A 570148-nucleotide genomic window follows, 5' to 3' on the forward strand; every position below is an offset into this window, starting at 1 on the left:
TTACGGGAAATGTCTACCATAAAGGCTTATGGGCAAAGCCAATCCTCATTTGCCAAATCAGTAGGACAGATCAGACTGGTTGTCTGTAAGAAAGATATTAAGGGCTTCCCTGGTGGCGCAGTGGTTGAGAGTCCGCCTGCCGATGCAGGGGACACAGGTTCGCGACCCGGTCCGGGAAGCTCCCACATGCCGCGGAGCGGCTGGGCCCGTGAGCCGTGGCCGCTGAGCCTGCGCGTCCGGAGCCTGTGCTCCGCAACGGGAGAGGCCACAACAGTGAGAGGCCCACGTACCGCAAGAAAAAAAAAAAAAAAAAAGAAAAGATATTAAAATGTTGGCTTCATTTTTTAGTTGAAATAAATGTGTTGATACCCATCCCTAAGACAACCATCTCACTTCTGAATTTTCAATCGTAGATAAATAGTAGACTGTCACACACGAGCGGGACAGCTAGATAAGGCTTGGCGACTTGCCATCCCCAGGTTTGTAGCCTGGAGGAAGCATCCCCAACTGGTTTCTACCGATGCTCTCTCTGACCCGTTCCAGGGCCTCATCAACAGAAGCCAAACAGCCATGAGGGGTCCCTTTGTCTAGTACCCTGGAGGTTTTTATACCTAGTAAAACTCAGAATGGGGATAGGTGTATTTTCCTGCCAAAAATGGTGGACAGGAACTTCCTTGGTGGTCCAGCAGTTAAGACTCCACACTCCCAACGCAGGGAGCCCGGGTTCAATCCCTGGTCAGGGAACTAGATCCCACATGCCACAACTAAGACCTGGCACAGCCAAATAAATAAATAAATATATTTTTTAAATAGTGGACAGGTGAGTATTAAAGGGGAGGTGGGAAAAAAAGAGCCAGATGCTTGTTCTCAGGCAGATCTATTTTAGGAAAGAAATATACGGGCTTGATCTGTACATGAATTCTCTCAAAACTGCAAAGAACACACACGTGTATCCTGTGTTGTGACAGTGTGTGCATACATGTGCGTGTGCATGGTGTGTCGCCATCCAGACATTGGGGAAAAGTTAATGTCTTGTGACCCCAACCACCGCAACCTTGGAATGGGAGGTGTGGCTGCTCCCCACTGCTGGAATGTAGGCCCCAGTGGGCCCAGACCCCACCTGAGCCCATGGGCGGGGTACGTGTCTCTGTCTACCTTTTTACATTTTTTTTGGCTGCTCCTCGAGGCATGTGGGATCTTAGTTCCCCAACCAGGGATCGAACCCATGCCCCCTGCAATGGAAGCCCAGAGTCTTAACCACTGGACTGCCAGGGAAGTCCACTGTCTGTCTGTCTGTGTCCTAGTGATCAGGTCCATGAGAGGAAAGCACACGTCAGAAATTCTCAACCCCGGCTACAAAGCTGAGCTTAACAGATGTGAAGGATGAGTGAGCAACTCCACTCGGGAGCCTTTTCCAGCTCTGGCTCCCGCTGCTTCTTCCACAGCTCCTACCCTCAAACCCTAAGAGGCTGTTCAGGCACCAGATCTCAGCCTGTGCTGCCTCCTTCCCCCTCCCACCCAAATACCACCCATCCTCTGTGCCAAGGGACTCAGTGAGGCTCAGCCTGGCACCCACTTCCCAGCAGCTGGAAATGGACACAGAACAGGACCTGCTGAAAGACCCCCACCCAGCATGAGCCCAGGGCCCCAGGCTGGGGATTCCCTCCTTACCTGTCTGAAGCAAACCAGCATTGCTGTCACTGATCTGAAAAAACTTCTGTACGTCCAGCAGGACTCCTGTGGGCAGACGGACAGTGCTCAGGAAATGGGAAGTTGCCTGCCAGGCCTCTAAGGGCAGCTGCCCCTGCATTTGGGACAGGCCTGCAGCCGACCAGCACAGCACCGGCGTGGCACCCGGGCCCACTGTTCTCTTCCCCTCTCTCCCACACATGCACACAAACACATACACACACACACACACACACACACATACAGGAGCCAGCACATCCCAAAGGCACAGATATACACACACATTCATGCACAAGCATGACACTTAGTCATGCAGTCACACAGACATGCAGATCCACACAGCTACATACAAACAGGCACACCCAGAGGCGTATACTCCCAGAGGCACCGAGACATACACATACAGGAGCCTGCACTCACAGGCGTGTAAGCCCAGTCTCGTACACCCGGACATACGTACACTGAGATGTACACGTAAAGACACACGCACAGGCATGCATGCATTTGCACACGTGCAGGGCTGCCATTCACGTCATAGTCATAGTGACGGCAGCCATTCACTTAGACTACAGTGTAAATGAAAGTCCCTGGGATTGTGCAGCCCTGCTTGTATACAAACTCCAGACATTCATAGACATACATATACATGCATGAGCATGTACATGCAAAGGCATATGTGCCCTGGCCTGCACACATGCACACACAAGCATGTTCTTCCAGAGGCATGAACACACAAACATGGAATGCCCGTGAGAGCTTCAGAGGGTCCCACTTAGGTCCCACTTAGGTCTGACCTTGGCCCCTGAGGGTGGCAGGCTCTTGCTCTGAAGCCCCTCCAAGAGATTGCTAGGCCAAAATCCCCTCAGCCCCTTGGTGGTACTTCAGAGTTAGTCATGGTCCCAGGCACCTGCTCATCTGAGCTGTGAAGCTCTGGCCCTGTCATCACTTTGATTGAATTATGAGATGGCTGAGTGCCCTCAGTATCACTGTCCCCATTATACAGATGGAGAAACAGAGGCTCCAGCCACCTATGGCTGTACAGCTGAAATTAGGGGAGCTGAGTCTACCCTCCCACCCAGAGTCACAAATGGAGCCCTGCAGAAACACCCCCACGATGGAGAAGAAAGCCTCACATCCATACCTGTAAGACCAGCCAGTGGGTGAAAAAGATGGAAGAAACAGAGAAGAAAAGTGAGAGGGTTTTGTTCTGATATTCACTTTGTACCCAATTGCCGCACGTCCAGATACCAACTTGTATGTCTCTCCTTCCCTTTTAATACTTTTACTTACACGAATTAGACATATTCATTGGCAAGAGACAACACAGGTAAACAAAGTAAATGGCTAAGTAAAAATTCTCTATATTCGCACTCATTTGGGGGACTGGGACTCAGCCCCTTGTTTTGACTGCTCCTGGGCTCCCCCTAGTCCTGCGCTGCTCTGCAGGCAGGCAGGGCCCCAGTGCGGAGCCAGCCTTGTCTTTTGTTTTTTGGTTTTTCTTTGTTTTTCTTGGCTGCGTTGGGTCTTCATTGCTGTGCGCGGCTTTCTCTTGTTGCGATGAGCTGGGGCTACTCTTCGTTGCGGTGTGTGGGCTTCTCATTGCGGTGGCTTCTCTTGTTGTGGAGCACGGGCTCTAGGCATGTGGGCTTCAGTAGTTCTGGCACTCGGGCTCAGTAGTTGTGGCTCTTGGGCTCTAGAGCGCAGGCTCAGTAGTTGTGGTGCACGGGCTTAGTTGCTCCGCGGCATGTGGGATCTTCCCGGACCAGGGCTGAAACCTTGTCCCCTGCATTGTCAGGTGGATTCTTGACCACTGTGCCACCAGGGAAGTCCCAGCCTTGTTTTTATCTTTCATCTGTCCCTCTGGCCTCCCAAAGACCTGCTTCACACCAGAGAATTCTTGTGGCTGACAATCACCTGCTCCAACCGTCCCCAGGCACTCTGTGGGGTTTCACTTCCCCTGGCCTCCCTCAGCCCAATAACCACAGCCTTGCTACTCACACAGCCAGAGGAATTCCCATCGGGGAAAGTGCCTCAGGCCGGGAGGACTCAGGGACTGACAGCCCAGCCAGCGGCCTCCCAGGAAAGCAGGGATCCCAGCCTGCGGGACTGAAAGAGCTCCACACGCCTGGTTGCCCCCTCCTCTTCCCTTCATGCCCTCCACCCCCAGTCCAACTCATGCCTCCCCAGCTCCAGTCTAATCCTAGTGGTAGCCTCTGACTGACCTCCGCATCTCCTCTTGCCTCCATCAGGGCCTCAACTCTGACTACAGTCTTCCCACTTGCTCCCCACGGCCTCAGCAGAAAGTGCAAGCTCCCAGCCTGGCCCCCAAGAAACCTATGATCCAGCCCCAAACACCCTTTTAGAATAAGTTACCGCTTCCCCCAGCTCCTCTCCTGATCAGAGCATGCACTTGGGCCCCATGTGCTCTGGCTCACGCCGACCCCTCTCTCTGAACGCCCTTGCCTGACCCCATTCCCTGCTTTACCGATTTTTTCAGCCTTCAAGACCCAAACCATATGCCCCTCCTCTGTGATTTCTGTCGGAACCCTCAGTTTTTCATCCTGGGGCTGCCCAAATGATGCTCTCCCGAGTCTGTCCTGGATTAGAGCCACTTCTACGCGTGTCCTGTATGCCTCTGAGCTCCTCAAAGACAGACGCACCCACTGGGTCTGGTGCTATCTGCAACCCCAGGCCCATTCATTCCACAGCTGTGAGCTGGTAACTGCTGAATCCATACCCTGGCCTCGGAGGAGGGCCCCGCCTGCTGCAAGCACCTCCTCGGAGCTCCCCAGGCTCCTCTGTCCCTCTGCCCCATGAGGCTCATTCCTGAGTTCAGGAGCTACAAGGTTGACTTCCCCTCCCCTGGGTCCCCAAGGCCCACCAGAGTGTCCCCAAGGCCCATAGTGCTCAGTCGATCTTGAAGGAATCCGCGATCAAGAGAGAAAAGGCTGAATCTTGAATGAATGAATGGACAAATGAATAAGTGCATGAGTGAGTGACATGATGACACAGCAGGTTGAGCCCTGGGGCCTACCTGCTGTGGAAGGAAGGAAGGCAGAATGTGCAAAGTTTGCATGCAGCCTGATGCCCCCAGAAACAACCAGCCAGCTAGTTCTTGCTTGGGAGCAGGGCCAGGCCACCCTGTCCTCCACGACCTCACCCCGACATTCCACCCAGAACCACCAGGCATTTGCTGGAGTCCCAGTCCTCCCTGCTGTCCTCACCCACCCACCACCATTGTGCACCCACACCTGGGTGCATATACAGTTTGGGGCTGGATTGGGAACTCATTTGGCCCTCCCCCATTTCAGGCCGGGCTGAAACCAGGCGGGGGGTAAGAATAGCAGGGATGTGCTGCACAAGAAGAAAGTCTGCTGGACAGAAGGCCACTGTGGATACACAGCGCTGGCTGGTGGCAGGGCAGCCAGCGGGTAGATGGGCAAGTGCCGCCCAGGATGCCCGTCCCCTTCCTCACCTGCAATGATGAACCAGTTCATATAGTTCAGGAGGTTGATGTAGCAGAGCACGGCAGCAGCCACGTAAGCTCTCCAGCGGGGCAGGCTCCAGGGGGTGGGCGTGGATGGAGAGGGGCACGGACCTGAGCCCATGGCCCCTGAGTGCCCGCCTGGCCCCGGGGACCAGCCCTGAAGCCCCTCGGGCCCAGGTTCCCCGCACTCCGCGGACATGCCCCCAGCCTCGCCAGCCTGCAGCTCCCGTCCCGGGATGGGTGCCGGGGTAAAGACGCATCAGCTCTGCACCAAGTCACTTCCTGTGGGCTCCCAGCCTCCCAACCTCAAAGCAGCTGCCCTAACCGCTCGGTATCTTACTGCAGGTCTCTACTGAGCCCAGTGCAGCCTCGAAGGTGAGATTTCACCATCCGCAGCCCCTGAGGCCTGCTGGGGGGAAGAGAGCTCCTGGCCTCACCACCCAGGGTGGCTGGTCCTTTTGACCTAGCCTGGGGCTATGGTAGCAGCTGTGAGAAAGAGAAGATTTGCAGGACAGGAAGTGAGACGAGTCTCCCAGAGTCCCACTCGCTGTGGGAAGGTCTGGCTGCCACACATGAGATGGGCTGTGAACAAGGGACTCGAACCCGGGTCAGATCAGGAAGGCTGGGTGTTGGCCAGGAGAGCGACACTGGACTGGACCGGAAGCGGAGGCTAACCTGCTCCTACGTAATGTCCTAACTGGAGAAACAAAGACAGTGAGGGGGGCTTCCCTGGTGGCGCAGTGGTTGAGAGTCTGCCTGCCGATGCAGGGGACTCGGGTTCGTGTCCCGGTCTGGGAAGATCCCACATGCCGCAGAGCGGCTGGGCCTGTGAGCCATGGCCGCTGAGCCTGCGCGTCCGGAGCCTGTGCTCTGCAACGGAAGAGGCCACAACAGTGAGAGGCCTGCGTACCGCAAAAAAAAAAAAAAAAACAGACAGTGAGGGGCGGCCGACAGGAAGGCAGCCTGTGGGCAAAACTCAACATTGGATGTGAAGTTTAGGGGGAGATTTTTGATGAGGGGAAAGATATTGGCATGCTCTTAAAGTGTCTCTTTACAGATTGTTTATTAGTAGCAGGTGGGGGAAAGGGTAACGATACAGGAGGAGAATCAGGCTACATCTTGACCAAAGGATTAAAATAGCATCACCAACGAGGGGCAGGATTCCCACCAGGAATGCATGACCCCAATCTAATCACGTGGAAACATCAGACAAACCCAAATGAGGGACACTATTTTTTTAATAGACTTTATTTTTTAGAGCAGTTTTAGGTTCACAGCAAAACTGAGCAAAAGGTTAGGATTTCCCATTTACCCCTCTTTACTCTTTACTCCCACTTGCCCCACACACGCATAGCCTCCCCTATTATCAGCACCCCACCCTCCCGAGTGGGACATTTGCTTCAGTTGATGACCTTGACCCATCGTTATCACTCAGAGTCCATAGTTTACATTAGGGTTCATTCTTGGTGTGGTACCTTCTATGGGTTTGGACAAACGTACCGCATGTACTCACCATTATAGTGTCACAGAATAGTTTTATTGCCCTAAAATCCTCTGTGCTCTGCCTATTCATCCCTCCCTCCCCTCATCCTCTGACAACCACTGATATTTTTACTGTCTCCATAGTTTTGCCTTTTCCAGAATGTCATATAGTTGGAATCTTACACGATGTAGCCCTTTCAGATTGGCTTCTTTCTCTTAGTCATTTGCATTGAAGTTTCCTCCATGTTGTTTCACGGCTTGAGAGCTCATTTCTTCTTCTTCTTTTTTTAAAAATTTATTTATTTAATTTATTTATTTTTGGCTGCACTGGGTCTTCATTGCTGCACGCGGCTTTCTCTTGCTGCAACGAGCGGGGGCTACTCTTCGTTGTGGTGCGCGGGCTTCTCATTGCAGTGGCTTCTTTTGTTGCGGAGCACAGGCTCTAGGCGCAGGGGCTTCAGTAGTTGTAGCGCGCGGGCTCAGTAGTTGTGGCTCACAGGCTCTAGAGCGCAGGCTCAGCCGTTGTGGCGCACGGGCTTAGTTGCTCCGCGGCATGTGGGATCTTCCCGGACCAGGGCTCGAACCGTGTCCCCTGCATTGGCAGGTGGATTCTTAACCACTGTACAGCATTTTAAATGCATTATCTCATGTGATCTCCCAACACCTCTATATGGTAAATACTGTCATTTCCTCCATTTCTGGGATGAAACCGAGACTCAGATGGGCTTAAGTGAACTGCCCACAGCCACGGCTGGTACCCACTGGAATCAGAACGGGAAACCAGATCTACCTGTCAGCAGCTCTTAGTCCGGCCCCAGCTCTCCAGCACTGCTTTATAAAGACCATGTAGGGAGACAGCTCTAGCCCCTGGCTTTCCAGCCACACAGTATTTGAGAGAGGAGGAGGCCCTGTGTCTAAAGGTTGTGCCCCTGAGTTAGAAATTATCCCATCCTCCTGCACCTGCTCCAGCAGTGAGGTCAATAGGGCTCCCTGCAGCTTCGGCAGAAATAAGCCCCCTTGGTCTTCTGGCAAGTGGACCTGTCCAAAAGAACCAAGACCTTGGGGGAGAGAGGGCTCTTCCTCCCTGGCCTTCTTTCCAGAAAGTTAGGGGAAGGGAGCAGATGTTCTCTACTTCCTCATGGAGAAACAGAGGTCCAGGGAGGCAGCCCGCCACTCTGTACTGATACATGTGTGGCAGAGCTGGCGTGGTCCCAGGGCTCCTGGGCACCCCTGTGCGGACCTCTGCGGGCTCAAGTTCAGTTGGGCACCACTCCCTTATGTTTTGTGTCTTCCTTCGTGAGCGTGTGTCTTGTTCGTGGTTGTCTCTCCAGAGCCTAACCCAGGGCCTGGCACAAAGTAGGTGCTTTAATTAACTGTTGGAGTAAGAAATGAATGGGTTCCTCTAAGCTTCAAGTCTGCTCACCTGTAAAATGAAGACCGAGATGCTTGCACCGCGAAGAGTCAGCCAGAGCCTTCCCGGCGTGGGCATCAGCCCAAAGGGCGAGTTTCCTTTCTCCTCTAGACTCTCATCTCTGTTCTGACCTCAAGCTCAGGGAGGGACCTGGGGACGAAAGATGTCCCTGGTGTGCGCCCCAGCTCACAGGCGCCATGCCCCCAACTGCTTCCTTTTCAGATTCTGAAGAGCGCCTTGAGGCAAGGGAAGGGAGCAGGTCCTACCAGCCCAGGGCAAGGATTTGGAGCCCCAGGACCCGCGCTGACGCAGGCGATCGGGGCGCCACCGGCTGCCCCTTTGGCAGGTTCTCATTTCTTCTTAGTACTGTATAATATTCCGTTGTCTGATGGGCCGTGGTTTATCCATTCACCTCCTGAAGGGCATCTTGGATGCTTGCAAGTTTTGGCAATTATAAATAAAGCGGATAAAAAACAGCCATGTGCAAGTTTTTGTGTGGCCATAAGTTTTTAACTCCTTTGGGTAAATACCAAGAAGCACAATTGCTAGATCAGATGGTAAGAGTATAGAAGACTATTTTTTTTTAAAGGAACTGTATTATTCAAAATGTCAAGGTCACAAAAGACTAAGAAAGACTGAGGGATTGTTTCACATTAAAGGAGATGAAAGAGATATGATAATTAAATGCAACATGGGATCCTGGACTGGGTCCTAAACTGGAGGAAGAAATGCATATTATTGGATCAATGGATAAAATTGGAATGTAGATGATAGAATAGGAAGAAATAGATCAGTGTTGAATTTACTGAAGTTGATGACTGCACTACGGTTATGTAAGTGAAATCCTTGCACTGAAGCATTTAGGGGTAAAGGGCCATCCTGTAAGCAACTTACATTCGAGTGGTTCAGGAAAAAAAAAAAAAAAACAGATAGAGCAAGAAAGCAAATGGGGCAAAATGTTAATAATAGATGAATTTGGGTAAAGATTGCTTGGGTTTCTTTGTACTATATTGTAATTTTTCTGTAAGTTGAAAGTTATTTCTAAATAAAAAGATAAACCACAAAATGACAAACAACTCAATTAAAAATGGGCAATGGGGCTTCCCTGGTGATGCAGTGGTTAAGAATTCGCCTGCCAATTCAGGGGACAAGGGTTCGAGCCTTGGTCTGGGAAGATCCCACATGCAGTGGAGCAACTAAGCCTGTGAGCCACAACTACTGAGCCCATATGCCACAACTACTGAAGCCCGCGAGCCTAGAACCCGTGCTCCGCAACAAGAGAAGCCACTGCAATGAGAAGCCTGTGCACCACAATGAAGAGTAGCCCCCGCTCACTGCAACTAGAGAAAGCCCGTGTGCAGCAACAAAGACCCAACGCAGCCAAAAATAAAATAAAGAAAGAAAAATTTTTAAAAATCTACAAACAATAAATGCTAGAGAGGGTGTGGAGAAAAGTGTACCCTCTTACACTGTTGGTGGGAATGTAAACTAACACAGCCACTATGGAGAACAGTATAGAGGTTCCTTAAAAAACTAAAAGTAGAACTACCATATGACCCAGCAATCCCTCTCCTGGGCATATACCCAAATAAAACCATAATTCAAAAAGATGTATGCACCCGAATGTTCATTGCAGCACTATTTACAATATCCAGGACATGGAAGCAACCTAAATGTCCATCAACAGAGGAATAGATAAAGAAGATGTGGTACATATATACACTGGAATATTACTCAGCCATAAAAAGGAACGAAATTGTGTCATTTGCAGAGACAAGGATGGATCTAGAGACTGTCATACAGAGTGAAGTCAGAAAGAGAAAAACAAATATCGTATATTAACACATATATGTGGAATCTAGAAAAATGGTATAGATGATCTTATTTGCAAAGCAGAAATAGAGACACAGACATAGAGAACAAACATATGGACACCAAAGGGGAAAGGTGGGGGGTGGGATGAATTGGGAGATTGGGATTGACATATGTACACTATTGATACTCTATAAAATAGATAACTAATGAGACCCTATTGTATAGCCCAGGGAACTCTACTCAGGGCTCTGTGGTGACCTACATGGGAAGGAAATCCAAAAAAAGAGGGGCTATATTTATACGTATAGCTGATTCACTTTGCCGTACAGCGGAAACCTACACAGCAGTGTAAAGCAACTATACTCCAATTTAAAAAAATAAGGTGAATCATAGAATGCCACATGACCCAGCAATTCTACTCCTACACATATGCCCAAAAGAACTGAAAATAGGGGCTCAAAGAAACACTTTCACGTGAATGTTCATAGCAGTGCTAGTCACACTTGCCAAAAGGTGGAAACAAATGTCCATCAACTGACAAATCAGTAAACAACATGTGGTGTATACCTGCAATGGAATATTAATCATCCATAAAGAGGAATGAGGTCCTGACCCATGTACAACGTGGCTAAGTTTCAAAAACACACTAAGTGAGAGAAGCCAGACACAAAAAGTCACACATTATATGGTTCCATTTACATGAAATACCCCCAAATAGTTAAGTCTATAGAAATAGAAAGCAGATTAGTGGTTGCCAGGGGCTGAGAGCCTGCTTCATAGGTACAGGGTCTCTCTCGCTTGGGGTGATGAAAATATTTTGGGGACTTGATAGAGGTGATGGTTGCCCAGTAACAAATGCCACCGAATTGCATGCTTTAAAACGTTTAAAATTTTATGTTATGTGAATTTCACCTCAATTTTTTTTTTTTTAAGTTAAAGCAAACAAACAAAAAACCAGTCTGGTGACATGGCAAGGAAACGAGCTTTGCCGTCTGACGAGCCTGGATTCAAATTCCGATTTTGCTTCTTCCTAGTTGTGGACCTTGGGCAAGTCCCCAGCCTCTCTGAGCCTCAATGATCTCATGTGTGATACAGAGAGAAGAATATGTGCTAGAGGGGTTAACTGTGAGGACGAACTGAGATAAGTACACGTAACATTCCCGGCACAGACCCTGGCACGTAGGAAGCATTCGGTGACAATTATTATTGTTATGGTGATGATGATGGTGGTAGTGATTGGTCCTTGGCCTCTGCCATGCAGTCCAACCACAAACCCCATGTGGATGGTCTTTGTGAAACATAGGGAAGTTCAAAATCAGGCCTTTCAGCCCGAGCACACACAGGCAGGCTGGCATCATGGCTAAGATCCTAACCCGGAGCCAGACTCGCTACTCACTGACCCTTTGATCTTAGGCCAATCAACCTCTCTGTGCCTCTATTATCCCATCTATAAAATGGGGATGGGGCTTCCCTGGTGGCGCAGTGGTTAAGAGTCCACCTGCCAACGCAGGGGACACGGGTTTCAGCCCTGGTCCGGGAAGATCCCACGTGCCGCGGAGCAGCTAAGCCTGTGCGCCACAACTACTGAGCCTGCGTGCCCTAGAACCCATGCTCTGCAACAAGAGAAGCCACAACAATGAGAAGCCTGCGCACCGCAATGAAGAGTAGCCCCCGCTCACCACAATTAGAGAAAGCCCGCACGCAGCAGCGAAGACCCAACACAGCCAAAAATAAGTAAATAAATAAATTTATAAAATGGGGATAATGATAGTACATACCTCATAGGGTTGTTGTGGCTTAAATGAGTTTGAAATGTGCCTAGAACTTTGCCTGGTGTTGAGGAAATGCTATGTCAGTGTTAAATAAAATAGGGTTTTCCCCGGCACACATAGATGAGACTTTGGTCTCAGCCCTGCCCTCAGGGCCGAGGAGTGACGGGCAGAGCTACACCCTCAAGTATGAGTGCATGAGTGAGAAACCAAGGCCGCAAGCACACACACACACTCACACTCATGCACACTACACAAGAGCACTGCAGCTAGTGAACACTGAGACAGAGCTGCCCCCCATCCAGAGGCAGCTGCCCCAGATATACTGGTCATGGTCACCCCTTTCCAGGTCCAGCCCTCACTATGCCAGCCCAGAATGCCACCCTGCCTTGGCTTTCAGAGCAAGGCAGCAGCTCAAGGAGTCAGAACCCCTGGGATTGGTCAAACCCAGGAGACTGCGTGTTGGCCAGGAGCACAGCATCAGAATACGACTGACTGCCTTGGGCTCCTCGGCTTCCAAAGGTGGGTTCCTACCAGGGATTCAGGATTTGACCTCTAGAGGGTTTTTTATGAAGAAGCTTTGCCCAAGAGGCATTTTAGGAATAAAACAGGAGAACATCACGTCCCAGGAGCAGGAGGCCGGCGGGGGGCAACACAGAGTCATGGATGACCACGTAGGAAGCCTGGGGTCCAACACTACGAGAGGCAAACAAGAGGCTTTCCCTCTCTGCGCCTCAACTACCCTATCTGAATATTGGTGGCCATGGTGGTGGAGGGATTGGATGGCCCTAGAAGGTCCACTCAGCTTTGCAGTTTGTGTGTACGTCTCTCACTCAAAGGGATGGGAAGTAGGAGGTTTCAGGGTTGGTTAACTCAGTGGCACCATGGTCTACGGCCATACCACCCTGAACACACCCGATCTCATCTGATCTCGGAAGCTAAGCAGGGTCGGGCCTGGTTAGTACTTGGATGGGAGAACTCAGTGGCACCATGATGTCATCGAACACGCCAGTGTTTTCCATCTTTCCTCTCTGAAATCTTTATAGTGTTGGCCTTTGAGTACTTATTATTGCTGTATAACAACCCCCCCCCAAATGTATGGCTTTAAGCAACAATATTTATTATCCCTCATGGCTTCAATGGGTCAGGAATTCAAGAGCAGCTTACTGGGGGTTCTGGCTCAGTCTCTAATGTGGTGCAGTGAGATGTCACCTGGGGCTGTGCTCATCTGAAGGCTTGACTGGAGCTGGAGGGTCCACTTCCAAGGACCCCCATGGTTCACCCACATGGCTGGCAAGTCGGCCCTGGCTGTTGACTCCTCTCTGCAGATCTGCCTGAGTGTCCTCACAGGGGGTTATGTGTCCTTACAGTGTGGTGGCTTGCTCCCTCCAGAGGGAGCAATCCAATAGGAACCAGGGCAGAAACTTCAATACCTTTCACAATCTAGCCCTCTAAGTCTGCATTCTGCTGTATTCTAATCGGTCACATAGGCCAGCCCTGATTCACTGCACGAGAGGACTACACAAGGGCATGGAAACCAGGAGGCAAAGCTACCTGGAGATCTTCTTGAAGGCTGGCTACCTCAGCCTTCGTCTGTAGGTTGGCCCTCTCACATATAAGAAGGAAGATTTCTTTTCTTTTTTTTTCTTTTCTTTAAGATATTTTTGATATGGATCATTTTTTTTTTGCTGTACGCGGGCCTCTCCCGTTGCGGAGCACAGGCTCCGGACGTGCAGGCTCAGTGGCCATGGCTCACGGGCCCAGCCGCTCCGCGGCATGTGGGATCTTCCCGGACCGGGGCACGAACCCATGTCCCCTGCATTGGCAGGTGGACTCTCAACCACTGCGCCACCAGGGAAGCCCAATGTGGACCATTTTTGAAGTCTTTATTGAATTTGTTACAATACTGCTTATGTTTTGGGTTTTTTGGCCGAGAGGCATGTGGGATCTTAGCTCCCTGACCAGGGATCAAACCCGTACCTCCTACATTGGAAGGTGAAGTCTTAACCACTGGATGGTCAGGGAAGTCCTAATAAGGAAGATTTCTCCTGAAATATATTCATGTGTATTTATCAGAGAGGAAAATCTTCCCCAGAAATCCCCCAGCCAGCATCCCCTCAAGACCCTCCAGCCAGGTTTGAGCCAATGTCTGTGACCCAGCTGCAAGAGAAGCTGGGAAGGTGGGCCCCGTGGGAGGCTGCCTCCGTTAGTAAAGAAGAAGTAGGAAAGTAGCCGTTGGGTGAGCAAACAACATCTTTCACAGAAAGCTAACCACTTCGGTGCCCTACAAGAGGGAGTGACCACACTCCCAGGATAAGGGGGTGTCATGTGACCCTTTATATTTGGAGGGTTTAAACAAGCCCCTGGTGTGGGTTCCCAAGGAGAAAAGGAAACACTGTCCTAACCTGGGGCTCCTGAAGCTAGCGGGCACACTAACTAGGGGGAAGTGTACAGGAAAGAGAGCTGCTACACACTGAGAGCCACAGGCTTGGGATCTCAAGCCTGCGAGCCCCTTGCTGAGTTTAGCCGGTTTTCAAAAGGACACAAGGGCATCCTTCACCAGCAAGTCCTATGGACTGGTTGGGATCAGGCTCCAATAGTGACACCATGTGGCCATAAGAAGCAACAGCAGTCATGAACTATTCCAGGCATAGTATAAACCCCCAAAGTTCATGGATAATTCAGGGTGGTCTAAAGATCCTGGATTTCTTGCTAATGAGACACATGCAATCATGAGTGATTAACTGGGAAAATAAGAGCTGTGATCAAATTGTATCCCACATTATGGAACCCACCTTTTTTTTTTTTTTTTTTTTTGCTGTACGCGGGCCTCTCACTGTTGTGGCCACTCCCGTTGCGGAGCACAGGCTCCGGACGCGCAGGCTCAGCGGCCATGGCTCAGGGGCCCAGCCGCTCCGCGGCACGTGGGATCCTCCCGGACCGGGGCACGAACCCGTGTCCCCATGATCGGCAGGCGGACTCTCAACCACTGCGCCACCAGGGAAGCCCAGAACCGACCATTTTTATAAAGCATATACCCAGGGCAAAAGTATAGAAGCATATATCCCAAAGAGTTAACAGTATTTATCTCAGGCTCCTAGAATTATAGGTACTTTTTTTCCTTTCTTTTCTTTTCTTTTTTCTTTACTTGCCAATAGTCATAATAGCAAATATCAAATAGTACTCACCATGTGCTGGACCCTGCCAACTACCTGTGAATTGGGTGTGATAATTTTAGAATCAGAAACAGCCCCAAAGAGGCTAAATAACTGCCCCACCCGGTTCTGAACTCTGTGCTCCTCTCCTTTTTGCTATACTATCTTTTTTTTGGCCGTGCTTAGGGGATCTTAGTTCCCCAAAAAGGGATTGAACCCAGGCCCCAGTAGTGAAAGCACTGAGTCCTAACCACTGGAACGCCAGGGAATTCCCTGTACTACCTTACTGTCTCATTTGTATATACTAAATTTTCTGCAGTACCTCACTTACATAATAATATTAAAAAAGAAAAAGTAGTGGCCTGTATAGTTTTTATGATCACACCAAAAAATAATGCTATGAAACAAAACAAGATAAACATGACCTACCATGTGCTATACCTGTGGCTGAGGCAGGGTCAGGGCTGCCGGTGCTGCATGGGTGCAGCTACACCAGAAAGATCAGGATTTTGTGACTGCAAAAGCCCACTTCCCCTCTTCACCTGGGCTCCCCTGTTTTGTTTTTTTTCTTTTTGGGCCATACCACGAGTCTTGCAGGATCTTAGATCCCCAATCAGGGATCAAAGCCGGGCCCTAACCACTAGACCTCCAGGGAATTCCCTGGGCTTTCTTGATTTGGTAGCAATTTTGAAAATTCCTCCTTTTCCTTGGAAGCTATGAATACAAGGACTAGCAGTTAATAGGCACCTAGCCGTGGTGAGTGGTGGGCCTGAACTGGGGGCAGGGTGAGGCTGAGGGAGGCTGCCAAACTAAAGGGAAAATGGGAAAAGAGAAGGAAAGGAAGAAAGGGAGAGGGAAAGAGGAAGTGGGCAGAGACAGATGAAAAAAAGGAAGGGAATTTTCTAAACTTTCCCCAACCCCCGGCTCTCAGTGTTCCCTGAGCTTTCAACATCCACCCATTGGGCTCATGATACCACCTCCTACTGGTGTTTCCAAACTCCACTCAGAGGTCACCTCCTCCAGGAAGCCTGCAGGCTTGGCTGAGTACTTATCTTTATCCTGAATCTTACTGCTCGTTATTGGGATTTTCTCTCTTTCCCATGAGTCAGTAAGCCCCTCAAAGGAAAGGCACTCTTTCTGCCTCCTCCAGAGTCTGGCCCAGGCCTTAACCAGAGCAGCAAGACAGAATGGATGTTCTGAATGAGTGAATGAAACATGCCTCTTAGGCGACCAGCTGCACCAGCCTGGGACTAATTATTTTCAGCAGAGGTATATCTTTTTTGTTGTTTTTTAAAATTTATTTATTTATTTATTCTTATTTTTGGCTGCGCACTGGCTTTCTCTAGTTGTGGTGAGCGGGGGCTACTCTTCATTGCAGTGCGCGGGCTTCTCATTGCGGTGGCTTCTCTTGTTGCAGAGCATGGGCTCTAGGCGTGCGGCCTTCAATAGTTGTGGCACGTGGGCTCAGTACTTGTGGCTCGCAGGCTCTAGAGCACAGGCTCAGTAGTTGTGGTGCATGGGCTTAGTTGCTCTGCGGCACGTGGGATCTTCCCAGACCAGGGCTCGAACCCATGTCCCCTGCATTGGCAGGGGGATTCTTAACCACTGAGCCACCAGGGAAGCCGCTCAGCTGAGGTATTTCTGTTGCTCCAGCCTTTACTAGCAAATAGCTAGAACTCTGTCCCCTTTTGAAAACATGACCCAACACACTTCTTTGGGGATCATGCAGAGGGTGGCGTGCTTGTGCACAGAATGTTCTCTCAAGTATAGGGCACCTAGGAGCTCTCTGCACACAAGGACACCCCTCTGTGGGGCTTCCGGCAGCCCTGGGGAAGCAATCCCTGTGCTAGTGTTCACAGCTCCCTTCCCTTTTGGCGTGGACCAGGATGTGAGGAGTGGAGCACAGCCTAAGTGGTTGCCTGAGCTGTACACGGCACCAGGGACTTCCCTGGTGGTCCAGTGGTTAGGACTCTGCGCTTCCACTGCAGGGGGCACGGGTTTGATCCCTGGTCAGAGAACTAAGGTCCCACCTGCCACATGGCACAGCCAAAAATAAAAATAAAAAGTTAAGCTGGAGGCCCTGACTCTCTTGTTATTTAGGGCAATTTATTTTCCAGGGGCCAACCTAGACCCTCATGCAAAAAGACAACGCCTTTCTTCCCCATGTATTCAAGCATAACTGAAAGCGACAGGAGGACAAGCTGCGTCGTGACTCCCAATGAAAGAATTTGGAGACCCAGGGACTTGAAGCTCGGGTTCTAGTTCCAGCTCTGCCTCTAGGTGTCCCGTGCCCAGCTGTAACACTCACACCACCAAAGAGAAGCAGGAGTTCCTGGCTCCTGGCTCCACGTGAGACTACCCCACCACCAAGCCACTGGAGAGATGAGGCCTTCATAGCTGCCTAAGAGAACAGATACTGCAGCAAGCAACTGCCTCACTCTTGACCACATTCCCCTGGCAACTAAGGGGGCAAGGAGCCCATGGTCCCCACACCAAGCAGCGTGAACTAATTATCTGTTGCTGCTTAGCAAAGTATGCCCAAATTTTATGGCTTAAAACAATAATAATATTTTAAATTATAAGAATTATAATTCTTCCCTGGTGGCGCAGTGGTTAAGAATCCGCCTGCCAATGCAGGGGACACAGGTTCAATCCCTGTTCTGGGAAGATCCCACATGCCGCGGAGCAACTAAGCCCGTGAGCCACAACTACTGAGCCCACATGCCACAACTACTGAAGCCTGTGTGCCTAGAGCCCATGCTCCGGAGCGAGAGAAGCCACCACAATGAGAAGCCCGCGCACTGCAATGAAGAGTAGCCCCCACTCGCCGCAACTAGAGAAAGCCTGTGCACAGCAACGAAGACCCAACACAGCCAGAAATAAATAAAATTTAAAAATAATAATAATTATACACCATGACCAAGCAGGATTTATCGTAGGGATGCAAGGTTGGTTTAATATCTCAAAAATCAATTAATGTAATATATCACATCAATAAACAAAAATCATATGATCTCAACGGATGCCAAAAAAAAAAGGCATTTAACAAATCCCATACCCTTGCCTGATTAAAAGCACTCAAACTAAGAATAGAATGGAACTTCCTCATTCTGAAAAAGGACATCTATGAAAAATCCACAACTAACATACTTAATCGTAAATGACTGGATGTTTTTCCCCTAAGATCAGGAATAAGACCAGAATGTCTGCTCTCACCACTTCTACTTAACATTTTAGTGGAGGTTGTAGTCAGGGCAATTAGTCAAGAAAAAGAAAGAAAAGGTACCCAGATTGGAAAGGAAGAATTAAAACTATTTCTGGTCACAGATGATATGATCTTTTATATGGAAAACCCTAAGGAATCCACTAAAGGACCTTTAGAACTAATAAATGAGTTCAGCAAGTTTACATTGTATTTCTTGCATCTCCCTCCCTCCCACCCTCCGTATCGCACCCTCTAGGTGGTCACAAAGCATTGCGCTGATCTCCCTGTGCTATGCAGCTGCTTCCCACTAGCTAGCTATTTTACATTCGGTAGTGGATATATGTCAGTGCCACTCTCTCACTTCGTCCCAGCTTCCCCGGTTTTTTGTTTTTTGTTTTTTTGATGTGGACTATTTTTTTAAGGTCTTTATTGATTTTGTTACAATATTGCTTCTGTTTTATGTTTTGGTTTTTTGGCCTCGAGGCATGTGAGATCTTAGCTCCTCGACCTGGGACTGAACCCACACCCACTGCATTGGAAGGCAAAGTATTAACCACTGGGCCACCAGGACAGTCCCTGATAGTTTTCTTGTTTGTTTTCTTTCTTTCCCGCCGTGGGTCTTAGCAGCTGCTAAGTACCTGGCGCTCATGCTGGGCTCATTCACACGTTAATAAGGAAGGGAGTGAATTGCTGTGTCACTTCTGGTAGGTCAGTGCTATTCTCTGAACTTTCTCCATGAAATAAAGTTATGTGACTGGATAAGCTCTTTGCTTCTGAGGATCAATCAGCCTTTAAGGCAAATCAGAGTTATGACGGTCAGTGGCCACCAGGTGTTGCTAAAGATAACTTCTTTGCTAAGAGATCCGTGGCAGGGTAGTTCCAAGGCTGGATGGGAGGGCTAAACAGGTCAGCTCACCGCTATGAGGGTCTCCAAGAACACCTGGAGTCAGCACATGCCTACTAGAGGCAGGGGTCTCCAGTGACTCAGCCAGCCAGGCAAAGGCCCCGGGGCTGGGGCCTCAGTCTTCCCATCTGTCCACTGGGTGTAGACTCATTGTCCAGGTTCTAATTCAAATTCTTCCTCTGTAGCAGAATTGGGGTGGGAGGAAAGGAAGATGGAAAAGGGGAAGAGGGTACCCTGTTCCTCCTTCTTCTGCTCTCAGGGGCCCTTCTCTTGGGACAGGGACATGTCTTTCCCAGGGTGCGCTCAGGGTGCCCACACATTCAACAGGAAATCTCCTGTGACAGTGTGACTTCATTATCACCATGTCTGCGATGAGGCAGAAACAATCATGTTCCACAGAATTCCTCTTGTGTGAGTTGGGGAGATCCTGGAGGAGGAGGGGAAGTGTATTTTTCTAAACCAACAAATGTTAAGACCATTAGTAGTCAGGGTTCAACAAACACAGGCCACCAACCAGTTTTGCTAACAGGTCAGAGTCTGCAGACCCCTGGTTTAGAGGAAACCCTGTAAGGAGCCGCTTGGGGTCCTAGGCATCTATGAAACAGAAGAGCCTCAGGGAGAGGCACTGATCTGTGCAAGGTCTGCACTTTCTTCCTTCGGATAAAACACACACACAGAATAGGCTCAACACACTGCTATAAGTGTTGAGTCCAGGGAGAGATCAGTTTGGGTTCTGGGAGAGGAAGGAGAGAGGCAACCAGAGACAAGAGGAAATGACTGTGGCTTGGGGGGTGACTCTCCAAGTCCCCAAGTTTTGGGACTTCTCTGTGGTCCAGTGGTTAGGACTCTGTGCTTCCACTGCAGGGGGTATGGGTTCGGTCCCTGGTCGGGAAACTAGGATCCCCATATGCCACGTGGTGTGGGCCCCCGCACCAAAAAAGACCCCAGATCTTCAGTGAGAATGAATTTTTCTGCACACATCCAAGTGGTCAAAATGGTTAACGCGAGAGGGGTTATGCCTCTTGCCAGAACGCTCATCCTCACCTGATTCGATCCAGCCCCCGAAGAGAAGGGGGGCATCCTTTCAGGGGTATATTCAGACCCAGGACTGATGCAAGACTTGGGAACACAGCCTCCCGCTCCTTGTCAAACACCCATGGGCAAGAGGGGAGGAGCTGAGAAAAGGGAACCCTCTTGCACTGTTGGTGGGAATGTAAACTGATACAGCCACTATGGAGAACAGTATGGAGGTTCCTTAAAAAACTAAAAATAGAACTACCATATGACCCAGCAATCCCACTCCTGGGCATATACCCTGAGAAAACCATAATTCAAAAAGAGTCATGTACCACAATGTTCATTGCAGCTCTATTTACAATAGCCAGGACATGGAAGCAACCCAAGTGTCCATCGACAGATGAATGGATAAAGAAAATGTGGCACATATATATATATAATGGAATATTACTCAGCCATAAAAAGAAACGAAGTTGAGTTATTTGTAGTGAGGTGGATGGGCCTAGAGACTGTCATACAGAGTGAAGTAAGTCAGAAAGAGAAAAACAAGTACCGTATGCTAACATATATATATGGAATCCAAAAAAAAAAAAAAAAAGGTTCTGAAGAACCTAGGGGCGGGACAGGAATAAAGACGCAGACGACATAGAGAATGGACTTGAGGACACAGGGAGGGGGAAGGGTAAGCTGGGACGAAGTGAGAAGAGGTGCATGGACTTATACACACTACCAAATGTAAAATAGACAGCTGGTGGGAAGCAGCCGCATAGCACAGGGAGATCAGCGACTACCTAGAGGGGTGGGATAGGGAGGGTGGGAGGGAGATGCAAGAGGGAGGAGATATGGGGATATATGTATATGTATAGCTGATTCACTTTGTTATGAAGCAGAAACTGACACACCAGTGTAAAGCAATTGTACTCCAATAAAGATGTTAAAAAAAAAAAAGGCAGAATACAACTATACTCCAATAAAATCTAAAAAAAAAAAGAAACCCACACACTTCAACTAAAGTCACAACCAAAGGGTGGGGTGGTAAGGGGGGGCAGAATAAAGCAAAGGCGAATTTACATATCTATCTATCTAATCAGCTTTATTGATATATAATTCACATACCACACATTCACCCATTAAAATTGTACAATTCAATGGTTTTTAGTCTTTTCAGAGTTACGCACCATCACCACGATCAACTTTAAAACATTTCCTCAGGGAGTTCCCTAGTGGCCTAGTGGTTAGGATTCTGGGCTTTCACTGCTGTGGCCCAGGTTCAATCCCTGGTTGGGGAACAGAGATCCTGCAAGCTGTGCAGTGCAGCCAAAACATAAAAATAATAATTATAGTAATAAAACACTTCATCAGCACAAAAAGAAACCCTGTACCCATGAACAGTCACTCCCCATTTTTCCCCAGCTTCTCCCCTTTACCCCCCACCTCAGCCCTGGCAACCACCAGTCTACTTTCTGTCTCTGTGGATTTGCCTATTCTGGACATTTCATATGAATGGAATCATACATTGGCCTTTTGTGTCTGGCTTTGTTCACTGAGCATAGTGTTTTCAAGGTTCATCCATGTCATCACGTGGAGCAGTACTACATTCCTTTTTATGGCTGAATAATATTCCGTTGTAGGGAATCTACTATGATTTGTTTATGCATTCATCATTGATGGACATCGGGGTTGTTTCCACCTTTTGGCTATTATGACTAATGCTGCTGTGAGAATTCATGTACAAGTTTTTGTGTGAACCTACGTTTTCAATGTATTGGGTATATACCTAGAAGTGGAATTGCTGGATCAAATGGCAGCTCCATTTTTAACAGCTTGAGGAAATGCCAGACTGTTTTCCACAGCAGCTGCACCATGCTACATTCCCACCAGCAACATGCAAGGGTTCCAATTTCCCCACATCCTTGCAAACATTTGTTGTCTGCCTTTTTGATTCTAGCCATCCTAGTGGGTGTGAAGTAGTATCTTACTTATTGAAGTTTTTTTTTTTTTTCCTTCAAATGCTTGGCTTTTTATTTATTTATTTATTTTTGGCTGTGTTCAGTCTTCATTTCTGTGCGAGGGCTTTCTCTAGTTGTGGCAAGCGGGGGCCACTCTTCATCGCGGTGCGCGGGCCTCTCACTATCACGGCCTCTCTTGTTGCAGAGCACGGGCTCCAGACGCGCAGGCTCAGTAGTTGTAGCTCTCGGGCTCTAGAGCACAGGCTCAGTAGTTGTGGCGCACGGGCTTAGTTGCTCCGCGGTAGGTGGGATCTTCCCGGACCAGGGCTCGAACCCATGTTCCCTGCATTAGCAGACGGATTCTCAACCACTGCGCCACCAGGGAAGCCCTTACTGAAGTTTTGATTGGCACTTCCTTCATGACTAATGATGTTGAACATCTTTATGTAGTTATTGGTCATTTGCATATCTTCTTCAGAGAAAGGTCTATCCAAATCCTTTGCCAATTTTTATATTGGGTTATTTTTCTCTTTATTGTTTGTTTTGTTTGTTGGTTTGGTTTTTGGCCACATGGCTTGTGGGATCTTAGTTCCCGATCAGGGATGGAACCTGGGCCAGGGCGGTGAAAGCATGGAGTCCTAACCACTGGACCACCACCAGCGAGTTCCCTGTCTTTTTATTGTTAAGTTGTAAGAGTTCTTTATTTTCTAGATACAAATCCCTCATCACTACATGATTTGCAAAATTATTTTCTCATTCTCCCATGGGTTTCTTTTTTCACGTTCTTGATATTTGCTTTATATGTTTTAAGGATATATTATTAGGTAATACAACTTGAGAATTTTTCATCTTAGCAGGTTGTTCCTGTAATCGTAATGTACATATTCTTGTTTTTCCTCATAAATATTTTTTTTCTTAAATAATAGTTTGTTTGATATTTGTAGATATACACCAGCTTTCTTTTGGTTAGTATTTTCTATTTATTTTCAACCTTCCATATCCTCGTTTTAGATGTTTTCTCTTGTAAACAGCATGAATCTGGATTCTTTTTATAATCCAATCTGACAGCCAATCTGGCCAAGTTGGAGCATTTACAATTATCGTGACTCAGGCTAAACAGAGGTGTCTGCAATCTGCCATGGGTTGGACAGGAGGAGGGAAAAGGAACTGCCATTTATCAAATGTTAGTTTTGTGCCAGCCCTGTGCCATGTGTGTCCCACAGGTGGCCTTGGTCAATGCTCACACTGTGTTGGCATAAATATCATTACTCCTTTTTTTTTTTTTTTTTTTTTTTTTCAGCACCGCGTGGCTTGCAGGATCTTAGTTCCCTGACCAGGGTTTGAACCCACATCCTCTGCGGTGAAAGTGTGAGTCCTAACCACTGGACCTCCAGGGAATTCCTGAAAGTTTTTTTTTTTAATTGAAGTATAGTGAATTTACAACGTTGTGTTTTTATCAAGTGTACAGCAACACTTTTTCAGTTATATATGTGTGTGCATATATATATATATCCTTTTTCAGATTCTTTTCCATTATAAGTTATTATAAGATATCGAGTATACTTCCCTATGCCATATAGTAGGTCCTTGTTGTTTACCTATTTTATATATAGTAGTGTATATATGTTAACCCCAAACTCCTAATTTATCTCCCCCACCATTACTCCTATTTTATAGAGGAAGGGATCAAAGTTCTGCACAGTTAAGTCACCCAAAGCCACACAGCTAGTAAGTGGCAGAGTCAGGGCCCTGGCTGGGCTCCAGACCCCATCCCCACTACCTGCAGGGCATCCAGGAACCCTCCCAGAATGGGCAGGATCTAGCTGCACCTTGAAGGTCAGACTGTGATAGAGAAAGCAGGAAAGGGTTTCCAGGCAAAGGGAACAGTCACAACTGTTGGGTGCCGAGGTGCATCACAGTCAGAGGGTGAGGTCCCTGTTCCACTTAACGCAGGCCACCCACAGGTATAGAAATGTCTGTTCCCCACACTCACTCCCACCCCCTGGCCTTTCTCCTGCCCATGACAGGCACAATAGGTCAGGCTGAGAGCTTTCACAGGAATCTGGCAAACAAGGCAATTCTGTTCCTGTTCCAGTTGTGTTCTGGGGAAATGTTTAACCCACTGAGTGGGGAGGGGGACTTGTAGCATTTGTCAATTGCCATGGTACAAGTACTCCCATCATGTCCAGACTTGCAACATTACTAAATACACAGCACCTGCAAGCCCAGAAGAGCCAGCTCCAGCCCACCACCCTACCTACTCCCTCCTGGAAAACTATGCCCAAAGGTATGCCCAACTGCTACTGGAGGCTGTGCCTTTCCAGTGGGGTGCAGATGCTTCACACCCCACCCCCCCTTCTCCTTCTCCAGCTGGGCTTGGCAGTCTCTGCCCTTCAGGGAGCAGTAGAGAGACACAGCTGAAAGAGAGCACTGGCCTAGCGAGCTGCTGGAGACAACGGATGCACTGTGAGCGCTCAGGGGCACCCTTGGTGCATGCACAGCTCTGTGTGTGCCCGTGTTTGGGGGCTGCTCTTGAAGTTGAACCGGAACATGCACCTGTAAGCGGTGATTTTTTTAAATGTGATGTTTTAAGAGTACCTGTGGGAGACTTCCTGGGTGGTCCAGCAGTTAAGACTTTGGGCTTCCACTGCAGGGGGCGTGGGTTCAACCTCTGGTCAGGGAACTAAGATCCTGCATGCCATGTAGCCAAAAAGGAAAAAAAAAGTACCTATGTGTTAATTATGCCCACAATTGTGTCTTAAGCTGTTAAGGACAAGGGGCTTCTCTCTGCCTCAGATGTTCTGAACCCCTTCCCTGCTTCCGTCCCCATGGGCACAGCAACTTCATTCAGCCTGGGTCTCACATATGGCCCAAGACAAACCTAGAAACCTGTTGCAGGGGGATGGGCTGGGCCAGGTGAAGGTTCATGGGACACAGCTGAATCCTCAGGTGAGTGGGAATGATGGTGAAGGAGGACAGCAAGCTGGAGGAAGGGCAGGGGGCGGACACAGGCTGTCAGCAGGAGGCAGGCAAGGAGGGGGTGGAGCGCAAGTGGCAGAGCCAATGATTCAGGAAAGGGATGCTCAAGACCAGCGGAAGAGCCTTCAGTCATCTGCCTGCAGGCACCCTTGGTCCCACTGCGGAGGCTTGTGGGAGGCAGGGGATGGACACATGTCTAAATCAACCCAAGGGACCTGTGCCAGCCAACTACCAGCTGACTCCATCACTCAAACTGAACGGCATCTTCTTGGCTCCAAATCTGCTGGTGGGCAGAGCTCCAGGGAGAGGCTTGATTCTAGCCAGGGAGAGGCTGAGTTCCCAGAAAGGGAACTGGGGCTGCTGTGTCACCTGAGGTCCCCAAATGCAGCCTCTCCACCCACACTGCCCCCAGGACTCCCCTCCCCTCTCCTCCCTTCCCTGCTCCTCTCTTCCCCCATCTCCCTGCCCAGCTCACTACACCCATCACTGGGCTGGTCAGAGTTTTCCCAGAGGATTGTTTGTAACCTGTGTGCATGTGTGAGTGTGCGTGTGTACCTACAGTGCATGTACAAACCTGTGTGTGCTTGTCCATACTGTGAACACTCAAGTGTGCCTGTGCATGCACAATACCCCCATGTATGCCTGGACATACACACATACACGCCCTGTGTGCCTAGACCTTGAATCCTCTTCTTTGGGGGTAATTTTGCCAGGATTCCATATATCACCTACAATGGATGTTAAAATGGCAACCACTCACATCTAAAGTCCCTCAGGGGACTTCCCTGGTGGCGCAGTGGATAAGACTCCACGCTCCCAGTGCAGGGGACCTGGGTTCAATCCCTGGTCGGGGAACTGGATCCCACATGCGTGCTACAACTAAGAGTTCGCATGCCACAACTAAGTAGCCTGCGTGCTGCAACTAAGGAGCCCACGTGCCGCAACGAAGACCTGGTGCAACCAATTAAATAAATAATAAATAAATAAAGTCCCTCAGAAGTCACCCAGTGCAACCCCACCAGTGCTTCTCAGAGAGTCACTCTTTGTATTTGTGAGGGTTTTGGTTTTGGTTGCACTGCGCAGCTTGTGCGATCTTAGTTCCCCTACCAGGGATCAAACCCCGGCATTCAGCAGTGAAAGCTTGGAATCTAACCACTGGAGCACCAGGGAATTTCCACTATTGGTATTTCAATAGAGATAATTCTCCTTTGATGGGCCCAACTCCCAACCCACTGCATGAGTTTAGTATTCCTGGTCCCAAAACCCTAGAAGGCACAAACCGCTAGTAGCGCTCTAGAAATGCCCTCACAAGTTTCCAACCTCTCATGGAGGTGGGACAGTAGAGACACAGGTGAGGACACCACAGGCTTTGTCAGTGGCTGGATTTTCTCCACAGAATCTCTGGAAAGTGTCTGGCCCCTGTGCTTAAACTCCCAAGAACTGCTAGCTCCCTATCTCCTGAAGCCATTCATCCCATGCACAGACAGCGCTACCTGAGAGAAGGTGCCCCATCACTAGTCCCACTTCCTCCCTTCAAGGGCCACCCAAGTGCTGACCCCACTCACCTGGGCCTCACAGTGCTCCGAGGAGGCCAGGCCACAAACAGGTGGGCTGGATAGGGGAGGTTCCTGAAGACTCCGGAAGAAGAGAAGCCCGTCTGACCAGCAAGAAAGCTGTAGAAACAAGGTAGAGCTCTGAGCTCGGCCAGGTGGCAGCTCTCGGGCCTGAGGCTTCGAGATGCAGCAGATGCCCACAGATACTGAAAGGGCTGCCTTCTCTCCGGCCATCCCGTCTACTGCTGCTCCAGGTGGGCGAGTGTGGTAGGTGGGGAGGAGGGGTTGCTGGGAACCGAAACTAAAGCAAAACAGCTCCCCACTCGGGCCCAGGGGGCCCAGCTGGGCTAGTGTGCTGTACAGCACGAGGCGGTGAGGGCGGGGGTGGGGTGCGGGTGCCCCAGAGGGCTGGTGGTGTGAGCTACCCGTGTCTTTTGATGGACCTACGTACCCCATTCCCTTGGGTACGTGTTGGGGAGCCCAGTTGCCCAGGGACGACCTCACTGTGCCAAACGTCCCACACCCATCTGGGGCAGAACTTTTTTGCCCAATGTAATTCCTGGAACCTTCGTTTTTTGTTTTTTGGGTTTTTTTTGCCGAGCCGCGAGGCATGCAGGATCTTAGTTCCCCGACCAGGGATCGAACCCCCTACAGTGGAAGCACAGAGCCTTAACCACTGGACCGCCAGGGAAGTCCCTAGTATTCCTGATAAAAATACTTGAGAAGACCTTCTTCTCTGGAAGTTAGATGTATTCACACAAACATCTTCCATCTGGCAAACAGGCTAATGTTGCTTACCCAGATTTTTTAAGTCCAGCTTGATGACAATTAACTAACAATTTTTTTCATATCAAATGTTTCTACCCAGAGGGAATCTTTCCACTAGATTTTTTCAAAGTATCTCCCTTTGCAGAAGATTTGAAATAAAATTTTAACTTGAGGGGGTCAAATCAGTATATCTTCTGCCCTCTTGTCAGCTTAACACGACCACACTTTGGACACAGCTGCTTAGAGGAGAAAACTAAGAAAAAAAATAACGTTATCAAACCAGAAACTGAGGGGGAGATTATCCTTATCCACACCCGTATATCTTCCTTCCTTCCTTCCTTCCTTCCTCTCCCTCCTTTCTTTTTTTCTTTCTTTCTTTCTCCCTTTGTAAGCAGATAGGTTGTGGGGCGGGGCAGGGGGGTGTGGTACCTGGAGAAAGAGAACCAGGAATGGCTTTCTTGACATAAGAGAATCCATTTTGGCCAAAGCCATTTTGTAATCTAAGCCTGGACACAATGCTTGCCCTCAAACAGTTCTCAGTAATTAATGATCTTAAGGGAGGGAATTGCAGAAACAAGGGAGGCTGCCCTGAAACAGTAGTGCAGCCTCGGGGCAGGGTCCTGGTTCCTCAAGGGATATAGGTAATAACGGATCTTTGCGTTCTGCAGGAGCTAACGCCCCACCCAGGTGGAGGACAGAATGATGATGTTGACGCTCCTGACTTCAATCAACTAAGGCTTGGACTCTGCTGCCCTTTGCCCCAATTCTATGCTGAATTCTCCTGTGCTCTAGCGCCCTCATAAATACACATGTACTCTTAGCTTAAAACTTCCCCAATTTTGCTGTTCTTGGAGACACTGCTTTGGGAGAGATCCCCCATGTTTTCCTTACTTGCTGCAAGTAATAAATCTTTCCTTCTCCCGATCTTTGGCTTGGTTGTGATACCCACCAAGAGGTGAACCCAGTTTTCAGGGACCACCTTCCCTTCTCTTCCCTCCCCTCCCCTCCCCTTCTCTACCCAGCTTTTCTCCTTTCTAGCTTTTCAGAAAGATTCCCTAAGGTTCCCGGCACTCCTTAAGCCCCAGGTAGCCTAAAGCACATCCCTCACCTCTAACGCCACTCCAACCGCGACCCTCCCCCCACCAGCAACACGTGGCATATAAAAAGAAGAAAAACTCAAGTATCTAGCAGCCTCTATCTAGCAACTGCAGGTGAGAACTTCAGGTGCGATCCAAAAGGATTCTGTGGGTCAAGGGGAAAATAAGGTTTAATTTACATAAGTCTCGTTCTGACCAGACTTTCCCCAACCTCTGTCCACCCACCCCCACCTCCACTCCCCCACCCCACCCCATGTAGGGGTTTCCAGCCCCTCCCCTCCAGCCGTCCCTGACCCACCGTCCCGGACCCACCCTCGGGCCGGGCTCCCAGTCCCCTGCCATCGAAATCCAACCCGGTCACCTTAGCCTCTGGCTGAGCGCACACACGGGGACACAGCCCAACAGGAAGTGTCAGGAACTGATCACCCCCACACGTTCACGCCCACTGGGGCATCGCCAGGCTCTGAGTCCCGCCCAGATCTTCATCCCAAGCCTGGGGCTCCGGCTCTCTAACCCCGGAGTTCCTGGAAGTCGGCCGAGAGGATGCACCCCACCTTCCCTCTCTTCCCTTCCCCGCTCCCTTCTTCCCCACGCCACACCCGGACTGAGTTCTGGAAAAGTCTCCGGGCCTGCCGAGTGGTCCTGCAGGCGTTCCCTCTCCCATCTGCTTTCTTTATTATTCTAATCGACTGCTGGAGACACCCTTTGTCAACTGCCGAGAGCTATGCAAATGACCGCGGTTGGTATTGTTATTACTAAGAGGCGCTTGGTTTCAAAATCGCTTTGAATATTCTAGCACCAAATCTTGTCTGTTCCGGGCTTGGGGGCTTCCACCGCGTTGGCCTTTTTTCCTCTCTGTGAATTGCAGGGCGGAAGCCCACCCTTAGCCCTTCCTGCTCGGAGAGGAGGTGGTTTGACAAACTGAGTGGGGAGGGCAGATAGCTTGAACTTGGAGTTGGCCGAGCCGGGGCTCGGATTCTGCCTCTGCGCCTGCGTTACTGTCTGACCTTAGGCAAGTCACTTCGTGTCTCCGACCCTCAGTTTTCTCACCCAGAGGGGACTGAACTCCCTCCTCAGAGGGTCGTCGTGTGGCCATGTGCCTGGCGAATGGAAGTAAAGCCCCTGGTGCCCGTGCACTAAAGGACCTGGGCCAGTGACAGGTCAGGTGGCAGTGGCTGTCTCCATCCGCTGGGGGAGGGCTGGCAGAGTTGCCAGATTTAGCAAAAAAAAAGTTTTTTAAAGAAAGTTTTTTTTAAAAATATAAATAAATAAATATTTATGGCTGCGTTGGGTCTTTGCTGCTGCACGCGGGCTTTCTCTAGTTGCAGACGAGCAGGGGCTGCTCTTCATTGCGGTGCGCAGGCTTCTCATTGCGATGGCTTGTCTTGTCTTTGTCTGCGGAGCATGGGCTCTAGGTGCGCGGGCTCAATAGTTGCGTCGCACAGGCTTAGTTGCTCTGCCGCATGTGGGATCTTCCCCGACCAGGACTCGAACCCGTGTTCTCTGCATTGGCAGGCAGATTCTTAACCACTGCGCCACCAGGGAAGTCCCTAGATTTAGCAAATTTTTAAAAAAGGATGCCCAGTTAAAGGAGAATTTCAAATGAGTGGTTTTCTTTTTATTTTTGAAGTATATAAGTATGTCCGTCCCATACAATATTTGGGATATACTTATACTAAAAAATTTATTTATTATTTGAAATTCAAATTTATCTGCAGACCCTAAAAGAGAGACTAAGGTACTGATAATGGGTTTCTTGTTGCCACCTGAGAGTTTTCATTTGGGACTGAGAACTCTGGGACACACGGGGTGAGAGCCTGTGGAAGAAACATGGGCTGAAGTAGGAGAAGGATCTAGAACACATGCCTGAAAAGGGCAGTGGCCACCAGGCCTGGTTGACCTTCTGCTCTAGCCAGCAGCCTGGATGGGGGCTGGGGTCGGTGGACCCCTGTTTCCCCCTTCCCCCCACCTCCAGTTTACCTGCTCCTCCTCCAGCCCTTGCTGGTCTGGCCACCAGCCCACTCCCCAACCCACATTCCCTGCACCAGAGGGACAGCAGGAGGCATCACAGAAGAAGCTAGACCCAGGTGGTAAATCAGGAGTAAAGCTAGCTGTGTGTTAATTGTCTTCCAGGAAACCAGACTGTGTCATTGCAGAAAGCCAGCAGCAGGACACGCCCCAGAGTTGGTTTAACCTGTTGTGGCCAGACTGGCTGAATTAACCATCCCTCTGTTGAACACGTGACCACTTCAATCCTATGGCCACTGGGAGGACATTCATCCAACAAACATTTTTTCATCTCCTTTGTCCATCCCACAGGCAAGCTTCAACTCACTCCTCCTCTGCCATCCTGACTCCACCCCCATCACCATTCTGTCTCTCCCTCTTCCTCGGCACCTAGTCTGTCCGTCTGGGTCTGTCCCAGGGCCCCACTGCTTAGCTCGGGCTCATCAGCCCTCACCTTGAACTACTGCAGCCTCCTCCCCATCTACCCATATACCCCAGCTCCATTCCCAATAAAAGCAGGTCTCATCTTGCCACTTCTCTGCTGCAACTCCTCTGTTTTGCATCAGAGGCCAAGACCCAACCCTCAGGGACAGAAAAGCCGGACAAACCAGGGTGCCTGAATAAAACATGCCTCTTCCAGTCACGGAGAAGAAACTGTTACTCATCGCAGGTGAGGGGGCGGGGAAGACAGCTCTTGGGAGGGCTGGGGCCCAGGCTGCCCTGCCAGCTCTCATCAGCTGAGGTGAGGAAGACAGGCACGGTGACTCAGGCTGGGGTAGGGGCCAGACCCCACTCCAGTTACAAACTGTGTCTGTGTTTCTTAGATGCTCAACCTCATTCATAACATAAGAAATGTAGATTAAAACTAGAAGATACCATTGTTCACTTATCTGATGAGCAAGACAAAACAAAAAAACCAACAAAAGGGAACTCATGGGCTTCCCTGATGGCGCAGTGGTTGGGAGTCCGCCTGCCGATGCAGGGGACATGGGTTCATGCCCTGGTCTGGGAAGATCCCACATGCCGCGGAGCGGCTGGGCCCATGAGCCATGGCCGCTGAGCCTGAGCATCCGGAGCCTGTGCTCCGCGACGGGAGAGGCCACAGCAGTGAGAGGCCCGTGTACCGCAAAAAAAAAAAAAAAAAAAAAGGGAACTCATGTTGGTCAGGGTGTCTGAAAACAGGTCCCACCACACATCGTTGGTGGGAAAGTCAACTGGCACAACCTCTTTAAAAGGCCAACTCGTAATATCTATCAAAAAATTAAATATAAAAAGACAGATGTAGAGACAAACATATGGACACCGAGGGGGGAAAGCGGCAGGGGGTGGTGGTGGTGGTGTGATGAATTGGGAGATTGGGATTGACATGTATACACTGATGTGTATAAAATGGATGAGTAATAAGAACCTGCTCTATAAAAAAATAAATAAAATTCAAAACAAAAACAAAAACTCTTCGTCCCAGCAATTCCACTTCAGAAATTTACCCTACAGGTATACAGGTGCCAAAAGACGTACATAATATGCACCAGGATATTCACTGGACCATAGCTTTCATAGTTAATGTTTGGAACCTAAATAGGAGGGTCGTTAATAAATTATGCTTCAGCCATACAATTAAATATTACGTACTGTTAAAAAGAATGAGGCAGCTAGGTACTAAAATTAAGTGGGTTTTTTAAAAAAATTATTTAATTTATTTTATTTTTGGCTGCGTTGGGTCTTCATTGCTGCACACGGGCTTTTCTCTAGTTGCGGCGAGCGGGGGCTACTCTTTGTCATGGTGCGCAGGCTTCTCATTGTGGTGGCTTCTCTTGTTGGGAGCATGAGCTCTAGGCACGCGACCTTCAGTAGTTGCAGCATGTGGGCTCAGTAGTTGCGGTGCACGGGCTTAGTTATTCCAGGAGACCAAGAATAGAAATGAGAAGAAGACTTATTTTTTTGGGTGCCTTATGAGTTTTTGAAATATCAAATTAACCAAAATATTATGAAATATATATTTCATATGTATATTATGTATGTGTGCATGTATAAAATAATTTTTAAAGTAGGGGACTTTTCTACCACAGTGCTCCATGAGAGAAGGCGATAAGCATATTAAACAGCTTCATGGCCCTGCCCCTTGCAGACCTCAGTCTTCCATCTATACAATGAGAGTTTGGGACGAGAAGACTGTTCCTACATTCTTTCTTTCTCTTTTTTAAATAAGTTTTAAAATTTGTTTATTTTTGGCTATGTTAGATCTTTGTTGCTGCCCACAGCCTTTCTCTAATTGTGGCGAGCAGTGTACTCTTCGTTGCAGTGCATGGGCTTCTCATTGCAGTGGCTTCTCGTGTTGCAGAGCACAGGCTCTAGGCATGCGGGCTTCGGTAGTTGTGGCATGTGGGCTCAGTAGTTGTGGTGCACGGGCTTAGTTGCTCTGCGGCATGTGGGATCCTCCTGGACCAGGGATCAAACCCGTGTCCCCTGCATTGGCAGGGGGATTCTTAACCACGGTGCCACCAGGGAAGTCCCATCCTGCATTGTTTCTAAATCTTACAGCTAACCAACCAAACAAGTACTGTGCTGATGTAGTGGCCATAAGATGACATTTTATGGGCTGAGGAAGTATAAAATGGCATTAATGGGGCTTCCTGGTGGCGCAGTGTTTAAGAATCCACCTGCCAATGCAGGGGACACGGGTTCGAGCCCTGGTCCAGGAAGATCCCACATACCGCAGAGCAACTAAGCCCATGCGCCACAACTATGGAGCCTGTGCTCTAGAGCCCGTGAGCCACAACTACTGAGCCCACGCACCTAGAGCCCGTGCTCCACCACAAGAGAAGCCACCACAATGAGAAGCCCGTGCACTGTAACAGAGTAGCCCCTGCTCGCCGCAACTAGAGAAAGCCCCTGCACAGCAATGAAGACCCAACACAGCTAAAAAATATATATATGTGTGTATATATATATATATATATATATTTTTTTTTTTTAAATGGCATTAATGAGGGACTTCCCTGGTGGTCCAGTGGTTAAGACTCTGCACTTCCACTGCAAGGGGCCCGGGTTTGATCCCTGGTCGGGGAGCTAAGATCCCACATGCTGCAGGGTGTGGCCAAAAAAATGAAAAATAAATAATAAAATGGCATTAATGAAACCAGGAGGCAGTGCCCATCCCTTGATGGACAGGGTCACTCCTCTGGCTCCGGAGCAGGTGATCATGGGAAAGCTGCATCTGCCTGCACTGGGCACCTGTCTCTCCTGCAGACATCTGTTCCCCAGGGCTGGGCAGCTTCTTCCCTCCTATCACCTGTCTGCTTCTCCTCCCATCACCTCTGCCCACCTACCTCTACCCCTGAGGCCCTTGGCTGGCCCAGGGGAGGAACTAAAGACAGCAGTGGAACAGGTTCTGTGGGGCAGAGGGAAGGTAGGTGCCTACCTCCTCAATGACTGAGGTCCTGGCCTCCCTCTGCCTCCCTCCCTAGTGGATCAGGCTCTATCTAGTTTACCCTGCCTATGCACTCCTCCCCACCTTCCTGAGCCCTTTCAAAGGAGGCAGCTCTCATACTTGCTAGAGCTTGACCCACCCAGCTCCTTCCCCTAGCCACGCTTCCTCCTTTAACAGAAGATGTCTGTGCCTGAGGCTGGGAGACCTGAGATGCCTGCTATGTTGAGCCTCCCTGGGAGGTGAGAGGCGGCAATCTGAGCCTTCAGAGCACACTCAGAGGCCCTAGCTAGCAGGAAGCCACCTCCCTCCAAAGCCTCCTGCTGGGCTCAGCACTGGCCTTTTCTCTTGATACGGGAGCCAGAGGGAAAATACATGGGAGCCCTTGGAGCTGAGGCTGGACATGTTTCCTGCCCCTCATTCTCTCTCCCTTCCTCCCTGGGTTTTCTTCCTAGATCAGCCCTGGCTCCCTGATGAATCTCTCTCCTTCTTGGGGCCTCATAAGTCAACCTGCAGGAACAGAGGCTTGGGCCCAGAAAGTTGCCTGTTACCAGATGCCCGCAGGTGGTTCTGATGCGGGTGCTGCGTGGACAGGCTTAAAGAAGCGGCCCTTTTGTACATTTCAGAAAGGTTTTGTCTTACGTTCCTCCTGGGTGTACCTCCAGAAGCCAAGGGTCTGAAGTTAGCAAGCAGGAGGCTGGGGCTACTGGGAACAAGGCAGATGATCCTCTTGGTGGGTCTCGACCCTGAAAGCTGCTGCCATCATTGGGCTTCTACCTGAAGCCTGAGAAGGAAGCCAATGAAAAAAGGAGAGCAGAGCCAAGCAGAGAGAGAGACAGAGATCTGCCAAGGCCTAGGGACATCACTGGAGCCCTGATTTGGTAGGGAAGCCAGCCCAACTCTTTGGAGTCAGGGGACCCAATACATCCTTAGGCATTAGGGTTAAGTGTTGGGTGATTCTGGTTGTTTGCAATCAAAGAATCCTAACGGACACACCAATTCTATTCACATTTTTAATAGGAAGGTAATGGCGATTAATATAGTAGGGAGAGGGAATTCCCGGGCAGCCAAAAAAAAAAACGCTCAAATATAATAGGGAGAATTACATGTAAATTTCTATCAAAACAACTTAGAGAAGAGACCTTCAACAAAGTAATTATCCTCTCTGAGACTCTGTTTCTTCATCAGTAAAACGGGCATGATAATACTTACTTCAAAGAATGTCAGGACTAAATCAGATGACCCAAATAATAAACAATGTGTGTGCGGGGAGTGGGATGGGGATGAAGGTGGTCAAAAGGTACAAACTTCCAGTTATTAGATGAATAAGTTCTGGGGATTAATGTATAGCATGTGACTATAGTTAACAATACTGTATTATATATTTGAAAGTGGCTAAGAGAGTAGTAAATCTTAAAATTTCTCATCACAAGAAAAAAATTTATAACTTGTGAGGTTATGGATGTTAACTAAACTTATTTTGGTAATCACTTTGCGGTATATACATATATAAAATCATTATGTTGTATACCTTAAACAAATACAATGTTATATGTCAATTATATCTCAGTAAAACTGGGGGAAAAGTTTAAAAAGAGTACATAATAAATAATTGCTGTGATAAATGAACCTTGGCCTTTTCTTCACACCATGTAACCAAACTAACTCAGAATGGATCACAGGCCTAAAAAATATAAGAGCTACAACTACAAAGTTGCTAATATAAATCTTATGGGAAAATAGTAATGGCCTTGGGTTTGGCAAAGATTTCTTATATATGACACAAAAAATACAAACTATAAAAAAATGGATAAATTGGACTTCATTAAAATAAATAATTTTGCTCTTCAAAAGACACTTACAAATGAAAAGCTGAGCCACAGTTTGGGAGAGAGTATTTGCAAAACATGTCTAAGAAAGGACTTGTAACTAGAATACATGAAGAACTTCTACAACTCAATAAGAAGACAACATAATTTTTTTAAATGGGCAAAAAATGTGAACAGATATTTCATCAAAGAAGATGCATAGATAGCAAATAAATATTTGAAAAAGATACTCAACATCATTAGTCATTAGGAAAACGCAAAGTAAAATCACAATGATGTACTACTGGAATGGCTAGAAAGTTTTAAAAAACTGACCTTACTGAGTGTTGGCAAGGATGTGAAGCAAGTAGAACTTTCATACACTGCTGGTGGGAATGTAAAATAGCGAACACTTTGGAAAGCAGTCTGGCATTTTCTTTAAAAATGAAATACCTTCGATACTTACCCAAGAAAAATGAAAACACGTCCACACAAAGACTTTTTTGTGCCGCAGGGCATGTGTGATCTTAGTTCCCAGACCAGGGATCAAACCTGCGCCCCCTTCAATGGAAGTGCAGAGTCCTAACCACTGGACCCAGAGAATTCCCCAACAAAGACTTTACACAAATGTTCATAGAAGCTTTACTGGTAATAACTCCAAACTGGAAACAACCCAAATAACCACCATTAGAATGGATAAACTAATTATGGTATATCCATACAATAGAATGTTACTCAGCAGTTAAAAAGAACAAACTATTGATTCACACAACATGATGAACCTCAAAATAATTACGCTGAGTGAAAGAAGGCCAAAAAGAGTATATTCTGTTTGATTTCATTTATGTAAAATTCTAGAAAGTGACAGAAAAGGAATCAGTGATTGCCTGGGGTTGGGGTGGAAGGAAAGAGGGAGAGATTACAAAAGGGCACGAAGAAACTTTTAGGTATGATGGGTAGGTTCATTGCCTAATGAAGGTGATGGACTCATGGGTGTTTGCATGTGTTGAAACTCAAATGATATACTTCAAATATGTACAGTTTATTGTATGTCCATTATCTTGTAATTTTTATTTTATTATTTATTTATTTATTTATTTATTGGCTGTGTTGGGTCTTTGTTGCGGTGCGCGGGCTTCTCATTGCGGTGGTTTCTCTTAATGTGGAGCATGGGCTCTAGGCGCATGGGTTTCAGTAGTTGTGGCTCGTGGGCTCTAGAGCGCAGGCTCAGTACTTGTGGAGCACGGGCTTAGTTGCTCTGAGGCATGTAGAATCTTCCCGGACCAGGGATCAAATCCGTGTCCCCTGCATTGGTAGGCAGATTCTTAACCACTGTGCCACCAGGGAATTACCTATATTGTAATTTTTAAAAGGTGATTACGAACGAACACATATTGAGCATATTTAGGTACAACCAGGCACTGAAGGTACACACGGAAATCAATCCAGATGCTTTTAAGCACAAAGAACAGAAAACCCAACTTAGTTTGCCGTAAACAATAATAAAATGCATTATGTCATCTACCTAGAAGGCCAGAGGCTTCAGGTAGAGTTTGACTCCTCCCTTCCTCATACTAGACACCATATTTAGCAACATCTTAGAATCCCCATAATTGTCAGGGAACTTAGCTGCAAGTAAAAGAATATACTCTGACCGGTTTAAACAGCAAAGGAATGTATTTAAGGGTATAAATAGCTCACACAGTCTCTGAGCAGGATAGAGAATTGGGCTTGAAGGCTACATAGCCAGGAACAATAAGCCAATTTTACCCCAGGACTGTTATCAGCAAAGCACCTGTTTTTTGCCACCACTGGGCATTGTCATAAGGCAGAAAGGATCTCCACTCCAAGTATTCCAAATGCCCCACAAAAGCTCTGAGTTCCTGCCACTCCCTGCAGCATCCTCTTCCTCATATATCTCTCTTCTGAATCAAAGTCAGCTGCATCTCATTGGAAAAGACTGGACCACATACCTATGCCCTAACTACACAGGAGGCTGGATAGAAGAATCTATCTTTTATTGTACCTTCTATTTTCGTAATGAGAAATTGTCTTGGCTTGTGTAGGAGGGGTTTTCAAAAAGATGCTGGGTGACCACAAGATTTAAAAGGTCCACTACAGGGACTTCCCTGGCAGTCCAGTGGTTGGGACTCTGCGCTTCCGCTGCAGGGGCCATGGGTTCGATCCCTGGTCAGGGAACTAAGATCCTGCATACCGTGTGGTGTGGCCAAAAAAAGAAAATAATAATAATAATTACAATAATAATAAAAGGTCCACTGTAAGCCCTATTTGGGAGAGATTATTATTTATCACAGTATAGGGTTGAGGAAACTGAGAGTCAAAAAAGTTAAGCTCCTTATCCATGGTTACCCAGCTGAGCCTTGCCTGAGGATTCAAACACAGTTTTCCTGCGTCCATAGCTTGAGTCAGGTATTTTTGAAATCTTGTCCCCTACCCTCACTGGCCCTCTCACATGAAGACATTGCTCTCCGTTTGACTCCTAGCCATGTCTCAGAATCCCAGAAGGAAAACCCTGTAACCATTGGGGACAGGTTAGTTCACACTGCAGAAGAACCTGGGGAATCAGCCACATAAGTTACAAAAGGTAAATCACAATTCTGTTTGTCCCATGGCAGTGTAAACATCACAGTTTTGTGGTTGTGGTTGTTTTTAATCAAGATAGAAACTAGAAAACAAAGAAGAACCAGACAGATGTACCTCTTGATGGAAGTCCCTAATACCACATACAAAGGTGTCTTGGAACAAAATGGAATCCAAATCTGATCAGCTCTGTAGATCTGATTACCACTTTACAGAAAATAGAGAAGGTTGGAGAACATGTTAAATGACAGACCATGTTGATGTGGTCAGTAAAAATTCAACTCTCAAGATATTATATAAGAATAAACGACCAGATTTCTTCAACAAATAAATAGCAAGGAAAGACAAATAGAGATGGGGAGGGGGAACCTACAGATTAAAAAAAGACTTAAGGGGGTTTCCTTGTGGCCTAGTGGTTAGGATTCAGTGCTGTCACTGCTATGGCCTGGGTTCCCAGGGAACTGAGATCCCACAAGCCACCCAGCCCGGCAAAAATACAAAACAAAACCAAAAAACTTGAGACATAAAACCAATCAAAAAATATGGACATTTTTTTAGATAACTGTAAACTAGTAAGTAGTCTACAGTTTTAAATAGTAATAATAATAAAAAACTAAATAGTAATAATAACAATAATGATGAGGCAGTTGGGGATATTTGAACACTGACTGAATATTTGATAATATTAAGGAATTGTTAATTTTTTAGATATGATAATGATACTATGCTTATGCTTATAAAAAGAGTCCTAAGCTGGGACGAAGTGAGAGAGTGGCATGGACATATATACACTAGCAAATGTAGAAGGGATAGTTAGTGGGAAGCAGCCACACAGCACAGGGATATCAGCTCGGTGCTTTGTGACCACCTAGAGGGGTGGGATAGAGATAGCTGATTCACTTTGTTATACAGCATAAACTAACACACCATTGTAAAGCAACTATACTCCGATAAAGACGTTAAAAAAAAAAAGAGTCCTGATGTTTTAGAGATACTGAATATTACAGGTGAAATAATATATATGGGTTTTACTCCATTTTTGGCCGCGGGGCTTACGGGGTTCTTAGTTCCCCAGCCAGGGTTTGAACCTGGGTCCTCCGCAGTGAAAGCATTGAGTCCTAACCACTGGACTGCCAGGGAATTCCCTTCCTACAGGCTTCGCTTTAAAATAATTGGGGGTGGGGCTTCCCTGATGGCGCAGTGCTTAAGAATCCGCCTGCCAATGCAGGAGCCACAGATTCGAGCCCTGGTCTGGGAAGATCCCACATGCCGGGGAGCAACTAAGCCTGTGCACCACTACTACTGAGCCTGCACTCTAGAGCCTGTGAGTCGCAACTACTGAGCCCACATGCCACAACTACTGAAGCCCGCGCGCCTAGAGCCTGTGCTCTGCAGCAAGAGAAGCCACCGCAATGAGAAGCCCACACACCGCAACCAAGAGTAGCCCCTGCTCACCGCAACTAGAGAAAGCCCGCGGGCAGCAACAAAGACACAACACAGCAAAAAATTAAAAAAAAAAAAAATAAAAGATAAAAATAGTAATAATTGGGGGTGGAGTGGGGAGATATTGGCTATAAGTTGGTAGTTGTCCAATCTGATGATGGATACACAGGGGTTCTTTGTTCTATTCTGTCTACTTTTGTGTATGTTTGAGATTTTCTGTAGTAAGAAGCTATAAACCAACAAACAATGAACTTCATGCTGTGAAGAATAGCCCCACTACCCTGCCAGGTTGTACCCACTCTTTACCAACCCCTCCTTAGATGTCACACTCTGTCTCAGCCTAAAAGAGTTAAAACTAAGTGAAAGAAGTTATAAAACATGCACTAAGTTTGCCCTGCAGTTCCCTTTCCTCCCATGAGATACATGATGAGTGAGTCAAAAGCTCTTCTGAGAGTGCTGCGAAGCTAAATTAGTTTATGGGGTAAGAGAGAGACTGCCTCTGATAATGAGTATCAGTTGGGCTTCCAAGGGCCTTTGTTCATACTTGGCAACGTTCCCCTGTCTTAGTTTGGATTTTCCCAGAAGCAGATCCTGAGACAAAGATTTGAAGGCAAGAGGTTTCTTTGGCAGGTGATCCCAGGAACACCTGTAGAGGAGTGGGGATGTGAAGCAAGCAAGGGGAAGAAGCAAGTAAAAAGCACTGTTAGGGGCTTCCCTGGTGGTGCCGTGGTTAAGAATCCGCCTGCCAATGCAGGGGACACGGGTCCGATCCCTGGTCCGGGAAGATCCCACATGCTGCGGAGCACCTAAGCCCGTGCGCCACAACTACTGAGCCTGCGCTCTAGAGCCCGCGAGCCACAACTACTGAAGCCCGCATGCCTAGAGCCATGCTCAGCAACAAGAGAAGCCACCGCAATGAGAAAACCGTGCACCACGAGGAAGAGCAGCCCCCGCTCTCTGCAACTAGAGAAAGCCCGCGTGCAGCAAGGAAGACCCAACGCAGCCAAAAATAAAAAAAAAAAAAAAAAAAAAAGCACTGTCGGGACGTCCCTGGTGGTCCAGTGGTTAAGACTCTGCACTCCCAATGCAGGGAGCCCAGGTTTGATCCCTAGTCAGGGAACTAGATCCCACATGCCACAACTAAAAGATCCCACATGCAGCAACTAAGACCTGGCACAACCAAATAAATAAATGTTTAAAAATAAATAAATAAAAGCACTGTCAGGTAGGTGACCTCTGTGGGCAACAGTGCCCGATTCTGCAGGGGACCTCTGCGCAGAACACGCCTCTCAAAATTTTCCCACCTGAGGGGTGATGAGCTGGAGTAAATACCAACTCCCATCAGATCAGTCGCCCATTGAGGACAGCTGGGGGTGAGAAGGGCATGTTAATTCTCCCACACTTTTGGCTGCCATGCTGGCAGAGTCAACTCCAGCCAGAGAAAGAGATCCTTCCACAAATAGATGCAGACGGTGGCATCCACGGTTCCCCACCTTGGTAATCCCAGCAGGGTCTTGTATCATTAGCTGCAGTTCCTTTGGAAGAATTACTGTTGGCGTTTTGATCATCTAATTATATCAACATACACATTGCCTAAGTATAGCTAAACAAGGTGACCAGGTGTAGTTATGCTTTTTTTGGGGGGGACGGGCGGGTGTTTCAGTACATTGTTTATGGGACTTTGTCAAAGATAAATGGGCGTGAACTTGCCCTTGTGCAAATCACCATGTGCTGTCCAGAGCCCTGGGGGACATCACCATTCAAGGTCAGCCCTGCTGAAGAACCAAAGTATGATTCCATCTCAGAATGGAAGCAGAATCTTTAAGGCATTGGTTTAAATGCTTTGACTTTCTTTGGGAATGATAAGCTCTTAAGGGTGAGATTTATGTCTGTGTGGAGGGTAGGAATTAAGTCCTGAATGATGCAAGATCGCCTTTCAACTCCAGACTTTTCTCACGTGCACCCACCTGCTGAATGTATGTGTGAAAAACCAGCGAACAAGCGATTGTCGGAAGGAGTGAATAGGTGCATTTTTAACTGTGTCAGGAGTATAACAGGGTCATCATCTATCAGCCTCCTTTGATCCCCCTCAAGTAAACAATTTTTAAAAAATTGACCCTGTTGTTTAGAAACGTTAACTTTAGCAGTTACAGCCCTAAGTATTTGAACCACTAAGAAATCAGCTCACAGCCTCTTCCTAGTCATCAAACTATGTGTTTCCTTTGTTTATGTGTGTGTTTGTGTGTGTGTGCATGTGTACACAGAGCCACTATTTCTTTTTTTTTATACTCTTCTTTTTAAAAATATTTATTTTTGGCCGCATCACGTCTTAGTTGCTGCATGCAGGATCTTTCAATGTGGCACGCAGGCTCTTGGTTGCAGTGTGAGGGCGAGAGTCCGCGGGCCACAGCTACCAGACCCAAGACAGCCAAAAATAAATAAATAAATAAATTTGTTTTAAAAAATAATAATTAAAAAAAAGAACTTTGTCTGAGCTTTTCCATGAACCTGGAAAAATGGTGCCAATAAAACACATTCTTCTGAGGGTAGTTGTTTTTTCAATAACAGGAGTCTCTGGTCCATCATGTCAACCCTTTCACCAATATCCTCAACTCTCTTCCACACTTGTCTTTGTGTCATACCAGCCCTAAATCGTTCCAAATCTCCATCTTCTCTGTGTCTACATCTGGGCAAGTGAACACGGCTGAAAAAAAAAATCACATATCTGGGCAGGTTGGTGCTGCTATAAATGTATTCCAACAGCAACTGGGCTCTCAAGGTTGCCTGGTCATTCTTCCCTGTTTCCCTAGTCAATTCTCTACTGTTCTCCACAGTGACTATTTCTTTTTTTTCTTTTTTTTCTTTCTGCGGTACGCGGGCCTCTCACTGCCGTGGCCTCTCCCGTTGCGGAGCACAGGCTCCGGACGCGCAGGCTCAGCGGCCATGGCTCACGGGCCCAGCCGCTCTGGGGCATGCGGGATCTTCTCGGACCTGGGCACGAACCCGTGTCCCCTGCATCGGCAGGCGGACTCTCAACCACTGCGCCACCAGGGAAGCCCCACAGTGGCTATTTCTTAAACCTCCATACCCCCTTGTCCCCTTGCTGCTCCTGCCTCCCCCATGGCCTCCTGCCCCGCCCCCCCCAAACTCACCTTCATCCACGTTAGTTCCTTCCTCTTTCTCTCTAGTTTCGAAGAGAGAATTCCCCTTCCTGTTTGGAGTTTACTTCTCCACCTGTGCTGTGGGGCACACCTCCTCCCCTTCTTGGGGACCCTGCTCAATTTGTTACCCTCTTGTTTTCCTGAATCTTTTTTTTTCCTTCGGCCTTGCCATGCAGCTTGTGGGATTTTAGTTCCCCGACCAGGGATTGAACCCAGGACCTCAGTCCTGAAAGCACAGAGTCCTAACCACTGGACCAAAAGGGAATTCCCTCTCCTGAATCTTTATCATCCTTCTTTTCACTGACTGATTGTCAGCATTCCAGCTTATTCTCAACTCCCTCATCCTAAAAGGCAAGCACAACCGAAACCCAATGACAAAAACTTCTCTTTTGGTCCCACTTTTTAGCCACTGCCTTCTATCTTTTGACTCCTTCCTTGATAGTTGTATTTCTTGGAAAAGTCACCCAGGGTCAGTCCTTCCATACTCTCCTCTGGCTCATCCTGCTGTAACTCCATTATCAACATACTTGTTGAGATCAACAGCAGCTTCCTTATTGCTGAGGCTGGCAAACACCCAGACAGGTGAGGGGACCTGGGCTCAGAGATGGGTGGCACGTGGGGCAGATAAGGACTTCTGGGAGTCCTAAATACCCAGGACAGGTGAGGAGAGGTGAGGTTTTCAGGGGAATTAGATCTTAGCACTTTCTGAGTCTCAAGTTCACTGTTTCTGGCCACAGTGTGCTTCGTGAGAACAACAGGAAATGAGAACTGAGGCCTGGGTTCTGTCTCTGGATTGATCTCTGCCTCCCTTGGGACCTTGGGCAGTCCGATTCCCCTCTCTGGGCCTCAGTCTCTCTGACGGGACCCTCAGGGTTGCTGTGAGGCATCCAGCAAGCACTGAGGTTGGGTGGGCTGCTCTGCAGCCTGCAGGAAGCTTGGTGTCTGAGCAAACATTTCCTCTGAGGGACCCAAAGGCCTTACACTCAACACATTCTGGAGACCCATGCCATTTTTCAGATGGCAGAACCGAAGTACCAAAGTATGAAGAAGCTAATTATCATTTAAGGGGAATTGCAGGCACCTGTGCACACACTGTTACTCCACCATGATCCAAAAAGGAACAGGTTTGCTGCTCAAATCTGCGAGAACAGCTGGGAGGGTAGAGGGTATAAGGAGGGAGCATCAATAAAAAAGACTAAGTCATTGTCTTCTGGGCTGTGCATACATATCCCTCCCCTGAGCAACTGCCCCACCTCTTTTCTCCTTCATATTTAAACGTCTTGAAGGAGGAGAGACTACTTCAAACTCTACAATGACTTCCCACTGCAAATAGAATAAAATCCACTCCTCACTCTGGTCCAGAAAGCCTAGTACCGCTGATGTCACAGCCTGCCATCCTCTCCCCTCATACCTTTCGCCCCAGCCCCACAAGGCTTCCTTATGCTTTTACACCGGCCTCAAATTGGACATGATGTGCTATTTTTTTACATATTGTGCGTTTCAATTCGCTAATGTTTTCCTTTAAGAATTTTGCATCAGGACTTTCCTGGTGGTTAAGACTGCGCTCCCAATGCAGGGGGCCCAGATTCAATCCCTGGTCAGGGAACTAGATCCCACATGCCACAACTAAGAGCCTGCAAGCCACCACTAATACCCACTGCAGCCAAATAAATAAATAAAATATTAAAGAAAAAAAAAGGAGGGATTTCCCTAGTGGCACAGTGGTTAAGAATCCGCCTGCACATGCAGGGGACATGGGTTTGAGCCCTGGTAGGAGAAGATCCCACATGCCGCGGAGCAACTAAGCCCGTGTGCCACAACTACTGAGCCTGCACTCTAGAACCCACGAGCCACAACTACTGAGCCCATGTGCCACGACTACTGTACTGAAGTCCATGCGCCTGGAGCCGGTGTTCCACAACAAGAGAAGCCACTGCAATGAGAAGCCTGCACACCGCAAGGAAGAGCAGCCCCCGCTTGCTGCAACTATAAATAAATAAATTTATTTCAAAAAAAAAAGATTATGCTAGTCCTGGGTCTTCCCTGGTGGTCCAGTGGTAAAGAATCTGCCTTCTAATGCAAGGGAGGTGGGTTCGATCCCTGGTTGGGGAACTAAGATCCCACAGGCCGAGGGACAACTAAGCCCTCGCACCACAACTACTAAGCTTGTGCGCCTCAACAAGAGAGCCTGTGTGCCGCAAATTACAGAGCCCACGTGCTCTGGAGCCTGTTTGCCACAACTACAGAGCTCACGTGCCCTGGAGCCTGCATGCCACAACTAGAGAGAGAAAACCTGAACGCCACAACTAAGAGAGCGCCTCAACGAAGAGACCACCAGCTGCAACTAAGACCTGATGCAGCCAAGAAAGAAAGAAAGAAAGGAAGGAAGGAAGGAAGGAAGAAAAAAGGAAAGAAAGAAAAAAAGTAAAAATCAAAACCAAAAACATCTGAGCCGTAGTTTTCTTTGTAGGAAGACATTTAATTACCAATTCCATTTATTTAATAGCAATGGAATTATTTAGGCTTTTCATTACTTCTTTTTAAAAATGTATTATTTGTTTTTTCTTTTTTAAAATTTATTTTATTGAAGTATAGTTGATTTACATTCTGTTACTTGTTAAGTCTTTCACTAAATTATATTTTTCTAGGAAGTTATCCATTTAATCTAAGTTTTCAAATTGTGGTACAGAATTGTTCATAATCCTCTTATTATCTTTTAAATCCATGTGGTTTTGCTTCTTTTCACCCTTAATTTTATTTGTGCTTTCTCTTTAGTTTGCCAGAGTTTGTCAACTTTATTAGACTTTTCAAATGACCAATTTTTGGCCTTGTTTTTCCTCTTTACTGGTTTTCCTGACTGTTGATTATATTCTCAATCTTGTGCTCTCGCTTTTATTATTTTCTTATTTCTTCGGGCATATTTATTATTTTTTATAACATGTTTACTAAGATATAATTTGTATACCATGAAATTCACCCATATAGAGTATACACATTTCAGTGGTTATTAGTATATTCAGAGTTGAACAGCCATTACCACAACATTTTCATCACTCCAAAAGGAATTCTGTATCCATTATATGTTCCTCTCCATTTCCTTCCCTCCGACCTCATCCCTAGACAACAACTAATTTACTTTCTGTCTCTACAGATTTGCCTATTCTGGGTGTTTCATGTAAATAGAATCATATAATATGTGGGGTTTAGTGTCTGGCTTCTTTCCGTTAGAATAATGTTTTCAACGTTCAACCACGTTGTAGCATGTTAACAGTACATCATTTCTTTTTATGGTTGAATAATATTCCATTGCATGGATATACCACATTTGGTTACCTCTTCATTAGTTTATGGACAATTGTGTTGTTTCCACTTTTTTGCTTTTATGAACAATGATGCTGCAAACGTTTCTGTGCAAGTTTTTGTGTGAACATGTTTCCAATTCTATTGAGTACATACCTAGGAGTAGAATTGCTGAATCATGTAGTATTCTCTATATTTTTTAAAATACATTAACTCAGTCCTCACCACAACTTAAGAGGTAAGTACTATTATTATTATTATTTTTTTTTTTTCGGTACGCGGGCCTCTCACTGCTGTGGCCTCTCCCGTTGTGGAGCACAAACTCCGGACGCACAGGCTCAGCAGCCATGGCTCACGGGCCCAGCCGCTCCGCGGCATGTGGGATCTTCCCGGACCGGGGCACGAACTCGTATCCCCTGCATTGGCAGGCGGACTCTCAACCACTGCGACACCAGGGAAGCCCTTATTATTATTTTTAAAATTTATTTTATTTGGTTGCCCCGGGTGTTAGTAGCAGCAGGCAGCCTCCTTAGTTGTGGTATGCATGTGGAATCTAGTTCTGCAACCAGAGATCGAACCCGGGCCCCCTGCATTGGGAGTGCAGAGTCCTATCCACTGCGCCTCCAGGGAAGTCCCTAGTATTCTATATTTAACTTTTTTGAGAAACTACCAGACTTTTCCACAGTGGCTGCACCATTTTACAATTCCACCAAACATGTATGAAGTTTCCAATTTCTTTATGTCCTCCCCAACACTTCTTTTTTTTTCTCCCCAACACTTTTATTATCTGTCTTTTGTATTCTATCCATTCTAGTGGTTGTGAGGTAATATCTCATTGTGGTTTTGACTGCATTTTTGTGATGCCAAATGATATTGATATCTTTTCATGTGCTTATTGGCCATTAGTATATCTTCTTTGGAGAAATGTCCATTCAGATCCTTTGCTCACTTTAAAATTGGGTTGTCTTTTTATTATTGAGCTGTAGGAGTTCTTCATACATTATGAATGGATATCCTTTATCAGATACACGATTTGTAAAACTTTTCTCCCTTTGTTTTGGTTTTCTTTTAATTTTCTCAACAATGTCCTTTAAAGCACAAAACTTCTTAATTTTTTTTTTAAAAGTTCTTAATTTTGATGATGTCCAATTTATCTATTTTTTCTTTTGTTGCATGTGCTTTTGTTGTCTTATCTAAGAAACCATTGCCTAATCCAAGGTCACAAAGATTTATGCTTATGTGTTCTTCTTTTTTTTAATTAATTTATTTAATTTATTTATTTTTGGCTGCTTTGGGTCTTCATTGCTGTGCATGGGCTTTCTCTAGTTGCAGCGAGTGGGGGCTGTTCTTCCTTGCCGTGTGTGGGCTTCTCATTGCGGTGGCTTCTCTTGTTGCAGAGCATGGGCTCTAGGTGCGCGTGCTTCAGTGGTTGTGGCTCATGGCTCCAGAGTGCAGGCTCAGTAGTTGTGGCACATGGGTTTCGTTGCTCTGCGGCATGTGGGATCTTCCTGGACCAGGGCTCGAACCCGTGTCCCTTGCATTAGCAGACGGATTCTTTTTTCTTTTTAATAAATTTATTTATCTATTTATTTAGGCTGTGTTGGGTCTTCATTTCTGTGTGAGGGCTTTCTCTAGTTGTGGAGAGCGGGGGCCACTCTTCAATGCGGGGCGCGGGCCTCTCACTGCCGCAGCCTCTCTTGTTGCGGAGCACAAGCTCCAGACACGCAGGCTCAGTAGCTGTGGCTCACGTGCCCAGTTGCTCCGCGGCATGTGGGATCTTCCCAGACCAGGGCTCAAACCCGTGTCCCCTGCATTGGCAGGCAGATTCTCAACGACTGCGCCACCGGGCAAGCCCAGCAGGCGGATTCTTAACCACTGTGCCACCAGGGAAGTCCCTATGTGTTCTTCTAAAAACTTCAGTTTTAGTTCTTATACTTAGAATTTTATCCATTTTGAGTTAATTTTTGTATATGGTGTGAGGGAGGGATCCAACATCATTCTCTTGTATGTGGATATCCAGTTGTCCCAGCATCATTCTTTGGGTTTATTTTGCTATTCTGTTTCTAACTTTTTACAATAAGTATTTAGCTCATGAAGTTCTCAGTCTTTCTTCTCTTCTAAAATAAGCATTTAAAGTTACACATTTTCCTTTAATTATTTTTTACTTTTTAACCTCAAAAAAATTAGTAAAATTAACAATCCTAAAGAGGTTTATTCTGCGGCTTCAAGAACACCTTGGCACACCACTCTGTACCACCCTCTGCCAGGTATACAAACGCAAATTTTTTTTTTTTTTACAAACGCGAATTTAATAAGTGTAGGCTCATACTAGTCTTGAAAGACTATCTTATTATTAATTTAATAGGACTGACTCATTCATTCAACAGATATTTGTTGAGTGCCTACTGCATAGCATCATTATATTAAGTTCTGAGAACAGAGAAGTAGAATAGAGTCCTGCCATCCCAAAGCTTACTGACAATTGAAAGGAAAAAAACCTGAAATACTGCATGATAAATGTTAGGGTAGGATATGTAATACACGTTGGAGATAGGAAACATAGGAGTAAGATTAATTTTGAGATTGTGAAAGGTTTTCTGGAGGAAATTGCTTCCTTCAAGGACCTGAAAGATGAATTGGCAGGAGCTTGCCAAGTACACAGCAGAAAAGAGTGTGCTGGGCCGTTGGAGCAGCAAGTGGAAAGATCCAGAGGTATAAAAAAACCCTTGACTTTTTAGAGGAAGGAAAGGAAGTGTGCTGTGCCAGGAGCAGAGAGTCAGGGAAAGGTACAGGATGAGCCTGGAGAGGTCTACAGACACTAGACTGTAAAGGACGATTAAACCATATTGTGGGGCTTCCCTCGTGGCGCAGTGGTTGAGAGTCCGCCTGCCAATGCAGGGGACGCGGGTTCATGCCCCAGTCCGGGAAGATCCCACATGCCGCGGAGCGGCTGGGCCCGTGAGCCATGGCCGCCGAGCCTGAGCATCCGGAGCCTGTGCTCCGCAACGGGAGAGGCCACAGCAGTGAGAGGCCCGCGTACCTAAAAAAAATTATAAACTACCATATTGGGGAGCTTGGGCTTCATCCTGTAATACTTGGGAGGCCACTGAAGAGTTTTAAGTAGGATTGGAACAATAGCAGATTTGCATTTTGAAAGTTATGCTGTGGCTGCAGAAAATAGATGAAGGGAGAGAAGGTCAAGACCAGTGGCCAGGAGACCCTTCCAGAGGTTGCAGCAGTCATCAAGTCCTCGATTAAGGAGTGTCCAAGGAAATGGAAAAGAGGGAACACTTAGTTCTTGGTGATTGATCAGATGTGAGAAAGGGGGTGGGGCACCGAGGCTGACTCTCTCTTTTCTGACCTGGGTGACTAGGTACTGTCAGACGTGACAGCAGGTTGGGGGGAAGACAGTGAGGTTTTTGTTTTTACGTTTAAGGTTTTTTTTTTTTTTTAATTTTAACCATTAGAAAAAATTGAAGTATAGTTTATTTACAATGTGTTAGGTTTGGGTGTACAGCAAAGTGCTTCATTTATATGTATAAAAATATATCTATTTTTTTCAGATTCTTTTCCATTATAAGTTATTATAAGGTATTGAGTATAGTTCCCTATGCCATACAGTAGGTCCTTGTTGTTTCTCTATTTTATAGGTAGTAGTGTATATATGTTAATCCCACACTCCTGATTTATCTCCCCACACCCACCCTGACAGTGTGTTCTGATCACAGTAGCTTGAGGTGCTTACGGGCCACTTCTTCACCTCCTGGCCTTATCTGAACCCGGCTCTCTCCTAAGGACTCAGGTTCCTCAGCCCTCTCAAGGGAAGGCTGTCTTCTCTCACATTTCATGGATCTCAGGGCCAGTAGGCTTAGCATAGTCTCCTGGTTCCTCACTGCTTCTTCCCAGTCTTTCTTCTCCTTTACTTTCCCAAACCCGAGCTCTTTGAGGTTAATGCCATCTCTGCTATACCACTTATTACTCTCTCTTTTTTTCTTTTTGGCCGTGCCGCTCCGCCTATGGGATTTTAGTTCTCTGACCAGTGATCAAACCCTTGCCCCCTGCAGTGGAAGCACGGAGTCTTAACCACTGGACCGCCAGGGAAGTCCCACTTATTACTCTCTTTATTGCTATTATCTGTGGACCCATTCACCAATAACTTTGTCTCCTGGTTCACAGCCTTTCCCTTCATTCTACTCCACCTCTTGTCCTTGGGGACTTAATTACCCACGTGGAAGACCTATCCAGTACTCCTGTCTGTCACCTCCTTGACTTCCTCCCCTCCCCTCCCCTCCCCACCCGCCAGCCTCTCCTATGTTCACAGGAGACCAACTCACCACCCATGACCATACCTCAACTGAATTCTGGATTTCAAACCACCCACCCTGACCACCATTTCCTATCCTTGCAGCCAATTTGCTTTAGTGTCTATACCACACAACTCTTCAAACTCATCAAGATCCCATTATTTGTATCACTTTTTCGCTATCAGCTCCCTCCCATTTTCACTTCCTTCTCTACTTAGCTTAGAGAAGAGTCCATTACTACAGGCACTCTCTTCATACAACTTCAACAAACTTGTCTGTCTCCATCTCAATCTCCAGTTACTTGACTGGATAGCCCCCAACCCTAAATGTACCCCAGCTATCAGAGTTTTTCATGCCTACACCTGAGCAACTGAAAATTGCCAGAAAAAAAAAAATTACCGGGCTGGACCTACTGGTTCCTTTTGCAGTTCATGACCACAAACCTCAAATAAGCACACGACACTGAGATCTCTATTTTTCCATCTTGCATTTAGCCTTCAACCCACTTTGCTCTGCCTGCTGTCAACATTGCTCCATCAAAATCCTTCTATCAAGGTCAAAAACAGCTTCTCAGTTTCAAAATTCAGTGCGTGGTGGGGGAGGGGGAGTGTGAAAGGAATCAAAATGTACAAACTTCCAGCTATAAAACAAGTCACGGGGATGTAATGTGTATCATGGCGACTATAGTTAATAATACTGTATTGAATAGTTGAAAGTTGCTAAGAGAGTACATCTTAAAAGTCTCATTGTAAGAAAAAATTTTTTTGTTAATTATGTATGGTGATGGATGGTAACTAGACTTATGGTGGTGATATCAGTGTATACAAACATGGAATCATTATGCTGTACACCTGAAACTAATGTCAATTATTCCTCAAGAAAAAAAATTCCAAATGCAGAATACATTATATAAAGATTTCTCTGAATAGAATAGTGTTAATACTGAGACCACCTGCAGGTTAATGCTGGAAATTTCTTCATTGAACATTTTCCTAAAAGATTTGGAAGACAAAGTGCACAAACATCCGGGTGTGAAATGTTACTAAATTCTTTCAGGTAGTGAAATGTGAAACAGGTAGTATGGTCATGCCTGGGTGAGTTGTTAAGTAACTTAATATATTAAGGAGACAGAATGCAGCCTCTTATACCTGCTGTTACAGGAGGCTGTACAGTATAGTGGGTACTAGCTCAGGTTTTGGCAACAGACAGTTGGGGTTTCAATCCCAATTCCACCATTTATTATGTTTTAAGAGGATTTGACATCTGAGAAGGCCGCTGAATCTAAGCCTCAGTTTCCTCATCTGTAGAATGGAAATAATAGGGTTAATGTATGTAATCTGTGAGGTAATGCATCAAAGTGGTTATTCAGTTACTTTGTACATAGCGTATGTCCAATAAACGCCAGTTGTCTTAATTAAGAAAAAAATTCAGTGCATCCTTCTCAGTCTTCATCTTTCTCTACCTCTCAATAGCCTGTTGCAGTTGACCATTCCTTCCTCCTCGGAACATTTGCTCCTGTCTTGGCTTTTGTAACACCCCACACTGGTTTTTCTCCTTTGTGTTCATCCCTGGTTGGGGAACTAAGATCCTGCAAGCCACGTGGTACAGCCAAAAATAAAAATAAAAAAAATTTCAGTTCACTCTTTCCCTAGGAAATCTGATCTCTCCAAATTTGTATCTATAGATCTATAACCTATAGCCTTGGCCTCTCCTCTGAGCTCGTCTTATGTATGCATATGCTAATTTGACATCTCTGCTTGGATGTCTAATAAAGAGCTAAAATATAACTCATCCAAAATAGATCTCTTTATATCACCCACTTGAACTTGTTGTTCCCGTCTTCCTTTTTGATATAAAGCCAGTTCTTCCAGGGGTCAGAAACCTAGGAGTCGTCTTTCCCCTTCACCCACATTCAATCCATCAGCATGCCCTTCCTATGTTACTTCCAAAATCTATCTCAAATCCATTCCCAATCTCCCCTCCCCACGCCTACTTTACCATCCTTGCCCCGATTCTGGTTCAAGTTACCACCATCTTTTACCTCATCCTCTGCAATACCCTTCTTACTGATCTTCCAGTAAAGTCTTCTCTTTTGTGTAAGTGCCAAAGGGAGTTTTAAACAATGTAAAAAATAACCAGTCTCAAGGCTTCCACTGTAACTAAACTAAAATCCAGACTCTTTCCTGTGGTCAACAAGGCCTCCTTTGTAAGATGACCCCTGTCTGCCTCTCCAACCTGCTCTTAGCACCCTTTTCATCAGGTTCCAGTAGGGCCGCCACACCCATGCTGACCCCCTTTCTAGTCTTTGGACAAGCCGAGCTCTTTCTCCTTTTTTTAAAAAATAAATTTATTTATTCATTTCTAAATTGACATTCAGGGTTTACTTTTTTTCAGGGTTTACATTCTTTTTCTTTTAAGCTTTTTTTTTGATTTTTAAATTTAATTTTATTTATTTTTGTCTGTGTTGGGTCTTCATTGCTGTGCATGGGCTTTCTCTAGTTGTGGCAAGCAGGGGCTACTCTTCGTTGTGGTGCGCAGGCTTCTCATTGCGGTGGCTTCTCTTGTTGTGGAACGTGGGCTCTAGGCGTGCGGGCTTTGGTAGTTGTGGCTTGCGGGCTCAGTAGTTGTGGCTCGCAGGCTCTAGAGCTCAGGCTCAGTAGTTGTGGCGCACGGGCTTGGTTGCTCCGCGGCATGTGGGATCTTCCCGGACCACGGCTCGAACCCATGTCCCCTGCATTGGTAGGCAGATTCTTAACCACTGTGTCACCAGGGAAGTCCCAAGCCGAGGTCTTTCTTACCATAGGGTCTTAGAAGTAGCTTTTCCTCTCCTGGAATGCTCTTCCCCAGAATCCTCAAATGGCATCTCCTACTTGTAATTCAGAACTCAGCTCAAATATAATCTCTTAAGAGAGGACTTCCCTGACTACCTTATCTAAACTTTACTCTTTTCCTTTTTTACTTCTATCATATCACTTGTTATAATGATGACTTGTTTAATATTTGTTTACCTTTTTAACTGATTGTCCTCTCTCACTGGATGTCTGTGCCATGTGGGCAGGAACTTGGTCTGTCTAGTTTACTCCCCGACCCTAGGTCTTAGAATCACCTCTAGCTCACAGTAGGTGTTCAATGAACATTTGTTAGGTCAATGAACACAGAGTTAGACAGTTAGATGCGCTGACATGAACTAGTGAAAGATCTGGGCTAGAGATAAAGATTTGGGGATTATTTTTAAAATAAATCTTAGGGCTTCCCTGGTGGCGCACTGGTTAAGAATCTGCCTGCCAATGCAGGGGACACAGGTTTGAACCCTGGTCTGGGAAGTTCCCACATGCCATGGAGCAATGAAGCCCATGTGCCACAACTACTGAGCCTGCGCTCTAGAGCCCACGAGCCACAACTACTGAAGCCCGCATGCCTAGAGCCCGTGCTCTGCAACAAGAGAAGCCACCACAATGAGAAGCCTGCGCACCGCAATGAAGAGTAGCCCCTGCTCGCCACAACCAGAGAAAGCCCGCATGCAGCAATGAAAACCCAACGCAGCCAAAAATAAATAAATAAAGTAAATAAATAAAATTTAAAAAATCTTAATAAGCAAGGAATAGAAGGGAACTTCATTAGCTTGTTAAAGTGACCTACAAAAAAATCTACAGCATGAAAAAAATAATGAAACATCAAAATAACCCTTTAAGAATGGAAAAAAATAAGGGTGCCCACTACTACTTCTACGCAACTCTGCTTGAGGTCCTAGCCAGCACAGTGAGGCAAAAAGAGAAACAATGTATCAAAAGAAAGAAGTAGAAACACCATTATTTGGACTTACATTATTTACATAGAAAATAAAAATAATCTATAAATTGTTAATTTAGAGTTTAGTGAGGTTGCAGGATCAAAATACAAAAATCAACTGCTTTTATTATTATTATTATTATTTTATTATTATTTGCGGTACACGGGCCTCTCACTGTTGCGGAGCACAGGCTCCGGATGCGCAGGCTCAGTGGCCATGGCTCACGGGCCCAGCCGCTCCGTGGCATGTGGGATCTTCCCGGACCAGGGCACGAACCCGTGTCCCCTGCATCAGCAGGTGGACTCTTAACCACTGCGCCACCAGGGAAGCCCCTCAACTGCTTTTTAAAATAATTTTTTATATACCAGAAAAATGCAGACTATCTCATTATTCTAAGCTTATTTCTGTATGTAAATGAAAACAACCATTCTGTCACTACAAAACTCACTGTGAACCCAGTGAATTAAAAAAAGAAAACATCCTATAGAAAACCAAAGCATATTATCATGATAGTTTAAAATACAAAAAAAGGACTTTCCTGGTACCACAGTGGTTAAGAATCCACCTGCCAATGCAGGGCGCACGGGTTCAAGCCCTAGTCCGGGAAGATCCCACATGCAGTGGAGCAACTAAGCCCATGAGCCACAACTACTGAAGCCCGTGCTCCACAACAAGAAAAGCCACTGCAATGAGAAGCTCACCCACCGCAAGGAAGTGTAGCCCCCGCTCGCTGCAACTAGACAAAGCCTGCGTGCAGCAACAAAGACCCAACACAGTCAGAAAAAAAAATCCTAAGGCTATCCAGAGAAGAAAAAAAGTAGGTCACTGAGGTCACTGACAATGGAATAAGAATCAACAGCAACACTGGATGCTAAAAGACAATGGACCAATGCTTCCACATTTTTGAAGAAAAAATATTCGATTTTAAACATAAAATTCTGTACCCAGCTAAACTGGCACTTAATTATAGACGTTTAAAATAATAGCATTTTCAGCTGTTATTATAAGGACTTGGAAAATTTGCCTCATGTGTACTCATCACAAGTTACCTGATAATATGCTCCAGCCAAAGAAGGGAGTCACAAAAAGTAATTAGACTTGATCTAGGATGCAGTAGACTCAGCCCAGGAGCGCAGCCAAGGGGAGTCCTAAGAAGACTTCTATGTAGGAAGCATAGCCCAAGGCAACCAGCCCAGGTTAGAGGGTAACATAGAGACTCCAAGAAGGGAGAGTTTCAAAGAAAAGGGCTTGATAGGATAAGTGGTACGATAGCACTAGGGTGGGATAGGGAAGGGAAGGATATTAATTATAATCATGATACTGCAAGAAAAAAAAAGTATAATCAGAAACACTAGGCCTCCAAAAAAAAAATCTGTGTAAGGAATGAATATAATCCATTATAGTATTTGACTCTCCTATTCAACATTTACAAAGACACAATTGTGTAAAAACCATTTATTGCTATAACTAAATATGATAATTTAATAATTTAGGAGAATAAAAGATGGAAAGTGGCATGACAGTTAAATCCTTATCAGTTACAATAAGAATAAATATATAAGGTCTAAAATGGATAAGGCAAGAAAAAGCATTATATCATTTAGAATAAATGGAGGTAACTACGAGGAGAAACTGCTAAAAGAGTTAAAAGGGATTGCATTTGGTAAGCAGGATTTAGGAATGGTGAAGGGCACATGTGAGAAATACGTTTGTTTTTCACTATAATCCTTAATACACTGGTTATGAACTATGTGTATTTACTACTTTGATAAAACTAAAAATTTACTTAAATAGAAAGAGTTTTGGTCCGGAAAGGAGGGATGGTGTCAGAAACGGATTTTTTTCTGGTAAAGCTAAGGAAGCTTTAGAGCTCCCCTGAAGGCTGGAATTTGTTTTAGGTGAAAGAGGAAACCATGTTGCAATCAAGCAGAACTTCTGATAACCTGCCTCAAGAGATCTCAGAGAAAGGGAACAATTTTCCAAGCGTACAGTTATTTGTGGTTTATTTTCTTTCTAAATAGACAATCATATTCAAACGCAATTAAAAAAATTTTTTCCCTAAAGAGAGTCCTTCAAACGGAGTAAATTTTAGGCTTCACAAAACCTGGGTTAGCTCCAGGGAGTTGTTTCCCAAAGGAGTCCAGATTCATCTTTTTTTTTAATGGTAGATTTATGTTTTTATGCAGATTCACTCTTTTTTTTTTTTTCTGCACGTTGGCTTTCTCTAGTTGCGGCGAGGGGGGCTACTCTGTTGTGGTGCGTGGGCTTCTCATTGTGGTGGCTTCTCTTCTTGCAGAGCACCAGATCTAGGCGCACGGGATTCAGTAGTTGTGGCACGCAGGCTCAGTAGCTGTGGCTCCCGGGCTCTAGAGCACAGGCTCAGTCGTTGTGTTGCACGGGCTTAGTTGCTCTGCGGCATGTGGGATCTTCCTGGACCAAGGCTCGAACTGTGTCCCCTGCATTGGCAGGCGGATTCTTAACCACTGCGCTACCAGGGAAGCGCTGCAGATTCACTCTTAATGTTTATTTGTTCCTTTTTAGTCTTGTTTTAGGGGGAGAGTGAGGACAATTTTTTCAGTAATTTTTGGAATCAAGAAACTGTATTAGAACATGGTCCTCCTCTAGCTACCCTACCTGGAGCTCACGGAGACTGTAAGACCTTTGAGGCTAGGAACAGAGCTGTGTTCTCTGTGTCTTCTACAGTTCAGGTACAAAGTTAATGCAGGTTCAGTAAATATATATATATATATATTTTTTTTTTTTTTTCGCGGTACGCGGGCCTCTCACTGTTGTGGCCTCTCCCGTTGCAGAGCACAGGCTCCAGGCACGCAGGCTCAGCGGCCATGGCTCACGGGCCTAGCCGCTCCGCGGCATGTGGGATCTTCCCGGACCGGGGCAAGAACCTGTGTCCGCTGCATCGGCAGGCGGACTCTCAACCGCTGCGCCACCAGGGAAGCCCAGGTTCAGTAAATATTTTTGAAGGAACAGGTACATTTGAGTGCCATTAGGTATCATTTTTCCTTCTGTTCCGTCTCTTTATTAAGACTCTGTTATGCAAGGCAGAAAGCTGTGGGAATGAGGATGAGAAGAGGTAGAGCGGGGTAAGGTTGCTTTTTCCAAACCCTAGATCCCGCACTTAGACTTTACATAGTAGATGCCTTTCTGCATATTTTGTACCGTGTATATCAGATTTTGCTAATCTCAACTCACTTTACACATAGAGATTATTAACGGTGTTTAAACATTTTGTGCTATGAGATGCAGAACATTTTACTTATTTCAAGAATCTTTTCGTGCAACTTTCTGTAAAGTGAATTACCAGCATATCTGAAGTCTATTTTGGAGGTGTGCTTAAAATGGGGCACACCGTGTATACTAAGTTCGCCTTTAACAATGACTAATTCGCACACCATATGTGGAGTGTTAGATAGCTGTTGGCCGCTCGCCAACAACTAGGCATCTACCACTTCTTTTGGCCCCTTCACTCTCAGACCACCTGCTTCGACCCGGAGGTGCTGTCTTGACCCTCCGACCTCTTTGTCATGGCGTCTGCGGGGCGTCTCCCGCCGAGGCCCCGGCAGCAGGCCAGGCGGCGACCTTCCCAAGATGGCGGCGTCAGGGGCCACTGCGCGGAGGGGGCGGGGTTCCGCCTCCGGAGGCGGGGCAGGGAGCCAGAGGGGTCGGCCTAGCGGGAGGGCAGCTTCCGAAGTAGGCAGCCCCAGCGCGCCTGCGTGGAGCGACCCTGCGCGCAGTGAGGCAGTGGCGGGGGAAGGCACCGGTGGGGCCGACTGGCGGGTTGAAGGAGGGAAGCGGGCGAGCGAAGTCCCAGTGCGCGCCGCGGCGGCACGGGTACCCTCCCCTTCCGGGCGTGAGGCGCTGTGAGGAAAGCTGAAGCGAGCTGACTCGCACCGGCAGCGAGACGCCGCTACCGCCGCCCCAGCCCAGCGTCCGTCGGCTTCGGCGCTCCCGTCGTGGGGGCCCGGGTTCCTCAGCACACCCAGCTCGAGCAGCCCCAGAGCCTGTCCCCAGTTCTTCGGAAGCCCCGGCGCCAGCCCGGGCCCTTGGCGGGGAGGATGACGGAGCTGCAGTCGGCACTGTTACTGCGAAGACAGCTGGCAGGTGAGCGGGCGGGTGGAGGGGCGCCGGCCCGGGCCGCGATCGCGGCGAGCAGCTGCCTGCTCCTCCTCTCCTCCTCCTGGGCGCTCCCGGGCGGGCGGCCGGACGGGCAAGGGGAAGCGGCAGCCCCCGGCGAGGCCGGGAGCGGGCCTGCGAGGTTGGGGAGCCAGGGCGCCAGTCCCAGCCGGGCCCATCACTTCTTTCCCTGCTTTCTTAGGGCATTAGGGGCGGGGACGCGCCCCAGCCTCGGCCCCAGGACCGGGCCTGCCGCCCCGGGGGAAGGAGGGGAGGTTGCCCCCTCCCCCACTGTTCGGTGGGACGTTGCGGGGGAGGGGCTGTAGGTCCACGGCCCCGGCGGACCCTCCCTGGAGGGGCGGGTCCGGGCTCAGGTGCGGCAGAGGCCGCCGGACCCCCGAGGCTGGAAGAGCGTCTGGGCCGGGCCGGCTGCGCGTCCGGGACTCGGCTGTCGGAGCCGCGGGCGGACAGCCGGGGGCAGGGTGGGCGAGAGGAACTGGCCCCCGGGTGAGGCGCGCCAAACTTCTGCCCAGGCAGCGCCGGGTCCGCGGAGTTGTGGCGGACAACAAAAGCCCCGGCCTCCGCGGCCTCGTCGCGGGCGCGCGGGGTCTCAGAACCCTGCGGGGCGCGGGACGCCGCCTCGCCTGCCTCCGCCTGGCACGGGCTCCGGCTGCGCCGCCCGGCTGGGGGAGGGTAGGAGCGGGCCGAGCCGAGAGCCGCTCGCTGGCCGGCTCGGGGCTTTGTGCTCCGAGCGACTCCGGCTCCTGTGCAGGCCTGCGGGTCCCTGGGGCTGAGGCCCGCGGGCTCTGGCTTGGGGCGGTGGCCAGTCTGCCTCCCCAGAGGTGCCTGCGTCCCCCCTCCCCCATTGTCCCGGCCTCCGGCCGTTTGCGGCTTCCAGGTTGACTTTTTAGGGGGTTGGCTCCGACTCTGCTAGGACTGTGTGAGTGGAGCATGCGCAGTGGGGACGGGGACGTACGTGTGCGGAGTGGAAGGGGGGAGGCGGGTCGGTGGCTTCACAATGCCGCCCCACGTGCTGCCAGATTTAAAGAGAAATGAACCAGCAGTTAGCCACTGCTGCCCAACGCCCAGCCTGTGTCCTCAGTTCTGACGGATCTTCACCTCCCCACTCCACAGCCCGCGGCCCTGAGCCCTCGGCAGAACCCAGAGGCTGAAATGAAGACATCTATTTTTGAAATAGGTTTACTAAGACTTAGGTTGAGGTGTTAGTTAAATCACCTTTATGGCTTCTTAAGGAAAAGGTTGTCAGGGGCTGTTACAGGTTGTATAATTAGGTTTATTATTAGAGCATGAGCAAGCAGGTTTGGACAAGTACTAAAGTTCTAAATGCTTAGGGAGAGTGACGGAGTGAATGGAGAATTTCTAGTGATACCTGTGTCCATCGCAAATGTATTGGGCAAGCAGTGAAAGAATAACTTTATTGCATCTTATATTTGCAAACACACGTTACTCTTCTGTGTATTTTTCTGGTTTGTTTTGTTTTGGAGGAAGGAATTAAGACGTTCTTTTTTCTCCCTAAGAATACTTTAAATCAGAATAAGTTTTAATTATGTGGTGGACTGTTAAACAGTATTAAAATACTAAATCAGTATTAAGACAGTACTCAACTCTTTCATAATGGGAAAGATACATATTTTAAAGGTGTAAAAGAAGTTAAGCAGTTACTAAGATAGTAAAGCATGACTAATAACAGTGTTATCAGTAGCAGTGTTTCAAAATTCTTTCCAACCTATTTGTGAACAGGCTGTGAATTTTGATAGCCACTTGGTTCAGTTTTGCACTCTTTTACAAGATTAATCCCAAATATTGATAAGACATTTCCCAAAGCTCTTTCTTAATGGTTGACTTTTTGATAAGGCACACCAAGATATGCTTTAAGTTTGGAGGACAGAATGATTTAGTTTGTAATTTTTCATGCCTCATTATAAAGTTACTTAGCTGCTGATTAATTTTCTTGTCTTTTTGATCAGACACAATGGACTGTTGTTAATATTTTCTTAAATTTTTGAAGGTTAACATGCTCAAAATGTATAAAACAGACCAAGGCCAGTGTATTAAGGAAAATGTGAAAATATCAAGTTTATTGGGAAGACTTGATAAAACTACATACTGAAATAAAGGCCCTGTTGTATTTTAGTCGTTAGTAGTACATTGTTTGAGCTTTTTGGTTTTTCAGATATCATTTGAAAACAGGAAAGAATGGTAAACTGTAGTCTCTTGAAATAATTTAGAGTGAACTTTTGGAAGGCTTAATAATAAATGCTTTGAAAATCTTGAAATGTATTGAACTGAGTAGACACACAAACCTAAGCCATTCTAGCTGCTAGAATTTCAGAAACTTAACAACAACAGTGGGTAACAGTAGTTACATTTATTGAGACCCTAGCCTGCCAGTCCTGAAGGATTTTACTTCATTATTTGAGGGGAGAATTTATTGTGTGTGTGTTGTGTTTTGTTGGTAACTGTAATGAAGAACATGGTGACTTTCTGAGTGAAGCAGAATGGTTCCTTGGGTTGCAGAGTTTCTCAGCCTCAGCACCACTGATATTTTGGGCTGATTATTGTTGTAAAGGCCTATACTATGCATAATAGAATGTTTAGCAGCATTCTTGGCCCCTACCCACCAGATGCCAGTAGTACACCTCCTCAGTTGTGACAACCAAAAATGTCTCTGTCGCCAGATGTCCCCTGAGGGACATAGTCATCTGAGGTTGAAAACTCTGGTTTAAGGTGTTTTAGCTAAGACCATAATGGCCATTGTGAAGCAAGTAAGAACACCTAACAGATTCATGAAATCAGATAGGTTGTGTATTTCTTTGTGGGTATTATTAGACTATGACTTACTTCTTTGCGAATTCAGCAGTCACAGTTCAGTTTTTGCAGTGCATAATGCTAAACACTAAGAAATCCCACGGCACAAGAGATAATTTAATTTTTTTTTTTTTTGAAAAGGTGTTGTAAGCAGTGGTTAAAAATACAAAGAGTATGAAAAAGGTTTAGTCTTTCCATCCCAACCCAGGCTGCTTTTCTTGGAAGCAGCCATCATCAATAATTTCTTGTGTGGCTTCTTATACTGTATATGTTTATATAGCTATGTATGTTTATATATATGTTTATACGGGCTAACGTTTACTGAGGACTAGCATAGCATCTACCAAGCATTTCGCTGAGAGCTTTACATATATTATCTCATTTAATCCTCCTAATAAGGAAATTGAGGCTAAGAGAGTATCAATAACTTGCCCAAGGTCACACAGGTAGTAAGTGGTGCTGCTAGATTCATATTCAGGACCTTCTTATTAGAGACTTCGTTGTTTTTAATTGGCTATATTGTCTTCCAGGGAGCAACAGTTTAACACAATTGTGAAATATGGTTTTATAAATTTAAATATTTGAGCTTAATTTATCCAGTAACTACCAAAATGATTGGGGAAATGTTCTCGTCTTAATAAAATTTTATGTACGAAATAATGCACATTAAAATCTAAGTGATATTCTTAAGGTAATAATAGAAAGATGTTTTAGCCATTGTCACTTTACGACCAACGTTCTGCAGAATGTCATAGATTGAAAGTAGCGCTAAGCTTTTTTGTGTTAGCAGTTAACTCTGAGAAAATAAATTGGACTAATTGGACTTATTCCCTACTCTAACCATACTAACTTTTACTTTATGATAAACATTTATAAAGAATAAGAGGATTTTTTTTTTAAGATCACTTGAGTTTTTTTTAACATTGACAACACAGTTGCTTTCTCATAGGTACCTGTCATCCCAGAACTAGCAAGAAGAATCTCTTAAGCAGTAACAATAAAATAATTGAACTCCTTTTACTGTAGAAATTTTGATTGCATATTTTAAAGTAATCTGCAACATTCCCAAATCTTTGTATCCTTGTCTACACATGTAAGTAGGTTGTGATGAGTTAGTTATGTGTGTTTCTCAGATTTATGTGCAATAAAATCACTTGGGAGTATGTTAAAAATACAGATTCCTGGCCTCACCTTCACAGAGTATTAGTCTACATGTCCAGATAGGGCCAAAGAAAGCCCAATTTTTAATATTTCTCATTGGCCTTTCTAGAATGTATTGGCATTCTGACATAAAATTTCATTAATAATCTTAAAGTAGCAGAAATAGAGTAATTGATTATTGACAGGGATACCCTAGTGGTAGAAGATTCTAGGTGATGAGCAGAATATTAATATTTGTATACTAATAGTTGTTTACCCACATATTTAGAAATGGAAGAAAATTATAAAAGTAAGTTTATATTTCATCAAACTACTAATTGTTTAATAGAGTTTGGGAATTTTTATATCCAGAAATCATTACACTGTTATAGAAATAATGCAGCTACTATATGGTGTCAGAAAAAAAGTATAAATGAAACAGACATTGTGGTTGAGGGAGGGGTGTTGGATGATTTGTAATCCCTGTAGTGGAGGGAGCATCAAGGAATTATGCATCTGATGTTATGTTTCAGAATCTTATTTCAAAATATGTACATATATTGAATCGTGTATACCTTAAACACACGCAGTGTTATATGTCAATTTTATCTCAGTAAAGCTGGGAAAAAAGTCTAATTTTTTAGTGAGTAAGTGAATTATCTTAACATTAGGGAGTAAATGTTTTAAGTTATAATTTGTGTTACTCTGAATATTTTTGATATATAATGAAATTTAGTTGTTTATAAGTAATGGTAGTTTACTTTTGTATAAAGTCAGAATGAAACGTACTTGTCTTTTGTAATGGAAGACCTCACTTTCTCAAGTACTGCTTAATATATTAAAATACTGAAGTAAACTCTAATTTGTACATATTAGTATATTAGTATAATCTGTACTTACTATAAAGTAGTACCAAAGTATATGGTTTTATTATATAGTTTGAGTTAATACACATTATATTTGGTGATATGTGTGCATATAAATGTACATTAGATGCCTTCATTATTGATAGAGTGATATCGAGTGAGGAAAATCTGAAAATCCATTCACTACTACTATATTATTGTTGCTTTTTGACTTTTCAGGTGAAGAGTGTTTGTATATATCAAGAAGACTTTCAATCCTTGGGTTATTTGATCTTGTTTACTTTAGTGCCAGTTTCTTTGAGGAGGTCATGCTAATTTATTGTAAATTGTAGTGTGGATGTGCTCTTGCTTCAAGCAAGTAAAATGCTAAGCATTCTTTTATTTTAATGGACTCACTTCAATTTAGGATGAAGGATTTTTTTTTTTTTTTTTTTTTTTTTTTTTTGTGGTATGCGGGCCTCTCACTGTTGTGGCCTCTCCCGTTGCGGAGCGCAGGCTCAGCGGCCATGGCTCATGGGCCCAGCTGCTCCACGGCACGTGGGATCTTCCCGGACCGGGGCACGAACCAGTGTCCCCTGCATCGGCAGGCGGACTCTCAACCACTGCGCCACCAGGGAAGCCCAGGATGAAGGATTTTTGCATTTCTAAATTATTGAGAAATATTTTTGTTAGAATTTAAAACACTAGATGACCTGCAAAAGTCTGTTTAATGCCATCCTTGACTGGTTTATAGGAAATAACTTTTCAGAGAGGAAAGCATAGTATATGCTTATGGAACCAGTCTGGCCAGGTAAACATAGTATAGTTATATTTGGTTGAAGGCATTTCAGCCACAGAAAAGTACAAGTAAAAAAAAGCAAATATTTTGCAAATTTTGGTAATGAACATGAATTATTGGTATGAACAGATAAACGAGGGAATAAGAATAAAATGCGTCTTTAGGAAATAAGATATATACATGTTAAAATAGAGAATTAAAATTTTTTTTTACCTAGTGCAAGATAGTATTAGGCTAATTCAAGTAAATCAGAATTTTTTTTTTGGCTGTGCCACGTGGCTTGCGGGATCTTACTTCCCTGACCAGGGATTGAACCTGTGCCCTCGCAGTGAAAGTGTGGATGCTAACCACTGGACAGCCAGGGAATTCCCTAAATCAGAAATTTTTATCAGTGCTGCTCCATTGATAGATTCTGGCCCTCAAAGAAACAGCTAGGAAAAAATTCTGTAGTTTATTGCAGTTGCTAGAGATGTGTACTTTTCTTTATGATGTTAAGTTCTAGAATATTTTTGAAAAGTTAATTTTTGTAAGTGGAAATGTTTACCTTTTATTGATGTTCTATATTAATGTCTAATAACTTAGAAAAACTGCTACTCTTCCTTCTCTGCTTTTCTTCGCCTTTCTTGTCCATTGGTTAGGGATCTGTTAAAAGTATAAACAACAAAACCTAAAAATGCCCTTTATATTAGAAGACACTTTTGATTTGCTTTTGAATGTACTTACACTTTAATTATATTATCAATTTCTTATATAAGGTGTATTTTAATTAGAGTTTCTATTTTAAGACAAAGTAATTCTAGGCAAAGTAGACATGGCGCCAAAAGAATGATCTATAAAAGGAAATATTGGTAAACTGGACATCATCAAAATAAAAAAAACTTTTGTGAAAGGCAAATGAAAAGACAAGCTGCAAACTGGAAGAACAAAATTGCAAACAACCTGACAAAAGACTGATCTAGAAAATACAAAGAACTCTTCAAAACTCAACAGTAAAAGAAAACAGCCTGCTTAGAAAATGAGCAAAAGACATTTCAGATGGCAAATAAGCAAATAAAAAGTTGTTCAACACCATCAAACACCAGGGAAATGAAAGTTGAAACCACAGTAAGATATCACCACATACCTATATAGAATAGTTAAATTAAAAGAAATTAACACCAGATGCTGGCCAGGGGAGGCAGAAAAACTTCATCTCTCATACATTGCTGGTAGGAATGTAAGATGGTACAGCCAGTGTGGAAGCAGTTTGCAGTTTCTTGTTTAAATATACACTTACCATACAACCCATCAAGTACACATTTGGGCATTTATTTTAGAGAAATGAAAACTTATATCCTCATAAAAACTTACATGCAAATGTTCATAGTAGCTTTATTAGTAATAACTGCAAACTGGAAACAACCCAGATGTCCTTCAATGGATGAGTAAACTGTGGTACATCCATACCATAGAATATACTACTCAGCAATAAAAAGAAATATACCATTGATACACAAAACAACTTAGATGATGTCAAAGGAATTATGCTGAATGAAAAGTTAATCTCAAAATGTTGCATATTCTATGACTCCATTTATATAAAATTCTTTTTTCTGTGTGGTAAAAAACATAAAATTGACCATCTTAACTATTTTTAAGTGTATGGTTCAGTAGCGTTAAGTATATTCACATTGTTGTGAAACAAATCTCCAGCTCTTTCATCTTGAAAAACTGAAACTCTATACCCATTAAACAACTCTCCCTTTCCCCCTTGATCTAGCTGCTGCTAACAACTGTTTTACTGTTTCTCTGCATTTGATTCATATAAGTAAATTCATACAGTATTTTGTCTTTTTGTGACTGGCTCATTAGTGTAATGTATGTTGTAGCATATGACAGGATTTCCTTCCTTTTAAGGCTGAATAATACTCCACTGTCTGTATATACCACATTTTGTTAATCCATTCATCTGTAGATGCATTTGGGTTGCTTTCACCTGTTAGCTATTGTGATTATTGCTGCTATGAACATGGATGTGCAGATATCTCTTCAAAATCCTGCTTTCAATTCTTTTGAATATATACCCAGAAGTGGGATTGCTGGGTCATATGGTAGTTCTGTTTTTTAAAAATAAACCTTATTTTTAGAGCCGTTTTATTTTTTATTTTATTATTTTATTTTATTTTATTTTTTGGCCATGCGGCATGGCTTGTGGGATCTTAGTTCCCTGACCAGGGATTGAACCTGGGTCCCAGTAGTGAAAGCGCCAAGTCCTAACCATTGGACCACCTGGGAATTCTCTTTACAACAGTTTTAAATTCACAGCAAAATTGAGTAAAAGATACAGAGATTTCCCATAGTACCCCATGCCCCCACACAAGCTTAGCTTCCCCCAATATCAACATCCTCCACCAGAGTAGTGCATCTGTATTGAGAAGTTTTATTTTTAATGCTTTTGAGTGACCTCCATACTGTTTTCCATAGCAGTAGCACCATTTTACAATCCCACCAACAGTGTACAGGGCTCCAGTTTCTCCAACACTTGTTTTTTAATTGTAGCCATCCTGATTGATGTGAGGTGATATGGTTTTGATTTGCATTTCTCTGATTATTACTGACATTAAGCAACTTTTCCCACCTTCGTTGGCCTTGGTAGATCACCTTTGGCAAAATGTTGATTCAGGTCCTTTACCTGTTTTTAAAATCAGGTTATTTGATTTTTTGTTGTTAAGTTGTATATATTCTTTATTACTATGAATATTAACCTTTTATCTGACACATAATTTGCAAATATTTTCTCCCTTTCCATAGGTTGCCTTTTAACTCTGATTATGTCCTTTGCATAAAAGTTTTTAAGTTTGATGTAGTTCCAGGTGTCTATTTTTGCTTTTGTTTCCTGTGCTTTTGGTGCCACATCCAAGAAATCAGTGCTAAGTCCAATATCACAAACCTTCTCTAGTAGTTTTATAGTTTAGGTCTCACATTAGGTCTTTAATCCGTTGTGGGTAAATTTTTGTATGTCATATAAGATAAGGGTTCAACTTCATTCTTTTCTGTATGAATATCCAGTTTTCCCAACACCATTTGTTGAAGAGACTTCCCTTTCCCCATTGAATGGTCTTAACACCCTTATAAAATTCTTGAAATGACAAAATTGTAGAGATGGAGAATAGATTAGTGGTTTTTAGGGATTAAGGATGGTAATAGTGTGTTGCTATAAGGCGGCTGCATAAATGATCTTTGTGGTCATGGAACTGTTTCTGTCTTATAGTGGTTACATAAATCTGCAAATGTGATAAAATTGCATAGAGCTATACACACACACAAATAAGAGTGATACAATAGGAATAAGGTGTGTGGATTGTACCAATGCCAATTTCTTGGGTTCGCTATTATACGATAGTGATGCAGGATGTTAGCATTGAGAGAAACTGGGTAAAGGGTATAGGAGATCTTTCTGATCTGTTTTTTCCATTGCCCTATAAATCTGTGTATTAAAATAAAAAATTTTAAAAAGTCACTTGTAACCAGAGCATTTTTATCAGTCTTTTTTCATGTAGAGAACTCCTTTTTAAACTTACTATTCATAGTTACAAACATAGCAACATAATTGCCATAACAACACTTTCAAGGAATAGGAAGTTGGAATTGAGAAATCTGTAGTTTGAGGTAGAAATTCCATCTTAATTTTAAATAATCCTCCTTTAAACTTCTTGTGTTGTCGTTTGGAAAATGGAAGAGAGGATCAGTATAAAAGCTCATTTATTGGGCTTCCCTGGTGGCGCAGTGGTTGAGAGTCCGCCTGCCGATGCAGGGGACACGGGTTCGTGCCCCGGTCCGGGAAGATCCCACATGCCGCGGAGCGGCTGGGCCTGTGAGCCACGGCCGCTGAGCCTACGCGTCCGGAGCCTGTGCTCCGCAACGGGAGACGCCACAACAGTGAGAGGCCCGCGTACCGCAAAAAAAAAAGAAAAAGCTCACTTATTGAGCTCTTCAGTTGCGTTGAGAAATGCTGGGGGAATGCAAAGATAATTGATATGGTATTCCTGCCTTGAGGTGCTACATTTTGTAGGCGTTGATGGACATGTAAACAAAGTTACAATGCAACGTAAGTACATATTGCAGTATAAGTATAATGCAGTGTAAGTATAAAACATACATGTGGAAGGAGCAGAAGGTAGCACTGAGGAAGGTGTGATTAATTATGGGAGAGTACAGTGAAGTCAGGGAAAGCTTTATAGGAAAAGGACTATATTTTAGATACAGTAGGATCAAGATGTCAGTTCTTTTAAGAGCATTAAGTTATATATTAAAAAAAAAAACCTTTGCATTTAGCAGTGTAGAAAAAACAGTAATTAGAATTACTTAGCATTACAGAAGTCTAAAGTTGACAGATTTAAAACAAATAGATATTTATGAAAGACAAATAACCCTGTTGAAGATTTCCAAGAAAGTGGTCTGGGCACAACTTTCAAGGGATGGCAGTAATTTGTAATTAAAAAAAATTTGTAAAGAACTTAAGTCTGCTTACTTCACTAACATATAAAAGAGGGAAGAGGGCAGGAAGGAAACAGGTTACTCTTCATGATCCTAGACTTTCCATATGTGGTCACATTCAGTTCTTACAGCAAATGTTTGGAGTAAATATTATCACCTTTTTGAGATAAGGAAATTAAGGTTTATATTATATCTGGTATTTCACCAAGCTAACCCTGATGGAGCTGGCTGGCAGAAATATATCTGTCTGCCGATGAAACCCAAGTCCTTTCCATATCAGTAGTTTCTTTAACATTTGGGGGCTTCTTAGACTCCTTTGAGAATTTAGTAAGCATTAAAGACCTTCTCCTGAGAAAAATGCATACAATTTTGGGTATAATTTTGGAGGTTTTTCTGATCTCTTGAGTGAAGCTCATTTATGCACATATAATACTGTCTCTTACATCATTCAGCAAATTTGATGCCTGTTTTGTATAGTCTATAGGGATGCCAGATGAATAAGTTATTCTTGTATTCTAGGAACTCGTAGTCTGTAGAAAATCCTCAGAGGGCTGCTTTAAAATACTGTATCAGAGAAAGTCAGGGAAAGCTTGCTTCTACCTGGAGGGCTTTTGAGGAGTTGGTGGCATTTGTGCTTGACTTTTAAAGGATATGTAAAATTTGATCACATAAAATAGGAAAGTATTTAAGGCTGAGGGAAAAGAACAAGCAAGACAGAAAGCTTGTTCTGAAAACAATTCAATGTGGTTGGAGTATATGATAAACTGAACTAGTGGGAAAATAATATTTGGAAAGGTTGGTTTTATTTGTGGAATACCATAAAGATACTGAAGAATAGAGTCACTGAGGAGGGGGGAAGTGATGTGATCCGAAGTATGTGGGACCCGTGCTTCTCATTATCTGTGGTGAAAGACCAATTTAAAAAAATTTTCCAGGGACTTCCCTGGTGGTCCAATGGCTAAGACTCCATGCTCCCAATGTAGGGGGCCCAGGTTCGATTCCCTGGTCAGGGAACTGGATCCCACATGCCATAACTAAGAGTTTGAATGCCGCAACTAAAAGATCCCATGTGCGGCAACGAAGACCCGACGCAGCCAAATAAATATTAAAAAAGTTCAATTCATTATATAATATTTTAAAAAGCAATAAAAAATGAATTATTAGAAAAATGAAATAAAGACAGATTTGAGCCCATATTTATAATATTAGGTTCATCATATAAAATGACTATCAAATTGCTATCTGAGTTTCAAAATGCTTCCTTTGGCTGGTGGTCAGGGACCATTAACAGTTTGGTGGATTGGCACCAGTTAAGGGACCACACTTCAGCATTGCTTTGGGCAGAGTGGAGAATGATATTAGACTACGGTCTCTCCATAAGGACAGAGATTTTTGGTTTTGTTTATTAACTGACATATCACAGATGCCTAGAAGGGTGACAGAAACAGCAAGCAACCAGTAAATACTTATTGAATGGATTAAAATTACCATTCTGGACCTCCGCCGCCCCCCCCCCCCCACAGGATTTAAGCACATGTGAACTGAACCTTTTAAGGTAGAAAGTGAAACAATTAGAATACTGCCATTCAGTAAACATTTAATTCCTTCTGTATGCCAGGCCCCGGGGATACAAAGATTCATGATACAATTCCTGGCTTCCCCTTCTAGTGGGGAGCATAGACTTTTATAAATAAATATTGGTTGATAATTAGAATATATATACTTCACCACAGTAGTGTAGACATTCTTGCCCTTATACCACACCCCGCTCCCCCCTTCACTTATTTACAGTATAGCTGACCAAATGATACTTGTTGGGCACCCTCAGTGTCTCAGCAAGGTCCTTATTTTTCTCTCAGTTTCTCTAATGGACTACTTTACTATGACTAGTTTTTCTAACTCTTTATAAATTACCTCAAAAATTAGATGTTTTCTCCCCCCACCTTTTAAAGCTTTTTTTACTTTTTAAAAAAAAATAATTTATTTATTTTTGGCTGCATCGGGTCTTCATTGCTGCGCGTGGGCTTTTTTCTAGTTGTAGTGAGCGGGGGCTACTCTTCGTTGCGGTGCGTGGGCTTCTCATTGCGGCGGCTTCTCTTGTTGCGGAGCATGGGCTCTAGGCGCGTGGGCTTCAGTAGTTGTGGCACATGGGCTCAGTAGTTGTGGTTCTCGGGCTCTAGAGCGCAGGCTCAGTAGTTGTGGCGCACGGGCTTAGTTGCTCCACGGCATGTGGGATCTTTCCGGACCAGGGCTCGAACCCGTGTCCCCTGCATTGGCAGGCAGATTCTTAACCACTGTGCCACCAGGGAAGTCCCTTTTTCTACTTTTTTTTCTTTCTTTCTTTTTTTTTTAATGTCTTCAAAGTTTCTTTCCGGTTCTCGACCTTAGCTATCTTAGGTTTCCTACCAAGGTGGTTAACCACATTTTTCAGAGGAGGAAACTCAGTTTGGCTTATTCACAATAGCAGAACCAAGACAGCTAGATTTCATTACTCTCTGAGCCTGTTCTTTAACAGTATTTAAATTAGGTCTATATAGAGACTGTAAAAATGTGTTAATCCAATTATTCCTTTCCTACTTGGGTCCTGGGGTGTCTGTGGGGTCATATGTTCTTTGATTTTCTTATGTTTGTTGTTTTTTTTTTGATTTTCTTATGTTTTTGCGGGTGAGTTAAATGTTCTTAAAACAGATGTCAGGTAACCCTAAATCAGGGTATTCTAAAGGAAAGTGGAATGTGTATGTTTTAAAATACAACTTTCCTAATTACAAATGAACATGTTTATTGTAGATTTGGAAAAGATAAAACATGATACAAACATCAGCCATCCCTTTGTAGCTTCTTAACATTTGATTATTTTTTCATTGTATTTTGCCTTTTTTGTAAATTGAAATTCTGAAAGGAAGAACCCTTTTTTTTTTCTGATGTGGACCACTTTTAAAGTCTTTATTGAATTTATTACAATATATTTTTTTAAGCTTTTAAAAATTATTTTTTTGGCTGCGTTGGGTCTTCGTTGCTGTGCGCAGGCTTTCTCTAGTTGTGGCGAGCCGGGGCTATGCTTTGTTGTGGTGCGCGGGCTTCTCACTGCGGTGGCTTCTTGTTGCGGAGCACAGGCTGTAGGCGTGTGGGCTCAGTAGTTGTGGCTCGCAAGCTCTAGAGCACAGGCTCAATAGTTGTGACGCACAGGCTTAGTTGCTCCGCGGCATGTGGGATTTTCCCGGACCAAGGCTCGAACCCGTATCCCTTGGGTTGGCAGGCGGATTCTTAACCACTGTGCCACCAGGGAAGCCCTTAAACTTGATTTTAAACTCAGGTCATCTTATTACCAAAACTACTGCTTTTTATACAATAGTACACTGTTAAATTCTGAAAACTTTGTGACTTTTGGAAGGGTAACTACTATTGCTTGTGGCCTCATCTGATATTTTGAGTTTGTCTATTTCTCATCTTCTACGCTGTAGGATTCTAAAACTAAAATATGTCTATTTCAAGGCTTATGTAGAGAAGGGTGTTACTCTGAGACTTCCCTTTAATACTTTTTTACCTCGTAGGATAATATTTATTTTTTGTATTTAGTAGTGCATAGGGTGGTTTATATTGTCATCATTAGCAGTCTAGGAGTTTGGACTGTGCTTTATTCAAACTGTTGTGGACCTCTGTGGTGTGGTAATTCCCCAGGGAAATACTGTATCTTCAAAGTCTCTTCTGGTTGTTTTTACATCTCTCCCTTAGGATTATACCTTTGCTGCAACTTCTGCCCTTAGCATTTGCCTGGTGGGAAAAGAACAAAACTGTCATTAACCAGTTTGGTTTATATTTAACTCTTGCAGGTGCAGCAGTGGCACAGTGAGGGCGCTGTGCTTCCTGCTGCCCTCTTCAGGGTCTAAGGCATATGGTATGGCTGTTGGGGGAAGCAGTGCCACTGTGATAGGCCTTTTTTTCTTTAAATAAACTTTTAATTTTAGAAAAGTTTTAGATTTACAGACAAATTCTGAAGATAGTAGAATTCCTATATTCCCCGCACCCAGTTTCCCCATTATTGTACTAACATGTTACATTAGTATGGTTCATTTATCACAATTAATGAATCAGTATATATATATTTTTAACTTATTATTTTTGGCTGCATTGGGCCTTCTTTGTTGCTGTGCGTGGGCTTTCTCTAGTTGCGGCGAGTGGGAGCTACTCTTCGTTGCAGTGCGTGGGCTTCTCATTGCGGTGGCTTCTCTTGTTGTGGAGCACAGGCTGTAGCACACAGGCTTCAGTAGTTGCAGCACTCGGGCTCAGTAGTTGTGGCACACAGGCTTAGTTGCTTCGCGGCATATGGGATCTTCCTGGAGCAGTGCTTGAACCCGTGTCCCCTGCATTGGTAGGCGGATTCTTAACCACTGTGCCACCAGGGAAGTCCCGATAGATTATTATTAACTAAAGTCCATACTTTATTCAGATTTCCATATTTATTTATTTATTTATTGGCTGTGCCGCATGGCACGTGGAATCTTAGTTCCCCGACCAGGGATCGAACCCACACCCCTTGCAGTGGAAGCTCGGAGTCTTAACCACTGGACTGCCAAGGAAGTCCCAGATTTCCATAGTTTTTACCTAATGTCCATTTTTCTGTTCCAGGTGCCCATCTGGGATATCACATTGCATTTAGTTGTCCTAAGTCTTGTCTGTTCTTGGAGAATTTCTCAAGAGTTTCCTTGTTTTTTGTGTCTTACAATTTTGGGGAATACCTCTCAGGTATTTTGTAGGATGTCTCTCAAATTGGGGTTGTCTAATGTTTTTCTCTTGATTAGACTGGGGTTTTCAGAAAGAATACCACAGAGGTGAAGTGCCCTTCTTATCACATGCCAGTCGATAACCACACAACACTGGTGATGTGAACCATGATCCCTTGGTTAAGGCAGTGGTGATCAGGTTTCTCCACTGTGAAGTTACTGTTTTTCTCTTCTACCCTTATCTTTGTAAGCTACTCACTTAACGAAGTCCAGCCCATACTCATGTGGGAAGGAGGGACTAGGCCCCACCTACTGAAGGGGACACTACCTACATCATTTGGAATTCATCTGTAAGGAAGACTTGTCACTTCTCCCATTTATTTGTTAATTCAATAATTTACTCAGTATGGGCTTATGTATTTTATATTTTGGGGGTTAAAATCTGTATTGGGCAGGGCTCTGCAGAGAAACAGAACCAATAGGATGGATATACAGGTATATCTATATGTCATGTGATTGTAGGGGATGGCTAGTCCAAGTTCTGCAGGGTAGCCTGGCACCCTAGAGATGAGTCAGTGTTGCAGTACAATTCCTAAGGCAGTGTGCTGGCAGAATTTCCTCTTGGGGGAGGTCAGTCTTTTTAAAAATTAAGGCCTTCAACTGATTGAATGAGGCCCACTCACATTGTGGAGGGTGATCTGCTTTACTAAAAGTCTGCTGATTTAAATTGTAATCTCATTTAAAAAAAATCCCTTCACAGAAACATCTGGAGTAATGTTTGACAACATATCTGGGTACTGTGGCCCAGCAAAGTAGACATAAATTAATCATCATATATTTATTTTGTTCCTTATGTCATTCATTTTGTCCCTAAATTGTTCCAGCTTTGGTCATTGAGAGTTCTTTCAACTTGGCTCTGATGTTGCTTTGACATGCAGTCAACCTTTTAGTTTTTAAGCACTTCCTTATTTTCTGATGACTACAGGATGTGTCAGACCTATCTTGTATTTTCTCTGTCTCAGCCCTGGAGTCAGCTGTTTCTCCAAGAATAGTATCTAGAAACCAAGATCTGAGCATTGAAAGTGCTCGTTGCTACTGGTGTGTCATTACCTTATAGGACAGCAGTAGGCAATATGTGTATTTTAACTTAGGTATATACATATCTATAATGTTTCTGTATATCCATCTGTATATGTATTAAGCTACCCCTAGGTTCATACTGATGTTTCTGACTCTAATCAAGCAGCAGAATGTTCATTCTAGTCTTCCCTTCTTGTTTTCTTGTAACTTCCCTCTCTGACAGTGAGAAACCTGGCCCCTACCAGTTGTTTAAAAGCAGTTTTAGAATTTTTAACTCATACCCTTGTGGGAAACAAGTTTATAACTAGAATACAGTGTTTATATACAGTTCTTTGTCCTTTTCAGTTTACAAATATTGATTTCCAACCTTACTTAAGTCAACCTCCCACCCCCCCCAGCCCCTTCAGTGAGGTTATGTCATACATTTGTAATACAGTTAGATTCATTTGTCATAGTCTTCATTGCATCCTTGTCGATTTTTAATTCCCCCGTGTGTCCCCCTTGCAGTTGACCACTCCCTTCTCCACCAGTCCCTGCAACCACTGATCTATTTTCTGTCTCTGCAGTTTTGCCTTCTCCCTGAATTTGTCATATGTAGCTTTTAGGGTCTGGCTTCTTTCACGTAGAAATATGCATTTAAAATTCATCTACATTTGTTACATGAATCAGTAACCTGTTCCTTTTTATCACTGAACAGTATTCCACTGTATACTTTCTAGTGTATACATTCCGTTGTACCACGGCTTACTTATCTGTTCCTATGTTAAAGGATATCTTGGTTGTTTCCTATTTTTAGTGATTATGAGTAAAGCTGCTGTAAACATTTGTATACAGGTTTTTGTGTGAAAGTTTTCAGTTACCTTGAATAAATACCTAGGAGTATGATTGCCGATTGTATGGTAAGACTGTGTTTAACTTGATAAGAAACTGCCAAATTGTCTTCCACGGTGGCTGTACCACACATTTTATTGTAAACATAGTACCATCCTAATGCATTGTTCTGCATCTCGATTTTTCACTTAATATAGTGTAGACATCTTTATGTATTGGTATGTAGAAACTTATTTTGTTCTTTTCAAACACAGTATTCCATTGTATGGCTAAAACAAAATTCAATTTTTATTAAAACACTTCTTTAAATTATAAAAATATTGCATATTCATGGCAAATATATAAATTCTACCAAAGAGAATAAAATGAAAAGTAAGTCTCCCATCCACTCACCCCCTTCCTTTTCCATCTCCAGAGGGAATTTATAGTTCATGCTTATGGTTACCACTATAGTTCATATGAAAGCTCTTAATTCATGACTTTAACTTCTCACTGTGAAAGATGAAGACTTTTATAACACTAATTCCCTTTCCTGATTTTTGTTATATATTTGTAGCTCTTCTGATGGTTGGCTTAATTATTAAAATGATTTATCAACCTTACATAGGAGTTTTTGCCATGAAAGGTAAAAAAATTAGATCACTTACTGTTCAGTGATTTCCCCCCCATGCAGCTTTTGTTAATTGTTTTTATATTATCAGGGTTTATAACATTTATATTCTTTTTTATAACTGAAATAATGTTTTGTCTTGTCTCAAAAAAGAGCCAGAAAACAGCATTTATATAATTATGTTAATGTATTCATTGTAATACCAAATAACAATTTTGTACCTAAATAGGCCCTGTAGTTCTCATCACTGAAACTGTGTCTATTGAAGGAGAATCTTTAAGTATCAAACAAAGTCTTACTTCCTTCACCTTCACTTAGTTATTCTGGCTCATATGCAACTATTTTCTCATAACCCATATTGTCCTATTTCTAGTATTTCTTAAATTTTATAAAGAGTGTGTGGGTGGTAAATTTTGAGTCCTTGCATATTGAAAAATGCCTTTATTTTGTCCTCACATTTGATTGTTAGCTTTTCTGAGAATTGAATTCTGGGTTGAAAATCTTTTCCGCATGAAACTTTGATGTCATTGTTTCATTGTCTGTAGTGTCCAGAATTCCTTATGAGAAGACAGTGAAGGAGAATTACTCATGTCAGTCTAATTTTACTTCCTGTGTAGATACATTTTTGAAGTTCTAAAGGATATTCTTCATACTCAGAGTTATAAAATTTTACCCATATGTGTCTCCTAAGTGTAAACTTTTTTTATTCGTTGTTTTAGACTCTCAATGGGCTCTTTTAGGCTGAAGGCTTAGGTCTGTCTTTAGCTCAGAAATTTCCTTCTTTTATTATTTTGTCGTCATCTTCATTCCCGTACATTGTGTTTGGAACTTCTACTAGTCATGTATTTGATCACTTTTCTTTCTCCTTACTTCCGTTGTCCATTTTCTGTCTTTTGTTACTATATTGTGGAGATTCCCTACACTTTTTTTTCCATATTAGTGACTTGGTCTTCGGCCATGCCTGTTTTTTTTGTTTGTTTGTTTAGACTGGCCATTTTAGTTTTCATTTTGGCAATTTTTAAAATTTTTTTTAAAAGAAACGCTATGATGATTTTTAAAATTAATTAATTATTTTTGGCTCTGTTGGGTCTTCGTTGCTGTGCACAGGCTTTCTCTAGTTGTGGCGAGTGGGGGCTACTCTTTGTTGTGGTGCACGGGCTTCTCATTGCGGTGGCTTCTCTTGTGGAGCACAGGCCTTAGGCATTCAGGCTTCAGTAGTTGTGGCACACGGGCTCAGTAGTTGTGGCTCACGGGCTTAGTTGCTTCGTGGCATGTGGGATCTTCCCAGACCAGGACTCGAACCCGTGTCCCCTGCATTGGCAGGGGGATTCTTAACCACTGTGCCACCAGGGAAGTCCCAGCAATTTTATTTCTAATTTCCAAGGACTTAGTCTCTGCTTTTCCTCCCCTCCACATGTGAAAGTATATTTTTTATGGCAGATTTATTGAGGCTTAATTTGTATATCATAAAACCTACTCATTTTAGGTGTACAGTCAGTATGTTTAGAGTTGTGCAGCCATCATCATAGTGTAATTTTCTTTTTTTAATAATTTAAAAAATTTGTTTATTTGGTTGTGCTGGGTCTTAGTGGCAGCAGGTGGGCTTTTTAGTTGCAGCTTGCCGGCTCTTTAGTTGTGGCATGTGAACTCTTTTTGTTTTTTTTTTGTTTTTTTTTTGCAGTATGCGGGCCTCTCACTAATGTGGCCTCTCCCTCTGCGGAGCACAGGCTCCAGACGCGCATGCTCAGCGGCCATGGTTCATGGGCCAGCCACTCCGCAGCACGTGGGATCCTCCCAGACCGAGGCACGAACCCGTGTCCCCTGCATCGGCAGGTGGACTCTCAACCACTGAGCCACCAGGGAAGCCCGGCATGTGAACTCTTAATTGCGCATGCATGTGGGCTCTAGATCCCTGACCAGGGATCAAATCCTGTACCCCTGCATTGGGAGTGCGGAGTCTTATCCACTGTGCCACCAGGGAAGTCCCCCATAGTGTAATTTTAGAACATTTCCATCACCTCAGCAAGAAATCTTGTACCCATTAGGAGACACTCCCCTTTCCCAGCCCCACACCCAGGCAACTACTAATCTACTTTCTGTCCCTATGAACTTGCCTTTTCTGGACATTTCATGAAAATGAGATAATACAATATGTGTTCTTTTGTTATGGCTTTTTTCACTTGACATAATGTTTTTAAGAGTGATCTGGGTTGGGCTTCCTTGGTGGTGCAGTGGTTAAGAATCCGCCTGCCAACGCAGGGGACATGGGTTCGAGCTCTGGTCCGGGAAGATCCCATATGCCGTGGAGCAACTAAGCCCATGAGCCACAGCTACTGAAGCCTGAGTGCCTAGAGCCCATGCTCCACGACAAGAGAAGCCACCGCAATGAGAAGCCCTTACACCGCAACAAAGAGTAGCCCCCACTCGCCGCAACTAGAGAAAGCCTGTGTGCAGCAATGAAGACCCAACACAGCCAAAAATAAATTAAAAAAAAGGTTGATCTGGGTTGTAGCATATTGTTCCAGCATCATTTGTTGAAGACACTAAACTTTTTCTACTGAATTACCTTGGAACTTCTGTTGAAAATCTGTTGACCAGCCTATTGTACGTGTCTTTGAGGACTCTGTATTGTTACATTGATCTATATGTCTACCTTATGCTGATATCACAGTTTGATTATTGCTGTATAGTAAGTCCTAAAATCATGCAGTGTAAGTCTTCTAACTTTGCTTTTCTTTTAAAAATTGTGTAGGCTTTTTGAGGTCTTTTCAAGTCATTTTGACACAGTTTCTACAAAAAAGCCTACTGTGATTTTGAGTGGAATTACAGTGAATATGTAGATTAATTTGAGGAGAAATGACATCTTAACAATACTGAGTCTTCCATTAATATGGTATATTTCTCAATTTATTTAAGTCTTTTAATTTTATTTATTAAAAAATATTTACATATTTATTTATTTGGCTGCGCTGGGTCTTAGTTGCAGAATGTGGGATCTTTACTTGTGACATGCGGGATCTTTTAGTTGTGGCATGTGAACTCTTAGTTGTGACATGTGGGATCTAGTTCCCTGACCGGGGGATCGAACGTGGCCCCCTGCATTGGGAGCATGGAGTCTTAGACACTGGACCACCAGGGAAGTCCCTATTTAGGTCTTTTAAAATTTTAGCAAGTTTGTACTGTATGGATTTTGTATCTGCTTTGTTAAGTGTATCCCGAAGTATTTCATGCAGAAATACAATTGATTTTTTTTCTTTTCTTTCTTTTAAATTTTTATTGGAATGTAGTTGATTTACAATGTTGTGTTTCAGGTGTACAGCAAAGTGAATCAGTTATACATATACATATATCCACTCTTTTAGATTCTTTTCCCATATAGGTCATTACAGAGTAGTGAGTAGAGTAGCCTGTGCTATACAGTGGGTCATTATTAGTTTTCTATTTTATATATGGTAGTGTGTGTATATATATAGTCAATCCCAGTCTCCCAATTCCCACCCACCCCCTTCCCCCAGCAACCAAAAGTTTGTTTTCTACATGTGTGACTCTATTTCTCGTTTGTAAGTAAGTTCATTTGTACCATTTTTTCTTTTTAGATTCCACATATAAGCGATATCATATATTTGTCTTTGTCTGACTTACTTCACTTAGTATGACAATCTCTAGGTCCATCCATGTTGCTGCAAATGGCATTATTTTGTTCTTTTTTATGGCTGAGTAATATTTCACTGTATATATGTACCACATCTTCTTTATCCATTCCTCTGTTGATGGACATTTAACAATTGATGTTTTTGGTATTTTGACCTTGTACTGTGCAGCCTTGCTGAATTACTAGATCTAGTAGCCTTTTAATATTTTCCTTAGTATTTTTTACATACATAGCTATAGTCTGCAAATAAACAGTTTTATTTCTTTAATCTATATGCTTTTAAATTAATTTTCTTACTACACTTGCCATGATTTGCCGTACAGTGTTGCATAGAAGTGATGTAGTGATTTCTCCTTGATTTCATGTTCTGAATCTGGATCACTGTTGCCGCACTCTTCTTGAACTTTTGGCTCCAGGGTTGCTGGTAGATCAGTTCTGTATCTCTCTGGTTGTCATACTGGAAGTTCTTTCCCTAACTCATTCTTTTAGCCACTTGAATAACTTTGTAAGCACCTAATTTCTCATTAAATTCCTTCTCATTAAAATACTGAATGTATTTTCTGTTTTCTGCACCCTGAACCTTGACTGATAACACTTCCATTTACCATATGGCTCGTTCTTAGGGTCTTTGGAGACTATTTCTTTATGGGTCGGTCAGGTAATAATTAACATTGGAGTAAAAAAATTAATGTCTGGCCAGTCTCCTTTTTAATGGTTCCTTCATGATCTGATTCCACTTCTCAATGAGCTACATAGAAACCTTTTCTTTATAGAGATTGGTAAGGCAGTATTATCTTGAAGATGATATGGTTATATTATCTAAGAGTGGTTTAAATAAGTAACAGTGGCCCTACCGTTTAATTACATAAGTTGATTCTTTCAGTCCCTGGGTGCACATTTTTACAAATAGTTTAATTTGGGGAGTACAGCCAGAAGTACTGCTCAAAACCAGACATTCTGTAAATGCTTTGTGATTCATTTTGAAGTGTTCAAGGTGGTGCCTTGACAGTGTTCTTAGCTAATTAGCTGAGCCATACTATATGGGATAGAAATTTGCTCATTTGTGTATAAGAAAGGAGATTGAAAAACTTCTAAGGCTAATTTGCTTTTCATCAGAGGTAGTCTTGTCCTTCAGGTAAACATTTAAATGCTGACTTTAAATATTACTGGGTTTGGAGACACTGGAGAAATTGCTTCTGAAAGGAAGTACATTTTTTATTTGTTTAATTTTTGACTGCATTGGGTCTTTGTTGCTGTGCATGGGCTTTCTCTAGTTGTGGCGAGCAGGGCTACTCTTTGTTGCAGTGCACGGGCTTATCATTGTCGTGGCTCCTCTTGTTGCAGATCACAGGCTCTAGGCACGCGGGCTTCAGTAGTTGTGGCTCACAGGCTCTAGAGCGCAGGCTCAGTAGTTGCGGCACACGGGCTTAGTTGCTCCGTGGCATGTAGGATCTTCCTGGACCAGGGCTCGAACTCGTGTCCCCTGCATTGGCAGGCGGATTCTTAACTACTGCGCCACCAGGGAAGCCTAGTACATTTGTTTAGCAGGGAAGACAGTCAGTTAAATTTGTAATTGCCATAAGATATGAGGTTCATATAGTAGGAAGAGTTGGTGAGAGCATCATTTAGGAAGTGATATCTAAGCTAAGACTAAAGGATAATTATAGGAACTAGCCAGATGTTTGAAAAGGCCAGGACATTTGGGGAAACTAAGAGATACAGAAGGGCTAGGGGTGGTGGTTGCATGAGTCAGTGAAGAGTATTAAGCCATTTTAAGTATCCATTGGAATAGTCCTCTCTTCAGTAGTAAGACCTCATTAAGGCTTTCTGGAAGATGTGTGCTCTGCACTAGGTGTTTGTTCTCTGTTGGCTACATAGAGTATATGTATCTGCACTGTAGGTAACTGGTCAGTGAGTATAGTCTGATGTTTGCTGCTACCATATTCAGTTAAGATTACCAAGATTAAATTATATTTTTTGAGAATTGACTAAAGATTCTGGGGTCAATCCCTTCCTCTCGGGTTCTTAAATGGATATAGTAGTCTGGAATCCTCTGAAATTTTCTATTCAAAATTGTCTGTGCATTTAGTGGAGGGAGAGGAAGATCTGTCTCAATTTATATTCTGAGTTTTGAAACCACCTGCCTGCTGATCTCCCTTTATTCCCTCTCCCCCTCAACAAATTAAATATCATTGTTATGGATACCCTTAAATGCTTCCTCAGCCTCTGCAGAGCGCTGTGCACCTACCTACCCTGCCGCACACCACCCTCCACAGAGGTGTCTTTACTGAATTGGGCTTTGGGTGAAATTACTGCTGTCTCCACCTGTGGAGATAATGCTGTCAGCAGCAGCCTTGCGAAATTCATTGTGGGTGTTGTGAAGATACTATGTAACAGTGTCCTTTTTAAGGAGACCTTCAAGGAGTAAGTTCATTCTTTTTGTTAGCAATGCAAATAATTCTTTTTAATCCGAAAAATAATCTTTTCAACTTTAGTGGTACTTAGTCGTGAGGCTTTCTGATCATAGTTCTTTTTTCATATCAGCTGCTAGAAATCTTGAGCTAATTGAACTAGTCATTCATCAAAAAGAGACAGTAGCCTTAATGACTACTACATTATGTTAGTAGCACATAAAACAGTACTTTGCTTGACATGTAGTAGGCATTCAGTAAATATATGTTGAATGGATGGCATTGTTCAAGTAGCTGCTAAGTTTAAATCTCTGGAAGGGATGTTAGAAAAGAAGTTGCTGGAAGATTATAGAAGAACTAAGCAGTCTTTTTCTTGGATTTCGACAGTTGTATTACTTCCTCTTTAGTATCTTTTTCTGAAGCATATTTCTTCTTTTCTCTGTTCCTCCTTTCTAGACTCCTGTGGAAAGTATAGGTTACATAGATGAGACTGCAGTATCTTACCTACTTCGAAGGACCATAAAAACTGAGTTCATTGGCTATGTAATCTGTATATTTAGGATTATTTCAGTTGAGGTCTGGATACAATGTTCATACTTTCAAAAATTTATTTATTTTTGGCTACACCAGGTCTTAGCTGTGGCTAGTGGGATCTTTGTTGCAGCATGCGGATTTCTTAGTTGCTGCATATGGACTTCTTAGTTGTGGCATGTGAACTCTTAGTTGCAGCACGCATGCGGGATCTAGTTCCCCAAACAGGGATCGAACCCCGTGCCCCCTGCATTGGGATCATGGACTCTTACCCACTGGACCACTGGGGAAGTCCCTATACTTACTGTTGACTTGCATTGATATTCAATATTTATTGGATTAGTATAAAGAATGATCTACATGTAAAGACTTCTTTCAGTAGGTAGAAAATATACCTAAGATGAGAATTAAAATTGGTCTTCATATTAATGGCAGTAAATGATATTTGTATTTTAAGGATAGTCATTTTTATAAAGAGAAGTTGTAAGTTGTGTAGCAGTTCTGAATACTGTATTGTTGAAACATCAATAGCAGATATGAGCATCCTATTAGTAATCGTAATGTGAAAATAGTTTGAAAAGTGCAGTCGTGAATTATTCAACACTTCTATTTCATATTATGGGAAATACCTATTTTATGATTTTGAATAGAACCATAGGTTGTTTACTTAAAAAAGGATGGCTGTGTTCTTCCTCTCCCTTCTCAGTTTGAGTCTCTGGAATCTGTTCTATTTTTACTTGTGGATCTACATACTGAAGCTGTCTCTGATTTCATGCTCTGAAGATCAACAAGAGATCTTCTCTTGTAAGATGAAAGTTGTATAATAGGTGACTATTAGAAGAGTAAACAAGTTTTAGTAAGTCAATAAACATTTATTGAGGGTTTTTTTTCAGTCAAAGCAATGCTGTACCAAATGTCTCCTGGTACTATGACTAAAGATAATTCAATAATTCAGTGGCTGGCTTTATGCCTGATAAATAATTGCTAGAAGTAATTTTTTTTGTAGTATTGTTGAAGCTTTATTTTCTTTATGCTTAATTTTTAAACTCTTTTTAAGTGATCAGTGAAAGTAATACATATGAAATATTTACAAATTGTTGTAAATTAGCCAGGATTATTGAATTTGAAAAAAGTCTGGCAAATCAAATTTAATCTTCATTTTTATTATAAACTGAAAGTGAAGCAGTACTGTTTAAAATTCAAATTGAGCAACATTATACTTTTCAAGGCATTAGAATATGCTTAGGGCTTGGTTTGAAAAGATTTTGGGGGAGGGGGCTGTGCTGTGCGGCTTGCAGGATCTTAGTTCCCCCACCAGGGACTGAACCCTGGCCCTGGCAGTGACAGCGTTGAGTCCTAACCACTGGACTGTCAGGGAATTCCCTGAAAAGATTTTTGATTCTTAGAAGATTACCTTTGCTAAACACTGCAGAGAAGACCTAATGACAGCCCTCCCTCCCTGCAAAAAGTAATAAACATTAGGTTGTTGTTATGAGGCTGGGGCCTGTGTTTCTAGCTGCCCATTTGGTGCTGTCGTTCTACTTGTTCTTTCTGGATCTCTGGACTAACATGGCATCATATCAGACTTTAATTATGCATCAATTTATTTTGCAAAGCTGATTTAAAGTTTTCAGATAATTATGTTTTCAAGTTGAAGTTTGATCTTTTATTTCTTTGGCACATGAATACATATAATAAGCAAAACTTGTTTGAATTTTAGAAAATTTCTAAAGACGGGAAATATGTAGTTTTTTCCCACCCTTAACTGTCATCACTTTTAATTCTGGTGTTGTTTGTATATTCATGGTTTGTTCTTTGAAATTGGTGTGTTCCATTCTTTATTTTTACCTAAAGTTTTTTTTTAAGGTTATGGCATCCTTCGCCCTCCCCCCCTGCTCCCCGAATTTTGCCTGCTCCTCACCCATCTTTTATTTCCCCTTAATCTGTGGCAGGGTAGACCTAGGGGCAGATAGCCATATGGAACTTGTCTATTAGTTAAATAGACAGTTGGGCATACTTTTTGTAAAAAAAAGAATTTTATTTATTTATTTATTTATGTGGCTGCATTGGGTCTGTTGCTGCACGTAGGCTTTCTCTAGTTGCGGCGAGTGGTGGCTACTCTTGTTGCAGTGTGCAGGCTTCTCATTGTGGTGGCTTCTCTTGTTGTGGAGCATGGGTTCTAGGCGTGCAGGCTTCAGTAGTTGTGGCACACGGGCTCAGTAGTTGTGGCTCGCGGGCTCTAGAGTGCAGGCTCAGTAGTTGTGGTGCACGGACTTAGTTCATCTGCAGCATGTGGGACCTTCCTGGACTAGGGCTCGAACCTGTGTCCCCTGCATTGGCAGGTGAATTTTTAACCACTGCGCCACCAGGGAAGCCCCTAGCTGTGAAATTTTCTTGCAAAAAATTCGCGTCTGAATCTGATCAAGCCTCTGGATCTACCAATTTATAGGAAACACAGGGTACAGAAAACATGTTCAAAGACACCACAGGAGGATACAATCAGTAAAATCTAGAAGGAAATTCTGTAGAACAAGTGTCTTGTTTTTTTTTTTCAACAAATAAGTGACAGGAAAAGAAAAAGTCTCAGGAAACCTATAAATTATTAACTAAATACAGTGTAGGGATCTTGTTTGGATGGACCCTGATTCTAACCAACTAACTGTAAAAATAGTCTTTACGGAGAAAGAGTGAAAATTTGAGCACTGGGTATCTGATGCTAACAAATTGTTCATTTTTCTTAGGCTGTGATAATAATATTGTAGTTATGTTTTAGAACTTAATTTTAGTATGACAGCTGGAATTTAAAATCCAGCTTGAGGGGGTATGGGTAGGAAAATAGATAAACAAGATGGGCCATGTATTGATAATTGAACCTGGATCATGGGTACATGGTAAACCATTTTACTATTCTACTCTGCTGATAATTTGGTAAGTTTAAAAAGGGCCATATATGCTTATGCTTTGGTCTTATCTGAATTGCATGAAATCCAGTTTTTATATATGAGGCAAATGAGTTTTCTCAATTGTTAAATTTTTTTCTTGAGTTGTCTTCTCAGACTAAGACCAGTAGAACTTTTGGGGGATAGTATTTATCATTTGAGTTATTGCTGAGACTTAAATTCATGCCTCATGTTTTGTATGTTTCATGGTTGGGCTAAGGATTTTTTTTTTTTTTTAAAGAAATAGGATTAAAATAACTTCTGAGACCCATTCCTTTTGACATTTGCTTCAGTACTAGGGCAAGCTGTATAGAGAACCTTTTCTCATATTATTGATTGGGCTTCTTATTTGGAGATCCTTTGAAGTACATGAAGTATGTTGTGTGCTCTAGTGTTAATAGCAATAATTAGCTATTCTTTGGTTGCTTGTTTTCTTGTTATGCTATTTATTCCTCATTAACTTGATTTACTGTTGAGGATAACTTTGGCTCTGCCTTCAATAAATAAAGGACATAGTGCTGTTTTAGAAACCTGCTGGAGCACCAGTGTATTTGTTTGCCTCAATTTTTTCTTTTGGCTAATAGTCATTGCTGTTTTTTTCCAGAGACATCCCTGGAGCTTTAGTCTCCAGAGTTTACATCTGTTGCAACCAAAGAGAAATTTACCAATAATATGTATTTTTCACCTTCTCGAAAAAAGGTTTGAAAAAGAGTATAGTGAAATCTCTCACCCTCTTATATAGGAAAAGAGGACTTGACCTTGTTTTAAAGCTTTATAGCTTTTAAGTGATTGGATCATGTAAAAACTGTCTCACATAGCACTTTCAACTCAAAGTGCTGACATATCAAATTTAATCTCTAAATTAATTCTATAGTCATTTAGCAAATATTGAGTGCCTACTTTTATAAGCATTGTAGTACTTTAAAGAACAGAATATAAAAGTCTTGCTAGCCCAGAATTTACATTTAGTGTGGGAAGACAGATAATAAACTAGATAATTAAGTTAAAATGTGATGTGTTAGTGATAAATTCCCTGAAGGGAAAATAAAGTGGGGAAAGAGGATGGAAAGTTGAGGGTGGAGCATTGGTGTCTGGGGGCCAAGCTTCCCAGGCAGTGAGGCTCTGAGTTGGGAGGAGGGGCCTGGTTGTCAGCAGACAGCAAGGTGAGGGTTGATAGTGTGGTCTTTATAGGGAAGAACTTTGGCTTTTATACTGAGGCAAACCATTAGAAGGTTTTCAGCATAGGAGTTGACATGATTTGATTTACATTTTAACAGGATCACGCTTGACTTGTGATGCTGAGTATATAGACTGCAGGGAGAGAAGGGCAGAAACAAATAGACTATGAAGTTTTAGCAGTAAGCCAGAAGAGATATGACATTGGCCTGGACCAGAATGGTGGCAGTGGAGATGATAAGTGGTTGAATTTTTGGTTATATTTGCTAAATCGAGTGGTCAGGAGTTACTGATGAGCCAGATTTTGGGGCGGGAGGAGTGTGTGTGTGTGTGTGTGTGTGTAGAGAGACAGAGAGAGAGAGGGAGAGAATGTGTCCAGGATGCTTTCAAGGTTTTTGGCCTGAGCAACTGAAAGGAGGGAGTTGGCATTAACTGCGATGGTGGCCTCTCCCGTTGCGGAGCACAGGCTCTGGACGCGCACGCTCAGCGGTCATGGCTCACGGGCCCAGCCGTGTGGGATCTTCCCGGACCGGGGCACGAACCCGTGTCCCCTGCATCGGCAGGCAGACTCTCAACCACTGCGCCACCAGGGAAGCCCTGAATACACTGATTTTGAACAGCCTATTAGACGTTGAAGTAGAAAAGCCTTATAGTCAGTTTATCATATATGATCAGGAAATCAGTGAAAAGGTAGGGCTTAGAGACATAAACTGGGGAATTGTTAGTGTATAGATTGTAAATAAACCATGAGACTGGTTGGGGTCAGTAAGAGAAGAGGATTAAGGACCAAATCTTGGGGCACACCAGCATTAAGAAGTCAGAGAAATTATCAGAAACTACGGAAGGAGTGTGAGGGGGCATGGTCAGGGAGGTAAGTGGAAAACCAAAATATGGTGGGTGGCCTGTAAGCCAAGTGAAGAAATTTCAGGGAGGGAGGGAGATCAGCTGCGTCAAATAAGAGGTCAGGTAAGACAAGGACAGATAAATGATTACTTGAGGTGAGTGGAGACTTTGAAAAGGACAGTTTAAGTGCCACTGGTGGGGGCAAAAGCCAGGTTGGTGTGAGCTTAAGTGAATAGAAGGAGAGGCACTGGAGACAGGGAATGCAGGTGACTCCTAGAAGTTGTGCTCTTAAAGTAGGGCAGCAGAGAAATGGCTCAGTAACTGGAGCAAGTGTGGGCTTCATTTTTGTGTTTGTAAAGGTTGGAAAATGATAGCATGTATGTTGATGGGATTGAATTCAGTAGAGAGGGAAGAATTGATGACACAGGAGAGGGTAGGAATTTCTGGAGCAGTGTCTGAGTGAAGGAAATTAGATGGGATCTAATTACTGCCCAGTTTGGAAGCCTTAGCTAGGAGCATGGGTAGCTAGCTCATCTAGAGTAACACGTGAGAAGGTGGAGTAATGAGTCTATGGGCAGAGATTCAGGGAAGACATTGGATTTGTATACAGTGTGGAAAATTTTAGTACTTACCTCATAGGATTTTTGTGAGTATTAAATAGGTTAATACTTGTAAAGGGATGATTATAGAACATAGCAAAGCACTCAGTAAGTGTTGACTATTATCATTACTTGTAGAGGTAACTATAAACAATTTGGTGTATGAAATTGTTAAGGTGGTAATATTTGTTTATAAACTCACAATGTTATTTACATGACCAGATAAATCTTGTGTGTGTGTAATTCTCTGGAAATACTGGGGTTTCACTTTACTGAATTGATCCACCTGGCTCAAATTCAGTAATTTCTGGTTATGCTATCGTTTCTTTGCAAAGATGCTGGTGGCCACTAGAGGTGCTACTCACACATAATATTAACTTAAAGCATATCACAGAAAGACAAGATATTCATAGATCTAATCAGAAACATTGTAATTTTATGTTATGGCTTTGAAGGTGGTCCGTTTTCTTTAATATGTGGGTAAAAGTCTCTACCAAAATTGTAGCATAGCCTAATGGAAAATAGAATTCTTTTTATACTTTGCTTAGGATAGAAGTAGCAGAGAAATAATATATATTTATATAAACTGTAATTGCAATTTTAGGACCAGTTTTAAATCTGGGGCTGTTAATACAGGAGTATTAGAGGGAGAGTTGGAACCTGGAGATGCTTGGGAAATCTGCTCAGACTCTCACCTGGCTTTAGGTATATTCATATTTTGAAAATGAGATGGAGAATATTTAAAATTGTTAAGTACATCAGTGTCACTTTAGGGTGATATGGGGGGGGTGAAAGCTGAAAGAGAGAAATGTGGAGAAGTCGGATCAGAGAACCCAGAGCTTCTGTCAGAGGCAGGGTTTCTCTGACGGAGAATCAGATCTTGGCATACAGAATCCCAGGTTCTGACTGGGTTGTTGTGTAAAAAGTAATAGGACTAAGGCATATAGATTTGGTAAGACAAGACCTAGGATGTAAAAACCTTTAGGAGGCTTTTAAATGATCTGGGAAAGCTGGAAACTAGAGAGAGGAAGGATAAAGAGGAGTTGATTTGAATCAAGGGCCGATAATTGATAAGAATTTAAAATTTACTGGTTGAAATACCTTTGGACCTAAATTATTTTTATATTTATAAAATTATAAAGCATAAAAACGTTTATAAAATTATGTTTTCGAGCACCCATCATTTGCTAACTGAATGTTCAACACTGGACAATATTCTGAGATATAAAATAAATATTTAGACATGGATCCTGTAGTCGACGAAACCATATCAAACTAAGGGAAGTAATATAACATAAGAAAGATAAAAGTTATGATGCTGTAGGTTTTTATAAGAGGTGGAGACTACCTTCAGTTAAAAAGGATTCATGGAGGAAGCAACATTGTGGGATGGCCCTTGAAAATGGAAGATAGAAATGTTTGCGAGGATATTTTAGATAACAGCACGCATTACAAGGTAGGAAAGAGTAGTGCTATAAATAGTTCAGGTTAAAATTAAATCCAAATAAATGTCTCAGAGCAGGGATTTTTTCCCCCGCCTTCCTTTTCTTTCTTTTTGTCCACCAGTGAATCCTTTGGAAGATTGTGGGTGAGGTGGGTGGAAGTGGAAAAGGGTGAGAGGGTGAAGCAGAAAGCTATGGTAACCAACCATATAAAGAAATTACTTTTTTTAATTATGAAAGAGAATATGCTTAAAAAGCATAGGAATATAGAAGTGAAGAAAAAGCTGTTAAGCAGAAAAATACTGTGAACAATTTATGTTCTTAGTTTTAATTTATTTTTAAATTTAAAAATATTTATTTATTTTTTGGCTGCGTTGGGTCTTTGTTGCTGCGTGCAGGCTAAGCGGCAGGTGGGGGCTGCTCTTTGTTTTGGTGCCTGGGCTTCTCATTGGGTGGCTTCTCTTGTTGCAGAGCACAGGCTCTAGGCGCACGGGCTTCACTAGGTATGGCACTTGGGCTCAGTAGTTGTGGCTTGCGGGCTCTGGAGTGCAGTCTCAGTAGTTGTGCCACATGGGCTTAGTTGCTCCACGGCATGTGGGATCTTCCCGGAGCAGGGCTCTAACCCGTGTCCTCTGCCTTGGCAGGCAGATTCTTAACCACTGTGCCACCAGGGAAGCCCTGTTCTTAGTTTTTAAAATTAAAATTAATTTTGTTAAGAATTACCAGACAGGTAAAGTCAAATTATCTTGAAATAAAATCTTAAAATCAATTTCTTAAAAATAAATGAGCACAAGGACCCACTAGAAAAAAAGGACAAGGGCATGAACAGTCTATTTATGGAAAATTAGAGATGACTTTGAAAAATATTGAAGGTGCTAGACTTCATAGAATCACAAATTAAAGCTACACTGAGATACTCTTTTTCACCCAGACACAAGCCAGAGCATCTTACATTACACGAAGCTATCAATCCTTACCTCCTCCCCACGTGCTCAGTTTCCAGTCCCCCTGTTCATTTTAGTCGTCTACTCTTAAATATGGACAGTCAAGTTTTATCAGATAAGTAAAATAATGTTTCCTCATATGAAAGAAGTCAGTGGAGGTAGAAAACAACTAGGAGGAAATATACCTCGGACATGGAGAAGGAAACATTTAAAAAAGAAAAAAAGTTAATAACGAAGATTAAGTTTGTAAATAGCAGAATTCTGTAAAGAAGGAAAGGAGCTCTTAGAAGATAAAATTGAAGAAATCTTCCAGAAAGTACAACAAATAGGAAGTTGTAAAAGAGGAGCAAATATTTTTGAGAGGCCAATACTGTAAAAGTATTTGTGAATTCTGTGTGTGAATATGACTGATAAGAAATTTTTTTAAACTTTAAAAGTATGATGCATTAGGAGAAATTAAGTGATAATTTTCTCAATGGTGCCAGTTTTTCTGTAGAACAAATTCCTAAAAATGGAAGTTAAATGAAAGGGTGAAAAGTAAAGTTTAACAATACCAAATTGCTTTCTATAAAAATTAAATCGTGACATTTCTCCCTACTGTTTATTGGCTCATATCTCAGCCAATTCTGGTTAAAACTGAGACTCACTTTCCAATCTTAAGATATAAGTGGTATTTACAATTTTGAAATAGGTTAAACAGTTGTTCATGTATTTATTGGACATTTGTATTTACTCCCCTGTGCACTTGTTGGATCTCATCTTATTTTTTTGTCAGTGCCCTGTACTTATTTAGGGATTACCTCTGTCATGCGTGCAAATGTTTGCTTCTTAGTTTGTCTTAACGGATTCCTCCTCTTCTCCCTCTTAAACCTTTCAGAAGTTTAAAGTTTTTGTATTGTATTTAAAGTTTTCATTTGTGGCTTCTGTATCTGATTTAAGACTTTTTCTTTTTGTTTAAATTTTTTTGATGTGGACCATTTTTAAAGTCTTTATTGAATTTGTTACAATATTTCTTCTGTTTTATGTTTTGGTGTTTTGGCCACGAGGTGTGTGGGATCCGAGCTCCCCAACCAGGGATTGAACCTGCACCCTCTGTGTTGGAAGGCAAAGTCCCAACCACTGGATCACCAGGGAAGTCCCTAAGAATTTTAAAATAATTAATTAATTGGTTTTTGGCTGCATTGTGTTTTTGTTGCTGCCTGTGGGCTTTCTCTGGTTGTGGCAAGCGGGGGCTACTCTTCAGTAGTTGTGGAGTGTGAGCTCAGTAGCTGTGGTGAGCAGGCTCTAGAGCACAGGCTCAGTAGTTGTGGTGCACAGGCTTAGTTGCTCCATGGCATGTGGGATCTTCCCGGACCAGGGATTGAACCCATGTCCCCTGCACTGGCAGGCGGATTCTTAACCACTGTGCCACCAGGGAAGTCCCCCTAAGACTTTTTCTAAACCAGGATTTAAAAAATGTTGCTCATTCTCCCATATTTTCTTTTTGTACTTTAATGGTTTTATTTTCTACATTAACTTTTTTTATCCATCTTGACTTTTTTGTTGTCGTAAGGAATTCGGTAGAGATTGACTTTTTTTTCCTTAATGAATCAGTTGTCCTAACACACCATTTTTGACTTATTCCTTTTCCTCTCTCCTGATTTGAACTGCTATCAAATTTATCATATACCAAATTTCCGTGTGTATTTTGGTTCATTTCTGGACACTTCTCTAGATCTCTAAGTCTGTTCTTAGTCCAGATTATACTATGTTAGTTATTGTAATTTTAGAAAGATTTTCATTTATACATCATCTTATTTTGATCAGTTATAAACAAATAGAATTTTAAAAATCAGTTGTAAAGAGATTATAACAAACAGCTGCCTGTGTCTCTGCTCATTTTGAAAGTTCAAGACTAATGTTGAAGTTTTGATTATAAAAAAAAAGTCAACTGTTTTTCTGTCTGGAAGGCTTGTTAGGATTTGGTGTTCTGAAATTTTATTTTGCTCTTAGTGTGAGCCTCTCTGTTAATGTTTTGTGAATTTTGAGGGCCCTAATATAAATTTTATGTCTTGCAGTTCTGGGAAAATTGTGTGTATGTATGTATGTATCCATCCCTCTTTCTGTTTTCTCTTTTTGGAACTTCTGTTAATGGGATGCTAGACTTGATGTGGGAAGATTAAGGTGAGCAGTGGGAAGAGAAGTAGGAGATGGGGTCAGACAGCTAAAGGGAAAGATGTGTGCCAGGTCCTGTTGGGCGTCGTGGGCCATTACGAGGACGTGGGCTTTCGCTCTAAGTGAGGTGGAGAGCCGACACGTGTTTTCAGCAGAGGAGAGAGATGATCTGACCCTTATTTTAGTAGGCTCACTCTTTGAGACAAAAACTGCAGCTCTCAGCCTTTCTGAATAAGAGATGGGATTATTCAAAGTTGTAGTTAGAATAGTTTTAGCACCTATAAAAATTTGTCCCTGAATATTTACAATTCAAATGAAATTTTAGCTGTATTTTTTTAGCTCAATCTTGAAATATTTTTCTTTCTGTATTTTAAGTAAATTTTAATGTAATGTTTTAGTTTTGAATAGCTTAGTTTTATCAGTTAATATTGGATTGTATATGTTTAACATTTATTTTAATAAGTTTACATTTTCTTGATATTTCACAATTAACTTTTTTGCATTGAGATGATTATTTTTACAAATTCTACGAATTGTTAAAAATTCTTAGCACTTTAATTAAAATGCAAATATTAATGCTGTTATTTTGATAATACTGGCATCTTTTTGCTCCAGAGTTGCATGCAGTAGAATCACTTTGTCAAGTTTTACTCACAGCTATCCCTCACCCTGCCCCCCAATACTTTGCAGTTTTGATCAAGTGCATTGCATTGAATTTATAGATTGATTAAGGGTGATTTGACATCTTTACAGTGTTGTCGTCTTTTCCAAGAACGAAATCTGGCTTCCTATGAATTCCTAGCTTTCAGTGGGCATTTTAATTATTTATGTTTAAAACAGGCTCTGCATTTTTCTGTTAGACTTGAATTGCTTCTGGGTACAGCATTTTTCCACTTTTTTTTTTTTTTTTTGATTAGCTGGTATTTATGTATATGAAAGCTGTTAATTTGTTTAATTTTGTAATTGCCCGCTTTGTTTAGTTTTTCATTTGGTTTTGTTAGCTTTCCTAGCTATGCAATAATCATATTCATATCTCCTCTTTAAATATTTTTTTAAACCGGAGTACATTGCTTAATTTTTCTAAAACATTGTTAAATGTTTTACTATTATTTATTATTATTAATAGTTTTTTTAAACTATTAGTGTTATATGCTTTCATTTTTCTCTCCTCAAAGAACATTAGTTTTATGATTGCTCATCTTCATTTCCTTTCTTTCATAATGGTTGTCATGGAGGGAATCCTTGTTTTGTTTTGTTACCTGACTTCAATGGGAATACTTCTAGTTTTTGCCTTACTGGCTTAATGTATTATTTGTGTACATAAAATCTTTAATGAATATACACAGTATACAGCTGCATGTGTATTATATGGTATGTCTTTCTTAAAAATATTGGTGCTATATCCACCTCTATTTTATTAGGATTCTCTTTCCTTTTAATATCGGGAATGTATATTGCTGTTTTTTTTAATACCTGCATTTCTTTTAGCTTTTTATTTTTAAAAGTTTTTTGGCCTCGCTGTGCGGCATGTGGGATTTTAGTACCCTGACCAGGGATCGAACCCACACCCCCTGCAGTGGAAGCATGGAGTCTTAACCACCAGACAGCCAGGGGAGTCCCTGTATTGCCATTTTATGAAAGGTTTTCAACAGTAAAAACAAACGCCTTTTCTCATTTGATCTTAATATGATGTTAGCTCAAAAGATTGAGCCTCTCTTAAATTTGTGGAAGATTGATACCTTTTAAATTTACTGTTGGATTATATTTACTAGTATTTTTTATTTTAGAAAGGCGGTATAGCTTAGAGGTTAAGTGCCCTAGCCTCTTTGTTATCTAACTTTTCTGTTTCTGTTTCCTCAGCTGTAAAGTGGAGATAACAGATAGTTCTCAGCTCCTAAGCAGGTAGTGGTAATCAGTCAGTAGGCACTAGCACTAATGTGTTGTACAGGTTGTTAAACTGCTTTCTCCCTTCCTTGGCTGTTACCCTTCCTCCTTGTGATCTAGCCACTAAAGGGGTATTGTGTGGCAAAAAAGAGGGCCTCTGGGGTGGTGTTCCAGCATAGCCTAGTTCTGGCATGCTTCTGATGGGTTGGTGACTGTTCTGGACCTGCTGTTAAATATTTTGGTTCTCCACCTTGTTGGATTGTTTTGAGAGTAAATGAGTTGATGTTACATACATTGCCTATCCAGACCAGTGTCTGGAATATAGTAAATACTATATATTACTGTTTGCTGTTATTTAGAATTTTTGTCAAAGAGTATCCTCTGTGCTGTCTGTGCACGATTGGCTCCATGAAATGTAGAAAACTTTTGTTTCTGGATATACTTTAATAAAGGAACTACCTTTTGAATTTACTATGAACATGTCCAGGACTGGTGTTTGGAGTGGCTGGAGAGATAACTCTTTGGCAGCTTAGTTCTTTGGAGTTATTGAGGTGTTTGCTTTCTAATTCTACTTGATTCCACTTGACAATTTGTATTTTCCTAGAAAACCATTTATTTTATCTACATTTAAAAATTTAGTAACTTAAAATTTACTGGAAACTTATTTTGGTTTCCTCTGTACCATCTTACTGCTTCTTTTTCAGTTCTAATTTTATATAATTGTTTTTTTAGTCTAGCTGATGGTTTATCTGTTAGAGTTTTTCCCCTTCCCTTCAAAATGCAGCTCCTAGGTTTTAGAATTAAATCTACTAGCTTCTGATTTCTAATTGAGTAACTTATGAATTTCTTTAATTCCTTTATTCTGCTTTTTAAAATTGAAGTATAGTTAATTTACAGTGTTAATTTCTGCTGTACAGCAGTGACTGAGTTACACACACACACACACACACACACACACACATATTTTTGTTTATATTCTTTTCCATTATGGTTTATCCCAGGACCCATTGAATATAGTTACCTGTGCTATACAGTAGGACCTTCTTGTCCATCCATTCTATATGTTATTGGTTGCATCTGCTAACCCCAAACTTCCAGTCCATACCCCCCACCCCCATTCTGCTTGTTGTTTTAGTTCTATTTATTTTCTAACCTTGAGTTGAATGCTTAATATTTAATTTTAATTCTTGATCAGTTGATACTATTTAGGCTGTAGATCTTCCTCTGAGTATAGCTTTATTTATGTATCAAAGGTTTTTTTATATAGGTAGTTTTTATAATTGTTATTTATTAATCTGTATTAATTTTGATTTCCATCTTTGAATGGAGTAGTTTAGGGAGAGATTGTACATAAATGGTCAGGTCTCTTCCACTAAGGGGAGTAACTTGTTTCATTTTCAGATGGTGGTCTCTATTATTTCTGCTTTCTTAAATTTTTAGGTGTTATGGCCTAAATAGACAATCAGTTTTTATAAACTGTTCCATAGGGATTTTATCTCATCCCATTATATGTTGTTCAGCCGTTTTATCTGTTTGTTCTTTAAGGACTGAAATGGTAATTGCCTTCTACTTTTATTTCTGCCCAGTTTTCTTGTATTTCTTTAAAGTCTGGGCTCCAAATATATATATGGCGAGAGGGAGAAGGTTTTGGTGTACATAGTTTTATATACATTATATCTTCTTTATGGATTGTAATCTTGAGCACTCTGAAAAGTGACCCTTTTTGCCACCTTTAATGTTCTTCTACTTTGAATTCAACTGATAAGAGTGTTTATACTTGCTTGCTTATACTTATGTCTAACCTTTTATTGTTAACCTCTCAAAGTCTTTGTTTTTAGGTTTGTCTCATGTAGACCCCATGTAGTTGGATAAAGAAAGGTTAGTCTTTTTGGACCCAATCTGAGATGCTTTTAATCATTTACATTAATATTGTATGTTTGGTTTTGCTTCTGTAATACTGTTCTTTTCATTGCCTGTCTTTTTGTTTGGTTTTCTTTTTTCTGTGTTAAACTACATGGTTTATTGCCTTTATTTTTCTCTCCCTTCTCTCATTTTGGAAGTTTATACTGTATTTCATTATGTCTAAAGTACCATTGATTGTAAGATTGTACGACAACCACTAACATGCTTAAGTTCTGTCAAAGAAACTATGACATGCCATTGATTGTAACATGCATGCTGATTTCAGATATACTAAAATGTGAAAAAAAGTGCATCTTACAATAGATGAAATATGGTAGTTTATAGTTCTGTGGCTATTATTATAAAGGTATAGCTTTAATATTCTTAAATCTATTATGTTTATCAAATAGATTTTTCTATTTGAGGAGTGGTTGTTTGAATGCTCTATTCTCAGGAGTCTAGTATGTTTAACAATGTTGGAGGATTTCACAAGTGAAGTTATATTTTGGCTGGTTATAGAATTTTTGAGCTATGTTGCCTTCCCCTTAATACCCAGTAGACATTTCTCCATTATCTTCTGGCATCTAGGGTTACTCTAGAGAAGTCTGGGGCCAGCCTGACTTTTTTTTTCCCTTTGTAGGTGACCTACTTCTGCCTGGGTATTGGTAGAATTCTTTCTTTATCCTTGAAGTTCAGTAACTTCATCAGGATATATCTCGGTCTTGGTGTGATTCTCTATTACATTTTCCTGTTACATGGTAAGCCGTTTCAATCTGCGATTCAGGAATATTTTCTTATATATCTTGTAATATGCTTTCATTTTTATTTTTCCTCAAAAGACATCAGTTTTATGATTGTTCATCTTCATTTCCTGTCTTCATTTTATTTTTCTAAATGCTTCCTTCGTTCTCTTCTGCTGTGTTCTAGGTAATTTTCTTGAGGTTCTCTTTCATTTCATAATTTTTTTTTCATCAACATCAGGTCTGCTACTTCCTTTATGCTGTGTAGTTTTCATTGTGCCAGTGGCTTGAGTACTTCATTCAATTTTATTTATTTATGTCTGTGAGCTGCCCTTTCAGCTTGTCTCATTTATTTCCCTCTTTAAAAAAGCCTTTACTTCTTGTGGTAAAAACAGGTAAAACCACATTGTTTTTGAGAAGATGGGTGGGTAGAACCAGTTGCAAAGTAGCTAATATCAAAATTTATTCTCCAAGAACACAAAAAACAAGTGATTAGTGAAACTTTTTTTTGTCAAGTCATGCTGTTAAGTGTGCTTTATTAATGGCACGAAATATGGAAAAACTGTCATTCATTTGCAGGCTTAAAGACATTTCTTTTTGCGGTTGGATAAGCTTTTTTTTTTGCGGTATGCGGGCCTCTCACTGTCGTGGCCTCTCCCGTTGCGGAGCACAGGCTCCGGACGCGCAGGCTCAGCGGCCATGGCTCACGGGCCTAGCCGCTCCGTGGCATGTGGGATCTTCCTGGACCGGGGCACGAACCTGTGTCCCCTGCATCGGCAGGCGGACTGTCAACCACTGCGCCACCAGGGAAGCCCTAAGCTTCTTCTTTTTAACTCAGTAGAAATCTGTTTTGCCATGTGTGCTTCTGTGTGTATGAGGGAGAAGTCTTCAAGGATTTTTCTTATTAATCATTGAAAATCTGTTGAAGATTTCTTTTTTTCATCCAGTGAATTGTAATGTAGACTAGAAAAAAATTCATTGAAAAAGAAAATCATGACTGACAGAGGCTCTGTCATCCGTATGTGCCACAGTAAAAGACCTGCTATGTGAATTTCACAGGAATGCTAACTTGCTCTTTGTTTTATTCTGAAGAAATGAAGGTGATCAACAGCGTGCCCCTTGATCTCCATTCGGGGTTGAAGGAAATAGTGAAAATTGTGAATGTGTGCAAATTGTGGTTACTGAGCATGAGACTTTCACTGTGACATATTTTAAAAGGTATAAGACTTCTGTACTTTAAAATATCTTAGCTCTTTAGAGGATAGGTTCTCCCATTTTTTTAAATGGTGGCAGAAATACCAGCATTTAAAATTTTACTTTTGATATTAAGAAAGGTTGTTTTAATTATTTCAACAGACTTGCATATTCATTATGGCCCGGTATGCCAGCAACATACTCAGTATTGTGAATAACCTGAATTTACCACTCCAGAGTCTAAGTCATAGCTTATCCTTAAAATTGAAATTACCAGAATTTCTTAAAGGTTCCAAACTGTTGTGCTTGATTGCCAATAATCTGGCAATTCCTAAGATGATATATATGTTTTATCTAATCTGTTAATTCAACAGATACTTACAGAGGGCCTGCTACATGCCAGGGACTGTAACAGGTGCTGTAGTACATCAGCAAACAAACAAAAATGCATATTCTTTTAGAGCTTGCATTCTAATGGGGGTAGGGGAGATAAACAAAATTAATAGAAAGTTGTATGCTGTGGGCGAAGTATCCATAAAACGGAGTAAAATAGGGACTATGAAGAGTAATAAGGAGTAAGGATAAAATAGGGAGTAGAGTGTAAGAGTGTGAGGGTTATGATTTAAAATAGGATGACATTTAAATAATTGAATTAGCTGAGGAAGGGAATCATGCAGAGGGTACAGCAAACACAAAGGCCCTGAAGTGGAGATAGTCTTGAATGTCAGAGGAAGATGAGGGAGAGCAGTTAGCTGAAGCCAAGTGTACAAGGTAGCAAGTAGAAGGTTGAAAAGATACTGGTTGATTCTAAAGGACCTTTTAGGCAATTAAGCAGGCTGTTCATTACTGTGAGGCAGAACTCAAAGCCACTGGAGTAGTAACATGATCTGAATCCACAGCTTGATAGTATTGTTCTGGGTACTGGGTTGAGAATAGACACAGGACAAAGAGATGTTTCATAGTACCCCCAGTACACACATTTAAGTAAACATTTATAAGTGAAATGAAAGCTTCACCAACAATATCTCTTTTATTTTTCCTTTTATTAGGAAAAAGAAATGCTGTTTATATCCCACGAGATCTGTTTCATGACTGCATAACTTATAGTTGAAAAACACTGCTAAATGAGGTGCATACTGCCTCTGCCTTGGTGGGAAGGAAGTAGAACGTAGGATGTTGTGTATTAAAAGGAAAATGAACAAAGTATAAAATAAAAAAGGATGAAAACTTAAAATCAATATTATACACACACTTAGCTTAAAAAATCAAGTAATCAAATATCACTGATACAAAAGGCCTAATAATGAAGATCCCCACTCTCCACAGGCAACTACTTTGAAAAAAACCTTTTTGGTTCAGATTTCCTGGGGCTTAACTCCATGTTCTGAATAATATGCTTATAGTGTTTATTTTTTGGTTTATCAACTTTAGACATTCTCTGTTGACTTCTTGCTATGACAGATGTTTTCAGTCCCACTTCTCACTACGACGGTCACTGAACTGGCGCCTCTCTGGGGTTCTGCCCAGAAGATTAGCCTTCCTCGCCCGCTGCACCCCCTCTGTGAGTATTCTGCTCTTCTCCCTCCACTGTGCCTAATCAATTCACATTCCTCCATCCGTTTTCCATCTTTTCAGAACCATGGGCAATCTACCTAGGCTTTTTAAAAAATATTTTTAATTAAAAAGTTATTTTAAAATTTCTTTAGAAAAGCTTATTTAATAAAGTTATTAGGAAGGAGAAGAGATAAACACGTGCTCATGCTGGCACCTTGAACTGGACGATAGATTAGAGGTTTAGGCCAAATTTTTTGGTTTCACTTTTTAAAAATACATGTAGTGTATGTGTTTTTAAGAGTTAGATATATTTACAATATTTTATCTTTTAAAAACAAATTGTAAATACTTTTCCATGTCATTAAATATCTCAAAGTATTTTACATTGATACATAGCATTCTTTCATATGCAAATATTGATACCACAGGATTCCCGCAATTTTTGACTTCAGGTTGTTTTTATATTACAAATTATTTAAATTATAGCTAATGCTTCTGTGGATTTTCCTATGAAAAATATTTACGCATAATCTTTTATTATTTCTCTTAGGATAAATCTCTAGGAATGGTTATTGCTGAATCAAAGAAGATAAAACATTTTTTGAGGTTCTTTTTTTTCTTTCAGTTTTATTGGGATGTAATTGATATACAGGACTAAGTTTAAGGTATACAGTATAATGACTTACATATATTGTGAAATGCTTACTACAATAAAAATAGTTAACAGTCATCGTGTTATATAGTTACTCCAAAAAAAGAAAAATACTTTTTTTCCATGTGATGAGAACTTTTAGGATCTGCTCTCTTAGCAACTTTCAAGTATACCATACAGCAGTCTTAGCTATAGTCATCATGTTGTACATTACACCCCCCAGTACTTATGTATCTTATAACCGGAAGTTTGTACCCTTTTGAACTTCCTAACAAATATCACCAGTTACCTGCTAGGAAGGTTATAGTCCCACTATCACTGTATTAAAATTCCAGTTTTTATTACGTGCTTACTATCAGGGACTTCTAAAAATGTTTGATTCTGCAAGGTAAAAAGAAATGATTTTAGGGACTTCCTTGGTGGTCCAGTGGTTAGACTCCACGCTGCCAGTGCAGGGGGCCCTGGTTCCATCCCTGGTCAGGAACTAGATCCTGCACGCCACAACTAAAGATCCCGTATGCCGCAAGGAAGATCCTGCATGCCACAACTAAGTGCCGGCGCAGCCAAATAAATGAATAAATAAATATTAAAAGAAAAAGACAGATATAATTTTATTTTTAAAATTCCCAATAAAATTGAGCACTTCTTGACAGTTTTGAATTGTGTGGGTTGTGGGGTGGGGGGCTTGTTTTAAAGGTTTGTAGGAGTAGTTGTTTGCCTTTTAATTTTTGTTTGGCCGCACCGAGCAGCTTGTGGGATTCCCTGACCAGGGATTGAACCTGGGCCTGGGCAGTGAAAGCACCAAGTCCTAACCATTGGACCGCCAGGGAATTCCCAATGCCTTTTAATTTTGTATGGTGATTTTTGACATGGAAAAATTTTTTTCAGTTATCCAATTACTTAGGCTTTGCTGTGTTTTCTTTCTTTTTTAAAAAATTTATTTTATTTATTTATTTTTTGCTGTGTTGGGTCTTCGCTGCTGTGCGCAGGCTTTCTCTAGTTGTGGCGAGCGGGGGCTACTCTTCATTGCAGTGCGTGGGCTTCTCATTGTGGTGGCTTCTGTTGTTGCTGAACATGGGCTCTAGGCGCGTGGGCTTCAGTAGTTGTGGCACGTGGGCTCAGTAGTTGTGGCTTGCAGGCTCTAGAGCACAGGCTCAGTAGCTGTGGCGCACGGGCTTAGTTGCTCCATGGCATGTGGGATCTTCCTGGACCAGGGCTTGAACCCGTGTCCCCTGCACTGACAGGCAGATTCTTAACCACTGCAACACCAAGGAAGCCCCTGCTGTGTTTTCTTTAACAGAATATTTCCTATTCCTAAGGTCAGATAAGACTGTGGAAAATTTGAAGATAGCTTTGAAACGCATGGTGGGGAGAGAAACTTTTGACAACAGTTGATTTAGAAACACTTGGCCTTTGGCTTGTATTGAGAAAAATCTATCATGATAATTTAGATTCTGGATTGTTGTTGCTGCTTCTAAATATGATCAGTTGCCTTGTGTTAGAGTGTTAAATTATTAAACACTTCCATCAAAGTACAATGTACAAGGTTTTTTTTTTTTTTTTTTTTAAGGTATATGAGATGTTATTAGTACTAGTAACTTTGTGCTTGGGTAATCTGGCTAAACTAGTCTTTCCACCCAAAGGGCATGATACTTAATCTTTCTTTTAATGAATCATGGAATGTCACCAGGGAATTTGTCACTATTTGGCATAATTCCATTAGGAACTTCTACTGGTGATAGTTTAGTATTTTTGGGGAAAAATTAACTTCATTTTAGACTAACAGAACTTCACTGAAATTTTAAGCTACTTATAAGTAGCAGCATTTTATAAGAATGTTTTAAAAAATACCTTTAAAAAAGCCTAAATGGCAAGGAACCAGGCTTCATAGTAAAAGTTATACTGGGAAGAGAAAGGTTGGTTTATGAATTGGCTGCAAAAGATAGGTCAATGTTATTTTGAAGGGATCCCTATTTTTGGGGGTTATTGAAATCCTTAACTATTATAAAAATGTCTTGAATTTTCAATGTATTGGAAGTCTTTAAGCTATAGAAATAAATTCCTATTCGTGAACCGTGGATTAATTGGAGAGAGAGAGAGAAACAGAGAGAGAGAGATCTCAGTCTCATGTCACCGGAAAGCAGTTACTTATGGTTTTGGTGTATTTTTTTCTTTCAAGCTTTTTACTGTATTTTGTAATCATATGTGTTACTCACCAAGTGGCAGTCATGTAATTTTTTGTTCAGACTCCTTTTTTTGAAAAAGTTTAGTTAAATTCCAATTTTCCATGTAGGTGCTTAGGTTTCCTTTATAAGTTTGAGTAAATATGTAAGTGATTTCAGGATTGTCTCATGGATTCTAGCGGGGAGGGGAGGAACTGATGTAGAGGAATGAAAATGGAAGCAAAGAAGCAAAGCACAACAGCATCCTTTTATTTTGTTTCACCATTTCCCCCCCCCCCCGCCCCCCAGTAGTCTGGGTGCAAGGCAGTGAATTTGGACCAAAATCTTAAGCTTTACTGTGTCTCTTGTTAGCTGAAATATTTGTGAATTCACTTGACGTTTATTATGCCCATCAGAGCTGGTATTCGTAAGGTACTAAAGTGCTTTTGCAAAAAAAAAAGAAAATTAGTATGTCAGTATTTTGAAGAACATAAAATAACTGCAGCTTGTACATTTACTTAAATAATTAATTTGTGAAAAGTATTTCTAGCTGTGTGTGTTTTGTTTTTTAAAAGCAAGACTAATTTATCTTCATGTTCTGGTTCTCAGCTGGGAGAACCAGACTAGCCATTCTTTTTCTAGTCCAGGCTTTGAGTTCCCACTCCATAAAAATGGTGACTGGCAACTTGGTGGAATTTGATATCCCTCACAAACCTAAGAAGTCTGTTAGGTGGTCCATTTGGAGTTGTTTTTTATGTACATGTCGTTAACAACGAGAATGAGAGTTTTGGCTTACTTGAACCTCACACAGACTAAAATGGCCCTTTCATTTAGGAGAAGCTCCACAGAAAACAAGGGAGAAAGGGTTCCCACATAGGAAGAGAAGGGCAGATTTGTTTTCAAAGGTCACATATTAAGCTAAGGGTAGCAAATGTCTCATCATGTGTTTGTTTGGCTGGAGTGGCTCCTGAGTACTACATTGAGAAATTTTGAGCTCCATGATTGTTTTTTTTAAAATTATTTATTTGGCTCCACAGGGTCTCAGTTGTGACCTGGGAGATTTTTTAGTTGCGGCATGCATGCGGGATCTAGTTCCCTGACCAGGGCTCAAACCCGGGCCCCCTGCATTGGGAGTACAGAGTCTTAGCCACTCACTGGACCACCAGGAAGTCCCCCATGATTGAATATTAATGGTGCCTTCCTTGAGTGTGGACCACATCAAAAGTGTGAGAGTGATTAAGAGCAATGATATCCTCAATCTATACTTCAGGATCTGTCACACAAAGCAGTAGGAAGATGACTGGCTTCTATTTGAGGTGCTCCACATTTATCTAATTTGTATGTTTGGACTGTTTTTTGTTGTGATAAAATACACATAACATAAAATTGATCATTTTAACCTTTTTTTTTAAACCATTTTTAAGTGTATAGTTCAGTGGCATTAAGTACATTCACACTGTTTTGTAACCATTACCACTATTTCCAAAACTTTTTCATCATCTCAAATTGAAAAACTCTGTACCCACTAAACAATTTAACCCATTCTTGCCTTTCACTGGCCCCTAATAACCACCATTCTACTTTCTGTCTCTATGAGTTTGACTACTCTAGAGACCTCATATAAGAATCACAAAGTATTTGTCCTTTTGTGCCTGGCTTGTTTCACTTACCATAATGTTTTCAACTTTCATCCATGTTGTAGCATGTTTTCATGCTACAGTGTATGTATGTTGTTTACCCATTCATCTACCAATGAACACTTGGTTGTTTCCACATTGTTTGGCTATTGCAAATAATGCTGTGCTTAGCGTGGGTATACAAGTATCTGTTTGAGTCCCTGCTTTTAAGTTCTTTTGGGTATATACCCAAAAATAGAGCTGCTGGATCATATGATAATTCAGTTTTTAATTTTTTGAGGAAATGCTATACTGTCTTCTACAGTGGCTGCACTACTAAACATTCCCACCAGCAGTGCACAAGGCCTCCAGTTTCTCTGTGTCCTTGTTAACACTTGCCATTTTCATTTGTTTTGATTTTTTTAAAAACAAGAGCCAACCTAATAGTTATGAAGTGGTATCTTGTAGTTTTTTTTTTTCTTTTTTCTTTTTTTTTGCGGTACGCCGGCCTCTCACTGCTGTGGCCTCTCCCGTTGTGGAGCACAGGCTCCGGACGTGCAGGCTCAGCGGCCATGGCTCACGGGCCCAGCCGCTCCGCGGCATGCGGGATCCTCCCGGACCGGGGCACGAACCCGTGTCCCCTGCATTGGCAGGCGGACTCTCAACCACTATGCCACCAGGGAAGCCCTATCTTGTAGTTTTGATTCATTTGATTTCTCTGATGAATAGTGATACTGAGCATCTTTTCATGTTCTTTTTTTTTTTTTTAATTTATCTTGGCTGCATTGGGTCTTCATTGCTGCGCGCAGGCTTTTCTCTAGTTGCAGAGAGCAGGGGCCACCCTTTGTTGGGTGCGCGGGCTTCCCACTATGGTGGCTTTGCTTGTTGCGGAGTACGGGCTCTAGAGCGCAGGCTCAGTAGTTGTGGTGCACGGGCTTAGTTGCTCCGTGGCATGTGGGATCTTCGCGTACCAGGGCTCCAACCCGTGTTCCCAGCATTGGCAGGCGGATTCTCAACCACTGTGCCACCAGGAAGCCTCATCTTATGTTCTTATTGGCCAACTGTATGTCTTCCTTGGGAAGATGTCTACTCAAGTCCTTAAATTTATGAGGTTTGTATATTCTGAATATTCATCCCATGTCAAGATATGTGACTTGCACACTTCTCCCATTCTTTGGGTTGCCTTTGATGCACAAGTTTTAAATTTTGATAAGCCTAATTTATCTATTGTTTTATGTTGCCTGTTCTTTTGGTTTTCATATCCAAGTAATTGTTGCCAAATCTAATGTCATGAAGATTTCCCCCTATGTTTTCTTCTAAGAATTTTAGAGTTTTAGTTTTAACATTTAGGTCTTTGATTCATTTTGAATTAATTTTTACATCTGATGTGTGGAAAGAGTCCAACTTCATTCTTCTGCATGTGGATATCCAGTTTTCCCAACACCATTTGTTGAAAAGATTGTCCTTTCCCCGTTGAATGGTCTTGGCACCCTTGGCAAAAATCATGTGATGATGTATGCAAGGGTTTTTTCCTGGGCTATTATTTTATTCTGTTGTTCTATGTTTGTTTTTATGCCAGTACTACACTGTTTTGATTCTTGCAGCTTCGTAGTAAGTTTTGAAATTAGAAAATGTGAGTCCTCTAACTTTGTTCGTTTTTAAGATTGTTTGAGGAAAAGATTGAGTTGTTTAAAGGTTTCTCTCTCTGAAATTTTAAAATTACTTCTCAGTCTGTTTTACTCTTATGCTGTATAGTCATATCTACAGAACAGTGTATGTGTGTATGATGTATGCAATATAAAACATGTGCAATTTAAAGAGTTGTTATAAAGCAAGGTATAGCTACTACCCAGGTGAAGAAATAGTTGTGCGAAGTTTTCTTTTTTCTTTTATTAACTGATTTATTTTTGGCTGTGTTGGGTCTTCGTTGCGGCGAGCGGGGGCTACTCTTTGTTGCGGTGCACGGCCTTCCCATTGCAGTGGCTTCTCTTGTTGAGAAGCGCGGGCTCTAGGCGCGTGGGCTTCTGTAGTTGTGGCTCATGGACTCTAGAGCGCAGGCTCAGTAGTTGTGCTCACGGGCTTAGTTGCTCCACGGCGTGTGGTATCTTCCCGGACCAGGGGTCGAACCTGTGTCCCCTGCGTTGGCAGGCAGATTCTCAACCACTGCGCCACCAGGGCAGTCCTGTGTAAAGTTTTAAAACCACTGAACTAGAGTATGGACAATCAACTGATTCCGTCAGATGAAGTAAGAAAACAGAACCATGTTTCTCAGGCTGCACTGGGAAGAATACTATATTGTGGATGTGTTATTGGTTAGGGGATTGGAACCCTGGGGACACAGGAGGACAGGCTTTCCTAGAGCCTGGTGGTGTAGCTAGAGTAGGGAACCTTTTCTAAACTTGAAAATACTTTGCTCTGGAGACGAAGTCAGTTAGCAACTAAATTTGTAGTCTATTTTGGCCAGGATTAAGAGGGAGTGGGTTAAGAGCAATGTAGCTAGAAAGCAGTGCCTATTAAAGCTGAGTCATAATGTAATAAGAATTGAAGCTATTTTGAAACCCAAAGTAAGTTGATCTCATCGTTCCTAATCACTACTGTCAAAACCCCAAGCTCTTTACATAATTATAGTCAAGTGTGATTGTGTATCCAGTTGGATTGCCTAGATTTAAATGTCATTTTGGCAAAATATAATGGTAGGTACTTAATAATTATTAAATATGTTTAGCATGGTTCTTACATAAAACTAAAGGGTTTATACTTAGTGTTCATATGTTATTATCAGTCAGGTGAGTTTTTGTATCTTCCCTCCCCCAAATAAATGGCTCCCTTTGAGCCTCTTAAAATATAGTTGAGTTATAAGGACAGACATAATTCATACAGCTAGAATGTGGTAAATTCACTAATACAAAATACCAGGGAGCACAGATGAAAAGGTTAATTTACATTCCTGATTTGGGAAGGTTTATAGGAGGATCTGACATTTGAACCAGCCCGTTAAGATTTGGTAGACTTTCGGGAGCTCCCTGGCAGTCCAGTGGTTAGGACTTGGTGCTTTCACTGCTGTGGCCCAGGTTCAGTCCCTCGTGGGGGAACTAAGGTCCTGCAAGCCTTGCGGTGCGGCCAAAAAAAAAAAAAAAAGTTTGGTAGAAGTATGAATTACTGTTTAAGCTTAGGGGATTGGCATTAGTAAAAAGAGGGAGGGGATATGATTTAGGAGTATGAGTATGATGGTGTGTATATTCAAAGGAGGGGAGGATGTAAAGTAAGAGATAAAGACGGAAAGCTTTCTTTTGAGGTCAGGTCATAGAGGAACATGAGTGCTGGGTTAATGACCAAACTTTTGTCCAATAAAGATCCATCTGGTGACAGTTTGTAGGTCAGATTATTGGGGAAGGTACTGGAAGTTAGGGTCATTTAGTAGGCTAGTTGGATGTAATGGGTGAAGAAGAGGGAGGAATAGGGAATGATTGCCAGGTTTCAAAGTTGGATGACTAAGGGGAAATAATGAAAGTCAGGTGGATGAACAGGTTTGGCGGGGAGGATGAGCTTAGGTTGAGGTCCTGTTGGGAAGTAGATTCTGAAGCTCATGAGAGGTAAATTTGGAGGTAACACCCCACACAAGGTAGTACTTGAAGCCTTTGGTGTGTGCAAGTACCTAAGAGTAGATTGTTGAACAAATAGAAAAGGGCAAATGATGGGTTACTCTTGGAAGGCTGTGTTTGGGGGGCAGGTGGAGGAAAAGGAGCCATTAAAATGCTGAGAAGTGGTGTTCAGAGCGGGAGGAGAAAACTAGGAAAGAAAGAGGGGAGTCATCAAAGCCTGAGGGAGGAAAGTCTGAGGGGAAGTGGGAGTGTAAATCACAGGCTCAGGTTGTATTTGGAGTGTCAGTGATTCAGGGAAGTAGAGAATGAGAAAGGATTGAGATGGAGCTAAATTTTAGAGGGAGAGTTTGTCTAAGAAATTTGGTTATATACCATGAGAGTGAGAGGATCAGAAAGCCTTTTTAAAAATTGTGGTAAAATATATATAACATAAAACTTACCAGGCTTCCCTGGTGGCGCAGTGGTTGAGAGTCCGCCTGCCGATGCAGGGGACACGGGTTCGTGCCCCGGTCCGGGAAGATCCCACATGCTGCGGAGCGGCTGGGCCCGTGAGCCATGGCCGCTGAGCCTGCACGTCCGGAGCCTGTGCTCCACAACGGGAGAGGCCACAACAGTGAGAGGCCCGCCGTACCGCAAACAAAAAACAAAACTTACCATTTTAACCATTTTGAAGTGTATGGTTTAGAGGCACCAAGTACATTGATGTTGTTGTACAGTGTTAAGAGTAGGGAAAATGATGAGGTAAAACGTTGCTTAAATATTTTTTGGTTAGATAAGTTGTCAGACTATTGTCTTTCCCATCTTGCTCAAAAAGTAGTTTACGGAGGCTTATCACCATTTGATATACTATAGTTTATCTTTCCCCATCAGCATGAAAGATCCTTGAGACCCTTTTGTCTCAAGAGCAAAGAGAACAGGAACTATTTTGTTCATTGTTATATCCCCAACGCCTAGCACATACTTAAATATAAATATTTGAATGAATGAATAAATTCCAACAAGTTGACATCAATTTGAAGTGAGAGTGAAAGGAAAACAATGGATACAGGCATAAAGTATTCATTAGAATTAGCTTTACTAAAAATACATATGAAATAATTCTTTGTACTTATCGCTGGTGTAAACTGGCTCTTAAGTTTCTCACAGCCAAAGTGTAAAGGCAGATATGATCAGTTATGCAATTCATGGTATAGATAAGATAAAAATAAAGCACACACTCTGAAGAGGCCTAAGTATTACTGAGATCAGAAAATTATTTCTCCTGAATTCCTTTTCTCATAAGAAAGGAATATAATATAATATAATATACAACATCCTCAAAAAACATCCTTACCGTTAATACAGAAAAAAATAATCTTCAGTATAGGTGGAAAACAGTTAATAATTTTAATCATATTTTAAGATTAAACCTAGACTTGATGTTGACAGTAGCAATGCTAAAAGTAGATGGTCACTAGAGACATTTAAGAAACATCAGGGATGATGAATAGATGGAGTAAATGAAAAGAGTAGGGCATGGTTGAACATAAGTCTGGAACCCGCACAGTTGAGTCAGAAAATGGGGAAGTTGAGAACGAAAGAATGTATAGGATGAAAATAAACTCAGTGCTCCTTCTGCCTTGGAAATAGCTTTATTTTCTGATTACAAAAAGATTGTATGCAGGAATTCCCTGGCGGTCCAGTGGTTAGGACTCCGTGCTTCCACTGATCAGGGAACTAAGATCCCACAAGCTGAGCTGCATTCCCCGCGCCCCCTCTCCCCCCATAAAAGTATGCTTTACAAAAAGTGCCCCCCTCCAGACTTTTTCAGAAAATACTAAAAAAGTACATAGAAAAAAACATTCCAGTGCTTCCCTGTTGGCGCAGCGGTTGAGAGTCTGCCTGCCGGTGCGGGGGACACAGGTTCGTGCTCCGGTCCAGGAAGATCCCACATGCCACGGAGCGGCTGGGCCCGTGAGCCATGGCCACTAAGCCTGCGCGTCTGGAGCCTGTGCTCCGCAACGGGAGAGGCCACAACAGTGAGAGGCCCGCGTACTGCAAAAAAAAAAATCCACATTTTAGGTATTGTATTTTCAGAGTATACCAATAAAGAATTTAGGTTAACATCCCCTTCAGTTTTTCTTTATAAAAGCAATGTTCGTCTGACAAATTTTTCTGGTTTTATGAAATGAAAGTATAAGATGGCTTTCATTTCCCAAAAAAGATCTGTTTTCATTGAGATTACACATTTGCTCTTCAGCACTACTATATTTATTAATAGCTTTCCACAATTCACTGGGGGAAATTTTTTGTAGCCTTGCTATCAGAAGCTGTTTTACCAATGATATTTAAATTTGTGTGTTCTTGCACTGTTCTTAAACCTCTGAAACAATTAAGGACTTGCTTTGCAATGTAATAACTCTTCTACCGAATTCTCTTCTTCCTCCACTTTTACCTTCTTCATAATTTTGAAGATTCAAAATCCTACTGCTATATCCACATAGTGCTTAGTGGCATACATGCCGATTATGGTTACAAATCTATGGTACAAAGTATTTCTCGGCTTTTCAGAAAAGCACCATGCCATGCCCAAGTCAATGTTACCTTCATTTTTCTTTCTCTTGCATAGAAATAAGCACTGTCTTTTATATGGTGGAGGGGGGATGTGGTCATAGACAAGCTCTTGTGTTATGGTTTTCTTCCCTTAATAAGCTTTATCACTTCCAACTTTTTTGTTTGACTGTATGTCCTTTTCTAGGCCTCTTATGCTCACCTGTATTTTTTACAGGGCATCCCATTTTCTAGAAGCCATTTTTACTCAATGTGGAGAAAATCACTATTCACAGTATGCCTTTCAGTAAAGGTATATTGCATGTACTCCATTTCTCATCAGGCAGCAGGATTCTCTCCTTTTGCTAATGTGATTATACATACAAATAAAGTAAATAAATTGTGATTAGAATTAGAGAAACATATCAAGTAGTACCAACTTAAGTAAAGGTTTGAGGAGTTTAAGGCATGATGGTGAGATATACCAGAAAGTGAATTAATAGGAATATATCACTGCTGTTTTCACATGTGTTACTCTCCTCTCTGGAAGAAATCTTGTATTGGAACTGGAATGGCCTTATGCTTAGATTTATTTTTTTCTCCCTATGGCACGAGGGGGATTGGGCCTACTTAGAGGAAATAGTAGAAGAACCAGAAATCACATTGTTTTAATATGCATTTGAGTTAGAACATCTTACATTTATATTACCCATTCCAGTTTTTACTTTGTGCATTGCCTTTTTTGTTTTTGTAATATGAATCCACTTATGTGCACTAAGAGAAGATTAATGCTTGGTCATATGTTAGTAATTTTCCCCTGTCATTCAAGTGGTTACATTTCTATGTAGACAAAGCTGTCATTCTGATTTATGGACCCTCCCCCCATTTCTTTTTTTTTGGCTGCACTGTGTGGCAGGCAAGTTCCCTGACCAGAGATGGAACCCGTGCCCCCTGCAGTGGAAACTCAAGAGTCTTAATCACTGGACCGCCAGGAAAGTCACCTGAGTTATGACTTTTGTGATGCATGTCTTGCTTAGCCCAGCCAAAAAAAAAAAAATTTTTTTTAACTAAGTTATTTTGGTAAAATGTATATTATATACAAATGTGACATAAGTTTTGGATTTATTCCCCTCTCCCCCAATGGACAATTCTGTAAATTCCCAAAGAGCCTGCTTTTGTCTAGCATGTTCCAATAATGTGTTTATTCTGGTTCCCACTTTAATTATGCTATTGTAAAAATTGTAAAGCTTCCTGTTTCATTTTGAGTCTGAGTCCAATATCAACATCTGACAGAGCACACACAGAAACCCTCTGGACCAATCCCAGTTACAGATAACAGTGTCTTCAGTAAAATCTTAGCAAGTTGAAATCAACAAAATAGATCGATAAATGACTAATGGGATTCTACTTAGGATTGCTAAGATAATCTTTTCCTGTTACTACTGGTACTATATATTAATACATTAATGAAGAAACAGTCCCATGATTGTGATCAGTAATGATATACACATATGTTGAAAAGGCATTTGAAAAAATCTGGCTTCCATTCTTTACCTTAAAAAACAAAGCACGGGGGACTTCCCTGGCGGTCCAGTGGCTAAGATTCCACACTCCCAATGCAGGGGGCCTGGGTACGATCCCTGGTCAGGGAACTAAGTCCCACACATCGCAACTCAAGATCCTGCATGCTGCAACGAAGATCCTGCGTGTGGCAACGAAGATCCTAGGTGCCAACTAAGACCTGGCGCAGCCAAATAAGTAAATAAAAACCAAAAACAAATAAACCAGGATTTCCCTGGTGGTTCAGTGGTTAAGACTCCCCACTTCCAGTGCAGGGGACATGGGTTTGATCCCTGGTTGGGGAAGTAAGATCCTATGTGCCATGGGCGGTGCGGCCAAAAAAAAATTTTTTAAAATAAAAATGAACCAAAGCACCCCCCCCCCAAACAGACAAACAAAAACAAAAAAAACCCAAAAAACAACCCCAGAGCAAAAAAATAACTTAGGACCTGCTTTAATGTATAAATAATAGTTGTTGGAAATTAGCAGTAATTACATGTGTTTTAAAAGTGAGGAATAATAAAAAGATGTATATAACTGCTGTTGTTCATATTTTTTGGTACTGTTCTAGCCCTTGTAGGAAAACAAGACAAAAGCAAAACACAAATAATGGAAACAAAGATACCAAATATGTTGCCGAATGATGAATCTCCTTTAAAAATCCAGGAGAATCAACTGAAAGTTAGAAACAAGAGCAAAGGTAGATGTCTGAATATAATATTTAAAATTGATAATTTTATTTAATAAAAGAATTAAGAAAAAGATGAAAATCTAAAAAAAAACAGATAAACGACAAGAATAGCATGGCATTTCATTGTAATTAGCATATAAAATAAAACTCACCCCATTAGTAAAGTAAGTTATATTCTTGCCTACCAGATTAGAATACAAAATACTATTTGTAGCTGTAGTAAATTTAAAACAACTATAAATAGGGAATTTACTAATTAAAATTTAGCGCATATCCACAGTGAAATATTTTAAACTCTGGGATATATTTTACTTTATTTTTTAAATTAATTTTTATTGGAGTATAGTTGCTTTACAATGTTGTGTTAGTTTCTGCTGTACAGCAGCAAAGTGAATCAGCTATACGTATACATAATATCCCCTCTTTTTTAGATTTCCTTCCCATTGAGGTCACCACAGAGCATTGAGTAGAGTTCCCTGTGCTATACAGTAGATTCTCATTAGTTAATCTATTTTATACATAGTTGCATATATATGTCAATCCCGTGGGATATATTTAAATTTATATAAACAATTAAAAAATATGTGCTTACCTGTTCTTCATTTATGAGGAAGACTATGAAAGGACTTTCTGCTTGGAGTGCAAGTAAGCACAGGATGGATATGAATTTTCATAATTAAAAACTAAATTTGACTAAGCTGTCATTCAGATTGATAATGCACTAACACGTAGCTTTTCTTTTTTTCTTTTTTTTTTTTTAATATGAAAGAGTTAAGGACACAGCAAGAGAATTTTGACTTTTTCCTGCTAGTATATAAGTCAGATTTGTATAATGAATCATTGGCTGCTGTCTTAAGTAAATGATGAGAGTTTGGATGTTGTAAATATCAGGTGCATTTGGCCCTAAATATCACAGTCTTGTAACTTTGTGTTTAGAGTTTATCAAGGAAATGAGATTGGAAGGGGACCTCTCGTGGTTCAATCAGTGTGTTATCCTAACCTTCATCTGATGGCATATGTTACTGCATCTCATTTCTTTATGAAATTGTTTTCTTTCATTCTTTTAAAGCCAGTGGAATGCAGTTAAGCCAAACTACTAGTTAGCATAGGAAACATTTTCTGTTGGCTTTGAAGCCAGCTCCTTCCTTAGATTGCCTTAAGAACTACATAAACTTTCCATCTAGATGGTCAGTGACCATCTGCCTCTAGCTTCAGTGCTGCTTTTATCATTTTCTGGGTTTAAGTCCAGTTTTCTCATGTATTGTTTTAGGGATCTGTCCTTCCCTTCAGTTGGAAATAGTCTAATGTTTTTGACTGTCTATCAGTCGTTTTATCTGGGCTATATGTAATTTTTGTTTTAAGTTTCTGTCATAGCTATAGATACACTGTAAAGCTACTGGAGACTTTGAAATACTTGTGTGTGTGTATGGGCAAAATCAACTTTTATTAAAAAAAGACTCACTGTCAGTAAGCTCATCTTTCTTTTCTCTTTACCTAAAACAAGCATTTCCCAGTCATAAAAACAAGGCTGTGTTGTTTGGCTGCGTTGGTCTTTGTTGCTGTGCACAGGCTTTCTCTAGTTGCGGCGAGCGGGGGCTACTCTTCGTTGCGGTGTGCGGGCTTCTCATTGCGGTGGCTTCTCTTGTTGTGGAGCATGGGCTGTAGGTGCACGGGCTTCAGTAGTTGTGGCATGTGGGTTCAGTAGTTGTGGCTCGCGGGTTCTAGAGCACAGGCTCAGTAGTTGTGGTGCACGGGCTTAGTTGCTCTGCAGCGTGTGGGATCTTCCCGGACCAGGGCTCGAACCCGTGTCCCCTGCATTGGCAGGAGGGTTCTTAACCTCTGCGCCACCAGGGAAGTCCCTAGGGAGTTTAATTTTTAATTATTTAGGATGCTTGCTTTCTAGGTGCTCTGTATCCAATTTAGAAATTTATATATGTGTACAACAAGTGAGAGAATGGGATTACCAGTTTGAGTTATTTTCTTTTCTTGGTAGATTTTAAGGTAAGTCAAACATTTTAAAAGGAGATGCTGTTATAGGCAAATATGAAACCAAAGCCAGAATTCAGTGCCATAGTGGAAAGAAGCAGTGAATTTACAGTTCAGTGACCTTCAAGTCCAGGATCTACCAATGGCTGGCTTTCAACTCTTGGGGAAAAGGTGGATTATTTAATAAAATGCCTTGGAACAACTGGCTTATCATACTGGCGATAGGTGGAGGGGAGCTAGATTTATGTCTTTATGTTTACATAAATTATGAAAGGATTGTGATAGTTACTGATTGCTTACAATGTGCCAGCTGCTGGGTTAGACACTCCAGGTGCATGAATGTGTTCTTCAAACAGACCTTATGAAATAGACACTGTTATCCTCACTTTACAGATGGAGGGCCCTGCCCATGGTCAACAATTAGCCAATGGTTAAGATAAAACAAAAGATAAGATCATTAAAATAAAAGAAAGCAATCAAGAATGTTTTAGTCTGGGCTTGAGGGAGAGAGGTTTTTTCTATGCACAACAAACCAAAGAGCTGTGAAAAAAGATTGACTTTTTAAAAAAACTTATACTCCTTGAACTTCTCTGTTTAGCAAAAAATTAAAAAACAACACAAATCAAGAACATTTTAAAACAAAAATGGCAGTTATAAAGAGCCATACAGCTTATAAAGCTCACCCAAATCAATAAGAAAAGGCTGAATCACTTAAGGTAAAAAAGGGCAAAAAATACAAATAGGTAATGCATGTAGGAAGTATAAATTATCAGTTGTCAGCGGGAAAAGGATAACACCCAAGGCTGTAGAGAAATAGATACCTACAGTGTTTCTGGGACTATAAATTGAATTGAGATTTTGGTAGATGATATACATGTTCCTTTGACTCACAATTCAACTTATACATTCTAGGTACGCTTCCACAGGTGTACAGGACAGTACAAAAAATTTTATGGCAGTATTATAAACGAACGAACAGGGGGAGAAAGTATCTAATGTTCATACCATACTTACGTGACTACGGTATAAAATGATATGATCTTACTTTCTGTACTATGTGGTAATATACTTAAAATCTGAAAGAATATAGAGCTAATTATTAATAATGGTTATTTTTGAAAGATGAGGAGGTAGAGTGACTGCTTACAATTTATTTCCCTGTGTTATTTTAGAATAAATGGCTTTTTTCATAATTTAGAGAAAAAGTTAAAAAGAAACCAAGCACTGAGTAATAACCATCACCTACATTTGATGAACATCATTCCAGATATTTTTAATGCATATATAATGAATGTAGAAATAGGGAGTTATAATATGCATGCCGTTTATAAATTTTTAATTAAATTGGTTGCATTTGACTGAAAAAAAGAAACTAAGATACTATTACAAACATGATTGATGTTTGTTACTCCAAACAGATGTTTGTTACTACAAGAAGGGATGAATTCCTAAAATAGTCCTAAAGCCGAGAGAAGAAAATTATAAAAACCTCTAAATAGTTTTGAGTCTCTTTTAGTACAACCCATTGACTTATTGATAAACCAGGATAAGGGAATAAACACATGTATATATTCTTCCTTCCCTTTCTTCCTTTCTCCTGACTACCTACCTACCTATTTTTATTTTACTTTATGTTATGTTATTTATTTTTTGCTAAGACCTATTTAAACATTATCAGGATTTATAATACGTTTTTAAAAGCTTATAACCATTCATGGTTGTTTAGTTTTAGTCATGTATTTAAACGGCCAGTAAGTACATTGGTCTTTTCACCTTGGTTTTACTATTACAGCATTCTTTAATTTCCCAGCAGTTATTTCAAGAAGTGATTTAACTTAAGTCCTTAAGTTCACAATACTTGTGAGAGCTTAATGCCATGCTGTTTCTACCCCTTCTTTATGTTTCACATTTTTTGTATCACACTTTTCCTCAGAATTCTGTGATTATTCATTCAGTATTCCTGAATTCCCTGTTGTGGAAGAATCTGAGGCCAACCAGATTCTACCTGCCCACCTACATTTGACTTGATTTTTTTTCTGTCTGGATGCTCATGATACTGTTTTGCTTTAAAACTCAGTACCTCTCATTTGACAGATGTTTTGGTGGTGTTTATTTTGTACCAGTTTTTTTGTGGGTTGTAGAGTATGTTTTCAGCCTGCATATTTAGTTATTTATTACAGGAGAGTTTCATATATTTATTTATGACATTTATATTATAATCTCTTCAAGAGTATCAATTTAACTTAAAGTATATCTGCTTAATCTATTATCTTTACTCTGTTCAACATGTAATTGTTTACCTTTTCATTTAAGGTGTATTTCTTTTTTGGGGTGGGCGAGATGCTGCTGCCCTCCCAGGGACTATGGTGGGTGGGGGTGGAGCAGCAGGTGTGCCTCATCTTTGTTTCTGGGAACACTCTCAGTTCTGGCTTCTGACACTGGGATCCTTATAGGCAGCAGCTTTTAAAAAAATTATTTTTAAAGATTTATTATTTGTTTATTTCATTTATTTTTTGGATGTGTTGGGTCTTAGTTGCAGCACGCGGGATTTTGGCGGCGCGCGGGCTCTTTGTTGTGGTGCGTGGGTTTTCTCTTCTCTAGCTGTGACGCACAGGCTCTAGAGCGCAGGCTCATTAGTTGTGGCGCACGGGCTTAGTTGCCCCGCAGCATGTGGGATCTTAGTTCCCTGACCAGGGTTCGAACCTGAGTCCCCTGCATTGTAAGGTGGATTCTTTACCATGGGACCACCAGGGAAGTCCCATTTAAGGTATATTTCTTAAAGTTATGACCATGATTTGTTTTGTATCCTCCCCCCCCCCCCCAATTTTTAAATTTCTAAAATGACTGTAATCCCTGTCTTTGTTCTTTTCTAAACTCTTATACTTTGCCTTTCAGGTCTCTGTTCCTTTATAATATCTTCTTTCATATTTCTGTAATTTCTTTGAGACTGTTTTTCTGAAGTCTTCCTGGGTTTTTATATGTAGTATTAGGTGGTTGAAGAGAGCTCGAAGTGAGTTGGAATGGAGATTCGAGAACCTCATCATCGTGTTAGGGGAATTTTGATTGTGACGCTGTTCATGCAAGTGAGTATAACAAGGGATGGTAAGGAGATGTAGACTTCACTTTGAGGTTGCTGAAACCTGGAGAAATACAAAAGGAAGCACATTCCAGGGACTTCCCTGGTGGTCCAGTGGTTAGGACTCGGCGCTTTCACTGCCATGACCAGGGTTCAATCCCTGGTCGGAGAACTAAGATCCTGCAAGCTGTGTGACATGGTGCACCACCCCCCACCACCCCCAGCCCCCCTCCCCCGCAAAAAGAAGAAAGAAAAAAAAGCACATTCCATGTACTGATAACATGAAGCAGTGCAACTTACCTAGTTTTATACAAAACAGATAAGGAGATAAGAGCTATTAGAAATATTAATTTAATTTGAGTAGTACTTAAGAAAATCAGCATGGAGTGAAGTGGTTAATGATTCTCACCCTCAGCAGTTGGTGGCAGAGTGAATAGATTACCCCATTCATCTGCCTTTGGGGGTGATCATACCCTGCCAGCCCTGCTGAGAACCAATTGTAACCCCTGTGTAATGTGGCTGAGGGTAAAGGAAAGCTAGGAGCCACTGCTATACAGTATTCGAGGGGAAACTGACTAGAGACCAACTGGGACGAAAGCTTAAAAATACGACTCTTTGAATGGAGAAAAGCGTACTCTTCGTTGGAAGCGGCAGGAATTGAACTAGAGTAAGTTTAGATAAAAAAGGAAAAATGACCCTTAACCAAATTTATGGAAGAGGGCAGGTACCAGGTTTAAGGAACTAGAATTCTGTTAGGACCTCTCTTCTTGTTGCTTACTTTTGTGTATTTGACTTCATTTTGGCTTCATTTTCACACATCTGTTTTCTCTTTGAGATTTGAGCTGTGGCTATTGGCAGCTCTCAGGCTCCCCCATGGATTGGGGCTCCCTTTGTTTAATTCTGATTTTAAAAATCCTCAGCGAGGTCTCATTCTTTTGGCTTGTCAGGTATTCATTCACTTATTTTTATGGCCCTGGGGTATGGGGTACAGAATAAACTGGTACAGAATAAACAACACCAAAACAAGCAGTTCAGTGTGATGTTCAGGGGTGGGTAGTATTTCCAAAAAGAAGTATTTAAGGTATGGCTTGTTCTTGAGATTCTAAAGAACATTGTATTCATTTTATTTTATTTATTTTTTAATTAATTTATTTTTGGCTGCATTGGGTCTTCATTGCTGCATGCAGGCTTCCTCTAGTTGCGGCATGCTGGGGCCAATCTTCATTGCGGTGCGCAGGCTTCTCATTGCCGTGGCTTCTCCTGTCGCAGAGCACGGGGCTCTAGGCACGTGCGCTTCAGTAGTTGTAGCGTGCGGACTCAGTAGTTGTGGCTCTCGGGCTCTAGAGCGCAGGCTCAGTAGTTGTGGTGCACGGGCTCAGTTGCTCCGCAGCATGTGGGATCCTCCCTGACCAGGGCTGAAACCCTGGTCCCCTGCACTGGCAGGCGGGTTCCCAACCACTGCGCCACCAGGGAAGTCCCTGTATTCATTTTATAGCCTGTAGTCTAATGAGCAATTTCAAAGGAGGAAAATGGACAATTGACATTTATTGTACTCTAAGATGGACAGTGTTTTGCATATTACAGTTTTGCCCATCTGTCCTGCAACACTGCCATGGGTACTTTTTACTGTGCTTTACAGATGAGGAAAGTGACACTCAAAAAGAGAAATGACTTGTTTAAGGTGCTAAGGGTAGTGAGAGAGGTTGGCATTCAAACCCAGGTTTGACTGACATAATACCATACTCTGTGCCAAACTATGGCCCATATTTTCTCTTGTGAGATGAAATTCACAAGTGTTGTGTTCGCCCCCTTCCCCCCCGTCCCCCTGCGCATCGTGTCTTTATCAAATTATTTCTAAAAAATAAGTGAGAAGTTTATATAAAACCGTAGACTATAGTGTCAAGGTGTAACATTTTATGTACTGTGGGGAATTCCTGCCACAGCACATCTTGTCAGAGATATGAGCTGCTGCTGCTGTATTTAAGCACAAACAACAACATACTCAGGACTTACTGTTGAAGAGCCCTTAGGTAATAAGTGTTTGAAGCGGATGTAAGCAAGGTGAAACATTACAGGCAGCAGAACTTCCTTAAGTGCTATTTTAGGAATGTGGTCTGGCATTCTGCCAAGCAAATCCTTTCAAAAGCATATTGGCAAAATCTTTGCAAGATACTATCTCTGACCCCTTCTGCTTGTCTGTTCCATATTCCTTATGTTTTTGAAGCACAGTGAAAGAAATTCATCTAGGTTGAAAATGTTTTGGATTAGGAAATCAGTTAGCCCTGGTTTATGACATAGTGTAAAGAAAAAAATTCTGATTTTAAGCAAACTTTTAAAGTTTACCAGAAATGTATAAAGGTGATTTAATTGATGCATTTAAAAAACCTTTAGAGGAAATATGAACAAACCTTTGGTTGTTTGCTGATACATTACTTTTTTGGATATTGATTAGTTAATGGACGTTTGCAAAACAGGAATATTTTCCCAGTTAATTTTGGTGACTTGGTTTCTGGCGATGTGTGTTTTAAAGTAATATGGCAATTTATTCCTCTGATAATAAGGTCAAAATTATTTTGACAAACCATCTCAATACTTAGGAAGAGTAATTAGATAGTGTCTGGATAAAAGGTTCTATCTGAGATTTCAGCAGTTCAAAATGAAGCCAGCATAAAAATAGTCACTTTACAGAAATGCACCTTACAGCCAGCTGTGTGATACATAAATAAACTTGACAGGAATGCACATTCCCCAGAGCAGGAGACTACAACCATTGAGACATAAAGGAACATCATTTCTAGACTATAAATAACAGTTTGTATTTAGCTTTGTAGCTGTTAGACTTAGTCTTGGTCTTGGCAAAGGGTATTTACAGTTAAAGTAGCTTATTTTCTTAATAGCCAAGTATAAAATGACATACTTGGGTCTTTGAATGTCGTTATTTTGAGACACCTTGTATTTTTGCCAAGGCTCAGTGAAGGTTTATTTTCACATGATCAACAAAATATTGTAAACCATTATTTTAGACTATATTAAAACTGGGTTTTTTTTGCATTTAAAAAAACTTTCATGGAGAAAAAAATTTAAACATATAATAATACCAAAGTAGACTGACTGTACAGCGAACCTCCATGTGCTCACCTAGCCTCAACAGTTATTAGGTCACAACCACTCTTGATTGTTCTGTCTCTGCCTGCCCCCCCCATCTCTTGTGATTTTGAAGCACATCCTCAAACATCATTGTTTGTCTGTAAATATTTCAGTAACTCTAAAGATTCATGTATCTCTAAAAAAAAAAGGGAGTAAAAAACCACATTATCATTACCACACTTGAAAAAATTAACAATAATTTAATATTGTTAGATCTAGTCAGCCTCTAAATTTGTGCACGTGTCATACATTATTTAAAAGTTTGAATTCAGTCCGCTCTGTTGTTTGCTGTTTCAGTATATTTATTGAGGATTCTAGGCCTTGCTTTTTAGAATTTTCCGAAGTATAGATTTTGCTAATTGTGTCTCAGGAATGTTCTTAAACATATTTCTCTGTATTTTCTATAAATTGGGAATTGTGTCTAGGGGTTCTGGTGAGATCAGGTGAGATCACTTCGTAAGTGGTGGTTTATTTATCAGGAGACGTTAATGTCTGGTTGTCCTTTCTAAAATGCCTAGGTTAAAATGAAAAAATGGCAATGTTTCAATAATTTTTCTGTTTTTTAAAAATATCTTTATTGGAGTATAATTGCTTTACAGTGTTGTGTTAGTTTCTGCTGTATAACAAAGTGAATCAACTATATGTATACATATATCCCCATATCCCCTCCCTCTTGAGCCTCCCTCCCATAAATTTTCATTTTTTAACTGCACCATTTCTATAGAGAGATAACTCATTTGATCAAATAGCAGTCACTGTTTGATTTCCTGACAATAACATTTGTATAGAAAAGGAAGAATAAATCTTGATTCCTTCGCCTTTTTAAAAAAAATTCGTTTTCAAAATAACAAAATGGTTTATTAGCATCCTGTAATGGGACCAATTAGTTTGTTGTTTTTTAAGTCACTGTTTTTCAACTCATGGGTTAAAACATATGTTTCAATCCTTTGTGGTTATTAACTGTTGATGCTCAAATTGTCGCATATTGAGCCAGTGGGAATCTCTTCAAGTTGGCTGAGTACTTTTAACAAGACCATAGTATTATTTGATAGCTTCCTTTTTATCTGGTATGAGATGATCCTAGAACATTTCCTACCGCAGACCTGGAATCAGCCATTTTTCTGAAGAGCCCTGCTCCCTTTAAGTATGACTCATATTTGGAGCCCATATTCTGGGCACTAGGGATGCTCATTGCTACAGAGTTGGTCATTTTTCTCGACCTTTTTAGTGGACAGAGCTCAGCATTTTTAAAGCTATATTGTGAATTCACATCGATACTTCTGATTCAGGTTCAGGACTGTGGAGTTTTTACTTTTCATATGTGCTCCCCATTCTCTTCTAGTCTTATTCTTAAATAATGACTCTATCATAGCAAGCCTTCTCATGCATTATTTTCCATTACTTATACCTATCTAAATCATTATTCTCAAGGACATTACCTTGCCCTTGATTTCTTTTTCAATTCATGGTTTGTAGACCATTTTGGCCCACAGTGATTTCCAGATTCACAGCATGCATACATAACTTTCATTTAACAATCACTGGCGCTTCGGGATTTACTGAGTTTTAAAAATTGAAGTATTATATACGCAAAGAAAAATGCATAAATATTATGTACAGCATGCCATTACTAGCATCCCAGAAGTCTCTTTCATTCTTCATCCCATATACCACCCTCATTCACCACTCTGAAAGAAAAAGAAGAAAAGATTATATCGTTCTGATTTCTAATATTATTGATTAGTTTTGTGTGCTTTAGAACTTTATAATTTTGTTTTAGCATTCATGATATGAGGGAAAGAGAGCTCTTTCTAGCTCTTTCCAACTCTACTTGTGTCCAGGTAGCATTCAGAAAAAAATGTATCTTTATCACATTCAGAACTTCTCTGTAATACCTTAGGAATCTAAGAAGAAACCCAAGCATGGGCACTTCTTGGTTTAAATATTTATCTTAAGTAGGCTAGATTTTTGTGTTTGTTAGCAATTTCCATTTTCCCCCATTATGTTTGTACCCTTTGCATGTTTACTCTTTCTTTTGATTTACAGTAACTCTATTTGTATTAGGGATATTAGACTTTTACCTATTGTGCTGCAAATATTCTCTCCCAGTCTCTCATTTGTATTTAAGCTTTATTGCTATAGTGGATTTAAAATATGCTGTGTAGTATAATCTGACTGTTGAGTTTTGTGTTCTGCTTAGGAAGGCCACCTCCACCCAAGAGTATGTTAAAAAATAAATCTGCATTTTTTTCCAGCTAAATTTTATTGTTTGTTTATATTTGGATTCAAATATAGTATGAGGTATCTCTATTAACATTTAAATGTGATAGGATGTTTAAACATCTTTCGTTGGCCTTTCCCATTAAAAAAAAACCTGCTCGAATTTCATCTGCTTATGGCCACTATAGTTTTCCATCACAAACTTCTAGAAAAAGTTTCCACCTGTATTTTTCTGCTTCACCTTCTTTTTGTCAATTCAGTGTTGCCGGCATGGCCTGTCTCTGCCTTACCATTGCACTGAAACTAAATACTTAGGCCTAGGGCAGCCTTGCCCTTCTTTTAACTGAACTCAGTAGACTGAATTTAGACGCCCTCTTTCCTGAGCAGCATGTAATTGTCGTTGTTGGTAACTTTCTCCTTGGAATACATCTCCTTTGGCTTCTTTTTTTTTTTTTTGCGGTACATGGGCCTCTCACTGTTGTGGCCTCTCCCATTGAGGAGCGCAGACTCAGTGGCCATGGCTCACAGGCCCAGCCGCTCCGCGGCATGTGGGATCTTCCCGGACCGGGGCACGAACCCGTGTCCCCTGCATCGGCAGGTGGACTCTCAACCACTGCGCCACCAGGGAAGCCCTCCTTTGGCTTCTTTGATCTAGCTTTTTCCTGGTTTTCTTCCTACTTCTGTCACTTTTGTAGCCCCTTCTTTTTTTTAATCTCCCCAATATTGGTATTCTCTAGAATTCCTTTAGTTAGATTCTCTACAGTTCACACTTCAGGCTCTTCCTTGGGTGATGCCATTAACCACTCTTATGGCTTCAATTATCAGCAATATTCTGATAACCCCAAGTCTCTAGCTCAAATTTCTTTTTTAAACAATGTATTTAACGGTACTGATGAACCTAGTGGCAGGGCAGGAATAAAGATGCAGACGTAGAGAACAGACTTGAGGACCCGTGGGGGGGGGTGGGAAGCTGGGACGAAGTGAGAGAGTGGCACTGATATATACACTACCAAATGTAAAATAGATAGCTAGTGAGAAGCTGCCACATAGCACAGGGAGATCAGCTCGGTGCTTTGTGACGACCTTAGAGGGGTGGGATAGGGAGGGTGGGAGGGAGGCTCAAGAGGGAGGGGATATGGAGATGTACGTATACATATTGCTGATTCGCCTTGTTGTACAGCAGAAACTAACACAACATTGTAAAGCAATTATACTCCAGTAAAGATATAAAAAAACAAACAAAACAATGTGTTGTTTATGCCCCATAGATACTTAAAACCAAACCTATCATTATTTCTTTCCCTCACCCCTAAAATCAGCACATCTTTATTATAATTCCCATTTCAGAGAAAAAAACAGACTCCTACCCAGTTGCCCTATGTAGAAACCTATTTATCATTTTAAAAAATTGAGTTGAAATTCAGATAACATAAAACTAACCATTTTTTTAAAAAACTAGCCATGTTAAAGTGTACAGTTCAGTGGTATTCAGCGTATTCACAGTGTTGTGCAACCACCATCTCTTTTCAGTTTCGAAACGTTTTCATCACCCCGCCAAGACCTCCCGTACTCATTTATCATACTCTTATCTCCGTCCCATCCCACCCCCCATTTTGCTTTCTGTCTCCGGATTTGTGGATATAAAAGGAGTCATACAATATGTCACCTTATGTGTCTGGTTTCTTTCACTTAGCCTGACGTTTTTGAGGTTCATCTAAGTTGTAGCATGTATCAGCACTTAAATTCCTTTTTTAATGGCTGAATAATATTCCATTGTATGTATATATCATAATTTGTTCATTCATTGATGGACATTTGGGTTGTTTCCACTTTTTGACTGTTATGGATAATGCTGTGGTATAAACATTTGGGTACAGATTCCTATATGGGTAGATGTTTTCATTTCTCTTGGGTATATACCTAGGAGTGTAATTACTGGGCTATATGGTAACTCAATGTTTATAAACTTTTTGAGGAAATGTGTGTCAATTTTGGCTTATTATCTAAAACCCCCCACATCACCAAGCTTGGTTGATGGATTCTATCTCCTGTGTATCCCTGTTTATTATTCCCACTACCATATACTAAAGGTACACTTTTCAGGATTACTTTAATAGCTTCCTTTCTGGTCTCTTTGTCATCACATGGCCTTACTCTTTCACATACTTTTTTTCCACATATCTTTCATATACTGAGAGATTGGTTTTTGAAAAAGTAAATCTCATGAGGTCACCTCATTGTTTTAAAAACAAAACAAAACAAAAACAAACTCTTCAAAGGCTCGTCATTTCTCTCTGGATAAAGTCTAAACTAACATGGCTTCTAAAGGCTCTTTGCAGTCCTTCCGACATGCTATCTAGCTTCAGCTGTATGACTCCCCCCCCACCCCCCATATGCTGATCTCCATATTTCAAGTTTTTGTATATGTTCCTCTGTGTAAGCCTTGCACCTTCTCCACCAAAATCCTTTGTCTTATTTCAGATGTCTCTTCTCTTTTTAGACGCCTTTCTGTCTCTTCATGATTATAACGTGCCCTTCTTTGTGCCCCTCCAAATTCTTGTACTAATGTTGGAACATTTAATTGCCTGTTTACTTCTGTGGGAATCAGGAGCTGATAGTTAAGTGCCGGGTGATGCAGTACAGACTAAAAGTATGATTAATAGGAATTTAGCAGAAGTCAAAAGAAGATTATTTGGTAAGTTATTTAGGGAAGGCCCCATGGAGGAATTGGACCTTGAAGGAATCATGAAGGTAGGTAACGATCTGCCACTAATAGGTAGATTAAGCCTGTTAAATACCCATGGATCTAGGCTATGAGGATCCACGCTAGGGGCAAAAGCCATGACAAAACTGAGATAGATGGACATCTTGCAGCATTACTTTTGCATTACTTAATGAAACAAGGAATGGACACAATCACTCCTGTAGAAGAAAAGCGTGGAAAGAATGTGCAAAAGATTTTTAAAGAACTTATGGTGTATTGACAAAAGTGAGATGGAATAATTTACTTTATGGAAAGTGTAAGGAAGTTTTCAAGGGTAATTTTGACCATGTATGCTAATTTAAGAATTTACCCACCTACATTTATAAAATTCCACTGGACTTCTGATGTAAAATGCAATAGTTAGGTGATTTCTAGATAAATTATAGAATCTTCCATAAGACTCTTGCATATAGTGTTGGAGAAAATAGTCTAAGTAATATACCAGTGTTTGTCTAGAGAAAGGTTAGAAATGAGATGACTCAGTGTAGAATTTACCTGCCCAGATTGTAATGGTCTATGCTCCACTCTGTCCCTCAGTTGACAGTAAAAGTGGGACTTTCAGATCTTTCCCAGTATGTCTACAGCATATTGGCACTCAGTAAATGTTTGCATTGATAAACAAAATAACAAGATTGAAATACAATTTCTTTGCATTTTCAGTATTTAAAAAATGTCTTAGAATAGCTGTTTAAAAGTAAAAATGCATTTCTTGTGTTTCAAAACACAGTACTGATTTAAAACTATTTATAAAAATCTGTTTTGCCAGTTAGGCAAAAATACTAGACTTATAAATTAAAAAAAAAAAATCTCCCCTCAAATTTTGAGAAAAGAAGCCATTCACGTTTAAATATAAATAAACTTTCACTTTTGGCTCTCTCTGTGTTTCACTGGCATGTTGGAGTGTTAAATCTGTTGAAATAACCACCTCTGATTCCTCAAAAAATTAATATTTTCTTCTCAGTTACTAACACACTTTGTTCAGTCTTTATAGCACTCTGAGTTGTATTATACTTACTTATCATGAGACTGAGCTCCTTGAGGATGATGGCAGGAATTATATGAGAATTACAAACCTGTTCAGCCTCCCAGCAAGCCCTCTCTCAATCGCTCTCCTGTGTGCTTTGTCCCACTTCTCAATTTGAGCCAACCAGTGCCGCTTGTTGGTGATTCATATATTTATATGCACACACAATCGTGACTGTGGTGATGACTTCACAGCTGTATACATATATCAATATGTAAAAAAATAATGTGATTTAAATATGCGCAACTTACCGAATTGTCAATTATATCTCATTAAAGCTGTTTAAAAAATCCTGACATGACGCTCACCATGGATTGGTCATTATTTTATTAAGCTCTGTGTCTCTAGGAACTGTTTCTCACCTGTCTCCTCTAAGGTGCCCTCATGGCCTGTGTCCCCGCCACCTCACTAGTTCTTTGCCTCTGTTCTCGTCCCCAGCCCCCATCATTCCCCAACCATGCTAGAGCACTCTCTCTGGAAGAGGAAAATCTCACGTTGCTACTGCTGTTCCTGTAGGCTCCAGCTATTATTCTTTTTCTTCGTGCAGTTTTTTTTTTACATCTTTATTGGAGTATAATTGCTTTACAATAGTGTGTTAGTTTCTGCTTTATAACGAAGTGAATCAGTTATACATATACATATGTTCCCATATCTCTTCCCTCTTGCGTCTCCCTCCCTCCCACCTTCCCTATCCCACCCCTCTAGGTGGTCACAAAGCACTGAGCTGATCTCCCTGTGCTATGCGGCTGCTTCCCACTAGCCATCTATTTTAAGTTTGGTAGTGTATATATGTCCACGCCACTCTCTCACTTTGTCACAGCTTACCCTCCCCCCCCCATATCCTCAAGTCCATTCTCTAGTAGGTCTGTGTCTTTATTCCCCTCTTACCCCTAGGCTCTTCATGACATTTTTTCCCCTTAGATTCCATATATATGTGTTAGCATACGGTATTTGTCTTTCTCTTTCTGACTTACTTCACTCTGTATGACAGACTCTAGGTCCATCCACCTCACTACAAATAACTCAATTTCGTTTCTTTTTATGGCTGAGCAATATTCCATTGTATATATGTGCCACATCTTCTTTATCCATTCATCCGATGATGGACACTTAGGTTGCTTCCATCTCCTGGCTATCCAGCTATTATTCTTAAGCTACTCCTGGGTGCTGGAAACTCTGGTCAGCAAGGGGGTCAACACACATAGGCAGGATGGATGGAGCCTCTGCTCTGTCTGTGCTCAGAGTCTGATGGGCCGCACAGGAACACCAACTGTAGTTGTATATCCCCAAGAATACAGAGGACTTACTCATGTAGACATATAGTTATTAGTATAAATGAAGGTTGCTTAAGCAGCAAATTCCAATGAAAAGGTATCAGGCACTCTTGGTGTTTCTGAATATGTATCCTAAAGACCACAGCATAAGAATTACCAGAAATATTGGTTTGATTTCCCTCTGAACCAGAATCTCTAGGGGATGGGCCTGACACCTGCATTTTATTTTATTTATTTTTTTATTTAAAAAAATGTTTATTTATTTATTTGGCTGTTCTGGGTCTTAGTTGTGACATGTGGGATCTAGTTCCCTGACCAGGGATCAAACCCGGGCCCTCTGCATTGGGAGTGTGGAGTCTTAACCACTGGACCACCAGGGAAGTCCTGACACCTGCATTTTAATAAGCTCTCTGTATGGCTATACCTAAATACCACTAGGGAGCTACTAGAATGGTGAGAACCTAGCTGGAAACCAGGGTAGAAGTAAAAGGGCACAGTAGAAGTTGATCTTCTGGATACTTTGCTTTACCCATTGCTTCTTTGTGTTATAGAAATGGAAATGTTTTGGACATCAGGTAGCATTTTGCTAATGGATCCAGGTGTGTTCATTTAACAGGTTAGAATTTATAACATGTATATTCAAGTTCTGTAATGAATGTTGGGTGAAGATTATTTACTTAAAATTTTTGATAAACATTTTCTTTTTCCACAGAACTCAACAAAAACCCAGTGGAAGGCTTTTCAGCAGGTTTAATAGATGACAATGATCTCTACCGATGGGAAGTCCTTATTATTGGTCCTCCAGATACACTTTAGTAAGTATAATGGAACTAACATCCAAGTGGAGCTCTTTTAGCAATTGAAATATAAACTATTTTGACAAACTGAAGTTTCCCAGTTTATAAAAGTGATAAAGTTAATCAGTTTTAATTAATCACTATTAACCGATGTAAAGATACACAACAGAATGTGGTGTAATCAAAGAGCAATAGAAAAAGATGGAGTTTCTTAAATATGTTATGTAATACATTTTTAGATTCAAAGACCACAGTCTGATTTTCTGTTCTGTGTGTTTGCAGACCAACTTAAACTTACTAATATTTAATGTTCTGTAAGATGGATCTTGACTATCTGATGTTAGTGACTAGTACAAGTCTCACACTTTTTTTTTTTTTTTTTTTGCGGTACGCTGGCCTCTCACTGTTGTGGCCTTTCCCATTGCGGAGCACAGGCTCCAGACGCACAGGCTCAGCGGCCATGGCTCACGGGCCCAGCCGCTCCGCGGCATGTGGGATCCTCCCGGACCAGGGCACGAACCCATGTCCCCTGCATCGGCAGGCGGACTCTCAACCACTGCACCACCAGGGAAGCCCTCACACTTTTTATAGAAGTTGAAGTATTGAAAAAAAAATGCAGCAACTTTCTCAAAGACATACAACTGAAGGACAGCAGGGACCTTCTTGGGGAGTATACTTGGTCACTCAACTGTGGTCCTTGATGGTACTAACCAGCAAGGATTTGGATACATCAAACATTTTTTTGATGGTGAAATAGTTTTTTTTTAGATGTTCTGAGATGGTAACTCCCTTGTCTCCCCTTTGCCAACACCTGATGTAAGAGAAATTTCAGAGCTAGTTCTATACCAGAGCAAACTGATATATGACATACAGAGTTGAGCTGTAGTATTGATTTGGGGGTTTTCTGAGGTCTGAAAAAAATGATTTATGTTTTGTCACAACTATTCCCAGTCAAAATTTTTGCTGATTCCCCAGCGGTATGTTTGTATTGGTAATTGTTTTTTTTAATGGTATTATTTTTATTTATTTATTTAAAAATATTTATTTGTTTATTTGGTTGCACCAGATCTTAGTTGCGGCTCGCAGGCTCATTAGTTGTGACATATGAACTCTTAGTTGTGGCATGCATGTGGGATCCAGTTCCCTGACCAGGATTGAACCCGGGCCCCCTGCATTGGGAGGTCGGAGTCTTATCCACTGTGCCACCAGGGAAGTCCCTGCATTGGTAATTGTTGCAAACTAAAATAACTCAATTTAGTCATTCTACAGTGTTAGTTTGGTAAATAACAGTAGCCAATGAAAGCCATCCTAGAGGTATTCCTCCACAACCTTAATATTATTTATTTGAAAGCAAATTTCTTACCAAATTTTGCACACAAAAATCATACATACAGCCTGGCCTATGAGCCTGATGAGGTTCTGGTCTTCTAGGTTTTTAAATCAAAACATATTGCGTGAAGGTTTACTCAAGGGAGATACAGCAACATTCCAGTGACAGAATCTTGTTAATCTTAAAGTTGATATGTGATAACAAGAGAAATTCTTCTAAACTAATGTCTGTGTAGAAGATTACCTAGGCATCCAGGTTTGACCTCGATCTCTAAGGACCTTGCAAAATTCATACACTTTTTTCGTGTGATGGTGGCAAGCATCTCTAAATATTATCAGCTGGTCCATATATATGTTGTGTCCCTTCAGCTTCACCAAAGAGAGACACTTTAATACTCATTGCACTAATTAGGCCATTCTTGCCGCCAATAAAAATATTTCTGGCCTTTCGTATACATTTAAAAACTGCTGGCTGTTGATCTGAGGTGTGGACAGCAGAAGCATTTGTGGCAGCTCCTCTGGAGTTGCTAACGAGACAACTGGCTGCCACTTCTGCACTGTCCCTTCCTGATGAGAGCACTGGCTGCACCTGGGCCGCAGTTTAACCTCAGTGCCACACATACTTTGAACATCCTGTGAGTAATGAAGCCTTAATGCAATTGACAGACCTTATAATAATCATCCAGAATTACTTTGGTATGATTGCTTTTTATTAATGACCTTTTCTAAAATTCATGTGCTGATGGTTGTAACATTGTTTTTAAAGCCCTCAAAAAAGAGGTTTATGATTTATTGAGTTCAGGCCATCCCTTTTAGCGACTTCCTACTTAGAATGGTTGCAAAAATAAAGCAGTATACTGGCATTTACATTACTCATTCATTTAGTTTCCAGAAGTTTTTTCAGCACTCTTATGCTAGATGCTAGGAACATGATCTTGAATTAGCTAATAGTCACTGTTCCCAAAGAGGTTACAGTTTAGTCGGCAAGACAGCTCATTGCATAGTTATTTAATACACTTTGAGGACAGCCATGATGGAGGGAGGCATTAGGTGTTGTGAGAACTCGTTGGTAGCATGGCAGGTTATGAGTGTGTCAGGGAATTTTTCCCAGAGGAAGAGATGTCTAAAGTGGGAACTGAAGAGTTAGTAACTGTAATAGTTAGTAGGCTTTTGGCTACAAGCAACAGAAATTGGATTTTAGCTGGCTTAGAAAATAAGGAATTTTTTAAAAAAATAAAATTATTTATTTATTTTTGGCTGCATTGGGCCTTCGTTGCTGCATGCTGGCTTTCTCTGGTTGCAGCGAGCGGGGGCTACTCTTCCTTGCGGTGCGCGGGCTTCTCATTGTGGTGCCTTCTCTTGTTTTGGAGCATGGGCTCTTGGCACGCCAGCTTCAGTAGTTGTGGCACACGGGCTCAGTAGTTGTGGCTCCTGGGCTCTAGAGCGCAGGCTCAATAGTTGTGGTGCACGGGCTTAGTTGCTTTGTGGCGTGTGGGATCTTCTCGGACCAGGGCTCGAACCCATGTCCCCTGCATTGGCAGGTGGATTCTTAACCACTGCGCCACCAGGGAAGCCCCTAATATAAAAACAGTAAGCCATATATTCTGTAATGAAATTTTGGGGGGAATGAACCTGCCTGCGTGGCTTAGAAATTGATTGATCAGTGGCAGTGCTGTGCCACTTATCATTTAGTGCTTAAGAATGTGAGTTTTGGAGACTCTTTGTTTAGCTCCCTGAGGCTACCACTGTTATCTGTGTGACTTTAAACAGTTATTTAAACTTTGTCTTGTTTCATTTCTAGGGTAAAACCCAATGCCTAGAAAGAGTTCAGAATGTTCAACATTCTGTTGTTTGTAATAGCAAAAGAAATCAGAAGCAAACATTTTGATTGTAATAGAAAAATTGTGGCAGGTAAAAATGAATAAACAGGAGACATTATCAGGAATATATAAAAGAACAGTGTTGAGCAAAATTTCAGATGGCAGCATATGGTATATCATTTAAATAAGTAAATATGGCAGAATGATAGGATCTGACAAAGTAGAATGATAGGATCTGATACTTGTAAGATTTTTATAATTTTAATACAAAAACAGTAAGGGAAGTCTAATAGAAGAAACTTGAACTAGGCCTAGATTTCTCAACCTTTTCAAATGTGAAACTATTGGTTTCATACCTCTTTTTAACATCATACTAGTAATTATACTATTAATACCTGTGAAGAGAATGTATAATGGGAGGGAAGGTATTTTTAATTCATTGATGCTTTTCATAAACTTTCATTTTGTTCATCGTAGTAGATCTTTATATATTTGAAAAATAGTGAATATGTGACATTTTAATATTAGTTTACTATGTTTTGTACTCTTTGAGTGTTCTGAGTTTTTTGCTAACTTGGCTGTTCACTGTTCACTAGAAGTTTGTGCCCACAAGTTGGGACTACTGAACTAGGCTTTTAAAAATAACAAGTAGGATTTTCACAGGTATTAGAGAAGTTAGAGATTCCACCTGTAGGAGAAAAACTGTAAGGAACTGCATGATTAGTTTAGAATGGGTGAGGACATTGCAGACAGAGTTAAAATTGTGTACTTTAAACTTTTAAGGATAGTCCTATTAAAATTTAAAGATTGAAAATAATTCAATAGACTAAGGCAATTTTTCATGATAGGGATTCCAATCAGCTAATATAAAGCTTTTTTTAAAAAAAAATTATTTTACTTATTTATTTTTGGCTGTGTTAGGTCTTTGTTACGCAGGCTTTCTCTAGTTGCAGCGAGTGGAGGTTACTCTTCGTTGTGGTGCGCGGGCTTCTCATTGCAGTGGCTTCTCTTGTGGAGCACGGGTTCTAGGCGCGCGGGCTTCAGTAGTTGTGGTACGCGGGCTCAGTAGTTGTGGCTCGCGGGCTCTAGAAGGCAGGCTCAGTAGTTGTGGCACACAGGCTTAGTTGTTCTGCATGTGGGATCTTCCCGGACCAGGGCTCGAACCCATGTCCCCTGCATTGGCAGGTGGATTCTTAACCACTGCGCCACCAGGGAAGCCCCTAATATAAAGCTTTTAAGTAGATCTGATATCAGTTAGAACTCAGGGACCCAGGAAAGCTAACTTAGTATCGGAATAGTCTTACCAGTGGGATAAAGTACATGGGCTTTGTGGTAGCTGTTTTGATGTTGTTTTACATAGATTCTTGGCTATTTTCTGTATTTGTGGCTTTCAAAGTGTTTTTGTTTTCTTTGGAGGTGATAAAAATGTTCTGGAACTATGCAGTGGTGATGGTACAGCTTTGTGAATATACTAAAACCCATTGAATCGTACACTTCAAAAGGGTGAATCTCATGGTATGTAAATCATACCTCAAAATTTTTTTTTTTTTTTTTGTGGTACGCGGGCCTCTCACTGTTGTGACCTCTCCCGTTGCGGAGCACAGGCTCCGGACGTGCAGGCTCAGCGGCCATGGTTCACGGGCCCAGCCGCTCTGCGGCATGTGGGATCTTCCCGGACCGGGGCACGAACCCGTGTCCCCTGCATCGGCAGGCGGACTCTCAACCACTGCGCCACCAGGGAAGCCCTTTTTATTCTATTTTTATTGGTTTATAAAGAAAACTCGTTAGTGACTCACTTACTTAGCTTTGCAGCCCCAGTTTGAAAAACTAGTTCATAGAATTAATATTTCCTAAGGCCAGTTTTGGCACTAATTTATCCAGTTAGGGTAACATAGTCCGAGAAGGTAGACTTATCTCTTAACAGTGTAATGCACTCTTTACAACTGCTGTTCTAGTCTCCATTCCCTCAAGTCTTCATGTTTTTTCCCTTCAATAGATAGTCTCATAAATTATGAAAATTAAGACCATAAGGCAGGCATAAAATTTGTCAGCTTTCTTCCTTTTTTACCCCTGGATATCTGTACTACATTCAGTCTGTTTTCTTCCTGTGCAAAAGGAAAGGATATTCTTTCTTTTTCGTGGTAAGCCCTTTACTACCCTTATTTTCTTTCTTCTAATTTCTCAGTTACTCTGTTTCGAGGTTTTTAAGGTCGAGGTTACTTTTTATACTCGGAATCTAGTGGCCTTTCCTAAGTATTTAGAAGTGTTTGGTGTTAATGATCTACCTTTCTTTGTTTAACTCCCCTCATCTTGCTTTTATGATTAGAAAAAGGCAATAAGAATTAATACTTGCTTGTGGTTAAAAATTCATGGTATATCAAAATGTACAAAGCAGAAAGTAAAAAAATCTCATAATCTTGTGCTTCAGAGTTAATTAACCATTATTATTATATATTGGTGTCATGTTTCCAGACATTTTTCTATTTGTATATAAACATACCCTCACTTTTTCTTCGTAAAGGCAAATGGGCTTATTCTATAGATTAAAAAAAAAATTAACAATAGATTGCTCATATCGTTCCAGTATTTATTACCAGTATTTTTCTTGATATTTTCCTCTGACTCTAGAATGGTAAGTGCCATAAATCAGTGATCTCTAATGTTTTGGTCCCTGTTGTATTCTTTTACATACAACAGTGCCTCCCATAGGTAGATAATCATTATCTATTTGTTTAATGAATGAAAACCATTTAATGAGCTGAGGATTCCATTTCTCGATGATCTGAAACAAACACAGTCAGATGACCCTGCTCTGATGGGGTGTACATCTTAAAATAAGAGAATCAGAGGTGTGAATTGCTTTTGCAATAAAGAAATGAAAAGAGGTCCATGTGATAGAGGGACACAGTGGCTAGTTAAGATTGGGTAGTCAAGTAAAATCATTCTCAAGAGGTAACATTTAAGCTGAGTTCTGAATATGACAAAGGGAGAACAGTGTTTCAAACAGAGGAAACAGCTAGTACCAAGGACACAAGTCAGGGGCTTTGTCATTTTTGCCCCGTAAGGCTGACTTTTTTTCATTGGTTTTCTTTAACAATGACTTATGTTGTTTTGACAGTTGTTCAGGAACAGTTCCTAAGCAAATGACAGTGCTCTGCAGTGCCTTAACACAACAGTCACAGCCACATGTGCCTATTAGAATTAAACAAGATTAAAAATTCCGTTCCTCAGTTGTACTAGCCATATATATATATATATATATATATTTTTGTGGTACGCGGGCCTCTCACTGTTGTGACCTCTCCCGTTGCAGAGCACAGGCTCCGGACGCGCAGGCTCAGCGGCCATGGTTCACGGGCCCAGCCGCTCTGCGGCATGTGGGATCTTCCCAGACCGGGGCACGAACCCGTGTCCCCTGCACTGGCAGGCGGACTCTCAACCACTGCGCCACCAGGGAAGCCCTCGCCATATTATTGATACAAGTGGTTGGTGGCTAACATATTGGCCAGCATAACTATAAACCATCTCTAGTGTGTGAAAGTTCTGTTGCACAGCCCTACTTTGGAAAGTCACCAATTATAAACTCCTTGAGAGACTTTATGCTTTGTTCACTGCTGTACTCCCAGTGTCTGACACGTAAAGACTGAATAAATATTTGTTAAATGATAAGATGAATACCTGGATGGATGGATTGAAGGTCAGCACAACTGTTCCCAGAGAGGGAATAAGAAAATGCATAAGCTCTCAGATGAGAAAAAGCTTGTTGTGTTTGAAGAACAGAAAGAAGACTGGCTGGAACAAGAGAGAAGAGTGGAAGATTGAGATCAACGTAGAGAAATTGGCAACTTGACCCTGATAGGCAATGTTAAACTTAACTTTTAAATTTTGTTTTAAGTGTAGTGGGAAGAGATTAAAAGGTTTGTAGCACAGCAGTCATGTAATCTGATCTGGATGCCTTTTTTTAAAGCTGTTTCTTTCATTTTACTGTTTTTTGAGAGTTTAATAAGGTGGTAGGTATGACAGTTTATTAAACTGTATATTTGAGTAAAGTAAACTGCTTGAAATCCAGATTATTTATTTTGTTTATAATGTTAGCACTAGCATCCTTGTTTTATGTTTGTTTTAATAATTTTCTTATTTATAAGCAGGAACTTATAGGCAAGAACTTGTTTTTGTTTTTGTATTTCCAGTGAAGGTGGTGTTTTTAAGGCTCATCTCACTTTCCCAAAAGATTATCCCCTTCGGCCTCCTAAAATGAAATTCATTACAGAAATCTGGCACCCAAATGGTAAGTTTATCTAGTTTTACTTTTACATTTGCAAGTATGATGGCCTGTCCCTGAAGTTTTCAAGGTCAATAAGGAAGATGTACTTCTCAATGAAATTGCGTTGGAATTTTTGTACTAAGTTTGTTGTGTTTGTTATGCACATGGGCTTGGATTTAGATTCCTTAGAAGAGAAGAATTGACAGAGATCACATGGGAAAAAAAAAATCTTCATTTATTTATTTATTTATTTACTTATTTACTTAGTTTTCAGCTCGTTTTGAGACTCATGATGTTCCTAACTAGAGGCAGGGTTGGTGGGTGATATTCAGCATTAATAGAGCTCTTATAATTGAGGAGATAATTTCCAAGGTATTAGGTGACTCATTGGCTATTACAAAGAGCTTAGAAGTAATTAAACCTGGATTTTTAATTTCTATTTTCTCACCTTAGCTCCTAGACTATGGACAATGCTTAACTTTTAATGTATATTCTTAGCTGTCAAAAAGGAATGTCTTACCTACATCATAAGGTGATTGATAGGATCAAATGAGATACAATACTGTGTGTTTAAACCTTCAAAAGTATCCAGTACTGCAGTGCATAAAATGGTGACATTGACTTTTTTACCCAAAGATGTACTACCATTTAAAATTCACTTTGTGAGCCAAAGGTTAGGCTAGATAAACTATGTGTATACACAGTCTCCCTGAACTTTTGGCCTTGTTTTTTATGATAGAGCTTGCAAGAATTTCTTTCCTAAGTATTTTGACTATCAGTATTTTGTAATCAAAGTTGTCTTTTTAGACAATTACACTGATCTTCATTCTACTTCTCATAGTCCAGACTTTCAGTTGCAAGGAAGAGAAACCCTTATATATTAGTTTAAGCAAAAATCAGTGAGGGTAACAGATGCACGAATAAACCAAGGCTTTGTTTCAAGGAAGTGTAATAGCACCCAGTGACTTGAAAAACAGATGAGTCTTACTTAGGAGAGACTAGACTGGCAAATGGAAAACTATTGGGAACCAAGGAAGCCACCATATTTCGTCACATCTAAGATAGCAGTGATGACAAAAGACATAGTTAATTTTTGCACCAGGAAGAAGGGAGAAAAATAATTTCTTTCTGGTAGAACACATTAGCGATAGTCCTACAAGATATATGGAGGCACGAATTGACCACATCTGCCTTGGGCGTTTCTTTCATTTCTTCCTAGCCTTTTGGCAGTTTCTCCTGCCTTCTCTTGAATTATGTGATGTGTAATAGTCAATCTTTTTCCACCTATTTCAAAGGAAAATGTAACGAAGTTTCTGAATGTTGTCTCTACCACAAATTAACTATATTACTGTAGGTAAAAGCCTCTTGAACCTTAGTTTCTCTATCTGTGAGAGTTACATGAGAGAATATATGTAAGCAGTACATGGAACCTCTGTTAAGAGGAACAATAGCAATGGCTTCCGTAGTTTAAGAGGGCAACTGAAATGAGTGTTTATTTTCTTTGTTTTTTAAGGTTGAAGGGATTGTTGGTTTGCAGACCGTAAGGGAGAAGGCATTAGAGAGTGAAGTAATTAAGACGTGATTTGAGTGAAGGGATGCTTTGTGAAGAAAGGATACCCGAGGAGGCAATGGGCCAGGGATGGCAGGTTCAGAAGGAGCTAGACTTAGAAAGGGGAGTGAGAGTGGTCTGCAATGGGAATGAGGGGAAAAACCAGCATGTGAGTTTCTGCTAGGTGCTGGAGATACAAAGATGATCGAGTTATGGTCTTTCTGTAAGGATATTATGGTATGTGTAAGGGAAAGATGGACATAAATTTAATGGTGAAACAGAGACAACAGTGATGTTGTTATAAAGGTGTTTGGTAGCATAGAAGAGGGAGTCAGGGAATGATGGAGAATGTGATTCTTAAATAGAATTTTGAATATGTATCTTTAGTCGTGGGGACTCAAGTTTTAAAGCTGTATAGTAGGTTCATCATGACTATATTTATGTCTAGAAAGTTTATACTCACAGGGGAAGGTTTGGAAGGGAAAACCAGACAAAATAGCTAGGAGATAGAGGATTTTATCAATTGCTAATGGGTACGGCATTTCTTTCTGTGGTGATGAATATATTGTAAAATTGATTGTGGTGATGGTTATACAACTCTTTAAACATACTAGAAACCATTAAATTGTATACTTCAAATACATGAATTATATCTCAAAAGCTGTTTTATTAAAAATTATTATATGGTAAAGTCATACAAGTCATTTGTATGACTTAGATGCATTCAATTTGAGACTTGTTTTTCTGGAGGTGCAGTTGCCATAACCACTTAGGTAATTAAAGAAAACTAGTCAAGGCTCAGCAGTGAGCTTAGGGCCTTGGAAGTTACCGACATCAAGATGACAGGTAACGTATATCAAATCATCATGTGGTATACCTTAAACTTACACAACGTTTTCTGTCAATTATATCTTAATAAAGCTGGCGGGGGGGAGATGGTGGGTAACACTGTGATATAATGAATGGTTTAATTTACTTAGGGAAAAGATGATTAATTTTGGAGGTTAGGATAACATCAAAAGTCAGACCAAGGAAAAGAAGAAAGTGATTGAGAGAATGGCTTCAAGAACCAGGGAAAGGAAGTGTGCCACGGAAGTAAGAGAGGAAAATGTGTCCAGGAAGGTGTCCTCAACAGTATCAGTTGTTTTGGGCCCAGAAGGGTTGACTTTAAAAATACCCAGGAGAATATGTTCTCCCAGTCACTTTGTGAGAATAGTCATAGCATCCTGTTTAGAAGCAGAAGACAGTTTCCCATAAGGCAAAAAAGAGAGTACCCAAGTGTAAATAGAGAAGACGAGGGGAAATCAGATTTTCCTAATTTTAGAGCACAGCTTCAAGAGAAGGGAGACAACTTGAAGGGTATGCATGGTTCAGGTAGTTTAGTTTCAAGATGGAAGAAGAGCTGTGTTTTCTTTTCAGTCATTGATGCTGAGACTGTTGGCTAGCTACTTATGGGGAACTTGATTTAGAAATTTTCTTCACACCAAACAGCAAAGTGAATTAAAACTCTAAATGGAATAAAAAGTTTCAAGTGGTTTTTAAAAATAGTGAATATTATTCTCTGGGTGTTAGGAACAAGGAGTTTCTAGTTTCAAAAGCGATAAATATTGGAAGACTATAAAGAGGGAAGAGAAATGGTAACTAAATTCAGTATGGGATTCTTAAATGAATCTTGTGTCAGATAATAAGACCAGCCATTAAAAAACATTATTGGGGCATTGAAATGAAAGAAAAAAATAACAGGCAAAAATTAAACAAGGAAAATTAAGAAGCAGTTTGGCAAGAAGAAAACTAAACATTGAGTACATAAATGGGTAAAGGACATGAACAGACATTTGACTAAAGAGGAAATACATAAAGTTTCTGTACACGGAAAAATTTAGCCCCTAAAAGTATTTTAAACTAGATTTCAGTTGTGAAATTTAAAAATTTTTCAATAAAGAAAAATCTTAGTTTTATTGCCTTGTCACTCAGAATTATCAGCTCATATCTTGCATTTTTAAAGTGTAATTTGGTGATAGGCATTAAGCATAAAAACCTCTTTCTAAGAAACTAAACTGTATGTTTAAAATGAAATGACACAAGGTTAAAAAATTTTAAAGGTGCTAAATTACGATAATTTTTATAAAAGGAAAATGGGTCTCAAATAGATTCTCTCTGATAGAATTCTATACAAACATTTGATGTTAAATGTTCTCAAAGAAAATGACTTCCAAAGAAAAAATTTTAAGTGTAAGTGAGGAAAATATCTTAATACTGTGTAAGCATTTTCTATTCAACTTTATAGTGCTGTCACAAGTTTTGCTGTTGTTATTCTTGATCTAGTTAGTTATTTCATTTTAGTTAAGAGATTTTACTAGGAGGTGTAGGTGAGTTGGGAAAAGGAACCTTAATTGCAGAACAGCTCATATACAAGACATTGAAGGCATGAGTCTTGAATGTTGCATTCACTGCTGAACTCCATGTCAGGTGGTGGGCGCCTGGCACACGGCACGCGTTCAAGAAGCATTTATCGTAGAGCCACAGTGCACACGAACTTTGACTCTGGTTACCCAGAGTTTATAATAGCAGGGGAGTGCTTGAGTTAGGAGGTGAAAAGTAGGCTTTAACATTATACCTATCATAAATTTGTTGGACTTTAGGTAGGAAGTCAGGGATGAAATATACATAAATAGTGTCATTGGTTGTTTATAGGATTTGGAAATTTGGTTAAAAAGTTTTTCACCAAAATTTTATACTTTTCTAACATTTCTCCAATAAGTATGCTTTTTGCAATAGGGAAAATTTCACTGTAGAAGATTAATGAATGTTACGATTTTGATAGTTCCCTAATAGGGAATATTTGTGTGATGTAAATGTGGATTAGGACTCCTCTACCCCTTTTGATCAACAATTAATTTGTGGCTTGGATTTTAAAACCGTTTTATAGATTAGGGGCCTAATGAATATCACTTATGTTGATGAATTTTCACTAGCAATATAACATGTTCCTTTTGTGGATTTGAGTATACTTTTTCCCTGAAAATATAATTTTGCCTTTATGTGATTTTAAAAGTATATTATCATGTTACCTTTTATTTTTTTCTTAGGAAAGTCTCTAGACCTTTGACTATTAACAATTTCAATCAATAAGTTAGTGGGGAAACTAGGAATTCATTATCCAGAAACTCAGTTCTGGTGTTTGGACCATATACTTTCTACAAATGAAGAACAGATTCAACAGATGCCATTTCTTCATTTCATTGTATTTATTACATGTAAATGCTAGGCACCATCTACATACTATGTGTCTTGAAATTTTGCACAAATGAAAAAGGTAGCTTACCTTCCTTTTGGGTTTGTCAGGTGGATCCTACTTGGTAAAATCTTTGGTCTTCCTAAAAGGTTAACAGGTTCCATTTTGGAAATTAACTTCTGTATCTTTTCAATGGTACAGTGGTATTGAATTTTATACAGATGCCGTGGGAATTGGGACCATGTTTATTATAATATGTATTTTATGTATAGTCAAATTATTTTAAATATTTAAAACAGTAATCTTATTCTTTAATTTTGCAGTTGATAAAAATGGTGATGTATGCATTTCTATTCTTCACGAGCCCGGGGAAGATAAATATGGTTATGAAAAGCCCGAGGAACGCTGGCTGCCTATTCACACCGTGGAAACCATCATGATTAGTGTCATTTCTATGCTGGCAGACCCTAATGGAGACTCACCTGCTAATGTTGACGCTGCGGTAAGGTGGTCACATGCACACATCTCCCCTCCCGTTTAATTAAAGTTGATTAGAACTATAGTAGCTTTATAAGTATATATGTGTGGGTGTGTATGATACATGTTTTTATTCATTTAATTTTTTCATGAATCTGTACAAAGATAAGTAAGACGTAACTAAGCTTTACCCCTAAATATTTGTACCTGCATCTTTTAAGAATAAGGACACTAGGGGATTCCCTGTTGGTGCAGTGGTTAAGAATCCTCCTGCCAGTGCAGGGGACATGGGTTCGATCCCTGGTCCAGGAAGATCCTACATGCTGTGGACCAGCTAAGCCCATGTGCCACAACTACTGGGCCTGTGCTCTACAGCCCACGAGCCACAACTACTGAAGCCTGCGTGGCCTAGAGCCCGTGCTCCACAACAAGAGAAGCCACCTCAGTGAGAAGCCCACGCACCACAACGAAGAGTAGCCCGTGCTCGTCGCAACTAGAGAAAGCCTACGAGCAGCAACAAAGACCCAACGCAGCACCCCCCAAAAAAATAAATTAAAAAAAAAAAAGGAATAAGGACACTATCCTATATAACTATAAAACAGCTGTCATACCTATGAGAACTTATTATCAGGTCCCTAGTAGGTCCATATTATTATTCCCAAACTTTTATTTTTAAAACTTTCAGACCTACAAAATGTTGCATTAGTTATAAACACCTTAAACACCCCTATACCCTACACATATAGGTTCACAAATGTGGACATTTTACAACGTGGTTATTATCATTATTATTATTTGCTAAACTGAGAATACAGATCTTTATGTTTAAGTATATACTTAAATACTTCAGCATGTATCTCCTAAGAACGAAATGGGTGGGGCGGCAGAATCCAGAATTTTAGGAACCCACATTGCTTTTGAAAAATTAATTAATTTTGGCTGTGTTGGGTCTTCGTTGCTCCACGAGGGCTTTCTCTAGTTGTGTTGAGTGGAGGCTGTTCTTCATTGTAGTGCTCGGGCTTCTCATTGCAGTGGTATCTCTTGTTGCGGAGCACAGGCTCTAGGCGTGTGGGCGTCAGTAGTTGTGGCACTCGGGCTCAGCAGTTGTGGCACATGGGCTTAGTTGCTCTACGGCATGTGGGATCTTCTGGACCAGGGCTTGAACCCATGTCCCCTGCATTGGCAGGTGGTTTCTTAACCAGTGCGTCACCAGGGAGGTCCTCACGTTACATTTTGTATTCGTTTTATTTATTTATTTTTTACTTATTTATTTATTTTTTATTTTGAAAAGGTTGGTATTTCTTACCATTTTACTGTAGGTTTCTCATTTTTACATTATTGTTTTTATTTTCATTTTTTTTGGTCTTCTCTTCCTTCTCCTTTTCTTTTTTTTAAAAATTATTTTATTTATTTGTTAATTTTTTTTGGCTGCACTGCACTCCATGGCATGTGGGATCTTAGTTCCCTGACCAGGGATCAAACCCATGCCCCCTGCAGTGGAAGCATGCAGTCTTAACCACTGGACCGCCACAGAAGTCCTGTATTCATGTTTTATTAGTCTCCTTTAATCTAGAATAGTCCTAGTTCCTCAGCCGTCTATCCTTCTTTAACAATCCTTTTGTTCTAATTCTTATTCTTGGAAACTTTGTTAGTATATGTGAAAGCTGGGAGGTTAAATTCACCTCTTTTCCTTGTTATTTCAAACCTACATAAAAACTTGGGTGAAATCTTACATGTAGAAAAACACTACATATAATAACCCCCTTTCAAATCTCTGGCTTTGAATTTTTGAATTTAGTAATTGAATTGAAGTAAACACTGGCAGAAAACCATTCTAACTTCTAATAAGTCAGGTATCAGTCCAAACAACATAAGGGGCGCATGTGTGCAGAATTGGTTTCACTCAAGAGTGTGTGAGTAATAAGCCAGATGTTAAACTAAGAGTGAAAAAAAAAATAAACTAAGAGTGAGTTGGAGGAAGAGGGGTACCATTTAAATGCCAAAGTGAGGAAGTAATTACTTTCGGTACCAATACCCACACTAGCAGCTCTAATTCTAGTGGTCTTCAGTATATTTATATAAAATCTATATATCATCATTATTATTTTAGGAAGGTATTAATTTTGGGTGTAGGTAGGAGGAAAGGCCAAGCTATTGAGTCATACAGACTTTCTGTCAGTCTCTTTTCAGCCCCACTTCATTTATTTATTTGTTTGTTTGGCTGCTCCGGGTCTTAGTTGCGGTATGTGAGATCTTAAGTTTCAGCATGCGGGATCTTTAGTTGTGGCATGCGGGCTCTTAGTTGCAGCATGCAGGATCTAGTTTCATGACCAGGGATCTAACCTGAGCCCCCTGCATTGAGAGCGTGAAGTCTTAACCACTGGACCACCAGGGAAGTCCCTCAGCCCCACATCTTTTTTTTTTTTTAAATATTTATTTATTTATTTATTTGGCTGCACTGGGTCTTCTTTAGCTGTGGCATGCACCTCACCCCCACTTCTTACTGACTTCTCAGAGCTGTCATTTCCAAACTTTAACTTCAGAGTTCTGTTGAATAGGTCCTTTTCCCTCCTTTGCTGGGGTTCCATTGAGACTCCTGTAGGCTACTACTTTCTCTCCTCTAATGTGCGTTTCATTGTTCTTCCATCTACTTTCGGTCTTCCAGAAAAAATTTCTCCCCATTATTAGATGATTTTAATGCCATTTTCTTTGATAGTGAGGATTTATACCTTAAAGAAATAATTCCGGTATGATCATTTTAATAGGATCTTAGGAGAGCTAAGAGATAAACATATGTGCTTCTTGGTCTATTGATTCCATAGGTTCTTCACATGTAAAATGCACATGATAACACCACCCATCTGGCCATCCACAGTGTGTGGCATAGTGGATTCAACAAATGGCGACTCTGTTATTAGCTAGCTCCTGCTTTGAACCATCATCTACCAATCTGTCTTCTACCTAGAAGTCATCCTTGCCCAGTCTTGTGTGTCACCAGAGAATGTCAGTCAAATTATATATCTAAATTCCTTTCCACCCCTCTGCCATTGATTTGAGTCCTTTTAACTTCTTACCTACATTATTGTAATAGCTTTCTATCTCATCTCCCTGCTCTCAGTCTTACTTCTCTCTGCTAAGTGCTCTTTTTAGGTGATTTTTTTTTTCTTCCTTTTCTTGAGATTGACCTTCCTTCTTTTCTGGAATTGACCCTTTCTCCTTAAAATTTCTTAAATATGATAATGAGGTAATTACAGACAATAACATTTTATCCATAAGTATTTCATCAAACATCTCCAAATCTCTGTAGATGTTAGCATTATAGTTTATCTCATAATTTATTATAATGATTGGCTTTCTGGGGTGCCTTGCTTTGAGGGCAAAAATTGTTCAAATCTCTTCCTCTGCACAGGCAAGTATTGAAGATTTCTGTAGTCTTTGCTGTCCCTAAATGGATGATATAGCGGGGGGAAAAAAGGGCTGGGCATTTTTGTGAGAATTTCCTGGTGTTTACATGCTAAGTAAAATCAGCTCTATTCTCCTGTGAAACTATGCTGGTGCTGTTTTGTGTTCCATTTTTATGGGCCAGGCAGTGATAGTGATATTGTCACTGTCATGTGTCCCACCCCCTCATCCCCCCGCCCCCACTAGAAATAGTACTCAGTATCATCTCAGTATGATGCATTACACCCATATACTTGATATTGGAGGCACTGTTATGTCTACTTTATTTTCTGCTTGCTACCCAGTAGGGAGAGTTGGTGATCCTTCAGATAGCCTGGATATCTTATTTGTAAGTCGTAGCTTTCTTTTTAGCATAATACAAAACTGCTAATGATCTTCAGGGCCTTTTCCTTTTTTAAAGAGACTTTTGCCTGTAGAGGTCATTTGCATGTATCTTAGCAGAGTGCCTTGCAAAAGTGTTTCTTGACTACTTTTCTACCTTGTCAACTTTTTAACATTTTAAAAGTATTCACATTACCAAAGCATTACATTCAGAGTTAAAGTTAGTAATTGAGATTGTAAGAGGAGTTTACATAAAATCAGTTGCTGTTACTTTTGTACTTACAGAAAGAATGGAGGGAAGACAGAAATGGAGAATTCAAAAGGAAAGTTGCCCGCTGTGTAAGAAAAAGCCAAGAGACTGCTTTTGAGTGACATTTATTCAACAGCTGTAACTTCACTTATTTCAGGGTAAGTTCATTTAAAAAGTCATCCTATTCTTTTGCATTTTTATACACGTCATAAATGTTTTTAGAAATAGTGTGATTTGGGTATTTGAATTGCTTGTTTTCATTGGCCTCATTTTTTTAGTGGTAGTATCCAGTAGTCTCCTATTTCTCAGCAGAAATAGTGTCATCCCCTTGCTTTTTCCTTCAGTAAATACAGCTGTTTTTTACAAGATATTCTGTGTTAAACTGGTTGTTAGTATGGTAACAGTCTATTTCTTTTCACTGATGGTAAAATTTCTCATTATAAAGTTCTGTTCTGCTTTTTTTTAAAGCTAAGTTTCCTCCGTTTTACCTGTTGGGTTACCATCTTTGACTAAGCTAGGCATTGAAGTTTCTTGTAACTTCTCATACTGTGCTATATGAATAAAGAATGACTTAAATTTTTGTTTCCCAGTTTTTTTTAAAGAAGGATCATACTTTATATTAAACATCTACCTTTCTTGTTTTAATTGGTCTTTATCTCCTTGTTTATTACTTATAGGGCCAGTAGGAAAATTTTCCCTTTTATTGTATACCATCTGTCCACAAGTCCGTTTTAAGTCTAGCAAGGAGCCAAAGATAGCAGCCACCCATCTGGCTTAGAAGAGGACATGGTGTAGATGAATTGACCAAATGTGTGATATTTAAGTTATTTGGTTTCCCTTTTTAAAATCAAATATCGAGGTGATAAAACCTGTGTATGAAACGTAGCATCTAAAAAATCAGAATACATGATACATCCCTGTACCTGGCCACCTATTTTAAGCAAAAGAACTTTAGGAATTCCCAGGTGGTCCAGTCAGTGGTTAGGACTCCGTGTTCTCACTGCCGAGGGCCCGGATTCAATCCCTGGTGGGGAAATAAGATCCCACAGGTTGTGTGGTGTGGCCAATCAATCTATCAATCAATATTAAAAAAGAAAAAGAACTTTATTACTACTTGTTACATCTCCTATATTCCCCTCCTACCCCATCCTTTTTTCATATTCCCAATTCTTTGTTTACCATTGCTTTTCTTCATAATTTCATCAAGTTTGTATTCCTAAACAACATATTCCACGTTTTTGAACTGAATATATGTGAAATTATAATGTATGCATTCTTTTGTGACTTTTAGCTCATCATTATATTCTTGAAATTGGTCTTTGTTATGTGCAGTTATATTTCTTCTGTTTTCACTGTTTAGTATTTCATTAGATAAATTGCTCTTGATTCTCATTGCATTATTTCTCTATTTTGGGAGGGGTTCTTTTGTTTTGCTTTTTTTGTTGTTGTTTTGTTTTTGCTTGGTGTTTTTGTTTGTTTGTTTGTTTTTTGTTCTTTTGGGTTTTTTTGGCCATGCCTCCTGGCTTGCAGGATCTTAGTTCCCCAATCAGGGATTGAACCTGGGCCCAGGGCAGTGAAAACACAGAGTCCTAACCACTGGACCACCAGGGAATTCCCCTATTTTGCTCTGTTTTTGCTATTACAGAGAATGTGGCTATCCTTGTTTCTTGTTGCAGAGATACTACAAAAGTTTCTTGGGGGCTTCCCTGGTGGCGCAGTGGTTGAGAGTCCACCTGCCGATGCAGGGGACACGGGGTCGTGGCCTGGTCCGGGAAGATCCCACATGCCGCGGAGCGGCTGGGCCCGTGAGTCATGGCCTCTGAGCTTGCGCATCCGGAGCCTGTGCTCGGCAACGGGAGAGGCCACAACAGTGAGAGGCCTGCGTACGGCAAAAAATAAAAAAATAAAAAAAAAATTAAAAAAGTTTCTTGGGTGTATACCTAGGGGTGGCATTAAGTTAAAGGTATATGCACATCACTTTGAGTAGATAATGCCAAATTGCCTTCCAAAATGTTGCATCTATTTATACTCCTTTTGGCAAGGACGAGGATTCCATTTGTTCCATATTCTCTTTAACATTTGATATTATCAGACTTCTTCAAAGTTTGTTTTCCCAGAGTTTTTGATCTGGTGTAAAATGATATGTCATTATGGACTTAATGTGTGTTGCCTTAGTTACCAATGCAATTGCGTATTGTAACATGTGTTTGACCACTGGCGCTTCCTCTGTGAAATGCTTATTCTGGTCTTTCCTGTTTTTCAGTTAGGTTATTGATTTGTATCCTTGTCAGTTCACTTTTTCCATGGTGTCTTTGGATGAACAAGATGCTTAATTTTAATGCAGTTTAATTTTTTAGTTCTTTCCTGTATGCATTTTACTTTTTGTGTCTTAGTTTCTTCCCTGCCATCAGAAAGCTACTATTGTATACTGTCTTCTAAAAGTTATTATGGTTTTGCCTTTCACAAATGTGTTGAAGTCACTGAAATTGGTTGATGTATGGTGTGAGTTGGAGTTCAACTTTACCCTTTAATTCCCCCTAATATATAACTGTTGACTGCATCATTTATTGACAAGTCCATCCTTTCACCACTGATATGCAGTGTTGGTTATGTTGTAAAACTACATTCCAGGTATGTGTTGATCTGTTTCTGACCTTTCTAGGTTTCCTTGGTTGGCTTGTCTATCCTTGAACCGGTATCACACTGTCTTAATTTTTATTTATGATTTTTATGATTAAACGTATCAAATGCAAAGGTAAATCAGAAGTTAAGCTAAAGTCTACCCACTTTTCATTCTGTTTTCATGTTTGATTATCTCTAAGTTTCTGAAAAGACTCATATCTACTTTTAGATCTTGTTATAATAACCTAAAATGCTGAAAATTAACTTTACTTCTCTTTGTTCCCAACAGATATAGCAATAACCTTGCAGTCTTCAAATTATTTCTGTTTTTCACTATCTTATTTATATCTGTTTTGTTTATTTTTGCTAACAGTCCTGTCCTGATTTCATTATCATTACATCTAATACCTCCCACACGTCTAGTCAGTGATCCTCATCTTTTCTTTTGACCCTTGCTTTCCACCACCTTAGGTCAAGTTCTTGTTACTAGTTGAACATCTTTTGTGTCGGCCTGCACTTCATCCTAGATATTTGTCCTGGATACAGCTGCCATGTTAGTCTTCACGAAGCTCAGCTCATTTATTGCATTGGTTCTTGTATGGGTCGGACAATATCTTAGGAACAACAAGCACTTCAGGGCTTGTTTTCCTCACCCATACTACTTTCCAGTCAGAAAAGAGCTTGGCGACAACAACGAATTGAGAGGAAGGAAGTAATAGGTTGAAGCCTAAGCTTATGTGTGATTTTACCTTATAAACAGTACTTTATGAATTTAGGAAATAATCAAGAGTTTTTTTTACCTTGATAGTATATTGCAAATAAAATAAATAAGTACGAATGAAGTGTCACAAACTAATTTTGTAAGGGATTATATATTCTTTGTTGGTGGGATTAGAGTTAATTTATACTTGATCATAACATACACGTCTTTAAAGTATACTTATCAAGATTAAGGTTCATGTAAAAAGAAGACGGAGGCAAATAATAATGTTCAATCAAAATGTCTCCTTGCATAGAATAGGTTAATTGAAAAACAGTATAATATACTGTTAATGATGAAACTAAACTGAGAACTTACAATTAAAGGTGTAGGAAGCAATAACTGGAAATCTTGGCAAACAGGTCAGCACTGCTTACACATCCTTCTTTAAAGTTGCAAGTCCTACATATAAATTCATTCATGCACTGTAATGGCTGTGCACTGTTGTAGAAGGGTGTGTGTGGCAGCTGGACATTAGATAGGACAGAATTTTGAATTAAATTAATGCACTAATATTTTAATGGTTAATTTTAGTTACTATTCCTAACTTATTGTGTTACTATTAAGCTCAGGCTTCTGTGTAAAAAATTATAGTCTTTGAACTGTGTGTTTTTCATCGGTAAGAACTGAGTAAACGATTTTGCATTTTGTTTTCAGTCTGAAGCTCATCCTCATCACGAGGATCTTTTGGCCCACCTATGGCCAAAGACAAACATTCTTTGGGAAACATTGATTAATAAGTAATTAAGGGGAGTTTCCTGGTGGTATAGTGGTTAAGATTTCACTGCCGTGGCACAGGTTCAGTTCCTGGTTGGGGAACTGAGATCCCACAAGCTGTGTTGTGCCGCCAAAAAAACAAACAAACAAAAAAGTAATTAAAGCAGACGTACTTAACTAGCATTCAGGGACCCAATCTTGTCTATTGTATGTTGATGAACAATTACTAGTAGCTTCCCTCTTAGGCTCATATAGTCCCCCTCTTTCTGAAATGTATCTCGTCATTCATTCAACTCAAATACTCGACCCATTTCCCGTGCCAAGGGTCTGGAATGTGTGTTCTGTTTCTTTTGCCACTTGAGATGAGGTCCATTTCAAATTCCCCTTCTTTCATGAAGTTATTGCTCTTCATCCCCAAGCAAATTCTTCCCTTTCTGAAGTACTGTAGCACCTAGAGTCTTAACTTTTAGCCATTTATGAATTTGTATAACTGCTCTTGTTACGTATGATATGATGCAGCTGGGAAATAATGCCTCAGTAATACCCATTTCCAGTCATCTGTTTGGATTGCACTAAAAGTGAAATCATTTGAAAATTAAATTAAGAAATCACATCAGACTCCATGACTTAACTAATACCTTCTATTAAAGGGCCTATGTTTTACTCATCTACCTAATGCACAGAACAAGGTAAGCTGTAGGGTTGAGGTGCCCACATAATCTTTATTTTTTTATTATTATTGTTTTTTATAAAGTTATTTATTTTTACTTATTTATTTTTGGCTGCGTTGGGTCTTCGTTGTTGCGCGTGGGCTTTACCTAGTTTCAGCAAGTGGGGGCTACTCTTTGTTGTGCGCGGTCTTCTCATTGCGGTGGCTTCTCTTGTTGCGGAGCACGGGCTCTAGGCATGCGGGCTTCAGTAGTTGTGGCATGCGGGCTCAGTAGTTTTGGCGCACAGGCTTAGTTGCTCCGCGGCATGTGGGATCTTCACGGATCAGGGCTCGAACCCGTGTCCCCTGTGTTGGCAGGTGGATTCTTAACCACTGCGCCATCAGGGAAGCCCCACATAATCTAAATGTCTCTGTCATTACATGATTTTTATGCCCATGGCTATACTGTAGAAACCTGTTGCTTTGTGGCAGATTTAGCGAGCTCTAGTCTATCACTCAAACTCTTTTTTTTTTTTTTGCGGTACGCGGGCCTCTCACTGCTGCGGCCTCTCCTGTTGCGGAGCACAGGCTCCAGACGTGCAGGCCCAGTGGCCATGGCCCACGGGCCCAGCCGCTCTGCGGCATGTGGGATCCTCCTGGACCGGGGCACGAACCCGTGTCCCCTGCATTGGCAGGCGGATTCCCAACCACTGCGCCACCAGGGAAGCCCTCAAACTCTTCTTAAAGACTTGCTTTTTTCATGCACTTTCTGAATATCCTCAGTCTCTGTAGTCTTGTGATAGGATGATGTGAAATAAAACCCACAATAAGCACTTGAAAAATGTACATTCTATTTGGGTTGAATGAAAAGTAAATTTAATTTAGTATTTTTTAATGATGTAATTTTTTACATCAAAATCCATAACTTATGTAATTTTTTTTTAACTGGAAGCATTAGTGTTGATGTACTTGATCCAGATTTTCTTTATTTTACTTTTATTGTGGTAAACACACAACCTAAATCTACCCTCTTAACAATTTTTATGTGTACAGTATTGTTAACTATATGCCCATTGTTGTACAGTATATCTCTAGACCTTTTTCATTTTGCACGACTGAAACTTCTCTACCCCTTGAACAACAACTCTCCATTCCCCCTCGCCTCAGGCCTTGGCAACCACCACTTTATGTTTCTATCAGTGTGACTACTTTAGATACCTCATATAAGTGTAATCATGTAGTATTTGTGTCTCCTGTATAAAGATTATTAATAATTAATAACCATATCCTTTTTCTAATTCAGGTGTGGGATGGGATGAAGAGAGAGGAAAAAGGGAGAAACAAATCCTCCCTTTCCCATAGATCAGCAGCATGGCCACATTCTATACCACTAGACAAAAGGACTTTGGTCTTTTGGTTCTGTATCAAGGCTAGAGGGATTGTATTAATTCTCTCTTGCTGTGTTACAAATTACCTAAAATTCAGTGACTTAAAACAGCATTTCTTTTTTTTTTAAGTGTCATTTTATTTTATTTATTTTTTTAATTAATTAATTAATTTATTTATGCTGTGTTGGGTTTCTGTGCGAGGGCTTTCTCTAGTTGTGGCCAGCGGGGGCCACTCTTCATCACGGTGCGCGGGCCTCTCACTATCGCGGCCTTTCTTGTTGCAGAGCACAGGCTCCAGACGCGCAGGCTCAGTAGTTGTGGCGCACGGGCCTAGTTGCTCCGCGGCATGTGGGGTCCTCCCAGACCAGGGCTCGAACCCGTGTCCCCTGCATTATCAGGCAGATTCTCAACCACTGCGCCACCAGGGAAGCCCTAAAACAGCATTTCTTATCTCATGGTTACCATAGGCCAGTTCCATGTATGACTTGGTTGACTCTTCTGGCTCTGGGCTCCTTATAATGCTGCAGTCAAGGTGTTGGTTGGCACTGCAGCCATCTCAGGGCTCAGCTGTGGGTGGATGTGCTTCCAAGTTCAGTCAACTGGTTTTTGTCAGGTTTCTATTCCTTACAGGCCATGGACTGAGTCCTAAGTTTTTTGTCACATGGGCCTCTTCATAGGTCAACTCACAACTTGCTGGTTGGCTTCATCAGGGAATAAGTAAGATGATAAGAGAAGATAAGTTATGGGTGTAGTGGATGTTACTGTCTCCTGTCCAGAGGGAAATAATCATATCCCAGCCTGCTGGGCATGTTGCCTACTGATAACTCATAGCTGAGTTGCTTTCTAGGAGTGTTGCCCTTAGCTAAAAGAGATCACTTGCCCAAGTTAGTCCCCTTCCCCAGAGGCCACTTGCATCCAAGGACTAGTTGGTTTGGGTAAGGGATGGGTTGATACAAAGGCTTGGACTTCTTTCTCAATTTGGGAATTATCTGAAGGGCCATTCCAGTGTGGGGTTGACTGAAGCCTTTATTTCAACTGCCGCCCTCAGTTCATCTTCTTCTTCTGCTTAGACCTATTTCCCTCACTCTTGTTTTTGGAAGCACTTCCCAGTAAACGTTTTACAAATACCTGTCTGAGAATCTGTTTCGTAGATAACCTCACCCAGGATAGTAGGCATTGTGTAACCCAGCACAGTAAGATAGAAGATTTTCTGCCTTACCTCGTTGCATATGTGTACGCATGAATCTAGAGTCATTTCTCACAAATAGAAGTATATGTGGCTCCATGTATACGGCTTCTCTTCCTCCTAGGCGGCCATATTTTCTTCATGGCTTATTTGAGACCACATTTGGAGTATGTGATTATCACAATAGGACCACATCCTTGATGGGTTTCATATTCAGATCATTTAAGGATTAGCCTCCACATCTCACCCGTATCTCCTTAAAATTAGGGCTCCTTAAACGTTGAGGCTTTCTGATCTCTTGTGTTACAGTAAGATTATGGAGAAAAGTGCAGACTCTACTGAACCTGCTTCAAGGATGCATCCACCTCACTCCCACTAATACAGGTGATCTATAATGACCTTGTTGACTGAGGTAAGGAGGAGACTAAGTTATCTCCAGTAGATTTTAAAACATAAGACAGATACGAAAAACAAATATCAGAACAAAATACAGGAGAATATCAAGGTAGAGAAGGATTTATTAGGCACCAGTAACACCCATAAAAGGAAAAAATTTGATAAATTTGGCTGTATCAAAACCAAAAACTTAAATATTATGACAAGACAAAGTAAACAAAAATAAGCAGCAAACTGGGAAAAATTTTCTGTAAATCTAATATTCAGGATTTCTATCTAGAATCTACAGACTTTTGCAAAGCAATAAGAAAAATATCAGCACAAAGGACAATGATATGAATAGATAATAAATAGAAGCAAAAAGAAAGATGATTGTTGTTATACATGAAAAATTAATTCAGCTGTATTTGTAAGCAGAAATACGAAGCTACAGGGGATGACATCAAATCCATCAGGTTGTCAAAAACCAAAATGTCCAAGAAACCCAAGTGTTGGTGAGGATTTCGGGAAGTGGTGTACCTGAAATACTGGTATGAGTGAAGTTGTTCTGTCAACATTGGAGAGCAATTTGGTAATATCTAGTCAATTTGAAAACACGTATCCTGCGATTTAGGTGTATAGGTTAGAGAAACTCCAGCACATGTGTACAGAGAGACATGATACGAGGATATTGCTTGCAGTATTGTGTGTAATTTTTAAAAGGCCTATCAGAATTGATCAGTTACTATTAATATCAGTTACAATATTCTGTTGTATCAGCTAAAATACCTAATGTAGACTTAGTAATATATAATCACATGGTTAAATCTCAACACAAATCTTGAGTAGGAAAAGCAATTTGCAAAAAAAAGTATGATATCATTTATGTAAATTATAAAGTAAAACCAACTATATTTTCTATCATAGTTATCCGATAGAATAAAAGTTTTTTTAAAAAGAAAGGACTAGAAGAAATATATAAAATTCTTAAAATTTGTAGTACTACTTAACTTTAGGGAGGAAGAGAGGGACCTGGGAAACAAAGGGGCTTTGCCTTGTTTTTTTTTTAAACTGTCAATCTTCCAGGACATTTGCCTCACCTTCTTCCCTCTCCACAGAAAACTAAAGTAATAAGGAAACCAGGGGCTGCCTGTTTGCCACATCCAAAGGCTTAATTTTAGTTTAGTGGGTTTTTTTGGCTGCACCATGAGGCGTGTGTGATCTTAGTTCGCCCGACCAGGGATCGAACCTGTGCCCCCTGCAGTGGAAGTGGGGAGTGTTAACCACTGGACCGCCAGGGAAGTCCCTTAGTTTTGATTTTTAATCTCTGTAGCAATTGAATTGAATTGACTATTGATCTCCCTTCTAGAAACATCTTCTCTAACCCATAAATATCATGGCTCTATTTTGGTTCCTTCTGAATCTGACTGCTACCTTTATAGTTGCAGCTATATATAAGGGAAAGTAAATCTCTTTTCCATCTCAGCTCCCCAGTTCTGCTATCAGAAGTAAACACTGTTTAATCTTTCAGAAATCTTACTCTCGCCCTAACACACATGTACACACAAGTGTGATTTTGTGTCTGTGTTTATAACATAAATGTATACATAGCATACACTCTGTACTTTCCATTTAACATTGTCTTGATATTTTACTAGCTCAATAATGTATATCTGCTTCCCTTTTAACAGTTGCATGTTATTAAGGATTAAGATTTATATCTTGAAATGAGAGGTAACACCAAGAACAGCTGATCCTGAGCTCATTTCATTTCTTGTTAATGAATATTTACAAAGGCACTGTTTTCTTGGGAAAGAAGGGGCTCTGTAGGAGTACCATAGACATTATCCAGGCCATTAGAGAGCTGTTCACCTAGCCAGTTAGACCAGGCATAAAAAAGGTTAGACCACTCGCAGAGCTCTAGTGGGAGTAGAAACACGGTGCGGCTTTGAGAAAGTATGACTGATACTGAATGGTTAGGACAGAGGTTAGACGTAGGGCTGCGGGTGAGATTAGAAGTCTCTAGAGTAGAGATGACCATTCATTTGGTATAGAGAGCAGTACATGCTAGGGCCAAAGACAGCATCTTGCACAATTTCCACATTTAGGGGACAGAAACATGTGGGCTGCCTGGTCACAAGGAGGAGAGCTAGGAGAGTGAGGTATTACCGACCTCAGAAAGGAAGTGTGTGGATGGTCACCAGTGCATGATATAAGGAAAAGAAAAAGAATAGTTCAGTTTGGGGGAAAAACGGATGGATTGGTGATAGGGGGAGAGTTGTTGTTTAATAAGTAGTATATTTGGTGGCAGTGTAGAATGAATTGGAACTTTTGGAATCATCTGTGTGAAAGATAATGGGGAAAACTTCCTCGATACTAAGCTATTTAACTCATGGACTGCTTTCACTTAAGAATGGTTGAGCTTATTGGGACACTTACCCTTGAATGACGAATTACTTTCAATATTGTCTTTAACATCAAAAAGTGTTAAAAAAAAAGTGGTTTTTTTTTTTTTGGAAATCACGCTTGTCTGCTTTTTATTTTTTTAGGCCTTTTAGAAAGATTAAATTGTGTAGCCACATGCAAAACTAATGATTTGATTCTAGTTTTAGAAATAAATGGAACAAGACACTTTCCAACTAAACCATCTCCGGATTTGTAGGTTAGAAATCAAGAATAATGAAGTGTAAGTTTGAGGCAAAAAATAGATACTTAAGTTATTTTGTAAAGACATACAGTTGATATAATTTCCATTAATATAAAAATGTTGTGATTTTTTAACAAAGTCACACAACAGAAGATTTATTTTAAACCAGAAATGGGATATGCTTACAAATTGTAAATGACTGTTTTAGGTCAGCACCGTTTATTTGAGTGTTATGCAGGTAATTCAGTTTCACATTTCTCTTTCTAGAGAAAAGAACAACAAACTTGATTTTTCTGTACCAAGGCCTTTTTTCTGTTTAGAATATATTTAAAGGCGGGGCGGGGGGAATAGATTTTTCTTTTCCTGCTGAAGAAGAAGCTAAAGCTATTTAAAGCTGGGTCCTAACTACTAAAAGGCTCAAATACCTGATTTTAGGTAGTTAATGACTTTCTATAGTCAGTCCTCTCTGGAGTATTTTTCTTTAAAACCTCACATGGAAACAGGTTTTAAATGGTTCTTTTGTGGCCCTGAAATTTCTTGTTCATATCATAAGGGAATGATTACTGAATGCCCGAGCTCTATACCCAGTTCTTTTTCAGCCCTGAGAGGTTAACTGGGCAGGGGTAAATTTGGGTGTGATACGTAGTCTTTGGAAAAACACTTAAGTAACATAACCTAAAAGTTACAGTCCTATTCATAATGATTTCTCTTGAGTATCAGTCTATGTCTTTAGATTTTCTAATAAAACGTGTGCACATATGTGTATCTGTGTGCAAACAATAGAACCTGATTGCTGGTGAAGGTGGTATATTAATATTTGGTGGATTCAGTGCTTTGCTGGGGACCATTTACATTGATTGGTATGAGCCCTTTGGAGAGAAATTTAGCAGTCATTCTACTTCTCAGGAGCTGTCTTAGGGAGGTAGTCTAAATTCAGGAAATAGGCACATGTTCGGCCATAGATAAGCCCACAGCTTTCTTCTTGCCCACACGAGACCTCTGGTATGGTTGAATTCGGGTGATTGTAATATTGATAAATTCATTCGGGGATTTAGAAGACACACTGAACTTTTCACACGTCTGGTGTGAGTTAAATATTTGCCATGGCTCTAAGTACATTTGGCTTCATTGTTAGGAGTTTAAAATTATATCTCTTGGATTCCCAGTCATCTTCTATTAGACTTCTTTGTGACCAGCATTGGCTTGGCAGGTGATACAGACTTCTGTGTTTCTGGAGTACTTGATCCGATGTAATAGTAATAGGTATTCTCCTCCCCTGCCCCCTTCTCCTGCTCCCGCTACATACTCAAAGGACACATTCATATAATAAAAGCTCTGAAAAGTCCAATCATTTAATTAGACTTTTTTTGTTTAATTGAAACTAGTGTTTTTTTCTAACCTTTTGAACAGGAGGCTCTGCCACTTATTAATTAGCTCTGTGACCTTGTCTCTCTTTTCTCTGTAAAATGGGGGAAAACCCTTCATATGGTGATTATGAGCATTACATGAGATAAGTTTGTATAGCACTTTGTATACTGCTTGGCACATAATAAGCACTCGATAAGGTGGTAGTTTTTATTTAGCTGTGGTTCTTCTAGTCTAATTGAACACATGAGATTAGCAGATACAAAACAATAGGGAACTCTAATTGGGAGAGAAGGTCAGTTGTCAGAGGCTTCACGGATAATATAGGTTTGGACTGAACCTAGAGAAATCTAAGTTAAAGCTTAGTAATAGAACTTTCTTCACTGATGGAAATAATCTATATTTGCAGTGTCCAACGTGGTAGTCAGTAGACATACTGAGCACTCGATATGTGGGTAGTGTGACTGAGGAACTAAATTTAAAATTTTATTAACAATTATTTGAATTTAAAATGAAATGGTTGTATGTGGCTATCATATTGGAAAAGCACGAAGGTGAGCTTAAAGTGAAATGAAAAATTTGTTTCCCAAGAAATGGAATACAAATAAAAATTTCTAATCAATTAATTCTTTTGTAATTTATAAAATCATTATATAATGCTGTTTGCTTTCTTGTAGGTCTCCAATTGAGAAACATGGCACTGTTTTTCCTGCACTCTACCCACCTATTGCTGGACTTCTGTTGTAACAAGTTGGCAAACACTGGCTGGAACTGGGCTGCAATAAAACATGCCAGTATCAATGCTGACAGGAGCCTAACAAGTGCCAACTTACAGATGATTACGCATTTTGAATTCTAATGAACTGTTTTAACCTTCAGGAAGAATTGTAAAGACCTGTACATAGCACAACATGATCCGGATAATATATATACTGTTCATGTCCATCCACAAACACACCTTGTACCAAATAATGCTTTCTTGTAGTAGAATAAGAATCGTGTAAATTCTAAAAGATTTTAGCAGGTTTTCTTTCCCTATTCATTGTTTCTTATCAGTTTTAAAAGACTCCTTAAAGCATGTCAGATAAAAAGCAATTAGGATTAAAAGTTTCCATTTAATTTCCTTTAAACCATTGAGGCTTCATTAAACTCTTTTCACTTACTAAACTTGGTATCTTCTTTGTTTTGACACACTCCCCTTTGCTTTTACCTCTTCTGTCTGCCAGGATCATTTAGTTCAAATACTGAAACACTCAATAAGCAACTACTTGATTTTTAATGATGACTTCAGAGGAATGGTCATCACTAGGTGCTTCATACCTTTTGTATTATACTTGCACCCATCTCTTGGATTGGATGTAGCAATAACATTTTTTTCATTGTTGAGAGCTCTTGAATTCAGTCATTATCCCCAAGAACTAAAAAGAGTTGGCTCTGAATTCAATTCAGATTTAAAATTATTGAAATTTACCCCAAACAATACAAAATTCTGATTTGGTTTTATTTTTGCCCTCAGTTACCTAATGTGAAGGCTGGATGAATAAAGCATGCACAGCTGCAGGCTTTCTACCTAACTTCTGGGTTTGCTATTAAAAATGCTGTTTACCCACACACCCTTCTCCTTAGCTCTTCATATTTCTTTGCCTCTATTCTCTATACTGCAGATTTTTCTCACCTATTGTACAAAGAAATTGCGATGTATATTTTCATGTAATTTGATTTTGGAATTCTGTCACCTTATGTAGTGAGTTCTTCCAAAATATAATTTTTTTCCAATAATTGTCAAGTTGTTGGCTTTTATTGTATTGAATGAAGGTTATAATACTGAGTGCCAGAGAAGTGCAGTTTAGAAAAATCTCAGGTTGTTTCCTTATGCAAACAAATTTAATACTTGAAAATCACATGGCCATGGCAGTATATGTATTGGGTTCTGTATAGATTCTTATGTGAATCGCAAAGCATTACAGGGATGTAAAGGCTTTGTTATTTGACATATACAGATTTTGCCACTGACATACTGCACTTGGATTTTTATTACTGTTTGAGCATAAGTATATTTCATATCATAAGTTTTCAAAAATAATTTCAGGAAATGTAAAATGAGCATGTGCAGTGTTAAAGGTGTGCCCAGGTTCCTCTGTGTTTGGTGTGAGGCTGGGACTTGGAGGTAGTCTTTGGCATATAAGGGATAGAACTTGAGACAGTACCTGATGGGACATGGTGATTAATTGTGAGAATCAGTGAGAATTGGTGCATCTCTGCTCTGGGGGGTTTGGAGAAATGCTTGGGCAGAAGAATGAAAGGATTCCTGCAAGGAGCCAGTCCTTTATGAACTTGCATGTCTTTTTTAAAGCAGAAGTAAAATAATTGAGGATGTAGTCACAGTAGAGAGTGATTTTTCTAAATTTCAGTCTCTTCTTCACTCTGAAGCATTAAAAAAGCCCATAAATGTGTAATGGCCGAATGTGAAATTGTTTGATTTCATTGCAGCCCAATTTTCTTCAAGAACTTGGCGTGTGACTTTACTTTTTCAAAGACTCTGTAAACACTGTTGCCCCAAAGTGCCAGTACTGCATGCCTACCTGGGACTTTGAATGCAATCCCTTTTTATTCTTAATCAGAAATTGTTCACATGGTGCTTGCTTGTGGCAAGATGGAGTCTGAATTTTGTTCTCCTATTGCTGTAATTCTGCTAGCAATCTCTTGAGTTAAGACCTGAGATTTGACTCTTCAGAGAGGAGCAAATGACCTAGTAACTCAGGGACAACTATTCTTGAACTTTAAGTGCCACATTAATGCAGTTACTTTGGTGTAACCATGTGTTCTTTAGGGCTAGATCTTGGGGGGTAGAAGGAGAGCCAGGAATGAGTGCACGTCTCATGACACCCCTTTCCATCTGGTGCCCTGAGTGTGCTACATATGGAAACACAGGCCTCGAGAGATGTTTTGGCTTCTTTTCCTCTGTCAGAGGTGTCATCTGTGCCTTTCCCAGTGTTCATCTGACTGTGAATCTAAATGCCTCTACATTTGATGTTAAACCACACTCAGGTGACACTGATCCAGGTGGCTTTTGTCCCAGCAGTGCCTCATCATTAGTGTGAGTCTTGTCTGCTTTAGGAAAAGGATTTTTCTCCCTGACCTCGTGCCAACCATCAGCAACACCTGCATAGTCTTATGGATTGTAGAACTGTTGCCTGTTCCCTAAATTTATTCCAAGTTCTTGTAAAGGCTTATCGATTTCAGTCTGTGCTCATAATAGGATGGATGATCTCAGTGGCTTTCTGGCCTCTTGTGAGTTTAAAATCCAAATGAGGTTGGTTTTCTTGTCATTACAAGGTAATATTTTTGTGAGGTTATTCCACTAGTTCTGTGATTATTTGGGTGTCATAGTGTCTTTAATGGCCTTCATTCTTGGTTGTGAAATTTTATTTTATATGCTCATTCACCCTCTACAAATCTCCCCGTTTGGGGTTGTGGTGCCTGTGTATCTTTGCCTGTCTGGTCCCCAGTTGGTGGAATTACCTTTTGTGTACTGCCACTTCTCAGCATCTTTGAAATTTGACATAATGTTGCTTCATTCCAGTTTTTTGTTTGTTTGTTTGTTTTTAGTTCTGTAATTTGTTGATTGTATTTAACTATGTGAGTTCTGTTGTGATGTTTACTGTATTGTAAAGCACCTCGATCATGTGATGGGTGCTCTATAAATCAATAAATGATGACTTAGAGGCTGTATCATGAGCTATTTTGGTTTCAGGATGCAGGTCTCCAAAGCAAGTTATGGGATTCTTTCTATATAAACAGCACATGATAGCAAAGGGTCCACAGGGGAATCTAGATAAAAAAATTTTAAAACCTTATTTAAAGAAGGAACCAGAGGGTAGGAAGTTCACTTTACTTCCAACCTGATATAATGGTCTTAAAATTTCCAGTACGCGGCCAACCACCATTCTTAATCAGAATTTCGTGCATGCTGATTTAGAACGTTATATAAAATAAAATGAGCACGTGTTAGAGCATTATTTGGGATTTTGTCTTTGGCCTAGACTGGTTCTGCCAGGTGAAGAACCCAGTCTCAAACGTCAACTGGAAGAGAACACAGGCACCATCTCAATCCCCACCTTCCCTCCTCTAAACAGATGGGCAAACTTGGCCCCAATACCTGCCCAGTACCACTCAGTAAGTTAGTGGCAAATGCAGCAGGAACTGAGTACCTTTTTCCCCCTTAACCATTTTTTTCCTTTTTCTGGAGGACTGCAAACCACAACAGGATTCAGGATGTGAATATTCAGCTTTTCACCCTGCATCTTTATATATAGTTTATATGGATTTACAGTGTTAGGTGTTGAAAGCTTGTCTTTCTTGATAGAAGTTGCCAGTGGTTTTAAGGCCTCTTCCTTACAAGCTCTGAGAAAAGAACATGGAGCCTGATTTCTTAATCACAAGAAGAAAATCCTCCTTGAGAGCAGTTTGGGGAAAATGGGGGCTCATTTTTCAGGGTTTAATTTTTCTGAAAAATATATTTGAAATAAAACTATTATAGAAAGGTCTAGATGATGTCCCTAAACTTTAAATATATAGCAAAGAAGTTTTATTCCCATGCTGTCCAATGCAAATGAACAGCTTTTGACTTTGTCTACTGTGTGCAAGGCCGTAGGCTTTGAGGAAGGATCAGTTGGTTTTCTCCCTCCTTCTTGTAAGAGTTGGTAACACCACCAAATTAAAATTGTTCATTTTCTGGAGGACTGCAAACCCCAGTGGGATTCAGGTATTTTTGATTGCTCAGTTTCAGATGGTGTAACCTGGCTGTCTCGGTAGGACTAGTCTTCTTTGTCTCTTGGAGTCTGCACACCCCACTGGGCTGCAGTGAAGGAGAAGGGAAAGGCTTTCAAAAAAGGCAGCCAGACACATCTTAGACATAGCTGCACAGAAGGTCATAGATAAGGTACTTGGTTTTCCCTTGCCAGCAGTCTCCATTAAGAACAAGTGCAGTATAATAGTACTGTGTGTGTTAGCACTGTGACCTCTCCTTTAACCCTCACGAGCACCAGTAATCAAGTTCCTATTTATTGAGCCTCCACTTTGTGGCAGGCTTGTGCTAGATGTGTTTCGTAAAGGATCTAGTCAAATTATTACAAGGATCCTCATGCAGAATCAGGTTCAGATTAATTTCTCAAGACTGTACAGCAAGTAGGTTTCATGGCTGGGATTCAGTTTCATGACTTCCCTTACATACCGTGTGCCATTATTTCTTACCTCCGGGATATTTTTTCCCAGGTCACGTAGAGACTGAGGTGTGTTGAGGCTTGTACTTGAACCCAATTCATTGGACTACCAGTCTAGTGATTCCCTCCCTATCCCCTTCCATCATGATATGACACTACCTCCCCAGAAAGAGTCTGTTCCCCTATGCTCTTAAGGCAGGCAGCATTTTTCCCTTCCTGTACTTCATGTTCCATGTCCGGGACAACTTCATACAAAGTTCCTCTAAATCAGACAACAAAACATGAATTAGGTCTAAAATGAATCATGTTTCAGTGCTCAGATTTCTCAGGTCATATCTAATATTGTAGCTCCGTCCAACCCTGTTGGGTATTGTAATTCACTGAGTACTGTAGATGCTTTATTTTACAGGGTGTATTAAGTAGTCCTATAGCTCAGGGATTTCAAGCCAGTAAGAGTCTACTCAGAAGACAAGGGCCCAGAGATAGGGTTATATTACAGACAGCGCTAACAAGAGTGCTTTCACCTCTGCTACAGGGCTTCTTGTGATGAGGAGGTAGTGAAGCTCTTGAGTTGATTAAATCCCTTAAGATGAGTTCTTGTTTGACTGTGGGCTGTGGGCATCTAGGCCAAGCAAACTGAAAGGGCACATTTGTTTACTGCTACATGTGTGCTGCTCTAAGGGAGAGGGTCCTTGGTTTTCATCAGATTCTCCAAGGTCATGATCCCCCAAGTTATTAAGAACCATGGATTCTAGTCCAACTCCCTCTTGAAACTGATGGAGACTCTGAGATGGTAGCATAGATCGTGCAGGGACTTGACCATGATCGACACAACAAATCAGTTGCAGAGGCAAATCTGAACCCAGTTCCCCTGACTCCCGGTATAGCACACAGCAACAGCTCATCAGACATTTTGAGGGCTTACCTGGTGCCGCAGAGGTTAAGAACCCGCCTGCCAATGCAGGGGCCACGGATTCGAGCCCTGGTCTGGGAAGATCCCACATGTCATGGAGCAACTAAGTCTGTGCACCACAACTACTGAGCCTGTGCTCTGGAGCCTGCGAGCCACAACTATCGAGCCCGCGTGCCACAACTACTGAAGCCCGCGCGCCTAGAGCCCGTGCTCCGCAATAAGAAAAGTCACCACAGTGAGAAGCCCGTGCACCACAACGAAGAGTAGCGCCTGCTCACCGCAACTGAGAAAGCGCGCGCACAGCAACGAAGACCCAATAGACCCAATGCAACTAAAAATGAATAATAATTAATTTAAAAAGAATGTATTAAAAAGAAAAACATTTTGAGCACCTGCTGTATGCCAGACACTAGGCTGGTGCTGGTGAAGAGGCAAAGATAAGTCATATGATGCAAAACCAGACATCAGCTATGACAGGACTTCTTGATCACATTTATGTTATGACCCAGGAAATACTTGTAGGGCACTCTGAGATAAAACAGATGAGGCTGCCTGTGGCCAGAGGAGACTGTCTTGCCTGGCTACCCAAGTGGCCCCAAGGGCTCACCATTTAGCACACCTATAAACCATTCTTGACAGGGAAGCTTTGAGCCATGACACCTCCATTGAGCCTGGCAAATGCTCTCCTGCCCACTAAGCTCTGCTTGCTCGATGCAGCTGCTGTAATCACCTCCCTGCCCACACCTCTTCCACATCTTTAGTCTCTTGCCACAACTGGAACGCTATTTCCCTGAGCACACCACCGTTCATAAACATTTCAATACCCTCTCCCCTTTCATCTCCCAGGTGTCCCTCCCTCAGAATTCCTCCTCCTTCCTCAACATTTTAACCCCATGATTATGTTTACCATGACCTAAACTCCAAATTCCTTCTCCACTCCACCTCACTACCCACTAAATGGTTAACCTTGGCAGCACCTAAAATTTCTCCACTTTCAAATCCTCCCCCTTTTCTGTTCTGACACCCTCATCCTGTTCTCAGATCCTTCCTTCAACCTGTCATCTCTTATTCTTGGCTCTTCTCCAGGGCCACCACTTCCCCCTCAGTCCTTAACTGTGGATGCTTCTAGGAATGGGTGCAATCCACATTCTTTTGATTGTCCTTTGAGTAAAAATCTGTTTTGACAGGTTTCACACTATTCGGTTATATTACTCGTTAGCCTTCCTTTTTGCTATTAGTCATCCCCACATTGACTAAAGATTTTAGCACCTGGTTTATGGTCTCCTACCTTCTCTACCTCTGAATTCCAATATCTGATTTTTCTAGCTTCTCACCTCCACTTCAGCTACCATATTCCATGACTCTGTCCTGGAGTTTATTGTCTCCTAGTACTGTTTAACTTATGAACTTCAGTTTGCCACCCTAACACAGGGCTCTCACAACATTGTTCACACTGCATTGGTCTTCAATATTATAGAGACCTGCAGTTTTATGACTCGTACATCAGCCTCTACCCAGTCTGCACCAGAGTTATATTCTCACAGCACTCTCAATTTCTTTTTGACAATGAATCCCAAGCCGTGCGCAAATGCTACAATCCATATTCTCTGCTTCTGCAGCCAGGTAGCTGAGTTCTGCTAGAAAAAAGTGACCCATCCACACACTCAGAAGACACGTGCAACCAGGCCTTCCAAATTCAGATTCCTCTCCCAAATTTTCTTTACTCTTTTGGTCCCCTTGCCTATGAACTTCAACCATAAAAATGATGTCACCAAGCAATCTCTCTGATATCTCTTACCTCCACATCCATCTGCATGCACGTTCTTGTTTCCTAATGTTTTAGTAGAAAACAAATGACTTGCCTGTAGTCTACAGTTAATCCCTTCCCCTAAATTTCCTTCTGCATTCGCCTGCAGGGCATCCCGCCTCCCCAGGCTAGTGAACCTTCATTAGCCTTTCTCTCTCCTTTGGCTCTTTTCTCTCAGCCTCTCACATCTTTACAAACAAACCTAGAAACCACGAAAACCCCTTTCTCGACCCTCTCGTGGCCACATTTTCCCAAAGAGTAGTCAATGCTCGCTGCGTCCATCCTTTTCAGTCCCCTGCCTAGGGCGTGTAATATGATAGAGCCCAGTCAGTGCTTGATAAGTCCAGAGCCTCGAAAGTATAGGTGAAGAGAGCTAGGCTCTCGGTTCCTCCCGCGTCCAGCTACCTCCACTTTCATTCACTGCTCTTACCTAGTCTCGATCCCTCCCTCTCCCTGGCCCCCATGACTCTCGCGAGACTTGGGCACCTTCGTTACGCACCGCCCAAGTTGAGCGGCGCACTTCTCGCGAGGCTGAAGCAGGGCTGGGCCCGACATGGCGGAAGGTAAGGGTTCTGTGGAGCAGCGCGGGAAGGCACGGAGCTGTGGGGGTGCTGCTGGCTGGGGGAAGCCGCTCTGTGAGGGAACGGCCGGGTGTGTTCGCTTGGGGCACAGCGGGTCTCGCGAGCCTTCCTCTCTCGCCTCTGCCGCGCGCCTCGGGCCGGGGTACTGAGCGCTATTCCTATGGCAACGCCCCTCCCGGCGTCCCCGACCCCGCGGGACCTTGGCAGGGTGCCGGGCCGGTCGTGAGGTCCCGTACCAGCACTGAGTGCAGCCTCGGGGATCCCGAGGGCCGCCGGGGAGGCTCCTTTGATTACCGGCGGTGCTGGGACGGCGGGGGACGTAACCCTTCTCCTTAGGAAATCGAAACTGCTGTCCTGGCAGGTCCCGCATCCGGAAGGGGTACATCCCTCCCCTGCGAAAGAGCTTAGGACTCTTCCCAGGGTGAGGGGTGGGGGTGAGCCAGGGCTGTCACGGGCCAACGAGCCAAACAGGAGGGGGCTATAGGCTCTGGGCTCCCCAGCAGCCTCGGGATTCGGAGCGGCTGGGATTCTTTCCCCAGATTGAGAGATGTGGACGGGAGGAGGGGGTTTGCTTGGTAGGGGGGTTGGCCAAGGTCACGCTGCTCCTAAGAGATGTGCTAAACCAGACCTCGACTCCTTTGCCTCTCAGTCCTGTCTTTACCCGCTTTTCTGGCGCTTTCTTTGTGCCCCTGCAGGTGAAGGCAATTTGGCCTCTCGGATTGAGCCGCCCTTAACGTAGCAATATTAGAAGTCTTCATTGTCAAAGCCTTGTTGTACAGGTGGCGGGAAAGGAGACTCAGAGATGGGAGTTACCTGCCAGGGACCCTAGAGTGAAGCTGTCGGAGCTGACTAGTGTGCTTCTCCTGTTCACCCCATTACCGGAGGAAAATACTCCTTATTTGACTTAATGTTTATTGAGTGACTGCACCGTGCTGGTCCTCCACCTGTCCGATTGGTTTTGAGCTAAGCTTTGTCTGAACCTATCTTTACTTGGATCTTACTTTTGGGCAGCACCTGACAGTTTGCAGACTTTTCTTATTTGGATTAGACTTGGCAACAACCTTGAAGGAGGTCGGCATGGGTGTTACTTGCACTTTATAGATAAAGGAATTGAGGCCGAGTTCTAGAGATATCCGGGGCAGGCACCCACTTTTTGTCTGCTCTTTCTACCATGTTAGACCCCCTGAGGGGGAAACATCAGATAAATATTGTATGAAAGCAGAGGAGGATTAAAAGGAACCGAAGAAAGCTGAGGTATCCCCTGAAGCTAGTTTTTGGATGAGTCACAGAATGTTGATTAAGATTTTTTAACACAGTGGGTAGCCAGTGAAAATGGAGCTTGTTGCCCAGAGCAGTGAGTTGGGGTGGAAAGGTTCAGGAAGGGCTTTATGTGAGGTGACGGGTACTCCAGCGCTTTTACACCAGTTAGGGAAGTTAAGGAATGTTTGGGGAGTACATTACCAAGATTGAAATCGTAGAAGGCAGTTGGTTTTTCATTCAGCAGTTTTACTGAGCACCTGCTCTGCCTCGCAGTTCGGTTCCAGCCTGAAGAGCTCCTACTGGCTGAATATGCTGATTGTTATCCTGCAAGTGCCTTGAGATTTGTGTTAGGATAACCTTGAGAGACATGCAGCCGGTGGAGAACACACCTTAAAACACCCTTTCAGGGTTAAATTGGCAAGGGAGTACAGACAGGTAAGCACAGTCAGGAGGTTCTGACTCGACAGTTTTTATTTTACTTTTTTTGTGTGTGTTCCAGTTTCCTAGCCTGTGTTCTGACTTAAGCTTTTTGGAAACAGTGTCACAGACTTTGGGAAGAATTGAGTGGAGCATCCTAGTCCAGTTACCTCATTAAACTGAAACTGCTTGTTATGCCCAGGAAGGCGAGGTTATCTAAACAGTGTTTTGCGGGGGTGTTACGCGACATGTACTTTAAAAAGAATTTATCGGAGCTGGCTATGCTTGTTCAGAAATACTCATTTAAATATAAACAAATAGCAAAAATCTGTGTCATATAACAATTGGATGATCTGTAAGCACGCTCTTTGGGAATTTCCCTGATAATGGTCTTCGTCAGGTGGTGTGAGTGTGAGAATGTGGGAAATTGCGCTTAGGAATAGTAAATAGAACCTGCAGGGGCTGAGTTATACAGTAACTTCTTAATGCGACTCGTTTAGAAACCAAGCTTCTTTCTTTCCTTGCATCCATGGGTATTGGTTTGACCATATATATTTAGCTAAAGTCTTTCCTAAAATTAGTTGCCATTTCCACTCTACATCCCTGTAGCTGTCCTTCATCTCAGCCTCCTTCATCACTCGAACAAGTCCCTCCAACTTGGTCTTTCTGCTTTTACTTTTTCTCCTTGATTTTGCTTCCCCACAGCCTGTTTTTACAGTTTCCAGTGTTCCTTTTAAAGCATAAGTCAGATCATGTCTCTCCCACTCTTTGCAATACACCTACCCTTCCACACGCTCTCCCCATTCCCCGTGGCTCTCCATGATTTTATATACATTTTATATCTTATATACATTTGGAATATATTTTTCCGAAGCCTTCCAGTGATCTTTACAGGCCAACAGGATCTGGCCGCTGGTTAACAGTGATACTTTATTTCTTCTCCTTCACAAAGCTCTTGCACACTAACTTCCTTGCTGTTCTTTGTATTGTACATTTCCAACACACTCCTACCTCTATATCTTTGTCTTGCAGTTTCCTTGGCCTGGAACAGTCTTCCTCAGTTTCTCCACGCAGCTAATCAACTTCTATTCACTCAGGTGTCTGTTCAGTTCTTACCTCTTTAGAGATGGTCCCTAGGTTTTGTTTGTTTTTTAATTCCCTTACTGGAATATAACCCCCATGAGGGCAGAGACTTTTCCTGTTTTGTTCACTGCTGTATCTTCCAACTTAGAATCGTGCCTGTGGTTGAAGGAGTGGATGAATTATTGAGCATCATTTACCAGACATCAAGAAAAGTTGCCAGGAATTGCCTGGCGGTCCAGTGGTTAGGACTCCTCGCTTTCACTGCTGAGGGCACAGGTTCAGTCCCTGGTTGGGGAACTAAGATCCTGCAAGCGGTGTGGCCAAAATAAATAAAAAAATAAATAAAATTAAAAAAAAAAAAAAGAAAGAAAGAAAGTTGCCTGGATACATCCTTGGTCTCTTGTCAAGTACGCTGGCTGGTCCAGCTTTTAAGAAAGAAAGTTGCCTGGATACATCCTTAGTCTCTTGTCAAGTAAGCTGGCTGGTCCAACTTTTAATGTGCTCTGAATAACATCAGCCTGCTGGGAACTGCCTAACCTACTTTTCATCCAGCCCAGTTTAGTCTTAGCAATTTAAGCATGCTTAAGAGCTCAGTCTCTGCAGGCAGACATGGGTTTGAATCCTAGTTTTACTAAGCTGTGATCACAGGCAAGCCAATTAATTGCTCTCAGTCTCAGTTTCCTCAACTTTTAAAGGGGGATAATCACTATCTCAAAAGAAATAGTATATCATGCAGTGTACCTACCATGCAGTCTGTCTCTTAGTCTCATCTTTTTTTAAAAAATATATTTATTATTTATTTATTTGGCTGCGCCAGGTCTTAGTTGCGGCATGCGGGATTTTTTTTTTAAGTTATTTTTATTTTATTTTATTTTATTTTGGCTGCATTGGGTCTTCGCTGCTGTGTGGGCTTTCTCTAGTTGCGGTGAGTGGGGGCTACTCTTCCTTGTGGTGCACAGGCTTCTCATTGTGGTGGCTTCTCTTGTTGCAGAGCATGGGCTCTAGGGTGTAGGCTCAGTAGTTGTGGCACATGGGCTCAGTAGTTGTGGCTCACCGGCTCTAGAGCGCAGGTTTGGTAGTTGTGGCACATGGGCTTAGTTGCCCCGTGGCATGTGGGATCTTCCTGGACCAGGGCTCAAACCCGTGTTCCCTGCGTTGGCAGGCGGATTCTTAACCACTGCAGCACCAGAGAAGCCCCATGTGGGATTTTTTAGCTGCGGCATGTGGAATCTATTTCCCTGACCAGAGATCGAACCCGGGCTCCCTGCATTGGGAACGTGGAGTATTAGCCACTGGACCACCACGGAAGTCCCCTCTCTTAGTCTCCTCTTAAACCACTCTCCCCTCAATAAAATAAAAGTGAAAATTAGAAAAAAATGTGACTTGTTAAACAGAAAAATGATCATGGACTTTTGTAAGCTTACTGGAATTTGGTCAGGAAAATACTTTTGACAACAATTCAAGTAACAAGGTGAAGACATTCTGTATTCTGGACAATCCCTGGCCACTACAGTAGCCATTAGCTACATATGGCTTCGTAAATTTAATTAAAATTAAATAAAATTTAAAATTCAGTTCCTTAGTCATGCTAGCCTCATTCCAGGTGTTCAGTAACCGTGTGGTTAGCGGCTCCCATATTAGCAGACAGCACAGATGAACAGAACACTTGCATCATTCCAGAAGGTGCTGTTGGACAGCAGTGTTCCAGAAAATGCTTGGTATAGGCTGGTAGAAACAGGGAAAGGAGAAATTTTGCTCCTTCCAGTTTGAAAGTTTATCTCTTCATTTATTATTTTATTCATTCATCAGATGTCCCAGTCTGTTCATAATTATGTATTGTCTGGTGACCCCTCAAGCAGTATCTCTCTCTATACCATTCCTTTCTTTTCTCTATCTTCCCTTTCTTTCATTTCTGTCACCAGCAGAGGCTGTAAGCTTTCTCCTTGAGGATATATATATATATTTTTAAAACAAAGAAACAAAGTTTATCCAGTCACTGCAGTGACTGTGGATGTGCCAGAGTAGAGCTACTGAATCATGCTAAGATATGTGGGCTTCAGTCACCGGCAAGGTGAGTTGCTGTAGTTGGGACATTATCATGATTTACAGACATGCCCAACAAAATGAGAAACTATGTCCTCAGGCTCTCTTGTTAAATCTGAGTAGGCCAGGGACCTACAGTATTTATTGAGCTCCACCTACTAATGCACTGTAGGGTGGAGGATGGGATGAGCATGGAGTGGGGGTGGAGGGAGAGGTAGTCAGTGGTTAAAAAAAGAAGAGCCAGACCTAGAGCCTCTTCACAGAGAACACTGCAGTCCAGGAGGGGAGACGAAAGCATGTGTGTTAGAAACTGCGTTGTAGGGACTTCCCTGGTGGCACAGTGGTTAAGAATCTGCCTGCCATTGCAGGGGACACGGGTTTGAGCCCTGGTCCGGGAAGATCCTACATACCGTGGAGCAACTAGGCCCATGCTCCACAACTACAGAGCCTGCGCTCTAGAGCCCATGAACCACGACTACTGAGCCCACGTGCCACAACTACTGAAGCCCACACGCCTAGAGCCCATGCTCCGCAACAAGAGAAGCCACCGCAATGAGAAGCCCGCGCACCGCAACGAAGAGTAGCCCCTGTTCACCGCAACTAGAGAAAGACCGTGCACAATGACGAAGACCCAATGCAGCCAAAAATAAATAAATTAATTTAGAAAAAAAGAAAAAGAAACTGCATTGTAGGGTGGAAGGTGAAAAATGCTTAGGAGTTACTTTGAAAATTCAGAGTAGGAAGAGATGTTTTAGGGAAGTGGGGAGTATGTTTTGGGTGTCTGGGGAGGCCTTTGCTGCAGGAGTTAAGCTGGGCTTATCTGGGCTGGACTTTGGAAAAATAGGCCGCTTTTGGACATGGGGAGATGTGGGTGGGAGGAGGTCAGTATTCTCAGAAGAAATATCAATAGCAGGATGTGAGGTTGGAAAAGTATGTTAAGGGCTAGATTATGAAGGGATTGGTTAAGCATTTGCGTTTTGCTCTGTGGACCATGGGGTGAGGCTACTGAAAGGTATCGGCCAAGGTAGTGACGTGACTAGAATTGTCTGAGGCCTGTTGAAAAGGCTATATAATGTAGAGGATGGATTTGGGAGAGAACGAGGGAGGGAGGCTGGAGTGGGTGCCGTAGCAATTGAAGGTGAGTCCTTGGGTAAGGGGCATTGGGGTTGGTGAGGACTGCTGTGAGAGATACTCACTATAGACAGCATAAAAGACAGGACGCTGGAAACCTGTTTGCATGTTGACAAGAGGACGATATCAAAGATGACCCAGGATAAAGAAGATGTGGCACATATATACAATGGAATATTACTCAGCCTTAAAAAGAAATGAAATTGAGCTATTTGTAATGAGATGGATAGACCTAGAGTCTGTCATACAGAGTGAAGTAAGTCAGAAAGAAAAAGACAAATACCGTATGCTAACGCATATATATGGAATTTAAGGGGAAAAAAAATGTCATGAAGAACCTAGGGGTAAGACAGGAATAAAGACGCAGACCTACTGGAGAACGGACTTGAGGATATGGGGAGGGGGAAGGGTGAGCTTTGACAGGGCGAGAGAGAGTCATGGACATATACACACTAACAAACGTAGTAAGGTAGATAGCTAGGGGGAAGCAGCCGCAAGGCACAGGGATATTAGCTCGGTGCTTTGTGACAGCCTGGAGGGGTGGGATAGGGAGAGTGGGAGGGAGGGAGACGCAAGAGGGAAGACATATGGGAACATATGTATATGTATAACTGATTCACTTTATTATAAAGCAGAAACTAACACACAATTGTAAAGCAATTATACCCCAATAAAGATGTTTAAAAAAAAAAAAAAAAAAAAAAAAGATGACCCAAGGGTTCTAGGCCTGGGTGACTCAGATAATGGCTGGGCTGTTAACAGGAAGAAGAGGAACAGATTTGAGAACAAATATCTTGACCTCAGGTGTGGACAGATTTTGCCATGCCCAATATACCTTTAGGTGGTTATGTCTTAGCAGGCAGTTGGAAGCATTTCCAGTCACACTGGCATTTGTGTGAAAATTAGCTAGTGAGCTAATATTTGTTGAGTATCTCCTGTGAAGCCAGCCCTATCTGTGATCAGTGCTACACAGAGTGAGGTTTTTTCTTTTTTTTTAATGCTGTGCTTTTTAAAAAAATATTATTTAGGCTGCACCAGGTCTTAGTTGCGGCGTGCGGAGTTTAGTTGCAGCATGTGGACTTCTTCGTTGTGGCATGTGAACTTATAGTTGCGGCCTTCATGCAGGATCTAGTTCCCTGGCCAGGGATCAAACCCGGGCCCCCTGCATTGGGAGTGCGCAGGCTTACCCACTGGACCACCAAGGGAAGTCCCCAGAGTGAGGTCTTGAAAAACATATTAAGTCACGCCACTGACTTGCAGACAAGTCTTAACAGAGTTGAATCACAATCAGGAAAAATGTATTTCATTTCTATTAAGTACAAGCAACTATTGCTAGGGATGACAAAGTGAGCAACACACAGTCGCAGCCTTAATGGAAGTGGAACCGAGAGGGGAAGGCAAAGTTTCTCATAAAAACATGCATATTGTGCTTTATAGTTTAGTAACTTTTCTCTTTTGCATTGATGCTTAGTGGCACTACCGTCCAGCCGAACTCAAGTCCATAACCTAGTAATCATCCCTGACTTCCCCCTAAGTCTGTAGTCAGTCACCAAATCCTGTGACTCTTATAAAGCTCTCACATACGTTCTTTCCTTTCTGCTGTCATTCTGGTAGTTCATGCTAGTGGCTCTCAACCTGGAGAACCCGGCATATTAGAATCACCTGGGGAGTTTTTAAAAACTCAGATTTTTGCATCACTCAGCTTCAGTGAAGATCAGTATATCCCCCAAAACATTTTTTTCAAACTGAGCCAGTATTGAATAAAAGAGGGTTTTACTGAATCTTTTTTTTTTTTTTTTTGCGGTACGTGGGCCTCTCACTGTTGCGGCCTCTCCCGTTGCGGAGCACAGGCTCCGGACGTGCGGGCTCAGCGGCCATGGCTCACGGGCCCAGCCGCTCCGTGGCATGTGGGATCCTCCCGGACCGGGGCACGAACCCGTATCCCCTGCATCGGCAGGCTGACTCTCAACCACTGCGCCACCAGGGAAGCCCTACTGAATCATTTTTTAAACAAATATAACTATGTGCGTATACACACATATACATAAATAAAATAAGGTCATCTTTCCTAACTAAGAAGTCCTGAGTAATTGGTTTTATTTGTAAACTGGGGTAAAAGGATTTTTTAAAGCAAACTTCTGTTAAATAATGGCTTTTGGATGTTGTCAATGCATTTGAGTTATGACAGAATTGCTAGACTTTTTAAAGTGTGAAAAGTCAAAATGTGAAATGTCTCTTAGCACCATTATGTTTTCAGTAATATACAAACTTTGTGTGAACTGGGAGGTTACAGACTGGCAGGGGTATCTTAGTATTCCTTTGTAATCTCCTCCCGATGGTATTGCTGTCTTCTTTCTCCTTCCCTTCCTCTTTTTTTTTTTTTTTTTTTTTTGGCCTAGCTGTGCAGCTTGTGGGATCTCAGTTCCCTGATCAGGGATTGAACCTTTGCCACGGCAGTAAAAGCCCGGAATCCTAACCACTAGGCTGCCAGGAATTCCTTCCCTTCCTTTTTTCACTAGGGTATTTTGTGAACTTGAATTCTGAACAGTAAATGTATCCACTTATTTCTTATTCTCCATTACACAATTTTCCCATAGTTAGCACTCTTGGTTAGTGAATATTCAGTAATCCCAGTGAAAGAAAAATGACATCTTTAGTGTGACAGGTTTAGGAAAGTAGTAGTGGCAGTAATTCATCACCTGTGAGGAGCTTATCTTTTCTGGTGCCAACAAAGAAGATGGTATTTTCTGGGACTTTGATACATGCTTTAATGAAATATTGTTAGTGGAAGACTCTAATATATGTCTGAAACAAAAATTATTCTTGTAGTTCTCAAAATTAAATGTTATCACAGCTTTTACGATCATTTTTCTTTTATCTAATGGACATAGTTGAAGCAGAGTAGGGAGAAAGTCGGTAATTAAAGGATTATACAAAAGAACACTAATTCACTGCTAAAATTGGGACTAGAAAGTAAGGACTACAGAAGTGTAGAGAAAGGAAATATCAGGGTTTTGTTAATCTAAAAAGATTTAATGAATACAGTGTGGGTTAGTATTGGAGTAGGCAGAGGGGAGTAGAAATCACGTTTAAGGTAGGGAATGGAAGCAACATTTAATTTCTAAATCAGTGAATTAATAATAAATACGTGTTTGATGTCCTGACATTAGAGCTGAAAATAGGTAGCATGGTACAGTGCGATGAGCATGGGCTTTGGCTTAAGATCTTAAATCATGATCTAGAACATTTTTATAATCTTAAAAAATTTCCTTGAACTCCTTTGCATTCATTCAATCCCATTCCCTTGACCTCTGGCAACCACTGACCTGCTTTCTACCACAAAGCCTAAACTATTTACTATCTGGCCCCTCACAGAAAAAGTTTGCCGACTCCTGACCTAGAAGGAAGAGTCTTATAAGGATCATTGCGGGTTCCTTTTCTGACTGTCCCATGACTTGCTGATTAAAAAAAAAAATATATATATATATATATATATATTGCAGTTGATGTTGGTCTCTTTTTTAGGCTATTAATAGTGAATGTAGATTTTTTTTGTCTCAGGCATCTTTGGTTAGGTCAAGAGTGATGAATTATAGAGAGCTCATCAAAATGTCTCACCTCCAACTGCGTTGGTGAAGAGCAAATGGGTATTGTTTGGAAAGAAACATGATTGAATTATAATGCAAGTGCTGACATTCTTCACCGATACTTAGCATAGCTCTTTCGGCAAAACTGTAGGTTTATCTATTATTTAAATTTCTAGGCTTATTTTTCAAAAGGAGAGTTGGAGGAAGAGAAAGAAGAAGCCACAGCTGAAAACTAGTCACTTGATAAAGAAGTGGTAGTAAACCTTTAAACTAGACACTGTTCTAAATAATTTAATCTATCTTAACTCAATTACTCCTCGACAGCACTCTGAGACGCCATTATTAGTGCCACTTTCCACCTGTGAAAATCGAAGCACAGAGAAGAGTAAGTGACTTGCCAAGGTCACACAGCTAGTAATGGGCAGGCCAGGGTTTCAGCCCAGTCAACTGAGGCTCCAGAGTACACTCTTTTTTTTGACCGCTCAGTATGTGGAATCTTAGTTCCCCGACCAGGGATTGAACCCATGTCCCCTGCAGTGGAAGCACAGATTCTTTTTTTTTTTTTTTTTTGCGGTACGCGGGCCTCTCACTGCTGTGGCCTCTCCCGTTGAGGAGCACAGGCTCCGGACGCGCAGGCTCAGCGGCCAAGGCTCACGGGCCCAGCCGCTCCGCGGCATGTGTGATCTTCACGGACCGGGGCACGAACCCATGTCCCCTGCATCGGCAGGCGGACTCTCAACCACTGCGCCACCAGGGAAGCCCAGGAAGCACGGATTCTTAACCACCGGACCACCAGGGAAGTCCCAGAGTACACTCTCTTAAGGACCGTATCGTGTTGCCTTTCTAAGAATTGTAATAATTAATATTTATTGACCACTTACGGCAAGGCAGATAATCTTCTAAGGTCTTTGTATGTATTAGAATGTTTAATGTTTACAACATACTTAACATATGAGGAGAAGGAGGCCTTTGCCTGAAGGGTCACAACTAGGAAGTGCTGGGCCTGGGATCTGATCCCAGTCAGTCTACCTCCAGAGTCTGTGCCCCTCACCACTGTCCTGTGCTGTAGACTCTCTCTCCATTATTGCTCAGAATGGTAACTGTATACTTCTTCCTATAAGAACTCTACAGCTTGATGGTACTTCAAGGACACATTTGTATTGCTATTTGCAAGCAGACGCATTGCCCACAGAATAATATCTCAGCCTTGGGTGCTCTCTCCATTATGCTATGAAATGGTGTGGCAGTTGCAATACCACTGTTAGGTGCACCTGGGATCAGGGTTTCCTCCTACGAAAGATGCTAGGCGGGGAGCATCTCTGATTTCATGAATGAGAGCCCTATATCCTAAAGCCCTCCTTTCATCTTGCCTCTTCTCTTTGTAATTTATATAACCCTTGTAATTTATGTCTCGTGTTGTTAGGGAACTGTTGACTGAAACAACAATGTCAGGGTCGAGGTTGCAGGTAGAAATTTGTGTCAGTAATTCTGGAGAGAGACTAGGGTTATTGCTGTAGATTTTGCATTTACGTGTGTGTAACTGATAGCCAAAGAAATTTACAAGGATTCCTTGAGAAGGTGTTTGAAACAGAACTTTTATGATCTTTTCTTTAAGGGTTAAAGGAGTTAGTAATTTTCTACTCTTGAAGGCAAATGTCCTCATAATTCCCCCACATGAATCAGTATCCAGATTCTTTGTGACTGTTAGCTTTGTTCTTTTCCCTCCTGTTTGTGAGTTCCTGTAGATACTACTTTGATTCTATATTTGGTACTCCTTTGGTGCTATCAATACATTATTTGTTTGGAAGAGGTGCAAATTAGACTGCCCTTTTAAAAAACTCTCAAAGAGGCAACTGCTGATCTACTATAACGCTTAGTTCATAGCAGGTGCTTCATAAATACTTGCAGAATGATAGTTTAAGTGAAATGGAAATGCAGAGTATTTACAGATGCCATAGTCTTGATGGATTGGAGCTCTTGAGCAAAAGGTTGGCTAGAATATGGTGTGATTGAAACCAGGGTTAAAGGATTCAGTTTGCTTCAGGGAAGAAAAATCTGCAGTCGACAGCCACAGGCTATACCCTGTGAAAACTTGGAAGCTATCTCTTGGGCAAGTGGGATGTGACTGTAGCCACTAGTTTGAACTAGCAAGATAAGGTGTCCTCTGGCCATCCATTTAGTTGACTTAGGGAGAGGCAGGTGAGTGGTGCCAGTGACTTTTATGGAGGACAAGACTAGGTCTTGCCTTCTAATTATTTGTATTTCTCCTAGAGCCTAGTATTATGCCTGTTGCGCAAACCCGTTGACTGATACTAGTTTAAAAGGAAAACCTGACCAAGAAAACAAAACACTGAAGCCTTTTCCTTACATTTTCTGGACTCAGTATGCTACAAGCAGAGGCTTTATTTAAATCTTTTGGAGTAAAACATCACTTGTCTGGAGTGTCTTTCCTTGCGCTGGCTTTAGCCAGGTGGTCTTGCTCCATGCGCAGTTTGCATCCCCTGTCAGAGTGCTGTCAGGTTTTATCGATTTGTCTTGTTTAATTGCCCATCTTCTCTATAACCTTGTGACTTTGTAAAAAAACATGTGCCAAGATGGTTTTCTTTACTTTGACACTGGCACTGCATAGGTGCTTAATAAATTTTTAATGAATGACTAGGTTATACAGCTGTCTTCCTAGGAGATGAAAACCTTTGAACAAGTCAATGAATGAACAGAAAAATTGCAGTTCAGTTGGTCTTCTATCTAAACAGTAGTATTCCCAGAGCAGTCTTTATGTGACTTGGGGAGGTACGCGCTGGGGGCTGAACTTTTTCCCCAGGCTAGTCATCCCCATACCTGGGGTAGTCTTAAAAGTACTATGTATTTCCTGTGACCCCACTGAATTTGGGTGCGCTCTCTCTCTTTAGTTCAAACTGCCTAAGTGATTCTTACGCAGCCAGTTTGGGAGTAATGTCATCAAACACAGTCTGAGGCAAGAGGTGGGTAGGCTGCTGGTTGTGGGCCTGTCCCCTTTCTGCTCCTTGGTTCACTCTCTGGGAATTGAGCCAAAAGAGATGATCTTTAGGCTCCTTGCCTTCCTAAAGTTTTGTGATATATAAAAACCCTTACACTTGGGTATTAGAAAATTATTTATTTTTCCTCATACTTGTAACTGTGTTCCATAATCTTTAAAATTTGTGTAAAATAGTATATTTGCTTTGTAAGTGCACATAGATTTAAAATTCAAATAATATTACAAGACTTACAACAAAAAATAAATTTGCTGCCCCTCAGACCCACTCCGCAGACCACTTTCCACTCTTCTCTGTTTACCTCTAAGTGATAATACTGCCATTTCTAGATTGATCAATTATAGACATTGACTGACTTTTTCCTAGGGTAGATTAGGAGTTGCCTCTTTGAGAGCTTTTTTTAAGGTACAGCCTAACTTACACCTCTTTCAAATGAATAGTAGTGATGATTTTTTAAAGCATGTTAGGCTTTACTTTTTGGTTCGGGAATTGTCACTGCAGACTTGCTACACGAGGTGATGCAGTATTTAAAGTAGCTCGTTCAGTAGTTAGCGGTGTTTCCATTTCTGTTTTTACTTTTGTTCATCACCTCATCCTTCTGATAATGTCCTGTTGATTTGCCATGATTTTAATTGATCAATCTTAATTCCTAAGTCAATAAAACATTTGAAACTCATTCTGCTTTTCATGACTCAAAAAAATGTGTAAACAGTTATAATAGTTTAAACTATTTATCCAATAATTATGTAATTGTGAAATGCAAAGAGGAGGGTGGAGGCAATGCTGACAGTTTTGAGTGCATGTGCAAATTACAGTAGTTTCATTGAATTTTTACTACAGCGCTGAGTAGTAGATTCCTGCCCGCCCCCCATCTTACATATAAAGAAACTAAAGCTCAGAGAAATGAATTGCCCATGGTCCCCATAGCTAGTTACTTAAAGGATTTAGATCCCCATTGCTTGCACTCCAGAATCCACTACAGGTGTATATGAATTTTTTAAAACTGTTTAATTGAAGCATAAGATACATGCAAAGAGCAAAGCATTAGTATAGAGCTCAGTGAATTACCAAAATAAAACAGGAATGTAACCATTACTAAGTTAAAAAACAACAAAAAAGGATGTTACCAGCATCCCAGAGCGCACCCCTCATGTGCCCTCCCAATTACCACTCTCCGCCCATTACTCCAAAGATAACCGTTATCGTGACACCATAGATTGATTTTGCTACGAGTGTTAGCAGTTTTTGGACATAAGTTGAAGCTACTCCTAATTCATATGTCCTTTTACATTTTCTGTTACCACATGTAGAAAATGAGTGCCAGTTTTTCTTTAAAGAGACCCATCAACTCCATTTCTTTCTCTACAGGAAGAAAAAAAGTATAAATTTTGTACAGTCACATGAATTTATTGCTTTGTGTTAAATGTGTCCCTCTTTTAGGTAAATAATTGCAATTTCATGGCTCTTTAGTCCGAGTAACTATGAAGAACTCTTTAAAACCAGTGATTTGTCACACCAGAATAGAAGTGTAGACCTGAGTCCTACTGAAGGGGTTTTGTGTAAATGTAATGCTAAGATTTGAAAAAATATTGCAATAGGATCATTGTAAGTACTGTTTTCCTTTAGCCAGTGTTTTTTAAAACAATATTTGGTTTAACGGTTAGTAGGCCAAATAATTGCAGTATTTTGAAAAAAATTAGTTTTAGGAATTCTCATCTGATATGTAACTCATGAGCACAGTGATCATTTTAGCAGTTGTAAGCAAACTTTCATCTTGCAAGTGCCTTCTCCTTTATTTTCCTAAGAATACTGATTTATACCTGAGATAGCCAGGTTTTTGACTCCAGGCATTTATTTAATGTGGATTCTCTAGATGAAGGGGGAAGAATTCCCTACTGTATGTATGCAGAAGATAGGCTATTAGTATTTAAGTATTTAAACACATTTCTCTTTAAATATTTTTTTGTAATTATGAAAAGAGAACACATTTGTTGTAGAATACCTGAAATGTGCAGGAAAGTGCAAAGAAGAGAAAAATCTGATATTTTGTGGTATTTGTCTTTTTATTCCTCATATATGTGAATGTTTTTAATAAAATTAGACTTATAAAATATGTTTCTCAGCCTCCTTTTTTCTGTTAATATTTATAATTTGAAAATGCATGTTTAGTATCACATATTTCTTTGAAAACATTAATAGTTGCATAATAACTTCAAACTCTTGTGTCACTTTATTTAACCATTCCTTTGCTTTTTAAGTGGGAAGGTCAGTTTTTGAGTTGGGGTAGGGTTAGAATCATGTGAGTGAACAGGATTCCTCCCACATTTCTTCTTCAGGTAACTAGGATAGATGCTGGTGTCATTTATTAATATAGGGACCATACAAAGGAAGAGCAAATTTGCTCGAAGCTTTGTTTTGGGGATAGAGAATTTGACGTGCCTGTGGGCCGCTAGGGAGAAATGTCTGTCGGGCAGATGGATAATTGAAGCTAAGAAGAGAGATCTGCACTAGAGAGATGGATCTACGGATCACTGGCGCTAGATTTTGGCATCAACCACAGACCAAAGATCTGCTGCCTTAGGAGATCACACGGTGGAGAAGAGGGCCAAGGATAGACCCCCTGGGGAGTGTCAGTGGTCAAGTGTTCGGAGGGATGCAGAGAAGCATGTGAAGGAGACAGAGCACCAGAACTGGAGAGAAGGTGGCATTGTGGTTGCTGAAAGAAGAGAAGAAAAGAGGGATGGACAGTAGTGTCCTGAGTCATGTTACAGAGGTGTGGGAGGAGACCCACTGGCAAGTGTCTATTGGGTTTGGCAATTAGAAGGTCATCAGTGAGAGGAGTTTCAAGGGAGTGGTGGGGACAGAAGGAGGGAGTGGCAGGGGAATAGTGGGTGAGGAAATGTGTGTGGTAGATAGAGCTGGAAGGGCAGAGGTGGGTCGGATGTGTGGAAGGAGAGTTTTGTTTTTACTAGGTATAGACCTGGACAGCTTTATGTGCTGATGAGAAGGGCCCAGCTGAAAGAGATTGAAGTTGCTGGAGGAGGGGGGGTTGATGATCAAGCAGAGGATCAGAGGAGAGTGATGGGTTTGGAGCAGAGGTGGAGGGATTAAGCTTGGATAGGAGGGAGATGGTTTCACTGAGAAAGCATGGGGTAGATGGGAGTAGTTGCTGGCACGGTGGGGGTCGGTGGCAGTAGCTCAGTTTTCTCAAGACATTGGCCAAGAATGAGGCAGATTGGGTGGGAGATGGGCTTGAGGGCGGTGTCAAGATTTGGAATATCTGTGGTGGGGAGTAGGGGGTGGATGGACCGAAGCCCAGAGAATGACCATAGCAGCACTGTGGTTCCCTAGATACGAAGATTTATGCATGGTTGCACGAATCCCCACCAAAGTTCCAGGGAAAGGAAGAGAGAAGTCTCTTGCTTGCATCCTCAGGGGAGTCTTCCCTGATGTCCGAAGTTAAATTTCTTTATTATAGGTTCTCATAGCTCTGTTCTTTTCTTCTAGTACTCATTAGAGTTGTAGTTTTGCATTTGGTTGTTGCAATTGTTATTTTAATTATAAAAATTTACTTTCCCCGGTTACTAAAAGCTCTGAGGAAAGATATGTCTGATTTTGCTTACCACTGTAGTGTCTGGCACCTCGTAGCTACTCGGTAAATGTTTGTTGAATTTAATGAATCAAATACAGTGGTTCTCGGGCTTCCCTGGTGGCGCAGTGGTTGAGAATCTGCCTGCTAATGCAGGGGACACGGGTTCGAGCCCTGGTCTGGGAGGATCCCACATGCCACGGAGCAACTAGGCCTGTGAGCCACGACTACTGAGCCTGCGCTTCTGGAGCCTGTGCTCCGCAACAAGAGAGGCCGCGATAGAGGCCCGCGCACCGCAATGAAGAGTGGCCCCCACTTGCCACAACTAGAGAAAGCCCTGGCACAGAAACGAAGACTCAACACAGCAAAAATAAATTAATTAATTAAAAAAAAATACAGTGGTTCTCAACCTTTTAAATCTGCACCAGCACACCTGTGGAATATTACTTGCTTCCATCTGAACCGTTATTGACTGCCCTGAGGCTTCCTGAGGGAGGGCAGGTGTCAGGTAGTGTGGGGTAGTGGTTAATAGATCACAGGCCCCGGAATGAGAATGCCTGGGCTCATATCCCAGCCCCACCTCTCACCAGCTTCGTGACCCTGGGCAAATTCTTAATCTGTGGTCCAGTGTCCTCATCTGAAAAGTGTGGCTAGTAATAGTACCTACCCCATGGGGTTGTCATGAATCTTGCATGAGAGTTCACGGAAAGCTTGTAGAACAGCATGTGATATGTAGAAGTTACTTATTACTGCTAGTGGTTTGAAAAAGCCTCCCAAATAATTTTGATAATCATTCCTGAGACTCCATATATTAAATATTGATCTTCAGGGAAACTGGGAAGACATCCCTGGACTGTGACGGCACCCTCAAACAAAACCATTCTTGGTCTTGTAGGAGTATCAATAAGAAATAGTAGGAATGTCACGTGACTACAGTTGACCCTTGAACAACACCAGGGGCTAGGAACAGCTACGTTCCGGCATGGTGGAAAATAAATCTTCGTGTAATTTGTAGCCCTCCGTGACCTTGATTCCTCCATATCTTCAGATTCAGCCAACTGCAGATGGTATAGTACTGTATATATTTACTAATGAAACATATCTGTGTGTAAGTAGACCCACGCAGTTCAACCCCGTGTTCAAGGGTCAGCTGTAGTCATTTTGGTAGCCATCCTGGCTGCAGGATGAGGGATGAGTGGATGCTGTCTGCTTTTACACCTGCTGTGGTAAACTTGATTTTTTGTCTCCTTTGCAGAGGAGGTGGCCAAGTTGGAGAAGCACTTGATGCTTCTCCGACAGGAGTATGTCAAGCTGCAGAAGAAATTGGCAGAGACAGAGAAGAGATGCACCCTTTTGGCTGCGCAAGCAAACAAGGAAAGCAGCAAAGAGTCCTTCATCAGCCGCCTGCTGACGATTGTGGCCGACCTGCACGAGCAGGAGCAGTATAGGTGAGCTCCTGGCACTGGGCCAGCTTGGGGAAGCAAGCCCTTTTGCTTTATTCACAGGCTACATTGCAGCTTCTCCTCTTCTTGACTTTCTTCCCAAGTTTATTTCCCTCTACTAGTTGACCAGCCTTTAGTCTCTGGAATGTAGGCCCCTTGAGGCAAGATTTTGTCTCTTTTGTTTGCTGCTTATATTCAGTACAGAGTATAGGAGTGATGGTGATAGCATCGCTGGTATAGATAGGAATTAGCTTACAGGTCCAGGGATTCAGAGAGGAGAGGTCACTTTCTCTTGAGCTGGTCAAAATGGGCATCTTGGAACTAGTGGGTAGTGTAGCATGATGGTTGAGGGTGGCCTTTGGAGCCACACAGCCTGTGTTAGAAGCTCAGCTGGCCACTTACTGGCTATGTGACCTGGAGCTATATGACATGCCTCAGCCTCCTAATCTGTAAAATGGGGATAATAATACGACTGTTTACCTTAGGGTTGTTGTGAGGATTAAATTAATAAAATACTGTTGAAGCACTTAGAACAACAGTCTAGCACATAGTAAGTGCTCAGTTTTTAATTGTTATTAAATGAGTTTTGAGGTAAAGGTTAAAGGCTGAGTAGGATTTAATAGATAAAGACAGTGATATTACTAGTAGAGGGAGTGGCTGAGAATAGGCTCAAACATGGGAACATGTGGAGGATTTAGAGGACAGTGAGGGGCCCATTTTAGGGTACATGTCCATGTAGGGGAGCACTGGGAGAGGTGGGTAAGGTAGGGTGGATTGGGGATGCCAAGGTGAGGAATTTGGACTTGATCCTCTAGGAAGTGTGGAACAGTGTTTTTGAGTTACAGGACTATCATAATCAAAGTGGTGTTTTAGGCAGATTAGTCTGGTAACATCGTATAGATGAAATTATAAAAAGACAAGAGCAGCCATGATGTTGTCGTAAATAGTCCAGACCGGAAGTGATGAAGGACTGAGCTGGGATGTGGATGTGGAAAAGAAACATGGACATGAATGTGTGTGGAAGGAAGGATTTGCCTACTAGGGAGAAGGATGATTGGATTAGATGATTAAGTAAAATTTTGAAATTATGACATTTAAAATAGATCAAAATCCAGGATTGCCATCTACCATCTTAATCATTTCTAAAAGAAAAGAAAAAATTAATACCAAAAAAATAGGAAGTACATACTCTGAGTAAAGGACAGGGCTTTCTTTAAATCTAATGGATGTATCTACTTGTAAAATATAGTTCATTGTCTTTTTTCTTTTCACCCTCCTCTTTTTCCCATGGACAAGTGAAAACTTTGTTTCCATTGGCCCCAGGAAGCCTGGCATTTCTATTACAGACACAGCTCTCCCACTGTCCAAGGCTCTTACCCGTTAGAATTCCCATAATTTACTTTCTGTAATACGTACCAGTTGATTGCATTCCTTTTTTAAAAAAATTTAATTAATTAATTAATTTTATTTAATTAATTTTTGGCTGCACTGGGTCTTTGTTGCTGTGCGCAGGCTTTCTCTAGTTGCAGACTGCGAGAGGGGGCTGCTCTTCATTGGGGTGCGTGGGCTTCTCCTTGCAGTGGCTTCTCTTGTGGAGCACAGGCTCTAGGTGCACAGGCTCAGTAGTTGTGGCTCGTGGACTCTAGAGCGCAGGCTCAGTAGTTGTGGCGCACAGGCTTAGTTGCTCCACGGCATGTGGGATCTTCCCGGACCAGGGCTTGAACCTGTGTCCCCTGCATTGGCAGGCGGATTCTTAACCACTGCACCGCCAGGGGAAGTCCCTGATTGCATTCTTATACTGTAGTCCTTCTAGGAGACTGGGAATGAGACTGGGCAGTTTCCTCTTCTGGCCACTTCTGGTCGGCTATGGTATGATCCCATGGTTCTGGTGGGTCTCTCTTCCTCTTCTAAAACCTGTCCTTTATCAAAAGAAGGCTGAATACCTTTGTTATCTACAATTGATAATCAGATGAGGAATGGAGACTTCAAAGAGGACTTATCTTTTGAGATGGGATAAGTGAAACTGGAATATCAATTTCTGAAGCCGATGCTCTTTTACCAAGATAGGGGGGGAAAAATACTTTGTCCCATGAACATGCATTTTGTTGAATTTAAATAGTGTTTTTATGTGTATTTCAGTAATTGGAATAATTGAAGAGTCAGTGTTAAAATTTTTAAATTGAGCGATGTGGAAGAAATTGGTGCATTTCTTTTATTCTTACTTAAGTTCAGGAGGAGGTTTTGGTCCCATAAGACAGTTAAAAATGATGGTTATATGTAGTTATTTACTACCATTCTTTTAGCAAACAAGCTTATAATTTTTCCTATTAAAGTGTTTGATTGAGACACTCTAGCAAGAAACTCTTTATTTATGTTTCCTCTCCAGTTGTTACATCCTAGCATCCATATTTTAAAAGGAAATGCCTTTAGTTGACTAGGATGAAATTTTTAAAAAATTGCTAGCCTCCTAATTGTTTCTGCATAGAGTCCTCATAGACTTGACCTGTCCAATTTTACATTTTTGAATCATATTTTTAAAAATTATTATTATTAGAGATTAGTGAAATCCTTATATTTATTTCCTTTTGAGATGTTAAGACTACAGAAGAAAAGTTTTGACTTGACATTCATGAATAATAGTAGGAATTTTATAGAAACATTCATTTTTATAATTTTGTGGCTAAAGTCAGGTTTGTGGCAGAAACAGTAAACAGTGACTGTTCATTTACATTATTAGAATTTAATACTTTACAAATAAATTTAGATGTAAAAATTATTAGTGCTTTGTTTTCATTATAATTTTTAAACCTTATCATAGGATATGATATGAGACAGTTTTATCTTCCATTTAAAATAGAATATCAATTGTATTTCTTCTTTATTGATAGTGTTTTGTGTTAACAGTATTTTCTAATAGTTTGAAATAATAAGTACCCTATTACTCTTTTGCTCTAACATAATTAGTTGCAACTTGGTTAGTTCTTTAATAGAAGTAGAATTGATATGCTTACATAATTATAAAGTATGTTCTAGACAGTGCTTTTGTGGGGTAAAATGTGTTTGCATCAAGCTTTATATAGAAGCAGTATTCTGTTTGCATCTCCTTTTAAGTGGATGAGTCAATTCATGTAATAGTTTTTTCTTTCTTTCTCTCTTTCTCTCTCTCCTCCCTCCATCCCTCCCTTTCTCCCTCTCCCTTTCTTTCTTTCTTTCTTTCCTTCCTTCCTTCCTTCCTTTCTTTCTTTCTCTCTCTCTCTCCCCCCCTCTTCCTCTCTCCCTCTCTCCCTCTCTCTCTCTCCCTCTCTCTGAATTTAGTTTCTGAAACCTTTCCAGCCTAACAAATTATTTTCAACGGGAATATAAAAATAAAAAGACATGCAGATACAAGCAGGGTGATGCTGATTCGTGCCTGTGGATTGCTGCCAGCGCCGCCATCTGGCACATGCTTGTGTCAGCCCAGTAGGTCACCCTTAGGTTTTTGTTAACTGCCCAGATGCTTTCCCACCTTGACATTTGACATTTCAAAGTTAAAAATAAATAACTATTTGGAAAGCTCTTTTCATGTAGTGGTAAGTCATACATATGGAAACATGTTTGAAAAAAAGATTTCTCTCATCCCATTTCTTTATAAATGGTTGAGTAAAAAATGGCCAATAATAGGTCTGAATGTTTCTGGTGAGAACAGGAGTGTAGATATTGGGTTTCATATTCTTCACTGCTGTGTCAAAGCTAATTTGTTCATGGTTTTTGGTTTAACCTTGCTTGAGCATTAATATAGTGTGGAGCATTGCAGCACTGTAGCCTCAGAGCTGTCATCACAATCTTTAATCTTTCTATCTCTCTCTCCTGATGATTAATCTTGATTTTTTTTCCTTCGTAAAACCTCTTCTACTCTTTATATGAATATTAATAATCCTATGTATTGATAACTTGTAGGTTCACCATCTTGTGGGTGACATTAGGGAATGTCTTTGAAAGCAGAACATCCCACGTGAACTAAAGCTATAAGTTAGAAATAGAAAACGTGTCTAGCAACATATTGTAAATATGAGCCATCAGAATTCAGTGGTAGCATAGAGAAATAATTCTGCTGTGATTTTTTTTTCTTTTGCAGACGTATGTTGATCAGTCAATACTCATATTTATCAGCTGTGAATCCTAGCTATACCTAGTTATAATGACATTTTATATCTGTGGGTATTTTTCTTCATCAGTGATCTGAAGATAAAGGTTGGGGGCAGGCACATCAATGCTCACAAGTTTGTCCTGGCGGCCCGCAGTGACAGCTGGAGCCTGGCCAGTTTGTCTTCCACCGAGGAGCTGGACCTGTCAGGTGAGCCTCTGACGGGCTGGGGACTCACAACTCCCAGCACAAGAGCACTTGGCAGAAGGTTATGGTGTGTAATTTTGAAATATTTGTGGTTTAATGAACGTAGAATACTTTTCTTATAAATTGATGGTGACCATAAACTAGTTAAATAATTAGTGAACCAGTAGGTTGTACTTTGTGGACACTTCTGTTTAATGTCTGGCTAATAAATCATAAATATTTGAGGATTCACAGTATTCTTAGAATTTATAAAATACGAATATTTATCCAGAAACTCTTCATATAGTAGTATGTTATAAATATGGGAGCATGTGTAGAGAAAAATTTTTCTTCCACTCTAAGAAAAAGTCCTGCTGCCGTTCAGTTGCTTAAAATTTAATCATAGCTGCCAAAAGTACTTTTCCTGGTCTATAAGAACTGAATTCAGAAGTAACATTTATTCCAAAGAATAAGAATATTCTTTCTTTAACATCAAAGGATGACCATCAGTCTTTAGGATTTGAATAAGTGCATTGAGCTGTTTAATGTTATTATTTAATTGTTTTATGCCACAGTATGTTGTATAGAATTTGGGTAAATATGGTGGTTAAGTAAACTTAAAAACATCGTTTTCAAAAGTTGATTTCAAAATTGCATTTTCACTTAGTACTTGCCTAGCAGCTGCTTAAAAAAAAATAAAAAGAGCAAATCTTGAATTTAATTCTGATATTAATAATCAAGAGAATTATAATGTGGTAAGGAACATACCCAGGCATTGAGATATGAGTTACTTGCAGAAGTGATGGACTGTGTGGAAAGTCTGATTTGTCTTTGTTCAAAAGGTTTGCCAATTCAGAAGATACTGTTTTCCATGTGTAGTGTTAGGAACACTGAGATGACTATAACACCATCCTTGCCATACAGAGCTCATACTCTGTTGGAGGAAATGGGCTGATAACAAATCATTTAAGGCCAGGGCTGTATATACAGTAGTATAATGGCTTTATGTCTAAGGTACAGAAGAGACTAACTTGGGCTGATAAGGAACGTGTCAGAGGTGGCTAACACCTGAGCAGTGTTGCACAGGATAAATAAGCATTTATCTCAAGAATTTAGGGGGTAAATTGTCTGATGCTTCTCCACTGTGAGTGAACTCTGTCTCATGATCATTTCTAGGATTTAACCTGAGGTCTGTAATTCATAGCTGTAAACACACAAATATTCATACATGCATATACATGAGCATATGCATTCATGCCTATAACTAAAACATCTACTTGGGAAACGGTCTTTACTGGAAGGACACCAGTCCACATGATTGAAATCTGAACAGTTTTTCTTTTTTAAAAGTAAAATCTTTTGAAGCCTTATATCTTTGACCCCATATAACACAATTATGGGTAACTTTTAAAACCCATTGGATCATGAGGTGTTCTTCACAGTGCATGATAGGATCTTGATTACATGAACAGGTAGTTTTCAAAGACTAGTAGAGATAATAAAATATTGAAAATATTCAACTTTGTTAGAAAAAAGTTTAGAATAAGTTACCACCTTTTGATACCTACAGTATCAAAAATTGATGATCCCGGGCTTCCCTGGTGGTGCAGTGGTTGAGAGTCCGCCTGCCAATGCAGGGGACACGGGTTCGTGTCCTGGTCTGGGAAGATCCCACATGCCGCGGAGCGGCTGGGCCCATGAGCCATGGCCACTGGGCCTGCGCGTCAGGAGCCTGTGCCCCGCAATGGGAAAGGCCACAACAGTGAGAGGCCCGCGTACCACAAAAAAAAAAAAAATTGATGATCCCAGTAGTTGTGAGGCTCATGAAATTGGTATTCTTGCACATTGCCAGTCACATTATAAATGGGTATGAAGGGTTTAGAAAGCAGTTAGACAGCTGAGCTATAAAATAGTTATACTTTTTTTTTTTTTTTAACCTCATCATTTGACTTCTGTCAGATGGATTCTGTTATAGGTAATTCAGACAGTTTAAACGTTTATCATGGTAAATGTAACTGTGAAATATTGCATACAACCAAAATGAATGAGTGGGAAAAATAAAATATGACTGCTCCCCAGAACAAACAAAATTACGTAAGAACACAGAAAATTGCATTAATGTATGAAAAGCTTAAACATTGCACTTAAAATTTTGCTTTTACTTTTTTAGTACATTAGAACATTTAAGAGCTGCTTTAACACTATCTGTGACTATCTGACCACAAGATTGGATCACTGAGAAGCAGGAGATTTTCTAGAGTTTAGGAAGGTATAATGTTAATGCCTTTAAATGTCCCTGAACATGCCTCCTGCTGTAAATAATCAGCATGGTTTGATCCGGGCTACAAGGTTTGCTTTCAGGAGTGAGCGGCTGCAGAGTCAATGTTTCTGGTGGCTTTGGTAAATCAGGCATCTACTAAGATAGCTGTAGTGGAGCTTATGGTATCTTTTCTTCTTTTTTTTTTAAGCGTTTTTAAATTTTATTTATTTACTTTTGGCTGCGTTGGGTCTTTCTTGCTGCGCATGGGCTTTCTCTAGTTGAGGCGAGCGGGGGCTACTCTTCGTTGTGGTGCGCGGGCTCCTCATTGTGGTGGCTTCTCTTGCTGCAGAGCACAGGCTCTAGGCGCCCGGGCTCTAGGCGCCCGGGCTTCGGGAGTTGTGGCTTTCAGGCTCTGGAGCACAGGCTCAGTAGTTGTAGTGCACGGGCTTAGTTGCTCTGCGGCATGTGGGATCTTCCCGGACCAGGGCTCAAACCCGTGTCCCCTGCATTGGCAGGCGGATTCTTAACCACTGCGCCACCAGGGAAGCCCATCTTTACTTTTCTTTATAAAGTTTATCTTTGAAGCGTATCTTTGAAGGGTCCCAAGGAGGTGGTTGCATTTGTGGACCTGTTCATGTTTGTGTGTCTTGTGCAGAGTCCTGCTGAGTTGCCTGGGTGGGTATGGGTGTGATTACCTAAATCTGGGCTTGCAGCAACTGAAAACTGCCTGAGAAGCCTGTGTTATACGATACCTGGAAGCACTACTGCCCATGGCTGCCTCGCGCCTGAGGGAGATTGGAAATAGGCTCTTGTAAACAAGTGTATAAATAGCGTAAAAGCTGTGTTTTAAATGGTTGAACCTTTTCCACACTCATGAACTTAAAAAAATCATTTTATGAATTTATTGGTATTTTGTTTCTTCAGAATTAGTCCATTAATATCACAAATGTTGAGTGGCAGGCACTTTTCAAGGTACTAGGGTTATAGCAGTGAACAAAATTAAATTCGTATTTGTATGGAACTTACATTCTTAGAGAGTGACATCCTAAGTCTCACATTTTCTTTGGAGGTTCTTGTGTAACTGATATTTCTTAAAATTCAAAATAAGCACAACTTCAATTCTATTAATTGTTATAAGAATTTTAGCACATGTTGATGAAGATACAGTAGGCATTATATACCAAGTGTTTAAAATGTATTTGGGTACATGAAAGTTTTCTTAAATCATACCTTGTTCAAAAAAGTAAAATATTGGGCTTCCCTGGTGGCGCAGTGGTTGAGAGTCCGCCTGCCGATGCAGGGGACACGGGTTCGTGCCCCGGTCTGGGAGGATCCCGCGTGCCGCGGAGCGGCTGGGCCCGTGAGCCGTGGCCGCTGAGCCTGTGCGTACGGAGCCTGTGCTCCGCAACGGGAGAGGCCACAACAGTGAGAGGCCCGCGTACCGAAAAAAAAAAAAAAAAAAGTAAAATATTTTGTGCTTGATATGATGCAGTGACAAAGGCACAATCACTTCTGTAGGATTCTTGCCATAAATGCATGACCTCAATCTAATTATGGGAAAGCATCAAACTAACCCAAATTGAGGAACATTCCACAGAATAACTGGCCAGTATTACTCAAATATGTTAAGGTCATGAAAGACAAGATAAGATTAAGGAACTGTTAGAGATTGGAGGAGACTAAGGAGACATGATAATGAAATGCAGTGTGGTACCTCAATTGGTTTCTGGCCCATAAAAAGGACATTACTGGGATAATTTGCAAAGTTTGTAATTAGTTAATAGTATTGTATCGGTCCTAGTCACCTGGTTTTAATAATTGTGCTATGGTTATGTAAGATGCTAATATTAGGGGAAGATGGGTAGAGGGTATACGGGAACTCTACAACTGTTTTGTTAAGTCTGAAATTGTTTCAAAATACAAAGGTCAAAAGTATAAATTTGCTTTTTATTTATTGGTTATTTTATGTATAAAGATACTGACTGATCAACTGGGAAGAGAAAGAATATAACTGTTAGCTCAACACAGTACAACAAATCTTGATGCACGATATTTAACTTCTTTATGAAATAAAGCAGTTTGCTTCAGGCTAAGTGGTTTGTTTATAGCCTCTCTATAGCACTTCAGTAATAGCAGCTGACACTGAGCAGTTCCAATGCTGTAGAATGGCTGTTTTGAAGCTAGAATTTCTTGCATGCTTCCTTCAGCAAAGATCTTTTGGTTCCCTGGCATGAGAGTTTATGGTGAGTCATTCAGCTTTCCTGGAATGTGTCCTGCGTCTTGTCAAGCCATTCCAAAAACAGAAAGCATCCTCCTTCCCTCCTTTTCAGTCCAGTTAGGAAAACTACGCACCAAAGCACAGACCTGGGAGGTTGCTCTGTGCAGTGGAAGGAGCATAGGGTCCCAGACTCTGTGCTCAGGCACACTAAGGTGCTCCAGCAAACTCACAGGGACAATGGCATCTGTTAGATACCATGTGAACTACTAGTTCTAGGTTGTTCAGTTTCAGTATTTTGAAGATATCTATGGTGGTTTAAAATATGTCCATAAATTATTTGTTATTCCTCCCTTCAAAGGAGGACCCTGATTCCATTCCTCTTAAGTATAGGCTGACTGAGCTTGTAATTGATAACATGTTACTGCAGAGATACGTTCTTTGAAGGCATTGTGACTTCTTCCTTGCTCTGTCCTTTGGATTGCTCACTTTGGAAGAAGTTAGCTGCTGTGTCATGAGGACACTCAAACAGCCTTGTGGCCTCCTGCTAACAGCTGAGACCCCCTCCCAGAGATTCTCTTAGAGCTTCAGATAATCTGTGTTATGTCCCCTTACTCAACCCTAACATGGCTTTTGTGTTTTTCTCTCTAATCTCTGTTTATGCTAAATTTGTCTGTGTGTTGGTTTAAAATAGTCTGTTTTAATAATAATCATAGGAAATTTTTGTATAGCAATTAACATGTGGTGGTAGTTTACAGGTATTAACTCATTTATCTTTAGAATAACACTTTGAGGTAAGTACTATTGTTTATTCCCTCTTATAGATGAGGAATATATGGTCATCTACATATCGAGCAATATATGCTTCCATCTATTGGCTAGTGTAAATAATGTTGCAGTGAATATTGGTGTATAAATCTCTCTTCAGGAGCCTGCTTTCAGTTCTCTTGGGTACATACCCAGAAGTGGAATTGCTGGATCATATAGTAGTTTTATTTTAAATTTTCGAGGAACTGTTTTCTATACGGTCTGCACCATTTTGCATTTCCCCCAACAGTGCACAAGGGTTCCAGTTTCTCCACATCCTCACCGATACTTGTGGTTTACTGTGTTTTGTTTTGTTTTGATAGAGGCTATTCTACCGGATGTGAAGTGGTAAAGACTTGTTCGTTATGTTTAGTTTGCAGTAGTTTGCTGATGATATATCTAGATATGATTTTCTTCTTGTTTAGGGTACTCTGATCTTGAATCTAAAAATTTAGATCTGTCACCAAATTAGGAAAGGACCATCATTTCTTCATTATTTTTCTTCCTTGATCTCTTTCTTTCTGAGACTCCAGTGACACCTATACTAGACCCTTTGTTACTATCCAACAGGTCTCTTTGAGGCTCTTTTTCTTTTTCTCCCAACCTTTTTTTTTTCTGTTCTTCAGATAGGATAAATTTACTGATCTATCTTCAAGTTCACTGACTTTTTGCACTGCTGTTTTCATTCTGCTCTTGAGCCCACTGAGTATGTTTTTATTATACATATCATATTTTTCATTTCTATAATTTCTATTTCTTATAGTTTATATGCTGAAAATTTTTCTTTTAATTTCAAGTGTGTTTCCCTTTACCTTCTGGAGCATAGTTATACTAGATGTCTTCAATTCTTTCATAAGTTCAGTATCTGGGTCATCTTGATGTTACCATCTGTTGGTTATCTTTTCCCTTGAAAAATGGTCATATTTTCCAAATGTTTTTCTTTATCAGATGATTTTGAATTGTATCCTGGACATTGCCATTATGTTGTGTAGACTTTGGTCCTGTGTCATCCTCTGGAAAATGCTAAGGCTCCTTAGGTGCAAACTGCAGCTTCTGTTTCACCTTCTGTGGGTGGTGGTTCAAATGTCACTTCAGTTCTTAAAGCTGGGCTAGGACTGTTCCATGCATCAGTGGCTTAGAGGTGAGCCTGAGGCCTATGTGGCTTGTACACAGAATTAGGAGATCCCCTTCTCTGGTTCTCTTCACTCTGGGACTCTCCCCTGACCCTTCAGTGCCCTGGGAGCTCCTTTTCCTGGTTCATCTGACCAGAAAGGTGGAGTTTTTATTGGAGTTTTAGGCATCCTCGTGGTCACTACGGCAGTGTTCCTCCTGGACAGGTCTACCCTCAGGACAAAGCCATAAAGGGAAAAAAAAACAATGGAGAAGCTTGTCCAGTGCAATTGCTTCTTCAAGGTTTGCCTCCCCCTACAATTCAGATGCTTTTGTTTACTTTCAGAATCCTCTGGTAGCTGTTTTGGGTACACTGTCTACAGTTTTTAGCTATAATCAGTTACAATAGCATGGGTTGTCACACTGCCATAACAGAACTAGACCCTCTATACTTTTATTCCTTTTTGACACTGGGATTATTTAGAAGTACGATATGGGGTTTATTTTTATTTCCAAGAAGTTATATTTAAGGGTACATCCTTAAACTGACTAAAGAGGATGTTTATACTGATAAAAGATGCAGTCTATGGGAATTCCCTGGTGGTCCAGTGGTTAGGACTCGGCGCTTTCACTGCTGGGGCCCGGGTTCAATGCCTGGTTGGGGAACTAAGATCCTGCAAGTCCTGCGGTGTGGCAAAAAAAAAAAAAGATACAGTCTATCATGATTTTTAAATTTTATGAGCTAAAACCTTTTTGTAAAGTGGATGAAGAAAAAAATAGTTGGAAACTCAAAGACAAACCAGAGTCACAGTAGGAGATTCAAAACACCTTTCTCAGATTTGACAGATTGAATGGAGGATTTAAGTAACAAAATTAATTTCCTCAGTATGCTTCATTTAATGGCTACTTGCGTACAGATAAGTTTATTCCCATTCTTTCCAAATGTCTTATAAAACATTTATCTGAAATCAGACCAAAAAAAAAAAAAAAAAAACCCAACTAGGTCACATAGAAAATTTCAAATTCTCCAAAAGAAAATTTCAAGTTTTCCAAAGCGTGACTATATGCATCGTGGACTACAGTGAAGTCGGAAGGTTAGGTGTTACCTTCTTTCCATCCTTGCAGTCACAGATTTTTACCAGCTTCTGCACTGAGCCTGATGAGGGGGTGACGGCTTCTAGCAGCAGATATATCAGGCAAGTCATGGATGCCAACTGGTTTCACTTCTCAGAGTCTAATCTTTTTAAAGGTAATTTCTGGTTTATGGGGTCATCTGACTTTTATAGCCACTTGCTTACACAGATTGGAAGCAGATAGACTGAATCACTTGCCTAAAAGTACACAGTTGGAAGCACATACCCTTCTGGTTCATTGTTCTCCGCCCACCTTATACCACGGGCTGCTTAGCCTGAGTCTCAAAATGGATCTATTCTCAGTTTATTTTGGAGATTAAGGGAAGAGTCAAGGCAGGAGTGGGAAAGTTTGGCGATCACTTGGATCTTATTTTATTTGAAATTTTGAGGGCTTCCAGGACGTCCCTGCTGATGTGGTTTTTAAGAAAACTAGATTTTGGTTTATCAACCGTACAGGTCAAATTTATTTGGACAATTGGGGTAAGAGTTATTAAAGGAAACCAGCCAAATTTTAAAACAAAATTAAACTACCACAGAGAAGATATTTGAGGGTTGTGGTGTTGGGGATGCTCTCATCATTAGGAATAAGCTATCTTTCCAAGATAAGGCTGTATGAGCCAAGTAGTGGTATACGGGCAGACCTCGGGGATATTGCAGGTTCAGTCCCAGACCACTGCCATCAAGAGCAAAAATTGTAACAAAGTGAGTCACATGAATTTTTTGTTTTCCCAGTGCATGTAAATGTTATGTTTACACATAACCTATTAAGTGTGCATTGCCATTATGTCTAAAAAAACAATGTACATACCTTAATTTAAAAATACCTTGTGGCTAAAAGTTCCGAACCATCATCTGATAACACAGGGTTGCCATAAACCTTCGGTTTGTGAAATACGCTATCTGCAAAGTGCGGTGAGGTGAGGCCTGCCTGTGCACAGTTTGGGCGTTTTGGGTGACTCTGGACAAATGGCATGGCCTACATATTTTTTCTTTTCATTAAGAGACTACTGAGGCATTAAACCCAGTTTACAAAGCTAGCTTAGAACTTCACTGTTTCAAGATCTACTTTGTATACCTTAGACAGCTTAGTTGAAGTACTTCTTCAAGTAAATTGTTTAAAGAAATCAAATTAGATTTTCATCTGATTTTAAAATGTTTTTCTCTCTCTTAAGATGTTTACGAAAGTATTATTACTACATCGGCAAGTAAGAGAGAAAAGAAAAAAAAAATAGACCTTAACCTAATCACTGTTAGCATTTTGATGCATGATTTTTCACTGTTTTTTTCCCCGCCAATTACACCTTTTTTTTTTTCTCCTTTTACTATCTGGCTACTTAAGGGGGTGATGGTGAATTAATGTGGTTGCATGTTAATCAGGGGCCTTCAGTTTCACTCACTTGACATTACTGTCTTCAACCCTCTCCTCCCCACTAGAGTTGGAAGAGAGGGGTTAGTAAGAGCCATTCAGTTGTTGCCTAATTACTAAGTTAATGGGATGTTGCTGTTGCATGTTCCACCTTTCCTAGGTAATCAAGAATTGAGTATAGTTTCTTAAACCTTAGCAAGCATCAAAGTCCATGAAGGACTTGTTAAAACACAAATGCTGGGCCTCACTCTTATAGTTTCTGACTCAATAGATCAGGGTGGGCCTGATAATAAGACCTTCTCACACTTTCCCAGATGATGCTGATTCTGTTAGCCCAGGCCCACAGTTGAGAACTATGGGTGTGTAGACCATGATTTTTTGAGTGATCCTCTGACCATCACTGACCTTCTGATTAACCAAGAGTTGATTTTAGTTGAAATCATAATTTAGATATTTTACATTATGATTTTCATCTCAAGCATTTCCCCGAGTTGCTGTAAAGCATTTTAACTTAAAAAAACTACACAAGTAATGCATGTTCATTAAATAAAAATCAGGGAGAAAAGAAGCTAAAAGAAAAATTAGTTACAAATTCCTCCAGGTCAATACTTTTACTGTATATCTTTCCAGTCTCTCAATAGATAGACAGACGGACAGATGGACAGTCTTTCTGTGGTCATACCACCCAGAATGTCTTCGATTTTGTCTGATCTTGGAAGTTAAGTAGGGTCGGACTTGGTTAGTACTTGGATGGAAGACAGACACAAAACTATGTATGTGTGTGTGGGTGTGTGTGTGTGTGTATGTATGTATGTGTATACACACACATATATACACAGACAAATATATCTAACAAAAAGTGAGATCATTTAATACATGTATTTTTAGTTATGTAGTTTTTTTACTTGCTATGTAGTGAATATCTTTATGTTGAATATAGATCTAAATAATTTTAATTGATGCAACATTTTCCAGTTTATACTCTAATTTATTTAATTAGTTCTCTTAAGAGTTTTGCTCCAGTTTTTCATTATTAAAAATAATACTGCATTGACTATCTTATGTTTCTCTGTATTTGCTTAGTTATTTTCTTAGGATAATAATCTACATGTATGATTGCTGTGTCAAAGATTATGCACTTCCCTGGCAGTCCAGTGGTTAAGACTCTGCTCTTCCACTGCAGCACAGCCAAAGGAAAAAAAAAATGTTATGCACTTCTAAGAATCTTTGCTAGTCTGAGAAACAAAAAAAGTTTTCTAGTTTAAGTTTATATTTAATTATCAGTAAGGTTTATTGGCCATTTTATTTCTTTGTGAATTACCTATTTATATCCATTGCTGATATTTCCATTGAGTGTCCATCTTCTCATTTTTATTTGTAAGATCTTTTTATTAGAATGTAAACTCTTTGCCATATGTTTAAAGTAGTTTCCTCCAGTTTATTTGACTTATATCTTTTTTTTTTTTGCGGTACGCGGGCCTCTCACCGCTGTGGCCTCTCCCGTCGCGGAGCACAGGCTCCGGACGCGCAGACCCAGCGGCCATGGCTCACGGGCCCAGCCGCTCCGCGGCACGTGGGATCTTCCCGGACAGGGGCACGAACCCGCGTCCCCTGCATCGGCAGGCGGACTCTCAATCACTGCGCCACCAGGGAAGCCCTGACTTATATCTTTAATAGGTTCATTTCCCCCACCTGCTGCCCCGTGCAGAATTTTTAACACTTTTCTGGAGTCAGATGGTACCCAGAATGCTTAATTACCATTTTTAATGGCTGTGCGATATTTCTTTGAGTGGGGTCTACCAGAATTTACTTTATTATCCTCAACTTTTAGGGGTCCTCGAGAAGGCCTGAGTATGTCATCTGTGCTTTGTTTTCAAAGTTTTTCTACTTCCTTTCTTTAACCAGATGCTAACCCTGAGGTGACCATGACAATGCTTCGCTGGATCTATACGGATGAGTTGGAGTTCAGAGAAGATGATGTGTTCCTGACTGAGCTGATGAAACTAGCTAATCGGTTTCAGCTACAGCTCCTTAGGGAGAGGCAAGTCACAGCAGATATATTCAAGCACCTCAGATGGTGGTGGCTGAGCTTTAATTATGCCAAGCTCTGGGAAAACAGCTGCTTCTGCTAATGTAAATAACTTTTGCAAGGTGTTCTTTTAAACGCAATAGTGGGGAGAGAATTTTATCTCCCCTGCTTTGTGTTATCTTGTAAGCTAAATTTTGCCAAAGCTTTTAGGTATTCTCTGTTCTTTCACTGGTTTGTTACCTGAGATTACATAGCTGTGTGAACTGATGAACTGAATATGAAATAATATAATCCAATGTCCAGCGCCTCAACTTTCCCTCCTATACCATTTCCTTTTGACATTTTATTCTACTTTCTGATATATCTACTTAGAAGGAGTTCTTGGTCATATTCTCTTGTTAGAAACACATTAATGACTAAATTAGTACATGAGAATCTGCTTCAGTAAGTTTCATAGTGTTTCTGAGGTCTCACTTCATTTGTTAACTGCTTTTTAGGTTCCAAGGAGATAGCCTCCTATGTTTTTTATATTGCATTTTCTCTGTTGCTCTCCCCAGTTGGCCTTTATAACAACAGAAAACAAAACGTTCACCAGACGATATCAAGCAAAATGCCCTTTAGTTTTTGTTGGAGATATGGCCCTTGGTAGTCAGCTTGGTAGATGGAGCGTCTTTTTATGTCACTTAGTAATCTTTTGTATTCTGCATGCGTGAAGGAATGGCTTTTTTCCTGGGTGGGTGGAGAGGTAGTTTCAGCTATCAAGAGGGATTCCACTTGTTGTGTTGCCCTCAGTGAGTCAAGAGAGACCTTGCTACTAGAGCTGCTTGTTCTGTTTTCTTTATGAGGCTGATGTTTCCCCTGAGATGGCCCACTGGGCCCCACATGAGACAAGTACACAGGTTACTCCTGACTGTCTGTGATTGATGTGGGCTTGAGTGCATTTTAATACCTAAATCCAATAAGTAAAGAAAAAATCAAACAAGCAGGTCTAAGGTTTGTAGGGTACATACAGTATTAGGTTAGCAAAGATAACTTTACTGTCAGGGCCTTTCTTTGGGTGAGTTTTTGAATCATCTGAGAGTGAAATGAGAGTAATTTTAATTAGATTGAGTGTGATTTATATCTACTTTTCCCCCCCCAGATTTCCTGAGCTTTCTCCCATTGACCTTGTCAAACTTGCTTGTAAATTAAATTGCTTTGATAAAAGTGCCCTGCAGTTTGGAGTAGTTTAGATAATTGTAATCTGTGTAATGGATTCTTTAATTAGAATGTTTGTTGTTTATTGACTGATTAGGCTTCATAACTGTCAACATGACCAGATGCTCAATGTTGTATTGTTGGATGTAGGCATTAAGTTTATCTGTCATGGCTTTGTTAAGGGCTGGGATGGAAGAGACCCAGGAGCGGGTTCAATTGTTGGCTTTTGAAAGGTCACAGAGCGCCCACTGCTGTCTGCAGGAGAAATTACACATTTGAAATAGTAAGTGAAAGGGCCCCAACACAAATGTGTGCAGTTAAATGTGAAGCCGGTGTTGATCATTTTTGTAATGTAGGGGTCTTGGTGGTTTGGGAATGCTATCACCAGTTTGATGAAAAGGAAGTTTTGGGCATAAGCATTATCAGGAAAATACTCTTAAAAAAGGAGAGAATTAATGGTGTATGCTAACAACTGACAGTTTATATAATTTTTTCCTGATTATTAACTACGTATTCAGTTCATGGTATTTAGAAAGTATAGAATGATATAAAGAAAAAAGTAAATCGTCTGTAATTCAACCACTGTTAACCTTTTGTTGTTCATTCTTTCAGTAATTTTTCTGCCTTATGTTCATACACGGGATTGATAAAAAACTAGACAGGAGTTTGTGGGACGCTTGAGTATATGCTTGACTTTGTACTTTAAAAATTAGGTTTATCATTTTTGTGCATCTGTGTCCTTTTTGTACTCTAAAATTAAAAACGTATATTAACAGCAACAAAATCCCTTTAGAGGAAAGTTAGTCTGCCTTGCTACTTTTCAAAGAGAAGATATGAACTGAGAATCTGAGTTTTTAGATATAATTACATGTTCTTCAGTTGTGTAAATCATGTCAGTTACTATTTATAGGCTATCCAAATAGTGAATGGCACCCTGGGGATCCCAGAATTTAGTGAAAATGAAGTGTCTGCCAGTTGTTACAAAACATCTGTCTTCATGAAACATAGTTGAGTATCTTGATACAGTGTATTTTGGCAGTGGTAAGGAGGGGAATAGAATTTTCAGACTCTCAGCATTTGTCTGTAAAAATGCTTTGTAAAGTCAGTACTCCCTGAGATCACACCATGTTTTAGGACATTAGGATATTTGTCATTGTAAAAGTGGTAAAAGTTTCACATACCTGAAAAGAGGACTTTTCTCCTGGAATGCTCTGATTTCATAGCCTGGGTCAGAATAACTTCAGACATTGCTGTCAGTCTGCTAATAGTTTGGGGAAACTAGTGGTACAGACAGCAGAGGCTCAGAAATAGAACATTGTTATTCATTATTATAGTAACTTATCTAGATATTGTGACAATTTGATTTAAAAGTGCCCTGGGGGAGATGCTTCTTCACACCAAGCTGTGTAGCTTAAAAACAAAGCACTTAAGCACAGGTCTTGGAATAAAATGGGTGCCTGCATTTACTGCCAGATGGAGAAATGACTCCACGATTATTCTTGCTCCTAGCCTAAGGTCTCATTTGTGAGGTTTAGAAAGTTTGTTCCCCCTTCTTCCCATGTCTTTCTCATGACTTCCCTCCTCTCCTCCCTCATCTCCCACTCTCCACTTGGTATCCAAACCTCACCTGTTAGAATTGGGAGTTATCCGCTAGCCAATCAGTTATTCTTATTTATAGTAGTACTGAAACCAGTTCTTATTAGTTATTAAATTATGCAGCTTCCTTGAGAAGGACCTCAGCTTCCAAGCAAGCATACCTCCTATGTACCTCAGACTGTGCAAGGTTTACATAGTTTTCCTTTATCTTGGAAAACGCACAGAGATCCCCTAAACCTCTGAGATAGAGTAATGTCTCACAGGGGAGGAGGTGGGGTCACAGGGAGCTTGTGTAGTTTGGCCCCTCAAATTCCGTGGGCCTCAACTCGGGTCTTTCTCACCTCACGGTTCACTTTGCGTTCAGCACTGTGTGCTGCCCTTTGATCAGAACTGGTTTTTGTGGAGCTGAGGACGGAAGCAGCGGTGGGGGTCAGGGAGCGCCTGACGCCACATTAGGCCTCTCGACTGCCCTCGGAGGTGAGCCTGATTTGTAGGGAGATGTTCAGGCAAAGGAGATGGGAGGGCCGTGTCACCTGCCTCCTTCCCCCGGGCCCTGTGCTGTGGAGACCCACCAAGGTTTCCAGGAATTCTGGGGCAGTGGAAGTGTGGGCCTTCCCAGTGCTACATCTTCTAGGCTAGGACATGCGTGTGCCTGCTTTGTGCTGCCAGAGGCCTGCATGCAGCCCTCTCTTCCCTGACGTAGTTGGGGCTCTCTTAGTGATTGTGAGAGTCTTGTTATTGTTGCTGTTGTTGTTGTCATGTTGTTACCAGGCTCTATGGGACATCCGTTGTAGCCAGTTCTTCTCTGTCTGGTGTACTATAGTTTGACTCTTAACTCAGTTGTTTCTATACATGATAGATTTTTAAAGTGGGCTTTCTAAAATCAGCTTTATTGAGTTATAATTCACATACCATATAGATCACCATTTGGGGAAGACTTTTAAGGAGGTGTTCATTTATTGAGGCATAGAGCCTCATATTTGAAGTGATTTCTAAGCCACACTGGTTGCGTGACAGAGTTATGCTTGTGGGAACTGCAAACGTGTCCCATACAATTAAACATCAAAGGACTGAATTTGGTGCATTGCGTGTTTGATATTACGATTGCCTGTGTGGTATGATTACCGAGCTTCACGTGATTACTTTCAAGGCAGTTGGGGAGTTAAGCTTAACATATTTATTTACAGATTATTTTGGTTCTGACCAGAATGAGCAATATAATAATGAAATTCTAGGACTTATAAAATACAGTGGGCTTCCCTGGTGGCGCAGTGGTTGAGAGTCCGCCTGCCGATGCAGGGGACACGGGTTCGTGCCCCGGTCCGGGAAGATCCCGCATGCCGCGGAGCGGCTGGGCCCGTGAGCCGTGGCCGCTGAGCCTGCGCGTCCGGAGCCTGTGCTCTGCAACGGGAGAGGCCACAGCAGTGAGAGGCCCGCGTACCGCAAAAAAAAAAAAAAAAAAAAATTTATATATATATATATATATATATATATATATATATAGTAACTCAGCTACAATTCATTCGTAGCTGCTTTGCTTAAACCTTAGACTTTAGTGCTATTGGACATGGCCAGGCAGTACACATATTATTGCTTTGGTTTGTTTGTTTATGAATAAATTGGTCCTAATAATACTGTTGATCATTAAAATTGTCTCGTAGATGTGAGAAGGGTGTGATGTCCCTGGTGAATGTCAGGAACTGTATCCGCTTCTATCAGACTGCGGAGGAGCTGAATGCCAGCACGCTGATGAACTACTGTGCAGAAATTATTGCAAGTCATTGGGTGAGTGTGAGACTGAGAGGTGTGGAGAAGCGCCTTCACTGGAAGTCAGAAGACTGGGGCTTGGGACCTGGCTCCATAGAAAGATGCCTCTCTGGCCCCTCACTTCCTCTTACAACAAAATTGAAGGCTAAGTAGTCGCACTAGATGATCTGTGAGATTCCTTTGGGCTCTAAAAGTCTCATAGTTCTGATTTCGGAGTAGAGGAGCAGAAGATAGCTCAGGTCAAGAAGCAGGCTTGGAACGGAGGGACACAGGCCTGCTTTACCCTCCATCTGCAGGAGTGGCAGCTGAGCCCCAGGAGCGGGCGCTGCTGTAGGGCCAGCAGGCCTGCCGTGTTCATGCTCGGCAGCACCCCTTCCGGGCTTTCCCTGCCTTCTCGTCGTGTGGAGGGCGTTGTTAAATTTACATATGCCCTTCTTAGGTAGCTTTCATCATAAAGACAGGTCTTGCATTTCTTTGTTGTTGTCTGTTTTTCAGAAAATCATGGCTAGGGCTATGTTTATAACCTAGTTTCTGCGAATTGATCGGTACTCAACAGCATGAGAAAAAGTGTCTTAAAGAACTGGATTTTAAAGAATTGAAACAGGAACGGTAACCTTTCTGCTAAAGTAGGTAGAAACTTAGAGATCTGCAACAGTAGAGAGCGATGGTGACTCAGTGGACTGAGTTGTTTGTGGAAGTTCTGACTAATTCTGTACCTGTCTCCTGTGTGGGGTTGAAGGGGAGGACTCTGTTCTCACAGGGAGGGCTCCTTGTGACTTCGTCCTTGTGGAGTGTCCGTGTTGCCTGTGCTTTACCGTCTCACCCAGAGGCAGGGCGGTGCTGTGGTGAAGAGTCCTCGCTCGGCAGGTGGGCCTCTGGGCTCCAGATCCCGGTTTGGCCGTTCACTCATTGTGCGAGCTGGGCACACTAATTAGCCTCTTTATGCTTTACACTCTTCATCTGTGAATGGGGATAATAATAGTACCTACCTCATAGGGTTTTCGTGAGGATTAAATGAGTTGGGAAATGTTAAGCCCTTTAAAATAGGGCCAGACACATTCCAAGGGCTTCTTAAGAAATGTCAGTTGTCGTTACTGTTGATATGTTGAATCTGTTCTGCTTTTCACTGTCTTTTTAATCCTTAGGATGACTTACGAAAGGAGGACTTCAGCAGCATGAGTGCTCAGTTGTTATACAAAATGATCAAGTCCAAGACTGAGTACCCATTACATAAAGCTATCAAAGTGGAGAGAGAAGATGTGGTCTTCCTTTATCTAATTGAAATGGATTCACAGGTACTGTACCTTTTCCCCAAACTATACTTCTCTTGTTCTTCTCTACAGTGCTCCTCACTTTCTCTGAGCCATTGCTGGCACAGTCTTTTTTTTTTTTTTTTTTTGTGGTACGCAGGCCTCTCACTGTTGTGGCCTCTCCCGTTGCGGAGCACAGCCTCCGGACGCGCAGGCTCAGCGGCCATGGCTCACGGGCCCAGCCGCTCCGCGGCGCGTGGGATCTTCCCGGGCCGGGGCACGAACCCGTGTGCCCTGCATCGGCAGGCGGACTCTCAACCACTGCGCCACCAGGGAAGCCCGTCTGGCACAGTCTTTAATGTACATATTTCTACTAGTAGTTTGTCCAAGGCAGCCTGAGCTCATCCTGTCATGCTTCTCAGTATTCCCCCAGCCTCTGCCCATTGCCCACTTCCAAAGGCACACCCACATTTTTAGATAGTTGCTACAGCAGTACTTAACTTCCAGGTACCAAAATCTGCTTTCGTTTTTCTTTTGCTACTGTAAGAAATTACCACAAACCTAGTGGCTTAAAACAACACAAATTTATTATCTTATAGTTTTGTAGCTTGGAAGTCCAGTACAGGCATCACCCATCTAGAAGTCAAGGTGTTGGCAGGCTGTGTTCCTTTCTGGAGGCTCTAGGGAAGCCTGCTTGTTTGGGTTGTTGGCAGAATTCAGTTCCTTGTGATTATAGGACCAACATCCCCATTTTCTTCTGGCTATCAGCTGAGTCAGGGCCATTCTCAGCTTCTAGAGGCCACCACATTTCCTTAGCCTGTGGCCCCCTTCCTCTGTCTTCAAAGCCAATAGTGGCAAATCAAGTCTTTCTCGTGTCACAACTGTCTGACCTACTCTTCTGCTTCCCTCTTTCACTTTTAAGGACTCATGGGATTAGATAGATTGGGCCCTCCTGGATAGTCCAGGGACACTCTCCCCATCTCAGGGTCCTCAGCCGTAATCACGTCTGCCAAGTGCCTTTCATTGTGTGAGGTGACATAGTCACAGGTTCGGGGGGTTAGGACGTGGACATCTTTGGGGCTGTCGTTCTGCTTACTGCACCGCCTTAGAAGAAATGTAGCTGCTCTTGACGGATGGCTGTGTCGTGTGTTTTATCCTGGGTGTCCAGGGTGTGGGGGAGGCATTAAACTGCTAGGAGGAATTAGATAGTTAAGCCACAGTCTTTTGTGAAAATGTGAGCTGTTTCCCATCAGGCTCTCTGAACCTCTGTCCTGACACTTGTGTTCCTACAGCATTGTCTGCATTTCCCCCTTGTACTGTCTTCCATGGTGTTTGCACCTGCTCTGTGATCCCCGTTAGTCCTGGGCTCCCTGAAAGGCATGAGTCCTGAGGAGGCCTGAGAGAAGTTTGTGAATTCAGTTGAATTTGGAGAGTAAGATATAGTAAGTTATAGGACTAAAATTTGACATTTGTGTGAGATGATTTTTAAGAGTCAAAGTGTGAGAGATTTAGTTGTATTCTCTACTGGATGGGTGCTGATTTACAAATTTCTCTGTGCAGCTCCCTGGGAAGCTGAATGAGTTGGATCATAACGGAGATCTTGCTTTAGATCTAGCCCTTTCACGACGACTAGAGAGTATCGCCACCACTCTGGTTAGTCACAAAGCTGACGTGGACATGGTGGACAAGAATGGCTGGAGCTTGTTACATAAAGGCATCCAAAGAGGTAGGAAGAAGCATATTTTATATTTTCTGCAGTGGGCAATTTTACCTTTATCCAGGTAACTTTTGAAGACCCTCTGACCCTGTTCCTGTTCCACAGATTCTCAAAGGCTTCTTGAGTCTGTACTTGCAGGCTACATGATTTAGAATTTGTGATCAGTGGGTCAGAAGAGAGATGGAAGAGCTATTGCCTTATGCCTTCTTGGTTAGGCTCTTCAGAGTGTCAGCAGGAGCCCCAGAAGAAGGCTAGAAAGATGGTACTTATAGAAAAAGTACCTTTTACTTGTAAGCAATTGATGTGTTATTTGCTTATTCAATACATCACTTTCTCCAGAAATTGTGCTAGGAAGACTTTACTTGTATCAGTTACTGTAAGAGAGGGAAAGTATCAAGAACACGAATATTTAAACATATTCTTGGATTCAGAGTTTTCACTTTTACAGAATAGACTTCTCATAGATCATGACAAAGTGATAAAGTTTCATTTTGTTCTTGGGAAGTTATTTGAAATTGTAGCTGTGTTTGAGTACATTGTCATTAGTAGTGGGAAGCTATGTAAATGATAGAATTACGATCAAAGCATTTTCACCTTATTGAATTAAAGGGAAACAAGTACTAGTCTTTTGCTTTTCCCATGGCCTTAATAATTCTTAAGTCCCAAATGGATCCTGCCTGACTCTACTTTGCAGTAGTTATTTTTTTGACAGAGTGAAAAGCTATATAGGGGTAGAGTTCCAGTATGGAAAGAAACCTTTCAAATGTCTCAAAGCCTTCATTTTGTAGGGGGATAGATGACTTGATTGAAGTACTTGGCTGTGGCCACTTTTTTGTTTACATGTGGACATCAAAAACAGAATACGTGTAATGGTTTCCCCATATCTTAATCATGTATGTTTAACCTTCCAGTTGTGCATTATTATACTGTTATTGTCTCTGCCACATTTTTCCCATTCACAAGTTGCTCCTAGTTGGTGGAATGTAGTTACTTCAAATAAGGTCCTGTTGCAGCTGTGGCTTTGCCCTTTTTGGGCATAGGCTTTAATATAAATATCCCTCTAAGTCGTGCATTAGAGTGTTAAGCATGCTGGCTGATGGAGAGGAAAATTTTGTTCATCATTGGGAAGGAAATCCTTAGAGTATGTCAGTGTCAAGAGCAGATGCATTTTTCCCAAGCACCCCTCCACACTGTGCAAAGCCATTGGGTGCTGAGCACTGGATGTGTGTTCAGTGGGGAAAGTTTCCACCACATCAGGAACTATTCTTTCCCATACTGTTTAGTGTCTGAAATGTTTATTTTGGAAACAAATAAACTTGTTACTAAAAAAACAATCTCAGAATTATGTCTCTTTCCTCTTAAGGACTTAAATTCTTATGTATGATGAAAAAACATCTTTGATGAGTTACTAAATATTTTGATGATTGCTTAGTTACAAGAATTGCCAAGAATTGGTGGTGCATTTATGGTGCTTGTTTGCAGACGATTTAATCTTCTGCTCTGAGTTTATTAGTTGCTTGCAAGCACGTGGGCTGCAGTGTGGGCATGGTAAACTTGATTGTTGAACGTGGCAGTGTGGCCTGGTGTGGAGCACGGAGTATTGGCATTGGAGCCTGGATGTACCAAGCTGGGAATCCTGGCTCATCCACTTACTCTGTGGCCTTGGACAAGTCACTTAACCATTCTTGAGTCTCCTTTTCCTCACCTGTAAGGTGAGGAACCTGCTTTACTGGTTGTTGAGAGACAGGTTAGTAGCACACCTAGCCCAGTGACTACCATGTGGTAGGGTCAGCCTGCAGCTCTTACCTTGCCCCTGTGTTGCAGTGCCACGACCAGCTTCAATTTCTGTAGGAATTTTTTTCACCTTTTCCTTCTTCACCTTGAGCTGTCAGTCCGTTGACCTGCCCAAATGATTAAATTGAGTAATATACCTGAAATTTAACTGTTAACCTTACTTTGCGTTCATTGTAATAGGAGTGAAGATCCTTAATATATGAGGCTTAGGTCTGGTTGTGGACACACGTTAGGCTCTCTAACCAGAAGACTCGCTGATCCCCCTAATAAGCAGGTGTTCCCGTCAGTTTGTATCGAGAGCGTCTGTGGGTGAGTCCACAGGAGATACACGTGACCAGAGGGGTGCCACCTCCTCTGATCAGCTGGATCTGGGCAAGAAGATGAATCCTCGCTTTTTAAAACAGTCTCCTTGTGCTTATTATCCTTGATGACCGACATCAATCAGTGGGTCTCTTAAGCGGCGTCCTCCTATCTAACTGTCCGCAGGAGGTTTGCAGAGGACGCCACCAACTGGCGCAGCATGAGTTACAGCTTTTGTTAATTAAATAATGAAAGTTACTGCCTGGTCCCTGAATGAAACCAGTCAGGGAGCTTTGCTGAAAGAAAAATTGTGTGTGGATTTCTTTTAAACGTTAACTACATTCTTAGGAATATTTTTATGTGGACAAGTCATTATACATTTACTTGGCAGTTTCAGGGAGTGAAGTGATGAAGTAATTGGAACTGTTAAGCACCAAACAGTTTTTGCTTTAACGGTTTTTGATGGAAATCGTTCTAAAATGTATTAGAAGTTTTCTTATCGACAGAAACTTTATAAATGGTGTTTTGGGCATTTTCTGTTCCCTCCCTTTGTTCTGCTTTTTCGATGTCAGTTGTCTATTTCCTCTCGGCTGTATATCCATGGGCTGACTTTCTGTTAATGTAAAACATCATCAATTTTCAGTTGCCAATAATTCCTAAATAACTTTTTGTGTAGGGTGCATATACTGTATGTATGTATATTTGTGTAAGTTAAAAAAAAAAACACTTCGGTGCTTATGAATAAAGTAAATCTAATCTAAAAGCTATGATACTTTTTTTTTTTTTTTTTTTTTTTGCGGTACGCAGGCCTCTCACTGTTTTGGCCTCTCCCATTGTGGAGCACAGGCTCCAGACGCGCAGGCTCAGCGGCCATGGCTCACGGGCCTAGCTGCTCCGCGGCATGTGGGATCTTCCCGGACCAGGGCACTAACCTGTGTCCCCTGCATCGGTAGGCGGACTCTCATCCACTGCGCCATCAGGGAAGCCCTATGATTCTTTTCAAGAGGGCTTAAGATATAAAAAGTTCTTTTATTATGCCATCCATCTGAATCCAACCATTGATCTGCACCCTTATTTTTGTGTGCAGTATTGCCCAGTTTATCTTCTGTGTGTATAGTGTATTATAAGTTTTTTATTGACATATTTTAGCTTTACTATCTGTTTACTACTTAGTTTGGAATATATGCCAAGCTTAAAGATAATGAAACCACATTTCACCTCTCCCCCAGTACTTTATTTATCAGATTTGTCATTTTAAGGCTCTCTGTCCTCATAATTCTAAATTTTCTTTCCACTTCCAGAATGTAAGTGACTTTCTCTAGGATATTTTATTCTATTGCTAATGTATTGTTTTTACATATTCTCTCCTAGACTGAATCTCTGTGGGGTTTGTTCATATTACACATTAGGGCCCTACTGAGAACCCTAGTATGTCTTTGTACATATGGACAGCAAAGGCCTGACCCAGACTAATCCCTGATATGCATGTTACCTGCTGCTTTCAGAGATCTACCGACATCTTTTTGTAAAGAAATCTAAGCTTTGGTCCTTTGCCCACGATGCTGGTAAAGATTGTATCTTCCCCTACCCCCCAAGAAAAAAATCGGGGACAGAAGAATGAAAAGATTTCAGAAGCGTCTGGTTAGAGGACTCTTAAGTTACCCAAAATCATAATTGATTGGAATTAGAGCCATTCTGTTAAAGTGGAACCTTATAACTTCAACCAGTCAATCCATTTTCTTCCCAAACATTTCCCTGGTGCCTGTTTTGGATAAGACAGTGGTAGATACAAAAATAAATCAGACATGGACCAATCAGGATATGAGGGGCTGTGGTGGCCTAGCCACGTCAGTGCCAGAGCTCACACTCTCCAGCAAGATGGTCCCTTGGAAGAACGAATAGAGCAGATGGGAAATATCGAAAACCAGTTGATTTTGAAATTCCATGTCTACTGAAGATTAGATGAAACTCATATTATTCAGATGAATAATACAGGAATACAGCTAACAGACTTGAGAGCTTTGCCACTCCTGAAATCCTAAGCCCCGTTCTCGATATTCAGATAGCAGAAGTATGGTTGAAGAAGATGAAACGGTATTGCAAGATATAAAGGAAAACTTCTCATAAGTGCCTTTGCAAGAGCCACTGCAAGCATAGCGGGTTAGAGGTAAGTATTGCTTAGGTATAGACCGTGGTCAAGAATGAGAGAGGGAGATAAATTGCGTTGTGGAGGAATCTCGGAACCCTTTATGAGAGTTAATGACCTTTGAAGGATAGAAGCCTGGTATGCTTAAAATTGTGGAGTGATATTGAAGCGAGGGGTCAGGACAGATGACAAGAGGTCATCAGAAGTTCAATTTGAGTATGTAAGTCCATGATCTCAATGATGAAATCTTCTTTGTCTACGGTTACTGACTGGTACCTTTTTGAGGAAGCATTGGTCAGAAAAGCTTGCCCTGAGTGTTGTCGTGTGTGACCATTTCTTCTGTTGTTTCCTTTCAAGGAGATCTCTTTGCTGCCACTTTCCTCATTAAGAATGGGGCCCTTGTCAATGCTGCTACGTTGGGTGCCCAGGAGACACCGTTGCACCTTGTAGCATCGTACAGTTCAAAAAAACACTCAGCAGATGTGATGTCCGAGATGGCACAGATTGCAGAGGCCCTCCTGCAGGCTGGCGCCAACCCCAACATGCAGGACAGCAAGGGCAGGTAAGTCGGAGAGCAGATCACCTGCTCTGAGCACAGTTCCCAGAATGTTATTTTATGGTGGCACATAACTGGCAGGCGGGGACTTCATGTTTTTTAGTTCAGCATTATTCACTCTGAATTTTATGGAAGTTACAAACATTGATTCGTTTTGCAAATGAGGGAGATGACTAAGGCCAGAGGCATTTGGGGAAACCATTTCCATCCTGGGTAACTGAGGTCCTTGGATCTTTAAGCAGTTTCTGTCATCTCCACAAAACTCCATTTCCACCTTCTTGTAAGTACCTCTGCTTTAGACAGCTCTGTCCACACAGCTTGCCATCTTCCACAGCATACTGATAGTCGTTGTCATGTTCCTTTTGCCCCTTCCCGGAAATATTTGGTTGAGGATTCCCTGTGGTTTAGAATCTGAGAACGGGCTGCTTATCTCTGGGACAGCAGTGTGTGAGGCATTGAAGGGAGTTAAGCCACCTGAATCACCAGCACTAGGGGGACCCACTTCTTACCATAGCAGCTCAGTTTTTTATCCCTTTAAAAAACCCTGTCAAAAAATAACTGTGAGATTGTCAGAATAGGAAAATAGATTTGTGTGATGAGTAAGGTACTTAAATAAGGTGGATCTCCATGAACTCAGTATAATGTCATAATTACCTTATTTCCCAAAATAATTGGATTCCTTTTTTTCTTGTGATTCCTTAATCTTTTTCCCCCAAGTGTAATAAATTCTGGCATTCTGTACTTCTGAGATAGATACCAGCCTGGGAGTCCCTGTGCTCTGTGGTGGCCATCTTCCTCAGGGCACATGAGGGCTAAATAAAAGCAGTGAAGAGTGGTTAATCAATTCCTATCGTTGCCACTCATAATGTGTTTGAGTATAACAGAGAATTATGGGAAGAAAAAAATTTCTGTTCAGAATTGTGGAGGATATGTAGGGAAAAGTAGGCATACCTGTGGCAGAAACTACTGTTTTATTTGTTTTAAAAACATGAGTACATATACATTCAATGAGGGTCAGTATTTAATTGAAGAGTATTTTATATCTCTTCCTTTTATTGATTCTTGTTCTTTTGGCTACTTGAATAAATTGTAACATATACTCAAATCCAGTTTCATCCTTTGATACTTGGTCATGGTTTTGGAAAACTGTTTGTCAGGATAGAAAAAGAAACTCTGGCAGAAATGGGGAATTTCTTGTGGATTCTAGTTGCCTCCTGCTGTGAGTAGTCCTGAACTGGGCCTGTCCTGAATTGACACCTCTTCTTCATCCTGTAGGTCTCCCTTACACTTGTCCATCATGGCCAGGAATGAATACGTGTTCAACCAGTTGCTGCAGTGTAAACAGTACGTAGGGAGACATGGAGAAATGAAAAAGCAGTTGTGAGGGTGGGATTGTGAGTGAAAAATGATTCTCATAAAATGTCTTTTAGCATTATCCATTTTAATAAGTAAAAGTAAAATAAAAAATTGTCATTCATAAAGTACAAAGAGAAAGAATGAGGCTGTTGACAGTACAGAGTGTCAGAAGATGATTTTACTTGCTATTCACATTGCTTCCTCATTCCAGATTAGATTTAGAGCTGAAAGACCATGAGGGCAGCACAGCTCTGTGGCTTGCCGTGCAGTACATCACTATGTCTTCCGACCAGTCCGTAAATCCCTTTGAAGACCTCCCTGTGGTAAATGGGACTTCATTTGATGAAAATAGCTTTGCAGCCAGACTCATTCAGCGTGGCAGTAACACCAATGCACCTGATGCAATAACAGGTAAAACACAGACCCCTAAGAGCTGATGCTCAAGTCTGGAGACCCCATGAAATGTTGTCAGTGTTTTTACCAAAAATTTAAAAACTGAACGGCATGCTATTATGAGAATTATTTTGTACGTAATTTTAACCATAGTAAAAAGCCTGATCTTGTGCTTCCAAAAATCTAGCCAGACTCGATAAGTCCGTTAAGCGGAAACACTTCTATTTATTTAATGCAGTGAATTTCAGTCTTTTTGGTCTCAGAACTCTTTTCACCCTCTTAAAAATTATATCTCAAAGAGCTTTTGTTTAAGTGGATATCTTTGGTATTTACCATGTTAGAAATTAAAACTGAGAAATTTTTAAAAGATGTATTAATTATAATAACAACAAACAATTTTATGTTGACATATAACTTTTTTATGAAGAATAACTTTCAGAACAAAATGTAGTTGGAAGAGTGACTGGTTTCTAGTATCTGCATCTGTGTTCAGTCTTTTGAGATACGTTGTTTTGGTTAAAGAAAATACCCTCACACAGTGATGTAGTTGGAAAACGAGGCATATTTTAAGAGCCTTTTCAGATAATTGTGGATATATTTCTTTGATACTACAGCGAGAAGAATTTATCAAGGGATAATTTTTTTAAGGTTAGTTGCAATATGGAATCTGAAACTATATCGGTGAACTTTTTGTACTCTGTTATATAAAATCCATGGTCTGTGTGTGCTTTTTTTTTTTTTTTTTTTTTTTGCGGTATGTGGGCCTCTCACTGCTGCGGCCTCTCCCGTTGTGGAGCACAGGCTCCGGACGCGCAGGCTCAGCGGCCATGGCTCGCGGGCCCAGCCGCTCTGCGGCATGTGGGATCCTCCCGGACCGGGGCGCGAACCCGTGTCCCCTGCATCGGCAGGCGGACTCTCAACCACTGCGCCACCAGGGAAGCCCCTCTGTGTGTGCTTTGAATGGATTTCTTCATGTGTGATTTTGGAACATCATGCCTTAGTCTTTTGGAAAATCTTGTTTCACTGAGTTAGGCAGATCTTCAAAATGTTCATTTATTTTAGAATCACATTTATTAATATCACCACTGATCTCATTGGAAAAGTCTTTCAGTATTGAGAAGCTGTTAAACTTACAGTTGCAGACAAAAGTTTTCCAAAATTCGAATTTCACTTGGAAGATCAAATTTTGTCATTTGGTGGAAGTATTGCCAGTTGTTTTTCTTACAGAGACAGGCTTACTTTTTAAGAAATTGTCTGTCAAATGCTCAGGTTTGAATAACCATAGTTTGTTAAGCAGTCATTCTTTCAAGTAAAAATGGTGTTCCATGAAAAAGCTGTTAGTTCAGCTTGCAGTGAAACAATGGCACAAGTGCTTTCCTTTGAGACAACTTGTGTAATTTGTTACACAACAGATGTAACATACTATATATACTTTATGCATACTTCTTATTTTGTCACACAGAATTTTAAAGACATGTACTCAATGCTGAGATTTATTAAAGTTAGTAACTTTTACTGCTTTATCAAGGGCCACCGTAAGTGAAACTGGTTATGTTTTTGACCGAGTGCGTGGCCGTGAGGAGTACAGTGATTACCACTAGTACATTTTGGGGCCCCTGCCTTGATTTGTGTTAAGGCTCTCCAGTTTGATCCACCATTGCTTTTGTGCCCTCAGTGCAAATGTCAGCACAGGGGGAAAAAGCAGATAACATCAAGTATTATTATTATGAAAATAGTTTTGACCTCCTGGACCCCCTGAAAGACTCTGAGGAACCCCTACGAATCCAAAGACCATACATTGAGAACCACTGTTTTAATGTGAATATGTCCTTGATCTGACTAAATAAAACATGGGGATATTTTAAGGAGCGGGATTCCATATGGTTCAGTATTGAGTGCTAGCAGTGTATAAAAAGCATGGGTAAGTGCCACTAATGAGGGGAACTGGCCAAAAAAAAAAAAAAAAAGATAGATATTAAATATCCCTTCCCCTAAAAGAAGTTACTAATTAACTTTAAATAAAGGTCAAATGAAATCACCCTTTGGGTGACATAAAAGCTAAAGGCAACAGTACTACAGGATGGGGAGTACAGGTAGAACTGTGTTTTAGACTAAAGATTCTCTGGAAATGAGATAGTTACTAAATAGCTTTTAATTTATAAATGTTTGTTGGTTATTGACCATACTTCCACTGATTTCTGATTTAACTGCGTTGTAGAAGAGTGTGACATATAAGAGATCGGTTCTTTAGTGTTTCGGACTTGAATGTTAGACTCTTAGAGATACAGTTTTTATGGAAGTCTGACATGTACTTGAAAAGAATTGCATTCTTTAATTGTAGGATGCATGTAGCATTCTCTGTTTACGTCCATTAAATCAAGCTTGTTCATTGTGCTGTTCAGATCTTACTCATTAGCTTACTAACTTTTGGGCTCCTTGATCTGTCAGTTTCTGGGAGGTATATTAGAAATGGTCACTGCGATTATGGATTTGTCCATTTTTCTTGCTAGTTCTGTCAATTTTACATTATATACTTTGAGTTTTCATAGACATATCAGTAATGTTTTAGCAGTTGCAGGTTATCTTTGTTCTGTAGGGAGGTATATGATTTAGTTATTGTGTACACTGGCATGACTACAGAAGTGAAAGTGGGACTCTTATTAGGAGTCTCTCAATTAGAAAGACTCTCAACTAGGCGTGGAATCACTTTCTCTGAGGGAAAAGATAAAAATGGCATGGAAACAAAGCAGTCCTTTGTCCCGTTGCTTTTCCTTGGTTTTAGTCCTGGTATTTAATTTATTTTGAGTTTTCAAATAGCATAGCTGTAGAACGTGAGACTTGTGTTTATCCAAAAAGGAAATGGATTTTAATAGAGAAAACACTGTTCTGGGACTAAAACCATTTCAAGAGGAAAAGAAGAAAAGAAAAAAATTTTTTTTATTGAGTATAATTGCTTTACAATGTTGTTTTAGTTTCTGCTGTACAAGGAAGTGAATCAGCTCTATGTATACCTATGTCCCCTCCCTCTTGGACCTCCCTCCCACCCCCACCCCACCCATCTAGGTCGTCACAGAGCACCAAGAGGAGCTTCCTGTGCTTTATAGCATGTTCCTGCTAACTGTCTGTTTTATGCATTGTAGTGTATATATGTCAATCCTAATCTCCCAATTCGTCCCACCCTCCCCTTCCCACTTTGTGTCCACATGTCCGTTCTCTACGTCTACGTCTCTATTCCTGCCCTGCAGATAGGTTCATCTGTACCATTTTGCTAGATTCCACATATATGTGTTAATATACGATGTTTGTTTTTCTCTTTCTGGCTTACTTCACTCTGTATGACAGACTCTAGGTCCATCCACATCTCTATAAAAGACCCAATTTCATTCCATTTTATGGCCAAGTAATATTCCATTGTATATATGTACCACATCTTCTTTATCCATTCATCTATTGTTGGACATTTAGGTTGTTTCCATGTCCTGGCTATTGTAAATAGTGCTGCAGTGGACATTGGGATACATGTGTCCTTTTGAATTACGGTTTTTCTCAGGGTATATGCCCAGTAGTGGGATTGCTGGGTCATATGGTAGTTCTATTTTTAGTTTTTTAAGGAACCTCCATACTGTTCTCCACAGTGGCTGTCAGTTTACATTCCCACAAACAGTGCGAAAGGATTCCCTTTTCTCCACACCCTCTCCAGCATTTATTGTTTGTAGATTTTTTGTTTGTTTGTTTGTTTGTAGATTTTTTGATGATGGCCATTCTGTTAGGTGTGAGGTGATACCTCATTGTAGTTTTGATTTGCATTTCTCTAATAATTAGTGATGTTGAGCATCTTTTCATGTGCCTCTTGGCCATCTGTATGTCTTCTTTGGTGAAATGTCTATTTAGGTCTTCCGCTCATTTTAATTGGGTTGTTTGTTTTCTTGATATTGAGCTCCATGAGCTGTTTGTATGTTTTGGAGATTAATCCTTTGTCTGTTGCTTCCTTTGCAAATATTTTCTCCCATTCTGAGGGTTGTATTTTCATCTGGTTTATGGTTTCCTTTGCTATGCAAAAGCTTTTAAGTTTAATTAGGTCCCATTTGTTTATTTTTGTTTTTATTTTCATTACTCTAGGATGTGGGTCAAAAAAGATCTTGCTGTGGTTTATGTCAAAGAGAGTTTTTCCTATTGTTTTTTTCTTTCTAAGATTTTTATTTAGAAGAGTGATAGTGTGAAGTAAAGCATTTCTAAGCCAAGAACAAACATATTTAAGGCCATAGGAGTAAAACTAAAGTATTTAAGGAGCATTTTCTGGTAGAACTTCAGCTCACAGTGTCTCCAAAATGGTCATCTACCCCAGAGGTTCTTAGAGATGACTTCCCAAGCCTCACCCCCGAAGGGACGTTTGGTAACATCTGTAGACAGTCTTGATTGTCACAATAAGGTTGAAGGTCGTGGTGCAGTGGTTAAGAATCCACTTGCCAATGCAGGGGACACGGGTTCCAGCCCTGGTCTGGGAAGATCCCACATGCTGCAGAGCAACTAAGCCCGTGTGCCACAACTACTGAGCCCAAGTGCTGCAACTACTGAATCCCACGTGCCTAGAGCGCATGCTCCGCCACAAGAGAAGCCACCACAATGAGAAGCCCGTGCACCGCAACGAAGAGTAGACCCCGCTCACCACAACTAGAGAAAGCCCGCGCGCAGCGACGAAGACCCAACGCAGCCAAAAATAAATAAATAAATTAATTAATTTAAAAAAAAATAAGGTTGAGAGTGTTATTGGCATCTGTTGGGCAGAAGCCAAGGATACTGCTAAATATTGCACTGTGTACAGGTCAGACTCCTCACAGCAAAGAATTATCTGGCCCAAAATGTCAGCAGCACTGCTGTTGAGAAATTGTGTTCTAACCAACCCTGGTAAGGAGACATAGCTTCCCCCTGGTCCTAGGAGGTGGCTAGTGGGAAATCCAGGGAGGAATGAATGTCTTTTGACTTCCAGACCAAGTGTTTTCTCCCCACACAGGCTCATTTGAGTCTCTGTGTCCACACACAGGGTGCCTGTGTAGACTTAAATTTCACCTACGTCTGGTGTGGGCTTGTAAGTTGTGAAAGGTGGTAGGGAAGGGCAGGGTGTGGTGCAGTGTGGAACTTGACCTCATTTTTATGCAAATGGAAGAATGAATATGCGCATTTTCTCCTAGGAAATTGCTTACTACAGCGGGCAGCTGAAGCAGGAAATGAGGCAGCAGCTCTTTTCCTGGCAACCAATGGTGCCCACGTCAACCACAGAAACAAGTGGGTAAGTGTGACAGGGCAGCCAGGTGAAGTGGCTTTGGTCTGTGGAAGAAATGGCAGTGGTGGATGGGTAGGAAAAAACAGAATAGATTCTCTTCAATTTTTGTCCAAAAAAAAAAAATACATGGACGTTGTTAAAAAACCAGAGTCTAATAGATGCTTTTATCCTCAAATATTGTTGATCGATTCATTCAGCAAGCACTTCTTAAGCATTTGTGGCATGTCAGGTCCTAAACAATACACTGTGGACTTCATGGTCTACTAGAGATTAGCAAACATGGACACAAAAACCTACCATATTAGCATCTTAATTTTTTGTAACATTTTACATTTGCTAAAGTTCTCCTATGTGAATGTTTATTTAGTCGTATCTCAAGCTAAGGCAGATGGTGCAGTGTTAAAGGGGGGCCTTTCGGGTTGGACATTCCTGGATTTACTAGGTTTTCCATTTCCCATCCTGCTGTATGTGGTCTTAGGCAAGTTGCTTAACATTTCTGAGCTTCAGTTTTCATCGGTAAAGTGGGGTTAATATTGATTTCATAAGGTGTGGTTAAGATAAAAATAAATGATAAATTTAAGTGCTTATTAGCATAACATCTGGGACATTAGAAACTAAATAATAGTTATTTTTACTTTATAATTTTCAGGCAGGGAGGATGTGTTTATCTTTAAGATCACATTTATTCTACAGCGACTTTGTGCTAGGAGCTTTAAGGTTATCCCTTTCAGTTCTCACAGTGGATCTAGAAGCAGCATGTGTTGAAGAGACATTATCAACATCTGTAAATCCCTCATTTCAGGGTAAAGAACCTTGAGGTTCTGAGAGGTTAAGTGACTCGTAAATAACGGAACCAGTATTAAGACTCAGGCACTACAACATACAGTTGCATTTTCTCTCAACAGCGCTGGGCAGAGCAGTAAACAGTAAGCTTGGCATATGAGACAAATCAATGTGTCGTGGAAGCACAGGGGGGAGGGCAGCGCCATGTTTTCCCACCATTAAATCTACTAATCTGTCTGCACCTAAACCTGCACCCGGCCTGCTCTCCAGCTAGAATGATGGCATGGCCCTGTATGCACCAGCGGCTGGTTTCTTGGCTTTGCTCCTGCCATTATGTGTGTCTGCCTCTGTCTGTGTCTCTCCTGTATCATCAGTGTTGCCCACTGTTCATTTCTAATAGCATACAGACATGCTCTACTGTCTCTCAACTTTAGAAGAAATTCTCCCTTGAGCCCACATTGTCTACCCTATTCCTTCTCTGATACCCTTCAGAGCAAAACTGGGTGAAACCTTAAGATGTAGAGGCACAGAGGAGACTCGACTTGAAAGCAAGTGAGAATGACACTGGAGACAGGTCTGGAATGCTGGTTTAAGGTCTTTCGACTTTATCCTGTGGGAAGAGAAAATCCACAGAAGTAGACAAGCAGTATGATCATTTTTGGGTTGAGAAAGCTTCCTGGGATAGCTGGTGGGGTGGATGTACCATTGAGATCCAGGCTGGAGCCAGATGGGAATCATCTAGACAAGCAATGGCTTGTCCTGACCTCTGATACTAGATTTGGACCCAATGGGATGGGTTTCAGAGGAATTGCAGAATGATGGTCCATGGGACCTACCTCTGTGGCTCTCAGAAGCAAGGGCTGGAGAGGTGTTAAGACGGTTGTGTTGGATCCAAGAAGAGAAGCAGGGGACTGGCCAGGGGGAAGAACTGCTGTGGGGAGAGTGAATTCCATTTTGTGATTGTTGAACTCCTTTTTAAACATTCAGGCAGGGATATCCTGCAGGCAGTGGGAAAATTGGATATATAGACAAGGCTGGAGATCCTGGTTTGAGAGTCCCCTGCTTGTATTCCCTGGTAGAAGTCATGGGCGTAGATAAGCGTACCCAGGGAGGCTGTGTGGGGGGAAGGGCTGGAGCAGAAGACAGCCCGAGGAGGAGGCTATAGGGAGAGGGTGGGGTGGGAAGGGGTCCACGGGGGAGAGAAATGAAAGAGCCAAATCCTTATCACCCGGTGAGATCACAGTGGCAGGACCCACAGGGGATCCCACACCGGGGAAGATCAAGAGGCGGCAATAAAAACACGTTAGCTAGAAATGAGGAAATTACAAAATCCGCTCAAAGCATTCAAAGTGGTTCCCTCTGGGAAGGGAGAATTTTTTTTAGGGAAAACAAGGTGAGATCTTGCTGTTTTTCACAGCAGGCCTTGTAGGTGAAGTTCTTGGACTCTAACAGTGAGGATGTGTAGCTTCTGTAGGAGCCGGTGCAGAGCAGTATGTTCAGTTTGTTTGGGTGAAAAGATCCAGTGTGTGTGTGTGTGTGTGTGTGTGTGTGTACAGGTGTACACGTATATGTATTCACACATATATACACATGTGTATATGTCTTTGTGTGAATATTCCGTCACTGGAGAGAAACATGAAACTGGTAATAATGGTTCCTTCAGGGGAGGATAATTGGGTAGGTGGGGGGGAATGCATGAGGGGAAACTTCTTTTCAGTGTATACTCTTGCACCTTTTGAATATTGAATCAGGTACCTCTAATACCAATTAAAATTTTTTTAATTTTAAAAAGTGGGGGAAAGAGGTGTTTCTTGATCAGAATTCAAGATGAGGTTGGTACAAGCTGGTGAAAGAATCAGGGCATCAGTGTGCTGGAGGGGGTTGAAAAAGCTGTGACGGTCGACTGACAGCACCGCTTATCTGTGGGGCTGTGGATGTGAGGCTTTTCTGATTTCTACAGTGTTTATTTTAGTGATGCTCGGAGGTTGTCTGTTTAATAATAATAATAATGTATTATTTTTATAATTAGCAACATAATTCTAAAAACTAAGTGAAGGGTGGAAATGCAGAAGATGAGGACCCAGGGTGTTTGGAGGGTGCTTGGGAGGACATTGGAGGAACTAAGGATGATGGCACAGGAGAAAGGGAAGGAGAGGAGACCTGAGGAGTGGGACAGACCTCATGGAGCTGGTGACAGGATGAGCCGGGGGCTGTGCCTGGCACTGGGGACCTGAGTTGCAGCACGTAGGCTGTCTTTGTCCCTTTGTGAAGGGGCCTCCTAGGCTGAAGTGCTCTGACTGGGACTATTCATTTCTGTTCAGGGAGAAACCCCGTTGCACACGGCCTGTCAGCATGGCCTGGCCAACCTCACTGCAGAGCTTCTGCAGCAGGGAGCCAACCCAAACCTACAGACGGAGGAGGCCCTGCCTTCACCAAAGCAGCCTGCATCCTTGCCCAGCTCAGCGGACAGCAGCGTCTACCTGCAGACACCACTGCACATGGCGATTGCCTATAATCATCCAGATGTGGTGTCTGTCATCCTAGAGCAAAAAGGTAGGTAGTTAGGGATTACTGCCCATCACCGTGACCTTTGCACAGTGGTTTTGAGTAGTTAATGACAGAGTTGATGTTTCTTTTATTGGTGAGTTTTCTTACCCCAAAAATCCTTTGCGGTCAAACCAGATAAGCATATATTCTGGCTCTGGCTACTGTTTTTCTCTGTGTACGTTTTCAGGATGGGGCCTGCCCACTTCACCCGCGGGGTTAAGGTTTAGAGTCTCTGGCTGCTCCTCTGGTGTTGTGGGGTGTGGCCCCAGGCCACTTCAGTGCGGGTCAAGCAGAGTTCTGCCTTGGCGTGAGCACTGTCTCTGGAAACTCTGCCGCCGCCGGTCTTCCACGAGCTGGTCAGCTCTCTCGCCCACCTCTGAGCCTCCCTGGCAGGTGAACCATGAGAGAGGAGCCAGAAAGAGGGGCCGAGGGAAGCCCCTGCCACGAGGGAGGCCCGTTTGCCTCAGAAAGTCATCTTCCAATTTTTCTCTTTCCTGCCTTGAAATTTGTTTTACTCTTTCCTGTGTCCTTGTTAAGGCCGGCATCTTTTAGCACTGAGCTCATGGAAGGAAGTGGGGTGTTAGATAGGCCATGCCTTTTTCTTAGCCCACACAGGAGGTATACGATGGTAGGACTTATGTGTTAGGGAAATGTCACCAGGGCATTGTTTTGATCCTCTTTTCAGTAATCAAGTAATTAATGTGTGTTTCCATAGTGGACGCTGTTTTCCTTTTGTGAAGATTCAGTATTTTAACCTTTAAAACCATTCATTTTTCCTCATAAACTTTGCTTCAAAATATCAAATGTCTTGGCTTCCACTTCCCACAACAAGATTTATCAGTTCTCTGTATAGAAATGATCAGTCAGTCAGTTTGAAATTGAGCTGGTAGTCTCTTGAATACTTTAAATGGGATCCATGGGATGGTGAAATCAAGTGTTCTTTTTCTTTTAAAAAATTTAGCTAATGCTCTTCATGCCACCAACAACCTGCAAATTATTCCAGACTTCAGCCTCAAGGATTCCCGAGACCAAACTGTGCTGGGCCTGGCATTATGGACTGGTAAGGTGGTGCCAGGGGCTGCAGACAGACATACGCCAGACAGTGGGCGCTAGAGGAAGGGAGGTGGAAGGGTTGGAGCTAATCATTTGTTGTAGGACAGCCTTTCTGTTTGGGTTCAGCCCGTAATATCCAGTGGAGAACTGCTGGCTTTGCAAAGTTGAGAGGGTGTTTGTTGTAGTAAGAGGTTAATGAAGTGGGAGAAGCTGAGCCCACGTTAATCGGGGCTTGTCTCTTTCCCAGGCATGCACACGATCGCAGCCCAGCTGCTGGGCTCCGGGGCTTGCATCAACGACACCATGTCCGACGGGCAGACCTTGCTGCACATGGCCATGCAGCGGCAGGACAGCAAGAGTGCGCTCTTTCTCCTGGAGCACCAGGCAGACATAAACGTCAGGTGGGCTGGAACAGCAGTCCGCCACAGCACCAGGCCGCGTTTAGTTGAGACGGTTCATAGCCTTGCTTGTAGAAAAGAGTTTTGTTCCCTGTTAAAGGGAGAGAAACAGTGACTCTGAAAAAGTACCAATACAGTGTTGTAATTAAATGTAATCATAGACTCAGAAGGAGAATTGTGTGCTTTGCTCTTATTTGAACCTTTCGAGACCAGGGCACAATATTGCACAAATCTCATTAAAAAGGACAGTCCAAAATCAATTGTTTAAGTAGGAATTTTCAGTTATAATGAAGAACATTCCAACAGATGAGCTATCAAAAGGCTTGAGGGGTGAAAATACACAGTTAAATTTTTATTATTTTTGCTTTTTCAAAGGAATTTATCTTTATCTCCAATGTCAGCTGACCCAGAATGACTGAGTGGGTGAAAGTGTTTTGTCAAGTGGGTAGTTGGGGTGACATTCTATTCAGATGCTGTTGAAAGCAGCTGTATGCCTGTAAGATTTCAGCATGCTGGGATGTTTGGCAGTTATCTTCTCTGTGCAATAGGATAGCCTGGCTGTATTTTTTAAAAAGACAGGAGGGACAGATGCTATTGACAGGCTAACTTTCTCTGAAAGAATATTAATAAATGTGGGTGAAGTGTGTTTAAGGGATACAGTGGACTCTGGCCTCTAGGATGCCCAGAAGGGCACGCTTTATCATTTGGCCCCAGATACAAACATTGGTTTTGGTGTCCATGTCCCAGCAGGACTCAGGATGGAGAGACGGCTCTTCAGCTGGCCATCAGAAATCAGCTTCCCCTTGTCGTGGATGCCATATGCACCCGAGGAGCTGACATGTCTGTGCCAGATGAGAAGGGGAACCCCCCACTGTGGCTTGCGCTGGCACATAATCTGGAGGACATCGCATCCACTCTGGTGAGACAAGCTCAACTTCAGCTCCGTTTACACATGGGGATATTTTGTATCAGAGATGGATTTGGGACCTCCGTAGCAATCATAAGGAGCATGAGATCTACCAAGTAACAGATTGGGTCAAGGACAAGCAGTCAAAAGTCATGTTAAAGAAGCTTGCGGTTCAACGTAGCCTTGGCCAACACCTTTTCGTAGGGTGTCTTTATCAAGAAAACTACCAAGAAAACTACCAAGAAGCAAGAGAGCTGAGGCATTTCCTCAGGGGTCTGCTCTGGTGGTGCCTTAACTGGCTGTGGGATGTCCTCACTGTCACCACAGTGATAAGTTCTCAAATCTCAGGTTTGTCCCCCTTATTCAGAAGACAGGCTCCAAAAGTGGAGGTAGCCCCAGAAGCTCATTTAGTTTTCTGAAGGGCCTGAAATGTGACATAAAGGCATTTTAAACCTGGGGGTTTTATCCAACTGTTCTTGAAATTACCTGCTGTTTACAGGTGTGTGTTACTGGGGGCTCGTGTGTGTGTATGCGGGCATTTGTGTGTGTTTTCTGTCCCTTCTAGGACACAGCTCTAGAGGGTACTAATCAAACATATCTTCCTTTTATTTCTCAAACCCCTCCCGCAGGACCTAGTGCAAAAACTTGCACCGAGCAGATTTTAATCAGTGTTTGTAAAACTAACGAATGGAACAGATTAAACTAAATCTCAGTTAACTATCTACTGTATCTTGCCTGAAAACTGTGTGCGTAGGGCTCACAGATGGTAATAAACGTGTTTACCTTTGCTTGGCAGTGCTTGTGAGTGACCTGTGTTTTCCTGCAGGTCAGACATGGCTGTGATGCCACGTGCTGGGGACCAGGGCCTAGTGGGTGCCTTCAGACCCTGCTGCATAGAGCCATTGATGGAAACGACGAGTCTACCGCCTGCTTTCTTATTCGCAGGTCTGAGAGGCCTGAGTATCCCTCCAGATCTTATTCAGTGTATTGCAAACTAGCCCTTTTCTCATTTACTCCAACTATAGTCTTGACCTGCCCGTAGCTAGCTTGACCTTTGTAATGAAGGCTAGAGAGGGTCATTGTTCTGTCAGATCAAGTCAGCCAGGGAGAGGGACTTATGTGCCCAGATCAAAGAATCTAAAAGCTAAGCCAACTTCCTGCTTTGGGAGCCATATAGGTCCCTGTAGTCACATCAGACCAGTTCACACAGTGAGACCGGGAGGCTGGGGTGGAGGAGACCGAATGGCCTCCGCAGGGCTCCACCAAGATGCCTGAGTCATGCCAGCCTCCACGGCCTCAGAGTGCAGGAGGTGTGGGAGGTGAGGTTATTCAGGAAAGCTTTAGAGCAGTAATTCTCAAACTTTAAATGCATGCAGGTCCCCTGGGGGAGTTTTTAAGAGTTCTGATACCCACGTTGCCCCCAGGAGCAATTGCCAAAGAATCTATGGGAGCAAGGGAATTCCCTAGCAGTCCAGTGGTTAGGACTCTGCGCTTCCAGTGCAGGGGCCCGGGTTCCATCCCTCGTCGGGGAACTAAGATCCTGCAAGACACGTGGCGTGGCCAAAAATAAAAGAAAAAAATCTGTGGGAGCAGGACACACGCACCAGTATTTGAGGCCAAGAACCAAGGACTGCAGTCCCTGGTGGTGGCAGCCTTTCTGTTGGGTTGGATAAGGCTGCTGCTTTACACCTGTTAGCATGCCTTCAGGCTCGGGGAAGCATGCGTTCCTTTTACTTCCCCTTCCTTTCAGTGGCTGCGATGTGAATAGTCCCAGACAACCTGGTGCTAATGGAGAAGGAGAGGAAGAGGCCAGAGATGGGCAGACCCCCTTGCATTTGGCAGCCTCCTGGGGGCTGGAAGAGACGATACAGTGTCTTCTGGAGTTTGGTGCCAATGTAAATGCACAGGTAAGGAGAGTGTCTCTTTTGCAGGAAGATGGATGGTAACCCCAGAATCGGGGAAATCACCTCTTATGGCCAGGGACCTTGCAGAGTCTCTGGTCTCGGGCCTCTGCTTTTCCATGAATGGGCCTAAGGGACGGACACATGAAGTGACTGTCTCTTGGGTCATGTAGCCTGTCTAGCAGTTTTAATGATTTCAGGTTAAGACTTTTCGTCTCTTTGCCTTTGTCCTTTCTACAAAGTGAGGAAGATTCGTTCAATCAACTTTTCTTTGCCTCCTGTCCACATTAGTTACAGATTTCCATTGAGAATTTGTTCCTATCCCAAGCTGAGTACTGTGTTTAGGAAAATGTTCTAGTAGCTCAATAGGGCATCCCTGAGTTACGTTCCTTGATGCTTTTCAACGTTCTAGCCTGTAAAGATTTGTGTGCAGCGGACTTCCCTGGCAGTCCAGTGGTTAAGGTTCTTCTAATACAGGGGATGGGTTCGATCCCTGGTTGGGGAACTAAGATCCCACGTGCCGCACGGTGCGGCCAAAAACAGAAAAGATTTATCTGGCCCTGCAGCCAGATAAGTAGTGGTTTAACTTAGAGGTGAGGGTGACTGCAGCTTTTTTTATATATATATAAATTTATTTATTTTATTTATTTATATTTGGCTGCGTTAGGTCTTCGTTGCTGCAACGTGGGCTTTCTCTAGTTGCGGCGAGCGGGGGCTACTCTTCGTTGCGGTGCACAGGCTTCTTGTGGTGGCTTCTCTTGTTGCAGAGCACGGGCTCTAGGTGCATGGGCTTCAGTAGTCGTGGCTCGCACGCTCTAGAGCGCAGGCTCAGTAGTTGTAGCACACGGGCTTAGTTGCTCTGCGGCATGTGGGATCTTCCCGGACCAGGGCTTGAACCTGTGTGTCCTGCATTGGCAGGCGGATTCCGAACCACTTCACCACCAGGAAAGCCCATATCACAGCTTTTCTAAACCAAATGTGTTTGTGCCCCTGGTCACTGGAGCGTGGAGGTAACGGGGAGTGGCTGTCAGTCATCTTTGTGTTTGGCCTCTTGAAAAGCTGATTTCAAATACAGAGTGGCAGTATTGATTCTCAGAACTGAATTCTGTTTACAGGTTATTCCCCTTCATATTTTTCCTGGGTTTTATCTTTGCTTGGACATTGAAATCTGTGCCTTGTCCCCACAGGATGCAGAAGGAAGAACGCCTGTCCATGTGGCCATCAGCAACCAACACGGCGTCATCATTCAGCTGCTGATTTCCCACCCTGACATCCACCTGAATGTCCGAGACAGGCAGGGCCTGACCCCCTTTGCCTGTGCCATGACCTACAAGAACAACAAGGCAGCCGAGGCCATCCTGAAACGAGAGTCCGGGGCTGCTGAGCAGGTGAGTGACCGGCACCCAACATTCTCCATGGCGCCCCAAGCACTAAACATGTGTCACCAACTAAACAGGGCTCTTCTCGTTAAAGACATTTGTACTCCCCTTAAATTTCGGCCATTCAGATGTCCTGTCAGTGCTGGATGGAATGTGCCTGCTCTGCCCTGCATGCCAGCCACCTGCTGGTGCCATGTGTAGAAGGGAGCTGGCGGAGGCTGGGCCCAGTGACGGGAATTCTGTGCTTGTACAACTGAGGGCATTCTTTGCTTTTGCTGGGTGGTTTACTTGCCCTAGTAATGAATGTCTTAAAAGGGTTAAATTGAACTTGAGCTTTTGGTGTCATGTTGGGTTTTAGAGGAGCTGTCAGCATTCAGCTTAGCAGGCTCAGTTGTCCTTGTTGTGGATGGTGAGCTGTTGACCTGCAACATCAGACTGGGCGGGAAAGGACAGAGGCAACTGATTTAAGGCGGGAGCTGGGATGGGTTTGTGAAGTCAGTTCTCAGACACTTGAATCTCCATCCAGCACTTTATTTGTCTATTTACGCCAAGATTTACGAGTAGCCATTTATGAAGGTAAATTGGAAACTTGGGACCTGAACAAAAGTACTAACACGGGTGGAGAATTTTGCTTTGTATTTCAGGCTTCCGTATATCCCTTTTCTTCAGCATTTGCCTCAGTGTGACTGATCGAGTAGGTGTTGACCTCACCCTTGCTCACATGGGGTAAAATGTTCATGAATGGAGATAGTCATTTCACATTTCCTCCCCATCTAGCATGAAACCGGTGCTGTTGATCGAAGTCCTTTGCAGATATGTTGCTGTGTGTGTGTGTGTGTGTGTGTGTGTGTGTGTGTAGCATATGTGTCTCCCTCACTTCCTCGTGTGTGTGTGTGTGTGTGTGTGTGTGTGTAGCATATGTGTCTCCCTCACTTCCTCGTGTGTGTGTGTGTGTGTGTGTGTGGCATATGTGTCTCCCTCACTTCCTCGTGTGTGTGTGTGTGTGTGTGTGTGTGGCATATGTGTCTCCCTCACTTCCTCGTGTGTGTGTGTGTGTGTGTGTGTGTGTGTGTGGCATATGTGTCTCCCTCACTTCCTCGTGTGTGTGTGTGTGTGTGTGTGTAGCATATGTGTCTCCCTCACTTCCTCGTGTGTGTGTGTGTGTGTGTGTGTAGCATATGTGTCTCCCTCACTTCCTCGTGTGTGTGTGTGTGTGTGTGTGTGTGTGTAGCATATGTGTCTCCCTCACTTCCTCGTGTGTGTGTGTGTGTGTGTGTGTGTGGCATATGTGTCTCCCTCACTTCCTCGTGTGTGTGTGTGTGTGTGTGTGTAGCATATGTGTCTCCCTCACTTCCTCGTGTGTGTGTGTGTGTGTGTGTAGCATATGTGTCTCCCTCACTTCCTCGTGTGTGTGTGTGTAGCATATGTGTCTCCCTCACTTCCTCGTGTGTGTGTGTGTGTGTGTGTGTGTGTGTGTGTGTGGCATATGTGTCTCCCTCACTTCCTCGTGTGTGTGCGTGTGTGTGTGTGTGTGTGTGGCATATGTGTCTCCCTCACTTCCTCGTGTGTGTGTGTGTGTGTGTGTGTGTGTGTGGCATATGTGTCTCCCTCACTTCCTCGTGTGTGTGTGTGTGTGTGTGTGTAGCATATGTGTCTCCCTCACTTCCTCGTGTGTGTGTGTGTGTGTGTGTGGCATATGTGTCTCCCTCACTTCCTCGTGTGTGTGTGTGTGTGTGTGTGTGTGTGGCATATGTGTCTCCCTCACTTCCTCGTGTGTGTGTGTGTGTGTGTGTGTGTGGCATATGTGTCTCCCTCACTTCCTCGTGTGTGTGTGTGTGTGTGTGTGTGTGTGGCATATGTGTCTCCCTCACTTCCTCGTGTGTGTGTGTGTGTGTGTGTGTGTGTGTAGCATATGTGTCTCCCTCACTTCCTCGTGTGTGTGTGTGTGTGTGTGTGGCATATGTGTCTCCCTCACTTCCTCGTGTGTGTGTGTGTGTGTGTGTGTGTGTGTAGCATATGTGTCTCCCTCACTTCCTCGTGTGTGTGTGTGTGTGTGTGTGTGGCATATGTGTCTCCCTCACTTCCTCGTGTGTGTGTGTGTGTGTGTGTGTGTGTGTGTGGCATATGTGTCTCCCTCACTTCCTCGTGTGTGTGTGTGTGTGTGTGTGTGTGTGTGGCATATGTGTCTCCCTCACTTCCTCGTGTGTGTGTGTGTGTGTGTGTGTGTGTGTGTGGCATATGTGTCTCCCTCACTTCCTCGTGTGTGTGTGTGTGTGTGTGTGTGTGTGTGGCATATGTGTCTCCCTCACTTCCTCGTGTGTGTGTGTGTGTGTGTGTGTGTGTAGCATATGTGTCTCCCTCACTTCCTCGTGTGTGTGTGTGTGTGTGTGTGTGGCATATGTGTCTCCCTCACTTCCTCGTGTGTGTGTGTGTGTGTGTGTGTGGCATATGTGTCTCCCTCACTTCCTCGTGTGTGTGTGTGTGTGTGTGGCATATATGTCTCCCTCACTTCCTCGTGTGTGTGTGTGTGTGTGTGTGTGTGTAGCATATGTGTCTCCCTCACTTCCTCGTGTGTGTGTGTGTGTGTGTGTGTGTGTGTGGCATATATGTCTCCCTCACTTCCTCGTGTGTGTGTGTGTGTGTGTGTGTGTGTGTGTGGCATATGTGTCTCCCTCACTTCCTCGTGTGTGTGTGTGTGTGTGTGTGTGTGTGTGTGTGTGGCATATGTGTCTCCCTCACTTCCTCCTGAGCCCTCACACTGATATGGCAGCTCTGGTAACTGTAGTGTCCTGTGTGGTTTGATGAGAGTGAGCTTCTGTCTGCTTTACATCAGTGGTGCAAAGTCTATGACATACCATTGGCGGCCTCCCCCAACATGTATTATTATCCTGTAGCTCAGTGAAAGAGGAGACTTTCTGGAAATTTCTGAAGGTTTGTTTGGCTGCTCAAGGGTCAGGCTGGCATTGCAGCTGTGGTTTTTAGAATTCTGGGTGCTTGTTTTGGCCAAAGCAGGAAACGCCCAAAGCCGATGTCCACCATTGCCTTTCCCCATGCATCCCAGTATTCTGGTGCTTTCCTTTCCCTGTCCTTCAGGTTGTCTCTTTCTTGGCCTTCCAAGTCCACTCCTGCTTCAGGAGGATGCTGGGGCACTTGGGTTAGCTCCCTTTTTCTGACCACGCACATGTGGTCACACGCATAAATACGCCGTGTGGGTCTATGGTGGGGTGTGGGGCGTGGTGTGTAGCGCGACATTGAGTGTTGGTTCTTGGGAGGGAGCTTCTGGAGCTGAGGGAGGACTACACCGTGGCCCCTCCAGTGGTCAGTGCAGCTCGCGGGTGCTCAGGAGGCCCTCTTGCAGGGGGAGCCCACAATATTTTGGTTCCCACTTGTTGCCTTAGGTGGATAACAAGGGCCGGAATTTTCTTCACGTGGCAGTTCAGAACTCTGATATCGAAAGTGTGCTCTTCCTGATCAGCGTCCAGGCTAACGTGAATTCCAGAGTCCAGGATGCTTCCAAGTTGACCCCTTTGCACCTTGCTGTCCAAGCAGGCTCAGAGATTATTGTCCGCAATTTGGTAAGTGTCGCTGAAACATTATCGCATGAAACGTGTGGACAAAGCATGTTGTAGAGTGTGTGCGGACTCTCATCACAGGTGTTTGGCCAGGTATTGTGAAAGGCCAGCAGGAATTTGGGGAGGTAGCCGGTACACTAAGGAAAGCAGGTGTGTCTGTGGGCAGCGTGTCCTGAGTGCCCAGTGGGCAGGCAGATACTGGACTGAGGCCGCGAGGGAAGGTGGCGTGTGGGTGGCGGCGGCAGGGTGGGAGCATCAAGGGAAGGGAGGTCACTTCCGTTGACTGCCGGCTCTGTGTCAGGCGCTCAGCTGGTGCTTTCCAGCGAGCGTGCGCGCGCTCTCCCTCTCCCTCCCCTCCCTCCCTCTCCCCACTCCCCCCTCCCCCCTCCCCCCCCACTTTCTTGTTTTCATGAGTTTTTAAATCTTTTTTGGGGGTATAATTGACAAACAACATTAAGTTAGCTTCAGGTATACAACATTGATTTGGTATTTGTATATTTTGCAAAATGATCAACACGAGTCTCGTTAACATCTGTCACCATATGTAGTTACAATAAATTTTTTTCCTGTGATGAGGATTTTTAAATTTACTCTCTTAGCAACTCTCAGATATACACCACAGTTTATTCACTGTAGTCGCCATGCTGTGCATCACACCCCCGTGACTTACTTATTTTGTAACTGGAAGTTTGTGCCTTTTGACCCCCTTTACCCATTTTGCCCGGCCCTCACCCCTGCCTCTGGCAACCACTAGTCTACTCTCTGAATCTGTGAGCTTGGGGGTTTTTTGTTGTCTATTTTGTAAACTCCACATGTGAGGTCATACGGTATTTGTCTTTCTCTTTCTGACTTACTTCACTTAGCATAATGCCCTCAAGGTCCAGCCATGTTGCTGCAAAAGATTCCGTTCCTTTTTACGGCTGAGTAGTACTCATTGTATATACATAACACAGCTCTTTACCCATCCCTCCGTCACAGATACTTAGGTCGCTTCCATGTCTTGGCTGCTGCAAATAATGCTGCAGTTAAGCATGGGTGCGTATATCTTTTTGAATTAGTGGGGGTTTTTTTTGGAAAAATACCCAGAAGTGGAATTATTAGATCGTATGGTAGATGTATGTTGAATTTTTTGAGGAACCGTCATACGTTTTTCCTTAGTGGCTACACCAATTTACATTCCCACCAGCAATGCACGAGGCTTCCCTTTTCTCCACATCCTTGCCAACACTTGTTACTGATAATAACCATTCTAACAGGTGTGAGGTGATATCTCATGGGCTTTTAAAAAATGTTTATTTATTATTTACTTATTTGTTTATTTTGGCTGCATCGGGTCTTAGTTGCAGCATGTGGGATCTTCCTTGTGGCATGTGGGATCTTTTTTTTTTTGGTTGCAGCATGTGGACTTCTTAGTTGCAGCATGCATGCGGGATCTAGTTCCCAGACCAGGGATCGAACCCAGGCCCCCTGCATTGGGAGCTCAGAGTCTTACCCACTGGACCACCAGGGAAGTCCCTCTCATTGTGGTTTTGATTTACATTTCCCTGATGATTAGTAATGTAGAGCATCTTTTCATGTACCTGTTGGCTATCTGTATGTCTTCTGTGGAAAAATATGTATTCAGATCCTGTGCCCATTTTTAATTAGATTGTTTTTCCCTTGCTGTGCAGAAGCTTTTTAGTTTGTGGTCCCAGTTTTTTATTTTTGCTTTTGTTGCATTTGCTTTTGGTGTCAGATATAAAAAACTATCACCAGTACTGATGTCAGGGAGCTTACTACATCTTAATTCTCAAAACTACTCAGAGGGATGTAGGAAATGTTTTACATTTTACAAAGGAGAAAATTTAATCTCAAAGAATTTTCTTCCCTCAAGAATATCAGTGGACTTCCCCGGTGGCGCAGTGGTCGAGAATCCGCCTGCCATTGCAGGGGGACATGGGTTCGATCCCTGGTCCGGGAAGATCCCACATGCTGCGGAGCAACTAAGCCCGTGTGTCACAGCTACTGAGCCTATGCTCTAGAGCCCGCGAGCCACAACTACTGAAGCCCGCGTGCTACAGTTACTGAAGCCCGCGCACCTAGAGCCCGTGCTCCGCAACAAGAGAAGTCACTGCAATGAGAAGCCCCCACTTGCCACAACTAGAGAAAGCTCACATGCAGCAATGGATGAATGAATGAATAGATAGATAGATAGATAGATAGATAGATAGATAAATAAGAAAGAAATAAGGGAGGGAAGGAAGGAGGGAGGAAGGGAAGGAGGGAGGGAGGGAGGAAGGACGGACCAAAGGAAGGAAGGGAGGGAGGGAGGGAGGGAGGGAGGACCAAAGGAAGGAAGGAAGGAAGGAAGGGAGGGAGGGAGGGAGGGAGGGAGGAAGGAAAATCAACTAGCTAGTAGTATAGCTGGGAATTTGGCCATTTCTGTTTGACCCCAAAGCCTGTCTTTTCCAGGACAACTTAATGCCACCCAGGCAGGGGAAGGGCCTGAGCAAAGATGTGGAGACTGGAAAGTGCATGTGGTTTTTCAAGTGGCAAAGTTTGGTTGAAATTTGAGCAGAGTAGAAGGAGATGTGGTTGGAGAGAGAGGTAGAAACCAGGTCATGGGGTCTCATATTTCAAACCAAGAACTGTGAGCGGCCTTCGTCCTTTCAGTAGTAGAGTGTTTGAGCTGAGAGCGTGGTCCAGAGCCAAGACCAGGCCTCCACGTCACCTGGCTGGCTTACAGAGCCGCCACTTGCTGCTGCCTCCCATCGGAACTGACCGCTCGAGCACTTGCCCAGCCTTTGGTGCCCTGCCAGTTTTGTTTTTGGAGAATTCTTTTTCGGAAAATCTTTATGACTTGACATGTGTTGGAGCTGAGAGAGCCTCTGCCTTGGGGGTGGGGTGTGAGGGTGTGGGGGCAGCGTCAGCAGAGAAGAGGCCTAGGGGAGGCAACCGCAGGGAAGGATGGACTGGAGAGTGATGAGGAGGTGGGTCTGACAGATGCCGGGTGCAGACTGGATGTGGGGAGCAGCGAAGGAGGCAGACGTGAATAGGGAGTTGCGCCCCGTGTGTGTCAGTCTGCCTGCCACCCTGGGCACCTAGGCGTTTTGAGGGTCAGGGCCCCTTCCTCAGGGTCATGCCTCTGTCTTACTAAGGCTTGATCTTGCAGGTGATTGGAGTCCCTAGAAACAGCTGATCTTCCAAACAATGGCCATGTAGTCCTTTGTCTATGAATCGGTGTAGCTTAATGTTGGAACCTGTTCACACTGAAACAGTGCCTTTCTCCACTGAGAAAGGTTAGGGTTAGCGATGACCCTAGCACAGCACTCACGACCATGAATACCCCTCTATGGCATGTCCTATTTGGACCTATGAGTGATTTGACCAGGCACCCAGAGGTCTGGGGGGCTGGGGCTTGGAAGTCAGGGTCAGAACCAGAGAAGCTGATCACTGCCTAGATTTTCCCAGAGGCAGAGTGCCTGCACACACAGACAAAGGAACCAAAGATGGCTGCAGACCTCAGGAGAGGCAAATTGGGCTTTGACTGCAAAGTAGAGTTTCTGTTCTGTTAACTTTACTAGGAAGTGGATGATGAATGAACTTCAGATACTAAATGAATATATAGACACTATTTAAAGGACCTTCCTGCCTTTGATTCTGTAATTCTTTGTGTTGCCTGCTTTCTTTTAAAAAAAATAATTTTAAAAAGTACATTTTTATTGTGGATTTATTTATATCCCTTAAAGCATGTAAGGATATAAAGCAGTTAGTAACTCCCTTTCACTCCTGACTCTTCCCTGAGTTTGGCGTGTATGCTTTTAAACACCTTCACAGTTTGTGTATGTTTGTGTGTGTATATATAGTTCTCTTATGTCTGTCTCACCAAATGGAATCACACTATCTTCCTGTCTTCTAACGTGCCTTTTTAAATTTAAATTTTATTTATTTATTTATTATTTATTTATGGTAAGCGCGGGCCTCTCACTGTTGTGGACTCTCCCGTTGCGGAGCACAGGCTCCGGACGCGCAGGCTCAGCCGCCATGGCTCACGGGCCCAGCCGCTCTGCGGCACGTGGGATCTTCCCGGACCGGGGCACGAACCCGCGTCCCCTGCATCGGCAGGCAGACTCTCAACCACTGCGCCACCAGGGGAGCCCTATTTTTTTATTTTTATTTTTTGTTTTTTTGATAGGTAAGTAGTGGATTTATTTAGAGAGAAACACACTCCACAGACAGAGTGTGGGCCATCTCAGAAAGCAAGAGAGGCCTAACTTGCCTTTTTTTTAAACTTACTATAGCATAGATATCCTTTCATGTTAAACCATAAATTTTTAACATCTTAGTGGCTACCAGTGCTATTGTTTGTATATATTATAATTTCTGTAAATCTTTTCTGCAGTCTGGTTTTACTGTTACACGCAGTGGACATCCTTATATAGTGCACTGCAGTCCTGTGTAGTTTAATATACTGAAGTCTTAGAATTTCTGTGTCCTAGGGAATGGCTTTTTAAACATTTTGATAATTGCCAGTTTGCCCTTGGGATAGGTTTTGCTGGCCTGTGCCTCACCAGGAGTTTGCTCCCAGCTTTGCCAGCATGGCAGACTCTGTGGATGCCAGGAGATAGGCAGGCTTGGTCCCTTACACAGGACCTTGGTTGGTTGTGGTAGAACGGCTGATCATGTAATCAACTTCAACAGCTTCTTGCAGGAGCCAAAGTGAATGAATTAACCAAGCACCGCCAGACCGCCCTCCATCTTGCTGCCCAGCAGGACCTGCCCACCGTTTGCTCAGTCCTCTTGGAGAATGGAGTGGACTTCGCTGCTGTGGATGAGAATGGAAATAATGGTAACTTCCAGTCATCCCCCGTGTGCAGTGCTGAGTGCCTCGAGCAGTCCCTCCCTTCTGGGGTTGGAGGGGCACTGCCCCCTTGGGTCTGCTCCCCTGCCCAGAGGTTGGCTCTTACAGGGGCAGTGCTGTGACAGGAAATGCTCTGAGCCAGGCATGCACCCTGGCTCAGAGCGTGCAACTACCACCCTGACCAGGGCCTGAGCAACCCCCTGATGTGAGTGGTAACCCTGGAAGCCTAAATGGCTTCTTGTGAAACCATTGAATCTCATCTTTGGATAACGGCAGAGGCAGAAAGTGGATCTTAGGAGGTTGCATTTAGGACTCATTCTTGGGGATGGTGAGGCATGGAAAGGATGGTTCTGTGAGTGGACAGTGGCTGCTCTGGCCGAGTCCCATTTAGAGGGAGGTTTGTTGAGGGTGAGGAAGAGTCGAGATTTTCTCTCTGTGCTTCTGGGCTTGCCCTGTAAGAGAGTTTCCTCCCCAGCTCTTCATCTCGCTGTCATGCATGGCCGGCTCAACAACATCCGGGTCCTCCTGACAGAGTGCACCGTGGATGCTGAAGCCTTTAATCTACGGTGAGTGTGTGTGGTTCAGAGCAGAGGCCAGAGCTCCACGTCCCCTGGCCTGCCCCTCCGAGCTGGTGGTCACGGGCACCTTGTATTAGCCCCAGGGGCATGCTGCAGAACTGTCCACTAGGGCCCTTGACCAGCCTTTAGTACCCCGGAATTTTTCTTTCGGAAAATACTTTTTAGGAAAACTTTTATGATTATTGTGTCCTTTAGATTTATCCAGCATCACAGAGTTCTGAAAATCCCATTTCTCTTGTGCATGATGGCTGTGGCAGATATATCCCTAACTTTTCCAACTTGTTTTATCAGAGGCCAGTCGCCACTGCACATTTTGGGACAATATGGCAAGGAGAACGCAGCAGCCATCTTTGATCTCTTCTTAGAGTGTATGCCTGAGTATCCTCTGGATAAACCAGATGCAGAAGGAAGCACAGGTATGTAATAAGGTTTTTGTCTGTCGTGTCTCACTGGTGTTCCTCGCTTCCTAGAAAAATAAGAGCCCATGCCGAAAAACAAGACACCCATGCCGTTACTTAAGGACATTCAGCCCAGTGGGCTGGGCTCTGTGAGAACCTGTCACCGATTCCTGACTTGGAATTCGGCAGTGTCTGATTTTAGGCACAAGCACATCTGAAGGGGGGCTAGTGCTCCAAAGCCATATCCACGTCCAGACAGGCCTGCCCACCTGTTTTTATTGCCCTCATCTACCTCGTATCCAGTCAACTAGATCCCTACCCAAGCTTCCAGATCCCAAGAGAGAGAGGAAATATAGCCACCTCACAGGTGCTTCAGAAGGAGGAAATGTGCTACAGTGCGTATTTATGTGTTTTGAAAAAGTGGCATGTTATATACAGATGAGGGCTGATGTCTAATTGAGGGGTTTAGTAAACAGGCCTCTGTCATGGTAGTTCTCTAGCCACCCACAATCACTATGTTAATTTGTGTAGCTTTCATAGTGTTTTTGATGGACTTTTGCATTCGTCTTCTTGTTGAATACTCGCAACAACCTTATAAGGTAAGCAGTGTGTATAGTGTGTCCCCATTTTTCAAGTAAGGAAACAAAGATGAAACCCAAATCTCTTTCTCCCTAGCCCAGGGCTCTCTGAGCTCTTTGCTGCTGCTGTATTCCCATTCATTCTCCATCATTGCCAGACAGAAGCTCATGGCCTTTGGCAGCAATGCAGTCACCAAAGGGTGTCCCAAACCTTAGCACGGGACCAAATATTTTGTCATCAGTTCTTGGCCTTGGGAAGAGTTCTTGGCCTTGATACATCAACGTGTTTTTTAAGCCAGCAGTGGTGAGCCTGAGCTTCAGAGGAGTCAGCCCTGGGCGTGAGCTGCTGGACCCAGAGCCTACTGCAGTGAGCACCGTTGTCCAGGAGCAGGTGAACAGGCAGGCAGGTGCTTCCTGCCCCAGTAGGGAGGGCCAGCAGGGTGGCCTGGCCAGAGCCCGGGTGCCCACCAGGCCTGCTCCTGCACAGGAGAGAGGCTCCACGGGGTAGAAGAACTTCCTGGTGCAGGTTTACAGCACTAATCTATTGTTTTCTCCGTGTGTACACACCTCACGAGTCTTCAGAGTTAGGTACATCGTGTGAAAAGAGCTTTGTCCCCCACCCCCCAGTGTTTTATGCCAGAGGAAGGCAGCTGAAACAGTGGTATATTTTCCCTTCAGTGTGTGACCCCTCCTCAGTGCTCTTGTGGCCAGAGCTCTGAATGGGCAGGAGTGTGTCTCTGGAGCTGGAGCTGCTCTGGACCCCCTGGCTCGTGGCCGGGTCCTTGGCTGCAAGATGCTGCAGATCCTCTGCGGAGCTGTCACGAGAGCCCCAGGGCCCTTGTGTGTCAGTGGGGACTTTGCCAACACGTGTCCTGCCAGGGTTCTGTCCTGCCCTCGGCGGTGGGAAGTAGCCCTGCCTGTGGTTTTGTTTTCCAGTGCTGCTCTTGGCGTACATGAAAGGGAACGCCAACTTGTGCCGTGCCGTCGTCCGCTCGGGTGCTCGCCTGGGGGTGAACAACAACCAAGGGGTCAACATCTTCAACTACCAGGTCGCCACCAAGCAGCTACTGTTTAGACTCTTAGGTGAGTGGCCCACTTTCTGCTCTTCCCGTGCAAGCACAGTGACGGCGTTGATTATCTGGATGTATTGGTGACCTTGAAATCTCGTAATGACTTGCTTCACGATCTGAACCAGCAGTTTTCCAGGCACCATATGGTTTAGGACTTTGTGAATGCCATGCAGGGCCTTTGAGCAGCAGTGGGAGGGTCACTTTTGGAAATCTGGTTTATTGGGTGTCCCGCTTTGGGGCTCCCGTCAGTTTCCCACGTCCCCAGATCCCACCAGAAACCTGTCAGCTCCAGGCATTCCCCCTTCCCACGGTTCCCGACTGCATGTCTGCACACCCTTTGTCCTTCAGCCGATGCCGCTTCTCTGCGTCCTTCAGAGTTGCCTTCTGGTTCAGCCCCACTGACTTCCTCCTCTGTGTCCCTTTTGTGGCGAGGAGAGCTTCACGCTTGATGATGTCATATTGCAAGTCTTTACTTGTCCCCATTGAAGTAGCAGAAAGACTCAGAATGCCTCAAGTGCCACTGTGCTGTCATCACCCACAGTGCAGGTGGAACGGGGTTCTTAGCCCCACGGTATGTGCAGAGAAACGAGCTCAGACATACTTAGTAGCTGTGTGATCTTGATGTAGGTGACTTGCCCAAGGTCACAAAGCTGGTTTGTAGCAGAGCCAGCACCAAAGTGCGGTGTTGCTATAGCTAGTCTACTCTCTGCCGTGCTCTTGGTCAACCTTTTAGGAGCTCAGATCAGGAACCCACACCATCTGCAGTGCTGGCATGTGGAAGGTGCTTGGTGACGATTGATTCCTCCCCGTGAGCTCAGTCTCCTTCTGTGCATGGAGCACTCGAAGCAGTGCCGGCATGTGGTTAGAGAAATGCTAGTGGTTGCTGCTGTCACCTACACTGGTAACTTCCAACCGAGTGCCCCACAGCTTCCACAGACTCAAAACTGAACTCCTCTGCTGCCCTGCTTCTCTCTGATGTCTCTTCCCTGCCAGTGGCCCCACCTCAGACTCAGTCACGAATCACCTTCGTCTCCTTCCTGCTCCCTGCCTCCCTCTCACCCCCGACTTGTGTTCAGTCACCAGACCTGACGGATTCTGCCCCCTTCATTGCTCTTGTCTGGTCCCTCCATCCCTGTTCCCCTTACCATGGGGCCCCTGCCAGTCTTTCCAGCTGTTGGTCTGCCCTCTCCCTGCCATACCATCCCTGACTGCATGTGTTTCCCCCACAGACACTGTGCTGTTTCACTGCCTTAAGACTGTTTCCTTCCTACCCCCGTCTGCCTGGCAGACACTGGTTCTCCATATTTTCCTGTGTGCCACTTTCCCTGACCTACTTAGAATATAGACAGACCTCGGTCAGTTCCCAACCACCACAATAAAGTGAATATTGCAATAAACTAAGTCACACAAATATTTTTGGCTTCCCAGCGCATATAAAAGTTCTATTTACATTGTACTGTAGTTTATTGCGTATGCAGTGGCACTGTCTGAAAGTCAATGTATATACCTCAATTGAAAAATACTTCACTGTTAAAAAATGCCAAAATAAAATAGTAACATCAAAGATCACTGATCACAGATCATCATAACAAATATAATAATAATGAAAAAGTTTGAAATTTTTGAGAATTACCAAAGTGTGACAGAGACATGAAGTAAGAAAATGCTCTTGGAAAAATGGCACCGCTAGACTTGCTCAATGCAGGGTTGCCACAAACCTTCAATTTGTAAAAAGTACGATATCTGCAAAGCGCAATAAAAGGAAGCGTGCCTATATGTTGCTTTCTTATCCTTCACGTCCCTCTGCGACGTGTTGCTTTATTTACTGGGCCATTTCCCTGCTCCTTCTGAGCCCCAGGTCTGGCTGGGCACAGTCGGTATCTGACAGGAACTAGTCTTGTGCTGTGTTGCAGATATGCTGTCCAAGGAGCCTCCGTGGTGTGACGGCTCCAATTGCTATGAGTGTACTGCCAAGTTTGGAGTCACAACTCGCAAACATCACTGGTAAGACTGTCCCCTCCCACCCCCCACCAATCACTTGCCAGAGGAATAAGGGGATTTCTGCTATACCATTGCTGCTGCCTTTTCCCATGGTAAACTATGAACTTGCCAGGGCCCTGTACTCTCCTGGGCAAAACTTGACCACACAGAGCAATGAGGTGACGGGACCCTGCACACTTCTAGTGATGTACAGAGGCCAGCGGGCACTCAGACTGATGGCTTTCCTGCTGAATGCTGGGGTTCACAGTGCTAGGTGGCCTGTCAGGCCTCCTGTCATCTTAGCCAGGCTTCCTGCTTGCAGTGAAGCTGAGTTGATTGCTGCGCTCCCAGGACGTGTGCTTCCCAGCCTGAGCACAGGCCACTGTCCTGAGAACTGAGGAGCTGTTCCCATTACAGGGAGATGCTTCTTTGGCTTTTGCTGAGCCTTTCTTGAGCTTTAAAGAAAGAGGCTTCTCCAGGATCACTTTAACGTAATTATTGGCTAGAATTTTGTTGTCATGGACTATAAATTATACATGCGTTGGTATGATTTGGCTGGCGAGGGGCAGAGCTGGCCTCAGAGTGCCAGGCGTGGGCTTGCTTGTCCGATGGGGCACTGCCGTGCTGTGCTCGCGTGCCGGGCGGCAGTCTGCTCTCGAGAACCCCTCTCACACTTCCTTTCTTTGCTTCCCACAGTCGTCACTGCGGACGTCTTCTTTGCCATAAATGCTCGACCAAGGAGATCCCTATTATAAAGTTTGATCTGAACAAGCCTGTGCGAGTTTGCAACATTTGCTTTGATGTACTGACTTTGGGTGGGGTCTCTTAGGAGCCCCCGGGAAGGTCCAGGCCACATCCTCGGTTGCCTCCCCAGCAGCTGCTCTGCTCACCAGCCTGATCCCCCTACCCCCCACCCCCCGGAGCAGGAGCTGGCAGTTGTGTTCTTGCGGCAATAGACGGGAACAATTAAGGACCGTGGTGTGACAGATCCCATCTCAAACAATTCTGTGTGATTGTCAGTTTATCAGACTATGATCAAGGTCACTAGATGTCTCACTAATTGGACCAGGTCTTTTAGCCTAAGTGGTAAATGTGATAGGAATTAGACCCCATTCTGCTAGCAATGTACAAGGATGCTTCGAAAACCATTTTCCCTTCCAGTAGCTTAGTGTCCATCTCAGAGCATTCATGAAGTCTTCCTGACTGGGTAGACTTCCTAGGCAGAGCCTACCTGTAGGAAGCTGGCATCTGGCTGCACGACAAGAGCTGGCTTTACTCTAGGGTAAGTGGCTGTGGACTTTTCTGCACAGTGTTTTCATAAAGGTAATAGGATCCTCTTGCCCTGAAATCTCGCTCTCTCTTTTTTTGTTTTTTTTGGGAAAAGCTAAGCTGTATTTTTAGTGAACTACCCCTTTAAAAAAGGTGAAATATTTCTAAGCAGGGTTCAAAGATGAGAGCTGAAAAATTGTGGCCTTAACAACTGAAAGCTTTACCAGTATTCATGCTACTCGGGTGTCAGGATTGCGGTGTGGCAGCTTGACACCTCCTAGCAGCCATCTTGTTCTCTCACCTTACTGTGTCCTGTCTATGGAGTCCTCAGTCACCTGCCACTAGGCAGTGGTGGAGAAAATGCACTTTTATTGTGCTGCACTTTTTATATAGCTGCATTATTGGTGATTCCAATTTAAAAATCCATATTCAAAAATACCCTCACACATCCATGCATCAGTGATTCTAATGATCGGCTTTGACTGGACCTCAGCTCACACTAAGTCTTAAAGGGAAAACTCCTGCGGAGTGTCATTTGGAGCAGGAGAGTGACACGGGCCAAGTGAGGGGAAGGGGAATCTCCAGCCTCAGGCTGGCAGGTCCCATCTCCTTGACATGAGTGCTTCTTGCTGAAACCTTTGCAGTTATGTTGTGAGTGCTGTCTGTCCCAGGTCCCAGGTCCTTGCCCCATAAGAGCCAACAGCCAAAGGCCCTGGCCAAGTGTGTGTGACCCCATCTTGGAAGGCTCGCTCGTGTGCTGAATGAGGCCCCCAGAGGCTACCAGGCCTTAGTCGCTGCTAGTACTGCATTAATCCTGAAGTGTTAAACTTGTTTTCTTTTGAAGGTTTGGCCAGTTTTTTAAAAAATGCACATTTAAAGAGAAACTTCTACCACTGCTTTAAAAACAAAACAAAACAAAACTCTGAGATGAACAATATGTGTTGTACAGCTATACTCAGAGATTAACAATCTCAATCATACATACTGTTTTTTTCAGACATTTAACCACTACATTTTTTTGTATTAATGAAGTATGAATATATGTGTAAAAGGGACTGAATATTTTTTTTGCAGCAGCCTGTTGTTTTGTTTGGTTAATGGTATGTCCTCCATGTTGCTGTAGATTTATACATCCTACTGCCTAAATATGTGTGTAAAATGAGCTGATAAACCAGAGTGCTACGTTTTTTTTTAACATTTCTGTGGATTTATAAGATATATATGCTTTCTATGTTAATATGAGCTTGTGCACAATGTTTCAAAGAAAAAATTAATTAGAAGAGTTCTCCTGTCCCCAAAAGTCTGTGACATATTTCATATAGAATTTTTATAGGAAAACAGCTAGTCTTGGCAAACACCTGACCACGTGAAGCATGTGGTCAGTTTCCATTTTCTGTTGCCTGAACAGGGCCTGAGGAAGTAGGCCTTAGTTAGGTGGCTTGATTCTTTAATTGGAAAGTAAGATAATTATGCTTCAGATATGAATTGAGGTAGTCGGTACTTTTATACCTGTTCTTTTAACGTTCATGGTAGAGAGAGCAGGACGGGAATTCAATCAGGGATGAGGTTGATTGTCCTGCCCCTGCCCTACTATACCAATTTCAATAACACTCTAATTTCACTTAAGAATCTTGAAATCATGTTTGAAATTGTTGAGTCAAGCTTCTTTTTCTTCACAGAGTCCAGGGGTAGCAATGGTACTTAGCTGCCACAAGTTGGGGGAACATTTTGTGAGTTCTGCATTGGCTTCAGGTAGATCTTGTAGATCTAGAAAAAGCACCTTTCCACAGTCTTAGGTTCTCCCTGCCGTGCCGATGCTTGCAGGGCTGTGTCTCAGGTTCCTTGAGTGGTGGCTGACCTGGGGGTACTTGACGTGCTCTCAGTCCCCTTTGTGCTCTCCAAGCCGTCAGACTTGACTCTAGAACTGCCTGGCTGTTCTTGTTACATTTTAATCCATAGCTTACATACTAATAGAAAAAACTCAATTTTATTCATTCAGAAAGTTGCCAACTGTAAATGAGTAGAGCAGGAAGAATAAACTTTATTGAAATATAATTTGCTGAATCAGTCAACATTGTTATGCTAAATTAGCTTTTTAACTGCCTCATGCTCATCACGAGATTTGTGATGCAGTGTGTTCTTAACAGTCCTTTCTTTTTTTTTTTTTAAAGATGAAGGTACAAACCATGTGCTATATATATAAATGGAATGGCTAAAACTAACTTGCTATGATCCTCGAACACAGGAATTTCCCACAAACTTAAGTGCCTACACTTAGGACTTATTAATTTTCAGTTATCTTTTAGTGGTGTCTCACTGAATGATGTATTAGAATATGTGTTCTGTTTGGAGTTTGTTGCCTGTGCATTGTCAACCCCAGTTACCAACTTAGTCGAGGCTGGATTAGATTGTTCAGTTCACCTGCCATATTCTCTCCAGGAGTGGGGTCCACGTGACCACTAGTCCTCTACCTCAGAGCCCTGAGTTATTTGTGACCGCCCTGTTCAGCTTTCCTCTCTCCTCTCCCTGAATGGGGTCCCTGCATGGAACTCAGCGTGCTTGTGGGTTCACCACCACTCCCGGTTCATGTCTCCCACTTGTTGTATTGAACGGTATTGTGCTAATCTTATCTGTAGGCATGAAGTGGAGGAAAAGCCTTGGGACAGGGGAAAACCTTGATCTCCATCTAGGTTTCTTTTTAATCTGGAGAAAAAACCCTATTGAACTATGTAATGCTTAGATCTGAAAGGCAAACTAACTCCCCAGGTGACAGTAGCATGAGCAAGTAAATGTAACGCTTCCATGACAGCCCCACGTGGAGCTTGCAGGTTGAGACTGAGAGAGAGCTCCTGAAACAAGCTTTCTTCCAGGACCTGGGACTGCTTCCCTCGGGCCCAGGCCCAGGAGAACTGGGCATGGGGCTGGCAAGACCAGCCCCTCCTAATCTGAAGCACCAAAGCTCCCCAGCCCCGCCGGGGAGAGGAGGAAGCCGAGGACAAATAACTTTCTAAAGCGTTTGGAAGCCACATTCTCGTTTTGTGGAAGTAATTTAGTGAAGAGCTGATTATTTGACTAAACACTTATTAAATTTCCAGAAGTCATCATAGATGCCTTAAAGATTTTCTTTGGAAGATCATTGCCTGTACTGTTACTTTTTTGTGTGGCATAAATAATATATTAACCTGACAACCGACAACATTGGTTTTCTGTAGCTAGGGAGTCTTGAGTTGGCAGCCTGTTCAGCTTAATGACTTAATGTCCTTTTTTGGCAGATGTGTGGAGTTGGCTGTTACCATGACATACCTGTGTGCTATACCCAGGGGGAGGGCTGGGCCAAAACTGCAGGCACACATTTGGGTTGATCACCTAGGCTTCCAAGCCATTCCGGGTGGTGCTCAGTGTGGGGCGAGAGCATCGTATAGGACCATGGCGCTTAGCAGCATTGTTTCTTTGGAGTCCGTGTAATGGAATGTATTTTTCAAATATTGATATTTGCATTTTCTGTAATATTTCCATATAAATAAAATGAGGTAAAATTGTACATTTAAAGTGGAAACCTTAATAACACATTTGTAGTTCCTTTTTTTTTTAAATTTATTTATTTATTTTTGGCTGGGTTGGGTCTTCATTGCTGCGCACAGGCTTTCTCTAGTTGTGGAGAGCAGGGGCTATTCTTCGTTGCGGTGCGGGCTTCTCATTGCTGTGGCTTCTCTTGTTGCGGAGCACAGGCCCTAGGCACGCAGGCTTCAGTAGTTGCAGCACATGGTCTCAGGAGTTGTGGCTCACAGGCTCTAGAGCATAGGCTCAGCAGTTGTGGCGCACAGGCTTAGTTGCTCCGTGGCATGTGGGATCTTCCCAGACCAGGGCTCGAACCCGGGTCCCCTGCATTGGCAGGCGGATTCTTAACCACTGTGCCACCAGGGAAGCCCTGTAAGCATTAAAAACAAACACAAAACTTTTAACACTCCTGACATGTGAATACATTTCTTTAACAGCTACCCTCTAGGAAAATCTGAATTTCCAACACTTTTCAGAAACACATGGTTGACAGCAGTGAGAAAGTAGCTGTTTTAGGCATAATGACCAGCTGCCTGGATGTCCTGTGCTCTTGGCCCAGACTTCAGCTCATGGTGACGTCTGTGACCACAGCTGCCCAGGCTCAGCCACCTGACCCCACTGCAGCTCTCCCGTGGACCCTGGAAATTCCCTCCCTGACTCCATTGTTTAGGAGCAACTCGAGAAGATCCCCCCATGGTGAGGTTTCTGCTGGCCTTGGTCTGAAGGGAGGATTAGTGCTGTGGGTTTCAGAGAAAACTAAGGAAAGTTTAGGGGTTTGCAAGTTAAAATCTAGTGATCCATAATTCCCCCATACAAACTGCATGAATCTAGTAGCTCACCTCACCATCACACTTTCTTGAACTAGTGTCCTCCTTTCCCTTACCTGTTTTCCATTTTGCTCACTCCTGGTTCGGACCAGCTATGGTGATTGATAAATCGCATTCTCTGCTGGCTTTACTCAAGAGTTAATAGGCACTGCTGGGGGCTTCCACGTAACAATCCCAAGTGATCCTAATAGCCGTCCCTGAGGAGAACACTGGTCATGTTTTGTCATAATATGTGAGTACAAAGCGGCATGCTTCATAATTTCTGTGCCTTAATTTTTATGTCTGTAAAACAGAAGTGAGCACGGTTCGTCCTAGCTCACAGGGTTGCCCCGAGGAAGGTGATCAGTATTAGGTCATATGTCCTTCCTCTCATGCAAGTACACGAATTCTGGTGTGCACAGCGAGGGTCCCCTCCAGTGTGGACTGATGGGAGCAACGTCTGCTGCCTATTTGCAGGAATCTGGGGGCCCAGGGAATAGGAAGTGCTTTCGAGGATGGAAATTCAGATTTCCACAGATTTCTGAACAGATATCCCTAACCTGTCCGTAGGGTCTATCTTTCAGATCACAGTTTGTCCTGGAGCTGAGCAAGCTAGGGATGGCGGCAATGGTCTGATACGGGTCCCTTTGCAAGTTAAAGGGACTGAGCTGTGGCCAAAAAATTCTGGGCTCTTCCCTCTTAGTTCTGTGTTTCTGGAAAAACTGGAATCTCAGCATTAAAAGGCAGACGTTACAATTTCCTCCAGCATGTTGGAAGGCAGCTGCCCAGCCCTTGCTTTAACACTGTTCATGGTGTGGCAGAGAGAGCAGACCTGGGTAAGAAGCTCAGCTCTATTCACTTTGTTATAAAGCAGAAACTAACACACCATTGTAAAGCAATTATACTCCAATAAAGATGTAAAACAAACAAAAAAACACAAAAAACTCAGCCCTGCCGTGCAATGACTGTTGTAACCATTAGATGTGGGGTGGGAGAATTTATGCCCCTTTTCTGGACCATAAAAAGACCCTCTCAAGGCTGGCATCGAGGTTCAGTGAGAACAGATAAAGCTCCCTCCCTGCTCAGCATGTTTGCCCAACATGTATTAGTTTCCTTCTCCACTTCCCTCTGTCAGCAGGTCTTAACTGCCCGAGCTGAACTTTCTGTGGCTTCCATCACGGAGGGACTACCTTCCTCCTCCATAGTCTTGCCCAGGAGAGAGGAAGGAGAGGCATTTCTCCAGTAACCACTAGCTTCTCATGGCTGAGCCTTTTGGATCATTAACATGACAACCTACTCTTGGCGAATCCTTTGAAGACTCATCCACTGCCCTGGTGTGAGGAGGCTGTTTCCTATAAAGTAAGTGGTCGGCATCGAAAAGGAAACGAGTGCTCATTGAGCAAGGAAGTGAGCAGCCCGCAGAGGCTGGATGAGTGTGTCCGGAAATGTGGGCTCAGGGGTCTTGCATCAGCCAGAGTTCAGGTCTGTACTTGGCTGGGATGACTCTTAAGTGCCTTGTTTTGCTCTTTTTCCTTATCAGTTTGTTTTGGAAGGATCTAAACATCTCTGGACCTGGCCTCCACGCTATCCCTGCATTCCTACCCCAGGAGTGGCCTCTGGCCGCTCTAACCAGGGCTTTACTTGGCCATACTACAAGCTCCTTGAGGTCAGGAGCCTCACTTCCCCCCAGCCCAACCCCATGGCACACAGATGCTTGGTAAATATCTGTCGAATAACTAAGGACTAAGGAGAGCAGTGGCAGTGACTAGTTCTCAGTTAGCCTGGGGTTGAGTCAGCAGGGGTGCCTCAGGCACTGAGCTCAAGGGCTGTGTGGAACTCAGAATAAGGTCCTCACTTAAGTTCGCCTCCCTGTTTGCTCCTGCTCCAGGGAGGGCGGAGACATACCAAGCCGTGGAGGCACGAAGATAGCACTGAGTCAGGACAAGAACCTTGAGTTCTAGGCTCAGCGTCATTGCTATGTGCCTTTATTAAGTTCTTTGGGCCTCGGTTGCCTCATCTGCCAGAGAGTAATTCTGCACACTTCTCGTGTCCTAGGTATGGTGGATGTGGGGGTACAAAGCCAAGTGATCCTTGGTCCCTGTCTCAAAGAGAGTCTGCAGTCCAACGCGAGAGGCTGATCGAAATTCATAGTTACGCGACACTGTGACATTTGTTATTTTAGAAGTGAACACAATTATTTTCCTAGAGGAAAGTGCGTCTAAATCCACTGGTGGGCCAGTGGTTCATGAAGCCTCCCAGTTGATTGAGCTAAGTTATTAAGGGATAAGAGGTAGAAAAATTGAGAAGAAGACATGTCATTCCAGGCAGAAGGGACAGCCGGGGTGAAGGTGTTGCAGGCATAAAGCAGCGAGGTGAAGGCTGGAGGGATCAGTGCACGTGGGAGGTGGTGGCAGAGACACAGAGGCTAAGAGGAGACGGACCCTAGAAGGGCCTCGTGTGCCGCTGAAGAGTTAGCACCTGATCCTTACAGATAAGGGAGCCACTGAAGAGGTTTAAACGGAGAATGCCCTGAACATCACGGGGATGGCTTGGCAGCGTGGAGGATGGGCTGGAGGGAGTGCAGTTAGATCAGGTGAGAAAGGAAGGCCTCAACCAGAGGAGGAGTACTGAACAGGTAAGGGGTGGGATTGCCAGGACCTGGAGACTGGTCAGGAGGAGGGGCTCAGGAGGGAAGGGGCTGGGGATGATGGCCAGGATTCTTACTTGGTGTGACCGGGTGCTTTGAGATGGCGATGGTGGAACCATCCAGGGACACTGGAAGAATCACCAGGGAGAAGATGAAGACTAAATGCCAGAACTGTGGAGTCTTTGGTGCCTGCAGAAATGGTCAGGAAAGCCGCCTGGACTAGATGGCAGACTTGGCAGCTGACGCAGGAGCGACAGGAGCTGGTGGGAAGGCGTGTGGAGGAGAGGCTTTCCAGGAGGCTGGAAGGGACCCCCAAGGGAGATAAGGGAAATGGGGAAAAAGCCAAGGAAGGCTTTCACGAGGGCCCTCAAGTGGGACAGGTCCAGGTAGGTAATAATTGAATGTGGCCGTGGGTTTGCCAGTACAGAATTGATCCTGCTGTGGCGCAGGGAAGGGCTAAGCTGGGCGACTGTGTTGCAGGCAGACGGGGGCTGAGGAGCAAAGCCTGAGTACATGCAGCATTCTCCGAAGCTTTGCTGGGGCGGGAAGTAGGGACAGGAAGGAGTTACGGGGCCTCAGAAGAATGGGGCAGGAGGGAAGGGAAGTGAGCTGTTGAATGCAGACTTAGAGGGAAGAGCCGGGAGGCAGGAAGAGGTTAAAGGTGCCGGAAAGGCCGGTGAGGAAGATCCTGGATGGCAAAAGGAGCCAAGAGCAGGATTCAGGCGTGAAGAGCAGCTGTGGCCGAAGGGCAGTGAGCCACACCAGTTAGGGCAGGCAGCCTCCGTTTTCCAGTCCGTGAATCTGGAAAGCTATTAAGTGAGATTAATGATAAAGGAGAGGAAAAAAGACCAAGAAAGGGAGGACAGAGAATGTTTAGATTAACAGCTGAGGGAACTGGGAGAAGTTGAGGTGAAGGCACAGATGGGGAGACCATGAACCTGTAATCGCTTCAGATTCGTTTCCTTACCTGTAAGGTAGGAACTCTGCCCCCATGAGCTTAACTAGAATCGAGGAGGTCACGGGTATGAACTTGGTCCAGCGTGGGAGATTCCAGATGACCTTGGACACACCACCCACTGTTGAGGCGGTTTGTATTGGCATTTGTAGCCTTGCCCAAACTTTGATGTTGCGCTAGCCAGTGTCCGCGTTAGAGCTGTGAAACTACCTTTTGCTCAAAATGCAGACTTCTCCCTTTGAAAACACACCACCCCTAATTTTAAGTGTTTAAAAGAGAAACAATATCTTTGCTTTAAATTGTTGCTTTGTTCAGAGTTATCTGGATTTGCTGCATCCCTATAAGCAAAAACTTTTCCATTTCCAGAACTAGCCTATCCTGTTTTATTGTCACCTCACTATATTGGTCCAGCTCGAATTAACTCAATGTGGCTTTTGGCTGTACTGATAAATTCAAGTTTGCCTAAGGGCAGAGGTCTTACTTTTAAGAAAGGTTGTAAAAGTCAGGGCTCACATTAGCAAGTGGGGAACCGGAACAGGGTTGTGTTGACACTGTTAGTTCGTATGGCTTTTCTGGATGTGTCTGCTTGTTTCTGAGTTGTAAGGGAATGACGTAGCCCCCGATGTCCTGGTCAGGATGAGAGTTACAAGCAGGGCCCAGGCCGGCAGCTGATCTGGGCAGCCTGGGAGTCCGTGGAAAGGAAGCTGTTGGAGCTCAGAGCCCTTCTGCGTGTCTGCCCAGTTAGCTCTGAGTTGGTCAAATTTGTGCCCGTTAATACCTGCGAACTCCAAAGGATGATGGTGAGGAGATGTAGCGGAATAGTGGCAAAAACAGGCCGACCAGTACTAGGCAGGTTGCCAAGCACTGGCCTCAGTCACCAAAATGGTGAGCCCATAGGGAGGGGCGTGAGTCCTGTCTGCAGAGCATGGCCCAGTCCTTCCAGGCCCTCTTGTTTCATGTAGGAGCCCTCCTAGGGCACAGGAGTCAAGGGCCCATTAGGGAAAGGCAGGTGAGGGTTCCCTGTGGGTTATGGACATACAGGGTACCGGCTCAGAGGGGGACATAGCATGTGATGGCTAGGGGTGGGCAGCCTGTGTATTCCTCCAAGTTGGGGTGGTCCAAGTCCCCACGATTTCTGTGCGTAGGGTTGTCCGGCGTCTGGTCACTAGGGGGGCCAGTTGTTCTCACACACACGCAGTGGGGCTCCTTGGCACCTGGCTTAAACAGCTTCCTGGGGACGCCAATCCAGTCTCTGCTCACACCTCCACTAAGGAGAGAAGGAAAGAGGGCTGCTTAAAGCATGAAGTCGTGAGTTTCTCTGGGAAGGGAGGAGAGGGAGCAGTGAACCAGGCTTTGTGAAAAGTAGAAGCCATTTCACTTGCCGCCTTGGTGTTTTCCCAAGGCAGTGGTCTGTAGTGTTCACCCGAACCTTCTTGCTCTCCCCCGAGGTCCTCCAGCTTCCCCTCTGAGGGCACAGCCCGTTGTCCTTTCACTGCTGCTCCGGCCCCTGCCCTCTGCCTTCCTAGGAGGCGGCACCACTTCCCTGCACTGGTGGCAACACCTGTGAAAGGCTTTTCCCCACTGGCTCTGAGCGTCTCAAAAGCAGCGTCTGGCTTGAGAATAGCTATCCCAGAGCACACGTATTTTGACAAAGTTCCCCTGGGTTAACAGTCAATTTATGGCCTCACTGAACAGCACAGATGTGGTGACCTAGAAGATGGATTTGGGGGAGAGGCGGGAGGAACAGAAGGGAAGCCCGTTTACCTCCTCTGGGAGCACCAGAACCGGCTGCCCCGGGTTGAGCTCCACTCAGCATTGCATGGTGGAAACTTCTGCTTCTCTTTCAGTTCCTGTTTATTTGCCTCCAAGCCTTTGGTGATCATGGCTTCTGCCTGGGTCAGTTCTGGAGTAGGTAGCCCATCCTCTCCGTAGAACCTTCCTGTCACCCTCCCTGTGGTGACAGGAAAGCTGACATCAGAGTAGCTGTGCGGGGGGGGCAGGAACAGAGGCTTAGCTACTGCAGAAGTCCTGGTAAAGCCGAGTCCCCAGGGCTTCCGCCTTCCACAGTAGCCTGCTGGCTGCTGATTTATTAACTGGTTGGAGGGACTTGTGTTGCCTTCTATCCCGATGTCTCTCAACATCTTATACGACTCTGGATAGACGCCTCCCTGTTCTAGATGTAGAGTCCTCCAGCACGGAAATTATAAAATCTTTCCCCACATGTCACTCATTTTTCAATGTTCCACAGTGCTTGAGGTACACAGTAGGTGTTCAAGAAATGCTTGATGAATGAATGGCTTATTGCATAACATTTTTGTGGCTCATTTCTTCCCCACATTGAATTATTTTGTCTTATATGGATATAAATAAGTCATTTATTGAGTGTTCACTCAGCATCAGGAGCTGTGCTAGCACTTTACCAGTATTTTGTAATCCTCCTAACACCCGTTTGAGAGAGAAATCAGTGCTCCCGTGGTCCTAGGAGAGAGACTGGGAGACTGAATAGCTGGGAAGTCCCTGAAGCTAGTAAGTGGGTCTGGCCCTGAGCTCATGCTCTCCCCTCCACCATTCTTTTCCAGCTCAGTCCTTCAGTGGACAAGCTGAGTGGAAACTGGTTTTAGTTTGAAATCCCCGTCAGAATTTGTAAGGTCTGAGCTATGGCAGTGGCCAGCAAGTGGTTGGCGAGCCTGTAGGCCAGAGCCAAGAAGAGATCAGTTCTTAGACGCAGGGACTTGCACCTCCGAGTCCTGAAGTGCAAGTGGCTTTCACAGCAGCCCCTGGCACAGGGCAAGAGAAGCAGCAGAAAGCACTTCTAGAAGGTTTGCCCAAGTAGGAGGAGGTATCTGTACATACCTGCTCCTGCTGTGTCTGTCCAATCTTCTCAGTCCCCGAGAACTGAGATTCCAGGGTACGTTCGTGTACCCAAGATTCAGCTCATCTTCTCAAGTCCAACACCCTATCCTGACCTTTCCAATTCTATTCTTATCACTTTGTTTTTTCGGCCACTCCATGTGGCTTGCGGGATCTTAGTTCCCCAACCAGGGGTTGAACCCAGGCCCCCTGCAGTGGAAGCGCAGAGTCCTAACCAGGGGACCGCCAGGGAGGTCCCTATTCTTATCACTTCTGCCTGGGTTCCCTGGCTTAGGAGCCTTGGATCTCTGACTCCTCCTTCACATCTAAATGTACACTTCCCTTCGTTCATGTCCAAACCATGGGTGAATCGTGTCGGTCCAACCTTTAAAAAACACCCTGATTCTGCCCATTCCTTTCCATTTCCACTGCTGCCACCCTAATCCAGACGACGGATTACGACAGTGGCCTCCCAGCGGTCTCTGCTTCAGCTCCTTCCTTCCCACAGTTCCTTCTCTACAGAGTAGCTGGGGTGACCTTTGAAAAACGTAAATCACACCTCCATGCCTGGTTTATGCCCTCCTATGGCTTCCTAAAACATATGGATAAAACACAAACTTCTTATCAAAGGCCTCCAAGACAACCATCTGACCTGTGTTTGCTTCTTCAGCCTCCTCTTAAGTGGTCCCCTCCCTCACTGTAGGCTCCCTGACCATGCTTTGCTGCTCCCCACCTCGCGCACTCTGTTCCCTCAGCCTGAAATACTCTCTTCTCAGATCTCAGGATGGCTGGCTCCTTCTCACCTTCCAGGTCTCAGCTTAATTTTCATTTCCTCCAAGAGGCTACCCTGACCGCCTGCTCTAAAGGTGTCACGCACACGCCCAAACATGCATCACGTTAGTTTTAGCTTATTCACAGTCCTATCTGGAATTGTCTAGTCAGTTTACTAGTTTATGATACTGCTCTCCCCACCAGTGAGGCCCCAGCACTCAAAGCAGCTTAGTTCAGAGGATTCATTTTGAACGCTTGTTAGAATAAATGAAGGGAGCAGGGCCCAAGTCCCAGGGCTTCAGTCTGAGTTGGCCTGGCACCGCACTTTCTCCTATAGAGGGTCTCTGTATGCATGGTGACAAGCCTGTCCTGGTGGGTTTTAGACATGAGACCCAAAGAGAGGACAGCAGTAGTAGAGGCAACAGAGAAAGAGGCAGAAGCTGTGTCATGAGAATGGCGGTCACCATTGGCTGGGTCTCCAGAACACAAAAATGGCATCTCGTTTCCCCTCGAGGCCTGGCCATGTGGCTGCCAAGATGGCTTCCTGCTGTCGTCCTTCAGTGTGCACCTGTGTAATAAATCTTCATCTTCTGACGCTCTGTCCTGAGGGTTTCTGGTGCCCTGAAAGAACCTAACACTGCCCTCCCCCTACAGAATGAGCTAACAGAGGACAGGAACTGCATTCAGCTCATCTGTGGTCCCCACGAGGACCAGAACCACAGCATATCCATAGCAGATACTCGAATATATCCTGACTTTAACTACAGTCCTTCGGAGGCATTTCTGACCATGTGCCCCTCACTCCCCTGCACGTTAACACTGTTCAGACAAGACGAGTTCACTCATCTCACCAAACACATCAGTTTGCTCCTCGACATCAGTGTGATGTGTTTGGTCTGGCATCCTTTGCTGACACACAGGACTCCACTTTTATTCTTCTGTGTTGGGTTTTTTCCTTATTAACACAGTCATGTTTCAGCTTTCGTTTGGCAACTTTATGGGGAAAAGGGAGAACCAAGCCTTCTGAAGGCCAGACGGATAGAGGTCAGTTCCTTCAGTGGCAAACATAGTTGTGATCTGAGGAGTGGCCTGGTGCAGACTGGGTGAAAACAAAGATAGGGGGTGCTGCAGGTTGGGGTGACAGGGGCCAACTGTGGTGGGTGTGGAAGAGGGGGCACTGGAAACATAACTTCAGATTCATGAAAAAAGCCTTGGCTAGTTGGACGTGGACGGAGCAGAGGAGTCAGTGAAAATGCTAGTGAAAGGTTCTCAGCAAAGGTAACCCAGGGAGTAATGACAGAAACAGACATGCAGGGACATTAGGGGCAGAGAAAGAACTTCCAGTTTAGACCTGTTCCAGGGTGAAGTGACACTGATGTTCCTCAGGAAATTAGCTGTGTCTAAGTGGGCTCCAGTGAGAGGTCAGGGCAGCAGTAGATGGAGAACAGGGGCCCAACCATCCCAGTTGTCAGTGTTTGTGAAGCAATCTACTGTTTAGTGTCTAACATTTCTTTAGGACACCGTTAGGTATCGTCTCATTTAGGTAGCAGGTGCGGCGCTCCACACAGCTGGCTTGAACAAGTGTTTGATGAACATGACTTCCACCTGGGAGGCAGTTCGTTGAGGATGGGCACAGGTTGATGTCTGTCTCCTTCGGGGACGAAGTAAAAGGATATTTGTCAAAACCATTTGCAAACAGGCTTTGAGCCTCCCTGTGTCTGAAGCCAGACGCCTGGAACACGGCGAGATGGGGAAGCTGCCCTCCTGGGCGGGTCACTCAAGAGTGGCGCAGGCTGTGGGGCAGCAGAGGCCAAAGCCAGTGGTCGGGCAGTCCTCTCCCAGGAGCGAGAGCAAGGGAAACAGGGACCTCCCCGGTGGGCCCGTGGTTAGGACTCCGCGCCTTCACTGCCAAGGGCCTGGTCAGATCCCTGGTCAGGGAACTGAGATCCCACAAGCCACAGCACGGCCCAAAAAAAAGGTGATGGAAACAAGCGCCCCAGCCATTTCCTTCCGGGACATATCGCCACACTGACAGCCAGAGTTTAAGGTGAAAAATCCATGGGCATTTTTCAGATTTTAACCTTGAGTCCAATCCCCAAAGAATTCTAGCCCCTTAAAAAAACTGCAAGACAAACAAAACAAAAACAAGAAAACAACTGCAAGACAACTAAATGAAATGTATGGAAATGACCTGTGGAATACTTACCGATGAATTCATAATTCTTCTCATAGAATGAAAGCCAACTTTGGAGTGTCAGCATCTCAGAAAATGACAGGTCAGATACATCATCCACAAGGCCTCCTTCAGAGTAGTCCCCGGTCACAAACGCTCTGGATGCGTCTCGGCCTGCAGGGGAGATGTTTCCAGTAGATTAACTTATAAATCACCAACACTGTAGCAACTCAAGAATCTGTTTTCTGAGAAACATCTCCCAAAAACCCTCACTCCCCAGCCCCCAGCAAAGCTGATCCCTCCTCCCCCTCGGTGACAGACGCTCCTGGATCTTAGACATACTTTCTGGCATGCATCCTGTTCTTTCATTGACTTTCAGCAACATTTCACATGGTGGACCATGTCCCTTGGCTTCTGTGACACTATACTCTTGGTTTTCCTCCTACCCTTCTAGCTCATTTTCTACCAGCCTCAGACATCAGTTCTTGTTCACCTCCTTTGCTCCATCCACACCCTCCACTTGACAATCTCATCCACTCCGTGGTTTCAAGTACCACCTCTCTGCCAAAGATGCCAAATTTGTATGTTTAGCTCAGACTTCTCTTGAGCTCCAGACCTGTATATCCAGTTGTCTGCTCAACGTGCCTTAGATGACTTTCAGACATCACAAGTTAAAAATGTCCATACTGCATCCCCAGCCCCTGGAAACCTGCCTCTATTCTCGTACTCCCTGTCTCGGTTAATAACCAGTTGCTCAGTCCAGAAATGTAGTCCTTGACGACTCCTTCATCCCTCACATCCCATCAGTCCCCGAGTCCTATAATTTCTTCCTAAATATCAGTCTGCCTGGCCCCATCTACTACTCAGCAAGCCCGGGCTGCCGTCGTCTCTCATCTGAACTACTAGAGTAACCTGCTAGGTCTCCCTGCATTCATTTGGCCCCCTGCTCATCTATTTTCCATACAACACTTAGACTGATATTTTAATTAAATCGATCATACCATTCTCTTGCTTCAGAATCCTCAGGGGCTTCCTTTTGCCCTATGACAAGGTACATATTCCTTAGCAGGCCATTCAAGGCTCTGCACCAGCCACCGCCAACCTCGCCTTGCCACTGTACTCCCTTTCTCGCTCTCCTCCTCCCCCACTAGGCTAAGGCCTCTAGTAACACCAGTATGTTCTTTTAACACTCATCACAAAAATAACTGATTAATTGCTTATGTGATAACTATTTAACGTCTGTCATTTCTACTAGTCCGCAAGTTTTATCAGGGAAAAGAACACACCAAACTTAAGAATCAGTTCCCCAGTGTCTGGTGGTGCCTGATCTTTAGTAAATTCTCAATAAATACATGACTGAATGAAACCCATACATTTATAGTTAATTGATTTTCAATAAGGGTGCCAATTCAATGAGGGAAAGAATAGTCTTTACAACAGATGGTGCTGGGACAACTGAATAGCGACATGCAAAAGAATGAAATTGGACCCCTACCATATATAAAATTGACTCAATAAATCAATGACCTGAATTATGAGCTAAAAATATAAAACTCTTAGGAGAAAACATAGGTGTAAATCTTTGTGACCTAGGATTAGGCAATGGCTTCTTAGCTAGGACACCAAAAGCACAAACCACCAGAGGGAAAATAATTAGGATTTGGTCAGAAATTTTAAATTTTGTGCATTATAGGACACTATCAAGAAAGTGAAGCCCTGAAACCATAAAACACCCAAGAGAAAACAGGCAGCATGCTCTTTTTTTTTTTTGGCCGTGCTGTTTGTGGGATCTTAGTTCCCCAACCAGGGATCGAGCCTGGGCCCTCGGCAGTGAAACTGCAGAGTTCTAACTACTAGACTGCCAGGGAATTCCCGGCAGTATGCTCTTTGACATTGGTCTTGGCAATATTTTTGGGAATGTCTCCTCAGGCAAGGAAAACAAAAGCAAAAGTAAACAAATGAAACTACATCAAACGTAAAAGCTTTTGCACAGCAAAGGAAACTATCAACAAAACGAAAAGGCAAGGGAATTCCCTGGTGGTCCAGTGGTTAGGACTCCGTGCTTCCACTGCAGGGGGCCAGGGTTTGATCTCTGGTGGGGAACTAAGATCCTGCGAGCTTCAAGGCGCAGCCAAAACAAACAAACAGAAAACCCGAAAAGGCAGCCTGCTGAATGGGAGAAGATATTTGTAAATGATATATCTGATAAAGGGTTACCATCTAAAATATACAAAGAACTCATACAACTCAGCATCAACAGAACAAAATAAAACAGGGACTTCCCTGGTGGCATAGTGGTTAAGAGTCCACCTGCTAATGCGGGGGACACGGGTTCGAGCCCTGGTCTGGGAAGATCCCACATGCCGTGGAGCAACTAAGCCCGTGTGCCACAACTACTGAAGCCCATGTGCCTAGAGCCCATGCTCCACAACAAGAGAAGCCACCGCAATGAGAAGCCCGCACACCGCAACGAAGAGTAGCCCTTGCTCTCCGCAACTAGAGAAAGCCTGCGCACAGCAACGAAGACCCAACGCAGCCAAAACTTTTAAATAAATAAATTAATTGAAAAACAAAACAAAAAAACCCCAAGCAACCTGATTAAAAAATGGCAGAGGACCTGAATAGACATTTTTCCCAAAGAAGCTATACAAATGGCCAACAGACAAGTGAAAGATGCTCAGCATCACTAATCATTAGAGGAATGCAAATCAAAACCACAATGAGATATCACCTCACACCTGTAGGAATGGATATTATCTAAAAGACAACAAATAACAAGTGTTGGCGAGGATGTGGAGAAAAAGGAACCTTGTACACTGTTGGTGGGAATGTAAATTGGAGAGCTACTATGGAAAACCCTTTGGAGGTTCCTCAAAAAAATTTAAAATAGAACTACCATATGATACAGCAATTCCACTCTTGGGTATTTATCCAAAGAAAACAAAACACAAATTCAAAAAGAAATATGCACCCCTATGTTCACTGCAGCATTATTTACAGTAGCCAATATATGAAAGCAACCTAAGTGTCCATAGATGGATAAATGGATATACACATATACAGTGGAATATTAGCCATAAAAGCGAATGAAATCTTAGCATTTGCGACAACATGGATGGACCTATAGGGTATTATGCTAAGTGAAGTAAGTCAGAAAAAGACAAATACCGTATAATTTCACTTATATGTGGAATCAAAAAAAACATAACAAAACAGAAAGAGACTCATAGATACAGAGAACAAACGTGGTTGCCCACAGGGAAGGAGGCAGGAGGTTGAATGAAATAGGTGAGGGAGATTACGAGGTACAACCTTCCAGTTATAAATAAGTATGGGGATACAGCATAGGGCATAGAGCCAATAATACTGTAATAACTTTGTACGGTGACAGATGGTCACTAGACCTATGGTGGTGATCATTTTGTAATATATAAAAATATCAAATCACTATGGTGTACACCTGAAACTAACATAATATTGTGAGTCATTTATACTTCAAAAAAAAGTGAAAAGAACCTGCAGAATGGGAGGAAATATTTGCAAATTATATATCTGATAAGGGTCTAAGTGTCCAGAATATATGAAGAATTCATATATACAACTCAACAATAAAAAGACAACTCAATTTAAAAATGGACAAAGGATTTGAATAGACATTTCTCCAAGGAAGATATACAAATGGTCAACAAGCACATGAAAATATGCTCAACTAGTTATCAGTGCGATGCAAATAACCAAAACCACAATGAAATACCACTTCAAGCCCATTAAAATGGCTATAATCAAAAAGAAAAAAAAAAGACAGTAACAAGTTTGCTGAGAATGTGAAGAAACTGGAACTCTAAATACATCAATGATGGGCATGTAGGTTGGTGCAGCCACTTTAGGAAACAACAGGCAGTTTCTCAGAAAGTTAAACATGACCCAGCAATTCCACTCCTAGGTATATACACAAGAGAACTGAAAACGCATGTCCACAACAAAACTTGTACATAATGTTCATAGCGTTATTCATAATAAGCAAAAAGTGGAAACAACCCAAATATCCAAGAAATGATGAATAGATCAACAAAATGTGGTATATCTATACAATGGAATATTATTTGGCCATAAAAAGGCATGGAGTCTTGACATGCTGATACATCATGAATGAACTTTGAAAACATTATGCTAAGTGAATGAAGCCAGACACAAAAGGCCACATGCATGACTCCATTTACATGAAATGCCCAGAAGAGGCAAATCTTTTGAGACAGAAAGTAGATACTGGTTGCCAGGGGCTAAGTAGTCGGAGGGGTTGGGGAACGACTCCTAATAGATATGGGGTTTCTTTTGGGGGTGATAAAAATGCTCTGGAATGAGATAATGGTGATACTTGCACAACTTTCTATGTTCAAAACCACTTGTACTCTTTAAAAGGGTGGATTTTATACCATCTGAATATCTTTAAAAAATATATATTGACTGAGCGAATAAGTGAACATACCTGCTTCCCTACTAGAGTGCATAGGTGTTGGGGAGCAATGTTATAATCTCTGATTCCTCAGCACGTTGTACAGGGCCAGCTACATGGCAGTGGTCAGTAAATGGATGGTTAATAAATATTGGGCACAGAGGAACTCAGTCAACAGTAGAGCACATTGCAAAAGAAAAATGCCTCCAGAAATGGAGTTATAATCTCTGATTCCTCAGCACTTGAGGAATCTCTGATTCCTCAGCACGTGGTACAGCTACATGGCAGTGGTCAGTAAATGGATGGTGAATAAATGCTGGGCACAGAGGAACTCAGTCAACAGTAGAGCACATTGCAAAAGAAAAATCACTCCAGAAATGGAGCGTTTTCTGCTCACACTTGTGCATACAGCCATGATGGCTGCATCAGAGTGCGGCAGGAGAGTGCACCAAAGTGTCCTCACCTGGCAGGTAAGTAAAACACTTGATTCCAGTTCCAGCTCTGCTTCTAACTCACTGTGTAGCCCTGGGTAAGTCCCTTCCCCTTCTGGACTGTTCGAGGAGCTCAGCAACACCAACTGAACTTAATTCCTTCTCTGTCAATGCTTCTATTTCTTAAAAGTTCTCCCTAAAGACAGGGAAGTGACTTGTATTTAAGTACCAGAGGCAGGTACCCAGTTCTCCTGAAATAATGACAAGTGGGAAATGCTTATTTCCTATCAGCTTAGTCACTGGCCGTAGGCTTGCTCGTCATCTTTTTCTTTTTTAATCTAGGAGATGGTCATTCTTCTGGGCTGGTAAGACGACATCTCTAAAAGTAGTAGGCTGGTGTTCCTAGTTCAAGTCCTGTCAGGACTTAGTTGTGAGGGCTTTAGGCAAATCACATCCTCCAATCCCCCAAGATATAAAACAGGGAGGACAGAATAACCCTCATTTGACAAATGTTCTTTGAGGCCTAACGTGCCAGCTTTGTTCTAAGTACTGAAGGACTGTAAATGAGGCCAGACTCCTCCCCTGTGCTCTAACCTGATAAACTTTTTTAAGGAAGGCAGACAAATGCATTTGTACTAGAAGCAAGAACGACTCAAACCAAATGTACTACTTTTAGGGGAAACCTGGAGTAGGGGGAAAGGAAAATCGCTTCCGATTGGGGCACATTGAAGAAATGGTTGGAATCATTTCCAACCATTTGGGGTACTCTTGAGGCCGGGGCAAGGCGTCACTCATCTCTGGGCCCTGAGAGCCACGCAGTGTGGCACAAAGCAGGTACTGGGGGCTTCTGCTGGCGGGTAAAATGTAACTCGTAAGAGGCAAGAGATGTGTTTCTCCAGCCTAACTCAAGAAGAGCGGTGGGAAAAGACAGGGAAAGCAAAGGCTGGCAACAGTTGCCCATAGTCCTGCCCGAGTCAAAACAGACCAGAAGGATGATGCAGCTGAGCCCGGTTCCCACGCTGGTCTGACGAATGTGGGGAGGAAAAGAGGAAATGAATAAACGAATGAAAAAGTGAATGAATGAAGCGCGGCGTGAACCGCCCCGCTAATACCTGCGAAGCCGCTATAGTGGGCCCCAGGCTCGTAGTGCCTCCGGCCAGAGGACACATCGTAGACGCGTCCGAGCAAGGCCAAGTAGAGGCCCCGGTCCCCAGGGCGGCCGCGATAGCGGGCCAGCTCCTCGGGTATGAAAAGGCGAAAGTCAGCGCGGGGACTCCACCAGTCCATCAGCCGTGCGGCCATCGCCGCCGCTGCCGCCGCGGCCAGGCCCAGCCAGAGCCCACGCCTGCCGAGGCTCAGCATTTCGACAGCCGCACCGCCTCGGCTCCTCCGAGATTGCTGCCTCTCTGTCCACAACTAAGATGGCGGAGAACCGGCCGCGACGTCACCGGCGCGACGCGCGCTCTCCTGTGTCCGCCTGTCACCAAAGGGACAACGGAGGACTGAAAGGGGAAAGTCTGGCGAAAAGTTCACTCCCTGGCTCCAACTCTTTCTCGTACTTTTCTAGCGTAGCTAGCGACTGTGGAGGGATACCGAGAAAGTGAGTAGCGGGAAGCCTCCCTGCCCGGCAGATTATCTGCCCCCAACAAAGATGGTGGCAAAGGAGGCCGCGGGATGACGTAGACGTAATGACAGACGCGCCGTCTTGGAAATCAGGATGCCCTAGCTAGCTGTCTCACGACAGCTGGTGGAGTCCACTTGACGGCGCCTTTGCGACATCAGTCCTCGCTTGTCGGCGAGGAAGCCGGAAGCCGCAGCCGCCGCCGTCCCTTCCCCGTCCCCGCCCGCCGGGTGCCGTCGGAGGTTGACAGGTTGTGGCGGGGAGGCGGCGGCGGCGGCAGAGCCGGGCGCCCGAGACGGAGACCTCATGGGGAACGCTCCGAGTCACAGCAGTGAAGACGAGGCGGCAGCCGCCGGGGGCGAGGGCTGGGGTCCGCACCAGGACTGGGCCAAGGACTCGGGGACGACCCCCGGCCCGGGCCCCGCGGCCCCGGCGCTACCTCCCGCCGCAGCGCTACTGGAGCCGGCCCGACTGCGAGAGGCGGCGGCTGCGCTGCGGCCCGCGCCACCTTGCGAGTCTCTGGTGTCTAGGCACCACGGCGCGCTGTTGCGTTGGCTGGAAGAGCGGCTGGGCCGCGGCGAAGAGTCCGTCACCCTGGAGCAGTTCGGGGAGCTGCTGGAGGCTCGTGGCGCCGGCTTCTCGGGCGAGCGGTTCGAGGAGGTCAGGGCTGACTGGCGACTGTGGGGCGGGGGCAGGGCGGTCGCCCCCAAGGGCGTGAAGAGGTGGGCGGTGGCTTTGGAGAGGCTGGGCAGGAACCCATAGGGTGTGCAGGTTCCCAGAATAGGAGCATGAGTGTGCCGGGACTCACAGTGGGCGCTTCCAGCCTGTTCACTTCGGGAGACGACTGTGAATCTCTTTAACCTTTATTAGAGGTGTGGAAATCCTGGACTAGGCCGTTCTTGCTCGGAAGTACTGGACAAGTGTAGATGTCTTTGCATGTTGCTGTGGTATAGACCTTTGTGCTGTTGCCTGACGCTGCATCAACTGCCCTCTGGAGCTTCCTTATCATGCTCCATAATGGTTTAAGGGAGATGTGCTCTAGGGATCAAGGGAGTGGCCATGAAAACCATTCTGTTTTATTGGCCAGTGGGTTTTTGCAGGGCCCCTTTTGAATCCAGTGTGTGGGCCTGACGAATGTGGGAGGAGAATAACAGATATTGGAAATTTTCACATTCTGAAATCCATTCTCATCACGCAGAAACTAGCTTTTCCAAAACACACATTTGTTTTAGAACTTTGAAAAGTCATATTTTCGACTCATTTAAACCTACCTAGAACCTAAAACTGACAGGCAAATACCAGGTTTCCTGTCACTACTTGTAATTGTATATAATAGTTTTGAGCATAGTCACCAACATTGTTTCTGTTAAGTGATTAACTGCAAATTGATATGGCAACAAAATATTTTCCTTGAAAGGGATCTTAGAGAAATTATCTGTACCGCATTCTTCATTTTAGAGTTAAGAAAAGAACTGATCCAGGATCACCCTGTGAATCATTGGCAAAACTGAGACTGTCACTCAGATCTCTTGGGTTTTGTTTTTCTTACGTCACACTACCTCCTTGGGGCCCTGTTTCTTTAGCTCCACAATGTTATAACAAAAAGGTGCTTAATTTGTGAAAATGGGTAAACCATGTAGTATATTCAGTGTCAGTGAAGGGTGAGTGCATAAAGCAGTAAACTGACAGGTACTTGTAATGCCATTAAAAAGTGATATACACTTTAAAACCAGAGGCTTTTAAAATATTTTAAGGATGTTTTCCTCTACATGGCCAGAATTCAGATAATGTGGTTTCTTATATTTTCCTTTTAAAAATACCTGTAAAGAATCCCGACTTTTGAAAATGTTGGTCATATAACTTAGTGAAGTGTCTCCATTTTTTTTTTTAATTCCAGGAGCATTCATGATAGTTTCCACTCTTTTTGTTTTGTTCTGGTTTGTTTTTTGGCTGCGTGGCTTGTGGGATCTTATTTCCCTGACCAGGGATCAAACCTGGGCCCCCTGCAGTGGAAGAGTGGAGTCCTAGTTACTGGACTGCCAGGGAATTCCCGATACTTTCCACTCTAGTCCTAGGTGTGTAAAGAGAAAATGAAGCAGTGTCAGAAAGAGCTGTGCAGATCTCTTGAAGGAGTTAGCACATTTCAAAATTGTCCAAAAGAGAATGGAGAGAAACAGTGTTTACATTGTGAGAGTGTCTGACGGGAGAATAGAGCTACAGGAGTCCTGTAATGTAAAGCCAGAAGTCCTCGAGGTGTGGCCCAGAATTCACTCAAGGGCTATGACGTTATCCATTCATTCACTGAGCAAGTAAATATTTGTTGGGCATATACTGAGTGCTCAGCACTTGGATGACAGTGGACAAAGCAGATAACTTGTTCTTAAAGAGTATCTAGTACTGAAAGTGATGCACGTTAACCCAGCAATTATAGGTGTGGTGAGTATTATCCAAGGGAAAGCATAGTGAAAAAATAGGAGTATTTAAGCTCATCCAGGGTGTCAAGGAAGACTTACCTGAGAAAGTTAACTTTTCAGCTCTGATTTGAAGGCTGAAAGCAGACAGGGAGCAGAGGTGTTAGCAGTATTTCAGGCAGAGGGAGTCGAATACACAAGTCCCAAGTCCAGAGAATAGAGAATCAGAAAGAATGGTAGGATGTGTTATGGTTACAAAACTGCTTCAAGACAGAAAATCCAGTGCATCAGTGCTTTAAATGATAAAGAAGCTTTTTATGTAAAAGTCCACTTAGGCAGTCCAGGATTGATATGGCAGTTTCACAGTTATCAGGGACCTGACTCTGTCCATCTTCTTGTGCTCTCCTCCTCCACAGTCATCTTCCACTTAATGACCCAAATGACCCTGTTGCTGTTGCTTTGCACAACCAGCAGAAAAGGGAAAAGGAAGGAGAGGGCCACAAACCCATTTGGCCAAACCCAGTCACATGGCTACACTTAACTGCAAGGGAGGCTGGGAAAGATCCTTATTCCATGGCCATATATTCAGCTAAAAATCAGGATTTAATTACTGAGGAAGAGGAAAACAGATATTGGGTTACAATTTCATAGACTGCAGCAGGAGGAGAGCAAGGCTAGGAAGCAGGCAGGGACCAGATTGTAGAGCAGGTTCTCATCGGTGTATAGTATTTACTAGTGTAATGGTAAGAGTTTCCAAGTTGTACATGTTGGTTCTTCCGGCTCCTGTTGCCATCCATGTGTACCCAGCTGTCTTGTCTTCACATACCTGTGACCTCAGTTGCTTGAGGTGTTGTCCTAAAAAAATTCTTGAACTTGTACCAAAGACCAAAGTCTGAAACGTTGTCATTTTATAGTACAACACACCTTTTCTCTTGGTGGGTGTGGTCCATGGAGAAGGACTCTTTGATTTGCTCACAGGGAGCAATATTTAATTTAATTGACTCCTGTGTAGAAGAGGAATTAGAGTTAAAATTAAATTCTTATTTGACATCAGAGATTAGAGATTAGATATTGTGCTCGTAATATGATAAAAGCTTCCAGAAAATCATGTAGACTTTGGAGCAGGAAAAAAGTGCTGAACATAGGATGATAGCAGATGCCTTGAATGTGGGAATTTAGTACGAATGGGTCTCATTATTTTTTTTTTTTTTTTTTTTGCGGTACGCGGGCCTCTCACTCTTGTGGCCTCTCCCGTTGCGGAGCACAGGCTCCGGATGCGCAGGCTCAGCGGCCATGGCTCACGGGCCCAGCCGCTCCGCGGCATGTGGGATCCTCCCGGACCGGGGCACGAACCCGTGTCCCCTGCCTCGGCAGGCGGACTCTCAACCACTGCGCCACCAGGGAAGCCCTAGGTCTTATTTTATTAATTTTCTGTATTAGCTTTGGTGCCTACTTTGTGAAATTCGTTGGGTTGTAAAGTCAGAAGGAAGGACCATTTTCTTTTCTGAATTTTATTTTATTTATTTTTTATACAGCAGGTTCTTATTAGTTATCTGTGTTATACACATCAGTGTGTACATGTCAATCCCAATCTCCCAATTCATCCCACCACCACCCCACCCCACCCCACCCCCCACCACTTTCCCCCCTTGGAGTCCATACATTTGTTCTCTACATCTGTGTCTCTGTTTCTGCCCTGCAAACTGATTCATCTGTACCATTTTTCTAGGTTCCACATATATGCATTAATATACGATATTTGTTTTTCTCTTTCTGACTTACTTCACTCTGTATGCCAGTCTCTAGATCCATCCATGTCTCTACAAATGACCCAATTTCATTCCTTCTTATGGCTGAGTAATATTCCATTGTATATATGTACCACATCTTTTTTTTAAAATAAATTTTTTAATTCTATTTTATTTATTTATTTTTGGCTGCGTTGGGTCTTCATTGCTGAGCACTGGCTTTCTCAGGTTGCGGCGAGCGGGGGTCCCTCTTTGTTGTGGTGCGCGGGTTTCTCATTGCGGTGGCTTCTCTTGTTGTGGAGCACAGGCTCTAGGCACGTGGGCTTCAGAAGTTGTGGCGCACAGGCTTAGTTGCTCCGCAGCATGTAGGATCTTCCCTGACCAGGGCTCGAACCTGTGTCCCCTGCATTGGCAGGCAGATTCTTAATCACTGCACCACCAGGGAAGTCCCCACATCTTTATCCATTCGTCTGTCAGTGGGTATTTAGGTTTCTTTCATGACCTGGCTATTGTAAATTGTGCTGCAGTGAACATTGGGGTGCATGTGTCTTTTTTTTTTAATTAATTAATTTATTTTTGGCTGCATTGGGTCTTCGTTGTTGGTTCTTCATTGCTGCACACAGGCTTTCTCAAGTTGCGGCGAGCGGGGGCTACTCTTCGTTGTGGTGCGTGGGCTTCTCATTGCAGTGGCTTCTCTTGTTGCAGAGCTCGGGCTTTAGGCGCGCGGGCTTCAGTAGTTGTGACACTCAGGCTCAGTAGTTGTGGCTCGCGGGCTCTAGAGCACAGGCTCAGTAGTTGTGGCGTACGGGCTTAGTTGGTCCGCGGCATGTGGGATCTTCCCGGACCAGGGCTTGAACCCATGTCCCCTGCATTGGCAGGCGGATTCTCAACCACTATGCCACCAGGGAAGTCCCGCATGTGTCTTTTTGAATTATGGTTTTCTCAGGGTATATGCCCAGTAGTGGGATTGCTGGATCATATGGTAATTCTATTTTTAGTTTTTTAAGGAACCTCCATACTGTTCTCCATAGTGGCTTTATCAATTTACATTCCCACGAACACTGCAAGAGGGCTCCCTTTTCTCCACACCCTCTCCAGCATTTGTTGTTTGTAGATTTTCTGATGATGCCCATTCTAACTGGTGTGAGGTGATACCTCATTGTAGTTTTGATTTCCATTTCTCTAATAATTAGTGATGTTGAGCAGCTTTTCATATGCTTCGTGGCCATCTGTATGTCTTCTTTGGAGAAATGTCTGTTTAGGTCTTCTGCCCATTTTTGGATTGGGTTGTTTGTTTTTTTTAATATTGAGCTGCTTGAGCTGTTTATATATTTTGGAGATAAATCCTTTGTCTGTTGATTCGTTTGCAAATATTTTCTCCCATTCTGAGGGTTGTCTTTTTGTCTTGTTTGTAGTTTCCTTTGCTTTGCAAAAGTTTTTAAGTTTCATTAGGTCCCATTTGTTTATTTTTATTTTTATTTCCATTACTCTAGGAAGTGGATCAAAAAAGATCTTGCTGTGATTTATGTCAAAGAGTGTTCTTCCTGTGTTTTCCTCTAAGAGTTTTATAGTGTCCGGTCTTACATTTAGGTCTCTAATCCATTTTGTATGGTGTTAGGGAGTGTTCTAATTTCATTCTTTTACATGTAGCTGTCCAGTTTTCCCAGTGCCACTTATTGAAAAGGCTGTCTTTTGTCCGTTGTATATTCTTGCCTTCTTTATCAAAGAAAAGGTGACCATAGGTGTGTGGGTTTATCTCTGGGCTTTCTGTCCTGCTCCATTGATCTATATTTCTGTGTTTGTGCCAGTACCATATTGTCTTGATTAGTGTAGCTTTGTGGTATAGTCTGAAGTTAGGGAGTCTGATTCCTCCAGCTCTGGTTTTTTCCCTCAAGACTGCTTTGGCTATTCAGGGGGTCTTTTGTGTCTCCATACGAATTTTAAGATTTTTTGTTCTAGTTCTGTAAAAAATGCCACTGGTAATTTGCTGGGATTGCACTGAATCTGTAGATTGCTTTGGGTAGTATAGTCATTTTCACAATATTGATTCTTCCAATCCAAGAACATGGTATATCTCTCCATCTGTTTGTGTCATCTTTGATTTCTTTCATCAGTGTCTTATAGTTTTCTGAGTACAGGTCTTTTACCTCCTTAGGTAGGTTTATTCCTAGGTATTTTATTCCTTTTGTTGCAGTGGTGAATGGGATTGTTTCCTTAATTTCTCTTTCTGATCTTTCGTTGTTAGTGTATAGGAATGCAAGAGATTTCTGTGCATTAATTTTGTATCCTGCAACTTTACCAAACTCATTGATTAGCTCTAGTAGTTTTCTGGTGGCATCTTTAGGATTTTCTATGTATAGTATCATGTCATCTGGAAACAGTGACCGTTTTACTTCTTCTTTTCCAATTTGTATTCCTTTTATTTCTTTTTCTTCTCTGATTGCTGTGGCTAGGACTTCCAAAACTGTGTTGAATAGTAGTGGCGAGAGTGGACATCCTTGTCTTGTTTCTGATCTTAGAGGAAATGCTTTCAGTTTTTCACCATTGAGAATGATGTTTGCTGTGGGTTTGTCATATATGGCCTTTATTATGTTGAGGTAGGTTTCTTCTGTGCCCACTTTCTGGAGAGTTTTTATCATAAATGGGTATTGAATTTTGTCAAAAGCTTTTTCTGCATCTATTGAGATGATCATATGGGTTTTATTCTTCAATTTGTTAATATGGTGTATCACATTGATTGATCTGCATATACTGAAGAATCCTTGCATCCCTGGGGTAAATCCCACTTGATCATGGTGTATGATCCTTTTAATGTGTTGTTGGATTCTGTTTGCTAGTATTTTGTCGAGGATTTTTGCATCTATATTCATCAGTGATAGTGGTCTGTACTTTTCTTTTTTTGTAGTATCTTTGTCTGGTTTTGGTATCAGGGTGATGGTGGCCTCATAGAATGAGTTTGGGAGTGTTCCTTCCTCTGCAGTTTTTTGGAAGAGTTTGAGAAGGATGGGTGTTAGCTCTTCTCAATTCACCTGTGAAGCCATCTAGTCCTGGACTTTTGTTTGTTGGAAGATTTTTTTTTTTTTTTTTGCCGTACGCGGGCCTCTGACTGCTGTGGCCTCTCCCGTTGCGGAACACAGACTCCGGACGCACAGGCTCAGCGGCCGTGGCTCATGGGCGTAGCCGCTCTGCGGCATGTGGGATCTTCCCGGACCGGGGCACGAACCCATGTCCCCTGCATCTGCAGGCGGACTCTCAACCACTGCGCCACCAGGGAAGCCCTAGTTTGTTGGAAGATTTTTAATCACAGTTTCAATTTCATTACTTGTGATTGGTCTGTTCATATTTTCTGTTTCTTCCTGGTTCAGTCTTGGAAAGTTATACCTTTCTAAGAGTTTGTCCATTTAAGGAAGGACCATTTTTATTCATTTATTTACTGTCTTAGCACAGTCCCAGCTCATAGCCAGTGCTCAGTAGGTATTTTCCCCATGGAGCCCTCAGTTTGGTTTGACAGATTGAATATGATACAGTCCTCATTCTCCAACCTCATATTTTATGTTCAATCTGTAACCTTTTAATAAGATTTTTCTTCTCTTTTCTTTTTTTTTGCCACACCACACGGTTTGTGGGATTTTAGTTTCCTGACCAGGGATTGAACCTGGGCCCTCAGCAGTGAGAACGCAGAGTCCTAACCACTAGACCACCAGGGAATCCCCAAGAAGTTATTTCTTGACATTGGAGGAAACAGTTAAATACAGTTTTAGTGAAAACTTAAAAAGGTTCTTAGTCACTGTTGGGTTTAGAGGAAATTTGGAGAAGAATACCATCTTGGCATTATCATGTCATAGTATTGATCAATTAATTTAGAATGGCTCTGAGCCCAAGAACTATGCAAATAGAATTATACAGATGTAATTCTGTACCCTGTCAAGACACAGTGTGAGAGACATGTGAATGTACCGTAACGCGGAAGCAGGCTACAAGCATTGCTTACCCTCAGCTCAGAGCCTGTAGAGGCTCCCCACTGCTTGAGGGATCAAGTACATATTCCTCTGAATGAGTCGGAGCCCACAGGCAGCCTGTCTCCCTGTCTGACCTTATATACCTCTGTCCCCTGTGGGACACCTGCCTTGTCCTGTGTGTGGACCTTGCTTCTATGCTTCTTGCTTCAAGATTCCCTGCCTTGGCACCATCACCTGGTCAGGACCAAGCCTTTCCTGTGGCATGATTCAGATGGCTTCTATATAATCGTATTTTCAGTCCTACCCGTGAGGCTCTTGTTTCCTGTTCAGTACAGGTCTTCTGGCACTTAGAGCACACTGTGTAGCCTTGCTCTGCCATGGGGCTCTGAGGCACTGCCTGCACTTCTCCAGCACACAGGAAGCCTTCAGTAAGCGTTGGCCATTGATAGTGATGAGGCAGTGCAGAAGAGGAAGATCCTGGGGGAATTGGAGGTTATTCTGGCTCTTTGTGCTTTGCTTTGGGGGGAGTGATGGTATTGGCTTTCTTTTGGAGAACTTCACAATCCACGAGAGCTATGGAGGAAAGGTCATAGATCTGTTTTGCCTTTCCCTGATTTCCAGAATACCACTTCGTTATGGACTCTCTTGCTTTAGAAACTTCATTGGCTTCCCATTGCCTTCAGAATCAAATGTTAGTCTAACATTTAGGTCTTTATACCCTTCCACTCTTACCTCCCAGTGCTATTTAGCCAGCCGGGTCCATTTACTGTTTCCCATATATGAGGGGAATTTTGTCCTTTGCTCCCTTTCTCTCGCTTCAGCCCTTTGCTCCCTGCTAAGCCCTTTCCACTTTCAAGGACCACATAGAAGCATTTAACAGTAGCATGGGAGTTTGGGAAAGGCTTCACCAAACCAGAGGTTGAGAAGCTGAAAGAATTTGCCAGGCAAAGAAAGAAAGGGATATTCCATTTGAAAGGCACAGCATGTGGAAATATATTGAGGTGAGAGAAAGCAAAACTTGGGGAATGATGTTTCTTTGGGACCTGGTCTAGAGTCTGAGTTGGCTGGGACCTTTGTAGCCATTGCAGGCAGCCTGTCCCCCACCTGCCCCGGGATCACTTCTGTAACATCTTGGACAGTTAGCCTGTTAAAGGTATTAGCGAGTTTCTGATTTATTTACTTATTTAATTTTTACAGTTTTTAAAATAAATTTATTTATTTATTTTATTTATTTTTGACCGCATTGGGTCTTTGTTGCTGTGTGCGGGCTTTCTCTAGTTGCGGCGAGTGGGGGCCACTCTTCGTTGTGCTGCATGGGCTTCTCATTGTGGTGGCTTCTCTTGTGGAGCCTGGACTCCAGGCACACGGGCCTCGGCAGCTGTGGTATGTCGGCTCAGTAGTTGTGGCTCATGGGCTCTAGAGCTCAGGCTCAGTAGTTGTGGCGCACGGGCTTAGTTGCGGCATGTGGGATACTTTCTGGACCAGGGCTCGAACCCGTGTCCCCTGCATTGGCAGGCTGACTCTTAACCACTGCGCCACCAGGGAAGTTCCGAGTTTGCCGATTTGTAAGTCTGCCTGTTCCACTGTTCTTTTTTAGACTGAGCGTGAGAATTGGGCCCTGGACTCAGCCTGCTTGTGGGCAAATCCTAGTTCCACCATCCTCAAGCAGTGTGACCTTGATTGATTTACATGACCACTCTGGGTCTCAGTTGCCTTAGCTATAAAATGAGCATAATAATAGTATCTACCTTATATAGTCAGTGTGAGGATTAAATGAATTCATGTAAAGCCCTTAGAACAGTATCTGGCACATGCTTAATGCTCAGTAAATGTTGCTGTTAGTGGTGTTATTCTCTATTGTTCTGTCTCTGCTCTAGGATTGTTTACTCCATCTTCTGTGACAGCCCTTCAGTACTTCACTAGACATGGAATGTGTTAACTAAGAGTTAACAGATGAGTTAACTAAGGCCTTAAATGGATAAGTGACCCTTTCAGCCAACAGGTGGCAGAACTAGGACCAGACCTAGATCTTTTGACTTCTGATGGAGTGTGCTTCTCCAAGTTGAACCAGGGTGCAGCCTTTATATGTAAGCCTGGTGCATTGCATTCTGCTTGTCTGAGCCCACAGTTCTGGTCTGCGATGATTTTGGCTCATTCTCTATGTGTACTGTGGTCTTGATTCCAGTAGTGGTTAAGAAGGTTAGACAGGAATGGTCTGAGCCCGGCCCCATGCTGCCCTCGGGCCACGGCGAAGGGATGGAAATCTGTAGTCAGCCAGCCCACTTTTCTGTCTCTTGTCTGTGAGTTGTATCAATTATGGCCTCTAATTAGAATGTATTAATAGTTCTTTGCAGTTTACTAGGCATAGACTTATTCATGAAACCTTTGGACCCCCACAACAAGCTATGAAGGAAGGTTGGGTGGGAAGAGGAGTTGAGACTTAGAGAGGCCAAGAGTCTTGTCCCAGGTCTCACAGAAAGTAAGAGGTCCATGTGACACTGATCTCTTACCCACATTTCCCCTTAGTCTGTGTTATACTCTTTATCTCCCACATGCTCCCTAGCATAATGCCTGCACTTGGGAGCTGCCTGCATAGTTGTCATGTGGACGGCAGAGCACGTAGCGGGTGTGACAGGAAGAGACCTGGAGCAGGAGAGCAGGAGGAATACAGCAGATCAGTCCAGGTTGCTGTCTATGTGGAGACTCCATGGAAATTGGGGGTCTTGCTCTGTATGCAGAGAGGTGAAGGTAGACTTGCTTTACTTTGCACCATAAGGTTAGACCCAGTGTATCGAGTTGGGTCTGGGGCCCCATGTTCCAGGGCAGTGAGTTTCAGACTGTCCCTTCAGTGGGTTGGAAACCTATTTAGTCAGTGTTAACCTGCAAGTTAAAAAAAAAGAAAGAGTAGAATGGAATAGAAAAGATCAGGGTACATTATATCTGATAAGAAAAAGTACATTGTTTCACCAAACTTTTATACCAATTACATGTATACTGGCTCATGATATAAAATGTATGTCTTATAGTGGATCAGCTGATAAAAGTTGAGAGGCACTGCTCTGAGGTTTATTGTCAAATTGGAGGGATCTTGGAGGGGGCAGCCAGGATGGGAATGAGACCAAAAGCCATACCACATAGAGAACTGGCTGAAGGATGGAGGGTTTGAAGAAACTCGGAGGACCTGATCAGTGTTTCCACTGATCTACAGGCTGTGTTGGGGTAGAAGGAACAGATGTGTTCTGAAGGGCCCCACAGGGTGGTAACATCAGGGACGGAGATTTCCATTTCTTATATAGAGAAGAGCATTGTTGCTGTCAACTGGCCAGAAGACATGAGCTTCCCATCACCAATGTATGTCACAGAGGCACTGGAGAAGGGGTTCAGCGGTATAAAGGAACATATTTTAAGAGATTTGTAGGTCCATTCCAATATGGGAGCCTTTATAGATCTGGGAGGCTCGGCCCCCTCCACCCTTAGTCTTCTCCAGCAGCCTCATGGTACCCTTGCTGCGAGATCTGAGCTCTGTAGCCTGGTTGGCCAGGTTCTCTCTCTTCTGACCTCTGTGTGTCTCTTCATCCCCCGCCCCCGCCTCCTTTCCACACTGCAGGTAGGTTATAGTTCTCACGGTCTGTGGTGCACTCTGTGTCTGCTCTCACACTCTGTCCCCTCTCCCCAGGATGGCCTCCCTGTCTTCATATCCTTGCAAATTCCTAGTTATTCATTAAGGCTCAACTCAAGGGTCATTTTTCTGAGGGCCATTTCCCCCGAACGCCCCTACCCCTCCTGGGCTTCTGGCTTCTGGAGTGCTTCTGTTAGCTCATGGCATAGTGGTCGACAGTGTGGGGTCCCAGATCAAACCAGGATTGGAATCCAAGCTCCATCATTTACCAGTACTAACCATGTGACCTTGAACAAAATGCTTAACTTCTCTTTCCCTCTCTAGTAAAGCGATAGTACCGACCTTAGGGTTGTGGAAAATATGAGTTGATCCAGGTGAGGTACTTAGGACTCTGTCTGGTGCCTAGTAAATGCTTACTTAATAGTAAATATCAGCTATTATAGTTATTTATGCTGTTACTTCTATATTATAATTATCACACCTATCACATTGCTGCTCTCGGTTTACGTATCTGTCTTCTTCTAGGCTGTAAGGATTTTGGAGAGCAAGGACTATGCCCTGAATCCCAATATACACATATCCAACCATGGGTCAAGTATATATGGCTGCCTGTCGGATGGTGTTGAATAACTGCTAAGTAAATTGGCTTCTGTGAAACAAACTAGATGTTAAGTGTTAGATTTTACAACTTGTGCATTTCTTTAAGGACAATTCCTTTTTTTAAATTCTTTAATTAATTTATTTATTTTTGGCCATGTTGGGTCTTTGTTGCTGCGTGCAGGCTTTCTCTAGTTGCGTTGAGCGGGGGCTATTCTTTGTTGTGGTGCGCGGGCTTCTCATTGTGGTGGTTTCTCTTGTTGCTGAGCACGGCTCTAGGCACCAGCTTCAGTAGTTGTGGCTCGTGGGCTCTAGAGCGCAGGCTCAGTAGTTGTGGTGCACGGGCTTAGTTGCTCCGCGGTATGTGGGATCTTCCTGGACCAGGGCTCAAACCCGTGTCCACTGCATTGTCAGGAGGATTCTTAACCACTGCACCACCAGGGAAGCCCATCTTTAAGGACAATTTCTGACTGTTAGGAAATTACGTATTTGTTTGGTGAAGCTGTTAGCAACGCTCTTCGGATATTTTTTCTCACCCGAACTGTCTTTATTTTGTTTGTTTGAAAATTCTCTTTATCATATCCATTAACTATTGACAGATCAACAGAGTCTGTTAAAAATAGCAGAATGTCACCGTTTGTATAGCCTTGCTTATATAGGATTTTTATCAGCCATAAACGGCAGGAGTTGTGTGGGAATTTGGGAACAAACAGCACTTGAGGTGCAGGTGGCACTCGAAGTGCAGAAGTTCTGGTAGGAGTAGGACTTGAGTACTATTTGAAATTTAGAGAGTGAGTCTCAGTTTTAAGGTTGATACTGAGTTAACATGGGCACAAGGTGCTGAGAGCAAATTTTACAGATGCAGGAAAGAGATGGATAAGAGAGGCGTTTTGAGCACTTGGTCTCCGGACTGCAAGGAACCCCAGGTGTTATCTGGTCAAAGGAAGGAGAATGGAGTCGTGGTGAAGAACATGAGCTCTGGGGGCTTTGTAGTCGAATACTAGCTGTGTGACCTTGGGCAAGTTCTCCAACCTCTCTGTACAACTATAAAATGGGGAGGTTAAATAGTAAGGTCTTTTGCTGTTATAAGGAATAAATGATATGTACACTGCTTAAAATTTAGCCAGTGCTCAATATTAATTCAGAGCTTCCCAAACCATCTGTCAGTCCCAATTTAATGGGTTACAGCTGTACTAATCCCCTCAGACGCTGAGTCATACAAATACTATTTTCTCACTATGCTGTAATGTGAAGGAGTTGGGAGGTAGCTGTTATCGGTACTGCGTATTCACATCCTGGGACCTCAGGGCAGACAGAGGTGTGCTTCTGCTCTACCTCCCTCCATATCCATTGGCTCTACTTTTTATATTGGGGTGGGCTTAAAATTTCTTAATATTTATAATTTCTTCTTTATTATTATAAAAGCAACATATGTAGATTGCTATATTACCACTATTAACATCTTGATGTTTATTCTTTCAGATATATCTATGTATCTATGTATCTATCTATATATATTTGGTACCAAAGTGGGAAGTGCATATTTGCTTTTTGTTCAAACTAACAGGAGATCATTCTCTAATATTCTTCTGTAGCCTAGTGTTTTCAGTTAGTGGTCTTCACTGTTCCATTAATTTCTGTTTAATTAATACCCACGCCCCCCCAAAATGTATCCAGTTGTCCCACAAATCTCCCTTTATGGCTGATATATCCAGTGTACATACGGTTTTATTTAGAGAGGTACTATTCATCCATCTGCTTCCCAGCTTCCAAAATTTTGTTGCTATTGTGACATCTCCTGTTCTCTTTGTCCTTATGGTTAAAAAAAAAATCCCTTTATAATATTGTCTTAGTGGGATTTCATGAGGGAGCAGAGGTAAATGCATTTGTTTAGTATGACTTCTTTGAACACTCCTATTGGCTGGTTGTCTAGCTGTTGCTCTGAAGCCTTGAGGGATGAGGTGGGCATTCCTTCTAGAGCTTCCTAATCCATCTTTATACCCCACTAACAGCAGACACATCCATCTTTTTTTATTTTGATGAAGCATAAGTATTTTACTAATTTTATAAAATATTGATCTCATTTTATTTATTTATTGAATTTTATTTGTTTTTATACAGCAGGTTATTTATTTATTTAATTGGAGTACAGTTGCTTTAAAATGTTGTGTTAGTTTCTGCTGCACAGTGAAGTGAATCAGCCATATGCATACGCACATCCCCTGCCTCTTGCACCTCCGTTCCCCGCCCTGCCTCCATCCCACCCAACTAGGCCATCACATAGCACTGAGCTGAGCTCCCTGTTATACAGCAGGTTCCCACTAGCTATCTGTTTTACACATGGTAGTGTATTTATGTCAAACCTAATCTCCCAATTCATCCCACCCTCCCCTTCCCCACCATGTCCAAACGTCCGTTCTCTACGTCTGCATCTCTGCTCCTGCCCTGCAAGTAGGTTCATCTGTACCATTTTTCTAGATTCCACACATATGCGTTAATATACGATATTTGTTTTTCTTTCTGACTTCACTCTGTATGACAGACTCTAGGTCCATCCGCATCTCTACGAATGACCCAATTTCATTTCTTTTTATGGCTGAGTAATATTCCATTATATATGTACCACATCTTCTTTATCCATTCATCCAGACACGTCCATCTTTATGATGAGCTTTTCCCTCTAGCTTCTATCTAATGACCTTAACTGCTCCTTCCTGTTACAACCCATCAGGTATTTGAAGAGGAGTCTATTACTCCCAGTCATCTTTCCCCCTCACTGAAGATTCCATGGTCCTTCAGCTCTTCTCACAGCGCAATTTCTAGTCTTCTCTTCATCAGGATCTCTTTCCTCTGATCTCTTCTGTTTCATTTACTTTGGGTGTGTGACTTCCCAGCTAAGCTTAGCTTTCCTGATTGGGTCTAATCAGAAAAGAACAGGACGGTATCTTCCCTCCTTCTGAGCATTATGCCTTCATTAGTGTAGCCTTTGATAACTTTTTGGATTAATGTAGCCTGTTAACTCTTTGGATAATCCCCCAAAAGAAGTAGAGGCAAAAAGAATGGTATAATGGCTCTCTTTTTTTTAAACAAATTTATTTATTTTATTTATTTGTATTTTTGGCTGCACTGGGTCTTCATTGCTGTGCACGGGCTACCTCTAGTTGCAGAGGGTGGGGGCCACTCTTTGCCACGGTGCGTGGGCTTCTCGCTGTGGTTGCTTCTCTTGTTGCAGAGCACAGGCTCTAGGCACGTGGGCTTCAGTAGTTGTGGCACGCAGGCTTTGGTAGCTGTGGCTCACGGGCTCTAGAGCGCAGCCTCAGTAGTTGTGGTGCACGGGCTTAGTTGCTTCACGGCATGTGGGATCTTCCTGGACCAGGACTCGAACCCATGTCCCCTGCATTGGCAGGTGGATTCTTAACCACTGCGCCACCAGGGAAGCCCCAATCTTTTTTTTTTTATTGGAGTATAATTGTTTTACAGTGTTGCGTTAGTTTCTGCTGTAGAACAAAGTGAATCAGCTATGTGTATACACATATCCCCTCCCTCTCGAGCCTCCCTCCCACCCGCCTCCCCAAGAATGCTGTAATCTTTCTCCCACATTCTACCTCTAAACTCTGTCCCCCTTCCTGCATTTATGTCCATGGTTTTTGGACCCAAACACAGGAATTTGCATATGTTCCTATTAAACACTGCATTGTTCAGAGGTCTGTGATGGAAATAGGGGTATTTGTGTCAGTCATGAATCATCAGTGGGACATTTCCATTTTTCTTGGAGGGGGGAAGTAAGGAAAGAGGGCAGGAGTTTTAAGAAAGAGAGGATTACTTAGAAAGGAGGTAGAAGACTCCTAAAGTATTTCATGGTGAGGGATGTTTGTGAGTGAGTGTATCTGCAGGAAGAAAGAAGCCCTGATGAAGGAGGGCTTGAGATCTGGGGAGAGGGGCAGCTGCTGGGTGAGGAAAGTCTTCAGGATGTGAGAGAGGGTCAGGGACACAAGAGGAGGTAACAGTGCAGATTAGAAAGGAGAAGAGGACCACTTTGCACTGCTCCTGTGCTTTCACTATACTGGGCTCTGTGCCAGTGTTACTTAACCCAGGCAGCAGTCTGTGAGTTTGGTAATATTTGCTCCATTGTTCAGATCAAGAAGCTGAGGCTTACGGAGGCAAAGAAATGTGTGTAAAGTCACGTGGACAGTTAGTGACAGAGCAGGATTCAAGCCAAATCCCATGCTGTACCCGGTTCCCCAGATGACCCAACATGAACAGGGAGCAAATTAGATTATGGTTAAAGGTTAGTGAAAACAGGGCTATGAAATAGATAAACCAAGTTAGCTCTCATGTCCAAAGAATGTTTAAAAGAAAAAGCCCAGATAAACCTGAGGTGCTACCCTAAGCCAATGCTTTGTTTTTGGCACTCTGTAACCAGTTGAACATTTTTGCAGTAGTTGCTTTCTTCTGAAATTATTTGGGGGAAGGGGGCTTACTCTCTTGAAAGATGAGATGATGAAATTGTGCGTACATGTAGCAGTACTTATACACACATTCTGCAGAGCATAGTGAGTTACTATCCTGAATGTATTTGTTCTTTGAATGATGTATAGGAACTCTTTCCACAACAACAATAACAACCAAAATCACTGGTCTTGGGAAGTGTCAAAAAAATTATTCAGGATTTGGAACAGACCTGATTTTTTTGCATCTCTTCTTTTAGGCCTTTGCCCAGTTTGACGCCGAGGGTGATGGTACTGTTGATGCTGAGAACATGTTGGAGGCTCTCAAGAATTCCAGTGGAGCTAATCTTCAAGGGGAGCTGAGCCATATCATCAGACAGCTGCAAGCCTGTTCTCTTGTTCCAGGTAAGGCTGTCATCTGAGTGCTGAATGCTGAGGAACGCTCTCTTAAAGCCCAAATGAACTTTGCTATAATGTGGGTTGTAATCAGGCAAACTTGTGGGCACCATGAAATAAATGTGCTTCTCTGATAGTCGTCATTAAGCTCGTGGTCTGAATTAGTGTTCAGTATAATCATTTCTCTTGCTTCCCAGTACAGCGTTGGTTGAGCAGTTCTACCATGTTTTTATGAACTTTTGTCATGAGACTGCCTTCCTTAGTGAATCTCTTTATTTCAGTCTCTCAAGAAGCCTTCCTTGGCCCCAACTGTATGTTCTCTTAGCATCCTGCATTTGTTTTTTGCAACATATTACTGTTGTAATTAATTAATTATTACTCACTTATTTGTATATGTCTGTCTTCACTCTTATCCTGAGAGCTCCACGAGGGCAGGGAGCCTTCTCTTTTATTTCTGTTGTGTCCTCACATTTAGTACAATTTTTGGCACATGGTAGGCACCCAGTGTTTTTTTTAGAAAGCTATCACTCAGAAATTTAAGTAAGAATAAAAATAGCTTAAAATTAAGCAATACTTCTACATTATACCTATGAAAAAATTTTGTCTATGTTTTTGATGGTTTCTTTGGGGGACTCAGAAACAGAATCAAAATAATATTACCTTTTTTTTTTTTCTAGTGAGAAAACAATTGAGTTTGAAAGGGAAAAAAAAACTTGGCATATCATCTTTTTGGTTCAGTTTATCTTATCCAAGAGCTTTTCCTGCTCTGTGTACTTAGAGTCATAATACTTAGTATAGAGCCTGAGCTCCAGCAGCAAGGAGGCAGATAGACTTGTTGGATACATGAATGTGACTGATTGTCCTTGACCTCTCTGACTTCCTGCTGAGGATCTATTGAGCTAGGGAAGGATGGTTTCTGTATCTCAATGAAGAATGCCTATTTCCACTCTTCCTCAAATTGTCTTTAATTGCGTAATTTTTGTAGAGCATTATAGGTAACCTGTACATGTTAAATTTCTCCTATTCTCATGGCAGTTAAAATTATGCTTTGAATTATGCATAACTAACTTACATCTTGGCATTTACGTATTACTCCCACCTCTGTGTTACCAGCATGTGGATAGCATCAGGAGTTTATTTGAACACTTCAAAGAGATGTTTTGGGAGGAGAGGAGAGGAGTGGAGACCAGGGGATCCACCAATAGTTAGTGCACCATTGCTCTGGGTGACCTTGAGGAGAGGGGGAGGTTAGGTTAGAAAAGCTGGGGGTCCAGATCCCAAGGTTCTTACCTTATTAGCAGGGTTGTGAGTTAGGACTTTCTTTCTTTCTTTCTTTTGTTTAATTACAACACTGAAGGTAGCGCTACTTTATTTTTTAAAAATTATTTATTTATTTATTTATTATTTCATTTATTTATTTTGGCTGCGCCGGGTTTTAGTTGCGGCATGCGGACTCTTCGTTGTGGCATGCATGCGGGATCTAGTTCCCCAACCAGGGATGGAACCCAGGCCCCCTGCATTAGGAGCTCAGAGTCTTACCCATTGGATCACCGGGGAAATCCCAATGAGTCAGGACTTTCTACTCAAAATTTTTATCAACAGCCAACTTAAAAGAGTTGTTTTTCACAGCCCTAGGCTGAACCTTGGTGAGCTGACCTCACCTCTTTGGTGGGATCCTAGTTCCCTGGTCCCTCTGCCTAACCCAGACTGACACTTATTCCTTTTGTTTCTCATTGTATGGGTGCTGAATGTTTAAAAGAGAGACAGTCCCTTTACCGGGACTGTTTCAGCATATGACAAAAGTTTTCCCATTACAAGCATCACACGGATTCTGAGATCAGTGCAGCATCAGCAGCGTCATCGTGTGAGGTTTGGGTATTACTGTGGGCCTCTGCTTAGGAAAGAACTGTAAGAGGAGAGGCAAGGGATGGCATCAACTTCTGCGGCTTGGGAAATCAAACCAGTGTCTCTGGGTTTTGTGTAGGGGGCAGAATCAAATGGGCTGCTTCAAGGGCACAGTTTCTCTGCAATCTTACGTTTATCTTTAAAAATCAATGCAGGGCTTCCCTGGTGGCGCAGTGGTTGAGAGTCTGCCTGCCGATGCAGGGGACACAGGTTCGTGCCCCGGTCTGGGAAGATCCCACATGCTGCGGAGCGGCTGGGCCCATGAGCCATGGCCACTGAGCCTGCGCGTCCGGAGCCTGTGCTCCGCAATGGGAGAGGCCACAACAGTGAGAGGCCCGCATACCGCAAAAAGAAAAAAAAATCAAAGCAAAGTTTCCTTCTGCTCTCATATAATGTTTCTGTTTCACACTTAAAAGTAGTTTCTCCTGCAGACTTCTGGAGTCCTGCTGTAGGTGCTGCTTACGTGGGTGTGTTCAGTTTGTGACAGTTTATCAAATGATACAATTATAATATACTTTTGTTTTAATTAGAAAACAAAACGAAAAGAAAAACAAATCCTCCCCAAATCTACAAGCATATCTGAGCTCCAGGAAAAGCTGCCATGTTTATCCTCTCTTCACTTAACCGCCTGGGTTATGTGCACCTCAGTTCAAAGCATATTATTGTAGGTTATGAGGAACCATGAAAGGATTTTGAAGAGGGTAGACATGGCCTGTTTTGTGTTTTTGTAAGATCACTCAAGTTAATGTCAGACAAAATGCAGCCAGGGGAGCCGCTTAGGATATCTGGGGAGGTGTATGAGTGGTGGTGTTGAGGCCAGAGCCTGGGCAGTGGCCAGAGGGATGGACAGATGGGGGAGACTCCAGAGGAGCCACACTGGAGAGAAAAAACTGGAATGGTGGAAGGAGCACTTGGAGGCAGTGCGAGGAGCTACTTCAGGTCCTACCCCTTTTTTGTTGTCTTGGTCTGTCACCTGAGCCTCGTTTTCCTCAGTTGTAAGAGGAGGATACCAGTACCTTCGGTGCCTTCTCTCCCCCACCCTCCACCCCCCCACCTTATTGTGGGGACCAAAAGAGGTGCTGTGTGTGGAAGGACCTTAAAAACTATAAGATGCCATCGGGAATTGTGGTCAGGGCAGTGGTTATATTTTCATTATTGTGGTTTTTTGTAGCTTAGTATAAAAGCAGTTATGCCTTTACTCTCTAACGTGATAAACTTTATTCCTAGCCCACATTCTACATGCAAAACTTCTTTAAAAATTTCAAGTTAGTATTTAGGTTTATAAATTAAACTTATAAAAATTTGAAGCTTGGAATGAAACAACCACTATTCTGAGTCTTCTAAAGTTTCTGTTAAACTACAATGAAGTTAATTTTTAAATTGAGATTACCACTGATTCACTTCTTAAAAGCCTTTTTAGATTTTTCAGTGATTAAAGCTGAAACTATCAGTGAGGATTCTTACCGGCTGCTTTTAATTCAGCTAATTCAGAGAGGCCGCCAGGCAGGGGATGTGGAAACTACTGTGGTGGGTTCCCAAAAACACCAAAGATGGATTTTGTCTGTTTAGGTTTCATAGACATATTTTCAGAGTCCAAGGAGGGCCTGGATGTTCACTCGTCAATGATCCTGCGCTTCCTGCATCGCAACCGGCTCTCTAGCACCGTCATCCCCTACCCGATGTTGGACCACTGCAATAACATGAGCACCATGAGGGCTTCTGTTCTGAAGGACTCTCTGGATCAACTGGTACAAAAAGAAAAGGGTACGTGTGCAGGGGTGGGGGTGTTCTTGAGAAGGCGTGATCATCGTTTCTTCCAAGTGTGGTATTTATTGATAGGACGAGCCAACACTTCTCCCTGCTTTTATTTCTGAAAATGTAATAGTGACCAGTTTGTAGCACAAGAATGAAGACCTGCTCTGCCTTTCCCCTCCCCCTCTCCTTCCCCTCCCCCTCCCCCTCTTCATAACCCCAAGTCTCTGCTCAGATGTGACTTCAGGAAGGCCTTTTCTCATTGCTCTTATCTAACTAATGCCCCCACCCCTGACACTCCCCACCTTTTGGTTACTATCCCCTTTGCAGGTTTAATAGTCTGAATGGCACTTATCATCATCTGAGGTTGTAGCATTAGTATTTACTTGCGTTTTTGTCTGTCTGTTCGCTTCATTATCCTTGGCACCTGGAGCTATGCCTGCCGCGTAGTAGGTACTCTGTGAATAGTTGTTAAGTAAATGAGGGAAGCCACTACAGACTTAGTGACCACAACAAAAGTTGATACTGGGAATTGGCAGGTCCGTGGAACATAATAAGAGTCCAGAAATAGACCCAAATACATGTGGGAATATAGTACCAGGTATAGTTAGCATTACACGTCAGGTTGGAAAGGTGAATTAGCAAACAAGTTGGGTTAGGGAACTGGTTAGCCATTTGCAGAAAAAAATAAAACAAGATTCTTAACCCACTGTATTCATGAAAATAAATTGCAGATGGATTAAAAAGTCCAACCAAAAAGAAAGCTATAAGAGCTAAAAACCCTGACATGGGAAAACCTTTCTGAGCAGGACATGAAACTCAAAAACTACAAAAGAAAAGATTAATAAGTTAGACTGTATGCAAATTTAAATTTCTGTACAGCAAAAAATATAAGCAGAGTCAAAAGACAAATGACATTTTAGGGAACAAAAGTATATTTTGTAACATTGTGACAGACTCAATTTTTTTTTTTACTAACTCTCACCTTGGGCAATTACTTAATTACCTTAGTTTCCTCATCTCTAAAATGAATTAATACATAAAAATGTGTAGAAAAGTGCCTGGTTCACAGTAAACAGTCAGTAAATATTACTTACTATGTATGTGTATATATACATTACATAATGTACATAAAATATATTAATTGATAAGAAGACTTATGACCCAGTAACAAAAATAGATGAAGGCAGGACCAGGCCATACTCAGAAACACAAGTGGCTTACAAACAAGTGGCTTAAAAAAATCTCACTCATAATTAAAGAAATGTAAATTCAAACTATAAGACATCATATTCATCTCTTGGGTGGTTTTGCAGATATATCAGTGGATTTGTGTTGTACTACAGTCAGCTCATGGAGCAGTCCTTCTGCTTTACATGTGTTCTCCAATTTGGAAGGAGATTTTATTTTTCTAGGGCCAAAGTGCCAAGCATATTTCTGCTAGATATTTTAAATGATCTTTTTAAAGATTCATTGTGAAAGAGATGTTATGATAATATCTGGTTTTTCTTGCAGAGAGCCCTGGAGATCTAACCAGAAGTCCAGAGATGGACAAACTCAAGTCAGTAGCAAAGTGCTACGCTTATATAGAAACATCCTCCAACCCTGCAGACATTGACAAGATGACAAATGGAGAAACGTCATCATACTGGCAGTCAGATGGCAGTGCCCGCTCACACTGGATTCGGTGGGTGCTGTAATACCAATTCTTGAGTGAAAGTCCAAGAAAAATTACCCACTTTCTCTCTCTTATCCCAACAATGTGTTAAAAAATTATTTTTTAAAATTTTAGAATATTTTCTACTTAACTGGCTAGTGTTTTTATTCTTGTGACTATCTGGAAAGATGCTTTAAGAATCAAGTTAGGGCTTCCCTGATGGCGCAGTGGTTAAGAATCCACCTGCCAATGCAGGGGACACGGGTTCGAGCCCTGGTCCGGGAAGATCCCACATGCCACGGAGCAACTAGGCCTGTGCGCCACAACTACTGAGCCTGCTCTCTAGAGCCCGCGAGCCACAACTACTGAGCCCACGTGCCACAACTACTGAAGCCTGCGCACCTAGAGCTCATGCTCCATAACAAGAGAAGCCACTGCAATGAGAAGCCTGCGCACCACAACAAAGAGTAGCCCCCGCTCGCTGCAACTAGAAGCCACTGCAACCAGAAAGCCCGCACGCAGCAATGAAGACCCAATGCAGCCAAAAATAAATAAATAAATGAAAATAAATCTATGAAAAAAATTATTAAAAAAGAAAAGAATCAAGTTAAAGGAATCATGTAAAATTTTCTAACCTGCTTCATATATTCATAAATATGGATAATTACTTGGTATTTTAAGGGAGAAAATTAGCATTTGACTAATATTTTATGATATGGATTTCAGATCTTTTTCACTAGGTTTTCAGGAAGATTAATATCACAAGGGACAAGTACTTTTCTTATATCTGATGTGATTTTACTTCTCAAGATTTTTTCTGCACATTTAAAAAATTGTGTACAACTAAGTTGGCCAGTTTAGTAGAGAAAGAGGGAACAGGGGTGGTCAGGAATCCTGGAGTGGAATTTTTTTTCCCCCACCCCCACACAGCACGTGGGGGGATCTTAGTTCCCTGACCAGGGATCGAGCCTGTACCCCCTGCAGTGGAAGCACGGAGTCCTAACCACTGAACCGCCAGGGAACTCCCCCACTGGAGTGGAATAGATGACAGTAAACTATGATGAAGCTGCTATCTAAAATTTCACCTGTCCCTTCAGAAAATGGGCTGATTTCAGCTGGTGGAAATAGAAATAATTACCTTGTTTTCTCATAGAGGATAAATATGCTCTTTAGCCATCTATACATGAGGGAATATACCCAGTTCTTTGCATGCAGTTTAGAAATTTGCTTCTTGCCAGGTAAAGGGATTTTGTTAGACTGTTCATATTGTACTTTCCTGCTTGTGTTAGTAGCTTAAAAAGAAATAGAAGATTGATCTTGAACTGAAAGGAATTTTAGAAACTTGGGAAAGTCATAGGGACTTTGAAACTAACAGCCAGCATTTCAAGTTAGTTGCTTTTAGGGGAATCAGTCTTGGGGTGTATCACACGTAAGATCTTAAGAGATGGGACTTGTGGGCCCTGCCAGTTCTCAACCTGTATAAACACTTGTAGTTTCTGCTCTCCGTGTTTTCCAGTTTAAAAATGAAGCCAGATGTTGTGCTTAGGCACCTGTCCATTGCAGTGGCTGCCACTGACCAGAGCTACATGCCGCAGCAGGTGACTGTAGCTGTGGGGAGGAGTGCCAGCGATCTTCAGGAAGTCCGCGACGTGCACATTCCCAGCAATGTCACTGGCTATGTGACACTGCTGGAAAATGCCAACATCAGTCAGCTCTGTGAGTCAACCAAGATACGTCTTGCCCTTCTAACTAAGGGGATTGGGAGGGGAGGAAGAAGTCATGTTTTTTGGCGGGAAGACCTCTGAAGTAGAAAAACTGTTTGCTTTTCTCTGGAGATCTGATTTGCTTCTCATCATATACATGAAAGTGGTCATTATTTCACCTATTCAGTGTTTTTAAAAGTTATAGAAAAGCAGTAAAGCCTATTTTAATTAAAAATATTTTATTTTTGTTTTCTTATTAGAAAATTAGAAATATTTAGATAAAAATTATTCAAAATCCCACTACCCAGGGATTGTCGCTGTGAATCCGTTGGTATGGATCCTTCCAGACCTTTTCTTATATTTCTGTGTGTGTGTGTATGCCTGTGTGTATAAATACACACACATGCACATATATATATACACATTTTAAAAAATAAAAGATAGGTTTGCATATATATATATTTACATATATCTATACATGTCTTTTTACAAAAAATAGTGATATTTTGTACACGCTCTTTTGTAACTTTTTAATGTGTTGTCTTATCATATATTCATGCACACCTTTATTTAGTGTTGTAAGAATATGCCTTAATTTTAACAAGCCTTTTATTCTTGGACATTTAGGTTGTTTCCATTTTTATACTATTATAACCTTGCTTCACACATTAGCATTTTGGAAATAATCACAATTCTGTGATTTCTTTCCAGGCTTATTTCATTCAGGGAGCCGGAATGCTTCATGTTTTGTCTCATTTCTTCTAATGCTTTCCTGGGCCAAAAGAAGTATTCTTACTTTGCTCAAAGGAACTGAGGCCTGGGGAGGTAGAGTCTTTGTGTCTCACCCCTGGGCAAAGACGTAGTTAAGCTTGTGGAGTAGAAGCTTCCTGTCTTATACTGTGGTGGTCTTTTCTCTAAATTGTGTCCTTTTAAACTTCTCACCTCCTTTCCAACCCAAATAAGATATTATGACAGCTCTTAAAAGTGAGTCATGCCTATGCCATTTATCTGGACTTGATAATTAAAAAGAAATTCTCACAACTGCTATGAGCCAGCTGCTGTTTCATAACAACATCCAAATTTCGGAACTCTAGGAAAAGTTTTTAGACATTTTCTTACCGTGTATTTAATCAGGATTTTAAAAATGCACTTTGTGTTAATTATCAGAACTCATAAATGCCTATGAAGCTTTGTGATATATAGATTTAAGCCACCCTTAGTTTTACACATGATTCTTTTGACTCCTTAGATTGGTCAATGCTTTTTTTTTTTTTTTTGGCGGTACGCGGGCCTCTCACTGTTGTGGCCTCTCCCGTTGCGGAGCACAGGCTCTGGACGCACAGGCTCAGCAGCCATGGCTCACAGGCCCAGCCGCTCTGCGGCATGTGGGATCTTCCCAGACCGGGGCACGAACCCATGTCCCCTGCATCGGCAGGCGGACTCTCAACCACTGCGCCACCAGGGAAGCCTGGTCAATGCTTTTTTGACAAATTTATTATGTATACTAGTTCCATTGCACACATCATTTATTTCTGGCATCAAAGTATATCTTCAGAATTTTCTTTTCGAAATGTGAATTACTATCTTGCTTTTAGTTGGAAGCCTAGAATTTGCTGAACTGAAGAAGTTAATCCAATACTGAATTTGTTGTTTGCGCTTGACAGATGTCCAGATTAACATAAAGCGTTGTCTTAGTGATGGATGTGACACTAGAATTCATGGTCTGAGGGCTGTTGGCTTTCAGAGAGTCAAGAAGTCTGGGGTCTCAGTCTCAGATGCTTCTGCAATATGGTATTGGTCTCTGCTGACATCTCTGGTGACGGCTTCCATGGAGACAAATCCTGCCTTTGTCCAAACAGTGCTACGCAACACTCAGTAAGTCGCTCTGCTTTCCAGGCTTGTCACGGGGCGCTCATTCTCTAACCCTTTAGGGCAAGTCACTGAGCAGCCTTTGATCATCGAGACTCAGTCAGCAGCTGGGCCCCAGGTGCCCTGTTGTTTCCTGTTTGTGCCTTCAGCTCCTATCTTGTGAGGGGGTCCCACATGCCATTCCTCTTCCTTATCCACTGGGGAACAATTGTTCATACATAGCAATTTATATGGGATAAAACACCTTCAGATGCTATATATTATTTACCTACTTATGTCGTAAAATGTATCTGTAAAAATTATCCCTGTTTTATAGACAAGGATACGGTGACCTTCCCTGAGGTGTATGACCAGGCAGTGATGGATCAGTTTGAATCTAGGTCTTTGGACCTAGGCCCTAGGTTGAAAGCTCTTTTCACTAAAGAGTCAAATCTTTTCAAGGACACCAAATTAATTTATTTTTAAATGTAGAGTACCTTTGAAAATTTTCTTCTAAAAGCTGTTAGGGCAAAAAGACTCAGTTGTAATATATAAGGCAAAGCAACTAGCTTCAGTCGCAATGAAGTATTAGTATTATATGTAAGTTTAATAACTGATAATAGGCACTCAGTGCAGGCTATCAAAATATCAGATAAAAGAGAGAGCTAATATTTTGTTCTGTAGATGCCTTTTGAGATTTGTTATTGCTATTAAATAAAACTCTTCAGCAAATAATACTGCTGGCAGTGCTAGATCTGAAGGGTAATATTTGGCCAGACTCCTTTCTTCCTGCCTGTTTTAAAATTTAAAAAATAAAAAAAATTTCAAACTTAGAGAAATATTGCAAATTCGATGCAAAAAGAAAAAGTAGCTTCTTCCCGAGCCAGTTGAGAGTAATTTGCTAACCTGATGCCCCATGGCTCCTGAATATTTTATTTAGTATGTATTTCCTGCAAATGAGAACATGCTGTTACAACCATCAAAATCAGGAAATTAACATTGATATACATCACTACCATCTAATTCTCAGATCCCGTGCAAGTTTTGCTAGTTGTCTCGCTCATGTCCTTTATAGCAAAAGGATCCAGTCCAGAATCATACTTGGTATTTCATTGTCATGTCTCTGTAGTTTCCTTCAATAAGGAACAATTCCTCTGTCTTTCCTTGACTTTTAAGACTTTGACACTTTTGAAAATTATAGGTCAGTTATTTTGAAGAGCGTCGTTCAGTTTTGGTTTATCTGAAGTTTCATCGTGATTAAGATTAGATTTTGTACCTTTGGCAGGAATATCATGGAAGTGATGATGGGTTCTCATTGCATCCCATCAGCGACACACAGCTTCAGATTGTCCTATTACTAGTTTGGTGATGTTAACTTCGACCCTTTGATGAAAGTGGTGTCTGCCAGACTTTTCCAGTGTAAAAGAATTCTTTTCCCTTTGTAATTAATAAATATTTTGTGAGGAGGTACTTTGAGACTGTGTAAATATCCCATTCCTCATCAAGCTTTGTATTGGTGTGACTCAAGATTCCTGTTGTATTCCCTGAGTTATAATCCGTCACAGTTTTGACGATCAGATTGGCCCAGATTTGGCCGATGGGAACCCCTTCAGTCTGGTTCATATGTCCTTTTGATATGTCCTCATCTTCTTGGAACACTTCCTTACAACAAGATATTCCAGGCTTATCTTGAATGTTCCCTGCCATAGTCCTAGAATCAGCTGTTTTGCTCAGGAGTCATGGTCACTCTTAGTGGAGAGTTGTGTTTAGAAACTAAACAAACTAAACTCATTGCTGTTGGAGTGTTGCTTCTTTCAGTCTACACAGCTGGGAAATGCATGGTTGTGTGTAAGTAATAGACACGTGTATGCACAGACACATTGACACCTATATTTATTTCTATATCTGTAACACTGAAAACTCTTGAGTTTATACTTCTAATAAACTCTGATAACTTCTAATTCTAATCCAGCACTACTGTTCATTCTAGTTTTCTCCCTTTCTCTGTTTGTAATTCCCTTCTGTGATTGTGAGAAACCTGGCTCCCATCATCCCTGAAATATTTACTTATTTAAACAATCCCGCTCTATATAACCAGTCTCCCACCTCCCTGGCCCTTGCCTGGACACCCTCCTCACCCTCTTGGTGCTTGCATTCCATGCCAGGCTGTCCCTTTGCTCAGTACCCCACTCTAATACCTCGCTCTGGGCCACCATGCGCCCCACCCATGCACCCACCCAAGGACACATGATTGCCTACCTTGCACAGCCCTGCTTTATGGACTGAATTTTCAGGAAGGGGAAGAGGAAAAGTTTTCTGCTTTATTTTTGTGAAGCTATGCCACGTCGTTGAAGAATGGATATATCCCTAAAGAGTTGTAATAGTTAATCGGCAATGGTATCTTCGCTCCTAACTTTTAAATATCAGTGATCTTAAAACTATTCTAAAATTTAAAAATTATTTTAAAAAATCGATGAGGAAAAAGAAGTAAGAAAAAAATATTATGAAACAAAAGTGGAAATAAATTCTGTCAATCCTTGCATGCCGCTTAGGTGCATTAGACCTTGTTGATCAACTGTATGTTAGTGTAGCTGCCCTACTGATGCAGCTCATACAGAGGGGACAAGAAACAAGAGCAGAGTGGAAGCTGACACAGTGTTATTAGCCTTGCTGTTTTGTCTCTGTTGTGAAATGTAGAAATAAAATAGTTTCAGGAATTCCCACTACTGTTATCATAAAATGACTATCAAGTGTAGAATTTTGAGTGACTTTTTCTGTACCTTCACGTTGTTCATGGTACACTCATTGCCTAGCACAGTTGCTGGCACAAGTAGGACTCAGTAATATTTTGTTGCATAAATTTATTAGATGACTGCTGGTCCAGAAGAGGTAAAGCTATTGTAAAAGGAGATGAGAAAAGAGAAACATTAAAGCAGACTCTGAGGTAGAAAGGCCAAGAAACACAGGCAGGAATAGAGAAGATGACAGGTGCTGATATGTTTAGGATAAAATAAACATATCATGATGCATCTTTAGATACAAGAGATCTGAAGATGAATTTTTTTTGTGTGTCACAAACAGCTCTGCCCCTGGGGTCAAGTTTTCTAAGAACTCAGGGTTTTTCTGTAGACATATGTCTTTTGCTCATACTACTTAAAATGAACACTTGCTTCCAGAGGGTTGAATGAGCTTTTATAGAGGGAAATGGAACTCTTAAAGAAAAAAGAAAAGGAAAGAAAGAAACCCCATTAAACTGTTTAGCACCAGGACCCCTGCAGGAAAAAGGCTGATCTGTGTTATGTACCAGGTTCTCTGTAGGAACACTGTCTGTTTCTTGATAAGGGATTAATCCAAACAAGCTTCCAACAATTTTTTTTTGTCTAAAATTGTATTATTAAGTTTATTGTTTGCCAGGGATTGTTCTGATTGCACATTTTACACTCCTAGGAAGGCACTGCAGCACATGCCTCCACTTTCCCTCTCACCAGGATCTACAGATTTCTCAACTTTCCTGTCTCCCAACGTTCTGGAAGAAGTGGACAGCTTCCTCATAAGGATAACTAGGTAAAATGAAGGTTGATAAGGGCTGGTGGGGGATAGAGGGCATATGTGCTTGGTAAGTCCTTTTTGTTTTTTTTAATTTTAAAATCTTTTAAAGATTTTTTTTTTAAAAGAATCATTTGTAGTGACTGAAGAGAAAGTGAAATAATGGTGTACCTGTGTAAACTCCATGATCTAGCAGTACACCTGCCCTCAGGAATTGGGGGTGGGTGCGGAGTAATCTTCAGATTCAGCTAGAGCAGGGGTCTCAAAGTCCGGAATGCAAAGCCTTTCAGTTCCCTCACATCCCCAGCCCAGCACCTGCTGTCTCCATGAACAGGTCTAACAAGCCTAATTGTCCATAGTCCTGGGAAAGGACACCCTGCTAGCTGTTTGAGGGGTCGCGTAGTGTGGGGACACTCAGCTCTGTCACAGTGAGCCCTGTTAGAGCACAAACCAGGCCCTGAGCCATCTAGACAGGGTTTGGTTTTTTTTTTTCCTCATTTTGGCCACACCACATGGCATGTGGGGATCTTCGTTCCCCAACCAGGGATCAGACCCATGCCACCGGCAGTGGAAGCACGGAGTCCTAACCACTGGACCACCAGGGAAGTCCCCATCTAGACAGGTTTAAAAGTTTCAGTGTAATATGTTTAAAAAAGCAGATGTGATGTGGAATAGATCTAAAATATGTTATTGATGTTTGAAGGAATAAGCCCTTGACACTCTGGCCAAGCCAAATTATTACCCGAGGCTTCTTCATAGCAGGGGCTTCTTGCAACAGCCTGTTTATTTTTGGTTTATAAAGTCTGCCTTATTAAAGTTGATAGCATTATTTAATACTTAGAGGTGAAGGTTACAGAAGTGAGGATTTAATTTCCTGGTCCTCTGGGTTGATTTAGTTTTTCTTTAGGCTGTCTTAAGGATTTTGAAAAAGTATTTCTGGTAAACAGAGAACGCATATGGCAGGTTGATGTTGCTTATGTAATCAGTTAGACAGAGTTTGAGCTACCTGGATTTTCTCATAGTTTTAAGAAGTGAAGTGTTTTTTGTTCTTTGTTTATAGCTGCTCTTCTACTCCAGAGGTGGAGCTGACTCTTCTGGCTTTTGCACTAGCAAGAGGGAGTGTTGCCAAAGTGCTGAGCTCTCTGTGTACTGTCACTGACCACCTGGACACACACTATGATGCCTCATCCCTCATCTCATCCATGGCGTCAGTCAGGCAGAACCTGCTCCTTAAATATGGTAAATGACCTCGGCATGATGCACACGTCATAAAACCATCACCAACGTGGGATTTCCTGGCATCTTCTTATCTTTTTGTGTAGTTTGTGGGCTCGGTCGTTGTAGTTATACAATGATTTCTGGAAGAGTGTATCTTCTTTGGGGTTGGTAGGGAGAAGGGAGATGTTGGTTCATTTATGGATGCATTAGCAGGAGAGGACCTGAGTGTTCACTACGCTGTACTCCCAGGATTTACTGGCCTAATCACTTAGGCGTGGTGGCCATTTGAACACAGCCATCTTTGATAAAGTATGGGAGTGTCTCATGGTGTAGGTCAAGAGGTTGGGAAGTTGGAGTACCTCTCATTGGAGGAGGGAGGAAACTACCCCAGACCCAGAGCAAAGGATCCTTGTCTTGGAATCCATCCCTCTGCATCCTCGTGATAGTTTATAGCTGGTTGGGACAACATATATGGTCATACATACACGCCTGCCATCCCTTTCCCCTCCTGGGCCCAACGGCAGTCCATCTTAGCACTTTTCTACTGACCCAGGGTGGGGCCTCCTAATCCTTCTCAACACAGGAGTCCATACAGCTACTCTCAGATGACTGCAGTGGACATGTGCTGTCCTGGCCTCTAGTGCTAAAGTTTCTGTCCACAAGTACAGTATTGGATCCCATCCTCTTCAGTAATAGAGGCAATACTGTGATATTTCCTCATGATATTTGTACCTTTGCCTAAATATCACTTTATAATAATGTATTTTATGTTTAATTTTTTAAGTCTGACAATCGATGTCTTGTAAATCCAGTCCCTCCCCAGTTTTGGAAAGGTCATTTTTTTGGAGGGGTAGGGGCCCGTAGAAGGCACAGCCAAATGGGAGGGATACGTAGTGTCTGGAAAATATTCTCCAGAAAGGTTTTTGATTCAGTTTAGCAGTTATTTGAGCAGGGAGCACGGGATGGAGGAGGAATGCATAGGGGGACTGTTCATTATTGATAATGTTCTAGTTCTGGGTTGGGTTATAGGTTAATAGGGTTATAAGGTTTTCATTATATTACTAAAAGAAAAAGAAAAGTTTTCAGATCATTATAGCAAAAGTTGATTTTTATAATTTTGAAAACTTTCAAAATTTGCCTGGAGACGTTTTAAAGAAACAAGACCCAGAACGCTAAGACATTATTTATATATTTAAATGCAATTACAATAAAATTAATTATTGGCTCCAAAACAGTGTCTTAGGAATTCCTCTCTTCCCCCCGCTCAGCACACAAGTATGTTGAGCCTGTGCTGTCAGTCTGTGTCTTATAGTGTGCTTCGTTTCCAGCTAGTGGTCATTCTAGAATGAGTCTCCTCAGAATTACTTAGGGACATAAGCTGCACTTTGTTTCTTTCAGGAAAGCAGAAAAGGATGGTGTCAACTTTTGTCTAATATTACTTCCTATTTTAGCTTTTAAATGGGTAGATTTTTACTGAGCAGTCTGGGCGTCCACAGGCTCTCCATTTGCACTGATGAGTTCTAGTTTCCATTTTTTCGTAGCGCTACCTTCAGGCTGTCTCTTTCTCTCTCTTTCTTTTCTTTGATCAGGTAAACCTCTGCAGTTGACTCTTCAGGCCTGTGATGTCAAGGGAAAAGAAGAGAAGTCAGGACCTGAAAACCTCCTTGTTGAGCCGTGGACGAGGGACGGTGAGTGGTGGACCTGTCGGGTTTTAGTGAGTCGAAAGGGCCATGGTGCTCACTAGAGGCTGTGTGAAACCGCACTGTGGTCTTCGAAACTTTCAAGATATGCAGTCTTCGCTGCGATGTCCTTCAGTTGGCTTCAGTGGTTCCTGAACCAGTTGCGTGATTTCTTTACTGCAGTGTTGCCACCTGCTAGGTGTCAGTCACCTGTAACAACTTAAAAGTACTTGAGAGCCTTCAGTTTTGAAAAGCAAAGACTTCTCCTCTTAGAATATAAAAAGTTACCATTTTTAAGTTCAGACTCTTTCTGTTGTGTTATCTCAAAGTATTGAGACACTCAGTGGATCAGCAGCACTTAGTGCTAAAAACGTAGCTTAAGATGAGGGTATTTCTCCATATGGCTGCTCTGGCATTTGAAGTGTCTGGAAGGAAGCCTCACTCCTTCCCTGGCATCAGCATGGTGATTGCTGATGTGCTTCTCAGCGCTGTGGCTCTTTTCCTCATCCAGGGAGTGTTTGTGAGTCTCTTCCTCATCCGTCTTGTTGGCCAGCTGGTTAGTCTCCTGCACATGTCCCCTTCTACTCACTATACTGCTTTGAATATGCCAGTTCAGAAAAGGACGTGGAATGTTCCAGCAGTTATCAAACATTGAAGGGAACTGGCCTTACCACTTCGGACTCGGTTTCGCCTTGGCTTGCCTCACAGCACAACAGACCTTGTGCATTCTCAGTAGTCGCCTCCTCTCTGTTCTGTTTCCTGTGGTCATTAGCACCAGTGAAGTGAAGACGCCTGGGAAAACGTGCCTCACCAGTCCCACCTCCTCCTGGTGGTCTTCTTAAGCCATGACTACCGCATGAGACAGGCTTCCTGCAGCCCTCGCTGAGCAGCTCAGCCTCTGCAGACACATTTCCTCCCCCACATTCATCTCCTGCCACCCTGAAGGCCACCTCAGACCGCCCAGTCACCTGCTGTCCAAAGTGGGGTTGGGAGGAGGTGGTGGCAGCTCTTTGCCCGTTTCCCCCTCCCCACACTCAGGAAAGCAAGACCACTCTACCAAAGGCCCTCTGCAGTTTTCCTTTGCTCTCTGAAGAATTGGGATTTTTGTCTCTGGAGTATGTAAGGCAGAATCTTCTTAAAACCAGTGTATGGATTTTTTTTCATACCCTCATCACCATCTACTGAAAGGCCTCTCTTATTTTATCTTACTCTTTTAAACTTTTATAACAATTTCAGATTGTCTCCATCTAGTCTTTCTTTTTAAAGACTGTATTTTCTTTTTTTAAGAGCAGTTTTGGGTTTACGACAAAACTGGAAGGAGGTACAGAGATTTCCCATATGCCCCCTGCCCCACACATGCAGAGCCTCCTCCATTATCCACATCACTCACCAGAGTGGTACATTTTTACGAAGGGTGAACCTACATTGACACGTCGTAATCGCCCGAAGTCCATAGCTTACTTTAGGCTTCACTCTTGATTTGAACAAATTCTGTGGATTTGAACAAATGTATAATGACCTATATCCATCATTATAATACCATACAGGGTGTTTTCATTGTCCTTAAAATCAGCCTGGATTTTTAACACCATTCTAAGTCTGAAAGCACCACAGGTTTTTCTGTAGCTATTGAAATGCATTTGCCAGCTCTTCTGCCTGGTCTGATTTGAATAGTTTGTTGCTCTCCCTGTGTATTATCCATCCCCCTCTCCTCCCTGCCTTCCACCTAACCTTGCATGGATAAATTGCATAAACTAGTTGTAGTGTGTGGATTTGTTACTTTTGTTGTGTTTCTGATGAGCACCCAGGTGGGATGTGACTGGGCGTGGGGAGGAGCCTTGGATTCCCCTGGTTTCTCCCTCCACAACCATCACTGCCTGTTTCTTGTAACTCAGGTTAGGATTCCGTCCTCTACAAAAAAATGAACCTGACGAGACAGGGAGGGCAGAGGAAAGTCCTCACAGCCAGAACTGTGGGGTTTTGAGGAGTGATTTGTTTCTTCCCCTTACGGGGGCCAAAGCTCTTTTTCACTGCTACCTTTCAAGTTCCCCAGCTTCTGGGAAACACTGGACGTTCCCCCTTGCTGCACAGATTGCCCGGAGAACCCGAGCGTGGACACTCCGAGGGCTGACCTCCCGTGAGTCACAGCCACGGGTCTGGCATTTTAAAGGAGTGCAGCCTGCTGCCAATAGAACTGAAGGAGTAGGGTTATTGATTTCTTTACGTTTGAGATTGGTTATTTTCTTCCTGTCATTTTAAGAGAATAAATTGGGCAGGAGGGGCATGGTGTCCAAACAGTTGTAGCTTTAAAATATTATAGTTAGACTTATGAGCTGGTTTTTTACCAAGAAAAGGAAGCACAGAGGTTTTATTTATTTACTTTTTAAGCTTTATTTGTTTAACGTATGTATTTATTTGGGCCTTAAAAAAATTGATGGCAATGTTATTTTAAAAGAATCTGATTCTTTTGACTTAAATTATTGCTTCAGCTACTTTGAGACTAATGAAAACTGGCAGCTACTCCCAGGCAGCATTTCGGCCTTTACAATAGATTTGATTAGTTAGAGGCATCCAGACCTCCTAGGAAAGGTGACAGTTCAATAAGTGGGATAGTTTTTAGTATTACTGTTAGTAGAATTGTGTGAATTTCTGGCCGTATGGCTTCTTAAAATTGTCTGTAGAATTACTATTTGATAGCATTAGATCAATAATAGCTTCTCCCTGTGATTTAGTAAAGGTTCCTTTGGATTTAATTTTCTTGGTTTTGGTGACAAATAATGCATATTATTTAAATCTCTTACGGAGATTTAACTTCACAAATTTTTGTTTTATTGAACTCAGTGTAATGAAATAAGCATGAAATTGGTTTTAGTCTTTTCATCTTGATAGAGTGGTTGAAAGCAGTTCGTGGTTTCAGGAAGAATGGGTGGTTAGGCTGATTTGAGTAAATGTGTAAGTTATATAATTTACAGAGGTTGGAAAGAGAAAAGCAGCTTTGGATTTAACAGACCTTTTTGTAAATTTTTAAAGGATAATTAACAACAGCAAAAAAGGTGAACCACAACTCTCATACAAATATAAAGTGAAGACGTCAATCTTTTTATTTATCCCATGAATTACTGAGGGAACCAGTAAGATGTTACAAGCAGGTCAAAGGAGAACTCATTAATACACATAGACCAGTAAGAATGCTGACACGAATCTACAGATGGTTGCAAAATTGGTCAGTCTTCATAAGAAATAATCAGCTATGTTCCTATAGACACAATTTTTATTTGTATGGACAAGAATCTTTTGCATTACTGTTATTATTCTACAATTTACAGAGTTGTAAAATAGTTCAGAGACAAAGAAAGGTGGAGATGACCCAAAGAGTGCACTGAACAAACACCCAGCATTCTTTTCTTGCCCATTTCAAAGACTTTTACAGTCTTTCCTGACAGAGTATTCAAGAAGCTATCTAATTCCTCTCTCAGCCTTTAAGCCTGCTTGCTTCTAACAGCCCAGCCAAACGTCAGTCATGGTTTCAGGAATGGTTTAGAAAGGTGATTGATTGTCCAGTCTTTTGTCTCTTTGAATTAAAGTCACAGTCTTTATCAACTTTTTTTTTTTTTTTTTTTTTTTTTTGCGGTACGCGGGCCTCTCACTGTTGTGGCCTCTCCCGTTGCGGAGCACAGGCTCCGGACGCGCAGGCTCAGCGGCCATGGCTCACGGGCCCAGCCGCTCCGCGGCACGTGGGATCTTCCCAGACCGGGGCACGAACCTGTGTCCCCTGCATTGGCAGGCGGACTCTCAACCACTGCGCCACCAGGGAAGCCCGTCTTTATCAACTTTTTATTTCTTTATCGTTACCTCAGAGCTGAGCGGCCTGTATAGTTGAAAAGATTTTGCTCTGACCAAGTTATATCTGGACCATGATCTGTTACCTTGGTGTCTATCAGGGGGTTGCTTCTGCCCAGAGGGGAATTCTTTTTCTAATTTTCTTCTTTCTTTTTCTAATTTTTATGAGAGAACCAGATAGACTAGATGCCCTCTGCCTCAAAGGATATGCTTTGGTTTTTTTGGTCTTAGTTCTTAGGGTTATTACAGATGCCTCAGTCATCCTAACTTTAGTTTTTCTTTTTTGTAGGTTTTCTTACAGAGACTGGAAAAACCAGAGCAAGTACTATTTTTTCTACGGGAACTGAATCTGCCTTTCAAGTTACTCAGATCAGAATTATGGTAATTCTTATGCTGCCTTCTTTAGGAAATGTTACTACTATTTTTAAAAATACGATTGTACTTCGGAGGTCCATGTCACTGGTTTTTCATTGAACATTTAGTGATTATTTATTCTGTGTCAGGCCTGTAGCAGAGGGCAAGGGCACAAAGATGAATAGATTGTTAAGTCTGTAGATGGTGTGAGTATAAGGATCAAGAAAAGTAAGGAATCATTTCTTGGGAAGCAGCTTTCTTACTTTTCCAGGACTTAATGTATTTTAAATCTCATTTTGTTGGTTTGATTTTTGCGTTAAGCTATTTGCATTTGACCATATTATTTGGGAACAAAATGGCCACAGAACTTTGGTCCCTTTGATGTACTTTATTTAGATCTGTATTTCCAGGTTCGACGTGGTGGCATTGGTGCCCAGTGTGGGTTGGTGTTTGCCTATAATTCATCTTCTGATAAATTTCATGCAGAAGAACACTTCAAAAGGTTTGAAAAATATGACAAATGGAAGCTTCAGGAATTCAGGCAATTTGTAAAAAGCAGGTAAGGAACAGAATAAAAATCTTTATAGTTAATAAGATTGTATACATTCTCTTATTGGTGAAATACGTTTTCTTTATAGAAAAGTTGCCACTAACCCATCTTCAGTGGCCATGAGCATTCATTGCTTTCTGGCAGCACATGTGAAGACATGTATTTTAATTTGTTCATAGTCTCTTACTCGGTCCCTTCTGTGACCAGGTGTACACATCTTCAAAATGGTTGGGTAATAATACATGCCTGAATTGTGGGCAGCCTGAGGTCTCTAGTCTTATCTAGCCACTGGAAAATTTACCCAGGCCCCAGCTTCCCTCCTCCTATTTTTGTGTTTTTACTGAAAATATTTATTAAGCACCTACGATGTGCTAGGCCTGATGCTAGGTACTGAAGATACCGTAATGAGCAGATTGGCCCGTTCCCTGCTCTATAGAGCCTACCGTTTAGCTCAGAAGACAGATGATAAAGTCTACAGTGTCACAGTACTATAAATGCGAGGTAGGTAGGAGGGATAAGGTGCTCTGGGAGCATATGGCAGAGCACCTGACCTGATCAGGGAAGGATGAGCTAAAGCTAATTAACTACTTGAAGAAGTGGAAGGAGAGTGTCCTGAGCAAAGAGCAGAGCACAGTTGAGAACTCAGGTGGGGTCTGGCGTACACGAGGGACTGACGAGCCCCACGTTGCTGAGGTGCGCCATGAGTTAGAGAGTGGGGAGAGGTGAAGCTGGAGAGCTAGGAGAGGGTCAGGTCGTTGAAGGCCCTTTTGTCTCTGTTTCAGGGCTTAGACTTTATCTTGAAAGCCATGGGGGCAGGGGAAGGGAGCAGGGTGGAGTGTGTTGCTGAGGAGCTTCAAGAAGAACGAGGAGAGATCGCATTCGTGGTTTGGAAGTGCTGCTCTGGAGCCAGCTGTGTGAGGTGGGCTGGAGGAGAGCGAGTGGGGAGGCCAGATGAAATGGGGGGAGGCTGTCACGGTCACCTGGGAAGCCAGAGTGTGGGTAACCTCAACTAGAGCAGCAACAGGAGCCATGGAGAGATGTGGACGATTGAAGAGAAGCTAGAAAGTAGAAGCGGCAGGACCTGCTGAGTGATTGATGTACAGCAGGAGAGAGAAGGAGGCTTAGGCATCAGTGAGTCCTGGATTCTTGGCTCGCCAGAGGGGACATTGGTAGCGCCTTTTTCTGAGACAGAAAATACCTCGGGGAAAACAGGTTTGTGGGAAGATGATGAGCTCAGTTTTGGTCCTGTTAGATTTGAGGTTCTAGGAAGCCTCTGAGATATCCCACAGCTAGTTGGATAAACGGGTCAGGAACCTGGAAGAGATGTTGTCCTGAAGGCAGAGATATGAGAGACATTTCGGTGATAGGTTTTTGTTTGTTTGTTTGTTTTTTGCGGTATGTGGGCCTCTCACTGCTGTGGCCTCTCCCGTTGCGGAGCACAGGCTCCGGACGCGCAGGCTCAGCGGCCGTGGCTCGGGCCCAGCCACTCCGCGGCATGTGGGATCTTCCCGGGCCGGGGCACGAACCTGTGTCCCCTGCATCAGCAGGTGAACTCTCAACCACTGCGCCACCAGGGAAGCCCTCATTGATAGTTTAAAATGAATTAGAAGAGATCATTCTGGCGGAGTGTGCGGGCTGGGAAGAAAGAACAGAGACCTTAGGTCAACATGCTGAGAGGCACTAGCATTTATGGGGCAGCAGAGAAAGGGAGGCTGAGCAAAACAGCCAGAGAAGCAGCAGGGAAGCCAGGGAAGTGTCCTCATGAAGCCAGGGGAAAATCGTGGTTAAAGAGATAGGGAGTGGGCAACGGTGTTGGATGTTACCCCGGAGTCGGTGAGGTAAGTCTAGAAGTGGACTTGTTGGATTTAGCCACAGACGTCGTGGGTGACCTCTTGGACAGCGTTACCTCCCTTATTACTAGTAGCAAGTTAAAACTCAGGCAGCTGAGCCCGAGACTTGCCCTTTTTGCTCCTGCATTTCACAGGTAGTGGGGTGCTGGAGTTTTTACTGTCACTGAGTACTGTGCTACTAGGCTTTCATGTACGTATGAACCACCAATAATTGTGTGAAAATGCGGATTCTGAATCAGTGGTTCTGCCTGGGGCCTGAGACCTTCGTTTCTAACAAGCTCCCCGGCGACTCTGATGCTCTCCGACCACGGATCACACGTGGAATAGCAAGGATCTAGAATAACTTCCTCTCTCTGCTGGACTTCCTTTGGTGGCATCCCTGACAAAGGGTCACTCAGCCTCCCTAGAATATCCTTAATGATGGAGAACTCACTTCAGTAACATATTCTATGTTTATTGAAATCTGCACTTGTAATTTCAACTCTGTGGTCTTAATTTCAGCCCTCTAAATGAATTGAAACGAATCTCTCTCCCATCATGCATACATGCTTTTTTAAAAGATGCTTTTCTTTTTAAACAATAACTAGAGATACACTTGTTTTTAAGTAGCTGTGTCCCACTCCTGGGACATATTAATATAGGTGTTTTTTTTTTCCCTAAACCTGCTGTCAAACAAGATCTTTCACATCTTATATAGGATGATTTTTTTGGGAACCTAAATGCAGGCTTATTTGCTAGTCCCTTGTTGATTTTAGCTCCTGGTTCCAGCCTGAACTACTCTGAAATCCTGATTTGCTTGGGCTACATGTTATCAGTCCCTCTCCAGTTTGGAGGTCAAAATGGTAATAGACATGTGTCTGTCTTCTTGCCTTCTTTTTTTTTTTTTTTTTGTCTGCCCTCTGGTCAGACATTGGTCAGTCAGCACGCTCTGGGACCAGCTGTTTGGTTGCTGTACGTATTTAAGAGGACTGATACTTAGCTCTGTTTTCTCCACCCTGCCTGTGAGTTGGTGTAGTGAGCAAGGTTGCTTCTCCCCACTCTCTGACGTCCTGCCAGCTCTCTGTATCTCAAGGATTTCCTTGATGACTCCCAAAGGGTGAATTGAAAAATTCTCAAACACACCATATTGATGAAAGTCATTGGCATGGTTTTGGGCTAAGACGGAATACCACCTGTCCCATTGGTTTTAGGGTTAACTATATCATGAAAGGTTTATGCTAAGAAAGACTTAACGGTAAGAAGGGAACATTTTTTTCTCTCTGTTACAAAACCTACCCTGGGTCCTTTGTCTTTTTCTTCTTGCTGTTTTCTTCTTGTAAATCCCTGTGTTTGCTTATCTTATCCATACAGAATAGCCATGTGTTGGCTAGCTTGTTAGCCGTATCATAGACTAAATAGTTTAAAGTTTTAGGAATGTTACTTGAAAAGACTGCCATTTTCTCCTTCTCAGTTATTTAATTCCTAAAAAGGAAGTACCATTCAAGTATCCAATTTTAAAAAGAAACATGGGCTTCCCTGGTGGCGCAGTGGTTAAGAATCTGCCTGCTAACACAGGGGACACGGGTTCGAGCCCTGGTCTGGGAAGATCCTACCTGCCACGGAGCAACTAAGCCCGTGCGCCACAACTACTGAGCCTGCACTCTAAAGCCCGCGAGCCACAACTGCTGAGCCCACGTGCCACAACTGCTGAAGCCTGCGTGCCTAGAGTCTGTGCTCCGCAACAGGAGAAGCCAATGCAATGAGAAGCCCGCACACCACAACAAACAGTAGCCCCCACTTGCCTCAACTAGAGAAAACCCGTGCGCAGCAACGAAGACCCAACGTAGCCAAAAATAAATAAATAAATAAAAAAAAAAGAAACGGCACACAGTTGTACTTCTTCAGCCTTTGGGTTGAAATGCTTCCCTGGAAGGACTTCTTAAGTAATAGGGAAAAATCCTGAGGCCTGTGAAGGCTGAAGTTTTCCTTCATTGGAGCTCCAGGATCTGAAAGCTCCTCAGGTTTTACCCTTCAGTTGTTGCAATTGTGCATCTCAGGCCAGTCGTACCTATGTTAGCCAGACCTAGGGAAAGAAGACTGAACCTGCCTCTCCTTTGTATCTTTCCAGAAGCACACACCAGCTGTTGCATTGTACCTTATTCCTGAGTAGCTTCATCTCAGATGCCTTGACTTCAGGTCTCATTCTTCAGATAAGCCAGTTATCTAGAGAAGCAGACTTTCTCCTTAGTTCCCAGGTTATATTTGGGACTAATAATAGTTCCCATTGCACAGATGAGGAAGCTGAGAAGTGGGGAGGATGTTACCGCCAGCTCCCTCCTATGCTCAGAGAGGCACCACGTGCCACACCCCGTCCTCGACTGTTAACCGACAGGCCGTGTAAACAAGTTAAATGCCATTTAGGTGGTGCCTTATTCGTTAGACCCTTGAGAAGTTTAGGAATAGGAGAACGTTCTGTGATTACCTTTGTGTTTACAGGATTGGTTGCCTGTCTGATAACCTTGGCGAGGATGATCCTATTGGCTGGTTTGAGCTGGAGGAAGAGTGGGATGAAGCAGATGTTAAGTTGCAACAGTGCAGGGTTGCCAAGGTAAGTGTCAGTGAGGTGTGGCCTTCGCACACCTGCCCACTCCTCTCCTTTTGTACTGTAAGTGTTTATCAAGCGGTTATTGTGTGCCAGCACTGGAACCCTGGAGGTGAATCAGACGTGATCATGACCCTCACAGAGCTCCAAGTCTAGTGGGAGACACAGATGTATGAGACAGTGTGATATGGGCTGATAAAGAGACACACAGGGGGCTGTTGCAGCCCGGAGGAACAATATTTACCCAGCCTGGAATTCACTAGGGAAGGCTTCCCAGGAAAGTTGGTGTGATGCCAAGTGTTGAAAGTTGATTAAGCGGTCATCTTTAGCCAGGCTGAGAGGTGTGGAGAACGGCCTCTCAGGCTGAGGGAGCAGTAAGTCCACAGGCCTAAATGCAAGAGAGATGTCTTTCCATAGCTATGAAAGAAACAGGGATTATCTGGCTACTTAATTTTTTTAACCTCCGTTGTGAATCTTAGTAAGAAGCTTAAATAAGAGAAACAAGAACTATCTTTAGGGCTTGTACATAGTAGGTGCTCAGTAAATATTTATGCAGCTGAGTAGTGGATTCTGAAAGGCCCTCAACAAAGGAGCTTTCACTATAATAAGCAGAGAGTGTGCATAGAAGTTGGGCTTTGCAAATGGCTTTAGCTTTGAGCAGACAAGGCTGTGTCCTGGGCTCCCAGCACATGGATTACAGGTAATTGGGGGCTTGGAGATGATCCCTTAGGGCAGTCATTGACTCTTTTCACCATATAGCTGTTGTCTGCTTCAAAATGACTGCCACAGAGCAGACGTCCTTCTCTTATTCATCCTGTCTTATCCTGTTTTTGCCTTGAAGCAGGAATAGTGCCGTTTCTCTTATTGTGATCTTTCCCCAAACCTGACTTCAGCATTTGTACTGTCTCTTCCCTGTTTGTTGTAGATGCTGGGCTTATACTTTGTGTCTCCAGTGCTAGGCATAGTGGTACCTCATTAATTATTAAAGTCACAGGAAGATCTGCCCAGAAAGGCCTTTATCTCCCTTTCATCAGTACCTGGAGCTTCTAAGTCCTTCTCCTCACCTCTGTCTTGTCCTTTTCCAGTATTTGATGGTGAAGTTCCTCTGCACCCGCCAGGAGTCGGCAGAGCGCCTGGGAGTACAAGGCTTGAGCATCAGTGGGTACCTCCGGCCCGCGGGGGCAGAAGCAGAGCAGAGCATCGTCCGTACTCACTGCAGAAAGGGCGTGGAGGAGAGCGTCTGTGGGGCCACACTGCTCCTCAGGACCCTTCAGTTCATCCAGCAGCTCGCCCACGACCTGGTAGTGTTTCCTCAGTTGTTAGACCTCATTCCTTTGGGAAGAGTAATGACAGTGTTTGGGGAAAGGAACACCAACCAGTGAAACCTGGCCCTGCTGAAGCCATGCAGTACGAATGAGGACGGCAGGCATCGTGCTGTTGTGATGACGTTGGGAGGCCAAGGGGAGTGAGGCGTTGGGCATTAATGGCATCAGTCAGTGGAAGACGAAGTGGCATGTGGCCACCATCGTGAGATTTCCTGGGATGCACCTACATGCAGATCTTAAAGAGCCCCAGCTTTGGTTGCCAGGGAGACAAAGCACATTTATGGGATTTATGTCTTCTTTAAGTCCTAGAATTACTCCTGAAGTGTAGGTGAATTCTGTTTGTTTACTAAAAGTACCAAAAATAATAACAGGATTTTTTAAAATTGATGTATAGTTGACTTACAGTATTAGTTTCAGGTATACAACATAGTAATCCGATATTTTTATAGATTACACTCCATGCAAAGTTATTATAAAATATTGACTATATTCCCTGTATTGTACATTATATCCTTGTAACTTAAATTTTATTTTATACCTAGTAGTTTGTACCTCTTAATCTTCACCTATTTTTGCCCTTCCCCACACTCCACTCCCCTCTGGCAACCACTAGTTTGTTATCTGCAACTGTGAGTCTGTTTCTGCTTTGTTATATTTGTTTGTTTATTTCATTTTTTAGATTCCACGTATAAGTGAAAACTTACAGTATTTGTCTTTCTCTGTCTGACTTATTTCATTAGGTATAATACCCTCCAGGTCCATCCATGTTGTCACAAATGGCAAAATTTCGTTCTACTTATGGCTGAGTAATATTCCATCGTATACATATACCGTATCTTCTTTATCCATTCATTTTTTGATGGACACTTAGGTTGCTTCCATATCTTGGCTATTGTAAACAATGCTGCTGTGAACATTGTGTTTTTGATACTGACTTCTACAGTCACTAATAAAAACACAGTGACAGTCTACTCAAAGAAAGGTTCTTGGGGCTTCCTTGGTGGCACAGTGGTTGACAATCCGCCTGCCGATGCAGGGGACGCAGGTTCGTGCCCCGGTCCGGGAAGATCCCACATGCCACGGAGCGGCTGGGCCCGTGAGCCGTGGCCGCCGTGGCCGCTGTGCTCCGCAACGGGAGAGGCCACAGCAGTGAGAGGTCCGCCTACCACAAACAAACAAACAAACAAAAAAAAGAAAGGTTCTTTCAGCCATCACTGTAGAGAACATGGCTTATCACTCAGGAACCCGGTGGAGCCCTCTCACGTGTGCTATGCAACAGTGTCTACTCTTGACCTGCATTCTGCTTCAGGGCATATTCAGAGGCTGGTGACTCAATTTGTATATGGATTGTTTGGTCTTTGTTACTGGAGCTCTCCTATCACAGCAGAAAATAGCAAATGAGAGGGAGATGCTTAGGGGTAGCAGAAGTGATTACAGTAGAATTGATCTTTCAGCCTACATGCAGGGAAGGGTCAAAACATGCTGCAGGATGGTCCTGGACGATAATTCACCAAGTAGAGATTCACTTACGTTCCAGGTGTAGCATCTGTGAAGTCAAGGAGCTTTCATAGGGATGTGTGTATATGTGTTATGTGTATATATACATTCACATACATATGTACACACACACATATTTTAGAAAGTTTCACACCAAAAACAGTTGTTCACGGACTTTTTAGTTTAAGGGTAAGCATCAGTTATGTTGGAATTTTACACATGCGGAGCCACCTTATCCCTTAACAGTGAGAAGTAAATGAGCCACTACAATATTTCTCTAAATACATGTTTCAATTTTATTTTTTCTGGTCTTTATTATTTTTTAGGTACAGCAGAAGGAAAGTGGCTTAAAATACAGATCTTTTCTGGACTTCGCGGGTCTTGATTTGCAGATCTTCTGGGATTTTTACAGTAAATTAAAGCAAAAGTAAGTCAGAGTTTGTTACAAGGTGATAATCAGATATTGATAAGCACAACTGAAAACACTGAGTTTTGCTGTTCTAAATGGACAATTTTTTTCTTCCAAGATTTTTAACTTCCTACTAGTTTATATTGCTCTGATTTGAAAGATTTGGTTATTGTTGAAAATAAACACCTTACATTTCTACAAAGTGCTTTATTAGGGCAGTGTTTTTGCAAGCATTTTGTCATTTATATTACAACCTTATAATGATAAGCAGGTCAAGTATTATAGTATTCTCATTATACTACTGAAGAAACAGAATCAGAGGTGTATTTCTTTGCCCAGAGTGGGCACAGTCAGACAGGATCTGTGTTTTCAGACACTACCCAGTCCATTGTTCTTTCCTTTCCACCTTTCTGCCTCTGACTGGCATTCTTTTTACTGAGCCTGATGCCTAGCGGGGAGAGCCCTTTGTAGATAGTTGTTTGGCTTGGAGGGTAAAAGCAACTTGCATTTTTGCTCTCTGATGTTCTTTGTCTTTCTGTAGCCCAAGGGAAGAATGCATCTGTGCCCAAACCCTGCTTCTGCAGCTCCTCCAGAGCTGTTTCTCCGTGCTGCAAGGAGACGTGTCGGCCACCTCTGAGGACGCCAAGGCTCCAAGCATGAGCCGTAGGCGGGTAGAGGCCGCCAAGGAGCTCTACACACACCTGTGTGATGGTAGGGATTGGGGTTCTTCTTTACTGTGACCCTGAGCTCGTAGCCTGCAGGGCCTTTTGCTTTAGAGAACAGGGGGTCCTCTGACCATGCAAACCCAGGAAAGGGTTTACATCTTTGGAAAATGAGTTTCCATGATCCTCTTTTGAATCATTATTTGGAGTTCAGGATTTAGTCCCTCTTCAACAACTTCCTCCTGGTTTCTGATATACAGTTGTGTTATATTGAGAGTAATTGCTATCACACTCCAGTCTTTACTTCAGCTGAGACACGGGGATGAGGCTGATAGATTGAGGTGGGGGAGATGATAATATTAATTGAGAATAAAACACATGATCATCTGAAGTTATTTTTAAGGCTTCGCCAAGTTGTGTCTCAAAAGGACAGAAATAATGTAAAAACTGGTACATAGAGTCTTTATTTTTGTTAAATGTAAACAAATAAAAAGATAATTTCTTTACATTGCCTAGCCTGTACAGAAGTATTTCTTTGCTCTGGTAGCGAGTGTATGGGCTAAAGCCAATACATATATTGTAAGTGAATAGGTGGGATATATTAAAGCTGATTATTCATTTTTATCAGTGGTGGATAGGGTGGATGGAGACTCTGCACCCATGGAAATATTGAAACAAGAAGTCAGGAATACCCTTCTTAATGGGGCTGCCGTCTTCTTTCCTGATCGACAGACCCGGCGGGACCATCTCTTCACCATGATGGTAATTATTTACGTTAAAAGTATGGATTCCATTCCAGAACTCTGTTCGGGTGAAACTTATTAGTCTTTGTTTTCTCTGAATATCTTCTCAGTTTCAGTTTCCCAAATGTGTATTTAATACTGTGTGCAAAGTTTTGTGTGGGACACAAGTATCTAAGGACATAGCGCTGTACTCAGGGTGGGGATGAGAGATAATCCTGACCTCTGTTTTAGAACCTGTGGAATCACAAAGGGAGAGTTTAGTCTCCTTCAGCTTTATGACATGCCTACAACCAAGTGTTCTTTTTAACATTTTAACCTTTTATTTCATATTTATTTTTATTTATGTATTTATTTTGGGTCTTAGTTGTGGCACTTGGGATCTTTCATTGCGGCGCGTGGGCTGTTCGTGGTGGCGCGCGGGCTTCTCTCTAGTTGTGGTGCACAGGCTTCTCTCTGGTAGCGCATGGGCTCCAGAGTGTGTGGGCTCTGTAGCTGCGGCATGAGGGCTCTCTAGTTGTGGCACATGGGCTTAGTTGCTTGCAGCATGTGGGATCTTAGTTCCCTGACCAGGGATCAAACCTTAGTCTCCGGCATTGGCAGGCGGATTCTTAACCACTGGACCATCAGGGAAGTTCCAACATTTTAACTTTTTTTTTTTTTAAATAAATTTATTTATTTATTTGTGGCTGCATTAGGTCTTCATTGCTGCACACGGGCTTTCTTTAGTTGCGTTGAGTGGGGGCTACTCTTCCTTCTGGTGTGCGGGCTTCTCATTATGGTGGCTTCTCTTGTTATGGAGCACAGGCTCTAGGCATGTGGGCTTCAGTAGTTTCAGCACGTGGGCTCAGTAGTTGTGGCGCGCGGGCTTAGTTGCTCCGTGGCATGTGGGATCTTCCGAGATCAGGGCTCAAACCCGAGTCCCCTGCATTGACAGGCAGATTCTTAACCACTGATCCACCAGGGAAGCCCCCATTTTAACTTTTTATTATGGGAAAATTAAACACAAAACTAGATTAAATAATACATATAATGAATCCCTCCAACCCCCCAAGCGTACTCATCACCTAGATTCAATAATTATAAACTTAGGCTAATCTTGTTTCATCTGTAATATAATTCACCCACTCCCGCCCCCCATTATTATTTCAGAGTAAATCCCTGACTTATTTTATTCATAAATATTTCAGTTTATATCTGTAAAGAAAATACAACCAAGTTTTAATCTTCCCACCCCAAATTATGATTTATCCTAGGAATGCAAGGTTGGTTTAACATTAGAAAATCAGTCAATGAAATCAGAGAGGAAAAAAATCATATTGATAAATGCAGAAAAAATTTTAATAAGATTAACTTCTGATGATGGTTCAAACAACAAAACCCTTAGCAAACTTGATATAAAAGGGAAGTTCCTTAATCTCTTGGAGGGCATGTATCCAAAACCTACAATAAACAATGTACTGGTCTTTGGGACACTGACTCATCCCTTCCAAAGTGAGGTATAAAACAAGGATGCTTACTGTCACTGCTTCTCTTTGATATTATATTAGAAAGCCTAGCCAGTGCTGTAGGACACGGAAAAGAAATTTTAAAAATAACAATCAGAAAGAATAAAACAAATAATCATTATTTGTCTGTTTAGACGAACAACTATTAGAAGTACTGAGAAGACTTTGATGAAGAAAACGAGATGCAGCATTTAAAAGGGCATTTCTGTATGTAACAACTAATTAGTAAATGCAATTAAAGTGCCCTGTCGGATGCATAAAGCCCCATAGAAACAAAAAAGGGAATAAAAGAAGCATAAAATGTGATGCCAAATGACTGCAGTCTATTTGGGGGCACTGCCACAAGGAAAAACTGACCCTATACGCAATAGGTGTTTAGAGGAGAATCTTGTTCAGGTTAAGTGATGGAGGATTTCCAAGAGGAGGGAGGATCTTTGATTGTTTTCAGCTCTCTGCAAAATTTGCATATCAGCTTGTAGGATCCGGTTTTTTTCTTCTAGTTTTATTGAGATATATTGACATACGGCATCGTATAAGTTTAAGGTGCACAGCATAATAATTTGACTTACATACATCATGAAATGATTATCACAATAAATTGGATGAACATCCATCATCTCATATAAATTAAAGAAATCTCAAAATTAAAGAAATAGAAAAAAAATTTTTCTCCTTGTGATGAGAACTCTTAGGATTTACTCTCTTGACCACTTTCATATATAACACGCAGCAGTGTTAATCACATTTATCATGTTGTACGTTACATCGCGAGTATTTAGCTTATAACTAGAAGTTTGTACCTTTTGACTGCCTTCATCCAGTTCCTCCGACCCCTGCCTCTTATCTCTTTTTCTATGAGTTTGTTTGTTTTTGAATTGTAATTGACCTGCAGCACTACATTATTTCCTGTTATACAGCATAGTGATTCAATATTTCTGTACATTTCAAAATGATCACCACGATAAGTCTATTTCATGATATGTCACCATATGAAGATATTACATAGTTATTGACTATATTCCCCACACTGTACATTTCATACCTGCGACTCATTTAATCTGCAGCTGGAAGTTTGTACCTCTTAATTTCCCTCATCTATTTCTTCCCTCCTTCCTCCCCTCTCCCCTCTGGGAACCACCTGTTTGTTCTTTGTATCTATGACTTTGTTCCTGTTTCGTTATGTTTGTTCATTTATTTTGTTTTTTAAATTCTACATATAATGAAATCATACAATATTTGTCTTTCTCTGTGTGACTTACTTTCACTTAGCATAATACCCTCTAGGTCCATCCATGTTGTCACAAGTGGTGAGATTTTATGGCTAATATTCATTCGTCGTGTGTGTGTGTGTGTGTGTGTATCTCACATCTTCTTTATCCGTTCATCTGTTGATGGGCACTTAGGTTGCTTCCATATCTTGGCTATTGTAAATAATGCTGCAATGAATATAAGTGTGCATATATCTTTTCTAATTAGTGTTTTTGTTTTCTCTGGATAAACATCCAGGAGTGGAATTTGCTGGATCATATGGTAGTTCTGTTTTTAATTTTTTGAGCACCCTCAAAAGCCATTACTGTTTTCTATAAAGGCTGCACCAATTACATTCCCACCAACAGTGCATGAGGGGTTCCCTTTGGATCAGTTTTTACTTCGTGAGTTTTAACCTTTGACAGTATCAGCTGACTCTGAATTGTGGACGAATCTCTGTCCCACTTGTTTGCTGGAAGCATTTATCAGGCAGCTGAGCAAATGGTTTTTTTGTTAGCTCATGTCCCACACGGAAAAATAGAGGACATGCGACCTCTTGAATGACATTGCTGTGTGTTAGTAAAGCAGCTCATTAACTTTTCCTTTGCCCATCTATCTGACAGCAGTGGTAAGGTCTATATTTTTTTTCCCTTCTCGTGCAGATGAATTGAACTGCTGTCATTTGTGACCATATCTTATCTCTCCCAGCCTCTTGTGCCAGGCAGGGCCCCGGGTCTTAAATCCTCTGGAAATCTCCCCCAGTGCCTTGCATAGCAATAGGTGTTCAACACATTTATTGAATTAAGAAAAAAAAAAAGTGCCTCCAGAGTAACCCATAGCCTCATCAGGGGGTGTGATTCCTTTAACTGTCACCGTAGGCTGTTCGGACTTATACAGAGAAAGCTTAGATCCTGTTTAAAAAAACAAACAGAAAGCTCACAAGAAAGGCGCTCTGTCTCTGTCCCCTTCTCTTGGGATGGCTTGCCCAGGGATGAAAATAGACATCTTTCGGAAGTCACCTTCTTAAACATTTGCATCAAGCTTTCCTGCAGGAAGGCTTGAAAATGTCAGCTTCAGCAATGAACAGAAGCAAACCTGCCGTCTCTTGGTTCTGCTCCCTCTTCGCGCTAGGCCAGGTCTAAGTTGGGCCCGTGAGGTGGTCTGCTGACCCCGGCTTTCCCCATGTTTGGGATCAGTGGGCCGTGGCATTTTGTGCTGCTCTAGGGCTCTAGAATGTTGTGGAATAGATTTCCTGAATCCGCAGTGTCTTGTTTTCTAGAAGAATGTCACTGAGCAGGAACACAAGCAGTCCCTGCAGCTCACTTTCCGCTCACTCTGCACGTATTTTAGGTAAGTTTACAGTTCTTTTCAGTTGTCCAGTATTTCAGATCTTTGCAACGTTGTTTTCTTGAGCTCTCCCTTCCTTTCATGTGCTTTTGGAGTAACCAAGTACTTCCCTCACTCAGCCAGGTTTCTAGAGTGAGGTATCACTAGACTCAGAAGTGACCAAAATAGTGGTAGAATAATAGTCTTGTCAAGAGTTTGCTCCAAGTCCCAGGCACTGTAAGACACTTTAGAGTTGAACCCATGGGGAATCTCCTTGAATGCTTCAGTTTCTACATGATTTTTGAAGACAAAAAAGAAGCTGAAGGAGTTTGGGGTTCAGTCCTCAAGTCTAAAAACCCAGATACATTAAAGCCCAAGCCCAGCTGCAGAGGCACAGAGTGGTAGTTTAGCAAAAATTGTGCTGGGAGGGGTGACATGGAGACCATTACCTGCTTTGACTCCCAAAGAAGCTTATGGGCCTGTAGATTGCATTATTAGAGGTATAGACTCTTGAAGGAGGGAGGGGACTAAAAGCCTGAGCAGCTTTCTGCAGGTGAGACTATACCTGGTACGGAGGCCAGATTTAGAGGACTGTATAAAATGTCTTCAGAATCGAGTATCAAGGATGATGAAAGAGGCTGGGGCTCATGTGAAGAACCTTTGAAGACACGGAATGCTTAGCCTGGATTGTCAGATTAGCAGTCATGAGATTAGGTGTATTTCCTGTTGGTGGCCAAGGTGATTTATTCATCATATTTATTCCCTGGAATCTTTTCTAAGGACTTGAAGATTTATGGGCCTGTGCTTACATAAGTACATGTGGACAGACAGTGGCACAGACCCAGCTGGGACCCTGGCCTTTTCCTGACCCAAACTCCTCACATCCCATAGAACTGACAGTGAAATCTTGCTAGGTTCTCTTTTGGAACCTTTTGAGATAGACAGCGTGAAAATCCCCTTCCTGAAACAAGGTGTCATGACTAATTTGTGTCCTTTCAGTGATAAGGATCCAGGTGGCCTTCTGCTGTTACCTGAGAAAGGCGACCTGGCCGACACGGACATCAGTGAAGTGCTGGCCGTCATGAGCACTCTGCTCTCTGTTGCTGCTCGAGAGGTAACTGATGCCGCTCTGTTTCCTTTGCCTCTTGCCTTTAGGAGACGGGGTAGGGCAGTCGTGGCTCCTTCCCCTTTAGCCCTCATTTACAGCATGATTGTAACTTTGCCTACGACTGTCACACACGAGCACAGAGGTTTCCCCGCCTGCCTTTGCTTCTAGTTAGCAGCTCCTGCAAAATGAGCGAGAGGTTGCTTCCCTGCCCCTTGGTAGTCAGCCAGCAATAAATGCCTGAAAGTGCTCATTAAGACTCCCTTTGAAAAGGAGGAATGGGTATTTACTGAGTGCCCTTGTGGTGTCAGTCAGTGAGCCCAGCGCATAGTCATATACTTGTGGTGTGAATTCTGTGGAAAAAACCTTTAACTTTTTTTAAAATTTAAGATTACTTAGCAAACCCACAGGCTAATCAAATCTGAAAAGATGGTCTCTTTTTTTCTGTGCTAATGATATTTTAAAGTTTTTTTCTTTTTTTTAACATGAAGGATTTTGTTTCTTAAAATGTAGTTCATTTGTCACCTGGATCAGAGTCGCCTGGTACATTGTGGCAAACATTTGGATTTCTCGGTCCCACCCCAAGCTACTGATTTAGAATCTCTGGGGGTGGGGCTTAAAACTCTGCATTATATCAAGCACCCCCAGAGATTCTGAAGTAGCAAAGCCCTGTAGTAGGGGACCAAGCACTACCTCTCTGGATAAAATACAGGAACCAGGGAGTTAGAGGAGATGTGGGGAGAGTGCACACCACACCCTTGATGTGTTTAATGACGTGGCTGAACTTGGTGTCTTTAAATCTCTTATGTTTTTGTTAGTGCTTTGCTGTTTTCAGGTTGCTTCTGGAGCCATGATTTCGTTCATTCCCAGCTGCCTGCGGTGATAGGCCACTCAGCACTTACCCCCCCCCCCCCATTTGCTCACAGGGACCTTAGAGAGCTTTCAGTGTGCTGGGTTGTCATTTGTAGTGTGCTAGGTCACACTGGACTGGCCACTATTTAGACCTAATATTAGTTTAAATTCAGGGTTATTTTTATTTTACTGTGATGCCTGTGTTCTTTAAGGTAATGTATTGACTTTATAAGCCTTAATTGTTTTTAATCAGCGCTGTATTTTCTGCTGTCACATTAATGTTCTCTTTGGTTATTTTCTCCTTTCTGTCTTCTTTCCAGAGTCATCTCTTGAGTCTCCCTTAAAAATCTTACTCCAGCCTACTGCCCATCAGTTTTTGCTCTGCCTTGGTTAGCCGTGTCTCATTCTCATCTGTTTTTATTTCTGCCATTTCCCACACTTTCCTTTTCTCCTGGAGCTCATCTAAATTCTATGTTTCCCAGACTGCTGATTTAAGTTCTACGTTCCCATCGTCAGTGCCCCTGGGCAGAAGACTCCAGTGTTCTCACTGGTTTTCGTGGGTGTTAATTCTGCCTCCTGCGTGAGTCGGTATGTGCTGGAGCCAGGACTAAAACCCAGGCTGTTCGACTCTTAGTCTTGTCCCCTTTCCACTCGGTCAGGTGTGCTGTGAGTTGTACGTAGAGAAGTGAGATAGCATTTGTCCAAGAGAATTCCTCATAATCTTCACTCTTTGGAGATCATGTGATTGTCTTTTCTTCCCTGTCACTTTCCTGTGATACAAAGGAAGTTAGAAACTTCACCGAACCTCCCAGGCCAGGGATCACTGCAGCCATTGAGATATTTCCTTGAATTATCTTTTTGAATAAGAAACATTTATGGTTGTACTAAAGAAGAAGAGTTAGATTTAAAAAAACTTTTTTTCAAGGTGGTCAGAAATGTACCTAGTCTGAAAAATTTCTCGCAAGTCTGTTAATTCAGTAGAGATCCACTAGAAGCCTGCTGCGTGCCGGGCCCTGTGCTAGGCACGGGAGTACAGTGCCAAAAGAGCATGGTCTTGAGGAGTAGGCAAACATGTGATCAGTCATAATACAGTAAGGGCCTAAAAGTGTAGGTCTTGTGGGTACAGAAGAGCACACCTGACCCTATCTGGTGGAAGAAGGCAGTAGAGCTTGGGAAGGGCTTTTTGGAGGAGGTGGTGCTGGAGCTCCTTGTGAGCCCACAAACGGAGTCTGATCAGGCATAGAGGAAGGGGCGTTCTTAACAGAACAGCATATGTAAAAGGCCAGTGACAAGATGGGGAGGAGCAGGTATTTGAAGAGGAGAGTGCTAACGGCTAGGCTTCGAACATGTTGGGTTTATGGTTCTGGGAGGACTTCAGGTGACAGTGTCTGGTTGGACCCTCAGGAGCTGAGTCAGTGCTGGAAATGGAGATTTGCAGTCATTGATAGTTGAAGCCATGAATGTCAGTGTTCTCTCATCGCCTGTGGGCATCTGTGTAGAAAGGGCAGCCAGGAGAGTACGAAGGAGAGGCAGGAAGAAAGTCAGGGGCCACAGAAGCTGAGGGAGGAGAGAGCTTCAAGTAGGACCGTGGCTGGCACAGCTCCCAGGGCTGAGGTTAAGTGGGGAGGCTTTGCTCTCTAGGTGGCAACTAATGCCTCTGAGGAATGGCTTCAACGAGTGGTGGGTGCAGGAGGGGTAGAATGGCAGGGAGGGGAAAGGCAAGCACAGCAGGTGCAGGCAGCTTTTTCAAATGGAACACATGTACACAAACATATATATTGATGCACACTTTAAAGAAACAACTATCCATTTTAAGAAGTGAAACATTACCAATATTTTTGCAGTCTGCCCCTCCCTGCCCAGTGCCCTTCCATGGCTCACCTTCCTCCTTCCTCATAAGAGGTAACCACCATTCTGAAATTTATATTCATCATTTCCTTGTGTTTCTTTCTACTTATCCCTACATAGCAGGCTTGTTTTCCCTGGTTTTGGTCTTTAATGGAATCATGCGGCATACAGTCTTCTGGGACAAGTTTTTTTCACCCAACAGCATTTTTGAGATTCATGCATGTTGATGTATGTGCTGCAGCTCTCCCCCGCCACCCCCAACCCACTCGTACACAATATTCCCCTTATGAATCTGCCGTAATTTATTTATCCATTTTACTTTGGAGGGAAGGGATAGTTGGGTTGTTTCCAGTTCGGGGCATTTACATGGAAGTAATATCTTGTGGTTTGTAGGTGCAAGAATTTATCCCTAGAGGTCATTTGACTCTTCAGGGAAACTGGAGAATAAAGATGATGGTTAGAGAGCCGTAGTGGGATAAAGAATTGTCTTTTAAAATGGGAGAGATTTGATTGAAGGCTCAGGGGAAGGAGCCGGAGAGAAAAGGAATTATTGAAGATTGTGTGTGTGTGTGTGTGTGTGTGTGTGTGTGTGTGTGTGAGAGAGAGAGAGAGAGAGAGAGAGAGAGAGAGAGAGATACTGTGGGGTAAGGTTCCTAAGGGGTGGAAGGGGGAACGTGGAGTCGAACATCTATAAAGGCTCTGAACAGCTGGAGGGCAAGAGAGGAGTTTTCATAATACCGTCTTTCTTGGTCACTTTTGGGTTGAAAGCTCTGTCATAAATATTCCCCACTTCCCTAGAATCTCTTTGTGTCTGACAGCTGCTCTCTTACAGAATGCCCCTGGCTGTGTTCTGTGAATGGCCTGTTGTAAACACTTTCCATTTCTCTCCTCCCTTGTAGTGTGAACTGTTGATGGTCGATGGGGCCCAAGGGGAGGTGGGCTCTGTGCTCTTCTCCCTGTTCTGGTCTGTCCAAGGCAGCCTGCTGTCCTGGTGCTACCTGCAGCTGAAGAGCACGGACTCTGGAGCCAAAGATCTTGCCGCTGACCTTATTGAAAAATGTGAGTTTCAGTACAAAATCCATGAAAACCGATAGGTGTTTGGGTTTGACTCTGTGTGTGCTCTCTTCTTAGTACCTCATGCATAGAACAGAGTGTGTGTTGTTTTCATTTCATTATTACAAATCAGATCTGTCTTCGGGTTGTTTTTTTCTTCTTAAAATGGAATTCTGTAGCATGTCTTTTTGCTCAGTTTCCTGTCTGAATGAAGTATTATGCCTAAGTGTTTTTATTGTACGGTTGGGTCATTTCACGGCCTAAACATTGCCTCTGCGGTCATACAGCACTCTTAGATGATACTATATTCTTCAGTAGAGTCTGTCTTCCCTGTTTTAATCAAATTATCCAAAAAAGAAAGTCTTGAACTTTAAAAATCTAAGGTACACGTGAGCACTTCTGTGATCTTTGCTGGTACTGAAAATATTCATGTCCCATAAACCCACAGAAAATTATATGAAACCCAACGGGTTCTGAGAATTTGTATGTAGAAAAATTAGTTCCATCAAACTTGGTCTCAGCAGCCATGTCAAAAATGCTTACAGTATTGAGTCTTGGCTCTTCAAGTTTGGCCTGTCACATGGCGTACCTAGAGGCGGGCCCTTTGTAAACAAAGGGAGAGGCAGACCAACTGGGTTGGTCAGCCATGTACCTTCACTTATAAAAGGGATATCTCCACCCCACTGAAAAGTAGCAAAGACAAAAAAAAAAAAAAATCACTCACTTTAAAAGTAAACTTTTACTGAGATTCGCAGGGCTTTTCCCTCCCAGAGGAAAACGTTTGTATGACACTGAAATGGTCTCATGGTCTTCTCTGACGGGGAATTCCCTCTCCAGCTTCTGTGACCCTCTCCAGCTTTGTCCTTGATGATGGCCAAGCAAGTGATGTTTCTACCATATAAAATATTAATTATTTTCTTTATGTTTTGGCAGATGTGGGACAGTTTCTGGCACGCATGAGAGTGATTTTGGAATCCCTTTTGTCACAGTATAGCGGGAAAACTGTAGTAGAAAAATTATGTAATTCGGTGTTTTCAATGGCAGCTCGTCAACTGGTAAGACAGAGTGGCAGCCATTTGTAAGGGGTGGGAGGGGGCAGAGTCTGAGGTGGACGCTAAGTGCTTCGTTCATCTTCCTGTAGGTGATCTTTCTGCTGGACTTTTGCACATTAGATATTTCACACTGCACGCTCTTGAGAGAGTTCAGTGCCCTGACAGAGCTGTTGAAGGAGCTCTGCAGTGACCCTGATGGAGGACTGAACAAGGTACCTCGAGCTGGCGTTTGAACCTGCTTTGTATCCCCTCTTAGGAACGCTGTGACCATACGTAATGAGACATACCACTCAGTTACGGGTCTACACGAATAAGTTACCTCTAGAAGAGCCCCCTCTGTTTTATCAGTACTTTATCAGTGTCTATCAGCTTTATCAGTGTTGGTTTTGACAGCAAGAATAAATGCCATTCTGAGTTGATTTGGTACGGTCAGCATTAGACAGGAGACACAGAGGAAGCTGTACATAGATTAATTTAATTGCTCTACAGCACATGAAATTATATCAAAACCATGTGAATGATTAACCAAATTGAAGTCCAGAAGAGAAAATCTGGGTTGGGTATTTAAGAGCATTTTCTCCCTTACTCAGCCTTACAGGACAAAATGTTTTTTCACTGTCTTGTTTGAATCACACAACTCTGTGGGAATAGAAAGGGCATATATTTAAAAGCCTATTTTAAAGACAAAAAAAGCAAAGACTGAAAAAGGGAGGGAGAAGACAAGATGGGCTCGGGTTTGCCAAGGTCCCAAATAGGAGTGTAAGGTCTTTCATGCTAGTACTGGTTTGTAAGAAATAGTTCTTACAGATAGTCATAGTTAGAAAAATAAAAGCTAATCAGAGTTACTATAACGCAATAGAAACCCCGTGTCTTCTCTGCTGAATAAATGTATGTTGATCGATATGTAGAGATGGGAACATCAGGTATATTTTTAGGCTGTGTGATGATTTGTGTAGGGATGTCAAAGGCTACTGTCTGGGGCACTGATGCACGGCAGTTTCCTGTGTATGGCTGGATGTAGAGTGATGAAAACCCTTCTTTCTTAACTCGTTTGTCTACATAGCTGGATGTGGAGACTTGGCAACAGGAACGTCCTGTGGTGTTACATACGTGGACCAAGGAGTCTGCTCACAACTATGAAAATAACTGCCATGAGGTGTCTGTCTTTGTTAGCCCAGGGGCAACCTATTTTGAGGTGGAATTTGATGAGAGATGTGAAACTGAGAAAAGGTACAACTCACCTGTTCTTTTTCCCCAAGCAATAATGGATCAGAAATGAGAGACGGAAAGTGATAAAGATTATGCTTTCACAGGTATGATTATCTGGAATTTACCGACGCTAGAGGTGGGAAAACACGCTATGACACAAAAGTCGGCACTGATAAATGGCCCAAGGTGAGTGATGTTCCCAGAGAGCCATGCGATACTTGCTTCTGTGTCAATTCTTCTCCTTTTGTCAGCCTCAGGCGGTAATAGAGATATGGTCTTTGAAGGGAAGCACTTATATTACACTTTCGTAAAAGGAAGTGCTTATAGCAGAGTTCAATACCTGTTTTGTAAATAAAGTTTTTTGGGGATACAGCCGCGCCCATTTGTTTGTTTCATCTGTAGCTGCGTTGGCACTTTAGTGGTGGAGTTGAGTCATCGCAAGAGAGGCTGTATGGCGCAGAAAGTCTAATGATTTACTCTCTGATTCTTCGTAGGAACAGTTTGCCACCCCTGGTTTATATCACATTGTCAGAGTAAATGGGGAGTTGTAATCCTTAGCAAGAAAGGGCCAGTGAGTCCAGCAGGGCCCTGACCATGGTGATGAAAGCCAGGATCTCCCTCACAGTTAGGGCTGCATGGTCTCTGGGGCTGGGAAGTTAAGTCCTGCTTCACTGTTGACCTTCTCTCTGCTGTCAGCGGTCTTGGTTGGGAGCAGAGGAGCGGGCAGCATGCTCTCTGGCTGAGTAGGTGGTGGGCAGATGGGCATCTGAGGTTTAGAAAACCGACCAGCAGTTTTCAACTTTGCTTCTTCATAAGATGCAGTTGTGAATTTTCTGTTTCAGTCACTCCGTTATACATTTCTCCTTTAGTAGTTTTGGTGGGGGTGATAAGATATAATGGTGAGAATATAGACCAATGTTTTTTTTTTTTTTGGCCATGTGGCATGCGGGATCTTAGTTCCCTGACCAGGGACCAAACCCATGCCCCTTGCAGTGGAGGCACGGGGTCTTAACCACTGGACCTCCAGGGACCAGTTTTATATTTAGACCAATCTTATATTTAGATTTTTTTGAGTCGCGAAGAACATGCTTATTACTGAAATGCTACCTTCTCTAATCAGTTTGTCCACATGACTTTTTTGTTTGTCTCTAGAAAGTGACCTTTAAGGCTGGTCCCCGGCTGCAGTTTCTCTTTCACTCTGACAGCAGCAACAATGAGTGGGGCTACAAATTCACCGTCACTGCCTATGGCCTGCCTGATGTCGCCGTGTCTTGGGGCTTGGATTTACAGCTCCTTGTTTCCCGGCTGATGGGACGCCTCGCTTCCCAGTGCATGGCACTCAAATCCGTGCATCGTAAGTCCACAGACCATCCCTTCCCTTCTTGCTAACAGCCACATTGAAGAGCAAGGTGGTACCCCTTTTGTGTAAGTTGTCTCCACATAGCAGCAGAGCAAAGGGGATTGATAAAATTCCCTTTCAGTTTCCTTTAAACTAAACCAGAATAAGATTTCTACTTGACACCATTTTCATCAAGTTGCTTGACTCAGACAGTGGAGCGCATTGCCAAGGAAGGACATGGTGGATTCCCTGTCTGTGGAGGACAAGTGGGGAGGGAGCTGAGTTTTGGCAGCATTGTCATCGTTTTTTTGTGAGTCAATTTTGGTATACTCCAACAAGAAGGCAGAAATTTGGAATAAATTAATTGTATATTCTCTAATTATCTGAATACTTGTGTGAATGTGTATAAATATGTGAACTTGGATTTAGCCTTAAAGTGATTTCTTCAACTTATTTGTTAAATTCATCCAAGGACGAGTGAAACAAGAAATAGAATGAAACTTTCTAGTGTATTTTATTTCTATATCATGTCTTGAGTTTTTCCTCACTTTAAAAGTAAAACATCATACAAAAATTGCCTAACGGAAAAAAGCCAAGGGGAAAAGCCAGTTTTAATCCTGATACCCAGAGATAACTATTATTAACATTTTAATCTGTTTCTATCTAGCCTTTTTTCTTTGTTTATTCATAAACACATACATGGTGGGTATTTAATTATTGCTGCTATTTTTTTTTTACAAACTTAAGTTTACGAATTGTGAACATGTCCCCATAATGAAACGTTTCCTGTTATACCCTAGAGGTAGTTCCCATTCTGTTTTCAACTTACTACACGGGTTAAGTCATTTCAGAGGCACCTGTAACTGAAGCTGTCGTAGAGAATGGTAGCATTTCAGGACTGCCTGATGGCTTGGGTTCATTGGGGTATTTGTTTATGAAGTATCACAGTTACATTCTGCTAAATGTGCGTGAATTCCCTCCAAGTCTTAATGCCCAAGTTTTTTTAAAATCTTTTCTTCACCAGTTCAAAGATTCTCAGTATATTAAGGAAAAAATAGAACTCTCATCAGCCTTCTTTTTCTCTTTCCAGAGTTAGGAAGTAACATGGCAATACCTCAGGCAAAAATGGCATTAGTCCTAAACTCCCCCTTGTGGAAACCTGTCTTCAGGCACCAAATATGCCCAGAGTTGGGATTAGAAGCAAGCTGGCCCACTCACCCACCCCAGGATAATAAGGAGGTATTTATTCTTCTCTTGTCTTTGTATTTGGAATGGGAAATGTTTACTAATATTTATTACTTTAAATTATAAACGTCTGTGTTTGTATCTTATCACCCCCACTGAGCTGTTAGCTCCTCGAGGGCAGAAACTATCCCTTGTTCACTTGGGGTCCCCACTGTGCACCACAGGGGCCAGTGTAACGGGTCTTCAGAAGTATTGACTGACTGACTCTTCAGTGATATACAGTAGGTGCTCAGTAATCTCTCTTGATGGAGTTATTAAACAAACAAGTCGAGTCTGTTTCCGGTGCCCGCTGAGTCAAACTTCAGAATAAATGATTTATGCTGTACTTATTTGTTCTCCATGGAACAGTAACACATTATTTAGGCTTATAATAATTAAAAACGAAACAAGTTTGCCCACTGTCTCTTCTTCATCTCTCCACCCCTCTCTCTCTGCTCTACTACTTTTCCTCCCTTCTTCCTGCCTCCCCCTACCCCAGTTCTTCAGTAGTTAATTGCTGAATCCAGGGGTTCTTGCTCAGCTTCTCTTCTCCTTTGCCTCTCTGCTCCTTCTCTTATTCCATGGCAGCCCACTGTCTTCTCTTAATCTCACCACTCCATCTACCTCCTTTATTGATCTCTCTTCTTCCTCCTTCTCTGAAGAGTAGGCTTCATTTGGGCTTTCTCCCCTTTCCTGCACCCCACCAAGACTTGATGCTGTCTCCTCTCTTCTGTTGTCATATCTGTGTGAAAAATACCTTAATGTCAGTTTCCAGCCCTGGTTCTTCTCTCAGGCTCCAGTTGTGTATCCCCATCTTCCTGTCAGGTATTTCCATTTAAGTGTTCTGATTCCCTTTAACTCAGAGGTGTAAAACCAGGATGTCTCCCTGGACTTCTCGCTCCTGTTACTGTCATTATTGTTTCCCAGGCATTGAACCACTGCTCCCTGGCATCACCTTTATCCCTACCTTGTTCTCACCTTTCCTGTCCAGTCAGCTGCAAGCCCTGTGGCTTCTTCCTTGAGATGTTCACCACTGTCTGTTTCCTCTGTCTCCATCTTTATTCAGACCCTCATCTTGCACTTGCATTGTTACATTGGTACCTACCAAGTTTTTTTTAATCACTGCATTATCTTGTCATTCCACTGCCAAGCACCATTAATGGCTCCCCGTTGCCCACAGGGTGAAGTCTAAACTCCTCAGTGTGACAGTCAAGGCTCTCTACAGTCTCCTTTCACCTTACCTATCTGACTCTAGTTCCCACCACTCCCCAGCTGAGACTTCAGGCCAGGTCAGTCTCCCCACTGACTCTTAACTTTTGCTCATGGTTGTGTTCCTCAGGGCCAAACCTGCCCAGTCTTCAGGGTCCAGTCCAAAGCCCGTCCCCTCCAGGAGGCTTTTCTTAGTTACTTTAACCTGCCAGGAGCTCCCTCCTGTGAATTCTCAGCACTGGGTGTCCCTTCTAGGCATTTGGCACTTGATAATCTTATGCTTTACAGTAGTGGTAGTTTTAATGCTTTTAATGTTTTATTTATGTTTACCTTTTTTTTTAACCCATGTATCTGTCTGATCTCCCCCAAGTAGATTGAAACTTCCTGAGAGTAAGCACCGTGTTTTATACTTCTGCTTTGGCCTAGTAGGTGTTCAGTAAACTTTATTTTTTGAATGAATGCATTAAACATGATGGTTTCTCTTGTTGTTGTTCCCAGGTTAAGAACATCCCTGATGATCCCTGCCACCAATTTCTTCTTGACTTTGCACAGTCAGATCCTGCCCAGAACTTCTGTGGGCCATATTCAGAACTTTTCAAAGGATTCATACAGGCATGTAGAAAACAGGCCCCAAAGACAGATATAGTTGCTGGTTCCACTATTGATCAAGCTGTGAACGCCACCTTTGCTGCTCTGGTGTATCGCACTCCAGATTTATATGAGAAGCTGCAAAAATATGGTAACTTATATTACAGGGAATGTTTTTGATCTGAAGGCCAATTGCTAAGTTTTAAGAAAGCTTATCTTAAGTGAAAGTTGTAAAATATTTTGGAACATAAACATACTTCTACAACTATAGACTTCATCTTGTCAGTCCTACTTTGCCAGTCAAAAGATTTGTGACCAATTTATAGTTAGCAGATTGCAGTATATAGCAAGTAGCCTTGAGTTTCCTAATTAGCAGATAATTTGTCTTTATCCAGAATTCTCATGGAAAACTGCCGAGAAGTTTAATGGAAAGAAACCTTAACTTGGGTTGTAGTCCCAGCTCACAAACTAGAAGTTGTGCAGCTTCAGGTTAATCAGATAACCTTTCTGCACCTGAGTATCCTTAGCCGTAAAGTTTAGAGTTGATTAGCTCTAACATGCTAAGAAATTCCAATTTAAACCTGAGATGTTTAGGTAATTGAATGTGCTGATAACCAAGGAGGAAATGCAGGTATTAACGCCATCTTTAGACTTGCAGCTTCTTTGTAGCATCATCCCTGCTTGGTTTCCTTTGTTGATAGCCTGCTCCTTGCCATTTCTTTTCCTCATGTCCCCCAGGGATACCATCTCTGTGTATTTACTATAAGTGTAGACTGCAGCCTAACAGGACCCACAGAGAGGGAGGGTCTCTCCCTACGCATAATCTTTCAGGGGAAAAACATTTCAAACCCAGCGTAAAGACAAGTTATGGGCTGTCCCAAGCACTTTGGCAGGTTATGTGTTCTTTCCATGGTGCTGATGAAAGAAGCAGGAACAAATGCTTCCTTTCTTAGAGTAGGTAATTGCTTATTGCTCTAATTATTATTATTATTGATATTATTAGCACTGCTACCTTTATTGCTTAGTCCTGTGTGTCCCACATTGCAGAGTTTATTTCCTGATGTCCAAATCATCTCAATTACTCCTTCAAATCTTAATATTTCCTTTAAGAAGCTGCTCAAGTAAATAAAACTATACTGAAGCATGAGTGGTTTAGGTAAACAGCTGTCACATGGGAGAGTATATTTCTGCTGGGAGTGAGGGGCCTGCTGACCTGTATGGTTTTGAAAAAAAAAATGCGGTACATATTTCCATAATCAAATTGTAGTAAGACAACTGGACAGCCTTTGTTACCTGTGGGAACTTTCAGTGGAAGGATAAAAGCCTTGTGAGTTAAAAGCTGAGAGATAGAACTCTCCCCCAGCTCTTTTTCAAATCATGTTCAGCTATCACATACCTATTTGCAGTTAAGAAACACACAATCAAATGTAGAAGCTAGAAATATTTTACCGAATACAAGTTGTTTCTAGAATACCTACCACTGTTGCTTTGAAAGAGGTAAAGTTGGTTCCCAGTTCTTTCTGTCCCTGCCTCTAAGGGGCTATTCATGGGTTCTTCAAGACTGAACTACTTTGAGAGTGGTCCTTGTCTAGCTAATTTGCTCATCTTTGTATAAAAATTTGTCACCCTTTTGGGTTAGAAATGTACGGGAGGAGTTTTTCAACTAGACTGTAAGCTGCTTGAGGCCAGGAACCATGTTTGTTTTTTTCAGCATAGTGTTTCCCAGTGCCTGGCATAGAGCCTGGCAATTCTAGGTATTCAGAAAATACATTGCATTTACATTGGCTCAACAGAGGGCGTCACTGTGTTCTAGTAGTTTATCCTTTGGTTTTTAGATGAAAAGGGGCAGGCCTCATGGGTCTTTCTTTTAAAAAAAAAAAAAAAGACAAAAAGAACTTTTTTGTTATTTTTCTAATTATAAAAATAATACCTATTCATGTAGAAACTTACAAAGTACAGAAAAGCTTAATTATCAACTATAATCTCACCACTTCAAGAACATTTTTCTGTTATCATTTTTCTATATATCTACCTGGCCTTTTATTTAGGTATATTTATATGTGTACATATGTATATATACACACCATGTTTTTACTATGTATACTCTTTTTAAATAAGATAATTTTGTACATACTGTTTCATAATCAGCCTTTTTTACTTACTATATACCATGAACTTTTTTCCATGTTTTTTTTTTTTAACATCTTTATTGGAGTATAATTGCTTTACAATGGTGTGTTAGTTGCTGCTGTATAACAAAGTGAATCAGCTATATGTATACATATATCCCCATATCCCCTCCCTCTTGCATCTCCCTCCCACCCTCCCTATCCCACCCCTCTAGGTGGTCACAAAGCACCGAGCTGATCTCCCTGTGCTACGCGGCTGCTTCCCACTAGATATCTGTTTTACATTTGATAGTGTATATATGTCCATGCCACTCTCTCACTTCATCTCAGCTTACCCTCCCCCTCCACCTGCTGTGTCCTCAAGTCCATTCTCTACATCTGCGTTTTTATTCCTGTCCTGCTCCTAGGTTCTTCAGAACCTTTTTTTTCTTTTTAGATTCCATGTATATATGTTAGCATACGGTATTTGTTTTTCTATCTCTGACTTACTTCACTCTGTATGACAGACTCTAGGTCCATCCACCTCACTACAAATAACTCAATTTTGTTTCTTTTTATGGCTGAGTAATATTCCATTGTATATATGTGCCACATCTTCTTTATCCATTCATCTGTCGATGGACCTTTAAGTTGGTTCCATGTCCCAGCTATTGTAAATAGTGCTGCAGTGAACATTGTGGTACATGACTCTTTTTGAATTATGGTTTTCTCAGGGTATATGCCCAGTAGTAGGGTTGCTGGGTCATATGGTAGTTCTATTTTTAGTTTTTTAAGGAACCTCCATACTGTTCTCCACAGTGGCTGTATCAATTTACATTCCCACCAACAGTGCAAGAGGGTTCCCTTTTCTCCACACCCTCTCCAGCATTTATTGTTTGTAGATTTTCCATGTCAATAATTATTTTTTACTCACTTTTAATATTTTTTATTTTGCTTTTAATTTTTTTATATTTTACTTTTATATTTTTACTTTTAATATTTTACTTTAACAGTATATCCATTTCAGATGCTGTTTGTTTGAATAAAGTTAGTTTGAAGTAACACAGAGAACCCATTACAGGTGTTTGTGGTTTAATTGATAGTTTTTTCCCCTAGTCCTCTCTTAGGAACCCCCATGTGCAAGTGTCAGGGGAAGAGTTTTCCTTTGTGGAGATTGGGAGGTGACTTTGGGCTTCATGTTGCAGGAGTGAATTGTGTTAACTGAATGTAACCTCTCCTTTCCCCAGTAAACAGTGGGGGCAAGACAGCCCTGAGTGAGGAGTTTGCACAGGTGTATTCCTTGGCAGATGGGATTCGAATATGGATGGTAAGGTTTTCCTTTGCATGTGATTTTTATATATTTTGAGTTTTCCCACCATGATATCATTGAATTAAGGTAAGTAGCTCTCTTCTCAAGAATTTAACTTTAGGAATGTTTTTCAAAACTGAAGTTCAGTGATGTGAATGGATAAAAAATAATTTAGAACACTTGAAATCATAATTTGGTGAATGTTGAGATTGTCAGAGTAAACAGGGCTCAACTGAGCCCCCCCTTACCTCCTTCTGTAACCCAAAGGCTGCTCGGTGGAACCTAGCCTTTTAGACTAGGGGGAAGAGCATTGTGTTAGATGGCAGTTTTAGGCAGAGGAGAGCACTCTTTCAAAGGAGAGGGCTTTTTGCATTTTAGAAAAGTAGTTCTGCAGCATTGTTCGTGACAGCATTAAACTGGAAGAACAAAATGTCCCATTTATAGAACAGACAAAAAGATTATATATTATATTACTGTATAATACTATATTACAGTGAACGTGAATGAAGTAGAGCTGCCTGTGTCAGCATGGGTGGTGCTCACAAATGTGATGATGAGCAAAAAATAGCAAGTTGTAGAAGAATGCGTAGGTATGATATTCCTCATATAAAGCTTAAACATAAACTAGATCTCTCTGTTATGTACATAAATATGTAGTAAAATTATACAAATGCATGGAAATGATAACAAATTCAGGAGAATTGTTTTTATTTCTTAGGTGTGGAGATGAGTCTATATTAGTATTATTTATATATATATTTACAACCACCTTAAATATTGTATAGTAATTGAGAAAGCAATCTTAAAATAAATGAGTAGAGGCTGGTAGTAAGAGTGAAAGCAAGAGACTAGTTGTGGTAATTAGGTGAGAATGGCTTCTGCTACTTGGGAGATAAGATAATTAGACTGTGTGATTGATCTGAGGGATGAACAGGCAAATGGAATTTAGGACTGTTTCCGTGTTCCTGGTTTGGGTGACTTGGTGGGTGGGTAGAAGTGTTGACCAGAATAGGAAGAATGGTCTTGGATCTGGGAGTGGGGTGCTAAGTTCAGTTTGAGACCTGTTATATATGAGGACATCTAGGTTATTTAAGACACCTAGCTGGAGAATTTAGTAAATGTGAAAGAATATAAATGTCAAGGCAGAGATAAGGATAACTTCAAATCATTGGTAATAGTTTTTTTTTAAATGTATGAGTTTATCCAGGAACAGACAGCCTTGGACAAAATCCACAATGATTAGAACATAGCTGGTGCTCAATGTAGACGAGATAGATAGATGGAGACCCAAATGAACAGGGACTCTCAAAAGAAACTAAAAGGTATCATCATCAGAATGGTGGCGGGCGGATCAGAAGAGTGTGTTGACAAAGGAACCAAGGCAGTAATAGCAATTTAAGAAAGAGTGTCCGATAAAGTCAGCGGCCACACACAGTTCAAGTAAAAAGGGTTTGGCAATTGTGACAAAGCACATTGTAGATTATGCTTCTGGTTTAGCATATGACAGACTGCCAATGACTGGACAAGATACCAGCCTTCTCTCTAAGACCTTGGTCTACATACATCACACATGGTCTTCTGTCTGGGCTGTGAGCACCATGGCCCAAACTGTGACCATTGCCTGTGCTGGTACTAGAAGCACCATTCTCTGCCTGGCAGTCTCAGCATCACTTAGAGGTGTCCCCTCCTTCGGAGGAGAATAGAGATCAGCTTGTGGTTCAACCTCTGCTGCAAACCGGGTGTGTGATTTCTGGCCACAGCACGCGGCTTGCAGGATCTTAGTTCCCCGACCAGGGATTGAACCCATGCCCCTTTCAGTGGAAGCACAGAGTCCTAACCACTGTACCGCCAGGGAAGTCCTGAGACCTCTCTTCTTTATCCGTACTAGGTCAGCTTTAGGTAAGGGCCCCTCCAACTCCAGGGTTCTAGAATTTTTTAAAGAATAGGGTCATGGTTACAAATCCCTCCCAAATAGCACATAGTTGAAAAGGAGGTAGTCTTGCAGATAGACCTTTAGGCAGCTTCAAATCCTGAATTATTTCTAGGACAAACAAAAACAGCTCAGTCCTGTGCACAGGACTGTAAAGTTCTCCAGGATCTCAACACTGTGTGCTTTTGAAGTAGTTTGCTGTGGCTGCCCTTGCTGCCCTGTCTGGACAGCGTAATTATGTGGCTCAAATCCTTCCCCAGTTAGAGATGAAGCAGAAGTCCCTGATGAGCCTGGGGAATGAGGCAGAAGAACAAAGCAGGCCAGAAGCTGCTGAGGTGAACCCCGAGAGCCTGGGTGAGTGCCATCTCCGGCTGTCATCACTGGGCCTTCTGTTTCCATTTTGTAGAAAACCAGTGACCCACCTTCTAGATAAGTTTAGTTGAAGCTGTGTTGACCTAGGGAAGGTAACACAGGCACTAAATGTATTTTCCAAGGATGTTCACAAATAGAGAAGTGCCAGCTGTTAATTGTTTATTAACATGATCCAGATGGAGCATCTTTCTAATTACTTTCCTTAGGAGGCACGAAGTGCTTTTTGAGCTACATCTTGTTATGTTTTTAAAGTGTATTCACACTAAATATTTAATGAAATTAAGGAATTACTGTTAATTTTTAAAATTTCATAGTTATGTTATTATTTAAAACTTTTTTTTAGTGAAATATACTGAAGATTTTACAGATGAAATAATGTGATGCCTGGGATCTGCATGGAAGTAATCCAGGGAGTGGGAGTGGGTGAAAAAAGACTGGCCTTGGATTGATGGCTGTTAAATCTGGGCAAGGGGAAGGGTCCTTATGCTATTCTCTCTCTATGTATATTTGAAAATGCCCACAATAAAACTTTAAGTGTGCTGATGGTAGTGCTAGGGAGATTTTGATCTATATAATGAGAGAAAATTTGATTCTGTCCTGTCAGTAGATGTGTATATCACTGTGTTAATGGAGGTATTTCTTGTCCTAAACTGTAGAGTTTAAGTAGATTATTTTCAATGCAAGAGTAGGCAACAAGTTTAATTTCGACTTTTTTTCATTATCTTTCTTGCATTTTGCATTTAGCGAAAGAGTGTTTTCAGAAGAGTCTTCTACTACTGAAATTTTTGCCCATGGGTGTAAGTTCAAAAGAAGGCTGTGACAAGTTGGTGGCTGTAGATGACACAGATCATCTGCGGCCACTGGACAAGCGCCAGAGGACAAGCTCTGTGGTGGAAGAACATTTCCAAGCCTCTGCATCTCCCACCAAAGCAGCGCCCCCTGCTGTGGAAGATAGGAGTCCTCGCTTGGATGTCCAGCCCACGCTGCCGCCCAGCAGTGGTGCTCCTGCCACGGAAGTGTCCTCTGCCACAGCCGAAGAGCCCTCGTCACCTTCCACTCCCACCCGGCGGCCTCCCTTCACCCGGGGGCGGCTCCGGCTGCTCTCCTTCCGCTCAGTAGAGGAGGCCAGACCGTTGCCCACAGTGAAAGAAAAGTACCCTGTGCTGAAGGATGCCATGGACTTCATTAAAGATCAGTCACTCTCCCACGAGAGGTGAGCGCCTTCTCTTTTCAAGCAGCAGGTACCCAGTCTTGTCAAAGACTTGAAGTTCATGTTAAAAACGAGCAAATAGGGCTTCCCTGATGGTGCAGTGGTTGAGAGTCCGCCTGCCGATGCAGGGGACACGGGTTCGTGCCCCGGTCCGGGAAGATCCCACATGCCGCGGAGCGGCTGGGCCCGTGAGCCATGGCCGCTGAGCCTGCGCATCCGGAGCCTGTGCTCTGCAATGGGAGAGGCCACAACAGTGAGAGGCCCACGTACCACAAAAAAAAAAAAACAAAAAAAAAAACGAGCAAATAATACTTGGAGGACAGATCAAGATTTGTCTTAGAATGTCCAAGAAAAAAGTTTTGATTTTGTTTTTCTTTTAAAGAAGTATTTTTTTCACTTGAGATTTGTACATTATGCTATATATACATTATATCAATAATGTACCATTTGGATAAGAAAAGAAACATTTCTCTTCGTAGCTGCCAAAATAAATTTGTCTTATTTTAACGCTGGGAGAAATTTAGGATTTGATATTTTCTGGCAAAATTACTTGTCAGTGGACCTATACCTCTGGAAGTATTGCATATTTTAATTTCCTGTCCTAAGTTTGTCCCTGGTTTACCACAGAGACAGAGTTCCTTTTTAATCAATTAATTGTTCAACGTGAGTTGTTGGGCTTCTGGACAGTGAACTGATTTGTAGTGCTGCCGAGTAATGACTAAAAGTAGCAAACAGGTCTTGTTATCCTTCCTGAATGGTACCTCACAATAGTGTTTCCTTTTTATTAATATGGCATCAGAACTTGGGTAGGGGTCTGTTTTCTTTCTGCCCCAGCTCGAGAGTTTTCTGGTTGTTCCTGACTTGAGTTCTGTCTCCAGTGTTGTAAAGGTTCTTTCCTTGAGGAAGGCCCAAGCCCAGAGCATCCTCGAGGTCCTGAGGATCATTCAGTGTTGTACAGAGTCCCTTGGGCAGCCTCACTGCTTCCACCCGCCTTTCATACTTTTCCTGTTGGAACTTCTGACCTGCCAGAAAGAGTTTACCAAGTAAGTCCAAAGTATGAGCCTGCGAGGAAGACAAGCCGGGGTCGTTTTAAAGAAATCCTGATTGTCTTCTCTAAGTAAGAGCTCTATCATTTCCACGTAGGATACAAATTCATGTTTTTGAACAATTCATTCTCTCATTCTAAGGAAAAATGGGTTCTATCCTTTTAGTAAGTAAATACCAGAACATGTTTATTCCTCTTGATGAGTTTATCAGCTTTATTTTACCAATGAGGGTTGTATTGCCTGTGCACCCATACTCATCATTTGGCTCCTGGAAGCTGTGGGCCACATTTAGTGCTCATTTACCGTAACAACATAAATCTAAGTACCTCACAAGGTTGTTTCAGCAGCCACTTGGTAAATACCTCCCGAGTGTTGTCTCTACCAGCCACCGTTCTAGGTGTTGTATATAGCAGTGGGCAAGGCAGACAAGATCCTTGTTCTAGTGGAGCTTGTATTCTGTTTAGGAGAGATAGACAAAACAAAACAAACACAAACAAATGAAAAATATAATCTATAATCTGGCTACGTGGTGATTTCATACAGAGCGACCTAATTTGTGTAGTTGGGTTAGGCAGGCTGAGGAGGACGTGGAACCAAGGCATGACTTGACCAGCTGAGATCCGGGGGAAGAGCACTAAAGGCAGAAGGACCACCACACAGACCCTAGGGTGGGGGATTAGCCCAAGGAGCAGAAAGAAAGCCAGTGTGCCTGAGCGAGAGAAATAGGAGGAGGTGAGGTCAGAAAATTAGGGTCCATATTACGTAAAGCTTTGTAGGATATGGTTTAAGGTGTTTGGATTTTACCCAGAGTTGTAGATGGGAAGTCCCTGGAGAAATTTAAGCCCAAGGGGAACACACTGTGATATATATTTATGAAAGATACTTCTGGCTACTACATGAAAAAGAGTAGAAGGAAGAAAAGCAGTGGAGAGACTGCTGCAGTAGCCCAGGCAAGAGGTGGAGGTGGTTTGGACCAGGAGATAGTACTGGAGAAGGAGAGAAAAGGATGAGATTCAAGATACACCGTGGAGGTGGAATTGTAAGGACTTGTTGATGGATTAGACGTAGAGGGTGAATGAAAAGAGTCATGGGGAAAGAAACCTCTAGGATTTTGGCTTGAGCAGCTGGGTGGATGGTGATACATTTTACTGAGGGGAAGAGTATGGAAGGAACAGATTGGGGTGATAATCAAAAGTTTTGTTTTGGCCATGTTAAGTTTGAACTGCTTCTTTCATACCCAAGTAAATATGAGAAAATAGAGATAAGAGTCTAAAGTTCTCAAAAGAAACCAAGAGTAGGGATAGAATTTGGATGTTGTCTGTATATAGATGGTACGTAAAGCCGTGAGACCAGATGAGACCTTCTAGAAAGAGTGCAGAGAGATGGACAAGAGGGGGCTCTGGACTGAGCATTAGGGGCCCTTTATTTAGATGAAGTCAAGCAGAGGAAGAGGAGTCATGAGGAGACCAGGGAGTGACCACCAAGAGCAAAAACCAGGGGATGGTGGTGCCGTCGAAGCCGACAGAGGAATGTGTCTCCAAAGATAGAAATGGGGCTTCCCTTGTGGTGCAGTGGTTAAGAGTCCACCTGCCAATGCAGGGCACACGGGTTCAATCCCTGGTCCGGGCAGATCCCACATGCTGCGGAGCAACTAAGCCTGTGCGCCACAACTACTGCACCCGCGCGCCACAACGATTGAGCCTGCACACCACAACTACTGAAGCCCACGCACCTAGAGCCCGTACTCTGCAACAGGGAAGCCACTGCAATGAGAAGCCCGCGCACCGCAACGAAGAGTAGCCCCCTCTCGCCACAACTAGAGAAAGCCGGTGCACAGCAACGAAGACCCAACACAGCCAAAAGAAAAAAAATAGATAGGAATGGTCCATTGTGTCATATGCTGATGTGAGAGGTTGAGCGAGATAAGAACACACTAGATTTGACAGCAGTCTTACTGGAGCCATGAGGCCACAAGCTCTGTTGGACTGGGTTGAGAAGAGAATGGGGGTGATGAAATGGAGAGGGAGACTAGACAATTATTTCAGAAAATTTGGCCGTAAAGGGGAGCAGGGAATTAGGATAGTAATTGCAGGGGATGTAGCATCAGCTGAGGGTTTTGAAGAGATAGCAGAGTATACTGTACACTGGCGGGAGTGGGTCAGTAGTGAGGAAAACTCGATGCAGGAAGGAGGGCTTAACTGCAGTAGCAGTGCTTAAGTGTAGTGGTCGGCCTTCGAGAACCAGGGAGACTATCCCCCTGGCAGCAGGGGGAAACACACTGGGGTAGAGACACAAGTTGGTTGGTAGGTTTGGTGGTGCGAAGATGGGGGAGTTCCTGTGGGATCATTTCTGTTTTCAAAATATAAAATTTGAGGGTAGGTATCAGCTCTAAATGATGGCTTAGGAGGAGGCAGTGGAAGTTTAAGGAGAAGCAGGAGATTTGAAATAGTAATGAAAATTGAGACAGCCGGTCTGATTGCCTGACAGTTTGGAGAGATTATTTGAGAATTATGGTTGTGAACGTAAAGTGCTACTGGTCAGCTTGGTTGTGTGGTGTTTCCTCCAGCAACAGTTAGCTATTTTGATGTTGGCATATAATTTCTCAGGCAAGTATGTGGAGGGAGAAGGCAGCAAATGACTTGGTGATTGCTAAGGTATGATTATGGTGACGGGCCATGGAATTGAAGCTGCGTACGGGGCAAAGAGACAGCCTGGCGGCAGTGGTGGATAGTCAACGTGAGGGAGCGTCATGGCTTGGGGCTCCCTGGGATTGGTGGGAGTCGCAGTGTAGGTGAGCAGGGTGAGAGGTCAGTCAGAGCAGGATGCTCTGAAGTCAGGATTTCAGAGGTAACGCCGTTACTGTGGTGACAAGGTCAAGGAAATGACCATCAGACGGGGATGGCAAAGGGGCTGGAGGAGAAGATCGCTGGAGGTGAAGATGGCAGAGGATCCAGAGATGGCAGAACTGGGGCATCATTCCCATGGGTGTTGGAGTCTCAAAGGTGACAAGGATCAAGGTCGGAAAGACACTGAGCTTGGCCCTGAAGTCGTCACTGAAGGGAGGCAGAGGGGTGGGCGTGACTGTGTGGAGAGGATTAAGTTTGGTAATTTGTGACGAATACTTAACACGGTACCGGTACCGGTACCGGGGCGCTCAGGTAGTGGTGGGAAGGGTGGTTTTTATAATAACAAAGAAAGGTTATTAAGGGTCATCTCCATACTCCTGGTGGGCAACCTTCTTGATCCAAGCAGATGAGTCACTTGCTGTTTTGTCTGTTACTTTCTGAAGTTATGTTTTTATTAAGTTTCTGTGCCGCTTCGTTAGCAATTAAGTGATTAATGTTCTGGCAATTCAGTGACTGGTAATTTCTTCTGTTTCTAGTTATTTTGGACACCTGGAGGGCTGTGGTGCAGATCTACACAAAGAAATTCGAGACACTTACTATCAGTTTGTTCTGTTTTTGGTCAAAGCAGTTAAAGGATTTAGTAACATAAACGACAGGTATGGGATAATTTTATGATTTCTAGAGAAAAAATTATTTCTGTTTTTTCTGATTTTTTAAAGAAATACATGTCCACTGTTACAGAAAAGCACAAAGAGTAAAATAAAAATAACCCCTAATCTTACCGTCTGGAGCTAATTGCTAATGTTAACTTATCAGTATATTTTCTCCCAGCCTTTTTTCTATATGGTGTGTACAGTTTTTTAAAATGGATGGGTTTTGGTTCATCTGAAAATTTGTAACCTGTTATTTTCAGTTTTAGAAACTTGAATAGACACTTTGCTGTACACCTGAAACTAACACAACATTGTAAATCAGTTATATCCCAATAAAAATTAAAAACAAAACTTGAATAGAAAGCCATTCCCCGGTCTCCTCCATAGTAAGTGGTTTAGACATAAACCTTAAATCAAATGGTTCTTCTCTACATCTGAGCTGTATAACCTAGGCTAATTGGGCCTGGCCCTGACCTTGCTGTTTATCAGAGGTGAGTTTTACTACTCAGTCCTTTACCGTAAAGTGTCCCCTGTGGTAGTCCTAGCAGGGTGGAGACCTTTCTCTTTATGCTTTCAGAACTGTTTTGCTTAATCTGTTGTTTGAAGAAGGTTTGTATGGAGTCTGAGAAATTTGAAGAGAGATTATAAGGAACCCAAACCAGCAATCTGGCGTTCCCTTCTGTTTTCCACTGACAAGCACACCAGGTCTCTGATTCACATTGTTTCTGTTGTCTCCGTGGATGATGGGCAGCTTTAGTAACTTTCACCTTCGTGGTCTCTTCAGGTCCTTGCTGCCTGCCTTGTCCTGTGTCCAGACGGCCCTGCTTCATCTTTTGGATATGGGCTGGGAACCCAGTGATCTTACCTTCTTTGTTGACATTCAGTTACCAGATCTCCTCATGAAAATGTCACAAGAAAATATAAGTGTCCATGACAGTGTGATCAGGTAAGGACACAGTCCTGCACTCTTCAGTTCCTACAGTAGCTAATCAAGTACAGGGATCGTAGCACATTCAGAGCTCGGGCCTGGAGCTAGACTTTCTGGGGGGTGTCCTGGCTTTGCCACATACTAGCTGGATGACCTCGGGCAACTTTTTAAACTCCTTTGTGCCTCAGTTTCCTCATCTTTAGAGCTGGAGGTAATAACAGTACCTACCTCAGGATTGCTGCGAAGAATGAATGAGTTCCGTTTCTCAGTGTTTAGCAGGTATCTGGTGCATGGTGTTGTATATAAACTGGTGGCGGTGGTATTGTGAACTCAGCATGAGTTTTCTCCTCATTTTTGGAGATCCTCATGTAGCTTGTTGAATTGGAGAATCCTTTTCTGTTGGTGGTGGTGGTGGTGTGTGTGTGATTTTTAGCCACTATAATCTCTTGCACATTACAAGGACTTAAGGTATGAGGGGAAAAAATAGTATGCAAAGTTTTCTTTTTTTTTTCTTTGCACTTCTCATTCCTCTTACCCATTAATCACTCATGTCTGTAGAAAAGAAAGAAGAGAAAGGGGGAAGAAGAGCAAGAGGAGATAATTAGGAGGAAATCAGTGAATGAATCAACATCAATTTTTACTCTCTCAGAAGAGATATCCTGGGAAAAGGACATAGAATTTAAGCGGTCTCCTTGTTTACAAACCACAGCCATTGCCCTGCTGTCAGAGGGAACTCTTGGTGGAGGGCTGCGACACAGCAAGGAGGAGGAATGGGTGGGGCATCAGCTTTCTGGCTCTTCAGTCATCAGTCTGCTTCTTGTTTCAAGCTTCGCCTACTCCTACGTGACCCAGTCCTTGGGAGTAGGGACCGCACCTTCCTCACCACTCCCCATAGCACCCGGAGCAGGCTCAGTTTGAGTAGGCCTGAAGTCAGTTTGTTGGAACACGTGAATGAACAAATGTGTATTTGTTGGTTGGTAGATATTTTGCATTTGCTGTCGAGCAAATAGTTGTGTATTTAAAATTCCGGTTGCTGAAACAAACTGTAAACTGAAATTATGGAAATCTGTAATTTTGCACCTAAAAGGACTCCCTGAGATTATCTATTAGAAATGAGGAAACTGAGGACCAGGGCTGAGTGCTGTGTCCAGGTCTTACAGCAGCCAGCGGGAGAGCTGAGGCCCCAGGGTCTCCTGACTCCCTTCTCATGCTGCTACCACTAGGGTGTGCTGAGCATGTCCAAATAGGACTTTTTTTTTTTTTTGCTTTATTTGGCTCCAGTGCCTGGCACATAGTAGGTTCACCACAAATGGTTGTTGAGTGGGATTATGCCATGTAGGTACAACCTTTCAAGCTCTAATTCCTCACCCATTGTAGTCTACCCTGGAAGGGGCTTCTCCCTTTTTATTGGTATATATCTATCAAACATCTGGCAAATCCTGGGGCTTTGAAAACCAAATTGACCTCTTCCCTTCAGAAGTTTAAAAGTGCCTCGTGTATTAGACCCATAGGACACAGAGTCTGCTAACAAGCACTTTCCTTGATTATTGGGAGAGGCATGCTTTTCTCTCTTTATGTCCTTCTTTCAGCCAATGGAGTGAAGAAGATGAGCTTGCTGATGCCAAGCAGAATTCAGAATGGATGGATGAGTGTCAGGATGGCATGTTTGAGGCCTGGTATGAAAAAATAGCCCAGGAAGATCCAGAGAAGCAGAGGAAAGTAAGACCTCTCAACTAGAGTAACCTGAAGTGACTTGCTAGGAGTTTGGAGAGGAGAGTCTGTGCGGGGGAGTGCCAGCAGGCTGTCCCCTGAGAGGGCTCCAGGTGGCAGTCAGTATCTTAGTGAGTGGCCATCACCCAGCCTAGTCTTTAACCTGAGGGGCCCTGAATCCTGACTTGACCACAGTCAGGTGGTGGTTCCCTCCCGCAGAACTAGATTCACAGGAAATAGGCTCGTGGGGCTGAAGTAAAATATTAGGTGCCAGTTTATTAATTTATAGTGAGAAATAGAATTGCTGAAGGCCCTGGATTCTGGTGTCCGTGGTACATTCTTTTCCTGTAGGCAAGCAACTTGGGAAGTCATGTTTCAATCAGAAGGTTGCCTGGTGAGCGTGGAAGCAGCCATGTGTGCCCAGAATCAGTTACATGATTCATGTGTGTAGAGGCATCAGGCTCACATAGCCTGCCATGTCCATCTCCACATTCGGGGTTTATCTGTCACCACCACATTATGCCAGGCATCTGCTGCTTCAGATGCCTTCATTTTCTTCGTTTGTGTGCCTACTATGTGCCAGTTACTTTGTTCATTTGGCATCTCTGTGGTGCTTGGATGGAGCACACCAACTTGGCCTTTGTGATTTTTCTCTCTTGTATGTTAATACCTTATTGGGAGCCATTCTAAGGTGGCTTGGCATATTTGCTATGCTATACTACTGTATGGTGACTTAGTGGTTTATTTCCCTTATTTCTAGGCCGTAAAGATAAAGCATACTGTAGCCTCCAGGGACTTCGCAGTAAAACAGTTTGTTTTGCTCATGAAATGGTGCCCTTACTCTTTCCCCAGAAAGTTTTTCTTCTTAAGTGCCAGCAAACAGTGCTGCTTTTGCAGTGTTTCCTGTGTCTGTGAACACTACCCTTGTCCAGCCAAGTACCCAGGCCAGAAATCTGGATGTTGTTCTTGACCCTTCCCTTTCGCGGGCCCCTGTAACCAGTCCGCCCCCAAGGTTCCTCACCTCTGCTTTCTACTACCTCTCAGCTCTCCCACCTTCCACCATCTCACTTTTGGCCCAGTCCAGCCCTTATCACCTGTTGGGGGAGTGCTTTAACAGCTGCTGTCAGGGTCAGTCTCCCTGTCTCCAGTCTTGCCCTCTCTGATCCGTTCTCACTTAGTAACCAGAGGAGCTTTCAGAATGCTCAGTTACTCTTCTGTTTAAAACGTCCGTGACTCCTTAGACTAGCATCCCAGGCACTTGTGGTTTAACCTTTCTAACTTTATCTGGTTTCCCCCCCTCCACACTGTATTCTACATACGAAATTATTGCCAAGCTCATGAGCCCTTGCCTTGATCCTTTTGTGCCTCCTGTAGAACTTGCTATTGCTTTTATCCGGCGTGCCCACCACCCTTACCCCCACCCAGCTAATGCCTGTTTGCCCCTCAGGTCTCACCTGAGGAATTAGCACCTTTGAAAAACCTCCATGTGCCCTGTAAGCCTCCTGAAATTGTCTATCCAAGCCCCTGTCATACTGTATGCTGTCATCTGTTTGCTTCAGGGAATTCCCAACTAGACACTAAGCTCCTACATCCCCTAATCCTAGCACCTAGTACACTGCCTGGAATATTTTAAGTACATACTGAAGGATGGATTGATTACTGAATAGTGGCCACATTAAAAGTCTGTTGGTTAATTGTGTTTTATTTCATCTTATAGATGCACATGTTTATTGCTCGCTACTGTGACCTGTTAAACGTGGACATCTCTTGTGATGGGTGTGATGAAATTGCCCCCTGGCATCGCTACCGGTGTCTGCAGTGCAGTGACATGGATCTCTGCAAGACTTGCTTCCTAGGTAAATTTCACGGCCTCAGTGTACCATACCCAAAAGGAATAAGCATTTCTATTTTCTGTGATCTTGTCATTTTTTACACTCCCACTGTACAGTAACAATACTGCCCCAGCAGTGTTCTCTGACTTGTTGGCGAATATGACCCTTATCTCCCCAACTGAATGATAAACTCCAGAGCTCTGTTATGTGATGTGCTGTCATCTTCTATCTTGCTGGGTATAGGCACTTGATAAACACTCAGCACCAATGAATGTACATTCAGTTGAGTTTTCAGGAAATGATTTTGCCTTCTGAATCATGCAGTGTTTATAAGAAGTAAAATACACACAAGCAAACTTCAGAAAGTCTTGAATCCTCTTGACTTGTAGGTGCTGAGATAAAGCAGGTTGTCAGTAGTAAGCATTTGAATGCTCTTTGTGTGCATCACCCAGTCGAATAAGATACAGCCTCTGCTCTGGAAGCATTTATAGTCTTAGCAGGAGACTGGACCTGCTCACAAAATGTATATTCCAGGACAAGAGTGTACATGCTGAGTTACAGATGAGCAGTACAGATTGTTCTGGAAAAGTTCAGAAGTAGGGAAGGCTACCATTGCAGGAAGGCGTGTGGAGGAGATGGGATATGAATTCGTCTTTGAAGAAGGTTAGAACTGGGTGATGAAGGAAGCAGTGGAGAGTGCGTCGTCATCCAAAGCTGAGCAGGTCCAGGGACAGAGGAGTGAGCATATGTAGTGTGTTTAGACAGACTCTCCAGTGTCTGCCGCTGAGTGATAGATTGAGACAGGTTGGGTCCAGGTTGTAGGACCCAGAGATACCAGGCTCAGGAATTTGAATGAGTCTACAGACAGTGGGGAAGGTTTTTCAAGAAAGGTGTTAACATGACCAGAGCTGTGCTAGAGAAAGGGGGTTCTGTCCATGTAAGAGTTTCCTTTAGGAAATCAATCACAATAGTGACAAGGGGATTAGTGCCTGGACTGGGTTTCTGGCAGTGGGAACTGAAGTGGGTCAGAGGTAAGGAGCATTGAGCAGGGTGTATGACGGGGCTCAGAGACCCATTGGACTCAGAGTAAGAAGGAGACCAGAGCTTTCAGTCTCTTTCGTGACTAACATTCTTTCTCACTCAGTGGGTCTATGGTTATGGAGTCTGTTTTCATCTATGATTCGGGAATGAAAAAGTAAGAGCAAATACCTGATAACTTCTTAGTGCCTGTTAAGAAGAATACACCAATATTTGTTAGAGGAGAGGTCATGGGAGACAGCCCACAGATTGGTGTGTGGACTTGTGCTGCCAAATGGAGGTCATGATGGGATTGGTGACCTGTTTGATCAGACTCCGTATTGCTCTGGAAAAGCAGGGTCCATGCACGGTACCATTGCTAAGATGTTCCATGCCAAGAACATCGTGCATATGCTAAGAGCCACCTGGGGAACCCTTGGTCTCCAGAAGATTCCTGTGGCCTATGACGCCCAGAACAATCTGTTGGGAACAACCCTGCTTCTGGGGTTGGTTTGGGTTTGGAAACTAGCCCTTCTAAGAGCCCTTTGCCCAATTCACCTCACGCTGCTGTTTCTCCCCCAGGTGGGGTGAAGCCTGAGGGCCACGGAGATGACCACGAAATGGTCAACATGGAGTTTACGTGTGACCACTGCCAGGGTTTGATCATAGGCCGGAGGATGAATTGCAATGTGTGCGATGACTTTGACCTTTGCTATGGATGCTATGCGGCCAAGAAATATTCCTATGGGTATGTCTCAGATGACCTCTAGCCTGGTAAACTTTTCTTCATGTATTCCTTTGCCTTTTTTTTAATAATTAAAAAAAAAACTTGCATTATAAAAAATTTCAAACATACCCACAAGTAAAGAGAGTAGTACAATGAATCTTCATGTAACAATGACCCAGACTCAACAATTAGGAAGATTTTGCTATGTGTGCTTAGCTTATTCTTTTTTTAAATTTTCCTTTGTTAAAGTATTTTAAAGCAAATTCCAGACCTTAAATCATTTCCTTCCTGCATACTTCATATCTGTCTCTAAAGATTATGGTCATTTTCTCATGTTACCAAAATGCTATAACCACATCCTGCGAAACTTCACAATAAGGAATTCTTACTTCACCTGGTTTCCATAGACAGTCTTCCGGGGATTGTGAAATCCCAAAATGGAATGTGCAGTGTTTGTTCACTTTTCTGAAGAGAGGGCCCATACCCATCTTTAAAATTTTTTTAATATAAATTTATTAATTTTATTTATTTATTTTTGGCTGCGTTGGGTCTTCGTTGCTATGCGTGGGCTTTCTCTAGTTGTGGCGAGCAGGGGCTACTCTTTCGTTGCAGTGCGCGGGTTTCTCATTGCGGTGACTTCTCTTGTTGCGGAGCACAGGCTATAGGCGCATGGGCTTCAGTAGTTGTGGCTCGCGGGCTCTAGAGCGCAGGCTCAGCCGTTGTGGCGCACGGGCTTAGTTGCTCCATGGCATGTGGGATCTTCCCAGACTAGGGCTTGAACCTGTGTCCCCTGCATTGGCAGGTGGATTCTTAACCATTGCACCACCAGGGAAGCCCTGTCTTTAAATTTTCAATAACCACAGTCTTAGAGCTACCTGATGCCCAGTTGTGACCGTGCATGTGGTCCCCTGAGGCCCAATTCTCCCTTTTGGGGGGCTCACAAAGGCCTGTAGGCCTTAAAGATGTCTTGCCTTTGCAGCCACTTGCCTACCCACAGTATCACTGCCCATCCGATGGTGACCATCCGGATCAGCGACCGGCAGAGGCTCATCCAGCCCTACATCCACAACTACTCCTGGCTGCTCTTCGCCGCCCTGGCTCTCTATAGCACCCACCTGGCCAGCGCCGAGGACGTGGATGGCGAAAAGCTGGATCCCCAGGCCCGCAGCAGTGCTGCCACCCTGCGGAGCCAGTGCATGCAGCTCGTCGGGGACTGTCTGATGAAGGCTCACCAGGGAAAAGGTAATTGTTCCTCATGCATGGAAACCAGACCACCCCTCAGCTGCTTGTGAAGCAACAGCCCCAGTGGAAGTGAAATGCAGTGCTCAGTTCAGAAGCAGTAAAACCCAGTTTTCCACAAGAGGTGCTCACCCTGGAGTGGAACCTAATTTTAAATCCCCAGATGCAGGACTTCCCTGGTGGTCCAGTGGGTGAGAATGCGTGTTCCCAATGCAGGGGGCCCGGCTTCGATCCCTGGTCGGGGAACTAGATCCCACATGCTGCAACTAAGACCCAGTGCAGCCAAAATAAATAAATAAATAAATAAATATTTAAAAAAAAATAAATCCCCAGATTCATTTGAGAGAAATGTCAGCATTAAAGTAGCATTTAGTTTCTCTAAAATATTTCATGAAGATGTAAAAAAAATTAATAATTAAAACTCTTGATGTCCGGGGATGAAGTATTTAGTATTTGAATCCACCAGACTTAACTTTGCCAAAGGAATGCAGCCTTTTTTTAACATGGAGTGCAAATCTACTTCCACACAACTGTGTTCTAGATGAGAGCTATTTATAACTAAAATAGTTTTGATTAGGGACTTCCCTGGTGGTCCAGCGGTTAAGACTCTGCACTCCCAAAGCAGGGGGCCCAGGTTCGATCCCTGGTCAGGGAACTAGGTCCCACATGCCACAACTAAGAGCCCGCATGCCACAACTAAAGATCCCGCATGCTGTAACTAAAGATCCTGCACACCGCAACGAAGATCCTGCATGCCGCAACTAAGGCCCGGCACAGCCAAATAAATATTTTAAAAATATTTATGTTATAAATATTTTATATAATAAATATTTTAAAATAAATATTTTAAAAAATATTTATAATATTTTAAATAAATATTTTTTTTTTAAAGTTTGACTAATAAAATATCTAGATGACTTTGAATCTACTGAGGGGTGCCAAGGAGAAAAATAATGTGAATGTTCAACTTCTGAGTAATTTAAATTCCTTTCAGAATAATGGACTAACTCCCCATTCTAATAAACATTAGGGAAATCAGACTTGGATGAAGTAGCAGGTGGGTAATACCAGTACTTCAGACCTATTTTGTTATCTATTTGCCAGTGGAAATTTAGAAGTCTGGCTGTTTGGGGCTACTACAAAATTTTAATGTTTATGATTTTCTAAACAGACAATCCTGTTGTATCTTTTGTCCTCTGTTGTTAATAAAGTACAAGTATCCCCCACTATCGAAACTTCCGGTGTCTGAAATCAGGAGCTGAGTAGATTTGGACAGCCATGGCGAGGGGGGTGGGAGGGTGGAAGGTTGGATGGAGTACTCTTTGGTTCAGTTCGTGGAGAGCTCAGCCATGTATTTTCATATAGTAGCAAAGTGATTTATGGCATTTGCAGAGAATAATCCTTATTATAAAACTTTCAACCATTCTCTTATTTGCTTCCCATGTAGGTCTTAAAGCTCTAGCTCTTCTTGGTATACTGCCAGACGGTGACTCTACTTCAGAAAAGCAGGCCCCACCAGTCGCTGTGCCCACCCAAACATCAGAGGAGCAGCCAGAGAAAAAAGCCATCCAGGCTGCTGTGGAGCCAGCCGATGCAGGCCCATTTGTGTACCGCAGTGTAAGTAACAATCCTTCCCTGGGCAGAATCACAGGTGAGCTCAGAGCTTTCACACGAGGGACTGGAACACAGAGGTTAACGGTATAGGCTTGTGACCCAGATTACGTGGGTGCAGATCCTCTGTCAGACCTTGGGCACGTCACCCGAATCTCTTCGCTTTGGTTTTCTCGTCGGTAAAAATGGAAGGATAATAATGATAATACCAATTCCTTAGGATTGTTGTGAGGATTTACATGCATTACATACATTGAATTAATGTCTATAAAGTGCTTAAAACAGTGTTCAGGAACTTCCCTGATGGTCCAGTGGTTAAGACTCCATGCTCCCAGTGCAGGGGGCCTGGGTTCGATCCCTGGTTGGGGAGCTAGATCCCGCATGCCGCAACTAAGATCCTGCATGCCACAACTAAGATCCCGCATGCTGCAGCGAAGATCCCACATGCCGCAACTAAGATCCTGCATGCCGCAAGTAAGATCCCACATGCCACAGCTGAAGAGCCCGCATGCCACAGTGAAAAGCCTGCACGCTGGAACAAAGATTTCCTCACAGAGCAACGAAGATCCCGCATGCTGCAACTGAGACCCGACACAACCAAATAAATAAATAGATAAATAAGTAAACATTTTTTTAAGAAAAGCAGTGTTCGTAGTAAGTTCCCTGTCAGTGTTAATTACTCCTGTTTCCTGCCTCCTGTGGTTTTTATAAGAATCGAACAAGATTATGCACCTAAAGAGATTGGTTCCTGACCTATGGTGAACACTGTATATGTGAAACTATTTTTATATTCAGCCAACAAATAGGTGATACTAATTGCTTACTACTTACCAAGTAGTTTACATATGTAGTTTAGAGTAGTTTGCATATGCTTGTGTAAGTAGAGGAAAAGCCTTCCTGGATCCAGGTGGAACCTGTGACAGTGACATTAAGATTGTTCTGTGGAAGAGCAAGCAGAGCTTCCATGATGCTGCCTCCAAAGCTTGAGCTGATGCTGTAAATGCCCCTGGCTTTGCCTCAAGAGCTGCTGCTGTTTCTGTCCTCTGTCTCTGTTGTGGAGAATCCCCATTTGGTGGTTATAGCTCACTGGGATCCTGTTGTCATTTAGAGGAAGGCAAAAGCAAAGGTAGCTGGCAAAAACTTGAAAATTCTATTAGCTTCATTCCGCCAGAGAGCCAGCACAGGACAAGTGACATAATAACCTTTGTCAAGCCTGTTTTGACCACAAAACCCCTTCTCCAGGCAGCATCGTACCCACCCACAGATTATGGTGGGGCAGAAAGAACGTTATCAGCAGAGACAGGATAAATCAGCAGTCTTGTCTTCACCTTTGAGCCTGGGAATAACTGTACCTTCTTGTGAGCTCCCAGCATCTTATGCTACCCATCAGCACAGCGCTCCCCATGTATCTACTTATTCATTTATTTATATGAAAATGGACTCGGTGAATTTTTTTTATTCAATGGATTAAAATCTTTTACTTTTTATTACTTATTTTGTTGCTCATATTGTCCCGTGTTTGGCCAATGGAAACTTCCAGCTGGCTTTTGTGTCCTTTTGATATGTCTCCATTATTATTTGAGCACTTTCTTAATTTTTGATACAAAAAGATGTTTCAGGCTTATCTTAGGCTTTCCCTGCGTAGGGACTGGAATCAGCCTTTTTCTAAGGATCTCCCAGGGCATTATTTTTATTCCTGAGGTGTCCCTACCTTTTGGGTCCTCTTCCCATCAGCAGCTGGGTATACCCAGGGTACCCTGCCTCTGCTTCTGGCTCTTAGTCTTCTCTCTAGCAAATTGCAGTTTCCAACACTGTGCCCACAACAGAACCCAAACGTCCCCACTACAATGGCCCTAAGAACCATATCCTATTTGGGCCCTGAGTACAAATCACTTGTTTTTGAACTTCTGCACGTTTCTAGCCAATCCTAGGCTGTATTAAGGGTATTGTCCCTCCTTCCCTCTAATGTCTAGAGATACTTTTTGTTTTAAACAACTGAGAAAGCAGTCTCAGCCAGAGACATCATCTGTCTACAACGGCCTCTGGCCAGTAATGAGACCCTCTTGAGTGCCATGTGGTGCAACTGCAGTGGCTCTTTGGAGTCCTGTGATAACAGGAAAGAAGATCAAGACTAACATTATTAGCCAGAACTTTGGAATTATATTGTTTCCACAAAGGGCCACATAGTACAGAGAGTATAGTGTTGGAGATCTTTTCAGAGGGTACATTTTTAACAAGGCAGGTAGCTCTCCCAGTCTCGGTCCCCTTTTTGGACAATCTTTTTTTTTTCTATTAAATAACTGTATTTAAACTTACATAGAGATTGAGAAATCCAAGATCAAGAAACAAGTCAGGAACAGAGCTGGGAAAAAAGGTCAGGTCTATGGATCTCAGCTTCATAGGAGAGAGAGAAGGTAGGGGACACGGTGGAAAGTAAAGGCACATTTGTCTTCATGTGGGTGAAGCTGATAATGTGTCGATTCATGATGTAGATGTGTTATCTTCCAAATGCAGAAAGCAGTTAGCTGACTTAACACAGGGAAAAACCGACAGTGACATGAGGACGGGGGAGGAGTCGCTAATTCGTGTCATGGGGGCAGGTATCTGTGTCACTGACTTTAATGATATTTTTGACTTGAACAGCCATTTTCTTTTTTTTTTCTTTGAAAACCTCATAGTCCTCAGGGCTCAGATCATGGCCTTTGGCAAGTGCCATCGTCAGGGAAGTCATGAAGCCGTCCTCACTTATGTTGACTAGAAAAATAATACATACCTTCCTGCAATCAGGAAGTGTGTATAAATAGTCCTTCCATGAGTAGAGCATGCTGAACCAGATAGCCACGGGTTTTTTTTGCAAGGAGGCTGAAGCTTTGACATGTACAATTAACCCTTCGATAAAAGGTGACTCCAATGTCACCATTGGATGACTCATTAATAAGCAGAAGTTCATCCTTAGTTGTCCATTTTCACTTACCATGTTTTCATTGTTGGCAGCCAAGTAAATGGTACTCCAGTTTCCAGTCCACTCTTCAAGCACCCACATTTTCTCTTCCATTTCCATTTCTTCTTCTGTATCTTGGGCAATACAGAGAATGCCTTAATTAAAAAAGTATATTGTTGTAAAAATGTCGCTGATGGACTTGCTCGATGCAGGGTTACCACAAACCTCAGAAAGCTCCAGTCATCCTGTGGTCAAACAGAACTGGTGCTGTGATCAGTTTCAAGCTTAGATTCAAGTTCCATTCTGTGTCTTGGTTCCGTGGTGTGCTTCGGGCAAATCTCCTGGACAATCTTATAGCCACCACTTTCTTCTTGGGGTGTTGAGGGTAGGATTGATGTTGAGGTTACAGTATCTGGAGAAGGGAGGATAAGTCAGCTGCCGCTGGGAGATGTCAGGATCTTCTCATGAGTGTTTAGTGTTGGACAATGCTCCATCTTTGGCTCCAAAGTGTCCTGCCTTCGCAGACTCCTTGGAGCTAGGGTGCCTCCACCATGCACAGAAGGCTTCCTGCCTGGCCTGGTTTCCACATATAAGCCTGTGTGACAGCAAGGAAAAGTACCCTGAGGGCCCAGGGAGTGCAGGTGATTCTTGGGGTGACTCTGAGTGACTCCTAAGGAAATTCAGGTCAAGGACTGTCACCCTGCCAGTGTGGGCAGCTCACTGCCAGACTCCTGAGCCCAGAAAACCCTCCCAGCTCCAATGAGGGCCCCCTTTATAAGTCTCTCTGCCAAAATGGAATTCTCAAAGGTGTAAAGTCAGCTTACTGTGCTAGAAGGAAATCCACACCTTTGTTTTCTTTTTCCCCAAGAGAAGAACTGTCCATACCTGGCTTCTGGAAGATAAATAGAATGTGTTAGAGGTTTGTACCAGAGCCATTGCTTATGTGACTGCAGGCTCTGACAGAGTGGCATTTGGAAGGTGTTGGGGGGATGTGATGCAGTGATTACTGTCTTAATTAGAGTACAGATTTATCATCAGAAACGAGGGGCATTCTCTAATTCAAAAGTATTTTTGTTTGTGAAGACTGATTGGCTAGTGATTTTAAAAGTTATATTAGATTAACAAGTAAACTTTTTTAAGAAAGAAACCTTAATTCTTTTACACTCACCGTTTTGTTTTTAGGGGAAGAGGGATGCCCCTAAGGAAGTCAGACGTTTAGACTGCAAGCAGAGGAGCAAGGCAGGGGGAGCTGCATCATTACTGAAGGGTCCTTCCTGCCAGACGCAGATTTCAGACTCACCTGCGGATGCCTGTGCACCTACAGCGCTTTCAGGTGAAGACTCTTTTGACAGTTACCTTGATCTCTCATCTTAAAGTTCATGCATACCTGTCCCTGACTTATTCCTCGCACACAATTTAAAATTGGCTAGCACCCAAGGCTGCATGGTTTCTCAGTTCTGCATCAGATGGTACTGATAACACTTTGAAAGTCACCTTTTCTCCATCTTGCCTGCTTTCCTACCTTGTTTATTCCCTAATTTACTGAGTGCCTTCTATGTGCCAAGCACTGTGCTAGGCCCTGGGGTTGAAACAGGGACCAAGTCAGACAGATAGACACATAGCTCCTGCCCTCACAGTGCTGACAGTCTGGGAGGGTTTAAGACAAAGATGTGTGTAACTGATTTGAGCTGGGATGTGATTCTGTCCAGGAGAGAGGCCCAAGTGGGTGTTAGCGGTGATCGGTGTGTAGCTGGAACAGGTTGTGTCAGTGTAAAGCCCTTGTAAATAAGGCCTGCACAGGACCTTCAATGTGCTGAGATCTACTGGGGGGAAGGGCATTCAGGGCAGAAAGAACTACACGAGCAAAGAAAGGCCCCAGAGTGGGAACCCCCAGAGAATCCAGGCAGTCCCTTGGGGGGCAGGTGTGTAGGGAGGGAGTGGAGCACTGGAAGGTGGAAGTGGAGAGGGGCTGTGCACTCTGCTGTGGAGGCCCTTGGACACCTGCTGTGGATGGCAGCGCAAGGTCAGGGCTGTTTCAGGGCAACTGAGGAGCCAGGAGTGGGAGCGCTGTGGGCAGAAGGAGCGCGGCAGCGATGTCAGCCCAGTCCAGGACGGCTCGGGAAGGCGGGATCCTCCCCACACGGCCTCTCTGTGACAGGCAGGGTTGAGCGCCGGCATCCTGCCCCGTCTGTGGGGCCAGCTCTCAGATGGGGCTGACGCTTATCTCTGCAGGGCCTATAATTCTAAGGTCCAGAAAACAGTTTGACTCCATGTCTATCCAGGTCATCAAAATCCACTCTGGTCTGATTCCATCTGAGGAGCAGCATCCTGGTTCACATACAGTTTATTCATCCATCGAGTATTTATTGAATAGCTGCTGTGCTCCAGAAACATTTCTAGGTGTTTGTGATACATCGTTGAAAAAAACAAAAATCTAGAAGGGAAGCCAGACGGTAAACGATCAATATCAAATAATATGGTGTGTTAAAAGGTAATTAAATGCCATGAGCGCAAAAGAGCAGGGGAATGGAGAGCGCAGAGGGGTTGGGAGAGATCGGAGGGCAGGCTCAACCTTAAACCAGGGTGATCAGGACAGACCTCCTTGAGTAAGACGTGTTCAGCAATAGGTTTTTAAAGTCCCAGCTTGATTCTGTAGCGGCACAGGAACAGTGCAATGGTTTACTTGCCTCTTCATACACATATAGAACCTGGCAAAATCTGAAAGCTTGGTGTTTTACAACTCAGATGCTGAAAATTCAGAAGCATCATCTCAGAAGCCCATCGAGGAAAAGGCAGTTACTCCAAGCCCTGAGCAGGTGTTCGCTGAGTGTTCCCAGAAGAGGATTTTGGGATTATTAGCAGCCATGTTACCTCCCTTAAACTCGGTAAGAGACAAATTGGCATTTAAAAAAAGGGGGGGTGGGGTGGGTAGTGTTATGCATAGAAAAAATTTTTGGAAAGCCATATACTGAAATTAACTGTTAATTGCAGTCGTCTGTGTATCCCTGGGGTAGGATTATAAATTACAAGTAGGATTGTAAGATGATACCTGAGAATGTTTATTTCACAGTCGATTGTCCCTAAGCCATTTGTGAAAGACACTGCATAATTCCTTTGGCACCAGGCCAGTTATAAATAATATATGAAGGAGATGGAGTGTTTAGTTGGTGTGGTGACATAGATTTTTGTGTTGAACACATTCTTCTTCTCTCTCGACAGGATCCCACAGTCCCCCTGATAGACCTGGAGCACGTGCTCCCACTCATGTTCCAGGTCGTCGTCTCCAATGCAGGCCACCTGAATGAAACGTATCACCTCACCCTGGGTCTTCTCGGCCAGCTGATCATCCGCCTTTCACCCGCGGAGGCCGACGCCGCAGTGACCAAGGTCCTCTCGGCCAAACACAGCCTGTTTGCAGCAGGGGACAGTTCCACTTTGCCGGATGGCTGGAAGACCACCCACCTGCTCTTTAGCCTGGGAGCTGTGTGTCTGGACAGGTAGCCGCCCTCACTGTGCCCCACCTTGGTGTTCATTGACTTAGGTCAGTGATCTGGCTGTTGACTAATTTCAGCGTGCTTCCCTGCTCTTGTCTAGGGATCTTTTGTGGGAGTGGAATTTGTTTTATTAGCAACACTGTCAGCCAACATTAAAACTGTGCTTAAAACCCACATTAAGACAGCTGTGCAGTCTGGGCACTCTCTGGTGATATATATTCCGGTTGGTTCTTTCCTGAGAGTAATAAGTGTAGGCTTTGGGGTTGAAGAAAATAGATCTATTTTCATTATATAAAAGTAACATAATCACAATACCAAATTTGGAAAACCAAAATGAGGGGGAAAAATCACCTCGCCTTGTACCACATCAATGCATCTGGTGCTGTTTTATTCTCCCCACTGCCACCACACTGCTTGCAGGATCTCAGCTCCCTGACCAGGGACTGAACCCCGGGCCATGGCAGTGAAAGCCCAGGATCCTAACCACTAGGCCACCAGGGAACTCCCTGGTGCTATTTTAGTATATATTTCCTGTGCGTTTTTTTCTGTACGTGAATGTGAGTGTGCACAAGTGCACATGGTGCATGACCTTTTATAGAGATTTTTAAAAGCATAGCTGTAGACTTGAGTATATAAGTAACAAATCTTGATATTCCCCCCCCCACACACTTATCATTATATGAAAAGCATCATTCTGGTAGTTTTTTTGTTTGTTTGTTTTGTTTTTGACTACATTTATTCCAGGAAATCAAGGAGGGTTTACAGTTTTAAAATCACTACATTAACAACAACCAAAATGGGAGTGAGGGAGTACAATGTGATCATATCAACCAGTGAAGACAAATCATTTGATAAAGCACAACAATGTGTTCATGATTTAAAGAAAAAAAGAATAGAGGAGTAGGCTCCTGATCAGATAAAGAGTTGTCTAACATTCTGGTAGTTTTTAAATTAATATAATGAATGGCTCATTGGCATGCTTCTGGGTCTGCCTTTGAGTGTGGCGACCTGATGAGTTGAATTTGGAGCCTCTGCGCTGCCATCTAATGGAGCTCTTGCCTTCTAGCCGCGTGGGCTTGGACTGGGCCTGCTCCATGGCGGAGATCCTGCGGTCACTCAACAGCGCCCCCCTGTGGCGTGACGTCATTGCCACCTTCACAGACCACTGCATCAAGCAGCTGCCCTTCCAGCTGAAGCACACCAACATCTTCACGCTGCTGGTGCTGGTCGGCTTCCCCCAGGTACGCCACTGAAGGCCTGGCCTCCTCTTCATCACGTGCACAGCGTGTATCTTTGGAAGTTTTTTTTCTTTAGTTGTACAATTTGCCTTTACAGTATTGGTATATTTTCAAGATTATGGTATGGTTTGTTCAACTTGCATTTTTAACAGTTTTAGCCATTTGATTCATTTTCTTGGCTTTGAATAATAGGTAACTGTAATATATTAAATTACAGAGAACTTCAAAATACAGTTGTTCACTTTGGCATTCATCTTGATCTCATTTCTACTCTTCACGTCTCTCAACCGGTTGGGACGAAGGGGACTGTGAAAACATGGCTTTATCCAGCAAGCACTTAAACCAATTCTGTGCCAGGCCTGTGTCAGGCCCTGGACTTAGAGATGGGAAGAACCCTGTCCTTGAGTGCTTGTTGAAGTCAGCGGCACAAGCAAAAGGCACTGTGCTCTATATGCTGCTGAGTTGCCTTTTCTGTCTGTGTCTTGTTTAGGTCCTCTGCGCGGGGACCCGCTGTGTTTATATGGATAATGCCAACGAACCACATAATGTGATCATCTTGAAGCACTTTACTGAGAAGAACAGGGCTGTGATCGTCAACGTCAAAACCCGGAAGAGGAAAACAGGTCCCAAGCATAATTATTTTTTCTAAGAATGAGAGACAGTTGTCCAATCTCTGTATACCCTAAAATCAGTTAAGATATCTTGGTTCTTCCCCTGCATGTGAATTTTTAAAAAACAAGTTATAGCTCCGCGAACTTCTTTTTGCTTGTCTCTGACGTGATGTGGTTGAATTGGAATCACTTTGAAGGCCCTTTCCACACTGTTATTTTGTGTACATGGCTCTGTGTTTTTGAGTTGGCTAGATGTTTAGGTTCTGAACATTAACTCTTTTCATTTGCCAGTGTCATTTGTTTTCTAATGGGTAATTTAAATATATGATGGAGTCAGGTGGCTACAGGACTGTAAAATAACTTCACATAATTGTATTGGCATTCATGTCACTTTCCACTTTGTTTCATCAATAGAACAGTGAAGGTACATCATTATGTGCCCAGGTCTGCTCTTGAAATAACCTGCTTTATCATTCAGCTTCAGCACTAGGCACTGTCTGTGCTATTTTTGTGTACTGTGCAATGTAAAGGTCAAGGCTTATTTATTTATTTGTTTGTTTGTTTGCATGTGACTGTCCCATTGTTCTACGACCATTTGTTGAACAGACTATTCTTTCTTCATTGAATTATCTTGGCAACTTTGTGAAAATTAATTGACCCATGTATGTTTGTGTCTATTTGTGGATTCTGTTACTTTCCATTAATCTATATATCTGTCCTTACGCAAATACCACATTGTCTTGACTGTTGTAGATTTCTCCTGAGTATTGAAATCAGGTTCTCCAACTTTGTTATTCTTCAGAATTGTTGGCTAGTCTAGTTCCTTTGTCTTTCTGTATAATTTTAGAATCAGCTTGTCAGTTTCTATTAAAGAACCTGTTGGACTTTTTTTTTTTAATTAATATTTATTTGTTTATTTTTATTTTGGCCACACCGAGTCTTAGTTGTGGCATTCGGTTCTTTCCTTGTGGCATTCGGGATCATTAGTTGTGACAAGCAGAGTCCTTTCAGCTGGGACATGTGAACTCTGAGTTGCGGCATGCATGTGGGATCTAGTTCCCTGACCAGGGATCGAACCCGAGCCCCCTGCATTGGGAGCACAAAGGCTTAGCCACTGGACCACCAGGGAAGTCCCCCTGCTGGACTTTTGATTGGCATTGTATTGAATCTATAGATCCATTTGGGGAGAATTGACATCTTACCAATACTGAGTCTTTTGACTTGGGAGCATGGTATCTCTCCATTCACTTATGGGATAAATTTGGGTCTTATAAAATGTAGATCTTTAATTTCTCTGAATTTCACATGGGGTATCAGATGCCTCTTCTCATTCCTGGTTTTGGTAATTTATATCTTTTCTTTTTTGTTTCATAGGCTAGCCAGAGATTTATCAATTTATTGGATCTGCCAAGGACCAGCTTTTGGTTTCATTGATTTTTCTCTGTTTTCCCTTTTATTGATTTCTATCTTTCCATTATTAATTTCCTTATTTCTTCTTACTTTGAGTTTAATTTGCTCTTTTTTCTTTTTCTGGTTTCTTAAAGTGGAAGTCTAAGTCACTGATTTGAGACCTTTCTTTTTTTGTCGATAGAAGCACTTTAATGCTGTGAATTTCCTGTTAGGTGTGGCTTTATCCACATCCATAATTTTTGATATGTTGTGTTATCATTTTCATTCAGGTCAGAGTATTTTCTATTCATCTTGTGATTTTTTTCTTTCTTCTGTGATTATTTAAAATTTTGTTGTTTAATTTCCAAATATTTGGGGGTATTCCAGATACCTTTCTGTTATTGATTGCAAGTTGTGGTCAGAGAACATACTATGAATGATTTCAGTCCTATTAGATTACTGCAACTTGTTTTATGGTCAAAAATTTAGTCTGTTTCAAATAAGATTCCATGTGCACTTGAAAAAAAATGCATATACTGTGTTGTTGGTAGAGTGTCCTATAGATATCATTGAGATCAAGTCATTTGACAGTGCTGTTCAAGTCTTCTATACTCTTACTGATTTTTTGTCTATTTGTTCTAACAATTACTGAGAAAGGAATGTTGAGGTATCCAGCTATAATTGCGTGTATGGTCTGTTTCTCATTTCATTATGAAACGTTCCTTTATATCCCTAATAATATTCCGTGTTCTGAAATCTACTTTAATATTTAGGTAGCCTCTCTAGCTTTTTTGTTGTTGTTGTTACTAACATTTGCATGATGCATCTTTTTCTATTCTTTTGCTTTAACCTCCCTGTGTCTTTACATTTCAAGTGTAGATAGCACATAGTGGAGTCTTCGTTTTTAATCCAGTCTGACAATACCTGCCCTTTTTTTTGTTGTTTTTTTATGGAAGTATAGTTGATTTACAATGTCATGCTAGTTTCAGGTTTACAGCACAGTGATTCAATATATATATTCTTTTTTCAGATTCTTTTCCTTTATAGGTTATTACAAAATATTGAGTATAGTTTCCTGTGCTATACAGTAGGTCCTTGTTGGTTATCTGTTTTATATGTAGTAGTGTATGTCTGTTAATCTCAAACTCCTAATTTATCCCTCCCCAATACCTGCCTTTTTTTTTTTTAATTATTTATTTATTTTTGCAGTGTTGGGTCTTCATTTCTATGCGTGGGCTTTCTCTAGTTGTGGCGAGCAGGGGCTACTCTTTGTTGCAGTGTGCGAGCTTCTCATTGTCGTGGCTTCTCTTGTTGCAGAGCATGGGCTCTAGGTGCATGAGGTTCAGTAGCACGCGGGCTCTAGAGTGCAGACTCAGTAGTTGTGGCACACAGGCTTAGTTGCTCCGCGGCATGTCGGATCTTCCCGGGCCAGGGATCGAACCCATGTCCCCTGCATTGGCAGGCGGATTCTTAACCACTGTGCCACCAGGGAAGCCCCTCTACTATATTCTTGCTTGTTTTTTGTTTGTCACATCTGTTCTTTGTTCTTTTTTCCTTCTAACTTCTTTTGGATTGAGTTGTTTTTGTTTCTGTTTTTTTAATGATTCCATGTTATCTCCACTATTAGCTTTAAAGTATATCTTATTTTTTTAGTGGTTGCTTTAGGGTTTACAGTAGTTTACCTTCAAATAATTTCTTACTGGTTGCATTAGGGTTTATAATATACACCTTTAACTCATCGTGGTCTATCTTCAAACAGTCTACCACTTCACATATAGTGAAGAAACATAGGTTTTGTATTTTTATTCCATCATCTTTTGTACTGTTGTTGTCACACATTTTACTTTTACATGATATAAACCTTACAATACATTATTTATTTTGTTTTAAAAGTCACATACTTTAAAAGGGATCTTAGAGTGAGAAAACAATAGCTTTAATATTTAGCCACATATTTACCATTTCAGGTGCTCTTCATTCCTTTGTATAAGTTCAGGTTTGTACCTGGTATCATTTTTTTTTTTCCTGAAAAACTTCCCTTAATATCTCTTGTAGTGCAGGTCTGCTGCTACAAAATCATTATTTTGGTTCGTCCTGCCAAACCAAAGAAATATTTACTTTGACTTCATCTGTGAGATGAATTTTTCTAGGTAAAAAATTGTAGGCTGAGAGTTTTTTCTTTGCACACCTTAAAGATATTGATCTTTTTTCTTTTGGTTTGCATAGTTTCTGCCATGAAGTCAGCTGTCATTCTCTGTTACTCTTCAAAATGTGTCTCTTTTCTCCACCTGCTTTTAAGATTTTTCTCTTAATCACTGCTTTTTAGCATTTTGATTATGATGTGCCTTGGCATGATTTTCATTATGTTTCTTCTGCTTGATGGTTTAAAGAGCTCCTGGATCTACAGATTTATAGTTTTCATCAAATTTGGGATTTTTTTGATCATTATGTCTTCAAATAGTTTTATGCCCCCGACTAGGACACTTCCACTCTCACTGGTCGGAAGACAGAATATTCTCAGAGTTCTTTGTGAGCTCCAAGAATTGTTCTGCCTACTCCTTTTTGACAGTTCTTTCCTAGAACTAGGTAGTTTCCTATCTAGTTTCCTCTCACATTTGTGTAGATCAGTATTCAGCCAAATACTCATGAGGAACCCTCTGTAGATATCTAGAGAGGTCTCCCACACACCCCTCTCTCTGTGCATCTCTCTTCTCTGTGATATCGTGTCCCATAAGTTCTAGCTGCCATGACTTCCCTGAACTCTGATCTCTGTCTCCTCAGTTCATTAAAACTGGACTTGGATTTCCACTCCATGCTGTGCAGGCTGGAAATTGTCTCCAGATAGCCAGGGCTATTGGAAGGCTCACCTGGTTTATGTCCCTTCTTTCAGGGGTCATCGTCCTGTACTACCTATTGTCCAATGTCTGCAAACCATCGTTTCATGTATTTTTCCAGGGTTCTGGTTGTTTAATGTAAGAGAGTAAATCCGATCCCTTTTACTCAGGCTTGTTCTGAAATGGAAGTCTCTCATGTGTTCTGTGTTTATGAACTTCCTTTAACACCTTTGGAGACAACCTGTTTGTGTGAGTAGTAGGAATGTGAATTGCATCTCTTGGTGGCTTGGTGGGTAGGTGGCCCGGTACCACTTTTGTGCTCAGCTGCAAGCTGGCCTTAAATATAATGGCTAAGTTTGAAGCCAGAGAGATTTGTGTTTTGGGGTCTGCAGTTCTTGCTTCAGTAAGGCACATTACTGGGGAAGAAACTTATCTGCAGGAAGTATTAACTGTGCTTTTTGTGCCTTCTTTTCCTGCCTGACACCACCCTTCAGTGAAGGACTACCAGCTGGTCCAGAAAGGAGGAGGACCGGAATGCAGCAACTCTCAGGCCCAGCTGAGCCAATACTCCCAGCACTTTGCCTTTATTGCCAGTCACCTTCTGCAAACCAGCATGGACAGCCATTGTCCCGAGGCAGTGGAAGCAACTTGGGTCCTGTCCCTGGCCCTCAAAGGATTATACAAAACACTAAAGGTGGTGGTGAGCTTCTTCCATTTGCTAATGAATCTGACTGTGATTTAACACCTGCAGGGTATTAACTAGAAGGACATACCATCTGATTTCAATGGATGGTTAATCATAGGTTCTTGATTATTTTTAGAAATAATTGGCACCTTGCACAAGGATAACTTTAAGGAAGAAACAGAGTTTTCCCAATAGTTGGTTCTCTGTAATTTTTCAGTCCTGCCTCATGGAACCAGGTACCACTACCTAATGGGCCCATAACCTTGGAAGATGAGAAGAAAAATTGACTGAACAGTTTCTCACTTGCCTCTGAACCACAGTCCCTTCTGGTTCATCCTAGGAAGAATAAAGGGGGCTAATATCTTACGGGATCTTGGAGCAATAGGTTTGGCATATGGTGTAAGAGAAGACAGACAAGTTAAAGAGCTGGGCGATAATTGACATGGAGATGGGAAGCCTTGACTTGTGGGGAACATGATTCTTCTACCATCTGAGGGGCATCGATAGGGAGGATCTTTCCAACAGAACTAGCCATGAGAGAAGGATCTCATTTGGAAAGTTTATGCGTTCCCTGACTTTGGCAACACTGGCGAGGAGGCCGTGGAACGACTCAAGCACCACAAGGAGATTGGACTAGATGGCATTTCAGCTCTGGCCCAGCCCTGAGAGTTTATATTTTTAGGCTGGAGACCACACATCTGCTGTTTGTTGATTTCATGGCATTTATCACAATCTACTATTGTTTTAGTTGTTTACATTACAGTAGGAAAGAGAAAATAAACTCCCTGAGGGCAGAGACCATTTCTGTCTTTGAATCCTTCATTCTGTAAATACATGTCTATTTGTTGAGCACCAGGGGCTAGATGGAACTGAGTACGTAGTGTTGAACTAGAAAGAATGTCCCTGTTGTCATGGAGCTTTCAGCCTAAACTGCAAGGGAGACAGCAAAGAGCCTGCAAGGAAATCCACCATGAGTCAGAAAGAGCCTTTCTGAGGAGGTGAAATCTGAGGTGATAAATAAGGAGTCTGGGCAGAGCATTACATCCTGGGAGAGGTCAAACTCCAGGCCTGGTTGTCAGGGAGCAGAAGGAACTACCTTAGGGCTTCAGGAAAGTGCCGAGGAGGAGATGAGACCACAGAGACAGGCAGGGAGCCTGTGGGACCTTGTCAGCTATGAATAGGGACTCGGATTTCAGTCTGCAGGGCAGTGGGAAGCTTTTGGAAGGTAGAGAGCAGGAGAGGGACATAAAACCTCTGTTCTTAACACAGGACTCAGCACGTAGAATGTACGAAGCTTCAGAAATACTTGTTGAGTGAATGAATTAGCGAGCGAACACACTTAGGTTATGGCTCAGGTTCAGGGTTTCATCCTCCCCGTTGACTCTGGAATTTTCACCAGAAGGTGAACTTGGGCCACTAGCTGAGACTGGGCTGTGACAGAGGCCTGCTTCTCCCCGAGTGACCCTTACCTTCTTCACCCTGAGGCAGTTGCAGATCATTCTTTTTCTGTTTGACAGGCTCATGGTTTTGAAGAGACCCATGCCACCTTCCTTCAGACTGATTTGCTGAAGCTGCTGGTGAAAAAGTGCAGCAAAGGGACCGGCTTCAGTAAAACGTGGCTCCTCCGGGACCTGGAAGTAAGGGACCAGGGTGATTCCTGCTGCTGCTTCCTGATGCAGATTTACTGGCCTGGGAGTTAGAACCACCAGTCAGTGACAGCTGGTTCTGCCCTGTACACACGCTCATCTGGTGCAGTTGTTAAACAGTGTCTTGTATTTGTCTTCCTTTTTGGAAATAGAGATTATGACACCTGTCCTCCCTTGTCAGGGAAAATGAATTTGATGTTTGCTCAAAGAATATTGGAAGAGAAGTATTTTGTGGAAACACATGGTTGACCAATTATATCATGGTAGTAAATCTGCCCTTGAATTATTATTTCCCTTTAAACTTCCTTTGAGCTAAAATCAGTTCCTAAATTTGTCCTCACTTATGTTTATTTTATGTAGGATTTTAGTTGATAATTTTCATTTTATTCCTTTTCGCCATAGGCCTTAGACTTTTCTTAGTGGAATTACTGTGGTTCCCTGGGGCGTTTCTGTGCCAAGCGTCAGCTTCAGGTCAGAAAAGGCTGCTGCTGTATGGGGCTGCTCAGCTGGCCATTCTCAGTCACACAGAGGCCTGAGCTCCAGGAAGCAGCTCTCAGTTGCCGCAGGAGGATTTGGTTAGGTTTTAGGAAAATACGCTGAAACATATTAATGGATAACCTGGTGAGCATTTGAGCTCTTGTTCTTTAGGAAATATTTTAAAGTAAATTTTTTTTACATTCAAAAACTTATATTTTTTATATTCAGAAAGTTTGAAAAGTAGAAAAGAAAGAAAAACCCCAAATTTCATCCACCCCAAACACAGCTACCGTTAGTATTATGTGTATTTCCTTTTTCTAATTATTTTCCTTCTGTGTTTATATTACATACATAGGTTTAGATTGTGCAATGAAGCACACTGTTGAAATAAATTGAGGTCACGTGATGGCCACTTTTCTAAGTTGCTAGGTAGTTTTCATAACGACCATCTTTAACGGCTGCGGATGATCCACAAAGATGGATTTCAGTTTTTTGCCATTATTAAATGCTTCATTGACCATATCAAGAGTATAGCTTTTTACACATTTTACATTATTCCTAGAAGATGAGTTACCAGGTCAAAAGTTATGAACATTTGTGTAGCTCTTTACATTTCACCAAAATGCCTTCTAAAAGGGTGATAACAACTTACACCATCAGTGGCAAAGTTCAACACGAAGGTCCCGTGTAGTTTTTATTTTTTAATTTTTTAAATTTTTTTTCAGTGTTCTTAAAGTCTTTTATTCTATGCACATATTTTTACAAAATAGGGTAATGCTATATAACATGGCTTTTCTCTAAATATCATCTAACAAACGCTTTTCAAAACCAATAGAAATTTGTCATTATTTGTAAGGAATGTTCCTTTGTGTGAGATGTGCGCTAATCAAACTCCTACTGTTGGAAATTTAGCTTGTTCCCAGTTTTTTTTGTTTGTTTTTTTGTTTTGTTTGTTTTTTTACATCTTTATTGGAGTATAATTGCTTTACAACGGTGTGTTAGTTTCTGCTTTATAACAAAGTGAATCAGTTATACATATGCATATGTTCCCATATCTCTTCCCTCTTGCATCTCCCTCCCTCCCTCCCACCCTCCCTATCCCACCCCTCCAGGCGGTCACAGTCCCTTGTTTTTAGTCAGCATTTCTTTGATTATAAGTATGGTTGAACATGTTTTCATATTTCTTTACTAATTTTACATTCTTTTTGTGAATTCTGATGTCTTTTAAAAGGTTCAGTCAGATATTTTCTACCCTTTGAGGGTTAAAGATCTCACCCACTAAACACTCATGTTCCTGCCCTGCCTGATTTTCTTTCTGTATAGATTTTGTCCATCATGCTGTACTCCTCAAAAAAGGAGATCAGCACTTTGGCTGAGCATGGAGAGCTGGAGCTGGATGAGCGAGGAGACCAGGAGGAAGAGGTGGAACGGTCAGTCAGCAGCCCGGGTGAGCCAGAGCAGAAAAAGCTGGACCCTCTCGAAAGCCTGGATGAGCCCACCAGGATATGTTTCTTGGTACGTTCTTGGGTCACGGTGTGGACTGAGGAAGGGACTCTAAGGAATGGATTCTCTTTGGCTTGGGCTGTGTTTTAGCCTCCATGTGAAAATGCTTCAGACTGATGTCCTGAGAATGCACTTCCTGAAGACTCAGTCGGTATTGTGCAGAATTCGTCCAGAGGGATGGAAAAGCCCTATTACAACAGTAGTTCTTAACGTTTGGGGGGTCATGGACCCAAAAGCTTTAGATCGTTTCTCCCATAAACTATACTTGCAAATAACTTTTGTAAAATTTTGCGTGTAATTTCAGGCCTGTCCATAAATCCCCAGGTGACAGTCTGTCCTCATAGTTTCTCAGACACACTCCTACTTTCCCTGGATAATCCACTCTTCCTCAGAATGATGTGAAAATGGGCAAGGGCTTGGACTTCAAAGGGTCTAACTGTGTGAAGAGTAAACAGAGAGTATGGGGTGGATATAAGAAAAGCAAGTACAGTTTTTAAAAACATCAAAAGAAAGTCCAGTACTTAGATTTATGTGCCACTTAACAAACTTGAGTGCAAGGCAGCTGCTACAGAGAAGCTAGCAATGAATACAATTTGGTGGGTAATTATTGACTATTAACAGTACATTTGTTTGCATGACTTTTTTTTTTTGGTGTTTCCATGTTTTATATCTTCCTTTGAACTTATAACAGTAATGCAGATTTTACAGCCCATGTTTTAGGGCTTATAATCTTTTTTTATTTTATTTATTTATTTATTTATTTTTTGCGGTACGCGGGCCTCTCACTGCTATGGCCTCTCCCGTTGCGGAGCACAGGCTTCGGACACGCAGGCTCAGCGGCCATGGCTCACGGGCCCAGCCACTCCACGGAATGTGAGATCCTCCCCGACCAGGGCAGACTCTCAACCACTGTGCCACCAGGGAAGCCCAGGGCTTATAATCTTATATATATGAAGTGCCCATGTGATGTTTTTAAATTATAACTTGTGGTAACTTTAGGAAATAATTGTTTTATCACTTTTGAGGTCAGATCATCAATAATGTGTTAAAGCAGTTTAAATTGTCTCTCTTCTACTTCCTCCTTGTGGCCTTCAGATGGCTCACGACGCCCTCAATGCCCCTCTGCATATTCTCCGGGCCATATACGAACTGCAGATGAAGAGGACCGACTCTTTCTTCCTGGAGGTTCAGAAGAGGTAAGGGACATTCAGATGCAGCCAAAGTGTAGTGAGTGAGGCAACAAGTAAGGGTGGGACTCTGTTTACCTCCTGCCAACTAGATCTGGATAAAAACTCCTGACAGGCCAAAGAGCAGTTGGTTTTCAGTTCTTCATAAAGTGACATGAAAGCTGGCTGTGCCACACCGCATGGCTCATCTTTGAGTTGTGTTGTGTGCTTCTTCTTTAGGAAGAGCTTTATATTCGCAGTCTGCCTCTTAGAGTAAACTCGTTGTGGGGGCAGAGTTTTGACACAGACACCAAGGTTTCTCTCCCACGTCAGCCCAGGGAGCAAACAGTGCAGAGCAGGACCTTCTGGTACATTCTGGTCAAAAGTGTCCTTTCGTTTGTTTGTTTTTTCACTTCTGTACATTATTTTCGTGTTTTTTCTTCAAGGATTATTATAAAATTAACAATATACCCTTCCTCTTGGCCAGGAAGTTCAGAGCTAGTTCTCGGGCCCAGCTCTTAAATTTGTGGAGAACTTTATGTTTCTGCAACTAATCTCCTCCTCCATCCCCCACATCCTAGTTTTGACTTCCTATTCTGATTTATATCCAATTTCAATTTAATTTTCTTTTATTTCATATTTCTATTTTCCCATATGTATTTCTTATCTACTGCCTCAAATCCTTTGTGAGATGAGGCAGGGTTGCATCAGTTAGGACACAGAAGTATCATGGTCAAGGAAGATGGAATTTGTTTTCCCTCTCACGGCACAGTCCAGAGGTAGGCAGTAGCCTATGGTGGGTGGGCGGTCTGCTTCACAAGGGACCCCGCACCCCCAAGGGTGCTGTCCTCATCTGTGTCGTCAGAGCTGGCTCTCCGACACCAGCTCTTTGTTCCAGCCCAGGGGAAAGGGGGAAGGTGGGGAAAGGAGCTCATCCTTAACCCAGTTGTTTGAGGGCAAGCTGCAGAAATGGCACACGTTACCTCACTGGCCTCCCGTTGGCGTGACCCTAGTTGCATTGCTGCTAGGAGGACTGGGAACTGTGTCTCCAGCTGGGTGATTGTGTATCTTGCTAAAACTTCAGGGAACTTTGTTTCTAAATGAAAGGAAGAATGGATCCTAAGGGATGGCTTGCATCTCTGCTTTGGGCACATGGGCATGCGTGCACGTTTGTGTGCACGTTTGCGTGCACGAATAGATGACCACTGTGAATCTAGTGTGCGAAATGTGGAACGTAATAACGTAATTGCGAAATAACAGGAAAATAACTCGGATCGGCATTTCTGCAAGTTTTACTGCAGTTTAAACTCTTGCCTTTCTGTAACTAGGGTGCCCAACTTTGTGTTTCTTCCTTCTCTTCAGATTTGACGGGGATGAGCTCACCACTGATGAAAGGATACGGACCCTGGCTCAGAGGTGGCAGCCCAGCAGGAGTCTGAGACTGGACGAGCAGAGCGCCAAAGCTGTGGATACAGACATGATTATCTTACCATGCTTGGTATGTTGCCCCACCTGGGAAGCAAGGTGTCTGCCCTGCCCCCACCCCAGTTGTGAGAAGGCCAGGCCTCTGTGACGGTGGTCTTTGGGTTGCAGTCCCGGCCCGCACGCTGTGACCAGGCCACCACGGAGTCAAACCCTGTGACCCAGAAGCTGATCTCCAGCACGGAGAGTGAACTGCAGCAGAGCTACGCCAAGCAGCGGCGCAGCAAGAGCGCCGCCCTCCTGCACAAAGAGCTCAACTGCAAGAGCAAGAGAGCTGTGCGCGACTACCTCTTCCGCGTGAACGAGGCCACAGCAGTCCTGTACGCCCGCCACGTGCTCGCATCCTTGCTCGCTGAGTGGCCAGGGCACGTGCCGGTGAGCGAGGACATCCTGGAGCTGAGCGGCCCTGCCCACATGACCTACATTCTGGATATGTTCATGCAGCTGGAAGAAAAGCACCAGTGGGAGAAGGTAATTAGGCAGCCGGGCTGGGCGCTTACCCCACTTGCTCCTCCTCTGTGTCCCTCCCAGCCCCCCGCTGGGGGGTTTGAATAGGCTTCCTCTAGGGAGTGCCTTCCTGGAGTGAGGTTACCTGTGTGGCTGTACAGCCCCTCTGACAGGTGTGAACGCAACGAAGGCAGGGTCAGGTCGCTGTTAAACTCTTCCAAGTACTGGCCTGGAGCCGAGCTCATGGCCTAGGCAGACTTGGTGCTCAGGGAGTGTTTGATGTAACAATCCACGAAACCTACCCTTGCAGTTTTCCTTTTTTTGTTTTCAGACTTATCAGTCTAACTCTCCTTGATAGCCTGTCTCTTCTCATGTTCCCTAGGGTCTCACACAGTGTGAAGTCTGCGAGACAGGGTTAATTATGATTCTGACGGCCTGTTCCCGTAATACAGGAAGCCTTCCAGGAAGGTTTACGTCGTCTGTTTTAAACTATGGTTTCTAGAATGTCTACCTCAGGTCAGACACTCTGCCAGCACTTACACCTGTGTTATGTTGTGACCCAGGGAGTTTTATTGGTGAAGAAATCAAGCCCGGGAGGCTTGTCCAAGGCTCCCAGCTTCTGGGTGGCAGACGTGGGGTCTTACCAGAGTCTGTGCATTCTCTTAAGTCCAGTGCTCTAATTTTTTTTTTCTTTGGCCACACCTTGCGGCATGTGGGATCTTAGTTCCCTGACTAGGGATCAGACCCGTGCCCCCTACAGTGGAAGCACGGAGTCCTAACCCCTGGACCGCCAGGGGAGTCTCCAGTGCTCTAATTTTAAGTTTCAGCTTGACAAGTGGTGACCATCTTTTGTTTTGTTTTTAAATCACATCTTCGACTTGGTCTTTTGAAGTAGTGCTGGGTTACCAGACTTTCACAGGACTGGAAGCATCTCTTCCACTTCCTTCTGTGTAGAACCAGAGGACCCACATAGCAGAACTCAGGAGCCCTGGGCACAGTCTCTAGCTGAACTACAAAGTTTTGTCACCATCTTCCCATGTTTCCTGCCTGTGTCCCACCAGATACTGCAGAAGGTGCTCCAGGGCTGCCGAGAGAGCATGCTAGGCACCATGGCCCTGGCTGCCTGCCAGTTCATGGAGGAGCCAGGAATGGAGGTGCAAGTGAGGGAGTCGAAACACCCGTATAACAACAACACCAACTTTGAGGTACGATCCAGGGTTGGCCAGACTCGCCCAGCCTCAGGGTACGCAGCTGGCAGGACCTGCAAGGGTTGCTGAGCAGCATGAATTTCATCAACTCCCACTGTGGCTCTTTCTGCCTGGACAGACGTGGCCTAGAAAGTGCTCCCGTGGTCTCAGAAGCAGTCTGCCTCCCTGAAGCCAGTCCTGGGAATCTATACAAACAAGTCGTTTCTTCTCCTGACCTTGTTTTAATAGAAAGCAAGGGGCCACCCGGCCCTGGAGGAGAGATTCCTCTTCCTGCAGCAAGCTCCCTAGAGTGAGACCTTGGTGTCTCTGGCAGAGACTTTGAGTGTGGGTCTGGGTTCAGCCCTCACTCTGTCCATCTCCTGATGACCTGGCCACACCTTGGAGTCTCCCACCCCTTTGTTTAATTACCCAGAACTGAAAAGCCGCATCTCTTCCTTCCTTAACTCTGTATGTGGACAGAGAGATGTAGGAGTTTGGATGAGGCAGGAGGGGGGCGGCCTCAGTTATCCTCATTGACTTAATGCTGCTTCCATTTCTTCATCTCTTTTCAACACGTTGGAGCTGTCGTTCTGAGTAGGTGACGGCCTGTGGCCACAGTGGTGGGCGATAGAGAAACTAATCCAGGATATGGTAGTTGCCAGCTGAGGTTTCGTTTTGTGGACATCTAAACCTCCTCACCCTCTACCTTCTAAGCCTCTTTTCTTCCCCGGCTCCTAGGCTCTGTCGCCACTCCCCCAGCCCCACGTAGACACACCTGGTGAGCTAGCGAGTTCTACCTCAGAGCCCTCAGAGTGATCACCTCACCTTCTCCGCTGCCCTGACTCCTCCCCTTCCCTGGGTCCCTCCCTCTGCTCCTCTCTGATCCCCCACTGCTGGCCTGCCCCGGCCCTGGCCTTGCTGCACACCAGCCATCACAGTGATCCTGGTACAGCACAAACCTAACCTAGGCTTTCTCCTGCTTACAACCTTTCCAGGGCTCCCCCTGCTGTCCAGACAAGTCTCAACGCTTCATTTTAGCACACAAAGCCTTCTGCATCTGTCCCTGCCAGCCTCTCCAGGGTCACGTCACCCCTGTCCCCATCTCCCAAGCATACATGCACACACAGCTCACCCTGTACCTCAGACACATCAAGCTCCTGTTACTCCCTGAACACGTCAGGCTTTCCAGTCAGTGCTCTTTCCTTTGCCTGGAATGTACCCGCCAGGTGCTCATCTCTCTCACCTGCCTCCTGCCATTCCTTCCTCCTGGACAGGCTGCTCCTGTGCCCCCAGTCTCCACAGCAACCCAAACATCCCTTCACTGGGACTCTTCTGCCCTCGCCTCCCCTCCCCTCCCCCCACTCCTTCGAGCTGGGCCCCAGGCTGCACAGTGTGCTTCCTGCCGTGCTTGCAGCCGTGTGCGTTCTCCCCGACCCAGCTGAGCCGAGAGCTCCTGGAAGGCAGGGGCTGGGACTCATCCCTTCTTACGTGCCCAGTTTTAACTGCAGGATTGGCACAAGGAAGCCTTCAGTCACTGTCCAGTGGCCAGCGATGACAGGAATGTCCTTGTTTCCCCTCCTAGGATAAAGTTCACATTCCTGGTGCAATCTACCTCTCAATCAAATTCGATCCTCAGTGCAATACAGAGGAAGGCTGTGACGAGCTAGCCATGTCCAGCAGCAGTGACTTTCAGCAGGATCGACACAACTTCAGTGGGTCTCAACAGAAATGGAAAGATTTTGAGCTTCCAGGTAGTAAATAAATACTGAGTTATACAGACTCTTAACGTTAAGTACCTAGAAGGGAAATTGTTGAAGGATTTAAAACTGTGTTGAATCTGTCTCAGTGGAAAGCGCTCACTTGCCTTTCCCTGTTGCTGCAGTGTCCTGACTTGTTTTCTGATTCTTGTGTGCCCCAGGAGATACTCTGTATTACCGCTTCACCTCTGACATGAGCAACACTGAGTGGGGCTACAAATTCACTGTGACGGCTGGGCACCTGGGGCGATTCCAGACAGGTGTGTGCTCTGGTCTTTCTGTTTGCATGATCTCCCGGCCCGGGACACTCTGGGGGTCGGTGCCATTATGTCACTGATCTTTGTTAAAATCAAAGCAAGTACTTTTCTCTGAGACTTCAACGAATATGTCCACAAGGCCCACGCACGTCCCTCGTGAATGTGCTGGAGTTGGCAGGTTGTAACTTCTAAAGAGCCATCTGTCAAGACCTAGGAAAGATGCTTGTTCTCTTAGAATTTGCCAGGGCATTCTGCAAAAAGGAAGAGCTGAAAGTGTTCCTATGTTGCTTTTACATAAGGCATAATTTCAGGTGAAATGTAAATGATCACAGTGGTTTCCTCCCATTCATTAAAACTTGAGCAGTTTACATCTGTCAAGTGTCTCTGTGTTGTGGGGGTTTTGCCAGGATTCGAGATTTTGAAGCAGATGCTGTCAGAGGAAAGAGTTGTGCCGCACCTCCCGTCGGCCAAAATTTGGGAATGGCTGGTGGGCGTGGCCTGTCGCCAGACTGGTCATCAGCGGTTAAAAGCCATCCACCTACTCCTGAGGATCGTGCGATGCTGCACCCACAGGTAAGCTGCCTTCTGGATACGAGTCCCTTGCTGGGTATTTGTATTGTGAATATCTCCCCCCACTTCGGGGCTTGCCATTCACTCTGTTAGTGGTGTCTCTGATGAGAAGTTTCTAATTTTAATGTCTTCCAAGTTCATCACTCATTTCCTTTATGATAGAGCTTTCATTGTCCTATTTAGGAAATTTTTGCCTTATTTGACCTTGGGGTCATGAAGATAAAGCTTAATTATTTTTTCTTCCATATTTAGGTCTACAGTCCACATGGAATGAATTTTAGTGCATGATTTGAAGGGTAGGGTCAAACTTTGCTTTTTCTCACATGGATCTCCACTTAACTCAAAAGCCCACCTTTCCCCTCACCACACTCCAGTGCCATCTTTGTCACAGAGAAGGTGTCCATATACACATGGATCCATCGCTGGTTGCTTTTGTTCCACTGGTCTTTTTGGTTATCTTTGTGCTAGTACCACACTTAGATATTGTAGCTTTATAGCAAATTTACGTTATCTAGCAGTATAAATCCTTCAACTGGTTCTTCATCTTCAAGATTGTCTTGGCTATTTTTACCCTACATGTCCATGTAAATTTTAGAATCAGTTTATTTCTTTCCCCCTCCACCAGCTTTATTGAGGTGTAATTGACAAATAAAATTGTAATGTATTTAAAGTATAGAAGGTAATGATTTGATACATAATACATTATACATTGTGAAAGGATTCCCACAATCGAGTTAACTAACACATCCATCACCTCATATGTTTACCTTTTTTTGTGGTATGTGACAACACTTAAATTTCACCCTCTTGCTGAAATTTGCTTTTCAGCAAATTTCTGTTATGTGTTATAGTATTGTACGCTATTATCAACTATAGTCACCATGTTGTATAATAGATCCTCAGACCTTATTCATCTTGTAACTGAAAGTTTATACCCTTTTACCAGCCTTTCCCCATTTCCCCCAGTTCCCAGCCACTGGCAACTACCATTCTAACTCCCCGTTTCTATAGGATTGACTTTTTTTTGGATTCCACGTAAAAGTGATACCGTGCAGTATTTGTCTTTCTTTATCTAGCTTATTTCACTTAGCATAATGCCCTCCAGGTTCATCTATGTTGTCGGAAATGCCAGGATTTCCTTTTTTCTCATAACTGAATAATATTTCATTGTGTATATATACACCACATTTTCTTTATCCATTCGTCCATTGACAGGCATTATTTCCAGACATTGGCTATTTGGAATAATACTGCAATGAACATAGGAGTACTGATAATCTCTTTGAGATTATGATTTCATTTCTTTTGGATATACCCAGAGGTGGGATCGCTGGATCATTTGGTAGTTCTAGCTTTAATTTCTTGAGGAACCTCCATACTGTTGTGCATAGTGGCTGTACCAGTTTATGTTCCCACCAACAGTGTACAAGCGTTCTCTCTTTTCTCGACATCCTTGCCAGCATTTGTTTTCTCTCATCTTTTTGATGAAAGCTATCCTAAAACAGGTGAGGTGATATTGTGGTTTTGATTTGCATTTCCCTGATGATTAGTGATAATTGAACACCTTTTTATGTACCTGTTGGCCATTTGTATGCCTTCTTTGGACAGATGTCTCTTTAGGTCATTTGCCTATTTTTTTTTTAATTTTTTTTTTGCGGTACGCGGGCCTCTCACTGTTGTGGCCTCTCCCGTTGCGGAGCACAGGCTCCGGACGCGCAGGCTCAGCGGCCATGGCTCACGGGCCCAGCCACTCCGCGGCATGTGGGATCTTCCCGGACCGGGGCACGAACCCTTGTCCCCTGCATCGGCAGGTGGACTCTCAACCACTGCGCCACCAGGGAAGCCCTGATAACATTTTTGATATGTTTATTTACTATTGTTTTTAATATGGTCACACAATACTACATATACAGTTTTTAAATGTTTACATTTTACATTGCGTATCTTGCTCTTTTCCACTTAACGTTTATCTTGAGATTTTTTCCGCTGTCACTGGAAGTTTTTAACAACCATTTTTAAAGATGTGCAGTTGATTTACGTGAATGTGCTTGAGGATATCCTTTTCCCCGGAGTTCTGGTTTGAAGTTGAGATGCTGCCCCTTTTTTTATTTGCCATTGGTGAATATTTTGGGCTGTTTTGGGGGGTGTGAGCTGACTGGAACTGTCTTGTCCTGCCTTTACTGGATGGGGGGGCGGGGAGTGTTGGAGCTGCAGTGCCCAGCAGCTACCCTCTGTCTGTCTGACATCTGATGGGCGTGATCCCAGCAAACCATACCCCTCTCCCACAGCGACCTCTGTGACCTCATGCTGTTGAAGCCCCTGTGGCAGCTCTTCACCCAGATGGAGTACAGCCTGTTTGAGGACGTGACACAGCCTGGCATCCTGCTGCCCCTGCATCGCGCCCTTACCGAGCTCTTCTTTGTCACTGAGAACCGCGCCCAGGTGAGGGCCTGTCCTGCCTCCCCACCAGGTTCCGGGCCTCTGCTTCGTCTGCTGCCTGGGGCCAGCGCTGGGCCTCAGGTCACAGCCCTCTGAGAGCGCAGGGTGTCGTGGGGGCTTGGCAAACCCGCACAGGGAGACAAGCGTGGCTTGGGGCCCGGGGTTCCCCTCTCTCCCGCCCCAGGGAGCCAGGCCCTCCCCGAGATTGCTTGTTTGCTCAGGCCTGATGCCAAAGGGGGAAGGAAACTGCCCTGGATCGACCCTTGACAGCAGTGAGTTTGGGAAAATGAACCAGCAGGTTCTTTCTTCTCTTATCCCTCCCCTCAGCACAATAGACTCATTGACTGTGAGAGATGAAAGGGCCTTTCAGAACTCTTTAGCTTAAGCCCTCATTTTATAGTGAGGAGACTGTGGTGAGTCAGGACACCTGGTTCCCCATCGTCCTGCTCCTTCCATGGTTCCCAAGGAAAACAGGCAGTGAGATGTCTGGCAGAGTGGGCAGCAGTGTCCCACCCGAGTCTTCTGGGGCCTTGGGTCGTGGGTCGTGGGTGGGTGTCCGCTAGCAGGTGGCCTCTGACAGCTGCCCTCCGCTCTTTCCGCAGGAGCTCGGCCTGCTGCAGGATTACCTGCTGGCCTTAACCACCGACGACCACCTTCTGCGCTGCGCGGCGCAGGTACGCCCTCCCCGGGTGGCCGAACGTCCCCCGGCACCCGTGCAGACTCCACCCCGGCTTTACACGGAGCTCTGTTCCGAGTCAGCCACTTCCTACTGGTGTCACAGAGAGCAGCGGAGCCCCATTTATCAGTGTCGTTCGTATTAAACTGTGGGTTCGGTAGACGCTAGCAAGAATTTGTGGCTTTTAAACCAGAACAACCAGTGCCTTAAATTTATAGTTTGGCTGATCCCTGAAGTTTCCATAGAGGATTTCAGATATTTTTGGATGTAACTGTCTTCCCTGGTAGGAGAACTCCTCTCTGACAGCTGTTGGGTCTCAGGGCCCCTTTGTGCTTTTAAATTACTGAGAATCCCCAAAAGCTTTTGTTTATGTGCGTTATATATATTGATACATACTGTTAGAAATTAAATTAGATTTTAAATTTAGAAATTAAGTTAGAAATTAAATGCTAAACACTTATCAATTTGTTTTTTAAAATAATCTCATTCTATTTAATACTACAGTTGTGAAAAACAACGGTATTTTTCAAAACAAAATAATTTTTGAGAAGGGTAGCGTTGTGTTCCATTTTTGCAGATCTCTTTAATGTCTTCCTTAACAGAAGACAGCTGGATTCGCAGATCTGTTTCTGCTTTCAGTTGTTTTGTTATCACACAGCAGCCTCTGGAAAACTCCACTGTATACTCGTGAGAGTATGACAGTGAAAAAAGAGAAATAATGTCTTGGTATTATTATGAAAATTGTTTCCACGACACGGAGCCCCTGAAAGGGTCTGGGGAACCCGCAGGCTCCAGACTACATTTTGAGAACCTTAGGCTCACAGACTCCTTGAACATCGTAGAGCGTATGGTCTGCGTCCACAGTGGACAGATGGGGACACGGAGTCTCAGAGAAGGGAAAGATTTGCCTGCAGTCTCACTTGAGGGGCATCCAGCTGGGACTCCCGGCCAGCGCCCTGCACTCTGTTCCTGGCAAGTTTCCTCAGTGAACTTGAACTTTCTCAGGTCCTCCTACAAAAAAGGGTCAGAGTGCCTGCTTAGAAGCGGGCTTCCCCATCCACTACAGAGGGGTTTGTGTGAATCGTCCTGAGACCGAAGGCAGAGTGAAAACTCCCTCCCCTCCCAACGGATGCCTGCCAGCCCTGCCATCACCACCCGTGGTGTCCCAAGATTTCACACAGTGAAATCTTGACGTTTGACCGTTTTGACACTGGAAGCTTTGAGACCACGTCACATATTGCTGTGGCTCCTCCCTCACCTGCCGCTGTGTCCGGTCTCCTAATCCTCATTCTGACCCTCCCTACAGCCTGCCCACTTTGCTGGACCGGCGCTCTACCTCTTCTCCCTGCTCCCGCCTCTTCCTTCCCCAGCCCCGTCCCCGGCTCCTGCTGCCTTGGCTTGGAGACCAGCCTTGGCCTGGCTCCAGGGCGTCTGCCTTCCCAGCATTGCTTCCCGGGGGAGGGGGGGGCCCCCCACTGGCTGTTTGTTTCTTCCCTTCTGCACTTTTGTGCTGCTGTCCCCATTCCCTGAACAGCTTTCCCAGACCCCCCAGCAGATGTGCCCTCTGAGCCCCCAGAACTGCACCTGCTCCTCTCTCTGGACAGTGATGATTCTGCCTACATTTGGAGTTTCCATGTGGACTTTATTGATAGCTTTGTCTTTCACTCTAGACTGTGGTCCCCCTGGTGAGGGGAACCACGTCTGGCTCGCGTCTGCCTCTCCCCTGCCCTCCTCAGGTGCTCAGCTGAGGGTCTTGTTCTGTCAGCAGTTAGTGACCCAGCAGGTGACCAGTTCTTGACATTGGTGATGACTCTTTCTCCCTCCACAGGCTCTGCAGAACATTGCTGCTATCAGCCTGGCCATCAACTACCCAAACAAGGCCACCCGCCTCTGGAATGTTGAGTGTTAGCCCTTGGTATGGTGTGCATGGAACTAGCTAATCTGTCCACAAGGATCTTAGAGCAGATGCCTAAACTCATTCGGGAAGATTCCTGTGGCGTCGGTGCCTGGCTCTCCTTGAGCTCCCCCTTCCACCCCAACTAGAATGCCAAGCCGCCATGTCTCCGAGAACTTCCCGTGTCACAGGCCAGGCACCCGCACGTACCATAGCATGTGAGAATAAGCAGACCAGTGCAAAATTATTCAGAAAGGGCAGGCAGCAGGCCCTTGAGAAGGTTGTTCAGAGGCCAGCCTCCTCCAGGATCTGTCCCTGCAGAAGCCACAGCCCCAAGAAGACCTGGCTGCAGCCGCTCTGGAAAGGAATCTGTCTCCGTTGAGCTGGAACTGCCTGCACTTGACCTTCAGGGGAAGACAGGGTCTGCCCTGGGCCACCTTTCTCAGCAGGACCTCCAGCAGCAGCCTGGGAGCTCCTCCTTTGCTTTTGCTTCTTGAGACTGGGTCATCCAAACCAAAACCAGTGAGAGCCCCTTGGGGCTGCCACCTGGTCCCCACCATTCAGTACAGAACCCACTGCCGCACTGGCCCCCTGCATAGCCTCGGCCGTCCCGGAGAAATCCTTGGTGAGAACAAGTGCCCTTGGGAACAGCCAGCAGACCGCCGTGCACGTCCACCCGTGCCCTGCTCCCAGCACAGCTGCGTTGTTTTAGTTGTCGTTTTAACATATTTCGGTTCCCACCTCATGTTCTTAGAAAGAACCACACCAACTCCCTTGAGAGAAGCCCGGGGGCCTGACCAGTGGATCGGTCATTCAGGGGAACAAACTGGTTTGTATGAAAGTAGCAGAACTTGAAGAATACTCTTGAGCTTCTGTACCTAAAGATTTGAAATGTAATCACAGGATATCTTACCTTAGAAGTAAAAACAAACAAAACCACATGATTGTATTTCTGCTCCACGGTCGTGGTAATCCATCACGTCCACCTCTGGGACTCTCCGTGGTTATCTGGCTGTCACTTGTCTGGCAATAACTACATTAGTTCTAATGAATGCTGTTTTCCACATTTTTTTTTAAATGGTTGTAGTCTTGCCCTGAAGTGCTGATTACTGTTCTCTTTCCAAAGCCACGCTTTGGAGTGTGAGGCTGGGTTGGCACCTGTGCCACGGATAAGCCTCAGTGGGACTCGCCATTTGAAGAATGTTTGAGCCAGCTGCCATTTAAGGGTGGGGGTCTGGGCCCGAGCATGTCCCCCCACACAGGGCCAAACCCAAGGAAGGCTCATCATAGCCAGGGCCAAGTTGAGCAGATCAGCACTGCCATGGCCTCAGAAGCCTCCTCTGCAGGGCCCAAGACCCCTGGTCCCAGGAGCATCTCACCACAAGAGCACTTTTGCCTTCTGGGTCAGGAGGCCAAGGTGCAGCGACCTTCTGCAGCCCTAGAATTGGATTCTCAGCCCAGCCCCAAGCTGCGTGTGGAGCCATTATGGAGGGAAGAATTCAAAGGAGACAGAAACAAACAGGACAGGTCCTGAAGCTCGGTGACCTGAAGCCCATCACCCTGGTGTCGGCAAGGCCCGGGCATGGCCTGGTGTCCCACGGTGTTGAGGTGTGAGGCGCTGCTGGCTTGGTAGAAGCCGCTTTCTCATCTTTGGCTCTGCCTGCATCCCCAGAGAAGGGCCTACACTCCGTACCACCCCGACCCGGGTGGGTCTCGCAGTGAGGAGGGAAATCACAGAGAAGCGCCGTGCTTGGGAGGAAAGGTCCCTACTGCGGGCTCGGGCTCAGTGAGGGGCTCCACGGAAGGTCAGCATGGAGATGGTGCGCTCACTGCTTACCCTCGCCATTCCCCCCACCTCCCCGATACCCCTCCGTGCCTCAAACTGACAGCAGCCACCAGCTTTGCTCCCCATGCTCCCTCCTGGAAGATAAACTGTAAATAAACGCTGGACTCCTCATAGCTTCTCTGTGTACACCACCCTTGCTATTCTGGTCTCTCTGTGTTCAGTTTGCACAGAATAGGCCTCGGTTTCCCCTTCACACACAACTGCTGCTCTCTCCTGGGAGGGCCCTGCCTGGCCCAGCTCCCCTGCATCCCACCCGCCTCTGCTTCCAGCCACTGGGTGGCGCCGCTGAGCCAGGCCCCGCTCCCCTGGTCCCCAGCTGGGCCAACAGCATCCGAAAGCGCGATTTCCATCAAGACCAACATCCCTCTGATCCTTCTTAGGCAGGACTGCCTGGAATGAGATAAAACTGGCAGGAATGAAGGTGTTGTGGAAACATGTGCCTAATCTATAAAGAAATCTGTTCCAAACCATGTATATTGTACAGACAGACGCTGTTCCTAACGAGGAGTGACTTATTTTCATCATCGTTTTTAATTTGTTTTCTTACAGGTTTACGATTTTGAATTTTTCTTATTTGGTTGAAGGAAAGAATTTTGATTATATCAGCTGAGTAAGTTCAGCCTGTATAAAGGATGTTAAGTTGTGGGTAAAATATGCAAATGAAGAGAAATATATTGTACAAATTCTATATAAAAAGGTACACTTGTGTGTGGGCTTTTCTTTTTTTCCTTCTGCCTCTCTTATGAAGATGATACCTGGAGTTTCTATCAGGTCCATCCTGATGAATTTCTAGAATCCCACAGCCTCAGGGTAGAAAGGAATCAGAACGGTTCTTAGCTCCGATACCCCTCCCAGCTGCACCTCCTGCCTTGACTATAGCCGTGCAGGAGATGCCCCTCCCCTCGGGCTTATGGTCTGGGGGCTTATGTTCAGCCTCTCCTCCCTGGGCCTGTCCGTCTGCACAGCTACTCAGAAGTTTGTGCACATACACGCTCTCTCCCCGGTCAGCTCCTCTCCAGCCACACACCCCAGCTGCATCCCAGGCACCCCTCACCTCTTGTGGCTCACAGGACCTGTGTGCAGCCAGCCGAGGGGAGGAAGGCAGGGGTCTCACGGGGCTGCTACCCTTCCAGGGCCCGGTTTCCTCCTTGCCTGCCTCTGGACCTGCTTCTGACAAAACACGAGGCCAACGTCTGCCCATCCTGGGGTCTTGCGCTTCCTCCCTCACATCGCTGGTTTGCCACTTACTGCTCTGCCCCCTTCTCAGCCACTTTCCTAGTGCTGAGGGCTGTCTCATGAATTAGAGAAGAGAGACTTTGGTGGGAGCTGGATGTAACCAACCTTCGAGGCCCGTCTGTTCCGGCCTGAAAGCATCTTGACACATCCCCCCTAAAGCCCCCAGACTGCCTTCTGAGGAATCCGGGGCCAGGACCCAGACTCAGCCCTCGTCATCCTTGAGGCCGGAGAGAAAACTGGATCAGCGTGGGGCTCAGCAGAACTGGGTGCTCCCAAGGCCTGTGCAGCCACTGAGTCTCCCTCTAGAGCCTGTTGGTGATGCTTTCACCCTCTCCTGTCTCACAGTGTTACCCAAGCAACATTGATTTCTTGGACCTTTACTCCAAAAAGTCGGCCTGGAGAGGCTGGCTGTGTTGTGCTCTGTCCGTCTGAGCCCCGTGCTGCTGCTCTGACACTGCTTTTGCTTGGCTGGAAAGGCTGCCTGCTGAGATTAACCCACGAGTAAACAATAGAAGGTCACAGAGGTCAAAAGCAATCTGAACTCAAGCCTTTTAGAAAGGAAGGGAGACACAGTTCAACCAGCCAAGCCTCCTCATTTGAGAAAGAACTAGAAGCTGTGAGAGGTCAGCTTGAAATCGCACAGGAAGTGGTGGCAGAGCCAGACCAGCTCAGTTCTTCTGACACACCAGCCCCAAAGCTATCACCGTGGTAGGCACGCATTCATTCATTCAACAAACAAATTTACTCAACCAATCAGCAGTAAGCCACCCGGTTAAAAACCCAGGCTCTGGCTTTAAATTCTGATGTTTTCAAGGATTTTAAGCCCCCAGTGTTTCCTCTTCATATACTAAGTTCTCCAGTCTGCATTTTAATTAAAATGGTAATTTCTATTAAAAACAAGAACAAAACCAGCCTCCGATTGAGGCCAAATGTAAACATGGCTCTGTGTGCCCTATATGGTGGACCCTGTCACTTACTCACTACCCTTTCCCACCCACTCCCCTTCCCTGCTAACAGAATCCAATTTTTTTGCAGGTGGCGACTGGAGATACTTTAATCTCAAGAAAGATAGGACCTTGCACTAGCTCCTGAGGAAAGTCACGATTGGTTTAAATCCGTCTCGGTAATCTCATTTCTATTTGCTGAAGTTCACTTTTCCAGCCCCTCCCACAGTCAGGGTACCTATGTGACCCAGTTCTGGCTAAAGAGAATTCAGCTTAAGCCTGTTGGGAGGCCTTGGGGAAGGGATTTTGCCCCGGCCCCCACTTGTTCCTCTTGACTGTGGTGAGAGAGCACCATGCTTGGCACTCCCGCAGCAGTCTTGCTGCCACGGGGCAACCTCCAGAAGTGCGTGTGTGTGTGTGTGTGTGTGTGTGAGAGAGAGAGGGAGAGGGAGAGGATGAGAGAATATGTTTGTTGTGCGGTCTCTTACAGCTGAAAGCAATTCTGACCCAAGTTTATGCAACAGTTTGGCTCCAATAGTTCGAAAAAATGTCGTAGTTCTGTCTCATCACGTCAATACGAAAGGTATATGGAAAGCAGATATGTAAAAATTCCTGAAATAAAATCAAAGAGACTTCTGGCAGTGTCCAGTCAAGCCACAGATGACATTAAGCTGCAGCCATTGCCAAGTTGTTATTCTCCTTTCTAGGGATTCTTGGTACGGAGCTTTGCTCATGCTCAGTGAAGTTCCAGACTAACTTTGGAGGCGCTGCCCTGGATTTACTGGGATTTCTTCAGTTGCAAGTTAAACCCACTCTAAACTAACTTAATTTAAAAGAGAATTTATTGACTTACAAAACTGAAAAAGCCCAAGTTGCATCTGGCTCCAGGCAAAGCTAGATTCCAGGTCAGTCTGTCTGTCTCTCCCCCTCCCTCCCCTGCTCTGCTTCTCTCTTGGGTTTTCACAAAGGTGAAGGTGAAGAACCAGGTGATGGTTCTCCTCTCCTTTCCAGCCTGACCACTGCCCACCACTGACTCTCCGGTGGCGACAGCCCCTCAGTGTCTCTTCATGCGATGCTTCCCTAAGTTGTTAACTGATGTTTTCTAGCCATGATTTAAGTTCATGTTTACAAAGCTACTTGGGAGACCCATGAGTTTGCAGGTTGTCAGCCCAGAATGCTGAGCAGCACAGCATCCTTGACAACTGGGCAGGAGATGTGCCGGGAGAGCCCCACAGAGGTGTGCTGCGGGTCACACCAGCACACCTGCTCAACCACTCAGCTACCCTGCTGGGCAAGATGCCCCTCATCCATTAGTGGTATAGACATTTCCCATACAGAAGTGGAGAAAAACATCCAAAAACAACCGATCTAAAAACAAAAAGGTTACATGGAAAAGAATGAGCATGGGTATGCCAAGCCGATGAGACCAGAAAATCAGGGTCATTTAGTATTAGGCAATGCAGTTCAAGACAGAAAATACTAAACTGGACCAAATGTCATTTTATGGATCAATATTTTCTGCGGATAAAGAGTGTAATTTGTGGGACTTCCCTGGTGGTCCAGTGGTTAAGACTCTACGCTCCTGATGCAGGGGGCCTGGGTTCGATCCCTGGTCAGGGAACTAGATCCCCCATGCCACAGCTAAGAGCCTGCATGCTGCAACTAAGACCTGGTGCAGTCAAATATATATGTTGTTTTTTTTTTAAAGAGTGTAATTTGCAGTTAAAACAGTTTTCTGTACCAAATCCCACCAGAAATTACATAAGGCAAACACTGCTAGAAATGTGTGGAGAATTGAGCAATTGTAACGGAAGGTAGGTGACATCCTTCTCATTTACCAGCAGGTTATTTGAAAAAAAAATGAACAGCAGAGTTGTAAGGAAGCTTTCATGACAAAGCCCCCCTTTGCTGAGACTGCCCATGGAGAGAGAACCTCCTGAGAAGGAGGGCAGTTGACCCTCCCAGGCCTTGACTCTCCTAGGCCTGCCTCCTGTCCCTGAGGGTCCCCTTCCGGGTGGACCATGTCATGCTGCCTGGGGGCCTTGTGCTCCCTTTGCCCTGCAGGCTGGGTATGGACATAGGCCTTCCTCTTACTCCACATGACACAACCAGGGCTGGGCTGGGCAGCTCATCAAGGCTTGTCAGATGGTCAAGGCAGAGCAGGCAGGAGCCACAGCACAGCCAAATCTACCACAGGTGACTGGCTAGCTCTGGTCATCAGTCAAAGGATGGGAGGAAGTGCCCTTCAGGATTCAGAAAGGACAGGAGCTACCTTTTCCTCTCTCTAAAGCACCTTATACTGGGATGGATTGGGAGTTTAGGGTTAGCAGTTGCAAACTATTATATGTAGAATGGATAAACAACAAGGTCCTGCTATATAGCACAGGGAACTATATTCAGTACCCTGTGATAAACCATAATGGAAAAGAATATGAAAAAGAATGTGTGTGTGTATATACATATATATATATGTATACACACACACATATATGTGTATGTATATATATATATACATATATATTATAAATAACAGAATCACTTTGCTGTACAGTAGAAATTAACACAACATTGTAAATCAGCTATACTTCAATGAAATAAAATTTAAAATAAATAAAGCCCCTTACACCAGCCCCTGCTCCAAGTCCTCACTTTCTCTCCCAGGTCCAATTCTTCCCAGGCTGATGGGCAGTGGGAATGTCTAGTTCCTACAGGGACACCTCCACTCAACTTCCCATCATGCTACTAACAGGCTGGCTAGACCACAACACAATCACCCACCGTCTCTCTGTTCACGAGTCTTACAGCAGTTAATAGCGCTGTTCTGTGCTTAAGTGTGGGTGCGCACCTGTGCTTGTGTGTGTACCTGCAGATCGTGCCCATAGAGGAGGCCTTCTTTTCCAGTGCTCATGGATAATTCCTAAAAATGGATCCTATTTCAGGCCATTGTATTAGATATGCTGGACATCACATCTCTTCCCATATAATCTTTCTAAGGGAACCTGACCCCATTCCTAGCCCAGCTTGGGGGGGGTGGGCGTAGTGAGCAAGTAACCATCCATTATGGCCACAGGTGATTGGATCAGGAGTGAACACCTGACCCAACTTACGACAATCAGACCCTTTAGGAAATAAGGATTTTAGGACACAAAAAACTGTGGCAAACTGTGGATCTAAAGAGTTACGTAAAATTGGGGTTGGGGGTCATGTTGAGCCATGTTCAAGTGAATGAAACTAATCTACAGAGTAGGTATTGGAGTAGATGAAAAGAAAGAGGTTCAATAAGAGATTCCCAGCCCTAGAGTAGCTTCCTGGTTCTTTCTTTTTCCTCTGAAGTCCAGCTATTGTTCCTCTACTTCATTTCTGTGAGAGTGTCCCCCTTTTTACTTAATGTGAGTGAGTTTCTCAATAAATATTTTAAAAACAGAAATTGGGTGATGGAAATACTCTGAAATTAGATCATGGAGATGGTTGCACAACATGGTAAATACACTAAAACTACTAAATTGTGTTTGACTTTTAAATGGTAAATTTTATGTTCTATGAATTATATCTCAATGAAAAACTTAAAGCAGAAATTATATGCCGTAAGACCAGATGTTATTAACAAAAGGTTTAGAAATCTAGCCACCAGAACAATGAAACGGAAGGGAAGGGAACTATCATAGGTCATTCTTTGGTGAAAAAGAGAATCCACACTGCAGTTACTATTTTGAAGTTAATGACAGTGAAAAAATATAAAAATTGTGCATGTGGAGGGTGGTCAAAGCTTTATTCAAGGAAAATCATAACCATAAGTGAATTTTTATTAACATAAAGCAAAATTAAATGAACTAAGTGTCCATGTCAAGAAGTTAGAAATCAAAAAGCAAAATAAGCGTAGGCAAGATAACAGAAAGGAATGAATGAAAATTAAAAATAAAATAATAAGATTTTATTTATTTATGTGTTTTGGCCGCGCTGCGTGGCATGTGAGATCTTGGTTCCCTGACCAGGGATCGAACCCGTGCCCCCTACAGTGGAAGCACAGAGTCTTAACCACTCGACTGCCAGGGAAGTCCCCAAATAATAAAATTTTAAAAAGAAAAAGCAGAGAGGATAAACGTGGGTCCTAGACATGTCAGTCACAAAGCTTACAGGTCCACCGTCCTTCTTAGAGACAGCCATCCCTTTCCTGCCTCTCTGCTAAGGGAGGGGGCCCTGGGCTGCTCCTTAAACAAGAGAAGCTTCTGACAAGAACTCCAGTGAGGCCCTGAGCAACGGAGGCCCAGGATAGCCAGGCATAAAGAGCTCTGTCCAACAGAGGCAGTGTCAAACAGCATGACATCAAAGATGGGAGCCATAAAGGAGAGATGGACAACTTTGACTATACAAAAGTTAGAACTATTGCAAAGGAGAGGAAAGCTTGAAAGCATGCTGGGTCAGATGTGGAAAACAAAATAAAGTTTGATTCCTACCTCACACCTTACATCAATATAAATTCCAGAGAAAGAAATACAACTGGCCAAAGAACATATGAAAAAGAATGTGCAATCTCATTTATAATTGAAATGTAATTCAAACAGTTGTTTTATCCATGAGGTTCACAAAAACTAGAAAATTCTACCTTACCCAGATCTCTCACACATTGCTGGTGGGTGTGCAAACTGGTGCAGCGTTTCTGCAAGATCTAAGTAAATGCTGAATATATTTACCCTTAACCCAGCAATTTCACACCCAGGAACGTATCCTGCAGAAACCTTAGAACATGTTCACAAGTGTGTGTGTGTGTCTCTCTCTCTCTTTTTTTTTTTTTGTGCCACACCGCACCGCATGCAGGATCTTAGTTCTCCGACCAGGGATTGAACCTGTGCCCCCTGCAGTGGAAGCGCAGAGTCGTAACCGCTGGACCGCCGGGGAAGTCCCACAAATGTGTCTCTTTGTTATTCTGTTGAAAGAAATTTGGGAAGCTCACAAATACATGAAAATTAAATAACATAGTCCTAAATAACCAATGAGTCAAAGAAGAAATCGAAAGGAAAATTAGAAAGTGAAGTGAATTAAAATGAAGACACAAAACACCAAAGATCAGCTAAAGCCATGCTTAGAGGAAATTTTAAGCCGTAACTACCTGCATTAAAAAAAGAATGATTTTAAATCCGTAACCTAACTTCTACCTCAAGACAATGGTAAAGTAAGAGCAAACTAAGCCTAAAGAAAGCAGAATGAAGACTGGAGTGGAAATAAATGAAATAGAAGAACAGAGAGAAAAATCAATGAAATCAAATCCTGGGTCTTCGAAAAGATAACCATATTGACAAACTTCAGCTGAATTGACCAGGAAAATAAAAAAGAATACTCAAATTACTAGAATCAGAAATGAAAGAAGGAATATTACTACCAACCTTACAGAAATAAAGTGGATTATAAAGGAAAGCTGTGAACAATTGTATGCCAATAAATTAGATAACTTGGATGAAACGAATAGATTCCTGTAAAGATAACAAACTACCTTCAGGAACCCGGGCCCCTGGCAGTGAGAGCGCCAAGTCCTAACCACTGGACCACCAGGGAGTTCCCAGAAATAGAAAATCTTTAACAAAATATTGAATTAGTAATCAAAACACTACTTACAAAGAAAAGCCCAGGACGAGATGGCTTCACTGCAGAATTCTACCAAAATTTAAAGAAGAATTCATACCAAAGAAGTCTTCACAAACTATTCCAAAAGTGGAAGAGGAAGGAATGCTTCCCAACTCATTCTATGAGGCCAGTATTACCCTGACACCAAGACAGTGAAGATAGCACCAGAAAAGAAAACTATAGGCCATTATCTCTTATGAGATTGGATTCAGAAATCCTAAACAAAATACTTGCACAAATCCACATCACAGAAAAAAATTATACACCATGAGCAAATGGAATCTATCACAGGAACGCAAGGTTGGTTTAACATCTGAAAATCAATTAATGCTCTACACCATATCAATGGAATAAAAGCAAAAACCACGGGATCATCAAAATACACAGAAAAGGGCTTCCCTGGTGGCGCAGTGGTTGGGGGTCCGCCTGCCGATGCGGGGGGCGTGGGTTCGTGCCCTGGTCCGGGAGGGTCCCACGTGCCGTGGAGCAGCTGGGCCCGTGGGCCGTGGCCGCTGGGCCTGCGCGTCCGGAGCCTGTGCTCCACGGCAGGAGTGGCCACAGTGGTGAGGGGCCCGTGTACTGCAAAAAAAAAAAAAAAATACACAAAAAAAGCATTTGACAAAATCCAACACCCTTTCATTAAAACAACAAACTAGGAGTAGAAGAGATCTTCTATAAAGGGCGTCTATGAAAAACCCACTAACATCCTACTTACTGGTGAAAGACTGGATGCTTTCCTCTTGATATCAGGAGCAACACAAGGATGTCCACTCTCACCACTTCTACTCAGCATTGTACTGGAGGTTCTAGCCCGGGCAATTAGGCAAGAAAAAGAAAAGGATTCTGTATTGGACAGAAAGAAGTAAAATTATCTCTATTTGCAGATGACATGATCTTGTATATGGAAAATCCTAAACAATTCACTAAAAAACTACTAGAACTAACAAATTCAGGAAGGTTGCAGAATACAAAATCAATATATATAAAAAAATCAATTATATTTCTACATATTTGCAATGAAAAATCCGAAAATAAAATTAAGAAAACAATTCCAAAAAAAATTAAAAACAGCATCAAGAATAATAAAATACTTAGTAAATTTAACAAAAGGAGTGCAAAATTTATCGGTGGAAACCAGGAAACATCGTTGAAAGCAATTAAAGATCTAAATAGATTTTAAAACATTCCATATACATAGATAAGAAGACTTACTACTATTAAGATGGCAATAGTCCCCAAACTGATCTATAGATTCGGTGCCATCCCTTGTCAGATTCCCAACTCACTTCTTTGAAGAGCTGGCAAACTGATTCTAAAATTCACATGGAATGACAAGGGACCCTGCATAGCCAAAACAATCCCGAAAAAAGAAAAATGGGGAACTCACACTCAAAATTTACTGCAAAGCAACAGAATTTCAAGATAGTGTGATGCTGGCATAAAGATAGACGTATTACTAAATAAAAAAACAAGATATAAATAATGTCAACAATCCCATTTATATAAGAAAAAATATTTTTTCCCCATAAGGAAAAGTCTCACAACATTAACATTGCGTGAGTAACAGTGCTCATGCAAATAAGGGTAAAATTAAATAGGCAGGCTTGAGGCCTGGCATGTGGGGCTCAGCATTAAGGGTGGTGTGGTGACCCAGGTCCAGGGGCTGCCCCAGAGTCAGGGCTTCATGAGAAACAGGCAGCTAGCTCCTGTTTGTTCCAAACTCCCAGTGCCTCTCAGGCAACCTGGAAAAACACAATTCCCCAAGCAGGAAACCCGCCACATATTCCAGCCTGGAGCTCAGAAAGCCAAACCCTGTGACAAATTTAAAAACAAAACTTGAAAAAGCAAACTCTCACAATAGAATGTTAAAAAAAACAAAAACCAAAAAACCAACTTTTATTTTCCTTTCTTATTAATAAGTACCACACGTTTATTGCAAAAAATTTTTTTTCAAAATACAGATAAGCAAAAAGAATATTTCCCATAATCTCGCTGCCAATGATGACCAATGTTAATATTTTACTGCAAATGTTGTGAGATTTTCACTATAGGTCAAAAAATTGTAGACACTATAACTTATTTTTTCATTTAGTAATACGCTGTGAACGTTTTTACATGTCAGTAAATATACATGTATATTATGACATAAAGCACCTGTTCTTGCCATTTTCCCTTCTCTCGCAGAAGTTTTTCTCTCTGGGGCTAACCCAGCAGGATGCCCGCTCCTGGCCCAGACTCAGGGCTGGCCAATCAGAGTCTTCTGTTCCCCTGCTACAGTGATTCATCCAGGGGTGGGCACGTGACCCAAGTCATTCCAATGAAACTCTGTCCCAGGACCTTTGCCGCAACTGTGGAGAAAGAGAAGTTCTCTCTCTACGGGGGTTGCTGGGACACAGGAACATCAGCATGGCCCTTCTGTGCTCCTGTCAGGAGCATAAGAATGAGGATGCTTCATCCCTTGATACAGCCGTCCTGACACCAGCTACCCTGAACTTGTCAGTCACAGGAGCCGAGAGTTTTCCCATTTTTGCACACCCACTCTGAGATCAGCTTCTGTTACCTGCAAACAAAAGAGGCCTAATTCAGTGAGCTAGGAGCCAGGTGCTATGCCAGGCTCGGACGTGGCGATGACAGACCCAGTAAGGTCCAGGCTTCCTCCTGGTGGCTGACCTTGTCTGTGGTCTCCCCACCAGCCTGCCCAGCAAGGCAGCCCTCTGGGTCCTTCCATCCACAGAGCCCTGCAGATTTTGTAAACTCTCCTGTACAAGTCCCTCGTTGGCAGGAGAGCAAGAAGTTGAACTCACATTCCCCCCACATGCTTGACTTCACGTTCCACATTTCTTAAAGTCTCCCACGGTAGCTAGAATTTTGTGTAAATTCTGCATTCTCTACTATTATGTCTTAACATTTAAAGAATGTGTTCTCCAAAAAATCTTGGAGTAAAAGTAAGATACACCCTGCTTATCCTGTGTCTTTTTAAACTAGACTTTTATCTAGATAAAAGTAAAGATAAAGGTATATGACTTGTAAATATTTTCTCCCATTCTATGGGTTGTCCTTTTACTCTCTTAATAGTTCCTTTGATGCATTAAAGTTTTAAATTTTTTTAATTGACATATAGTTAATTTACAATGTGTTATTTTCAGGTGCATAGCAAAGTGATTCATATATATAAATATACACACACACATACATATATATACACACATATATACATATATATTCTTTTTCAGATTCTTTTCCATTGTAGGTTATTACAAGGTATTGAATATAGTTCCCTGTTCTATGCAGTAGGTCCTTGTTGTTTATCTATTTTATATATAGTAATGTGTACCTGTTAATCCCAAACTCCTAATTTATCCATCCCTTCCCCTTTCCCCTTTGGTAACCATAAGTTTGTTTTCTATGTCTGTGAGTCTGTTTCTGTTTTGTAAATAAGTTCATTTGTAACTTCTTTTAGATTTCACATATAAGTGATATCATATGCTATTTGTCTTTCTCTGTCTGACTGCACTTAGTATGATAATCTCTAGGTCTATCCATGTTGCTGCAAATGGCATTATTTCATTCCTTTTTATGGCTGAGTAATATTCCATTCTTTTTTTTTAATTTAATTTAATTTTATTATACAGCAGGTTCTTATTAGTCATCCTTTTTTTTTTTTTTTTTGCGGTATGCGGGCCTCTCACTGTTGTGGCCTCTCCCGTTGTGGAGCATAGGCTCCGGATGCGCAGGCTCAGCGGCCATGGCTCACGGGCCCAGCCACTCCGTGGCATGTGGGATCTTCCCGGACTGGGGCACGAACCCGCGTCCCCTGCATCGGCAGGCAGACTCTCAACCACTGCACCACCAGGGAAGCCCCAGTCATCCATTTTATACACATCAGTGTATACATGTCAATCCCAATCTCCCAGTTCATCACACCACCACACCACCCCCTGCCACTTTCCCTTCTTGGAGTCCATACATTTGTTCTCTACATCTGTGTCTCAATTTATGCCCTGCAAACCAGTTCATCTGTACCATTTTTCTAGGTTCCACGTATATGCGTTAATATACAATATTTGTTTTTCTCTTTCTGACTTACTTCACTCTGTATGACACTCTCTAGATCCATCCACGTCTCTACAAATGACCCAGTTTTGTTCCTTCTTATGGCTGAGTAATTTTCGTTGTATATATGTACCACATCTTTATCCATTCATCTGTTGATGGACATTTAGGTTGCTTCCATGACCTGGCTATCGTAAATAGTGCTGCAATGAACGTTGGGGTGCATGTGTCTTTTTGAATTATGGTTTTCTCTGAGTATATGCCCAGTAGTGGGATTGCTGGGTCATATGGTAATTCTATTTTTAGTTTTTTAGAGAACCTCCATACTGTTCTCCATAGTGGCTGTATCAATTTACATTCCCACCAGCAATGCAAGAGGGCTCCCTTTTCTCCACACCCTCTCCAGCATTTGTTGTTTGTAGATTTTCTGATGATGCCCATTCTAACTGGTGTGAGGTGATACCCCATTGTAGTTTTGATTTGCATTTCTCTAATAATTAGTGATGTTGAGCAGCTTTTCATGTGCTTCTTGGCCATCTCTATGTCTTCTTCAGAGAAATGTCTATTTAGGTCTTCTGCCCATTTTTGGATTGGGTTGTTTGTTTCTTTAATATTGAGCTGCATGAGCTGTTTATATATTTTGGAGATTAATCCTTTGTCCGTTGATTCATTTTCAGATATTTTCTCCCATTCTGAGGGTTGTCTTTTCATCTTGTTTGTAGTTTCCTTTGCTGTGCAAAAGCTTTTAAGTTTCATTAGGTCCCATTTGCTTATTTTATTTCCAGTACTCTAGAATGTGGATCAAAAAAGATCTTGCTGTGATTTATGTCAAAGAGTGTTCTTCCTATGTTTTCCTCTAAGAGTTTTATAGTGTCCAGTCTTACATTTAGGTCTGTAATCCATTTTGAGTTTATTTTTGTGTATGGTGTTAGGGAGTATTCTAATTTCATTCTTTTACATGTAGATGTCCAGTTTTCCCAGCACCACTTATTGAAGAGACTGTCTTTTCTCCATTGCATATCCTTGCCTCCTTTGTCGTAGATTAGTTGACCATAGGTGTGTGGGTTTATCTCTGAGCTTTCTATCTTGTTCCATTGATCTGTGTTTCTGTTTTTGTGCCAGTACCATATTGTCTTGATTACTGTAGCTTTGTAGTATACTCTGAAGTCAGGGAGTCTGATTCCTCCAGCTCCGTTTTTTTTCCCTCAAGACTGCTTTTGTTATTCGGGGTCTTTTGTGTCTCCATACAAATTTTAAGATTTTTTGTTCTAGTTCTGCAAAAAATGCCATTGGTAGTTTGATAGGGATTGCGCTGAATCTGTAGATTGCTTTGGGTAGTATAGTCATTTTCACAATGTTGATTCTTCCAATCCAAGAACATGGTATATCTCTCCATCTGTTTGTATCATTTTTAATTTCTTTCATCAGTGTCTTATAGTTTTCTGCATACAGACCTTTTGTCTCCTTAGGTAGGTTTATTCCTAGGTATTTTATTCTTTTTGTTGCAGCAGTAAATGGGAGTGTTTCCTTAATTTCTCTTTCAGACTTTTCATCATTAGTGTATAGGAATGCAAGAGATTTCTGTGCATTAATTTTGTATCCTGCAACTTCACCCAATTTATTGATTAGCTCTAGTAGTTTTCTGGTGGCATCTTTAGGATTCTCTATGTATAGTATCATGTCATCTGCAAACAGTGACAGTTTTACTTCTTCTGTTCCAATTTGTATTCCTTTTATTTATTTTTCTTCTCTGATTGCCATGGCTAGGACTTCCAAAACTATGTTGAATAATAGTGGTGAGAGTGGACATCCTTGTCTTGTTCCTGATCTTAGAGGAAATGCTTTCAGTTTTTCACCATTGAGAACGATGTTTGCTGTGGGTTTGTCATATATGGCCTTTATTATGTTGAGGTAGGTTCCCTCTATGCCCACTTTCTGGAGAGTTATTATCATAAATGGGTGTTGAATTTTGTCAAAAGCTTTCTCTGCATCTACTGAGATCATATTGTTTTTATTCTTCAATTTGTTAATATGGTGTATCACATTGATTGATTTGCATATACTGAAGAACCCTTGCATCCCTGGGATAAATCTCACTTGATCATGGTGTATGATCCTTTTAATGTGTTGTTGGATTCTGTTTGCCAGTATTTTGTTGAGGATTTTTACATCTATATTCATCAGTGATATTGGTCTGTAATTTTCTTTTTTTTGTAGTATCTTTGTCTGGTTTTGGTATCAGGGTGATGGTGGCCTCATAGAATGAGTTTGGGAGTGTTCCTTCCTCTGCAATTTTTTGAAAGAGTTTGAGAAGCATAGGTGTTAGCTCTTCTCTAAATGTTTGATAGAATATCACCTGTGAAGCCATCTGGTTCTGGACTTTTGTTTGTTGGGAGATTTTTAATCACAGTTTCAATTTCATTACTGTGATTGGTCTGTTCATATTTTCTATTTCTTCCTGGTTCAGTCTTGGGAGTTAATACCTTTCTAAGAATTTGTCCATTTCTTCTAGGTTGTCCATTTTATTGGCATAGAGTTGCTTGTAGTAGTCTCTTAGGATGCTTTGTATTTCCGCGGTGTCTGTTGTAACTTCTTTTTCATTTCTAATTTTATTGATTTGAGTCCTCTCCCTCTTTTTCTTGATGAGTCTGGCTACTGGTTTATCAATTTTGTTTATCTTCTCAAAGAACCAGCTTTTAGTTTTATTGATCTTTGCTATTGTTTTTTGTTTGTTTGTTTTTTGTTTTTTTTGTGGTACACGGGCCTCTCACTGTTGTGGCCTCTCCCGTTGCGGAGCACAGGCTGCAGACGCACAGGCTTAGCGGCCATGGCTCACGAGCCCAGCTGCTCCGCGGCATGTGGGATCTTCCCGGACCAGGGCACGAACCCGTGTCCCTTGCATCAGCAGGCGGACTCCCAGCCACTGCGCCACCAGGGAAGCCCTTTGCTATTGTTTTTTTTTGTTTCTATTTCATTTATTTCTGCTGTGATCTTTATGATTTCTTTCCTTCTGCTAACTTTGGGTTTTGTTCGTTCTTCTTTTTCTAGTTCCTTTAGGTGTAAGGTTAGATTGTTTATTTTTGATTTTTCTTGTTTCTTGAGGTAGGCTTGTATAGCTATAAACTTCCCTCTTAGAACGGCTTTTGCTGCATCCCATAGGTTTTGGATAGTCGTGTTTTCATTGTCATTTGTCTCTACGTATTTTTTGATTTCCTCTTTGATTTCTTCAGTGATCGCTTGGTTATTCAGTAACGTACTGTTTAGCCTCCATGTGTTTGTGTTTTTTACATTTTTTTCCCTGTAATTAATTGATTTCTAATCTCATAGCGTTGTGGTCAGAAAAGATGCTTGATATGATTTCAATTTTCATAAATTTACTGAGGCTTGATTTGTGACCCAAGATGTGATCTATCCTGGAGAATGTTCCATGCCCACTTGAGAAGAAAGTGTAATCTGCTGTTTTTGGATGGAATGTCCTATAAATATCAATTAAATCTATCTGGTCTAGTGTCATTTAAAGCTTCTGTTTCCTTATTTATTTTCATTTTGGATGATCTCTCCATTGGTGTAAGTGAGGTGTTAAATTCTCCCACTATTATTGTGTCACTGTCGATTTCCTCTTTTACAGCTGTTAGCAGTTGCCTTATGTATTGAGGTGCTCCGATGTTGGGGGCATATATATTTATAATTGTTATATCTTCTTCTTGGATTGATCCCTTGATCAGTATGTAGTGTCCTTCCTTGTCTCTTGTAACATTCTTTATTTTAAAGTCTATTTTATCTGATATGAGTATTGCTACTCCAGCTTTCTTTTGATTTCCATTTGCTTGGAATATCTTTTTCCATCCCCTCACTTTCAGTCTGTATGTGTCCCTAGGTCTGAAGTGGGTCTCTTGTAGATAGCATATATATGGGTCTTGTTTTTGTATCCATTCAGTGAGCCTGTGTCTTTGGTTGGAGCATTTAATCCATTCATGTTTAAGATAATTATCGATATGTATGTTCCTATTACCATTTTCTTAAGTGTTTTGGGTTTGTTTTTGTAGGTCCTTTTCTTCTCTTGTGTTTCCCACTTAGAGAAGTTCCTTTAGCATTTGTTGTAGAGCTGGTTTGCTGGTGCTGAATTCTCTGAGCTTTTGCTTGTCTGTAAAGCTTTTGATTTCTCCATCGAATCTGAATGAGATCCTTGCTAGGTAGAGTAATCTTGGTTGTAGGTTCTTCCCTTGCATCGCTTTAAGTATATCATGTCACTCCCTTCTGGCTTGTAGAGTTTCTGCTGAGAAATCAGCTGTTAACCTTATGGGAGTTCCCTCGTATGTTATTTGTCATTTTTCCCTTGCTGCTTTCAATAATTTTTCTTTGTCTTTAGTTTTTGCCAATTTGATTACTATGTGTCTCGGCGTGTTTCTCCTTAGGTTTATCCTGTGTGGGACTCTCTGCGCTTCCTGGACTTGGGCGGCTATTTCCTTTCCCATGTTAGGGAAGTTTTAGACTAAAATCTCTTCAAATATTTTCTCTGGTCCTTTCTCTCTCTCTTCTCCTTCTGGGACCCCTATAATGCAAATGTTGTTGCGTTTAATGTTGTCCCAGAGGTCTCTTAGGCTGTCTTCATTTCTTTTCATTCTTTTTTCTTTATTCTGTTCCGCAGCAGTGAATTCCACCATTCTGTCTTCCAGGTCATTTATCCGTTCTTCTGCCTCAGTTATTCTGCTATTGATTCCTTCTAGTGTATTTTTTATTTCAGTTATTGTATTGTTCATCTCTGTTTGTTTGTTCTTTAATTCTTCTAGGTCTTTGTTAAACACTTCTTGCATCTTCTCGATCTTTGCCTCCATTCTTTTTCCAAGGTCCTGGATCATCTTCACTATAATTATTGTGAATTCTTTTTCTGGAAGGTTGCCTATCTCCACTTCATTTAATTGTTTTTCTGAGGTTTTATCTTGTTCCTTCATCTGGTACATAGCCCTCTGCCTTTTCATCTTGTCTATCTTTCTGTGAACGTGGTTTTTGTTCCACAGGCTGCAGGATTGTAGTTCTTCTTGCTTCTGCTGTCTGCCCTCTGGTGGATGAGGCTATCTAAGAGGCTTGTGCAAGTTTCCTGATGGGAAGGACTGTCCATTCTTCTTTATACATTCATAAACGTATACCACACTTTCTTTATACATTCATCTGTTGATAGATACTTAGGTTGCTTCCGTGTCTTGGCTATTGTAAATAGCGTTGCTTTGAACATTGCGGTGCATCTGTCTTTTCAAATTAGAGTTTTCTTCTTTTCTGGATATATGCCCAGCAGTGGGATTGCTGGATCATATGGCAACTCTATTTTTAATTTTTTTTAAGGAACCTCCATACTGTTTTCCATAGTGGCTGCACCAATTTACTTTCCCACCAACAGTGTCAGAGGGCTCCCTTTCTCCACACCCTCTCCAGCATTTATTTGCAGGCTTTTTTTTTTTTGTTTGGCCTCATTGTGTGGTTTGTGGGATCTTAGTTCCCCGACCAGGGATTGAACCTGGGCCCTCGGCAGTGAAAGCACCAAGTGCTAACCACTGGACCACCAGGGAATTCCCATTTGTAGACTTTTTTTTTTTTTTTTTGCGGTACGCGGGCCTCTCACTGTTGTGGCCTCTCCCATTGCGGAGCACAGGCTCCGGACGCGCAGGCTCAGCGGCCATGGCTCACAGGCCCAGCCGCTCCGCGGCGTGTGGGATCTTCCCGGACCAGGGCACGAACCTGTGTTCCTTGCATCGGCAGGCAGACTTTCAACCACTGTGCCACCAGGGAAGCCCTGTAGACTCTTTGATGATGGCCATTCTTACTGGTGTGAGATGATACCTCATTTTATTGGGTTGGCCAAAAAATTCTTTAGGTTTTTAAGTAAAAATAAAAGACACATTTTTCATTTTCACCAAGAACTTTATTGAACAACATATTCACCGTTTTGTTCCACTACCTTCTGCCATATTTCAGGCAACTTCATAATTCCATCTTCCCAAAACTTTTTATCTTTTTGAGCAAAGAACTGTTCAGGTGCCTTTTACAGTCTTCCAGGGAATTGAAATTTTTTCCATTAAGAGAATTTTGTAAAGACCGAAATAAATGGAAATCCGAAGGTGCAATGTCTGGTGAATACAGTGGGTGAATCAGAACTTCCCAGCCAAGCTGTAGCAGTTTTTGCCTGTTCATCAAAGAAACATGTGGTCTTGTGTTATCCTGATGGAAGATTATGCGTTTTCTGTTGATTAATTCTGGACACTTTTCATCGAGTGCTGCTTTCAGTCAGCCTAATTGGGAGCATTACTTTACAAAATCGTTTGGTTTTCCGGAAGGAGCTCATAATAGAGGGCTCCCTTCCAATCCCACCATATACACAACATCACGGCCTTTGGTGGGGTTAATGGTGGTTCATTTCGCTTGCCCCACAATCTCTTCCATTCCACATTGTTGTATAATATCCACTCTTCATCGCCCATCACAATTTGTTTTAAAAATGGAATATTTTTGTTACATTTAAGTAGAGAATCACATGCAGAAATACATCAAGAAGGTTCTTTTTGCTTAACTTATGTGGAACCCAAACATCAAAGTGATTCACATAACCAAGCTGGTGCAAGTGATTTTCAGCGCTTGATTTGGATATTTTGAGTATGTCAGCTATGTCCCGCGTGGCATAACGTTGATTGTTCTCAATTAATGTCTCAATTTGATCGCTATCAGCTTCAACTGGTCTACCTGACCGTGGAGCATCTGCAGCACAAAACTTCGCAGACCACTTTTGACATGTTTGATCAGTCACAGCACCTTCTCCATACAGTGCACAAACCTTTTTGTGTGTTTCAGTTGCATTTTTACCTTCCTTGAAATAATAAAGCATAATATGCCAAAAATGTTACTTTTTTCTTCCATCTTCAATATTAAAATGGTTACACAAAAACTCACCAATTTTGATAAGTTTTTTTTAACTGCACACTGATACGACAGTTGTCACAATACAATCTAACAAAGTTGTTTCGAATGAAGTGAAAGACAGCTAAGGGCTACTAGAGCCATCGTACAGAAAAAACCAAACGAGCTTTTTGGCCAACCCATAGTTTTGATTTGAATTTCTCTAATAATTAATGATGTTGAGCATCTTTTCATGTGCCTGTTGGCCATCTGTATGTCTTCTTTGGAGAAATGTCTATTTAGGTCTTCTGCCCATTTTTTTGATTGGGTTGTTTGTTTTTTTTTGATATTGAGCTGTATCAGCGGTTTGTATCTTTTGGAAATTAAGCCTTTGTCAGTCACATCATTTGCAAATATTTTCTCCCATTCCATAGGTTATCTTTTTGTTTATGGCTTCCTTTGCTGTACAAAAGGTTATAGGTTTGATTAGGTCCCATTTGTTTATTTTTGCTTTTATTTCTTTTGCCTTGGGAGCCTAACCTAAGAAAATATTGCTATGATTTCTGTCAGAGAATGTTTTGCCTATATTCTCTTCTAGGAGTTTTGTGGTGTCAAGTCTTATATTTAAGTCTAAGCCGTTTTGAGTTTATCTTTGCGCATGGTGTGAGGATGTGTTCTAACTTCATTGTTTCACATGCAGCTGTCCAGCTTTCCCAGTGCCACTTGCTGAAGAGACCGTCTTTTCTCCATTGTATATTCTTGCCTCCTTTGTAAAAGTTTTTAATTTTGATGAAGTCCAATTTATCTATTTGTCTTTTGTTGCTCGTGCTTTTAGTGTCATATCTAAGAAACCATTATAAATTTCAAGCTTATGAAGATTTACCCCTATGTTTTCTTCTAAGAATTTTATAGTTTTAACTGTTTGATTCATTTTGAGTTAACTTTTGTATATGGTGTGAGGTAAGGGCCCAACTTCAGTCTGTTGCATGTGAATATCCAGTTGTCCCAGCCACACAGACCCCTGGGCTGGGTGTCTCCCAGGCCCCCTGAGAACCTTGAAGAGAGGACACACTCACACCATTTCGGAAAGGACAGGTGTACTAAATGCCGGACCCAGCTCGGGCCAGGATGATTTGGGTCTCGGAAGATGAAGATAGACTAGGAGAAAGGAATATGATGAGTAAAGACAGGACAAGAAGACAAAGCAAGTGGGGAAATAAGCTGGAGAAGTGGGAGGACACTGAAATGAGGGGACCGGAGGCAGGCTGGCTGGGAGGGAGGGGGAGCCCACCAGTGACCAGAGGGCCCAGAGTCTGGGGTTGGGGTAAGGCTGAGGCAGGAGACAGAAGGCCTGGAGCTGAGGGCTCCTCAGCCACCCTGCCTCGATGGCCCTGAGGATAAGGATCCTTAGAGGATGCCAGGCTTAGAGTGCCTGGTGGACTGTTCTAAGCTCCTGGAAAAATAACGGGTCCCACCCCGCACCTGAAAACAATAGACGTCAGCGTTTCCAGGCAATGTCGCCCAGAGATCAGCCTCCTGAACTTCAGGGGCCTGTTAGAGTTCAGCTCCTGAACCTAAAATAAATGAGTATGTGCCCTTGGGCAAGTCACTTAGCCTCTCTGAGCCCAGATAAACCATGGAAGGAGGAAACCTCAGTGGGGATAAAGGGAGTAAAGTCAGGCAAAGTGCTCAGATTACACCTAGCACATACTGCATGCCGAGTGTCAGTTACTGTCTTATGCCGGGGACCCAAGAGGTTTAAGGACACTTGTTTTCCAATTATTTCTATATTTAGTTGTTTACAATGATGGTATATACACTTAGGACCACAAAACCCAGTGACGCTTAGGATTTGTGTCTTGGCATTTTCACCCGGGGCCTGCTCCTGGCTGGGGACCGGAGGCCGGGGCGAAAGCCATACTATTGGTTTGACCTGAGCGTGGCCAGGCAGTGCTTGGCTTGGAGCCAGCTGCGGCAGGAAGCATTTGCTGCCCAGAGTCTCCGACCCTTCGTGCCTGGGGATGCCGGGCAGGGGCTGCCTCTGAGAGGAGCTAAGGCAGACCCTTTGTCATTGGTGGGCTCTTGGAGCCTCACAGAGGCCCCCAGGCTGGCACATGACCTATTTTACAGCCTGGGAGTCATCTCAGAGGGCAGGCGACTTGCTGTAGGTTTCACGCATGTTTCTGGGGATGGAACCCCAATCTGACCCGGGCTCTCTGCGCCCCTCTCAGAAGGCTGAGGTCTAGGCCCAGGGGCCATGGGAGTCTGAGACGCACGCCCACCCCCCACCGCTGGGCTGGAGAGTCACATCCGCTGTTTGGCTGTGGGCGTGGGCTCTGCAGCACCTCCTCGGGGTGGGGGGGGAAGCTGGCATTGTGTCCTCAATGGCCTGTTGTGGAAAAATCGCAGAGAGCAGAGTAAACAGAGGACCGAGGCTGCCGCCATGGGAACCGCCGGGTGGAGGTGGCAGTGGAAGGCAGAGGAGGGAGGCTGTGGCTTGGCCCAGGCTCACCTTGGAGCCAGGAATCTGCCAGCACAGATCCAGAGGGCCTACCGGGTGGCTCGAGGAGGTCTGAAGCTCAAGGAGTTCCCCGAGGTCACCCAGCGAGCCAGGGCCAGGGCCAAGGGCAGCGCCCTGGCCTCTCGGCTCTAGCTGCTCTGCTTGCTCCCTGCTCTCCGAGCCAGAAAGACTGGCAGAGGCACAGCAGGAATTTCTTCCAGAACTGTTACTTCCAGGAGACTCTGGGGACAGCCCTTATCCTTTATGGTCCAGACTCTGGCCTTGACTGATGCTCAGAGCAAGGAGCCGTCAATACCCAGGTAAAACTGAGTGTAGTCCCGAGTACTAACTTGTGCTGTTTAAAGTCCTTCACAAGCCCAGAATGAAGCTAGTACCTGGAAGACACTGGCACACAGAGTGTGTGAGCTCACGGGAGATAATTAGCACATGGTGGTATTAACACATGGAGGTAATTAGCACATGGCAGTATTAGCACATGAGAAGCAGTCACACTTGAAAGGTATTAAAGTCAGAAAGATTCAGTGGGATGGATCAAGTTTATGACACGCCACCCGTGCTCCCTTACTAAGGGCCTGATCAAGGGGTACCTTTATTTAAGGGGATGATGATTCACTTTGAGGCTAGAAGAGGAATGAGAGGCAAGATGTGGACCTATTAGTTATGCTTCCTCGTGTGACCTGTAACCACATGCTTTTGGAAGTGGCTGGACCCCTGATGGCTCGGGGCCTGGGGATGAGGTCAGTTTGCTCTCAGGAAGCTATCACTTCCTGTTTCTAAGAATAAGGATCAGCCGGCATTTCCCTCGAGAGTCTCCCAGCCTCCCAGGAGAGAGACTTGTCCACCAAGGCCACGGGCGCTCCTCAGCCCTCCATCATCCGTGAGGCTTCGTCTCTGGGCCGCTCTGCACTCAGCACTCACCCTATGCCCTCGCGCCTCCCCCCTGAAGACTGTGCCACTGCTGGGGCTCCTCGGGGCCTGCTCCCTTCCCCCTGGGGCCACCACAGAAGCCCACACAGGGCTGGCCCCTCTTAGTGCCCGTGGAGGAGGTCCCTGACCTGGCATGCTCCCACAGTGGTGGTGGCCTTTCATGTTCCTGCCTGCTCAGCACCCCGTCCTCCAGGTTCAGTGCCTTGACTGTCCTTTGAGGAACCCCCTTCAGCCCTCGTGTTGACCTCTTCCCTCTTCCTCCTCACCACCCCCCATCTCCCGGGTTTAGAGCATGTGACTCCATATAGCCAACTGGAGCATAACAAGGATTTGTTCAGGAAGGGGCACAGGACCCACATCCCATGGGAGCACAGGATATGAGACTCAAATCAGGGGCTTTTCATGAAACTGCTGGCAGAGAGAATCTCCTTCTTCTAGGGTGACCGTGCAAGTGAGATGTTAGGTGGAGCTCCTGGCGGCCATTTTACCACCATGAGGAGAGAACCCTCTTGGAAATGGACTCACCACAGAAGAAACATCCCAGAGGCAGAGAGAGACAAATTCCCCAATTCATAATTTGAGAACCCTTGATGCAGCCGTTTCTGAAGCCATCACCATCCCCTGGACTTTGAACAGAAATGAGCCAATAATTTCCCATTTGTGCTTCAGCCTATTTAAATTGGGCTTGTATCCCCTGCAACTGAAAAGACACCAGATTTGTCCTCCACATCCAGCTCAGACTCTGCTGGACCCGTGGGGACCTTCCGGGCGCCCCTTTCCTTTTCTCTGGAAGATCCCAGGCACGTGACTGGTTTCCTGCTGGCCTACATCACTCACTCCTTGCTTAGACTAAGGGGACTGAGGGGACCCAGGAGGCTCAATCAGAGGGGAGGAGGCAAGCCAGGAGAGACCCCAGTGGGCGAGGGTTGGTGGAGGTGTGGGGGCTGGGGCAGGGCAGGGGCCTGGTCTCAAGGCATGAGAAGGCCCAAGGTGCATCTGGAGAGGTTTCTCGAGGCTGTGAAGTGAGGGACATTCAAAGGGCTGGTGAGACCATCCTGTCCAGCCCCCGCTGTGCCAGCAGGGTGACTGAGGCCAGAGGGGCAGGGACTGCCCAGGACCCAGCAGCTGGGCAGGGCTCTGTCCACTCAGGGGTTGTAGCGGAGCAAGTGAGGCTCCACCCCATCCCACCCCCAGCCCCTCCCCCATGCCCGCTACTGACACTCTGTGGAAGGTTTCCTCTGAGCAAACGTTTCTCCCTAAAACAGTGTAAAACGTCACAGACCTGGAGCTGGAGGGGGAGAGCCTTGGAGACCACCTGATCCCTCCTATACATCCCCATCCCCCACCCACTGTGCAAGAGGGGAAACTGAGGTCAAAAGAGGGGCTGGGGTCTGCCAGAATTTGCACAGCAGGTGTGGTCCCAGGTGCAGAGTGGAATGGGGATCTCCCAGCTCCCAGGCCAGGCACATCCACTCTCGAAGCCTGGGGGGGAAGGGCAGGCAGTGGGGGATGTGAGGGTGGGGGCCAGGATGACTGTCTGACCACATGTCTGTGCGTCTGTCCCTGAGTTGGGCAGAGGCATGAACATTCTGTAGCAGGTGCCCTTAGTTCCCTTGGAGACGGGGATACCTCAAAAAATCCCGGGGACGGGTTTTCCCTCCACTGTGGGCGGTGGTCCAGCGGGTGCCAGGTCCCAGCATTGCAATCCGTGAGCAAGAGCGTGTGGCTGCTGCCACCAGCATCGCTGTCCCAGGTGGTTCCCGTCCTGTGGCTGTTCTGTGTCTCCCATTCTGTGGCTGTTCTCTTGACATTTACGGTAGAAAATGTCATCACACAAACGTGTATCATTTTCATCTGTCCTCATTTATCTTCTTGCTGACAACATTCCCTGTTTCTTCAGGACTCTGACCCCTTTCCCCTCTACATGGCCTTGCTGTTTCTCCTTGGGACAGTCCCTGGCCTCTCCGGGCTTCGAGTCCAACCTGCGCAAGGAGAGAAAACAGGAGAAGATGACTCAGGGGTCTTTCCAGGTCAGATGCCCTGGGTTCCACTATTTTGTCATTTTTAAGGTGAGGGACAGAGCCATAGCACCTCATCAGGCACTGGGTCCCTTAACCGCTTCTTGGTCTGTGCTCCGAATGCCTTTCTCTGCCTGGTGGTGGAGCGACACCACAAAGGCTGTCCTTCGGGGCAGGCCCCATGCTCAGAGCCACGTGGCAACGGATGAAGTGGGTTCTAGCATTATTCCCGTTTCTCAGACAGCGAAACAGAGAGCAGAACCTGCGCTCTTAACCTCCACTTAACCACATTGCCTCCTGTTAAAAAAAAAAAAGGCAACCAAAAAGACCCAATTCAGAATATTTACAACCCAGGAAGTTAACCACTTGAAAGTTTTGGGGACCGAGACCCCAAATGGGCTTCAGCTTGGTTGGGCGCCCCCCTTTATCACAAATCCCAGACCCTCCCTGTCTTCATTGGCACTTAATGTAAAATGCAGCCAGCTCTTGAGATGTCAAGTTGTTCACCCCAGAGCCTGTGCTAACACTGGGCTAAGACCTGCGTGAGGTCACAGGCAGCCTGTTGTAGGGAACAACCTTGGTTCATCAATTCAGACTAATTAATCACTTAGGTTCTAAATGAGCTATGTTTCTCCCTTTTCCTCCCTTTGTTCTCCCTGGGCAACCTCTGGTGGGGGGTCAGCCCCTTGTCTGCTGGTTTCCCTCCACCTGTTCCATCCAGCGGGGTAATGGGCACCTCCGGCAGTTCTGATTCAAATGCATGGACGGCCCAGGTGCATAAGGCGAAAACTGAGGATGAGTGAAATTACCCTTGAAACCCTCCAGGAAGGGGTGGGGAGCCAGATGCCATCACCTGTCGGTGGTTTCCAGCCAGACATGGGGCAGCCTTGGTTTCTCCAGTGGAGCCCACACCCAAGGCTACCTTTGCACCTTGAGGTCCTGAGAGATACTTGGGCCCAGCAGATTCACAGCTCCATCCCACTTACACACTGAGTGGAAAGGCAAGTGGAGTGACCCACACCATTTATCTTTTACATAACTCATCTCCCACTTGCTTTGAATAAAGACTTTTAAAGTCATCTTTCAGAACAAGAAGTCTGGATGTGGGCGATCTCAGGCTGTTCTGCAGCTCAGCAATGCCTCCCCACATAGCCATCCTCAGGGTAGGTTTCTCATCCTTAAGCTGGATGCCTCATGGCCACAGAATGGCTGCTGCAGCTCCAGGCATCAAAACTCTTCATAGGGAGGAAGCAGGGAAAGCAAAGCCTTCATCCTCTGTATTTTATTCAGGAAGCCCTCAGCAGCCTTCCCCTTATACCTCACTGGCTATGAGTGGGTCACATGGCAATCCTCAGCAGCCAGGAAACTGAGAAAAACAGTATCTGGCAAAGAGGATTTTGGCCTGCGATTGGCTTAAATCACTCATGATTCATGCACTGGGCTGGGGCAAAGTCTTTGCTACCTGGAGTGAAGCCAGGGCTCTGTTAGCAAAAAGGGGGCACCTATGTTGGGTATCCAGCTATCAATGCCATATATTTTCTCAGTTAAACTCACAGCAGTCCACTGAGGTGGGTCTTGTTATCACTCCCATTTTACAAATGATGAAACTGAGACTCATTTAGTAACTTGTCCAAGATCACATGCCTGGTAACTAGTAGCAGTTTAATCCCAGGTCTGTCTCCTGAGAGCATACTCTTAACTACTACACACGCTTAAGTACCTGCTACTTGGGTAGGTACCAGCCAGGCTGTGACCCTCTTGAGGGAAGGGACCACATCTTTCTCTTCTTGGTATTCGGCAATGTCTGAAAATTGACAGAAGCCCAGTTGAGTTGATTTAAACACAAAATCATTTGGTTTTGATACTTGCTGCTTTGTAATATGTTTTATAACCAAGAGTGCAAGCTTGCCAACACTACCTTTAAAAAAATACACCTATCTCTTTTTTTGTATTGTTTTCCACTTGCCCATGCTGGGCTCCTGAAGTCCTGGGAAGAATTCCAATGTAAATATCACCAGTGATGGAAATCTGAGGGAAGGAGAGGAGGATGAAAGACTAATTGAGGCCCAGAAGAGTGTCAGTTCCTCATTAACTGCGGAGCCATGGAAAATTCTTTGTTCCTGCCTGTTGGCGTCTTGCCTCCAGGATCTGGGTGGGTATTGCCTTTGGCCAGCTTCCTGGTCAGGTCCCAGACAGTTTGACCAGAGGGGGAGTGTCCTGGGGAAGACAGGGCAGAACCGGGCTGGGTCCTTGGAAGTGGACACAAGTAAAAGATGGGTTCTGAAGATCTACGGCCCAGTAGGCCCATGCTGGCCACTGTAGATACACCAGCTCACTTAGCACTCAGAATGACCTGTGGGTTTAGGTCTACTATGTTGCCCATTTTACAGATGAGAAAACTGGGGCTCAGAGAGGTGAAGTCACTTGTCCCAGGTCACGCAGCAGAGCTGAGATTAAAAACTAAAGCCTATGGTCTTCTCAGGTGGGGTTCTTTCCCCAGTCAAGGGTGACTGCCACCTCAGGGACCTGGAGTGGATGCTGACGGCATGTTGGGGACACTGGCCCCTCCTCAGAGCTTTCACCAGGCTGTATAACTCAGTGGTCATGAGCAGGGGCTTTGAGTCAGAGCCGGGTTAGGAAACTAGCCCTGCATTGCCTAGGGACCCAGCACGAGCAGAACAGCACAGTGGTTGAAAGCCCGGGCTCTGAGGCCAGATGGCCCGGGTTCAAAGCTTGGCTCTCCTATGTATCAACTGTGTGGCTCTTACCTCATTGGGCAGCTCTATAAAGCAGGGGTGTAAGAACCTGCTCTAAAGTGTAAGGGGTGTAAGGGGTATAAGTGTAAGGGGTGTAAGAACGTGCTGGTAAAGATTAAATAATGCACTCAGCACAGTGCCTGGCTGTTGTTACTTTATACCCCCAGAGCAGATAATGCTGTGAGGTGTCCAAGGCAGATCCCATGCCCAGGTCCCATCCTTCCCTCCACCCCAGCAGCTGGTTGTGAATGACCCACCCAGGAGGGCCTGGGCTGATTTGAATACACAAATGAGGGGGTGTGTGACTCCAGGGAATGAAAGGCAAATGGAACCCAGTTTGCAAATCTGGGCATTTTCATGGAGCCCGGTTACTGGAGGCCAGGGCCTGGGCTGGGTTGGCCGTAAGTCATGGCCTCAGGGAGGGAGCTCAGAGAAGTAGAGGACATGCCAAGGTCACCCAGAGAGTGGGCAATGGGGCAGGGAGACCTGCCGGTGCGTCTGCCCAGAGGCTGGCCATGGCCCAGGCGTCAGGTGTCTTGGGCACCATGCCCGGTCTGCCACGCTGGGGATCTGGGTGCCTTTGCCAACTTCCCTAACCTCTCTGGGCTCCTGGGCCCCACCTGGGGACCTGGAAGGGACCCAGAGGACTGGAGCTGACCTGGCAAGAGGCAGTGCCTAGGCTCTGGGCCACAATGACAGGATATCCCCAGGGAGCTGGGCTGGCCGCCACACAGGGAACACCAGGGCGGAGACCTGGCACCGCTGGTGAGAGACCCAAAAGAGCACTGAGGAGGGAAAGTCAGGACAGCTGGGCCCTGAGAGGGTAAAGAACAGGCCAGGAGTGACATGGAGCCTGTGACTATAGGCGGCAAGGGGACCACAAATAGAGACCTGAGTTTTTCCCTCTGCCCCCAGCCTTTGAGCCAAGGACAGACCTGGGTCTCCTGCCACTTTGTCCTGATTTTGCTCCTGGGTGGACCCTGTAAGCAAGTTCCTACCATGGATCCTGTGAACTCCAGACACTCTTCTGTCCCACCCCCACTGCACAGAGACCCTGGGTCCAGAGGGCAGGGGGCTTTCTCAGACTCCCATGGCCAGGGTTGTGCCCAGAAGGAGCCAGCCTCGCTTGAGGACTTGACCAGCCCCACTAATCCAGCCCCAGGCCTGTGGGTACCCGCTGGGTAAGGCTGAACCAGCAGCCCCTGCTCTCTGCACACAGGAGGCAGGGATGGTTCTCCAGGCTGAGGGTCTAACCAAGAAAAGCCTTGCCCTCAGGTACCCCCAGGCCAAAGGCCTTTCTCTATACCAGGGAGCAAGTCCCAGGTCTCACATTCCTTTTCAAGTTGTGCCTCAGTCTTACAAGCCTGGTCAGGTGTAACCATTTACAAGGCAAATAGGGGTTTTGTGTTTTAACGTCTTACAACCCACTACCAGCTGATCCTATAAGCAGACTGGTCAGGCATGGCCTGGAACCTGGAATGAAACCTCCTCCCTGCCAAGCAGGGCTTCTCACCTCACTGGCCAAGGTGCTGATAGGCACAGCCCAAGACTAGCCAAGGCACTATGTGCTCGTGCCAGACACTGTGGCAGAAAAAGTAACGGAGCTAGGAGGTAACCCAACCCTCTGTGTGACCTCCAGCAAATTCCAGCCTCTCTCTGGGCCTTAAACCCCTGTCCATACAATGGGAGTGCTAACTCTGATATATCCATGGTGAGACTGTCGCAGCTCCTGGATGTGATTATACTTACTCAGTCTTTCACTTTCCAGTATTTGTATCCCATTTCCTTTTCTTCTCTTATTGCATTGGCTAAGAACGTGTTCATTTAACCAGTATCTTTGAGAGTCTAGTAAGTGCCAGACCAGATGCCAGGCACTGAGAGGCAATGATGAGTGTTATAGACACATTTTCAGTCTCAGGAGATCCCCAGCCTAGAGGGCAACTTTATAATGACCTTCATGCACTGGGCCGCCCTGTAGAGACCTTGTGATGACTCAGATGCAGCTCGTGTCCTGGAGGGATGCACAGCTTGGATGCTGCTGCTGAAAATTCAGGCAAATAGGGCGGAGCACAGAAAAGCTGGGCAACTCAGGAGGCACACAGTCACTGGCTCTTGAGGGGTCAAAGAGGACTTCTCGGAGAAGGTAGCATTTGAGCCTGGCTTTAAAGAGTAAGGAGGGTTTAGACAGGTAAAGATGAGAAGAACTAGTTTCCTACTACAGGTAATAGCATGGGCAGAGGCAGGGAAGGAGAAGACAGGTCAAAGTGACTAAAGTCCAAGGGGCTGAGGAGTTGATGTTAATTGGGGAGACCATGGGGAGCAGGAGAGTAGCAGCATGGCTGCTTAGGAAGAGGGCTCTAGTAGCAGCACCAGGAGAAGGCAGGTCTGCAAGAAGCAGGCGCACCCTCACGTGACATGCTCCCCCCCTCCTGAGGTCCAGGAGGGTGTCTCTGTCCACCATTGGGAGGGAGAGGACAACTTCCTCTCCTCAGCCTGGCCAGGGAGATAAGGGGACAACGACAGGAAGTTGCCTCAAGGAGCTAAAGAGTGAGTAGCCTGACCCAAGGCCCCGGCCCCCATGCTGTGCAGGGCGGTCCCACAGAGGTGGATGCAGGGAAAGGAGGCCAGCCTCCTCTGGCCAAAATGCAATGGTCCGGGTGTCCAGGACCGAAGGCCCCTGGGTGCCTGTTCTGTCCCACTTGCTGACAAAGCCCCACTTCCCCAGGTCTCTGAAGGCCAGGTGTGCCCCCTTCCCAGGAAGAGGCTCCGGAGTTTTCCTGCCTTAACTCAGTCATTCAGACACCCTCCCTGACACCTCCTGAGAACTGAGGTGAGTCTGCCTTCAAGGGTGACTACAGACGGGGGTGCAGGGCAGACAGTGAACACCAGGGTGCAGGGAGCTTGATGGGGTCATACGGGCGATGGGAGTCTTATTGGCCTCAGGGATGAGCCATGGCTTCTGGGCCTTAAGGTCTGATAGGAACGAGCCCCAGAGGATGGCAGAGGGAACAGAGTGAGCAAAGATCCAGAGACAAGAAACTTCTTACTGTGTACAGGGAGCTCGATGTGGCCCCAGTGGGACAGCACGGGCACCTGCAAGTGATGAGGGTGAGTGTGGGCCAGGGAGGCTGGGTATCCCTGAGGGGCAGGGCTGAGGGGAGGTCAGAGGGTGGGGGTCCCCACCTAGGGCACGGGGAGAGGCGGGAGGGTGGCTCCAGGTTAGTAGGGGTCCTAGGCCCAAGAGGACTGGGGTTGGGGTGCATCTAGAACTTGCCCAGGGGTCCCCAAGACTGAAATAAAAGAACTTGCGGTTAGGGGGGTGGCCGACAGGAGGGTCTCCCACTCTGTACGGCTGGGGGCCAGTCTTCCCTGCCCCCACTTCACAGGGTCTGTCCAAGTGGGCAGTGTGGGGCTAAGACAGTGGACTCGAAAGGGAGGGAGGAACGGAGGGAGGGAGAGAGGGAATCAGGGAGCGGGGGAAGCTGGGACAACAGCAGGGTGGGAGCCCAGTCCTCCTGTCTCCAATCCTCCCAAACTCTGGCCCAGCGCCTGTCCCCTGAACTATCGCTCAAGACCCTCCCCCAGGTTCAGGTTGGAGCCCCCATTGGCCAGGCTGTCCTAAGCTCACTCCCTGGCCTCGGAGGAGACCTCCCCAGCCTGGCCCAGCAGAGGTATCCCAGCAGCTGAACACCAAGGAAAGCTATCAGCAGAGGAGGAACAGGACACTTGGCCTGGGAGTTCCAGCTGAAGCTAGGCCTTGGCCTCCCTGGCTCCATGTCCCTGTTTGAGTCCCATCCTCTCTCTGGGCCTCAGTTTCCCCTTGTGTGCAATGGGGAGATAGGCCTTGACCTATGGGGCCTCATTCAAAGTCAGTCAGAAGCGTGCAGGGAAGAGCATGAATACACAGGGTTGGGGTAGCCAAGGAACTGAGTTTCGTGGGGAGACATTTTAGGGGGAGGAGCTGGGAGAGCACTTGAGGCCAGGGGAACAGCCTGGACAAAGGGCTGAAGGTAGAATGTGCAAGGCCCGTTGGGAGAATTTTGAGCAGACCGGTTTGCTTGGATATGAGTAGGAGCCGACTGGTAAAGAAAGGGCTGTGACTGCTGAAGAGTCGGGACTTTATACTGCCGATAATGGGGAGCTAAGGAAGGGTCTTGAGCAGAGGGATGAAGTAATGAAATCACCAGCTCAGGCAGGCAATCTTGATATACAGAGGTAAGTCTGGAGGCAGGGAGGCCAGGGAGGAGGCTGTTGGAGAGCTTGAGAGCGAAGGTGGGGCCTGAGCGGGGGCAGTGACGATAGGCGATAAGGTAGGGCAGGGAGAGGGGAGCTGCAAGAGGAACCCTCTTCCGCCTCCACGTGGGGTCCTCCAGGCCCCTCCCACTCCACTTGGCCCCACACGCCCTCCCACCTCAACCCGCTCCTCCCCCACCTCAGGGCTGAACCCCTCACCCACCAGAAACACGGGAGTCAGCTGTCACTCCTCACTTGCTCTCATCCCTGAACCTAATCCGCAACCAGGTCCCTCTGCCTTGGTCTACACCTCCTCATTTTTTACCACTGTGGGGTCCTTTCAGCGTCTCCTCTCCCCTTGGATGCCGTCCCCCACCAGCTTCCAGGGGGAAATTATTCTAGAAAGCAAATATGACCTCGCATCTTCATTGCTTAAAAGGCCAGGCCATTAAATGTTCGATCAGGGCTCTCAGCGTCCTAGCCCTGCGTCTCTGGTCTACCCTCCTGATCCCGTGCTCATGCTCCTTCTGGTGCAGCCATGCTGAGGGGCTGAGGCACCGTCTCTGGCACACGGCTGAGGTTTCCCACCTTCAACTTAGGTTGTTTTTTCTGCCTGTGACACCCTCTTCTTCATGTGTCCAAATCCTTCTGGCAAAGACCTACCTTTCCCCCATGTTCTGCTCTGCCCCCCCCAGGTGAGGTTGGCAGGCACGCCTCCTGCCAAAGAGGTGGTAAGTTCTGCCATCATTTGTCCTGTGGGGGATTTAGAAAGAGCTGGGACTGGGTGCCAGACCTAGAGCTCTCAGTACCTGGCAGCTGGGAGGTGGGGAGGATAGACCAGCCCTTTGGACAGCGTACCTGTGACCATGTCCCCCTGGCTACAAGCTGTATGTCTAGGTGCAGATAGAGGGTATAATGGGGGGGGGCACACAGCAACTGGGCAAGTAGTTGGAGTGTGAAATGACTGTGGAAGCTTGGAGCAATGCCCAGAAGCTGTCATGGGGGCAGCCAAGCAGGTGGGCATGCTGACAGGTGTGTGAACCTGCCAGGTGGGGGCCATAGTTGCTGGCAGCTGCTGGCCCTGCTTGTGGTGGTTTGGAAGCAGGGTGGGGTGCGGTGGGTGGGCTGGAGAGAGGGAAGATAGGCCAGGCTGCCAGAGCAAACAGGCAGGCCTTCTGGCTCTGCCTTCGAGCAAATGCCAACTGACAGCTGAGGGTGGGGTGGAGTGGGAGAGGCTTAGTGTTAAGGTCCCTGGGGCTGACAAACGGGAGTCGTACCCCAGGATGTGTAAGTGGGGGAGGGAGAGGGATTTCCAGTTGCTTTGTGACTAGGGCTTCATGTCTCTGGGAGAGAGGTCTCTAGTGGAAAGCTGTAGGGTTCTGTCCCCGCCTAGCCCTAGCTAACATTTTCCCTGGCAACTTAGAGATGCAGGTAGGGCTGTCTTTGTGCACTACAGTGGTGGGGGAAGAAAGGGAGAGGGTGGAAACACAGGGAATATTGGACTTGAGATCTAAAATGTCGGGCTGCACGAAGCCACAGCCAGAAAACCAGCATTACCCTAGGCTGAGCCCCAGCTGACGCCCCTGGAGTCAGTCTGGGTGACCTCTCAAAAGCAGCAAAGCACTGGACCATTCCGCCAGCTAGTCCTCACTCAATCTCTCTATATTCAAGGAGTAATGGCAAAGGGGAGAGAGAGGAGCAGGACTATGGCCCCATCCTAGGAGGAAGAGATCAGGAACTGGGGGGACACTGGGTAGGGGTCAGCGGGGGGGGGGGCCAGGCTGGAAGCTGGGGCTTGTGTGTGCGCAGTTGCAGTCTCCCGGAAGGCTTTCTGTTTGCAGAGGCACTATAGGGTTTGGGGTTTGAACAGCCGGCTGAGTGGGCTCAGTCCTGGAATCTCTGACCTTGTGCCACCAAGGTGGATCCCAGAGCTCTGGGCAGCAGAGGCCGCCGGTAAGGGTATGATGGTGGGCGGGGTGAGACTGGCTGGGTCTCTCAAGCTGGAGGGGCGCAAGCAGATTTGCTCTTTTTTGCTCTTCCCTTTGGCGCGGTGAGTGGTTTCTGCCTTCCCACAGTTTGCTTCCCTGACCTGCAGCCCTCCTCCTGGTACCCCTGGACAGACTGGAGCTCAGGGAGCACCGGAGTAGGGGTTTCCCTTCCCTCCCCTGCCCTGCGCCAGGGTCACTCTCCCTGGGGGCCTGGTCAGAGGCCTCCCCCCTACACCCTCAGACTTCTCCAGGGAACCCTCATCCCACTTGGCAGTTACATTTCCTGCTGGGGTGAAGGTGTGAGTCTAAGGTAGCAAGACTGGTTTACTTTCTTATATACTGGGTCATTGTTAGAGGTTCTGATTGTGTGAGGAATAACCACTCATCGCTGGACTTTAGGAAAACAATAAAGCAAGCATAAACATCAAAAGAAGAAAACATCAAGTAATCTCCAGAGGAGTCTTGCTTATTCACAGGCTTTTGGGTTCCCTCTAGACCCAGGGTCATACTTTGCAGAATTCGAGTAGGGGGTAGGAAGCCCCTCTATGGACATCCCCGTTTTGCAACCTCCCAGGACCCAAGAGGGCTCAAAAGAAGGCATCTCGGAGACACGTGCTCAGCAGCCCTCCCCAGTTCTCTGACCTGCCTCCCCCTTCCAGCTCTGTGGACAGTGGTCGAGGCCCTTCCGGACCACGCTCCCTCGGCCCCCCCAAGCTCAGCGCGTTCCGCGTGGGCGGCCTCAGTTCCCGCTTCTGCAGAATGGGCGGGCAGCTAAGCCTCCGCGCCTCGGGGTCCTGCGGGGGCGGGGCGGAGGGCTCCGAGGGCGGCCGGAAGGGGTGTGAGTGCGGGGGCGGGCCCCAGGCCGCCCCGCCCCTGGGAGGGAGCCCGGGGCGCAGCATTCTGGCGCGGGCCGCGGCCGCCGCCGCCACTGCCGTCGGGGAAGGTCCCAACGCGGTCCTGGCCTCGCGCGGCGCCCGTCGGGGCCCGAGCCCCCCGCGCCCCGCGCAGTAACCCTGCAGAGAGGCGGCCCCGACTGTGCCGACGGCGCAGACTGCCGTGGGGGCGGCATGGAGGAGGCGGAGGCGCACCTGCTCCCGGCCGCCGACGTGCTGCGCCGCTTCTCAGTGACTGCCGAGGGCGGCCTGAGCCCGGAGCAGGTGACCGGCGCGCGGGAGCGCTACGGCCCTAACGGTGAGAGCGCGGGCCACGCGGGGGCAGCCGGGGCCGCGTGCGCCGCGGTCTCCGTATCGCCCCCGGCACCGCGGCTGCGGAGAGGTCCACTCCCCTCCCAGCCATCGGCCCCCGCGGGCGGGCGGGCAGGCAGGAAGCGAGGGCTCAGGAAACCTCTGCAGATGCCCTTGGGGCTCCCGGCGGGGCTGCGCGGTACCTTCGCAGGGGAAGTGGGGGTGCGGGTTCCGGGTTCGGAGACCGGACGCCTGGCTCCCCTGCCCCGCTCTCCTCCCTCCGGGCCCAGGGACCCGTGCGGCCCTTCCGGGCTTCCCACCTCCACCCGCGTCCCAGTCCACTCCTGCAGGCCCTCGCCCACCCCCATCGGCGCTCAGCGCTGCATCCCCGCGCCGCCGCAGTCCGCCGGAGTCGTGCAGGTGCACACACCGGGGTCGGCCGGCGAGGGACCAGCCGGGGACTCTGAGGCCCAGCCTCCTAGCTGACCCCGAGGGTCTCCCCCGAGGGCTCAGTAAAACGCCCAGAAGGTGCAGCTTGTCAGCTGGCAGGCTTGGTGACCCCACCCCCAGGTCTTCCTCTTTCTGCAACCCCAGGCGGATGTGGCTGGCGGAGTCGGTGGGGGCTTTGAACTGCTGAGGCGGGAGACCCACCTCCTTGGGGGTGGCAGGTTCAAGGCCTCACTCAGGGAGTTGCCTGGGGAGGCCTTTCCTTCCTGGGTGACCTGGAGCCACGCCTGCCCATCTCTGGGCAAGGAGGGAGCCTTCATGCTGTTGCTGTTTGAGAGGGAAAGGTATCGTTCTTCCTCATGTCCAAAGGAGTGTGGGATTCTCCGCCTGCCAAAAAGCACGGCAAGTGCCAGTAGTGTCCAGATATGACCCAGAGATGGTAGAAGATGTAGAGGTCCCTCCCCAGGTCGCTTGCAGGCAGGATTTGCCACCCCTTTGGTCCACCCCCAGGGCACGGGGCAGAGTGTTAGGGGTCCAGAGAGAAATGTCGCCTCCATCCCCAGAGTGCAGCCTGGACCCACGCCCTTTCAGAACTTGGGGCCTCACCCTTTCAGGGTTCCCCGCCAGCCAGAAGGAAGGTTCTCTGGCCTGTGTGTCTCACTGCTCAGGGCTGGCTTGAAAATTACGAAGAGCTGTCAGAAAGGGAGCTTTGGGTTTTGTATTGGTTTATGACAACCACCTCTTATATAAATATTATCTTTCTGGAGCAGAAATCCTTTTTCGAAAAAATTAGTTGCTATATTTAGTTGAGCTGTGGGCGGAACTAGGGAGATAAATATTATTTAATATCCCCTACTAGTGACTTGGCAGGGAGGGTGTCCTCGCTGCAGGAGCGCAGGGCATCAGGGCTGGTCCCCCAGCCCATGGGTGGGGCTGGGGGTCGGGGCAGCAGGTCTGGGGTTCCACTGCCTCCTCTGTGCTGCTGTGGCCTCCAGCTTGGGAGTCCTGATTCCCAAGGGAAGCTGGAGATCCAGCCCTTGGTTCTGCCTCCAGAATCACACAGATGTTGCCCTGTGTTACTCTGGCCAACACCTTTCTCCTTTCTGGCCCCCATGTCTTCATGAGGAGGGGAAGCTGGCTGGGAAGGAGGGAGGCTCTAGTTCCCCCCATGTTGTTTTGTCTAGGTGAGAGGATTTGGGGGTGCCCTGGTGGCTGAGCATCTGTGTGGGGTGATGAATAAGGATGTTGGTGCAGTGCGTAGGTACAGAGAGGTGGATGTGCATTTTGGGGAGGGTGGTAGGACAAGTTAGGGGGCTATTCCTGGGCTCCTCTGGTTCCTCTGTGCTTCGATGGTAGTAAAAATGAAAGCTCATGTTCGCTGACTACCTATTGATACTACGTGCCAGGCATTGGTCTTATAGCACTTTTCATCCCTTGTCTCATTCCTTCCCCAAAACAACTCTATGAAAACAACTGTTGTCATCCCCATTTTACAGAGGAGGTAACTGAGGCACCAGGAGGTTAGACAGCTTACCCAAGGTCACACAGTAAGTGGTAGAGCTGGTACTGGGTGCCTGCCCCCCTCTGGGCCTCGGTTCCCCTGTCTGTTCAAGGGGGTCATCGGTTCTGCAGACTCTGGGACCCTGGTGTTGGGGCCTGTGCTAGGAGCTGGGGTCAGCTAGACAGGAGCTAGTACAGCCTTGCCCCCGGCCCCCGCGGGGCCCCCAAGGGTTTTTTCCTCGGGAAGCATTCCAGAGCTCTGGAAGTCATCAGGTGAGGAGAAGGGAGCCGGCTGCCCCTTCCTGCCTCATGCTCCCCCAGCAGAGCCCCGGCCTGAGGGGGAGGCGTGGGTGTTCCGCGGTCTCTACCCACGCAGCCTCTGGGGTGAGGCTGACAGGGTTTTGAGCCCTAGCTCTGCCCTTTCATAGCTGTGCAATCCTGTATATAACTGCTTTGCCTCTCAGTGCCTCTATTTGCTCATCATAAGTGAGGCTACGATAGGACCCATGTCAGACATTTGTGAGTGTTTGCGTACACCAAGCCATCCCTTCTTGTGGCAGAAGGAGCTGGGCCTGGCTCTGGGCCAGAAATGGGGTGGAGGGGGCAGGACCTGCAGGTGGAGGGAACACCCCAGGGACTAGTGTCCTCCCCCACCCCAGGAGTCTATGCACCTGCAAGGTCGTTAGGCTGGAAACCACAAGGAAGTCATTTGCTTAAGTCTTGAAGTTCACAATTTCTGCCAGCACAGGAAGAGGGGAAGCAGGGGCCGGGGATCCTCCCTCCCTGCTCCTCATAGCTGGGGGAGGGGCCTCAGTCAGTGAGTGTACTGGGAGTCGCACCTCCCTCCCCCGCATCTATCCCAACCCCAGCAAGTAGCCATGTCCTCTGAGGCCCCAACAGGGCAGAAAGTGGGAGGCTCCTGGCCTCTTGTGAGCCGCCTTTCTCTGCAGACCCCAGCGGTGCCCAGGACTCAGCTTTCTTGGAGGGGCCTTTTCTACATCCCTTCAACTTATTTTTTTGAATAAAAATGTGCACACCGTACCACATTCAAAATGTACAAAAGGTATATAGTAAATTCTCCCCAGCCCTGTCCCCAATCACCCATTCCCAGCCACCCCAGTGTCTCCTTCCCAAGATATTCTGTGCACACACACTTCTGGGTCTGTGATCGATGATCTTTTTTACATGAAAGGAAGTGGATTTTGAGGGCTGTTTTGCCCCTGATTTCCACGCGACCGAGTCACTCTTGCAGGTGGTTCCACGTGGAGCATCCTTGGGCTTCCTAGCGGCCACTCAGAGTTTCATCATGTGGGTGTTCCAGCACTTCTTCACCCGAGCTTTTGATGGGCTCTGGGGTTGTTTGAAGCCTCTGTTATCACACACACGTTATAAGGCACATCCTTGTCCCCATGTCATTTCACACACTGTGACTATCTCCAAAGGATAAATTCCTAGAGGGGGAATTGCTGGGTCAAAGGGCGTGTGCATTTTAAATTTTGACCGCTGTTGCTAAATTGTTCTCCATAAAGTTGCACCAGTTGACCTACCACCTCACCTACCATTTCCCTACCACCTCACCAGCACAGTGTGTTGTTGGATGCCAATCTCATAGAAGAGTGGCCTCTCATAGTCTTACTTTGCATTTCTCTGTTTGCCAGTCATGTTGGGCATTTTTTCATATATGCAGGAGCCATCTGATCTCCTCATGTCCGTGGATGGGCTGCCTATCACCCCTGCTGGATGTGAGCCTAGGCAGGAGGCAGGACTGGGTTGGGGGTGTCCCCCCAAACGGGCGGGCCAACACCTAAGCCACCCCCACCCCAGAGCCCACCGATGTGGGAGTCAGGCGAGGTCCCAGGAAGTCTCTGCGGGGGAGGGGCAGTGTCTCTGTTTAGGGGAGCTGGGGGAGGGGCTGTGACAGGGGCTGGAGCCTGCCTTCCTGGGCCTCAGCCTGCCCATCTGTACAGTGGGTACCAGAGCTCCGGGGTGCCAGGTGGGAGGGATAGTCTGGATTTAGATTCCTGCCGGTGTGGTCTCTGCTGTGATCTTATCTCCTGCCCTCAGCCCAGGTACCCGCTTCCTTGGCCGCAGTGTTGTCAGTAGGGCAGAGACAGGCCCCTGAGATCCCCCAAGGGCCTTGCAGATGTGAACTGCCTCGGATCTGAGGCGGGTATTTCAGGCTTCATCCCAGTTCTCACACCCTTGTTGGGCAGCCTTAGTACCCCCTCTCAGGAACAGCACCAGCCCTGCCCCTGCAGAACCCCAAGCCCTTGCACCAGGAGCTCCCTGAGGCGGGACTGGGTCTGCTCACAGCACCGAGGACGCCCAGCAAACACTTTGCCTCCAGGCCTGGTCAGCCAGTAAGGCTGCACCAGGGCAGAGGTTATCCGCTCCAGGTGGGGCCTGGAGACCATGGCAGGCCAGGTGGGCGGGGTGGCGTCTGCCAGCCAAGGTCTCTCCCTGACTTTGTGAGTGAGGATTTAATTGCTCTGTAAATTTACCTTTGAGGAAGACCTTGGTGAGCACTCGCCTCTCCCAACTGGAACCAATACTTAGAAGCCGAAATACCAGTTTCCATTGTTGTGAAAAGGAAGGAGTCAAGGGGGGATTAGGGGAGCAGGTGGTGTGTAGAGCCTGGGGGCAGCCCTGGCCCCGCACCCCCCTTCTCCTGGGCTCTGGGCTGTGAGCCCAGGGTCCAGGGCTGAACCATGGGGCAACCGAATAAACAATTCAGTGAGGCTCTGTGTGGACCCAGGGATGACTCAGCCCCTGCCTGCCCTGGGGGTGCTCCGGGGCGGGAAGCAGAAGGCAACATTGATGACCCTTGAGAGAAGAGCTTTTCTGGGAAGCCTTCCTGGAGATTCAGATGAGGAAATGGGGAGGTACCCTGCACAGAAAAAATGGCGAAACAAAATCTTGGAGGGGGGAAAGCTTTAGCAAAACCAGGGGACGTGGTAGCAATCCTGAGGCATCTCACTTGGCTGACAGAGGGAGGGACGGATGTCTAAGATATGAGAGTGATTCTGGAAGGGTGGGTTGGGGCAAATCCAGGAAGACCTTGAAGGCCCTGTTAAGGTTGGTCTTTATCCTGTAGGTCCAGGAGAGCCACTGAAGGTCTGTGAGCGGGGCAGGGTCATTCATTCATTCACAGAGTTTTATTGAGCACCTACTGTGTGCCAGGCGCTGTCCCAGGTGCTAGGGACACTGGAGCTTCCATCCTCTTAACTGTTGTTATGGCTGATGTTTACTGAGCATTCACCATATGCTATGCATTAGTCTAAGTTCTTCATACGTATTACATCATTTCATCTTCACAGCAACCTTATGAGGTAGTTACTATTATTATCCCCATTTTCCAGATGCAGAAACTGAAGCACAGCCAGGGTTAAAGTGACTTGCCTGTGGCCACAGAACTACCAAGATATAGGATTTGAACTCCAGCCCTCTGGACCAGGCTCTCTGCTCTAAGCTGCAGAGTTTCTCTAATCACATCCCAGGCCCTTCCAGGCCAGCTCCACATCGGGCATCTGTGGACATGGGCTGGTTCAGTCTGGCAACAGTGACCCAGAGCAGGGTTCGGCCAGGAGAAGCCACCATGTGAGAGGTCCAGACAAGAATAGTGGGGGCTCATATGCCCCCAGGCTGGCCCAGCTGGGGTCTGGGAGGGGCAGCACCTCCTGTTACTGACTTGGCCCGTGCAGCCTGGCAGATGGCACCAAGAGGTGGGCAGGGCCAGGGCATTCTCTTCACTTAACAAATGGGGCATCTGGTGCTGCTGAGGGCCCAATGCCATCATTTCAAGGGGGAACTGGCTCAGCCCCACCAAATGCAGCCTGGAGATGGCAAGGGGGAACCAGCATCTTCCAGGGATGCCTAGGAAGGGGAGGAGGTGCTCTCCTAGCCCCTGGATCCCCCACCGTGGCCCTGGAACTAATTCATGTGAGGGGAGAACTGGGTTGTTCAGAGTCTTGGCAGGATTGGAGTTTGAAGCAGATCAGGCCTGAGCAGATACGGTCTAGAAACCCCCAAAACACCACCTGTTTTGTGAGGAAGAGTCTTTGGGCCGGGATGATTGGGCTGATGGCTCTAGGGTCACAGTAGAAGGATGAACCGATTGATGGGATGAGGGCATCCAGCCCAACAATCAGGACATGGGATATTACGTTCTTTCAGGTGACCTTGGCTGGGGGGAGACAGGGGGACCACTGGGGTGGGAAGGCAGGACAGCCTAGGCATGAGTGCAGGAGGTCCAGAGTAGGGATTTGAGCTCAAAACGCTTCCCTGCCACTTCCCAGCTGTGTGACCATGAACCAGTCACTCAACCTCTCTGTACTTCTACTCTGTAAAATGGGAATGATAATTGTATCCTCCTTCCCAGGTTATTTGAGAATCACAAGAGAGTAATGCACATGAGGAAGTGATTATTCTGTCTGTGGAGCACCTTCTCACGTGCTGGGCACACAATGCCCTCCCGTTTATCTCCGGAGGTGAAGTAGGTAAAGCACCTGGCACACTGCTCGGTATATAGTAGGCGCTCAATAAATGTGACTTATTAATATTAATGATGCTAATGCTGATCCTCACAGCAGCATTCTGGGTGGGGGTGGGTACTCTGTCTTCCAAATGAGGCTCAGGGCCCCACGGGGAGCCAGCTACTCAGACATGACTGGAAGCATGTGCATTACATGAGCAGGGATGGCCCTCATTCAGGGATGGGCAGGGCATCTGTGGTGACCTCATGGCTGGCTGAGCCTCCCCCAGGGGCAGCGGAAGGGGGTGAAAGGGGAGCCTTGCGGTAGAGGCTAGGTCTGGGGAGAAGGGGGCATCGGTCAGGATCGGCTAGGTTATGTTGCAGTAACAACCCTCAGATCTCAGTGGCTTGAAACAATCCAGGTCATTTCTTGCTCACACTGTATATATGTACCTTAGTGCAGCCCATCTGGGGGCTCGGTGTCTCCCGACTCTGTGACTCAGGTTCACAAAGCAGATACCATTGCACAGGTGCTGGTTGCTGTAGCAGAGGGTCAAAGAACTCCAGACTGTGCTGTCCAATAGGGCAGCCACTAACCTTGTGTGGCTGATTGAGTTTAAATGAATAAAAATTAAGTATAATTTAAAATGTAGGGAATTCCCTGGTCGTCCAGTGGTTAGAACCCCGTGCTTCTGCTGCTGGGGGCCTGGGTTCAATCCCTGGTCAGAGAACTAAGATCCTGCAAGCCTCAAGGTGTGGCAAAAATAAATAAAATGTAGCTACTTAGTCACACTAGCTACATTCCCAGTGCTCAGTTGCTACATGTGGCTGGTGGCTACCGTATCAGACAGTGTGGCTATAGGACTCTTCCATCATCACAGAAATTTCCATTGGACGGCGCCCTTCTCCAGCAGTTCAACATTCCAGCCCGAATATACATCCTTCTTTTTGCAACTCACACAGGAAGCTGGGACGTGCAGTCCTACTGTGTGCCCACAAGGTGGGGAGAATGAGAAGTATTTGGGGAACAGCATGATGACCACCACCAAGAGTGGACCCTGGATCGAGCTGTGGGTCAGCAGAAGGGGAGATCCAGGTGGAAGGGGAGAGAAAGGAGAACTGGTGAGACCTGCAGGCAGAGGGCAGCTTGCAGGGGGACTAGAGCTGGTATGTGTGTCCAATAACATGATTCCCAACCCCGGGCCTCACTCTTACCCAGAAAAAAAGCCCTGAGGAATATGGTGGTCAAGGGGCTACATGCCAGATAGAGGGAGGGGTCAGGGAGACAGCAGGAGGGATTCAGGTGAGACTTAACGGATACCCTCTCCCTTAGGTCAGGAACCCTGAAGACACCTGCAGAGGTGAGGGGTTGAGGAATCTCCTGGGTCGAGCATGGCAGAAGCAGACTGATGTGTGCCATGAGGCTGGGGCATGGCTGAGATGACCTCTAAAGGACGCTGCTCCATTGGAGAATTGGCCCAGAAACCAGGCCTGGCCCTCCCCCCGCCTTTCCTGTTCGCCTCAGCTAAATAGATCAGAAGGAAAAAGTCTGTTTGATTTTAATCTCAACGCAGGACACTGGAGATTACATTTTCCACGGAAAATGTCAGCCATTGCCTAAAATAGGACTTTGGAGAAAATGCTAGAAAGTGTATTTTTAGGTTACATGTTTTCCTCCTGGATTCCTGCAACCCAGTGGGCTGCTTATTACTCCCCATGGTTCAGCTGCCAGGTGCAGACCCCGGACCTTTGAAACAGATGGTCAGGGGAGAGGTGCCCATGGGAAGAAATGCTGGCAGGTGCTCGAGCCGAAAGCAGGTGGACAGAGGCAAGGACCCATGTCAGGGAGGAGGAGAGAGGGAGAGCCAGCCTGGGGTGGGGCTCGGATTCTGCATGCTAACAAGCTCCCAAGCGACCCGGAGTGGGGCTGGGGGTGTAGACAAGAGGACGCAAGGCTCAGTTAGGCTTGACCTGGGAGGGGCCTCAGACAGCTGTGGGCAGATCCCGAGCTCGGCAGGAGGAGGGAGAAGCCCGTCCAGGGCCCCTTTCCACAGACCCACAGATACCCTTGCTGGCTGTGTGACCTTGTTCAAGCCACGAATCCACTCTGGACCTCACTCTTGCACCTGTGAAACGGGGTCGGAATTCCCACCTGCCTCCCCTTTAGGCTGTTGGGAAGATTCCAAGACTTCAGGTACTGGGGCAGCCAGCTCCACCTGTAACATAGGTGCTTCGGGAAACAGGAGATAAAAGTGGAGCCCGTAAAGTGACAGCAGGTCCTGGTGGTGTTTGGAAACATGGTTCTTCAAAATGTTCTGTGGTCTGGGCCTGGGCATGCTGGCTGGGTCCTCACTGAGCTTGCCTGGAGTGGAGGGCCTGGGAGGGGACAAGCTGAGACTCAGCCTCTAGGAACTGAACTGCGGTGGGTTTCTCAGTGCCCGGGATGCTGGCTGCTGGGGTCGTGCTCAGGGGGAGCCTGGGATGGGGTGGGGCTCAGAGGGACAGCAGTGCTGTGGGCCTTGTCCCTGTGGTCCTGGAGAAGCAGGTGTGTCAGAGGTGGCCTGAGCCGATGTTCTCAATTTGAGGGAAGGGCTACCCTGCCATGGGTGGGGGACATTGAACGGGACCAGGTGGGCATCTGAGAAAGAGCAGAGTGCAGGGAGCTGTGAGAACTACCAACTCCCTATGTGACCTCAGGGGTCCCGTCTCTTCTCCAGGCCTCAGTTACCCCTCTGTGCAATGGGGGAGTGTCTAGGAGGCCGCTCCTGGCTCCCGTCTTGTCCCAGGGTGAGCCAGGCCACACCAGACCTTCCTCAACCAGAGTGAGGTGAGGGTTGGGGGTGGAAGCATCTGGGCTCAAACCATCCGTTCTGTGATCTCAGAGAACTGGGGTGATGTGTCCTGCCCATCGTGGAGGTCCCGGTGGGCACATGGGGAGGGGCTGCTCAGACTCCACTCTATAACCCAGTCATTTCTTGTCTCCCCATGGCTCCTGTGGCTGCCTGGATCCTGCAGAGCTCCCGACCGAGGAAGGTGAGCCTTGAGCCAGGGCGGCCTATGAGGTCACCAGACACCATCGTGGGCCGTTCACTGTCAGGCCGTGTCCTCCGCCCACCCCCGGCTGGGTGGGGCCTTGCTGAGCAACACCCCCCCACCCACCCCCACCCCCCCGCATTGCCCATCTGTGCCTTTCAGGGCCTCTGGGCTCTCCCTTTTCAAATGGTAGGGAGGGAGTGGGCCAGGTGGTCCTGAGGCCACCCCAGCTCTGCATGGAAGCAGGTCAGTCGGTCAGGGGCCCAGGCCTCACGCGGCACTCCTGTCCCCAGGGAAGTCCCTGTGGGAGCTGGTGCTGGAGCAGTTTGAGGACCTCCTGGTGCGCATCCTGCTGCTGGCGGCCCTGGTCTCCTTCGTAAGTAGGGCCCCCATTTCATGGCATCGGGCAACCCGGGAGGGAGACCAGGTCAGGGCAGTGCTCAGAGGCCCAGGCTCTGGGCCACAGGGCTGTCCTCTCAGCTGTGGGCATCCCTGGGCCCCTACCTGCCCCCTGCCCTTGCCCAAACCCTCGCAGCCCCCCGCACTGGACTCGTGGCTCCCATCTGTACCCTGGCTGGCAGAGTGAGCTTGCAGAAGCCCAGGTCTGACCCCGCCCCTCCTTGCCTTAGCACAGGGTTTCTCAGCATCAGCCCTGCTGACTTCTTGGACCAGATAATTCTTTGTGGTGGGAGCTGTCCTGTGCACTTTAGAATTTTTAGCAGCATCCCTGGCCCCTGCCCACCAGATGCCAGTAGCACTCCCCACTTGTAACAATCAAGCCTACAGATGTTGCCAAATGTCCCTGGGGGGTGAAATCCCCCCGGCTGTGAGCCCATTCTGTGACTTGCAGAGCTCCTCAGACAGACTTCAGACCTTAACCTCCTGCAGCCTCCTCGTGGATGCTGCTCCTTGTGGCTGTCCCCCATCCGCCCTGCCCAGGCTCCTTCTGCACCTGCAGGGCCGCGGGGCCAGAGTGGAGCGGTGGGGAAGGGGAACACCAGTGGCTGAGCAGCAGAGACCCAACGGTCATGCAGGGAATGGAGCCCCGGGGGTGCATGTGACTCCTGCCCCAGGCCCCTCCAGCCAGGAGGGGTCTAGCCAGCTGTGTCTGACCCCCCTGGCCACTCACTGTTCCTTGGAAATGGAGGACTCTTAAAATTAAAAGTCTGTCCAGGCAGGTGCGCAAAACCGCTGAGCCAAAAGGGTTCTGGTACCCTCTCCACGGAACAGATGGACACACTGAGGCCTGGAGAGGATGACAAGTGCCCACCTGGGCCAAGAGGTGGGAACGGACTTGAACCAGGCCTCGCGCCTCCAGGCCTGGGCTCTGGCTGGAACCGTGGCCCTCTGGTCTGTGAACCGTGAACCGTGAACCTGAGCCTGCAGCGGGGTCACCTGGGCTGCTTAAAAACACAGACTGCTGGGCCCCACCCCAGAGGCTCTGACCTGGGAGGTCTGGGATGGACACCAAGGATTCGCATTTCTAACAAGTTCCCAGGTGATGCTGCCGTCACTCCTGGTCTGGGCACACCACACCCGCTCCGAGAACCACCGCCAGGCAGGTGGCGATGCCTCCTCCTGGCCGTCACACAATGGCCCCACGTCCCTGAAAGTGGGTGGGGTGGGACGTGGGCTCTGGTGGTCACTACCTGCAGGGGCTGGACTTCGTAAGCCAGGGCCTTCTGAGAGCAGACCTCTCCAGGTCTGGTGCTCCTCAGGGGTATCTCCCCCAAAACGGGAGCAGACAGAGACCCAGCATACAAAGGAAATGGCAAGCAGACCCTGGCCCACGGCTTAGCCTAAACTCACCAGCTTTGATCCCGGCAGGTCCTGGCCTGGTTCGAGGAAGGTGAGGAGACCACAACTGCCTTCGTGGAGCCCCTGGTCATCATGCTGATCCTTGTGGCCAATGCGATCGTGGGCGTGTGGCAGGTGGGAGGCTCGGTGGTGGGACTGGGCCCTGGGGTCTCCCAGCTGCTAGGCGTGACCTCCATTTGGTCCGGAAATCCTGCAGGTCCTTCTGCTTCCAGATCCATCCCAAGCTCTAAGGGTGTCACTCCAAGGGGGTGGCCTGCTGGGGCCAGCAGGGACAGACAGCCTTCCTGCCTCTGCAGGAACGCAACGCTGAGAGTGCCATTGAGGCCCTGAAGGAGTATGAGCCTGAGATGGGCAAGGTGATCCGCTCGGACCGCAAGGGCGTGCAGCGGATCCGCGCCCGGGACATCGTCCCCGGAGACATCGTGGAAGTGGCAGGTGCGTTGGGGGCCTCCTCCTTTCATTATGTGACGCGGATGAGCCCACCCTTCTCTTTCTGACTATATATGCAGAGGGGGTAGCTATTGGATTCCTCTAAAGCTCTTTGGCCGAAACCCCATCGGACAGATAAGGGGACTGTAGTAGGCCGGGGACAGCTCAGGCCTCTGCCTCCCAGCCCCAGCCTTGGTTTCTGGGAGCCCTCCTGGCTTTCCCAGGAGGTGGCATCCAAAGCCACCCTCAGCCAAGCTATTCTCCCTCCACAGTGGGAGACAAAGTGCCCGCCGACCTCCGTCTCATCGAGATCAAGTCCACCACGCTGAGAGTGGACCAGTCCATCCTGACTGGTGAGGCCTGGAGGCTGGAACCAGGGGCGGCTAGGCCAGGGGACAGAGGTGCCTTCACGTGGGGCTTCTCATTTCTGATTCCGCATCCAGGTGAATCTGTGTCTGTGACCAAGCACACGGATGCCATCCCAGACCCCAGAGCTGTGAACCAGGACAAGAAGAACATGCTGTTTTCTGTAAGTGCTTGGGATCCTGGGGCCTTTGCCTGGACGGTGATGACGAAGATAATAACATTTAGGTTAATCAGCTGAAGCCCTGTGGGAAAGAACCTCATCTGTTATTAAGAATACGTACAAACTTACAGTAATAATAATAGCTGTGTTTACCTAAGGCTGTGTGCTTGGCCCTGTTCTAAGCCCTTTACCTGTATTAGTTTATTTAATCCTCACAGCGCCTTTGAAATAAGTACTCTTGTCTGCATTTTCCAGCAAGGAAGCAGGCACAGAGAGGTTAAGTAAGTTGCCCAAAGTCACACAGCCAGCGAGTGCCAGAGCTGGGATGTGGACTCAGACTCCTGATTCCAGAGCTTTTCCTCCTACCTGCTAGGCTTATCCTGCCTTAAACTGGAGAGAGGCAGAGCCTCTCTTGCCTCAACAGAATCCTCTAGAGGGAGAAACGTTGCCAAAATGGTGAAGGATATCAAGAACAGTCCATTTCTCAGATAGGAAAACTGATCCCCAAGGCAAGATTCCAAGCCGCCCAGCTCTTCTCAGGGAGAGTGATGGGTTCTTCTCTGGTGGGAGGGATCAGCCCCTGTGGCCTTAGAGGGACTTAACCAGTGATGCTCACAGGCTGCCCACGGAGGCCACAAGAAGGGGTCAGGCCAATTGGCAGTGGCCCTGGGCACTAAGTTATTAAAGTCTCCCCAGAAGTGAACAGAAATGGAGAAAGTGATATACACCCACAGCTCTTCTTGAGGAGAGCACCCTGCCTAGGTGCCTGGAAGCTGCCTTGGGTGGGGAGGGGACACCAAGGGGCATGTTCAGGCATTAGAAGCTGTCACTAGAAGCTTTCTAAGGAGGGTGCCCTGGCTAACTGCGGGTCATTTCCTTAGTGGAGGGGCCTGTAAGGGAGGGCAGGAGCTGCATGGCTCAGGGCAGAAGGGACGCTGAGGCTACCAGAACCCACCTTCTCTCCAGCCTCAGCATAGTGCACCTGTCTGAAGGGGACCGAGTTATGAGCCTCCTCAGAGCAGCTGTGTCTCGGGCCTCTGTTGGACCGTTTTACAGCAGAGGACACAGAGGCTCAAGGCTGGCCGGCACTTGCACCGGGGCTTGGGGATCTTACTGGGGCCTTGGGAATGGATGGACTTCAGCTCAAATTTTCTGGATTCTTCAGTAAATATTTATCGACTGTTTACCTGAGGTCACAGTTAGCCACACTCCTGTGTGGCTGTATTGGTCGTTTATGAGCTGAATTTTGACGGGTTGGTGCTGTGCTGTGCTGGTTGATCATACTGTCAGTATCAGCTGGTGCCTCCTCTGTGCCAGGCCCCCCACACTAGGCACTGGGGATGTGGCACTGAACCAAGTCCCTGCTTTCGTAGAGCTGACACTCTCATGGCGATGACAGTAATGGCTCAAGACTACATAGTGGCATACCTCTGAGAGCACTAAGTATGGAGAAGAAGAAAGCCAAGGAGGGGAATAAGAGCCCTAACCCCAGCCTGAAGGGATCAGGGGTTCTGGGCCCCAGTTGGGGTGCTCACCAGCCCTTTCCTTATCCCTCCCTCGGCCAGGGCACCAACATCGCATCGGGCAAGGCGATGGGTGTGGCAGTGGCCACGGGCTTGCACACGGAGCTGGGTAAGATCCGGAGTCAGATGGCGGCCATGGCACCAGAGCGGACGCCCCTGCAGCAGAAGCTGGATGAGTTTGGGCAGCAGCTGTCCCGCGCCGTCTCCGTGATCTGCATGGCCGTGTGGGTCATTAACATTGGTCACTTTGCTGACCCGGCCCACGGCGGCTCTTGGCTCCGAGGTGCTGTCTACTACTTCAAGATTGCCGTGGCCCTGGCAGTGGCCGCCATCCCTGAGGGCCTCCCGGCTGTCATCACTACATGCTTGGCGCTGGGCACACGGCGTATGGCCCGCAAGAACGCCATCGTGCGGAGTCTGCCCTCCGTGGAGACCCTGGGCTGCACCTCGGTCATCTGCTCTGATAAGACGGGCACACTCACCACCAATCAGATGTCGGTCTGCCGGGTGAGTGGCTGCAGCCAGGTTGGGTATTGCTGTGTGATGTTTGGCAGGCTAGGCTCCGTCTCTGGGCCACTCCCTGACTCCTTTTTGGCCAGAGGTGGAGGAGAGAACCTGTGTGCTGCCCCATGGTGGGGAGCAGATCCAGGTTCTCATGGGGCAGAGCAGCAAAGCCTGGCTGGACATGCATCGTTAGGACCCATGGGTCACTCTGTAGGGTCCTGGCAGGCCACTGCCCATCTGTGAACCTCAGTTTCCCCATCTGAAGTTTGGGTGTGCAAGCCCTGCCAGGTAACCATAAAGGACACAGGGGAGGGTCAAGTACAGCCTGGGCATCTGATCCAAGCTGGGCCTAGACCCAGGTTCGTTTTTTTCTTCTTTTTCTTTTTTTTTTTTTTTAGAAATTTATTTATTTATTTATTTTTGGCTGTGTTGGGTCTTCGTTGCACGCGGGCTTTCTCTAGTTGTGGCGAGCGGGGGCTACTCTTCGCTGTGGTGCATGGGCTTCTCATTGCTGTGGTTTCTGTTGTTGCAGAGCATGGGCTCTAGGCGCGTGGGCTCAGTAGTGTGGCACGAGGGCTCAGTAATTGTGGCTTGCAGGCTCTAGAGCACAGGCTCAGTAGTTGTGGCACACAGGCTTAGTTGCTCTGCGGCATGTGGGATCTTCTGGACCAGGGACTGGACCCAGGTTCTAACCTTCACCACCGTGACTCTCTGTGGTCATCGCCTATCACCAGATACACCAGCTCCAGTGACCTGGGAAGGGCCCAGGCAGGAATTATTCATTCCCTGGCACTTGATCCCAGATCCTGGGCTGCTGCCCACATGCATCAGGGAGTCTGGCTGAGACTCCAGCAGGCCCCTGGGGTAGAGGAGTGGGTGGCATGACGGTGAAGCTTTCGGATTTCCCACTCCCTAGGTCCCCCGATCACTCCTCTCCCACCCCTGCTCCCATAATCTGCCCACTGGGCCTGGGAAACCCAGGCTCTATATCTGAGACCTTAGTCCCCCACAGAAGCCCATCAGGGGCTGCCATGGGGTTGGGGGCACCAGCACGCTTTACTGCCCTGCAGCCCCTGACCTGCTAGAATCCCTAGTAGGACTTCATTTGAACAGTCCTACTAGGGGTTCTGAAATAAAGATTTGAAAAACACAGTATAGGGAAGTCGTAGGGGCCTTACATACTGGATGATGGGCTAAGAAACTTGACTTCTCAGGGGCTCTGCTGGCTGGAGGGCTGTCCCCAGGGGCAGGGAGGAAAGTGCAATGGAAGGGATGTTTATTGAGCACCTGCTGGGTGCTGGGCTGGCCATTGGCTTCGGAATGTGCAGTGAGGCAGTTTCCAGGAAGCAAGCATTATCTCCCTGGCAGAGCTGGCTGACAGATGAGGACATGGGCTGCCCTGGGAGAGGTGAGCCGCCTGTCCCTCAGGGGCACAGGTAGGGGCTGGGCCCTGCGGGCAGGAGCTCACTCTCTGGGGACAGGGGTCTGTGCCTCAGGATGCTATGTAGGTTTCCTCCCTTGGAGGTCAGGAACTCATTCCCTTGAAGGGCAAGGAGGGGCAGCTGCACTCTGATCCCACTTTCTCCCCGTTACCAGCGGAGAAACTGAGGCTTAGGTGCTCCGCCAGGGGTCACATAGTGAGATGGGCAAGGACCCAGGCTTCCTGTCCCAGCTCAGGGCTCTGTCGAGCTGGCAGCTGCCCCAGAACATTGAAGAATCTGCCACAAATCCCTCGTGGGTCTAGAGCAGAGGACAAGCCTGAACTGGACACAGCTGGGCAGGGCAGAGAGGCCCGGCCTCAGCCTGCACGCAGTACTCTTACACTTCACCTCCAAGATCCTGGGGGAGGGAAGGCTGGTACCTCCTCTGGAGACCCACAGGACACCACCCTGGGGTCAGGCTTGAGTCAGACTGGCTGCCCAGGGAGGAGGGCCTGCCTGAGCACGCCCCTGCGCTCCGCAGATGTTCGTGGTAGCCGAGGCCGAAGCGGGTACCTGCAGTTTGCACGAGTTCACCATCTCGGGCACCACGTATGCCCCGGAGGGCGAAGTGTGAGTGCTCGGCGAGGGGGCTCAGGTGGGCGGGGTTTCCTGGTGGGCGGAGCTATGTAGGACAGCTCTGAGAGCTGTCATTGGTGAGGCCTCTTGGGGGCCAAGAGGCTGGGCATTGCCCAGGGGCTGGGACAAGGGCACCGTGCTGACAGCTCTGGCTCCACAGGCGGCTGGGGGGGTGGCCTGTGTGCTGCGGGCAGTTTGACGCGCTGGTGGAGCTGGCGACCATCTGCGCCCTGTGCAATGACTCAGCGCTGGACTACAACGAGGTGGGCCCCCGCTCCCCTTCGTGACCTCCCTGGTATCCAGGCGCTCAGAACAGACCTTTTTCCCAGAGTATCAAAGCTCGCAGGATTGGAGGTCCTGCCCCGTTGGAGTGCCACACCCCAGGAGCACTGCCATCCTTTGTCCACTCCACACTGCCACCCCTCCTTCCTCAGACTGGCTCTGGAACCCTGCTCGGGGCTCTTGGGCTGTGGGGGACTGTAATGTAAAGGGCAGAAGGGCCAGGGGTGCCTGGGGGAAGAGGTTTGGGGGACAAGACTAAGAAGTGTTTAAAGCAGAAGGCACAGCCCAGAAACGGGCATTGAATGCTCTTCCCTGTGGCTGGAGCATGTGGGAGGCCGCTCCTGCCTGTTGGGGTGGGGGCGCTTGGCCAAGTCAGTCTGATGCCCAGATGAGGGCAGTAGACAGACACCAAAGGGTTTGGAGCAGGAGAGTGATATGGTCAGATCTGCATTCACAGAAGATCACCCAGGCTTCTGTGTGGAGGACAGAACAGACTGGGCAAGACCGGAGCCGAGGAGCCCCTTGTGGTCATCCAGGCCGGAGAGGTGCCAGCAGAGTCCTGGCTGGCGCTTCAGGGGGAGCGGGGAGGCATGGGTTGGAGAGAGAGTTTGGAGCCCAGATCCTGGGACTTGGTGACTGGTTAGGTGAAAGAGGGAGGAGGTCAGGGTAGCTTGTAGTTGCTGTCCTGGCTGGGACTGTCATGGGAGTGGCAAAATAGGGAGGGGAGAGGTAGCCTGAGGGTCCCCAGGGAACAAAGTCCAACAGGCAGCAGCTGTATGTGTAGGCTTGGAGCTCAGGAGAGAGGTTGCAGTGGGCTGGGTGGGCACTGGCCGTCATGAGCCCATGAAGGATGGGAGAGGCCAGGGGAATATGAGGCCTCAGGGAGAGGGGGGTGGACGGAAGGAGCAGGGCCCAGACAGCAGGTTTAGAAAGAGGAATCTGGTGAAGGAAGCTGAGAAGTGTGAGCAGAGAGCGATTCAGAGGACAGGAAAGGTGCATGGCCATTGATGTCAGGGGAGGAGGGAAGGGAGGAGGGAGGGTCAGGTCAGCTGAGCTGGGAAGGACCCACAGGCCTGGCGCAAAGGACGTTACAGGTGACTCTGGCAAAGGGAGCTCCAGAGGGCAGGGAGCGAGTGGGAGGTGAGGCTGGGGGCCGCCCTGCCCCTCACTCCCTGTACCTGGCCCCCGCTAGGCGAAGGGCGTGTATGAGAAGGTGGGAGAGGCCACAGAGACGGCCCTGACTTGCCTCGTAGAGAAGATGAATGTTTTTGACACGAACCTGCAGGCCCTCTCCCGGGTGGAGCGAGCTGGGGCCTGCAACGCGGTGAGCAGCTTGAGGGTTCGGCCACAGGCCGCGTGGCTGGGGCTTCTGGGGCATCTGGAGAAGGGAGGGAAGGGAATGAAGTGGTGGGAGGCTTCTGGGAGGAGGAGGGCCCTCAGACCCCTAGTGAGACTGGTCTAGGGGGAAAAGAGAGGAAAAGCTGAGTGTGGGCAAGGACTCAGAGTCGGGAGTTACACAGCGTGGTCAGGAAATGGCAACTTTGGGGCATTTCTGGGGCTGGAGAGGGGGAGAGAGGCCTTGAATGCCAGGGTCAGAAGAGGGTGGACGGCATCGTGCAGGGAGCAAGAGGCTCTTCACGGGGCTGAGCAGCTGGCGAGGACGCAGCAGAGTTGCTGGCTGCGCCCCTCACGCCCTGACCCACCTGGGCCCTGCAGGCCATCAAGCAGCTGTTGCGGAAGGAGTTCACCCTGGAGTTCTCCCGAGACCGCAAGTCCATGTCGGTGTACTGCACGCCCACCCACCCTGGCCCAGCGGCCCAGGGCAGCAAGATGTTTGTGAAGGTGGGCCTGCCTGACCAGCCTGGGGCCTCTGGAGAGCCAGAGCCTGCAGCGCTGGGAGACTGGGGGAGGGAGGTGTGAGGCCCTCCGTCAAAGCGACGACTCCATAACAAGGGTGGTCAGCCTGCCATGGGGAACTGGGAGTGGGATCCACATGTGGGGCAGATAAAGCCAGGGCCAGATGCTGAGGCCTGCCCGGCCCTGTGGTCCCAGCTGTGGGCTGAGAGGCACTGCCTTGCCACATGACCTTGCGGTCACCGTACCCCCATGGGGGCCTCAGGCTCCCCATCTGAGCAGCAGGTCAGGCTGGAAGGTCTTGGAACCTCTTTTGCTTCTGATGGGGAGTGTTGAGGTGGTTGGTATGCAACTTTGGTGCTTTGTGTTTTGGAAACCGAGACCCACGTTCCCATCCAGACCCCCGTTCACGTCTTCACGTGCAGTGGAGGGTTTTAACCTCTTTGGAAAGGACAAGCTTCTGTACTGGGAGCTTGGGCTGCCGAAAAAACCTAGCATTTGGAGTGCCCTTTGAGGAGGGGGAGGAGGCACTGATGGAGGATTCAGAGGTTCTTCCCAGGCCTCAGGCGAGATCTGGGTTGAGACCCCAAGGCCGCTGAGTAGCCCGGCACCCCCAAGACCACCTTCCCAGAGCCACACCGCACACACCCTCAGCAGGGCTCTGTTCCTGGTCCCGCTGCCGAGCACCCCACAGAACTGGGATCCCGGTAGCAGCACGCTGGCAGGGAGGCAGGGCCTGCAGGAGGGCTGCCATTCCCACCCCATCCCCCAAAATGCTGCAGCAGGCCTTCTCAGCTGCAGGTTGGTGAGGGGAGGATGCCTCCGCCTGGGCTTCACACGGTGTCACACCCTGTGTGAGCCCCCTTCCCTCTGGGCTTTCTCACAGTGGGGCCTAATTGGTTCCCTCTCCGAGCTTCCAAAGAATGGATTCTGGTCTGTGCCTTGCTGTGTGTCCCCTTGGGTGACCTTTCCCCGTATCTGGGCCTCAATTTCCTCTGTTAGGCAGGAGGGAGGGAAGGGGTCCTGACTGACGGACCTGTCTCCTCCCCTACCCCACGCGGCAGGGGGCACCTGAGAGTGTGATCGAGCGCTGCAGCTCAGTCCGCGTGGGGAGCCGCACGGTATCCCTGAACACCACCTCCAGGGAGCAGATTCTGGCCAAGATCCGGGACTGGGGCTCCGGCTCGGACACACTGCGGTGCCTGGCACTGGCCACCCGGGACGCGCCCCCGAGGAAGGAGGACATGCAGCTAGACGACTGCAGCAAGTTTGTGCAGTACGAGGTGGGCGCCGGGCCCCAGGGCTGGGGGCCATGTGTCCGCCTGTGGCGCTGGGCAGGTGGCGGGCTGAGAATGGGCCCAGGCCCCACTCGCATCTGCCCCCTCCCTGCAGACGGACCTGACTCTCGTGGGCTGCGTGGGCATGCTGGACCCTCCGAGGCCCGAGGTGGCTGCCTGCATCTCACGCTGCCACCAGGCGGGCATCCGTGTGGTCATGATCACGGGGGACAACAAAGGCACGGCTGTGGCCATCTGCCGCCGGCTTGGCATCCTCAAGGACACAGAGGACGTGGCGGGCAAGGCCTACACGGGCCGAGAATTCGATGACCTCAGCCCCGAGCAGCAGCGCCGCGCCTGCCGCACGGCCTGCTGCTTCGCTCGGGTGGAGCCCGCGCACAAGTCCCGCATCGTGGAGAACCTCCAGTCCTTCAATGAGATCACCGCCATGGTGAGGCCACGAGACGGGAGCCTGGGGAAGGTGGCGAGGGTGGGGGTGAAGCACTTGCCATAAGCCTTGGGAGGAGCAACCCAGGCAACCGCTGCTTCTGCTTCATTCTTATTTTTCCCAACATTTTATTACAAAAAATTTCAAACACGAAGAGAAGTCAAAATTATTTTTATAGTGAATGCCTCTAAATATCCACTATCTAGATTCTATAAATAACATAGTTATATTGGCTTTATCACGTACCTATCCATCTACCCATCCTTCATCCATCTTTCTTAAATGTGTTTCAAAGTTGCAGACATCAGTACACTTTTCCCCCACACGCGCTAGGGAACATTACCGTCCACCCGTGAAGTTCCCTTATGCTCCTTCCCATTTTTTTGCATCATAGATTAGTTTTGCCTCTCCTGGATTTTCATGTGAGTGGGATCATGCAGCATGTGCTTTTTTGTGTCTGACTTCTTTCCTTTGAGGTTTACCCATGTTGTAGCAGGTATCAGTTACACGATAGCTTTTTTACTGTTCAGTGGCGTTCCATGGTGTGAATATACCAGAGTCTCGTTTAAAGATTATTTATTTATTTATTGCTTGTTTGTTTGGTTGCGCCAGGTCTTAGTTGCGGCAGGCGGGCTCCCTAGTTGGGGCTCACGGGCTCCTCCTTAGTTGCTGCTCCAGGGTTCCTTAGTTGTGGCATGCGAACTCTTAGTTGCGGCATGCATGTGGGATCCAGTTCCCTGACCAGGGATCGAACCTAGGCCCCCTGCATTGGGAGTGCAGAGTCTTATCCGCTGCACCACCAGGGAAGTCCCATCCACAGTCTCTTTATCCATTCACCTCTGGATGGACATTTGGTTTGGACCCAGTTTTTGTTCTGTCTCATTCTTGATTGTTGACCTCTTCATCAACACTGAACTGATTCTCAATCTCAGCGTCAACCCAGACTTGGCCTCAGTTTATAATCTTGACTTCCAGCCTAACCCAGTCCTTTACCTTGACCTTAATCCTGACCTGTGGCTCAGCCTAGACCTGGATAATGAGCTGAGCACCAACCTCGACTTGACTACAGCTGTAACCTTGTTCTTGACCTTATTTTGATCTTCACACTGACTGTGTCCCTGACCTTGACCTTGACCATCTTAAACTGATTCTTTAGTCTGAGCTCAACCCTGATATGGGTTCCAGTCTTGACCTGGACCCTGATCTGATCCCTGACATTGATCCCCGCCCCCAGTCCAGTACTTTATGTTGACCTCAACTTTTATCTGGCCTTCAGTTTTGACCTCAACTCCAACTTCTACCATGACATCGTTCCTGATATGGACCATAGCCTTGACTTGACCTCTACCTTAATCTAATTTTTTTATCTTGAAAGGAGTCCATTCTTGACCCTGCTCTTCACTTTGGCTCCAGCCTTCCCCTTGACTACAACACCTAACCGACCCTTGACCTGGGCCATGACCTTCACCTCATTCCTGACTTGAGCTTACCTTTGTCCTTAATCTCAATTTCATCTTCTACCCCACATCCCACCTGAATTTCACCCCTGCTCTCGGCGTTGACTCACCCTCATCCCTGTCCCCACCTCATCATCCTCTCTGATCTTTGACTTGATCTCCTCAATTTTGTCCTTATCTGCACTCCTTGCCTTCCCCTTAGCCTCATCCCCAGATCAGTTTCTAGGCTCATGACCTCACCATTTGTTCTGTCCAGCTGCCTGCTTCTTCGGGGACATCCCCTAAACTTGGCGATCGGCTGAATTGAGGGGAGTCAGGGAGGTGGAAGGGAAGTTTCTCAGGCATGAACCTACCTAACCTGGCCCTCAGACTGGAGACGGGGTGAATGATGCCCCAGCCCTGAAGAAAGCGGAGATCGGCATCGCCATGGGCTCCGGCACAGCCGTGGCCAAGTCAGCGGCAGAGATGGTACTGTCAGATGACAACTTTGCCTCCATTGTGGCTGCAGTGGAGGAGGGCCGGGCCATCTACAGCAACATGAAGCAATTCATCCGCTATCTCATCTCCTCCAATGTTGGCGAGGTCGTCTGGTGAGGCCCTGTGTTCCCTCCTCCCAGCCCTCTGGACCAGCTCTGCATCCCTAAGACTGGGGAAATGCCTGTTCCTGGGATGGGGCTGCAGGGATGGAGGGACCCGTGCCCTGCCCTGGAAGGCTGGGGCCTTCCAGAGTCCCACCTCAGGGTGGGGAGGGATGGGGACACCTCATCATTCTCCAGAGGCCCTGATGCACCTCAGCCCCTGAGGTGGTGCCTGAAAAGTCCCCTGTCATCCCTCCAGCCGTGACCTTCTTCCCACTTTCAGAGTCCTGCAAGATGGGAGAACTTGCTTCACCTTTGGGCAGTAATGTGTTCATGCATGTGTGTGTGTGTGTGTGTGTGTGTGTGTGTGCGCACATAGGGTGTATGCCTGAGTGAGAGGTGTGTGTACGTGTGTGCATGTGAGTCCTTGTTCATCTTTTCGCATGAGGATTTGTGCTAGTGTGTAATTGTGTACACACTTAGGTTCACATGTGAGTGATGCCTGTGGAGAACGGTGAACACGTTTGCCTGGCTATGTAAGAATTCTGCATCTCTGCACGTCGGGGCAAGCATGTAGGTGTTTGCTTGTGTTTGTGGGATTGTGTAACCTGTGCTAGGTTGTTGTACACATCTGTGAACAAATGTGTATATGGTTCAGGCATGCACTGTCCACATGTGTGTGTGTGTTGTGTGCGCCCCCTAAAGAGGACTTGTGTCCTCAAGAGGAGAGGCCTAAAAGGCAGGTCTGTCCAGGCGCCAGAGCTGGGACTGGGGGGGCAGGGGTGGCCCAGTGTGAGGCGGGGCTGCTGTGGAGACAGTGCAGGAGCTCCTGGGCCTGGGGTAAGAGTAGGAGCTGTACCCTCCATTTGCTGGGGCTAGAGCCCATGACTCTGGTTCCAGCATCTTCGTCACAGCAATTCTGGGCCTGCCCGAAGCCCTGATCCCTGTGCAGCTGCTCTGGGTGAACCTGGTGACGGATGGCCTACCTGCCACGGCCCTGGGCTTCAACCCACCAGACCTGGATATTATGGAGAAGCGGCCCCGGAACCCTCGGGAGGCCCTCATCAGTGGCTGGCTCTTCTTCCGATATCTGGCTATTGGAGGTGAGTGGGGCCCCAGTCTTCACTGCGGTTCCTGGAGCTTCCTAAGACCCTTGTATCAGTTACACTTGCAAACTACAGACCAGTATGACTCAGCCTGGCTTACGCCAAGAGAAACTGTGTGGGCTCATGTAACTGAAGAGATTAGATCATGCCTCAGGCATGGCTGGACCCAGCCCTCAGGCAGTATCATTGGCATATTTTGGCTCTGCCTCAGCTCCATTCTCATGCAGGTGCTCCTTGGGGTGGCAGGATGGCTGCCGTAGCTCCAGCCCTCGTACTTGCCCCGTTACAACCTCAAATAAAGCAGAAGAAAGAGCGTTTTGTCCTATTACTCCTGCAGTAGTGTGCAAACCACATGGCTCAGAAAGGGAGAGAGTGGTTCCAGCGAATTATTAGGAAGGGGAAACGGATGCCAGAAAACCAGAGGTGTCCACTATAGCCAGTTTTCTCCTGCCCTCCCCACAGTGTACGTTGGCCTGGCCACAGTGGCTGCTGCCACCTGGTGGTTCCTGTATGATGCCGAGGGACCTCAGGTCACCTTCTACCAGCTGGTGAGCAAGGGATGGCCAGGGAGCCTGTTGGGGGCATCTGGGAGGTAGAACTCACAGCCCAAGTTGTTGTTGGAGTTCCAGGGGAAAGGAGTCCAGAACCCCATGGGTGCCAGTGGCTGTCCCGCCCCCACCCCCCCCCACTCCCCACATATAGACATCCACCACCTAAAGAGACAAGCTCAGAAGCCACAGGAAGCCTAGAGACGGCAGCACAGCCCCCGAGCCAGAGAGGAGGCTACTTCCTCCCCCAATCATTTAGTTACAGGGGGACCAGAAGTGTCTTACCTTTACTGGGAAACTGCCCAAACAATTGAGGGCTCAGAGGTAGGAGCCCCTAAATGGCGGAACTTCAGGCAGAGGGTCAAACTGGAGCAATTGACAGTGGAGGGAAAGGAATCTGCCGGGCTCCCCACTTTCATAACCAACGTGTTTCTTGGGGAAGGGACCCGCTGACCTCTGGAAGTCACCTGGCTGGCGGGTGCACACCACGGGCCGGGCTTAGCAAAGCTCTGGAAGCAGGCAGGGAGCCCCACCTCAGCTGCTGTCTGTCAGTCTGCCCTTCTGTCTGAGCAGCCAGTGCATCTCCTTTGCTTGAAAGAACCTTCGCGGCAATTCCGGCAAAGCCAGTTGTGGGTTTCTCATTTAAAGGGGAGAGCGGCGGGGATGTGGAATTTCCTTCCTCTGACTGTGCCTGACTTTGCTACTTTCCTGTAGGTAGAAGAGCTCAAGAGAGAGACCCTGACTTCCTGCCACTCTTGGGAGTGTCAGGGGAGTACAGTCTTCCCCACCCTGAGGGCAGCGTGAGGGCTCTTTCAGGGGTTCACACCTAGGTAGAGGCAGCCTGGGGATGCTTTCCTCCATCCACCAGCCCTCAAGCACATGGGGCTCTTCCTCCTGGCAGCAATGAAGAGCATGGGCCCAGACCCTTGTCCCAAAGGCTGGTGGCCCCGCAGCCCTTGGCAGATGGCTCAGGCCAGCCTCAGGCACCTGCTCCTGTAGCTCCTGTGGGGGCAGCAGCTGAAGAGTGGGGATGTGCCAGCCATCCCGCTGCTGCCTCCTTCCTGCCCTGCCTCTGTTACCATCCTTTGTGCTGTGGATCCCCTGGGGTCATGACCCCTGGGGTCATGCTAGACACACATCCCATGCCCACTACCAGTCAGTCCCCAGTCCCCTTGGTGCCACCTTCCCAGCTGTCCTCAGGTCATTCCATTTCTCATTTATCCACTTGGTTAAGAAACAGCTATTAGGCACTGACTCTGTGCCAGGCACAAATTGTTAGGACGATGACAGTGACCGAGCCAGCAAAGGCTCTGCAAAGAGCGTGCAGTCCAGCGGGGGAGAGAGCCACGGAAATGGGCAGTCACATTTCACAGTGAGAGAAAAGGCAGGTGGCTGTGGAACTCAGAGATGGTCAAGAGTTAGACCTAAGATAGAACTTTCAGCTCCAGGTGCTGGAATTTCAGGAGAAGTGCCCAGAGCCCCCTTTGATTCCTGGAGGAACACTGAGTAAAAGCAGCAGAGTGGATCCTGGATCCTGGCTGCCCAGGTTCCCACCCTGGTTCCATCACACACTAGCTGTGTGATTTTGGACAGGCTACTTAACCTCTCTGTTCTGCCTCATAGGGCTAAGACGATTCAATACTTACAAAGTGCTTAGGCCAACGCCTGGCACGTAGTAAGAGCTATGTAAGTGTTAAGTTAATGAAACCCAGAGGGGGCCTTGCAGGTGAAGGTGAATAGGAAATAGCGAGGGAGGCAAAGGGAAGGAGTAGGCAGAACAGTGGCTTCCCCCAAAGAAGCAGCCTCCCCACCCCTCGGGGGCTGCTCACCATGAATCTGTGAGGCAGAAGTTCCAGCCCTGAGCGCCTTCTAATAAACAATGTAGGAGGCCACATTGTGACCCACGACCTGGGCACAATGCGTGTGTGGCAGGTGCTCACGGCTGAAACCCAGGAGGTCTGAACTGGGCAGGGTGTTTGTCTATTGAAACACCTCCATGTTTCAATCCTGTTTGTATTTTCTTCCCGTGCACGGGCATAGGGATGCAAGCACACACATGCCCGAGTGGGAGGTGTGTGCACTGCGTTTGTGGGTACATGCATGTGCGAGGTCCTTACCATTAAGGTCTGGAGGTGGGGCCTGACGGCGGTGACACAACTCGCAAGAGCATTTGGTCCTCTCGATCAGCGGGTGGGTTCAAAGTTTAGGACATTTTCTCTGGCCTGTGATCAGTGCCGAATAAAAACATGCACTTGTCCCAAATACTGGAGCTTGGTGTTTGGAGAAATTCCCACTGTTCGTTTAAATAAGACTCCATCTCTTTGTTAAAATAAGAAATCTAGCCAAGCCGTAGTCTTTTATAATTTTGCATTCTGCACAAGAGAGGAGAGTGCCAGCAGCCCCTTCTGGCTGACAGAGGCGCCTGACCCGCATTTTTGCCCTGGGGGGAAATGAGGGATGGATTTCCTGGACAGGAGGTCAGACAGCTGGTCACTTTACAGATTTCTCTTTGAGGGTTACTTTCACAGCACGTGTCCCCCCACCCCCATTTCTGAACTTTTAGCTTAAAGGATCACTGTGTTCAGATGAGATTCCAGAGGCCAGATTTGTATTGTTGGAGAACAGAGCTGTTTAACGGTTGTGAACGTTCATGCTTATCCCCATGGTGCGGAAGAGAACAAGACGGAAGTTCTCACGAGTGTCCGCAGTTCAGCATGTTATTGCAGCAGATTCTGTGAGCCAGGTTTATGAGCAGGAAGAAAACTCCCCTGGGGCTGCAGGGGCAAGGGCCACTTCCCTTATTGAGCCCCGAGAGCTCCCTGTTAATTATGAAGAAGCCGTGCAGCAAGCCTGCACCTGCCCATGAGTTAGGCCACGTCATAAGCAAAGGGCAGGTCTGGTAGACCTCGATTTCAGCAGCAGAAGTGGAGGGAGGTGTGAATGGAATCTTATTTAATAATCATGACTAGGGCCCCAGGAACCTTCCTCTTTACCCACCAAGGGTGAATTCTGTTCAGGTATCGTTTTACTGATCAGTTTTCATATGCGTTTACTCATGTTACTCTGTGGCCTCAGTTAATCACCGCCCGCACTCCTGTACCTCGGATACTCAGGCCCCCACCCCCTGATTCCAGGGCCCCCTGCCGTCCATACCCAGCCTAATGCCAGCTGCTCCCCCTCCGTCCCACCACCCCCCTGCCCCAGAACGGTCTGCCGTTCTCCCTGGCCCAGTGCAGCCCCTCTGTCCCCATCCTGGGAGAGCGAGCACCCTCCCTGGACCCTCCCCGCGGCAGTGCTGGCTGTATTGAGTCCTCAGATGTGAGCCGAGGGTGAGGGCGGAGTGAGGCTTCCCTCTTCCCATGCCCTGGCCCCGCCCCTGACTGCTGTTCTCCCTGCCACCACCCCACCCCACCCCACCTGGGGGCCCTCAGAGGAACTTCCTGAAGTGCTCAGAGGACAACCCGCTCTTTGCCGGCACTGAATGCGAGGTCTTTGAGTCACGCTTCCCCACGACCATGGCCTTGTCTGTGCTGGTGACCATTGAGATGTGCAACGCCCTTAACAGGTGGGCTGGGCAGAGGGACCTGGAGAGGGTGTTGAGGGATGGGGGCTGAGGGTCAGTGGGGCCCAGAATTGGGGTCAGAGGTGTCCAGGAGTGCGGTCTGAGGTTTCGGGGGTCCAGGATTGGGGTCGGGGGGTCAGAGGGTCCAGAAGAGTGTTCTGAGGACCCATGGGGGCCCAAATTGGTGGACCTGCTGATGGAGGTCTGAGGAAACAGAGGGGCCAGGATTGGGTCTGAGGGGCAGAGAAAGGGCGTCCAAGCCCCAGCATAGGCCCCTGGGGGCTGAGAGGGCAGCAGTGACATCCACCTTCCGGCGGCACTGGCCTCCCAGAAGCTCTCCCGTCCTTAAAGGGCAGTGCCGAGGCCCAGACCACCTGCTGCATCTCACATGGGGGGCGGGTGGGTGACCACGGCGGGGCCTGCCCGCATCCTGGCCTGAGGTGAGCGCCCTGTGCCCTTGGCAGCGTCTCAGAGAACCAGTCACTGTTGCGGATGCCGCCCTGGCTGAACCCCTGGCTGCTGGTGGCTGTGGCCATGTCCATGGCCCTGCACTTCCTCATCCTGCTTGTGCCGCCCCTGCCTGTGAGTCTCCATCCAGCCCTGCTCACCTTCTCGGGCTCCTGGGGTCACAGGGTCCTAATTCTCCTCTGATGCTAGGCCTTTCTGGGCCTGTTCGTGATGGAAACTGCCTGGGGGGTGTGATGGTGGGGGTCTGATGGTGCTCTGTGACTGCAGTCTGTGTTGGGACCCTGGCCAGCCACTGTCCTCCAGATGTGTCCCCCACTTTGGGACCCTCCCCCCAGACTTGGGGAACAGAAGAGGTGGGGAACCTTCCCAGGCTGGGGCAGGAGGAAACCTGATGCCCTTTCCCAGTGCAGAATCCCTCCCACTTCCCAACAGAACAGAAGGATTTGGTCCTCTGGGTGAGGGCAGGGGAGAGCACCTCAGGCAGAGGAAACAGGGGGGACACATCTGGAGGTGGGACCTTGAGAGTCATCTCAGACGTGCTCGTGAAGAGTCCACTGTAGTCCGGGTGTATGAAGCAGTGGATCTGGGGGGCTCTGGGCGCTCCTTCCTTTAACCAGAACTACCCCGCCGCAGCTCATCTTCCAGGTGACCCCACTGAGTGGGCACCAGTGGGTGGTGGTGCTCCAGATATCTCTGCCTGTCATCCTGCTCGATGAGGCCTTCAAGTACCTGTCCCGGCAGCACGTGGATGGTGAGTGAGAGGCCCCAGACCCTCCCCACCCTGCTCGCCTCCAGCCCGCCTCCCTGTCCACCCCTGCTTCCAGGCTGCAGTGAGTGTCCGCAGGGTCTTGCGCTGCAGGGGTTGGGGCCCCGGGCTCACTGGGCCGCCAGCGGGAGCACTGCTCAGAGCCACGCAGCTTCGCTGTCTTCACTTGCCACCAGCCCTGCACAGCCAGGCCTGCTGTGCCCTCCTCTGGGCCTTGCTTGGCCTCTGACTTCCCTGAACCGGGCCTGATTTTATGCAGGCATTCTCAGCACAGTCTCCCAGGCGGTCCTCTGTTTCTGAGTTCACAGCTCTGGGTCTGCCTGAACCCGGGAATGGAGGACAGAATGGCAGGGTTGGCGTGGGGGGCGGTGAGTGGAGGAGCAGGCTGGGGCACGGTGTCCACCTGCCTGCCTCTGCCAGGGGCTCAGAGCGTGGGTGATTCTGACCCTGCCCGAGCTGCCCAGAGAGGGAGGAGGCAGGGGTGAGAAAGTCCCTGTTCCTGGGAGTTTGAGCCAAGGCTGTAGGTCTGTGGCCAGGCTGCTGTTGAGGGCCCCGGGTTAGGCCCAGAGATGGCTGAGGCCTGCTCTGGAGCAGCTGGGTCCTTGAGGACCACCTCTGGCAGGAATGTATCCCGGGCCCAGGGGAGGGTGCCGAGGCGGGGGAGGGGGGGGCATAAACAGATCACGTGCCTGTCATTCCGCAGGGGCCAGGGCAGCCGATCAGCCCCCATCTCCCATGCTGGCCAGCCCTCCCAGGCACTGCAAATATTTTATGTTATTAAAAAGACTAAAACAAGTTGGCCTCCTCTCTCTGGAGAAGCTGGCCCACCACAGGTCTGTCCAGAGGGTGACCACACACATGGCAGGGCGAAGGGGGCTCAGCCGAGGGTAGAGGTGGGTGCTTGGTCAAAGCAAGGTCTGTTGGAGCCCACAGGTCGGGGGGTGGGGAAGGGGGAGCCAAGCCAGACAAGGCATTCTGCCCCTGCATGGTTCTTTAGGGCCCACCCTCAGGGCGCTTCTGGGGAGGTGAAGACAGGGAAATGGCTCTGTCACCTGAAACTCCCGTCTGCAGCAGCCCCAGCTCTGGCTGGAGCACAGGGCTGGGCCACCAGGAAGGCTGCTGGCCAACCTTGACCACACTAACTCACCTGCAAAGTCCCCCACATCCTCCGGGGGATGTGGGCACCTTCGTCTTTAAGAGCTTTCCCTAGCCAAGAGGTTCCGCGTCTTCTCGAGAAAGCTGAAAAGTGAGAACGTTTCTCAGCCAATGGGAGAAGCCTATGTCTTGGGCACTGTTCCAGTGCTGGCTACTGGATGATGGAGGATTTGGCTTGGGTGGGGGAGGGGAGCTGGCCCCTAGCAGGACCGGGTAGGCTGGAAGGACTGGGGAGGGAGCAGCCCCTACTGGGCCAGGGTTGGGGGTGGTTTCTAGAAGAGGTGGGGTTTGGGCAGAGGTTTGAAAGGGGAGGATTGAACTTGGTGGAGAAGAGGCTGGGCTCGAAAGGCTTGGCCTCTTTAGTGGAGCTGGGGCTTGGAGTGCAGGGTAGAGGGCTGAGGCCAGCGTGTGGCAGGGGCCTCGGATACCAAGGTAAGGACCCTGGACATTATCCTCAGGTCAGAGGGAGCCACAGAAGGGTGGAAGCATGGGAGGGACTGGGGTGACCATGGAGGGTAGATGGGAGCGAGACTAAGGGCAGGGAGGCTGGTGGGCCTTGTTAAGCTGGTTTGGGAGGGAGACACTGAGGCCCAGCCCAGGGTAAGCTGGTCCCGGAAGATGCCTCCACCTCCACCATTAACCTGAGATGTTGACTGTGGTCCTGGTGAAGCTCGGCTTGTGAGGGTGGTGCTCTGCTCTCAGGAGTGGCCATGGGACCCGCAGGACGGACACAGGCTGGGTATCTGTGGCCACATCTGAGAGGTGGGGTGGAGTGTGCCCGCTGGCAGCCCAGGCAGCTATGCCCTGTGCAGCCGCAGTCCCTCGGGCCTCCTAAAGGCAGACAGGGCAGGGGTGAGACAGGGGACTCTGTTACGTTCCCAAGCCAGCCTGGTGGCCTTTTAGGGAAGTTTTGCTGAGGCCTGATGCTCGTGGCTTCCCCATGATTTACGAGAGATGTGTCCTGGGAAGATCTATGGATGCTGGGTCAGTCCCGGAGGGTCAGGGGCAGGGGCCTCTTACCCCACCTCAACTGTCAGGCGGAGGCCTGTGGGCCAGGCTGAAGGGAGGGGAGGCCTGGAGAGACTGAGTGGGGACCGATCTGGGAGGGTTCAGGATATGGGGCAGGTTTGGAGTTTATTCTGATGGCAGTAGGGGAGCCATTGAAGGAAGTGATGGGCTAGGTCTGTAGTGTGATGTCAGGGACAGGAGGTTGTTGGTGAGAGGCCTTGAGTCCTGGTGGGGGCAGTGGAGGAAGAGAGATGAAGATGGTGAAATAGCAGGCCTGGTATGTGGGATGGGCAAGGAGTAAAGGATGGCCAGGGTTTCTGGACCTCATGATGGTAGGTAGTGGTTCCCCAAACTGGAAACCAAGAGGAGAATGTGCATCAGATGCTCTGAGGGAGTTGATGGAATATGTGGGGTGAAGGAAGCTCCAGGAACATCCAGGGGGTGTAGCGGGGCTGGGGGCCGACCGAGAGATACCATGGGAGAGTGGGGCTGTCCCAGGGAAAGAGGAGGACAGAAGGAACCAGTGTGGATGTGTGCTCTCATACGTACATCTTAACACGCTCTCGGGTTTTCTTCCAGAAGAGAGTGCCGGGAGCAGAGTGGAGTTTCCAGTGTGTACCTCAGAGTGATGGTGCCCAAGCCTTCGTCCCCCGAACCCCCCCTGCCTGCACGCTCACCTGCTTGCTCACTGGGCCCTGCTGAGGTCGGGGTGGCCACCTCCAGGCCCATCCCGGGGTCTCTGTCCCCCTCCCATCTCCCTGGGGGCTCTGTAATTCAGGTCTCTAGGGCTCTCCTGGGCAGTTCATCCCTGAAGCTGTGGCCCAGGAGCTACAGCCCGGGCGAGGCCTGCCCAGAAGCCCGCAGCAGAGCCCTCCTCCCCAGATCCACAAGCGCGCTCAGGAGCCCGCTTCCCCTTCCTTGGAGGCAGGGCATTTCCTTGGTGACCTGCGTCTCTGCATAGACAGAGCTCTCCTGGGAGCCACTCTGGCCTCTCCCTCAGTGCCTGGGCTGGGGCCTGGTTGGCCCGGGGTGAAGCGGGGACAGCCAGGCCCAGCTGTGCACAGCGAGGGCGGACGGCCCCCTCCACTCTGCTTCCACGGAGTCAGCTCCCGAGGGCTTGCGCCTGTTTGTGTTTATGTGTGCAGGGGGTGGAAGGCTCAGAGAGAGGGACACGGGAGCGGGGGAGGGGGCGGAGCAAGGACCCCCTTTCCTGGGAGATGGCCAGCCTGCCTGCCTCAGCTCAGCGCACCCCCAGACTCAGGTTTCTCTGTTCCAAGCCGACAAAGCACGCGCCGTCTTGGTGCTGCCTGCTCTGCCAAGCGGAGGACGATCTGCCTTCTGTGTCCCTGGCGCCTGAGACCCGAGCCGTCCTCGGGTCCCTGACCACTGCGCCTTGACACCCTGACCCAGCGCCTGGCCGCGTCAAGGTCTGCATGGCTGCGTGATCCTGAGTCCCCACACCCATGGGCCGAAAGGACGTCCTGAAGAATGGTTAGCTACCCAAGGGCACGTCCACTCCCTCCCTTCCGATGATGGGAAAAGAGTGTTTGCGGGACACAAGTGTTCTCTTCAGTCAGCTTTTGCCCCTCCAGCGAAAATTAGCTAAGAGCAGAAGAAGCAGTGAGTAAATGGCCGTGCGTCCTCGCCCCTCCTAGAGAGTGTACAAAGCGATTATTTTATGTGTAAATCAAGACCCGCATCCCTGTCCTGGTCCCCAGAATCAAAAGGCCCCCTGGGCCCGCCTTGCAGACAAATGGGCTCCACGTTCAGTAGCCCCTCCAACCACACTTCCGCCCTCCCCGCTCTCGAAAGTGAGAGAATCAGAGTTGGGTGGGACTTTCCTGGAGCCCCCAGAGATTCTCTGCATCTTTCCTGCTGGGGGAACGGAGGTCTCGGAAGGGGGCAGGGCCCTGTACCCACCTGCTGACGTGCAGTCTGGTAGAGAAATAAAGGTTGAGTGTCTGGGGCAACAAGGGCCATCAGCGTGTTTCCTGGAGAGCGGTCCCCCCTCTGCCCCCTCGGTGTCTCCCTGGGGGCTCCCACCACCTGTGCCCCCTCTGCCAGGAGCAGTGAGTGAAGGTCTGGGGCTCCGATGCCAGCCGGAGGGAGATCTCATCCTCAGACAGGGGGCGGGGAGCCACACCCCCATAGCAGAGGCCTGACTGCCTTCTCACGTGTACAGCACTTGAAAGTTTGTGCATGTGATCAAAGCCCTTTACACACGATTCACAGGGAGATGAGGCTGGGAGGGGCCCGTGACTCCCAGGGGCAGGGCTGGGTCTGAAGCCTGAATATCAAGGGTCACTTGCTCCCCACAGAGGGGTCCCCGGCCCTGGCTGTTCCAGGGGTCCTGCGTCTCCCTGAGGTACCACCCGTCTCTTGTCCTTCCCAGCCCAGCTCAAATGCACCTCCCCGAGGCTTCCTGAGGCTCACACTGTCCCGGGACCTCGTGAGGCTGCTTGACATTAACTCCTGACTCGCCCAGGTGACACTGCCCTCCAAAAGTGGGACCTCTGGGAAGGGAAGAGCCGTGTTCCCCTGCCTCCCTCATTTCCTCCTCTGAAAGGAGGACTCACTGCCCTTGGAAGGGGACTCAGGCCCTGCCCACAGGGCCAGAGGCAGGAACAACTGTATAATTTGTGGGGCTCAGTGCAAAATGAAAATGGGGAGCCTCTTGTTCAAAAATTAAGAATTTCTTAACAGTGGCAGCAGAGCAATACACCAAGTGCGGGGCCCTTCTGAGCACAGGGCCCCGTGTAATGCAAGGATGCCATGTCCAGGAAGCAGGCCGTGACCAGAGGAGACAGGCAGGACCCACCCTTCGGAGCTCCCAGGCTTTATTTAGGAGACAGGATTTGACACACAGCACACAGCAGAAGCCGGGGATGGGCAGAAGGATTCCCTCTTGAACAAAATCCATCTCAGATCACAAAGCCTTTTGTCTCCGGGTCCTCAACCAGCTCCATGAGATGGGCCCGGCAGGGCGTAGGGCTCCGTCTTACAGATAAAGAGCCTGAGGCCCTCTGAAAGTCTGACCATCAAGCTGGCCCTCATCCTGACGGACAGGCAGCGAGCGGCGCTAAGATGGGCCTGGGGTGCTTACATAGGAGGCAGGCGGGCTCCAGCGCTCCTGGCAGCCTCTGGGGCACGTGGCCAGGCCTGCTTTGCCTCCATCCCCACCCAGCCCTGCCCAAGTCCGGCCTTGTCCAGCCCACAGGACATGGAGCCCGATGGGCCAAGGTAAACAGAGGTTTCCTACCTCACGGCCACTGACCCAGGAGGGAATTCCGGGGAAAGCCCCGGCACACTTCGCACTGGCTCGGGGATGGCAGTGACCAAAATGCCCATGGCCTCCCCCACCCCCTCCAGAGGCCAGGATTTTGTGGTCCTACGGACCCCCACACTGCACCCCTCCCAGGAGGGATGGATGCCCATTGGGGCTGCACTGGGAGAAGTGGAAGGGCAAAAACAGGAAAAGAAGATGTGTCCACGCAAAGACCTGAACCTAAGTGTCCACAGCAGCTTTATTCATTGTAGCCCCAAACTGAAAACAGCCCAAATGGCCATCAACAGGGGCAGGATAAACAAACTGGCACGTCCATACAGCAGAATACTCCTCAGTAATAGAAAACAACGTACCCATATATGCAACAGAATGCATGATGCTTAAAACCCTCGTGTGAGGAAAGGAAGCCGGAACCAAAAAGAGCCCATACTGAGCGACTCCACCTCCAAGAAGTTCTAGAAAAGGCAAAACAAAGCTGTAGCAACAGAGCAGATCCATGATTGCCGGGGGCTGGGGGTTGGGGAAGACGGACAGCAAAGGGGCAGGAGGGAACGTTCAAGCGTGAGGGATTGGGGAGGGGAGGGGAGTTCCATGCATTTGTCAAGACTCATCAAACTGTGTGCCTAAAATTGGTACATTTTATTGCATGTAAATTATACCTTAGTGCGGTTTGATTTAGAAGAAAGAGAAAAGAGGTGGGAGCCAGAGGAGGTGGCGGGCACGCGGCTGCTGTAGGTGTAGCGGCTTCAGCGTCGGCAGGGGGCGGGCCTCCAGGTGTGTGCGCAGTGTTTGTGGGGCAGTGGCCCAGGCCAGCCCCCAAGAGTCCCCACATTACAGGGGAAGGAAGAGGCTGAGAACCAAGGGGAGATGGCCCAAAAGTATGGAGGAGAACCAGGGGGTCGTGATGCCTCAGACACTCGGGCAGAGGGGCTCCAGCCGGATGGAGGCCCTTAGTAGGGGATGGAAGAGGCCAGAGAAGCCATGCAAGATCTGGGCAGTGAGGAGAAGCCAGCCTGGGGACCCCCGTAGTGGCCTCCCCGTGGATGCCTGCCCTCCCCTAGACAGTCCAGTTAGGCCGGCCCAGGGCCCTGTTCCACAGCGTCTGAGAGGCTGTGTGAACACTGAGGCTGGACCAGCTGGTGTGGGAGCTTGGACCGAGCTCCTCTCCGGGCAGAGGCGTGGCCCCTGCAACCTTGGGACCCTGAGTGGCCAAGGAGACCCACTGGAGCCTGTGCCGACCTCCTTGAGGGCCCGGGCTGGCCTCCAGGATAGGCACACAGGCCTCCTCCACCCTCACAGAGTGGCTAAATTTAGCCAGGCAGGGGAGGTAATCTTGGGGCCAAGCTTGGCAGCACTGCCTTGCCTCCCTACAAGGCCCGGCCCAGTACCCGCTCAGGCCATCCGGCCTTTGGGCTTATAAGGCAGGTCTGGCGGCTCTGAAGGTCTGGAGTCTTAGGGTGGGCTCTGGGCCAAGATCTCAGACTTTGGGGAGCTTCCTTCCCGGCCACCAGCAGATACGGGAGCTAATCGTTGTGTGACCTTGGGCAAGGCCCTTAACTTCCAGATCCTCAGTGTCTTTATCTGCAAAATGACAATTCTTGAGCCTCCATCACGGGGCTGCTGTAAAGAAAAGCCTGCAGAATTCTAGGTTTCCTTCACTTCCCAAAATGCCTGGAACAAACACGGATATCTGCCCCTGGGGATGCTGAAGTGGGGGCCAAGGGCGGGAAAGCACAGGCCTCAATGGAAAGATGCACTTTAGAACCAGTGAGAGGGACATCGACCCTAACAGCTGCCTGTCTTACTCTCGCAGAGTGATTCACGAGAAAAGGAATTTGGGGAAAGAAATGTAATTGCTTTTATTTCTTTTTGTTTTGGGCACATTTTTGGTTATGATAACATCCCCAAATGAGACTCTTCCAGGGCATCCTGTTTTCTGAGTGTCAGGGTCAGAACCGAGGCTGTAACAGGAGCACGTGTGTGTGCTCCAAGCAAGTCTGTCTGTCCATTGGTCCATCTGTCTGTCAGCCAGCCTAGCTCCTTGGAGGAGGAAGAGGAGGAGGAGGTGGGGGAGAAGGAGAACATGGTGACAGAGTGAAGGGCACAGACACAGACTGGAGAAGGACTGCCTGGCTTCCCTCCTTCCTCCCTCTCTCCCTCCTTCCCTTCCTCCTCCCTTCCTTTCCCCCTCCCCTTCCCCCCTACCCCAATTTAGTGCCTGCTGCCCTCCCAAGTGTGGTGTGCTGTCCTGAGAAGTGTGGATGGAGTGGGAACACAGAGATGGCCCAGACACGGTGTCAGCATCCACCTCACCCCCACTGCAAACAGTTCATGTCCAGCGCCTGCTATTCCAAGGGCCATGAGGTCAGCTGGGAAGAGGACAGGCCCGTTTGTCTGAGGTCAAGACCAGGCCAAGGGGATGTGGCTACCTCCGCTCTGCCTCCCAGCATCTCTGGATTTTCCTTAGAAAAGCCAGGGCGTGGTACTCACCAGCCCCTCCTGAAGGCAGCATCCCTGGACAGACCCTTGAGCCTGAGATTAGCGGGAACTCTGTGTTGGGTGAGGCTGATCTGTTTGATGGGGGGATTGAGCTAGGGTGCTGGAGGGGCCCTCTGTGGGGACCCCTTGCTGTCTAGAAGGCAGCTCTACTCAGACAGGAGGCTGGGATTCCCAGCCCTGAGTCCTGGCTCCTTGCCCAGAGTGATTTCCCAGCTAAAGGCCTGCCAGGAAGAAGACTCCCATCAGCCTTCAGGGTGGGGCAGCCTGGACGGGGCGGACGGGGTGTGGGGGAGCCCCGAGGACACCCAGCCTGGGTGGAGGGAGGGCCAGGGAGACCTTCCTGCTTCAAGCGGGGGCTTCCTGTACCGTGCAGGGTGAGCTTGGGCAATTCATTTCTCCTCTCTGAGCTCTAGTTTCCTCACCTGCAAAATGAGAGGGAGGTTGGGAGTTAGCCTCCAGCTCTGATGCTCGGAGAGTTAACACAGGACCTGCCCCAGCCCAGCCCCCAGGGCCCCGGCTTTCAGGGCCTGGGTTGGGGTTGAGCGCAGGGTCTGCAGGAGTGGCCTCAATTTCTCTGTCCTCAGTGTTGTCAGGACCCATCCCCTGGCCTCTACCTATGAGGAAAGTCCCATTATTGCCCCATTTCACGGATGAGGAAGCAGGCTCAGGGAGGTGAGGCAAGGTACCCAGGCCCCCACAGCAAGCAGCACAGCCAGAGGTGTTCACTGAGGCGGTCTGATGTCAGGCTTCCCCTGCTGGGCTCTGGGAGCCCCACAGTGATGTGTGACAGACGCGGCCCTCGCTTTGCCTGGGTTCCTGCGCCCTGTGCTGGTTTCAGGGTAGTGGAGGTGCGGCCAGAACAAGAGAGGTGGGGGGATGGAGATGCCAGCCCGACCCTGAGGTTGACTGGGCACGGGCCAGGCTCAGACCCAAAGGGATGGGTGGATGGAAGGTGGTCTATAAGGGCGGGGTGGGGGTCCTGCCACAGGTTCAGGAAGTGTCAGGCAGCTGGGCTGGAAGCAGCCCTCCTTCCTCTCTGCCCTCCTGGCTGTAGACTCCCAGGGACTGAGCTTTCCACCTGGGGGCCAAGGTAGGGTGGGGAGGATGTTTGGATACAAGATGGGTCCCTGGTTAGGGGAGGGCTCCAGCCTGAGGCTACTCCACCCAGGCCCTGGCCTGAGCCCCCAGCTCTGTTCTACCAAGCTCGTGGGGGGCAGACAGCTTTATCTTTGCCTTGTGACGGGTGGCCCATGGTTTCCTGCCAGCAGCTCCCGTTTCCGGAGGCCCAGCAGGGCCCAGGCGGAGCCAGGAGGGGCAGTGGGGCCGGGCCTGGGTGGCCCCCCTGGCCCCGCCCCCGCCTATCTTTGGGAATTTATTTGTCCACAGGCACAGCTGGTCCACAGTCCATTGCCTGCCAGGGGCCAAGAGCGGCTCTGACCACCCAAGGACTCTCCCTCCCAACTCAAGTGCTGACAACTGACCTCTGGCCTCACCTTTCCCACCCTACTCTTCCTAAGGGGCTGGGAAACCGCTAGAAACTTCGCTGTAGACTTGGGTGTTGACGCCTGGCTCACCCCAGGAGCCAAGGCCGTGCAGGGGGCTCGGTTCTCAGCCCCCAGCTGGGCCACCATGGCGCGGCGGCTCCAGGACGAGCTGGCCGCCTTCTTCTTTGAGTATGACACTCCCCGAATGGTGCTTGTGCGCAACAAGAAGGTGGGCGTCATCTTCCGCCTGATCCAGCTCGTGGTTCTGGTCTACGTCATTGGGTGAGTCTGGACGCCCTCCCTGCTGCCCTCCTGCACCAACCCCCAACCCAGGCCTGTCCTCCAGGCTCTGTGATGCTTCCCATGACCCCAAAGAGCCCCTCTTTCTCTCCATGGCCTGTCATGCTTCCTGACAAACCTTTCTGGTGCCATTCAGAAGGAAGGGAAGCCTGCTAACCCGCTGCCTAGATGGGGACACTGGGACGAGGGGCAGCCCTGCCTCTGGTCATGTGGTGAACAAGAGGCAAAGCCTCTGGGCTCTGAGGAACTGACCCACTGCTAATGGTTCCCTCAAGGGGTGGGGGGCATCAGAGGCCAGGGCCCCAGCCAGCCCCAGCCAGAGCCCTTCCACTTCTGACCTCCCAGCCAAGCCACGCAGCTCCTGAGAGATGGAGGCCGCACCCCACTTTACAGGCCAGAGTGGGACGGGCCCTGCTCTCACCTGCCCTGCCTAAAGTAAAGGCATCCTGGTCTATTCCAGAACCTGAGCAGAGAAACCTTCAAATTCAGAACACCTGGTGCCTTAATGGTGGCATGTCACGCAGAGGTGGGAGGTCCATTCTGGTCCCGGGGAAGACAGCTCCTTTCTGGGCATCGTGGGGCCTGTCCCACCGCCCCAGGGGTGCAGGGGCAGAAGTAGGTGGGACTCCCCTGTGGGCTGCTGTTCTGGGAGCCACGCAAAGGCCATCTTCCTGAAATCGGTCTGGCTGTCTGGGCAGGTGCTTATGTGATCACACGTGTGTGTGGTGTGTGGATGCATATGCGTCGTACCCAGGGCTCTGTGTGGGGTGCACGTGCCCTCGTGTGTCTGGGCACGAGCCTATCGGGTGTGGCTGCTGGGGGTGCCCCTGGGGCTGGGCGCCCCTGTGTCAGGGACACTATGTCCACTTACAGTGACTCCACAGAGGGCTCCTGGAGGCCTCAAGGCCACTGAAGGGGGTTCAGCCCCCGCTGGGGGGTCTGGGGCACCCAGAAGCCCTGCCCCTCTGGTCTCCGTGTCCCCGTTTTTGCTGTGAGACCAAACTAGGGCGGGCTGACCAGGAGGCCAGTGACCACCTGGTCCCCCCAGGGCCTCTGACATCCAAAACAACCTTCCCTCTGCCCCCCACCCCCCACCCCGAGGCCCCAGAGCTGGTTGGGTGGAGCCAGGGCTACGACCCAGCCCTCCGATACCTTTCGGACTCTGCCTCCTTACTGTTCACAAACCAGTTTGATATGTGCGGTGTAATTGAGCTTGTGAGGGAAAGAGACCCAGAGGGGAGCAGTGGGGTTTCCAGGTCACACAGCAAGTCAGCGTCCAGGCCCAGTTAGAACTGGGGCCTCCTGATCCCCAGCCTTAACTCTGCCTTCTCTTCCCCTCCTCACAAGGGCTCTGAGAACACTTCTAATGGGACCCCGATGTGTTTCCACCATTAGCCACACTCCTGACCCTCCAGCGGGGAGAGAGCTTGCCCACAGGCCCAGCGCATCGCTCCCACCAAGAGGCTGGGAGAACGTTGTCCTCACCGTGGCCCCCATGGTTCCACATCTCTGCTTTCGGGTCAGCACTGCCAGACCTCCTTTTGTGTGTTGGTGACAGACAGAGGGAAAGGCACAGTCCTCCCACCCCACCCCCAGCTGCAGCAGATGCCCCAAGCCACCATCCAGTCCTGAACACATGCCTCCAGTGACGGGGACCTCACTACCTGCCTCCTTCCCTTCCTCTCTCCCAAGACAGTGCGCTCAGTTTCCAAATGGATGTGGCCTCCTCAGTGTCGGTGAGACTCAGAGACACTGAATGATTTAGCCTGGTTCTCACAGCTAGAAAAAGGCTGAACCAGGATTTGAATCCAGCTGTGTGACTCCAAAGTTGGTCTTGATATCCTGGAAAGGAAACATGCTCAGAGAGGGGCACTGACCTGCCCCAGTCACAGAGCAGAGGGAGGCAGGCAGAGTCCCTGGAAACACCCACCAACCCCCAGACTCCAGCTGGGGCTGCCACTCCTGCTGTCTCTGGTGCCCTCGTCTGGCCACTGCCCACTGCTGCACTGACCGCTCAGCTAGGCACCCGCAACTGCTGACCAAACCCAGCCTGCACTTGGTCTTACAATTTCAGACCTCAGTTTCCCAGCTGTTCCACGGAGCAGGGGTTAGGGGACCCCCTCCAAAGACATTGTCTGCAGGCTCAATAATTTGCCCTTTTCTGAGGAGGGATGGCCTTCCTTTAATTGCCCCCCCTTCCCAAGTGCCCTGTCTGTCAGACTCTCTGGTCCTGTGGGCACTGCAGGGGCACAGAGGGGAGCATAGAAGAGCCAGACACCCCAACCCCAGAGACAGAGAGATAGTCCAGATGGGGGGTGGGCAGACACAGAGACAGAACTGGACAGAGGGACAGACATTGGAACACAACACTCAGATGAAGAGAGAGGCCCTGAGGCTCAGATATGGAGAGGGAATTATTGAGACAGAGGCAGAGAGGCTGAGATGCTGAGAACTCGAACAGACTCCGAGGAGGGAAACTGAGGCTGTTTTCTCTGTCAGTCACAATCCTCCGGGAAGTTGAGGGCAAGTGGAGGGAGCGGACCTGAGGCCCTGGCGGCCTGAGCTAAGATGTCACTCTTTTTATCTCAAATTGGGATGGTTTAATTTGCCGTTAGAGCTGTCTCCTGGGAGGTGATGAGCTCTCTGTAACTGGAGGTGTGCAGGCAGTGGGCTGTCATCCATGACCTCACAGGCCCATACAAGAGGTGTGTTGGGATATGTCCCTGTCTGGGGGGCTCTGGCTGCACACACAGGAGGGTCTCAAGGGGATTTATGAATGCCGCTTGGGGAGGGGAGCCTGGGAAGACTTCCTGGAGGAGGTGGCACAGTGGTGGAACCAGCCTTGAGCAAAGGCCTGGAGGCTCTAGTCCAGGCAGTCCTGCTCTTGGCTTTCCCTCAGGCCTCCTGTGCGCCCCTACGCAGAGCTCATGAAATCACATGCCTCTGATCTTGGAGTGCACCAATCAGAGATAAGGAGAGATACAAATTATTGCTGGGAGAGACACATCCAGGGACACTTCCATAGCATCTTCTCTGTGCCTAGGCCTGTGTCAGGTTCCCTGGGACAGAGGTGGGGTACAGGGTGGGCAGGGGGAGAGAGAGAAGCTGAGGATGAATTAGCTGGAACTTCTTGGTTCCTAGGGACTGAAACCCAATCAAAATGGATTAACAAGGGAGGATGAGGGTATTAACTGGTTTGTGTAACTGAAAAATCAGTGTGGGCTTCAGGCCTGGCTGGATCCTCCCTGATGAGGGTGCAGGAGCATGTTCTATGGGAAGATGAGGAATTCAGGTTGGTCCCATTGGGTTCTCCAAGGAAGCTAGCCAGGATCTTCTCAGCTCTGCTTTCCTCTGTGGAGGCCTCATTCTCAGGCAGGCTCTCTGCCCTCAGAGTGGAAAAATGGCCACCAGCAGCCCTGGGGCACAAAAGCGTCTTCTCCTCCAGAGTTCCAGCAAAAGTCCCGGGTCCAGCTCTTATCGGCTATGGTTGGGTCATGTGCCCATCCCAGAACCAGTTGTTGTGGCCAAGGAAAGGGAATGTCCTGACTGGTGGAGCCTGGTTGGGTACCCACCTCGCTCCAGGCGCTTCTGCTGGAAAGCAGAGTGTGATCGAAGGTCCTGGGGCAGGGAAGGGACACCCAAAGAGTCACTAGGGCTAGGCTGAGGGAGCATGAATAGAGACAGGGAGAGGAAGTGGAGGAGTGAGCAGGGCCACTGGCTCAGGCCTCTCAATGCTGAGTTGAGGGATATGGGCTTTCTCCTGCAGGTGGTGAGGAGCCATGGAAGGGTGTCTAACAGGGGAAGGCCCAGAGCAGGCAGGTGCTGCCGTAGGGGGTGGAGGCCAGAGGCAGGACAGTTGTGAAGAGGCAGCAGTGATAAGAGGTGAGGGTGAGGCCAAGGCAGAAGCAGCGAGCATGGAAGACAGGTCATCATCCCAGTGGGCCCCGCACTGGGGGTGGCCACAGCTCAGCTTCTACCCACCGTTGCCGCATCAGGACATGTGCCCAGCATGGCCAGAGTTCCTGACTTCTCAAGAGCAGTGGGAAATTGGAAATTATGGGTGAAAGGAACATCTCTTGGTGTTTAGAGGTTGGTGATTCAGTCAAAACACTTAAAGACATAAATCGTCAGCCTGACTTGTCTGCAGACTGCATGTTGATGAACCTCTGAGCCCCGGTGTGGGCCCAGCTCTGAACTCAGTCCCCCCTGGGCCCGGAGCCTGGTCTTGCCTCTCTCCAAGGATGCTCTGCCCAATAGCACGTGGCCCAAGGCTATACCCTGTATCACCAGCCACATGACCTGTCCTCCCTGCCACAGGCCAGAGCTGCCCCCGCATCTGCCCCAGCTCCTCTTGTGTCTCAGCCTCCCCACAAGAAGCCCTCTGGGTTCTTTGATGAAAGCCAAGGGGAGATGGGAAGGATGGAGGGATGCAAAGAATGGGGGCATGAGAGGGAGGGTGCCATGTCCAGGCTGTGAGCCTGGGGGTTGGGGCAAGTATGGCACCGTCCTTCAGGATGAGGGCACCAGAGAAGCGAGTTCTGTGGGAAGGTGAGGCATTCAGTTTGGTCCGGTTGAATTTTTGTTTTGAGATAGATTTCACAAGTCATAACATTCACCCTTTTAAAGTACACAAGTTGGTGGATTTTAGTGTAATCACAAAGTTGTGCCACCATCACCACTATCTAATTCCAGAACGTTTGCACTATCCCAAAAGGAGCCTCGCACCCCTTAGCAGCCACTCCCCGTTGCGCCTCCCTACCCCTTGCTCTGCCTATTTTGGACGTTTCATAAAGATCAAATCGTACAATATGTGGCCTTTTTGTGTCTGGCTTCTGTCACTTAGCACCATGTTTGCAAGGTTCGTCCACGTTGGTTGTAACATGTTTCAGTTTTCAGTCCTTTTAATGGCTGAATAATATTCCACTGTATGGAAATTCCACACTTAGCTGGGCATTTGGGTTGTTTCCACTTTTTGCTTGTGAATAATGTTGTGAACATTTGTGTATAAGTTTCTGTGTGGACATGTTTTCCGTTCTCTTGGGTATTCGGCTCTAGGAGTGGAGTTGCTGGGTCAAATGGTAATTCCATGTTTAACTTTCTGAGGAACTTCCAGACTGTTTTCCAAAGGGTCAAGTTAAGTTGGAGGTACCTATGAGATGTCTGGGAGGGGGGTGGGAGGGTAGGCAGGGCAGGGGGGAAGAATCTGTGTCACCAAACAGTTGGAGATTCAACATTTGCATAAGTTCTTTTTTTTTAAAATGTTTATTTATTTGGCTGCACCGCGTCTTAGTTGCGGCATGCAGGATCTTCGCTGGCATGTGGGATCTAGTTCCCTGACCAGGGATCAAATCTGGGCCCCCTGCATTGGGAGCACGGAGCCTTAACCACTGGACCACTAGGGAAGCCCCTATATAAGTTCTTTGAGTGCAGAATTTTGGTTTGTTTTTCCTTGGCACATAATAGGGGTCCCATAAATAAATATCTGTTGAATGACTGAATGTGTGGAACTGAATCTCGGAGGAGAGCGCAGAAGTGGAGATAAAAAATCGGGGACAAAGTGTGCCCGCAACAGCACACACAAGGTTCTGCCTGGGCTGAGAATGGAAGCCAGAGGATGGGGACAGATCGACATTTAAGGAGGAATTGGTGAAGGAGGACCAGAGACTGTAAATAAATAGGATTATTTTATCATGTGCTTGCTGCATGCCAAGCACTGTGTTAATTTCCTTAAAAAGAGCTCATGGGAACGTCCTCCACACCATCACCTAGACTCTTTTTCTTCCTGGAGCCCAGCCCACGGCTCAGTGAGGGGTAGGGCCTTGCTTGTAAATATCTGTGGAACGATCAGCATCTTTGAGGTAGTTGCCTTCACCTCCCTTTACTGAGACATCTAGTGCTCAGAGAGGGTTAGTCTTTAGCCTGAAGCCACACAGCTGGTGAGTGGCGGTGCTGGTGTGTGAACCTCGGCCTCTGTGACTCCAGAGGCCGCACTCTCAGCCACTCCACCATGTGGCCTCTTCCACAAGGGGCTGTTGAAGAAGAGAGACTACTGAGGACGAGGAGGAGAGAATGGAAAAGAGAATTTCTGGAAGGGGAGGGGCTTCTGAAGATGCCAGTGTCTTTGGCATCAGACCCCCTTGGTGGCCTTCCTGGGGTGTTGACCACAAGACCGGATCAAGGAGAGCATGGCTTTGGAGGGACAGGCCTGGCGCCATGGTCATTCTGGTATTATCAGAACCGAGGTCATTGATGTCAGATTTGGGCCACAGGACTGACAGCCCCTGGGAACGGACACAGCCTGGAATGGCTACATCAGTCCCAGGGCACAGCCTCCGTGTGGCTCCTGGCAGACACATTGATACCAGACTGCTCAGTGGAGGGGCCAGGGTCCTGGGCTGGGGAGCCTCAAGCCTGGGTCTGCCTCTGACTCAGGAGGGACACTCCCTCAGCCCTCAGTTTTTCTATCTATACGGTGAGGAGTTGGTTTTGAGCAAAGAGAGACATGCTGCTACTAGGATGTCAGGGATCGGGGGGGCCCAGGAGGCAGGCCGGTGACCTCTCTCTCCTGCAGTGTGTTCAGAATGTGGAGCAGCTCCCCAACATCCCCCTCAGTAGCAACTTCACACTTGGACATGGAGCCAGAGGCCTTCCTGGAGGAAGGAACCTAAGGAGACTGGGGGAATAGGTGATGCCCCACCCTCCCTGACGGGGCTGGAGGCAAGCAGGCAGGCTCAGGCTTTGTCATGCCTCACCTGTTGCCATCTGAGACCTGCAGGGGGCAGCAGTGACCATGCTTAAGCTTGGGAGGGGTTGTCTGGGCTCCAGCACCAGGCTTTGGGGGTCGAGGGGGCTTGGAGAAGGAGAGGAGTAGACTATAGGAGGGGAGAGGACGACATTGGTGGGCTGCCTTCCTGGAGCCTGGAGCAGGAAGACAGCCCCCAGAGAGCTAGTGGTGACTGGGAATAGGAGGCCTGGAGAACTCTGTCATGGGTCCTGAGCTCTGGGGGACAGAAGAAGGGCTCTGAGCTCTGCTTTGGACGGGTGGGCTAAAGGTAGGGTGAGGGGTGACAGGGGCAGAAACACACCTCCCCACAGTCAGCCACAGCCACAAGTGTGCTCACAGATTTGCCCTGGAGATACACAGCTACACACTCTGATGGATACCATGGACACACACACACACACACACACACACACACAGAGTTACAATGAATCGCCAAGATTCTTTCCTGAAGGAAAGGGACCACACCCTGGAGAGAAGTATTATCCACAACTCTCACTTGTAAGCTACGGAAACCAAACCCAAATTGGCTTAAATAAAGGAAAAGAATTTATTAACTTGTATAACTGAAAAGTCCAGAAGTGACTTTTCAACATGCTTCAGGTGTGGCAGGATCCAGGTGCTCAAGCAACATTGTCAGGAGTCTGCCCCTCTCCATCTACTGGCCTGGCTTTTCTCTAAGCTGGCTTCATTCTCAGGCTTGCTGTCTCCGTGAGGTAACACAGATGACTAACCATACCTTGCTTAGCCACCCAACAGAGAGGATCTTTCTTTCCCAGTAATTCCCAGAAAAATTCTGGCTGCGTTGCTGAAACTCCTCAGGGTTGTGTGCCCATCCTTAGACCCATTGCCGTTGCTAGGGCAATGGAACATTGATTGGCAAACCCTGGTCATATGCCCCCCACTGTGGGGCTAGGAGGGAGGTTGACCCCACTAAACCTCCCAGATTGGAAGTGGAGAACCCAGAGGAGCAGGGGTTCTTGATGCTGGGAGGGGAAGGCCAGAATTTCCTGAGAAAGCTGGGAGACCTCCAGCCTGACCCACATCCACAAGGGCCTCATCTGGGGCCAGATGCTGTGAGCCCTTCAAAGGGCCACTTGCCCCTCTGGTTTCCCTTCCAAGTCAGTCCCCCTCCCCAAGAGCTCCCAGCATGGCTGAGATAATAGTAGCTAATGTCTATACAGTGCTTAGCCCATGCCCGTTTCCATTCCAAGTGCTTTCACAGGCATTAACTCACAACATAAGTAGTATTGGTACTATTATTGTTTACATTTTACGAGGAAGCTGAAACAGAGAGGGATTTGCCCTAAACAGAGACTAGTTTACCCCAGCTCATACAGCCTGTGAGATTCAAGCCCAGACTCTCGGGCACCAAAGGCCAGGCTCTCGGCCATCATCATACTCTGCTGTGTCTCAGCGGGAAGAGCTCAGGAAGGAAGGAGATAGGGATGAAGACTGGAGTCCAAGCAGCTTGGCCTCCAACAAATGCTACTCTTGGAAAAGGCTCTGAAAGAGACCTTCAGGGGCTCTGCTCCCTGGCCAACCAGTAAGAGTATTTTCATAGTGAAAAGAATGGTAGAACCCCAGGCACAGGCCAGCAGGGGGAGCAGGTGAGGATTTCCAGCCTCCAGTCCAAGATGTAGCTTTAGGAATGGAGAGTGGCTCAGAGACGCGTCCGGGGAGGGGAAGGGAAAGGACTTGACACGTCCAGCTGGTGCCGGAAGGGGCGGTGGCCCACAGCCTCATGCCATCCTTGAATGGCTCCGGCCCACTCTGGCCCCTCTGCCCCCCAATCCCCCCGCAGGTGGGTGTTCGTCTATGAGAAGGGCTACCAGACCTCGAGTGGCCTGATCAGCAGCGTGTCTGTGAAGCTCAAGGGTCTGGCTGTGACGAAGCTCCCAAGCCTGGGCCCCCAGGTCTGGGATGTGGCTGACTACGTCTTCCCAGCCCAGGTGAGCAGACTCGGGGGTGCACCTTCCACCCACAGGGCTTGCTGGCTCAGAGCTGGGTTATTAGGCTCCATCCCACCTCCCTGTGGGACCAGCCTAGCTCCTCTCTGTCTCTGGGCCTCAGATTCCCTGTGAGTGAGGGGCGGAAGCAGCCTCATAACATCACCCCAGTCTGATGTCGTGGGTTATGGAGGCTGCTGGGTGTCCTGTGGGTTCTGGGGGCTTGCTAGGGCAGTGCTTGGGTTCTTGGGGCTCTTCTCCCAGCTCAGAGCCCTGCCCTCCCCTCCCCCTGCCTCTCACTTCCAGGGGGACAGCTCCTTTGTGGTCATGACCAATTTTATCGCCACCCCCCGGCAGGCCCAAGGCCACTGTGCAGAGGTGAGGACTGTTGCCCATCCCCCCTTCTTGGACCCACAGGGGAAAATAACATAGAAGAGGAGGCCCCCTTGGGCATTGGAGGGGAAGCCAGGTAGGCTTCCTGCGGCACAACAGTGGTGGAATCTCAGGCATAAGTTCACACACAGGAATGGCCCACCACTGGCGGTTGCTGAGGCTTCCCTCCCAGCTGTGTGCCAAGCAGGATGCCTCAGTGCCTGCCCAACCCCCAAGCCCCAACCTTCCCTACCCCTGCTGTGACATCAGCACTAGGGCAGCTGGGCATGAGCCCAGAGGGTCCTGGGAGGGGACTGGGGGAAGGAGGCTGTGATTAAGGGTCACTCCAAAGGGGTCTGAGACTCTGCCCCACACCCTAGGGCCATGCAGGGGGCGGGGGGATCTTCTTAGGACCCTACCCAGGGGACCTGGGGCCAGCAGCTCTCCCCTTCCCCAGAACCCGGAAGGGGGCACGTGCACGAATAATAGTGGCTGCACCCCGGGAAAGGCAGAAAGGAAGGCCCAAGGTAAGGTCGGCCTCCTCCTGTCCCCCTCCACAGCCTGTCAGCTCCAGGCTTCCTCCACCAGGATGTCCTTCCTGCTCTCTCTCCTCCCGCCACCTTGACCTTGGCCTCCCCTGTCCCAGAACCAGCCAGGCTTCTGCTCTTGGACGCCCCATCAATGGGGGCTCCTAGGAGTGGGGCCTGGGGGTTCTCCTCTGCACCCCCAGCTTGGGGTGGGCACCCAGGGGTTCCACCCTTGCTCCAGGCATCCGCACAGGCAAGTGTGTGGCCTTCAACGACATCGTGCATACGTGTGAGATCTTTGGCTGGTGCCCCGTGGAGGTGGATGACGACATCCCATGGTAATGCCCTGTCCTTCCAGGGAGCTGGGAGCAGGGTCCCCAGCCCAGACTAGAGGAGCATCTGGATCTGTGCTCTGTCCCCCCTTCTTCCAACCCCACCCTCACCCCATCTGTGCAGCTCAGGCCAAAGATGCCCCAGCCTCTGCTCAAGGGGCCTGAGAGTCCACATTACAGCATGCCCACCCCTCCAATGACTCAGGAAGATCCCATAGGCTCTCCCAGCCCCACACGCCAAGCCCAGCTCTGGCAGGCACACGAAGGACTCCTGGGGAGGGGGCAGTGAGTGAGTGCCGTCTCCTCCAGCCCTGCCCTTCTCCGAGAGGCCGAGAACTTCACTCTCTTCATCAAGAACAGCATCAGCTTTCCACGCTTCAAGGTCACCAGGTTTGTGGGAAAAGCGGGCAGAAATGCAGGCGGCTCTCGGAGGCTGCTCCAGCCGGTCTTAACCTGTCACCTCTGTCGCCCTGCACTCATGCTGAGTTCCTTCTGGAGGCAGAAGCTTGGGCTGGGCCCCTGGGGTGGGCTGCCTTCAGTCTCCAAGGGCTAGGGAAGGGGCGTCTCTAGGGCCCGGGAGGGGTCCCCAGAGCTCCCGGGCGTGGTGGGTGCCCTCCCAGCTGGCATGCTGCCACCACCAATGCCCTCTGCCCCTGTAGGCGCAACCTGGTGGAGGAGGTGGATGCCGCCTACATGAAGACCTGCCTCTATCACAAGACCTTGCACCCACTGTGCCCAGTTTTCAAGCTCGGCTATATGGTACAAGAGTCAGGCCAGAATTTTAGCACCTTGGCCGAGAAGGTATGGTGCCAGCCGAGTGGGGAGGGCTGGGCCCCCAGATCATCAGGCCAAAAAAGACTTTTCAGGCCCAGTTAAGCCCCGCACCGCACCCAGTCCCTAGCGTGGGCTGAGCATATATATAGATCTATCCCCTAATACTGGGGGCCCCTGTGGTTCAGACCTGTGTCCTCAGCAGGGCCCGACATGGACCTGGCACAGAGGAGGTGCCCAGAATGAATGACCATAGGCAGATGTCACTTGGGTGTCTTCCGAGGGCCCAGTGTTTTTTTAAATATTAGATACAAGCAGCTTAAATCACATGGCCCACGGCCCTGAGAAATCCTGTGCCTGCCCAGGTTTCCTGGGAATTCTGGAGGCTGAGATGCACACAGTCACGTGGGATTCCCAGAGAAACGGTACCTTCTAAGGAGCACAGACCTGTCTGACTGGGCTCAGATCCTGGCTCAGACAAGTCTCTTACCTTCAGTGGGTCTGCGCTTTTGCACCTGTAAAGTGGGAGCAGTAATAGTGCAAGTCTCTCGGGATTGCCTTGAGGGCACGGGACAGCACTTCAGGGTGGCCTGGCCCAAGGCATCCTAGGCACCTGCTCCCTCGTGATCCTTATCGTCTGCTCCTGTGGGTCCAGGGATGGGAATCAGCCCCTCTCCGTGACATCACACACCAAAACAACTCACCCACAGTGCCTTCGTGGAGAACACGGGTCAGCAAACTTTTTCTTTAAGGAGCCAGAGAATAAGTATGGGCCACAGGTCACATGGTCTCTGTTCTAGCCACCCAGGTCAGCTGCTATAGGGCAAAGGCAGCCACAGGCAATGTGTAAACAGATTCGGCCCTGAGGCCTCAGTTTGCCAACCCCTGGAGGGGGTTTACACAGTAGCAACACACAGGACCAGAAAGCTGAATGTTAGTTTCCCCTGTTCCTAAAAATCTCCCTGCCACCCCCAGTAGGAACTTCTCACCCATCACCATTGTCTGTAGGCACCTAGCCTCCCGCCTAGCTGCCCAGCTCCACACGCAACTCTCCTCTTGCTCAGCCCACCTGTCCCTGATCCTTGCCTCGCCCAGAGGGGCTTCACTTTCTCAGGTTTTCTCTTCCCAGCCCATGTCTTTACAGACTCCCTCTTTAATTCAACAGCTATTTACTTGCCTCCTGCGCTGTGACTCAGGAGTCAGTGCAAATGAGACAGACAGCTCCACCCTTGTGGAGTTTACAGTCTTGGAAGAGATGCGTTAATAATCACACAAAATAAATGTGTGGTTACAAAGTGACACGTGTTCTAGAAGAAAACACAGAGGGAATCACAAGGGCATATTTTAGACTGGGGGTGGTGGTCAGGGAAGGCTTCCCAGGAGAAGTGACCAAAGGATGAGAAAGTACCAGCCTTGTGGGGAATGGTGGTGGGCGGGGGGGAGAGTGACTGCTTGTGCAAAGGCCCTGAGGTAGGAAGAACCTGGTGTATTCTAGAAACTGTCAGAAAGCTGGAATGTGATGGGTGGGAGGCGGGACCAGAGAGGGTGACGGGACCTCAACCCTGAAGCAGCTTCTCAGTGTCTCTTCTCAAACAAACAGAAAACAGCTGCACCAGCTGTAAGGCAGGAGTTCTTGATCCTAAACCCCAGATCTTGAGGGCCTGTGTCCCTGGTAGGGCGGGGTGGTAGGCATCACCATCGACTGGCACTGTGACCTGGACTGGCATGTGCGACACTGCAAACCCGTCTATGAGTTCCACGGGCTGTATGAAGAGAAGAAACTGTCTCAAGGCTTCAACTTCAGGTGCCTGCCGGGCCCCCACCAGTGCATCCTTCCTTGGCGTTCTGCGGGCTTTTCTACTCCCAGAACCCCTTAAGGCCAAGCAAGTGTCCCCGGGAGGGGAGCAGCGGATCCTAGGAAACTCCCATTCTCCCGGAATTGGCCAAGCAGGGAGCACGAGCCCGGAGGCCTGAGCCCTGCCGTTGGCTCTCGGCTCCCTTGAGGCCCACCTGGCTGGGACTGGCTGGGGAATTGCCCACATCAGGAGTTAGGGCAGCGGTTGAGTACTGCATTCCTGGAATGAGGCCTGCGATTCCCCCTCTATATAATGTTGGGGGGCACGGGGCTGTCCTCATGGACCTCTAAGGGCTCCTGTATCCCTGATGCTCTGGAAACTCTGGACCCAAGACAGTTCTCCATCACCCACCCTCTCCTGCAACCTCTCCCCTTCCCCAAGGTTTGCCAGGCACTTCGTGGAGAATGGGACCAACTACCGGCACCTCTTCAAGGTGTTTGGGATTCGCTTTGACATCCTCGTGGATGGCAAGGTGAGTGTCCAGTGTGAGGGGTAGCCAGAGACACACTCTCGGTTCCTTCTGGTGCTTGTTGGGTGTCTGTGGTTAGAGGCGACAGGAAGTTGGATGGGCCTCATTCAGCACTTCTATATCTGATAACAGAGGGACCCAGATGCTGTTGAGGGCAGGGCTTTCCAGCCTGTGACCACACCTCCCTCACTGTCTCCCTGTGTCCAGGGAGGGCAGAGTCAAGGTCAAAACCCAGGGCTCCCAACCAGCAGCTGGGTCTCCATGCAGATACAGAGCCGTGGGCAGCAGGCTGTGGGACCAGCTACCAGTGGAGGGTGGGGAAGGCCCCTTGCTCCCGGCCCGGTCCCAGCGCTCCTGAGGAAGGCCTTTTCCACCAGACCCTTCTGGCTGTTAACCCTTCTTTCCCCTGGGCCCTGCCACCAGGCTGGCAAGTTTGACATCATCCCCACCATGACCACCATTGGCTCTGGGATTGGCATCTTTGGGGTGGTAAGTGCTGAGGTCATGGGGTCACTGCGCCGGGGTCAGGCCCTCCCCTTCCACACCTCAGCAACAAGTCTCCCATCCCAGACCTGACCGAAATTGTTCCCTATTACTGAGCCCACCCCACCTCCCTAGACCCGCACACAGTATGTCTGAGGAAACTGGGGCCCAGAGCTGGGGCAGGACGGAGGTGGGGAGTGGAGGGTCCTGTCCCCACCCCCAGGTTCCCGTGCGCTGCCCCTCAGGCCACGGTTCTCTGCGATCTGCTGCTGCTCCACATCCTGCCCAGGAGGCAGTACTACAAGCAGAAGAAGTTCAAGTACGCGGAGGACATGGGGCCAGGGCCGGTAAGAGAGCTCCCGGAGCCAGCCCTGCAGAGGCCCCAGGCCTGCGTGTCTGTGCCGGGGAGCCAGCTGCTTCCCCCGGGATGACTTTCATCCCCGCAATGTTTACACAGGGGGCGCACGACCCTGCGGCCACCAGCTCCACCCTGGTTCTGCAGGAGAATGTGAAGACATCCTGACCTCTGTCCCCCCCTCCTACTGGACACAGCAGGCGGGGAGCCTGGTGGAGTCTCAGCCAGGGTGGAGGGGTCTCCCCAGGAGCGCTCCCACCGTCTCGGCCAGGCAGACACCAGGTTGCCGGAAGCTCAGGGTGGACTCTGGGAGAGACCTGCACAATTCTGGGCTCTGGCTCCAACTCTGCAGCCCCCAAGGGAGCCTCACACCAGCCTCAGCCACTCCTGGCCCCAGGTTTTATGCCTCTCCCTCTGGGCCCTTGTCTATCCATCCTACTCCCTCATGTCTCCAGACCTCTGCTGTCCCATATGGCAGCCACTAGCCATCGGTGACTATTTAAATTAATTAAGATTGAATAAAATTAAAACTTCAGTTCCTCAAACAGCCACATTACAACTGCCGAATACGCACATATGGCTGTGGTTGCCCTATTGAACCACATGGAACGTTTCCAGCATCGCAGAAAGTTCTGTTGGACAGCTCTGCTTGAACCCTTTTTCTTACTGACCCCAGATTTCCCTGGGATGCTTATCAACAGTGCTGGCACCTGGGGATTCCCTGGCAGTCCAGTGTTTAGGCCTCTGCGCTTTCATTGCCAAGGGGCCTGGGTTCGATCCCTGGTCAGGGAACTAGGATCCCACAAGCTGTGAGGCCAAAGGAAAAAAAAAAAGAAAAGCAGTGCCAGCGACTGGGTGCACCCCAGACCTCCGGAACCAGAAACTCCACGTCTGGTCACATGATCTGCAAGCATAGCAAACTCTTCAGGTCATTTTCAGGACCTAAGTTTTAGAACCGCTCCTGATCAGGTATCAGACTTAGCTGGGGCCGGCATCCCCTGGCAGGTGCGGGCCTTGAGCAGGTGTGTGGTGTGCTCACAAGCCACACGGTGTCTCATGCACTCCTCCCCCTCGTGCACACTCTCACCCGCACGCACAGCCCCCCTCCCATCCACACTGTGTGTTTGAACAGCTTGGGCCCTGCAAACACAACCATCTGAACACACCTACACCCCCAGGCACAGACTCATGGTCCACGCCACCCCGCCTCTGTGGGGATGTGCTTCTCCTCAAGTGTGTCAGGCCAGGACAGTCTCTTCTAGTGATGAATCCTTACTCAGCTACCTCTGGTCAGCGTGGGAGCCTCAGCCGAATCCTGGGCTCTCTGCCTGTGAGCCAGCCCCAGCTCCCGAGGCCTGCCCGGCTCTGTGTGAACACAAGGTCTGGGAAATCAAGGGCTGGAGTATAATAAGAGGATTGGTGAACGAGTTCAAACCTCTGCCTTCCGCCCTTTCTTCCCAGCCCTCTCTGAAACCCAGTGTCCGCAGCTGTGAAACACGGGGCTAAGCTGAGCGATCTTTGAGATCCTTCTGGGTCTCTCCGTGGGAGGTGGTGAGCTGACCCTTATGCAGAGGCAGTGTTGGGCATCAGCTCACCTCTATCCAGGGGCCGCTGTCCTGGCACGGCCCCAGTCATTGGAGATCTTCCCAACCCTCCACACGCCCCTCCCCCGGCTTTGAAAGGCCCGGCACTGGGACAAGCAGAGACCCCAGGAGTGGCCTCATGAAAGCAGGGGAGAGGAAGGGGCTGGCTGTCCCAGGAGGGAGATCGGATGCAATCCCAAAGAGGGGAGGAAGGTCTTGACTGGAGACAGTGTGGAAGGATCCTCCAGGGACCCTGCTGTGGGCATGACCCTCCGGCCAAGCAGGGTCTCTGGGCACCCCCATCACCATGCTCTGTCTAGACCAGTGTTGTCCAACACCAGTGATGGAACATTCTCTATCTGTGCTGTCCAATGTAGTATTCACATTGTGGACGTTAAGTATTTAAAATGTGGCTCATGCAACCAAGGAACTCAATTTTTTATTTTATTCATTTGAATTTAACTCGCCACGTGTGGCTAGTGGCTACCATATTGAACATCACAGGCTAGCCCCTCCCCTCTCCCTCAGGCCCTTGGCCTCCTGCCGTCTTCCCCGGCCAAGAGCCATCCCTTGGATTTTACAAGACAGGCACTCCCTCTTCTTCCCTCCCTTCCTTCTCCAGATCTACCTGCTTGTGCACCTCCAGTCCCCTTCCCTCCTGAGTGAGCAGAGGATTCCTCCCTGGAAATCATGCCTCACCCAGCCTGGAGGCCGCCTCTCCTCTCTCCTGCTCCTCTCCTGCCTCCTCGCAGCCCACATTTCCCTGCTGCTCTGCCTGCTCTCTGTTCACTGCCACCACCATTCCAGAAAGACCAGTCTACACTTCCCTCTGGGTCCCACCCTCTACAATTGGCCTCCAGCCCCTACCCCCACTTCTAGATGCCCTTGCCAAGGTTACCAGCGGCGTCCTTGTTGCCAGATGCAAGCAGACACTTCAGCCCATATCCTGCTCAGCCTGTCAGCCTCTGACACTGTTGGCTGAGCCCTCCTTTGTTGAAAGATTTCCTTCCAGCAGCTCCTAGGACCCACCCTCTCCAGATTTTCTAGTCAGCCTGGAGTGTAGGGATAAGATAGTTTTCAATTGCAACTCTGTCACTGTGTGTCCTTGGGCAAGTTGCTTAACTCTCCAAGCCTCCTCTGTGAGTCAGGGATAATAATAGCCTCTACTCAGGTTGGGGTAAGATAAGATGCATAAAGTACCTAGCACAGAGCCTGGCACACAGTAGTGCTCTGCCCCTGCCTCTATCCTCTCTTTCAATGGCAGAGTCAGATAGCTGTCCCCAGGTTCTTGGCTGGGTATGTGGCTGCCTAGAATGGAAGCTGCATTTCCCAGCCTCTTCTTGCAGCTGGGTCTGGTCATGTGACTGTTATAGCTAATTGGATGTATGTGGAAGTGTCATGTGACGCCTTCTGGGAACTTTCCTTAAAAGAGAGCTGGTGCAGATCCTTTGCCTTCTTCTTCTTCATCCTTGTCTCCATCCCACTGCCTGGAATGTGTGCGTGATGGTTGGAGCTCTAGCCGCCATCCTGAATCACGAGGACAAGAGTCAAATCCAGAAGTGGCTGGAGTAGTGAGTGGAAAGGGCCACATCTGGGAGGTCTTTGTGGAGCACAGCTGACATACTGTTACCCCAAAACTGGGTTCACCTTCTGGTGGGTGTTGAGCCAAAAGACACAACCAAGCCAAAGAGTGGGAGAAGGAGGCACTTACTACCTGAGGCAAGTAAGGAGAACACTGGGGATCTTTCCCAAAGCAGTGTCTCCCCGAATGGCAAAACTGTGGAAGTGTTAAGCTACGGGTACCTGCATATTCGTGAAGAGGCTTGGGCAGTGTACGAGTCATAGAATTGGGGCAAAGGTTGACAGAAGCGTCAGAAAAGATCAACATCATCCCTCAGGTTCTAGTTGATCTGGTGGTTGAAGGGGGTTTAAATTCTGCAAAACAGCTCTCTTAAGAAAGTACTTCAGGCTAATCTGAAGTACTCAACCAGAACTGGGGGTCTTTACAACTGCTCTATTATCTTTGCCATTGTTATTTCTCCACCTGATAACAGCTGTTTGTTCCTGCATTCTTTTGTTCCCTTATGATCATTAATTACTGAGACCTGTTCAAGGACAAGCATTGTGGCCAGGGTTAGATTACAAAAACGGCTTAGGCCAAAAATGGCTTCTCTTATGTCAAAATGCTACATCTGGTTCTTTTCCTCGGGGAGCCCCTACCCCATCTGCTTACAATACCAGCCCAGGACTGTCTTCCCTGAGGCTCTTACATGGAATTTCTGTTATCTAAGTCAAAACTGATCCTACCTGGTACAGAAATTTTTCCCCCTAAAAGCAAGTGTTCTGTCCTCAGCCCCTGTTTATTTGCCCTGAAGTTATCTCAGCCTTTCCCATGGCCCTACTATGGGTCCCTTCGGACAACTCCCAAAACTGTCTCAATGGCCCAGCCCTCTTTCCTGAACTCCAACCACACACATCCAACCCCCTAATCGCCATATCAATTAATTATTCATTCGACAAACATCTTTTAAGCACCGTGTCAGGCTTTGTGCTGGATGAATCAGGCATGGTCCTTGCCCTCAAGGAGCTCCCAGTCCAGAGGAGGAACAGGCAGGTAAACAGATGCTCACTTCAAGGAAGTCCCTAAGAGGACTCGCTAACCCACTCTGGGCAGTGAGCTCATAGGGAAGTGTGTCTGGCAGAAGGGGCATTGAACCAAGTTCTGAAAGGAGTGAGGCAGGTGATTAGGACTGAGGTCATGGAGGGCCTGATTAGATCTATTCTCAGGGTACTGGTGAGCCATGGAAGATTCCGAAGCAGGAGCTGACCAGTTGGACTTGTGTTTCTAAAATATTACTCTGGCCACCAGGTGGAGAAATGCAAGTGGGTGGGGGCTGTGCGGGAGGGCAATGAGGCTGCACGGAGCTGGGAGGCTAATGAGGAGGCTGCTGTAGCAATTCAGGTGCAAGAAGATAGTGACCTGAGCCAAGGGAGGGGCAGAGAAGCAGAAAAAAGTGGGTGGATTCCAGGGATATTTAAGAAGCAGCATGGGCAGGACTTGGTGATCTACTGGTTGGAACAGGTAAGCGGTAGGCTATGATGACTCCCAGGTGTCTGGCTCCAGACTGAGACAGGGACATAAGAGGCCAGGTTTGGGGGAGTGATATGGGGCTCTGTCTTGGACAAGCGGTGGGGTGAGGTGCCAGAGGATAGATACACAAGTGTAGAATGTAATTGAACCAAGAGTTGATGAGCTCGCCAGGGGAGAGGTGGGCTACCACGAAGGTCAAGACGTCCTGCCCCAGCTCGCCATTCCTGCTGCCTGCTCACAGAGCCCTTCCCCAAGTGAGAATCCGACTATGACCCCAGCATTCTGTTAAAACCGCTTCCCGTTTCCCCTACCCTCCACGCAGCAGAAGGCTAAACTCCTGAGTCTACCATTCAAGGCCTTCCTCCCTGGCCCTCGGCCCGGGCCCCATCCCTTTGCTGATCTCGCTTCGCCCCTCCTCTAGTACTCACTGCGCCTCATCCCCGCCCCCCACTCCGGGGGCAGGGGGTGCGCTCTTGCCCCTCCCAGGCCGAGATGTTTGGGGGACAAAGGGTTTTATGGGGGAAGCAACCGTACCCTCCAGGTCCAGCTAAGGGGCCCAGGCCGCGGCCTGGAGGGATTTCGGGGGACCCCAGATAGCCTGCCGCGAGTCGATGGGGGCGTGACGAGGCCGGTCCAGCCGCAGGGGGAGGTACCCCTACAGAGCCACCGCCCGCCGCGGCCCCTCCCTTCCAGGAGCCGGGCGGGAGTCCTGGGCTCTGATTGGGCGGTGCCGGAGGGGGGCCGCGCGGCCAGGCCAATGAGCGCGCGCCGAGCGCGGCGGGTGGCTGGGGAGCCAGCGCCGCTTGGAGCCCAGGGGCCGGCGGTCTGAGCTCCGTGATCTCGGCCCTGGATAGGCGGGCGGGGCGGGATGCGCGCCGCGGGAGCGAGCCTGGCCGTCCTCAGGGCCGCGGAGAATCTCGCTGGGCACCGAGGTAGGGGTCGGCTGGGAGGGGGCCGGGGAGCGGGAGGGGACGAACGCCTGAACGTCTGCTCGGAGCCTGCAGGCGAGAAGGATGGTCTGCGAGGACAGCCGAGAACTAGTCCATGCGGGGATCCTCCCCCTTCGGTCTGCGGGGCCCAGTCTATTAGGTGCCTCCCGGAGCCTGCTTCTGCCTGCGCCGGCATCCGGGACCGCATCTATGAGGGCGCCCCGCCGTCTGCGTCCCTCTCCCAGCTCTGGTCTGCGGGACCGCGTCCATACCTGGCGTACTACCCCAGCCCCAGCTCGTGGTGGGAGGCCGTGTCTATGCGGAGTGGGCCCAGACAGGTGAACCCACGTGTGGATCTGCGCGGAGCGCTCCTGCCACACTGCCCACCTCCGAGTCTTCGTGCTGGAGCTGGGGCGGGGGGATGAATGGGACAGATGCGACGCGAGTGGCTTTAGCTGCGCAGTCCTCCCTGGTTGGGGCGGGGGTGGAGGGGGGCGGCGGAGGTGGATGCTGCGGTTTCGGCGGCCCGACAGGCACAGAACTGGTGGCTCGGAGGGTGCACACGTGCACAGGGACCTGTGTGTGGTGTTTGGAGGCGGGTGTGCGTGTGTCACGTGGGCACAGGAGTGTGCCTGTGTGCATTACAGGATGGAGTGGTGTGTGCGGGCGGGTCACGCGGATATCGGCGTGCGCCTGCTCCGGGAGTGGGGTGTGTGTGTGTGTGTGTGTGTGTGTATCTTGAGGGTGCAGGGGTGTGTAGAGAAGGCTGTGTCCCAGGTCACAGGACTGTGCCTCGGTGGGCTCGTCTGGGGCTGTATATCTGTCAAGTGGGCCGGGAAGTGGGAGGAGCACACAGCTTGTGTCCTTGAGGGTGCACCGACTGCCCTCACAGCCCCCACTCCTTCCTTCAGTGCATACAGACTGAGCACCCACCGTGTGCCACACCGTGTCCTAGGCCCACAGACTCTGGGGACTCCTGCCCCTTCCTTGGCCTCTTACCCTCAGTCCCCACAGAAGGCAGAGGGATGATTTTTTAAAACCTCATCCAAATCGAGTCACTCCCCTACTCAAAACCTTCCTCTGGCTTTCGAGGCCTCCTGGTCTCTGTCCAAAAAGACCCCCAAAGCCAAGCCCTGAGCCCCAGCCAGGAAGTGGCTCTCTGTCATGCACAGTGTGAACTTCTATCCTCTCCTCTGAAACCTGTACTCAGCAATCATGAAAGAGCTTAAATGCCATCTCCTCCAGGAAGCCATCTGTGAGGCCAGGCACAGTGAATGACTGGGCCTTGTCATCCAGGTGTAACTCTGCTTGCCATCAGGTACCTCTCACACGTGGATACCCCACTCTGGTGACATCGGCCTCCTTGCTGTTCCTCAGACAGGGCAAGCACCGTCTCACCTCACAGCCTTTGCGGTTGCTGTGCCTAAAATGCCCTTCCCAGATATCCACACTGTTCGCTCCCTCACTTCCTTCAGATTCCGCTCAAATCCTGCATCAGAAAGGCCTTTCCTGATCGCCCTGTATAAATAGCACCCCCCAGTGCCTCACTCTTGATTCCCCTGACACGATTGTATTTCTTCTCCATAGCATGTACTGTTTGACATACCATCTATTAATTCCTGGCTTTCTTGTTTGTTGCTTCTTGCCCCACTAGAAATTAAACTTCATCAGAGCAGGGACTTTGTCTTTTTGGTTTGCTGCTTTATTTCCTGGGACCTAGCACAGTGCCTGGGCATATAAAGCAGGTGCTCAATGAGTTTTTCTTGCATGAATGAATGACCCTGGGTTTGCGTCCCAGAAGTCTGTGTCCCTGGCTGCTCCCTAGCCTGTGAGCCCCAGTCTGAGTCTAGGTCTCCTGCTCTTCTGTCCTCCAGATTCCAAGATCCTGGAAGGCCAGGTCTGGAAGAACTGAGACCAAATTTGCATGTTAGGAATATTCCCTCTAGCAACTGGTCTGGAGGATGGGGTGTGGTGGGGTTGGGGTGTGAGCCTGGAGGCGGGTGACCTGTGTGGCGGAAACAGGGGGGAAGGAAAGTGGCGGTCTGCGTCTGGACTTTTTAAGGAGTTGGGCTCAGTGACCTCATCCAGCACAGCAGTGGGGAGATCAGGAAGGAGATGTCTGAACTGCCCTCCAGCAGCAAAGGAGAGGGAGGTGTGTTCTGGCAGAAGGCACAGCTTGGACAAAGGCCTGGCAGCAGAACAGAGTCTGCAGTTTGGGACTTGCAGCCAGAGTGGAGAGTAAGTGTGGGGTTAGGGGGGATAAGGATGGGCAAGAGGGAAAAGATGGCTGATAAGAAGGGCTCCTGGGTTTCTGGGCTGGGAGAACTGCGGCGGGGAGGGGGGGCACTCGTCTCAGCAATGGGGACAGAGGAGGAAGAGCAGACTCAGGGAAATGCTGAGTTGAACTGGAGCCGCTTGGAACTGAGCTGCCAGGGAACACGGAGGGGAGGAGGCGCAGACCTGTTATGGAGGATGCGGGGGCAGAGGGAGAGGGGGAGGCCTGGAGACTATCAGCCAAGGGCGCTCAGGATGTGCTGAGGGCTGCCGTGCTGAATCAGGCACAGAGCCCATCTCGGTGCCTGGGGCCTCCCTGGGAATGGGGGGGCGGGGGCGTGTCCTCACAGCAGGCGTCCTCGAGCATGACAGACGCCTGGGCCTCCCTCGAGGGGACTGAGTCATCCTGGGCGGGGGCGGGAGCCACAGAGGCCACCCGTTGCCAGGGCCATCCAGACACTTGTCAGGAGCATAAACATGGCTCCTGTGAGGCAGCCCAGTGATGTCAAGGCTACTTTCTGTGTCTGGCCCGGGTGACTGGACCACCTCCTTACAGCTTTCCCTTCTGGCCTGCCCTCTGCCAGCCAGGGCCACAGCTTGTCTTGCCTAGATGATAGCTGAACCCCTGCTCAACCTTGCCCTGAGGTTCCCAGCAGCCTTCCAGAACTCAGGGTGAGGCCTGACTAGTACCTGAAGTCATCCCAGTAGAGTCTGCTTGAACCAGCGTGGATGAGAGCAGGATACCCCTGCTCTGTCCTGCGCTGGGCCTCCTCCGAGGGACCCAGGTGATGAGGCACATCCTGAGGGGGAGGCCTGGCCAAGCAGGGTCTGGAGCCAGGGTCTGCATCCCTTGGGAATAGCCAGACACCTGTGGATGAGGGACGTAGCCTGGGAGGAGAAACCTGAGGGGGTAATGTGCCAGGCCACCTGGGAGCGGGAGGCAGATATGGGGCTGCGCTTTGTACGTACATCAGGGCTCGCTCTCGGTGGCTGTGCCACAGACTCATCCCAGCTCCACGTCGCTCAGGCACAATCCTCTTCAACGTTCACAGTCTCGTCCATTTCCTCCCATAGCCCTGGGAGGCGGCATGATGGTGGCTATCTGTGCAGTTCACAGATGAGCAAGCTGAGGCCCCCCAGGAGTTCAGTGATTCGTCCAGACAGCACAGTCACAGGCTGGGAGGACAGACTGGGGTAGCATTTTTCAGTGAGTGAGGGCCTGAGCCTGGCCATTCTCGGCTGCAGGACCAGGCTGGTCCCTGGGAGGCTCCCCACGCCCATAGGAGTCCTTGCTCTGCCCTGGGCCTGGGTGCCAGCCTGTCTGTCCTTCTATTTGCCCATGTGGCTCCTAGCCACCTGCTGAGTCAGTTTATACGTAGTGTGCACGGAGGCCTCAGCTTAGAGAGGGCCTTGAGAGACCCCCTGGGTGAGCCTCCAGAGCGGGGTGGGTCCTGCCCAAGACACAGCCCAGCCCATCAGGCAGCCCCAGGCTGGTAGACTGTTGACCATGTGGGAAGTTCAAACTTGACGCTGTGGGGTCAGATTGCTATGGCCCCCAGGGGCGCAGGCCCCACCTCCCATTCTGGGACACACATACACAAAGACCTAAAGGCACACAATGCACATGAACACACTTATCCACGAGTATAGACCACACCCATAGAGTTTTGTTTCCGTGCAGATCCCCTCCTGTGTGCGTTCCACTGCCCCCGGCCCCACACACACACACACACACACACACACACACACTGTCACCCCGAGCCTACAGCCCTGCTTATGCGTACTCTCTCACGCGGACACACGGCCCTGTCTCCTGGACACGAGGCAGGAACCTGGGGCCTCCCCAGGGCGCCTCCTGCACAGACATGCTTAGTCACCTGAATTTGATCCAGGCGGGAGGGAGGGCGGAGGGCCTGACGTCAGCCCTCACAGCTGCCTTGTGCCGCCGCGCATCCATCTGGGCCACCACGTGTCCCAGGCAATCACAACAACGGCAGCACAACTCCGTTTTACGGGCTTCGTCAGTGGCAGGCCTGGTTCTGAGCCCGGGAAGGGTGTTCACTCCTTTTCGCAGCCCCGCGGGCGCGTGATACTGCTGTTAACCTCATTCTGCAGATGGGGAAAACCCAGGCACAGAGTGCAGTCACCTGCCCATGGGCACCTGGCCAGGAAGGAGCGTAGCCTGGCAGCCTGGCTTCAGAGCCTGGGTCCTCAACCAGGTAACAGGGCCCCAAACTGGAGCAGGAAGGCTCTGCCCTGACCTGCTGTGTGACCTCAGACCCATCCCTGCCCCTTGCTGGGCCCTACTTTCCCAATCTGAGAAAAGAGAGAAAGAGAGTTGAAGGAGGATGGCCTGTGGCTGGGGTAACAGCCTCAGGGAAATCCTATGCAAATTTGATGGGCTAGGGCAGCCTGTGGCCTCTGCCTGTGGTGACTCTTGGTCCCCTCGGTCACTGCTGTGGACAAGAGGACAGGAGTTCCGCACACTGTCATTTGTTCCCTGCCATGGGCTTGGCTTAGGCTCCTTGGGGTCTCCTTCCCCCTCTCTGCTTTTCCATCTGTCTAATGGGGCCAGGACTGTAATGGTCACTATGGCAACTACTCATTCATTCAAAAAATATTTACTGTTTCTCTGTGCCAGGCACTGCTGCTGCCAGTAACCTTATGGAGACGAGGCAGACAAGAGCCCTAACCTGTGGAGTTTATATCCTGGTGGGAGAAAAAGGGCCTACAGAGTGAGGGGGAGGGGCGGCAAGGTGAGCCACCTACAGGGTGGGCCAAGCTTGTAGGGCTCCCTTTAGCCTTGGCTTCTTCCTTCCTGCAACCATCTGGTTCCCAAAGCCTCCCTGATGCTCTAATTCCATTCCACCTCCTCCAAGGAGGCCTCCATGATGCTCCAGCCCTACTCCCTTCCTCACCTACTTCAGAGAGTCCTCCCCAATGTTCTACTCCTACTTGCCACTCTCACCTCCTCCAGGGAGGCCTCCCTGATGCTCTAGCCTCACCAACCCCCACTCCCCTCACTCCTTTAGGTCCAGTGTCCGTGTCTTTTCCTGTTGCCAGTCTAAATTCCCTTCTCCCTTCCTTTCTGCATGCCAACATCAGCTCCACCAGGCTTCTACTCATACAACACACTGTGTGCCAGGCACAGGGGGTCTGGACCACACCCTTACCCACAATCCATCTCCAAGTTTTGCTGTGGCCTTAGGAATCTGGGAAGGTCCTGCATCTGTGGTACAGATGGGGAGACTGAGGCTCAGAGTCAGGAAGGAGCTGCCCAGGGCCCACAGCAGGTTGGCCGGCAGGACTGGAACCCAGCCCAGGCTCCTCTGTGGCCAGTGGACTCCAGTGAACCCCGCCTCCTTGACATCTGTCAAAGCAAGGTGATGGGGGAATAAGGGGTGTAACGGAGACCACGTTCTCAAAATTGTTGTGTGGTGACAGCACAAGTTACCACCAGACAGGAAGGGCAGAGGGTCAGGAGTCCATTTACTTCCTTTTCCTGAGAAGATGCTGAGTCTGGTCCAGGAAAGGGGAGGGGCATCGAGTGGGGTGGGGCCAGTGCTCAGCCTGGGGCAGAAATGGAGTCCCAGCCTGAGTATCAGGGTTCAGCCCTGGGTCAGGGTTCAGCCCAGAGCTGTAGTTGAGTGTGAGGTCTGGGGCTGGAGGTTGGAGGTTGGTTCGGGGTTCAAGCTGGAGTTAGTCCTTGGCCTGGAGCCTAGATGGAGGCTCAGACTGCAATAGGGCCAGTGTGGATATAAGGCCAGGCCAGGGGGAGCATCTCAGCCTGAACAGATGTGGGGAACATTTTAGCCACATGAATAAACTGGAAGGAAAAACCAGGAGAAATAAGTGCAGTGAAGTCTCTCTTCACAGTCACCAAAGTAGCAGCCTCCTCCTCTAATGGACCCTGTCCTGGGTTGCCGGCTCTGCTAGGGCAGGGAAGAGAGGAATGGGAGACTTGCCCTGTGGCCCTGGAGGGTCTCCTGGAGGAAGTGAGATGGGTGGGAGAGGCTGGAGGCCCAGGGAAGTCTTCCTGGAAGCAGTGAGGGGTGGAGGGGGGGCCTGGATCAGCTTCCAGGCGGCCACAGCAGCAGCATTGGAATGCTCTGTTGTCAGGGGGTGGGGCTGTGAGTCACTGTGCTGTCTGCTGGATGGGGGCCTGAGCTGACCTGGGGCTCTGTTTCTCCCAGTACTGCTGGGCCTCCAGTGTTCTGCCCATGTCTGTCTGTCCTGACTCCAGAATATCAGATTCTCCCTGCTTCCCTGTGAAGCCAGGAAGGCTGATGTGACTGTGCCTGTTTTACAGATGCGGACACTGAGGTCTAGAGGGCTGGTGTGCAGCAGAGCCAGATGAGTTCCTGGAATTCCTTTAGTTAATAGGGAGACTTGAATTTGGATGCTGGCAACCCAGGCAGAGGGAACAGGCCAGGTAAAGACATGGAGGTGGGACTCACAGTTTGTGGCTACGATGGGAGAAGGGCCTGGAAATCTGACCTCCTTGCTCTGTGGCCGGGATTGAAGGCTTCTCTGCCCTCTTTTCTCAGGTTCCCAATAAGGCTACACAGAGGAACCCGCTGACTGTGGCAATGGAGGGGGGCCCAGCGGTCTGCTGCCAGGACCCTCGGTCAGAGTTGGTGGAGCGAGTGGCAGCCATGGATGTGGCCCACTTGGAGGAGACGGATGGCAGCCCAGAGCCCACCAGGAACTGTGTGAACCCTTCACCACGGGCCAGAGCTGCCTCCGTGATCCCCGGCGGTACTTCAAGATGCCCCGCCACCCGGCCCGGCCTCTCGGCCAGGAAGTTCTCCCTGCAGGAGCGGCCAGCGGGGAGCTGCCTGGAGACCCAGGCTGCGCCTTACGCCACAGGGCCTGCCAGCCACATCTCCCCACGGGCATGGCGCAGGCCCACCATCGAGTCCCACCATGTGGCCATCTCGGACGCAGAGGTTGGTGGGGCAGAGCTAGGGGGTGCCCACGAGCTTTTCAGTAGTCCTCAGTGAAGACCCTTTGCTGTTCCTATCCCTGCCACACAGTTGTCTAGCCTTTGGTTTGCATACCCCCAGAGCTGAGGAGCTCACTACCTCACTACACGGTCTCTTCCCGCCCGGGGGAGCTTCATCTGAGCCAGTTGCTGCCTCCTGTAAGTCTCACCATTCCCACCCCCAGTCCAGGCCTAGGAAATAGGTCCCTGCCTTATTCCCCCAAGAAGTCCTCTTAGAGATCTGAAGGTAGTGTGTCCTCCTGTCCTCCAAGTCTTCCCCAGCTTGAGCCTTCCACCTCTAATCCTACCTCTTAGAGTCTGCTCTGACTCAGGAGCTGCCAGCAGGCTTCCAGCCTCTGGGCTCCGTCCTTGCCACTTAGATCTGAAAGGGAACCCAAGTACTGAGCAATCTACAGGCTTCAGAAGCTGAGCTTTTCACGCCTGAGCCAGGGTTCTGGTCTCCTGTCCCCAAGGCTCTCCTCATCTTTCTTGTCCATGCAGTCTCCTCATTCAGCTGCTTCTGGAAACACTTGCTCATGGGTTTCTCCCATCAGGGTCTCTCAGCCCCCCAGCATCCAGGTAGGAATCAGTGCATTTTTCCACCACTTCCTAGGGAGCAAAGCATAGGTATGCTTCACCATTCATGTTTTCAAACATTGTCCAAGTCTTGTCACTTTCGGCTTCACTTTTGGCGTTGGCACTACTTCACTTGCCTATGTAAACTTGAAAGGTTGGTGAGACCCAGGGTCTGGGAGCAAGGGGCCTGGGGCCAGGATGGGGCCCTGGACGTGCTCCTGGAGTGGGAGCAGTGCTGCTTCTGGATCAAGCTTTACCTGATATCCTCTCTCTTTCCCCCACCAGGACTGTGTGCAGCTGAACCAGTACAAGCTGCAGAGTGAGATTGGCAAGGTAGGCCTGGGGGCAGGCCAGGAGCAGTGAGAACTTGTCTGAGGGATTTGCAGAGGCAGCCTGTCCAGATCCTCTGCTTGGCAAAATCCCCTCTCCTCTGGGAATGTGAGGCTGGGCCAAGAAGGTCCTAGCCTGGAAGTGAGGAAAGTTTTGTCCTCTATAGGAAACACCTGGGGTGGGGGGTGGGAGATGACTCCTGATTCCTGACTCCCCAGAGGTTTTTTTTTTTAATATAAATTTATTTATTTATTTGTTTTTGGCTGTGTTGGGTCTTCGTTGCTGTGCGCGGGCTTTCTCTAGTTGCGGTGAGCGGGGGCTACTCTTCGTCGTGGTGCACGGGCTTCTCATTGCGGTGGTTTCTCTTAATGTGGAACACGGGCTCTAGAGCACAGGCTCAGTAGTTGTGGTGCACGGGCTTAGTTGCTCCATGGCACATGGGATCTTCCCAGACCAGCACTCGAACCTGTGTCCCCTGCATTGGCAGGTGGATTCTTAACCACTGCGCCACCAGGGAAGTCCCTTCCCCAGAGTTTTTGATGGAAGGGACTGGGGAAGGCATAGAGCTGTGTTGAGCCCGGCAGGGGCAGTGACCAGGGCATAGGAGCCCTCTCCCTGCCCGCCTGAAATTTATGCCCACTGGTGGCAGGGGTGGAGATGGGAAGCGAGGGGAGGGGGCTGGAGCTGTTCAGGCTCCCCTTCTCCTGGGCTAGTCCTGGGAGGGGCTGTCCTGTCCAGCGGGGGCTGACCTGTGCCTATCTGCAGGGTGCCTACGGCGTGGTGAGGCTGGCCTACAACGAAAGTGAAGACAGGCACTATGTGAGTCTGGGGATAGACTCACTATGTGAGTCTAGGGCCCCTCCAAGCTGGGCCCTAGGAGGCTGGGGGGGTGGGCAGAGGCTGTGCTAAGACAGAGGACAAGGCTGCCTGTGAACGGAGTGAGCTCCCTCTAGTTGCAGCATGCAGGCTCTTTAGTTGTGGAGCGTGGGCTTCATTGCCCCGCGGCATGTGGGATCTTAGTTCTCTGACCAGGGATCGAACCCACGTCCCCTGCATCGGAAGGCAGATTCTTAACCACTGGACCACCAGGGAGTTCTCGGGAATGAGCTTCTTGACCCTGGGAATATGCAAGCAGGGGCTGGCTGCCTCTAAGGGGAGAGCTCTAGAAAGGCTTGTTGGGGGGAATACGGGTGAGGCCTAGGTTCAGATATGGCTCCCTCCTAACCCAGCATAACTGCAGCCAGTCCATATCCTCAGTGCCAGTGACAGATGCTCATGTGCCTTTCTGGACCTCAGTCCACATGTAACCAGCCTGTTCTAACCCCTGGTGGCTTCACACAAGTGACATGTCTGCCCCTCCCTCCTCAGGCAATGAAAGTTCTTTCCAAGAAGAAGTTACTGAAGCAGTATGGCTTTCCACGTACGTATCTGTCTGGTCCTGGGCTTGGGAGCTCCTGGCCTGGGGGCAGAGGAGGAGGAGACCTCGGAGGCTAGTTTTTGTTAGGACTGGGGGTAGACAGGGAGAAAATGAGCAAAGGCCTGGTGGTGGGACTGTGCTTGGGGGGTTGAGGCCAAGGCCATGGTCTTGCAAGATTCTTGCTTGAGGCTGGTCGCAGGGCCGTGGTGAGGCCCAGCCTTCTGCAACTGGCTGGACTCCCCTTCCTGGTCACAGGTCGCCCTCCCCCTAGAGGGTCCCAGGCTGCCCGGGCAGGGCCAGCCAAGCAGCTGCTGCCCCTGGAGCGGGTGTGCCAGGAGATCGCCATCCTGAAGAAGCTGGACCACGTGAATGTGGTCAAGCTGGTCGAGGTAGGCGGTGAGCCAGTGAGCACGGACCCAGCGATCCCGCTGAGGGAAATATGCCAAGGTCAGGGCCAGAATTGGGGTGGGGACTGCCGGGAGGCTTCTGGGGTCAGCTCAGGCTGGTCTGGGATGTTCTCAAGTTCTCATGGAGGGGGACGAGCTGCCCCAGAGGCAAGAAGTGAGCCCCCATCATGGCAGGAGGGGAAGAGGGGCTGGGTGCCATGTGGTGAACCCAGGTCGGGGCCAGTGATTTCTGAGGCCTCATCTGCCTGGTGCCTGCAGAGTTCCTGCTGCATCATCCAGGGTGGCTGTGGAGCACACTAGGGGTCCTAGGGCTGGTGAGGACGAGACAGCCTGGGATGCCCACCCCATAACTCCCCAAGACTCACCCTCATGTGTGCTCCCTCTCACCAGGTCCTGGATGACCCAGCTGAGGACAATCTCTATTTGGGTGAGTGACCCAGCTCATCCCCAAAGCAGCTTACCCCGGTGGGTCTGAGTGCTCCCCGGAGACACACTTGACGTCTAGATGGGCTGTGTGCAATGCACTGACCTCCTGGGGGCAGGGAGGAAACACATGTTCTCAAGGCCCAGATTCTCTTGCCCAGCCCTGCTGAGCCAGGCTCAGAATATCCAGTTAGATTCAACAAATATTCCCAAGCCCCCACTCCACTGATCGGAGAGATAGTAACTCTGTGCCTCAGTTTCCTCACCTGTAAAATGGGGATAATAATGGTATCTACCTCATAGTGTTGATGTAAGAAGAAAGTGAGTTATTATATACAAGACACATTAGCTATTATTAGTAATAGTATGCTGTTGTTATTACTTAAGTCCTTGGTGCCTGATTCAGGGCTGGGCTTAGCAGCTCTCAGGGAATGGCCAGAAGGAACACTGGCTTAGGAATCAGAGGCCAAATCTTTAGCCTCCACGCCCTCTCCTACCTGCCTATCTGCTATGACCTGTAGGAAAATTCCTGCCCCTCCTCTGAGGTTCAGTTTCCCCCCCATAAAAGGGGTCTATGTTGATGGTCCTCACTCGGCACCTGAGAATCTAGTGAGGCAGGTCCATAGTCGACCCACGCTCATTTACTTCCTCTGATACCCTGGGACCCCTGTCCTATCCCTCCCTCAAGTATGCCTGGATGCCTGCCCCCTCTCCCACCCTCCAGAACAGGGAGGAACCTTGGCATCGGCTGTTTTTTCAGCCTGGCTGCACCTTACCTACTCTTCTTTTCTTCTCTTTTCTTTCAGTGTTTGACCTCCTGAGAAAGGGGTGAGTTCCCCATCCCGATCAGGCAGGTCAAGTTTTCCTTTCCTTCCCTGTATCCTTAGTCCTGGGGTCAGCTACTCTAGCAAAAAAAAGAGGTCCAACCTCTGTCCTTAGGGAGCTGTGGTCTGGGTTGGGGAGTGGGGGCAGAACGAGAGACCAAGAGGATGATTCTTTGAAGGCCGGTGGGGTCAGTGAGACTGGAATAGCGAGGGAGGCCTCAGGAAGAGGGGGTGGGTTTTGAGCCAGGCCTTGAAGAACTGGAAAGAAGATTTTGATGGAGAAGAGAGAGAAGAAAAGAATATTTCTCCAGCAAAAGTATAGATGTGGAACTCAACTCTCATCTGTATTCAAATCACAAAGAGTTCTTTCAGTTTTACAAGTTTGTGAGTTGGGTGGCTGGGATGCCATTCACTCCCATTTACAAGAAGGGAAGCTGAGGTTCAGAGAGGGTAAGTGGCTTGCCCAAAGTCACACAGCAAGTCACTGATGAAATCTAGGGTTGTAACTCATGTTTGCCTTGTCTGACCTTCTCAGGGTATGTGAAGAACAGCAGACATGCAGTAAAGGGCACGGAGCTGGGTGGACTGGGGGCCCTAACTGCCAAGGCCTGAATACAGGCTGTGACTTGTCTCTCTGCCTGGGAGGCTACCTAAAGACCAATTTGGGGAAGGGGCAGGGAGTGATGTCCTTTTAAGACTCAGGGGCTTTCAGCATTTTTGACCTCCATTCAAAGTAAGAAATACAAGTTTTACATTGCCATCCATATCTGTAATTGAAACCAAAGTTTTATAAAACAGTGTATTACATGTGATATACTCTGATATATTCTACTTCATTAGGAAAAAAAAAAAAAAAAAAGCAGTAGGCATCCACTAAATTGATTTCATGACCTTCTTGGTCCTGGACCTACAGTTTGAAAACACTGCCCTAAATGGCATCTTCACAACTGTTTGATTATAGATAATTAAGTACTTAGAAGAAGGAATACCAAGCCAATCAGAAATTAAGATAAAGCTAATTTGAAATTGTAGTGATTGAAAAGGGATATTTGCGTCTATGCGTGTTTTCAAATTTTCATTGTATGGGAGAAGAAGCTACTCTCTGGGGTTTTAGGGACCCGTTCGAGCATAGAGGGCTCCCAAAAGGTCCTGAGGTGTCTGTACGGCCCAGTCCCTGTTCCCCTCCACCTGACATCTGCCTTTACTCATCCTGATTCGGGCGAAACATCCCTCCTCCCCGCCCTCCCCATAGGCCGGTCATGGAAGTGCCCTGCGACAAGCCCTTCCCCGAGGAGCAAGCTCGTCTCTACCTGAGGGACATCATCCTGGGTCTTGAGTACTGTGAGTAAGGGGCTGCCTGCTCCCCTGAGGCTGGAGACCCGGGGGGAGTGGAGGGGACACAAGAGGAGACGGAGCCCAGGCTGAGCAGAGTCTGAGCAGTTCCTGTCCGTCAGTGCTGATCTACCAATCATCTTTAGTTGGGGGTGGGGAAATGGGCCTGTGGGCGGGGCCGAAACTTCCTGAACAGGTAGAGTGGCGGCAGACTTCACTGGGCATGCGCCAGGTCCTTCTCGGCGCCTGGTCGTCACCGCGTCGGCCAGCGCCTCGGACGTTCAGCGTGTATCTCACCTCTGCTGAATTCTTAGCCAAGCTTAGCCTCTCCACTGGGCCTCAAGAGCTGTGGGAAGGAATTTATGTCCAGCGGCTCGAGGAGGAGTCTGTCCTGGTGTGGGGCCAGTGGGTGGTAGCAGAGTCCGTTTACTGTGAGGGGCCCTAAGGTGATGAGAGCTCAGAAGGGAGAATGTTCGTTTAGTCTCTATCTGTGGAATTCATTTATTCATTCATTTATCCATTTACGAGTACCTACTAAGTGTCAGCTGGGGGCGTGTAGATGCCAAAGACCCAGAAGTGATCTCAAGGCCTTATCTCGAAGCCTAGTGGGAGGGACGGGAACCTAAGCAGTGCCTGCCAAGGCTGGGGAGGCACAGGGGCTGTCAGAGCACTAAGGGACCAGGGGTGGCTTCCTGGAGGAGGCCACTTACGAGTAGGGTCCTGAAAGATGAGTAGGAGTTCGTTGGCTAGTTTGAGGCATGGTGGGAGGGAGTACACCAGGCGGAGAGAACTGCATGACAGCGGCACGGAGGGGAGTACTATTTGAGACTGGGGAGAAGTTCAGTTTGGTTAAGTCCAACCTGGGAGCCAGGGATAGGGAAAGAGGATGCTGTAAACACTGTCCAGGCTGCACTGCGAGGGCTGGGAATGCCTCCACAGAGGACTTTCATGGAGGACAAGAGGCCACCAGCTGGTCAGGGAGGAAGCTGGTTCTACAGCCCAACTGACAGATGGTGAGGCCTGGATTAGGGCAGCGGCAGCGGGGAGCAAATGTGAACGAGGTGAGGTGGGCAGCAGTGGGTGACTAACTGGTCATGGGGAGAAGAGGGCCCACAGGCACCTAGGGTTCTGGCCTGGTTTGGGGAGTGGGGCACAGCCCATCCCTCTGAAATCTCAGCTTGGCTTATCAGAAGAATATTCTCTCCCTAGGGGAACAGGTGAGGACCAGCTGAGGTTTGACCTGCAGTGAATGTCTTTATCTCATCTGAGCCACTCCAGTGCCTTCATTTTAATGATGTCTTTGTACCTATGGGGAAACAGGCACAGAGAGGGAAGGGCTTTGCAGAAAGTCCCTAACAAAGGCCTAGAGGTGTGAGAAGGGGGCACTTCACCCTGGTGTGGTCGGCAGCAGACACGACCCCGTACCAGCTTGGCTTCCACCCACTTCTTGTCCCGGGCCTGTTGTCTCCCATCCTCTCTCCTTGCAAAAAAACCCCCCAAAAAACCCAGAAAAAACAAGCTAATCCCATCTGGCTCTTGGGTAAAGCCTCATCAAGACCCAGCTAACCATGATGAAGGGCTTTCTGGAGTGAATTGGTCAGCAGCAGGAACTGGACAGGCAGACAAATGGTGGCACCCGGTGCTGAAGACCCGCCTTGTGATTCTGGCCCCCGGAAGGGAGAGCTGAGGCTGCCCGGGGAAGGCCCTGTGGTCGGGGAGGCTCAGGCCTGATTCTTACAGGCGGGGCAAGTGCAGCCATGCAGGTAGGAGAAGCAGTCGCGTCTGGAATATATCTCAGAGGTCCAGTCCCTAGAACTTGCTGATGAACTGGTGTGGGGTCTGAAGGAGAGGAGTTGAGGTTTTTGGCCTGAGCAGCTGGTAATATGGCCATTAACTAAATGGGAAAGACTAGAAGAGGAGCAGAGCTCTTCTGTTCTGTTTGTTTGGTGGTGCCCTGTGTGTGTGTGTGTGTGTGTGTGTGTTTAGACGGGGCGGGGGTTGCAGACAAGAGAAATCAAGTTCTCAATTAAATATGTGATTGACAAATACTGAAGTATATGTTGAGATGTCTGTGGGATATCCTTGTGGATAAAGAGCTGGGAGTTCAAGGGCGATGCCAGAGTTTGAGATAAGAATCTGAGCCCACTTTCCATGGTCCATTGTGTGTACCTGGCACATAGGAGGCAATCGCTATAGGGCCATGAGTCCTGTTGTTATTCTTATTAATATATGATGTTCAGTCCCTCTGCCCCCAGCCTTCCTCTCCTTCTCCTTCCCCCTCCCCTTCCCTCCTTCCCATTCCATTCCCTCCTCTCCAACACCCTGGGGTCTGTTGGTCCAGGGGAACGTATTTGTTGAGCAGGGAGCCCATAAGTGGATGGCTGTGGGATGAGGTCAGTGCCTTTTCTCTGCTGGGACATTGCTGGTCATCTCGGCCTGAGCTGCCCATCTCTTCCCGGCAGTGCTGGACCCAGGAAGCAGGGTGGGCGCTCAGCCTACTAGAGAGGGCCGACACTTATCCCGGCCACATTCATCCTGGCAGTCCCAAGGCCTGGGGTACCCTCCCTCTCCAAAACCTCATCAGCCCAGAGTCCCTAGGGCTGAGGTGATACCTCTGCAGGATACCCCACAATCCCACCCTCAGCCCGAGGAACAGGGACAGCTGTGACAGGCTGGGTGCGGGGGATGGAACTGGGGAAAGATTTTGATGGGCTTCAAGCCTGTAGACAACACTCACATGGGAGGGCCAGGGATGGCCTACGGAGGACCCCTTCCCCCAGTTTCCTCTACGTCCACCCTCAGTGGCAGATGCCTTGATTGCCATGGAGAGAGCACTGGTCTTGGGGTCCGGAGATTCCTAAGAGTCCAGTCCCGGCTCTGTTACTAACAGCCTAGGTTAGTGCCTTCACTGCATAGCTGAGCAGGGGGCCCTAGGTCCTCGAGAGATGAATGTGTGCAGGGGACAGGAAGTCCCAGCTCCTTCTCTCCTGGAGTTTGAGGCAGCCTCCACGGCCAGGCAAGAGCAGGTGGGGGGTCTGGGCGGCAGGGCCCCAGGCCAGCGCTCGAGCTGCCTCTCTCTGCAGTGCACTACCAGAAGATCATCCACAGGGACATCAAGCCATCCAACCTGCTCCTGGGGGACGACGGGCACGTGAAGATCGCCGACTTCGGCGTCAGCAACCAGTTTGAGGGGAACGACGCTCGGCTGTCCAGCACGGCCGGGACCCCAGCGTTCATGGCCCCCGAGGCCATTTCTGAGTCCGGCCAGAGCTTCAGTGGGAAGGTGGCTCCCAGGACCCGGGCTGGGTTGGGGTTCAGGTGGAGGGGTGGGGGTACGTGCCACAGGGTCCCATTTCCAACCTGAGGGTGCCAGCGTCCTCATGTCTCAGGAGGGACCGAACATGGTCCCCTCCGTCATGTTTGCCTCCTTCTGGAGTCCAACAAACTTGCCGAACTTGGGCCTCCTCTCGTCCTCCAGCAAAACGGCCCCAAGTCTTCCCTGCAGACACTTCCCGCCAGCTGCTCTGTGCTGAGTTCTGGGCTGGGCTGTGGAACACACGGAGGCTGGACGGCCCAGCTCCCTGCCCTTCTGGTCATGTTGCAAGGGCAGGAGAGCTCGTGTCTGGGGGGACATCAGAGCTTCCCCTGACTTCTTGGATATGGCAGCCTTTGAACTAGGCCTTGAATAATGGGGAGAATTTGAGCAGGAGGTGGGGCCCAGAGAACATACAAGGGAGCTGAGGGGCACAGCGGGGCTTAGACAGAGTTTAAAGGGTCTGGAAGTCCTAAGGGTCTGGGCTTTGTCCTAAGTGACAGAGGCAGTGGCAAAGGTTTCTGAGCAGGGACTGTGGTTCTGTGTGTCCCCGGGCACATCCTGCTCTACCCTGTGAAGTACTGGCTGCCCCACTGTGGTTCTGCCATGGAGGAAATGGTCGAGAGGCACTTGGACACGTGTGTGAGTGTGGAGCTCGGGAGACGGCTGTAGATAGAGATTATTTTTTTAACTTTTAATTTTGATATAATTCCAAATTTACAGAAAAATTGCAAGAAAAATACAAAAAACTCCCCTATATCTTTTATTCAGATTCACCAATTATTGACATTTTGTCCCACTTACCTTTTCACTGTCTCTCCGTATATTTATAGAAGTTGGAGACATTATGCCCCTTTATCACTAAATACTTCTGGAGGTATTTTCTGAGAACAAGGACATTCTCTTACATAACCTCAGTACAGTTATCAAAGTTAGGACATTTATCATCGATAAAAGACTGTTATCTAATCGACCTTGTTCAGATTTCATCAGTTGTCCCCATACTGTCCTTTAATGCCTTTTCTTTTTCTGGTCCGGGATCTGATTCAGGGTCAGTCACTGCATTCACTTGTCACATCTCTTTGGGGTCCTTTAATCTGGAAAAGTGGCTTGACCTTGACATTTTTGAAAAGAACAGGCCTGTTATTTTGTAGAATGATGTCAGTTTGCATTTGTCTGGTGTTCCCTGATCGGATTCAGATGAGGCATCTGTGGCAGGAATACGTAGGCAGAGATTTGAGAATCATTCACATAAGAGAGAAAGTGGATACCAGGAGAGGAGGTGGGGTTCCAGAGGAGGAACTTGTAGAGAGAGGGCACATTCAAGGGTGCAGGGAAGCCCCAAGGGGCTGTGGAGGTAGCTGAGGGCCAGGGGCTGTTCTGGTGTCAGAAAGAAGGTGGATGGTGGCTTTTCCAGTGGATCATCAGGAAGAGGGATGACTTCTCGAAGCCAGAGCTGGTTTAGCGAGTACAAGTTCAACATATACTGTCGTTTCTGGGGTGCGTCTGTGTCGTGCGTACAGCAAATGCGACCCTGTAGATGAAGGGGGTTTTGTACCTGTTGAGTTGGAAACATGTCTGGTTTGGGCCCATTCCAAGGAGACTTGGAAACCCTTGACAGCAAGGGCCCTGGTCTGGCTGTCCCTGTGTCCGCAGTGCTCAGCACAGGGTCCAGCATGGAACAGGGGCCTGGGAGTGTTTGTTGAGTGAATACATGACTGAGGAAGGAGGTTCCCCACTTGCCCTCTCCCATGGCCCACTGAAGCTGGGTGACCAAGGGGTGTCAATTCCTTTTGGGGGACTGATATGAGCTCTTTCTTTCTAGGCCTTGGACGTGTGGGCCACAGGGATCACGCTGTACTGCTTTGTCTACGGGAAGGTGAGTGCTGGGTGGGCTGGCAGAGGTGGGGCAGCCCTGGCACCATGGGCTGGGCACCATGGGTCAGGATGCATGACAGATGCAGGCCCTGCCTTTGTGTCCTTAAGTAAAGTGACTTTTGAAAGAGCCCACCCAGCTCAGAGAAGATGGAAGGAAAAGGGACTTTTCTGTTCTCCTCTTGTCCCCTTGGGGGGATGGATTCATGTGCAGGAGTCCTGGGACAGCAGACATCCCAAGGGAGGTGTAGATGGTGCCATTCATTCATTCACATATTCACTCACTCATTCATTCATTCAACAAATTGTCCTTGACCTCTGCTCTGGGTCAGGCCGGACACCCAACCTTGACGCGCCGAGATCCCCGTCCTCACGCGCTCCCACTCCAGGGACCGTGCTGAGGCACAGGCGGGAATCTCAGGGAACATGTTCCCAAACTTCAGGCCCCGGCAGTGCAGGCCTTGCTGCGAGTGGCTGTCATGCACTCATTCGTTCAGTCCACATTTGTTGAGCATCTCCTGTGGGCTAGGACCTGCACAAGTTAGACGAGGTTCCCCCCCAGCTCACGAGGAGCCCGGAGCTGCCCCCAGCGAGCTGAGGTGCTGGGTGCCGCAACCTTTGTCTCTCCCCGCCGCAGTGCCCATTCATCGATGATTTCATCCTGGCCCTGCACCGCAAGATCAAGAATGAGGCCATCGTGTTCCCGGAGGAGTGAGTTGTCCACCACGGGCCCCGCCCACCCCCAGGGAGGCGTGTCTGGGTTTTAGCAGAGCTTTTGTCCTTTCCGGGCCCCACCCCAGCCTGCAGATCTGGAGGTTGGGGTGCTGCTCCCTGGGAGCAAATGGAGGGACATGTGAGCAGGGTCTCAGACATCTGGGTTGGATCTCATTGAACAGATGGGAACTCTGAGGCTGGGAGTGGGGCAGGGATGACCCCAGGTCACACATTCATCCTGCTTCTTCACTGAAGGCCTCCAGGAGGTCAGTGGCATCAACCCCATGCAGACCCTGCACCCGCGGGGAACCTCTACCTTCTCCACACGGGGTGGGGGGGGGGCTTCATGATGCCGGTGCACTCCCCCATTTCACAGATGGAAAAGTGGAGGCTCAGTGGGTCTGGGATTTGAAGCCACTCCCTCCCCCTTGCCCCTTCCTTTGTGACTGAGGTCTCTGAGCCCAGAAGGACTGTTTGGAGAGGACTCCCCACCCATCCACGGTTCTCCCGATTATGATGCCAGCTACCATGGCAGCCAGCCTGAGTCCCCTAGCGCCGCACTTTTCAGGGCCCTTTTACCATCTGCGCAGAGTGCCCAGGTCAGAAACCAACCTGGGAGTTGTCCTCGGGGTCCCTGCCCCTCGCACCCACTTCCTGTACGGCCCCAAGCCGTGCTCAGTCCACCTCTTACATTTCTCTCGGTTCCGTTGCCAATGGCACCCCCCTGCCTAGTTCAGGCCTCTGCCTTGTCCAGCTACTGCAGTCAGGCCAGAGTGACCCTGATGAAGCGCAACAGATCTCACCACGCCGCCTGCTGAAAGTTTTTCCAAGGTTTCCCAAAGCCCACAGGAAGAGGCACGCCCTGGCCCGGGCATTCAAGGACCCCTGGGTCCCCCCACCTGTTCACCTGCTGCCGGCTCCCTGCTCCCTGCCGCCATCCCCATGGCAGTGGCTTCCTCCCCTTTCCCGTGACTGCCTGTCTCCCAGCCTTTCCCTCACCACCCCCGCGGTATATCCTTCTCCCCAGCCCAGGAGTTTGAAAAGGGATTAAGTATCTAGGACAGCAGAGGGAGCCAAGGTCATAGCCCTGAGAGTAGGTTCCTTCTCCCAAGAATTTAAGTAGCAACGAAGCCTGAAGTTTAAGCAGAGACAGTCGAAGCTGATGTGGGGCTGAGTCCTGCTCTCCTGCCCCTGAGTCTTACCCCTACCCTCCCTTTTCTGGGTGGTGGTGAGCCTCGGTTTCCCCCTCTGTCAAATGGGTATCTTCCCTGACCACCTCCCAGGCGGAGGAGAAGATAAGATGGTGAGTGGGGGTGAAGGCCTCTTGGGGGTCCCATAAAGCGCCTCTTCTCGCATTATCCTTGCCACCTCTGCCTCCCAGGGGGTGTCCAGCACCCATGGGACCCCGTTTGTGTCTGTGACCTCTGCCCCCTGAGGGAGACTGCTTTACTTCGTACTCAGGGGAGAAGGATATCCATACGCTTGTTCTGGAGCTCTCTCCTTCCACCCTGGTGCCTTTGGGGGTGTCCCTCCTGCTCTCTGAGAAGGGGGGTCGGCGGTGTCTCTGCCCTGGTGTGCACTGATCAGGGAAGCCTGGAGCAGGGTGGGATGCAGAGGTGGGATGCAAAGGACCATCAGCTGTCTCTCCCTCGTCTCCTTCCTTCCCCTTCTTTAGGCCAAAGGTCAGCGAAGAGCTCAAGGACTTAATCCTGAAGATGCTAGACAAGAACCCTGAAACAAGAATTGGGGTGCCAGACATCAAGGTTGGGGAACCAGAGGTGCTGGGCTGGGCCACAGAAAAAAGGCCTCAGTTTCCCCTTCTGGGGAGCCTTACACTGGGGACATCTGTGTATTGGGTTGGGGTTTGGGGTTTTTGGGCTTTGGACCCTCAAGGCGACTGTTGGTGGGATGCCTGGGTCCCTCGCTCGCCGATGTCTGTCGCCTGTGGCCCTGACCCTCCCTGCCCTCTGCTCTGCAGTCGCATCCCTGGGTGACCAAGAATGGGGAGGAGCCCCTTCCCTCGGAGGAGGAGCATTGCACTGTGGTAGAGGTGACGGAGGAGGAGGTGAAGAACTCAGTCAGGCTCATCCCCAGCTGGACCACAGTGGTAAGAGGATGGCGGTGGGGGGTGGGTGGGCGGGGAGGCACCGACTCCTGGGAGGGCCTGGGGGGTGGGCGTGGCTGCCACCTGAGACTAGCTCTGTGCTGGGCCCTGTGGGGGGCAGAGGGCTTCCTGGTTGGCCAGCCCCATGCTGGGCCCCTGAGGCCACTGTTCCGCTAGAGGCCCACAGGAACAAGGTCACATTATTCAGCCTCGTGGTGGGGAGACCAGGAGGTTTGGTGAGGAGAGCGAATGGTTTAAATATACTGCCCTCACTGAGTGTCCACATTCACCATGACCAGAGAAGCATTTCCTTCCTTCCTTCCTCCCTCCTTCCCTCCCTCCCTTTCTTCCTTCCTAAGGTTTATTGAACTTCTGCTATTTTCCAGGCACTGGACTAGGTGCCAAGGGCGTGAGAGGGAAAAGGCCTAGCATGCCCTTGATTTGGAGACGTGGTCCTGGGGCCCCCGCGTGTCAGGCAGATACCACCCGTGTGCTCCCTCCGCTTTCCTCTCGTGTTTCAGCTTTTCGCATCCTCCTCTGGACAGCTTCCACGTTAACAGTTGGGAGTTATTAACGTAGCCCCTGATGGCCATCTGTTTTTTTGTGTGGGGGGACTCTGAGAGCCATGGCTTGCCCTGCGCTGAGGTTTCACAGTGAGTCGGGGTGAGCACAAGGCTGGGAGAGCGAGCTGGGGCCTATGCCTGGCATGGGGTCTGGCCTGTGCACTTCATGCCTCCCTACTGGGTCCAGTAGGGCCAGCGGGCTAGAGTCCTATGCTCTACAGAGCTCCAGGGCTGTATGGGGTCTCTGGAATTGTCAGCTCCCGCAGGGTCCCTACTGCCACTTCCCTGGTCTTAACCACCATACTCTCTTTTCTAAACCACTGGAATCGCCTCCCAGGTTGTCCCCCTGCCCTTCCTCCACCCTGGCCCCCACTACAGTTAACACTCAACTCAGCAGCCAGGGTGGCCCAGGGACCTGGTCATGTCCCTTCTCAGCTCAGACCCTGCTCACTCAGGCCCCCGTGTTGCTCAGAGTAAGAGCCACGCACCTGACTGCCTGCCAGACCCTGCATGGCCTGCCTGCCCCCCTTTCCCCTGCCCACCTCCTCTCCCCCCTCCATTCACTCCGACCACATGCCACGGAAGCTGCCGCCTCAGTGCCTTTGAACATCCCTTCCCTCCGCCTGGGGTCCTCTGGCCCAGATGTCCACAGGGCCGCTTCCTCATCCCTCCAGGTCTTCACTCCACAGTCACCTTCTCAGTGAGAAGTGAGTGAACCTTCCCGGCCCCTTATTGAAAATTCCAACCTCCTCTTTGTCATACCTCATCCCCCTTCCTTGTTTTATTTTTTCCTCCTGAGCCCTTACCACTAACTAACATATATTCTACTGATCTGTCTTATTTATTGCCTGTCCCCGCAACTAGAATATAAACTCTATGAGGGCAAGAATTTTTGTCTCGTTGTGGTCCCTGTGCCTCGAATAGTGTCTGGCATATGTAGGCGCTCAATAAATACTTTCTGTTGGAAGGAAGAAGGAAGGAGGGAAGAAGTAAAGGCGCCCCTGATGCTATGCTGGTGTGTGAGAATTTGTGTGCGTGTGGGCAGGAGGATGGAGCTGTCCTTGTAGCGGGAGGAGGGACAGTCAGAGAGCTAGGACACAGCAGCCTGTCCCCTCCTGGCATCCCCCCAGGCCACTACGCAGCTCCTCTCTGGCCCCTGGGACAGCCTCTTCTCGACTCCATCCTTCCTGTGTAGCCAGAAGGCATTTCCAGATTGCACTCGCCATGCCCTCAGCCTCGCATTCCAGACCCTTCCTGGTCTGCTCCTGGCCTCTGTGCCCGCCACGCACCAGATGCACCGGGCTCCTCGCCGTTCCCAGAATTCACCCTCAACCAGCTCCCCTCCGTGCTCTTGCCATTTTTTCTGCTTGGGATGTGCTTCCTTGCTCTGCCCAAGGAAAGGGAGCTTCAGCAGGGCCCACCCAGCAGCCTCCCCGTCCGGGAGTCAGGGTGGAGGCTGCCAGTGCATCTGGGAACCCGGGGGCCTGTGTTCCTCACGCTGGTGTGTCTTCCCCAGATCCTGGTTAAGTCCATGCTGAGAAAGCGTTCCTTTGGGAACCCGTTTGAGCCCCAGGCACGGAGGGAAGAGCGCTCCATGTCTGCCCCGGGAAGCTTATTGTCGTAAGTACTGGTGGGCTGAGGCCTGCAGGGTGCTCCCTGCGGTGGGGGGAGGGCTGGGGCCCCTCCCCTCACCCTCAGCATCGCCAGGCTGTGCAGGCTGAGCCCGGAGCCTGGGGACTCGGCCAGGCCTCAGAGCAGGGCCCTGTCTGCACCTCTGTTCTCAGCCCACGGCAGCCTAGTCGAGGTTTGCAGGCAGACCTCTTTGTAGAAGGTTGGTTTGTGTGTGGAGGGAGGGACACTTCTGCTGACTCTTCCTGGTCCGGGGGTGGGGTGGGTCAGCTGCCTTCCTGAGTGGCCTGTGCTATACATCCGGTCATTGCCGAGGCCGTGCACCCAGTCAGCACTTCGTAAATGCTTGTTCAGCGAGTAAGGACAGGCAGACTGGTGACGACGATGCTGGGCCAGGGAAGAGGAACCCCCAGTGCTGCCGGCTTCCGCCTCAGAGCCCGGCAGGTACATTCGCCACCTCCTGGGGGAGGGCAGAAAAGCAGTTCCCCAGACCTCCGTGAGCCTGGCCCTCAGCGTTTCCACCTCCTTCCACTGAAATAAAAGTTTGGGATGCTGACAAGGCCTGCTGGAGTTTGCGCACAGACCTGCAGAGAGAAAACAGTAAGGGGGTCCTGGACCAGAATGTGGTCCTGGGACTTGGGTCGCCTTCCTCTAGCCTGCGAAGGGAGCTGCGGGACAGAGGGGCTGTGCCAGCCAGCCCGCTCTGCGGAGGAGATGTGCTCCCCTGGGAGGTGAGCGGCGGCTGCCTTCCAGGTACGTCGGCCTCTGGGGAAGGAGCAGTTTCACTTGTGCTGTCCGGGGGCCCAGATGTGGGTTTCGTCTGTGTGAGACCACCCTCTTCAGACGTACGGGGTCCCATCATAGTGGACAAGCTGGTGTCTGCTCCCTGCCAGAGGTTGCTTGCACCCAGGGAGGTCCACGTACCAACCTCTTGCCCTCCTCTTGACAGACTCCCTGGCCTAAGTGGGGTGAGCTCTGGGGCCTGGGAGAGGCCTCGACTGTCCAAAGCTTACTTCCTGTTCCCTGTCTCTTCTGTGAGGTGGCCAGTCCTAGGGAAGGGGTTCCCTGGGCTCTTTTAGATCTGCAGGCTGCGATGCTGGAATTGAGCATAGTGTAGGGGACCACATATTCTGCGTCCAAATGGAGCCACTCTTGAGAGCGAAAGAGGAAGCTATTACTAACTATGCCGGGGACAACAGGCAGAACTAGGACCATGAGGCGCAAACCCGGATGTCTGGTCTCCAGCTCAGTGTCTGTGACTAGGCGCCCCCTAGTGGTAGTTCGGGCCAGTCACAGGCCAGGGACGCATCTACGCAGGGCGCAGGGCTGGGCATGAAGAGTACACCTGAACAAGGCAATCTTTGTCCTTTCATGGACATGTTAATGGGGAGACAGGTCATTTCCTTCATCTGGACTGTGAAGGGATTGGGCTTAACACTTCCCAGCTATAACATTCTATAGTTCTGTGACTCAAGTTTAATTTTGAAAAGCAGGTTTTACCTCGTCAGAGTCCCAACATTTGTCCTTGATTGTCTCTGTTTTTTATGCTTTGGGATAATTGTAGAAACTCTACAGTAGATTTAAATGAGATTGATCCTTTTTAAAGGTATCAAAATCCACTCATTGATCATGTTTTAAAAAAAAGGTCTTAGGGGAAAAAAGCAGATACAGGAATCTACTGAATATATGACAGAATCCTGAGACCGATAGGTAGAATCTGTCCTGTGAACAAAGAAAAGAAAATGCAAAACCAAAGCCCTTCGACCCAGGACCATGGGGGCTGATCTAGGCCAACCTAGAAGGCCTGTGACCCGGCTGGTCCTTGAGGGTGCAGGGAAGTCAGCTCAGGAAGGTCAGATCTGGAGAGGCTCCGGAAGCCTGGCTGGGAAATCTAGATTTGGTCTCCAGGCAGTAGGGAGCCACGGAGGGTTGTGGGCTGAGACTAGGGGTGAGGAAACCAGCAAGGGACCACAATGCAGGAGAGTGAGACTGAGATGGGCTTAGAAAGGAGGTGAGGGGGGATTTGAGAGATGTGGGCATAAATGCCCGTGAGTGTGTGTGAGTGTCCTCGTGCATGCAGTGTTCTGACCCCTGAGGTCCCTCTGCCTCTGGTGTCCCCTGAACAGGAAGGATGGGTGTGGTGAAGGAGGCAAAAGCCCGGAGCTCCCCGGCGTCCAAGAAGATGAGGCTGCGTCCTGAGCCCCTGCATGCGCCCAGGGCCGCCTGGCAGCACGCTCATCCTGCGGCTCCAAAGGCCCCCTGCCCTCATGCCAACAGCCGCCCCTGCGGGCAGGGGGCTGGGGACTGTGGCCCCTCTCCCGGCCCTCCTCCCCTGTCGTGCTGCATGACCTCCACAAGTGCGTGTCCAGGGACAGGATCGGAATGTGTGTCACCTGGGGTTTGGGGGGGGGGGTAGGGCTCCCACAAAGCCTTTTGTTTCGTCCTGGCTCTCCCTGGCGGGACCCATTCTTTGGGGAAGCTGGGTGCCCGTGGTGCCTTAGAAACCTCACCGGCTGGTTGGCAAGGCCCAGGGGCAGGAGGCAGGAAACCAAGATGACAGGTGGAAGCCTCGTTTGCTACCACTGCAGAGGCCGGGTGGGCGTGGCTCAGCCGCCACCTGCACAAGGAGGGGTGTACCCTGCCCTCCTCACGGGGGCGCTGCCAGAGCTCTTGTCTACTGAGAACACTGACGTGGAGGCTCTGGGCCCTTGGTGGGTATTCCTGGGCCTCACTGGGGCGGGGGCCAGTATTGGAGAATCCAGGTTCCTCTTTCGTTATCTTGTTTTTGGTAACTTGATGGGGGAGGTAGGTGCAAAGCTCTGCCTGGGGACACGTGTCGCGCTTTCCTCCAGCTTTGGGTGGTTCCCGGCATACCCACCAGCACTTGGCAGCCAAGTGGATTGGACTGGCCTTCCCGGATTGTGTTTCACACTCTGGAGGATGGGCTGAGTGAGGCTTTGAGCAGAGGCCTGAACCAGGAACACCACCCTTCCCTGCCCGCCTCCCTCCCTCCCCCCGTGGCGCCCCAGAGCCCTGGCTGCCAGAGATACCAGGGCTGACATCGACCGAGGGCCCTGGACTCACAGGGCTGAGACCTTGCAGAAGCTGAAGTAACTGAAATCCAGTCTGCGATCCAGCACCGGCCTCCCCATCTGGTCCTGCAGGCTGCCCTCGCGTTCCAGTGATGAAGGACCAAGTGCCCAGGTTGGAGGCCTCGCTATAGCTGGAACCCTGGTGGGGTGTGCACGCTGGCAGGTGGCCATGGAGAGGTGGGCCTTCTGTCGCTGGCTCACCCCAGAACAGTTGTCATCCCACCTGCTCAGAGCTGGAGCCGACTTCTCTCTGGGATCAGTGCCTGGCTTGCTGGCTTGGCCTTGACTGACCAAATGCTGAAGAGACTGACCCCCAAAGGAAAATAAAGCAGGACTCCAATACCTGCCCTGAAGACATGGGCCAGACAAGGGATTTCAGTCACCCTCACGGGGCTCCTGTTGCAGGAGAACTCTGTTCGGAAGGGAAGGAGGTGGGGCTGGAGGAAGGCTGCATCCCGCGTGTGTCTGTGCCTGTGGGTGTACATCGCCTCTCCATGCACGCACGCCCGTGCGTGCCCATCTGCTGCACACAGCATGTCTTGCACCAGCACGTGCATCTGTAATATAGTGTCTATGTTTATTTAAGGCTCTGAGCAGAACGCAGCCAGTTGTCGCCAGGTCCACATTTCTCCCTGCTCCTCTGCACTAAGTCATTGTAACCCAGGGCTTAAACAATAATTCGGTACTGTTCTTAAAAACACTTTTTATAGAGTTCATGGGAGGCCATTCACGGATCAGCAGGTTTTCCCTGAGCATCTCTGTGCTGGGGCCTTGGAGGGTAGGGGTTTCAGGGACACGCTCCCCCCTCGCAGAGCTCAAAGGTGGGCCCGGCTTCATTGCCCATGCTCACCCCAATCACTGAGGGTTTGGATTGGCATCATTGTTTCTGAATGTAGCACAAGGGATGGACAGACTCCATAAGAGTGTTTTAAAAATTAACTTCCTAGGAAGTGAGTTAAAAATAATAAAAGCCCTTTCCTGAGTTAAAACAAAACAACCCCCCAAAGCTTGGTATATGTACCTTTTCTGCATCTGGGTGTGGCTTTGCTAGCTTTTCTGCAGGGGTCTGAGTAGGGCAATAGTGGAGGAGCTCTGGGGGTGGGGGAGGGAGGGAGGGAGGGTTGATTTGGAGGGGGAGGGGCTACAGTCCAGGATGTGGCTCAGTCTCCTGGGTAGGTCCTGTGGCCCCTCCTTGGGAAGAACAGGGTGTTTGGGAGCCAGTGGGTGGCCCATCAGGGCATCCTGCCTGTTTTGCAGGGGCCCAGGGAGGCCAAGGTCTGGTCCTTGGGAGCCACTCCTATTCCTCATGGGGCAGAAGTCCCAAGTGAAACCTCACAGGAGTCCCTGTGATACAGGCCAGTGTCCTCCCAGTGCCCCCTTAGCCTTGGGCACTGGTACTAACTGTTTGGACCCGGCAGCTCCCTGCTCATAGGAGGCCTCTCCATGGCCATGATGAGAAAAGTCATCTTTGAAGTCAGATAGCCTTCATCTTGAATCCAAGCTTTGCCATGTAACAGCTGTGTGCCCTTTGCAGGTCATCAGAGTAGTCTCAGCTTCCTTGTTGGTACAATGCAGACAATATCGGCACCTCCTCATGGGGTTCTTGTGAGGTTAAATGAGGTATTTGTGCCAAGCATCTGACATAGTGCTTGGTACATAGTAAGTACTCAGCAAGTGAGACCCTTAAAAAACAACCCAAAGAACTTTCTGCCTCTGGGGCTGCCTGAAGCCAGCCTTAGAGACCCGAAGCTCAACACACCCTGCATGACTGGTATTTGCTCATCTGCAGAGCTCCTCACCAGGTGCTACTGGAGACCAGCCAGAAGGAGATCAAGCCAGAGGCTGCCCGTCGTGGTGATCAGTTTTTCTATCTGAGAAATGGAGACCAAAGCTGCTGCTGCCTGTTTCCTGGTCGTCCTGCAAAGGTCCCATGAGGGCTACACCAAGCCCTCTGCAGGAGGGGGTCCTGGCCGCCAGGCAGAAGTTCCCCAAACGCCACTCCCTCCCGACCCTCGCTGTCCCTCAATTTTGGACCCACCACCTCTCGCTTCCTTACTGGTCTCTGGCTTGGTCCTCAGTGCTCCAATCCATCCTCTTACAAGCTGCCAGAGTGGTCTTTGGGCACCCACCGGACCACGCCCACCCCTCTCGGTGCTCAGCCTGGGGTTTGAGGCCATTGCCATTAGCCTCCCAGGCCTCCCTGGACGCTCTCCTGACCCATGCCCTGCCCACCCTCCCTCCAGCCACTCCTTGCTCCCCACGGCTCTTCAGACTCACTCACCCACTCCTCCCGGACACGGCTATCCCCCACCCCTGCCTCTGTTGATCAGTGTCGGCCCCACCCTCCAAGGCCTATTCTGCAGTCGGGAAAGATCCTCAGGTTGGATCATCCCAGGTGTTGGTCACCAAACCTCGTGCCTGGGTTTGACAGTACAGATTGTCACGCACAGGAGCTTCGAATAGGACCACGATGTCATTTCACCACGAGGACAGCCACACTACGTGGCACACTAAGGTAGGGAAACTGAGGCTCAGAGTCACACAGCGAGTTAGGGAAGAGCCAGGCCAGAGCCCAGGCCTCCTGTCCACACCCCCACCCAGGTTCCCACGTCAGCGGCTGGGAAAACCCGAGAGCCCTGTGTACAGGGAAGGACACCTGGGAAGATGGGAGATGGAGGTTGCGCTCCCAGGCCTAACTACACGGGGGAGCTGAGCCCAGGCCAGGGTGTCCAGCTGAAGGCTCGGGGCAGTCCGAGATTTGCCCTGGGAGGTTCTGGTTCCTCGCGGAGAATGACTCTGGGCTCCGGATCCCACAGGAAATTTGCCTGGTCTCTGCTCCCCCCAACCTCTATCATAGTATATGGTCTCAGCCTGAAGGAGAGGAGGGATGGGTGATCAGGGCCACTGAGGCTTCCAGTTTTCCCAGGGGAACACCCAGATGCACTGGGACTCATATAAACACCTGTGCCCCCCCCCCCCCACAGGCTGGCACACCTACGCAACCTCCCCTTGGGCAAACAAGCAGGCCTATCTATGGGGCTGCCTCCTGGGCCACTGGGGATCCACTGAGGGAGGCTGGGGAGCCATGCGGTGGGTGGTACTGGGCCCTGGGGGTCAACTGAAGCCCAGAAGGAGACCAGGAGGGGCTGGGAGGAGACTATCCTCTGTCTCACCTGCAGAATAAAGCCCTGGCCGCTCCCTGCACTGCTTCAGCCTCCTGATAGACTGGGTGTCCATGGCTTAAATGACCACCTCCTGTCCCTGGTCCCTTCCTGCACACGCACGTGCGTGCACACACACACACACACACAGACACACACACAGACACACACACACACAGACTGACCTGGATCTGCCCTCTGAGGTCTCATACATCCACTTCTCCAGCTAGCATGACCCAGGGAACAAAGTCTGGGACCTCTCACTCTCCAGGGCAGCTGCCAGTTCCCACCCAGGTTGGGCTGACAGTTTATCATTAGCCCATGCCAGCTCTGTGGTCAACTTCCATGCTCTCCCCACTGCCTAGGCCCCCACCATCTCCAGGTCACCTCCTCCAGGAAGCCTTCCCTGGTCCACAGCCCCAGAGGCACCCTTGGCATGTGGTCTGGTGTCTGGTTCATCTCCTATAAGACTGGAAACAAGGCCCAGGGATTGCAGCCTTACCTACCGGCTGAGTCATTTTCACAACTTGTTATCTGTCTATTCACTGATCCGCCATGATGAAGACCATTGGAAAAGCATCTCTCAACTGAATCGCAAGAGTGGGACTTTCCCTCTGGGAACCCAATTCTCTCCACCTGATCCCTAGTAAGCCTCTTCGCTAGGCTGTATATCTCTGGCCTTCTCTGTTCTTCCCTCCCTGCTCCTCAGCCTGCAAACTAGCTCAGGTCTTCCCTTAACTATTTCCCAATTTCCACCGCCTTGGCTTTCTGAAGGCTGCTGTCCCACACACCCAGGCATACAGGAAGAGCCCCTCCTGGCTTCTCTCTCAGATGCCGTCTGCGCAGACTCCTTCTTCCCTGTTACTTCCTGGCTCAGTGTGTCCCGTCCCCAGCAGCGCTGGTCCCTGCTTGCTCTGGTCACAGTGCATGCTACTGGCTGATGCTCTCTGCACTGAGAGCCTTTTGACAACCCCTCCCCCCAGTCCTTTGGTCTCCCCAAGACCTTCCCTTCCCCATGGCCTAGGCACAGGTCCACACTGAAGGAATGGAACCACAACAATGGGGAACCGCAACATGGGAAGGGGCTAGTTAAACTTCTTCGCCCTCGGTCTCCCCCAAGCGCAGGGGATCAGCCTTGAGGCGCGGAGCTTTCACAGGAGAGGATCCACATGCCCTCAGGTGCTCTCGTCTTCTTTCAGGTAATCTTGCCAACATCCACCCACCTCCCTGGGAAATGCACCCCAAAGCTGAGAGAGCTCCCAGCTGTAGTCTGCCCTCTCCCATTCCCAGTTCAGCATAAACATCAGTTATCAACCTGGCTACATGCTAAAATCTCCCAGGGAGCTTTTAAAGAATCATCCACCCTTAGAGATTCTGATTTATTTTGGTCTGGAATGTAGTCTGGGTGTCAAGGTTTTGTTGTTGTTGTTTTAACAAACAGACTTTATTATTTGGAACAGTTTTAGGTTGACAGAAAAAATGAGTAGAAAGTACAGAGTCCCATACACCCTCTCACCTGCCTCTCCCACCCCCCAGTTTCCCCTGTTAGTATCATTTGCCTTAGTGTGGTACTTTTTTTTTTTTTAAAGGTGGATATATGACAATGTATTTTTAAAAAATGTTATTTATTTTTTTATTTTGGGCTGCATTGGGTCTTTGTTGCTGTGCGTGGGCTTTCTCTAGTTGTGGTAAGTGGGGGCTTCTCTTGTTGCGGAGCATGGGCTCTAGGCGTGCTGGCTTCGGTAGTTGTGGCACGCGGGCTCCAGAGTGCAGGCTCAGTAGTTGTGGTGCATGGGATTAGTTGCTCCGCGGCATGTGGGACCTTCCCGGACCAGGACTCGAACCCGTGTCCCCTGCATTGGCAGGCGGATTCTTAACCACTGCGCCACCAGGGAAGTCCTGTCTGTGACACTTGATCACTTCTTTTATGAAACTCTCCAGTCTGTCTCAGTATCCCACTCTCCCGGTTTCTTCTATGAATAGAAAATTATCCAGACATTGGAAATAAGAAAAAGGAACAGGAAAAATAGGCACACTGATGTTGTTTCAGTGTAGTGCCGGCTGCTCTCTAACATGCCTGTTCCACCTGGGATCATCTCATTCTCTAGGGAAGGGTACCCTGGCTTGACTTCCGATTTACTATTGATTAGGGTATTTTGCAACTCTGTAAGAGCAGAAGTTAATATATAGAAAATTCACAATGAGCAAATCATTCTTTTTTTAAATTTATTTCTTTTGAGTAAATAATTCTTGTCCAATAGTAATGCAAATTTTTTCTGTCTGGTAGAAAAGGGAACCCCAAAGGTTACAGTTTCTTGCCTTGCAGAGCATTAACCTCTGTGGTTAAATTCATTTCAATATTCCTTTGATTGACCAACTTGGTATTCATGCTCAAATTCTCTTTTGAGCTAGTCTTAATATCTTCCTGGGGACTTCCCTGGTGATGCAGTGGTTGGGAATCCGCCTGCCAATACAGGAGACATGGGTTCGAGCCCTGGTCCGGGAAGGTGTGCCACAACTGCTGAGCCTGCGCTCTAGAGCCTGTGAGCCACAACTACTGAGCCCGCACGTGCTCCACAATAAGAGGAGCCACCGCAATAAGAAGCCCGCATGCCGCAATGAAGAGTAGCTCCTGCTCGCCGCAACTAGAGAAAGCCCGCGCACAGCAATGAAGACCCAATGCAGGGCCTCCCTGGTTGCGCAGTGGTTAAGAATCCGCCCGCCAATGCAGGAGACACGGGTTCGAGCCCTGGTCTGGGAAGATCCCACATGCTGCGGAGCAACTAAGCCCGTGTGCCACAACTACTGAGCCTGTGCTCTAGAGCCCGCGAGCCATGACTACAGAGCCTGTGTGCCACAATTACTGAAGCCCGCGCGGCTAGAGCCCGTGCTCTGCAACAAGAGAAGCCACCGCAGTGAGAAGCCTGTGTACCACAATGAAGAGTAGCCCCTGCTCGCTGCATCCAGAGAAAAGCCCGCGTGCAGCAAGGAAGACACAACACAGCCAAAAAATAAAATAAATAAAATAAATAAATTTACTTTAAAAAAAGACCCAATGCAGCCAAAAATAAATACATAAATAAATAAATTTATAAAATCTTACTGATGTCCTCATTCATTAATGAGGATTAAAAGCTTTGACGTGTTCATTTAATATTTGGGAGTCATGTTTTTTAACTTTTTTGAAAATTGTTCTTTGCTGCTACTAGTGTTGTGACCTCACCTCAGCAGGCTGCACTAAGGAAAGGAAGGGGCGGTGGGGGTGAGTTAGGTGAACAGAAAGGTACAGGCAACAAGGGCTTTTCTGACAGGAGTCTAGGACCCCTGGTGTTTGCTGGATGCCCTGGCTTGCCCTGGATTCCTGATTCTCATGCCAGCCAGAGGTCCCCCAGGGAGCTGGTTCTCCTCTAAACTGTGCTGAATTGCAATGCCTGAGTCCTCGAGGCTCTTACCCTGCAGGGAGAGGGGCCTGCGCAACCTTCTCTGCTGGCCTCTTGATGTCCATAGCTGAGGAGGGATTGCTTCCTCCTCTCCCCATGCCCCACCCCCTCAGGCCTATGGAATACATGTAATGGCGCGGTCTGTGACTGTGGCCCAAAGCTGGCCAGCTAAGTACAAACTTTCTTTGAAATGTTCTTTAAAATTCATGCAAGTGCATTCCATACATTTAACCCAATCTTGTAACTACTGTGTCCCTTTCATCAAGGAAAACTAGCCCTCTAAAGAGCTCCATCTCGTGTTTGCTCTGTGTTTTAGACCATATTTAAAAAAAAGCAAAACCAACCAACCAAACAAAAAACTATGATGTACTGTACCCCTTCTGTCTGATCCTGTATCTACATATAATTATCTCATTTAAGCCTCACAACCTCCCATGGTGGGTAATGACCCATTTTACTGATGAAGAAATTGAAATTCCTAAGGGTTAAGTAGCTTGCTTGCCCAAGGTCACATGTGGTGTAAGGGGCGGAGCCAGCCAGCTTGAGACCCAGGTGTGCCTGATATTGATCATGTTCTCCCTTGGTTTATAATTATTTGCTTCTCCATTGTCAGAGCTGGTAAGGCCTTGGAGACCCTAGGATCCCACCTCCACCCTCCTCAGATGGGAAGACAGGACCAGAAAGGGGTCAGAACTAGCCCAAGGTAACACAGGGAGGAAGGTGCAAAATCAGGACTCAAAGCAAAAACTGACCAGTGGCGCCCTCTGGAAGCCTAGAGGACACTCCCTCTCTACCAACCAGGTTCTTGTTAGAAATGTCCGCAAGAAACCACGCTCAGAAGTCTCCAGTAAACCGAGCCCTTGGGAGACACGAAATTAGCGTTCAAGCTCACTACCCTCTTGGAGTCTCAATTTTGCGGTATGTAAAATGGGCCAACTATTGGGAGACTTGAGACAAAGGTTGTCAAGGCAAGTGCATTGTAAACCCACAGACTTGCCCAGAAGTGACAGACCAAGGCTCATTCTGGTTGCTAAGGCTCACATCCGGATTTTGTCCTTTAAATAGCCTGTCACCTTGGGTAAATTTCAATGCCTCAGTTTCCTCAAATGTGAAATGGGGATAGTAAAAGTAGAAAGTTCATTGGGTTGTTGTAAGGATTCAAGCGCTTGGAACAGTCACTGGCAGGTAATGATAATTCAGTAAAATTAGCTTTGATTACAAGTTTACTGCTCAAGGTGTAGCTATTTTCTAAGCCCAGACTGTAGCGAACTGCTCCAGGCCCCGCAGGGGGGTGGCCCTCCAGCAGGCCCTGCCTCCGTTCCCACTCGGTCCCGCCTCCTCTTCACCAGATCCCGCTCCAGCCGTCCAGGGTTCCTCTCACCGCCAGAGGGCGTCGGCGCTGAAGAGAGCCTTCTAGCCGCAGCAGGCGACGCTCTAGGTAGCGGCTGCTCTGTGGCCTGTGGCAGTGGCGCTCTAGCCCGCGGTGTGCGGGGCGAGCTCTCAGTGGTGCGGCCGGCGGGCGGCGATGGCGGCCGTACGGGGCCTGCGAGTGTCGGTGAAGGCGGAGGTCCCGGCGGGGCCGGCCTTGGGGCCCCCGTCGCCTGAAGCTGAGTCAGGTTTGGACCGCGGCGAGCCGGAGCCCATGGAGGTGGAGGAGGGCGAGCTGGAGGTCGTGCCGGTTCGGCGCTCGCTAAAGGAACTGATCCCGGTACGGGCGGGGGGCGGGGGCGAGGGCGAGGGCGAGGAGGAGGTCGCTGAGCGAGTGTCCCGCGCCGGTGGGGGCCGGAAGGGGAGGTGGCCGGGGCTGGGGGAAGTCTGGGGAAGGGATGAGGGGGGCGAGCGCCCGGGGGGCGGGGGCGCCAGGCTTGAGCAGAGACGGGCAGCGAGAGAAAGGACGCTGGGGCGCCCGGAAATGGGTGTTGAGGGGGCTGGAGGAGGTGGGGAAGAGCTGGGGGGTAGTTGAGGACACCCCCTTCGCTGCCCCTCGGAGTCAGTCTGTGCAAGAGTGTGAATGAGGAGGGGTTGGGCTTATCTGGGGGCTTGAGATAAAGGGCGAGCCCCGGGCGGGAACAGAACCAGGAGCGGCCCAGAAAGAACTGTCGAGTGGCGCGGGCATCCCGGTCTCTTTGTGGGTCCTACTCCGGTGGAGCTGGTGTCTGTTAAACATAGCACTCGCGGTTTCCCTTGGGAGAGCTGGGCTTGTCAGCTGCAGAAACTCTGTGTTTCTGTTGTGACTTGAGGGTCATCTTGTCCCCGCGCGGCTCCGCTGTTACACCGTGGCTCCAGCATCTCACCCTTAATGAAAACAAAACATCAGTGAACCAGCAGTGGTCCTTGGTCCCTCTTTTATCACAATGGGGATGCTGAGAGGTGTTTTTGCTTTTGGTTTCGTGGTCTTGTGTCCGGTTCTTAGGGCTGGTCTCAGGCCTGCATGGCTTCTCTCATGTACTTAATTTCTCACCTAACGTGGACTACTTTTTAGCACATGTCTGCTAGTCTTGCTTTTAAATTAAGATTATGGAAAAAGATTTTTTAAAAAAAAGGTAAGAGCACTAAAGACAGTAAATTATAGTGACTCTGGCAACAACAACTAACATAGTGGCATTTTACCATTTACTACATTATATCATTTAAAATATCACTGAGGTTGTGAAGTAGGTGTTATCATCCCTTCATTCCTTCAGTTCAACATGTACTTATTGCGTCCCCCACTTAGTGCCAGCCACAGTCCTAGGCACTTGACCAAGATCAAGACCAGACTGTGTCCTGGAGTTTATGTTCCAGTTGGGGGGACACAAGTAAACTAATAATTTACGGTAGTGGTGAGTGCTGTGGAGAGAATACAGCATGTTAATGGGATGGAAGTGTGCAGAGGGCAGGGAGGGTGTGCAGAGCCGGAAGCAGAATGGCATAGGATGGTCAGCAAAGTCCTCTGAGATGGTGAAATTTAAGCTGAACCCTAGGTGACAAAAAGGAGCCGTCCATGTGAAGATTTGGAAGAGAGCGTTCCCAGCAGGGGCAGCAGTAAGTGCAGAGGCTCTGAGATGGGCACAAGATTGTTTTGTTGGAGAAAGGTAAAGTTCTGTAGCACAAGTGGGAGAGCAGTTAAAAGGGGTCAGAAAGGTAGGCGGATACCACAGAGGAAACCTAGGCCCAGAGAGGCCAAAGGAATTGTACAGCGTCATGTAATCAGTGAACGTCAGAGCTGTGATTTGAGTCCCCAGGCTTCCAAATCCCATCCTATTTTCATTGCACTGTGCTGTGTTTTCCCCAGAAGGTCGAGGTGAGTCCTGACTTTCTGCATTTTGGTGAAGACTTGTGCTCCATCTGGTGGCCTGGCACAATGAATTTGTCCAGTCTGGGTTGGGGAGATAAGTGACCGTGCCTCACCTTGGATATTTTTCATGAACGCCTTTAGATTTTCATTTACACGGATACCTTCAGTAGATGGAATTACTTTAGGTTGTGGATAGGCCTAGAAAAGCCTTCCTGGTATAGTAGTTGATGGCTACATGGAGCCACTGGGACAGGCTTCCCCATAATATGAGGTTGTCGGGGCGGGGGAAGGATTGCTGAAAAGAACGACCCTCCAGAAGGAATGGGTTGTCAGGCTGTTGTTTATCATGTGCTTGTCGTCGGTTGCTCGTTAGCAATTCTCACCCATCCCCTTCTTGTTAGGACACAAGCAGAAGATATGAAAACAAGGCTGGCAGCTTCATCACTGGAATCGATGTCACCTCCAAGGTAAGACAGACCATGATTAATTTATTCATTTTGAGAAGCAGGTGAACTTAATGAACGAATCTCTAGGAGAACAGCAATTACTCTTTACCTCCTTTTTTCTTTTGTTGTTGGATTGAAACTTTTTTTTAGGTTTAAATTTTGTGTTATACCGTGATGGCTTCATGCACCCTGAGAACATTCAGACAGCGTTTGTGTGTTGTTGAATCCATGAGAAGATGTAATCACTGTACCCGGATGCCTGTAATTAACCACGTCCAAGAAAAAGTTCTGCGCTGGAGTGCTTTTTTTATGCTGTCCATTCTTTAAAAATGTGTAAACTGTTTCCACTTTATTTTATTTATTTATTTATTTTTGTTTCCACTTTAAATGAAGCAAAACGTGAAAGTGCCTTGCACATAGTAAGCCCTTAGTAAACGTCTTTATTCCTCACTGGTTGAGGCCAAGAAAAATACGATTTCCTGAATGTGTGTGTGTGGCTAAACTTTGAAGGCCAAGTGGACTGAATTATTCCCAGTACCTGGGAGTATTGCCTTTTATCTAGTGATTGCTGTTACTAGATTACCAGCTTCACTGTAACTCTTCACAGAACGAAACACATTATTTTCTTTACAATAAACAGTTGATACTTATTTGTTGCTTTAATTGCTGATGATATTCAGCTTAAACATTGTTTCTGATTTTAATGTGTGCAGTTAAGTTTCAAAGAGAGTTTAAGTTACAATTCTGAATAAATAATACTGTGTTACTATATTGGATGTGTGAAAGCAAAAATAAAAATAAGTATGTCATGCTAACTTTTTTGTGTTTTATCTGGGTCTCAATCTCTGATTGCTTAAAGACCAAAAGAAGGAACTGATCATCTTTTTTGACAAGAAAATAGAATAAAGTGAAGATGTTTTCTTTTTGTAATTGAAAAAGAAGTATACAGGACTCTTCTTAAGCCCACACCGTTTACCATTATATGAAACAAATATGTGGGGGAAAGGGTGGTAGCCAAGAATTGGTACTAAAGTCTTACTAAAGGAAGGTAGATTAGTTGTTTCCACTGGGAAAACTTAAGTGAAGAAAATTAGCATAACTATTGGGAAATAACAGAATTGTTGCTGCTTTACCAATCCCCACAAGCTTTTTATAGTCAGACCTTCAATTAGTGTGGCAAAGTCAATATACAATTAGTGAAGCTTCCTAAAAGCTATCAGAAACCCACAGTTGGACCTGGATTTATTTTACCTCTTGGGAAAAAAATTTAGGAAACTGATTGTTTTGTTTTTTAGAGAGCATCAATGCTTCTTGTCACTTATAGATGAAAACTGGCAATTCCGTGGGCACAAGTTTAGAATAGAGGAGAGAGTTTCTTTGCTTCAATGTTATTTTCAAATGCAGAAAAAGCTTTAGGGAGTGGACTGCTCAGGCAGACGTAATGTGATAGGTGTGATTACCATGCACACAGACCTTGTGAAATGGGGGTGGTGGGGGGGCTTCTAGAAATAGCACTGAGATCAGAAGATCTGCCCCTTATTAGCTGAAGTGCCTCCAGCAAACCTTTTAACTTTCTTTGTGCCTCAGTTTCTGCACCTGAAAGATTGGAATGTTAAGATTGTTTAGTTACAATTTGTTTACATGATTTCTAATAATAAATGTCAAACCATTATTCATTACTCACTGAATCAACAAATATTCATTGAATTCCTACTGTGTCCCAGATACGGCGATAGGCAATGAATCGTTGTAGAGATTATTACAAATTATAGCACTATTAGTGTATACCCTCCCAGTCATTGACTGTGAATATCTAGTTCTTTGCAAAAATTATTAAAGGCACAATGTTGCTTATTTCTTCTAAGTTACTTGTCACTGATGCATCATTTTGTGTTTGTGATTTAACTTTCCTCTTCCATGTTTCACTTCTTTGGCTTTTTCTATACCTTCTAGGAAGCAATTGAAAAGAAAGAACAGCGAGCTAAGCGCTTCCATTTTCGCTCAGAAGTAAATCTTGCCCAAAGAAATGTAGCCTTGGACCGAGACATGATGAAGAAAGGTACAGGGTGTTCGGGGGGAATTTTTCCACATTCTCCCAGAGAATGACTTTTCCCTGCCAGGGCCTCATGCTTCTGGCCTTGCCTTGCATGTCCAGTCCTCATCCAGATACCGCCAAAGGAAGGAACTGGTGAATTCCCCATTTCTGAGGTGACCTGTTAAAGTTGAGCTGCATTAGCTGTCTCTCAGATGTCAGATCTGGGAAGAAGGAGATTGTCTTCTCTGAGAAGCCCCAGAGAACGTCACCTAGTTGGAGGCAGAGCTGAGATTAGAACTGTGCTTCTGTGGACTCATTTTCTGCTTTTAACATAGTGTTAACTTTTCTTTGCCTTTAAATATAGTGGGAGTGTATCACAGTGAGACTGTCTTTTAGGGGAGTCAGATTGGTCGGGGGGATACCATTAATACTTCGGTTGATACAGGCTTGTGATTTTATTTTATTTTTGTGTTTTGTTAGGGTAAGTATCATGCTTCCTGAAATTCACCCTGAATTATCATATCTAGTAATCTACCCCAATTTTCGAAAGCAATTTATAGAGGGGAAAATTATTATTACCCTTTTAGTGAGTTCACAGTCATATGTATTATTCCATAAATGCAAATGACCGCCCTCTGTTGTATTTGCAAATTTGGGATTTGTGAAGGGCTTAATAGGCAGCCTTCTGAATGTATGTTAAAGGTCTATGCTCTGCTGTGTGAGTTTCTCTAGGCTTGCTTGTTTGATAAAAACATGTTGAATGAATGAAAGAATAGCGACTATTGGGAACTTGCTCTCTTACCAGGCACTGTGTTAATTAGCGGGTTACATATTTGTTTCGTACTCATTTCTCACAACAACCCCATGAGGAATGTATTTTTATCCCTATTTTACAGAGGAAACAGGCCCAAAGAAGTTAAATAAATGCCCAGGTTTACACAGCTAGTAAAAGTAGAGTCAGGGTTAGAACCTGATAAACCAGATAAACCCAGGTTTATCTGACTCTAAAGCCTTGCTCTTAACTACTTTGCTCTGTTGCCTTACAATATGTGATATGACACCAGAGACCCAAACCTCATTCCTTGCCAGTGGACAGAGTAGCTCGGATGCAGAGCTCAACTCTGGATGCTGCTTTACTCCTTTTTTCTGCATAATGAGTTCAGTTTGGAAATACGACCTTGCTTCCCTTGCAGGCCAGGCATCCAGGCATCTGCTTGAGTGGATTTTTTTGTTTCAGAAAAAGTCCTGTGAAGGCATAGGCATTCATGTGCCTGCACGGTCTAGACCCAGGCAGGTGTCGGAGGCCTTTCTTACAGCTCGACCTTGAAAGCCCCCCTGTTTCCTTCTAGTCCCGTGAGCAGTCCTTGTGACATCTTGCTTCTGACCTTGCTCATGCCTGTCACTCTGTTGATTTGCCCCTCCTTGTCCCATGCTTTTTCGTTTCAGATGTCACTGCCTCTGTGAAGCATCCCTAATTACCCACTTCAGCCTCTCTTCCCACCTGTGTTGGGGCTCTTTAGAGTGCTGAGCCCTCCTGGGATCTAGTCTCAGTTCCTTAGTGAATGCGGGCGAGTTAGTGAACCTTTTTAGGTCTCACTTTCCTTGTTGTAAAATGGGAATAGGATACCTTCCTGAAAATGATCACTTTCGGGGTTAAATTTTAATTTAAAAAAAATGTTTTTTTGAAAAGTAATCCCGATCTCATGGTTTTAAAGATTTTCTTAAAAACAATAGATCTGCCTGGAATGTCAGTTGCTCATTACAACCTGTTTTTTGATCCAGGAAGCAGCATGGTTTTGGAGTGTGTTCTTGAACTCCAGAGAACCCTGCTGCCTTTCCCAGATCAATTTAAATTAGAGTGGGGGAATGGGTTTGGATAGATCTCAGAGATAGTTATTATTTTTATATCTCCTCAGGTAATTCTAATGTGCAGTCAGGATTGAGAACCACTGGTGTTGTGGTTAAGAGCATGGGTTCTGAAGTCTGACTGCCTGTATTCAAACCCTGACTTGTCACTTTCTAGCTCTTTGACCTTAGGTAAGTTGTTTAGCCTCTAAGAACCTCAGTTTCCTCATCTGGAAAGGCAGGTTAACGTTCTTATAGGGTGGTTGGGAGGCTCTGACAAAATGTTACGATTCTTAGAGTGGTGTCTGGCATATAGTAAATGTTAGTTATTATTATTATCTGGCATTCTCCATCTTCCAAACAGTCATCTAAGTGGTCCAGCCTCTTGGGAGAATGGGGACATTGGAATAAGCATCTTGATTCCTGCAGCCACAGTAGGTGTCAAGTTATTTCTTCTTATTAATATCAACAGTAATAAAATACACCATTTGATAAATGCTTACTATGTGCCAATCACTCTGCTATGTGGTTAGCTTATCTTCCAACAACCCTGTTGCAGGGAACGTATTTATCATTTCTGTTTTACTGGTGAGGAAAGTAAGGTGCTGAGAGGTTGAGAAACTTGCTCAAGTTCCCACAGGTAGTAAGTAGCAAGGCTGGGATTCGAAGGCTGGTCTGACTGAAGCCTGTGTTCCTAATCTCTCTGCCAGCTTCAGGGATGTGGTTTGGGATGCGCTGCACTAGACCAGTCCTCATCAAGAGTAACTCGCTACTTTTGAGTGACAGTGTCAAGCAGCTTCTCTTTATCTCCAAGATCAAAGCTCTCATGGTTGGAAAGGACCTTAGAGGTCATCTGGATCCCACCTCCTGCCCAGTGCTGCAGGCCTTTGGGCAAAGTTCCCCGTGGTCCTTTGGCCTCTGCCTGAACATTTCCTAGTGGTGGCATGAGAACTATTTATGAAGCAGTCAGTCTTTTTGTTTTTGTTTTAATTAAGGCATGCATACTGTTTATTTATTTATCTTTCTTTCTTTCTTTTTTTTTTTTTTTTTGGCCGCACCCTGTGGCATGTGAGATTTTAGTTCCCCAACCAGGGATCGGATCTGTGCCCTCTGCAATGGAAGCGCATAGTCTTAACCACTGGACCTCCAGGGAAGTCCCCACGGTCTTGTTTTTGGATACTTCTTCATGTTGAACAAAAATTGCTTTCTAGTAATTTCTGTCTCTTAGTTACTGTGTAACTCTTAGAACAACATTAAGTCCTTTCCTCATTCACACAGTAACTCTTCAGGTGAAGGAATGGACAGCCCATTCCCTAAACTTTCTTATGCAGCATGACTTTCTGGTCTCCCTCCTATAGACCCTTCCCAGTTTCTAAATGTCCTTCATCAGATGAGGTACAGATTCCAGATTTGGTTGGATTCGTGCAATGCATGGCAGGACTCTGACCACGGTTTCTGTCCCAGCCATTTCATAGTAGTCATCTTCTAGTCAACCAAAGCACCAGTTCTTTCCCTCAGGAATTGCACCTATCAAAACAGTCTTTCTCATCTTGTACTTGAGACATTTTAAAAAGTTGCCTTTTTGTTTATCCCTATTAAATTATATCTTGATTTCAAGACTCCATTTCAGCTTACGGAGTTAATTTTCATCTTGACTCTGCCTTTCAGCATTTTAGCTGCACTCCTCACTTTGTTATGCATGGCTTCTGCATCTTTTTCCAGTTGTTGGTAAATGTCAAACAGGATAATCCCGTATCATGCCATGACACACAGATCCGTGAATTATAGTCTTATTCTGTTATCAGGCCCACCTATCATTTTATTGTCATGGGGAACTAGATTACATGCCTTAATAAACTTGAGATAGAACATGTCTGTGGTATTCTTTGAATTTCTTGGCCTGCTAATCCAATCAAAAAAGAAATGAGGTTAGCTGGCTTGCTTCTTAGTGAACTCATGTCATTTCCTATGGGAAAGACTTAGTTTCTTAAGGGATCAGAGATTCTGTCTGATAAGCTATTTTTTAAAAATTTCAGAGAATGACAATCTTTTGCATCGTTTGGGAATTTCTCTTTTCCTCTTTTCTGAAAATCAGTACAGAATTAGTCCTTCTCAAGGCTTTAAGGTACCTCGTTCCTTCCCTGCAACTTTTTAGAGATTACTGCCTAATTCTGAAATCACTGCTTTGTGTTTTGGTTAGTACAGTGGGGCGTAATTCTAGATTAGAAGACTTAAATCTATTAAAACTATTTCTAAAGCCCTTCTTGTCACCTATCTTGGGTTTTAGTTCTTACTTAATGATAGCTATTCTACTGCCCTTTAGCAGTACAGCAAAATAGATCAGCAGTTCTGCCCTTTTCCCCAAAGCAACGTTGCTCCAAACACCTGGGGAAAAAAAAACCCACCATTGCCCCCACCCCCACACCACCCCCCCCCACCACCCCCACCCGCCGTGCCGCTTGGCTTGTAGAATCTTAGTTCCCTGACCTGGGATTTAACCCGGGGCCATGGCAGTGAAGGCGCCGAGTCCTAACCACTGGACCACCAGGGAAGTCCCCCATTGGCATTTTTTTTTTTTTTTGCGGTATGAGGACCTCTCACTGCTGTGGCCTCTCCCGTTGCGGAGCACAGGCTCCGGACGCGCAGGCTCAGCGGCCATGGCTCACGGGCCCAGCCGCTTTGCGGCATGTGGGATCTTCCCGGACCAGGGCACGAACCCGTGTCCCCTGCATCGGCAGGTGGACTCTCAACCACTGCGCCACCAGGGAAGCCCCCACCATTGGCATTTTTGATGAGCCTGTTTGCTCTGGACTGTAACCTTTTCTTCATTAGATGTTAGACAAACATTTCGCGTCCGCCAAAGAAAATTTGGAAAGTAAAGTAAGAAGAAAAATTGCCCACAGTGCACCACCCAAATGCAGTCATTGTCAACATTTTGTGCATTTCCTTCTAATCTTTTCTGGGTATGGACTTTATTTTTGCTTTTCCCTTTGTAGTCCTACTGCTTTCTTCCTTTTCACTTGACAGTCTGTCATCAGCATTTTCCATGTTACTATAGAGCCTGATGTAGTCTTTCAGATTCGTACATGTCTTACATTTATTCTCTTATATTGGTAATTTACCCTTTATCTGTCTCCCATATGTGTTCTTTGGTGAGTTGTGCTCACCTAAGCTTTGTTGCTTTCTCTTTTCTTGGGATCACTGCTCATACTCTGAGTTACTGTATTTAGTGTCTTCCAAATTCTTTGATCATCCTAATCTGAGGCTTTGAAATTGGCTACTTTTTCTCTGGATTCTCAGAAATCTGCTTTCTTAAAGACTTGAGTTTTGTGTCCTACGACCTGTCATTCATTGTCTTCTTTCCTGTTGGAAAATCCAAGATGATTCCCTCACCACCTTGCTTGTAGTCAACACTCAGTAAATGCCCAGTTCTCATTCCCCAGTTCATTTGTTCACTGCCACCTCAGCAATTAGTCCTTTCTCATCATCTGGGCATAAATCTAGGCGCCTTCTTTGTTGCTTTGTTTTATTTTCAGCAGTGACATTGGCAGGCTTCCATCAAATCTTAAGCTTGTCTCATATATGATTAAATCCTTCATATCAGCATCTCCTACAAGATTTTCTTCTGCCTGCTCCTCAGTCTGATTCCTCTACCCTCACCAGGAGCTCTTCTTGTTGTTTACCCTCTTCAAAACCATCTCTTTACTTCCCAAAGGATTTTTTCCTCCAAAATCATGGCTTTTAGCTTGAAGAACTGAGAAGGTCCCCTGGGCTACCTCTTCAGTTTCCCGTCCTGCGTGGTAGAGTTACTCTGCATGTCCAGTGTGGACATCCATCTCATTTGGGGTTCTGTTCATTGTTGCACTGCTGGTCACTAATAAGGACTTGCTAAGGATTCATAAGTCTTTTTTTTTTTTTGGCCGCACCATGCAGCATGCGGGATCTTAGTTCCCTGAGCAGGGATTGAACTCATCCCCTCAGCAGTGGAAGCACAGATTCTTAACCACTGGACCACCAGGGAAGTCCCAGGATTCATAAGTCTTGATGGTATCTCTGTCTTCATGAATCTGAGTTGGCAGGAAGATACTTACCTGATTTATTCTGCCCACACCTAATGGGCTCCCATTAAACCTATCTTTTACTCTTCAAAATGACAAAAAAAAAAAATTAAAAAGAACTTTTATCTGAAAGTATTCACATGTATTTCAAGTTCATTTGTTTTAAATAAAATATATGACATATAAAAACATACTTAGGAGTAATGAATGCTGAATTCTTTTTTTTTTAAAATTAATTTATTTTTTTGACTGTGTTGTGTCTTCATTGCTGCACGTGGGCTTTCTCTAGTCGCGGAGAGCAGGGGCTACTCTTTGTTGTGCAGGCTTCTCATTGCAGTGGCTTGTCTTGTTGCGGAGCACAGGCTCTAGGCACACGGGCTTCAGTAATTGTGGCACGCGAGCTCAGTAGTTGAGGTGCACGGGCTTAGTTGCTCCATGGCATGTGGGATCTTCCCGGACCAGGGCTCGAGCCTGTGTCCCCTGCATTGGCAGGCGGATTCTTAACCACTGCACCACCAGGGAAGTCCCAGATGCTGACTTCTTGACAGAACTACTTTGGAGAAGCTCGGGGAGAGAAGGGACGTGGAGCACTTACATAGGCCCTAGGGGTTTTTTTTGTTTGTTTTTGTTTTTAAATTTATTTATTTTATTTATTTATTTTTGGCTGCGTTGGGTCTTCGTTGCTGCGCACGGGCTTTCTCTAGTTGTGGCGAGTGGGGGCTACTCTTCATTGCGGTGCGCGGGCTTCTCATTGCAGTGGCTTCTCTTGTTGCAGGGCATGCGCTCTAGTCGCCCAGGCTTCAGGAGTTGTGGCTCACAGGCTCAGTAGTTGTGGCTCGCGGGCTCTAGAGCACAGGCTCAGTAGTTGTGGCGCATGGGCTTAGTTGCTCTGCGGCATGTGGGATCTTCCCAGACCAGGGCTCAAACCCGTGTCCCCTGCACTGGCAGGCGGATTCTTAACCACTGCACCACCAGGGAAGCCCGGGCCCTAGTTTCATATGTAGTGTTTTATTTGCCTCAAATCTTTTTTTTTTTTTTTTTTTTGTGGTACGCGGGCCTCTCACTGTTGTGGCCTCTCCCGTTGCGGAGCACAGGCTCTGGACGCACAGGCTCAGCGGCCATGGCTCACGGGCCCAGCCGCTCCACGGCATGTGGGATCTTCCCGGACCGGGTCACGAACCCGTGTCCCCTGCATCGGCAGGCGGACCCTCAACCGCTGCACCACCAGGGAAGCCCTATTTGCCTCAAATCTTTTTAAGAATTTAAGCGTAAAGCTAGGTGGTGGATATACAGGTTTTAAAAATATTTTTTCTTTGTTGATATATTTGCGTATTTCACAATTAAAAAGATTAAATGAGATAATGTGCTTAAAGTATTTAGTAAAAAATTAGCACAATTCTGGTAAGGCTGAGGTTCCTTTAGACCACAGCCTTCAACGTTTCTTCCTTCCCAGAGGTAACAGCTCTTATCAGTGTGGAGTGAATTATTCCAGACTTTCTTCTATGTATTTGTGTACACAAATATATACCCTTAGAAAATATATGGTGATATTTATGTTTTAATTTTTTTAATGTATGTATTTTTCTGCAGCTTTTTTTCACTCAGTAATGTGTCTTAGAATCTTTCCATGGTATATAATAAATTATCTCATTGTTTTTAACTGCTTAATATTCTATAATATGGATAAACCATGATTCATTTAATATGGATAAACCATAATTTATTACTCTGATAGCTACTGGGTTATTAAAATAGTGCTGCAACAAACATCTTTGTGTGGACCACTCTGTGAGCCCATGTGTATTTAGGATAGATACTGAAGAGAATTCCTTTGCGTATAGGGCATGTGCTTAATTACATTTGTAATAGACACTCCTAGTTGCACTTCAGAGTGGCTGTGGCAGTTCACACTCCCACCAGCAGAGGGAGGGGCTCTTTCCTCCACACTGCCACCAATTGATACTAAAAGACATTAATTAAAAACATAGTCAGTGGGCTTCCCTGATGGCACACTGGTTAAGAATCCGCCTGCCAATGTAGGGGACACGGGTTCAAGCCCTGGTCCGGGAAGATCCCACATGCTGCGGAGCAACTAAGCCCGTGCGCCACAACTACTGAGTCTGTGTTCTAGAGCCCGTGAGCCACAACTACTGAAGCCCGCGTGCCTAGAGCCTGTGCTCCGCAACAAGAGAAGCCACTGCAATGAGAAGCCCATGCACCGCAACAGAGAGTAGCTCCCGCTCGCCACAACTAGAGAAAGCCCGTGTGCAGCAACGAAGACCCAACGCAGCCAAAAATAAATAAATTAAAAAAACAAACAAACAAAAAAACCTGATCAATGAAAACTGATACCTTGTTTTAAGGTGGACTATCCTGATAGTAGTGAGGTCAACCATCTCTTCATGTTTATTGGCCTTTTCTGTTTCTTTTTGTGTGAATTGCCTGCTCATGTCCTCTGCCCATTTTTATTTGGGGCTGTCATTTTCTATTGATTTGTAGGATTTCTTTGCTCTACTTTCATACTTTGCTTTACATCCAGGGGCAGTGTCTCTTCTTCTTCTCAGAACTGTCTTGACTGTCGCACATTTCTCATTGACATATCTTTAAAAAATTTTAGAATCAGTGTATCAGGTTCAATGAATAGCCCTGTTGAATTCGGTATTGCTTTCATCATTACAGGTCATTTTGAGACGAGGTGTCATGTATATAATCAACACCATTTGTTTAATCTTCCTCAGCCTAATAAGCCCATTCTGAATAGTCATTTATTTAATGCTATTGCTGTGTGATAAAAATTAAAATAGTTTACCTTACTGTCAAGTCTCATTTTCTTTTGAAATAATTATTATCTCTTTCAGCATATTTCTGTTTAAAATACCTATTATCTGAACTGTTACAACGGGCTACTGGTGGATTGTACAACAGCAGGTGTCTTGTTTTTCTAGCAATCCCCAAAGTGAGGCTGGAGACAATCTACCTTTGCGGCGTAGATGAGATGAGCACCCAGGATGTCTTTTCCTATTTTAAAGAATATCCTCCGGCCCACATTGAGTGGTTGGATGATACCTCCTGTAAGTAACCCAGGTTACTTGGATATGCTTCTGTTTATGATTTTAAAAGAATTTTTGCCATCTCAAATGGTGAATGATTTTGGCCAGACTATGTCTAACCTCTGCCTTTAGCCTAGGAGAGAAAAAATTGCTCACTGCTGAGAACCAGAGTGCGTTAACCAGTCTGCCAGATCGTACTCCATGCGTATTCTAAGTCAGCTCACAGGTGGTTATCCGGCCTCTAGGCGGATGGTTGTTGGCAGCTGAGTCCAGGGTACATGACTGAGGCCTCTCTTAACACCCACAGTTTCCCAACAAAGGGGTGGGTCCAACTGCATAGACTTGGGGCTGCATTTTCAGGGCTTTAGACTTTGTCATTGCAACTTGCCATACAGCTTTTCAGAGGGCTATCTCTGACCTAGAACTAGACCAGAACCCTCTGACACAGTGCCAGACCTCTCATCTCTGCTTGCTTTGGACTGTGTTTTCTGGAGCTTCATCTGCTGGCCCTAATCTGGGGGCTGTTCCACTTGTGAGCTAACTGTAGTTTTTAACTTGCGTCCCCTCTCCAAGTCTGGCCTGACCTTTAGTACCCACTCTGCTGGCTTCTTGTCTTGTCTCACTTCTAGTCTGGCTTTACTTTCTGCCAGTGTGCTGACCTGCTTTTCCCGGCTGCTTTCTTAGATGTTAATTCATTGAAAGAAGAAGAAGCATGACTGAGTAAAAGTTTTTCTCCTTTTTTCTTAACTTAGACCATCCAAATCAGGGGATGGCAAGCCTTTTTTATAAAGGGCTGGATGATAAATATTGTAGGCTTTGCAGGCCACACAGTCTCTGTGGAATCTACCCAGCTTTGCCGTTGTATCGTGAAAGCAGCCGTAGACAATATAACTGAATGAGCCTGGCCGTTCTCTGTAGAACTTTGTTTACAAGAACAGGTGGCAGGTGTGTAGTTTATTATACGTTAGTTATAACTAAATAAAGCCGGTTCAAGTATAAATAGATAAATGGATGGGTGATGGATGGATGAATGAATCAATGATAGCAGGTGGTGGGCTGGATTTGCTAACGCCTGATTTATCTAATTAAAACTGTAGCTGAGGGATGTTAGAGTCAGAGGAACCCTTAGAATCATCCAGTTCACCTGTCTCGTATTGTACATCAGAAACTGAGAAACAGAAGCGGGAGGTTATTTGCTCAAGACCATGTGGCATATTATTAACAAAGATGAGAATCTTTAGACCTTCATTTCCCAAACTGAGATACAGGAGTAACATAAGTTTGAGAAACGCTGCTTTAAAGTTAAACTTCTCAAAAACCTTTTCTTGCTAAATTCTCTTAAAGAAGCAAATTAAATTGATTGCTGCAAAGCCAGGTGGCTGTCACGCCTCCATTCTATATATCCCATGGATGCCATCGTCACCCACACTTCACAGTAGGGAAACATCATTTAGCATGTCTGGATAACAAGGAACAGCAGAGGGCTTCCATGTAGGGGGCAGTAGAATAAAGGATAATCTAAATTTATTTGAGAATTTTCACCATCATCATCATCGAGAACTGCTAACACTTATGTATAACAGCCACTGTATACCAGGCAGTTTTAATGTACAGAACTCCTTTTCATGGAGTACTTGACCATTATTTTGTGGACCCAGTTTGGGAATGTAGCTCTAGGTTGATTTTATCAAAGAAGTTTTACTACCAGGTTCTGTAGTTCCTTTCATTAGTTGGTGTGTACATTTACTGATGCCAGTCCATAGCTGAATGAGACTTTAGCAGTGAATATGATGTAGTCTCTGTTCTCAAGAAACTTAACCGTTTGGATGTGATGTAACGTGTTATCTTATTTTAGGTAATGTGGTTTGGTTGGATGAAATGACAGCCACACGAGCCCTTATCAATATGAGTTCCCTGCCAGCCCTGGATAAGATAAGAAGCAGGGATGCCAATGAGGACAAGTCTGAGAAAAGTAAAAAAGGTAACTGACCACAAAGGAGGGACTTTGGGGCTAAAAGTCCTGTCCTTTACAACTTGAGTTTCTGTGCAGTGTTACATAGCATCTCATCGCCAGTTATTTCTGAAATAAGCTATGATGCTTTGGATCATTAGTAAAGAGGAGGAGAAAATATTAGACTTAGCATGTATGAGATGGAGTTAAGATTCATCTTGTCCCTCACGTTCCGTTTTAGACAAGCAGGAAGACAGTTCCGATGACGACGAGGCTGAAGAAGGCGAAGTTGAAGATGAGAACGCAAGTGATGTAGAGGTCAGTGAGAGGGCAAGGTGTCTGTAAGGTTTCACTGTAAACAACTGCTTACTGTCTTGGTATTTAAGCCTTAAAGACTTAATACAGTACGTTGTGTTCTTCCTCTGGCTTTCACCGTTATACCTCCTGAGGGGGCACCAGGCTCTTGGCCTTTAAGTTCGTGTGGCTATAATGAATGATTCATCTTGAGATCTTAGTACTCACACTTCTGTATGAAAGGAGATGGTTTTATTGAGAAATCCTTTGAAATGCTATCAAATCAGTAAAATTAAGGAATAGCAAGTAATGGCATATTTCCTAATGGCATATGTACTATTGTTGGAAATATTAAAGTGTATTCATTTTAAAATTATTTATTAAATGCCTACCATATACCAAATTCTAGGTGCTGGGGGTATAGCGTCAAGCAAAACAAAGTCCTTGCCCTTTCGGAGCCTACATTCTAGTGGAGTAGACAGACAATACACTGATACACAGATATGTAATATAATGTCAGGAAGTGATGAGCGCTGTGAAGAAAAATAAAGAAGGGTAAGCAGATAGAGAATGATGGAGACGATTCTTTTAGACAAGGTGGTCAGGGAAGACCTCTGACTTAGACATCCTGCAGAGGAACTGGTGCTGTAATGCTGATGGGTATTAGTAAAGGTAGATTGCTTTCTTAATCAATGGTAACTTTGCTGCTGAATGAATATGAAAAAGGCTTTAATTTTTATGTCGAAAATGCTCTTTTTTCTTAAGTTGGACACGTTGTCTCAGGTAGAAGAAGAATCTCTGCTAAGAAATGATCTTCGTCCAGCGAACAAACTTGCTAAAGGAAATAGGTTATTCATGAGATTTGCTACAAAAGGTAAATGATAATTGGTATTGATTTTTATTTATTTTTATTTTTAATCAAAGTGATTTTTATTGAGTGACACCTCTCTTGAATCAGAACTTAGGTCAAGTAATCTCAAAGATCCTTCAAACTATAATATTCTGTGCTTATAAAATCAATGACTTGCTGCCTGAGTTGGAATTTCACACATTGAAAGTGAATATTAGTTACTTGTATACTTTTGTGGTTTCTAGCTAAAGTAAGTTATTTTCTGTCAAAGCTGGTTTGTCCCATGTGCTTTTCAGCCAGTTTATCATCTGAACTATGAAAACTTTAAAATTGTATTTTAGGTATCATAGCAATATCTTCCTGGACATTGCTAGTAGTGCCATTCAACTCTCATTCTCTAAAGAATTAAATTAAAAGCCTCTTAACAATTCATAAGGCTTTTTACACATAATGATTTGGGTACACATTAATAATGTGTGTGTGGTGGTGGGGGTTGAGTCAGTTGAGAGTTAATTGGAAATGACAACTCTTCACCCCTGAATACTTCAGTAAGTATTTCTGAAGAACAAGGACTTTGTTTTACACACAGTTATCAAAATCAGGGAACTTAGCATTAATACAATACTGTTACCTAATTCGGAGTCCACATTCAGATTGTACCAGCTCCCCACTCTGTATATTTAAACTACCCGGGGGAGAAAAAACTGCCTGGCACACAGTGAGTGCTGTGTAAGTGTCAAGAGTTCATGCTGCTGCTGCTGCTGACAATGACGATTATCAAACACATTGGGATTATTCTTTATACTACTCCCCCACTGAACTAGGATCCACTCTAGGACTGGGTGTTTAAGTCTGCCATGTCGCCTTAGTCTCCCTCAATATGGAACTACTCCTTTGTTTTCCTTGACTGGGACATTTTTAAAGAGGACGGGCTCATTATTTTATAGGCTGCCCCTTAGTTTGTCTGATGTCTCCTAATTAAATTCGGGTTGTGCGTTTATACCACAGAAGTGACATTGTGTCATTTTCAGTGCATCATATCAGGAGGCACATTGTATTTATTTATCCCCTTCCTGAGGATGTTAGCTTTTATCACTTGGTTAAGGTAATGATCGCCAGGTTTCTCCACTATAAAGTTACTCTTTTTCCATTTATAATTTAAAGGTTTGTGGGGAGATGCTTTGAGGTTGTGTAAATAGCCTGTTCCTCATCCAACTTCCATGCAGTAGCTTTAGATCCATTGATGACTTTTCAGCTCTCTCATTTATTAGTTGGCAGTCTGCCGTAAGGAAGAGCTTTCCCTTTTTACCCATTTGTTTATGTATTTACTTAACCTTTTTTACTTATATCAGTTCAGATTCATGGAGTTTTATTCAATGGGTTATCATCCGTTCTATCATTATTTTGTTTCACAAATTATTTTGGATTTGGCCAGTAGAGCCTCTTCAAACTGTTCTTGTGACACGCCTTCGTGATTCTTTGAGTTCTTTCTTTATGGCACAATAAAACATCTTGTTTTGCCAGACTCAACTTGTACTTTCCCTGCCCAGATCTGGAATCAGCCATTTCTCCAAGGAGCTGGTGGGCATGTTTTTTGTAGGGTGCACATTCTGGTTTGTGACACCAAGTTTATCTCTAGCACTGGGTACATTCTCATTGGTGTTCATCCGTTGCGTTCAGTGAGTGCCCGGGGAGCTGTCAAGAGACCTTTATATTATGAAAATATGCGTGCTCACTGACCACCTTTTCTTCCTGTTAACTGGCATTTTAACTTGATAAATGGGGTCTTTTCTTCATTTACTTATTCGAGGGACCATTTGTGTGCATTCTGGATATATGGTGCTGTGCTGTTTTCCTTAAGCCATTTTGAGGAACATCACGGTAAACTGGAAAGAAAATGGTTTGCCAAATACATGGACCTGTGTATAATCTGTTTCTTTGACCCTGATTCTGTGTTATTGGAGTGTTGTCATTCAGAAATGAATATCATCTTTCAGGGGGCAGTGAAAATGCCACCTCTTCTAAAAGCCTTTTTGATTCCTGAACGCTGGTGATAACTGATGCTCCCCTGTGCTTCTTGGAGCCTAGTATATTGTATTGTTGTTAATAGTATTTTCTCTATGGAGTCAGCTCCCTAACGGCAGCTTAACCTCCCTCACCTCTGAGTTTTGCTCCACCCCCTCCACAAGGCACTGCGTTAGGAGGCGCTCAGAGAGTGAGTGTTTCTAGTGCGTCCTCCCCTTTTGTTGGCTGATTGTGCTGATCTGATCCCAGCCATGAAAAACATTCTTTTTTTTTTTTAAACCCATTCAACATTGTCTTCACACTCACAGGAAATCCTTGGTAACTTGTAATTAATTTTTAGATGACAAAAAGGAACTTGGAGCAGCGAGAAGAAGTCAGTATTACATGAAATATGGGAATCCAAATTACGGAGGCATGAAAGGAATTCTTAGTAATTCTTGGTGAGTCCAAAACCTTAAAATACAATAGTTTAAATAGTACGTAAGCTTTTCATAATCCTTCAGTTGGTATTCTGCAGTGGAATGTCAACACCACATGTGGACGTGAAGGAAAACAAGAAGAAAGAATTCAAGATTTTTAACTGTGGTAAATGGTGTGAGAATGCTGACTTTCAGTTTCATGTGAAATATCTCAGTTTCAGCACCTAACATTGTGTCAGGGTGTAGTTGAAATTAACTAGTGGATTTCAAGGCCCTTCCTGCCGGTTTTTGATTATGTGCTTGTTTTGGCAATGTTGCAGGAAGCGAAGATACCATTCCCGTCGCATTCAGCGGGATGTGATCAAGAAGAGAGCCCTGATTGGGGACGACGTTGGCTTGACATCCTATGAACACCGACATTCCGGTAGTTGCCTGCTCAGCTCTTGGGTAGACACATGTTTGGCTCCTGAAATCATATTTTTATTCTTAATACAGTCTCTTAAGGTTCCAAACTTTATCATCCTCTCTTCCTTGCCCTCACCCTCTGCCAACATATAGGAAAGTAAGTCAAGTCACAATTAATTTGAAATTGCCCCGTACAAAGAGGTCAAATGATTTTATAAAAGCCGTTCTAACAATGAAGGCAAGATGTAGGAAAAATTAAAACTTTTCTTAGGAATCTAATTTTCCTATTAATATCAAAAGCTGCGTGAAAAAAATTTTTTTAAATTATTTTGTTGGATGAGTTGATTTGATCGTTCCTTTGTCTGATGAAAATAAGCTGCTATGTTTAGCGTTCTGTGCTTATTGGCTTGTGCACGTGAATGCCTCAGTAAAGTGGGATATCATGACTTGGGTTTCATTTTGTTTCTTCCTTCTCTTTTTTTTCTGTTTCTCTTCCTCTCTCTCCCCTCCCTCCCCCCACCCTCCCTATCCCCCCTCCTCCCTTCCTCTCTTCCTCCCTTCCTTCCTTCCTTCCTTCCTTCCTTCCTTCCGTCCGTCCTTCCTTTTGGTGCTTATTGTGAAAGAACCATTTTCATTATGTTTTATAAAGATTTGTTTATTTTGAATCTGATCTGTGAAAATCTTCTATATGCTTTGTAGAACCAGCCAAGTCAGCATACAAACACAGAATAACACGCATACACATTTATCATTGTAATAGGGACAGGGAGAGATGAAATCTCTACATTTTAATTTCATGTGAATATCCAAACTTGTATATTTGAAATCTGCAGCTTAACGCACATACTTTTCTGATACACAGTTAGGCTTTTCCAATTTCAGTTACTTTTATTTTCATTATATAATCTTTATATTCATATTAAAGAAATTAAAAAACAAATTGCCTCTAATTCTAGCACTCCAAGATTAACAACTGATTTCATTTTACATTTTTCCTTTGTCTCTTTTCACAATAAATACTATAATAACTGTTGTGGACATATATTTTATATTCTGCTTCAAGCATTCCACTTACAAGCATTTTTCCATGACTTTTAAAGATACATTTCATTATTCATGGCGGTTATGTTCTATAAAGTCACCGTGATCATTGAAAATTATTCAGAGACTCTAATCACACCTTTTTTTTTTTTTTTTTTGCGGTAAGTGGGCCTCTCACTGTTGTGGCCTCTCCCGTTGCGGAGCACAGGCTCCGGATGCGCAGGCTCAGTGCCCATGGCTCACGGGCCAAGCTGCTCCACAGCATGTGGGATCTTCCCGGACCAGGGCACGAACCCACGTCCCCTGCATCTGCAGGCGTACTCTCAACCACTGCACCACCAGGGAAGCCCTAATCACACCATTTTTGTCAACTGATCAATATATAACTTTGTTTGGTGTGTGTTTCTGCTTAAAGACACCTCATTTACTACATACTGTTGATTCATTAACATTGGACTCGAGGCCAGCAGCAGTGTAACTCATGCCCGAACAAAGCTTATCTAACACACGTATTTTCTCCATACGGCTCATCACAGCCTTATTGTGTTTAGGAACACTAGACAGCTTTGGAACTATGCTCAGTGGCTATTTTAAACAAGGAAATCACCAATAAAAGCCACAAAAGTGTTAAAAATTAGCACTCACTGGACTGCAAAAAGGACACTTGTTTACAGTGTGAGAGATAAAACAAAAAAGATGTGGCTTTGCTTGCCCGCAGCTGGGAACATGCATGGCTGGTGCCTCAAATTTTTTGCTACTCCTATGCATGTCCACAAATGACCACGGAAGTGCCATGGGTTTTGATTCTGGAGTTACAAATAAAATTGGCAAATTCACAAATACAGAATCTGTGAATAATCATGAGGGTCTGTATTTTAGATAACTTTGTAATATGGCATCAGGCTGCTCGTTCATACTTTACCTAGACATTCTTTGTTGTCGGGATCAGAATGGTAACCAGATTAGCACTATTATACATAATGCCCCAATAAACTCTAAGGATGGGAATCCCATCTTTTAAAAAGGTCACTGATGTAGAATAGAAAATTGGATTTGTTAGTTTTAGGGCTTTTCCTAATGTTTTTTGGTTAAATTCCTTAGGACTAGTGAATGTTCCTGAGGAACCCATCGAGGAGGAGGAAGAGGAGGAGGAGGAAGAGGAGGACCAGGACATGGATGCTGATGACAGGGTGGTGGTGGAGTACCACGAGGAGCTCCCAGCCCTCAAGCAGACCCGGGAGCGGAGCACGTCTAGGCGGTCCAGTGCCAGCGGCTCAGACTCGGATGAAATGGACTATGATCTCGAACTGAAAATGATTTCCACCCCTTCGCCAAAGAAGAGCATGAAAATGACGATGTATGCGGACGAAGTGGAATCTCAGCTGAAAAATATCAGGTAAAAATATTTTTTTCTTTTCATCAGTGCTGGCTTTTAATTTGATTTAAAAAATTACTAAGTTCTTCTTAATACCAATTACTAACTTCTTCTTAATGCCTCTTAATTTTATATCCACTTTTTTCTAATTTCAGTCCTTTGTAGAATTTGAATAAAAGCATCTGATTTTTCCTCTTAATGTACAAGAGGTGATCCTTGTTATAAAAGCTATAGACGATATAGAAAGTGAAGTCACCTGTAGTCTCCTCTTCTAAGAGAACGACTGTTAGCAATTGGGTGAATTACTTTCCTGCTAGTTGTATGTGTATACATAACACATAGAGAAATTATAGATATCTTTGTACAAAAGTTAAGTTATACTGTTTATATTGTTTTGACATATGCTTTTTCCATTTAATGTAGTGTAGACATCTGCTAATTTTTCAAGTGTATGTAGTCCATTGTTTTGAAAGTGTCATTGTTTATTTAACCAATCCCTTATTGATGGAGATTTCTGTTTTGTTTTTTTTTCCCTTGGCTGCGCCCTGCGGCTCACAGGATCTTAGTTCCCCAACCAGCGATCAAACCTGGGCCCTCGGCAGTGAAAGAGCAGTGCCCTAACCACTGGGATGCCAGGGGATTCCCTGGATTTCTGTTTTCTTACTGTTGCAACAACTAGATAAATTCTAGTTACTGCATAAGTCAAGGCACGTGTTTCAAAATGTGATGTTGCTAAATTTCCTTCCAAAAAGGTTTTACTCAAATTACCACCTGTTGCCTACATAATTCACCAACCTTAGGTATTATTACTCTGATTTTTGCTATTCATGGACGAAAAAATACAGTTATTTTAATATGCGTTCTTTGATGACCAGTGGAGCTGAGCAGATTCCTGAGGGCAGATTGCATATGCATGGCTCAGAGAGGGCTCGAGGCTGGGGTGCTCTCTAAGAGTTCTTGATGGTGTGTTTGGGAAAAGGGAAGAAAAAACTTTTAAGCTGGTTGGTTTGTATGGCCTTGTTCACATCCTTATTTTTAGTTTTCAGAGAACTTTCCAGTGGCAAATGCTGCCGAATAATGGAACCCGTCCCCTGACATGGTGGGAGAGGTCTTTGGCAGAGACGCCTGTCCTTTAACGAAAGGGGTTGTAGACTCCGTTGTGTCTAGACTGTAGCCAGATCACAGCCTGGGTGAGCAGAGGCCTCCAGCCCTCTGCAGGCCTCTACTTAGCGTTTGTCCCAGGAGGAGGGGGCTCGCAGGTACGTGCTCTGCGATAGCTTGCAGATGCCGTGTGCGGAAACCACCCCGGAAGACTCAGGGGCCTGCTCAACCCCAAGCAGCCTCTTTACAGCAGGCTGGTCCTGGCTTTTGTAAGCAAATAATTACTGGTTTATGGTGTTGTAAGTGAATGTTGGCCATGTTAGATTGGGTTTCTTAAATTGTTTTTCCAGAGTGTATGAGATTGTTGTATGAGTGTTATCCCACAGTTCAAGTTGGTTTACTGTTCCCCCACCCCCCTTTTTAAAGGAACTCCATGAAGGCAGATACTCTATCTACAAGCAATATAAAAAACCGAATTGGTAACAAATTAACACCCGAGAAATTTGCAGATGTCCGACATTTGTTAGATGAAAAACGTCAACACACACGTCCACGGCCACCTGGCAGCAGTACTAAAACAGGTATTGTTGAGTTGTGTATCTGGGCTTCATTCTGAGTTCCAGAAAGCAAATGCAGACAGGGATAGGTTCTTGGATAAAACGCCGTCATTTACGGACCAATTTAGTAGTCCTGATTCATCACTTCTAAATTTTGGGTTAGGCATTGGCACTTTAGGACATGAAATTTAATCAGACTTTTGCAATACTCGTTTTCAATATTTTTGTCCCAAACAATTATTTTACTCTGTATGTCATTGGTATACTTTATACATAAGGATAATAGAAATTAACTCGGGTTGTTGTATAAATGGTTAAGAGTTTGAACTGGTTAGTTTATATGTGCAAACACGCATATAGTGGGTACTTGGCCATGCCTGCTGTGTGCCAGGGCTAGACGCTGGGAGTGTTAGAAGTCTTTGCAGGGGATGCAAAGTAATCATAGAACTCAGATGGAAAAACATAAGGGCGCACATTCAGGTAATTCCACCTGAAGCAGAATGGAGTAAGTGCTGTGATAGGGCACTGTAAGCAGTGGGCTGTGGGAGCAGAGCGGGGAGGTGGATCTGTTGGGGGAAGATCTGTTGTGGGATGCTTCTCAGAGCACGTGGCTGTGGAGTGAGGCCTCGGAGAGGAAATAGGATCTCAGTTGGCAAACCTAATTTGTTGAGGCGGGAAGTAACCTGATCTTACATCTATTTTAGAAGGTAACTTGGTGGAGGCGTAGCGTGTGACAGAGAGCTAAGTGAGTAACAAGGGCCTGAACTAGATCAGGGACAGTGGAGGCAGAGCTGATGACAGTGTCAGCCTTGGAGAGGAAGAAGACTCAGCGCTGGGGATTGCGGGAGGGAAGGGAGAGAAGCCAAGGGGCCCAGGCCTGAGGGGCTGAAAGATGGGGGTGCTGTCCTCAGAGAGCATAGGCAAGGTGGGTGAAAGCCCAGCACAGGGACTTGCTAATAAATGTGTTTTTGTGGTTGCTGTTATTGTGAGAGGGAGCTCAGGAGGACAGGCAGGTTTCTGGGGGGGGCGGGGCTTGGAGGAAAAACAAATACGATTTGGGACATCTTCCCTTGATCCTTTGCTTTTTGTCAGTCTCATTACAACTATTGTTCAATGTAATAGTTTATTGAGAACTTCTTACATGTTCAGAGATTGCGGCTTCTGTCCTCAGGGAGCTTGCAGTATTTCTTGTCAGCCGAAATGTTCGTAAATTATTTGCTCTGCTTGATCCGACTACAGAAAACACAAAGCAGACAATTCTGCCTCAGAAGTTCCTTTCTGGAGCAGTCAGCTAAGGTTTTTTTCCCCCTGTGAGCCCCTGGGGATTCTCATTTGAATTTTCCCAGAGAATCCAGACTCTGTAGAGGGAAGGCTCTTAAAAGCCTGGTTGTGCTGGGCCCCATGTCCAGCACGTGTCTAAATCTCAAGGAGATTTGGTACCAGGTCCTGCAGAGATCTCAGGTTGACAGTACAGATAGCAAAGCATATGCACGTGGTCACGGTAGTACTTTTTTTCTTTTTCTAGATATACGCCAGCGATTAGGAAAAAGACCACATTCTCCGGAAAAGGCTTTTAGTGGTAACCCAGTCGTTCGGAGAGAGCCCTTTTCTGATGTACATAGTAGGCTAGGTGTTCCCAGGCAAGATGTTAAAGGCCTCTACTCTGATACTCGGGAGAAGAAATCAGGTTGGTAACACTGAAAACTGATGGGGAAGGGAATTGGGTAAGAGCAGAGACAATGGGTGTAGCACAGAAATACTTTGTTAGCAGAAGGCAGGAAATAGCATATGACCAAAATAAATTATTTTTCCTCTTTCATTATAGTCATCGTCATCGTCATCATAATGGTAACAGTGTGGAAAATTTAGAAAATGGGAAAGAAAACCCACCCCTGATTCTTTCTGTTTAACACAAATAGTTTTTAGTTTCATGCTATTCCAGTCTTTGCCCATATAAATATACTATTATTTTCATATATCATCTTATCATAGGCATTTTTCCACATTGTTATAGCTTTTATAAATAAAACCTTTTTTTTTTTTTTTTTTTTTTTTGCGGTACGCGGGCCTCTCACGGTTGTGACCTCTCCCGTTGCGGAGCACAGGCTCCGGACGCGCAGGCTCAGCGGCCATGGCTCACGGGCCCAGCCGCTCCGCGGCATGTGGGATCTTCCCGGACCGGGGCACGAACCCGTGTCCCCTGCATCGGCAGGCGGACTCTCAACCACTGCGCCACCAGGGAAGCCCTTATAAATAAAACTTTTAATTGCCTTACAGAGTGTCTATCTTATGAAATTCTGTGTATTTCTCTATTGTTAACTATTAATATTTGAAAAATTAATGGAGAGTGGGCAGAATCTGAAAGTTGACAGTGTAGCAGGCCCATCAGTTTGCAGAATGTTGTAGCTGGGAAGATCTGGGAATGGCCCAGTCCTGGCAGAATGAAGTTGTCCACGGACGGGATGGTGAGTCTCACCAGGCAGGGGCAGGTGTAGTATAAGCAGCCTCCCAGGTGATTCTGATGTGCCTATCATGGGGTAGGGTGGGGTCGGGGGGGGGCACATATCCCCGAGCTGAGAGAATCTCCCGTTGGGTCCAGTTCTCTCAGTCTGCAGGCAGGGGACTGCAGCCAGGGAAAGGAGAGGATCTGCCCAAGGCTGCACCATGGTTGCAGGTGCCACGGACAACCCCCCAGCCGCCCTGCTGGCTCCACCCCCGCCCCCCGCCCCGTGCTTCCTGCACGTCAGGTGTTGCCAGTGCCCCTGTTTCTCAGCATCGACTGCCAGAGCTGAAATGCCTTCTCACCCAAACAGGTAGTTTATGGAATCGCTTAGGATCTGCACCCAAGACCAAAGAAAAGAACACGAAGAAAGTGGATCACAGGGCGCCCGGCACAGAGGAAGATGACTCCGAGCTGCAGAGGGCATGGGGGGCTCTGATTAAGGAGAAAGAACAGTCTCGCCAAAAGAAGAGCCGGTTAGATAACTTACCATCTCTCCAGATTGAAGTTAGTCGGGAAAGCAGCTCTGGTTCAGAGGCAGAGTCCTGATGCCCTTGGGGCCCAAGGCAGCTGCCCTGAAGCCTGACATTCTTTTGCAGGGTGGGGTGCACAGTAGGAACCCCCCATGCGGGAGTTGGCGCCCCTCCCGTTCCGGCTCACGCAGTCACTCTCCGCTCTTGCTACTTGAGCAAGACATCTTAAGAATGTGACATGTTTTGAAGGGCATCTATCTAATCTTTTGCTGCAGAGTTAATAGTTCTGGGCCCTCATTTCTTTTCCCACCACCCCACAAGCTTTACCCTTTGAGGAAAAGGCAGCCCTCCAGATTTTGTAGACATTTTTCTTAATATTTTTAACCTTGTGTCTTTTAAAAGAAATGTTTTACACAGTTCATCCAAAGAGCAGAGAACTGAACTTCTCACTATTGCCTTGGCCCTGACAGCTGTTACCAGCACCCTTTTCCCAAGAAAAGTCAATTCCCAGGTGCTTATTGGACAGCCTTCGAGGGGGAAGATGAGGGAAGCTGCCAGCTCACCCTTCCAGGATCCTAGTGTGGGGGCCGAATCTCATGGACCTGACCTCAGAGGTGCACCCGTGCCGCCCAGGTAGATAAGAGCCGCAGCGTCGATCGCCCTTCGTTCCTCCCTGGGGATTTCTGTTAGGGGGCCTTGTTAGCAATCAGCTTGCAGTGAAGATCAAGTTCAGTGCTGTGGGATTTTTAGGAACGAAAAACTGTGACTTTGGGGTGGATTTTTGTGCTAGGGGTGGGGTCATGGGTTAATGTTGAACAATTTTTAAGTCTGTATTATGTTTAAAAAATATTAATGATTTAAAATTTTTAATTTTTATATGTGAAAATATTTCCTTTTGCCTACGAGGGAAGCTCAAGTGGTGTCTTCTTATGTGCTGTTAAATATATATTATATACTTTGGAAGAAGGCAAAGAGGGGAGCCGCATTATTTTTAAATGATCCCAACTGTATAGTCTGTCTGTTGTACATAGAGCTTAACTTGCTTTTTGGCCGCTGTAGGGAAAAAAACCCATCCACCTGAGATGGGAACCTGTCATTTATTTTCACTTCAGAAGTGATACACTGATATTTATTCTTTCTGTCTCCAAGTTCTGGCACTTGAAGACTTCTTCAAAACTGGCAAATAAGATAATAGTTACAGAAATTTTAGTTCATTTATTTCTAAACTCCTTTCAGATTGTTTTACCATGAGAAGGTGGTAGGTTATTTTGTCTTCCTGTCTGATTTTTATTTTGAAGTATTTAGTGTTGTATTCCTCTGCAGGCTTAAAAGTAGTGTCTTACTTCAATTCAGTAGAGCTTAGGGTTAAAGAGAATAAAGCCCGTGTTGCTTGTGTGATGTCACAACCCCTCACCTGTCTGGAATGTTCAGCACCCAGTGCAGCTCAGGGTTCTAGAGGTCTTTGCTCTGCCTGAGCTAATGGTCACATGATTAGTTGATTGCAGTGCGGTGCGGTGGAGGGCGGAACGAACGCTTTGTTTAATAAAGAAAGGCGGGGAGACTTGAGAGTTGCAACAAGAACTGTGTTGTCCATGTTTTGTTGGTTAACCTGCTTTTTCCCTCCCTGTAGAAAGATGAGAGCATGTAACCATGATATGTTTCAGCTTCCTAGTGGGATTCTAGGAAAGAGCTGGTTCCGGTTTCCCTGCCAGTTGAGACCTAAGGTTTCTGAGGTTTCTCAGCTCTTTGCCCATGAAGCACACAGCTGGGAACCAGGTTCTTGAGGAGGGGCCAGGGTCTGGGCGGTTGGTCAAGTGAGAAGTGCAGGGGCTGTAGAGTCAGAGACGCCGACCCCTGGCTCTGCTCCGTGGGCCTGAGCCTCAGTTTCCCCTTCTAGCAAATGAATGGGCTGGTACCAGAGCCGCTGGCTTCGTTGGTGCGTCTTAATGGTGTTTTGCTGTCTCAGAGCGGTGGCTGCAGCGGGCTGGCCAGCACCAGTATCTGCGGCAGGTGCGGGGAGGGTCAAGGAGACAACTGAGGGTGTGCATGAGGTTGTGGACGGGACTACCCCCACCCCACTCCAGTCTCTGGGCCATTAGTGAGACAAAGAGGTCCCCGTGGTCAGGGTCCCCACTGACATGCTCTCTGCAGTGTTCAGAAAACTCCCCTTCTCAGACTTTCCCTTGTGTTTCCCAGTCATGACCCTTTCCCACCAGTAGTTCAGGCCCACTTGTCCCATGGCCTTTCAGCCCTCACCAGTCTTTTGCTAGGGATCAAGGAAGGCTTTCAGGAAGGGCGGTGGTGTGTAGTTAAATCTGTTGTGACCAAGAAAAATGCCTACTTCAGCAGCCTTGCAGTTCTCACAAACACGCACAGTCCAGAAAATTACCTTTAAAGACGTTAAGTTTTATCTCCCAAAGTTATTGGCCTTAGCCTCTCACTCTCCAGCCCACTCAAGCACTCAGATCTTGCAGCGTCTTACGAGTGTTCTGGAAGCCCAGGCCCTTTCTTGGGAGTTGGGGAGCAAAGATGGACAGTCGGTTTAGCCTTTACACATACGAGATTTTAGATACGTTTTGCTGCTTGATAATAATTACAGATACCTCATTTCTGTTTTCCACTCTCCACCTTGGGAGAGGTGCCAACTACCCAGGAGAGCTTGTGGAGCCCAGCACACAATGGAACCCCTCCTCCCCTGGCCTCCTCTAGCCTGACCCCATGAGTCCCTCGCCTTAGGTCAGAAACTGTCTTCTCCCACTCCATCCCTGCAGCAGCCTCTTCACTGGTTCCTCTCCCCTGTCTCTCCTTCTCCATTCTGCACACTGCAGCTGGGATGAACTTTCGGTGTTGCTAGCAGCTTCACTGAGATGTAATTCACATGGCATACAGTTCACCCATTTAAAGCGTACATTTCCGTGGCTTCTAGTATATCCACGGAGTTGTGCATCCATTGCCATAATCAATGTTAGAATATTTTCATCATCAAAAAGAAACCCTGTACCCATTCGCAGTACCCCATTCCCTGTTCCCCACTGGCAACCACTAACTACTTTTTGTGTCTATGGATTTATCTGTTCTGAACATTTCATATAAATGGAAATCATACACTTTGTGGCTGTTTGTGACTGGTTTCTTTAACTAAACGTACTTTCGAGGTTCATCCATGTTGTAATATATATCAGTACTTCGTTTCTTTTTATTGCTGAGTAATGTTCCATCGTATGGATATACCATATTTTGTTTAGCCGTTCATCAGTTGATGGACCGGTGGGTTGTTTCTACTTTTTGGCTGTTATGAATAAGGCTGCTGTGAAAATTCATGTACAAGTTTTTACATGGACATATGTTTTCATTACTCTTGGGTTATATACCTAGGAGTGGAATTGCTGGGTCCTCTGGTATCTCTATCTTTAACCTGTGAAGAGCTGCCAGACCGTTTTTCCAAGTGGCTGCATCATTCTCCATTCCCCCCAGCAACGTATGAGGGTTCCAGTTTTTCCACATCTTTGTCAAGACTTGTTATGTTTGGATGTGAATTGGTATCTCATTATGGTTTTGATTTGCATTTCCTTGATGACTAATGATGTTGGGCATCTTTTCATGTGCTTCAGGATGAACATTCTTACAAAGGTTATTCCTATTACTCCTCTGCCTAAAAGCATCACCATTGCCGATGGGATAAATTCTGAACTCGTTTGACAGCTCACGAGGCTGGTCAAGATCTAGCCTCTGGCAGTATCTCTAGCCTCTTCTCCCCATCCTCCCCGACCTTCTGCCTGCTGGTTTCCTGGAGGCATCTTGATCTCACCAGCCTCCCAGACTTTGCTCAGTGCTGTTCCTCCCCCCAGTGACTCCCTGGTCCTCTCCTCATCCCACTTCAGCTTTGCCTTCTCCTCTCCCTCATCCTCAAGGACTTACAAACCTCTCCAGGAAGCTACCTGCAACTTCCAGAGCAAGGTTATTGGCCCTGTTATGTGTCCCGTGGTACTGCCACGAAGGAGTCTTGTTACATTCCAGGGTTAGGTTATAAAGTCATGCCTAGGATAAAAATTGAGTGTAATCAAAACTCCTTTCAGACACCTTGAGGAAGGCGCCATGTTGAAGACCATTCTCGCAGGGTGCAGTGCGGCTGGTTCCTGCCTGTGCAGGAATAGGTCACAGTTTCTTTCGCTGAGCACCAGGAGAAGTGGTTAGCCTGCAAATAGGGCCGTGTTATGCAAGCAACACTTATTTGTAGGTGTTAGACTCACGCTCAGGCGAGCAGTTCGCTTTTGAAGAGGCTCTTGGGAACTGAGACAGGCCGCGGGAGCAGCAGGGGCACAAGCTCACCTCCGGCCCTCCCGCCTGTCTGCTCAGGCAGCGGAGTGGCAGATGGAATGGCCCAAATGACTTAAAACTGTTTTCCTTGACTTTTTTTTTTCCTAACTTTTTCAGACAAATACCATACTGTTTGCCTAAGTGAAATATGTATGTAATGCCAAATCTCTGTACCCCCTCAAGCCAGCACACCGGTACACTGGATCACAGTTCCGTCTTCCTACTTTGTCTTCTTGTTAGACTGTGAGCTCCGTGAGAGCAGGGCCACATCTGGCTTGGTCATGGGCTTCCCCGGCCCGAGTGCCATGCCTGGCACCTGGCAGATCCCCTGTACACATAGCTGGATGTGTGAATTCCCCAGCTGCTGGAGCAGCTCCATTCTCTGAAGCCCCAGCATCCTCTTACCAGCTAGTCCTCGTGGTTCTGCCTTGTACACACAACACTTTATTTTCATGTTTTGTTTTCCCTGCTAGCAGCCCCTGTGAGCAGGCTTCTTCATGTTGTTATCTCTGTTCTTCCTACCAGGCCAGTCCAGAGTAAATGGTGCCTAAAAAGTGTTTGGCAAATGAATGAATTGTGGGAACCCAACCCAGCTCTGGCACCTTTGTCTGCAGGCTAGTCTGCTTCTAGCGGAGACTACCACATTCAAAAAAGAGGAAGGTTGTTCACAAGTGCATAAATCGTGCTTGCATAAGAAAGAATCTCATTAAGTAGACCTCCGTGAAGTTCAAATTTTGATGATCTGGCTATATCTGAGCTGAAGCTTACCTGGCTTTGTAAAGAATTTGCTAGAGAGTCATGTAGATAATCCAGAATATTTTTTAGAAAGCATTCATCTGCACCCAGGAGACCAAGAAAGGAAGCCGGCGGGTGGATCAGAGGCCCCAAAGAGAGACTGCTGGGCCGATTCTTAGCATCTGATCCAATTGGTGAGGAAGTGACAGCAGCCCAGAGAAGACACAAAGAAACAACTCGTTCCTGGCAACAACTCTTTTGCCTAAAGTAGGCTTCCCACTGTCGCGCGGAGCAGTTTTAAAGTTACGGTGAAATGCTAACAGGCAATTTGGATTAAAGTTAACAGCAAATGACGGCTTCACAGGTTAATTAATTGCTGCACAAATAAGTTGATGTACAAGTATTTGCTTTTAAATCTTACACAATAAGAAGTAAATTAGAAGTCAAACCATTTTTTCCTTTGAAGAACTAAAAGGACAGAATGTCTTTGATGAACTTGAGAACAGCATACTGGCTTCAAGGCAGACTGTTGTTGTGTAGTCTGACCAATAATAATGTAGAACTTTTCTTACATGTTTATAAAATAAATCTTAGAAGAAAAATAATACTGTAGCCTTTTTTAAAACAATGAAATTCTATGAACGTTTCACAGAACTTGGATGTTCCTGGGAGCGGTCAGGGAAATGCTGGCTCAGAAGCTTATTTCAAATAGTGGTGAGGCATTGCAGTGGGCTTTTGCTCTGCTATAAATACAACTCTAGGGTATGGGTGGTCTTTAACCCACCAAAGTCAGCACCCGGCACCCGGGGTTCTTACCTGGTTTTGTTGGAGCAATTCCAGAGGCCCCCTCTGGATGACAGAGTCTTCAGTAGTTGAGATTTTGTGTTACCTCAGACTGTGTCACCCCTGCCTCGGGACCGGTGTTGGTTAGAGCAAGGGACCACACCATCGACAGGAGAGGTGATGAGGCCTTCCCGTCCCTCCCTGGGGCTGTCATGTGTTTAATGCGTCACCTCTTAGTGGCAAGAGTTCGTCAGAGGGCCCGTGAGCAGGAGACGGCACTGTTTTGCTCAGGTAGAATGTCTTTTGGGGGGGGGTCAAATGGGGTGACGGCTGGGGCTGGGCCCGCAGCCTTGGGGACTCGTTCTATCTCATCTGCTGACTTGAAAAAAAAACCCAAACGAGTCCCTTCGCTTCTTGGGACCTCAGTGTCCCTGCCTGTCAGATGAAGGGCTCAAGTGGGATGACCTCCAGGTTTCCTTCTAGTGCTAATGTCAGTTCTAGGATCTTTGCTGAGGTTTCCCAAGGAGCATCAGGAGTGTAAGTTGGACGGGAAGGAGTTGGGGGCAAGCAAGAGGCCTAAGCCCTTGCACCCTTGGTTCCATGAACCGGTGCAACACCCCCGCCCCAGCCCTCCGTTACGAAAGGAGAAGGAGATCCTCTCCCTTGCTCCCTTCCCCGCTTGGCCCCCCTCCCCCAGTGCGCACACACACCATTCTGTTTTACCTGGGAGATTCTTTAGGAGGTAGCCCAGTGTCTTAATCATCGGCTCAGGCAGCTATAACAAAATACCATGGACTGGGTGGCTTAAATAACAGAAACTTATTTTCTCACGGCCTAAAAGTAGAAGTCCAGGATCAGGGTGCTAGTAGTTGGGTTCGCACGAGGCCTCTCTTCCTGGCTTGCAGACAGCATCTCACTGTGTGCTCACATGGCCTTTCCTTGGTGCGTGCGCTTGCAGAGAGAGATGTCTCTTCCTCTTCTCAAGCCACCAAGCCTATTGGATTAGGGCCCTACCTTTTTTTTTTTTTTAATTTTTTTTATTTTTGTCTGCATTGGGTCTTCATTGCTGTGCGCGAGCTTTCTCTAGTTGCGGAGAGCGGGGGCTACTCTTCGTTGCGATGCGCGGGCTTCTCATTGCGGTGGCTTCTCTTGTTGCGGAGCACGGGCTCTAGGCGCACGGCTTCAGTAGTTGTGGCACGCAGGCTCAGTAGTCGTGGCTTGTGGGCTCTAGAGTGCAGGCTCCGTAGTTGTGGTGCATGGGCTTAGTTGCTCCATGGCATGTGGGTTCTTCCCCGACCAGGGCTCGAACCCGTGTCCCCTGCACTGGCAGACAGATTCTTAATCAGTGCGCCACCAGGGAAGTCCTGGGCCCCACCTTTTTGATCTTAATTATCTGCTAAAGGCTCTATCTCCAAATGTAGTCACGTTGGGGGTTATGGCGTCAACATATGAATTTGGGGAGGGGGGCACAGTTCAGTCCATGGCACCCAGTAATGCAAGGGTCCCAGTGTGTGTTTGTGGAATGAGGTCACTGCTTTTTAAAAGCTCACAGACTGGGAGGGATTTTGATCCATGGGTCTGAAGGCAGTAGGGTTTGTAGTTCAGAGTCCTGGTTCTGGAGGAAACAGACCCATTTGACTGAGTCCACCTCGGCCACTTACTAGCCCTACGGCCTTGGGCAGATTACTTAACCTCTGTCTCTGAGCCAGCATCCCCATCTGCAGAATCGGGGTAACCGAGTACGGTGGCTGTGAGGGTCAGACGAGGGCTTGCGCGGAAGCCCTTGGCACTGAGTCTGCGTCCCCTCCTGACGCTCAGTCAATGCGAGTGATTACCACTGCTTTTCAGTCTTCCCGGAGCCCCTTTGCCAGCTCTGTCCTCTGCTGCGGTCCCGTGTCTAGTCTCAGTAACATCCTCACTCTTCCAAACGCCCTCCTCCCAGCCTCCTAGGACTCAGAAGGCAAGTGGGTAATTAGAAATATTTCCTGTGTCTGGGGGCGATGAGGCAGGCCTGTGGGGACAGCCCCCATCCCCTGGTGAATTGTGCTCTCCACTCACTCTCCAGACAAAGCAGTTGGTCCTTTCAGCTCAGGCTGAACATGTGTCCTCCATCCCCTAACTTTTAAAACTGTTTATTGTGAATTAATTTAACAATTACAGAATAGCTTCGAGGGTAGAACAAGGAACATTTTGCCACATTTCATTATTCATTCTTTTCTTCCTCCCCTCCCTCCCCCCTCACCCCCTTGTCCCCCACCAGCCACGAACTGTTTGAGAGTTACCTGCCTACATCGCGTCCCTTTACTCCCTAAATGTAATACTTTAGTGTACATTTTCTAAGAACAAGGACATTCTCTCATATGACCAGAGTATTGTTATCAAATTCAGGAAGTGTATAATTTTAATCAGTACAATAGTACCTAATCCACGGTTCATGCTTCAGTTTTGCCAACTGTCCCAATAATGTTCTTTTCTGGTCTAGGATACAATCCAGGATCACACACTACAGTTAATATCCTGTCTTTAGTCTCTTATAATGTGGAGCAATTCCTTTATCTTTCTTTGCCTTTTATGATGTTGACGTTTTTGAAGTGTTCAGTCCGGTCATGTTGTAGAATTCCCTCAAGTTGGTCCCTTACCATTTGTTTAAAGTAAAATGAGTTAAGAAGCCATTTTCACATTGCTTTTGGATGTAGCTACTGAATGCCCAGCCTTGCATTAGGCTCTGTGAACCGGGAGCATTATATAGCCTGGCTCTGACTTAGGACCTTAAGTCTGGGTTTGTGGGGACAGCAGTTACTGTCAGAAGGGCTTGAAGGGCCCCTGCGTGCTCGTGATTAGGGGTCAGCTGTGCCGGCACCAACAAGCTTGGAAAATACATCTCGGATGGATGCAGGATGAGTCAGCATTCTGGAAGTCTCCAAAGATGCAGAAAATGGCCCTGCACCTGTTCCAGCATCCACTCATCTACTCTGCCTGGCCTCCAGAGATGTCCTGAAGTTCACACTCCAAACCAAAGTCCTGTTTTCTCTCAGAAACCTCCAGCAGGCTGCAGTCGTGGGTTCCAGCCTGTCCTTACTGCTGCTCTGCTCTGCGGCCTGGGTCTGTTCTCTCCCGCTCTGGGCCAGTGGTGGGAGGGGAGCCCCTCCTTGCTCTGCCAAGTGCCCCTGGCACTGGGAACAGGGAGGGAAAGAGTCACTGAGCCCTGAGTGTGGGAAGACAGCCAGCACCCTGGCCTGTGACGAGGTTAAGCCAACTTGGGGTGATCTTCGTCGTGATCTGGCAGACGACTCATCACACCTGGAGCTTTGCTTTTCCATCTGTTTAACTTCTCTGTTGGATGGTATGTACTGTGAAAAACAGTGAATCGTAATCTCTATTCAAACAACCGTGTGACATCAGGGAACTATCGTGCTATAGTTGGAGGTATTTTGTCAGACCAAAGCAAACAATGCAAGAATGTTATAAGTGACATCAGTCTTTACAGAACTTTGGCCAAGCAGGCTTTCACTGTGAGAAACAAGATAAAATTGATTTTCATCTAGTCATTAAGTCATCACCATTGTCTGCTGTGTTTTAACACTTATATTAACACTTCAAAGTGCTCTCCCTGGAGATGCAGGCATTCATGTGAGAGAGACATAGAGTCCCCTGCCTTTTTGGTTGTAAATTAATTAAAATTAAATAAAATTGAAAATTCAGTTCCTCAGTGACTGGTGACATTTCAAGGGCTCAGTAGCCACATGTGGCTAGGGGCTCCCATGTTGGACCGTGCGGCTCTAGACCCTCATCGCCGAGTTCTGTTGGACAGCGCTGCTCTGCACGGCCAACAGTCTGGGAAGTAGAGGTGCGGGAGAGACTTCCTTCTGCGACAGACGTGGTCACACAGGGAAAATTGGACAGATCGTGAAGTTGGCATTTAAACATGACTGCAGGCTGTTGGCAGTGTGTCCTCTGGGCTGCTGGGTTGGATCAAAGGTGTGCTGAAAGATGCATGGAGTGTCACTTCTTCCGTTGTTCTGGTAGCCCAGAGCTCTGTTAGGTTAGTTCCATATCATGGGCTGTAGTCAGGTGTTAAAGAGAATGCAGCCAAAGCTGCACTGAGGCAGCGATTCAGGCAGCTCGTGGGTCTTTCCACTCACCTGACCCTCCGCAGTCTCAGGGCCTCGCGTGCGCAGCGGAGTGTCGGAGCCCCGAGCTGTGAGGGTGCTTTCTGTAGGAAGGACCCCGGGCCAGGCGCTGGGGTGAGGTGTGTAGTGGCAGGTTCCGGGGCAGGGCATGGGGCTGGGACCCACCCACGTGGGTGATAAACAACGGCTGGATTAATACTGCTCCTGCACGTCACACATGTGCTGCTGAGATCATCCAGCCCTGTTCCCGGGCCAAACCTCGGCTCACTGTTCCACCAAAGTGTGGGTGATGGGGCAGGGCTGGCTGGTGTCTCTGAGCTCCCAGGACCCAGCCCACAACTGCTGAGGAAGCCACGCAGCCAGCCGTGTACAAGTGAAGCGTCTGTGTCTACTTGAAAGTGCCTGCCTGCCTGTGGTCCTTGCCTGTGTGTGCGCCTCTGTCCCCGCCTCCTGGCTGCCCGAGCCCTGGAGCTGCGGGGGGAAGCTGAGCAAGTCGAGGCCCACGCCGCTGCCTCTGCTCCAGCTAGGATGTGGCTCTTCCACACTCTGCTCTGCATGACCAGTAAGTCAGCCTCACCCCCTGCCCCGAGGGGCTGCACAGCCTGTCCATCTGCGTGTCTCTGGTGGGGCTCAGAGCCTGAGGGCAGGGAAAGTCTGGGGACTCCCCCTGGAAGCCCGTCTTGCTCCGTGGGTCAGACCCCCAGGTAGGAAGGACCTCTGAGGCTCTGTTGGCTGCCGACAGCGTGTGGCTTTGGACTCCAGGGCTCTGCCTCCTGTTCCTCCCGCCAGCTCCCCTCCCCATGCAGGCCCTCTCCCCTGGAACCCACTCCAGGCAGCCCCTCAGGTCTGTGCCAAGCTTGTCCCCAGAGTGTGGAGGCTGGTGCGGCCCACCCGCCCAGCGGAGCCCCCCGGTTTAGCTGACGAGGGTGAGGACCCCGTGCGCAGGTGAGCACTGATGAGAGACCGTGCGGCGAACGCGTGCGGGGAGCCTGCTTCCTGTTCCTGACGTTAGGGCCCCTGAGTGAACCTGTATGGGGGAGGGGACACTCCCTCTCCACTGCCTGGGGTCCCATATGGCCTTTAAAACTCCTCTGGAAGCCCCTTGGGGCAAGCCAAGCCAGGAGCCTGCACCTAGCCGCTAGGCCCCAGGGATGAAAATAAGCGTGGTCAGCGAGCCCCTGGGCACTGCTCAGATCCAGCCTGAGGCGAGGGTGGTCCTGTGTAGTGATCTGGCAGGCTTCCCGGGGGCCTCCTGCGCTGGCCAGGAGCTGGTCAGAAGAATGAGACTGGACATCAGGCAGGTGTAGCTTCAGGGCTGCTGGGAGCCTGAGTTCTCCCCAAGGATGGGTGGGGGCTAGCTAGTGAACGCCAGACAGTGGCTGAGAGCTGAGGCCAGGCTGGGAGGGGGCTCAGAATTAGCACCCACCATGGGGCCAGATCACCCAAGAGGCAGGCCAAACGTGCATGGGGCACGAGCAAAGCATACGTTTTTGGATACCTTTTAATATTTGGTATTTAAAAAACATCAAAATAGTCATCGTGGAAAGATCAAAACTTTGTTGAACTTCCTTTTCCTTATTTTACAGTTTAGACTTCCCTTTACTTTCAGTTACATATGGTGTGTGGAGAAGGTCTCAATGCTTTTTATGGTTTATGGCTTTGATCCCCCATCACCAAGTGTGTCCATACCCTGGTCCACCCCATCCCAGTAGAGAGGAGGTGACTGAGGCCCAGAGAGGGGTAATGACTGGCCAGTTACAAGCAAGTACTAGTAGAAGCGGGGCTCAAGCCCAAGCCTCTGCCTGCCTCCCAGCTCTAGAATACCCCATGGCCTGGGACACTAACCCTGGTGTCACTCTGGTCTCCTGCTTGTCTCTGTCTCCTGTGGCCTCTGGAAAGCCCATCTATCCCCCCAGCACCTTTTTCAGCAATGTCAATCCAGATGACATTTATCAAACCCCTTCTGAGGCTGAGGCCCCCCCCCAGGCTGGCGGACAGCAGAGAGCAAGATGGAGCAGACTTGCAATGAAATCACTTACCCCGCTTGGCTATGCTATGGGCTGGGGGTAAGACCAGGGCCCCAGCAGTGCCAGTCTGAGTGGGAGAAATGAAACTGTGACAGTCCTTCTCCAAGCTGTGAGGTCCTGAGATTTAGGGATGGACCAATCATGAAGAGCTTCCTGGAGGAAGTGAGATTGGCGCTGAGTCTTAAGGGCTGGAGAGAGTCTGAGAAAGTGACAAGGAGATGCCAGGGAGGGTGGAGGAACCCCTCAGACGGTGACCCCACGCCCAGGGCCCTGCATCCTGTGCCTGGCTGCACCTCCCTAGGCTGGAGAGAATCCAAACTGTTCCTGGCCTGACCTTCCACCCTTCCCAAGCACCCACTGTGGTGATGCCCACTTCTCATCAGTGGGAGCAGATGAGATAACATCAGTTGTCTGAGACAGTCAGATGTAGACACAAACACACTGAAACCCTGGAGCTGCCCACCTCGTCCTGCTACCATGCAGCCTGCTGTTCCGAGGTCAGTCTTCACCCTGACTCATTCTGTGACCACAGCCACTCACTTCTCCCCCCAGGGTCTCAGAGGTTGCGTCTACATCGCTCGTGTGAGGAAGGGAACTGTGCTAGTGGCCTGTAAAACCTTACAGTGGTACACGAGCCAGCAGTCCAGGGCCGGCTCTGCTGTTGCACCAACTTCAGGCTGGGGCCTGGGGCCCTGCTGCATCCTGCTGGGGGAGTGGGGAGGTGTCAGACCTGCCTCTGCCCGGGGCACAACCCCAGACCTGAGTGCAAGTGTGTGATGGGAAACCTTGGCCATTGAGGATGGGGGACTGTAGTGTCCATGGTGGCCCTGAGGATGGGGGAGGTGCTTAGCAAGTGCAGACAGGTGGTGCGGGGTGAGAGGGAGGCTTTCTGTGCAGGAGAAACAGTACGGACAGAGACCCGGGTGTGAGGAGTGTGTTTAAGGAGACGCAGGGTGAGGTTTGAGTGGGAACAGAAGGCTGTCTGCTCTGACGCTGCCTGCGCCCCACAACCAGGACACGCTGGGCCCTAGTGGGGAGCAGGCCACACGCACACAATAACCCTGACCCTCTGTCCCCAGCCAGAGGGCCCACTGAGACTTCAGGTGACACACAGGGGATGGGGAAAGGGCATCCCAGGCAGAGGTAAGACAAGCACAGTGTTCGTGGGCCAGCCGGGTGTGGAGAGCGGTCCACGCAGGAGCCAGACGCCTCCGACCTTCTCTGGGAGGCTGGCTTGGGGAGTAGCTGGGGGCCATGCGGGTGGTCAGGGTGCTGGTGGAGAGTGTGGGGGGCCCAGAGTGCCAGGCTGAGGGAGCTCGGGCCACACCCTGAGGGCAGTGGGAAGGCCAGCAGGCCCCTAGCCCGGAGGTGACAATGGGACGTGCCTGTGGTGTAGAAGGCAGAGTCCTGGAGAAAGGGGAGGCAGACAGGCCCGTGAGGAGCCGCTGCTGAGGTCCCATCCAGGGGGGTTGGGGCAGGAGGGCATGGGGAGGGAGAGACACTTACGAGAAATGTTTAGGAGGAAGAAGCACTTTAGCACAGAGCACAACACTGTCTGCTCTAGACCTGTCGGCCATGGTTATTAGGTAGCCTGTGAAGGGGGCCAGGGTGGGGGACCGAGGTATGAGGTTTGGGGCTGAGACGATGAGGCTCAACATGGAAGACCCAGGCGGGTGGGTGGAGCGTGAGCTGCCCCACGGGACAGGCGGCCTGCAGACCTTTCTGGGTGCTCTGGACTGGGCGTCAGGAAGGCTGAATCTAGTCCTAGCTCTATGGCCCGGCTCCTTGTATATGTGCGGGCAAACCATTCCCTGCCCTGCATCCACCCCTCCTCCGGGTTCAGTTTGCTAAACCAAGAACAGTACTGTGAGAATGTGTATTTAAACTGCCTGGTGTGATGGGGGAGATAGGGGGTGGGTGCAGGCAGTGGTGGCTGACAGGATGGAGGGGACTCTGACTCAGCGGGCCTGTGTGGCCGGGACAGCTTGGAGAGGCGGCCCTGTGGGCGCTGTGGTGACAGGCTCCGGTTCAGCCGGGCTCTCACCACTGGCAGCCCAAGAAGGAGCCTTGAGCTGGCGGGCAAGGCTGTCAGAGAACGTGGCAGGCCTCCCTTGTGGTTATAACACTGACATTAGCACCCACATACTGAGCCTGCAAGATGTCAGATGCTGCGCCCGGCCTTGCCCCACTAGTCTGCACGGTCCCACGTCACAGATGGGGAGACTGGGGTGAAGTGACAAGCCCAAGGTCCTTCGGGGACTCCGTGGCAGAGCGAGGATTTGAACTCAGGACTGTCTCCCTCCTGGGCTCATGCTCTCTTCTCTGAGTCGAAGTGGGAAGTGGGAAGAGAGGGGGTCCCCTGATGGAGGCACAGCCCGAGCAGAGGGACCACGGCAGGGGCCTGGGGGAAGTCTGCCCCAGCAAGGCGGCCCACGCCTGGTGGACCCCAGGCACTGGCTGGCTTTATGGGAAAGCTCAGCGGACCCGGTGACACTCCTGAACACACACACACACATAAATATGTTCTCACTGACCTAATTATCAGCTCGATAACCCAGAGCTCTGCCCCAGCTCTGAGCTGCTGGCACGACAGGGAGCCAGGTCTCTGTTTACAGCATACCCCCCCCCACCCCCGCAGTGCCTCCAGCTTTTATTAAAGGCTTTAGAAATAGGCAGACCTGGGCCCCAGACACAAATTACAATTTGCTGATGGGCCATGAGCAATCACCTGACCTCTCTGAGCCTCAGCACCAGAGTATGGTACCTGGAAGACAGCAGGTGGTCAAGGAAGGTGGCTGTAATGGTCTCTCTGCTTATCTCCTCCCCTTTCCCACCCCTCAAGAATCTTGCACCAAGATCCCTCCGTTGAACAAAGCAAAATGGGGATGTGGGGGGTGGGGTAGGGGATCAGGAATCTCTGTCCCTCTTTGATGTTTCCAGGACATTTCATCTGGGCCTGGCACTGTGCTGAGCGGGACTCAGTGGTTGGGGTTGTGTCATGGGTGACTCAAATCAGATTACAGTTTTGGGGAGACAGACTTTATCACAGATCACTCTGACCCAGACACGATTTAGTCAGAGCCAGACAGAGACCTCACAGGATGCCGAGGGAGCTCAGGGACCGTTGGGGTACTCTGGCTGAGAATCTGGATTGGCTCCTGGGGCAGGGCCCCAAAGGATGGGGTAGAGGTGGGAGAGTGATGAGGAAGGCATATTGGGCAGAGGGAACCGCTTGTGCAAAGGCCCTGCGGCGGGTGATATGCAGATGGTGTTCCGGAAGTGGGGTGTTGAGCCAGAGAGCAGAGCTGGCAGAGGGGACACTGGGCTGGGCAGGGAGGTACCATGGATGCCGGGGGAGGAGGCTGGACTTATCACAGGGGTTTCAATTCATGTCTCTTAAGTCACACAGATGGTAAAAAGGGGAAAGAATGCCTTCCAGTCACCCCTTGTAAGAAGTGGGTAGTTCTCCCTTTTTAGTTTTTTTGACCTGCCCCATTATTTTAAAACAAGTTTTATTTTAGCACATGGTGTATTTTTATGAGTCACCACCAATCATTCCGGGCAAGGCAGAGGTATAAAGGGAAAGGAATAAAGTACAGATGTCTATTTTGTGCCAGGCTTGGGGGAGGGGACTGGGAATTGAGAGGAGAGAGTGGACACTACCCTCTCACAGGGTGCCTGCTCCTTCAGCCTTTGGAAGGTTGGGTTTTTTTTTTTAATGTTTTATTTATTTCAGCTGCACAGGGTCTTAGTTGCGGCACGCAGGATCTTTTAGTTGCAGCATGTGGGCTCTTAGTTGTGGCATGTATGTGGGTTGTAGTTCCCGACCAGGGATCGAGCCCAGGCCCCCTGCATTGGGAGCGCAGAGTCTTACACCCTGGATCACCAGGGAAGTCCCTGGAAGGTTGGTTTTTAACAAAGTTTTAAGCATGTACAAAACTAAAGCAAATAACATTAATAAACCCAATATACCCATCACCCAGATGACACAGCTATCAAGATCTTGCCGCGCTTGCTGCATTTATGTGTTTCACTGTCCCTTTTTGTTTCCTTTGCCAAAGTATTTTGAAGCCTTGCTGCTCACAGTTTGGTCTGGGGACCAACAGCAGCTTGGCATCGCTTAGCGGCGGTCAGACTAGGATCTTAGCACCACTCCCTGACCTACTGAATCAGAATCTGCATTTTTTTTGTTGTTTTGTTTTTGTTTTTGTTTTTTTGTGGTACGCGGGCCTCTCGCTGTTGTGGCCTCTTCCGTTGCGGAGCACAGGCTCCGGATGCGCAGGCTCAGCGGCCATGGCTCACGGGCCCAGCCACTCTGCGGCATGTGGGGTCTTCCCGGACGGGCCCGAACCCGTGTCCCCTGCGTCGGCAGGTGGACTCTCAACCACTGCGCCACCAGGGAAGCCCTGCATTTTTAAGAATATACTTGGATGATTCATTTGCACATTAATGTTTCGGAAGCATTGTTTGAAAGAAAATCCCCAGCATCAGTCATTTCACCCTTCAGTACTTCAATACGCATTTCTGAAGTACTTGGGGATGTTTTCTTACACAGCCATAATGTTCTCATCACCCAACAAAATTAATAGTAATTCTTTGGTATCATCTAATACCCAGTTCTTAACTCAAATCTTCCTGACTCTCTCAAAATGTCTGTTTCTAACAGTTCAGATCAAGAGCCAGACAAGACCCACACACCACGTGTGGTTGCTATGCCTTTCTTAGTAGAGAGTGACCCCCTTGCTCATTTTTGAGGTTTGTGTGTCTGTTTCAAATCTTCTCTTTACTGCAGAGCGCAGTTGCTTGTCTTGCAGAACATCTTGCAGGGTTTGTGCGTTTGCTTCCTCTCGATGTGATTTGTCCTTCAATCCCCTACATTACCCGAAACTTGGAAGTTAGGGCTAATGCCTTCATTAAATTCAGGTTTAACTTTTTTGGCGAGCACCCTCTAAACAATCAGGAGGATTTTGCCATACGTCCTGCATTTATCTCACTCCCTTTTGTCTGTGTCCTTTGCCGACGTATTTTAGAGAGTTGCTTCTCAGTGTGGTCTGATGACTGGCAGCCTGGGCATCACATGGGAGCTGTTAGAAATGCAGTGTCTTGGGCCCCAGTATTCTTCCTAGGGGGTCACACTAGGAGGCACACATGCCTGGGGGGCCCACTCTTAGCAGCACTGAGATGAACTAGCGGGCTGGGGTCGGGGGGGTCAGCCTAATTGTGAAGTGCTCTATCAAAATTTCATCTAAGTAGTTTTATCCATTGATGATCGTGGCCTGAATTAATTGTATTTCGTTATGACTTGCAAAATTGTGCTTTTATGGTTCTATTATTCCTTCCGCATTCATTAGTAACGATTCTTCTGTAAAGAACTTTTTCTCGTCAACTAGGACCATTTGGTGACACTGAAATGCAGCGCATACAGGAAAGGCAAGAAAATTGCTTAATGCTTTCCCTTTAATAGTCAATTTTCAGAGTAAGGGCATAATGCCGTCATTACTTCCAATGGTGAAAAATGCAGTGTTTTGATTTGTTTTTGTTTTCTCTCTGTCTTTTAAGTATCATTATGAACCCCTGGAAGTTTTGTGTATTCAATGTGCTTCAGACGCTTGCAATTATTATTTTTTTATTGAACTGTAGTTGACTTACAATACTGAGCTAGTTTCAGGCGTACAGCAAAGTGATCCCGTTATACATACATACATATACATATATATTCTTTTCATATTCTTTTAATTATAGGTTATTACAAGATATTGAACATAGCTCCCTGTGCTATACAGTAAATCCTTGTTGTTTACCTATTTTATATATAGTGGTGTGTATCTGTTAATCCCAAACTCCTAATTTATCCCTCCCCGCTCCCCACAATTATTATTTTTTAATGTAAACTTTTTTGAAGACAACACATGCAAAAATGGACAAATTCAGATCAGTGAATTTTCAGATTAAATCAAATCCACATGCTGATACCAATTTCAAGAAACAGAGGACATTACCAACATCCCAGAAGTACCTCCCATGGCCCCCTCCAGTTATTACCTTACCCCCAAGAGTAACCACTCTCCTGACGTCTGATACCATGGATTAGTTTGCCTGTTTTGAACTTTGTATAAATGGAATTATACAGTATGTTCTGTTTTGCTCCTGTATTTATGAGATCCAACCCACCTTGTTGTTGATTATTTTCATTGCTGTAGAGTATTCCACTGGTGAATATACCACAGCATATTTTTTCTACTGTTGATGGATATCTGGGTTGTTCCAGTTTGGGGTTGTTATGAATAGTGAGGCTATGAAAATTCTTGTACATGTCTTTTTGTGAATATATGAACACATTTCTATTGGGTTTTTGCCTTAGGGTAGGATTGCTGCGTTATGAGTTATGCATGTGCTCAGCTTTAGTTGATAACTACCAAACGGTTTTCTAAAGTGATTGTACCGATTTACATTCCCACCAGCAGTATTTGAGGGTTCTAGTAGCTCCACATCATTGTCAGCACTTGGTATTTTCTTTTTCATTTTAGCCTTTCTGGTGGTTGTGTAGTGGTATCACATGGTGATCTCAGTTTGCCTTTCTGTGAAGTCTAATGGTGCCTTCTCATATGATTGCTGGCTATTTGGATAATCTCTTCTGTGAAATGTCCTTTTTCTGTTGGCTTACATGACTTTTTCTGTTGATCTGTAGGAACTCTACAGATTCTGATAGGAATCTTTTGTCAGATGTTTGTATTGCAAACATCTCTCTCTCCGTGGCTTGCCTCTTCATTCTTAATGATGTCTTTTGATAAACAGAAGTTCTTAAGTTTAATGAAGTTCAGCTTATCAATTCTTGCCTTTATAGCTAGTGTTTTTTGTGTCCTGTTTAAAAAATACCTGTCTACCCCAAGGTCCTTTGTTTTCTCTTAAAAGCTTCATTGTTTCCTTTTTCATATTTAGATATATGGTCTATCTAAGTCCACATTTAAATCTTCAGTTCATCAGGAACTGACTTTTTGTGTATGATGTGAGAGAAGAGTCAAGATTAATTTTTTTTTCAATATTGATATCCAAGTGACCCAGCACCATTTATTTAAAAGAGCATTCTTTCACCACTATTCCTCACCATCACCTTTGTCATAAATCAGGTGCCCATATGTTTCTGGACTCTCTGTCCCATTGATCTATTTTCTATCCTTGTGCCAATATAATTCTGTTTTAATAACTATAAATTTATAATAATCTTGATAAATGATAAGTCCCCAAATTTTGTTATTCTTCTTCAAGAGTGCCTGAATATTCTTGCCCTTTGCATTTTCATATAAATTTTTAAAATTGGCTTGTGAACATCACCCTTCCCCCAGTAATTTGCTAGGATGTTGATTGTGGTTGTATTGAAGCTATAGATCAATATAGTGATAACTGACAACAACATGGAATCTTCTAATTCATGAACATCATCTGTTCCTTCATTTTAGATCTTTAATCTCCCCCAATCTTTTAATAGTTCTTAGTGTAGAGGTTTTGCATATGTCTAGTTAGAGTTACTCTTAGACATCTGATTTTTTTATGGCTTTTGTTAACGGCGTCTTTTAAAATTTTTCATTCTTCATTTGATCATTGATGGTTCATAGAAATACAATGGTTCTTTGTATTTTGCCTCTGTATCCCATGACCTTGCTCAGGGCACTTATTAATTCTCAATGTCTGTGGATCTGTTGGATTTTTCAATCTACTTAATCATGTCATCTGCAAATAATGACAGTTTTATTTTTTTCCTTTTTAATCTTTGTGCTCTGTATTTTTTCTTTTTTCTTACTTCTGTAAAATCTCCAGTAAAATGTTGAATAGAGGTGGTATGAGTCAGCATCCCTGTTTCATTTCTGATTTTAGGGGGAAAGCTTTCAATAACTCACCAATAAGAATGATGTTGGGAATTCCCTGGTGGTCCAGTGGTTGGTTAGGACTCCATGCTTTCACTGCCGAGGGCATGGGTTCAATCCCTGTTCGGGGTAATGAGATCCCACAAGCTGCGTGGCATAAAATTAAAAAATTTAAAAAAATAAAAATAAAATAACTCTGGCAGTCCAGTGGTTAAGACTCTGCACTTCCACCGCAGGGGGCACGGGTTCTATCCCTGGTTGCGGAACTAAGATCCCGCGTGCCGCATGGTATGGCCAAAAATTTTTTAAAAAATAAAAATTAAAAAAAAAGAATGATGTTTGCTGAAGGATTTTTGTGGATATTCTTGATTAAAGACATTCCCTTCTATTCCTAGTTTGCTATGAATTTTTTAAATTACAAATCAGTATTGTATTTTATCAAATACCTTTTTCAGCATCTATCATAATGATCATATGATTTTTTTTCTCCTCTTTTTTCTGTTAACGTGATAAATAAATTCTTTTCGAATGTCACACCTCTCTTGCATTCCTGAAATAAACTCCACTTGGTTGTAAGGTATTATGCTTTTTATATACCCCTGGGTTTGATTTGCTAATGTTTTGTTTAGCAGTATTGCATCTACGTTAAAGAGAGAGATGGCTAATTTTTCTTTCATGTGTCGCTCTTGTCAGGTGCTAATATCAATGTCATGCTGGCCCCACAAAATGATTGGAAAGTGTTCTCTCATTTTCTCTTCTCTGGAACAGTTCATGTAAGATTGGTATTGCTTCTTTACGTGTTTGGGAGAGCTCACTAGTGAAGCCATCTGGGCCTGGAGTTAATGGATTCAGTTTTTAAAATTTGGGATTATTCAGATTTCACTTCTTTTGTCAGTTTTGGTAAATTTACTTTTCAAAGAATCTGTCCTTTTCACCTAAATTGTCAAGCTTACTGGCATAAAGTTGTATATACTATCCTCTTATTATTTCATAAATGTCTTAGGCTCTGTTCTGATGTCCTCTTTTCATTCATATTGGTAATTTATGTGTTTGCCTTTTTTTTTTTTTCTTGATCAGTGTTGCTAGGGGTTTTTATCAGTTATATTACTCTTTCTAAAAACCAAACTTTAGCTTTGTTGATTTTCCCTACTGTAGGTTAGTTTTCTATTTCACTGATATATGCTCATGTCTTTATTTCTTCCTGTACTCTCTCTGGGCTTGATTTGCTATTCGTTTAGCTTTTTGAGATGGAATATTAGATAACTGGTTTTCAGCCTTTCTTTTTTTTTTAATTTTTTTTTAGCATATGCATTTAAGGCTCTGCGTTTCCTCTAAACACTGCTTTAACTGTATCACACAAGTTTTGATTTGTCCTATGTTAATTCTCATTCAGTTCAAAATATTTTAAAGTTTCCATTATGATTTTATCTTTGGCCCTAGGTTATTTAGAAGTACATTGCTTAATTTCCAAGAAGTTAGAATTTTAAGCAGTGGAGTAGCATGCTTTTAAAAATTCTTTCTGGCAACTGGTACGGAAAGGATGTACCCAGAGGGAGAAGTCTTGGAAGAGAAAGGTCAGGAGACTAATGAATGGGTCCAAGCAGGAGACAGTAAGGTCAATGGGGCAGAACTGAGTCCCTGGAGATGCCAAAACGCACATGAGAATTCTGAGAATGATAAAGGTGGTATTTCAAATCTGCAGGGATAATATGAGCTATTTGAGAAGTAATGTTGAGACAATTTCATTTTGGGGGGAGAAAAAGTAAAGCTGGATATATGCAAAAATAAAGTCTAGATGAATCAAAGACTCAAGCATAAGAAATGAAACAAAGAAAATATCAAAGAAAACATGAGTGAATTATATAATCTCTGAGTGGGGAAGCGTGACACAAAACTCGAGTCATACAGGAAGAATAATTTGACTACATAATAAATGTAGATGTGGGGAAAAATATAAGCCAGTCAAACAGAGAGCTAAGTGAGAAACAGTGTCTAACACATTGACAATTTCTTTTGGACAAAAAGCTCTTATAAATTAGTAAGAAAACAATAAAGACCTCATAAAAATGGATAATGTATATGAATAAGCAGGAAACAAACTTATAATAAGAGGCTTGACTTTACTCATAATTTAAAAAATAGATTTTTTTTCAAATTTTCTTTTTTTTTAAAGAGCTGGGCTTTTAAAAAATTTTATTTAATTGTTTTTTTGGCTGTGTGTTGAGTCTTCGTTGCTGCACGCAGGCTTTCTCTAGTTGCGACGAGCGGGGGCTGTTCTTCCTTGAGGTGTGCAGGCTTCTCATTGCAGTGGCTCCTCTTGTTGTGGAGCATGGGCTCTAGGCGCACGTGGGCTTCAGTAGTTGTGGCACGTGGGTTCAGTAGTTGTGGCACGCGGGTTCAGTAATTGGGGCACGCGGGCTTCAGTAGTTGTGGCACACAGGATCAGTAGTTGTGGCACGTGGGCTTCAGTAGTTGTGGCTCGTGGGCTCTAGAGCACAGGCTCAGTAGCTGTGGTGCACGGGCTTAGTTGCTTCGCGGCATGTGGGATCTTCCTGGACCAGGACTCAAACCCGTGTCCCCTGCATTGGCAGGCGGATTCTTAACCACTGTGCCACCAGGGAAGACCTAAAAAATAGTTTGGGAAAAAAAAAAAAATAGTTTGGGAACAAAATGATGAGATACTCTTTTAAAACAAGGATGAGGAGGTCCGCACAGTCTGCTCAAGAGATGCTGTGAGGAAATAGGCCTTCCATTCTGTTGTTGGAATATGAATTGGTGCAGCCTCTTTGGGGGACAATCTGTCTGTATCAATTTTCCCCCCAAAATTTTTAGTGAAGAATTTCAAACGTACAGAAAATCTGAAAAACTTGTGCAGTGGACAACCACATACAACACTTAGATTTTACAATATATATATTTTTGTATATTACGTATATGTAAAATATGTGTGATAGTGCAAATATAACAAAATGTTGACAATTGTAATTGACATGTATAAAAATATGTTTATTTATATCCATCTATATATAAACATCCATCCATATATATTCATCTATCCGTCCATCAAGCCGTCTTATATTTTGAAGCATTTCAATGTAAATTGCAGACATCAGCACACTTCATCCCTAAGCATTTCATCATACATATCAACTAGAGTTCAATGTTTCCTTATAGTTCTTTTTTTTTTTTTTTGGAGGTAAAATTTACCTACAGTGAAACACACAAATTTTAAGTGGACCATCTGATGTATTTTTGACAATGCACACCTTTGTAATCCAAACTCCTATAGAGATATAGGATATTTCCATCACCCCAGGAAGCTCCTTTCTGCTCCTTCCCAGCTAATCCCCATCCCGCATTAGCCCAGGCAATATTTTCTTTTGCTATAGATTAGTTTTGCTGGTTCTAGAACAGCATATAAATGGAATCATACAGTAGATACTCTTTTATATAAGACTTCTTTCACTGAGCATAATGATATTCATGATTCACCCATCTTGCTGTGTGTGTCAATTGTTCGTTCCTTTTTACTCCTGCGTAGTATTCCATTGTCTGAATATGTCAGCTTATTGATTCCCCAGTTGATGGACATTTGGGTTGTTTCCAGTTTGGGACTGTTACAAATAAAGCTGCTATAAACATTCTTTTTCTGAGGTATTTTTGAGGACATGTGTTTTCTCTTGGGTTACTTGATGGGCAGGTACGTAGACAGAATGTATGCAGACCCTCACCCTGGGGCCCGTAGTCTATTTTAACTTTGGTACATGACACGGTGATGAGCATGTGCTCAGTGGCAGGTATAGAAAGTGCACAGTGGGAGGTGTGAGAAGGTAGCAAGTGCTCTGGGACAGAACCAAGGAAGGCCTCCTGGAGGAGGGGGTCTTGGTGCCAACACAGCTTGGTTTAGTGGGAGGACCAGGAGTTCTGGGTCAGACACGCCTGCATTCCAGTCTTATTCCCATGGAAAAAAGGTTCTTGGTAATGGGGGGACTTCCCTGGTGGTCCAGTGGTTAAGATTCCGCACTTGCACTGCATGGGGCATGGGTTTGATCCCTGGTCAGGGAACTAAGATCCCACATGCCATGTGGTTCATCCAAAAAAAAAAATCCTTGGGAGTCTTGCTTTCCTCTTCTGTAAAATGGAGATAGTGGCAATGCAGGATGTGATGGAATAACGGTGCCTCTTTTGTTAAATGTTCTTTTTTTCTCTTCAGGCCTGGCTCCCCTGGCCACCTTCAATGTGGACATGGTCCAGACCTGGGTGACTCCCAAGGGAGACGTCCCCTACGTGCTCAGCTCACTTCTGCATCAGGACTCCAGCACCAACCAGACCTGGTGAGTGGGGCGGCCCGGCGCGCGGGGCGGGGTGTGTGAGGACTGATGAGTCCTTGGGGAGCCTGAGAAGGCCCCCAGACAAGCCCTCGGCACCCCACACCCCAGCAGGGGAGAGGCCGTTAGCTCAGGGCCCGTTCTCCCAGCCCTGGCCCCTCTCCTCACCCTGGCCTCTCTGGGGGTGGGGGAGGGGAGGCTAAAAAACTTTTAAAATAAAGTTTATCAAGGCTCTTTTGTCTGTTACAAAAGTAACGTGCTCAACATAGAAATTTTGGACAGTGACGGAAAATATTTCCTTTAAATGGAAAATATGAGGCAGGTGGGCGTGGTGGTTACGAGGAGGCTGTGCATCTGGTCGCCGTGGTTCGGTGACAGCTTCGCTCTGTATTTATAGCAAGGCACGCAACCCCCAGCCTCAGTTTCTCATCTCTGCAGTGGGGGTGATTATTTTCCTACCTCACAGGGTTGTTGCAAAGAGTATTTGAGTTCATGCACGTAAAGTGTTTGGCACAATTTCTGGCCAAATTTAAGATCAATACGCATTACTTTGTATTTTAAACTTCTCATCTGTACCCACCCATTAGATAAGTAAAACATTTTAAGTCTGATAGCATTCTGCTGGTAAGGATGTGGTGAAACAGGAACTTGTAGGAATGTGAGTTGGTATAACCACCTGGGAGAATCATTTTGCCGTATCAGGTAGAGCTGAGGATGCAGGCGGCCCTTGATTCAGTGATTCCACCCCCAGATACCAACCCTAGGGAACTTTTGGGGCACACCTAGAGACATTGACTGGGACATTGTTTTGAAATAAGCATCGTCGGAAAAATGGAAGACATAAGGTGTGAATCATACAATGCGACACTGAAAGCAGGTAAAATGAACGGATTGAGTGCAGTGGTTATGAACCGGATCAGCCTCGAAACACATCGTAAAATGCAAAAGGCAAGTTGTAGAATTATTTATACCATGGCCCTTCACTCCGCAAGCATTTATACAATAACGACTACTGTGTACCAGGCCCTGAGGGAACAGCGGTGAGCAAAGCAGACACAAATCCTTATGCTCGGGGGAAATAGACAATAAGCAAGTAAATCAAATGTAGATTCTATCAGATGGAGGTAGTGGTGGTGTGCTGATTAGGGACATGTCTTTGGTTTTAGGAGAAGTTCTGCAGTGAAGGGTCACGACACACACCCCAACGTCCCCTGTTGTCACCAAGATGACGTTTAGAGCTGCTCATTTTAAAGCCAGGGTTCAGTCAGAGTTCCTGTGTTGCGTATCGTGGCTGTATCTCTTTAGTCTCCCTTACTCTAGAGCAGCCCTTCCTCTCCCTGTCCTGTTCGTGGCAGGGCTCTTTCTGTGCTTGCTCCACTGCCCAGCTGCCCCTGGCTGGTTCCCTACCCCACCTCTCACCTGCCGCTGCTTTGCTTTGCTTCTGGTCCATGGTGAGGGGTTTCCTTCAGACCCGGCAACCCTGAGCCATGAGCCCAGGGTCCAGATAGCTTTGGGGGCAGAGTCAGGTGAGGCACTCAGGGCTCCTGGCTGAGTGGAGCTCTGTTTGGTAGCAGATGGGTGGGCAGTGGTGGCTCCCGAGGCAGCCTCATAGCCCTGGACTTGGGCCATGGCCACGCCAGCCAAGCGGGCTCGGACCCTATGCTTGATTTCCTCACTGTCCAGTGAAGAGGCTGGTGACCATTAGATTTAAGTGGTGAGGGCAGGGCCCATTCACTCATTCATTCATTCATCAGTATTTATGGAGCATCTACTCAGCGCCAGGCAAAGCTAGGGGGATAAGATACTAAAGGAGACAGTCCATGCCCTCATGGAGCTCCCAGGCTCTTGTGGGAAGCAGACAAGTTGGTCGATGACAGGAAGAGTGAAGACTGCTCTGTGGGGACGTCCAGGGTGCGTTGGGGACATAGAGGCACGTGTGTCCTTCAGCCAAAGGATGTACCTTGACACTGGGACTTAGGGGCTGAGTAGGAATTAGTGTGAGAAGGCCTGGGAGGGGGATCGGGGCTGAGAGCTGCGTGGTCAGAAGTCTGGAAGCCAGCCTGAGCCAGGTGCGGGGGCTGGGGAGGTGTCGGCGGCTGAAACTGAGCGCGATGAGACATCGCATGGGGGAGGTGGGCCATGCTTTGTCGGCCGGCACAAAGGTTCGGGGAGCCTGAAAGGCTTGAAGGGCGGTGAGAAGGTTGTTAGGAATATTCTGGTTCCAGGAAGAATTAAAGGTAAGCATTGCTCATGTTTTGTCTTGATAAAGTTCTATTGCTGCACTATTGCACAGAAAACTGCACGTCATCAGAGTGCCGCTCAGTGAATGTTCACAAAGTGAGCCACCCACGTAAGCAGCGTCCAGATCGAGGCAGAACAGGACCAGCCTCTCATAAGCCCCCTGCAGCCATGTGCTCCCTTCCACGCACATCCCAGGCGAGAGTTAACCCCCGCTCCCACCCCCGGCCCAGCTCTGCACTTTCTTTCACTGGGTGAATGCACTTCTTTTTATTAGGCACAGGGTGCCCAGCAGTGGAATTGCTGGATCGTGGCTTCTACGCTGGGTCAGCATTCAGTTTTCACAAAGTTTGCAATGTGTGAGCGTCCTGCAGTCCCCGCACTCATCAAGGTCGAGGCCGGGTTTCGGCCATGCTGTGCCCATCTCCTGCCGAGCCCCCTCCCTCCAGTACCCCAGCAGGGCCCTCACCACTCCAGCTTCAGACCCAACAGACTTTAACCCCCCTCCCTCAGAAGCCAAGCCAAGGGCTTCCCTGGTGGTGCAGTGGTTGGGAATCTGCCTGCCAACGCGGGGGACACCTTTTCGAGCCCTGGTCTGGGAAGATCCCGCATGCAGTGGAGCAACTAAGCCCGTGCGCCACAACTACTGAGCCTGCGCTCTGGAGCCTGTGAGCCACAACTATGGAGCCCACGTGCCACAACTATGGAGCCCACGTGCCTAGAGCCCGTGCTCCGCAACAAGACAAGCCACTGCAATGAGAAGCCCGGGCACCTCAACGAGGAGTGGCCCCCACTCGCCGCAACTAGAGAAAGCCCACGTGCAGCAACGAAGACCCAACACAGCCAAAAATTAATAAATAAAATTAATAAATTTATATATTAAAAAAAAAAAAGCCAAGCTGAAAGGCCACAGTGGAAGAGGGGACTTTGAAGTATCCAGAGCAGAAGGCTCCGAGCCCCCCAGGGATGGGGGGAAGAGCCCACTTGGGCCCAAGAAAACCTCCCTGGACACCTGCTGAAGCAGAGAGGGTCTCACGGGTTTGAACGTGCACCGGGGAAGGATGTGGTGGGAGGCACCTCTGGGTTCCTGCCTCAAACCTTGGAGCCTGAGACCACGGGGTGCTGCACAGGGCAGGAAACGCGCTTCTGGCCGCCCCGGCCGCAGAGGAACAGGCTGGGCTCCTCGTGCAAGGACCACACGTGCCTCTCTCTCCCTCATGTTGTTTCTACGTAAGTTGTAACAGCCAGGGCTGGCAGCATCATGGACTTGGCCGCTGCAGCGGGGTGGAGTGGAATATAACGAAGGCCTTCCCCCTGGGCGCTATGGGAATAGACTCTGAGGACAGAGATGAGTTACAGCTGGGTGAAGCCAGGAGATGGGCTGCACTCAGCCCAGGTGTGATAGGGTCCCTGGGGCTGTCAGCTGATGGTGAGCTCAGTTATAGTTTAGTTTGCCAGCCACTCAGTCGGTAAACCTGGAGATCAAGAGACCACCCACCATGGTGGAGGTGGTTAAAGGGACGGGCGGCAGAGGCAGCTCAGACGGGGCCCCGGGCCCCCGGCATTGCGTGACTGTGATATGGGTGGCAACCTTGGGTTCTGCAGTGAACAGCCTGTGCAGCTGTACATGGTGGTCTCTCAAGAACTCACAGTCTAGGTGGGAACAAAAGCCAAGGATAAGGGTAGGTGTCCAGTGGTGAGGGCTTCCTGGAGGGCTTGGAGGGGTCAAGGTGCTCCTTCTTTTGGGAAAAGGCTTCCTGAGGAGCTGGCACTTGGGAAGGTCGTTCTGCAGGAAAAGGAGCCGAAAGGCATTGCAAGCGGAAGCAACAGCTTGGGCCAAGGCCTAAAGGAGGAGGGAGAGCTGAGGCTATTCCAGGCCTGCACCTACCCCACCAAGACGTGGCTGGGTTGGATCCCAGTTCTGAGCCCACCTTTACGGGGGAGCAGAGAATAAGGTGCTGGGCCCAGGGCTGAGGCTCAGGCTGGGAGGGGTCTGCGGAAAGAGGCAAAGTTGTTGAGCAAGTGACCTAATTTAGGGACTCAGCTGCAAGCCCACAGAGCTCAGCTGCACGTGGTCCTCTGCCCCTCAGCCTTGCCCCAGATTAGCCCCCTCATGTGCTGCCTCGGCTGTTGTTCAGTCGTCATGTAACAGATGTTTACCAAACCCCTGCTCTGTGCCAGCCACTGTTCCAGGTGCTGGAAATAACATGGCAAACGAGAGGCAAGGGGAACTTGGGGAACTTGGGAGGTCTTGGACTTGGTTCACTGTTACCAAGCTCCTCTCCCCGTAGACTGTAAGTTTCCTTGGGGAACTTAGAGTCTAGGGGGAGAGACTGATAATAAACAGTAAACAAGTAAACAGGATGCTATCAAACGGGGACAAGTTCTGGGAAGGAAATAAATGGGACGATGCAGAGCAGAGTAACTGGATTGTGAGGTGAGGCTGGTTGGAGAAAGCATTTGTGAGGAGGTGACAGTTAAGCGAGGCCAAGGAATGAGAATGAGCCAGGTTGGGGAGAGAGGGGGCGCAGCAAGGCAGAGGGCCCAAGCCGGGAAAGAGCTGGGGGCAGCCTAGGAACGGAAGCCAGCCAGTGCGGGGCTAGAGCTTGGAGAGCAAAGGAGCAGGAGGGGAGTCTCAGCGGTGGGGAGGTGCTAGATCGTGCAGGGCCCCGTGGGCTGCAGCAAGGGGTATGGACTCTTCACCTAAGTGCACGGGAGGCAGCTGAGACAGGGCAGTGACGTGGTGTAATCTACAAGGGTAAATTTATTTTATTTTATTTAAACACTTATTTATTATTTACTTATTTTCCTGTGCCAGTCTTAGCTGAGGCACGTAGGATCTTTGTTGCAGCATGCATGTGAGATCTAGTTCCCCGACCAGGGATTGAACCCGGACCCGCTGCATTGGGAGCTCGGAGTCTTACCCACTGGACCACCAGGGAAGTCCCAAGAGCAAATTTAAAAAACAAACAACAGAAAAAAATAACAGGGGGCTATTACTACACACCAGGCAAGATGATGGTGGCAGGGGAAACAGAAGAGATGTTCTCTAGATATAGTTTGGAGGAAGAACCAACAGGGTTTACTGATGGATTTGATGAAGGGGATGAGTGAAAAGACGAAGCAAGGGTGCCCCCAGGCTTTGGACTTCAGAACATAGTGGTTGGTGGTGCCATGTATTGTGTCAGGGAAGATGGAACAGTTCAGTTCAGGCAATGGAGAGCAAGACCATAGTTGTGTTTCGAACGTTCTAAGTTTGAGATGCCTATTAGACAATGGGCAGTTGTTTATTTATTAGTTTCCTAGGGCTGCTATAACAATTCATCACAAACTTAGTGGCTTAAAACAGCACAAATGACTATCTTACAGTTTTGGAGGTCAGATGTCCAAAGAGGGTCTTACTGAGCTGAAATCAAGGCATTAGCAGGGCTGTGTTCCTTCTAGAGCCTCAAGGGGAGGATCTGTTTCCTCACTTCCTTGGGGTTCTAGGCGCTGCCTGCATTCCTTGGCTTGTGGCCCCTTCCTCCATTTTTAAAGGGTCTGATAAGGACCCTTGTGATTACATTGGGCCTACCTAGATAATCCAGTATAAATTCCCCAACACAAGATCTTTAACGTAATCTATGAAGTCCCTTTTGCCATAAAAAGTAGCGTATTCCTGGGCTCTGGGGGTTAGGACATGGACTTCTCTGGGCGGGGCAGGTCATTATTCTGCTTTCTAGAGCTGCGCTGGTCTGGCTTCTGGTGGAGGGATGCTAGCATTGCAGATATAAAGGTGGGAATGTCAGCATTGATAGGTGTATTGAAGCCAGGGATTGGAGGGGGGATCAATCACCAGGGAGAGTGAGTGGACGAGGAAAACAGGGACCCAGCCCCGGGACACCAGTGACATTTAGAAGTCAGACAGCGAATGAGCAAGCAAAGGAGTTTGAGAAGGAGTAGTGAGAGAGGTCAGGGGAACCAAAAAGAAAGTGTTTCAAGGGAGAGACGGTTACTTCTGCCCTGGGCTGTTGAGAGGTTGAGGAAGATGAGGGCAGAAAGGTGTCCCTTGGATCTGACGATGTGTGGACCACTGCTGACCTTGACAGGACCCGTCAGGGGTGGAAGTCAGCTTGGGCTGGGGTAAGCTGGGTAGGGCACACACACAGGTGTAGATTTTATTATTATCCTGTCACCCATGGAGATAAGTGAATGATACGTTTCATATTTTTTTTAAACATCAAGTAACGGGAGGTGAGGAAGTGGAAACATGACCTCGTTCCTGGCCCCCAAACCACTGTAACTCATCATGACTTGTCTAATCCCCTTTATAAAGCTTCCCCTTTATAAAGCTTTCCCTTTATAAAGCTTCCCCTTTATAAAGCTTCCCCTTTATAAAGTCCTCCGTGGCTTCCTACTGCCCTCAGCATAAAACCTTGGACTTGGTTCAGTGTTATCAAGCTCAGCCTCGGGCCCCTTCCCCAACACCCCCTACTCACAGCTCCTAGGATGGGGCGCGCTCTCCCTGTCTCGGCGCAGCCCTGATCCTCCCTGGGCAGCATGCACACGGAATGTTTAGGCTGACGCTGGCTCTCTACTGTCTCCCTGGGCAGGGGGCAGAGTTTGCCATTGGGAATCACGTCTCCTGAGGCTGCCTTAACCAGGCTGAGGGGCCCAGAACCTCCAGTTCTGACCTGCCCCTAGGAGAGGGGCACAAGTGTGCTCTTCTCAGGAAGTGCTGTCACTGGGGCCAGGTGGGGCAGGCGCCCTTGCAGCCACTAGGAAGGCAACAGAAGGAAGGCTTCTGTCCCCAGCAGAAGCAACTGTGCCGCTGGTGGCTTCCTGGTTCCCCCCACCGCCATCAAAGAGCAGCGAGTGTTTATTTACCACCAATATCACCCCATTTCTGTCAGGGTGGGCCAGCAGGCAGAGAGGGGATGCATTTAGCCATTTCCTGCCTGGAGCTGTGCAAAGGTTGAGCCCATGCCTCCCTCGTAATGCAGATCCACCATCCTGGGCTGGGAGCCTGCCCGCCTTTCCAGGTCTGGTCTTCTGCATAGTTTTCCCCACAGGGAACCTGTGGGTCTGTGGGCCTGGAATGGAAGGACTGTGTCTGGGCAGGTAGGGAGGAAAAGGGAATCGCTGACCAGCTCAACTTTGCTGCTGACTCTTTCGCTCAGGCTCCTGGTAACCAGCCCCAGGACCAGCAGGACGGCAGGGCCCCTGTATCAGTGTTCCCTCATTCAGGATGAGCTCCATTGCCAGCCAGTAGGTAAGTCAGCCCCTGCTCCCGGGAATGCTCCCAGGACCTCCTTTCTAGGAATCCCACTCATCCAGCCCAACCATTCCAGTCTCTCCACCCTAGCCTCCACCACCAGCCACAGCAAGCCTTCCATCCTGGTGCCCAGTCCCATCCCCACCCAACCCTAACCCCCAGCCCACCTTTCCGGACCCAATCCTAACAACAAAAATGAAACCTAAAATGGATGGAGTGCTTACTGAGTCACCTGACACTCTGCTAAGTGGTTCGCGGACTTTTAATCCTTAAAACCACACCATTTTACAGAAGAGAAAGCTACAGTTCAGAGAAGTCCTTTGGTTTCCACTATGACTAAGGTCACGCATCTGAGCAGCACCACAGATGCAAACCCAACTCCACCCGATTCCAAATCCCAACCTACTGCAACTCACCACGCCTCAATGGAACCCGCGCCCCCACAATCTAACTGTGGCCATCCTAGCGCCTAGCATGGGGTCTGCCATATATTAGGTGCTCAATAATGCTGTTTGAATGAACAAAGGAATGGACCTAATTCGCTCGTTGACCAAACTCCCCCCATTCTGCCCAGCCCAACTGAAGGCCCACTTTGCTGACGACTGTTGGGCCATGTCAGGTGGAGTCCTGGTCTCTGTGGGAGGGGCTGTGTTGAACAGCCTCCATCTCTGCATCAGAAGGGCACGCAGTCCGGCAGGGTGACTGAGTGATCCTGGGACTCAAAAATGCAAGTCTCCTGAGGCCCACAGTGGGGCGGGAGGGGAAGGAGCTACACTTCTGCCCCTGGGGATGTGGGGCAGTAAGATTCCCCGGAGACAGGACTCTGAGAGGGGAGAGTTCATTGGATTCTAGGGCCAGTCCCCCAGCCTCTTGCCATTCCTCCCTGGTGCTGCACACACCTGCCAGCTGGTGCTTCTCTGCCTGCCTGCCCAGCAGCCCAGGGGCCCCTGGACGACCACCACCAGGTCTCAGTGTTTCTGGATCCCTATCACCATCTGTCGCAGGCTGGGCACAGAGCAGACATCACGGGGCATATGTTGAATGAGACACCGAATGAGCCTGGGAGAGAGGCCTGTCCGTGAAGGCCCCCCGCATCCAGCTTCTAGAGGATGCTCTGAGTGGCCAGCTCTTCCTCATGGGGCTTTGACCAAGATGGCCCTGTGCCCTCTGGCCTTGGCTCCTGGGTTGCCTCCCAGCATTCCTCCCTCCTTACCTGGGCCTCACTGTTTCAGAGAATGTCCCCATCCCAAAGGGGAGGTACCGTGGAGTGACAGTTGTCCGGAACCACCATGGTGTTTTGGTGAGTATGCGTGGCGAGGGAGGGTGGAGGGCCTTGGGGAGCTGGTGCTACCCCTGTGGTTGACCGTGGTGGATACCAGTCCTGAATGGCGTGTTATTCTCAGGGCTGAGCCCAGCTGTATCCCCAGCAGCCCCAGGGCTGACAGCGGCTCTGAGCTGGGTACTCCGTGTGACCCAGCACACTGACCCTGGCAGTGACTCCTACCCCTGGTGAGGGGTGAGCACGCTGTTCCTGCGTCCCCTGCCTGGTTGAGCCACTGGGTTCTGACGTGGGGGTGTGGGTGTGGCTGCGACGAGGGGGCCTGGGCTGGGGGTGACCGGGGCTTTCCCCTCCTTTTCTCCCCCTCCTCTAGATCTGCATTCAAGTGACGACCCGGTGGCCCCAGAGCCTCAGCTCAGAGCTCACAGGCAACTGCATCCTGCTGGCCCCTGACCTCCATCCCCGTGCCCAGGTCTACTTCTCCGACCTTGGTGAGGACTGGACCCTCGTTGGACAGCTCTGAAGGGATATCCTGGGGTCTGCAAGAAGAGGCGCCAGCCCGTGGTAGATGCAGAGGGACACAGAGGCCCAGAGAGGGCAAGGCAGGCTTAAGCCCCATGTGAAGGAACCAGGGCAGATCTAAGAGCAGGCTTACCTGGAGGTGAACGAGGAGGCCATCTGACTCTGAGCTCTTCCATGTGTACTTTTTAAAGAAAAATTACTGGACCCTGATGCCCCTGTGGATGCTGGAGACTGCTCCAGGAACAAAAAAGGCAGCACGGAGAACACAGCCAGGCCGCGCCGGGAATTGAAGGTGGAGGAGGAGGAGACAGAGGACGAGGACGAGGAGGCAGCTGGTGAGAAGAGGCAAATCTGGTCGCTCCCAGAGCTGTCAGAGCTGACTCCCTAGGCTGGAGACCTCCAGGGCTGAGGCATGCCTAGGTCCAAGAGATGGAGAGCAGTGGCTGGATTCTACAGGCCTGGCCAGCCCCAGCCCTGTCTCTCTCCATCTTACAGCTGGGAAAACGGAGGCCCAGAGAGTGGGGGTGCTGGGAGTGACTCACGCAGCAAGTCAGAGCCTGAGCAGGTTCTGGCTCTCTCTCTGCCTCTGAGACAAAGGCTTCACTCTTGGGAGTGGCACCGATGCCCTCCCTGAACTGAGCCCTCAGGGCTTGAACTGGGTGGGTGCCCTTCAGGGCAGGACGAGTTGCCCTCACTCCTGCCCCAGATGCCAAGCCCACTCCTGACCTGTTCCCTGTCTTGGCCCAGGCACCGAGATCGCCATCATCCTGGATGGCTCAGGAAGCATCGATCCCCCAGACTTCCAGAGAGCTAAAGACTTCATCTCCAACATGATGAAGAACATCTATGAGAAGTGCTTTGAGGTGGGCTTCCCTAAGGGCTGGACTCACACAGCTTGTGTGTTATCTACCTCTGGGAACAAACCACCTCAAAACATCCACCAGCGATCTGCTCTCCTTCTATTGGGTCAGCTGTTCGGTCTGGGCTCAGCTGGGTGGTTCTTTTGCTGGTCTTGCCTAGAGTTATTCCTGCAGCTGCAGACATCTGGTTGTTTGACTGGACCCTAAGATGCCCTCGCTTGTCTGGACCATGTGTCTCCAGCAGCCCAGCCCAACTCTTTCATGGCAAGCACTTTCCAAACCTCTGATTATATCACATTTGCTGATGTCCCATTGGCCAAAGCAAGTCACCTGGCCTATCCCGGAGTCAGTGTGGAAGAGGGGGACTACACAGGGACATGGATTCAAGGAGAAGTCTGTGATTCACTGGGAGCCATTACTATCATACCTTCCTCCACCCCCACTGGCTTAGAGATTTCCCTCTGCCTGAGTATTTCCTCCTGCCCAGAAACTAGGAGGAATGAGTGGATTCTTCCACTGCTTCCAGGCGGAGCCATCTAAGGGGCAGGGGTGGCCTTGGGCAACTCTGCCAAACTCCTTCCCTCTCGGCCCGTCCCCTGCAGTGCAACTTTGCCCTGGTGCAGTATGGGGAAGTCATCCAGACAGAGCTTGACCTTCAGGACAGCCAAGACGTTACAGCCTCCCTCGCCAGAGTCCAGAACATCACTCAAGTGGGGAGTGTCACCAAGACTGCCTCTGCCATGCAGCATGTCCTGTGAGTGTGAGGGCAACAGAATTACCTGTACACCTACTGAGTGCCAGTCCACGGCCCTGCCCAGAGGCTCTGAGGCATCCTACCTGGAGAAGGTGGCTGGACAGACTGTGTAGAGGAGAGGGTCAGGGTTCAGGCTCTTCCTTGGCTGAAAGGGGACACTGTGAGGTCTTCCAACCCAGCCTTGGCTGATGGATGACACCCCAAGACAGTCCTCCAAAAATTCTTCCAAAGACTCCTGCGAGCAGCTTGTACTCGTGAGACCTTGGGCGAGTTGCCTAACTGCTCTATGCTTCAATTTTCTTACTTTTTTCTTTTTTTTTTTTTTTTTGCGGGACGCGGGCCTCTCACTGTTGTGGCCTCTCCCGTTGCGGAGCACAGGCTCCAGACGCGCAGGCTCAGAGGCCATGGCTCACGGGCCCAGCCGCTCCGCGGTACGTGGGATCCTCCCGGACCGGGGCACGAACCCGTGTCCCCTGCATCGGCAGGCGGACTCTCAACCACTGCGCCACCAGGGAAGCCTCGATTTTCTCACTTTTAAAATGAGAATAATAGGGAATTCCCTGGTAGTCCAGTGATTAGGACTTGGCGCTTTCACTGCTGAGGCCAGGGTTCAGTCCCTGGTCGGGGAACTAAGATCCTGCAAGCCGCAAGGCGTGGCCAGTAATAATGATTAATAATAATAATAATAGTACTTGCCTTAAAATATGTACGGTGCATACCAGAGTGCCTGGCATCTAAGTTCTATGTAAATCTTAGCCGCTGTTTTTAATATCATTATTATTCCCACACATACACACGAGGAATAGACTCCAGTGCTGTCCAGCACCTTTCTTTTTCTTTTTTTTAAAATAAATTTATTTATTTACTTATTTTTGGCTGCATTGGGTCTTCGTTGCTGTGCACTGGCTTTCTCTAGTTGTCCAGCACCTTTCTATTGGGAGCAGGTGAGGGGTAAGAACACCTGTGTTGCAGCCTCACCTCCACCCGCGCAGCTGTGTACCCAGGGACATCGCCACCCCTCTTTGGGCCTTTGTTCTCCCAGGAGGGCTCCTTAATCCTCTTCAATTCTAAAACAGATCAGCAAATAAAATCTCCCCAGGGCTCAGTCATCCCTTTGGCAAAGTTCTTTCCCTTTACTCTCCCCGATTTAGAGACAACATCTTCACACCAAGCCATGGCTCCAGAGAAAAGGCATCCAAGGTCATGGTGGTGCTCACTGATGGGGACATATTCGGGGACCCCCTCAACCTCACAACTGTCATCGACTCCACAAAGATGCAAGGTGTTGAGCGCTTTGCCATTGGGGTAAGAACTAGGTGCTGGGGGTACCTCGTGACCCTGTGCAGCCTGGGGTGGGGAGAAGCCAGGGCTCCTAGAAGGGCTTCAGTAAGCAGCTTACCCAAACCCTGCTGCACTCACAAACACTTACCAACTTCTCTTCTTTCAGCCCCCGTGTCCCATGCACCCCGCACTCCCCACCCCACTCAGGGTCTTCCCCAAAGACGGCTCATTTCCCAGTGGTGGTCACAGGTCACTCGCCCAGCAGTGATGGGGAGAGCAGTGGACACCCTGGGAGCCCACAGGAGGGATGTCAGGGAAGGTTCCAGGAGGAGCGGGTGCTGAGCTGAGTCTCGGAGGACAAAGAGGAGCAGCTGACGTAGGGCACAGGGGAGGCGGGAAGGGCTCTGCAGGCAGAGGGAATAGCGTGGGCAGGGGTGAGGAGCCAGTGTGTTCAGGAAAACACACGTAGAGTGTGTGGGAGAACGGGGAGCAGGGAAAGAAGGAGGCCTGGAGAGCCCTCGCGGTGCTGGCCCACTGACCCAGGGCCTCTGTGCAGGTGGGAGATGCATTTAATAAAACCAGGGCGTACAACGAGCTGAAGCTGATCGCCTCGGACCCCGATGAGGACCACGCCTTCAAGGTGACCAACTACTCGGCGCTGGATGGGCTGCTGAGCAAACTGCAGCAGAGCATCATTAGCGTGGAAGGTGAGGCTCCAGGTCCGGGGCCACCCTGCGGCAGCGCCCTCGGCATTCAGCAGGAGGCCCGAGGCCCACGCTCCAGCCCTACTCCAGTCCTCCCTCCATGTGGCACTCTGGCAACTCCTGTCACCTCTCTGAGCCTCAGCTGTTCCATCTCTAAAAAGGCAACAATATCCCCAGCCCTCCTCACTTCCCCCAAATTCCATGAAACTCTGATGAGAAGCTCTTTCTGGTACTGGAGGAAGAAGGGTGACTGGGGCATGATTCCTGCTCCCAGGAGCTCCCAGGTGAGGAAACTGAGGCCCAGGAAGAGGGAGGGGACGGCCCTCTTCCCAGCTATGCTGCCAGTAGCTACTAAAGCAGGACCCAGATCTCTACTCCAACCTGATGCTCCTCCCATCCTACCAGAACCTCCTTCCCTCTGGGAGGAGGCCAAGCCGGACCCTTCCCCGACTTGGTTTCTCCCTTCACCTTGGCCCACAGCAGTCTCACTGGGCTTCTTGGCTTCCAGGCACGGTCGGAGATGCCCTCCACTACCAGCTGGCACAGGTCGGGTTCAGCGCCCAGATCCTGGACGAGGTACGTGGCCGACTCAGCACCAGGCAGGCTCTCCACAGAGGAGGGGCCCCGGCGACTCCCAGGGACTCAGGGTCCCCTGGCTCTCAGTGCCCTGTGGTGAGGCCTCTGAAGGAGCCAATTTAAGATTTTTTTTTTTCATAGAGATTTTTTGATGTGAACCATTTTTAAAGTCTTTATTGAATTTGTTACAATATTGCTTCTGTTTTATATTTTGTTTTTTTTGGCCCCGAGGCATGTGGGATCTTAGCTCCCCAACCCGGGATCAAACCTGCGCGCCCTGCATTGGAAGGCAAAGTCTTAACCACTGGACCACCAGGGAAGTCCCATGAAAGAGCCATTTTAGGACAAAGGAAAACACTTCTGTGTGCTCGCCCTAACCTGGACCTTTGAGGTCGAGGAGAGAATGGCCCTGTTTATAACAGGAGGTCATTTCGTCCTGCGCTCAAGGATTAAGTGCTTCCTTAACACACTGGTAACACCCAGGCCTGGGTGGGCTTGCCTACCAAGCCGGGTACTTCTCCCCACCAGAGGCCCTGTTCCCCACAGACGGGGGGGGATACGGGCAGTGAGGACACTGTCCTTGCATGTGGTGGAAGCGCGGTTAGCACATCAGTCGACACAGGTGGGCCTTGGGTGCCAGACTCAGGCTGTGCAGACTTGGAGGACATGAGCCCCATTTTGCTCAGTCGTACTTTTTTTTTTTAATTTAATTTATTTATTTTTGGCTGTGTTGGGTCTTCGTTGCTGCACGTGGGCTTTCTCTAGTTGCAGCGAGTGGGGGATTCTCTTGTGGAGCACAGGCTCTAGGCACGCAGGCTTCAGTAATTGTGGCACGAGGGCTCGGTAGTTGTGGCTCGTGGACTCTAGAGCACAGGCTCAGTAGTTGTGGCGCACTTGCTTAGTTGCTCTGCGGGATGTGGGATCTTCCCGGACCAGGGCTTGAACCTGTGTCCCCTGCATTGGCAAGCGGATTCTTAACCACTGTACCACCAGGGAAGTCCCTCAGTCATACTTTTTTAAATGCTCAATATCTGGGCCCCGGGTTGGATTTCTGCCCCAGGGGTTGCTGGTACTGGAGGGACAGCTGCCCTGACAGGGTCATGGGTACAAGGCAGGAACCCAGTGTTTGCCTCTCGCCTTCCTCCTGCGTCTCTGGCCGGGTGCACTGAATGCCCCTCATCCCCACTGCAAGGTTTGCTGTGCTGGCAGGTAGACCCGATGCCACCCTGGCTGGCCCTGGGTCTCTCCCGCTCAGATGGCCGCCAACCCTTGTCCCCTGCAGGGGCAGGTGCTGCTCGGTGCTGTAGGGGCCTTCGACTGGTCGGGGGGCACGCTGTTCTACAACATGAGCAGCCGCAAGGGCCGCTTCCTGAACCAGACGGCGGTGGATGCCAAGGCTGTGCAGTACAGCTACCTGGGTGAGGGCGGGGCCTGGAGGCTACCTGGGTGTGGGCGGGGCCTGTACAGGGACACAGGCTGCAGTGCACTTCCTAGCTGGGGAGGGCCCAGGTCGGTCACATGGACTGAGGGAAGGGCCCCACTTAGGGAGCCTGAGGCTGAGAATTAGGCCTGCTTGGTACCAAAGCGCCAGGTCCCGGCAGCTGCCTAGGGAGGTAGGGCCTCTCCGTTAGTAATGGCAGTGGGTGACCCTTCACCCCTCCTCAGTCTTCATGCACTGCGTTTGTGATGAACGTGTGTGGAGTGTATTTTGAGTGAAGCTGTGTGTACGATCGTGTGTGTCTGTCCCATCTGTATAGTGGGACACACGCGTGTGAGCAGCCGCATGGGTAAGTGGAGCCACTGCTGATGATTTTAAAAGGATGTGGAAGATAGTCTCTCCATTTTTGCCTCCCTGCCCAAGCTACTTCGAAGTCCTGGCTGGGAAGGGGGGCGGGGCAAAGGAGTGGCCCAATGGGAGATCCTGATCGCAGTTCCACATCCCCCCCACCACCACCAGGTTACTCGGTGGCGGTGCTGCACAAGGCCTGTGGCCTCTCCTATGTGGCAGGGGCTCCACAGCACAAGCGGCAAGGGGCTGTGTTTGAGCTCCGGAAGGAGAGCAGAGAGACCAACTTTGTACCAGTGCTGGAGGGCGAGCAGGTACTGCTGGAGAAGGACCCCCGCCCCCGTTATTACAGATAGGGATCTGGAGGTCCCAGAGGGAAAGGGGTGGGCTCCAGGGCACACAGTGGGTTGGAGACCCAGCCTGGGCAGAACTCAGGTCTCAGAACTCAGCCTCTGCCCCGGCTCTGCGTGTCTGAGCGCCAGCTGGTTTCCCCCATCGTGGGGGATCAGGCTGTTCACCCAGTCTCCTGTGTTATTCTGGTGAACAAATTGATCTGGTCTGACCCGAAGTTGGTGGCCCAGGAAGAGCAAGAGCAGAGGTCTAGCATTGCTGAGGGCTCTGGCGGTGGCGGCTGCCTCCCCAGCACTCCCTGTGAGCTGCGTTCCCTCTGGCCTGTAGATGGGGTCCTATTTTGGCTCTGAGCTGTGCCCTGTGGACGTCGACATGGATGGGACCACAGACTTGTTGCTGGTGGCCGCCCCATTTTACCACATTCAAGGCGAGGAGGGCAGAGTCTACATGTACCGTGTGAACAAGCAGGTGGGAGAGTCACCATCTTCGCAAGTTGGCTGAGGCTGTGGCTGCTCAGCCTGGGGCCGAGGTGACAGAGGCTGGGAGCGCCCCGGCCCTGCCTTGCACCAGAGGGCGGTGATGGGGAGCTCAGGGTGGATGGCAGCCTGGTGGGGCGACTGCTTCCCTCCGTCCCCTCCCCCACTTTCTTACTTTCCCCACCCCATCATCTCATGTTGATGATGGTGACATCGCAAATAGCTGCACGGTTGACAAAGCACATCCTGTCTGTGATCTCACTTGTTTCTCACAGTACCTGTGGGAGGTAGCTGTTACTCCCATTTTACAGATGAGAAAACTGAGGCTCAGTGATGTTGAAACTTGCTCCAGTTTACAGAGCAAGTGTGTGGTGGAGCCAAGGCGAGAAGCCAGGCCTCCTGATTGCCAGCCCAGGACCCCAATCATGGGAGCAGAGGGTTGCAGCTCTTGGTCCTGGACTGCAAGGCAGGAGGACTCCAGCTTCACCACTCACTCACTGTGCAGACTTGGGAAGGTCTCTTGCCTCTTCTGAGCCACAGGCTCCCTCCCTGCTGGAGAATCAGAATCAACAAGTCCTTGAGCATGCTCCCTGGGGTGGCAGTGGGGTGGGCACCCCGCATCCCTGTCTTGAGGGCTGAGCTGCCTCTCTGCCTTACAGGATGGTTCCTTCTCCTTGGTACGCACGCTGAGTGGCCACCCCAGGTTAACTTATGCGCGATTTGGCTTTGCCATGGCGACAGTGGGGGATATCAGTCAGGATGAGCTCACAGATGTGGCCATCGGGGCCCCCCTGGAAGACTTTGGGGCAGATGGTGGTGCAGGCTTCGGCAGCGTGTACATCTACAATGGACACTCTACCAACCAGCTGGCTGACCTCTCTACCAACCAGCCACAGGTGATCCGCAGGGCTCTCTCTTGCCTCTACTCTGGGACTCTGACCTTCCCCAGATGTGATGGCCTGAGACCCAAGCCAGCTCCAGTCCTAAGTGCCAGGCAGGTCCCAGAGAGTTGAAGGACAGAAGTCACTTGGAGGTTCTCACCTCAGACCCTTCCAGTGGGGCTAGAGGTTGTGGCAACATCCATGTACTTTCCTGACCTGTGACTCCCTCCTTCTTTGGCATTCCTGACCACGGACCTGCCTCAGATCCTCTTTCCTCTCTCTGTCCCTTCTCTGGCTCCCGTCTCCCACCCAACCCCTCCCCCCACCCCAAGCCTAGCTCTCACCCCCCAGGAATCCATTGCCAACTTCCACGCTACATCTTTTATGGGCACTTTCACTCACATCCAGCTGCAGTTTCTCTCCAAGCTTCAGTCCTGTGTGTCCAGCTGCTCCTGAGCCCCTCACCTGGATGGCCTCCAGCATCTCACTCTCAGGATGCCCAGCTGAAAGCAACCTCTTCCCCCTAGACCTGCTGCTCCTCTGAGCCCTACCCCTCCACTGCTCACAGCAGAAACCCGGGCTAATCCCGGACCTCAGCTCAACGCATCAGCCTCTGCCTCCTAAAGATCCTACTGTCTCCCAAATCCAGCCCCTCCTCTCCATCCCCACCACCCCTGCCCTGGCTCCTTCCTCTTCCCCATCTTCCACCCTGTGGTGGAACACCCAGTGGTGTTTCTGAAATGTAGTTCAGAGCCACCCTTGCCTCAGCCCCACATGAGGACTGCTTGTGCCCAGTACTCCCTGTGCCCACTGCACTGACCCCTGACTGTTTCCTGGGACGACCCTACTCTTCCCCACCCCCTGCTGTCCTTACTCTCCCTGTCAAGCCCCACCCCCCTTCAAGCCTCCCTGGGAGAACCTTGACGTTTTCTTTCCAGCTCCTCGGCTGATGGCTCCCTGGGGTGGGGACAAAGGGTAATCTGCTGATTGAATTAAACCAAAAGGAAACCCCTTTCCGTCCCTGACACCTTGTGTTTCTCCATCCACAGAGGATCAGAGCCTCAGTGGTGGCCCCAGGACTGCAGTACTTCGGCACGTCGGTGGCAGGTGGCTTAGATTTCAGTGGCGACGGCCTTGCTGACATCGCCGTGGGCGCTCTGGGCCGGGCGGCTGTGCTCCGGTAGGGGTCTGCTGTGGCAGCTTCACCCAGGTGCCCTGCCCTAAGTGACCTCGTGAAGACACCAGGCACTGAGGGGAGGGAGTAAGTGCAGTGGTTGAGGGCGCCGGCTCTGCCCAGCTGGGTTTGAACCTCAGCTTGCACTTAACGGTGTGCCCTTGGACAGAATTTCTAAGTCCCAATTTTCTTATCTATAAATGGGAATAACAGTGCACCTACCTCACAGAGTTATGAGGACTGAGAGGATCTATGCAAAGTATTTAGCACGGTGCTCAGTGATGGCTGCTGTTATTACTATTATTAATTTCAGAGCTTCTGTGCCCCATCCCTAAGTGAGTGATCTAGTCCCATGGCTATAAATAATCTGGCGGGGCACCAATCTGCCCTGTGCTCTCCGCGGAGCTCCAGACTCGGCTGTTTATTCAACACAGGCATCGCAAAGTTACCATGTCTAAAAATGGACTCACCAAAAAAAAAAAAAAAAAAAGTCAAAACCAACCAAACAAAAACAAAACAAAAAAGGGGACTTCTCTGGCGGTCCAGTGGTTAGGACTCGGTGCTTTCGCTGCAGAGGGCGTGGGTTCAGTCCCTGGTCAGGGAACTAAGATCCCACAAACCCCATGGGGCAGCCAAAAAAAAAAAAAAAAAATGGACTCATTCCCACCCGCCCTTCCTTCTCCCCACCTGCCCCTCCCTGGGCTTCCCATCTCAGCAAAGGGTGCCATTTGTTCAGGATAAAAACCCAAGAGTCATCCTTGATTCCTCTTTTTCCTTTCCCTGCCATCCCACCAACAAGTTTTGGTTGGCTCTACCTCCAAAGTACTTCCTAGTAGTTCATGACATTGTCACCACTCGCCTGGACCACTGCCATGGCATCCTTCCCTGCTTTCACTCCCTGTGCTCCGTTCTCCACACAGCAGCCAGAGAGACCCTTTCATTCTGCTGCTCAAAACCCCTCAGTGGTTCCCACTTAGAGTAAAATCGAAATTCCTTACCATGGCCTGGCCCTGCAGACCCCTCCATCCCCACCACTAGTTACTACTCTCTGTCTCACTAATTGTGCTCTAGTTATGCTGACTTTTGTGTTCCTCAAACAAAGCAAACTCATTCCTACCACAGGCCCTTTGTATCAGCTGTGCTTTCTGCCTGTAATGCAGTTCCCCTAGATCTTCACAGAGCGGGCTCTTTCTCGGTAACAGAGCTCAACTTAAATGTCTCCTCATTTGTGAGGCCA

The 570148-nt window shown here is 46.0% G+C and overlaps 10 protein-coding genes and 2 pseudogenes across 43 annotated transcripts in view; 10 read left to right on the top strand and 2 right to left on the bottom strand.

Moving 5' to 3' along the window:
- The window catches only part of SPNS3 (SPNS lysolipid transporter 3, sphingosine-1-phosphate (putative)), a 48825-nt gene extending 42361 nt beyond the window's left edge, over positions 1-6464 (bottom strand). Inside the window, exons 1-2 of one of the 3 annotated variants that reach the window (XM_030763290.2) lie at positions 5165-6464; positions 1672-1737 (exon numbers count right to left, since the gene is read on the bottom strand). In XM_030763290.2, coding sequence (XP_030619150.1) covers positions 1672-1737; positions 5165-5375 — 277 coding nt within the window. In that variant the 5' untranslated portion in view covers positions 5376-6464. The remainder of the gene's footprint in view (positions 1-1671; positions 1738-5164) is intronic. The other 2 variants (XM_030763289.2, XM_030763291.2) reach the window with 2 other exon arrangements.
- A 6076-nt stretch (positions 6465-12540) lies between these two features.
- LOC115803608 (5S ribosomal RNA) lies at positions 12541-12658 on the top strand (annotated as a pseudogene).
- A 16131-nt stretch (positions 12659-28789) lies between these two features.
- Positions 28790-160796, top strand: UBE2G1 (ubiquitin conjugating enzyme E2 G1). Of its 6 annotated transcripts, XM_089900591.1 has the most exons (10): positions 57918-58240; positions 97893-98018; positions 99044-99123; positions 99426-99555; positions 128403-128450; positions 128564-128666; positions 135988-136085; positions 141169-141347; positions 145391-145513; positions 157742-160796. In XM_089900591.1, exons 5-9 carry the CDS (start codon positions 128405-128407, stop codon positions 145475-145477), a joined length of 513 nt encoding a protein of 170 aa, XP_089756717.1. In that variant the 5' UTR covers positions 57918-58240; positions 97893-98018; positions 99044-99123; positions 99426-99555; positions 128403-128404; the 3' UTR covers positions 145478-145513; positions 157742-160796. The 6 variants fall into 6 exon arrangements, with proteins under 6 accessions (XP_089756715.1, XP_089756717.1, XP_089756716.1 ...); XM_089900594.1 differs by lacking the exons at positions 57918-58240; positions 97893-98018 and having other exon boundaries at positions 98917-99123; XM_089900590.1 differs by lacking the exons at positions 97893-98018; positions 99044-99123; positions 99426-99555.
- A 4679-nt stretch (positions 160797-165475) lies between these two features.
- Positions 165476-244544, top strand: ANKFY1 (ankyrin repeat and FYVE domain containing 1). 5 transcript variants are annotated; one of them, XM_089900575.1, is made up of 26 exons: positions 165550-165569; positions 167121-167282; positions 182967-183159; positions 187368-187486; positions 198259-198394; positions 202837-202960; positions 204088-204237; positions 205753-205918; positions 210507-210711; positions 211981-212049; positions 212273-212472; positions 217644-217741; positions 220840-221071; positions 222027-222125; positions 222366-222519; positions 223267-223435; positions 224250-224368; positions 225174-225330; positions 226512-226712; positions 230102-230278; positions 234956-235103; positions 235591-235681; positions 235985-236109; positions 237606-237752; positions 239635-239743; positions 240416-244544. In XM_089900575.1, exons 3-26 carry the CDS (start codon positions 182996-182998, stop codon positions 240546-240548), a joined length of 3492 nt encoding a protein of 1163 aa, XP_089756701.1. In that variant the 5' UTR covers positions 165550-165569; positions 167121-167282; positions 182967-182995; the 3' UTR covers positions 240549-244544. The 5 variants fall into 5 exon arrangements, with proteins under 5 accessions (XP_089756699.1, XP_022451104.2, XP_089756701.1 ...); XM_089900573.1 differs by lacking the exon at positions 167121-167282 and having other exon boundaries at positions 165476-165569; XM_022595396.3 differs by lacking the exon at positions 167121-167282 and having other exon boundaries at positions 165476-165569; positions 239653-239743.
- On the bottom strand, positions 243139-261481 carry CYB5D2 (cytochrome b5 domain containing 2). Of its 4 annotated transcripts, none has more exons than XR_016388880.1 (5): positions 260745-261481; positions 254782-254922; positions 250719-250905; positions 249468-250221; positions 243139-244916 (listed from the first exon to the last, which is right to left on the bottom strand). XR_016388880.1 is itself a non-coding variant. In XM_089900588.1 (4 exons), the coding sequence occupies exons 1-4, from the start codon at positions 260992-260994 to the stop codon at positions 250005-250007; spliced, it is 795 nt and encodes a 264-aa protein (XP_089756714.1). In that variant the 5' UTR covers positions 260995-261481; the 3' UTR covers positions 244924-250004. The 4 variants fall into 4 exon arrangements, 1 of the variants encoding a protein (XP_089756714.1); XR_016388879.1 differs by having other exon boundaries at positions 248967-250221; XR_016388878.1 differs by having other exon boundaries at positions 245430-250221.
- On the top strand, positions 244677-374885 carry ZZEF1 (zinc finger ZZ-type and EF-hand domain containing 1). 8 transcript variants are annotated; one of them, XM_089900570.1, is made up of 55 exons: positions 244677-246711; positions 278296-278440; positions 281906-282100; positions 283604-283775; positions 285262-285461; positions 287113-287323; positions 290744-290860; positions 291903-292081; positions 293650-293748; positions 297869-297960; positions 298344-298492; positions 302809-302920; positions 304000-304215; positions 306063-306163; positions 306687-306856; positions 307436-307569; positions 311583-311653; positions 312629-312743; positions 316334-316493; positions 317421-317542; positions 317629-317751; positions 318603-318769; positions 318853-318934; positions 319901-320102; positions 321178-321326; positions 323019-323259; positions 326464-326543; positions 328716-328809; positions 329572-330040; positions 330916-331080; positions 334466-334585; positions 335367-335528; positions 337100-337229; positions 338938-339076; positions 340652-340817; positions 341776-342038; positions 343483-343652; positions 347770-347920; positions 349333-349472; positions 349807-350084; positions 351148-351322; positions 351810-351942; positions 356648-356853; positions 358356-358475; positions 360285-360476; positions 361560-361660; positions 362993-363128; positions 363224-363583; positions 364621-364764; positions 366329-366497; positions 366665-366763; positions 367168-367333; positions 369619-369772; positions 370372-370443; positions 372274-374885. In XM_089900570.1, exons 2-55 carry the CDS (start codon positions 278347-278349, stop codon positions 372352-372354), a joined length of 8508 nt encoding a protein of 2835 aa, XP_089756696.1. In that variant the 5' UTR covers positions 244677-246711; positions 278296-278346; the 3' UTR covers positions 372355-374885. The 8 variants fall into 8 exon arrangements, with proteins under 8 accessions (XP_089756696.1, XP_089756692.1, XP_089756694.1 ...); XM_089900566.1 differs by lacking the exon at positions 244677-246711 and adding an exon at positions 261544-261913; XM_089900568.1 differs by lacking the exon at positions 244677-246711 and adding an exon at positions 261544-261913 and having other exon boundaries at positions 356648-356847.
- On the top strand, positions 293755-297381 carry LOC111185904 (etoposide-induced protein 2.4 homolog pseudogene; annotated as a pseudogene).
- Positions 374886-408296: 33411 nt separating the features above from the next.
- Positions 408297-446686, top strand: ATP2A3 (ATPase sarcoplasmic/endoplasmic reticulum Ca2+ transporting 3). Of its 4 annotated transcripts, none has more exons than XM_022595934.2 (21): positions 408297-408556; positions 417983-418000; positions 418294-418376; positions 419828-419932; positions 420115-420253; positions 420520-420600; positions 420691-420776; positions 422339-422803; positions 424763-424851; positions 425018-425120; positions 426332-426463; positions 426856-426981; positions 428058-428276; positions 428386-428721; positions 430545-430765; positions 431654-431856; positions 432322-432407; positions 435839-435972; positions 436434-436551; positions 437071-437188; positions 446538-446686. In XM_022595934.2, exons 1-21 carry the CDS (start codon positions 408433-408435, stop codon positions 446684-446686), a joined length of 3135 nt encoding a protein of 1044 aa, XP_022451642.1. In that variant the 5' UTR covers positions 408297-408432. The 4 variants fall into 4 exon arrangements, with proteins under 4 accessions (XP_022451642.1, XP_022451644.1, XP_022451645.1 ...); XM_022595936.2 differs by lacking the exon at positions 446538-446686 and adding an exon at positions 439946-441343 and having other exon boundaries at positions 408298-408556; XM_022595937.2 differs by lacking the exon at positions 446538-446686 and adding an exon at positions 439949-441343 and having other exon boundaries at positions 408298-408556.
- Positions 446687-446780: 94 nt separating this feature from the next.
- P2RX1 (purinergic receptor P2X 1) lies at positions 446781-464934 on the top strand. The gene is made up of 12 exons (XM_022595955.2): positions 446781-446917; positions 455521-455668; positions 455972-456043; positions 456495-456564; positions 456806-456902; positions 457206-457286; positions 457556-457697; positions 459344-459471; positions 459905-459995; positions 460416-460481; positions 460721-460822; positions 460933-464934. The coding sequence occupies exons 1-12, from the start codon at positions 446781-446783 to the stop codon at positions 460996-460998; spliced, it is 1200 nt and encodes a 399-aa protein (XP_022451663.1). The 3' UTR covers positions 460999-464934.
- Positions 464935-465044: 110 nt separating this feature from the next.
- CAMKK1 (calcium/calmodulin dependent protein kinase kinase 1) lies at positions 465045-500305 on the top strand. Of its 7 annotated transcripts, XR_002647689.3 has the most exons (18): positions 465304-466436; positions 473017-473139; positions 473255-473656; positions 474553-474600; positions 475363-475416; positions 475966-476017; positions 476270-476403; positions 476812-476848; positions 477651-477672; positions 478921-479009; positions 482084-482283; positions 484139-484192; positions 484826-484899; positions 486578-486665; positions 486881-487009; positions 489086-489189; positions 489469-489951; positions 491325-494073. XR_002647689.3 is itself a non-coding variant. In XM_022595942.3 (17 exons), the coding sequence occupies exons 2-17, from the start codon at positions 473107-473109 to the stop codon at positions 494222-494224; spliced, it is 1665 nt and encodes a 554-aa protein (XP_022451650.2). In that variant the 5' UTR covers positions 465302-466436; positions 473017-473106; the 3' UTR covers positions 494225-500305. The 7 variants fall into 7 exon arrangements, 5 of the variants coding, with proteins under 5 accessions (XP_022451656.1, XP_022451650.2, XP_022451653.2 ...); XM_022595942.3 differs by lacking the exons at positions 489469-489951; positions 491325-494073 and adding an exon at positions 494080-500305 and having other exon boundaries at positions 465302-466436; XM_022595944.3 differs by lacking the exon at positions 489469-489951 and having other exon boundaries at positions 466192-466436; positions 491325-493374.
- A 77-nt stretch (positions 500306-500382) lies between these two features.
- Positions 500383-527469, top strand: NCBP3 (nuclear cap binding subunit 3). Of its 2 annotated transcripts, XM_022595940.2 has the most exons (14): positions 500383-500599; positions 502570-502635; positions 504568-504673; positions 513498-513623; positions 515458-515583; positions 515795-515871; positions 516613-516721; positions 519063-519162; positions 519462-519565; positions 521689-521983; positions 523490-523644; positions 525146-525307; positions 526434-526596; positions 527064-527469. In XM_022595940.2, the coding sequence occupies exons 1-14, from the start codon at positions 500417-500419 to the stop codon at positions 527170-527172; spliced, it is 1881 nt and encodes a 626-aa protein (XP_022451648.1). In that variant the 5' UTR covers positions 500383-500416; the 3' UTR covers positions 527173-527469. The 2 variants fall into 2 exon arrangements, with proteins under 2 accessions (XP_022451648.1, XP_022451649.1); XM_022595941.2 differs by lacking the exon at positions 527064-527469 and having other exon boundaries at positions 526434-526683.
- ITGAE (integrin subunit alpha E) overlaps positions 527119-570148 on the top strand; it is a 68814-nt gene continuing 25784 nt past the window's right edge. For 2 of the 3 annotated variants that reach the window (XM_089900596.1, XM_089900597.1), the window contains exons 1-16: positions 527119-527226; positions 550661-550781; positions 558173-558264; positions 559500-559567; positions 559920-560037; positions 560260-560403; positions 560816-560931; positions 561531-561682; positions 562834-562987; positions 563520-563670; positions 564176-564243; positions 565526-565661; positions 566201-566343; positions 566708-566848; positions 567516-567752; positions 568787-568917. In XM_089900596.1, the coding sequence (XP_089756722.1) occupies positions 527190-527226; positions 550661-550781; positions 558173-558264; positions 559500-559567; positions 559920-560037; positions 560260-560403; positions 560816-560931; positions 561531-561682; positions 562834-562987; positions 563520-563670; positions 564176-564243; positions 565526-565661; positions 566201-566343; positions 566708-566848; positions 567516-567752; positions 568787-568917 (2009 nt within the window). In that variant the 5' untranslated portion in view covers positions 527119-527189. Of the gene's footprint in view, positions 527227-536770; positions 537121-550660; positions 550782-558172; positions 558265-559499; positions 559568-559919; positions 560038-560259; positions 560404-560815; positions 560932-561530; positions 561683-562833; positions 562988-563519; positions 563671-564175; positions 564244-565525; positions 565662-566200; positions 566344-566707; positions 566849-567515; positions 567753-568786; positions 568918-570148 lie in introns of those variants that run through there. The other variant, XM_022595932.3, reaches the window with a different exon arrangement.

Source organism: Delphinapterus leucas, chromosome 19 (assembly GCF_059928025.1).
Source record: "Delphinapterus leucas isolate spDelLeu-1000000601 "Yukka" chromosome 19, BTC_Dleu_Yukka2, whole genome shotgun sequence".
Taxonomy (NCBI): Eukaryota; Metazoa; Chordata; class Mammalia; order Artiodactyla; family Monodontidae; genus Delphinapterus; species Delphinapterus leucas.

What these genes read in the sequence shown, in the direction of transcription:
- ATP2A3 (XM_022595934.2), top strand. Translation starts at nt 408,433, where the DNA reads ATGGAGGAGGCGGAGGCGCACCTGCTCCCGGCCGCCGACGTGCTGCGC. An exon ending in TATGCCCCGGAGGGCGAAGT is followed by an intron (nt 424,852 to 425,017) that starts GTGAGTGCTCGG and finishes CTGGCTCCACAG; the next exon opens with GCGGCTGGGGGGGTGGCCTG. An exon ending in GCAAGTTTGTGCAGTACGAG is followed by an intron (nt 428,277 to 428,385) that starts GTGGGCGCCGGG and finishes CCCTCCCTGCAG; the next exon opens with ACGGACCTGACTCTCGTGGG.
- P2RX1 (XM_022595955.2), top strand. Translation starts at nt 446,781, where the DNA reads ATGGCGCGGCGGCTCCAGGACGAGCTGGCCGCCTTCTTCTTTGAGTAT. An exon ending in ACATCCTCGTGGATGGCAAG is followed by an intron (nt 459,996 to 460,415) that starts GTGAGTGTCCAG and finishes CCCTGCCACCAG; the next exon opens with GCTGGCAAGTTTGACATCAT. An exon ending in GGATTGGCATCTTTGGGGTG is followed by an intron (nt 460,482 to 460,720) that starts GTAAGTGCTGAG and finishes GCTGCCCCTCAG; the next exon opens with GCCACGGTTCTCTGCGATCT.
- ANKFY1 (XM_089900573.1), top strand. An exon ending in CAGTTGCTGCAGTGTAAACA is followed by an intron (nt 212,050 to 212,272) that starts GTACGTAGGGAG and finishes TCCTCATTCCAG; the next exon opens with ATTAGATTTAGAGCTGAAAG. An exon ending in TGCACCTGATGCAATAACAG is followed by an intron (nt 212,473 to 217,643) that starts GTAAAACACAGA and finishes ATTTTCTCCTAG; the next exon opens with GAAATTGCTTACTACAGCGG.
- UBE2G1 (XM_089900589.1), top strand. Translation starts at nt 28,824, where the DNA reads ATGCACCCCACCTTCCCTCTCTTCCCTTCCCCGCTCCCTTCTTCCCCA. An exon ending in GAGCTATGCAAATGACCGCG is followed by an intron (nt 29,020 to 128,563) that starts GTTGGTATTGTT and finishes CTTTTTCCACAG; the next exon opens with AACTCAACAAAAACCCAGTG. An exon ending in CTGCTAATGTTGACGCTGCG is followed by an intron (nt 141,348 to 145,390) that starts GTAAGGTGGTCA and finishes TTGTACTTACAG; the next exon opens with AAAGAATGGAGGGAAGACAG.
- NCBP3 (XM_022595940.2), top strand. Translation starts at nt 500,417, where the DNA reads ATGGCGGCCGTACGGGGCCTGCGAGTGTCGGTGAAGGCGGAGGTCCCG. An exon ending in GTCTGAGAAAAGTAAAAAAG is followed by an intron (nt 515,584 to 515,794) that starts GTAACTGACCAC and finishes GTTCCGTTTTAG; the next exon opens with ACAAGCAGGAAGACAGTTCC. An exon ending in TCTCGCCAAAAGAAGAGCCG is followed by an intron (nt 526,597 to 527,063) that starts GTTAGATAACTT and finishes TGGCCCTGACAG; the next exon opens with CTGTTACCAGCACCCTTTTC.
- CYB5D2 (XM_089900588.1), bottom strand. Translation starts at nt 260,994, where the DNA reads ATGCTGAGCCTCGGCAGGCGTGGGCTCTGGCTGGGCCTGGCCGCGGCG. An exon ending in CCACTATAGCGGCTTCGCAG is followed by an intron (nt 254,923 to 260,744) that starts GTATTAGCGGGG and finishes TCTCCCCTGCAG; the next exon opens with GCCGAGACGCATCCAGAGCG. An exon ending in GAAGAATTATGAATTCATCG is followed by an intron (nt 250,906 to 254,781) that starts GTAAGTATTCCA and finishes CTGTCACCACAG; the next exon opens with GGAGGGTGACAGGAAGGTTC.
- ZZEF1 (XM_089900566.1), top strand. Translation starts at nt 261,560, where the DNA reads ATGGGGAACGCTCCGAGTCACAGCAGTGAAGACGAGGCGGCAGCCGCC. An exon ending in TGCCAACATCAGTCAGCTCT is followed by an intron (nt 285,462 to 287,112) that starts GTGAGTCAACCA and finishes TGCGCTTGACAG; the next exon opens with ATGTCCAGATTAACATAAAG. An exon ending in GCACTGATAAATGGCCCAAG is followed by an intron (nt 318,935 to 319,900) that starts GTGAGTGATGTT and finishes GTTTGTCTCTAG; the next exon opens with AAAGTGACCTTTAAGGCTGG.
- CAMKK1 (XM_022595942.3), top strand. Translation starts at nt 473,107, where the DNA reads ATGCTGGCAACCCAGGCAGAGGGAACAGGCCAG. An exon ending in TTTGACCTCCTGAGAAAGGG is followed by an intron (nt 477,673 to 478,920) that starts GTGAGTTCCCCA and finishes CCCTCCCCATAG; the next exon opens with GCCGGTCATGGAAGTGCCCT. An exon ending in ACTGCTTTGTCTACGGGAAG is followed by an intron (nt 484,193 to 484,825) that starts GTGAGTGCTGGG and finishes TCCCCGCCGCAG; the next exon opens with TGCCCATTCATCGATGATTT.